Source organism: Micromys minutus, assembly GCF_963924665.1.
Source record: "Micromys minutus genome assembly, chromosome: 1".
NCBI lineage: Eukaryota > Metazoa > Chordata > Mammalia > Rodentia > Muridae > Micromys > Micromys minutus.
The window spans coordinates 41444225-42020940 of NC_137969.1; positions in this window are offsets into that span (position 1 = coordinate 41444225).

Sequence of the window (576716 nt, forward strand, 5' to 3'; positions counted from 1 at the left end):
GGCTGTTTAGGTGGTTTATCTGAATCTCATTTATCTTTGTTTCCCATTATCTATCTAGAAAATTATCGATTTCATCTAGCTTTTCCAGTTTTGTTGAGTATAGGCTTTTGTAGTAGGATCTGATGGTTTCTTAGATTTCCTCAGTTTCTCTTGTTATGTCTTCCCTTTCATTTCTGATTTTGTTAATTTGGATACTCTCTCTGTGTCCTCTCAATTTTCTGGCTAAGTGGTTATCAATCTTCTTGATTTTCTCAGAGAATCATCTCTTGGTGTTGTTGATTCTTTGTATAGTTCTTTTGTTTCTACTCAATATATTTCAGCTCTGAGTTTAACTATTTCCTGCTGTGGACTCTTCTTGGATATATCTGCTTCTTTTTGTTCTAGGGCTTTCAGCTGTGCTGTCAAGCTGCTAGTGTATATACTTTAGTTATTTATTTATTTTTTGGAAGTATTCTGAGCTACGAGTTTTCCTCTTGGTACTGTTTCCATTGCATCCCATAACTTTCAGTATGTTGTTATTTCATTTTTATTAAATTCTAAAAAGAAAAATCTTTAATTTATCTCTTTATTTCTTTTTGACCATGTTATCCTTGAGTAACAACACAATGTTCAGTTTCCATGTGTATGTGGGCTTTTTGTTGGTTTTGTGGTTATTGAAGATCAGCCTTAGTCCATGATGATATGGTAGGGTGCATGGGATTATTTCAATTTTCTTTTATCTTTTGAAGCCTGTTTTGTGACCAACTGTATGGTCAGTTTTGGAGAAGGTACTGTGAACTTTTAAGAAGAAGGTATATTCTTTTGTTTTAGAGTGAAATGTTCTGTAGCTGTCTATAAATTCCAATTGGTTCATAACTTCTGCTAGTTTCGTTGTGTCTCTGTTCAGTTTCTGTTTTTTTTCCTTATAACTTTATTTTAAAAAGAGACATACCTGTACAGATTTTTAACAGTGCCTTGGCATAAAATTATATGAATGTATTTTTGTCAGTACTTGATGTTTTTTAAAGGTTTGATAGTATGCATTGAAATCTTACTAGTTACAATGAGCATAAAGTACATGTAAAACAAGATGTAACCTGGAAATAAAGTTTTCTTGGTGTGTATAAATTAAACATAATAATTTTTAAATACCAAAAATTCCTACAAGGCTATCTTCTTAGCTCTTGAGTTATTAATGATTTAAGGTCTAGGTGTACCATGCTCTGAGTGGGTGCTATACACTTGTTGTTGTTTTTGTTTTTGTTTTGTTTTTTTCTTCAAAGGACTGAGGATTCTACTTTTTGGCCTTTCTTTTTTTCAGCTTCATATGATTTGTGCATTGTTTTGGGGTATTCAGAGTTTTCTGAGGCTAGTATCCAATTATCAGTGACTGCATATGATGTATGTTCTTCTGTGACTGGGTTACCTCTCTCAGGATGATATTCTCTAGGTATACTCATTTTCCAAGGAATTTCATAAAGTCATTGTTTCTAATAGCTGAGTAATACACCATTGTGTAAATGTACCACAATTTTTGTATCCATTCATCTATTGAAGGACATCTGGGTCCTTTCCAGCTTCCGGCTGTTCTAAATAAGGTTGCTATGAACATGATGGAACATGTGTCCTTATTGTATGTTGGAGCTTCTCTGGGGTATATGCCCAGAAGTGTAATAACTGGGTCTTCAGGTAGTACTATGCCCAATTTTCTGAGGAACCGCTAGACTGATTTCCAGAGTGGTTGTACCAGCTTACAACCCCACCAACAGTGGAGGAGTGTTCATCTTTGTCCTCATCCTCACCAGCATCTGCTGTCATCTGAGTTTTTGTTCTTAGACATTCTGACTGGTGTGAGGTGGAATCCCAGGGTTGTTTTGATTTGCATTCCCCGGATGACTAGGAATATGGAGCACTTCCTTAGGTGCTTCTCGGCCATTCTATATTCCTTAATTGAGAATTTTTTGTTTACCTCTGTACACCATTTTTAATAAGATTGTTTGATTCTCTGGTATCTAAATTCTTGAGTTCTCTGTATATATTTTGGATATTTAACCTCTATCAGATGTGGGATTGGTAAAGTCTGTTCAGTTTCTACTTACATGATTTGTCCATTGATGAGAGTGTGTTGTTCAAGTTTCCCACTATTATTATGTGTGGTGCAATATATGCTTTGAGTTTTAGTAGGGTTTCTTTTATGAATATGGGCACCCTTGTATTTGGAGCATAGATGTTCAGGATTGAGAATTCATCTTGATAGATTTTTCCTGTGTTGAGTAAAAAGTGTCCTTATCTTTTTTTGATGACTTTTGGTTGAAAAAATATTTTTATAAGATATTAGAGTGGCTACTCCAGCTTGTGTTTTTGGCACCATTTGTTTAGAAAGTTTTTTTCCCAGCCTTTTACTCTGAGGTAGTGTCTGTCTTTGTCTATGAGACAAGTTTCTTGTATGCAGGAAAGTGCTAGATTCTGTTTATGTATTCAGTCTGATAGTCTATATGTTTTTATTGGGGAATTGAGTCTATTGATGTTAAGAGATATTAAGGAAAATTGATTGTTGTTCCTGTTATTTTTTTGTTGTTAGAAGTAGAATTATGTTTGTGTGCTTTTCTTTTTTTGGTTTTCTTGCATGACTATTTTCTTGCTTTATTTAGGGTGTAGTTTCCCTCCTTATTTTGTGTTCTTCCATCTATTATCCTTTGTAGAGTTGTATTTGTGTTCAGATATTTTGTAAATTTGGTTTTATCTTGGAATGTCATGGTCTCTCTATCTATGGTAATTGAGAGTTTTGCTGGATATTATAACCTGGGCTGGCACTTGTGTACTCTTAGAGTCAGTATGATGTCTGTTCATAATCTTCTAGCTTTCATAGTCTTTGTTGATAACTCTGGTGCAATTCTGATTAGTCTGCTTTTTTATGTTCTTTGTCCTTTTTCCCTTACTGCTTTTAGTATTCTCTGAGAATTTGGTGTTTTGACTATTATGTTCCGGAGGAGTTTCTTTTCTGGTCCAAACTATTTGGAGTTCTGTAGACTTCTTTTATATTCATCATCATCTTGTTCTTAAGGGTCAGAAAGTTTTCTTCTACGATTTTTTAAAGATATTTACTGTGCCTTTTAGTTGGGAATTTTGCCCTCTTCTACTCCTATTATCCTTAGGTTTGGTCTTCTCCTTGTATCCTAGATATCCTGGATCTTTTGGGTTAGGAGCTTTTTTATTCTTGCATTTTCTCTGAGTGTTATGTCAATGTTTTTTATGTTGTCTTCTTCCCCTGAGACCCTCTCTTCCATCTCTTGTAGTCTGTTGGTGATGCTTGCATCTATGACTGCTGATTTTTTTCTTAGCTTTTTTATCTCCAGGTTTGTCTTTTTTTGTGATTTGTTTTTATTGTTTCTATTTCCTTTATCAATTCCTTTACCTGTTTGGTTATGGTTTCCTGTAGTTCTTTGAGTGATTTTTGTGTTTCCTCTTTAAGGACTTCTACTTGTTTACGTGTGTTCTCCTGGTTCTCCTGCAATTGTTTAAGGGAGTTATGCATGTGCTTCTCAAGAATCTCTATCATCATTATCCTCATCAAGTATGATTTTAAGTCTAAATCTTGTTGTTCTGGTGGTTGGAAAAATCCACTACTTGCTTGGTGAGAGAAGTGGCTTCTGATGTTGCTAGGTTGTCTTGTTTCCCATTAGGTTGTTGTGCTTTCCTCTTTCCATCTTATTATCTGTGATTTAGGTGATCTTATTGTTTCTGACTAGAGTTTGTCTCTCCTGTGGATCTGAGGGTCCGTGTGCTCAGAAAAGAGATTTCTCCTGGGTGTTCGGCTCTTTGCAGTCAGGCAATGTGTTTGATGGCAGTAACTCGGTTCTGTCTCTATGGGCTCAGGTGGAAGAGCACTTGTGAGGCTGTTCTGGGAGCTCAGCTGTCTACAAGCAAGTCCTGAGTCCTGTTGACAGTCACCCTGCCTTCTCACTGGACCAGACAGAGATTTTAAATTTTAAATATTCCTGTTATATAATCTTACAAAGAGGACTCTCAATTGACTGAGAAATGTCTTAGCCATCAGGACAATGCAAATCAAAACTACTTTGTAATTGCATCTTATACCCATAATAATAGATAATTTCAGTAATACAAATGACAGTTCATGCTGTCAAGGATGTGGAACAAAAAACACTTCTGCTCCTGCTGGTGGGAGTACAAACTTGTACAGATACTATGGAAATCAATATCATGGCTCCTCAGAAAATTGGATTTGATCTACCTCAAGACATAGCTTAACCATGCTTGGTCATATGTCTAAAGAACACTTTATCCTATCTGAAGGACACTTGCTCAACTATGTTCATACCAACTTTACTCATAATAGCCATAAACTGGAAACAGCCTAGATGTCTCTCAAGAAAAGAACAAATAAAGAAAATGTGGTACCTCTACTAAATGGGGCATTACTTGAATGTTTAAATATAAAGACATGAAATTTTCAGGCAAATGGATCGGATGAGAAAAGAAATCATTCTAATTGAGATATGTGCTTACTCATAAATAGATATTAGTTATAAGTAAAAGATCCTCAAGTTATAATCCACATACCCAGAGAATCTACATAACAAGTAGAACTTAAGGCAGGGACACATGGATCTCCCTGGGAAGAGAACAGAGAATAGATTTTGTAGGTGCATATAGGGTTGATAGTAATTGGTAGTAATAGGATCAGGTGCAATGAGTAATGAATGGGAGAGAGTGAGGGGAGAGGTGGCCAGAATTGGGAGCCCCGTGGGAGGTACAGTGTAAAACCTTGTGAAGTTGAAACTTCTTGGAATGTCTCAGAGTGATTCTAGTGAAGACTCCTAGTAAAAGCAAATATGGAGTCTGAATTGACCATCTCTTACAATCATACAAGGCTCCCTATAGTAGGACTGGATTGCATTTGGTTGCATTGTTGGCCAAAGGGATCCTGTGAAGATCCCCAAAGTCCCCAGGCTAATGCTGGAAAAAAGTCTGCTTGCTCTGTTTAACCTGAAAGCAGAGTCTCACTGCCCAGAACAGTATCTGCACAGCTCTTTAAACATGAAGACATTAAGCTGTTGCCTGTGTGGAGACTTTAACCAGTGAGTAAAAGTGCTTTACAAGCAACTGAAAGAGAAATGTTGACACCACCCAGCCACAAAACCTTTTACCAATACTCTGTCCAGCCTATAAGATGTGTTCTGGCAGGGGTGGCTCAAAACTTGAGAAAGTACACAACAAACATACAAGTTTAATGTCCCTTTGCTTTTAAAGTTTCTTTTGAGTAATCTGATATTTTTGATGGGCTTGCTTTTGTATCTGATTTGGCCTCTATATTTTGCAACTTTCGGTATGCTTTCTTTGTTTTATATATGTACCATTACACTTATGATATCTTTGAGTATTCAGCCTCAAATTTTGCCTGTTTAATATTCTATATGCCTTTCATACCTGGATATAAATCTGCAGAAATGAGAAATGTTCCTCTATGATTTTGTTGGAAAGGGTATCTGTACATTTAGTCTAATGTTCATCCTATTGTTTCTTTCCCACAACATCATACATTGCTGTTTAGTTGGGGTCACTAGAGGAAAGAACTGTGTGGGGGAGGGAGGGAAGGAGGGAGGAAGGGAGGGAGGGAGGAAGGGAGAGAGGGAGGAAGCAAGTAAGGGAGGGAGGGAGGAGAAAGGAGAATGTGTATGTATACAATGTATTAAATAAGCTTATGGTGATATAGTAACTGCAGCTATCTTACATCTGAGATAAACCAGCAGTTTTTCATTCCTTAAAGGTAGGTGTCTTAACATTTGAAGTGATCACACAATGGCTTACATTGAATAGGCCAAGAACACAGCTGTTCAGTTTACAAGACTGGGTAACTCAGCAGTCCCAAGCAGATGCATAAAACCTGAGAGTTTCTGGGAACCATTGGTCCTTATTCTGTGATGGAAGCCTGGAAGTTCGGGTCCTATATCAATGAAAATATCATCAGCAGCAAGAGCATAAACCAAATCACTGGCTGGAGGAAAAAAAGAATAATGTTCTTTTTGCTATCATCTTTTTACTCTGACCTGCCCCTTGAAAGTGTCACTTCCATTTGGGACTTCTCACATCATTTAAGGCAATCAGAACAATTGGTCAGTTAGGCTTCCCATTTAGGTGATACTAATTTTGACAAGTTGGAATTAAAATCAACCAATCCAGTCAACACACTGTCAACCTGAAAAAGTCCAGAATCAGTTAAAAGAGTTTGTAGGATTAAAAAAAAAATCTTATTGGCCTATGAGAAATTGTGTTGATTGATGGAGGAGATACCAGCCCACTGTGAGCAGCCCCACCCATAGGCAGGTGGACTTGCATGTAAAATAAAGTTATCTAGACATCAACCAGAAACAAGCCTGTAAACACCAATTCCCCATGGTTTCAGATTCTGTTCCTGTTTACACTCCTACTATGTCTTTCTTCAGTGATAGGCTTGTGACCTAAAATATAGTCCAAACAGACTCTTTCCATCTAAAGTTGCTTTGTTCATGGTATTTTATTACAGAAACATCAATACATACTAGAAGATCTAGATTTTGAAAATGATGTTCACAATTTCACATTAATTTGCTTTTGTCACTGTCTGATGTTGTAGTTTTTTTTTTTTTTTTTTTTTTTTTTGCATTTATTTTTACTCCTAATCCATTCTATCACTGACAGCTTCTCTTAGACTTTTCTTTTTCATTTATTAAATATTTATTTCTACTTTTTTCTGTTTTTTCCCCATGACCTCTTTTCCTTTATCGAACCTCAATTTAATATTCCACATTTGCTTCCTCGCATTATTTAGATATTTGTGTTTTTGGGAGGAATTCACACGGAAGTTTATTTTCTCTTTGAATTCTTTGAATAAAACCATATTTTCCCTTAGATTCTGTCTTGTTTGGCTCAATTCATTCACATTGGAGGTGATTAATGGGGGATAAGTTATATTGGGAAGAGTTACATGGCTTTTTTCACATTTGTGAGTGTGGGGGGTGTATGTGTTTGAGAGAGAGAGAGAGAGAGAGAGAGAGAGAGAGAGAGAGAGAGAGAGAGAGAGAGAGAAAGAGAGAGAGAGAAGTTTTTAGGAGTCATTGGTAAATCTTGTTTCTCAGACACTTGTATTTGAGAAAGGTCTGTTTAGTTCCATGTTCTACTTTTAGTTGGTTTATTTTCTCAGTGTTTAGGTTTTTACATTTTTGTATAGTTTTGCCGGATGTGTACCTGGTAATGATTTTTCTGGTTGTGCATGTTGCCTCTTCACTTAATTGGTGGCATCCTTTGATGTATAGAAATCTTTCAGTTTCACAGAATTTCTATTTTTAATCCGATGTTCTTAATGCCTGTACTATCGAGATCCCATTCAGAAAGTCCTATCTTGTGTGTATAAATTCCTAGCTTCTCCTCTACTGTTTCAGGTCTTACATTGGGATCCTTGATGCATTTGAATTGTTTTTTTTTTTGTTTGTTTGTTTTGTTTTACTTTTTGCTACTGCGGAAGCTTAATAAAATATAAACATATGCGCATATAAAGAGAATTTAAATGAAGGTACAATAATATAACGTGACAATGCATTTACAAGGCATCACAAGCTGACAAATGGAAATATTAGTATCAGAAATTTGTTACCTTTTGTTGGAATTGTTGACCAGTATGATTCCATGAAGCTCTAAATGTTCACACTCTTGTCAGTGCCCCTAGTTTCTCTAAAGGCTCTGAAAAGAGCCTGTCACTGGAGATATCACATACTTCAGTCATAGAATGAGGTGGAATTAGGTATTGAACTGAAAGTGTCACCTTACTGGTTGTCTTTCAGAGTGCTAGAAGGTTCTATGTTCACTACTGGATCATTAAGGATCATTAAACTCACTCATCTGTGAGCCCATGGGTTCACAGGTACAGTATCTACTTACTTAGCAACATATTCCTACTACTGCAATAGGGACATAAACCTTGAGGGAAAACCCAACTAATTTCTGACTAGATTTACGACCTGCTCCAAAGGAGCAAACCCATATTTGTCACTGTCATTGGAACTAAGAACCTGTGGCTAGATATTTCATAGGTCCCAGAGGGTGGGGGGAGGTTAGGTATACTCTACAGTTAATCAACATGTTGGTTCATTTTGTCAACTTGATACAAAGTAGAGTTATTTGGAAATAGTATATCTCAGTTGAGGAATATTCTCGATCAGATTGGCCTATGGTGTAATTTCTTGATTGATGAGTGATATAGGAGGACCCAGTCCACTATAGGATATGTCACTCATAGGTTGATGGCTAGGGATTGTGTAAGAAAGAAATTGGAGTAGGCTGTGGAAAGCCAACCTGCAATCATACTTCCTCCATTTAACTTCTCTACCAAGCAACTATAAAAGCAGTTTTTGTAGTTACCTATGCAATACATTAGCTGTTTAAAGGTGCTGGGGATAAGAGCCACAGTGTGCCTGCAGGCAGAAGAGAAGTGATATGTCACTGTTACAGACTAGAAGCCCAAAGTCATGATGCTAACAGGGCCAGGTTTCTTCCCAAGACTCTGGGCAGAGTAAGTTGCTTCTTTCTTGTATTGTAGATGTATTGCTCCAGTCTCTGCTTCTGCTGCCACATAATAGTGTCTTTACAGTGTCTTCTGTCCTATAAGCATCCTAGTCTGAGTTGACTAAGGTCCCACCCTATTTTAGTGTGACATCATCTTAAGCAATTACATCTGAAACGACCCTATGTACAGTTGAGGTCACATTTGCAGGTACTGAGGAGCACGGAATTCAACCTCTATTTTCATGGAGAGGACTAGGCACAGAGTTTACCATATAACATGTGAACCAAAGTCCCTGGAGACACAAGGGTGACCAGTAAACCACTTCCTTCTGGGATTCCCTAAATTTCTTCCCCTGACATTCATCTTGTCATCTTAATTGAAAAGAGTTTGGTGACCAGAAACACAGTAAAGGCTTTCTTGAACTGTTTCTCCCTTTCTTTCTAAAGCAGCACATCATGTCCAGGTAGAGAACAATAGCCCTAGTCTATTTTTCTGGGGTCTCCCCCATACACTGTGAGCCTGGTTGGCTTCAAAACCCTTCATCACTGCTGAGCAGAGAGGATCACAGTGGTTAATGGAAACACGGTGCAGCTCTCGCTAATTTGTTTAGCTAAACTGTATTAGTCATGCTGAAAGTTTTATTATCAGAGTCAAATACAGGAAGCTGGAGCAGACATGCTCTATTTTAAAAAATTAAAGCATTTTTTAAAATAAGCTTGGTTTATTGATTAGCTAATTTTCTAAACAAGAGGCCTATTCCCTTTAATCCTCAGCATTACTGTAAATTCTATTTCCGCCCATGGACCATACTGCTCCAAATAAGATTATACACACACACACACACACACACACACACACACACACACTCCTGATGATAGAGTTTTGTTTTAAGATCATTTTTGCTAAGATATTACTGAATTTATTCAAAGAGATATGGCTCTGGGTTCCCACAGACCTTGCTATTTTGGAAAGAGAGCTATGATTCTTTGCATGAGTCGAAAGCAAACATCTATGTTCATAAATATCATTTTTGTGTATAGCATAAGCAAACAGTTGTGAGCAACTATTCTGTTATTTCTGTAGCAATCCATTATCTGACCAGCTTCTTGTTCCATCCAGCCTTTAAAAGGAGAGGAGCCTTGATAGTTTCTTTTCTCCACGTTTACTATTTGTTTGTTAGTTTATAGCACATCTCAAAAGCACCATGACCTTTCTCAAAATGCAGGGAGCATCACTGTGTGATTCACATTTTTATTATTTTAAACAAATTAGTGAGTTAGATTCCTTTATCTCAGAGAGGTTTTTCATGGTAATACATGAAGTTTTATGGACATTTTTACTCATATGTCCAAAACATAGATGACTTAAAGCCCTTCAAGTGTGTTATCATTATCAGTCAATGATCTGACATGATATTTGCTTTCTAAATAGCAGTATTTGGTCATAGATTTCATATCATGCTGTTGGCTGGTACTGGTTGTCATGTTATACAGAGTATTCATGTTGTGAGCTCCAATAGTCTGTTCATCATAGTGAGGAACAAGCAGGCCGTCTCTTCTTAGCTTACATTGAAAAATTAAATACATTATTATTGGTCCTGAATTAATCTCTTCCTCCAAATAAAAGTTTTATGAACCATCCAGTGGGCTAGAATTTCTCATATTACAACAGTAGAGAGAGTGACTATCTCAGATAAACTGTCCCACAGGTAAATGTTTTAAGTTCAGTGAATTTAGTATATGATAAACAGTAAAGAAAGTGGCGGAGAGGGTTATATGCATTTATCTGAGATGTAACAAAGTCATTACATTAAGTAATCGCTTTCTGTTCACTTTTGAAATATATTTGGGATATAGCAAATCTAACAAATGCCTTAGTGCCAAGTTCCTGGCATGGCATTTGGAAATGGATCAAATAGTGGAACATCAGCTCCTTCTCTTCTTGAAACAAAATAGGACAAAGAACAAGACCTAAAACCAATGTCCTAGAAACAGTTCTCACAGCATTCCTATGTGCTAATTCAATATTTAAGGCCAGTGCATGTGGCTTCTCCATCCCTACAAATAGAATGCCATACTGGAAAGGCACCTCCTGTAAGATGTCTTTGTGATGAATGAGCTAATGACTATGAAGCACACAGAGATCCTTGAGCAAGACACTGTCTAATTACAACATATAGTCTCATTATTCAGTGGAGTCTATTTTCCCTGATTTTTGTTATGCCTCCTATTTTCTGTTTACTCTCTTCCTGGTAGTTAACATTATGAAAGACTCCAGAGTCTTAAAAATAAAAACGGTAGAGTGGGTGGAGGGTCAGGTGTGCTTAATAATTTTAAGTCACAGTGCATTGCACATGCCCAGAAAAGCATAGATCACTCCCAAATTCAAGGACTAATAAAAATTGGGAGCACTCCAGTAATTTTAAATTGCTTTGCACATTGAAGAGTGATTTAAAGTCATTGAAGTGATTCAGTTTTTTTTTTATACATATGCACTTCAATTTAGAAGTGAGTCAGACAGACAGCATCACAACATAGAAGTCCAAAGTACTGAATTAATGTTTGGACGTTAAGATTAGACTGAAACATAACTGGAACAAACATGTCCAAATAATCAATGGATTGGGTTGGGCCATTATTGTAAAAGATTATGGTGAATTTCTGGATACTTTTTTCAAGTCCTGTTTTTAATTTTTTGCTGTTCTCACTTTGAAAATAGAAATACTTACAACCTTTACTGCTAATTATTAAAGAGTTATATCTTAGCTTTAACATTTCTTAGAATAGTTTTCAATACCACATAATTATTTACCTCTGATTATTTAATGTTTATAATGGCAAGCACAAATACAACAGTCACAAAATAAAATCCAAATATCTAATTGGAGTTTCTATAGCCATATAAAATGAGAAAAATAAAATAAATGAAGTTAATTATATATAATTTATGTAATTTAATATATCTAGATTATTGTTATAATTCCTATTTGTAATCAATGCACAATGCTTCTGAGGTATTTCCCACTTGTACTTGGTAGTAAAGTCTTTAAAATTTGGTGCATATTTTACAGTAACTATACATCTCAACTTGGAGTTGTGATTCTAGTTTTCAATAGTTGTTCTTGGCTGGTGCTTGCACACTACGATCACTTTAGAAACAGATGCTGTGGAGGTGCTCACAAAGTTTGATAATTCTTTAAGGTGAGAGAGGCAGTTTGTGGTGTCTGGTGGGTATGGAAAACACTTCTCTAGTTGTGTGACCACTGGCCAGTTAATTGGGGTCTCATAATAATCCTTCACTGTAGTTTTCTAAGCAATCTGGATTTAGTTCATTGGTGCATCCCAAAATACACAGAAAAAAAAAAAGTGGAAGGACTAGTTGGGAAGAGAAAGGGGTCAGGAGACTGAGAGGGGACAAAAGAGTAACATATGTGACTATGATCAAATGCATTATGTAATGTACTAACATAAACTGTGTTAATGAAAGCCATTATCTCGTAAACTTAATCTATTGCAACTTTAAAAAGAAGTAACTGCTTTCTCCTATGGAATACCAACTGTACTCAGAGCTAACGGTTCTTACAACTTCCTCATTCTTTCCCCCCACACCTCTCTCCCTTTTTCTTTCTTTCTTTCTTTCTTTTTTTCTTTCTTTCTTTCTTTCTTTCTTTCTCTTTCTTTCTTCTTTCTTTCTTTCTTTCTTTCTTTCTTTCTTTCTTTCTTTCTTTCTTTCTTTCTTCCTCTTTTTCTTTTAGTGCAGGCTTATTTGCATCTAAAAGCCAAACCAAACAGCCCAGTGCTCATTCTTGAGATACATAGAGTCTGATGGCACATATCTCGGAAGTCCGACGTACAAAGTTTTGAGAGGCGAAGGCTGGATTTCAGTATCTAAGCATTGTGTGTAAAATTCAAATAAGAGAATGATCTCTATTGTTACAACAGAAAAAATAAAACAAGAATAATGCAAGAGGTGAAATTGGAAAACGTTTATTCACAGCTACCCTCTCACCCAAAGTATTTTCCTGATAAAGACTCCTGGCTGCTGTTTGTTCCTAGCCCAGATATCTTCTGGAAAAGGTATTCTGTGCTCTAGGGATGGATTGTTCAGAGCCCATGAAGCCAATGCATGAGGATATGGGTAAATGTAAAAGAAGAGGCAGCACACAGTAGATATATTGTCAGGAAAGCAAATGTTTTACATAACTCAGGACAAAGAGAGAATGTGTAAGGCCACAGATGGCAGGTTGATTGATGATGGGACATGGCAAAGGAGAGAATCCCACTTAACATTCTTTCTTTGAAGCTTCCTCCACTGAAGCCTGCATTGAACAACAGTACATTTTTTCATCATTGTTAGGTCCTGGTTACGTATTTCATTATCTCACAATGGAAGGGATACTCTTTATTTTTAAAGAGACATTTAAAACAACAGCAACAACAGATTGGTCTTAAATTCTAAGCTCACCTTTGTTCTCTGCATCCAGAAAAAATCATTTCTCATACTTTAAGATATTTCTTTCTACTCTTTTTGTTTTCTTTATGGATTAGATTGTATTATGTCTTCTTGACTTACAATTTAATGTCAATATTTTAATATATATATATATATTTCTAAAAATCCCTTAAGCCACAGTGAACTTTGCTGTGCAAAATCATAGTTTTTTGTCTTAGTTGGTGCTGTGATGAGCATCTTTTATGTAAACGTTTTTATTTTAAAATTTGGCTTTTTGAGGTGGGGATTTTCTGTGTGTCCCTGAGTGGCCTGCAACTTACCATGTAGACCAGGCTGGCCTTGGAGATCTACCTAGCTCTGCCTCTTATGTGCTGAGAGTAAAAGTGTGCACCACCATCACTTGGATCATAATGTTTTTTTTTATATTTCAAATTATTTACGTAAAATAGATTATAAAGAAAATTGCTAGGTCAAAAAGCCAGAAAACTTCTATAAGACTTTGGATGTGACTGCTAAATTTCTTATTTAAAAGGTTTGCTGACCTGACAATATTCTGTGGAACAGAACACCACAAGGTCAAAGGTTTTCATTTCTAGTCTGGTTTGAAATTGATTGCTGATTCGTGGTGATGTCACTTGGTTGTATTAATCTATGTATATATGTTATTGTCAATAGTACAATGTGATATTCTATGTCCAAAGCATTCTCCCTATATTATCCACTCACACAAAAAAATAGGGAAGCTTTTGAAAACAGTTGCCTAGTATTATAGTTTATTATTGCTTTAATTTAAATTAATTAGTGGGAAAATGTGGAAAAAAAACTCCTTCCTCTTGATTCTATAGACGTAAAACCTTGATCTTGTACCCTATATTATTTGGAAAAATAATTATGTTTTATGATTGTCAGTCTCCTTATTTAGTAAGAATTTCCAGATATTTTTTTAACCATCTTAGCTTTTGTATTTTCTCATTTTATCCTCAAGTGGGAAAATATGGGGGAAGAAAGCTTCCTTCCTCTTGATTCTATAGACTTAAAACCTTGATCTTGTACCCTATATTATTTGGAAAAATAATTATATTTTATGATCATCAGTCTCCTTAGTTAGTAAAAATTTTCAGATAATTTTTTAACTATCTTAGCTTTTGTATTTTCTCATTTTATCTTCACAATAACTCTATGCAGAAGAGATTTTTGCCAGTTCCTAAGCTGGTGAGTGGTCATTGTCCACTTGTTACTACTTAGAACCTCTTGGAAAAAGAATCTCAGTTGAGGAATTGTTTAGATCAGGTTGGCCTTTAGGCATGTCTGTGGTTAACAGTCTTGATTATTAATTGTTGCAGGAGAAGAAGACCCATTGTGGGTGGCACCATTCTCTAGGCAGAAATTTTCTCAATAAAATAAGACAAGAGAAAGCAAGCTGAGAGCAACCATGAAGCTGTGTGTAGTAGTTTCTTCTCTGTTCTTAACCGTGGATGCTGTGACCGGGTATCTCATGCTTGGCCTCCACGACTTCCCTGCAATGATGGACTAGAACATGCAATGATAAGCTAACATGAACCCTTCCTCCCTAAGTTGTTTTGATTGTTTTTTAAAATTTTATAACAACAACAAAAGTAGAAGTGAAAAAGTGGTTTATTGCTCTCATATATCACTCAAGGTACAATGTAATTAAATAGCAAACTCCCAATTCTTACCCATGACACAGAAAGTATTTTGAATATTACCAATTGTTAACTGCTGCCATCAGAAAACCTCAGGTCCTTCTCTCTCTCTCTCTCTCTCTCTCTCTCTCTCTCTCTCTCTCTCTCTCTCTCTCTCTCTCTCTCTCCATCTTCTTTCCTCTTTTTTATTGGATATTCTCTGTATTTACATTTCAAATGTTATCCTCTTTTCACCAATCCCATCCCTTCTTCCCCTCCCATTGCCTCCAAGAAGGTGCAACTTCTCCCAACCTCAAGCCTTGGCATTCCCCTCCACTGGAAAAAACAAGCCTTGGCTTGACAAATAATCTTTATGTGGAATTTATTTTCTTTGTTACCTCTTGGTATATATCTAGTTCCTACTTTCACATATCTATTTACTGATGGAAAAGTTCCTGAAAGTCAAGCAATGGCTGCTTATTGACAGATCTTTACTGTCTTAGGTAATCAAGTATCGGGAACACTTATTTAAAAGATTGTGTTATTTAATATCTTGAATATGAGTCAAAAGCGTTATGAGTAAGTTTGTAATAGATTTTTAATGGACTTTTTCACAGTAAATTATTTTGTTATGAGCACATCATAAAGTATTAACTCAAAAGAGGAACTAAATGATTTCATAATACAAGAACTTTCAGTTACTAAATAACAATTAGATTATTCTGGACTGTATTTGGTATGTAATACAGAACAAAATTTTAGCGAATTCTCTTTAAAGACTCTCTAACTTTTGTAAATCAATGACCCAATTGTTTAATGAGTCTAAATTGATAAGAAATAACATAAACGTCATGTGAAAGTGCACCATTTAAATTGTATTTGGACTTCATTTGCATTTGTGTATGAGTCCACATAGCCAAACAATAAGGGAATCTTTGGAAGCTGAAGACATATGACAAATGTATCCAGCAACTGAAAGAGGTGACTATTTCCAACATCTAGTTCATTAAGAAAAATGATTCTCAGGCAGTTGGAATAAAATGTTTATAAACTAAATTGCGAGGAGTCCATTTAATTACTCTTGAATGTGTTTTTGAGTTCCATCTGTTTATGACTCTCCCCACTCTGTGTTTGTTTGTGTGTGTCTGTTTCAAACAGGGAATAATTTGTTTTTTGAAAAGAAGAGAAGAAAGTTGTATGAAGCTCCAAAATGTGTAAACTAAGCCCTAAGATGATAAAAATATATTCTCCACATAACATTTCTCCACTTTAAAAAATGGCTTTAACCATGGTAGAGAAGTACTCTCTATAATTGTCCATCTCATAATATTTTGGATCATTCAAACCTATTTAGAAAAAGATCTGTTTTACTCTAGTATTTTCTTTTATATGATATATATATCATATATATATATATGACTCTGTAGTTTTATGTACATCTTTTTAAATTTTATTTTTCTTTGTTTAGTGAGAGTTTGATATTATTAATCATAACACAGTATTTTTCCTTTGCACTAAAGCCATGCTATCACCAAGTAAAAGTAATGTAAAAAATATACTTGAACATAAAAATAACTATTCATACATGTGATTAGAAACTTTGTCCATATGTAACTATCAATATATTTATCTCTCTGAATGGTATACGTCTATAAACACATTATTTTAACATATTATATTTCATGTACATATATGTATACATATATAAACTATATAAAAATTCAGCCTTCCTTGATATTATCTCTTCTATCAAACATACATTATATCTCACTTGATGATATAGAGTGCAAATTTTTTTTTTTAATATGTGTACACAAAACCATTTTTTTTTCTCATATTTGTTTCATGGAATGTCAATGTTTGCAAAAAAGACTTTGGCTTTACTAGAAACTAGAAATTTTATTTTGGTTATTTTATCACTGACATGTTCTATAAAAAATATAATACAAATTCTATGTATGGCTTAGAGTCTGGTTTATAAAAATATAAAAATTATATACCTAGGTTCTAAACTTTAGGTTCTAAACCTAAAGTAAATGTCCACTAGATACATTCTGTTAATGGCTTGACATTGTGGGGCAACATAATGTTATGAGATAGGCAAATATAATATTAAATATGTACATTATATTTTATTATATATATATTTCTTCTTCAATCTACAAATTCACTATTTTTGATTCACTAGGAGTATATGGACATTTAACACTACAAAAGAAGCCTATGGTCCTGGCATACCAGCTTGCTCTCATGGGATTTGTGACACCCACTGTGTTCTCAGTCCTAGAATGCCATACCAATGGTTTGCCACAGAACCTTGCTGCCAAGAGAATATAGAGGTTGATTTTGTGGACAGTTTATTGCCATGTCCTATGGCACACATTGGTCTTGCATAAGATGTGCAGTTCCTGTGTGACGACTGGAGAAAGCTCCAATCATTACACATTAAGCAACCAGAGGTTCAGAAAGCCAGTCATGTCACAGTCTATATTTTTGTAGGCAAATCTTCATTTTCATAATTTTGGGTTTTAATTATTCAAATGTTTTTCAGTGATAATGTATACTTTATGATCAGAAAGATAATGAAACCATAGAAGAATTAAGCCTAAATTGTAAATAATTTTTAAACATAACCCAGACACACAGCAAAAATATAAAACATAAATTGTGTCAAAAATCCAAAATCATAAAGGCAGAGAGGAGAATAGAGATTTGTAGTACCTTGAGAATGTGAAATTGAGAATCACACCTCATTTGACATTTTTATTTAATTTTTATTTTATGTTCATTAAGTTTTTGCAAGCATGTATGGCATGCATGCCAGATCTTGGTTTTACAGGCAATTGTGAGGTGCCATGTAGGTACAGAAATTAAACTCTGATCCTCTAGAAGAGCAGTTAAGGTTCTTAACTATTGATTAGTTAAAGTTGCAGCATGACTTTGGCCCGACTTGAGGCCTAAGCCTCATGGCTGAAGTGAAGCTTTGTTTAATTTGTCCTCTTATAAATCATTTTAATTACATGCAAAAAGATAACAAAGGTTCTGAGACCCGGATCAAGCGAGATAACAACTAAAGTTCCTGTAAACATCTTACTGGAGGTCAGGTGAAAAAGGTCAGAGACAAAAATGGATACTGCTGTGCCTACATTCTGAAATCTACCCTGCCCTAAATTACTTTCTTAAGGATTCTGCCTGGAGCTTCAAATATGAATGTACTTCCCTATGTCACATTTTTAAAAGCCCTGCCCTGAACTTCAGGTGTAGATGTACTTTCTATTAGTCATATTCTTGAGAGCCCTGCCCCAAACTTTAGATGTAGATGTACTTCCTCATTGCCTCATCCCAGGGGCTCTGCCTAGAGCTCCAGATGCCAACGTGTTTGATACTAGCCCTTACAGGGCATAGCACAGAAGCCAGATTCCTGCCTTGGCTAGCCCCAAGATGCTTTGGAATAATATTAATATTAATATTACTCTGCTATCCACTGTTCAGAGGTACCAAAAATGCTCTCTACACTTCCATATGCTAATTGTTGAATTTTCTGCAGGGACAAAAACTTCCCTGCAATAGCACTGGCTTCTGTCTTTAAGACTGCTTAGGTTCCAGTACTCAGATTAATGCATGTTCCAGAATTACCCATTAACGGGACTTTCAACAAGATCATGGCAAACATAATAATCTTTAAAATATATCCTCAAGGTTCATTAAATGCTGTTGTATATCTCCTGACACTTTCAAAGTCCCAGAAATTTTGGGATCTTTTCTTCATTTACATCACAATCAAAAATGCTTCTTCAGTACCATCATAATTACGGACCTCTGTGATGGCCAAGTTAGTTGAAATCATTTGGGTTTTCCAAAGTTAGTGTTATACACATATGTCATACACATAATAAGAATAACCTATTTGCAATGTTAGAATGTTGTTCTCTGTTAGACAAAGGGATTCTCTATCCATCTGTCTCCCACTTGTGTATTACAACCTTTCAACAGGAGCAGTCTGTCTTCAAGGTTGCATCAACTAACACTTGGATTAACTTACTAATATGCACTCTGGCCAGACATCTGTTAGTTCAAAGAGCTTCTTCATGACTTGGTTTAGCAGTTACAATGAGATTTTTTTTCCTGGAATTAAACTCATTAGTGATCATTAAAAATTTCATCTAAATGTCTTTTTTATAGACATCCTTATAAATTGGTAGGCATTGAGATTTTAAGCGACACATATTAATAAAAACTTCTTTCTGTGGTAAGGAGCATAACCAATTACCTTAAGATACTTTTAACCAGAGCATCATTAATAAGAATTATAATGAAGTGTTTATGCTTTTCATTTATATAAGTAAGTAATCACTAATATTGCAACATACTTGTTGAAGACTTTGCTGTTTATTGATTTAGATCTTAGAATGAGAGTACTTTTTTGGTTTACTATATATTCTTCTTTATTACAAACTCTTTCTTTTACCAAAGAAAGGAATTAAGCAGATTTGTATTCTGAAAGATTTTCATTAACAATAAAGAAATAAATGTAATTTTCTTAATCAGTTATGACAGAATTGACCAGCATTCTTTTCATAATTTCTTTTATTTCATTATATTATTATCATTGCTTTTCTTTTATCTCTAATCGCTAACTCTCCTATATATCTCTCCTTGCTGTCTTTCAAACTGATGGCCTCTTTTTTTTTATTAATTGTTGCAATATACACATATATGTGTCCTAGTTTCAATTTTACAGCTGTGAATAGACATCATGAAATGGGAAAGCTTAATATAAGAAAAACATTTACTTGGGGATAGCTTACAGATTCAGAGAGTCAATCCATTATCACTGAGGTGGGAGCATGGCAGCATCCAGGCAGGCATGGTGCAGGAGGAGCTGAAAGTTCTTCATCTTGTTCAGAAGGCAGATAGGAGAAGACTGGCTTGCAGACAACTAGGAGGAGGTTATTCAATCCAATGCCCACAGTGACACACCTACACCAACAAGACCACACCTTCTAATAGTGCCATTTCCTGTGTGAAGCATATATAAACCATATATGTATGTGAATATATGAATTATGTGTGTGTGAATATAGGCAATTAATATATTACACACTGGGAAAATCTTCACCACCTCTTCATCTAACAGAGTGTTGATGCCCAAAATGTATAAAGAATGCAAGAAATTAGACACCAACCATCAATGTAACTCAAATTTTAAAATAAGGGTATAGAGGTAAACAGAGAATTCTTACCAGAAGAATCTCAAATGGCCAAGGAGCGCTTACCAAAATGTTTAACATCCTTAGTCATCAGGGAAATACAAATCAAAACAAGACTGAGATTCCATCTTACATTTGTCAGAACCATGAGAATGTGGAAGGGAGAACACTCCTACATTGCTGATGGGAGTGAAAAACTTCCACAAACATTCTGAAAATTAATTTGGCGGTTTCTCAAAAAAAAAAAAAAAAACTTGGAATAGTTATAACTCAAGACCCAGCTATAACACTTCTTAGAATATACTCAAAAGATGTCCCTCAAATGAACACTTACTCATCTATGTTCATAGCAGCTTTATTTGTAATAGCCAAAACCAGAAAACCACATAGATGTCCCTCAAATGAAGAAAATGTGGTACATAATGGAACACATAAGTGAACACTATTCAGCCACCAATAACAAAGACAGTATGGAAATTGGAGATAAATGTGTAGAATTTGAGAATACCATTCTGAATAAGGTAATCCAGACCCCAAAGATATATGTGCTATATATACTCTCTTTTAAGTGCTATTAACCATAAAATACAGGATAACCTTGCTACACTCAATATGCCAAAAGAAGCTAAACAAGAAGAAAGGCCCAAGTGAGGATGCTGAAATCTCACTTAGAAGGTGGAATAAAATAATCAAAGGGGGCAAGTGGAGGGAGAAAACTGAGTGGGAGAGGGGACCTGAAGTAGAATGCAGGGGGTGCCGGTGGAGTGTTGGTATCAGGTGCATGGAGAGACAGGACAGATGGTCCAAGTGCCAGGAGAATGAATGGAAATATACAGCTGTCCAGGGTGGAGATGTCAGGGACAACCTGAGGACATGTCAAAAACCTAGGATGGGGGAGGATTCCAGAAATCAATGGGAGTGATCCTATAAAGGGCTAAGATTCACAGCAGTGGAAATATGGAACCTGAAGAGGTGACCTCCTGTAGCCAGAAGAGAACCCTATGGTAGCAATAAGTACACCAACCCACCAACAAAATTTTTGACGCCAAATTTATCCTGTATAAAAGAAATGCAGGGACTGGGGATGGAGCAGAGAATTCAGGAAAATATTTATATTCCTAAATACAAGTTGATCTGTCTGAATACTATATTATTTGTATGCATGTTTTTAAGGCTACAGTGTCAGCAACATGAAGGCCTAAATCTTAGCTGAGCAAAGAGAACAATGGGCTAAAGTAGAGGAGAAAGGACCAAAGTTCCCTGTCTACACAAAGAGAAACTAGAGGCAACTAAGAAATGCTGAGAAGGGGAGAAGTGTTCTTCCAGTCACAAAAGAGCACAACAAATGGCTATCTAATATCAAGTAGAAGAGCACTATTAATCACTAGTGTAACCACCCATGGGTTAATCACACTTTTGTGTTCTGTGACAATTCTAAGAAGTAAGGAAACAAGAACAGTGAACTACATGATGGAGTAAATAGATGTCAGTGTAAGCTACTCATATCTTACCCTCTTTCTAACAGAGATCTTCTTATGCTATTAAAAACAAAGCATTTTTATCTAACTCAGAGATAACGTACCAAAGTCAATTCAGTGATGGCCTGTCTTTATATCTGAAATGCATACCACTCAATATATTTAACACAAATTTATCACATATTAGGTGAGATTTTAAATTGTAAAACATAAATAGTCTATCTTTTATACCTTTTTGTAACACTGCTATATTTGGTTTATCCCTTATATAAAACTTATTTATCATTAAGTATTCATTAAAATGACCAACCGTTAAGTGTCTGCATACAATGTATATTTAACATACCTACCTGTGTAATTAACTGACTAGATATCATCAAACTGAGAAATGTTTTTATTGTGAAAATGTATTTTTATGTCTTTAAGTGTTCAGAACAATTAGTTAGGCAAAGTTCTTAATTCTGGTCATCTTTTCCAGATATTAACAAATGTAAAAATATAAAAGGACTGTATTTTTTGTGATTTATGAACATAAACTAGACTGTAGTTCAATGCTTTCTTCCAGATTGAATACAATCAGCTCTATCAACTTTAGAATACTACTATATTTATTGTCTAATCTGTGAGTCTAAAACTATACAACAGCTCTTTGTGATGTGATGGAAAGCTTTAAGTCCATGATAGCTGACTCTACTGCACTTACATTTCCATAATTCACGCGACTGCTGATTTTTATCAAACAGGACCATGACTTTTGGCAGTATGAATGATGAGTAAAAAATTTGTTTTGGGTAGTCTGCACAAATAGCATTCATAGAATTTGTATGAGTGGGAACTTCTTTATTTTCTTGGATATCTAATGTTGGTTGTATTTCTATTACCCAGGGCAGCTGAAAATCACAGAATGGTATTTCTTTAAATGGAATGTGATTTTTTTCCCTAAGACCTTCCTGGAAGCAAAACTATAGACACTTCAGCACCACATGGGGATCGTCATTTTCAAATTGGTCCAGGGAAATGTGTGTAATGCAAAATGTATCACAAAATTTTTCTTGAAGTGCTTATTGGCCAAAGAGAAGTGTCAGAAGAGTCAACTGTGCAAAAGAGAGTCAGATTTTGTATCTTACTCAAGATGGCACAGCTAAAAAGATGTGCTGTTTACAGGATCAATGCATATAACACTACTATGAGGGTCTCCCATCAGAAATTGATGGCAATGTTTCTTTCTTTCTTTCTTTTTTCTGAAAATTTTTCTATGGATATTGTCTGCATTTACATTTTAGATCTTATCCCTTTCCCAAAATTCCATCCCTCCTTCCCTCCCACTGCCTTCATGAAGATGCTTCCTCTCCCAACCACCATTTTGTACCTCAGAACCTTGTCCTTCCCCTACATTGTGAAAATAAGCTTTAAATAGAACAAAAAATTCCTCTCCTCCCATTGATGTCTGAAAATGCTATCCTCTGCTGCATATGCACCTGGGCCATGGGTCTTTCCATGTGAACTCATTGTTTGGTGTTGTCATCTGGGAACTGTGGTAGGTTTGGTTAGTTGATAATTTTGTTCTTCCATGGGTTTGCAGACTGTTTCAGCTCTTTCAGTCATTTCCCTAGTTATTTTTTCATTGGGGTCCTCCTGTTCAGTCTGATGGTTAGCTGCTAGCATGCTTCTCTGTATCAGTAAAGCTCTGACAATCCTCTGACGAGGTATCCATACCAGTTTCTTGCCAGTAAGCACTACTTGGCATCAGCTATGGTGTTTAGGTTTTTGTTGTTTTGTTTTGTTTTGGTACATATGGGGTGTATCCCCAGGTGAGGCAGTCTCTAGATGAACTTATCTCCAATGATGCTCATCTATTTGTCCTTTTATTTATTCCCATGAATGTTTTGTTGTTCATTCTTAGGAAGACTAAGACATCCACTTTCTGGCCTTCCTTCTCCTTGAGCTTCTTAAGTTCCATGGATTGTTTCTTGGGTATTCCCAAGTTTTTTTGGCTAGTATCCACTTATAAGTGAGTACATATTATGAGTGTTCTTTTGTGACTGGGTTACTTCACTCAGGATGATCACTTCAAGTTCCATCCACTTGCCTAGGAATTTCATGAAGTCATTGTTGTTGATTCCTGAGTAGTACACTGTTGTGTATATGTACCACAATTTGTGTATCCATTCCTTTGTTGAAGGACATCTGGGTTCTTTCAGTCTTCTGGCTATTGTAAATAAGGCTTCTACAAATATGGTTGAGCATGAGTCCTTGTTAGATGTTGGAGTTACTTTTAGGTATATACCAAGTAGTAGTATATCTGGGTCCTCAGGTAGTACTATGTCCAAATTTCTGAGGAACCACCAGACTGATTTCCAGAGTGGTTGTACCAGTTTACAACCCCACCAACAGTGAAGGAGTGTTCCTCTTTCTCCACATCCTCACCAGCATCTGCTGTCACTTGAGTTTTTGATGTTAGCTATTCTGACTGGTGTGAGCTGGACTCTTAGGGTTTGATTTGCATTTCCCTGATGACTAGGGATGTTGCACATTTCTTTAGGTGCTTCTCAGCCATTCAATATTCCTTGGGTGAGAATTCTTTGTTTAGCTCTGTACCCCATTTTTAATAGGTTTATTTGATTCTCTAGAGTTTAACTTTTTGAGTTTTTGGTGTACATTGGATACTAGCCCTCAATAAGATGTAAAATTGGTAAAGATCTTGTTCCAATCAGTTGACTGACTGTTTGTCCTTTTTACAGTGTGCTTTGCCTTACAGAAGCTTTACAATTTCATGAGGCCCCATTTCTTGATTGTTGATCTTAGAGCATATGACATTGGTGTCTGTTCAGGAAATTTTACCCTGTGCCTATGTGTTCTAAGCTCTTCCCAATTTTCTGTTCTATTAGTTTCAGTGTGCCTGGTTTTATATGGAGGTCTTTGATTCACTTGGACTTGAGATTTGTACAAGGAGATAAGAAGGGATAGATTTACATTTGTCTACATGCTGACTGCCAGTTGAACCAGCACCATTTGTTGAAGATGCTGTTCTTTATCCATTGAATGTTTTTAGTTCCTTTGTCAAAGATCAAGTGGCCATAGGTGTGCGAGTTCATTTCTGGGTCCTCTCTTCTATCCCATTGATCTACTTGCCTGTCTCTGTACCAATCCAACATAGTTTGTTTTATCACAATTATTCCATAATAGAGCTTGAGGTCAGGGATGGTGTTCCGCCATAAGTTTTTTATTGTTGAGAATAGTTTTTTCTATCCTGGATGTTTTTATTATTCCAAATGAATTTGCAAATTGCTCTTTCTAACTATATAAAAAATTGAGTTGGAAATGTGATGGGGATTGCATTGAATCTCTAGATTGCCTTAAGCAAGATAACCATCTTTATAATCTTGATTTTGACAATCCATGAGCATGTGAGATCTCTCTGTTTTCTAAGGTCTTGTTAAATTTTCTTCTTCAAATAATTGAAGTTCTTGTCATACAAATTTTTACTTGCTACATTAGGGTAACCTCAAGGTATTTTATATTCGTTGTTACTATTGTGAAGGTTGTCGATTCTCTAATTTCTTTCTCAGACTTTTTGTCCTTGGAGTAGTAGAAGGCTACTGATTTGTTTGAGTTAATTCTATATCCAGCTACTTTACTGAAGTTGTTTATAAGCTGTAAAATTTTCTGGTAGAATTTTTGGGGTCACTTAAGTATACTATGTTATCATCTGCTACTAGTGATATTTTGACTTCTTCCTTTCTAATTTGTATCCCTTTGACCTACTTTTGTGCCTAATTGTTCTGGCTAGTACTTCCAGTATTATATTGAATGGGTATGGAGAGAGTGGGCAGCCTTGTCTAGTCACTGATTTTAATGGGATTGCTTGTAGATTCTCGCCATATAGTTTTATGTTGGCTACTGGATTGCTGTATATTGCTTTTACTATATTTAAGTATGAGCCTTGTATTCCTCCTCTTTCCAAGACTTTTAACCTGGAGGAATGTTGACTTCTGTAAATTGTATTCTCAGTATCTAGAAAGATGATCATATTTTTTGTTTTGTTTTTCATTTTGAGCTTCTTTTTTTTTAAATTTTTACATAAAACCATGTGAATATATTTTTTTTCGTCAGAACTTGATTTTTTTTCAAGGGCTTGACAGTATGCATTGAAAACCTAATAGTTACAATAAGCGTAAAGTACATGCAAAACAAAACGGAACATGGAAATAGTCAAAGTCTTCTTGTTTTGTAAATATATGTATATATATATTTTTTTGTTTTCTTTATTTCTTGGACTTCATACAGTCTGTGAGTTATTTCTGGGGGAGTGCAAGCCTCTGGGGTTAGCATCCCACTATCAGTGACTGCATATTATGTCTGTTCTTTTGTGACTGGGTTATCTCACTCAAGATGATATTCTCTAGATGCAGCCATTTTCTTAAGAATTTGGTTAAGTCATTGTTTCTGGTGGCTGAGTAGTATTCCATTGTGTATATGTACCACAATTTTTGTATCCATTCATCTTCTGAAGGACATCTGGGTTCCTTCCAGCTTCTGGCTATTATAAATAGAGCCGCTATGAACATTGTGGTGCATATATCTTTGTTGTGTATTGAAGTGTCACTGGGGTATATGCCCAGAAGTGGAATAGCTGGGTCTTCAGGTATTACTATATCCAATTTTCTGAGTTATCGCCAGACAGATTTCCAGAGTGGTTGTATTACCTTGCAACCCCACCAACAGTGGAGAAGTGTTCCTCTTTCTCCGCAGCCTTGCCAGCATCTGCTGTCATCTGAGTTTTGGATCTGGGCCAATCTGACTGGTGTGAGGTGGTATCTCAGGGTTGTTTTGATTTGCATTTCTCTGATGGCTAAGGATGTCGAGCACTTCCTCAGGTGTTTCTCGGCCATTCGGTGTTCCTCAACTGAAAATGATTTGTTTAGCTCTGTACCCCATTTTTTAATAAGGTTATTTGATTCTCTGGTGTCTAGCTTTTTGAGTTCCTTGTACACCTTGGATATTAGGCCTCTATCTGATGTGGTGTTGGTAAAGATCTTTTCCCATTCTGTTGGTTGCCGTTTTGTTTTCTTGACGATGTCTTTAGCCTTACAGAAACTTTGCAATCTCATTAAGTCCCATTTGTTAATTTTTGACCTTAGAGCTTGAGCCATTGTTGTTTTGTTCAGGAAATTTTCTCCTGTACCTATGTGTTCTAAGGTTTTCCCTACTTTCTCATCTAATAGTTCCAGTGTATCTGGTTTAATGTGGAGATCTTTGACCCACTTACACTTGAGCTTTGTACAAGGAGATAAGAACGGGTCTATTTTCATTCTTTTGCATGCTGAGTGCCAGTTGGACCAGCACCATTTGTTGAATAGGCTGTCTTTTTTCCATTGAATGTTTACTGCTCCTTTGTCAAAAATCAGGTGACCATATACATGAGGGCTCATTTCTGGATCTTCTATTCTATTCCATTGATCCACATGCCTATTTTTGTACCAGTACCATGCAGTTTTCAGCACAATTGCCTTGTAATATAGCTTGAGGTCAGGGATAGTGATTCCCGCAGATGTTTTTTGTGTTGTTGAGGATGGATTTCGCTATTATAGGTCATTTGTTATTCCATATGAAATTGCACATTGATCTTTCCAATTCCATGAAGAAAGGGTTGGAATTTTGATGGGGATTGCATTGAATCTGTAGATTGCTTTTGGTAGGATGGCCATTTTTAAGATGTTGATTTTTCCAATCCATGAGCATGGGAGATCTTTCCATTTTCTGAGATCCTCCTCAATTTCTTTCTTTAGAGGTTTGAAGTTCTTGTCATACAGGTCCTTCACTTGCTTAGAGTCACACCAAGGTATTTCATAGATTTTGTAACGATTGTGAAGGGTACGTTTTCCCTAATTTCTTTCTCCACATCTTTGTCCTTTGAGTACAGGAAGGCTACTGATTTGTTTGAGTTAATTTTGTATCCAGCCACTTTGCTGAACTTGTTTATCAGCTGTAGGAGTTCTCTGGTGGAATTTTTGGGGTCACTCAAGTACACTATCATGTCATCAGCAAAGAGTGATGTTTTTATCTCTTCCTTTCCGATTTGTATCCCCTTGAACACCTTTTGCTGTCTAATTGCTCCAGCCAGGACTTCCAGTACTATGTTGAATAGGTAGAAGGAGAGTGGGCAGCCTTGTCAAGTCCCTGATTTTAGTGGGATTGCTTCAAATTTCTCGCCATTAAGTTTGATGTTGGCTGTTGGTTTGCTGTATATTGCTTTTATTATGTTTAAGTATGGGCCTTGGATTCCTGTTCTTTCCAGGACTTTTAACATGAACGGGTGTTGGATTTTGTTGAATGCTTTCTCAGCGTCTAGTGTGATGACCATGTGATTTTGGTCTTTGAGTTTGTTTATATGGTGGATTACGTTGATGGATTTCCTTATGTTAAACCATCCCTGCATCCCAGGGATGAAGCCTACTTGGTCATGATGAATGATCGTTTTGATGTGTTCTTGGATTCGGTTTGCAAGGATTTTGTTGAGTATTTTTGCATCAATGTTCATAAGTGAGATTGGTCTGAAGTTCTCTTTCCTTGTAGGGTCTATGTGTGGTTTAGGTACGAGGGTTATTGTAGCCTCAAAAAATGAGTTGGGTAATATTCCATCTGATTCTATCTTTTGGAATAGTTTGGCGAGTATTGGTGTTATATCCTCAATAAAAGTCTGATAAAATTCTGCACTGAACCCGTTTGAACCTGGGCTTTTTTTGGTTGGGAGGCTTTTGATGACTTCTTCTATTTCTTTAGGTGTTATAGGGTTATTTAGATGGTTTACTTGGTCTTGGTTTACCTTTGGGACCTTGTATCTGTCTAGGAATTCATCCATTTCCTCCAGATTTTCCAATTTTGTGGAGTATAAGTTTTTGTAGTAGGATCTGATGATTTCTTGAATTTCCTTAGTTTCAGTTGTTATGTCGCCACTTTCCTTTCTGATTTTGTTAATTTGGATACTCTCTCTTTGCTCTCTAGTTAGTCTGGCTAGGGGTTTATCAATCTTGTTGATTTTCTCAAAATACCAACTCTTGGTTTTGTTGATTTTTTCAATAGTTCTTTTTGTTTCTATTTGGTCTATTTCTGCCCTAATTTTGATTATTTCTTGCCGTCTACTCTTTTTGGCTATATCTGCTTCCTTTTGTTCTAGGGCTTTTAGCTGTGCTGTCAGGTTGCTGATGTGAGCTCTCTCCAGTTTCTTTTTGGACGCACTTAGGGCTATGAGTTTTTCTCTCAATACTGCTTTCATTGCATCCCATAGGTTTGGGTATGTTGTGTTTTCGTTTTCATTGAATTCTAGAAAATCCTTAATTTCTTTCTTTATTTCTTCTTTGACCCTGCTATCCTTTAACAGAGCATTCTTTAGTTTACATGTGTATGTGGGCTTTTTGTTGTCTTTGTTGTTGTTAAAGACCAGCCGTAGACCATGGTGATCTGAGAAGATGCATGGGAGTATTTCAATCTTCTTATATCGATGGATGCTCGTTCTGTGTCAAATTATGTGGTCAATTTTCGAGAAGGTGCCATGGGGTGGTGAGAAGAAGGTTTATTCTTTTACTTTGGGATAGTATGTTCTGTATATATCTTTTAATTCTAGTTGGTTCAAAGTCTCTGCTAGTTTTGAAGTGTCCTTGTTCAGTTTCTGTTTCCCTGATCTGTCCATTGGTGAGAGTGGGGTATTAAAGTCTCCCACTATTATTGTGTGGGGTGAAATGTATTTTTTGAGCTTTAGTAGGGTTTCTTTTATGAATGTGGGTGATTTTTTATTTGGAGCATATATGTTAAGGATTGAGAGTTCCTCCTGACATATTTCCCCGGTAATGAGTAAAAAGTGTTCTTCCTTATCTTTTTTGATAACTTTTAGTTGGAAATTTACTTTATTCGATATTAGAATAGCCACTCCAGCTTGCTTCTTGGAGCTGTTTGCTTGGAATTTTTTTTCCCACCCTTTTACTCTGAGATAGTTTCTGTCTTTGTCTCTGAGATGAGTTTCCTGTATGCAGCAAAAGGCTGGATTTTGTTTATGTATCCAGTCTGATAGTCTATGTCTCTTTATTGGGGAGTTGAGACCATTTATGTTAATAGATATCAAGGAATAATTGTTTCTGTTTCCTGCCATTATTGCTTTTTTGGGTTGAGTTGTGTCTGTGTTTTTTTCTTCTTTTAGTTTTCTTGTTTAGGAGTTTTCTTGTTCTTACTAGGCTGTATTTTTCCTCATTGTATTGGGTTTTCCACCTATAATTCGTTGTAGTGCTGGGTTTGTGGTCAGATATTGTGTGAATTTTGATTTGTCTTGAAATATCTTTGTCTCTCCATCGATGGAGATTGATAGTTTTGCTGGGTATAGCAGCTTGGGCTGGCACTTGTGCTCTCTTAAGGAGTGCATGATGTCTGTCCAGACTCTTCTGGCTTTCATAGTCTCTGTTGAGAAATCGGGTGAGAGTCTGATTGGTCTGCCTTTATATGTTACCTGACGTTTTTCCCTTACTGCTTTTAGTATTCTTTCTTTACTTTGGGGGCTTGATGTTTTTACAATTATGTGTCGGGAGGTATTTCTTTTCTGGTCCAACCTATTTGGAGTTCTGAAGGCTTCTTTTATGCTCGTGGTCATCTCATTCTTGAGGGTAGGGATGTTTTCTTCTATGATTTTGTTGAAGATATTTACTGTGCCCCTTAGTTGATACTCTTCACCCTCTTCTATTCCTATTATCCTTAGGTTCGTACTTCTCATTGTGTCTTGGATTTCCTGTACATTTTGGGTTAGGAGCTTTTTGTTTTTTGCATCTTCTCTGGCTGTTTTGTCTATGTTTGCAATGTTGTCTTCTGCCCCCGAGATTCTCTCTTCGATCTCTTGTAATCTATTGGAAATGCTTGCTTCTGTGACTCCTGATTTCTTTTTTTTTTGGTGTTCTGACTCTATGGTTATCTCTTTTAGTGTTTTCTTTATTGTGTCAATCTCTTTTTTAATTTCCCTCTTCCATTCCTTTATTTCTTTGGTTCTGTTTTCCTCTAGTTCTTTGAGTTTGAGTGTTTTTCTTGTTTCTTCTTTAAAAGCTTCTGAATCTTTTTCCTTTTCCTCCCTTTCTTGTTTAAGTAACTCTATCAGCATCTTGAGGCATGATTTCAGGTCTGTGTCTTCTTTCTCTGGAGTGTTTGGAGTTCCGATGTTTGCTGTTATGGGAGAGCTGGGCTCTGGTGTTGCTAGATTGTCTTGGTTCTCTTGGGATATACTTTTTCTCTTTCCTCTTGCCATTTTTTGTCAGTGATATGTTCTTACCTTTCGCTTGTATCTGGTCTCTGTCCCTGGTTCTCCACTGGTTGAGGTGTCAGATGGGTCGAGCCCTGTTTTATGCCTCAGAGTCGTCGGGTGTGAGCAGAAGTTCCAATGTTCTGTTTCTGTTTGCTGGATCAGGCACGGCAGGGCAGGGCAAGGCAGGGGGTGCACTTTTCTTGTGTACTCCACAGAGATCTTTCTGCTCCCCTGCAGCCCAGGTCTCCCACCCACCAGTTGCTCAGCCTCTATGAGCTGCTGATCCGCCTGGCAGGTAGGTCAGGCTAGCTCTGTGTCTGGAAGTCGCCTCCGGGCGGAAACAGAAGTTCTAATTTTCTGTTCCCAATCGCAGTTGCTCAGCCTCTAGGAGCCGCTGTCTTTTACAAGCAGCTTAACAACCAATAATGAAAAAATATAGCATTGAAATTGATGGACCGATAGATTATTAAAAAAATCTACCTGTCAGGAATGAGATGCCTTCTGACTTGTTGTCCAGGGAGCCTTCAACGGTCTTCAATATAAAAAGGCTAGTGACATTGCTTTGGGTGGTGTAACAGAATTTGAAGGTAAATCACCACACAGTTTGATCGCACAATTAAAAGAAATCAGGCAGGAATTAAGTTGGAATTTTTCTTTCTGTTGGTTAAGTTTAATAGTGCTATACCAGAAGGGCTGTGAAGGCTGCTGGGGGAGATTATTCATCAATATTCTTACCCAACTCTGCACCCTATGAACCACCATAATGACCTGTTCTCTAGTAAAATAGTGGCTCCAAAGCTGTGAAGTAGCCAACAACTTCCTGATTAAATGCAAAGACTTCTCCAAAGAAACTGATTTGTGTCTGGTGCTGTAAACCTTGCCAAGTGCCCATATCTCAGAAAGTAATATCCGGGTTGATATGAACCTACTGCTATGTCACTAAATAGTCATGAAACCTAACTGTCTTCTAAATACTCATGTTTAAATTCCAAGATTGGTGATTTTCTCAGCCCTTTTCAGAGCAGCTTCTTATTACTGTTATATAGTTATTACAGTGGTGATGGTTAATGCAGAGGTTGCAAACTAATCAAAGTGCTGGGAATAAGTGGGAAATGAGTATAGCATTCTATATTGCACATCTTTATCAATAACTCCCTAACCCCACAGTCAAGTTTTAGATATTATTGTAATGGCAAGTGGATAGTTAAGCTAGAAGAAGGGGCACTGTGTGGGAAAACAATGCTTTCTACATGTAATATAGCTATTGCAATTCTGAACTTAGAGCTAGCTCTAAGTGGGGCCTGTCTTCCTTTCATCATTGATGGGGGAGAGACAAATGAGGTTCCAGCATGCACTGGGAGAGTACTGTCAGTTTATGGTTTCTTGGGAGGGGAGTGGTTTTTTTTTTTTCCTCCATGGCATAGCCATCTTATGTCTGCCCATGAATCAGTAAATGACCTCACTCTGACACATATGCTAGCAACCCTAACTATGCTCGGTGGATCACACACAAAAAGGAGATACAAATGTAGGAAAATATTAATAGAGAAGAAATTACTTTAAGCAGGAGAGAACAAAGGAATAAGAGAGGGCATTAAGGGGTTAAAATGACTTAAATTCATCATTGAACAGTTGTATGAAACAGTAACATATATTGGGAAGAGATATCAAGATAAAAGGCTAAATTTAGAATGATAAAAAATACCTAAACAGATATTTAAAGCAAACAATGTTTAAATGGTCCAAAATCTATTTTAAAATGTTTATGTTTATCCAAAAGAAAAAGAAAACCCACACATTTAAATGTACTGGATACTCTAAAGCTTCTCATAATGTTCCATCTGTCAGAAAACATAAAGTCTTCAACACATCTGGTGGTAACCAAAACATGTTCCCATTCTTAAATGGCTATGTTAGGTGCTTATCAATATCAAATAAAGCTACAAAGTTTACTTGGCATAAAAAAAAAAAAAAAACCCTGTTTATACCAGTTTATTCTAAGAATTAGCAACTAGCAAGCATCACTTATACTTACCAACTGCTGGAAATTTCTAGACTGCCCAACTAAAGACAATGTAATGAATATGGTGCATAGTCTTCAGTGGAGTACTATGTAGCTTTGAAAAATACATAAAAGAAGATCCTATGGCACAATAGAGAGGCCCCCCAAAGGAAGGTAGCAAACAAGAATATTAAAGGAAAAATAAGAAGACATGCTTCTTTCTATAAAATGAGACAACAAAATAAACTAGGACCTTTTCAATTCTGATTTTTTTTTTTTTTTTTTTTTTTTTTTGTGGGAAGAAACAGCATGGGAGTCCCAGAGGTTGGAGTAACTCCTTCTGAGTGTAGTTTGTGTTGTATAATTAGAGTCTTGTAACTATTCTGCAGACTTAGAAAGGCAAAGAGACAAAGAAAAGGTTACTCATTTTCTTTCACCGAAACAGTCACCCTTGATGGAGGTAGAACAGTTTTACTGGGGCGTTTTCAGTGAATTCCCCCTTACACACTTAGAGAAACGGACAAAGGGGAGACAAAGAGCAAAAACAAAAATGGCAGGCAAAAATTGTGCATGAAGACCTGTGTGCCATTGATACCTTAACCCAAAATGAAGACATTTCAAGACCTTCTTTGAATGAGTCACTATCCTGAAATCCAGACAATATTTATGTCCTTAAGCAAACCAGAATATTTAACATCACCTCAATAAACAAACAGCAGAAAAACAAAATTCTGGAAAAAAAATTTTTATTAAGAAATGATCCTATATGTATAATGATATCAGGAGTAGAAAGGACCAAGCAAGTCTGATGAAGAGTTGAAAGGATGCTAAAGAGAAGATGGATTGGAAGAATATGGAGGAGAAGCATTTATCAAGGCCATTGTTGGGACATTGAAGACATGGAAATACAGAGCAAATCAGTATAAAATGTGAACTTAAGAAAACTAGACCTAAATATGACTGTGTCCTTCCCACCTTTGCACTCTTTCACATCAAACAGAATTGAAAATAGGGGAAAATTCACTTTGTAAAACTACACACATACACATATCAAATTTGAAATGTACTCTCAAGTATTACTTTTGGTTTTAAAAGTTAATGATATCATCCTAAGAAACCTTGGAGACATAGAAAAGTTATTAAAAATAAAAGAATCACCAATTAGTGCCAAACATGACAGCCAAGACTTGAATGTGTTTCAAAGTTTGGAGATAAAGAATCAAATTATTCAGATCAATTAAAGGAGGAGAGAACGGGCAGGCAGAATTATTGATGTATGGAAAGTGAACCACGTGCATCTGGCAGCTTGTGATTCATTCACTGCATTTTCCTTCCAGAAGTGATCTCTGCTTTGAAGGGTGAGAAATGATTTGCAGATAACCAATCTCATTAGGTAGATAAGTATGTATGTAAAGTCAAGTGGCTTGCTTTTTTTTTTTTTTTTTTAACTTGGATGTATTAATATTTTCTCTGAACTGTTCACAGGGGCACTTTGATGGGGACCAAGAAATCTCTGCAAATATACCGAAAGTGGAATTGTTGACTTGCGTGCACACTGTGATAGGAAAAGATGGAGGGATGGGAGGTGGTTAGCACAGCATTCTCCAGAGTAGCTCAAAGCTGAAAGGATTTATTGAGATAAAACAAATTAAACAAACAAGTCAGAGTGCCCTTTAAAGATGTAACATGCCTCCTCCTGGTAAGCAAAACACTCAGTGAGAGGCAGTGGCTCCCTTTCCCTGGAGCTATTTACCTAAAGCAGCAGGATCTCAGGGTGTGAGGCATGAACCATAAAACACCATGGGAAAACACAGATATTTACATTACACTTCATAATGATTGCAGAAGAACAGTTATAAAACGGCCTGGAAAATAATTTTATGCTTCCTGATCAGCACAACATAAGGAACTGTGTTAAAGGCCCACAGTGTCAGGAAGGTTGAGCACCACTGACCTACCTACAGGCTCCTCCCCCACTCGTTCTGCCTCTATTGATGCAGGTGTGGGCAGAACACGGATAAGTGTTCTGCATCATGGTAACAGGAACCAATGCTCAGAGCAAAAAGGCTTCTTTCCACTCCACCAGTTTCAACTGGCAAGCAGTCATGTTTATAAAGAAACAGTAAACCATGGGCACGCGCATTGCTGGTTCTTTCAACTGTATGGATTGAATACAGCAAATCATCATTCATAGCAGATAAGGAGAGCTGGGTGAGGTTAGTCCATAGGCCTTTCTCTTAGCAGAGGGTAACACAAATGGTGGCTGTGATGGGGATGCATTTGTCAAATGGAGGCATCACTGTGATTGTTGGTTTAGCCACAGATGAAGAACCACGCAATGACAAATGGGATTGACCATCTAACTGAGGAGACAATTGGGTTGTCATTAATGCTCCTTGTAGGGTGGAAACGAGAGCTACACCGTCATTTTTTCTGCAGATAGAACTCTCTACTTCTTCCCAGCTGTTATCTACTCTTGCTGTTATGTAGCAAGTGTTTCTGCTGTAAAAATATGCATGCCGAGATTACAGCTTTTCAGAAACCAATGAACTGCAAAGACAGCCACTTCCTATTTATAAACCACTTTCCTAACACCATTAAAAGCTGCTGGTCTTCTGTAAAAGATTTGAGTCATAAAACCTACATCATGCAGTAAAGGTGGTCCTTTCCTTCTGAGCGCTTTACAGTGGCTACTCACTCAGGCCACCTCAGTAAAGGTCACATTATGGATGGAACCCACTACACCAGGATAGCATTGCACTTTGGACTCTAAGGTGCAGCTCGCCTCTAGGGAACATTGGACTGAACCAGCATCTGCATATTTTTTCAAACTAAACTGGAATCTTACCACACATAAAATCTCAAAGACAGAAAGATTTGATTCAATCTTACCCCACAAGATGAAGTTATGTTATAAATTCCCCTCATATTTGTTATTATCTGTATACATAAAAGCACACACAGCACTGAACCATTTTGTAGTAATTTTTAAAACTTGCCATTTCTTGAAATTTTTAATTATCTGTTTTTATCTTTTGCTAATGCAATATGATATCATTTTCCTTTTTCTTTCATTTCTCCAAACTCTTTTATATATCTTTCTTTGCTCTTCCAAGTCATAGCCTCTATGTGTCCATTAATAATTGTCACACATCTATATTTATATATTCCTAAATATATAAATGCTCCCTGCTGATACTTTTAAGGTTGTTTCCTTTGGAAACATATCAGAGGAAAAGACACAAAGACCCCAAAGCATTCATGTCAGTAGCAGTGAGAGGTGGTATAATCAACAGTAATGGTTTACTATGTAGTGTGTCCCATTCCTTAAATGACATGTGAGTGGTCTCATTTGAATACTGCTTTGCTTTGTCACTCATGGACAGTAAGGGCTAGTTAAGTGATTTGCCTGATATACACAACCAGTTACCAAACAGATGATCTCCACTCACCAGGGAGCACACACATTGTAGCTGCCAGTTGTTAGAGTCTTAGAGAAGACACTCAGGTTGGGAGTCAAAAGCAGCCCAGCCAGATAGGCTTCCCATAGCTCTCTTCTTTTAGGTACAGACAAGAGGGATCAGCAAGTGTGTTGGGTAACTCAGTTGATGCAAAAATTACTTTACAAGACTGCATTCCATTAGGAGGAATCCTTGAGATCCCAAGAACCATGATAGTGCCTTCAAGTGAGTGTTGGGAAGAACACTTTAGTCTACTATACACAACATGAATGGGGCCTTTGGGAAGGGCGCTTCTATAAAGAAAAGAAAAAAATGACACAAAGATGGTAAAATTAAAGAGCACGCAAAAATACATTGAATCTGTTTTGTGTTGGTCAAGTACTTTTCTATACCCTGGAGAAGAACTTAGTTGAAAAAGATAATTTAGAGAAATAGCTGTCATAGATAGGATAATGGTGTTTGTTCATAAGAGATTTTAGGGGAAATTACTCACAAAAAAGGAACATGCTTAGCCTTCATATTCTTTCAGGAATTCCACACTATGTGAGTTAGTTCTACATAGTATCTGCTTTGTATAGCAGTTTTGTCTGAGATTGAAACATTCTATCTCCCATGTAAGCTCCTTAAAACAGAAAGTAAACAACTCACAATAGCTGCAGAAAGTCCCTGAAACTTACCAAATTCACTATATCAGTCTCTCCCAATAGTAAATATAAAAAGACTGCTGAGAGTTACCCACTAACAAGACTAGTTGCAAAATAAGATTCTGATAAGAAGCTGAAAAGAATACTTGAGACAAACCAGGTTGTAAACAAGAAGCAAAGGCTCACCAAGCATCCTGAGAGAAACAGAAGTTAGCTAAGCTGCCGGGAAGAAGTAAAACCAGCCAGACTGCTTGGAAGAAATTAAGACCAATTAAATTGAAAGAGTTAAAATTTTAAGTTGGTCCCACTGACCCTGCTTGAGGATAAGTATGTCTCAAATCTAAGAACAAAATAATATGTTCAAAGAAATGGCCAACCCCAGAACATCTGGACTCGATAAGGTCTGGTTCAGCAGTCCTGAGAAAAAAAAGTATAAAAGTCAGCATACCTCAAAATAGAGTGGCCAAGAGTTGAATCTTGTCCAAAATAGAGTGTGACAATTTGAATGAACCAATGAAATTGTTACATGCCTGTTGCTAACTGCTTATGTGATTTTCCCTATAAATACTTCCCCCTATTTGAGTTCGGGGTCAACTCCTCTATCTCTTGCATGAGATACGTGTCATCCTCAGAGCTCTAATCTCCTAAATAAACCTCTTGCCTGATTGCATCAAGATAGGCTCTCCATGAGTTCTTAGGTTCAAGTTTCCCAGTACTTGAGTGAGGGGCTTCCCCAATTCAGGGGTCTTTCAAAAATCACCTGTAAAGGACACGCTCCACCCCATTGAGCTGCCTGCAAGTTATACAACATACTCTTGGGTAAGCTTTGGTGATACACCTGTTTTTGAGTCATTTTACTTACTGTAAGTAATGCCTCATCCAATATCTGTAAGTAACCCCAATAAAACTCATGGTATCTGTACTTTAGTCTGTCTTGGAATACCTACCTAGAAATAGTAGATTTTCATGTATTGGGTCTACACAGAAAAAGGCTGGCCCACAGCAGTATGCAACAATGACCATAGATGAGCCAGAAATGGACAGGGAGATGGAGTTGTCCTAAGAACAGTATTCAACAGGTTCCTTACTCTCCACACTGCAGAGGCTGAGGGCTTGATTTCTTATAAAATAAGCTCTCCTTATGGAGATTCTCAGCATCTTCTAGGGGCAGGTACATGGTCTAAAATCTATATGCTGTCTCCTTGGTAGCCCTCTGCATGTAAAACCCTGCGGTAGCTAAAAGACTTCTTCTGTGATTCTAGTTTGTAGATGGGTGCGAGAGGCCGAGACTTGTACCTTTATTGCCTTCCTGAGGCAACTAGTCTTACACAACATTTTTTGAATTGATTGTCTACCTTCACCTCCTTGCAAACCTCAGGTCAATGCTCAGGTTAGTAAATATAAAAGTAATGATGCAAAAATCATTTGCTTATCATATTTACTAGACAGTTTAGTTTTGAAAATTGTGACGATATCTGTGATAATCACCTGAACATTTACCATCTAAGATGGTAGAAATTATAGTTTTTTCTTTAATAATTAGACATAATTTTGCTCCATATCACTTCCAAAAAGCAAACATTTTTACGTTTTTTTCCAAAAATTTTACTAGAAAATTTAAATTTACATAGTGAGAACTAATGTAAGATGAAAGGGCTCAAAATGAAAATGAAATGTAATGGAAATAGCTAATTATGTAGAAACATGCAGAACCAGAATGCCACAAGGTTGTTGGTAACACTACTAATTAGATGAGGAAGTAAATATGGAAGTAAATGAACAGCAGTTCCTAACAGAGTATAATCAGGGATTTAAGATTTCTCATAGATGGTCAGAGGCTACTCCAATCAATCACCTCGTTTTGGGGTTTTAAATAAAAATAGATAGCAATTACTGAGACTTAATTATAGGGTAATTTTCTGCTGAAAGTAATTTTTCCCCACTAATGGGCCCCTTTCTAGTTTCCTGGCATCTGCCCTGACTTGTTTCCACATAGATGCACATTTATAAAATGTTAGAAGCTAGGATCCACTTAAAAGAGAAAATATGGTGTGCTAGTCCCAATGAATGTGGGCTACATCAATCTATTTTCTATCCATTTCCTGAAAATTACATAATTCTATTTTCTGTGTGACTGAATAAAATCTCACTGCTTATATACCTCATTTTTATTATCAATTCACCAGTTGATGAACATCTAGGATGATTCCACACCCTTGTTGTTTATGAGTAGACCAACAATAATCAATATAAGTATGTCTGTGGTGAGACATAGAATCTTAGTGTATGCCAAGGAGCAGGGTAGGTGGGCTAGAAAGTTAGCTCTATTTTTGGCTTATTGAGAAACTACGTACTGATTTCTACAGTTGCAGCATGAGTTTCCACATCTACTAGTGAAAGAATCACCACGTTCCATACCCAGTCTAACATTAGTTGTCATTTGTGTTCATGATGATAGCGATTCTAGAGGCTGTCAGATAGGATCACTGAGGAATTTAATTTGCAAGTCTCTAATAGCTAGTGATGTTGAACTGTTTAAAATATTTATTGGTTATTTGTATTACCTTCTTCGAGAATTAAGCTCATCTGCCCATTTTAAAATCAGTGTTTGTTTTTGTTATTTTCTTGATCTTTTATTTGAGTTTTCTGTGTATTTTGGATATGAATTTCCTGTTGGTTGTATAGTTGACAAAGAATTTCTCTTCTTCTGGAGGGTGTACCCATTTGATTGAGAGTTTTCTTTGTTATATAGAACTATTAATTTCATAAAGCCCCATTTAAAATTGTAAAAAAATATTCTTTGACAGTTTGATACACATATAATGCATATTAATTTTTATTTAAATTTTTACAATATATTTTAAACATATTATTTTCCCTCACCCAACTCTTTTCAGATTCTCACTTTCCTATCAACTAAATGGTCTTTGCCTCTTTTTCTCAAAGAAAGAAAAAAGAAAGAAAGAAAGAGAGAGAGAGAGAGAGAGAGAGAGAGAGAGAGAGAGAGAGAGAGAGAGAGAGAGAAGAAAAATGGATAAAAAGTTTATAGAATTTTAAAAAAGCACACAACAATACATGGATTCTGTTTTATATTGGTCAAGTACTTCTGTGCTTGAGACCGGTCCTGGAGTGTCATCAATACATCCAGTGATTCTTCATTGAACAAACTGATTTTTGTCTCCCAATTGCAATTCTTGTTTATGTGTGGTACTTATATCCACTTTCTCTTCTCTCTGATGGGTCTGGCTTGAAGTTTATCAGGTCTTGTGCATGCCAGAGTTTCTGTGAGTTCATATGTGTATCAGCCTTGCTGTTTGAATGACACTGTTTCCTTTGGCCCAACTAACAGTCTTTCTGCCTTATTTTCTACATAGCTCCCTAGGTGATAACATGAGCACAAGGATTGATAAAGATAGACCATCAAATCTGCAAACTCCAAGATCTCTTACCCTCTGTATAATATCCAGTAATGGGTCTTTGTGTTGATTGTTATTTCCTGCAAGAAGCAACTTATCTAGTAAGAGTTGAGTGATATACTGATTTCTTGATACAGCAATATATCATTAGGAGTAATTTTATTGCTAGTTTCATTTAGCCGAATATCAGTCGTAATCAGTAGATTTTTCCTTCATTCCATAACCTGTCTGTTCTCACATTCTCGGCAACTTTACCCATACCATGCATGGTTCCATCGCATAAAGTTGGTGTTAAACCCAATCAAAAAGTACTTGCTTACTCTATAACATTTGTGCCAGCATCACACCAGTGTATCTCTGAAACAGGTTGCCATTGTAGATCTAGGGTTTGTTTGTAGATGTGTGATACCAATGATTACTTTTCTCCTCTAGAAGAGGAGAACATGAGTCAGTATGGGGGAACCTTCTAGTTGGACTGAATTCTACATAGCTAATGACATAGCTAAATGTGGTCTTCAGCTGTAGAGCCTTATTACCAGGTTATGGAAAGTAACCAATGTTCAGTAACCTGTGATATATAGGGGTCTGTGGGACCCTGTTGGCCAATTATAATCAAGATGGAATCCATTTCTGGCACTGTGGTACCAGAAATGGATTTAGTACCAGAAATGGATTTACTATTTAGTACCATATGATGTCTACCTAGGGCATCAGCTCCTTTATTATGTGATGACTCCATTGAAATGTTGAATAATTATGTATGTATTATATATTATTTAATATATATCTACTATATCTAAAACAAAATTTATTCAAATCTAGCACACACACATATAAAATACATTTTACAGTAGTAGATTTATATATGGCTTTTCTAAAGGCTCTTGTTAGTTGTCTGACCCTATATTCACTCATTTGCCCTGTTCTTCCATCCCCTTCTAAATTTTCTCAATTATTCTCTTGTGCCTTTCCCACGAATTCCTTATAACAGTAATCTATTTCCCTGCCCTAGGAAGATTCTCTTCTATTCCGTGGTCCCTTATTAGCTACCAGTGTTCTGTGGCTATTATAGTTGATATGTGTTTATCTAACACTTTAAAATTAATATCCACATACAAGAGAAAACAAGCATGTTTATCTTTCTGGGTCCAGGTTACTTCTTCAGGATGGTTATTTCTAACTCCATTCATTTACCTGAAAATACTATAATTTCATTCTTCTTAACAGTTTAGTAGCATTCCATTGTATAAACATACATATTACTTATCTATTCATTAGCTGATGAACTTTGAGATTATTTCCAAATTCTTACTATTGTGAATAGAGCCCCAAGAACATGCATAAGTAAGTGTCTCTGCATTAAGATGTAGAGTCTTTTGGGTATATGCCCAAGAATGGTATATCTGGATCTTGTGATAGATCAATATTTGGCTTTTTGAGGAACCTCTACACTGCTTTCAATAGTGTCTGTAATAGTTTCCACCCCCATCATCAATTTGTACATGTCACTTTTCCCAGGATGCTCTCCAGTATCTGCTGTCATTTGTTTTATAAATTTTGTCCATTCTGGCTAGGGTATAATATACTCTCAAAGTTGTTTTAATTTGCATTTCTCTGATTACTAAGGGAACTAAACAATTTTAAATGTTTTTCAGCCATTGTGATTCATGTTTTGAGAACCCTTTGTTTCCTTCTATACTTCGTTTTTTATCAGGTTGTTTTCTTGCTGTTTGTCTGTTTTGAGTTTTTTAGATAATCTAATACTAAACATATTGTTGATATTTTTATTTTCAACTTTAGATTTAAGTGAAATATTTCCCCCAATCTGTAGGATATCCATTTGCTTGCATAATGGTGTCCTTTGCTGTACAGAAGTTCTTTTAGCATCATGGAGTCCTATTTTTTTAACTGTTGGTCTTCATGTTTATGTTGCTGGTGGCTGTTTAGAAACTTCATTTTTATATGAATGAGTCCCAGCATAGTCCTCATTTTCAATTCTTTCTGAGTCAGGGTATCTGGTCTTCTGTTGAGATCTTCTATCTATGTAAAGTTAAGTTTTGCACAGGACAATAAATATAAATTTATTTGCATTCTTCTCTAGGCAGCCACCCTTTTTCACACACCTCATTTGTTGAAGATACTGTTTATTTTTTTTCTGGTGTGAATTTTTAGTTTATCAAATACAAGGAGTTCATGGGTATATGGAATTATGTCTGGGTCTTCAATTCTATTGGTCAACATATCTGTTTTTATGCTAGTATAATGGTATTTTTGTTACTATAGCACTTTAATACAACTAAAAATCTGAAATGGTGATATCTTCCACAGTTCTTTTATTATTCAACTTTCTTTTCTGTTTAGGGTTTTTGTGTTGTGGTTCTGAGAGTATTTCTCAATTTTTGTGAAGAATTGTTGTTGAAATTTGTATACAGATTCATTGAATCTGTAAAATGATTTTTGTAGCATGGCAGTTTTTCCTTTTTTGACTTACTACGTTTTTTATTTCCAGCATTCCAGTCTGATCTTTCCTCAGTATTTCTATCTCCACAATGAAGTTTTTTCATATCACAAACCAGCAGCCTTAGTTCATTCAGCTGTTTCTTATGTTCTCTTGGGTCTATTTCAAGAATTTATCTTCTTCTTTGAGTACTTTAAACATTCTTCTAATCCTTCCTTCGAGTTCTTTTTCTGAGATGTCATTTAATTTAATTTAACTGGAGGTTATTACCATGCGATTGTTCATTTTTTAAGCCATCATTATTGCCTTAAATTTTGGGTGACTTGTGTCATTAAGAACATGCCCATTTAGAACTAGCTTGTGGAGTTAATTTTTTTCAACCTTACTCTATATCCAAAGCTGTTTATGTGGTTTTTGAGCATCTAGTCTGTAGTCATCACCAGGGTAAGAGATGGAACTGGAGTCTCTCAAATGCTGTGTTCACTAGACTGGTAGGCAAAGCCTAAGGGGTATGCTGTACTCATCAGAAAAATGGGCCGGCCTGGAGTTCAGTGAGTGCTGTGTTCAATGGAATGAAGATTGAGGCTGGTGCCTTCCATGTTTATAGCCTTCAACTAAACAGTGGGAAAAACTAGAGGCCACTGGCAGGATTTGCTTACTGGGGTGAACAAATTATTTTTAAAATGTCTCAGGTTTATAATTGGTGAAAGACATAGCAAGAACTTAATATAGTTGTTGTAAAAATTTCTGCATAATTCTTGGGGCAAGATAGGTATTGGGTAATATTTTCTCCTTAGGTAATCTTAAATGAATATTTATGTATAGATAGTACATAAGTATTGTAGTAAATATTAAAAAATAAAATTAGCTTATTTTTTTAGTGGTGGTCTCATTCTGAGGGCTCACTTTTAGTACGGAGCCCTGTGCACCTCTGTTGCTCAGTCCAAGCCACCCCCAAGGTCTAACTTTGTACTCGAGACTCCCTTCCTTTGACAGTATTACTCTGCCTGTGACTGCCTCCTTCCCAGGGTGTTTTGTTAACCCAAAAACTCAACACAAACACAACTCTATAACACAGTAGCTTTTCATACAAGTTTATGTATTAAATTTTCAACCCACAAACTACATAATAAGATTACATCAAATAGGCAAAGACTAAAACCTGACCTTCTATATGACATATTTGATCTATAAAATCCTTAAGTGTTCATAGCTATTTAACACAAATTTAGTACACCGGGATCTAGCTCATCCTTCTGGATCTCCATCTTGGAGTTTCTCTTTCAGTCCTCCTCCTTTCTCTGACCTCTGACCTCTCTCTCCACCTCCCTTACCCTGACAGTCACTGGCTTTCCTTTATTTTTCTAATTAAAATGGGAAGGTTCAGATGAGGTCACCTCATGAGTGCAAGAGTAGGCAGCCCTTCTTGGTGAAGTGGAATTAACATTAAAATATGAACAGCTTCAGGACAATTTACTGGTAAGTATAATAGAAGACATGTATTATATTTAGGCATGCATTCTAAGTGATTTTATGTGTTAAATTTTATTAAAAGAAGTGAAGTGGTTTATCTGTATGTATACAAATGTACACACACTGTATGTCTATATAGTGCCTGGGGAGGTCAAAAGAGGATGTCAGATCTCATAGAACTGGACTTAGAAATCATTATGAAAACCAAACCTGGGTTCTCTGAAAGAAGAACAGGTGTTTCAAAACACCGGGAAATCTCTCGAGCCCCTGTTATTTTTGTGTACAAGATAAACATTAAGATGTTTTGAAAAACATTCTTTATTGTATTTAACTAGCATTTTATCAATGGATTGGGCTTAAGAATTCTAAGGAAATGTCTAGAGAGCCACCATTAAATCATTAGTAATTGAACAACTGTTTAAATAAATTCCTGGTGTTCCATCTTACCAAAAACAATCTACAGATTCAATGCAATCCCCATCAAAATTCCAACTCAATTCTTAATAGAGTTGGAAAGAGTAATTTGCAAATTCATCTGGAATAACAAAAATCCTAAAATAGCAAAATTTATTCTCAACAACAAGAAATGCTCTGCAGGAATCATCACCTCTGACATCAAACTATATTATAAAGCAATGTGTTAAAAACCACATGATACTGGTACATAGATCAATGGAACTGGCAGGTAGATCAATGGAACAGAATATAAGATTCATAAATAAAAATTCACATATATGGTCACTTGATTTTTGACAAAGAAGCTGAAAACATTCAATGAAAAAAGGACAGCCTCTTCAACAAATAGTGTTGGCTCAACTGGCAGTCAGCATGCAGAAGAATGCAAATTGATCCTTTCTTATCTCCTTATACAAAGATCAAGTGCAGGTGGATCAAAGATCTCCACATAAAACCAGGTACACAGAAACTATTAAAAGAGAAAGTGAGGAAAAGCTTAGAACATATAGGCACAGGGGAAATTTTTCTGAAGAGAACACCAATGGCTTGTGCTCTAAGATCAAAAATTGATAAATGGGTTCTTAATGAGATTGCAAAGTTTCTGTAAGGCTAAGGACACTTTAAAATAAATAAAACAACTTACAGATTGGGAAAAGATATTTACAAATCCCACATCTGATAGAGGTCTAATATTCAATATATACAAAGAAATAAAGAAGTTAGTCTCCAGAGACTCAAACAATCCTATTAAAAATGGGGTACAGAGCTAAACAAATTCCTTCAATTGAGGAATATTGAATGGCTGAGAAGCACCTAAGGAAGTGCTTGACATCCCTAGTCATCAAGGAAATGCAAATCAAAACAACACTGAGGTTTTACCTCATACCAGTCAGAATGGCTAAGATCAAAAGCTCAGATGACAGCAGATGCTGGCATGGATGGAGAGAAAGAGGAACACTTCTCCACTGTTGGTGGGGTTGTAAACTGGTACAACCACTCTGGAAATCAGTCTGGTGGTTCCTCGGAAAATTGGACATAGTCCTACCTGAAGACCTAGTTATTCCACTTCTGGGCATATACCCCAAAGGTGCTCCAATATGCAATAAAAACACATGCTCCACCATGTTCATAGCAGCCTTATTTATAATAGCCAGAAACTGTAAAGAACCCAGATGTCCTTCAGTAGATGAATGGATACAGAAATTGTGGTATATTTACACTCAGCTATTAGAAACAATGACTTTATTAAATTCCTAGGAAAATGGATGTACCTAGAGAATAACATCCTAAGTGAGGTAATCCAGTCACAAAATAACATACATAATATGCAGTAACTGATAATTGGATACTAGCCTTAGAAATCTCTGGATACCCAAGAAACAACTCACAGACCATATAAAGCTCAAAAAATTGAATAAAAATAAATAAATAAAGACTAAAAAGTGTACGCCTCAGTCCTTCTTATAAATAATAATAATGATAACAAGAAGACGAAGAAGAAGAAGAAGAAGAAGAAGAAGAAGAAGAAGAAGAAGAAGAAGGAGGAGGAGGAGGAGGAGGAGGAGGAGGAGGAGGAGGAGGAGGAGGAGGAGGAGGAGGAGGAGGTGGAGGAGGAGGAGGAGGAGGAGGAGAAGAAGAAGACGAAGAAGTGTATAGCACCATGTGGGAGTAGGGTACACCTAGACCTTAAATCATTAATAATCCAAGAGCTAAGAAGATAGCCTTGTGGCAATTTTTGATAGTTAAAAATCATTATGTTTAATCTATAAACACCAAAAAACTTAGACTATTTCCATGTTATGTTTTGTTTTACATGTACTTTATGATCTTTATAAATAGTAAGACTTCAATGTATACTATCAAACCTTTAAAAAATCAAGTACTGACAAAAATATATTCATATATATTTACACTAAAATGCTTTTAATAATCTGAACATGTATATCTGGTTTTTTAAAATAAAGTTGTAACAAAAAAGAAAATGATCCCCACATTGGAGGAATAAATCATACTGTAACTGTGAAAAAAAATTCTGGCATTCTTATTGAAAGTACAGAATTTCAATTAAGAGTTATAATTCTGGTTTGACGTGCTGGTTTAAAAAAAAACCTGACATTATTCCAAATAACATTTTTCTTAAGCTTTGTGTAAAAAATGGTTTGATTCAAGTTACCATTCTTTTGTCAATGAGTATTGACTAGTTTGAATGAGAACACGATTTAACATTGAAAGATATATTCATGAAATGATAACAACATATTCATAATGTACATGTACTGAATATTAGACTGAAATCACATTAACCCATTGCTTAATTTTTAATAAAATATAGAAGCAGTTAAAGTGGAAAGTGGCACTATTGTATCAGAATAGCAATCCTGCATTTTCCTGAAAGATGATGATACTAAAACATAAAAATAATATATATTCTAACAGTGACATGATTTCTGCCTACAGACAACTAATACATATGTACAGACACAGAGACTGCACACCTCACTGAACTGAAACCTAGATATGACTGAAAACAATAGCAACACCATTAATGATTATTGAGATACATAGAGAAAATAGGTTTAAAAACATAAAGTCTGCACACCCCATACATAATGTAAAAGGTGTGTCTGTTTTTAGACAAGATCAACTATGAAGTTAGCTCAAAACTAATTGAATTGAGTTTGAAAGGAGCTCATGCCCAGTGTGTATGGTGTTACTTGTATTGGTGTTTTCAGTCTTGACAATTCCGTGCTGGATAACCAGCTGATGTGCTCTTCCCTGGGGAAGATGTTCTAATTCTACAGCCAGCACTTTTGTTATCCTCTGTGGCAATGTTCGCTAAGACTTAGGTGCAGGAGGGTTTGGGCATTCATTCAGGGCTCCACAATTGTGCATTTTAACAGGTTGTGGCATTCACCTATAATGGTCTATCTACACTGTTGCAAAGTGATGAGGTATGAGGACTACATTCATCTGTTGGTATAAGGACAAATATTTAGGATACATTGACGTATTTGTTTAGTAGAGTGGCATTTGTCTATCCTCCTTCAAGATCTACGTAGTTGTTATCTAGGTTTCAGTACCAGTCATGATTTATTTCTAGTGAAATGAGACTTTTTTCATTCATTAATTGACTGTTTTACATACCATCAGTTTCTTCTTCCTTCTATCTGTCTAGTCATTTCCACTCCCCCTTTTCTCCTCATCCATTTCTCCCTTTCTCTTCAAAAGTAAAATAGGCCACCAGTGGGTATCAACCAGCCTTCAAATATCAGGTTATAGTAAAACTAGGCCCTTTCATTTTCTCCTATTTAGGTGAGACAAGGCAGTCCAGTATGGGGAAAGAGTCCCAAAGGATGGCAACAATGCCAGAGAAGGCCCCTGCTCCTGCTGTTAGGAGTTCCACCTGCAGACCAAGTTCACATATGTACAGAGAAAGAGTCTCTCCCAAGCATGCTCTTTAGTTGGTGTTTCAGTCTCTGGGAACTCCTATAGGACAGGTTAGCTGATGTGGCATGGATTAGAAGTCCAATTTAAAAACTTTTGGTTATCAGCAAGGCTTGTGTGCCTGCATCCTGAGAGCTATCTAATCATGGTGCTTGATGCTTTGGTTTGGTCATCCTACTTGGTTAGGACTCTGGGTTGCTTCCCTTAAAGTAGATATTTAAGAGTATGATTCTTTATGACTTTTTCAGACAGTATATGTATTTTTATTACAGGTCTTTGAGAATAGGTTTCATTTGTGTTTGAACATTAATCTTTCTAGAGTCAACCGTAATGTCTAATAATACCAAGCACCAAGAGCTGATTTTTTAAAGGGTGTTCACATGAGGAAGGATGTGATCACAAAGGCAATCGTAGCATATACCTATGGTTACCTGTAGGAAGACAACAGGCTGTTTCAAAGCAACTAAACTCAGAGACCCCACATTTTCAGAAGTACTTGCATGCACTTTGTAAATTTTGTGTAAGTCACTTAAATCTTGCCAACTATCAAGTTATTTGGAATATGGCCTAACTGAACAATCTACAGCCCAGTACATAAGAGGTCACACAAGGCCCAATTGCAAAATGGAACGCTCTGTGGGACGGCACTATGGCTCTCCTGCTCCGTGGGCCTTTGGTAAGTAATGTCTATTGATATTTTTAAAGTCTGCTTTGAACCAGTTTTACAATGTAAACTAGTCTGGGGTTAGAATTTTTAACTGTTTGAGTGACAGTCAAAATAGCTCTCATGTGGCTTTTCTTTAATAACTATGATATCGAGAGGCAAGAGTAACCTAAGAATTTTTAAAGGGAGAATGTCAATCATGAGAATTTGGGAATGTGAACAAATCCTCTTGGCTCCTGTTACCCATGGCTAGGCATGATTGAGCTTTTTGAGCCAGGCTGATGTTTTCTCCACCCTTCATTTTCAGCTATTAATCTCATTATGCATTTTGGTCTTGACACAAAATGACTCAAAATTTAGCAAAACATGACCCAGACTCTTGAAACACAGAGTCTTTGTTTTCTTATGTAAAAGCATATAGATGTGAAATAGAGTTACAGCCTCTTGTGGAATGGCTGTAGGGCTGTGATATCTTTGTAGAACTGTCGATGTGTATACATGAGATACAATTATAACCCTGCAGTGCTCCCACCTGCTCACAGTTTCCCATCTCAGTGGCATCTCCTCTGTCCCTGTGATAGGCATCCCAGTTAGGAGAATCTCACTTTCTTTGATGGCTGCTTTCTCATTAATTTATGTAGGCCCCTGTTGGGGGACAGTTCCTCTGTTATAAGTCCTACTCTTCAACCTTTCCACCCCTTTTTTTATCTCTTGAAAGCTTGGATATTTCATGTGGCCTGTTTTACCTTGTTCAACAAAATTTACTGAAATGATAAGATACTGAGAGTAAGAAAAGGTTTTGGTAGTGTACCTTAATTCTAGCACCCAGGAGACAGAAGCAGAAACTCTAGGAGTTACATGTCGGTCTGACCTTCATAGGGAGTCAGACATAAGCCAGACAAGGCTACAGTGAGACTCTGTCTCAGAATAAAAGTTAAAATACCTACCACCAACATAAAAAACAAAAACCAGAAAAACAAACAAACAAAAAAACCAACAATTATGCAAAAATGCTTAAAATTTGTACATTTATCTTTGTTTTTTAAAATAAAGTTGTTAAAAAACAAACAAACAAACAAAAAACCCCACAACAACAAAGATGCTGAAACTAAGTCACTGGTGTAGAGAGAGCCTAATTTTGGAAAAAGACTCTCTATTCATTTATTCATTTATTTATTCCCTTATTTAACAAGTTTGTTTTGAGTACCTGTTACAGTGACTGAGTGCTTCCTCTCTCTAACTCTTACATTTAAGAAATGACTAGTATACAGAAAACACACATATGAATATATTAATTAATATGATAATTCCATAAAGTCAGTGGAATAGTGTTCCATTAATAGACACAGCTTTACTAATTTGTTGATTGATAAGGCAATTCTACCTGAGAGTCGAGGCTCACTCCCTTCAGACACAGGCAACTTGGAACTTGAAGGTCAGAATTCAGGAAGTCATTCAGGCCATTAAAGAAAATGGTCTGCAAGCAAGTGTGGCTGATGCGTCACAAACATAAACTCTCTTGAGGTGACTGGCTTGACATTTCTATTAGTAAAGACCTTTGGCAGGGAGCCTATGTCACATGCACTTTTTTAAGGAGGTACAGGAACCTACTGTACTCTGCCTCTGATGTTAAAGTGGTGGTGACTAGTTGAGCCAGGAACCTGCATTTGGATTCTTTCCCTGTTCCTTTGTCTCACATAGGAGGTGCTCATCATGAAGCTAACATACTAACAGACTTTGCAAGACACAGTCTATGTGTTAGACTGCCTCCTTCACCTATCAGAGAAAATTACCTATAAGTAGTGGGAAGGAGGGAGCTGCTGTCCTGTAGCTTCAAGTCTTGTATATTTTATTCTATCTCACCTGTTCCCTAACACTCTGCCCTCTAACCATTTGTGCTTTATCAGCTTATTTATTCAGAAAAGATTCCAGGCAAGTAAGGAGCAGGATTAGAGACTAGCCAGGATGCATGATGAATATCCACCTCCTACCACCTATCTGGTCCTGACTCTTGACCAAAGGTGTATCACCAAATCCCCCCCACACCCTGTGCAAGCTTCTCAGAAGAGGACCCTGTATTATTAGGCATTTGTTTCAATCTTTATGTGTCTCGTGATTGCCAATCCAGCCTGTATAGATGACCTATGATGGCAGCTGCTCAATTATTGTTTTGAAAACAAGCAATGGCAATACTTCTTATCTTAAGGGTTCAACACCATGAGACCTGGCTATGATGATGCAAACAGCGGTTGCAAGTTCTATTGTCTTTGCTTTCTGACTACACCATCAAGGACAGGTGAGGAAAGTATCTTTGAGGCTTGTTTGATGTTTACAATGAGTCATGGGTAATTGGATGCTGGAAAATGAGAAGGTAATCACAGTTTAGGTTTCCAAAGGCCCAATGTGGGGAAAATAAAGTCAGGCATGTATTCAAATCTCACTAAGTATCCATATCTTCCAGAGTCCACCTGAAGAAAGGGTAACAGCACCTGCACCATTAATCTACCCCAAATCAAAAGAAAAGAAAGACACAACTCAATTATTTATGTTACCAGAAAATGCTGCTTTACTCCAAACTCTAACTCCTCCAACAAAACTCCAACTCCAGATATACACTTACAAAGGTAGTAAGGAAGGCAGTATGCAAATTCTCTAGCTTCTGGGTGAAAGTATCACCCCCCTGGGGTGAAGTCTATATCCTGAGGTAGCCAAAAGCTGGAATAGGAACAGGTGTGGAGAAGGCTTGTGACTGGGCCAATTAGTATTACAAAGGAAGGCATGTTGTTTTCCCAATGTCAAGGCATGCAAGCAGATAGTTCAGCTAACCCTTAGCTGATGGGGGTTGGGCATAATTCCCAACAGAAGGGAAAGGCTTCACTTGGGTATTTGGTTAGTGCAGATGATACTCACAATTGTAAATATTACACTGTTAGTACCTTCAAATTCATAGAATCGGGACAATGGCATCAGTGGATCTCCCTTGTGCTGGTTTCTCTGTCTGTATCTATAACTGTTTCATGGGCATTTTAAAATCATTCCCTCTTCAGTCATTGTTTCATTGTCAATATAACATAATGAGTATTTCACCTGTAATACCCAAATCTGTTGTTGGGTTCAAATAAAGCCAAAAAGAAGATTATCACAGAACCTCTGTAGAAATTTAATAAGCAAATAACATACATGAGCAATATATGACATTTTTCCCTCATTTTAAGTGTGTATCCCACATCAGGTAGAGTTGGGAATGCTACATTATATTAACTCATAAGAATACTTTGAAACAACTATTATTGGTAGGTCAAAAATAAAAATAGAATGTGTAATATTGGGAGTTTAATAAATCATATCACAGTCACACAAAGGAAAATGAGGTAACAAATGTAATTTATATGCAAATATATCCATAATGTATTTTTTAAAAAATATTTCTATGCATAGAAATAGAAACTATGCCCTCTGAAACCATGAGCCTAAATAACCGTTTCCTTTTTAAGGTTGTTTATGTCAGGCACTGCATTAGCAGCAGGGGTAAAATTAACTAATATAGAAAAATGCAGTCTGTGAAATAAGGAAAATACATTCATGTTGAAAAAGGAACATGAGAATTTGAATCTAAAAACCATGTGAGTATTCTCTTCCAGCAGTTGTGAAAGCAGAACTATTATTTTATTCTGTTTTTTATTCATCTTTTTTACTACAGGAAAAATCCATAGTCCCTGTGCTAGGAAAATGTAAGCAAAGAAGAAAATAGCATGGTTGGACACCCAGAAAACTAACTGACCTTCCAAGTAACAAGTATATATATTTTTATTCCCCAGAAAAAAGCAAACAAACAAAAAAAGAGTATATCAAAAGACAAGTGCATACACATGCATACAAACACACACATACTCCTCTTTTTTTATGCACACATATAGAAGTCAGTCAAAATCATATTTTGTTACTTTTAGACAGTTGATAGTTGTGTAATGCACAGTAGTACCAAAATTTGCAAAGAACAGCTGGAAGATGGAAGAGCATCTGTTTTGCAAATCAGCTAAGCTTTAGCTCCAGTGACTGTGATTATCACACTAGTTTCATGTCCTTAACAACTGGAATGCAGATATGTTTGAAGGATCTCATGCTAGCCTCATTTTATCCTCAGTAGATTCCAGTTCACTCAATGAATCTACCACCCATTGTTACTGTCATGAGACCGTGCCCTCTTGGATTGAATGCCAGCACACATTTCTCTCAATATGCTATTTTATTTTCCACTATTGTTATCAATTCTGGAATGTAAATGTAGCCACAGTAATGCCCTAAGTAAAGTGCAGTCTCTTTAATCAATGAGAAAAAGGTAGATCACCTTTACCTGAGTATTTTCCTTGGAAAATAATGAAATGCATAATAGATAATTTTTCCTTAAAATGTGAGCATATATATATATATATATATATATATATATATATATATATATATTACTGTAAGTTAGATAAGAATTATCTTTTAACCTCATGAGCTGATTATTTAAACCCTTATATAAATTGTTAACAGAACTTGATTATTTCACTAATTTTAAACAATAATAAAACTCCTTTCCTGTTTAGCACTTCATAATTAGACTTGTCTTTGCTGGAGTATATTTGCCTTGTACAAGCATGTCTCCTTTTTTCTCAAATCTTAGCCAAGGTCTTTTTTATTGTTATTCTACAGTTGGATGTGCATATTAAGAACCTTCGTAGTTTGAGATTTTTGACCTATGGATCCGAGATGAGACTGGAGAGTCTGAATCCTTATTAGACACCTCAGAGGTGATGATATGTTATTAAATTCGGAAATGATTGCTTATAGCCCTTCCACTCCCATGTAGCAATGTGAGTTTTGTTGCCCATCTGTAAGTGTTCTTTCATCAAAAGCACTGCTTTTCTGGCTTATTCAGAACCCCTGAAAAGTCTCTATATCCCTAAGGTTTAATTTTTCCTCACTGTGGGAAGAACAGCAAGCAATCCCATTATCTATTTTGGGGAGGGGAGGTGTTGGAACTTAAGGTTCCTACAGAAACTCAAAACAGTTTTCTCAATAAGATTCTAACTTCTTATATAAAATAAAATTAATATAATATAATAAAATTTGGTTAAACAAAAGATTAATGAATATTTCAATTTAATAAATGCTTAGTGCCATTGGGTGTTATTGCCTCAAAGGCTAATTATAGTAAGGCTTTTCAACAGCTATGACTGGATGTTGGGTTTACACCCAAGGATTAATATTATGACTTTATTATAAGTACCTTTTCATCCACATTTAAACCAAGAGAAAAAGATCACACTCAAGGATTAAATTCTTTTTAAAATTTTTAAAGCTCATTTCAAGCCCTATAACATTTCAGTAATTTCTTTATACCCCATGAAGCTACAGCTTGATGAAGATTTTTTGTTTTGTAAGTAAATTTTAAAAATAAAAAAAAAAATGAAGTACCTGCTTCCAAGACCTCTGAGCGAAAGAAACTTCCTCTTCTTAAGGCTGAGCTACAAATTCTGTTTCTCAGGATCAGAAATTCCTGAGCCAGCTGCTGTGTGCAGTGCTGAAACACAAAACATATGGAGAGGTGATAGGAACGGTCCATCTTTCCTTATTTATGTTAGATGGCTGAAGTAATGTTTATGGGATGAGGAATTTGTTTAAGTGAGTGCACGAATGTTATGAATTTCTTGTCACACTTTGTCTGGATCCACTATTGATATAGTGAACGAAGATCAGTATACACATGCTCACAAGCATACACAGGCAGTAAAATTCATGCAGTCATATATATCTCAGGAGACGTTGTTCGCTTTGTGTGTGTGCGTTCTTAGGGAAATCTCTAGACATTAAGGTTTCTACATTTATTTTGTGAGATTGAAGGCAGATTAGAAGAGTGGGTTGTGAGTGTAAATAAAATAAATATTTATCACAAAATCACGTCTATGGAAAACACTGCATGCTTCAGTTGAATGTACAGCTTGAAATTACAGTTGTTTAACTGAGTATTTTTGTTCTAAAAGGACAATATTGCCACAGAACTACTTGCTAGGCAAACATATTTTGAATAGCATTTTGCTCTTTTCCTTATGATTGAAGTCATACATTCAAGGGAAGCTATGCACAGAGAGCTATGGGGTAAATATGAGCGAGAATACAAAGATCTATTATTGTGTTCCTGGAAACTGTTAAGCAGAAAGCTTGACCTCACTATTTGTTAGACCTTGTCTCAATTTCATCCCCTGTTGCTGTGATAAAATACCCTGGTAAAAGCAGCGGAAGGGAGAATGGGATTTATGGCTCAGAATTCTGGGTCACAATGAATCACTGCAGGGAAGTTGGCATGTTAGAAACTTAAAGCAGCTGGCCAAATTGTATTCACAGTACAGAGCAAAGAGCAATTAAAATAATACATATGCATCGCTTTCTCTAATCTTACAGTTTAAAAGCATCTTCCTAAGGAATGGTGCCACCCACAGTGGTTAGGTCCTCTCACTTGATTACGTTGATTACAACATAATCAATGTAATTCCCCACCAATACTCCCACAGACCTAATCTAATCAATCCTTCACTTAAAACCCCCTTCCAAGGTTGTCCTTGATTGTGTCAAGTTAATAATTAAAACAGTCCTTCCTCAATTCTGAGAATTAAAAGTTCTCTGCCTACTATTTTTTTATCCAATTAATACATTTGTCCGGGGAAATAGAGTAATATTCTTACTGTGTCCTGACTAAGGCTCAGGGTGTTGTGTTTAGTTCTGTTTATTTCATTTGAGGTATGTGCCCTATAATACATTTTTTCAAGAACTGAGAGTTCATAACTCCAGGTTATACTGGCTGAATTTAGTGGTGCAAGTTTTCCATAAAGGGAAAGTCCTGCAACCTCGGTATATAGTAGTGTCAGTCAATTATTTCTTATATAATATAATGCACTTAGTTATATTTCTATATCGCTGATTTTACAGTAATTGAAATAGCCCTACGGTAAGGCATTTAAAAGTTTGATTTATTAAAACTAAACTAAATTCTCTCATCTAAGCTGTTAGTCTTTTACATGATGCTGTTTACATGATGGCTTTTTCATGACTATTATTTGTGCTACCTTATTGGTCTATTTAATTACAAATTAATATACATATGTCTACTTGTTTCTGTACATGTATGTTAATGTGGTTTTAAGAATTGATAAAATCATCTTTATGACAAATATTAATTTATATCAATGTAAATGAAGTATATATAGAAAATCCCATTTTTTTAAAATCTAGGGTCTTATGTTTTAGTTTAGATTATTAAAATTTCTTTGGACTAAATTCATTCACCTTTGTTAGATTTTGTGCAGAGATCTGTCATACCTGGAACATAGACATTGGAAAGCATTTGACACACTTACATTACACAAATACTACTAGAAAAAGCAGAGCCTATACTTTATAAAAATAATTATACTTTTCAAGTATACATTTGTTCTAAGAATTTAAATTAAAAACCATTTGATGTGGTAATGGCTTTGATAATAACTATAAGAAGAACAAAGTTGCACTGATGACTAAAAGGAAATTCTTGTACAAGTGTTTTCCTGCACACTTGAGGGGCCTTTATTACTGTACACACATGATGTCATATTCATACTTATACCACAAGGCATTTGTTAGTTTTAAAAATCATTCCTTAAAATACGCATGAGCTAAAACAAAGCAGTTCACTTTTTTGGTTTCTCATAGTGCTTTGTGAAATATCAAACACATTTTTTTTTTTTTTTACTAAACAATATTCCAATTAGGACTAGAAAAATCAACCTGTGACTTTATAGAATAACCCATAGATGAGAAAATATATTTAAGAGAAGAAACATGCATTATATATTAGGGATTTTGTTTCTGGTAATGATGGGAAGGTTATATACTCCTTTAAGGGCAAGAGGACCGCTGGAGAAGAGGGTTTAACAAATCTCATTGAAATGGCTCAGCACCTAAAGGCAACAATGTCAGTAATCGTTAAGTAATACGCGTTTAAAGTGAGCCCCCCAATTGTACAAATGAACCTTAAGAGAGTTCTCAGGCTATGGTCTGGGAATAACATTTTAGGCTGAGCTTGCTAGACCATAAGGTGAGAAGATACAACTAATGTTCCATGAAATAAGATAGTTCTGACAGGAAATACTGAGTGGGCCAAAGTCTGCAGAGAAAAGAACTAAAATTCAGTTGAGTACCCACCTGGGAAAGCTTCTCCCATGTGTAAGGGATTTACCATAGGCTAAGAAAGGTCCTCTCTTGTGTAAGAGAGCTACCCTAGGCTGGGAAAGCTCCTCTCATGTGTAAGGGAGCTACCCTAGGCTGGGAATAAAAAGGTGACGAAGATCATACAGAACTGGCATTTGTAGCTCTTTCCATAAGAAAATTTTATGGGTTCTTCAGAAGAGTCCTTTGGAAGGCAAGAGCCTTATCTCTATGCTAACAAAATAATTAGCTTTAGAAGGAGTACCGCACTGTTGCTATTTAACTCCAACTTAGATATGAATGTTGAAATGATCAGACTGGACCTTTGAAATTTTCTATACCAAGAATAAAGCTTGAGACGTTCTTTTACGATACCCCAAAAATATTCAGGACCCAAGAAGGTCACCCAAGAATATGTCCTATCCAATCAAAAATTGTGAGATGTGAAAAGAAGGAGGAATGTAAACCTTGAATTAGAGCAGAAGGTAGATTGGAATTCAGTAGCTTCAGCTTCTCCAATTTAGTTGTTGAAAAGTGAGATCAAGTTCAACCCAAAGTAAGGCAAAATTACAAAGAGAAATATAAAATTTCTGTGCAAGAATTAGTGAAGTAGAAAGAACCAAAATATTTGGGTGAAATCAATGAATACCAAAGCTTGCCCATCAAAAACACCAATCACACTGATACCTCTTTAGCTAGAGTGATCAGAAAAAGGAAAAGGCCGGGAAGTAAACAGTGTAGAAGAGTTTAAGTAAAAGAGAGGTGGTAAGGCAACAGGCTTCATGGATACATAGTGTATGTTAAGTGTATGTTTCCTTCAATAACTTTATACTAATGTACTCCATACGGCTAAGAAAACTGAGAAAGCCTGTAGTGCTCTAACAAATTATTTGTCCAATAGTGTAATTAATATACATTATTAAAGAAATTGAATTTCTTATTTAAAACTTCACAAAACAAGATTTCCAGCTTCAGATGATTTCATATATACATTCTGTCAATTCATATTTAAGGAGTATTTTACCTATTTTACACTGATATCAGGAAAGTCTGGTACTGGTTCTTCATCAATCCTTTCATAAAACTGCAATGAATCTGGTTCAATTTTATTTTCTGTTTTCTGTAATAAAAGCAGTTTTGGAAAAAATAATGCTTATTTGGTACACTCCGAGGTCACAATATATCTTTGAGGAAAGTCAAGGCAGGAAATCAACCAAGAACTGGAACAAAAAAAATAAATAAACACAAAAACATTTCTTCCTGGCTAACTCACTGGCTGATGCTAAGCTAACTTTCTTATACTGCACAGACTCACCTGCCTAGAGATTGTACCACCCACAGTGGGCTATACACTCCCAAATCAGTCTTCAATTATAACATTTACTCACAGATGTGCCACAGAATACTTTGATCTAGAAAATTGTGTAATTAAAGTTTTTTCTTTCCAGGTGACTGATCAGACATTCATAAAGTATATCTAGAACCTAAAAAATTAATCATCATAATAAGTAATCTCTAGCATTTTCTATTTTTATAAAGTCATGTTGATATAGTTTTACCCAAAGTATTTAGAGTGCTATTATTTTTTTCTATTTAACCATAATAAAAATATAAACTAAGCATACATACTCATTTTAACTCATTATTATAAAGATCCCCCAAACATACAGGTAAATAAATGTACTGCTATTAGCCTCCTAGATATCCCGTTACTATAAAACCTTTGCTGCTTAAGTTAGAGCCTAGATTTATGATTTTACTATGTATATAGAAAATTTTTCATATAATTAAATTGTTTTTGATTTTGTCAAGGATTTTGAAATGTCAGTCTGATGCTGTGATGGTTAGCTTTGATTGTTACCTGAATCTCCGTGTGAACAGTCTCAGTGAAGGGTTATCCATATTGGACTGGATTGCAGGTATGTCTGTGGAATATTGCCCTAAGTTAATAAACATGGGAAGGCACAGTCCCACTGTGAATGGCATCATTCTTCAGGCAGTGGCTTCTGACCTGTAGAAGAGTAGAGAAATCAAGCTGGTCACAGCACATAAGAACACAGTCATTTCTCTCTGTTCTTGACTATGCTACGCTCTGACAAACTGGCTGAAATTCTAGCTTTGGCTCCTCACAATGACAGAATGTAATCTGTAAATATGAGCTGAAATCAATGCCTTTCTTCTGTTAGCTAACTTTAGCAGATTTTATCAGAGCAGCAGGAATGAAACTAGACACATGTTTATTTTATAATCCAATCACAGCACTGAACATTTATTCCGCAAATTTGGTGAATATCTCAACAAGCTTTTATTTTAATAATTTTTTGTAATTTTTCCCTATTGACATTTGCCATGTTTTATTCTGGGTATATTTTGTCACCTTATATTTAACATGGATAATATTCTTTTATTTTAACTGCATTCTTCTATCATTCATCACTAGCATATTCAAATAAAGCTTATTTTGTACATATACATTCTGAAGTTCTTTTCTATTCTATTATTTGGGTTTTTATTGTTTGTACAAATAACATCAATAGTGCAATTTTTAATTTATGTCTTTATTCTTATGTAGTATGTGTATCTGGTGTGTGTGTGTGTGAGAGAGAGAGAGAGAGAGAAAGAGAGAGAGAGAGAGAGAGAGAGAGAAGAGAGAGAGAGAGAGAGAGAGAGAGAGAGAGAGAGAGAGAGAGAGAGAGAGAGAGAGAGAGAGAGAATATATGTGCTTTTTTACTATATGGGTTAAAACTTCTAGTAAAAGTTTGAAAAGTATGAATATTATGTAGCCCTTTTCATTATCAATACAAAAAGAAACTGTAAAATTGTCAAAGTTTTGCAGGAATAATGTAAAGACTAGAATTTCTTTTTTTGTACTTTTGCAGTACATTATGCTTCTAGCATATAATTATCAATTGCTTTTTTATCATCCTTAACATTTTAAAACTAGGTTATATTAAATGTTTGTTTTTACGTTAGTTTGTATTCCTAAAAACCACAATGTTTCTAGATATTGCTGGAAACTACTTACCGATTTAGTTGTTGGTAAGAGTAATTATTCATATCTCTATCATCATTGAACCATAATATTAAAACTTTTCTTGCCTTATAAAAGTGTTGGGGAGCAGAAACTTAAAACCTTCCTCCAGTAGAAAAACAGGTCATCAAGTGGAAGGATGGGGTTGCCATTCCACAGTCAAAAACTCTGAGCCAGAATTGTTCCTGCCTAAAAGAATTGCAGGAATAAAATGGAGAAAAGCCTGAGGGAAAGGAGGAAAATTTAAAAAAGAAGAAAAATAAATAAAAAATATGTCTTGATCCTGAATGAGATAACCCAGTCACAAAAGAACAGACATAATATGCAGTCACTGATAGTGGGATGCTAACCCCAGAGGCTCGCACTCCCCCAGAAACAACTCACAGACTGTATGAAGTCCAAGAAATAAAGAAAACAAAACAAAAAAATATTTACAAAACAAGAAGACTTTGACTATTTCCATGTTGTGTTTTGTTTTGCATGTACTTTACGCTCATTGTAACTATTAGGTTTTCAATGCATACTGTCAAGCCTTTGAAAAATTCAAGTACTGACTAAAAAATATATTCATATAGTTTTATGTAAAAATTATTTTAAAATCTGAAGAAAAAGTACTGACAAAAATGTATAATTTTAAGCAAAAAATGTCTAAAATCTGTACATTTATCTTTGTTTTGTAAAATAAAGTTGTTAAAAAAATAAGTCTTGATTCATATATACCCATTTTTGTTCTATGTATAAACTTCTATATTATTAGAAATATTTTCCATGTGTGAATATTACATATGCATGGTATATATGCATAATATATAATACATATATATTATATATTATATATTATATATTATATATTATATATTATATATTATATATTATATATTATATATTATATATTATATATTATATATTATATATTATATATTATATATTATATATTATATATTATATATTATATATTATATATTATATATTATATATTATATATTATATATTATATATTGTATATTATATATTGTATATTATATATTATATATTATATATTATATATTATATATTATATATTATATATTATATATATAGATAATACATATACATGTTTCAGTATATATATGAGTATACAATCATATGCATATGACATATATGAGTTATATGTATATTTGTTCTCCTGGCTTTCCTGTACTTCTTTAATTGTGTTACTTATGCACTTCTTGAGGAACTCTGTCATCAACATGAAGTATGATTTTAAGTCTAAATCTTGTTTTTCTGGTGATTTGGGATATTCACTATTTGTCCTGGTAGGAGAACTAGGCTCTGATGTTGCCAGGTTGTCTTGGTTTCATTTATTAGATTCTTGAGCTTACCTCTTACCATCTTGTTATTGGTGATGTTAAGTGATCTTGTTGTCACTCCTTTGGGTCTCTTGGCCTGTTGTCTCCAGAGGGAGATTGTTGCTGGGTTTTTGGCTCTCTGGGTAGGCTGTGAGTTCCAAAGGTTGTACCCAATTGTAAATTGTCCTGAAGTTGTTTGTATTTTAATGTTAACTCTACTTCCTCAAGAAGGGCTGCCCAGTTAAAACTATAAGACATTTCAATCTAAAAAAAATATACCTTCTTCTCAGTACCTCATGGAACCTTCCCCAAAGGTCACAAAACAAGCTTCAATGGATGTAAGAAGTATGAAATACTCCCATACATTCTATCAGATCGCCATGGAATAAGGTTCATCTTTAATAACAACAAAGACTACAAAAAAGCCCACATACACATGGAAGCTGAACAATGAGCTACTCAATGATAACATGGTCAAGGAAAAAAATAAAGAAAGAAATTAAGGATTTTTTAGAATGTAATGAAAATCAAAGTACAGCAGAGCCAAACCTATGGGATGCAATGAAAGCAGTACCTAGAGGAAAACTCATAGCTCTGAGTGCCTCCATAAAAGAAACTTGAGAGAGCATACACTAGCAGCTTGATAGCACACCTTTAAACTCTAGAACAAAAAGAAGCAAATACTTCCAAGTGGAATAGACGGCAGGAAATAATCAAACTCTGAGCAGAAATCAATCAAGTAGAAACACACAGAATCTTACAAAGAATCAGCAAAACCAGGATATGGTTCTTTGAGAAAATCAACAAGATAGATAAACCCTTAGCCAGACTAACTGGAGGGCACAGAGAGAGTATCCAAATTAACAACATCAGAAATTAAAGAGGAGACATAACAAAAAAAAACTTATGAAATTTAAGAAATCATCAGATCCTATTACAAAATCCTATAATCAACAAAATTGGAAAATCTGGAGGAAATAACAAATTTCTAGATAGATACCAGATAACAAAGTAAAGTCAGGATCAGATAAATCATCTAAACATAAATACATATTTATAAACCATTATTCAATCTCCCGTAAGTGTTGTAGCTACAGTAGCCTAGCTCATAGAGGGAGGAGGACACTGATTACAAAGACTGGGGGGTGGGGTGGGGAGAAATGGGCAATCAGTATTTACTGCATTCTATGTTCTTTCCTTTTTCTTTTACTTTTATTTTCTATAGTCCACTTGTTATCCCTCTCCCAGGGATAGTTGTGCTCCAACATTTTCTCATTCCTTTCCTCCTCCCCCATCTCCACCACCCCCAGGCCTCCCCACTCACTGAGAGAAGATGCACCTAACCCTTAAGAGATGTGAAGCTTCAGTAAGTGGACTCTGGACATTTTTAATGGTATAATTTTAATTAATAGTTTAGTTTAATTCCATTCTAAGATGACTTATAAGAATTTGTATTTTTGAGAACTTATTCATTTAGTTTCATTTATTATATTTGACGAAAGTTTAATTTCAGTTTCTGACTGAACTAGGTGCTGTCACATCTCCCTGTTCACTTAGATATTAGCTATACATTCTCTTTTTATAATTTGATTTTTTTTTATGTTATACACATTAACTTCTTATGGTCATGTACTGATAAGATTCCAACTATTATTTTGCTGTGCACATTTAGAATTCTCCTTTTTCTAATGAACTGAAATTTCACTTTTTTCACTATATAATGAACTTTGTTATGTAGAATAATGCTTATTCCTTGCCATCAAGTCTTATAGTAATAATGTTTCTATACTAATATTTTATGCTAATATTATTTTGGTCAACAACATATACATGTACATATATATTTATATTTAATTTAAGATTATAGAAATGACAAAGAACCATTTTAATGTGATACAGTAAAATATCTTGTTTTACTAGAAATTAATTATAGTGCTTATTTTTAAAGCTTACGACATAACACTGTGAGTTACATATTTTGCAAGTAAGACAATGGATATAATGAAGGAAATCAATGTAACTACTATCTGACATAGTTACTGTTTATATGTCTTTATAAGACCTACACATATCAACTAGTTTAAAGGAAACCACTCTCACACACAAATCATAACATCTCATATACTGTCTCTGCGTTTGTACATCTCCACATCTGCTGTTCTTGACTCTTATCTTCTCATTTCTTGAAATCTTCAGTAAATAATGTTTTACATTGTATTGTATATTTGGTATTATTACAAACAACCATTTAAGTGTGTTCTTAATGTTCTTTTTTGGGTGTGGTGTCATTCTGCTTAGCATAATGTTTTTCATGCCCATATTATGTCAAATGTCAGATTTTTTTTTCATCATAATAATTTTATTGGTTCTCTGGGAATTTCACATGTGCACCAATCACATTCACTTCCTAGTCCTTTCCCCACCTCTTTTGTGCCCTGTAAAAGTAAAAAATAAAAATAAGAATTAAAATGAACAAGTCCAGTTTGTGTTATTTGCACTCACTGGAGCATGGTCAAACTCTCAGTTATCACAAAGGGCTTCCATCTCTCCTCCCTCTCCAGTGTGCATCTGCAATCATCAGTATCACAGTAAAATGGCCACCTTGATCTTCACAGTCAGTGGGAGCAGGAATCATGGGCCTCCACACAGTTTCTGTTGGCAATACAGACCAGAAACATGGCTCCCTGCTGCAGTAGGATCCTGGACCAAGATAAGGCCCTCAGATACAGCTTAGACAATGGATATCAACATGACCTCAGATGGCAGTTCAAGCTACTAGATCAGTATGGCTCCTGGCAGAAGCATAGCCCACAGACATCAACATGGCTTCAAGCTGAAGCACAGATCACAGACTCTGCATGGCCCTTTGTGGTAACATGGGCACAGATAACAGATATTAACAAGGTCTCTGCTGTGGCAGCTGTGATCTGGTGGTTGGTTCTGCAAAATTTCTTCCTTCCTTCCTTCCTTTTTTCCTTTTTTCCTTCTTTCCTTCCTTCCTCTCACTCTCCCTTCTTTCCTTCCTCTCCATTTCTTTCTTCCATTTCCTATTATTTATATATTAAGTCAGTAGTTCACCATTGCTATACCTAAATTATTAAAAACATTATATTTAATCATTTTTATACTTCAGATATTTTTCCCCTCCCTGTTTACCCTTCAACAGTTCCTCATTTTATTCCTCCTCCTTTGTTACCAAAGGGATGTCCCCACCCCATCCCACCAGGCCTCTCTATTTTCTGGAACCTCAAGTCTCTAGAGAGTTAGGTATATTTTCTATTACTGAGGCCAGACCAGGCTGTCCTCTCCTGTATTTGTGTCGTGGGCCTTGGACTAGCTGTATATGCTTCTTGGTTGGTGGCTCAGTGTCTGAGAGATCTCGGGGGTCGGGTTAGTTGTGACTGCTGGTCTTCCTATGGGGTTTCTCTCCTCCTCAACTTTTTCCAGCCTTTTCTTAATTCAACCACAGGCGTATCCAACTTCAGTTCATTGGTTGGGTGTATATATATATATATATATATATATATATATATATATATATATATATATATATATATATATATATATACATACATACATATATATATATATATATATACATATACATATTTGTTGCGATGAGGTAATTGTTGGGCCTCTCAGAGGACAGCCATGCTAGGTTCCTGTTTGTAAGCACACCATAGCATCAGTAATAATGTCAGGCTTTGGAGCCTCCCATTGAGCTGGATACAAACTTGGGCTGGTTACTAAACTTCCTTCCCCTCAGTCTGTTCTTATTTTTGTCCCTGCAGTTCTTTTAGACATAAGAAATTCTGGTTCAGAGTTATTGACTGTGGGATGGCAACTCCATCCCTTCACTTGATATCCTGCCTTTCTATTGTAGGTGGGCTCTACAAGTTCTCTCTCCTAATTGTTGGGTATTTCATCCCTTTGAATCCTGAGAGTCTCTCACTTAAAACCAGATATGATGAATCTAATAGAAAAGAAAGTGAGGAAGATCTTTAAATCAATTAGCACAGGGAAACATTTCCTAAAGAGAACTCAATAGCTCAGGCTCTAAGATTAAGAACTGATAAATGGGAGCTCATGAAACTGAAAAGCTTCTGTGAGGCAAAGCACAAAGACAACAGGACAAATTGGCAACCTACAGATTGAGAAAAAGCCTCCACTAACCTAAATCTGATAGAGGGTTAATATCCAGAATATATAAAGAATTCAAGAAACTAATCTCAAAAGAAAAACAACAACAACAACAACAGTGGCAACAACAACAATCCAATAAAAATGGGGTATAGAACTAAACAGAAAATTCACAACAGAATTTCTTTAAGGTTGAAAACATATTTTTTGCAAGTTTATGTGTATTTATTTGTAATGTCTATGTTTTTATATTTTTTTATTGATAGGCATTTAGGTGGACACTATATTGCAGCTATTGCAAAAATAGTGCAGATTCCAAGAGTAGAGATTTCTTCATGAGCTGTTAAGTTTGGTTTTTTTGTTTGTTTTGTTTTTGTTTTGTGCATACATCCAGAAGTAGCATTCCTAGCTCACATGATAGTTATAATTATAATTGATAATCAATAAATATATTAAAATCAGGCATACGTTTTGTTTTCTATAAGTCATTGTTTGAGGAAATATATCTATAAAACTTTCTTATGCAGACAGACAGCTGATAATTGAACAATATTAATGGAAGTGAGATGATGATGACAATCACAGATCAATATCTTCTGAGTGCTAGCACGGAAAATGTCAGAGAAGTCAAACAAGAAGGTATACAATTCACTAAACTGATTTAGAAGCTCATTACTGATGACATATAATAGATGAAATCTCACAAGATCTCTCAGTGAAAGAAAAATTGAGCTAGAGATAAACAAACAGTTAACATTCAGATGAAAATGAGGAGAGCAATGAGAAATAAGTATATGTGTGTGTGTGTGTGTGTGTGTGTGTGTGTGTGTGTGTGTGTGTGTTTCTGAATGTAACAATAATGATATCTCTTCACATGCATTTATGTATATGAAGGACATTTAGGCACAGATTCTTTTCTGTTTTGTCAATAAACACATAGTGAAGCTATCTAGCAGAAAGTATATGCTCACAACCATTTAATCTGATTCATATTTTAATGGAAAGGTTAATTTATTTACCTTTAAATATATACACATTCCTGATTCAACAACTACTTTTTTTTCAACAACTACTTTTGAAAGAGTATACATTGACTTAATGTGTTTGGGCGTTATATTGGCTTTATAATTTTATCTAATAGTTTATAGGAGAATAGTGGTTCTTCTACACTTTCATGTATATGAATGTATTTTTACAGTAAAATATTATAATCAGTGAAATACAATGATAAGTAAATGGAATCTACTGTGTTATTTCAATTTTCCAACTAAAGAAACCAATTAAAGTGGCATCTTGGGAGGGTACCTATTTCCCCCATCACTATGGGGTCAGTGACAACTACATCCTGGCCCTCAGCCTAATCCATTTCCTTCAGAGTCCAAGTTCTTGCCTGGTACATTTAGTTTTCTGATTTGGATCCTTTGACTTTCAAGTCATATCCAGGACAACTTGCCTGCCTGTTTGCTTTATCTGAAGCTTTGGCAAACAGCCCAGCAGTCATTGCAAAATGACACTGGGGTTTCAGTAGCTGTTATTATACACAAAGCTCCTTTCATACTTCCCTGAAACTTCCTTCGGTATCTTATTCAATTCACCCTACTTTATGTCAGGATTGTTGAAGATGAACATTCACATCCAAACAACCTCTTCATTTAGGCTTTGCTTTTGTTACTGGGGTTACTGTGAATGAGATTTTTGTATTTTGTTGTGCTTCTCTTGTTTGTTTTGTTTGTTCTTTTGAGCTCAGCTAAATCAAGCCTTCTTTTGGGGGACCCCAGTTTACAAAAAGCAAATGCATATGCTATGTCTCTTCCTTTTCTCTGAGTAAGCACTCATTGAACAAAGCAGATTACATATCATATTTGGCAACAAACCCTAATCCAGCTGCCTGCCAAGTTCTACCTCTCCCTGTATCTCTCTTTTTGGAACTTTCCTTCCTAATTACAGGAAAAGGTTGCAGGCACAGTAAGATTCAAATTAAAATTAGACTTGTTCAAAATAGTTTCTCTCCTGAAATAATGCAGATTAGATGTGGCTTGGGTTGAAAGCACCATTTTACCAATGAGCTAAGACTTGGCTCTTCTACAGGACAACAGTGCTGGGATCTCAGAGTCTTTCAGTTTAACCACACAAGCCCCATAGCAGTCAGCTGACACATCGTCACATCCCTCTTTTATCCTACAACCTCGCTCTACCTTATAGTTTGTTTTCTGAGATAAATGTAATTTGAAGCCAAATATATGAGAAAGCTAGCCAAAGATTTGTTTTTTTTTTTTTTTTTTTTTGGCTTTGTATGTTAAACCTAAATCCATTGGTGTTTAAAAATACAATTATTAGTTCGGCTCTGAGCACTGATGAAGTAAGTATCTTAGTTCCAGAATATTTCATCATAGAGTTTACCAAAAATGATCAGGATCCAAGTAAGGACCTGAGGAGTGGTGATGAATTTCGGAATATCCTGACTCCCGTTTCTTCAGTCTCTTAGGCAATGGATCATCCTTGAAGTCAGGAAATATTTATTATTCACAGACCAAAAAATAATAATTTAAACATAAACCACAAGTTAAAGATAATGCCTCCACTGGATATTGAATTTGACCATGAGATATGCATAAGTTATAGTGTAGAGAGTTTTATGACTAAATAGAAGCCTTGGGTCATGCATCAGTGCCTACCCACTATATCTACTAGCTGATTAAGATGAGTGGGATTTGCAAATAAAGGTGATGTACTTTCTTCAGCTTTGGTGGATGAAGAGGAGATAAGAAACCACAAGGGCAACTGTTTTGTGTGTTTCATGTGCTGAGAAGTTGTTTTTATTGGCCAAGTAGGAATCCTTGCTGGGGAAATACTTCTCCACTGTAAGGATAATGACATTATTCCCTAAGCTGGTGTTTTAGCACCATTTCCATCAGGGCTGCTACCACACAGTCTTTATCACTGCCAGTGGTGAATACTGAGAGTTTATTGAATGACAAACACTGATTTAAGCAATTTATGTGAAGAACTAAAACACACTTAGATACTCAAAACCAAAGAACTGGGAATGAAATTTTAATTAAATTAATTTCTAAATTTATTTCAACATTGGTTTTAATTGAAACCATTTAGTTTAAACTTTTTTTTGCTGTGATTTGGGACTACATATAGACTGCACTGCAATCCTCTGCTCTCCTTCTCAACCCTAGATTTCACTGGAGAGGACTTCCATTCCAAAGTACCTTCCAGCTAAGATCCCAAACTCCCACTAGGTTGTCTTTCCCTTCCCTACCTTCTCCTTGTCTTATTCTGATTCTTCTATTGCATTACAATGCACCTTAGTATACACTGCCCCAAAGTCAAGTCTTTGCTTCCTTCCCCCTTAGTATGCAAAGATCAGAGAAGTTTGTACTGAAGGTAGAAGACAGATGTGCATGTGCATACTGTGGTGGAGTGGTAGACACATTCAGATTATCATTTTGTAATCAAAAGATCAAAATGTAATGATTTTTTAGTGACAGAACTTACCCACTCTCACAAAGCATTTCAGTATGAGTTGATGAGAAAACTGTTGTACATACATGTGTATACATGTTTACATGAAAACACAGGCCTTTCACCACATGCTCAGACATTTTCCTTCCAAGCTAACAAACCTCCTTTAGTCAGCCTATGGCTCATTTTCAAAATACTAGCAACCTGTTTAAATAGTTACATTATTTTAAAAGAAAAAAATGATCTTTTATTCAAATCATCACTACTAGTAAAAGAGAAAGAAATATCCATCCAAAGAGAGAAAGAATTCTCCTATGTGTAAACAGAAACCAAAACTTAAACCATAAGATATTTTACTTGGGTCAGGAAGATGCTTTGCTGGGTGAAAGTGTCCATTGATAAACTGCTTAATCCGGGTTCAGTTCCAGGGACCAGACAGGTACAGATAGATGTGCATGGAAAATTTGTACAATGTAAAGATAAAGACACTTCTTTTTCTCTTAGTTTGACAGTAATAAAATTTTTTACTACATGCTGTGTTAATTTGGTGGAAGCCGACAGTCAGAGGCCAGGCTGTGGGAAGTATGCATCAATAGAACTTCTGTACAAGATAATCTGTCAACATCCATCAGAATCAAATGTACTTATTTGCTTTGACCCTGTAAAACTTGCTTCTGGGAATTTATCCTGCAGATAGCCTCACATGGAGGTGTGATTATGCATGTATGAGACAGTGCCACAAGCACAAACTGAGAAAGAGCAAAACCAAATCTCTCGTTCTACAAACAGCTGTCAGTTAAAGGGATCATGTTGAGCTAAAATGCAAGTGTAAAGAAGATGGTCTGAGGCCTAGGAGAAGCTGTAAGAGTCAGGACTGAGCTTTAGAACACCACACACATGAAAAAGCTGGGTGAGCTGAAATCCTACTATTGTGGAGGTAGAGACAGAGGATTCCTGGAGCATGCTGGGCAAGCTGTCTGGCCAGGCTATATGGTCAGCAAGAGACCCTGTCTCAGAAAATAAAGCAGAGCATGATGTGGGTAGAAGCACAACGTCAACCACTGGCAGAACCATGCACACACACACACACACACAAAACACACACGTGACCACACAATGAACTATGTATATATACATATACATACACATGAAAAGAAATAAATAATAGAACAAATTTTTACATAGATTGTTTCAGTGAGAACATTAAGGGGCATAATGGAAACCATTATTTGTCTTACATGTCTTATAGTGTGTGTTCTCAGGACCCTCTGCAGAGAAAGTCAGGGGGAAAAAAATCTGGCATATGTGATGTCCCTGCAAAGACAAACTAAGAAACTCAGTTTGCACCACCAGAGCTATTCACATGATTTTAATAGCATATTTTACCATCTACAAATAAACGTTTTAAATTCCTAGTCACTAGGGAACAAGTTTTGTTCTGGTGGCCATGACAGCAATATGGTTATGCCTGTGCTTATCTTAGCTGTTTCATTTTGAGAATATTCCACCATTACTTGAACTATATCAGAAGCATTATATTATAGTCCAACTACAAAGGGAAAAGCAATTATATAAAGAAACATGTTAGCCACAAATATGTTAATACCAGTAGATACCAGTCTACACAACATATGATTTCTCACAGTATGGCATTTCCCATAACTGCTGTGAATTCCACAGAAGACAATCACTTAAGCTCTTAACAACTCCATGCATAGAGGTTGATGTTCACGAAAAGCTATGAACTTTGGCCACAAAAGCAGTCATTTTCACCATCCCTTTAAGCAAAGTCTAAGTGTTGATGGAGTTTGGGGAATAAGGAAAGACTGCCGCTCCAACATAAGGTGACACTGATATTTAAACTTGACCTCTTGCTCAGGAAGAAGGACTATATACTGAATTATGCTACTGACATATATATATATATATATATGTCATATATGACATATATAATATATATATATATATATTAAAGTTCACATCTGTGAACTTGAATTTAAAAATGTTCAAACATATGGAAAAGACTATTTCAGTGCAACATTGTGCATTCACTGAGTCTAAAGTTATAACTGTAGACTTCAGAACTTCAACTATGCATCATAAAATTAGTCTACTCCCAGAAGTATACAGGTAGAAGCAGCGCTTCCCAGTGGGCCTCTCCTGACACACTTCTGTGCTCTTTTTGGCAAGCTTTTGGTACACATATTTAGAGTCTTTCATACCTTTCATGTTGTACAAAATTTTCTTTTTAACCAGAAAATCAGTAACTTTACTTAATTATTGTATGCATTCCTTTTTTCCCTCCATGAACCCTTTAAGCAATTTAGGCTCCCTCTATCCCTGAGACACATCTCCTGGCCACTTCCAACACAGAGATTAGGTCTTTAAACTTTTACTAAGGAGTCTTCTTTAGAAAACCAGAACATAATACCCAGCATTATGAACATAATGAAAAGCTATTAGAGAGGCTTTTGTTTCAGATACGTGGGTAGTCCAGGAACAAACACAAATGTGGAGAGGAAAAAAAAAAAAAAAAAAACAGTGCACAAGACAGGCACCCAAAGGACCTTTAACCCAGCATGTATTTTTAGTTTGTAATTATTTACCACAAAAAATGATATCCTATTTTTACTTGTCTTAATTCTCACGGTGGCTCCTAAACTGCATTCAGTTCCCTAAAAAAAATAGTCAGGAGATGGGTAGGAAGCTCAAGTATTCTTCCCAATCTTTTTTTCCCGAGTTTTTCCATTAAGAAACCCCAACAGTGAAGTCTAAGAATGTCTTTTTCCCCCTCCAGATGAGGAGGTAGAAAAAGGGAAAGAGCCAGAGGAGATAGAGGACACAAGAAACCAAGGCCCTCTAAATAACACAAGCCAAGCTCTCATGAACTCACAGAGACTGAGGATGCATACAACGGACTTGTATGAGTGCATTATATGCTGGCCAACTCGTCCTGAGCATGAGTAATTTCTTAGAGTGGCTGATATACTCAGGTCACTCTACTGAAAAAAAAAACTGATTTTTCCTTTGCCTAACTGCCATCTAAACTCATCAATGATTAGTAAGTAAATGACTTTGACTCAGTTCAAAGAAAACAAAATTAAAGTCTTTGTAAATATTATAGAATAGTGAATTTTCATAGAGATGTGGTGAAAATGTTTCTTCTATTTCCAAAGCTAAACATCCCAGTAGGAAGAGACAGAGGTAATGAGAGTCAGAGAAGAAAGGGCATAGGTATTATGAAGAAGAAATGGGAGAATAGGGGGATATTTTAAAGTGGGGAAGGAATGCAAACCAAAGCAGAGACAGGTAAGGATAAATAACACTGATGGTTATTAAAAAAGCTGTAGGAAAACATACTATCACACCAAGGTATTTCGTATGGTTTGTGGCTATTGTGAAGGGTATCTTTACCCTAATTTCTTTCCCAGCATGTTTATCCTTTGAATAGAGGAAGACTACTAATTTGTTTGAGTTAATTTTATAAGCAGCCACTTTCTTTTGCCATTTTGTCCTTTTTTCTCTCTTTTTTATTGGATACTCTGTATTTACATTTGAGATGTTATCCCTTTACTTAGCTTCATTCCCATTCCCCCTCCCTCTCCATTTGACTTCACAAAGGTACACTCCCTTCTGATCTTCCTCTGAACCCCATTGCCTTGGTATTCCTCTATATTGGGAAACCATGCCCTCTCTGGAACAAAAGTCTAGTCTCACATTGATGCCAGACACTGCTATCTTCAGCTACATACTCAACTGGATCAATAGGTCTTTCAAAGTGTGCACAAAGGTCAGTGTTTTACTCCATGGGAGTTTTGGATGGTTTGGTTGGTTGAAAATGTTGAAATATTGTTATCTTCAAATGAGAATGCAACCCTTTTCACTTTCTTTAGCAACTTCATTGGGATCCCCGAGTTCAGACCGATAGTTAGCTGCAATCATGCTCAGCTGTATACATACGACTCCAGTGTAGTCTCTGAGGAGGCATCTCAGTCTGGTTCCTGCCAGTAAGTACTTTTTGGAATCAGCAATAGTGCTTGGATTTGGTGACTGCATATGTGGTGGATCCCCAAGTGAGGCAGCTTCTGAGTGATATTTTCTTCAATCCTGTTCCTCTATTTGACCTGGCATTTTCTCCCATGAGTGTTTTGTTCTCTTTTCTAAGAAGGACTGGGGCAACCACATTTGGCCTTTCTTCTTTTTGAGCTTCATAATGTCTGTGAATTGTTTCTTGGGTATTGGGTATTCAGAGCTTTCTGGGCCTAGTATCCACTTATCAGTGACTGTATACCATGTGTGTTCTTTTTGGGACTGGGTTACCTCACTCAGGAGAATAGTCTTTAGTTCCATCCATTTGCCTATTATTTACATGAAGTCATTGTTTCTAATAGCTGAGTAGTATTCCACTGTGTAAACATACCAAACTTTCTGTATCCATTTCTCTGTTGATGGACATCTGTGTTCTTTCCAGCTTCTGGATATAATAAATAAGTCTGCTATAAACATGATGGAGCATGTGTCCTTGTTATATGTTGGAGCATTTTTGGAGTATATGCCCAGGAGTGGAATAACTGGGTTTTCAGGTAGAACTATGTCTAATTTTCTGAGGAACCAACATATTGATTTCTAGAGTGGTTGTACCAGTTACAACCCCACCAACAGTGGAGGAGAATTCTTCTTTCTCCACATTCTTGCCAGCGTCTTCTGTCACCTGAGGTTTTTTTTTAGCCATTCTAACTGGTGTGAGGTGGAATCATAGGGTTGTTTTGATATGCATTTTCCTGATGATTAGGAATGTTGAACATTTCTTTAGGTGCTTCTCAGCTATTTGATGTTCCTCAGGTGAGAAGCCTTTGTTTAGCTCTGTAGCCCATTTTAATAGAATTATTTGATTCTCTATAGTCTAGCTTTCTGAGTTCGTTGTATATATTGGATATTAGACCTATATTAGATGTAGAACTGGTAAAGATTCATTCCCAATCTGTAACTGCCATTTTGTCTTCTTAACAGTGTCCTTAGCCTTACAGAAGCTTTGCAGTTTCATGAGGTCCCATTTGCCAATTCCTGCTCTTAGAGCATAAGTCATTGGTGTTCTGTTCAGGAATTTTCCCCCTGTCACTATATGTTCTAAGCTCTTCCCCACTTTCTCTTCTAATAGTTTCAGTGTACCTGGTTTTATGTGGAGATCTTTGATCCACTTGGACTTGAGCTTTGTACAAGGAGATAAGAAAGGATCGATTTGCATTCTTCTGCATGCTGACTGCCAGTTGAACCAACACCATTTGTTGAAGAGACTGTTGTTTTTCTATTGAATGTTTTCAGCTCCTTTGTCAAAGATCAAGTGATGATTGGTCTGAAGGTTCATTTCTGGGTCCTCAATTCTGTTCCATTGATCTACCTGCCTATCTCTGCACCAATACCTTGCAGTTGTAATCCCAATTGCTTTGTAATATAGCTTGAGATCAAAGATGGTGATTTCCCAAGAAGTGTTTTCATTCTTGGGAATAGATTTCACTATTGTAGGTTTTTGTTATTCCAGATGAATTTGCAGATTGCTTTTTCCAACTCTATGAAGAACTGAGTTGGAATTTTGATAGGGATTGCATTGATATCTAGCTACTTTCCTGTAGCTGTTCAACAGGTGTAGGAGTTCTCTGGTGAAAAATTTGCAGTCACCATATCATCTGCAAATTGTTATAGTGTTACTTTTTTCTTTTTAATTTTTATTCTGTTAACCTTCTTTTCTGGTCTAATTGGTCTAGCTAGGGCTTTAAGTACTATATTGACTAGGTAGAGAGGGGGAAAGCCTGGTCTAGTCCCTTGTTTGAATGGGATTCCTTCAAGTTTCTCTTCATTTCTTTTGATGTATACAGCTTCTTTTTGTAGTTATACAGGTTTGCCATATATTGCTTTTTCTGTGTTTCTTTGTGGGCCTTGAATTCCTGATCTTTCCAAGACTTTTAAGATGAAGGGGTGTTGAATAATGTCAAATGCTTTCTTAGCATCTATAGGGATGATCTTGCTTTTTTTACTTTGATGTTGTTTATATAGTGAATTATGTTGATGGACTTTCATATATTGAACTTTGCCTGCATCATTGTTTTGACGTGATCTTAGATTTGGTTTACAAGAATTTGATTGAGTATTTTTTTATTTTTTATTTTTGTTTTCTAGCTTATTTTATTTTACAACTTTATTTAAAGAAGAGAAATACGTGTGCAGATTTTTAAAAACATTTTGAATTCTTTTAGAGATTTGATAACATGCATTGAAATCCCACTAGTTACGATAAGCATAAAGTACATGTAGAAGAGAATGTAACCTGAAAACAGTCAGAATCTTGGTGTGTATAGATTAAACAAAATGATCTTTGAATATCAAAAATTGTCAAAAAGGCTATATTTCTAGCTCTTTGATTATTAATGATTTAAGGTCTAGGTGTATCACACTCTGAGAGGGTGCTCTACACTTATTTTTTCCTAAGGACTGAGGCTTTCACTATTTGGCCTTTGTTATTCTTGACTTTCATATGGCCTGTGAGTTGTTTTGGGGCTTATTCAGAGCTTTCTAAGGCTAGTATACAATTATCAGTGACTTCATATTATGTCTGCTCTTTTGTGATGGGGTTATCTCACTCAGGATGATATTCTCTAGATTCATCCATTTTCTTAAGAATTTTATAAAGTCAATGTTTCTAATAGATAAGCAGTATTCCGTTGTGTAAATATACCACAATTTTTGTATCTATTCATCTACTGAAGAACATCTGGGTTCTTTCCATCTTCTGGCTATTATAAATAGAGCTGCTATGAACGTTGTGGTACAGGTGTCCTTATTATATGTTGGAGCATCTCTGGGGTATATGCCCAGAAGTGAGATAACTGGGTCTTCAGGTGTTCTATGTCCAATTTTCTGAGAAACCACCAGAATGATTTCCAGAGTGGTTGTACCAGCTTACAACCCCACCAACAGTGGAAGAGTGTTCTTCTTTCTCCACATCCTCACCAGCATCTGCTGTCATCTGAGTTTTTGATCTTAGCCATTCTGACTGGTGTGAGCTGGAATCACAAGGTTATTTGATTTGCATTTCCCTGATGACTAGGGATGTCCAGCACTTCCTTAGATGCTTCTCAGTATTTTTCGTCAGTGTTCATGAGGGAATTGGTCTATAGTTATCTATCTTTGTTGGGTCTTTGTGTGGTTTACAAATTAGTATAATTGGGGCTTAGAAGACTGATTTCGATAGTTTTCTCTCTGGTTCTATTTGTGGAATATTTAGGAGAGTATTGGTATTACTTCTTCTATGAAGGTCTGATAGAATTCAGCAGTAAACCCATTTGGTAGTGTACTATTTTGTTTGGGAGGCTTTTGATGACTCCTTCTATTTCTTTAGGGGTTAAGGGGCTGTTTATATGGTTTATATGATCCTGAATTAAGTTTGGTACCATTTCCTCTAGATTTTCCTGTTTTGATGAGTATAGTCATTTTTGTAAGATCTGAAGACTTTTTGAATTTTCTATGTTTTTTTTTTTTAATCTCACTTTTCATTTCTTATTTTGCTAGTTTTGATACTCTCTATGTATCCTCTTGTTAGTCTGGCTAAGGATTTATTGATCTTGTTGATTTTCTCGAAGAACCAGATCCTGGTTTTATTGATTCTTTGTATAGTTCTTTTTATTTTTTATTTGGTTCATTACAGCTTGGGGTTTGATTATTTTCTGCCATCTACTCCTCTTGGGTGTATATGCTTCCTTTTGTTCTAGAGCTTTCAGGTGTGCTGTCAAGATGGTAATATATGCTTTGCTCTCTCCAGTTTCTTTTTTAGGCACTCAGAACTATGAGTTTTCCTATTAACCCTGTTTTCATTGTGTCCCATAAGGTTGGGTATTTTGTGCCTTCATTTTCATTAAATTCTAAAAAGTCTTTGATTTTTTTTTTCTTTATTTCTTTACAAACCTATCCTTAAGTATAGCATTTCTCAGCTTCCATGTGTATGTGGGCTTTTTGTTGTTATAGAAGACTAGCCTTAGTTTATGGCAATCTGATAGGATGCATGGGGTTATTTTGATATTCATATATCTGTTGAGGCCTGTTTTTTGATCATCTGTATTGTCAATTTTGGGGAAGGTGTCATGAAGTGCTAAAAAGGAGGTATATATATTGTCAATTTTGGGGATGGTGTCATGAAGTGCTAAAAAGAAGGTATATATATATATTTGTTTGTTTCAAAATCAAATATTCTATAGATGCTAAATCCATTTGGTTCATAACTTCTGTTAGTTTCAATATGTCTCTGTTCAGTTTCTGCTTCCATGATCTGTTTATTGTTGAGAGTGGGTTGTTGAAGCCTCCCACTACTATTGTTTGTCGTGCAATATATGCCTTGAGCTTTAGTAGAGTTTCCTTTATGAATATAAGTGCCCTTGTATTTGGAGCATAGATGTTCAGGATTGAGGATTCATCTGAAAGAATTCTTGACAGATTTTACCTTTCATGTGTATAAAGTGTCCTTCCTTACCTTTTTCTGATGACTTTTGTTTAAAATTTATTTCATTTAATATTAGGATGGCTACTTAAGCTTGTTTCTTATAATCATTTGCTTGGGAAGTTTTTCCCAACCTTTTACTCTGAGGTAGTGCCTGTCTTTTTTGCTGAGATGAGTTTGTGCATGCAGCAAAATGCTGGGTCTTGTTTTCATATCTAGTCTGATAGTCTATGTGTTTTCTGGGGGGAATTGTGTCCATTGATGTTAAGAGATATTAAGAAATAATTATTTTTGTTTACTGTTTGTTGTTGTTGTTGTTGTTGTTGTTGTTGTTGTTAGAGGTAGAATTGTTTGTGTGCCTTTCTGCTTTTGGTTTTGTTGCAAGAGGATTCTTTTCTTGCTTTTCCTAGGGTGTAGTTTCTCTCCTTGTGTTATAGTTTTCTATCTATTATCCTTTGTAGTGTTGGATTTGTGGACAAATATTGTGTAAATTTGATATTGTCCTGGAATATTTTGGTTTCTCCATCTACGGTTACTGAGCGTTTTGCTGTATATAACAACCTATGCTGGCATCTGTGTTCTCTTATTGTCTGTGTAATTTCTGTCCAGGATCATCTAGCTTTCATAGTTTCTGTTGAGAAGTGAGGTCTAATTCTGATTGGTTTGCCTTTATATGTTACTTGTCCTTTTTTTCTTACTGCTTTTGAAATACTTTTTTTTGTGTGTGTTGAACATTTTGTGTTTTGACTATTATTTGTTGGGACAAATTTCATTGCTGGCCTAATCTATTTGGTGTTCTGAAGGCTTCTTTTGTGTTCATTGTTATTTCTTTCTTAAGGTTAGGGAAGTTTTCTTTTATAATTTTGTTGAAGATATGTACTGGGTCTTTCAGTCTGGAGACTTTGCTCTCTTTTATACCTATTATCCTTAGGTTTTGTCTTCTCATTTTGTCCTGAATTTCCTGGATGTTTTGGGATGTTCCCTGTGTATTAAGAGCTTTTTCATTTTTATAAGTTCTCTGACTATTGTATCAATGTTTTCCATATTATTTTCTGCTCCTGAGATTTTTCTCTTTCATCTTTTCTACTCTGTTGGTGATGCTTGTATCCATGACTCCTGACCTTTTTCCTAGGTTTTCTTTCTCCAGGGTTATCTCTCTTTGTGTTTTCTTTATTGTTTCCATTTCCATTTTTACATCCTTGATGGTTCTGTTTAATTCCTTCACCTGTATGCTTTGTGTGTGTGTGTGTGTGTGTGTGTGTGTGTGTTTCTCTAAGGGCTTGTACTTATCTTTCTGTGTTCTCCTGTATTTCTTTAAGGGAATTGTTCATTTGCTTCTTGAGGTTCTTTATCATCAACATTAGGTACAATTTTAATTTCAAATCTTGTTTTTCTCCTGTTTTGGGATATACACTATTTGCTGTGGTGGAAGAGCTGGTTTCTGATGTTGCCAGGTTGTCTTGGTTTCTGTTGCTTAGATTCTTGTACTTTTCTCTTGCCATTTTCTTATCTTTGATGTTAGTTGATCTTGTTTCTAAAGGGAGCTTGTCTTCCTGTGAATTTTTCTGCTGTGGGCTCCAGAGCAAGGTCAGTCCTGAGTGTTCAGTTCTCCATGGGTAGGATGTGAGTTCAGGATGGCAATGGGCCGTTTCCAGCTCTGTGTGCAGATGGAGGCCAGAAGGGCACAGACCTAAGCAGTAGTGTGATACCTGTGCCCTGAGAGTTCCCAGAGGTCTTTGCCTAGATAGTCAGTGGAAAGAGAGTGTGTGGTCCCCGCTGGGCTTACTAGGGAGAGCACTCCTGCTTCTCCTCTGGGTGCTCAGTTCTTTGAAGGCAGGCTGTGAGTCCTGATGGCAGTGTGCCTGCTCTGCCTGTGGATGTGGGCAGAGATCTCACCATTGCTATTAGTTGTTTCCCAGAACTTGAGCTACATCCCTATTGTTGAAGAAAACACCCACTTTAGACAAGAGACTTGGATAAATGGAGCTAGAATTAATCAACAGTGGAGATAATTGCTTTAATATTACCTACCACATTCAAATGGCTTTGTTTTATTTGTATTCTATTTTTATTATTTAAAACAAGTATTAAATTTAAATATATTTTGATCATTTTCTTCCTCTCTCCTAAAACCTTTCAGATCCTTTTCCCTCCCTACCTTCTTAATTTTAAGGTCTTTTTTTCCTTTAAAAACTATAATAAATACAACACCCATGAAAATGGAGAATACAGTGACACCTCCAAAGGGGGATGGGAAGAATCAAAATATAATCAAATAAATGCAAAAGCTTGAAAGAAAATCTGTGGATTCCACTGTATGTTGGCTGAATATTTCTGAACAAGAGAGTTGCCCTGAACAAGAAACCTTCCCCAGAGTTGTTGACATACCCAGTGTCACTCAATTGGAGAAAACTAATTTTTCCTTTCCAGTAGGTGTAAATGACAGTCAGGCTGTTAGCCTTGATCCTGCTAGCTAGGCTTCTATTCATTTAATTGTTCTAAAACTCATTCTTTCATTTTTTAAAAAAATAACAAAATAAAACATGATAGTATAAAACAAAAACTCTCATGTCATAGTTGGACTAGAAAACAAACAGAAGGAAACAATCCCAAGAGATGGCACAAGGATCAGAGATCCAGTTGTCAGCACATTCCACAGTTTCATAAGAAACACTAAACTGAAAGCCATACTATATGTGCAGAGGACCCAGTGTAGACTAGGGTAGACCAGGGCAAACCCTTTGCTTGTTGTCAAAGTCTCTGTGAGTTCAGACAACCTTTGCTTTGATTCAGAGGGCTTGTTTTCTTGCTGTCCCCCATTCCCTCTTCCTCTTTCCCTCTTACAGCCTCCTTTTCTTCAGGGTTCCCTGAGCTCTGTGGGGGAGAGATTTGATGAAGACATCCCATTTATGGGTGACCATTTCATGAGACTTTGTAAGCACTCCATGGAAAGTGACATCAGACAAATGTTTAATGCCTTTTCCCCCAATATTCCCCACTTCCACCATGCCCACAGTCCCTTTTTCCTTTCCAGGTTTCTGCTGTTACTCCAGGCTGCATACTCAGATCCACTGAAGCAAAGGTTGGATCCACAAAGAAGTGAAATAATTCATGGTATTTGTCTTTCTATGTCTGAGTTACTTCACTTATGTAATATCTTCTAGGACAACCGATATACCTGTGAATTTCATGATGTCATTTTTCTTCATGAATAAAAGTCCTTTGTGTAAATGTGCACATTTTCGTCATCCATTTTTCAGCTGAAGAATATTTACATTGCTTCTACTTCATAGCTATTGTGAATGGCTGAACATCTGTAGGCTAAGAGCCAAGCCTTTGAGTATATCCCAAGGAATAGGTTAGTTCTGTCAGGTGGTAGACCTACCTTTAGTTTATTAAGAGTGACCCATGCTGGTTTTTCTTCAATTTAAAACATTAATTCTTAAGAACAGCATGTGCTTTCCTCTTCACTTTCATTTTCACACCTTGGAATTGCAAATATATTTAAATATTTTAGATTTATTTGAACACTCCGAATTGTTTCTTACTTCTGATACTCTGCATATTGAGATGATTAATTTTGATTATCAACTTGACAATTTGTAGTCTCACTGAGGTGATAAGACCCTGGGAATGTCTATGAAGAAGTTTCTCTATTGGGGTAAATGTTTTGGAACATTTACTACAAATGTGGGTGACCACATTTTATTACCTGTGGTCCTATAATGAATATTATTCTTTCTTTGCTTCTTGTCTGTGGGCACAGTGTACTCAGCTACCTCATAATCCCTGTCATGGTCCATGCATCCATGCCTTTCCATCATAATAGACTGGAACTCACAAATTGTAAGGCAGGATAAACCTGTTCTCCCTAAAGTTGCTTCTCATCAGGTGTTCATTTGTAGCAATGAAAGAAGTCACTATATTCACAGGTTTTACTCCACTGCTTGATGCACTATTTATTGGGTTTTTTTGTTTGTTTGTTTGTTTGTTTTGGTTTGTTTTTTGTGACATCTTAAAGATGCAAAAAACAACTGGACTCACAAATTGATTGCATAGATCATGATGACAGGGAAGGTATAACAGCAGAAATACTGGATGGCTGTTTACATGAAGTCTTAAATGAAGAAGCAAGGGGAGTAAATGCTGATGCACAGCTCTCTTGGAACTCAGCTCATGTCTTTATTACCATAATCTACCAGATGGTACGACTCACGCTCAGAGCTAGTCTTTCTCTTGAGTTGACTTTCTCTAGAAACACATACACATCCAAATTCATGTGTCTCCTAGGTAATTCTAAATCAAATTCAGTTGACAATAAAGCTTAAACATCATATTCAACATTGAGATTTTTCAGCTCAGTATATTTCTTATCAAAGGCTTCTTCAGGCTTTCCCTAGCCTCAACTCTACTAAGACTAGGTCAGTGTCACCCCTGTAGGCTCCATAACTACCTTCACGTACTGTTTTGTAGGTGGTGTTGTCTTTACCATGACTCTCTCAGTACATAATGAAGTTGTAAAATGTCACTCGAACAAGGTGACTTTGTAGTATCTAGTTGTGATTCAATATTTACTAAGAATTTAAATGAGTAAATGAGCAAATCTCAACAATTCACATTGTCAAGTGGAAATCAGTTATCTTATAGTGAACCCATCTCTCAGAATCCTCATGGCAGGAAGAAAACAGAGGAAACACAACCTCGCTGCCCATTGATAGCTGCAGTCTTAGGGTAGCTAACACTGAGAACACACGCTTGTTCACTTCTGCTAAGTTATTCTCATGGTAAGATATAATGCTTCTTGATCTTTCTCATTTATCACTGGAAGTACAGCCCCTTCTTCCTTTCCTCCTTCCTTCTTCTATCCTCTATCATTGTTCTGCTAATTTTTGTCACCTTGACACAAACTAGAGTCCCCTGGAAAGATTAAATCCCAGTTGAAGAGTCACCCCCATCAGATCAGCCTGTAAGTAGTTTTTGAAGATTATCTTTTGTTGAATCGTTAATGTGGACAGGTACAGTATGCTATGGGCACTGCTACTCCTGGCAGATGGTCCTTGTTTGTATAAGGTAGGCTTAGGAAATTATCAGGCAACATTCCTCCATGGTGTCTGCTTTGCTTCTGCTTCCTTGTTTCTGTTTGAAGCCTTACCCCGATTTCCCTCTATGATGGTCTGAAAAATGAAATAAATACATTTCTCCCAAGTTCTTTATGGCTGTGGTTATTATCACAGCAACAGACAACAAACTGGAGACATTCCCTCCCTTGGTTTTTCTTCCCTTTTTTCCTTCCCTTTCTTTCTCTCTTCTCCCACCTCACCTCTCAGACTCCCTCCCTTTCTTCCTTCCTTTCTCTCTCATCCATCTTTTTCCCTTCTCTCTTATTCCTGCTTTTGTCTCCCTCCGTCCCTCCCTTCATTCTTTTCTTAAAGTGGTTTTTCAAATATACATATCTATACTCACAAACACATATACAAATCATCACCTGTAGCCTCAAGTTATAAAGGAATAAGACAAGTATACAAATAGGCATATTTCACACTGCTAAAGGTGTTCTCTTAGTTGATTGAATATTAATTACCATTGCCTATTCTTATTTAAAGTTTAAATTAAAATAGTGGCCTTCTTCAAGGTAAAAGGACTTGTAATACAAATATATCCAGGATTCTCTCCGGTAATCCTCTATTCTCAGCTTATCTTGATGATAAAAGATTACATTTGTGTCTGAGATTCAGAAACAATTTGAGCATCTTCTATTCTACTTGGCATTAAAGAAAAGAAAGAAAAAATAAAAACCTGTAAGTTGGTAACTGCTATGTAAATCATTTTGTTTTAAGGGATGATTCATCCCTCCAGAGAAAAGGAATTAGACTCAGGCCTGCCTGCCCGGAGGAGGTTTATTGACACTTCTCATTGGAAAAGGACTGCAAAGAACACATGAGGTGTCTGGCTCCTCATTTTCTAGGGCAACTAAAACTCCCAACTGTGACACTGATAATAAGATGATATACTGTCACACAATGATGTGTGTGGCTTTCCTCTCCTCCCCCACCCCAGCTATTAAAGCTGTATTCAGTGGAAGACACATAGTAATTTGTGGGAAATCACAATTTGCTTAGAAAATCTCACAAAGCCCCCAGAGCCCATTATATTAACAGAAGTGACAAGAAAATAAATGTTTTTGACAAGGAAGTATTCCTATCCCAAGAAGACGGCCACAATATCGACGATTATTCGGGAATCAAACTTATTTAAACACATTGTGCCGGATACTTCATAAATGTTATAGTGTGGCTGTTTGTGGCTAATACAAGTTGGTTTGCCTCCTCCTCCTCTTGCCTACTCTGTTTGCCTCCATGGGCTTGCTTGAAGTGCATTAAGTAGCAGCAAGCCAGATCAGGATATTTGTCTGAAGAACTTAAATAATTCATTTATGCACCACTGCTTCCAGACTGCTTTTACAAAAGCTGTAATGAGACAAGCTGTGAAATAGTTTACATGGGGAAGAGATATTCCAATCTCCAAAAGGAGCCTCCTTTCTTCGCCTTAGTTCCTTGAGGTTCCAGACATAAGCAAGAAGGAAAGTACTGCAGAACTCCAATGTCTCCTAACACCTGCTATTTACCTACTTCCCAAACTTACCTACATGGCCAGATAGGAGCTATTTCTGTATTTTTATATAGTACAGAATAGAGTATATGCAGGTCATGGGAGAGTTAATAGAGTGATAGAGGCAGAGAAAGAGAGAGAGGAATAGAGGAGTAGAGGCCGGCCATGAGTATGTAGAGAGAAAGAGAGGGATAGGGAGGGGAAGAGGAGGGGTAGGGTTGGGAGAGCAGGAGAGCCAGAAGGCAAGAGAGGCCAAGAGAGAGAGGAGGGTTCAAGCAGCCCCTTTTATAGTGTCAGGTCACTGGGGCAGAGCATACCTGGCTACTGCTAGGTAACTGAGGGGTGGGGTTTACAGAATCCCAACATTCCGCCTAAGCTCCCTGTAACTAGCCATACCATTTTCAAGAGATTTGATTCCTGAGTATATTTGTAAAATTGCTAGAAATCGCATATGATCCTCAAAGCATGTTTGAATAAAAAGACATCATAAGTTTATCCTGAAGTTTAATTGAATTTTAAAAGGGTATGTGGGGGGGGGATTAAATTCAATAGGCATTGTAAAATGTAAGAATCGCAAGCACATAAACAGTTAGCTAATAAGCAGAATGCAAGGATCTTTACAAGTGTGAAATCAAACTTAGTCTTAACCTCATATATCTGAGACAACTGACCCAGATTGTTATTGCCAAATTAAATAAAACATGGTTTATTGTTCTTGTGTGTGGCTATCTCTCCCTAAAGGTGGGACTCAGGAGATCAACCTTGGACATGGGCAAATGAAGGTTTTCATAGGTCAGGAGTAGGTGTTTCCAAATGGGGGATTTGGCAAGCAAGTAGCTAAGGTTTCAGAAGAAGAACATAAGCATAACAACTTGGTCATAACCCTCTCCAGAAATGAAGACATGGTTCCAAGTTGGTTGTAACAAGGTGGTCATAACAAGGCGGTCATAATAACCTATTGAACCAAAGGCATTGATGTATATTTCTGAAACAGGTGGTACAGAATCATTTGCAGTTAAGGTTGCAGATGGGTCACAGTTCAATCCTTGAGAAAGAGATTTAATCATGAACAGTAATGAATTTATTTCGTCTTTGTTGTAAAATTTCTCCCAAGTCTAAGATGAAGGCAGGCTGGTTAATCAGTATAACAGCTACCAGTAAGAGAATATGGGAAGTCTATAAAGACAATGTACTGAAAAAAGTAGCATCCCAAATTGTTAAGAAAAGGCAATGTTAGAAATTAAGAAGATACTGTATGATACCTGGTTATATATATATGATACTAACATTATATTCATAGAATTTATCAGTGGCAAACCCAAGGGACAGAGTCGTATATATCAAATTCCTGAAAGATTCAGGAACATGTAGATAATCATTGCTGTGATCTTTGAGAGGTAGAAACATTCAAGTAGAGTAGAAGAAAGAGCACAGCAGGGGGTTTATTAGATTTTATTACTGGGAAACATAAAAATAAACATTTGTACATTCAAAAATTATTAATAAGACAAATATGTCTTTCCTCTCATTTATGGTTCTTAAATTTTATAGGGATATATAATGTTGCATGACATGCAAGGAGAAGTGAAATTGTCTAGTACAACAACATGTGCTGATGGAAGGAAGGGTAAAAAAGGAAAGTTGGGGTGGGGGAAGGAGGTGTGAAAGAGAAAGATTGAGGTACAAGAGGAATATTCTCACAGTTTTGGTTATAATTTTTATTTTTAAGTCTTTAATGTTTGGCATGTTTCTGTAATTCATATGAATTAAGAAACCTGTTTTTTTTTTTCACCATGACTGGTGTGAGGTAGAATCCCAGGATTGTTTTGATATGCATTTCCATGATGACTAGGGATTTTGAGCATTTCTCAGTCATTAGATGTTCCTCAGATGAGAATTATTTGTTTAGCTCTGTACCCCCTTTTTCAATAGAATTTTTTGATTCTCTAATGTCTAACTTTTTTATTTCTTTGTATATTTTGGATATTAGAACTCTATCAATTATGAGAGTGGTAAAGATCTTTTCCCAATCTGTTGGCTGCCATTTTGTTTTCTTGACCGTGTCCTTAGCCTTATAGATACTTTGCAACCTCATTAAGTCCCATTTATTGATTCTTGATCTTAGAGCATAAGCCATTGGTGTTCTGTTCAGGAGATTTTTCCCCTATACTTATGTGTTCTAAGCTTTTCTCCACTTTCTCTTCTAATAGTCATCTCATTCTTAAAGATAGGAAAGTTATGATTTTGTTGAAGATATTTACTGTGCTTTTCGTTAATACTCTTTGCCCTCTTCTACAAGTATTATTTTTAGGTTTTGTCTTCTCATTGTGTCCTGGATCTCCTGGACATTTTGGGTTAGGAGCTTTCTGGTTTTTGCATCTTCTCTGAATGTTTTGTCTATGTTTTCAGTGTTGTCTTCTGCCCCTGGGATTCTCTTCCATCTCTTGTAGTCTGTTGGTGATACTTGTATCTATGACTCCTGATTTTTTTCTTAGGTTTTTTATCTCCAGGGCTGTATCTTTTTGTGATTTTCTTATTGTATAGATTTCTATTTTCAATTCCTTTACCTGTTTGGTTGTGTTTTCCTGTAGTTATTTGAGGGATTTCTCCTGGTTCTCCTGTAGTTGTTTAAGGAAGTTATTAATGCGCTTTTCAATGAAATCCAACATCATCATGAAGTATGATTTTAGGTCTAAATCTTGTTTTTTCGAAGTGCTGAGAAATCTACTGCTTGTTGTGGTGAGAAAACTGGGCTCTGAAGTTTCCAGGTTGTCATGGTTTCCATTGCTTGGGTTCTTGTGCTTTCTTCTTGCCATCTTGTTGTCAGTGATTGTAGGTGATCTTTTTGTTTCTGACTGGTACCTATATCTCCTGTGGGTCTTAAGGCCCGTGGGCTCAAAAGGGAGATTGCCCGTGGGTATTTGGCTCTTTGTGGGTAAGTTGTGAGTTCTGATGTCAGTGACTCATTTCTGTCTTTGTGGGCTCCAGTGGGAGAGCTCTTTTGAGGCTGTTCTGAGAGCTCAGCCTTCTGCCCTCAGGTCCTGAGTCCTAATGGTAAAGACCCAACTCTTTCTCTAGGCCAAAAAGGACCCTTTTCCAGAGAGCACCATCCTCTCTGTGCTCCTAAAACTCCTGGTGGCCCAGACTCACTCCTGGTCCAGATGGAAAAGTGCCTTGGCGGCTGATCTGTGAGCTCAGCCGCCTGCAGGCGGGTCCTTAGTCCTAGTGGTGGAGACTAGGCCCTCACTGTGGGCCAGAAAGAACCCTTTTCCAGAACACCGTGCTCCCTGTGTCACTAGTATTCCTGGTGTGAACTCTTTGTGCCTGGGCCTAAGTTCACCGCTATCCAGTTGGAAAAGCACCTCTGCAGCTGTACTGGGAGCTCAGCCTTCCCTGGGCAGATTATGAACCCCAATGACACAGACCCAGCTCTCACTGTAGTAAAGACTTTTAAGTAAAAGGTAAAGAAATGAGCAATAATAAATGATGAAACTCAATAGAAGCACATTAACTCTAAAATTATTGCCTCAGTGCATACTCTTTCTTATGGGTCTATCCTTTAATAGCTGAGGCATCTCTCTAGCCCATCCCTATTCTTTCTTAATATGAGCTTTGCATTCTTTCTTTACTTATGATGTTCCATGTAACAGTCTGCAGTAATAGGGAGCTGTAGTTTACACCTCCAGTTCAAACCAGTTAAAACAGATTTAGAGTATATATTATCTTCCTGATGTGTTTAAATGAACTACTTTTTAAATTGGGATTCTGACCTGAGTACACTGAGTTCATTCATATAGGTCTCACTTCCTGTCTTGGTGTCTACAGAGGCTAAAATTATACCATCCACATTGCTCCAAAGCTTCTTTGTCCACCCTCTGCACTGATTGTCAGCCCTGCGTTGTGCAGTTTGGCTCCTATAGGGAAAGGAAATGTGGAAGCCTTATGTGTGGGTCCTGCTGATCATGGTGGGAGCTACACATCAGGGAACCTGCCTGTGCCTTCCCAACTCAGTCTTCAGCCCTGGGCTTCACATACAATCCCAGTTCTTGGCTCTGCCTGAGAGGGTCCCTGGTCCACTTCTTTAGCTCTTTTCTTTCTGGTTCTTTCTGGGGAATAGGGAAGCTGTACCACTCTCTGAGAGTGACCTAATCCAGACAAATAGTGTTTAGGACCAAATTTCTACCGCATCATTTTCAGTGTCACCAGTATGCCCAGTCCTTGTTAAATGGCACAGAGAGAGGAGTGAGACCGCTTGAGTAAGATGGAGGCTTTCTCATTTCACAGGAGAATGACTTGGGGATCAGACCTCAGATAATCAACAGGCAGCAAAGCTACCTCAGGTTAGTAGCTTTCATGTCCTTTAATATCTTGAACTCAAGAGCTGAATTTCATAGAGATAGGACTTTTTAAAAAGGAGCTTTATTATAAGGGAGAACTACAGAGAAACCAATCAAGCAGAGATTCCGTAGAGTCGCGTAGGACTTCTTTCTTAGCCAGTGAAGATTAGTTGAGATTGCTGGGTTTAGCAATGGGGTGGGGTACACTGCTCAGTGCAGTTGTTCCACTGAGATGTGTCCATGTACTGCTCTATCCCAACATCGGGGATGGAGTTTCTGGTACACCTTCAAGGGAAATGCACAAAGAGCTTCTGGGTATTAAGTTGTTATGTCAAAGGAGAATGGAGACAAAATGGGGAAACCAGTTCCTAAAACATTTTTATTAGTTATGGCTTCTTGCTAGGACAGAACTGCTTGTAGAATCAAGAACATTCTATATTTTTTGTCAAGCCAAGACAGAGCTCTTTTTGTGAAGGGACAGAGGCAGATCTTCTTATTTCCCAGCTCTCTAGCCTAACTGCCTGACCAGATTTTCTTATCACACAGTTATTCCACACAATTCTTCCTGTATCATTGATGAGGTTCTGTGTGTGTTGGGGGGATTATGTGTGTCTGTGATATGTGAGCATATATGTGGTGTGTGTATCTGTGTGTCTCTGTGTTTGTGTTGTGTGTCCATGAGTGTGTGTGTGTGTGTGTGTGTGTGTGTGTGTGTGTGTGTGTGATTTGCTGTTTTCACATCAACGGAAGTTGCCTGCTCTGGACTAGTTCATGGTTCTTCTTGACTGCTTCACTCTGTGAAGCTCATGTGATTTACTAAATTTCTTTGCAGCTATTGTCTTTTCCAGAAATAGATTATCTGACTGATTTTTCTCACCAAGTCACACTGTGTGGTTTCTAATCTGCGCCATCTTATCTAGAATTCTCTCAAGATGTCTTTGAGAATTCTATCTAGCTTGGGTAATTGGGGAGTAGATGAAGCATTAAACATTTTTAGCATATATAGAATGAAACAACTTGCGAAACACATGAATTACTCTTAATGGAAGGGATTTCTGTTAGAAATACTTAGAAGTCTCTTGGGTGCATGATCTTCAGCTTATGGGAGATAGACAGATATGAAAACAGAAATTTGTGATTTATCCACATAAGAAAAGGTTAAAACGACATTACTAAATAATATAGAGGCCATTTCACGCAGGGGCATCATTGCATCTAAAACAACCAGGGGCTTAGATGAATGACTGCAGAACCCAGGCACAAATTGTGATGGTAAAGAGACTGGGGAAGAGAGAACAAAGAAACAAGGTCCAACTCTTCACAGAGTGTTGACTCTGCTCTGACATAGTTAGGAAACTTCCAAAGAACTCCTGTATCTTTTCCATACAGGATGTAGAGATAGGCAATAAAAGCAGAAAAGGTCAGTCTGGAGACTCATACAGATCTGAAAGCTGTAACTACAAACAAACTGAATGAGAGAACAGCCATCATTTTGCAAACAAGAAGCAGTTCTCATATAAACACGATTCAAATTTTGTTCTGCAATTATAATTCACTGTGTAAGATAATTGGTATTTTTATCCCTCAATGCTGGATATATGTCTTTCTATGCTTCTTCACATTGCCTTTAATGACAATATTATAAGAGCTGTATCCCAAGGATTCCCTTGTATCTACTGCCTGTGCTGGTAAGTTGTTGTCAATTTGAAATAAACCTGGAAAAAAACTAAGGCTCCTGAAAAATAGCTTCTATTAGATTGGGCTTCAAGCGTGTCTATGTAATGTATTCAAGATTAGTGACTGATGTGGGAGGAACCAACTCAATATGGGGAGAGCATCCTCTGGGCAGATAGTCCTGGTTTCTAGAGAAAGAAAAGGAGGCAAGTAAGTGAACATCGTTCCCCCATGTTCTCTGCTTCAGATGCTGCCTTGAGTTCCTGCCATGACTTACCTTAGTGATGGGCTATAACCTGTAAGTCAAGTGAGTCCTTTCACCCCAGTTACTTCTGAATAGTTTTCATCACTGCGAGAGAGAAGCAAGCTAAATATTTTTTTTCTTGATCTCAACACTGATGTCCCTTTGCTCTTGATAAGAATAGATTGGGGTTTGAATATGGTGCTCTGTTCATCCACCAGAGTGGAAATGCGGGCCAGTTGTATGCCCTGACAGGGTGGGTATTGGATGATGGGTCTTGTGTTGGTCTACTTAGGCTGGTATAGGAAGCTCTATTCATTGCTCTCTCATTTTTAGGATAAAGTATCTCACGGAGGCAACTTAAAAAGATGAAATTTATTTTTTATTTGTGTTAGTTTGTTTGGTTTCTGATGCTGATGATTAAATCCAGGGCCTTGTGCTCACTAGACAATCATTCTGCCAAGAGCTAAATTCCTTAGCAAGGGAGGAAAGGTTTATTTTGGCACAGAGTTTCCAAATGACTTAGTGGAGAAAGCATGATGAAGTGGATCTATCAGCAGTGACGGGAGCTTGAGGTCGAGGCTTGTTCACATGGTAGCAGACAGGAAGCAGGGAACACAGACAAGACCCAGGGGACAGATAGAACCATCAAAGACCTGCCATTTGATTTACCTCTGTCTGCTAAGGCCACACAAGGCCACAGAACTGTCACAAGCTAGGAAATGAGCATTCAAATGTGAGACTGTGGTAGATATTCTGGATTCAAACTAGAGAAAGCTATTTTCTCTCAATTTGGGGGACTAGGATGCCTATGGTCAAGTTTTTTAAAGCCAGTTTCTACTACAGTCTCTCTCCCAGATGTAAATGGCAGACTTGCTGATGTGAGCTTGTGAACTACTTTGTGTGTAACTCAGAAGGGAAGGAGGAAAAAAGATAGAAGACCTGGGGCTAGGGGTATGATTCAACTCTTAATATTTCTTAGAGTGAAAATTTATTAAAACTCCATTCCTTCTCGACAAAACCCCCTTCTTATGGTTTCTTGATTTGTCTGCTTGTGGAGATAGAGTTTCTCTCTGGCTGTTCTGAATTTCTTGCTATTACCTCTGTCGACCAGGCTGGCCTTGAACTCACAGATTTGCACTTGCCTCTGTTTCCTGAATGCTAAGATTTAAGGTGTGATCTACTACTACCTGGATTTCTACACTCATTTAATGTCAACCACTTGTCAAGTTAGTCTCATTGAGATTAGGGTGTCAATCTATGGATATAAGGTGAACAAAATAAATTGAGTCAGGGTAATCCAGAACTACTATCTCTGGGTTTTGAGTACTGTATAATAATACTTTACAAATACTCTAGGGAGCCTCACAGGGGCTTAATGCAGTTGTTTGAAATTATTCTCTCTCTTTTTTGGCATTTAAGAAAAATGGTTTTGTAAACACATTTAAATTGCAAGAGTTCCTCATTTTTTAATTTAATGTGAATAAGCATTTATTATTTACCAATATAAATAATTAATCTGTGCTCTAAGCTTATATAGTGCTGAACATTTTTCAATCATGGTGAACCCTAAATAACAACATACAACATTTTAAGTATAATTTACATAGAAGGAGAGCATTTAAGACTGCAGCCTGAACTCTAAAATGACTTGAAAACTGAGCACTCCGACACGTGAGGAACTTTATGAGCATAATCTTGCAGTTTACATCTTAGCCCCGGAGAAGATTCCAGAAAACCACATAATGTGGTGAAATTCTGTCCTGTGGGATACTAGAATAAGATTGTGGCCAGAGTTTCAAATAACGGGGCTACAACCATGGCCTTGTTTCTTGAATTTTGTCCCCAAATCCCTCTTAACATTTGAAATAATGACATGAAAACTAAGTTGAAAATGTCAGTGTTTACAGAAACACTCAAGGAGATTGAGAGAACAATTCTAATATTTGTACTTCAACAATAAAGACTAAAATGCAAGCAGAAAATTTACTGCCTCTTTGTCTCTGGGTGGCATCTGTAGAGGTAAGCATAATAATGTTTTGCTAAAGTTTCTATGGAATGTAGCCATAGTTACAGTGCTGGGCTACTGTGGAGAATCTCAGCAAAGAAGGGAGAGGTATGCCCACCATGGGAACCGTCCATGGGACTATGTGAGAGTACTATTAGACATGCTTTATAGCAATGACTTTCCAATCAAAACAGTCCTTCTAGAAGTGGGAGTGTGGGGGAGGGGGGAGTAGAATAGAAACTCCCAAGACTCTTTAAGTCTCTGAAAACGAAACCTTATGTTCACACACACCCTCCACACGTTAATAGCAGTAACAAAATTCAAGACAAGACTTTTCAACTGGTGGACTGACAGTGGTCTACAGAGATTTCCACTGCTATAGCTTCCATGGCTCCTAGGCTATGCTGGGTGAGCTTTGCATATGCCAGTGACTTGGAGTCACACATATTTGAAGCAACTCCACACTCATGCTCATTCTTATGTAGAATGAATGGATGCTTGCTTGTTCTTGTCTTTCCTTGAACTGTCACACAACAAGTGATGTTCCAGGAGCCTATGAAGGGAAAGAGAATATTCACACTGCTGTAACTCACCAGTTCTCTAGTGTACTGTATGCCTTTGACTGTGGCACATAGGCTTTGGCTTTCTTCTTCAGAGGAGGCAGAGCAAGACTAAGGAATGCAGGCACATATGATTCTGACTAGAATGCTATGCTACTTGAACAGCACAAGTCTCAAGGATACTTGTTATATCATGTTATTCTTTATGCAGTGTTTAAGTCATACAATGTGTAAAACAGTCACAAGATTTTTGCAATTTTTGAAGACCATTAAAGAGGAAGAAGGAAACAAATCTGTATGCTAACAGCTAGATCATGAGATATTCTTCCTACTCACATGAATGCACTGGTGTCATGTTGCACTCCTAATGTGCACATATGTGCACACACATACACTTTCAAAAGCAAAGGTTGTTTTTTCCTCCCATGTGTTTCCCACCACCAATCTATTATCTGAATTTCTACAAGCTATATTTTTTTTAGATCTTTACATCTACATTTTAACCTTATTATACAACACAAACATTGGAATAAAGAAACTCTGCATATATGTGTGTATATAGAATCTGTGTGTACTCATTCTTTAGAAACATGGATATGAATAGTCAGTGGCAGAGAAAGATGAATAATAGTATATTTTACCTCTAGTCTATACCTTACCATGACCATATCCACACCAATACAGATAATTTACAGGCTAAATTTTCCAAGTCACTGTGTTAGGGTTTCTGTTGCTGTGAGGAGACACCATGACCAAAGCAACTCCCATAAAGGAAAGCATTTCACTGAGGGCTGGCACACAGTTCAGAAGTTTAGTTCACTGCCTTCATGGTGGAAAGTATAGTGGCATGTGGGTACACATAGTGTCAGAGAAGTATCTAAGAGTTCTAAATCCAGGTCCAAAGGCAGCAGGAAAAGTGTTACTGAGCCTTGCTAGAGCATTGGAAACCTGAAAGCTCAGCCTCAGTGACATACTTCATAACAGTGCCACTCCCTCTGGAGCCATTTTCATTTAAACCTCCACAGCCCATATTCAAGTTAGTTTCCACTGTAGGAAAATGTCCAGTATTATTATTGTTTTGTTCAATCCAGACAGGGTAAATGTACAAAGGAGCAAACACACAGCTATGGAGCAATCCACAAATTCTTACAGTTGGTGGCCAGCTGGACAGTGACTTCGGCTGTTGTTATCTCAGTACCTTGCACGTTACCCTGCATGCACCCGTTTATACCTGGGTTTCTCCAGTAGATTGCTCTGTGTTTCCACCATCTGGCTTCTGGACTGTTTTGTTGGGTTTTGTTGGTCATGGTAGTTTTTGTTTGTTCATTTTAACCATCTCCAGGTCCATCTCTCCATATGGCGAAGATTGGACCCTTGCTTGAAGTAAAGCAACTCTGGCAGAATGTTTTAAGGCAACAGCATGTGGACTACTTGGATGGAGGAGCAGAGGCCTTGAAACTGTGTGGTGCTGCATATTAAGAGGGCTTGACACTGCAGTGGGACTAGGATCTGCTATAGGTTTGAGAGGATTGAGCTGTTTGCCAAAAGTTTGAGAAGATATTTACAAAAAAATAAAAGTTTATGTGTTTTAAATTTTTTTTTGATTTATACCTATGTCTCTGCCTCCAGATTTAAAAACAGTGTCATCACTTCTTCAGGGACTTAGCTTCTCTGTCTTTGCTGCAACCATTTCTATCAGCAAACAGAACCAAGGCCAGAGAAAACAAGCATCTCATGCTCACTGCAGGTCGATTAAAGTGCGTTCAGTGAATTCTATTCTTCTGCTTCATTCCGTTATTAATGTCAAACATCCATTGTACAGAGGAGCCTCCTGCAGAGATAAAATAAAAACACAGGTTGAAATGTACATGTTCTTAAATTTTTGTTGAAACAAACAAATCCCGACTGTGAGAAAAATATGAGTGAAGATAGCAATTGAGATAAGATTTAAAGAAATACGGAGGCAGGGACTGCTGGTCACACCCTCAGCTTCCTCATGCTTCTTTGTGCATTTCAGCTAATGCTAAGGGAGCCATAGAGAGGAGGTTTCTTTGGTACGTTTGAGTCAGTCTGTATTTAATTGCTCTAAGGTTTCGTTCTTGATATTCTGGGTTATTGTGGATGAGGTTGAGTAGAGTGTTCTTTGTTAAAGCTTGTATATTATCCTCTCTAGTTATCTTTCTATCATAGCTCCAGAGGAATAAGGAAGACAGAATAATGCAATACTGGAAGGGAATTGTTCTTGGATGGGAGGCTGGGGGAATCTGTGAATGAAATGGTGCTCTTGCAATTATCAGACCATGGGTTGTGTGACTGCTTTGATGTTACCTGGTTGGCTGCACTTAGTGATAGGGTTTTTCTCATGTAAGATTTACGTGTATTAGTTGGTATGTGTTATGTTTAGACAAACTTTGAACACTGTTTTCATGTGTACATTCACTTACACACCTTTTCATTGATTTATCCTTAATGCAGAGATAAAACAAAGACTCATTGTCCTAAATATGTTTATAGTGCCAAAAAAAAGATGTGTTACTCAAATCCTAAACAAAGTATACATACCCTGTCAGTTAATCCAAACTCCTTGGGCTATATAAATCATTATTCTCTAGAGACTAAAGGTCAGAGGAAATAATAGTGGTCTGCCCAAGAAGAGTTTCACATTAAGTAATAGCTTGGCTGTAGACTCAGAATTCTGTGATGCAAACATCGCAGTCTAGTTTGCTGTAACACTAAATTGTCTATTTGGATAATAATGAATAATGATAAAATCAAGTTAAGATAACACATGGTTACTAAATGTTATACTCATAAGAGAATGAAATTTTCAGTATGAATACTTCCTTAAATTGTGAATTTCAAGAGAATAGAGACCTAGGAAGGAACTGTTCTATAAAGAATGAAGAGACATGAACTATCTACAATATATTTCTATGATTAGAAACTTTTGGTAATATACAGACAGTGGAAAATACTGCTGAGAGTAGTGTAACAGTATGAGATGGGCTACCAGGGCATCTGTCATGGTGACATGTGTGCAAATGTGAGCGCGAAGTGAATACCAAAGGGAGATGGGCAACATGAAATACTCTGCTGGTGTGTGAAGTCATGCGTGTGTGTGTGAGTGTGTGTGCATGTCTGTGTGTATGTGTGTATGAATGTGAATGTGTGTGAGTATGCAAGTGTGTGTGTGTGTGTGTGTGTGTGTGTGTGTGTGTGTACACACTTAGGAGCTTTCCACTGAGGGAAATTCAAAGAAAGAGAAGGGAACAGTGAGTGGAGAATATAATAGAAAAGTTACAGAAAAGAGAACATTTTCTATTCATTCACGGATGACCCACGCCCCCCCATTCCCAGAATACTGTTTCATACTTCCTCAAAGTATTATTAAAACTTTGGCCTAGGAAAATTACTCTGTGAGTGATACAGAAACATCACCTAAAACAGAAAGGCACTTCTACAGTTTCTTTATCCATTCCTCTGTTGAAGGACATCTGAGTTCTTTCCACCTCCTGGCTATTATAAACAAGGCTGCTATGATCATAGTAGAGCATGTGTTCTTGTTCTATTTTGGAGCGTCTCGGAGGTATATGCTCAGGAGTGGTATAGCTGGGTCTTCAAGTAGTACTATTTCCAATTTTCTGAGGAACCTCCAGACTGATTTCCAGAGTGGTTGTACCAGCTTAAAAATCTTACCAACAATGGAGGAGCGTTCCTCTATCTCTACATTCCAGGAGCACCTGATGTTACCTGAGTTTTTTATCTTAGCCATTCTGACTGGTATGAGATAGAATCTCAGGTTGTTTTTTTTTTTTTTTTTTTTTTTTTTTTTTTTTTTTTTTTTTTTTGATTTGCATTACCCTGATGACTAAGGATGCTGAATGTTTCTTTAGGTGCTTCTTGGACATTCAAGATTCCTCAGTTGATAATTCTCTGTTTATCTCTATACGCTATTTTAAAATAGGGTTATTTGGTTCTCTGGAGTCTAACTTCTTTAGTTCTTTGGATATACTGGATATTAGTCCTCTATCAGATGTAGGATTGGCAAAAATCTTTTCCAAATCTGTTGGTTGTAGTTTTGTCCTTTTGACAATGTCTGCCTTAAAGAAGCTTTGCAATTTCATGAATCCCATTTGTCAATTCTTGATCTTAGAGCATAAGCCATTAGTGTTTTGTTCAGGAAATTTTCCTCTGTGCTCAGGTATTCGAAGCACTTCCCAAGCTTCCTCTTCAAATAGGTTCAGTGTTTCTGGTTTTATGTGGAGATCTTTGATGCACTTGGACTTGAGCTTGGTACATGTTAATAAGAATTAATCAATTTGCATTCTTCTAAATGCTGACCTCCAGTTGAACCAGCACCATTTGTTGAAAAGGCTGTTTTTTCCACTGGATGGTTTTAACTCCTTTGTCAAAGACCAAGTGACCATAGGTGTGTAGGTTCATTTCTGGGTCTTCAATTCTATTCCATTGATTTACCTGCCTGTCTCTGTATTAATAGCATACAGCTTTTATCACTATTGCTCTATAGTGCAGCTTGAAGTCAGGGAAGGAGATTCCTCCAATAGTTCTTTTACTGATAAGAAAAGTTTTGGCCTTCCTGTGCTTTTTGTTATTTAAAATGAATTTTCAAATTGCTCTTTTTAACTCTATGAAGAATCGAGTTGGAATTTTGATGGGGAATTGCATTGAGTCTGTAGATTGCTGTTGGCAAGATGGCCATTTGTACCATATCAATCTTGCTGATCCATGAGCATGGAAGATCTTTCCATCTTCTGAGATCGTCTTTACTTTCTTTCTTCAGAGACTTGAAGTTCTTGTCATATAGATCTTTTACTTGCTTGGTTATAGTCACACCAATAGTTTGTGACTATTATAAAGGGTATTGTTTCCCTAATTTTTTTCTTAGCCTGTTTATTCTTTGAGTAGAGGAAGGCTACTGAGTTATTTGAGTTAATTTTATATCCAGCCACTTTGCTGAAGTTGTTTATTAGCTGTAGAAATTTTTCTGTGGAATTTTTGGGGTCACTTAAGTATACTATCATATCATCTGCAAATAGTGATGTTTTCACTTCTTCCTTTTCAATTTGTATCTCTTTGACCTCCCTTTGTTGTCTAACTGCTCTGGCTAGGACTTCCAGTACTATATTGGATAGGGGAGAGTGGGTACCCTTATGTAGTCCATGATTTTAGTGGGATTGCTTCAAGTTTCTCATCATTTAGTTTGATGCATGCTTCTGCTTTGCTGTATTTTGCTTTTACTATATTTAGTTATGGGACTTAAGTTTACACAATGGAGTACTACTCAGCTATTAAAACAATAACTTCATAAAATTCTTAGGCAAATGGTTGGAACTAGAAAATATTCTGAGTATGATAACCCAGTTACAAAAGAACTCATGTGTTATGTACTCACTGATAAGTGGATATTAGCCTGGTCGCTATGAATTTTAAATTGGTTATATTTTCAGCAACTACAATCCCTAGTTTACTGTACAACTTTGCAAAAGAAGCTGGACATAGAAAATATTGTATTTTGTAACTATATGTTATAACTTAACAAATTAGTTAACCATTACAAGCTCCTTAAGGGTCTCTAATATATTTTCTACCAGTGTCTGTATCCACCTGTAGAAATTATTTCTAAAGAAGGCATAGAAGGGTACACAAGCTTTGTTTTTAAATGATGATACACGTGGTTCCATAGTCATTACTTTGAAAGACTTAAAACTTCTCTAATGCCATTGGCAGGCTGATGCATGTTCATGCAATTGATAAAATGCTCCCTGTCATATTAATATCTGTCTGAAAACCAGTGGAACAAACTCATTTATTATCTGCATATCTTTCCTGGCACCTAGTTAAAAATAATTGTTTAATTTTCTTTTTGAAAATGATGATTCTAATGTTTTCATTCTAGTTATTTCCCATGAGAGAGAATCCCTTTGCAGTTGGTCAATTAAAGTATATCTTATCAGTTCAAATGTTTTCCTTTATTTTCAGGAACATGCCAGGTGCTAGTAGAATGAAGACCCCAGTCTGTGACATGATTTCTATTGGTCTAGAAGAATATATTAAGAAAAACTTACAAACATAAGCATTATCACATATTATGTTTGCCCATGAGGACCCAGAGTTGGATCTTGTCTTCAGCATGTCTCGAACTTATAAACTTAATGAGCTGTTTTCTGTGTGAAGGCCTACTTTCCATTTCCTTAAAAGATAAAAGTCTTTATACTGCTTACACTCCAAGACTGTGTCAGATTACAGAACAGAACATCCGGCTTGGTTACACCCTCCATGCTGGGAACTAGAATTCAATTTAGAGTCATCAGCTAACTTGGGCAGACCATGTACTCATTAAAAAGGCCTGAAAAGCAGGAGTTATAAATAAAATATCACACTAGAGGAAAGGGCTTAGAACTCTACCCAAGTGTAGGTAAAATTCAAACTGGTACAGTAAAGTTGGATCTTGAACCCTGAATGGGACTCACCTGGTCACTAGGCTGTGATACTGCTGAGAGATGAAGAAACTCTTAGGAGGTGGGGACAGTGAGCAGAACTTAAGTCACTAATGGTGTGTCCTCAAAGAAAATGCTGAGAACACAGCCCTTATTCTTCCCATGTTTTGCTTGCTGTTTATGATTAGGTGATCTTATTCTTTCTTTTACCACAGACTCTCTGACACCTTACAGCTTCCCCTAAAACAACATGGCTGATCAACCAGGCCAAAAGCTTCAGAGTCAAGAACCCAAATAAGCTTCTCTTCTTTACAGATTCACTGCCGTATATTTGTTACACCAATGGGAAGTTGACTGACCTTCAGGCTGTGACCCTGGAACAATCTAGAGAAAACCCCACAGAACTCACCATTGATGTTACTCATATTCGCAGGTTGTCAGATTGGTTTTGGCATAAATTGTATTTTATTTATAGAAAAAGAGTAGCTAGGAAGACTGCATAGGCAGTTAGTCCTAGGCATTACCTCCTGATTTCAAATACTCACATTTTATGTACAATGCCAGATGTAGTCACATGCACCTATATTCTGCCAAGATAGGGAGGGAATAGACAGAGAAAGGATAGCTAGAGGTATCTGGCCAGCAGCCTAAGCACCACATTCTAGAAATTCACTACCTCAGAGAAATTACACAGGTAATGAAAAAGCAGAAAACCTGATATCCTTCTCTGACCTCCACATGTGTGGGTGAGTACGTACATTCACACACTCACATGCATCCCTTACACACACATTGACACACTTAGACACCTAAACACAAACATATATACATATAGAGAATGATAAAATTACACTAACTATAACAAAGTAGAACTTGCTTAAAAACAAAACTACATTATATATTCAAGTAAATGTCATACAAATAGTGCCAAGTCTGTCTGGGATATAAAGGAACTATTTAGAGTAATCAAAAGAGCAAGAAGAGGAAACTCATTCTGGTTTCTTTGGAAACTCGGTTGTGTCACATGATTTTTTTCTGGAAGCTGTATTGTAAGAGGACATATTGCTAAAGCAGACACTTGAGAGGGTGTCTGAAGTTTGGAAAGTGTATAAGTAGAACCCCACAGACAATGAAGGGACACTCTTGCACTGTTATCCAGTGCAGTGCTTTCCCGGTCTTTAGTATCTATACTGTGCTTCGCTGGTCTTCACTGGTCTTCACTTCATAGAGAGAAACACACCAACGAACACCTCTTGTATTCCACTGGATTCTTGCAGCTTCAGACTCATGCTGACTCAGTTCAGTGGAGCCTCTCAATTTCTGTTGGATAGAACAGCTTTACTGATTCTTGTTTAGTGTTTGCTATTAGACTACATTTATCGAGTTATGAATCACCCAAAGAACTACTAAAAATGTCGACAACACACTTTTTCTATAAAACCGCCTTTTCCTCTATCTTTGGCCAGTGGGTTAGAAGGGAGGTTGAAGAGTTCAAGAACCCTAGATAAGGTAGGCTTTGAAAAATTTAAGCCCACCACACATATTGGGGCTTTTGTTTCTGTCTAAACATCCACACATTTTGTGATTCACTGAATCAGATGCTTCTGTTTATAAAAATAAACACCCAAAGTTTTGTAGCCTTTAATTAATTCAGTGTTTGAAGAAGGCAGGGAAATCTAAACAATGCACACATATTATCTGTGTTGTTGTTTTTGTATTTTTAAACAGATCCTCACTCTATGGCCAAGTTGAACCAGGACACACTGTGTAGCCAAGGCTGGTCTTGAACTCACTGCCAGGCTCTCATTTCAACCCCTTGAGTGTTGAGAAAAGAGACAAGAGTCACTATACTTTATTCATTTGAGTAGCTGGGGTTAGGGTACATGTTGTTTTAACATAGCTGGAATGTTGAACCTATGTTTTTCTCAGATAAAAATGCAAGTGTGAGCCAGGTCTTGATGACATCCTCTGCTTCTTATCTGCAGACTTACTTTCCGGCTAGTCCAGTTAGTTTCTTCATTATATTCAAGATACTGAACATATTGAACTATATTTGAATATATCGAGATGAGTCTGACAAGAAGCTAAAGCAGGAAGAGATGTCACCACTCTAGTTTTATAAGCTGTTACCCATATTCCATGCTGTGAGGCTTCTTTTACCACAGCCAATAAGTGTATTGAAAGATTATCTGATGAACTCTCTGATGCACCTTGGAATCACACATATATATCCATATATGTCTAGATGTACTCACACATATACATATTAAAATAATATAGTAAAAGGGGGTGCGATGATAACACAGCAGTTAAGTTCATTTTCAGCTGCTGCAGAAGATTCGCTGTGTTCACATCAGGTGGCTCACAACCACTTGTAACTCCAGATCTGTGTGGTCTGACAACCTCTTTGGAAGTCCCCAGTAATTTATGTGTACATTCACACACACACACACACACACACACACACACACACACACACACACACACACAAACACACACACACACACACACACACACACACACACACACACACACACACACCACTTGAACATAAAATAAAAATTATCTGAGAAAGAACTTTTTGACTAGTTACTGAAAAACATGACCCCCCCTTCCGCTCTATCTAAAGATTGCCATTTAAAAGGCTGGTTATTTCCATACAATATATTCCAATCACAGTTTTCTTCACTCACCTCTTTCAAATCTTCTCCACCTCTTTTCCCTGTAAAATTCACACGCTTTCATTCTCTCTCATTAGAAACCAAATATGTAAAACCACGTTCAGATGTTGAGACACATATTCACATACACAGAAATCCCACAATTGGAATTAGTCCCAGGTGATGAATAGTTGCTTCTATAATATAGCTTTGCCTTCCTCTTGCCAAGTCTTCTCCTCCGCCTCTCCCCCCTCTTTCCCCCATTCCTATCCCCCTCCTCCTCCTTCTCTTCCTTTTCCTCTTTCTCCTCTTCTTTCTTCTCCTTTCTCCTCCCTCTCAGAAAAGAATTGTTTTTCTTTTAGTATTCCTATCTTTCCCAACAAATAACAGGCTTTGAAAAGTGGAGTAATGTTGAGTTGTTCCATCCCTGAGCTGGTGAACTGTTGCATCCATGTGGTGCTGAGCTGCTAATGGAATACTGCTGCTATTTTCTAGCAACTTCTTTGCACTGCTGATTTTCTAGCTGCAGTTTCTTGGTTTTTGCCTGTGGTGGTGCAGTGGGCTAACATTTTTATTACAAAAGTCTGCTAAGTATACAAAAAAATCAATAACTTGACAGAAATTTTTATAGCCACTGCTAGCTAATTATAGTTTGGAACATATATTTAAGTTTCAAGAGTCTCAGAATTCTTATGTTTCTGCACTTTAGTGAATTTTGTAAAAGGTAGTTATGTACATTGGCTTTAGAAAGTTGCATGAACTATAATAAAATTGTATGGAAAATGAGACAGTGGTTGACTAGAAGCTGTTTCCATTTGATGGTGAATCAAGAGAGGAAAGACAGAAAAAGAGAAAAGGAAGAGCTTTGTAAAATTGCAAGTGAAGTGAAGGGAAACTGAAGCATCACAAAGAAAAATACATAGAACAATATGGTGGAGATGTCACAAGATGGAGCCCAGAAGAAGAAAGTCCAAGGGAGCCCCACTCTATCTCCAATGTCACATGTTGGTCTCTTTATTATACACCATCTCCCTTACTAAGAGGTAATCTTCCTAAGATTGGACCTTTTGTTTGATCATTTTTAACTGATAAATTCCTAATGTTAAGAATTTAAACAGTGGATATCATTTGAATAAATGTATTAGTCACATAAATGTCTAGTAAGGGAAAAATTAATGCTTGGTCCCATGGCACCAACCAAGTTCATTTTTTGCCAAGGTCTCCATTGAGAAGTGTATTTGATGAAGCTTTAAACCAAGTATCTAATGTTTTTCTTGCAATTGACTTTGGGATGGTCTGAATCGAGGCCGCCTTGGTGAGTACTCCATAGGAACAGCATTCTGGACTCTTATCAGAAGTAAAAGATCTCCCCATCCCTTTTCTCCTTCTCCATCTCAGTCTTCTCTTTCATTTCCCCTCCCACTCTCCTTCTCTCTTTTTTCCTTTCCTTAGAGCATTCCTAGGTAATAGCTCTCATCTAAAGATTACAAAAGGCAAGACAGCATTGGGGGGTATAGGAGCAATAAAAGTAATAAATATCTCTTTTGATGGACTTCAGTTGTGTCGCAACTTAAAAGAGCTTACCATTTAAGCCACTGTTTTGGTTGCGTTAACCAAAGCAACCCAACTCTTAACATTCCTCTCAGTCAGTGGCATAAAAAATGTATGTGTTCACAAAGTACTTCAAAGTAGTCTACCATAGAACTGCAAAATGCCCTCACCCCTGAGGCATTATAGTATTCCTTAGAGAGAGGCAAGAAAGGCAAAATGTAGACTGATCACATTAAGAATAGCACTGACATCTTTCTTCTTTTTTCAAGAAGCTAAGAAAAATAAGCACATTGTGCAGAAAGTAGACTGCAATGGCCTGCTGCCCTGAGATACTTGAATGAATGAGGTTTTTTATATGCTTGCACCACCATACCCACCTCTTCTTATGTACCAAGATGTTGTGGCTCAGTGGACTGCAGAAACTTAATGAGTGCTGAACAAGTGTGTTATCCATACAATTCTTTCAGTCCGTTAGCTCTCTAGAGAGAAGAACCAGTTTCCTTCAATAAATAGCACTATCTTCTTGTTCTAAAGATTCTTGTGACTAAAATTTACTACCTTTTAGTTCGAAAAGAGCATGTGCTTGGTGGCTTACTCAAGGGCTCTTCCCCCCAAAAGCAGCGGGTATTCACCAAGGCTGCATATTCACTGAAGGTCAGACTTTTGTGTTGTGAAACTTCTAGCAAGTGTGATAAGCAGTAAATTGCAGATCTATCGCTCCCCCTCCCCCCGCTAGAAAGTGTGTTTATAAACCAGCAGAACACTGTCCGCCTCCTGTGATTGATGGCCCATTTTGGACCACCTCTTATCAGGTTCCCACAAGCCCTTCTTTGATACAGCTCATGTCTGAATGACAATAGACAAACCAATGCCACTATAAACCCAAATTTCCCCCTGCATTCTAGATACTGAGATTACACATGGGTATTGATTTATTGCTGCACCCCATAGGGACCAGTTCATTAAGTGTTAAGCAAAGTCTGCTGTTAAGTGATGGAGCCACCAGCTCTGTGTGCTCTTGGTGAGAAACAATCACCTGTGCTCACCTTTCTAACAACCTGGGCATGTGAGTAACTGCATGTGTTTAAATATTTAGGTTGTTTGTCTATGCTCTTTCTTCTTTAAGTATACAAAATAAGATAAAGCAAGCCTTTGGAGGAAGGGAATCTATGCAGTTTCTCAGCTGTTGAAACACAATGTGGTTCTTTTTATGAAGCACACTGAAATGATTACAAATCTCGGCTTTGGCATGTATTTCTGAAACACCTACTGTATCTGTAGCAATGAGGTTTTATGATAGCTTTAACAGTTCCTGAAAAATTTATATGTTCTACCAGTAGATCATTTTGGGGAGAGATATAAATTTTACAGCACATCAGAGTTTTATTTCACCTACAAACGCCTGCTGTAGGATTCATATTATGTAAGCCCCACATTCTCTCATAGTTTCCTATTCTTTAGTCAATTTACATTTGCCAGGCAGAAGGAGCCTTCCACATGGTTCCCTTTATACTCCATCACTCCCCCTCTCCTTTTACTCCCAGGTTTAATGTTACTCAGTCTGGCTATTTGTCTATGGGAAATTCAGCAATCTGCTCATCAATTTATACAGGTGATGTATAAGGTCAAGTATCCTTCTCTGTAATTCTGTCTATGCTAATGCCTGAGTGAGTTAAATAAAAATTGATAAGGTAATCAATCATTTTTAGGGAGAATCTTGTTTTATGAACTCTCCATCAGCTCTGTGTATGGCCCTAGGAACAGAGTACTTAGAGCATATATACTTTAAGAAAGTTTGGTAAATTATTGCTATGTATGTGGCAAAAGCCTACGTCTATAATCAACATGAGTTTAACAACCTGACATTAGGAAATTCAAGGAAATAATCCACAAGGAAAAGTATCTCTGCTCTTTTGTTGAGGATTTCATAAGGTATTTGTATTTTGGTGACAAAAGATTGTAAATATTCGCAAAAATATTGAGAAGAAGCAATACTTATATTCTATTGACAGAATTCCGAATTATTTATAACCTTGATGAATTTAATAGGGTCAGTCCTCAACATAAAGTAGAAGAGCAATCATATAATAATAAAAGTTATAATAATGGGCATGCACTTGCAGAAAGTGAAATCAATGTAATGAAAAAACTAGCAGCCTTATCATATTTACTAAAATATTATTAATCATATCCAAAATATGTACTCATACCAACTGCCCATCAATGAATGACTGGATAAAATAATCTGTTATGTATGTACCATGGAACACTTTTTAGTAATAAAAAATAAAATTTTATAATTTATGAAAGGTATTAATATAGCAAACAAAGTGTCTCATGAAATAAATAAAGATGCAGAGTTTACCATTTCTTTCATGTGTGAAATTAAAGAGGCTTAACTCATAAAAGAGAGGGTAGAACATTGGTTTCCATGGGGTGAGAAGGGTAAAGGGAAGTAAATCAGAAATACAAACTTAGTTCCACAGTAGTAGAAGATTGACATGGTTTACAAAGGTCTAATCTGTATTTCAAAATAGTTAATACAGGGTATCTCAATACATTTACCACAAAGAAACGATAAATATCTGAAATGAGAGAATGAATATAATATATAAATGTATCAAGTCCTCACAATGAACTAAATATACAGTTATTATATGACAGTTAAATTATGTTTTTAAAGCCTCTTAACTATTTTTTTATTATTGCAACAAAATACACTAGCAACTAATTCAGTGACAAAAGCCAATTAAAGTAGAAAGGGTTTATTTAGGCTTACAGTTCCAAAAGAGATAATTCCTTTTATGGCAGGGACATCATGACAACAGGATCATGACATTACTCAGTCACATGGCATAGGTAGTCTGGAGGCAGAAACAACAGGAAACGAGGCCACGTTATAAAACATTAAAAGCCCACCCTTAGATCTGTGCTGCCCCCAGCAAGGCTCTAGTGTCTAAATGTTCCATACCCCTGCCAAACCATGCCACCAGCTGTGGACAAAGCATGTAAACACATGAACCTATGGGGATGTTTTATATTCAGTCTTTTACATTCTGCCCCTGCTTGTCATTGGCTTATGACCTTTTTCATGATATAAAATGCATTTAGTTCACCTTCAAAGGTCCCCAAAGTCTTTAATAGTCCAAACTCTTCAAAATCCAAAGTCCTTCTTGTAATTTCAAGCAATCATTTGTGATCATCTGTATAATAATTAAAAATAACAATAAAAACAATAAGCAAATTACATCCATACAACATTCAGTGGCACAGAGTATTCATTTCAATTTCAGAAAGGAAAGACAGAGACATAGTAAGAAAAGAATGAAACCCAGAAGTGAGACATGAAGTTCTATAACTCTCTCTACCTCAGTCATCTAAGATTTTTGATGAAATTGTCTTAATTTCAATGGGCTTTAGGTAGCTCTGTCTCTTCAGTTTTGCTGCTTGCAATATGTATATAGTTAGTTCTCTGGTTCTGCTGTTGATTTATTTCCTTTATTTCATTCTTTCTGCGGCCATATTTTTCAGAATTTCAATGGGTCCTGGTACCTCCAACATCTTGGGGGATCCACTGAAACCCAGGTATCACTGTCACTACAATACAAGTTTCACTGTCACAAGTTTCATGAAATAGCTTCTAAGAACCTCTTATAGGGACTCTGACCCTGTCACATGTTTCATGACCTCAAAGGATGTCTGAAACTGAGGAGAAAAAGAAAGTGCCGTAGGTAACTTTCAATACTGTGTATTTCATGCCTCCCAAACCAGTATCATGTAGCAAACACTGCCTAGATCTCATGACAGCTCAGGAGAGAACCTGGTTCCCTTGAACCACAAATAAATCATCTTCTGTATGCTGAAGCTAGTTGAAAGACTTCCCTAATTAGTAATTTCCATGAGTAAGAAACCATTTTAGACTATCTCTTTTCCTAAGCTGGAGCCTTTGGTGGGTGGAGTTTTATGCTTTGTGTACCTTTTCTATTGTTCAGGTAAAAAACACAAGGCTTCTCTTAAATAACATTGATCTCTTAACAGATACAGCCTTCTTTTAGCACATCTTTTAGCTGAAATCTTCATCTTTGTAATCATGTTTTCCTTCAAAATTGCATATGTTTTAAAATTTCTTTCTACCTCACTCAATGCTTTTATTCATGCTACACATGTATAAAAGTAATTAGTAATAACCATACCATAGGCCCAAAGTTTTGCTATTTTGGATTTCTACCACTAAAACAGTTAGTCATAAACTTTTTAGTTCATACCCCTCGAACTTCCCAAAATACAGACAGCTTCATTACCTGAATATAGCTTAAATACCATGTAGCCCAGTTTCTGGTGGATTTTTTTGTGAGCCAGGCCTTCACTATTGGTATTTTCTCTGCTTTCGAATCTTCTAAACTTCTATTTTAATGAGCCAATAAGCTCTATTTAGAAAATCCAAAGGCTTTTGTAGTCCAAAGTTTTAAATACTTCCATAGTCCTCTCACAAACAAGTCCTAAAATCTATTAACCAAATGACTGGGGTCATCTTAGCAGAACTTAAACTATAAAGTACCAAATTTATAAAGTGATAAAATGTCCCGACAGAAGCAACTTAAGGAATAACATGTTTATTCTGGGTTACAATTTCAGAGATACAATTTATTATTTTGGGGAGGGAATGACAGCAGGAGCATGGGGCTAGCCTATGCACAGGGCTGTATAGGAATTCCAGAAACAGAAACAAGAAGAGAATGTTGGCTATAACACCTCAGGACCTCCCTCAGCCTTGGTGACATACTTTATCCTATAAGGCTCCACCTCCTAAAGGTTCTATGGCCTTCCCAAATAGTGCCACTAGCTAGAGACCAGATATTCAACACATGAGCCTAAAGGAGAGAGCTACTTTTGTCGTTTCTCTTTTCTGGGTTTGCAATTTATCTAACCTTATGCTTTGTATTCCTGGTACCTACATACTAAAGTTTCCCAAAGATATTTAGTTATAACGGACTTCTACAGAAGTCTCTGGGTAAGGAGCATGACTGATGTATACAATGTGTATATTTCACGCTCATGCCAACACTAAGAAATTCAATCTCTTTTGTTTATGTAACCCTTGCTCTGAACCTACCAGCCATTCTACTTATGATTTGCAAATTTGGGATCTTTGAATCATAAGACCAGACATGACAATAACCCTCTTGATATGAGATTGAAACCTAACGAAACTGGTGGAGACAAAGTCTAGGACATCCTCTAAATTTATTATTGCAGTTCTTCCTAAAATTTTTTCCAAGATAAGGGTAGGTAGTATATTTTTTCTCTTGACTTATATCAATGTATATGTATGCAGTGGTGAGGATAGCAACTTCTCACAGCACATGAGGAGGTAAATCATGCAAATCCTATTACATGTTTCTTTCTTTATAGCCCATTGGAGTGTGTGTATTGTTCTTATATTACCACTTTCCCAAATTGCTTCTTACTAATGTTCATTAAGCATGTTCTATGACCACTGTTCTAGGTACATGTGTTTCAGTTATTTTAGTCAATTTCAAAATATTGACAAAATTATTATTCTTCACATACTAAGAGTTTGAAGCTTGAGGAGATGAATTTTCTTCAGTATCACATAGTAAGTAGATAATACCTGGGATTTGAAACCACATCAAAATTACCTTATATATTTCTTTCATATGCAGTGGCTTATATGTAATAAGCTCAGTAGATGTGGGCCTCAATAATTGACTGTAGTCATGTATAAGACTACACTGGTAGGAATTTAGTCCTTTAATGAAGACTGTTGGCAATGTCTTAGTCATTTTTACTTTCAACTGGGTAGAAAACTTCTGAGAAGACGAACCAGCAAGTACATGATTCAGAACCACCGACTCAATTATCCTACAAACCAGGGCTCATAAGAGTTCAGACATTCAGCAGTTCTCACTAATAAAGTGTGAGGATTAAAAAAGAAATGGAATGTAAGAGAAACTTTCATTTTCTTATGTCAGGTTATAAAAGGTTAAAAAAAAATACTTGCTTTGGGGAATTGTTTCAATAATAGAACTGGACAGCTAACGGATATTCAGAGTTTCATGTTTTCCTTGACCTTAATCTACCATGCAAAGAGCTGGATGCTAGAACAGTTCTCTCTGCAGTCAATTTCCTCTCACAATTCAGATCAGCTATGATTTCCCTCTAGCTTCCTCTGCCTCTTCCTCAAACTTTAGAAGTCTTTAATTTATTAATACAGACTACGCTATCTCTTGAGTTATTCTTTTTATAGCATATTATGTTAGTTAGTAGCAAAAAAGAAGCTCCTGCCCATCTTTTCTTCTGCACACAAGGAATCATGCTGTTATCTTCTTTCAACAGAAAGCAGGAATAAATGTTTGCCTTCTTAGTTACCTTCTGGTGCCTTAGAATATACCTGAGATGCAGCTGCATGACTTGTTCCCGGTCTCTCATACCATAGTAGAGGAGACTTGGCAAAGAGGATGTCTGAATGTCCTGAAGCAGAAGTCTGGGATGTGATTTACTCTTGCCTTGTACGACCTCAGTTTTGAGGCATCACAATATCCTGCCTGGTGAAACAGAGGTCATCTAGCTGAAGTATGCTGTGAATTACGTAGAGACTCTTTTAGCATAAAGTTATTTGGTAAGGTTGAGTATGTAAATATTCTGAAAATATACTTCTGTAGCATCAGAAGGCTGCCATGCTTTTGATCAACAGGTTCCATATACAAAGAAGGCACAAACTTACACTTAACAATTCCAATCATCTAGTGAGACTGCAGCTGTAGTATGCATAGAGTTCAATATATCACTTAGATATTTGGGGTGATAGTGATATAAACGACCTGTGATAAACAACTTATGGAAAGAAGCCACTTTTGTCCCTCTATTATTCTCTGCTTCCTGTATGTTACCCTCCCTGCCCTTGGGGATTGCCAGCCAATATCGGTCTATACAAGCAAAGGAACCAGAGATGGATGCCCTGTGAGTACGTATGGACATGGAAATATCAGAATTAACTAAGGGGAGGCAGATCAATGTTACTTGGGGTGATTCAAGGCTTTAATAGTTTTGAGAACTGGGATCTGCATATCTAGGATGTGGAAAGGTACTGAGATGCCTCATTAGCATAAAGAAGCATTCCATGAACCTCAGGTGCTAGTTGAATAGGTTCTTATTGTGAGAAAGGATGTAATCGAACTAAGGCTATATAACATTCTGCAGCTAGAGGCGTGTGTGTGTGTGTGTGTGTGTGTGTGTGTGTGTGTGTGTGTGTGTGTGCGTGTGTGTGTGTGTGTGTGTGTGCGTGTGTGTGTGTGTGTGTGTGTGGTGGAATGTTAGAATTCCCTAAACAAAGTCAAACAAGGGATGATGTGACAGGTTATTCCAAGAACGTGGTATGGTGGTTACCCTCTTGAACACCCAGCAAAAGAGATCTGTCATGAAAAATGTTAGGGCTCACAAGAGAGTACTAGCCAAAGGAAGTTCTAGCCCCCAGGGAGGAAATTTAAGTGATAAAAGTCTCTGGGTTGGGCTACTCTGGTGTCATAACCACCTGTAAATTTCTAGTAGTTCTTTAGGCAGCCCTGCATCTGTGCTGCTGTAGTAATCTCAATAAAAGACATACATATACAGAACTGGCTTGAAATTGTTTTGTGGGTCTTTTACCAATGTCCTAACTAGGTTTTACTCGTGTCTTCTTAAGAGAAATTAACATGGCAGGGGCTACTTTTGGTTATCAAGAAGTTCAGAAAGGTGGAAGGAAAAGACAGCACTTCCAGCAACACCTGGAACCTTAGAGAACTGGAGAGCCATGGAAAAGAATAGACTCATGTCAGGAATCTCAAGACTTGCTTATGCCCCACAGGCCATAGATAAGGTCACATCAATATTCCCAATTGTTCCATAAAAATGTGTTCCCTATTTATTTTATTCCCTATTTTTAGCAACACTGTGGAATCGATAACAAAAGTATCCTCAATCTTGAGGTGAGATATGAAATGGAATTGGAGTTCCCACACATCTGGGTCCATCAAGGTGCCAATAGTGTTGCTCTGAGTTAAAACAGCAACCCTGCATTTCCAATACATAGTCAAATTGAGGTTTTGAAGTCAAATACACTGAAACCTGTTGTGACTCATTAGGTAGCTTGGGAAGCAGAACAAAGCAGTGGCTCCTGTGAATCAGCTCTGGGAGAAATGCACGATAAATTCCTCTTTCTCTAAATATAAAAGCAGATGGGGTGATGGAATGATGGAGCAGTAGGCTAAATCTTGCTAATATATGTGGGTTCGGACAAACCAGATGGTAGATAATTGAGTTATAATTCATCCAATAAGTGTTTATTGAGCACCTGTTATGTGGTAGGCACTGTGCCAGGTGCTAGGATATAAAATCCAATTACACAGACAGTATCCTCAAGAAATGTACATCTAGAGAAGAAGACAAGCACATGGGTCAGCAATTACCCAACAGGGAGAAGAATAGGATGCTGATTATATTACTGATTACAGACATCATTTATCTGCTGTTTACTCTAAGCCTGGCATTAAGCTAAACACTTTCCATGTTCTACAACACACATCTCCCCAAGTCAATGAAGAAGATCTCTGTAGCAACCTCAACTTATAACTCATGAAACTGAGACTTGGAGAGTCTAAGATTTATTTTGTTTATTGTGTTTTACCTGCATATATTCCAATTAGAATGTGAGGCCTTGTCTAAGCCCACCCTCTTCACAGGGAGCTATAGAAACCTAGAGAAAGAGCAGTCATTAACACTTTAAAGAAGGAGAAGGCATGGCTGGTGTTAAGATATGAGGCATAGGTTCATAGAGAGTGTCAAGGAATGAAGTGGAAAGAGGATGAAGGTGCAGACAAAGGAGAAGGATATGATGCTCCACAGAGTCGATCTCAGTATCACCATGCTGAAAATGCCTTAGTTCCCAGGAAAGATGAGGATAAATGTAGATAGGAGTTGTAGGGGAAGAAGAGATACCCAGAATGTGGTGGACCTAGAAGTGTCAGCAGGTTTTAAAGATAGTGAGCCGAGTCAGACCAGCTCTGTTTGAAAGAGATTGTATTGACTTGTCCATCCTGCGTCTTCATGTGGTTTGACCTAATCATGACCTGCTTTACCTGGAAGGAGGAGGTGGGTAGGCAAGGAGGCATGGGGACCTGAGTGGCAAGGTGATGCTCAAAGTTGTGCAACTTTCCCCCCTCCAGGTAAGGAGACAGAGCCTTTTGAGGTCAGATAAAGCACCAGCACAATTGTTAAAGAAAATAACTCCCAAGGAGCTTACCCTGCTCCTCTGTGATGCCCAGAAACAAGAAGAGAAAGCTCCTAGGAAACTTCAAAGTTAGGTGACATTTCTGAAGCATATCCTGGGATCAAATTTCTCTCTGCCATAATTCTTTAATGTTCTAATATGGCTTGCTTTGAAACCAAAAGAAGAAAATAACTCTAAACAGCTGCACATATTCAATAAATTTTGCTCAGAGATCAACCTTTTCTTTTTTATTTAAACCCCCTTTCTCTCCTTAGCTGTATTCTTGTAAGTTTTCTTTTAAAACTCTCTCTCTCTCTCCCTCCTCCTCTTTCTTCTTCCTTCCTTCCCCCCTCCCCATGTGTGTGTGTGTTTCTTAGTTTTCTTTATTTTCAAAAGAGGGCAGTACTCACTTCAGAGGATGGGCGAGCATTTTGTAAGATGATAAACTCTAAGCACCGGCTAGATGTCAAAGCTCACTGTTACTTTCCAGATAACTATGACTTCTCTGGATTCTCCTTCCTTCGCCAAGCAGAGGGCTGATTATCTGAGCCAGAAGCCCAGGCCCTGTGGCAAAGGAAAACACTTCTGGGTTCTTTGGAATTGCAGCATCATGCTGAGGGCTCTACTTTCTCACCAAGAGAGAAAACAGGAAGCTCTCCACTGGCCAAGTGTATAAGATCTTTAGTATGATTTATCTCTCCTGATGAATTCCAGGCTCCTTGAAGGGATTCGGTATCTCCTTTCTCTAGGAAGCTGAGCAGTCAGATTAGACATAAGGCCCTACTGATTAAAGAGAAAGTTAAAGAGAAAGTTACATGGGTGACTGTGTTCTTTGATGTACTCTAAGCAGTGTGAAACTGTTGCTTGGATTATAGAATTTTCAGCTTTTACTAATAAAGGAAAACAGAAAATACTTCTACTTAAGGTCCTGGTGATTCTTAATTTATGTAACAATTCAAGACCTTCCCCCATCCTTGCTCCTGGGTTGTTCAAGCAAAGGAAAAAAAATTTAAACCTGGAGGAGGCTACATAGGCCTTGGAGATCTATAGGACACTCAAGTATAGACAAGGCATTCAGAAGATTGGAATAAAAACTCCACAGTATCATTCAAGCCACACAGGAATCCTTTGGGACCATAAAGCCTACCTTTTTTTCTGTACCAATTACCATTCTTTTAGAGAGTGTGCCCGTTTCTAACTGGGGTTGGGATATCTTAATCTCTGAATACTGAACAATTTCTATCACTCAATCCTTGAGACCTTCAGTACTATCATAAGTAGATAATAAACAAGCAGATTTGATAGGCATAATAGCACTCTACCCAGTTTTCCAAGAAATGGATTTTATCAGAAATCAATGGCACTGTTTGTCATTGATACCCAATGATGTTTGAGCTAACTAAAATTGAGGCTTGCAGAGGCCAGTTTAACTAGAAGAGATCAGCCTCATTCTCTAAGCAGGAGTAGGTGAGTTAAAATTAGGAACAAGGTTCATATTGATGGAGAAGCATGCTCATGAAAGACTGTCACTCTAATTTTCTCTACCTCCACATAATCTAGATTTTTTTGAGACAGGATATATTCCATAGCCCAGGCTATCCTCTAACTCACTGTGTAGCTGAGAATGAATTTGAGTTCTTGGTCTTCCTGCCTTTCCGTCTCGGGTACTGGTATAATAGGAATCTGCCACAATTGCCACTTTATGTGGTAATGAGGATTGAACCAGGGCCTTCTGCACATTAGGCAACTATTGTAATCACTCAGTTGCATCTGTGGTATTCACAGCATCTATGTTTTAAGAAACAAAAGCAGAAGGAAGGGGGCCTGACATCTTGGCAGAGGTTGAATCACCTGAGATCTCTTTTGGGACAATATATTTAATATTAATACACTATAGCAGAATATTAGCTAAATCAAACTACAAAATAACAGAAGTGCCTCCCCTCATTAATTCTGAAGCAACTGCAGAACCCCCATTTGCAATTCTATACAGGGGTGAAGCAATAAGCTCCCCAAAATCCCTAAGTAAGTACTCCCATTTCTGAATAATTTCTATCCAGGCCTGAGTCATGCATCTGCTGAGGACTTTCTACGCAGCTTGCCTTCCTATCCGGTTTGAAGCATCATTTCCGACAGAATCCTTTTTTTTTTTTTTTTTTTTTTTTTTTTTTGATGTTTTTCTGAAATCCCCAATTCACTGATGTCGAGCAGCAAGCTTCTCCCGAAGAACTGCTTGATAGATCTCCTATTGTAAGAGAAGAACATAGCCACAGGGCTGTCATCCTGGAGTTCTTGGAAGTGGCATCCACAGTGAAGCATGTGCATGCCACCAGTGTCTACTGAGAAGCAGAGCATAGGCCAGATAATCACCAGATGCAAACAGAAGACTCATCCACATCTGTCAATATTCAGTTGACATCAAATTCAACAGCCCCGCTTTACAAATTAGTAGAGAAACTGATGGACTATTCTAAAAGTATGCTACTTGACAGCTATCATATTGACTTCTTTGGTATTACTAAAAAGCAGGATATAAAATCTATGAAGATATACTCTAAAAATACGTAGAACAAGCTGTAGCTATTATTTTTGTTAGGTATTTTTCCAAAAGTATGTATTAGACGATCCTTGTTTTTGTGTATAGGACATCCATCTTGAGATACTCACTAATTGGAAGAACAAATCACATAGCAAAACCCTCTCCACAGTTCACTATTACAGAAACTGTACAGCATCCTTGTACCTGTGTAAAACACACGGAGAGTCTTCAGGGCAGTGAGTGGAATGTCATAGAACGTATACTTACAATAGATCTCAGGGCTCACTGGGTTGTACAGGAGGAGAAGACTGTCATAAATGTCTGTAGGGAGCACAAAGCATGAGGTATATCTACCCAGGCACTAATCTAACTTTTTAAATGTAAAATTAACAAGTGATGAACCCAGAGAAAACCCTGCACTCTTATGTCTGTTCTTCATGATTACATGATATTCCATCGTGGTAAAGATAATTATTTGTAAACGAGGTGTGGGAGGGTGGTTTCTAAGTTTACCTATGCAGTAAAGGGAAGCTCAGCAAACAAAATATAAAAACACAAGAAAGCAAGGGTACATTAAATAACATCCTGTACATTTTACACTAATGGGAAAACATCCTGGAATTAGTCTCCTCATACATCTATGAGCAACTTCAATCATCAATTGTATTTAATTTGACTGAGATAATTACATTATAGGCTTAGGAGAGGTAAGGCCCAAAGCAAGAGAAGCTGTAAGGTGGATGAGATATGATTATGAAATAGATAGATGTGCCACATGTAATGTGAACTCATACCACATTACACTGAGGTAAAAAGCTGATTTTTCAACCCTTAAAAGCACTGCTCTTATCAAGGAGTCATAATTACAGTCCTCAAAGGCAAAATCATTATGTTGGAGGTCTCACAATTTCTCTTTGTAGAGTGGTATGACCTTTGAAGTATTCTTGGTAATTACATGGCACCTACTTGCAAAGGGGGGCTACAGCCAAGCAACCAGAATGATGCTGAAAGACACCATGATAGAGAACTTATAGAAGATACTTACTATGTAAGTGCTGATAGAGTTCTTAAGCAGTCAAGTATTCACCTGTGCTAGTTGGAATTACAGTTATCTTACTGACCACAGACATTGTCTGGAGATGGTTGCTCTTGAGAAGAGTTCAGGAAATTTCATGTTAAATAAAGACTCCTGGAAGATTAGCTACCAGGTAACAATCAGAAAGTATCAGTGACATAAATTTTGGCTTTATAACTAAAGACCAGCTGTGCCATGGTGACCTGACTTGGCAAACTCCCCCAGCAGCTGGCTGAGTGTGTCGATCTTGGCCAGTACCCACCAGCTGTTCCCACCTGTGGTCACATACAGGATTTATCAATGATGCTCATTCCATCTGTAACTCCGTTAACTCTGGCCTGTTAAAAATAGCTTATAGGGGATCAATTTATAGTGTATTGGTTTCACATAGAGCTTTTCATTCTTTTTTATTTTATACACAACCACCATGGAAAGCTGATTAACTGCAGAAGTTACCCTGCTGCCGAGACACAAGCCTGTAAAACATTAGGGTGTAGTCCTTCAGTCAAACCTGCTCATTGAAGAAACTGTTATGTTTTTTAATCCCTTTCCTCTTCCCTTGTTTGTAAGGGAGCCAATGCTATATCATCTGTCAAGTGAAAGAGTTATAGAACTTACAGGGTATAACGCATGCAGAGAAATCATCTTTATCAATTAAACTATGACATCATAGGATCAAAGAAGTTAGAACTGGAGAGGATCTATGGCAGGAGTTCATCTTGGCCCATCAGCACCATCCATCCAGATGGGATTACTTTTTATCATATTTACTCATTCTCTACCCGCTTGAGCAAGAAATACATCAAATATAGGTTTTTCTTTTTTTCTTTTTTTTTTTTACTTTTTACTCGTGGTCCATCTTGTGTTATCACAAAAGGTCCCAAAGTAATTGGCAATACCTTTCTTGAACCCGAGTGATGAATACTTACTCTGTGGCCTTTCCGCTATAAATACTGGACTCGTCCCAGGTGGCACGCTTGTATTATTGGACAGACTTTAATCTTAGCATTATACAGGCCCACATTTTTCCATTGCCAAACACTATTTGCAGTTCTGTCCCAGATGTAACAACCTAATCAAAATAGAATTTCACAGAGCACTACACAGAGGATTGGCTTCTGGGGACGACGCAACAGGTAGCTGTATGTTTATTGCCTTCTTTTATGAAACTTATACAATGCAATTGTAAAGTGCACAATGAATACTGGGATTTGACTCATAAGTAATGAATTGTAAATAATAAGGTTTAGCATCAGCCAGAAACATTTTCACATACTCAAATGCCAATGTTCTCAACCACAGCACCACTGATGTTAAATCAACACAGAGCATTCCCATCTTTCCACGCCGTGCTTCTTAATGATGCAGACCTTCAACTGACCAGCAGCCCTGACAACCAAGGCACCCTTGCCTAGAGTGGAAGAGAGAGACCTTTCATGGGCAATAGAATAAGGGAAGTTTGAGGGGTTTTGTTGTGGTTTGGTTTGGTTTATTTTTCCAAGCACTCTGACACAGAAATGGTTCAAGGATAAAATAGCCATTTAGAAGCAAATTCTGAGCTGAAATCATTTTGAAAAAGGATCTGCTTATAATACACACTGGAACCATGTTATCAAAACAATGTTATCTGAAAGTTCAAGAAAAGCAGCCACTTAGATCTATGTCCCTAATGCTAGTGACATGGCAGCACCTTTGAGCTTTGCTTCTTCTGAGCCTCGCCTTCAAGGCCATGCTGTCATGTCCCTATCTGTGTGTATTCAGTCTGTCCTTTCTATGGCATGTTGAAGAATCAAATTAAAATTTTCAAACACAGAAATTTTAAGTAGCAAAGATGCAAGTAGGTGGAAGACTGCAACCTTCCTCTCAGCATCAGCAGCGAATCAGCTTTTCAGTTTTATAAATGTGAAAACTGGGGCTGAGAGATGCTACAAAGATCTAGCTGATGTACCGGGTTGCACATCATAAGACAAAGTCAATAGTCAAAATCTGCGACTGCTCACTAAGTGCAACTCCCCCGAAGTGGCATGAAAGAGTCATGACATTCGAATTTGCTTAAAGATCTGTACAATGTTTAAGTGTGATACACTTTTTCAGGAAACATCCCCTTCTTCGCTCCCCACACACCTGGCGACCTCTATCCAATCCATGTTTCATAAACTGTTACTGTGTGTAACATTGGGATATGACAATTATTTAATTGAATTTTTGTGGCAGATGGTGGAAGTGTATAAATTGCATCAATTAATGAATAAATAAAAACAAACTGTTGCTCTCATTAGTGTCCCTAAAATATGTAAATGACACACATTAAGTTTCATGGCTCACAGATGGAGATGTTGAGGCCCATGGAGGCTTGGTTAGCTTCTGGGCAGGTGAATAGACAGACATTCAATCCCAAAAGAGCTAACAGGCTGTGACTCATTCTTTCTTTCTTATCCAGAACAAAGCTTAAGAGTGCCTGTTTACAGTCCTTTCTTCTTGTCTATTTATCTGCTGTTCCCTAATCTCATTTAGCCTTGGCATGGAACAAGTTGCACAAGCGAGAAGAGTTTGGATCACAGTCAAGTCTCTGTCCTTCCCTTTCTGAAAAGTCTCACATCCAGAGGCCAGAGACAAAGAGAGGGTGGTGCTGCCACTGCAGAAAGATGGAGTCCTCTACCCTGACAGCGTTATGAAGAGCCTGGATGTTGGATCTAGGAGAAGGAAGTGGATGTCTGAATTCTTGGAGGTGTGGCACTTGAAGCAATCCTACCATCTGAAACAGTGCTACCTCTGTCCAGGAGAAGCTCTGAGAAGACGCCACAGCTAGTCTTGTCCTCCAGGCCTCCATGGTGGTCTTGATGCAGGGACAGATGTTCCAGAAGTTTTCATGAGGTAGCCTCACACTAGCCGCATTTCATTGGTAGCAAGTGCCACATTAAAATGCCATTTTAGGCAATTAATATTTTATTTATAAACACTTATAAATATTTATCACAGATGAGTGTTTAAATAGTAGCTTGTGAGAAAACAAATCTATTACATTTGTATTAAAAATTCCTTGGATGCTTAATTAAGGGAATATTTAGACAGACCATGAAAATTTTATACCAATTTCTTGAGATGTCGGGGAGAAACCCAGTTAGACTTTCTTATGTAACTGAGGGAACAAATTTGATATGAGGTCACACAAACAGAGGGGATTAAACTCTAAGCCCATGTCAGAATCCTTTCTTTAAACACTGTAAATAAAGATGGTCTCATTCTAGATAAATATCCTAACCTTTCCCACAATCAAAATATGTCTTTTCCTTAAATGTATCTGACTAAGCGTTCTCACCTTCTTCAGCTGTTTTAATCAGATCGCAAACACAATCGACTGTCCAATTTTTCAACCAGGAAGAAAAATAGTTATTGCCCACATTGATCTGCTGTGGAGCAGAGCATCTCACCACACTCTCTTCTTAAAATATAATCGAAGCATTCTATTTTGAGGTCGATGACTTAACAAAGCACAAATATTTATATGTACATTTAGGGCCAAAAGCACATAAGGCAGACTAACTTGTATTTATACACTCTAAGGGATTTCTTTCTTTTGAGAATTAGTGTAATTGTAAGATTGTGCATTCCCTCTCAGTGGTTGTATAGTTTGATGTGTGCTTTGTCTTCTGAGTTTGCATGGCGGTACCACACAGCACTCTATTAGCTTTCATGCATCTGAGGGGTTAAAAAAACAGTGACCAACTTGAAAAGCAAGTTGCAGTCCCATCACAAGGTTTCAAGACTTGTTCTTTAGAACATTCTGTGGTCATTGCAACATGATTCTCAATGATGATTAATTGATCTTGGCATTGGTAGCAGATAAATCTTTTCCTGTATCACTAAGCCATTTGAAATAGAACTAAGAACATCAATGTCATCTTGTGAATTCTAAGGCCACTTGGCCCCTTTAGCTGTTTTTAATAATATAAAATATATTTGAAAACTAGGACTATTATTCACAGTGGGAAACATTATGTAAGAAAGAAAATTGAAATTTTTGCCCAGTCAAATGAAGACAGATTTGAAGCCAAATCTCTGGAAACCAAAATCTTGAGAAGCCAGATCATGTAGTGATTTCTCACTAGTTCAGCTCTGAATATAGTCAAAAATCTTTTGAATGACTTTCAGAAGAAAATCAGACATACTAGAATATCCACTTTTTCCTGGGACTCTATTTCCAACTCTGCAACAATGCTAGTGAATAGCCCAAGTAGGCTTCAAATGTGAACCACATTGTTGTGATCCCTCTGCCATAACCCTTTGTCATAAAATAATAAGCAAGTGTTCATTATAATTGGGAGAGGAAGAAAGTCTATATGATGACTGTGACCCACACAAATTCTGCTTACGAGTGCAAATTTGAATCAGTTATCTCATTCGTCTCTCTCTCTCTCTCTCTCTCTCTCTCTCTCTCTCTCTCTCTCTCTCTCTCTCTCTCTCTTTCTCTCTCGTGTGTGTGTGTGTGTGTGTGTGTATGTCCATCACAACTCAGTATTTTTATAATTTACTTATAAACAAATTGTGATCATTCTCCAAGACAGGAGACCTATCAAGTTATTCTGAAAGCATCTCTATATCATTCCATAAATCATGATAGTCAGTTTGTTTTTTTGATTAGGAAAGATAGGGGGTTTGCTTTTGTGTTTGTTTGTTGTTTGCTTTTTATTCCAGAAATAGTGGCTATTTTTATAACTCAACATTTTTATTTTCCCTTGAATCACACCTAGGAAGCAATGTTTATAACTATACTAGTGTGTCCCCCAGCTTCTATTTATTACATCTTAAGGTTTAAATATCAACTCTGACAAACAAAAGAAAAGCAAATGTCCCTAAATTACCTGAAGGGCTGAGCATCAAGCCCGAATTATTATTGTTTATGTCTCAGCTTTAGCAGCTCCCGTGTCTCCATGGTCTGCTGTGTGCCGGCCTGGCAATGATGGATGGCCATTACGGCAGCTTATTGGAAATGGCTTGATTTATAGCCTGTTCTCCTGCCTCAGTCTAATGGCTTCATTTCTTTCCTCCAGTGCGTGATGCCACTGCCAAGGTCATTGCGCCAATGGCCTTTTGTTGTTACTCTGCTGATGGCCAGTATGCCTAGAAGTCAGCCTGAGGAGGGATGAAGGGGGGTAGTAAATAGGAAGGGTAAGGAACACGAGGGTGGGAAGGCTTCAACCTTTACATTTTAATTTTTTTCCATCTCAGGCCCTGATAACTGCAGTAGAACAGTAGATTAAATGCTGTCTTCTATTTGCTTCCCGTGCTTGCCAGACAAGGGGCTGCTTTATGATCCTCAGTGGAGAGGTCTATTACTCACCTCTACTTTAAATGACCAACATCAAATATATACAGCTCCCATTAAAGCTGAGATCAATAAAAATGCCATTAAGATAGTAAAAGTTGCTGATATTAGTGAAGCCCCCAAACAAAATATTTGATTTTCTTTCAGGTTGTTAGTGAGATGGAATACGAACACATAAGCGAAGGGAGAAACTGGCCATGCCCATGGTCAATAATTTATCTCAGAGATTCATTCAGCCTCTCACCCAATATTTCCCTCCTGTCTATTGATTCCCCATCATTATTTGTCATAAGCTGTCCTAACTCAAGGAGAAAATATGCCCTGCTGGTCCAAGGGGAGTCATACCTGGAGAAATAGAAAGGAATTTCATTAAAAGCAAGAAAGAACGGCTGCCACCGTGAGAAACTCCAACAGCAAGTTGTGGGACTTTTGTTAGTCTCCAAGCAAGTGCTCAGAGACTCGGCTGCTCTGACTGTGCATCTGGAGAATGCTGGCCAGAGATGCTTGGGAATGTGGCTCGAGGGAAAGCAAAGACCTTTCCTCTCTGAGACTTGAGTTTCTGGCAAGAGTGGGCATGTGTGTCCAAGCAAAAAGTGAGCAGATGTGTTTTCTTTCATTAGTCACCTTTCTCCAGAGTGTTGCCAGTTTATTTATGGAGTGGATTCTCCTAAGTGCTAGATGGAGCTCCCTGCTTCTAAGATATCGGAGTGAAGAGTATTCAAGTTCATGCCAGAGGCAGCATGGAAGTCTGAATTGCTAATGGTAGATGCATGACTTTGGGAATATGATTAATCTTTAAAAGTGTTGCTATTGTGGCAGTTTGGATAAAAATGGCTCCCATAGCCTCATAAGGAGTAGTACTATTAGACGGTGTGGCCTTGTTGGAGCAGTGTGTCACTGGGGGTTGGCATGAAGTTTCAAAAGCTCAAGCTAGGCCCTGGGCTCTCTCTCTCTTTTTCCTGCTGCCTGAAAATTCAGATCTAGAATTTTCCAGCACTATGTCTGCCTGAACTCTGCCATGCTTTCCACCATGATGATAATAAACTAAAGGTCTGAAACTAACCCAGCCCAACTAAATGTTTTTTTTTTTATAAGAACTGCTGTGGTCATGATGTCTTTTCACGGCAATAGCAATGTTTAATAGAGAGACTGTATTTTCCTTTAATGGAATGTGTGTTTGCAGTGGGACTTTCAGTAGAGATCTCTGAAATGGGTTTCAGTTATTAGTTGATAGCTCACTCAATGCATACCCGTAAATGAATAATAAAATATTTTAAGTTACTTTTTCTTGATCAATTTATTTGACAGATGTTCTTATTTAAATTTTCTCAAATATTAATCATGTTCAATGTGGACTATAAAATCATAGCAGCTTTTAAAAAATATTTTTTTATTTGTGAAAGTGTGTGTGTGTGTGTGTGTGTGTGTGTGTGTGTGTGTGTGTGTGTATTTACAGAGGCCAGAAGAGGACACTGGCATCTTTTGGTGCTGGAATTGCAAGCAGTTATAATCCTTTTTATGGTTCATGGTGGTTCTTATGGTTCCTACATGGAACTGAACTGAGTTCTTCTGCAAGAGCAATAGATGACCCTAACCACTGAGCCCCTTCTCTAGCCTTATCACTGCAGTTTTGAAAAGTGAAAGGAACCTAGAGGAATATGTCAAGAGGTGTCCAACCCTGTGATATTTTGATGTGCCACCACTGTCTGCAAATGTGTAGGGCCACATTTACAGCTCTCCTGGGACTCATTTATTGCGTTGGACTGCAGGCTCCTTATGTCCTAGTCCTAGTTCCATTACTCAGAATGCAACCACCTACATTTATGCTGTTGAGTGAGCAGACCTTCCCAGTGGATAGAATCAACTGAATGCTGGGACCTTGAGTTCATCTATTTTGGTCCTCCTTCATCTTTCCATGGAAGCAAATTTCACTTGCTGAACAGATCATAATCGCCAGTCTTTGTGATTCATCACCTATAGATGAGTTTCCTCCTCAGGTTGTTTCTCTGCATTTACAACACTCTACAACTTACAAAATATTCTCATGCTTAATGATGCTGTGCTTTATTATTATATGCATAAATTATGATGACTTTCATATGTACTATAATTGATTATAAGAATAATGAATCGCCCCAGTTGTTAGAACTATCCATATTAGTTACTTTTCTTTTGTGATACAATATCATGACCGAGGCAAGTTATACAAGGAAGTGTTTATTGAGCTTATACATCCAGGGATATTGGTTTCAGGATAGTGGTGAAGAGGTAGCCCGCAGAAGATGGTTAAAACAGCAGACAAAGTCTCTCACCTCAAACTGCAAACATGAAGCAGAGAGCTGATAGGAAATGGCATGTGGCTTGTAAAATTTGAACATGAATTCAAAGTGACACACTTCCTCAAGCAAGGTCACACCACCCATGTTTTATCCAAATAGTACCAACAACTGGGACCAAGTATTCAAATGCCTGAGACTTATGGAGGATGTCTCATTAAAACCCCTAGAGTCTACCTTTATGTTTCTGAGAGCGTTTGTCCAAATTTTCCCACTAGCATTTGTTCAAAGGTGTCCCCTTTTTTCCTTTCTTTCTCAGCTTGGATTCAGCTGTGTATAACTTTTAGTTCTCTATTTCACACCTACTCTGATCCCACCTTCCCATAGGAGAAAAGAAGAACCTGTCTGTCTCAGGTCCACTTAAGCTAACTCCCATGTTGTATTAATTTGGGTTCTCAGGTCTCTGAAATCACATTAGCAGTGCCTAGAAGTGCCTTCAGTGATACTCTGAGCTTGTTTTATATGAAGAAATGGCCCAATATTAGTGAATTAGTGCAAAATTTGCAATAAGAGTCAAACATGTAGAACATTTCCTTTCAGTTACTAAATGATAGTTTTGTTATTCTGTGATGGCTGACAAATTCAGCATCAGCATCATGTAGTACAGAGAACAAGCTATTCAGATCCCAACAAATGAGGACATGGAGCTACAGCTTCCTTCCTACATAAGAGCATGAGAACCAGAAAGGCCAGCATTTTTGTTGATTTCATGCCAGTGAGGAGTATGAAGCTTATAGTACTGGTTGCTTTTGCAACATGAATAGTGGTGTATATTTACTGAAGACTATGTGTCTAAACAGTTTTAAGTATTTTACATCCGTTAACTTACTTAGCTCTCACACATAGCATGAAATTCACTATTGCTCTTTGTCTTTTGGTAATCATGGCACAGAAATTTAAGTAGAACAAAATCTAGACAAACTAGCTTTGGAGTCCATCTTATGCATCCCTTGATTCCTTTATACTAGCATACTGTCCCCTTTAGTAAGCCTTGAAGCCTTGCCATCTGTAGTAGGTAGGAGTAAGGAACTGAGGACTAGCTCAACTTGTTGGACAAAGTATCTATGTTTTAACTGGGATCAAAGTTAAGGCTTGGGGGTATCTTTTCTTCTTTGTTATCTTCCCTCAAAAGCCACAAGATGCCTACACTTGCAAAAGGCCAAAGACAGCAAAGGAGTTTCCTAAAAGGAACTTCTCTCTAATGGCACACAAATCCTACTCAGCAATTAATTAGCTGAGCACAAATCCACAGCGAGTTGCTTGGAATGAGAGTAAAGAAGAATTCACAGGATCTGGTATCTTACATCTGCCTGAACTGTCCACCTAGCTTATTATAAACCCTTCCCACCAAGGATCTTTGCTCAAGTGCTGCCATCTCTAGGACTTGCCCTCATGCTTGTTTATTCATTGAAAATTCATTTCTCCACAGTCAGAGACCTTCCTAGAATCCTTAACAGACAGTACTAGACTTTCCTATGGTCTTCCAGTCGCTCCTGGATCAGGTGGGAATCGCAAGCTCATCCTGGTATGGAGAGGTTGGATTCTGCCATGCGTCATGAAGATGCTGATCGTTGGTGGAAAATGCCTTGACTTCTATGGCGGCCATGGGCTTCTCTTGAATCTCATAAGATGCCAGTCCTGGACATCAGAGCTGAGTAATAAGGAGACCACAGCAGTTTCATGCAATGAAAAAGTGAATGTCTAAAGGGCTGGGGCACAAGGAGGCCTTCAGGTGTCAATCAAGCTTAGTTTCTGCTCTCGCCAGTTTGACTCTCCATTGCCTCTTCTATTAATCATCTACACATGGATCAAATTGCTTAAAAACACAGACAACACCGAAAGCAGTTTCTTAACCCAAACAAGTGAGCATGAATATTTATTAGATAGTCATAGCTGTGTTCCAGACAAGGCCATTTGTCAAAGTTCAGTTGACTAGCAGGACCTCAAAAAAATTAGATAATCTTGCAAATTTTGCCTTTCTTTTATATGTTGAGTATATAGAAGCAGAACATGGATCTGTGTGACTTGAGAAGACTGTTTTTCTACTATGGATGCTCACCTATCAAAGAAGATGACAGACCATTCTAGTCTATTGTAAATATCAGGGATGGAATTCACGCTTTTAGCAGATAGCCCTCTTCTGAATACAACATTTATATTGGTTAGCTGAGAAGACAAGTTTAAAATAACAAAAGCATGCCACTGATGTGAATACTTGGAATAGGAAGGTAAATACAACTTTCTGTTTTGAGAACCATGAAATCTTAGAGTTACTAATCCATCCAATACAGTTCTAAAGTCCTAAAAATAGTGAGCACTGTCATTTAGAACTGAGTACCACGGGGTCATTTCTCTGTTTGCTCAGAACTCAGCACAGTGCAGAGGTGCCACCTGATACATCATTGACAGCTCAAACTGTGGACCATTATTAGTGAGTGAAAAGCCCCTGTGGAAGAACAAAGTGTCCAAACTCTCCTGGCACTTGGCACGTGCCAACTCCTCGACCCCTTCACTACCTAAGGGATAAGAGCATTGAAGGCTAAGGCATGAATCACTGAGCATTAAGGAGGGTGACTGGCTTAATTCAGTGACCTTATCAAACAGAGAGAGACAGAAAAACCACCCCACACTCATTCAGCTTGTTAAAAAGATTCACAGGGTGTGACAACATTAAATTTTCTGTCACCCCAGGTAGAAACAGCATTAAAGGCCACTCATGTTACCCAGTGTCTCTGAAGAAGGAGGTCTGGACTTTTGATCTCAGGAATCAGAAAGCCAAAATCTACCCTCTTCTTAGCAGCTGAAGACTGCAAGAACAGTCTCCTCAGGATTGCGAATTTAGCTGATATTAGCTTTCTGTAGTATATAAAGCAGTGAGTGAGTGAGTGTTCAGGCACTACAGAAAGTAGTCTTGCCTTTGACATCTGCCTGAACTTTAACAAAGAACTCTGGGAAACTTTGGTTTCTTCATCCACAAAATGGGCCAGCAGTTCCAGCTGAGACAAGGTTCGATAAGGCAAGTCCTGTAGCATGGAGGCACATTTTCTGATTTTGTTCCTGGGAATGGGTAAGAAAGATGACAGAGACAGTGGCTAGAGGCCAGAAGTGCTGCAAACTACCCTCCAGGATATGGAGCAGTGCTTACTGCAAGCCTCAAACGACAATTTTACAAAGGCTGGTCTGAAGAAAACCTGAGCTGGGCTTATTTTGAGAATCCAGTATAATATCTCATTCAGGGTCTCTGCAGAGTTCAGTATCACAGTGAGTTTCTATTACTAATGGAAAATATTTTCCATAAGACACTACAGAGTTTCTACCTATCAATAAATCAACTTCTAATTAAAATAATTCACATACATGTAATTTATGAATAGCATTAATAATGTGCACACTAAATTTTACTTGTGTACATACTTATCTACTATGAAATAAATGGGGTTTAGTCTGAGAGTCATGCTATGGGTGATGCTGGGGAGACTCCACAGACTCAAAGCCATGCTTGGCATGAGTCTGACTTTGGGGCTGAATAGTAGGGCTACAGCAGCGTTTGCAGCCCAGTTCCAGAATCATCTGTCTTCCGGTGTGCTTTGTGAGGAAAACCAAAACCATTTCTGTAGTCCTCTGCTTAACTGGTCTATTTCATGGTTGGACAAGCACAGGGTCTTCCACTTCTTTTTATATCCTTAACTGAGCCATAAGTATCCATAAAGAAAACACAGAAAGCTGCTGACAGTGCAGTGCCCAAAAGAGACATTTTCTAGATAGTGTAGTCCTCGCTCCAGATGAGACCAGAAGTTGAGCAATGAGCAATGGGTGTCCTTACCCAGAGAGAACAGTGATTTGGGTAGGGATAAGAGCTTGTTTCCTTGAAGCCATCTCCTTTCAGATACATTCCAGCCCGTGGTGAGGCCTAAAGCTGAACAAAATAGTATATATTGTTATTGAGGGAGGCATGACTGACTGTAGTCCTGTAGCCCTTGGTCCCCAGTCTCTCTTGTCTAGTTTGATACCTCCCAATATCTTACACACCATGTTTAGGACCATAGTTTACAAGAAGTGATTAGCTTGGTTTCATCTTACTCAAATTTCGCTCTAAGCCTTATTTCTTCTTCTGGTGCGTCCTATGTAGTTTAGTCAGTGTTTCCTAAACACTGAAGAGTTTTTCAGAACCACCCAAATGCTTGTTGATACACTGAAATTTATCCCCAGAATTTCCTGTGTAGAATGGCTGGGTTTTCCTCCAAGAAATAGCATTGATTATAAATTTCCACTCCTGATGCCCAGGATCACATTGAGGATCTGCAGCTTTGTCCCAAATCTCAACTCAAGACTCGATAATTTAGATTATTAGCCTTAAATGATTGTCATTGTATTTTCCATAGACCAATTATGTGCACATTAGAAACCATGAGCAAATTACAGTACAGTGATCAAGATGTACTGTATCAGTCCCACACCTTTAGTCCCAGCTCTGGAAAAACAGAGTTCTAAGCCAACCTGATCTCTTTAGTAACATGTAGACTAACCAGTAAACTCATGTGTCAAAAGAAGTGACCTCAACAAGATTTTAAGCATTTTTTAAAATAATTGTAATGTACAAACGCTCTATGATTTACTGATTGATGCCTTAAATATTACTACAGAGACTGTAGAGATGGCTCAGTGGTGAAAAGCACCTGAGTTCAATTCCCAGAAACCACATGGTGGTTCACAACCATCTGTAATAAAATTCAATGCTCTCTTTTGGTCTGTCTGAAAAATAGCTACAGTGTACTCACAAAAAAATAAATACATCTTTAAAAAAATTACCACAGAGTGTATTGTTTTTATTACGTTAGATAATTTTTATATCTCTGTTATATTTTGAATTTCATAAAGTGCTACTCAGTGTAAGATTCTGAATTTGAAAATACATTTAAATTCTACGTTGATAAACATATCACTATTACTATTACTAATAATTATAATAAATTTGCAGAAAAGAAGAGTGACCTAAAATAACTTTCTTTGTAGCTTTTTGTTATTGCTGTTGTAATTTTTTTGCCTCTAGCACACTTATTATAAAGATAAACACAAATTCAAGAAGACTTGTTTATTGGAATTAGATAAACAAATTAAAATTAGCCCATGTTATCTGTGGAGCCTATATCCACATGTTCAACCAAGTCAACTTCAAAATATTCAGAAAAAAGGACACACTAGTTCTAAACATAGAACAGAACATCTTTCTACTCTTTTGTCAAGATTTTCTGAACAAAACAGAATAACAGCTATTTTACATAATATTAACATTGTTTTACATGTTAAAGTGCTCAGGATGACAGCCTCAGATTCTACGCAAATGACATGTCCTGTTGTGCAAAGAAGTTCTATAGCTCTGATTTGGTGTTCCCAAGTAGTCTTGGAATACTTCTTCAAGAATCAGAATAATCACTGCCTTTGTATTTGTGACACACAAAAAAGTAAGTCATTAGAAGTTGTTGAATTGATCGACGGATAGCTCAGTGGCTAAGTATGCATGCTGCTCTTCCATAGGATCACGGTTCAATTCCCAGCCCTTACCATACTTGGCAGCTGGAAACCTATAAATGTAGCAGATATTCTTTTCTGGCTTTCTTGGCACAAACAGTTCTCAACCTGTGAATCATCACCCCTTTTCGGGGCAAATGACCGTTTCACAGGGGTTTTTTAAGATCACCTGCAAATCTAAAATATTTAACTGTGGGAAGATGGAACCTGAAAAAACTACCACTACCATTTAGGCCGGGCCCCCACTAGAGAGATGGGATCAACAACCTACCTTCAAATTTTTTGACCCAGAATTGTTCCTGTCTAAAAGACATGCAGGGATGAAAATGAGAAAGTTAGGGGAAGGATTGAAAGAGCTGAAGGGAATAGCAACTCCATAGGAAGAAAAACAGTGTTAACTATCCAAGACCCTGGCAGCTCCCAGCGACTAAGCCACCAACCAAAGAGCATGGGCTGGATCTTGGTGTCTAGCAGATATGTACCAGAGGATTGCCTTGTGTGGCCTCAGTGGGAGAAGGTGCACCTAATCTCATAGAGACTTGATTGCCCCGGGGAAGGGGATAAAGGAATGGGTGGGTGGGGGTTATAGGGTGGAGAAGCACCCTCTCAGAGGCAAAGGGGAGAAGGGAAGGGGTGAAGAACTCTTTGTGGGGGGTCACATAAGGGGACAATATTTAGAATATAAATAAATATAAGCTTAATACAAACCTTTCATCTAAAAAAAAAAGATCACCTGCAAATCATATATCTATCCTATGATTGATAACAGTAGCAAAATTACAGCTATGGAGTAACAGTGCAAATAATTTTATGATCACCACAAGATGAGAAACTGTATTAAGGGGTTGAAGAATTAGGAAGGGAGAGAACCAATGGTATAGAGAATTATGTTTTAGGAGAAAGAAAAGTGCTTACCTTAAATTATATCCAGAAATATATGAGGTGATATTGTCTTGCAGAAATAAAACAAGCAGGTAAGCAAATAAACACACAAAACCCAAAACAACAACAAAAAGGCCTTCTCTGGCACCATTCTTATGTACTTCCGAGTTACTCCAAGGGTTTTGAGCATCAGCAACAGAACAATGATGTTTAAATAGAAGAGCATTTGTGACAGCAAAGGGTTATGGGAAAATTCTCTAGCTCAGCAATCACCTAGCCAGAAGTCTTATCTTCTCTTGTACAAATGGATGGCCATAATTCCAAGAACTATCGTTTGATATTGTTACTTCTGGAGTAGAAAGGATTTTTATTTTAAGAAGTTCCTCCAGAATAGCAGTGTTTGGAACCTTGAGGTTTACAGATAAGGCAACTCGCCTGCTGGGATATTCACTCCCAACATTGCTCAGGCACAGGCAGTGGGATCAAGCTGGGTACTGTGAGTTGGAACTCCTGGAGGGATTTCATGGTTATCCTCCAGGTCTGAAGACTCTGAGAAAGCAAACGAAGGCAAGTTCAGCTAAAACTATAGTGAAAAGAATCAATATTGGACAGGGTATGGGAGTTTCATAGAATTAGAAGAGAAATAATTATTCTCTGAAGTTTGCTGGAAAAGGATGTAGGACTCCAGTGAAATCTGAGTATCGCATGGACAATGAACAATCGACAGCCATGTCCTAACACTCTGTGGGACTTACTTGCACTAAGTATCTGCTGTGTGCCTGATATTCATGTTGCATGGATGTCTACCTGAATGTGTTGAGTCTGAGAATCATGAGTGAGAAGGATAATGGCTGGAAACTAAGTATGAATAGGAAGTAGTTGGTATAGGTGAGCAGGGGGAAAGACCATGGAGGAATAGTTGTTCAGCTGTGAAAAATATGTATGTTGTGTCCACACACATGCACATTTGTGGGTATGGTGTATGCTTGTATTTCGATAGAAATAGACCATTAGGGGAAGGGAGCAGAAGGGAGATAAGAAAACAAAGGAGATTGGTCTCACACAGAGAACAAAGTATTCACTGCTAAAGGGCTAGGAAAGTTCCTGCCCTGCAGGGGGCGCTGTGAATGCAGGTGAGATAACGGTAGCTTCCTTTGCCACATGTGCAAACAAGGTCACTTGAGCAGTTAATAAATCACAGGATTGATGGGAGAGCAAGGGATGCGTTTCTGCTCCATTATGTCAATGAGAAGAAAAAATCCAAACAGCTCTTTCAATATTGGAGTTCATTTCTAATTTCTTTGGAGGTGTTTCACACTAATGATCTGACCTAATATTAGAAACACTGATTACAGCTTGCACTTTGTTTCCAAGTCGCCAAACACACAAGTGTTTCCATTTCAGGTTGAGAGCATTGTCCTTCAACTGAATCAGCAGAAATTAGCGAATTCAGACATCAGCTGTTTTATTCTTATGGTTTAACCTGAAGCCCAAGGCAGTCCAGTGATGCCCAGGATTTATTCTGCAGGGAAGGCAAAGGCAGCACAGGACAGCAGAGGTCCGCCCCTCCGCCTGGGCCTGAAAAGCTGTATGACTTTTGTGATCGCCCTGTCTCATTGAATTGGCAAATAAATGGGGCTGTAATTATCATTGCTGGGAGAAGTCCTCTGTATTTAAATGAATCTGTGTGTTTTGCTAAGTCAATGGGCACAACTCAAGAAAAACTGAGAACTGCAGAGGGTGATCTGTTCAGCCTCTGACATCTTTCTAGGTGAGATGCAGTAATGGTGCTGATGAAACACAGGGCAGAGCCCCACAAAGATGGTACAAGTTGAGGGGAATTTTGTTAGTATGTCAATTTAGCAACCTCACATTAGAGACTTCTAGGTTATGCAGCTGAGCCTGTCCTTACTCTGTTGACTTTCCCCAGTGTGTATAAGAGGTGATATTCAAAACCGTGTCTTAGAGTGAAAAGGGTCAGATTTTTCTACAACAAACTCAGCAGTGATTCCCTGGTGGTAAAAATCAATAACTGTCCAAACATGGCCTTTTTCCTACAGCTGTCGAAATTCCCACCATTAGTATCCCTTTTGGGGCCAGATAAAAAGAAAAGAAAATTACACACGGTTTGAAACAGATTAGATACTGGCAGGGAAAGCAAGCGCACACCAATTCTTCCTGGGCGGTTCCTTCTGTCGACTACTATAGAAAGCTGTTGAGAAGAATTACTTCTCAGTTCATTCATTCAGTCATTCATTCATTCACATTTAAATTAAACTATGTTCCAGACATCATGTCAGGCTCTGTTTCAGTTGTACAGAAAAGATACTGTGGTACTTGCCCTCAACAGAATGAAAAGCAAAGAAATAAACAAACACACAGACATATGGAAGCCAGAGTATTTAATTCTTGGTCATGTATAATGATGAGGTAAATAATGATAACATGTTTCAGGGACACAACTCAGGATGGCTCATTCCACACAGAGCCTGCCAGGCTAGGGAATGAGCTGAGAGAAGAGTTTCTGCAGAGGAGGAATGGGAGTGATGACCGGATGGGGAGAGCACAGTCCTTCCCGGGGGCCACAGGAGGCATGAAGCAGGAAGGAGTAATGGAGCACTGAGAGGAGAATGGGAATGTGGAAGTAAGCGGGACAAATGGCACAAAGGGACAGGCTGAATCACCCTTGCAACCGAAAACAACAGGTGAGTAGTAGAGACAGGGACCGTTAGAACAGAAGGGGAGCCAAAGGGACTGGGGTGAATTTGAACTTTGCCCAGCATGTATTGAGTCTGATTGATACTTCACTCTTCATGTCAAACTGCATCTGCCTCGAGTCCATTCATTCCAGGAACCCAATACCATGTCTCTATTAGTGTCAGGCTGACTGGGCTTCAGCTCCACAAGAGAATGAAGAAAAACAAAGCTTTCTCACAACCCTAATGGAGACTGAGCCACAAACCGATAGGTCTCTGACCAAGTTACTGCTGCTCCCAAAGGTTGCTGTCACTGAGAGCGCCCAGCTTTCTCCCACCAGTCTTTGCTGTTTGTGGCTAGGCCAGTTCCCGAGTTCCCTGTCTTGGCAGCTGGTCTTCAGAAGTCATTGATTAACAGCTGCCGCTACAGAAGTTTGGAGTTTTGCTTTCTGGAACATGAAAGTGTGCTTCCTTTATGATATTTTAATTAGAGTGTAAATATCGAAGGCCCATAAACACCGTGATTTATAGCTGTCAGGTTTGTACTTGCTGTGAGGGGCCCCAAGTCTGGTTACTTCCAGCCTCCATCCAGCCCTGTCTCAGGCTGTTGGGCTGTTCCCAGATGCTTCTTACTGGATTTATGCACAAGAGCAGCACACAGTAAAATTACCAAGTAAAGAGGTCGCCCTCTGACTTCCTAGTTGTGTTCTGATACCTCTTTCCTGTCCCTTTGCTCCTCCCCTTCTGTCCCAAACCAACTTGAAATCTTAGCTTTCCTTAGAACTCCCACACTGAGCTTGGCCTGCTGCAAGTACCATACTGTCAACATTTCCCTCCTCAGACTCCACACTCTCACTGAGAAACCAAACTAATGAAAATGTATTCTATAACCACAAGTTTAGCAAATATAATAGACTGTGGCTACACTGGCTGTGGGTGGTTTCTTTCTCCCCCTTTTAAAGGTATAATGGGGGTAGCAGCAAATATACCAGAAACATTGCTATCAATTGTCACTATGGAAGAATTGAAGAGAATAAATATGTCCAAGTTATATATATCTGAGTTAGTCAAAAACTTAATAGATGGACTAGAGCTATGGCTTTGTTGGTAGAGTGTTTACACACCATACACAAAGTCATGGGTTCAATCTCCTGTATAACCTGCATAAACCAGGTACTCCGATACACACCTGTTATCCCAGTACTTAGAAGATGGAGCCAAAGAGAATCAGAATGTCAAGGTCATTCTAGACTACACAAGACCCTGCCACAAGCAAACAGAGCAAAACACAATAAATGGTTTCTGTTTTAAAAACTTAATTATAAATTCTAATAAGTATTATAAAGATAACAAAAATGCTTTCCATCTGGAAGAGATTGACTTGAAGTTGCTGTGGTGAAAAGACAAGATCATTGCTTTCTTTCTCCAACCTCCTAGTATATGACCACCTCAGCACTGTCAATTTTGGAAGACTACTTATTTTCTTCTTATTTTCATGGTATATTTACTTTTCTGTAATATAAAGATGACTGAATCATTTCTGTTTTTAAATTAATTCATTGTGAACAATAAACACAAAGGCAATTGTCTTCTCTAAATCTACATTCTAGAAAATTAGAGTCTGATTAGTCCATTTTGGGTTACAGTTGATATTGGTAAAAATCAGCATTCATTTTTCAGCTAGGATAATAGTTTTGGCTTCTATCACTATGGACTGAGGGATACTTTTCTAGAAAATAGGAGCATGTGAGCTAGAAATGCATTTCAATAGGTACCTGCCACAGATGGCTTCTGTTTTATTATGGGAAAAGAGATATGAAGTAAAAACAGCATATATAAGCTTTGTTCATTATCTTCTATAAAGTTGTAGCCTGAGATTAACATATACATCCATGTAAAATATTTCACAAACCTAAATTGCTAATTTATAAATGATACCTCTAGAGTAGGTCAAATGTGTTGGCTTAGAAACCCAGATAAAGGGACTATAGAATTTATTTGAGGACTCGGCTATTAAGGTTGCAGACCACCATCTCCAGATAGGTCTCTGAGCTCAACTCAAAATGGAGTACTACTCCCTTTCTCAGTGTAGCTCTCCTTTTCTACCTGTCCTTGTTTTAATAATATCTGTGAGCACAGATACTCCCTGAATGTGGTGTATTACTCAGCACATAAATCATACTTTTTTCCCTCTCATCATATGATAATAGGCACCGTGTTATGGCCAATCCACCCTTTCAACCCATACTCCTAAGAGGACTTATGCATCCCGTCCCCGGAACAATAAAGTAGAGCTGTCTCACTGAGGCTGACTCTTGGAAGTCCTTTATTCATACTCATGGTCATCTGAACCCTGCTTGATGCTTCTTCTCAGTGTGTCCTTGAAGGCCAGTTGACCAGTCTTTCCTGAAGGAAGGGAATCCCACAAGTATTATAGTATATTTATTGAGTAATCTAAATATGTTTCAGTGGAAAGACAAATTTTAATATAACAAACAAACAAACAAAGAACCAGAAACAACCAAGGCTTGAGTCATGGTTTTCTTGGAGGTGTTACAAAGGACCAGAGAACAAAACTTAAACAATTCATTAGAAAGGTAACTGACCAGTTGTTACACCTAAGGGAAGGTGGTATGCTTGCAGATATATTCATTCACATAGAAAGGCAGTAAACAAAAAAAAAAAATGCTCTCATAATGAATTGATGAGAAAGTCAATAAATAAACAATGGAATTTTTAGATTCAATACATGTTAGGAAGCTAACAATGACACAAGCCTCTAAGTTCAGATCTTAAAATCTGGCTAGCCAAAGAAAACTCCTAAAACCCAATCCTATGGTGATTCAGTATATTTTTAAGGGCCCCCAGAAGAGAAAGCAGTATTACTTTAATGACACTTGAGAATTTAAGACTTTTCAGTAGCTTTTGTCATGTTACTTCATGTTTTGGGCAGTTGTCCTGAGGTTTGAAGACAGTACCTAAATGCATCCACAAGTATATGATAATTCTTACAAGTGTTCTGTTGCATCTGAGAAGGCTTTCCACTGTCATGGTGTAAGAATATCCTCCATAAAAGTTTTGAATTTGAAAACTTGGTTCTCAGTTCGGTGGCACTGTCTGGGTGAGGTTTAAGAAATGAGGTCTTCTTAGAGGAAGTGTGTCACTGAACGGGAGCTTTCAGAACTTAAAGGCAGATTTATTTCTACTGGCTTTTTTTTTATTTATTCATGCTTATGGTTCCAAATGTGGTTTCTCTGCTGCCTTCTGCATTTGTCCTGACATTATGGACTCTGGAACCATAGACTCTAGTTAAGTTGTTCCATCTCTAAGTTTTATTAGTCATGGTGCTCTATCACAAAAAGAGAAAGGTAACTGAGACACTCATTCTGAACAGAAAGGATAGGCATCCTTTGTCTAGGAAAAGGGAAATAAAAGTAACAATATTTTTATTATTTTAAATATCAACAGATACTATGTATCTGTTTTGGAGTATCCCATATATATTATAGATAGGACAGCACTGCACAGACATTTCTTAGTGACATGGTAGTGGGTATTAAGTCAATTGGAAATAACTATGACAGCCCTTGGAAACTTGTAAGGTATTAACAAACTCTCCTTATACCTTTTGCTTTCCTGGTTCTAAGACTTTTAATTCTTATATGTGTATTCCCACAGCAAAAATAGGACCAGAATGCCTTCTAGGTTTTGGGTGAAGTGAACATTTATTACTATTCACAACTTGAAGAAACCTATTTTTGACAACAACCCCAAGATTAAGCATGGTATTATCAGCTCTTTATTCACTAGAATAAAAAAAAGAAGGATTTGTTTTTCATTCAACAAAGTTATAGTGTTGGTTGTAATAATCCTTAGTGGGAAAGTGTTCCTCCTTTAATGAAAAATAAATTCCCCAAATGTGATTCTGATAAAAAGAAAGAAATATCTATGAGTAACTTAGTACACAATGTAAAACTGGCCCCAAAATCCTGAAGAATAAAGCAAAGCTGATTGAATATGATCTAAGTATTATATCAAGGCTTTGATAAACACAATGAAATCTCAAATAGAAAATTACTTGACCAGGAAGACAATGGAATAATCCTGGACTAGCTGATAGCTGACTATTCTTTTCTAGGAGCTTAAATGTGAATAAACTGGCCAGGCAATTTTACATATGAAATTTTTCAATCCTTCCATTCTATTATCTTCCTGTATCTGCCTTGATGTCTATTCTGAGAATTATTTTAGCTAGACATTTTGTGAGAAGCCACCACCTCAAGAGCTTCTTTTTTAATTGTCAATTTTCCAATAAATGGGATAATAATTTTTGGGAACTAATTGTTCTAAATTTCAAAAATGCTACAGGAATTTGTAGATACATGGATAATCACAACTTTAGCCATTTGCAGCCAATTACCTTAACTATCTACCGGGCATTTTCAACTTTCACAAAAAGTGTTCTGTAACATCAAATTCCTTTCTTTTTGATTATGGAAGGCAGAGCAATGCAAAGAGCCAGCCATCAGTTGACTCCCCCACCCCTCGTGTTCACTAATGTAAGATTTTTCTTCTCTCTGGTCCAGGCCAGCACTCAGCTGAAGGATGATATGGCCTATGGAAATGCTCAGTTAGAGGTGCATAATGCCAGCTCTGCCCTTAGAGGGTGACAAACATGGATAAGTTTTAATTTAATGTTGCTCTTGGTTTTGTACTTTTTCATCTTGTTTTTCTCATTTCCAGGTCAAATTATTCATAGCTCCTGCCTCAGTTGGTTATATTGTCACTACACATTGGCATAAAGCCTGCCATAGAGTAGATTATTGATAAGATAGTCTATTTTCTGCTGTTTCTTGGTGAAAATAACTACAAGAGGATAATTAAAAATCATGGCTCAGCTGGAGAGATGGCTTGGTGGTTAAGAGCACTAACTGTTCTTCCATGGGTACTGAGTTCAAATCCCAGCAACCACATGGTGGCTCACAACCATCTGTAATGAGATCTGATGCCCTGTGTCTGATCTAGTGTGTCGGAAGACAGCTACAGTATACTTATATATAATAAATAAATAAATCTATTTTAAAAAATCATGGCTTATCACTCCTTGACTAAGCACAGAATATACATTTTCCCTTTGAAATCCCTAGTGTCTGCTGGTGCACTCTCTGCAATCTGGATGCATTCAGAATTCAAGTTCTCTTTCTTTCTTCATTGGACTAACTATCCTTCCCCTTAGAGGTGGCAATTCATTCAGGCAGGAATCATTAAAGGAGATTCAGATCCCTTTGGACTGCCACTGAGATGAGGTATTTATCCACTTAATTCTTTTTTGTGGGGACATATTGTCATTGCATACTAGTCTTCACCCCAAATTAGTATAAAAAATGTTTTTAGACACATTGCTGGCAATTTTAGCTAGTCAGAAAGGCTTTATGAAAAATCTGATTTTCTCTACAATGTGTCTCCCAAAGAAGACTAGTTTGGGGCACCATGACTTTTCATATTCCACATCCAGGATTCCAGTTCTTTTAATCCATTAAATCTAAATGAATTAACACACATGAGCAAATGCATATTTGTTACTTTTTTCATGCTACGATGAAACACAGGATACAAACAACTTAGGAAGGAAGAGTTTATTTTGGCTCAAGATTTGTAAGAACAGAAAACAGTTAGTTTGATCACTAAACACCTCTAGGGGACATGCTTACAAAACTTGCTTTCCAACTTCTATTGTTAATGGGGGGTGGTATAAGTGACTTCTAGGAGCTAGAATCTACTAGAACAAAATAAGTTCATAAAAAATGTGCCTTTGCAGTGGTTTTGGCTTCCCAGTTGCTCCTTTTCTTTCTATTTGCTTCCTACTCTCTGTGAAATGAGAAGTTTTCTTGTCATACATTCTTGGTATGATAACTGTGCTACTATGAACCCAAAGCTAGGGGGAGCAGCCCATGGCACCATGAACTGGAACTTCTGTAGATGAGAATCACATCTTCCCCATTGGACATAGTTATCTTGAGTGTTTTGTCCCGGCATAGGTGAGCAGTGCTATTCCACAGAAGCAAGACCTCATAGTGAATCACTATGAAATATGACATAATATGAATAATATGCAAATATTATTCACAGCATTCCTTTTTATGGTATCAGTCACGTGTTTGAGATGAGAATAGCGTATAAACAGTACTGTCATTAATGTGTTTATATCATAGAAATGTATTTCTCTTTCATTTTCATGAAATCATAGGTCAGAAGAAATAAAGAACAATTAAATATACTTTGGAGAGTTCTCTAAAAGTGAAAATAAAGTTTTTATTTCCTTTAAATTCTCATAGGGAAAGCTGTTTAGATGAAGCACTTGCTACCGACAGAATGCATTAGAAGCACTGGGTTTGATGCTCTCTTGAAATGTAAAAAGAACAAGAGATAAAATTACCTGTCTCCAACAGAAGCCTTTCTCTAAGAAAGGTTAGATATACTGAAATAATATCTTAATGGATCGAAAGGGAAGACCTGAATAGTATCCAGTGTTTCTGGTGGAAACATTTCTATAGTGGTGAATTACTTGCCCCGTGGAGTAGTTAATGAGCAATGATACCTCACAACAGAAACAGCTACCACAGAGTTCCCAGTTTGTGTGTTTTCTGTCTTGATACATCTAGTCTACACTGTCTGACTGAGATGAACAGGACATGGGGTTTGCTCACCTGACATGGCATTGTGAATGCTATAGTTAGTCCTTAATATCTCTGTCATTAAGATGTATTAGATTAAATAAGCTTTTCTGTTGTTAAATAATCACAAGGGGAAGTAGCCCTCCTGCAGGAGGCCATTGCAGTGAGCCTCTGTAAATGTGCACATCTCCGCAGTATCTCCTCTGCATCCGTATCAAGCTTTCTCTAGTCACCAGGTTGGAAGGCTCTACATGCTGAGGATTCAGAGCTTAGTCTTTATCTATGATGACTCCTTGATACTCTTGTCTCATGGATCTGACTTCTGTTTTGAATATCCAAATGAATGTTTACCTTAGTTTTTTTCTTCCTTTCGTATTTATTAAGATTTATTAACACTTCAAGTTTATGCACAAATTAGTAAGATTCATTCAGCCATTTCCCAGTTTTAAACATATGTGTTACTGCACTTTCCTATTTGCCCCCCAGTCTACCTTATGCTGGCCTGGACCTTGTCCTACTTTGGATGATTTTCTTTCTTCCTTTATTATGCTTTACAGTCATTGTGAAATTGGTTGTCCTACCAAAAATGGTAGACAGATTCAGTGAGCTATCCATCAAAGTTACAGTGCTGTTCATCTCAGAAATTAACATCTCAAAACTCCCATGGACACACAAAAGACACAAACAATCTCACGCAAAGAAAATAATGTTGTAGAGTTACTGTACTTGATTTCCAATACCTCAGAGCCACAGAGGTAAACACAGGGGCTGGAGAGATCGATCAGTGTATCAGAGCACTTGTTCTTGCTGAGGAGCAAAGTCTGTTTTCAGCACCTATAGGTCCAATCTTATTATAGCTGACACCCTCTTTTAGTCTCTATGGACACACATACAAAAATTAAAAGAAAATGAAATAAACTCCAGCATGAATTGGTATGAAAATGAATATTATATCAATGTAGTAGAATAGGATAATTCCATACAGGTACAGCCACCTGCTCTCTCAGAAAATGCTACGAATTTACACTAGAGCAACAAGACAGTGCTGGGAAAACTGTATCTGCAGAGAAAGGATGAAAGGAAATCGTTATCTCTCTGTAATGGGTTGGGTGAGAATAATCCCTATAGGCTCATGGAAATAAATGCTTAGTCACTGCTTGAACAGCTTAGAAAGGATTGAGAAGTTGAACATTGGAGATTTAATGTGGGTTTGAGGTTTAAGAAGTCCATACTAGGCCCAACTTTGTTCTTTATGCTTCCATCATATAAATAAGATGCAAGCTCATAGCTACTGCTCTAGGACATGTCTGCCTATATGCTGCCAGGCTTCCCACCATAATAGCCAAGGACTGTCTGGAACTCCAAGAAATTCTTATAACTACATGTTTGCTTGTTTGTTTAATAAATTCCCTTGGTCATGATGTTCCTTCACAGCAAAAACCAACTAAGATATGCCTATTCTGTAACACTAACTAACTAAACTTATAAGTAAGTAAATTTAAAATTATTCAAAGATCTCGACAAAGACTTGAAATTATAAAATTCCTAGAGGAAAGTATTGAAAAAATATTACCCAATATAAGCATAAACAATGCTTCTCAGGAAATAATGGCAACACCTGACAAATTTGAGCTAAAAGCACATAAAGTCTTCTGTACATCCAAGAAGATAGTAAATTGAGTGAAGAAACAACATACAGAATAAAAAAAATATTGGCCTCCAATATACCAACATAATTTTAATATATATTATATAATATATTAATATATTAATTATATATCATATATTAATATATATAATCATAGTAGATAAGTCTGGACAGCAGGTAGGTAAAATTGAATCTCACTGTATCTACAGTTACAAAAAACAGAAAAATGAATGCTTCTGCTTAGTTTATACACATCAGGATCTCTTACAGAGGGAATGACTTCATACACACTGGGCTGGTTTTTCCTATCTCAATTAACCTAATCAATATAATTCTTTTTCTTTTTCAGTGTCAGAGCTAGAGACCCAGACTAGTCTTCCTTTCATTCTTTTTTTTCTTTTTTTAAAATTGGATATATTTTATTTACATGTCAAATGTTATCCCCTTTCCCTCCATAAATATCCTATCCCATTCAGCCTCCCCCTGCTTCGATGACAATATTCCCCTACATACCTACGCACCTTCTTATACCTCCCTGCTCTCACATTTCCCTAAACTTGGGCATTGAGCCTTGGTAAGACCAAGGGCTTCTCTTGCCACTGATGCTCAATAAGGCCATGCTTTGCTACATATGCAGCTGGAGCCATGTGTCCGTTCATGTGTGCTCTTTGGATAGTGCTTTAGTCCCTGGGAACTCTGGTTGGTTGGTATTGTTGTTATTATGTGGTTTCAAACCCCTCAGCTACTTCAATTCTTTCTCTAACTTCTCCATTGGGGATCCCCCTTTTTTTTCAGTTCAGTGGTTGGCTTTAAACATCTGCCTCTGTATTTGTCATGACCTGAAAGAGCCACTCAGGAGACAGCTACATCTAGCTCCTACTAGCATGCACTTCTAGGAAACAGAAATATTGTCTGGGTATGTAGGCTGTATGTGGGCTTGGTGGAGCAGTCGCTAGATGGCCTTTGCTTCAGTCTCTGCTCAAACGTTGTCTCCACATTTCCTACTATGAATATTTTTGTTCTGCATTATGAAAAAAACTAGAGTAGAGCATCTGCACTTTGTTCTTCATTCTTCTTGAACTTCATGTGGTCTGTGAATTGTATCCTCAGCAATCTGAGTGTTTGGGCTAATATTCACTTATCAGTGAATGCATACCATGGGTGTTTTTTTAGGGATTGGGTTATCTCAATAAGGATTGTATTTTCTAGTTCCATCTATTGTCCTAGGAATTTCATGAAGTCATTGTTTTTAGTAGCTGAATAGTGCTCCATTGTATAAATGTACCACAATTTCTGTATCTATCCCTCTGTTGAAGGACATCTGGGTTCTTTTCAACTTCTGGCTATTATAAACAAGGCTGCTGTGAATATAGTGGAGCATGTGTCCTTGCTATATGTTGGAGTGCTTTTTGGGGTAGATACCCGGGAGTGGTATATCTGGGTCCTCAGATAGTACTATGTTTGATTTTCTGAGGAACCTCCAGACTGGTTTTTCAGAGTTGCAATTTCACCAACAATGTAGGAGAGTTCCATTTCTCCACATCCTCCATAGCATCTGCTGTCAATTATTTTTATCTTAACTATTCAGCCTGGTGTGAGGTGGAACCTCAGCATTGTTCTTATTTACATTTCACTGATGACTAAGGATGTTGAAATTTTTTTAAGTGCTTCTCAGCCATTTAATATTCCTCAGTTGAGAAGGTTTTGTTTAGCTCTGTACCCCATTTTATTTTAATAGGCTTATTTGATTCTCTGGAGTCTAATATCTTGACACCTTTGTGTCTATTGGATACTAGCCCTCTATTGGATTTCTTCCTTCCTTCCTTCTTTCCTTCCTTCTGTTCTTCTTTTCTTGACTACATTTTAAGTGAGTAGAGCATTCTTCAGCTTTTATGCATATGCAGACATTTTGTCATTTTTGTTGTTATTAAAGACCAGTCATATACCTTGGTTATCTAAAAGGATGCATGGGATTATTTCAATCTTTGAGTATCTACTGAAGCCTCTTTTGTGGATGATGATGTTGTAAATTTTGGAGAAGGTACCATGAGGTACTCAAAAGAAACTCTATTCTTTTGTGCCAGCCTGAAATGTTCTATAGATATCGTTCAAATCCATTTGTTTAAAACTTTTGTTAGCTTCCTTTGTCTCTGTTTAGTTTCTGTTTCCATGATATGTCCATTAATGAGAGTGGGGTCTTGAAGTCTCCCACCATTTTTATGTGAGGTGCAATATGTGCTTTGAGCCTCAGTAAGCCTACTTTTATGAAAGTAGGTACCCTTGCATGTGGAGCATAGATATTTAGAATTGAGAGCTCATCTTGGTAGATTTTTTTCTTTGATGTGTATGAAGTGCTCTTCCTTACCTTTTCTGAAATCTTTTAGTTGAAAGTTAGTTTTATTCAATATTAAAATGCCTACTCCAGCTTGTATCTAGGGCCCATTTGCTTAGAAATTTGTTTCTCAGCCTTTTATGCTGAGGTTTTGTCTGTGTTTGTAATTAAGGTCTGTTTCCTGTATACAGCAAAGTTCTGGGTCCTCTTTATTGTACTCAGTCCAATAGTCTATTTTTTAATTAGGAAATTTAGTTCCATGATGTTGAGAGAAATTAGAAACCAATATTTGTTGTTTCCTGTTATTTTTGTTTTTAGAGATATAATTATGGTTGTATGACTATCTTCTTTTGGGGTAGTTAAACAAGATTGCTTTCTTGCTTTTTCAAGGGTGTAGTTTCCCTCTTTGTGTTAGAATTTTTTATTATTCTTTGTAGGGCTAGATTTGTGGAAAATATTGTTTATATTTGGTTTTGTCATAGAATATCTTGATTTCTCCATCTATGTTAATTGAGAGTTTTTCTGGATATAGTGCCTGAGCTTGCATTTGAGTTCTCTTAGGATCTTTATGACATCTGCCCAGAATCTTCTAGTTTTCATAGTCTCTGTTGAGAAGTCTAGTGTAATTCTCATAGGCCTGCCTTTATATATTACCTGACCCTTTTCTTTTACTTTCTTAATATTCTTTCTTTGTTATGAATATTTGATGTTTTGACAATTATATAACAGGAGAATTTTTTTCTGGTCTTCCAATGTATTTGGAGTTCTGTAGGCTTCTTATATATTTATGGGTATCTCTTTCCTTAGGTTAGGGAAGTTTTCTTCTATAATTTGGTTGAAAATATTTACTGGACATTTTATTTGGGAGTCTTTGCTCTCTTCTATGCTTATTATTCGTAGGTTTGGTTTCTTCATTGTGTCTTGCATTTCTAGGATGTTTTGTGTTAGGAGTTTTGTGCCTGTTGCATTTTCTTTGACTGTTGTGTCAATGTTTTCTATGGTATATTTTACACCTGAGATTCTCTCTGGTATCTCTTGTATTCTGTTGGTAATGCTTGCATCTATGACTCCAGATTTTTTTTCTAGGTTTTTATCTCCAGGGTTTCTCACTTTTTGAATTCTTATTGTTTCTATTTTTTAGATCCTGGATAATTTTGTTCAATTCTTTCATCTGTTTGGTTGATTTTTGTGTTTCCTCTTTAAAGGCTTCTATCTATTTTCCTGTGTTGTCCTGTATTTCTTCAAGGAACCTTTTAAAAATCCTCTAACTTTATCATAAGTTGTAATTTTAAATCAGAATCTTGCTTTTCTGGTGTGTTGGGCTATCCAGGACTTGTTGTGGTGGAAAAACTGGTTTCTGATGTTGCCAAATGGCCTTGGTTTCTGCTGCTTAGGTTCTTGAACTTGCCTCTTGTCATCTGTTTAATCTCTGGTGTTAGCTGGTCTTGCTGATTCTGACAGTAGCTTGACCCTCCTGTGAAGCTGTGTGTTGACACCACTGGGGAACAAACTTTCTCCCATCAGAGTATGTGTACAGAGAGCTGTGGCCTCAAACAAATTTTTTATAGTCAGTCCCAGAGGCTAAAGCTCATCTACACAGTCCCTCAAAAGCATAACCCCTGAGGCTTATCACTCCTAGGTGATGCCAGATCTTATTAATTTGACAATTGAATTTAACCATCACAACTCCCTTTTTCATCTTGACATCCAAACACATCATTTTACCTCATAACTTTCCTCTGCTCATTCATATAGGTTCATGAGCATTTTGTAAATTGTATCTGGTTCCACCTCAAATTTGAAAAATCCATAATAATTCCAATTATTTAAAATCCAGAACCTTAACTGTTAAATTCTATAAAATTAAAATGAAATTATATATTTCCAACACATAATAGCACAAATCAAACATTTATAATACAGGAGGGAAGAATTGGTCATAGCAAGGAATAATCTGGCCCTAAAAACAAAGTCCAACATGTAAAAAAACAACAAAGCCTGAAGCTCTATATCAAGCATATGTGGCTTATGATAAAATTGGCTGAGTTCCAATTGATTTAAGTGGTCCCACTTCTACATCTCTGTTATCAGTATCATACATAGCCCTTCTCTTGGGTCAGCTTTAGTCTATTCCTATAGCTCTTCTTGGTTGGTGAACATTGCATAGTTTTTTTTAATCTTTTATCTTATATACCAGAATCTCCACTATAACACTAAGTTTACCTAATTAAGAGTTTCCACACAATAGCTTCTTAACTCCTTGCAGGAACTCCATTATGGCTATATATTATCTGGCTTTAGCTGCTCTCTGGAATAATGGAGCAAGCCTTTCAAAACCCTTCAAGTCTGTATCTCTTATGCCTCAAAAACTAGTACGATGTGGAAGACACTGCTTTATTCATTTATTAGCTTAGGACAAAGCCTGATTGCATTGGACTATAGTTACTTTAATTCCTGTATACTTGTCCTCGAGAAACACATTGCTTTTGAAAAAACACTTTGAAAAACAAGCCATTTTGAAGGTTAAGGTATTCTATCATTTGTATTCTCAGTTCAGGATTTTCTCCTTTCACAAACACTTGTATCTTTACAGATTGGACCCTTAGGAGGCTCTGGTGTTGACCTCATGCTACCGTTGCCTTTATCCCAGTGAACTCCATTCTCTGTAATACTGCTAAGCTCTCCAACACTTATAGATTTTCCACATACCTTTTCTCCACCCAATAAAGAAATCCTTCATTTCAAGTTCAAATTTTCAAGACTCAGATGAACTAAAGCTAGATTCTTGTCAAAATATATTGTAGCTTCTTAAAGAGCTATCTTTGCTTTCTGAAACCTCATGAACCAGCCCTCCACTGTCCACATTACTCTCAGCAAGGATGTTTTCTAAGCTCTCCCCAGAATGGTTCATTCAGATCTCCCTCAAGAGTGCTAGCACTGTTTATAAAAGGCACAATGTACCCACTACTTACACATTCTATATAAAAAAACAACTCCAAAGAACTGAGGACCACATGATCAGGTTTACTATTCCTCAGTACAATTTTCATCTCAATTGCCATCCAAGGTGTTGGTATAAAACACCCTGAGCAAAGCAATAGGCTTGTTTTGGCTCACAGTATCAACGTACAGTCCATAATTGCAGAAGAGTTACAAGGGTGGAAGTTGGGAAAGCTGTGCTGTAGTCAGAAAAAAGAAAAAAAAAAACGATTGTCTGTGTGTAGCTTTCTTCATTTTACATAGTCCAGGACCTCTGCCAAGAAAGTGGCCCCACCCACAGTGGGTAGGTCTTCAATTAGCTTAATCAAGATTATATCTTGCAGGATGTCCAGAGGCCAGCTAACCTACATAGTCCCTCACAGGTATGTCTGAAGGAGTATCACTCAGGTAATTCTAGATCCTGTAAAACTAATTACTGAGATTAACAGTCATAGTTATTAAATATGAATTCCAGTGGGCCATCTATGAGTTGCCCACCAGGGAGGTCCTTAATGTAAGCCATTGCATGGCTGTTGATAGCTACAAGACTTGTATTGGCAAGAGCCTCCTACTGAAGACATGGGTATGTTACCTTGCTTCTGCTGATTATAGGCCATGATGCAGCACAATTTATAGAAGGAAGAATTTATCTTACCCATTTTTTTCTAGATTACCTAGAATAGGAAATGATTTTATAGCAACTCTAGATAAATGTGAGGTGCTGAATAAATGTAAAAACTTTATTACAAAATAAAATGAATCAAGTCAAATTTTTAGTCTGTGAATAACAGAGTTTGTATTGTTTAAAAATCAAAAAGTATTTATAAATAAATGGGGTATAACAGATTTAAGACTATAGTAAGTGGCAATCATTCATTTTCCAAAAAGCAATAGATGAAGGAAATAAAAGGGAGCATGTAATTACAATATAAATATATATGTAATGTCATATATATATATGACAAAACAAAAGTCATATATATATGTTAAATTGTAAAAATTGATCATGTCATAGGTTCTAAGTCAAGTCTAAAGGGGTGTTAATTAGCAAGAAAAATAAAGGATACTTTTTAATAAAAATAAATATTCAATTAAAAGAAAATAAAATTCTTTGTTGAAAACTTTTAATATTCCTTTGTATAATTTTTAGTTAAACAGTAATTTAAAACTCAAGATACTATAAGCTTTATACATGTAACTAACCATATTAACAGTAATTACTCCTGCAAAATTCATATAAAAACAGTCAATCACTTATTTAAAAGAACAGTACATCATGATCCAGCATGTTTATTAATACAAAGATAGTTCAATGCTGGAAAAATCTATATTCATTTCAACACTGAAAATGCTTCCCCATGACTTTTTTATACTCCAAATTTGCTTTAATTTTCTATTAGTTTTGATCTTTCTAATGTTTTCCACTCATCTTTTCAGTTTCATCAGACCTTTTCACTGAAAGTTGTGTGTATTTTATTATTTAGGGGACATTTGCTCCCTATGGTCCTTATGAATCCACTTGATTTTCTCAGAAGTGAATGGACTCATATCTGTACACACAGAACAGGAATGTCGTACTTCAGGAAAGTACAGTTGTCCTCCCGCCCTTCCCCTGTGTCCTGTCTGTATAGTCTATGCCTGTTTTAGAGTTTGTTACATTACAAAGTGAGTCTCGAAATGTTTGGCTACAAAAAGTTGAATCATATACCTTTGTTGCTTTCATACATTGAGTCTTTGTTTTATATTATTAGATATCATGGAAAGCTTATGTAAACTTATTTTTGAAAACTTATGCTTTATACAGATCGCTTCTAAACTGTCTTGAGATGTAATCATTTTTTTCAGTTGATTCCCTTTAAATTTTTTAGATGTAATTTTATGTTTGTATTATAAAAATGCAAGCACACAGCAAAGGTAAATTTTACAGTTAGCATCTATACTGCACAATAAACAACTCATCACAGATTGATTCTCTTATCAATCCCGTTTGATTACTATTTTATTATGATGGGTAGCTAGATGAATAACTAAATGCTACAAATGGCAATATTCTCTTAACAATTCAGAGGAAGAAAACAGTTTATGCTAATTGTAATAATGTTAATTTATGTTAAGTAATATGTTTAAGCATCTGAACATGATATAACAAAAACTAATATTTAATTTTCAAACATAAGCATTGACTTTAGAGTTTTATTGGAGACTTAAGTAACCACTACATAGCACAGCAATATTTCTAAAACTTGAATTAAGAAAATAGTTTCTAAAAATTTTAATAACTCATGAAGCGTTGCCAAATTGACATTGTTTTCAACAGTATGTGTTATGCAAATATTATAGTATAAGAAATACATTTTTATAGAAAATGTATAAAATTATATATTATTTATATCTTTCCCAATCATCCAATATTTTTGCCTAGCAATAGAATATGTAGATAGATAAAATAATGGAATATAGGATCTGTTCATATTTTGTCAACTTTTAATGAAATAAAAGGTTTATTCTTATATTTTTTAATGTGTTTTGAGAATAAAATACAAATTATTTAAGATTGTTTACTTGATTTGAAATTTGCACATAATTATCCATAAAACATAAGTTCTTCTTCTTCCTCTTCTTCTTCTACTACTACTTCCTTCTCTTTTACTCTGAAAAGAAAGACTGTTCTTTCAGTCCAATTTTTATTTCATTGATAGTGTTCTCAGTTGAATCACGGGAAGGGAGAATCGGGTAAGGTTTTGTGGAGGGGAAATTTGGAAGGGGGATAAAATATTTGAAATGTAAATAAATGAAATAAACAATGAAAAGAATAAAACACCTTTTATAATTTTTGATCAGCCTTCTTCCTTTTCCCTGACAGTACCATGTGGGAAATATTGCTCACTAAACTATTCACAGACAACAGATCTATTAGTTCACTAGTATAATGTTTTTTCTGCCTCTCTGTCTTTGTGTCTGTCTGTCTGTATCTCTGTCCCAATCTCACTCACTCCCCCTCTCTCTCTTACCTCTGCTCTATCTATGGTACCAAATTCCAGCAGACTCATCTCAGTAAGAACATCCCACATGACGAAATTGGTCCTGTTCTTTGTCTCTGAAAGACTTCATTATCTATTGAGAGGCTGAAAACAGTGGCTTCCTGAGCACTCTTCCTGCCTGGAGGGGCACATAGACATGCTCATGTCTGAAGAGCAAAGCGTAAAGACACTATGATTGAAGTTTTTATTTTTCCTCCTATAAGAAAACACAGAATGTTCCTGTGTCAAACAAACAAACAAACAAAACAAAACAAAAAAATCCCCAGCAAATTAATAAAAAAAGATTTCTAATTGTTCCTTCCAACACAGGTTTTATTGCACTTGACCCCCAACCTATACCTTCAAAAGCTGTTGGTTTGGCCTTTTCATTGAACTGACAGAGGTGGGGAAGATAGCCTATTCTTCCTAACAGAAATCTGACTGTGGAGCTAACAATGAGTTCTCTACCCATCCCAGTGGGCAATTAGGGAAACTGAACTCCAGCCACTACCCAACAAGTTAACAGTTGGGAGACATTGGCTTGATGATGTGATTCCAGATCCTAAAGTCATCCTATCAACAGCTGCAATGTGTCAGTAGAGCAAAAAATTGCCATCACAGCAGATTAAGTTATTTGCAAAACTAACCCAGGCATCTTTTGCAGGCTACAGACAAAATACAAAATAATTTGAGCTATTTGTCTCTTAGTTTCCCAAAGAAGTAACTAATGTCTTTTGTGGTTTTCTGGGTTTTCCCCACCAAACTGGTAAGAACCCTTGACTCGATGTCCTATGCCACATGAAAGGTTTTTGAAAAGGTGGCCACAACTTCCTGCAATAAGATTTGTTTATGGTGTCTGCCAGAAGTCACACTGTGTAGTTTCTGCTCCTATCTAGATGTAGTCTGATATGGCTTTCACTTAGTGTCTGCCATTGTTATCCCGAAGCCATGGCTTCCTGGGAAAGGCTGAAGCACAAAAAGGAGAGAAGATGGAAGAAAATAGAAACTCATCATCATACAGGAATATAACTGAGGATTGGAGTAAGAGATGTCTATACTTTGATGAGTAGGATAAAAGACAACATCTTTACCAGAGAGTTGTGAAGATTTTACTCCTACCAGAATTGGTTAGGACATCCCCAACTTGAGCTCTGATTTCAGCTATGCCAATATCTCCATCAAATATGTAAATATTAATTCTAAGGATAAAGGCCTCAGGATAGGAAAATGCAAACCATTCTATGTAGGATTATTTAATTATAACAAGTAAAACATGATTGGCATACCTTCATGCCCCACTCATAAGAAATTTGCTAAAATGGGAAACTTTCCTGGCCTGACCTGAGCTATTTAATTTTCCTTATAGAGGCAGATATGCCTCAAAGACTGTTTGCCTGCCATGTGAACCATTTTGTTCATTAATGAAAAGCCAAAGCCAAGACCAAACCAAAACAAAAATCCTGTTGACACTAAGGGAAGAGAATCACAAAAGTTTGTGAAAAGAGAAGGTCTAAGAGATGACTCAGTGGTTAAGAGCACTGACTGCTCTTCCAGAGATACTGAGTTCAAATCCCAGCAAACACATGGTGGCTCACAACCATCTGTAATGACATTTGATGCTCTCTTCTGGTATGTTTGAAGACAGCAACAGTGTACTTATATATAATAACTAAATATATCTAAGAAAAGCAAAAGAGAAAAGAGAAAGGTTTTCCTCTTAGCCTTTCTGAGTCTTCAAACTGAGCTGACTGACTGGTGACTTTGAGTCTTAAACATCTCATATTCAATTCCTTTAGAATCCATAATACAATGAATATCATGGGAACTGGAAATAAGTTTGAGCTTGAGAAGGGGAGAGGAGGGGGCTGAGATTTGACTCTAAGATTACTGTTCTGGGTACATTCTGGGTGAGGGGGGAGTTTGGCAAATGTATAAAACTTAACCTATAATAACACCACATATCAGGATTTAGCTTGTAGGAGTCAAGAAATATGGTCTGATGTAATTTGTATTCTGGCCTTGTGAGCTTTGTACTAGAATTGGGGTATGTGGAAAAATATTTTTTTAAATATTGCTAATATTTTACATGATACTTGTTGGTACTCAAGCTCCATCTTCCCAAGTGCAATACAATGAACAGTAAGATGGGTGAGTGGCTCCATCCCTCAAATAAGGACTCTGCCTATCCTCTGAATATGGTGTCTAAAGGTTCTCCCTCTCCTTTGTTGGGCATTTTAGCTAATTTCATCCCTATTAGGTCCTGAGAGCCTATTCTTTTCCTGGCATCTCGGACTTTCTGGTGGTTACCACCAGTTCTCCATTCCACATTGCTACACAACTGTTCAAATTCCTGACCTTCTGTATATCATCCCTGTCTCCTGATTCTGCTCCCTTTTCCCCCTTCTGTCTCCCTTCCAACTTCCTCCCTCCCACCCTCTACCTCCCATGATTTTGTCCCCCTTTTAAGTAGAACTGAAGAATCCACCCTTTGATCTTGATTCTTTTTTTAGCTCAGTGTGGTCCGTGAGTTGTATCTTGGGTATTCCAAGATCTATGCCTAATATTTACTTATCAGTGAGTACATACCACATAAGTTCTTTTGTGACTGGGTTACTTTACTCAGGATAATATTGTCTAGTTCCATCCATTTGCCTAGGAATTTCCTGAAGTCATTGTTTTTAATAGCTGAATAGTACTCCATTGTATAAATGTACCACATTTTCTGTATCCATTCCTCTGTTAAGGGACATCTAAATTGTTTTCAGCTTCTGGATATTATAAATAAGGCTGCTATGAACATAGTAAAACATGTGTTGTGTTCTTGTTATATGTTGGAGTGTCTTTTGAGTATATGCCAGGGAGTGGTATAGCTGGGTCCTCAGGTAGTACAATGTCCAATTTTCTGAGGAACCTCCAGACTGATTTCCAGAGTGGTTGTACCTGCTTGCAATCTCACCAGCAATGGAGGAGTGTTCCTCTTTCTCCACATCTTCACCAAAATCTGCTGTCACCTGAGTTTTAGATCCTAGCCATACTGATTGGTGCAAGGTAGAATCTTCGGGTCATTTTGATTTACATTTACTTGATGATTAAGGGTGCTGAACATTTCTTTTTTACTATCTATCTATCTCTCTCTCTATCTATCTATCTATCTATCTATCTATCTATCTATCTATCTATTTATCTTATATATTTATTTATTTATTTATTTTTACACTCCAGATTTTATTTCCCTCCCTGTCCACCCTCTGACTGTTCCACATCCTATACCTCCTCCTTCCCCCTAACCCTGCCTCCAAGAAGATGTCTCCACCCCTCCACACCCCTCCTGCCAGACCTCTAAACTTCTTGGGGCCTGAGGTCTATTGAGAATTAGATGCATCTTCTCTGACTGGACCCAGACCTGGCAGTCTTCTGCTGCATATGTTTTTTGGGCTTTGTATCAGCTGCTGTATGTTGTCTGGTTGGTGATTCAGTGTCTGAGAGATTTCAGGGGTCCAGGTTAAATTGAGACTGCTGGTCTTCCTACAGAGTTTCTCTCCTCCTCAGCTTCTTCCAGATTTTCCCTAATTCAACCACAGGGATCAGCAGCTTTTGTTCATTGGTTTAGTGTGAAGGGAACAAGTGTGATTCTCTCAGTCCCACTTGTAAGGGAGAAGAAAGCAACCTTATGGGGAGGGAAGGAGGGACAAGGGAGGCAAAAGGGACAGAAGTGGGGGAGAGAGGAACATAATCTGTTATTAGGTGGGGAAAGGAATGAAGCTTGGGAGATCTCTCCATCTTCTGAGGTTTTCTTTGACTTTTTCCGCAGGGACTTGAAGTTTTTGTCATACAGATCTTGCACTTGCTTGGTTAGAATCCACCAAGATATATTTTATTATTTTGACTATGGTATAGGGTGTCATTTCCCTAATTTCTTTCTCATCTCCTTTACCCTTTGAGTAGAGAAAGGCTACTAATTTATTTGAGTTAATTTTATATCCAGTCAATTTGCTCAAGTTTTTTATTAATTGTAATATTTCTCTTGTGGAAATTTAGAGTCACTTAAAAATACTATCATGGCATCTGCAAATAGTGGCATTGTGACTTTTTCCTTTGCAATTTGTATACTTTTGACCTACTTTTCTTGTCTAATTGGTCTATCTAGGACTTTGAGCACTATATGAATATGTGTAGAGAGAGAGTGGGCAGCCTTGTCTGGTTCCTGATTTTAGTGAGATTGCTTCAAGTTTCTCTCCATTTAGTTAGATGTTGGTTTACATATTGCTTTTCCTGTGCTTAGGTATGGGCTTTGAATTTCTGATTTCCAAATGACATTTAGCATGAAGGGATGTTGAATTTTGTCAAATGCTTTTTCAGCATCTAATGAGATAATAATGTGTGTTTTTTTTTTTTTTGCTTTTGTTTACCTTGTAAATTACGTTGATGGGTCTCCATATTTTGAACCATCCCTGCATCAGTGGGATGAAGCCGACTTGATGCAGGTTCCACTTGGGCCAGGTAGTGGAACAGAAGTAGTATTTTCATCTGTGATCTGAGGTATGTTAGCACTCGGGGGGAACCAGCTCTCTCTAGGCAGAACTCAGGTTCACGTATGAAAAGTTGTAGCACAGAGTCAGCTCCAGTGGTGCAAAGCAGAACAAGTTTCGATATTTTTCAAAATTCTTGAAATGCCGCGTATGTAACACAACATTCAATAGAGTCATAGGACGAAGGTTTCATTAAGCTTTGAAGTTAAGCATTGAATACATAAATTTCGATGAGGATGTCTTTCTAAAAAAATTCTGAGAAAATATTCAATTAAATCTCAGTTATATTCTAATTTTATGTATTAATTTATGAGTTTACACATTATGGAGACTTTAAACGATATAAGTGCTAAAGCACCTGTGCCTGCCCTTTTGTACATGACTTTTCTGGTAAAACACAAGCAAAGATTTAATGTTTCTAGAGAGGGGACTTTGATATATTTAAAAAATAATTCTATACAAATCCTAACTTAATGAACCCAACAGTTTATAGGAGCATGGGTGAGGAGTTAATTACAAGGAAATTAGAGACCCCAAAACAGTTATATTACTTTGATGTCCCATTTCATTCACAAATAACCTACAGAAGGTCTAATCACAAGGTTCTGCCCTTCAGTCACCCTTTTAAATCCTACACACTCTGGCACCTGCCATTTTTCCATGCAGAGAGATCCACCTCTCACTGTACATTTTTGCTCTTCTCTTTGCATTGGTTGCCAAGCTAGATATTCTGCAATATGATGTAAAACCAAAGGCTACACTACACGGCATTTTCTTTGGAGAAAATAACAGAATTAAATTTTACCACTTGGCGTTCCATTGCCATAGAATCTTTTAGAACAAATAAATTTGGTTTTATTGTGGTTTTTTTCATGATATTACTAGTGTTTGCTTCACCTGGAAGACTCTAATACCATTGATTTTTCTTAAAGATTTATTTATTTATTATATATAAGTACACTCTAGCTGTTTTCAAACACATCAGAGGGCATCAGATCTTTTTACAGATGGTTGTGAACCACCATGTCGTTGCTGAGGTTTGAACTCAGGACCTTGGTAAGAGCAATCAGTGCTCTTAACTGCTGAGCCATCGCTCCAGCCTGATTTTTTTACTATTACACTGGCTTTGATTTTTTTTTGAAGAATGTGAATACTCACATCACTATAAAAATACTAGGGTGAGGAAAAGCCTGGGTCTGTTTTTACTAAGTTGATTGTGGGGTCAAGTCAGAAGAAAGACAAAAATCGTTAAGACTATCTCCTTAAGGAGAAAACAACAACAACAACAGACAAAACAAAATAACAAAACAAAAGAACAATAACCAACCCTGCCCTTTCTCACTGCAGGCTGCATTTTCTTTCCCATCCTTCGTGGAAAGGGCTGGACGTGAAAAGCCAAAAGAAATACAATTGAAAGTATTATGGAAATATGTCATTGTTTACTGAAATACATCAAAGAATGTGAACCATTCTTTGGAAAATATGGTTAATGCAAAAGCTTGTGTCAAAAGTAAACTGATTTTGTCACCAAGTACATCTTGGTGAAGCTGACACCTTTTTATGCTTAGCCTTTTTAGGGTGAGTAGTGTGAGTAGTATATTCTGATGAGTCACCTGAACTCATCACAGAAAGGTGAATGGATAAATTGGGAAATTTTGCAAAACCGACATTGGTCAATGCATGTTACTTAGGAAATTAGGGTCTTCTTTGGGGTTTTTAACTTTGTTTATGAAAAACAATTTAAAGTGGAACTAAATGCAATGGTATATACCTTTTAAACCCAGCACCAGCCTTAAAAAATTAAATAAAAGGAACTAAATGAAAGAGAGAGAGAGAGAGAGAGAGAGAGAGAGAGAGAGAGAGAGGAGGGAGAGAGAGAAAGGAAGAAGAGGAAGAAGAAAAAGACGAGGAGGAAGAAAAAGAAGTAAACAAAAAAGAAAGAAAGAAAAGGAAAATTATCCCACAAGTAAGTTTGGAAAATTTTTACTAAAATTTTCCAGAAAAATAATTGTGCAGGTAAGCTGCTGATTTTTGGCAGGTGCCTGAATGAGAGAGAAAAGAAAAATAGACTTGCCTTTAAATCCACTGTCTGGGAAGGTAGTCAAAGGAAGTTTAGCCACCATAAGACAGCCCTTGTACATCTATCTATTATATGGTAATTCAAATATTTTTACATTTATGTTATTATTTTTGTTTATGCGTATGCATGTTTGACTTGGGGTGCTTACAGGTGCTAGAGGCCCAAAAATGCCCTGAAGATGGAGTATGAGCTGATTATATAATTGCATGGAGTTTTTTACATGGGTAATAGGATTTCAACTCAGGTCTTCTGCGGGATCAATGACTATTCTCACCTGTTGAACTGTCCCTTCTAGTTCAGTGAATTTGAATCTTTTTTTTTATCAGATAGTCTCTGAGTTTACATTTCAGATGTCATGCCCTTTCCCTCAATCCTATCCCCCCTCTTAAGGAGAAACTTTGGTTTCTAGGGAAAAGGAGGTGAGGTTCAGAGTCCACAAAGGGGGTCGTTCCCAGCTTGTCTTTCATGTTTTGTTGTCTTCCTTGCTTTGTATTATTTATCTAGTTATCGCCCTTCTGCTCAGCCCACGAAGGGAGGTGCTCAGTTTTCAGCACTCCCAGGCTTTGGCTCTTGGAAGTCTTAGCATCCCGGAACCATGCTGGAAAAAGTCAAGTGGCATAGAGAGAACCTGAGTGACTCAGCTTTAGAAATTAAACAGGTCACTTCTGCTAACATTTCGGCAGCCAAAGCAAGCCACAGTGTCCGGTCCAATGCCAGGATGGCATGTGACATGTGAGAACAAACAAAATGTGTCACCACAAAGCCATCATGCCAAATCACATGATGGAAAATGAACGCAACACACTTATGACTTTTAACCTGAACTTATTGGTTTGAATGCAGCTGTTTGTGTGATGTGGGGAAGCATCTATATGCTAGTAATTTCTAAATCTTGCCCTGGCCGCCTGATCCTGAGAGTAGTACTATCACATCCCATGTTTAAAAGACTTCTGTAAATAGTAAAACTATGTATCATGCTAAAACTTGAATCAGTATTAACACAGCCATGTCTTTTAAATCAAATGAATTCCTAAAGAGGAAAAAATCCCTATGACCTTTCCTCTTCTGTGGTCCTGTGCTACAAGAGAACATTCAGCGTCTCATAGGGGCAGCTATGTTGATTAGCAGACTCACCTTCTGTAATATTGTTTTCATGGCCTTAGCATCGCTGGGCCAGCTACTCACCACCTCTGCTTTATGTAGATTTGCATTATCTAAAGATCACTCTGTAAGCTACGGTCCATTCGCCTTGGCAAATACTGTTTAAATATAGCATCCATAAATAAATGTTAAATAATTCATGAACATAATTTTGTAAATTCTGCTAGGCCACACCTCTCTGGGGCATATTTATGAGCATGCGTCAGCTTGGAATCAATGTGTCTGCCAAGCTCTTTGCCTCTGAGGCAGAATTCCCACATCTCGACCAAAATGCTGCAAACGGCTTCCATTCCTCTTCAGTAGCCATCCATCTTCCTGTCACTTTAATTCGGATGCTGCTACTTGTTTTAATAACATGCATCTTACACAAAGAATATTGCTAACACAAGAATCTTGGGGTAGACTTTTACAACCTCATAAAACAGTGTTAACCCTCTGATCCCTGATCCCAAAGCCCCGTGCAACAAGAGCCTTGGAACGTTCTCCTTGCCCCTTCACATCTCCCAGCTTTCCTGATGCTTATCAATAACCACTATTCATGGCCATTACATAGCACCAGGAACTGACATCAATCACCACAGTAAAAATATTATTCCTTCAGTATTGCCTGGAAGAATTATGGAAAGAATAAAAGTGTTATTGCAGGAATTATTTAGCAAACAATAGATGGATAAAAATGTATTAGGTGAGTGTTAAATTATATCACCTCGTTACGGAGAGCTGCCTTCAGATTATGAAAGCCTGTCTCACCCTTCCTAAGTAGTTCAGAAGAACAATAGGAAGGCCCGCAAAAGATTTCAGGGGAAAAAAAATTACCAGGTTGTCTGTATTAAGTCATTCATTATCAAGAGGAAATTTGGGGGTGATTTAGAAGGCAGGCTTGGCCTGCTTTGAATGTTAAGTATGGAATTTCAAGATGAGCAGTGTGTACATTTAGTTGTTGGATGAGAAGTTACTCTGGAAAAGAGATTTTCCAGGAAGAAAATACCTGCATAACCTGCTCCCACAGCAGCATATGCCTATCCTTCATACCTCATAGATAAGCTCTAAGCAGTTTGAGGGGGAATATCTATTGGAGGAAAAAATTATACCTTCTAATGCTTAGGTTTTAGTAGATTCTAAAAAGAAGGGTTGACCATTCCAATATGTATTGCCTCTGCCCTCTGTCACTGTTGGAAAATAATGTTTTCCAAATATCAGATTAAGACAATTAGTAAAATCAGGCTGCTTTTGAAATACTATTAACCATTAAGGTTAGCTAAACAAGGTTGGAAAACGTAATTAAAACAAAACAAGAACCAAGTACTGTAGTATGTTAGTGTTTTATCGGTTAGTGCAGGCTTTTTTTATTTTTTATTTTTGGCATAATGTTAAGCTAGGCTCCTGGGATTCATTTGATCAACGTGATTAAATTATTTCCTTACTCAGCTAGGAGGAAATTACTAGTTACCAGACATTATGTGTCTGTTAATTATGTGCAATAAGCCTCTCTCCTATCACATCAGCTCCTGCATTCATGTTCTGTGCATTTTAAAGGCATTATCATTAAAAAATTTAAATATTAAAAAAGGGTGGCTATAATTTTATTGCACATATTTAATAAATAAAGAACCTATGAAATCAGCAGGACAAAGTGAGTCACTGTAGACATCTCAAGAAAGGGCAAGCTCGAAGATGCTTTTGATCCCTGTTTTCACAAAAGATTATTTTCCTATCAGCTTTCAGGGCCAGCAGACAGGTCCACTGCAATTGAATAAAGGGACTTTGAGGCTTGCCTTAAACAAAACAAAGCAGAAACAAACAAATAAACCAACCCTTGTGATGGTGACTCTTCAAAGCAGAGCCTGCTCATCGGGTTGATGGGACCAAATTTACATTTTCTCAATATCTCAATCTACAATGTAATTCTTAATCTTTTCTTTCTCTCCTCCTTTCTTTCTTTTACTTTCATTCTCTTCTTCTTATAAAGAAGAGGCAACACGTGACGGCCTTAGTTTTTTCTAAATGAAATGATGTGCTTCTGTTTCCTATTAAAGTGTTAATCAGTCTGAAATTAGGTCTTCCCGACAGAATTGTGCTTAAAGGTGCTTAATATGATTCATTTTATGCAGCCAAAGCCATGGGACTTTTATTTTTATATCAGAAAGAAACATAGGAGTCCAGCGCTTCATTTCTGACACCCCCATTTTTCCCCAGCCTCCCTGAGCTCAGGCCTTGGATCCACTAACCGGTTTATAGAACAGAAAGCTCTTTAGAGTCAGGGCTCACGCCAAAGCCCAGAAGGTTTTGTTTGAGCTTGAGAATCTTCATAGGTTTATGAAATCCCAACAAATATTTCAAAGAAGTAAGTTCCACATTTGAAGTGGGTGATCCTATTAGACACTGGGAGATGGCACCTTTGTTGTGGGCCCAAGCATCATTTTATGTGAGATAGAGCCGCGTCCCACTAATACTTCAAGACATCACTTTCATGCCAGGAACAGATAGGGCTGAACTTGCTTCACGCACTTTGCCATTCACTGTTAATAATGAATGATGAAAGTTCAGAGGAGAGAAGCTAAATGGATACTAAGCTGTAAAAGAATGAATTTTAACCAGCAACATGCCAAACTGGTGCGGAAACATGTTAGAAAGTAGAGGGTACAAAAGGGCTGACCATGCCCACCAAATCACACTGTGGAAATGGTTTCTTTGAAAGTAGATATGGCTCTCCTTAGAGAAGAATTATGGAGGCTTTCATCCAAAAGTTGGGGCTTCCTACAAGCCATGAGAGATGGGGAAGAACCAAAGAGTAGGCAAAACCAGGGATGTTTCCGTCAGGATTTAAGAGAAGAAAAACAGGAAGAAGAGAGTTGATTCAAATAATTATAAGACTCAATGTGTAGAAATATTGATTACACTGATTAATTCTTTCCCAGTAAAACTAACTTAAACATTTTGGATTCCTTCATTATTTCTTCCTCATTTTCTTCTTTCTCCCTGCCTTTACTTGGTCTTTCCCTGTTTACTTACCTCCCTCTGAGAGGGACCACTGGAATTCCTCCCTTCTCAGGTACTGGACAAGTATATGAAGTATTCTTAAAATTCATGGTCTGTGTTGATCCGTTCTCTGAATTTGTGTTATAAACACTCCTGGTATTTGTATCTCTGTAAATAAACCAAGATACCAGGGGCAGAGCCTTTGGACTCCCTCTCTAGTATCGATTAAATTCCCTTGCTTCTGGAATGCCTTGAGCCAAATGGCTGTGTCTAACAGACAGCTGGACAAATTTAATGCCCATACCACAAACCTTGATCAGCAGTTGCTTTTAGACACCCATGCAAAAACTACAGCTGATTGTTCTGGCTTGAAGGTGCTACCTTAGCCAGGAGCCTGAGTGAATATTCCCATCTTTGCTAGAGTGGGCAACCCTTCCCTCATGGAAAGGGATGTTGTGATTGGTGACGAAGTCATAGCTGCTCCTTAACACAACGTTTAGTGGCTATGATTATCTTTTAAAAAAAGAGGTTGTGTTGATCATGATTGATTCACACACCCCTTCTAGAACTACATAAGCTGCTGTTAGTCAATCAGTAGAAATGCCTTTAGCTTACTCACCTGCCATTTCAACAGCAGGTCCAATGAAGACTTCTTAGCAAAGGTCTTTCCTTACCTTTGGTCAGTAGTTGACTGAGTCAGAAAGAAACTACAAGAGCAGCAATTGCCAGGAGTAACCCCGTGGCCTAACAACCCTTGCCTCAGTCTTGGTGTCTTTGAAAACTGTCATTCCCAGAAATGACATATCATCTGCTGATCTGATAGCTGCAGATACTGTGGGCACCATGGGAATGGACACTGTTTGATTTCAGCAGGGGTCCAGCCAAACACAATGCTGTCCAAGTCAGATTTTCATGATGGACTAACTATTAATCCAGTGTGCATTCCTGGGTCCCGAGTCCTAGGTCCAGGGTCTAGGTCCTGGTTTAAGCTCTAAATAGCTACGATGTCAGAAGTTCTGAAGTTCTCCAAGGTAATTCCAGTGGCTACTGTTAGTCTTGATCCAAGTTCCTAAATACTTATCTGTGTGCTTCTGGTGCTAAATGCTGTCCTGACAGGAGAAGGTGTCAGGAGTCTTTCTGCCAGAAACAACTGAAGTAGACAAACAGATTGTTTTGAGAGCAATAAGGAGCATGGGAATAACAAAGCAAAGATAAAGAGAGCAGGATACTGATAAAGGGGGCATTAGGAAGAGAACACAAAGACCCAGGTAGACAGAAGAGGTCCAGAGAGATGCTAAGTCTTTAGGAACAAAGTTCTCAGACTTCAGGTGGAGAGATTTAGCACTGACCACTGACAAGATCCAGGAGTGCTCTTCTTAGGCTGACACAGAGAGGACAACATCTGAGGCCCTGAGAGTAACACTATCTCCAGCTCTGCTTGAACTGTAACATTAGGTGAGAACTATGGCTGATTCCTCCCACATACTGCTCTCTTCATTGCTGGCAGTCACTGAGGGAAGGTAATGGGGTCAGACACCTTCACTTGGAGAGTTTCTGTTTACCCACAGTTTTTTCCATGCAGAGCTAAGACCCTGAAACCGGCTGATTGATATCACCTACTACTACTTCCTTCCTTTTCTTTCTTCCTTCTCCCCCTCACATCTCCCTCCCCTCCTTCCATAATTTCTATTTTCATTTGTTTTATATTATGGCTGACTTTCTTGAGAAAGGACACAGTAAATAGAAAGCAGGTTGTAAAAATCACATTCAAAGACTGTATTCACTTGTATTCATTAGGTAATTCCTTTGTGCTAATGTACACAGGGAAGAAGTTAGCAGAAAGCCCCCTTCTACTAATGTCACAGTGGTGTTAATGACAATTTAAGTCCCAGCCTCTGTGCACTGTTAGCTCAACCTTGGTTCAATCTATATCCACAACTTCAAAAGATGTGCTCTATTAGCACGCTCATGAGGAATGAGTTCATAAGTGTGAGTTCATCTTGTTCCTCTGGAACAAGAACACAAGCATTTTAAAATTTGGTGGTATTAAAAGCACTTTTGTCATTAAGGAATAAAACCACATGGTTTGGGAATTTAAGTGAAATTTGAACTTGTCTATAATGTCAAAAATTCTGAGCAGCACATCTGAAGTTGTCTTACCTGTGCTGGGAGACCCCGAACGGGTCCCAAGGCCTGGTAATTCTACCTTATTACCACGATGTAAGCCAGTAGCCTGATCATGTTGCTAGTATTTTACCACTGTTTTTTTTTCTTTTGTTTGTGTTTTGTTTTTTGGGTTTTTTTTTCTTTTTTGGTGAATGTGAGGGACATGTGAATAGAATTAAGTAGTTTTCATGGTTTGATTATCAAGGATCCTGCAAATTTAAATTCTGTCTTCAAAGTCAAATATTAGATAGAATCCATTGAACTTTGATTTCCTACAATTGAGCAAGTTCTAAGACAAAATTCATTTTAAGAAAATTTCTTTTGCACTAACATTAATCAAACTTTTCCTCACTGAGACTTTAAAAAGACGAAATCTTTACCTCGTCTGTCAGAATTTTCTGTAGAACATTGTTTTAGTATCATCTAGTCTTTGAAGCCCAGCATTACAAACTGACAGTTAACAATGCAGTGACACCGGTTTGTTTCCTGTGCTACCTTGGAAAACCAGGTAGATACTGATGAATCATCGATGGACTATCAACTTCAATTTTTGCAAGGCCAAATGATGTGGAAATTATCCAATTTAGTTTTGTTTTTCAGCTTATTGAGGGCGTTACTCAAATATCAGGTATGGAGACTTGTTCAAGAAGCCTTATCTTTGCCTTCTATAGAGGAGCCTGCTTCTGCTTTTTCACTTGACAATGGCATGTCTTCCCACACCTAAAGTCCAAAGCTCTTAGACACCCAGATGGGAAGCAAATATTCATGTTGATTTGTGCATAATTGCTTCTCTGTAGGACACAGTCTACTTCTGGGATTTATATTTTGTTTAATATATTTTAACAATAAACCCTAGAAAGACTCTCCGCCTAATGCAGTTTGCTTCTATGGCTGAATTTTACCTTTTTCCCTCTCCAGAGATTTATTTTGGATATCTAATTGGAAAGTCCCAACCCCCACCTCCTACTTTGACACATAATCAGATTTCAGCCCCCTTTAGTTTGTGTTTCCCAATTTGTAACATAACTATAGCCCTTGGGCTTTAGCATTAAATTCTTGAGAAATAAGTATATTCTAAAAAACACACTTGATAAATCTTTTCAGTATAGTTTTCTTCTTCATACATTAGGTGTTCATATATGTTTATATACATACATAATGTGAAAACTGAGATTTAGTCTTTGTCAAAATATTAGTAGTGAATTAGAAATTGTAATGTTAGCATTAGAGAATCTTGAGGTGTGATAATGAGGTAAGTAGACATTACTATTGACTATACCCCATGTAAAGTAAAAAAAAAAAAAAAAAAAAAAAAAAAAACAGCAAAACCCTTCCTGTATATCCAGTCAATTCATTATCTGCTTCTTTACTGATATAGTTTCAACCTCTGTTGTGATCTGATTTCTTATGAGTGTTGAAAGTAAGGCTGTATTTTATTTTCTTTTGTTGATACAGATACACTTCCTAATTTTCCTAGATGAGTGTAATTCAAGTGTGAATATTTATTGGCTTCGTAAAAAAATTTAAAAACAGCAAAAGCTAAAATAAAATAAGATGACCCCTTCCAATTCAGGTCTTATTGGACCTTAAGTCTTAACTCATTCAGCATCAAGTGTGGGAATCACCCATTTCCCTATGTTACCTCTCAGGCAGCAGGTCTTTAGCTACAGTGTTATATTCCTTTGATCTTTGCTCACAGCATTGCATGATATTGGTGCTAAATTAATTAAGCATCACCCTTTCTCCAGTACTATTTATACCTCTCCACCATATCAGGGCTGAGACTATATCAAGTCAGTGTTATAACGTAGGACCATTACCCCTACTACAGACCTCAGTACGGTTTCCAGCTATTCCTCGCTTCCACATCAACATCCCTGTCATGTGACTGCATAATTCTTCCCCCTGAAAATATGTCTTTCTCCCCTCATTGACAATAGGCTTGTCTTGGCCTATAAGATCCACATGCATCGCACAAAAGGAGGCTTGAACTGTGCACCTTCAGATCAGTTTTCCTACAGCTTCTGTTCGACTTGTGAGATAATAATGTCTGAGATAGTCCACTGTCAGGACGGGGATGAAAAGAGTATAAAAAGCCTGTGAACTCAATCCATAATTTGAAAGCATGCTTAAATGAGCACCGACTGGATAGGTCAAAAGACTAAGCTGCCCTTTGAGGCCAATCTAACTGCAAATGCTTCCTCTTGTTGAGGTTTAATCATAAGAAGAGAGGCTCAATTCTAAGCTGGGTGTAATGTCCACATATACTAACCATCTCATCCTATCCTAGAAGATAAAGAGAAGATGTTTCAGTGTTGGGTGAAGATTGGGGAGGATCAAAGAAAGCACAAATGCCAAACAGTGCTGAGAATATTTTTATGGGGAAAAGGCATGAGAGAGCTTTGGAGGTACCTAATGAAATACATACTTCATGAAGAAGGTTATAAAGCCGAGAGAGAGAGAGAGAGAGAGAGAGAGAGAGAGAGAGAGAGAGAGAGAGAGAGAGAGAGAGAGAGATGGTTCATACTCCTTTACATGAGTCAAACTACTACAGTAGAAGGAGACTCAAACTACTTGAATGTTATTTAAATCAATAAGCGGAAATAATGCCCACCATGATGCTGCCAGGCTGGGTACTGTAGCTGAGTTTATCAGTACCTCAAACCACCCCAAGAAACATTCCAGGGGTTTGATCTAGTGAAACTTCCTTGTTTCAACTTTGAAGTTAAAACATCTGCTTATAGCATCCCGGCCACTCAAGCAGTGAGCACTGGTGTGGAGTTGAGTTGCCTGAAAGAGGAATCAAAGGATTACTACAGGTGCTTCACATCTGAGACAACCATTCAAAAAAAAAAAAAGGGGGGGGGAAAGTAGCTGTCACTTAGTCCATAAATTAACAATAAAGTTATTCCCTTGATTTTGAAACCAATTTTTCTTTTTTAAAAATAATCTCAGTACAGAGACCTAACATGGGCTATTGGGTTCTACTTTCAAAAAATAATTGTTTTTGTTAAGATTTGAATAGGCCATAGAATGGGAACAGCTAAACTCTGACTGTTTGTTTCAGCATATACCAAAGGGTGTGTGATTAGTGTTTTTACAATCCTTGGAATCTATCCTATCTGCATTTTAATCATTTTCTTGTTGTGCCAATATTTTTTTGCATAAGAGTAGGTTTATAATTTATGATTTTTATTAAAAGGTGCCTGTGGAAAAGAGATTTACCACGACTCTTCAGAAAATTATATTTTTAATCAGCTGTAGAAATTCATAGTCTTTTCTACATATGGGGTGGCTTATTACAATGATACAGCAGACCAAAGACAACAAATAAACTTGTCTGACTATTGTGAATTCTTTGAAGAACAAACATATGTTTTGAACATCGTTACAGCTAAATTAGCAGGCGCAATAAGCCATGCTTGATGCACAGAGTAAAAATGCAGAACGCCATAGCACAATTACTATTTGCATTTAAAGTGCATACCCCCCTTCTCACTCTGTGCAGTCATATAAAGTCTAACGTTTCCTGACTTCTTTTTGTCTCAGTAAATAAGAAGATTATCTCAGTTAATCTTCCTAACAACCAAAGATAGAGATACTAGTTTTATACATACTTTCTATAAGAATAAAACCAGGTTTTTATAGACTGAATACCTACCTTGTTAAAAGTTATAGACTATTCAATGGAAGTAAAGCTTCTAGCCTGGGATGTCTGACACTAAGTCAAGCTTCCTGATTTGTCTTTGTTAATCAGTTAGTATTTTGTATAAATGTTAGTTTTGAGAATGTAGCACTGAATTTTTCACTAACAGGGAGATTACTACCATTAAAGAAAACCATATTTCATGACATATTTAATAAATCAATGTTAAAGGGAGAAAAAAGGATGTATCCAATTCAAAATATATTATAATTTTACCAAAATAATAACGCTGGATATGCAGTGGCATACCAAAGGTTATTATTTGTTTAATAATTTTAAAATTTATGAAGCCTTTACTGGTCAAGTATTGCATATTAAGGTTTAAATTTGCAGAATAAAATACTTAACTGATATATAAAATGTAATGAGCGCAGCTAGAGACAAAAGCCTGAAATGTAACTGTTTTTTCCATCATTTGTGTTATGAATATTTATAAAAGTATAAGAATCACTGAGACTGACATAGCTCTGCTCTTACAGAGCTTATATTCTAGATGAAAAATAAAGAAACAAAGTAAAGTTACATTCTTTGTTCTCCAATGATTTGTTTATTTATTAACATTACAGACTTATTGAAACCCTCTACTTTCACTCCTCCCAGTTCTACCCATATACCTCCTCTTCCCATTTCCCTTATCCTTCTATGACAGGGGAATTCTGGGTAGGAACCATCCCTGGAACATCAAGTCACAGCAACACTGAGCACATTTTCCCACCACTGAGGCCAGACAAGGCAGCCCTGCTATAGAAAAGGAATCTAAAGGTCCACAACAGAGTCAGGTCCTGTTCCAGTTGTTAAGGGACCCACATAAAGAACAAGCTGCACATCTGAAACATATGTGTAAGGGCCTATGTATAGCCCATACATACACTTAAGTTGGTGGTTCAGTCTCTGTGAACCCCCATGGGCTTACATTTGTTTACTATGTACATCTCCTTGTGGTGTCCTTGATACCATAGTCTCCCTCATTCCTTCACCACACTCTCCCAAAAGACTCCCAGAACTCCACCAATTGTGTGGCTGTAGGCCTCTGCATTTGTTCCAATTAACTTCTTAGGAGGAACTTTCTCAGGAGACATGTATGCTAGGCTCCTGTCTGTAAATATATCAGAATATCATTAAAAGTGTCAGGAGTTGACTCTCTCACATGAGATGCTCTCAAGTTAGGCTAGTCACTGGTTGGCCAATTGCTCCATCTATATCCCTGCACATTGTGGAGACAGGACAGACTTTAGGCTGAAGGTTTTGTGGGTGGGTTGATGTTCACCTCCCTTCCCTGGAAGTTCTGCCTGGCTACATACAGATGGTGGCCTCTTCAGGCTGCTAGGATTTCCAGCTAGTGTCACCCCCAAAGATTCCTGGCACATACACACACACAGGGGTGGGGAAGATAGATAGATAGATAGATAGATAGATAGATAGATAGATAGATAGATAGATAGATAGATACATAGATAGATAGAGAAAGAGAGAGAGAGAGAGAGAGAGAGAGAGAGAGAGAGAGAGAGAGAGAGAGAGAAGAAATGAAAACTCACATACTCACTTAAACTATAACCACAGGGAGAGTAAAAGATCATGGCTTTGTGTATCAGTCTAGAAGCAAAGATAAACAACAGTTGCAGAAGGGAGCATTTACTGGAGGGTAGAACCTGAAAAGTTTCCGGGGGAAGGAGAAAATTACATTGGGATTTATAAATTGCTGTCTGGTTAGACAGAAACCTGCTTGTCTGTCCTGGAGGACCATGGCTTCACTGGAAACAGGGTCTAAGTCAGTCCTCTTCCTTTATTTCACTCTATTGGTCTGTTTGTTGTGAATATCTTCCTGAAATGATTTATCCATAGAGGATGTCATTGACATTTTTTCACCAGAATGATACTCGTGGGTATAAATGCTATACCTCTTCCAGAGAAACCTTTGATGGAAGGCAGAGGTATGAGCATCACAATGACATACAGTCTTGGACTAAGGCAACATGAGTTTATTGTTGCTCTTCTTTCTAGCCATGTAATCTTAGGTGTGTAGTTTAATCTTCCAAAGTCTTCGTTTCCTCTTTTGAGATGTGGGTTCCATACACTTCCTTCGAAGGACTGCCCTGGGGTTTCAGTGAAGACAGTCATACGGAGCAATGTTCTCAGTGGACTCTGGTGTGTTAGAGATTACTGAAGGCTTGAGAGGCATGCTTTCCTAAGAGTGGGCATAAAGAAAGAACAGCTTTTTATGTGCATTTAAGAAATCTTTTGACGCAATGCTTAAATTTTACCATCAGGGAAAACTGAGGTTAGTGTGTGTGTCAAGATTCTAGACTCCCACAAATCTTCCATCTGTGCTGGATGAACTGGGTGTTGCACCGATAGCAGATAAACGTGGTGTTGAATGATAAATTGTAAGGGAAAAGGCAAAGATATGCAGTTAGCTTCTTGGCCTAAGCTGAGCTCCTCAGTTTGCTTACTCGGATAATATTTTAGCTTGCACCTGTGGAGCACCACCACCTCCCACCCTCAGTACTTTCCATCTGGCAAGCAGTAAGACTTATAGCAGACTAAACCAAGAGAGTGTTACCTACTTAAACTGTTTTTCTGACTTAATAAGAATTTTTCATCTACAGCAAGCCATTTTAAAATATTGTCTATACACAAACAGTCACTCTGAATAATCGGTCTGCACACAGTAAATGTCACCTCTCTAAATCACAGAAGACCTCATCGGCACAGCACAGGAGGCTCCAAAGCAGTTTAAACTCCAGCCGCCCATTCATTATGGATGTGTTTATAAATCTCAGAGGGCACCCTTCCGCCTCATAGGAAATCCAAAAATGGTACCATTGTTTGTCAGAATGACATGTCCCGGATGTTGAAATCGTAGCCATCTTTCTTGTATCCAGACTTCATTTGGCTCTAAAGTGGGTCAGCCAAGGTTGTTGTCAAAGATGTCATTTTTCTTGTTGCTAATGTCAAGAAAACTCTGTTCAAGAAAAAGTGTGAGTCTTCAAAAACTGAGAGGTTTTGTGAATGGATCGAGGAGCTTTCTTTCTGTTTTCTTTTCTTTTCCCACCCCACACCCCATGCCTTTACCTTGAATAAATTACCTTCTCTACAAAAGTGTATTCGAGTTCCTCACACATTAGAAGCAAAAGACAGCTGACACAGCAGTGGCATTGAAAAACTCTATAGCTGTTCCCATCTGTCTTGGTTAGTATGAATACTTTAGCATTAAGTGGAGAAAAGGAGAATCCATCAATAGTTAATAAGTGACCTTAGGATGGGATTTCAAATTCACCACAATTACACCCAAGTGTCAGAGAACACACATGGGACACTATCAATAGATTGGAGTCCAAGAGCTGGGGATGGAAAATTTAAATACCACCAGAAAAAGAAGTGGACGTTATTTTTAATGAGAAAATATGGTTACCATGTCTACAAGCCCATACTCAGAGCCCAAATTTTCAACAAGGAGCAATAATGTAAAGCAAGCATAATCTTAGAAAACAAATAAGAACCATGTTAAAATTCTATCATAGCTAGATTATAAAAAAAAATGTGGCACTCAAATTCAAAGGCAGACTGTATTTATAGGTGGAAATGAGATTAGGAGAAACATTAATAGGAAATATGTTTATGTGGAAATGCACAACATGAATTGTCATCAAGGAAAAGCAAATTAAAACCACAATGAGTTATCACTACAGCAGAATGGCTAAAATTAAAAAGACTATCAACACCAAATGCAAATCAACTACAATTCTCTAGCTCCTGAGAGCAGAAGGGTGCAATTGCTGTTGAGAACCATTTTCAATCTTATGAAATATTACACACATACTGTATGACCCAACTCTTTCATCTCAGGGTTCCTACCTTAAAGAAATAAAATATATAATTTGTAAAAAAAAAGTATTTGTCCAAGAATTCTCATAAGTACCTTTACACATACTGGTAAAGTATTGCATGTCACCTGGATATCCATCAAATGAAGGAAAGAGGTTGAGAAATGTTGTGACATATTCATACAACACAACACCATTGCCCAAATTAAAGGAAATGAATCTTAGTTGCAAGTGCATGGATGAATGCCATAAATATTATATTTAATTAAATAAAATACAGAAGCATATACACTATATGATTCCATTTGCATAAGGCCCACAGACAAAACTAGTTAAAGGAGCTAGAAATTAGATTGGAATGCAGAGTAGAAGTCCTCTCTTGAAGAAGAGATAAAAATGAATGAAATACATGGAAAGAAACGTTCTAGGGAGGGCAAGATGCTTGGTGTTGCTTTATGTGGGAATGTATATGATTACATTTTAGATGTAAGTTTTATGTCATATATAACTCTCACTGTTCATATTGCATTATTCCATAATATTACATATTCACTGTTATAAAGTCTTACTGCTCAAATTTTGTGGCAAAAGACATATATTTATTCTGCCTGGATGCCTCCAGGCCTAGAGACTCACAACACACCCTCCTACAGAGGAGGTAAACCTACTAAATCATAATGTGAAATTTAATTTTTAAAAAAAGCCAGAAAGTTCTCATTTACACAAATCTAAGAAATGGACAAAATTTGAAGTTCCTCTCACTCCTGCTTCCATACTATTGAAGTTTCCACTGGAGTACTTTCAATCGGTCATCCTTTGGCCAAGAGGTGGATATTTCTTTTATCTTTGAATAAAGACTACAAAAAGTTGAAAAAAAACAGCTGGAGATCAACGATGGTGACAAATGATACTGTTCCAGACTAGCTGACATTGCGACCTCTTGACTCTTTATTACAGCTATGGATTCTTGATACCAGAATGTGTCCAGTGCTTTAATTTTGCTGGATGTTAGTCAGACTTAGATTCTGTTACTGACAACCCAAAGCCTTTAATAAATCTTCTACGTAGGTCATTCTAGTATTTAAGAACACTAAATTGTACGTTTTCCCATTGCATGGCAAAAAACTCTCTGGGTTCTGCTTTTTTATAACTGAGAGATCACACGTGGATATACTGTCATGCTGTTTTACCAATATAATTGCAGAATCTTTTGGTCTTAAAAGCCCATTTTTCAAAGAGCAATTTCACTGGGTAAATCCATTCACATTCATTCATCTCTCCATTTTATTTTCCATAATGACAAATGCAAAAACAGTAAAAATGTTAAAAATAAACCCCTGAAATGCAAAATTTATTTGAAAGTCACAGAATCCCATGCTGTAATTATCTGAGTGTCTGTCAAAACTGTAAAATAAATTTCTGAAAAGAGTGTGACATTGGGTAGCTTTGGGGAGTGAAAATTAGTGCTCTTCAGCTATAGAATCAGTGCAGGTCCATAAAAACTAAACATAAACATAGCATGTGTCCTTGCCATGTCATCATGGGTATTTATTTCACAGGACCTCACATGACTGTATCACATGGATACCTGCACATTAATGTTTATTGAAGACCATTCACAATAAAATTATAAACCCAACTTAGATATTAAACAACAGAAGAATCAACCAAGAAAATGTGGTCCACATGCACATTTTCCATATGGATTTCTTTTTACCCACCAGCAGGACTGAAGATGTACCAAGGGCAGGGAAATGCATGTAACAGGAGATAATCATGTTTAAAAAAATTCACCCAGGTTCAAAAAGACAAACATCATCACATTTTTCTCACCTGTGCTTCTTAGGGTTTACGTAGCTGCGTAAAAATCACATATGTATGTATGAAATGAAAATAAGCCCAAACAGTTTGAGGTAATAAATAAGATTATCAGGAGGAGGAGGTACGTGAAAGCAAAGGGCAGGAATAATATTTCTCAATAATATATAACGCTTTAAAGAACTAAATGGAGGAAAAAATAGTACAGAATGGCAAACTTAAATTATGTTAATAAAACCATATAAAATATATAAATATATAAAATATATAATCAGGTTATATATACAAATTACATATATACCGAATTTATTCATATATATATATATATATATATATATATATATATATATATATATATATATATATATACAATTTAAAACAATAAAATAAATCTTTAATTTCTTTTAACAGAACCCCCAAAATTGAAGCCATTAAGTTTTATTCTCTATGAGTCTTTAAGGTATATAGCATATGCATTATGTAGAAGTCCATTCTATATGGGACTATAAGGCACATAAACACCCAATGGTACACAATTGTTTGAGTTGTTAGGTGGAAAAAATAAGTGAAGTTTTGGAGTTGTTTGCAACTCTTCAAATCTTTGTTTTCTTATCTCTCCTGACTTGATAGCTTTAGCCTTATAGAAAACTAAAATATTTTAGGCAAAAGTCACACCTTTAGGTTGATTTTCACTTACCTGAGATGCTTAGCAGCAGAAGTGTTTGAGATTTACTTACCAGAGTTCACTCATGTTTCCTACACAATTCACACCCATACTAAACGTCAGCTTACATGGTATTTATCAAAACTTTATTCATGATGTGCAATATTTTATTTGTGATACATTGCCACATTATTGCACTAAAGGGTTTGAATGTGGAGTTTTTTTTTTTCAGATTTTAAATTTTGGATTTAAGATGCCCCACCTATGTTATAAGTTTGCCAAAGCCTAGAGAGCGCCATTGGTTTGCCCAGGACCTATTAATAAGTATTTATCAAATCCCCATTATAATCAGTATTCATCATAACCACATCACTATACCTGCCAGGACAACACTGCCCTGTGTTCTAGACATGTATCTTTTCCCCAGGATACCTCTTCTGCTCCTTAAAGTGTTGCTTTCACCTTGTTTAAAGAATCATAGATCTAATATATACTTTAATAATAAAATACCAGGGAGAGAAGCTTGTCTTTTTAAGCTTCACTCTACATCCCATAATAAATACAGGCTGACAAGAAGTCAATGATCATTTGGATTCTGTGTGCGTGACTATGTACATGCATGTGTGCTTGTATGTTGGGGGGGGGCTTGTGGTGTGTACATTTTGATGAGAGACAGTGGTAATGTGAAAGCCATTTTTAGAGAAAGCAGCTCAAATGGCTGAAAGAAAATGATGCCTGACAAGCATTTCTTATATTAAATAATCCACTTTACAGATGCTCCAGGCGGACCGAGGGGACCTTGGTAGGTTAAAATATGACAACCACAATCAAAGCCCAGCTGTGCTGTGAATCAGAAGTGTTAGAGTAAGAAGGGTTTTCCTCCATGAACTCCACGATGTCAGCAGATTGTTGGGAGCTATGCACCATTTTGCTCTATAGCTTGTGCAGTTCAGCAAAAGGGAGAGCTGAATTGTTCTGAAGGCCTCATGAAATCTACATGTGTGCCTTGGAGAGATTCAGAAGCACAGAGGCCAGGGTGTGAGCTGACAGCTGAAAGCAAATCACAAGAGCAGTTGGGAAAAAGACACTTGAGTAGCCAACTTGCCTATTTCTTAGATACTTACAGGGAATATAGGCATGCTGGGGCATTTTTGTCTTCGCAATTACTACTGAGGTTCTCCACTGCAGTGATCCATCGGGATTCACTGAAAAGGTTAATAGCATCTATCAGATTTACAGGGTGCAACAAGGAAGATGGCACATTCCCCCAGTGTGAGGGATAATGTCACCTATGTGAGCTGAACAGTCCACATTCATTACCATTCATTGGCCAAATGGCCTGAGTTGTAACCAGTCTTGGAATGTAATCTGTCAACAGTTGAGTGTAGCATGAAAGGTAGCACATGAGACTTGAAGGGAGGTGTAGGCAGAGCTAGCATACTCTGCCAGTGCCCGATGAACCTTCTGAGAAAGCAGGGTCCATCAGTGGTTGCAATTAGGACATTAAAAACCAAGGCAACAATAAATGCACAGACTCTGGAGTGCAAATATTTAGAGCTAAGTGTCTTGCCATCCCCACAGGCAACTGACTGGAGCTCTGAGCCGAGCTGTTGTTTCTCACCCATTCATACTTACACGGAGTTTTGGAAAAGCTGTTCTGATTTGTGTAAATATGTGGCTGTAATTGACTCTCCAATTTCAGAACCTATCAAAGGGAGAAAGAGGGACTCGCTGACATTTCAAAGACAATAAGCTCACTTGATGGAATGCTTTATGATTCTCCCCAATGTTTTTAACCCACAACTAAAGAAGCAGATGGTTAGATTTTTCTAGGAAGCTTAAAACAGAAGCTGAGCCAGTATGAAACTGCTCAGCTACCAAGCAGGGTAAACACAGTCTGTTTTTCCCCCCAAATCAAAACCTTTCGGAGAAAGAACTTAACTTTCCATGAAGACAGAAGACATGTACCAGGAAGGTTTCTGCATAGGAGAAGGACATGCTTTGTTGAACCAGGTGTGTTTTATTTTTTCTGGCATGAAGATTTATGAAAGAAGTATGCCCATATTTCTCCATATAAAGTAATTGGAACTCATTATGCTAATTGTATTTCCATTATCACTAATTAACAATCAGAGTGACCTGGCCCACAGTCTAATTTGTCTCTAATCTGTTTTTGTAAAGGGAGTTTTACCCTGTCATTTCAAGGTGATAATTCTATTCAGTGCAACTTTATGAATTGCCCAAGGTAACACTTTTGATACTCAATGCTATCCTTTTGCAAGTGTTTGGGGTGAAGTGGGGAAGCAGTTGGGCATACCTAAAAGTGACTCTCATGCCTGGATGCTTCACCTTGTACATGAAAGGAGCATCCTTTATGCTCTTGAGTAAACTGGAGTTATAGCAAAAGCAATGGAGACTTGCTCTTATTCAATCTCCAGATTTCCTGAGAAACAACACAAAACACTTGGTCTGTGAGGCAGATGATTTTTGTCACCAAAAAATGAATGCCTCAAGTACCTTATGATGATTGTTAACACTTAACAAATGTTTTCATGCAATGAATCCCTTGCAAAGAGAAAAATAACAGATTTGAATTACCAAAAAAAGAAATCTCTAATAAACACGAGGCAGAAGGGATATAGAGATACATCAATCATGTCCTTCTACAGAGACTGTGCTCACTCTCTGGTAAACTCCATAGCGGTGGGTAGTACAGGTAGGAAGAGCTAGGCAGGGGATGGATATTCTTAGTCCTAGTCTAATCCCATAGAAAGCTTTGCCTTCTGCTTCCTCAACATTGCCACTGAAGTGAGGCATCTGAGATCCTCACTAGTGTAGTGTAGAACAACAGTAAGCTATGAAGCTTCGAAAACAACAGGGTTTACATGTGGGTTCCACCAAACTGTAGTGAACTTGGGCAAAGCTTCACTTTCCATAAACACGTATTTCTTTTCCAAAGTCTTATTATATACATTTATTTATTTAGTGTGGTGGTGGTGGTGGTGGTGGTGGTGGTGGTGGTGGTGGTGTGTGTGTGTGTGTGTGTGTGTGTGTGTGTGTGTGTGTGTGTGTGTGTTATATGGGAAGGTCAGAAGACAGCCTGAGATAGTTAGCTCTCTTCTTCCACTATATGGGAAGAACTTGGGTCATTAGGCTTGATGCTGAACAGCCTCACCAACCTCATTAATATGTATTTGTTTCAATGGACTCAACTATAGTTCCTACTTCATAAAGCTGTCTATCAAAGCAAACAGAATTAACATACATAAAAGGCTTTCTAAATTTCTCACATGTGACAAGCACAAGCCAAAGACTAGCTTTGATTCTAGAGAACAGATCACTTTGAGATGTTCAGTGAACATGTAAATGTTCTATGTGAGAACAATGACCACTAATGCTTTGTCTCCTTATGAGTAAGCTCTAAAAGTGAACATTTCACTCTTTAGTGCATAGAAAGAAAGGCTTCTACTAAAGATGAAGGAAAACCAAAGTGCAGATGCTTCAGTCTTTTTTAGAAAGGGGAGCAAAAATGTTCACAGGACGAAATTCAGAGAGAATGTTTAAAGCAGAGACCAAAGCAAAAACCATCCAGAAACTGCCCCATCTGTAGGCACAGCCCATGTACAGCCACCAAACCCAGACAATATTGCTGATGCCAAGAAGTGCATGCTGAGAGGAGCCTGATATAGCTTCTCCTGAGAGGCTCTGCCAGATCATGACAAATACAGAGGCAGATTCTCAGCCAACCATAGAGAACGGGATCTCCAATGTAAGAGTTAGAGAAAGAATTGAAGGAGCTGAAGGGGGTTGCAACCCTATAAGAAGAACAGTACCAACCAACCAGACCCATGGCTTCAACTGCATATGGCAGAGGATGGCCTTGTTGGACATCAGTAGGAAGAGAAGTTCTTAGTCTTGCCAAAGCTCAGTGCCTCAGTGCAGGGGAATGTCAAGGCAGGGAGGGAGAAGAGGTAGGTGCGTATGGGAGCACCTTCACAGAAGCAGAGGGAGAGGGGATAAGGTGTTTATGGAGGGAAAACTGGAAAGGGAGATAACATCTGAAATGTAAATAAAATATATCCAATGGGAAAAATGAGAAAAAAAGGAGAAAGGGTTTTTATTGGGAAGTGGAAAATGATATTGAAAAGAAGTAATAAAAATATAGATGAAAGAGAGAGCAATAGGAGAGGAGACAGAGAAAGGGGAGACCTATGAAGATTTTCAGACATTTAATTTTTGGCTAAGGGTAAAGCTTAATGACAGAACACTTACCTGATATGTACAAGGCTTTGGGTTAAATGGCCAGCACTCCTTATACAACAAGAAATTATTATCTTCACCATTATACATCTGATTGGTTCTGCCTCTCTGCCTAGTGTTAAACTTATAGGTGAGTCACCATGCCCAATGAGAAATTAGGTTCAGGAAATACATTTGACATCCACATGAGTTTTTTATATGCCACACACATAGGTGTCATACACATTTATACATTCACATACATAAGCACACTATAAAGGAAGACAAATAATATATATTGCTAATTATTTGGGGACATCTTATTATATCCAACAACACTGATCCAACCTCTCAGATGTGACTTCCCGTTTGGGCCAGCAATTCAGCTTTGATGGCCTGGAGTGTTGTGGGCTTACCAAATTTAGCTTTTAGCCTGATCAGCATGCTCTTCTTTTGGTGTGTCTTTCAGAATACCTCTAAAGCCATAAACTTCCAAGCTTCTATCTGATTAAAAAAAAGCAACCCAAAATAACTCATGTGTGATATATTCTCCCACTGTTTCCCTATCCCCTGCTCCAACTACTAGGAACCTGCAGATCTCCCTGTGTCTCCTTCCAGATTCTCAAACAGCTCTCCTCGATTTGGCCCTTCCTGCTAGACAGGCCTACTTTTCTAAAGGCCTCTAACGTTAGATTAAAAACACAGCTCTATAACATTCTGCTCTTTCACTCACACATGAACGATTGTTTAGTTTGCCTTGCCTGTAGCATAAATCACACAGTATCACCTAATCAACAAAATAATCTTAATCAATGCTTCTCCGTCTGGCCTTCAATAACAATTCTAACTCCCTGTTGATGCTTTCCATCTTCCCTTCTGTTAGACCAGATGGTGTGTGTTCTGGTGTCTTTATTATCTTTCTCTGACCAAGGTACTCAATCCAAAGATCCTTGTAGAAACTCTACCATGTGGAAGCAGCAACGGTCCCAACCTGCACATTACACACATTGATAGTTCTCGCTGCCTGGCTTGAACTTTCTTTTAAAGTCCTTTCCTGGATAGTCCATAAATATTTCATAATATAACCACTTGGATCTTTAATGACACATTTTTTTCCAGTAAAAAAATGGTCCATTTGCCCTGCAAGCATAGAGATCTGAAGTTGAATCCCAATACAGAGGTAAAAGAGCTGGATGATGTGACCATGCACCGGTATGGATGATGTGACCATGCACTGGTATTAGTCCAGTGCTGTAGGGGTTGGGGAAAGAGGCAGGAAGGAGGATTAAATGTGCACGGCATGGGGCTTTGTTGTTGTTGTTTGTTTGTTTGTTTGTTGCATACCAGCATGTAACTTGTTTTTTTGTCTCTCGTTGACTTCATTGAAGGTTTTGGGTATTTATCTTGGGATATATTGCCTTCTAATTATCCTTTACAGCTTCACTATCAACTGGGGGAGTGGGAGTGTTCCTTGAGTTCCCTAGCTGGACCCCAAAATCTGACCTCACAGTGCCCAGTCGGATGTTGGATGATGCAGAGTCCAGCTGCTCCAATGACTAAAGGGTGGCAACCAGGCTTCCTGTGCAGCTGCATTTCCACTGCTGTGTCTGACGGCATTGAGCCTGCTATGGATAAGGTGGCAATTTCTGCCCCAGTGAAACCCATGGTACCCAGCATTGTGAGCAAAGCCACAACAGTCACATCTCCTCCATTCATAGTACTAGCCATGCGTCTGATCTCTTATCTGGTTCCATGGCATGGTGTTTTAACACAAGGAACATTTATGATTGCTATCTACCAAAAATGAAAATGCCTCTTTTTCTGTTTTGCTACAAAGGGCATGTCAACATTTGCACTGTTAGCTGGATGAGCTGGAACATTACACTTTCTTACATACAACATCACAATATAATTATATAGATCTCACGTAACTGTCTTCCATTCATTTTCCTATATAAGTTACAATAAACATTAAGAAAAACTGACATACCTGAAGATCAGTGACATAGCAGGTTGAAAAGTAGACAATCCTGAGACAATTTAAACCCATTCATCATTTTGAATAGCATTCACTGATGTTCTACCCAAGCTCCTCTATTTCTCCTTGTGTATGTGTGTTGGTGTGTGTGTGTGTGTGTGTGTGTGTGTGTGTGTATGTGTGTGTGTTTATGTGCATCAAATTCATTTTGGACAAAAATATGCTTTCTACAGAAATAATTTCAAAACTCACATCCTCAAACAATCAGGCTCTTTGGACCTTACTCTAATCTTCTCCAAAACTTAAATTCATGTGAAACAATGAATTAGAAACAGCAGATATATAGAGTTCAGAGAATGCACTGAGGCCTAAATTTCAGAGAATATGTGTCACTGAGTTCGTGGATGGGCATGTCAACTAGGGATCTGACAGGTCTAAAAAACACAGCATTGAAAAGCTTTTATAAGAAAATTTGTAATTTGTTGTCTGGAAAGCTGTATCTGCACCTATACTCTTTATGGCTAATGACTGAAGAATAGAAGTAATCTGATTATAACATGACCTCATAGAGGCTTGATATCTACACAAGGCAGATTCCATTTGTTTTTGCTTTGTTTTGTTTTTGTTTTGTTTTTTCAGAGGAAATCAGAGGCCTGGCCTTTGGCACAATATGTTCGTTGTTTTCCAGATAAAACACAGTTCAATAAATGTAAACCTTTGTTTCAGTCTCTCTTATGATAGAAACATTCCATTGTCTACTTTACCAGAACTATCTCTCCCATTGCTAGTACCATGTCATGGAAAAGGTTTTCTAAAGCATGTGTAATGCACTCTTGACTATTAAAGCATGTTCTGAACCATGACTGACTGGCTCAGCCATCAGGTCACAGCGGAAGCTATTCTCTTCTGCACTTACCTGCATAAACATGCCCTGTTTACTTAAGGGAAATAACAATCATTGTTTATTATGTTTATATTTTAAATAGAGAAATATCCACAATCCTATAGAAATAAAGGTAAATCCCACTCAATGTGTCAACAAGGACAATGTGCTGTTTCCCAGAGCTTCAGCAAAGTCTTTTAATTCATTCTTCCCGACTGCTACTTGGGTTTGGAAAAAGTTAGCTCCTCTTGTTCTATTCAAGAGGAATATTTTGTTCTGAAATATCTGATTGCATTACAGTTCCTATTTACTTCTGGCCAACAGTTTGAATGTGGGGTCAGCTCAGAGGTCTCAGAACCATTTTCCATATAAAATCATTTTCTTGCTTACTTCCTATAAGCATGGACATAGAAAGTAGGTCACACTGCATCTCCAACATTGTTTAAAGAAACATCTTCCAGATTGAGCAATGGACTCCAGGGTTTAACAAGACATCTGCAGTGTTTCAGTTCTCCAGCAAGAGTGGAGGAAATTCCCAGACTTCTCCCCATCTCTCCTACTTTTCACAATGCCACAAGTGGCTTTTTCTTCTGTGGAAATGCCATTGCCTTGCATAGAATTACAGTGGAATCTCCTTTAATTGCCACTTACTGTTTACATTCCAGTAAGTGCTGTTGGAGCAGATATTTCCAAAATGGTATTTTTTATACTTCTCTCAGTGCTAGCCTCATTAGAATACAACACTTAGCAAAGGCTTCAAAGGGTATTTCAGATACAGTCTCCATTTTGTTTACATAATTACAGATATTTCTAATTTATTTCACTCTTACATCAAGTAGAGTGGAACCCCCAATGCAAGTCCAGCTACAGCTTTTCGGTAGATCCTGAGCAAGTTCTGATGTTCTACTAAATATATTCCCTGGAACCCTGAGTTTTAGTCGGATTTTTGCTCTTCTCCATCCTGTAAATGGCCTGTGAATTATAACCTTCAGTGCAGAAAAACAGCACGAATTCTAGAGACCTTCATAAAGGAACAGTTTATAAGGTGCTATTTTGACTAAGGGGGTTTTGTGACTTGCAATCTCTTCAAAATCCCCAGTCAGTGGTAACACGGGTATGTAGAATGACTGTAGATATCCATTTCATACTTTTATTCATTTATCTGTTAACTAACTTAGTATTAATGAAATAAATCTTTATCTAGTAATCCTTTTGTAAGCTGTGACAATTAAGATAGCAAGTGGTCTAACAAGACACATTGTTCACATGGAGAAATCACACCTAAATGAGAGATACAAAAATTGAAAGCATATATAATGTCAGGCTTAAGAATCAGCAGGCACAATTTTTAGGAGTGCCATGCACGTGAATGGGCATCTCTTTAATAAACCAGTAACGAATAGGGAATCAAAATGGAAAAGGATTGTTCTATTTTGACACTGCTATTTCTACAACGCCTAGAACAATGCCACCTTCATAAAATCAATTGGGTATTGACTAGTATTAGGACTGGAAGGCTTGTGTATATGCCATCAGTTTTCTAGATAAAAAAGCAGTTTAGTCCTCAGACCAGTCCTAAAATGTTGAAGCTTTTGTCATCTCCATGACAGTTTGAGGAAGTTGCCTAGCTTGTATAAAATGTGGGTTCGTATTAAAAAAAAAAAAAAAAAAAAAAAAAAAAACTGAGATTTGAAAGCAAATAGTAGATGTCAAGCACACACCTTCTTTGTTTGCTCTTCTAATCTAAGGTTAGGTGCTCAGATAATTGGAATCTAAATGCAGCCAGTTTTAAGAGTCTTGAGTAACAGCTAAGTGACTGGTATGTTGTCTATTTTCTCTTCCTTTAAAGATCGTAGTGTGTGCTGGCTTAAAAAAAAGTTGCCTCTGTAGGCTCATCTACTTGAATATTTGGTTCCCAGTTGGTGGACTGTTTAGGAAAGATTCAGAGGTGAAAACTTGCAGGAGGTCAGTGGGGGTTGGTAGGCTTTAAGGTTTCAAATCCTCCCCTGACCCCTTCCTGTAGCCTACAGATCAGATGTAAGTTCTCAATCACTGCTTCAGCACCATGCGTGCATCCTGTCACCATACTTCCTGCAATGGTGCTCTAACCCTCTGAAACTGAAAGCAAGCCCCCAATTGAATGCTTTCTTTGGTCAGTTGCCTTGATCGTGGTATATATTCATAGTAATAGAATTGTATAGAAGACATTGTCTTTGTGCTCCCTAACTCCCTAATCTTTAGCATGTTATTCCATGAAATGTTCACTTCTCTAAGGTACAGCTCATGAAGATGATTCCATCTATTGTTTATGAAAGACACTAAAGAAGGAAAAATAGAAATAAGGAAGTGTGTAATAATCCAGATAAATAGGTTGATAATAGGAATTTCGATTAACAAAGGTGATGATTGTACACAATGCATTTACTGGCTGACAGCTGAGGGACAGGTGCCAGAGACTTCAACGGGACTAAGCGAAGGAGTGCTGGTATCATTAATACACTTTTTTTTTTTAATTTCCCACATGACCAATATTGGTGAAGTATAGGATAAAGTACACATTTGAGTGTGATGGCTCAAAAACAAGGTTCAAAACACTCTAATCATAAACCACATTAAAACAACATTGAATAGTAATTGATTCCAAAATGAAATATTTCATCCTGAATGGGTGATCCATAGATTCAGGAAGGAAGCAAAACTTACAAGGAGCAGGAAGTACACAGTTCACTACTCTCTGGGAAATTCCAGAGACATAAGATTCATAAAGTCTCTCTCCAGTGTTATAAATGCAGCAAGGACAACTGAGAGAGGAGACTTACCACTTTCACCTCTTTCACGAAGCCCTAGGAGATGCCCTCAGTTTAGAGGGCATTTTCATGACAGCTTTGTTTGGATTCTCCATGGTCTTGTAAATAACTCCTCACCTATACTTCTATAAGTATTCCCAGTAAGTCTATTGGTTTGCCATGTTGGACTTCTGTGGAATTACTACCATATTCATTTACATTTTGAGGTTCTTATAAAGATAATAATCAGAAAGCAATGTGTAGAAGATTTGTTTTTCTTTTTTATCCTATACCTTATAATCCATCATGACAGGGAGTCAAAGCAGGAACCAAAGCCAGACACACCTGAAAGCAGGACTTGAAGCAGGAACACTGGTAACTGACTTGCTCCCCTAGGCTTGTTCAACTCACCTTTTTATACAGTTCAAGATTACCTAATGGTGGTACAACCACAGTGTGTTGGTTTCTCCTTTATTAATAATAATCCAAGAAGATGTCCTATGGACATGCCTATATCACAGTCTGATAAAAGCAATTCCTTAATTGAGGTTCTCTCTTACCAAGTGACGCTGGTTTGGGTCAAGTTCATAAAAGCTAAACCAGTACAATCAGTTTTTCTCTGTAGGTGGTGCTTCATCTGTGGTGTGGACATATTGCTCATGCTTCTGGGGACATATTATAAAACATACTTGGCACCTGTGCAGGAACCAACAGATCTAAAGATAAGCTGGAGAAATTTGGCTGAATGACTTCCACAAAGACTGAGACATGCCACTGAGGCTTATCAGTGTTTGGCAGAGGAGGTTTGTATTATCAGAGAGAGCCCAAATATGGCTACCTTTCTCTGTGTACTATGGATTGGAGTACCTTCTAACTGTCTCATATGGGTAATGGAATGAGAGTCACCAATGGTGAGATGTCTGAGAACAGAATATCTTAGGAAGAACCCCAGGTTGCTCATCCTCCTTCATAGTGTATGGAATAGAATGCTTCCTTAATGAATGGTGTGTGATTACAAGAATATCCTAAAACAGACAAAAGAATGCCTTAAAGACACTGAGAGTAGTACACAAGATTGACAGCTAGTTGTCATGACAGTTCCATTGGTTGTTGCTATATTCTGTATGATAGAATGTGCAGCTGGGATGCTCATATTCAAATTGCTTGGTTGAGGTATAGATTACTAGGAAAGGGATATGCATTTAGTCCTCTACATAGCCTCTGGATTGGCAGGTAAATAGAACAAAGGAGAATGATACATAGCTGCTAGATTACCATTGCTTATGGGGGGAGTGCACAAGGAGAAAAGAATAAAGTTAGAATTGGGATGCAGAATCCTGGAATCCCCAAACCTAGAAAGCATGGAAAGACATTGAGATAGACAGTGAACATGGTCGATATGATAAATAAAAGATACCCATCAGAGTCAAGCTTTAATAAGAAAGGGAAAATCTACAACTGGACAGGCAGATGGGATCTTCTTCACAAAAGAGTATGAATATCAAGCAATACTTAGCACCTGAAGTGCCTGAATTTACAGCGATTCCAGACAAGCCATGAAAGAGCTTAGCAATATGTTGGAACCCAAGCTTTGGAGACACGGGGGTAGTTACTATCTGTCTTGAGTTCTATCACAGCAGAGTAACTATGTACTGATGCTACAACCCTTAAGACAAAGCTTGCACAGCCTGAGGCAATATGAGGGAAATCAGTCTCTCATGAGCTCGGATATAGAGGCCATTAGTGACACTTAGTCATTTTTGTCTGTGTTTCCCATGAATAAGAGGGACTAGAAGACAATAGAGGAAGGAGAGAAATTAGTAGTGAACATAGTAAAAGAGAGACCATGTTGATATCCAGTTCACCAGGCCACACAGGACTATTCTTATAGAATGTCTAGAAGAATTGTATTTCAGAACTTTTGAAATAGGTAAGTAGGTAAAGTCACTAAACTATTTCCTAATGGCTTGACTTCAATGCCCATTTAGTGCAAAGAGGATATTGACTCCTAAAAGTTACCATCTGACTTCTACATGTTATCACACACACACACACACACACACACACACACACACACACACACACACACATGCACACACACACACACACATGCACACACACACACACACACACATGCACACACACACACACACACATACCCACAGCTCTACACATTTATGTAAAAAATTAAAGAAAGGGGTTGGTTGAACAGTGATTACAGGAACATTATAAAGCTTTAGTGGCTTTGCTGAGACCCATACTGAGCCATGATCTTTCTAAGATACATGAGGTTTTAGCCAAAGTGAGTGATTTATACAAGTGTGTAATACAAGTTTGTAAAGTTAACAATAATCAAGAGGGGAAGAAAGACAGCTAAAGCATAAAACGGGTTTATCTGGGTTACTTGAAGACAAATGTGATACAATTTGCAAGAAGACAGATGTTGTTGGGGGAAGAATTATAAAGAAGCCAAATGCTATGCTAGTCAGCTGTTTGAAAGCTACAAACTCTGAGCAGTAGTTTATAACAGACATAATCGGTGCAACAGTGCAAAAAAAATTGAGGTTGGCCTAGGGGTGGGCAATATTACCCCCAGAATATAAAATACAAAGTACACTAGAGACAGAGGTTGTTTGTCCAGCCTGGGATCCTCTCAGCAGCCAGGTGTCTGCATTGGGAGAGAAGGAGCATAGTGCTGGGCCCAAGGCTGGCAGGATCAGGAAACAGTTGTAATAGAAGACAAGGATAAAGTGCAGTATGCAGGGCGTGATGCAAGTCCATTGGCTGAGACACTCAGGGATTAGATGGTGCAAACAACCCTACATCAGCAGCAGTGATCCAAGATAGGAGACCAGATGATTTGTGGAAAGTTTTTATATATTACTGAAAGCTAAACAAAGTAGTATCCTCTACCTATGCCATTGTGTTCAGTGTTAACTAAATATTTCTAATAAGAAGCAATGAAGTACTTTGTGCTGTATTAGACCTTGCTATTACTTCTTTGTCAGTATAGTCTTGGTTGTCCAAGACTAAGAGGCACTTTCTTTAAATAGATAAAATGATTTATCTGGCCTAACCCTCTATTTAAAAAAAAAGTTTTGCCTGTATAATGCTAACCCTTGAGCTTATTACAAAATTTGGAAAAGCACCAGAGAGAAAAAATAAGATGTCAGTGAAAATACTTTAAATGAAGACTTTTATGGGAGTAGCAAAGGGCACTCCTAGAAGCAATTAGTTGACTGAATTTAAAAAACAAACAAACAAACCCAAAACAGTGCTGAGGTTGGGCTGTTTATCTAGGAATGTTTAGGGAGACTCTCAAGGCCCCCAAACAACAAAATCAACTGTTACTGTGCTTGCATGTCAGAACTAGATGCCATATTGATTAACTCCCTATTGGTGGAGACACCAAGTGCTACGGTTGTAGTTCACATGGAATTCAGGTTGTGACTGAACTGGAAGCTTCCACCTGCTGACTTGATTTCATAGTGCTGAAGAGCATCATTGGAACTGCTTAGGAAGAGCTGTCACTAACAGTCCTGCTCAGTTCTATACCACACAAACTACAGAAACTGTATGCCAGGTGAGATGAGCAATATTGACATGACAGGTACAGCTTCAACCTACTGCCTTCCTTATGGATCTAAGGTCTCTTCTGCCAAATGGATCTTCCATCTGGTACCATAAGCCAGGACAAACTTCTTTGAATGATGATGTTGTACATCCTGGTAGGGAGACCACTGCTACTGTTTTGTGAAATTAATGTGATATGCTTGCCAAATTGCCTTCTAAACATTTGTGCCTATAGTGAAAGATTACAGCTGCAGCCAGCCTCAGTTGATCATTGTGAAGGTTTGCATATGCTTGGCCCAGAGAGTGGCATTATAAGAAGGTGTGGCATTGTTGGAAGAAGTGTGTCACTCTGGGGCTGAGTTTGGAGACACTCCTCCTAGCTGCCTGGGGATGCTCAGTCTGTTCCTGGCTTCCTTTGGATGAAGATGTAGAACTCTCAAATCCTCCTGGATGTTCCCATGCTCTCACCTTCATAATGGACTGAACCTCTGAACCTGTAAGCCAGCCCCAATTAAATGTTGTCCTTTATAAGACTTGCCTTGCTTCTAATGTCTTTTCACAGCAATAAAACCTTAATACAGAAGTTGGTACGAGGGACTGGTGTTGCTGTGGTAGCCCTGACCATGCTTTTGTTTGGAAAAAAAACAAAGTTGATTTTGATACTTTGGATTTGGGAAGCTATACAAGGTGCTTAATGGGCCATTCTAGTAGGAATATGGAAGATGTCGTCACTGAGAGTGATTTGAATTATGTCAACTTGGCCCATGAAGTTTGAGTGGAGAATTTCAGTATGTGGCCTAGAGACTGTTTTTGGAGTATGTTGGTGAAAAGCATGGCTGCTTTTTGCTCTTGTCCAAAGAGTCTGCTTAAGGTTATGGTGAAGAGATTTAGATTAATTGCTTTGAAAAAGGAAGTCTCAAAACAGCCTGGTATAAATTTTGTTGTGTACTAAAGTTTACTCTTGTGAAGAGCATTTTAATGAAAAGGAGCAAGTTGAGGAAGAAGAAATACAAAATATATGGTTCTAATATTAAAGGGATACCAGGAAGTGAAATGGAACTGAATCTTGTATTTAAGAATATTAAAAGAGAATAATGGCCTTGAAACAAGATCCCACCTAGCTGAGTTAGCTCCAGGCAACTTAGTACAAATCTTTAATCTCAGGAGGCAAAGACAAATATATCTCTGAGTTCGAGGCCAGTCTAGAACAGAGCAAGTTCTAGGTAAAGAAAAACTTAAATCCAGATTCAGTGGTACATACCTTTAATCCCAGGAGGTTGACATACAGATCTCTAAATTCAAGGTTAATCTACAGAGCAAGATCCAGGACAGTCAAGTTTAGGTAGTGGAGGAGTTAGAAAAGAAGAAGCTAGTGATAATGTATTAGAACAAGGTGGGCATGTTCCAGCTCATGCAAGCAGCAGAACTGAGCAGCTTCAGCCATGTGTCTCTGGTTTTAGTTCAAAAGGAAATGGAAATTACTGGGACAATTGATGCTGGTTAGTCAGAGCTACAAAATTAGTGGTGATTAAGAAGAGACCGGTATCACTGAGGTAACATCTTCTGAGAGCACAAAAAAGCTGAGTTCCAGAGATAGTCAAGGTTGTACCTCATACTGTAGCTGTACTTTGTAATGTGTAAGAATCACCCAGGTGATAGTGCTTTTGAAGGCATGAAGGCATCATAAAGAACAGCTTGTGACTGTGAAAAAAACATGGAAGGCCATTGATAAAAGTACAGCCTCTGTTGTAGTTGACAATTCAGTCCTGAATGGATTGGAGGCTTGGCACGATGAATGGAGCATATGAGAGGATATTGGTGAAGCCTAGTTGCAGCAGAAAAATCCTGTGTCTTTGGGTATGCCAGTTCCATGGGATGATCACCAAGAACAACAACAAAGTTGTAGTGGATCAACCTGAGCTTAAAGTGCTACAGAGGGCAGAGCTAGAGAAGTAAAATCATCCCTTTGGAAAAGCCCAGAAGATTATGTGTGGATCTCAGAAATTGAAACAAGGAGGTATAACATTGAAGTTATCTTGGAAACTCAAAACTGTTAAAGATACCAGAGCTGTGGGATACTTGCCAAGGAAAGCTGCTAACAGGGATTGGAATAAGCTCTGGAGAAAGATGTTTGTTGCAGTCAACAAAGATGAAAAAGAAGTTGAAGATCTGAAGCCCTCTTTGACATCAGACAAAGGGATGGCAGAGTTTGGAGTTTGCCTGTCTTAATTTGGGAATTACAGTTAAGTGATTGGATGGATCTTAGAAGAGAATTGGAACTTTGAACTTTTAACTTCTATAGACTATGTGAACTTTGGAAGTTGAACTAAATACACTTTTTATTATGCTATGCTTAGGTACAGGCCCTATAGACTCATGTGTTTGAACAAGCCTATGAGGGCTAGGGAGTGGAATGTGATAGTTTGCATATGCTCGGCCCAGGGATTAGCATCATTAAAAGGTATGGCCTTGTTGGGGGAAGTGTGTCACTCTGTTGATTGTGCTTGAAGACACACCTCCTAGCTGTCTGAGGATGCTCAATCTGTTCCTGGATTCCTTTGGATGAAGATGTAGAACTCTCAAGTCCTCCTGGATGCTGCCATGCTCTCACCTTCATGATAATGGACTGAACCTCTCTGAACCTGTAAGCCAGCCACAATTAAATTTTTTATAAGACTTTCCCTGGTCCTGGTGTCTGTTCATAGCAATAAAACCCTAACTAAGACAATCATGAAAAACATTTTTATATGGTAGGTGTACATGAAGACCTATAATGTGTTGAGCTTCGAGATTAAGTTGCTGTTTTTACTATGACACAGTAGCTCAGCTTTTAGTTATAGGAAGAAAACATGTCATTTTTTCCCAAGTATCAGGGAGTCTTGTGAGAGAAGTGAGAAAAAGATTGTATGAGTTGGAGGAAGACATAGAATATTGTGTAACAATTTCCTCTGAGTTTAAACAAAAACCTACAAGGCTTAAAAAAACTTTTGAAATATTCAAAAGTTTTAAGTTCTTTGGAACTTTCAAGATTCAAGGAGTTCCTTCCTAGAGTTCTATGCACGGTAATGACTGCTTGGAAGAAGAGACTCTCTGAGATATGCACCAGTCTTCAGATCACACAGGAAGGTGTCACTCAAGGGATCTTTAGGTTATGCAATTGCCTTTGAGTCATACATGTTCCTGTGTTAATCAGCATCACCACACTTCAGTAAGAAAGCCAGATATGATAATCAGTTTGTAAAGCTGATGTTCAGTTAAAATACATTTGCATATGTGGTTACAATAAAGACTATATGACCATATGACCGACAAGATTTCATGATCTCTGACAAATTTATTGATTCAATTCTAACAAATTGATCATGGATCACTTTATGTCTCAGGTGCACAGCCTGGTTGATGTTGATATGAAGATAAGGGCAAACACAAGATAAGACAAGGCCTATGATTGGGCAATGAAAAAGACAGGCAGGGACAGAGTTTTGGAAAGGTGGAAGAGAGATGGAGAAGGAGGGAGGAGAAGAAACCAAAATAGAGAAAGAAGATGATCCAACTCTCTGTGGCTTTAAATAGCCACAGGTAACTTTGAATATCTTAGTAGGGATAGATTATTAAAGGAAAACTGGGCTTATCGAGGTGGGCAGCTTGTACCAGTATCAATTGGCTCTGAATTCATTATGTAGAGGTTTTGTGGAGTGGTAATTTATTGATATAAATCTGATTGATGAGTTACAAGCCTTGAGTTTTGATTTTACCAGGTTGCTGGGAATGTAAGCAGAGTCAGCAGCAGGGAGCCACAGCCACTGCTGGGACCAGAGAGTAGCTGGCAGCAGACTGGGTGGAAATTGGGAATTTAGTGATTTGGGGAAGGGACATTTTGTAGTTTGGGACAAAAATACCCTGCAACTATCATGGGACTCTAAGATGCTGGTGATTAGCAAAGGCTGGTGCAACTTTTTAAAATATTTACCGCAACATGGCCTCTAATTTCTCTTTAAAAATATGGGTATGTATTTAAATGTTCAAAAATTATTTAAGGTTTACTGATTCTAGAATTATGACAGAAAGTTTCAAAACAAATCTACATATATAAAAGTTTTATACAAACACACACACACACACACACACACACACACACACACACACACACACAAAACCTAGGTAGGGTCTTGAAGCCTCCGGCTATAACTGAATTAATTAAATTCATGACAACTAGATTTTTTTCATTATTTAATACTTAGTTATTAGTCTCTCTAGTATACCTCTGGTTGCAGAAATAGTTTCCTTCGATGACCAACTTAGGCTGATACAACAAGGACCTATGGCTAGGGACAGGGTACAGATAAGTGTCTGTAAATGTGTTAGTGGGATGTAAGAAATAAAAACAAGGCAGTGCATTCCATGTCAGCTGGACATTAGAATGGGGAAATCTAGGGATTTTACCAAAGAGTGTCCATTTCTTTTGCCCTAATATTTTCTTATGTTCTTTGGTTTTCCTTACCTGGTCTATAAAATTATAGACAAACCTCTCCTCCTCTCTGAAATAAAGCAGTGTGAGCCAGAACTCTCCTATAGGTACCTGGTGACTCTCTCCTACGATCTCTTAGATCATCCCCATTTGTCAGCCATTTCACTTTGCAGACCAAAGTTACATCTTGTCTTAAGTAGTAGTAATTTTCAGCAAGTTGAAGGGCTTACATTGTCTCTAGAGTTGATTCACAGGTTTAACATCTCTGTTATTAAAGGTCTGGTATCATCTGATACTACTATTCTGACTCGTTTCTGTAGATGTTAAATGTGCATTAGTACATTAGTACATCATGGGTTGAATCTGTAATCAAAAGCTGTATCAGGCTCAGAATCTGGCCTTATTTTGAATAATATCTTTATATACACAATTAAACTAAGGATGTCAAGATGTGATCATACAATATTAGGATAGACCCAGATTACACTGATGGCTGCTGACATGCAAGAGACAGAAAACACAAAAATGCTGGTAAGAAAGCCATGTGGAGGTGGAGGCAGAATTTATAGGGATGTTCTCCAAACCAAGTAGCATTTTTGAGAGCTACCAAAATAGAGAAAGGATAGATGAGCTCTGTCCTTAGAGCCTCTGAACAGAACCAAGCCTTGATAATATCTTGATTTGTGACTTTTAGCCTCCAGAACCATAGAAAAATAAATTTCTGTCTCTGAAGCTACCGAATTTGTGTTAATTTGTTACAGTGCCCTAGGAAATAAGTGCACTGGGCCTTATTAAATCGTTCATGTGTTTTAATTCTACATGCCACTAGACATCGGAGAACTGTGGTCTATTTTATTTGGTTCCTGTCTTATAGATTGCTGTAATGTTTGGAAGAAAATTTATAATGAGATTCTTTAAGTCATAGATTTGGGAGAAACAAATTTCCTCCAAGGTTTTCTTTTTGTTATTATTTAATGGAAGTTCCACATCTGTTCAAATACATTTTATTAGTTGAAAATATTCTTTTATAAAACATACCCCAAAGCTTCTATAAAAAGTTGTGCCTGCCAAAATTTTAGCTGGAGACTAAAATATAGCTGTTTTATGAATCTCAGTCTAGTATGTTACCTATGCACTTGATATTCAATATAGATGTTGTGTGCCTTGCCTCTGGACCTCAAGAACTCATGAATCACATCTTTAGACAGTTTTCTCCCATTGTATTTGAGATTTTTAAAATAAGGTGTCTTCTTTTTCAAAAAGTGGCTAAATGAATAGCTTTATTTTGAATTCTAAAACATCTATCACTGAATGCCCAGAATCTCATAGTTACTAGTGAGATTTCATCAGTTATATAAATGGATTACCCAATGTCACTATTGTGTTTTACTCTTAAAATAACTACATGCTGTACGCTTAGGAAAATATTGCATAATTATAAAGTAATTCTGGGTTCTAGTAGAGTACTTAGTAATTATATTTAATATTGCAGTTCAAAAAGTGATTACTATGAAAGCTCATTATAAAAAGCAGAAATAGTCACATATGTATCCTTAATTATCTCTGACACAATAGAAGTTGATGGTAATTAAAATGATTTATAGTTATTACATTAACTTAATTGAAGAATATACTAGAAGTAATATCTAACTTTTCTAAAGAACAAGTACCAAATCAGTACCAGACAACTTATAAGAGGGTTCCCACAATCTAAATTTGTTTGTTTCTTTACTTAGCAAATATTTTCAAAACACTTTATAAATGTATTAATCCTTATCTCCTTATGCTTAGGACTGGTATATGGCAGTCTTCCACAAATTTATACTAGGTAAATTAATGAGTAACTTGTATAAAAATCTTGTGTTATGAAAATCTAACTTGATGATTTTAGTAATCAGAGATCATTGACCCTTTGCATATATGACATGAAGTCTCTGGTTCTTTCTCAGTAGTATGTATGTAAATTGAAAGCTTTGGCCTAATATCCAAGGTATACAAAGAACTCAAAAAGGTAGACACCAGAGAATCAAATAACCCTATTAAAAATGGGGTACAGAGCTAAACAAAACGTTCTCAGCTGAGGAATATCGAATGGCTGAGAAATATCTGAGGAAGTGCTCGAAATCCTTAGCCATCAGGGAAATGCAAATCAAAACAACCCTGAGATTCCACCTCACACCAGTCAGATTGACCAGGATCCAAAACTCAGATGACAACAGATGCTGGCGAGGTTGCAGAGAAAGAGGAACACTTCTCCACTGTTGGTGGGGTTGCAAACTAATACAACCACTCTGGAAATCAGTCTGGCGATACCTCAGAAAATTGGACATAGTACTACGTGAAGACCCAGCTATTTCTCTTCTGGGCATATACCCCAGAGACACCTTAGTACACAACAAAGATATATGCACCACAATGTTCATAGCAGCTCTATTTATACTAGCCAGAAGCTGGAAAGAACCTAGATGTCCTTCAGAAGATGAATGGATACAGAAATTGTGGTACATTTACACAATGGAATACTACTCAGCCACCAGAAACAATGACTTAACCAAATTCTTAAGAAAATGGCTGCATCTAGAGAATATCATCCTGAGTGAGATAACCCAGTCACAAAAGAACAAACATAATATGCAGTCACTGATAGTGGGATGCTAACCCCAGAGGCTCGCACGGCCCCAGAAACAACTCACAGACTCTATGAAGTCCAAGAAATAAGGAAAACAAAACAAAACAAAAAAAAATAGTCATGCTCAATCCTTACCCACCAAGAACACATTGCAAATTCCAGGTTGCACCCTGTATTACGTGTACTGCCTGCTCATTGTAAAAAAAAAAAAAAAAAAAAAAAAAAAAAAAAAAAAAAAAAATCTTTGCACACCAAGAAAACTCTGACTATTTATTTCCAGGTTGCATCTTGTTTTATGTGTACTTTATGCTCATTGTTACTGGTGGGATCTTTATCACACTATCAAACCTTTAAAAAAAAAGTACTGACAAAAATGTATTGTATAATTTTATGCAAAAAATGCTTAAAATCTGTACATTTATCTTTGTTTTGTAAAATAAAGTTGTTAAAAAAAAGAAAGCTTTGAAGACACATTCAGATGATTCAAGGATTCCCCAAAGTCTATTTGGGGCTCAATTTATGAACTGTGACTGGACTTGTTTTGCTTAACACGTTATTCTTTGTGTTTATCCATGTTACTGCCGATCACAATATTTCATTACTTTTTTTACAACTGAGCTGTATGCTATTATGAATAGATACATATGTTTTAAACCAAATCATCTTTGACAAAAGTGCTAAGAATGTTCAATTCTATTTAAAAGTAACTAGAAGAACTTGAAAGTTTTACCTTTAAGGTTCTAAATAAGCTAAGTATTCTCTGATTCTTACCCAGTCTATATGCACTCCAAATAACACATTATGTTCCATAAATATGAACAAAAAATGTAAGTTGGTTAAAAGGAACATAAAATTTATAGAGAAAAAAATGAGTATACCTAATAGAAGTAGTTTATGAACCTTACCTACCAGGAACTTGTGGTTATGGACTTCCCAAAGAAACTAACAGGAAATAGTGTTCTATTCTCTAGTATTTAAACAGGTATCCAGAAAGATAGACCATTACCTTACTCTTAGTTTATTTTGTTTCACAATCACTTTTAAATTAGCAAGCATGAAGAATTATGCAAAACCTCTTTCTTTAACAGGTAACAATAAATGCCATACAGTAGAACAATAAAAACAGCTACATATCCAATTGAAAACTAAAAACTACCAGATTAAAAAGTATCCGAGTCATGAAGGTGTTCAATCTCACTGATGACACCTTGTCCTTCATACATCTCTAGCCAGTGACTTTTGTAAGACCTACCTAATGATAAGCTAATATCTAGATAATGAATGTGTGGTGAGTGCATGGGGCATGCCTAGTAATATTTTGAAGGCTTCAGAATCCAAGTTCTGTGAATGGCTGGACATAGGCCAGGTCAGGCAGAGTCTCTACCCATGTCAAGCTCGCTTGTTTCTCCTGAGAACAGAAGCAAACTACCATCTTCAGCTCTCCAGAACTACCATCTTTGTGGCTGGAGAGAATGCTCTGGAGTTAAAGGTCTATGCAGCTCCTGCCAACGAGTCAAAGTTCAATGCCATGATAGGTGTCTCCCGCCAGTTCCAGGGGGTCTGATACCTCTGACCTTTATGAGAACCTGAATTCGCATATAAATGCCCCACCGCCTGCACACACACTTAACAATAATAAAAATGAATATTTTAAAATGCCACAAGGCAATGTTGAGATGCAGGAAGCCGTGGAAGCCAGAAGAAAGAAGTGAGAGTGAGGAAGGCAGCACATGAGTAAGCTCCTCCTATGCTCTTCTCCTGTCTTCTGTTCTATACACAGGAACAGGAACATGAGCAAGATAAAATGATTCTTAACTCTAATACATATCTGACTCACAGAAGCCTGACAGGAGAGTCTAAAAATATAGTGAGTTGACTCTGAAGCCCTGAAAATATTACCTATTTTGGTATTTCTCCAGAGACTCAAATAGTTGGGACCTTGGAGCAATTTTTATGACCTTTCTCCTTCATTTGTCATGGCAGAATATAGCCTCAGCATAAGGTCTGAGTGAGTTAATCTAGATTAGAACACACCTGCCATACCATTACATCAACAAGGGATATAACCTAGTCCCCATTCCTCAGACATATAGCACACTGCCCGGACCTCCCCTAATCTACATAATCACTTGTCAAGATGAGTGATTTCCATTGACATGTCAATGTTTCTGTTGTTTTTTAACGTTACTTGTGATTGATTTAACATATTTTAACTGACATACTTTTCTATGCAACTGGATACCATGAATGAATATATTTGATAGATATTTCTTTTTCCTTCTACTTCCTAAATGAGTTCAGTGTTCATGAAACAAGCTGAATTTCCCTGGAGAATTAAATCCATTACACTGTTGCCTCACAGTCACAGGTGATACCAAATACGCAGCTATGCCAATGCATTCTTTTATCGTGCCTAGCAAATCTGTAAATCAGTCCCAAGAAGGGTAGAGAAGTCCATTTCCACTGATGTGCAAGCTGATTCAGATGCCTCTTCATCCCAAGAAAGAAACCAAAAGCCTCTTCACACACACACACACACACACACACACACACACACACACACACACACACACACACACACACACACACACACACACACACACACACACACACACACACACACACACACACACACACACACACACCACACACACACACACACAGCACCCACACACACACACAGAGAGAGAGAGAGAGAGAGAGAGAGAGAGAGAGAGAGAGAGAGAGAGAGAGAGAGAGAATTAAATTACTGACGTTACTGATGTAAGTAAATGTTCTTAAAAATATTTGCAACCAGTTCTCTACCCAATACAGAGGGAATTGGTCTCTGGACTTAAAAGTTAAATCCACACAGTTGCATAATATATATGCAGTCAAAATATATTCATACACATAAAATAAAGATAAATAAATCTTTTAAGACAAAATTTAACCCAGAGCATTTGATAAAACATTTGATAAAAGGAAAACATTTAACAAATACTGCTATAGATTCCTAGAACTTGGAATGTAGTGCAAATGTAAATATTTTTTCTGCAGTTTTCTAGTCTCATTTTGTAATGTTGTGGGATTGTTTTTTGTTCTCATTATAATTTTATATTCTGATATGCACAAATAAAATTTTCAGTAGCTTGTAAAAAATATGTGCACAATTGCTGTATTTTCAAACATATATTCAGGGGAAAGAGGCCCACTCTAGAAATACACTTTCCTTACATGTTTCTCCAGTGGACAATGTAAGTACCTCCTGTCACAGATAACCTTGCCCTGCCTCTAAGAATGGAATACAGAAGATTTATGCAAGGAAGTCCTTCTCCTCTTACTAATTAGAAAGATTATTTGGGGGACTTGGCTGAGTACTAGATAGTCAGATGCTGTTCTTTAAATTCAGCCCAGTCACATCCATTTGATTTGCAGGTGGGTGAAAATAAATTTCTGTGTCTGCACTGTCAAATCATCGTCAAGTTAACATTATTCCTTTGTGAAAGGAAGAGTCAAGAGAAGGATAAAAAGAGAAAGTAAATAAACCACCCTTGATCTTTTACTATTGTCCAGATACTTAGAGTTAAAATCATTTACATAATAAATTTTAAAACATTTAGTTCTAAAAGTCCTTAGATTTTCCAAAGTTCTGGGCACCTTGTATGGAGAAGTTAGAATCCAGTTAGACTCTTCAGAGCGTTACATGAAATACCTTTTTACCCAAACATGTCACTGCCTTCCCAAGTCTCCCCCATCCAGTAGTAATTTACGTAAATTGGTATTAGATTTGTTGAGATGGTGGTAAGTTTAGAACTTAGAAAAGAAAGTTTATATCAGTTAAGTGCAAAATTCAATTGAATGAAACTGTGTTTCTAGGTTCTCGACTCTCTTTTTTCTAATAAATGACAAGGTACTTACTTTTTTTTTCATTCTGTTTCTCTTAATGAAATCTTAGGATCCTTTGATGTTATTCCCTAATATATATATTATATATATATATAAGATAGATAGATAGATAGATAGATAGATAGATAGATAGATAGATAGATAGATAGATAGATAGAATATACAGATAGATATAGATATCATGAAAGGCATGTGTACACCTTTACATTTTAAGACAGAAGTGAAGAAGAAAGTGAAGGTCCTTGGAATGGTCAGTCTTAAAGATCATGTCTCCACCAAATTCCTCCCTTTATGACCCCTCTCTCTGTGGCAGAGACAGAAGATAGGATGTGAGAGCCAGAGGGAGTAGAGGACACCAAAGAAACAATGCCCTGTAAACACAGAGGTACTGAAGTGCACAAGAACTCACAGAGACTGGCAGCACACACACCGGTCCTGAGCCGGTTGGGGTCGGACGGGGTCCCAGAGTTGAGAAGAGTAGTGGACACAAACTCCATCCTTAATCTAGATGAGATTGCTAACTGATGACGACTCACATGTGAAAACACTTCTCTTTAATGGAGTCTCACTGGGGACATACAAACCACTCTTAAGGGCAAGCCCCATGCCCAGCACCAGCAAACACCAAACAATCTCAGTGGCATTTGAGGTGGGGGCTTCTGTGTTTCAGAATGTTTTGTTGGGGACATTTTTTAAGCGTCCAAGTTTTTTGGTGTATATTACAGATTTAAGCTTTGTGTTTCTATGGAATTCCTGTGTAAATATGTGTTTCTTTGTCTATATGTGTATCTTCTGTTTTTCTTTGGCTTTTTCTTTTGGTTGTTTTGTTCTATTTCAGTTTGGTTTTGATATATCATACCTTATTTTATTATTCTGTAGATGTCTGTTTGTTTCTAGTGAGAAACAAAAAAGGTGTGGATTTACATGGGAAGGAAATGTGAAGGTCTCTGAATATTTAAAGGAATTGAAACCATAATCAAGGTACATAATCAAAAGCAAATAGAATATATCTATATCTCTATCTCTATCTCATCTCTATCTCTCTATTTCTATATAACTATATCTATACTATCCTTATTCCATAACTTGTATTTTCACCTTTTAAATAATATCTTTTGAAGCACAAATGCTGAAAAACAAACACAGATACGTCCCCCCATATTTTATTCTAAGAGTTTACTTTCACCTTCTTAATTTTGTCCATTGATCCACGTTGAAAGGCAAAATTTCCTCAAACTGTTGTTCATTGTTACTGTTCACAAGTCAATACTATTTTAGGGTAGGTGGGGTTCTGTGTGATTCCATATAAACTTTAGGATCACCCAATTCATTTCTAACAAGAAAACATTTTGGTTTTTTGTCTGTTTAGTTGATTGGTTGGTGTTTCTTTTTAAAGCCATTGTAAGTTTGACAGGGATCCCCCTGAGTCTGCTGGTAATCATGGGTGTTTCTACTTATTCAGTTTCATTCATCAGTACTTCATTGTTTTTCGTAGATTGAAGTACAAAGTAATCTCCCAAATTTCAATTTGTAACCTTTATGTTTTTACTATTATCATTTAAATCATTATGCCAGAGCTGAGGTACAGGACCAAATTCTTTATCCTATTTGGCTCATCAGTTGCTCTAATTATACAGTGTTTTTGTTTCTCACTGATATATGGCTCTTTTTAACGATACATTAAATTCCACATGTGCTTGGATATCTCCAGCTCACACTCCTGCACAGCACAATTTGGGGTTCAGGTCTTGATGTTCATTTGCATCTGGCAGCATGGTGAGGCTATTTTGTTCTCAGGCTTCCCTTCACTCACAGCTTTAATTATTCTTCTTATTCGATCTTCCTAGAATGCCCTGTAGGGCAGTATCAAGTTTTAAAAACTGGCTTTAGTTTGACTGAGGAAGCACTAAGTTTAGGAGTTAACGGAAGAAATTTACTATCCTTATGATATAGAGTCCTCTTGTCCAAGAATCTTCCATGTTGTCTTATTTGTTATTCTTTTGAGTCTTTTTGTAAAACTTAAAATGCTTGTTAATACACAGATTGGCTCATGTGTTGCCGTTCTATTTATCCCTTAGTGTTCAATCTAACTTCGTATTCGTCTAAATTAGACATTTCCTTTTCAGGTGAAGGAGCTATTATCATAGCAGATAAGGCATGAAAACCGGGAAAAATATGGCAGCTCAGTCTGTGGTTGTACAAGCTGGTAACACTACTTACTACTTCTTGGTGGGGCACATAACAGCCCAGAATCAGATGCTAATATCACCTTTAAGCCTTTTCCCTGTTTAATTCTACCCAATCCACCTATTTTAGCCATGCCTTCTGCTAGAAAGGCTCTATCCTCCCTTTATACAGCTCCACCAACTAGGGACTTGTGGTATTCAAATGTAGAAACCTGTAGGGGACATTAAACATTGAAACTGTAGCAGATACCACAAAGGCCCAAAATGCCTTGATCCTTTCTCAGAGACAACATATGAAACAGGCTTTTAGGGCATTACTGTTCCTGAGGAGAGCTGGTCTAAATTTCTGCAGTATGGAGCTAAAGTTTACTACATGCCTGACAATCTCATGCATGAACAACTGGGGGCATCATTTGCTTTACATGATAAACAGAAAAAAAAGACCTGGCAATACGTGAAAATTCTGAAGAATTGGATGACTGCCATGCTGTGCTCTCAGGTGTGATTAGCATAATAAAGGAACACTATCACAATTTTTGTTAAAATGCTATAATTAAGATATTAAATATGAATCTTCAGCCACTCCTTCAATGGATCAGACAGTTGTTTCCTTTTCTACCAAATACTCAGTGAATCCTAATTCATGTCAGACCATGGCTAACTCCAAAGCCACCATTTCTTCCAAGAATATCTGCATAAGGCTATAAAAATGATCTAATATCAGCAAGTTCAGTCAATTTAATAAAGAAACAAAGCTCAATATACTGTTTTTGAAATGAGGCAAAAGTGAAAACTATATTATTTCAGTGACCCAAGTGTTAAGGACCTGTTTGCCTTTTTTTCCTGGTTGTTTAGGAAAGTCTGCATTTATTTTCATGTATATAAAGGGAAGTTGACATTACTCACAGGACAATAGATTTTAAAAAATCTGTCAGGAAGACTGCAAAGATGAATAACATAAACCAGCCATTTCCTTGAGAGTCAGGAAGTATCTAGTTTATACCATGAAATGGTATGCCAATAAAACATAATTGGTACAGAAATATATGACTAAGGACAGTCCTCAGGTTTCAGGCCTCCACATTTTCCACATCACTCTCCATTCCACAGTCAGAATGTTGAGGTAGCACAGAATAAGCCTATTTGAACAAAGCAAAGAAATATGAATTTGAAATAAGTTTTATATAGAAATGTATGTCTTTCATGTGCATAAGCATAATTGTATATAGATACTTCTTACATATATATTCATACATATTCATCAGATTTATATATTAATGTTAAATTAAAACAACAGACATTAGGACACAAAGTCATTTAGCATATAAAATATAGAACATAAATTAATGTTGTAATAAATGTAGGTTTTAAAACTAAGAAGTAACAATTAGAAACATGTCATTCTGAGAAAACTGGGAAGAGATCATGTTATTAGCCCAGGCTTTCCCAAAGAGAAACATCTTGCAGTGCTCATGAAATAGTCTAATTTCAAACAGAAGCCTGTTAGAACATGTCTTAGAAAGTCTTATGAAAATTAATAAATATATACTACATTCTGATTTTCATGGAATTGCTATCACTGACCTTTGAGATATGTAGGTCAGTTATAAATGCTTTTCTTTCTCCAAAGTCAAGGAATTAGATTACTATCTCTCTTCCATGTAGCACTTATTTCTGATGTAACATTTATTATCTTGTTGAATCTCAATATAACTTTATAAAGACTTCAACTAAAACTATTTTGTCAGACTCGAAACAAAGATTAATAAAAATACTCAGAGCTTTGACCAGCAGAAAACAGTTGACCTAAAGGGAGCCCTAGTGCTCTGCACTAGAGCCATGCCCTTTAAGATGCTAGGGTTAACGGTTCTCTTGCTCTCTTTTGTTTTGATTTTTACTTAACATAAGAACTTTGAAACAAGATGAATCAAGAAACAGATATGGTAAATTATAGACATTTTTCTCATTCTCATTTTTTCAGTCAGTTGAAATTTTATAATAGTCGCCAATAAATTTCCCATTCAAAAATCTTAACACAACTTGCAAAAAAATTTTTTTGATGCAACAACCTGTAGATTCTGTAGTCAATTTTCTTCCCTCACCCTGAATGTATGCACAAAGATATACTATAAAAAAATGGGCTTTCTTCAAGCAGCTACATGTGACTCTCTGGAGGTCAACACAGAGCCTCTGAGAAGGATCCAACTGATAGCTCAAGTGTACAAGGGGCTTTGACAAGCTCTTCTATCTTAGGTGACAGTGTTTCCTCGGCCCCTAGCCTTCCATTCCTCCCATACCTTGTTTTCCATCCTTCACGGCTCCAGATTTACTCTTCTTCCTGGCTTTGATTAGCCTGCCCCCCAACCAACCTCTACCCTGCTTTCCTGTCCTCCCTTGGCCAGGAGTGCTACGACATGAGAGAAGCACTCTATCATCATGATGGGAAATGTCAGGTGCACAAGATAAATGCAAATTTCATGGCCCTACTGTCTCATTCTGCCAAATTTTATGAGACTGAGAAAACTTGGAAGCTTATGCTACGGGGCCATTTGGTTGGCAGGAAAGAGAGCAGACTTTTTCCAGCACCGTCTGTTGGCAGCTCCAGTGTTAGATTTACAGCAAGGGCTGGAGATTGCCTTGGCTATTGAGCCCGCAACTCGTCCAGCTGGGGGCCTCTCAAGTGAGGGAAGAGTGATGGCGTAGGTCCTGGGAGAGAGTGTTCCACTTAAGCACTCCCAATGACAGCTTTTTGGTTCTACCTTGAGCTTGAGAATTTGGCCCCAGTGAGACTGGCCTGGTTCACAGACGGCTTCACTCAAAATCCCAGGGTCACTAAAGAGTAGCATCTACCAAAGTGCTGAAATGGAAAGACAGCTTCTGGGATGGAATCTGGGTCTGGTTTGTGGTCTGTTTTTGTGTTAGTTGATAGTTTTCTATTACAGACTTCTGGTTCATCTACTCCTAAAGCTATTGTCACTTGGAAGACAACAGCTTTAATATGATGTGGCATAATGGTTGAAGGCCTCAATTTGGTGGCCATAGTGCCAGAGTTCAAATCCAGTTGTGTTTTAGTACAATTGTTTTAGTACCTGTGGTAAATTCTTATCTTATTTGCATCATGGCTCATTTGGATTAAAGTATCTAAAATAGCAGCACTTATAATGGAATAATCAAAAACAAGTAGTGAAGTTAACCAATGAAGACACAGACAATGAAATGACTCAGAGAGGAAGTGGTTATTATTGTTTGGGCAAGTACACTTTGCTGTCTTGAATTGGGGTTTCCAATTCTAAGGAAGTCTATCTAAAAACTGTGACCACAATGAGAAATTCCAAAAGAAATCCTCATCCCTACCTAGAGAAGAGTTTTTATTTCTGGAACCACAGTGTGCAACCCAGCTCCCAATCCCAGTCTTACTGACACAGATTTTGAAAGGGAGAAACAAATGTTGGTAGCTCTCAAATCTGGGACTAAGAACTTCATGGGGATGCCAAATCTGCTCACAGGCAGAAGAGACTCAGGATGAAGCTCATGGAAGCAATGGTCTTTGCCAGTCCTCAGAAACAGTAGAGAGAATAGCAGCGGAGAGCCAGACCAACTGAAAGTAAAGTGGCATTATTTGAGAAGACAGATGAAGACCTTTAGAAGCTTGGAATAAATTGCAAGTGAGAAAAGCAAAATCTAAAATGAATGTGTTTTGTGACCCCACAGCCTGAGGAAAACTCAGGATAAGAACCTAAACTTAAACTTCCTGAAGCCGTGCTCTGTCCTGTGGTGGCTCTGGAGGAAGGCCTGCCAGGAACACACTACTCTCCATGCATGATATTGCCCTCCTCAGCCAAACCCTCTCTTCTAAAGGTCTTATCTCCCAGTGATGGCCAAATCAATGAGGCAACAGTCCATTAGTAGACTCAGAGAAAACATTTCTCATTGTTTTGGGTTAAAGGTGTTATGGACGTTAGGTTCAATTCTGAGGCTATGCATAATTTGCATGGAAGACACTGAGTTAAAACTTTCAGATGCTCCAGAAGCACTTTAACCATATTCCTAGCCCAAATAAAAACCTGCTTGGTCAGAAAGCAAGAAAGGTCACATGAAGCTGTCTGAGAATGCATAGAAAGAAACATTTGAAGTTTTGACAGGAGTGAGTCCCAGGAGACCCTGTAAATTAGTAAAGAACTGTTAGGCTTTTTCAACATTTTTACATATTTGGAATTATTGTTTCTACACCTTTTATTAAAGTTACAATGAATCTACAGAAAAGCTTTTGGCACAAAAATCACATTAATGACTTCATATTTGTGACTTTAGTAATAGTAGCAATAATTGTCACAGCTGTGATCATTAGTTAAATATCTACAAGGCACTCCACCAGCTGGGAAGAACTGTGAGTTAGTAAATGATTTGTGTTCCAGAGGTGTAAGGGGAGCCTTGTCTTTCATGGTTTATAATATTCCATGCATGCAGATCTTCTGTTTAGACTTCCAAAACTTCCCACCAAGGAGGGGGTCCACTTTAGGAGTCCCAAATGAATGATATACAGCTCACTTCATAAGCATGTCCTACAGCTTCCCAAGAAAAGCATTCTCTAGAACCCACAGACTACCTAAAATAGTGAAGAGGAAAATACAGGAAATGGGGTGTTGTTAAATCAATTATACTTTTAAATTATTCTCTTCCCACGATTTATTAGAACAAGACGAAAACCCCCTAAAGTTCTGAAGAAATATTAACATAACATGCCTGTAACTCATGCTGTGTTTAATGAGAGGTGCTGTTTTTCCTGCCATGGGGGCCATAGCCCAATGAGTGATGACTCTGAAAAGGGTCACATACATATTCATCAAATTCGACATGCTCATGTAAACTGGTTCTAATAGGCCATGACAGCAAAGTTGTGTCGGGCAAACAGCTGTGTATGTGTCTCTTCCATTCACTGGCATGTTTAGCCATTAACACTCTGCTATCCACGGATGAAATATTAGCTTGTTAACTTAAGACCATCACTTACTTTGGATTCTCTGATAACCAAGTGATGAAATCTTCTTAGCTGCTTTCTTGGGATGAGCCTTGAACTGCATGATGCTCATTTTATCCAAGTAGTGTCAGGGCCACCATTCTGCTCCCTGATCGTGAAATTCAGAACATTGATGCAAAAGGTTCTGTTCCTCAGTGACCTGACATTCAATACAGAATAATGACTCTCAGTTTATGTTTAGTCCTTATCACAAATGATGTAGTTTTCCAAACTTTTTAGAAGACACTTCACCACAAAAGCATTTTCTTCCATTGTCGAACAGTTTGGCATGCATGGTTGCTGAAGCTGCCATTAAACCAAATGTAAAACGGTCTTAGTTGTGTATTGAATTTGTTGTCAAATTTCCAAAAGAACTAAATTATCAAGAAAAATCCAGGAAATTATGGTTAATCTATTTAAAAAAAAATCCCACTACCCAGCAATAAATTGAGATATGTAAGCCTTCTAGAGACTACCATAAGAGAATGGAGTCCCAAAGCCCATTGCTTCAAGACACTCAAACCTTAATCAACATCAATAAATTATCTTTCTGAAACCATCTGGAAGCTCCGGATACCTGAGCTACCCACCTCTGAATATCTCTACTTAGTTCAACTCAACTCTATTACTGTGGCACAGAGTTTGGGTTTCTATGGCAATGGAGTTTTATTTTATGTCAGTTAGCATTTTGTTTTAGCCACTATAAAACAGTCATTTGAACTCCCTGAAGACAGGGTCACATCAGAATTGTATGAAATATCACCACTTTTAAGTAACATGTTGATCTGAATATCTCAGAGTGAAAACTAATCTGTCACTTATAGTCATGATATTTAATCATGAGACCTGAGATCTCCTTTCCTTCAACTTTCCTTACCTCCCAAAAGAGGAACTGAACTTCGCAAAAGTAGGTTTTTGGCTTTTATTAACAAATGTCCCCAAAGTGACACCAACATAACGTTGTCCTTGGCTGACAAGAAAGCAAACTGCACAATAAAATATTTTATTCCTAAATATAGCCAAACTGCATTGATGAGAAAACACATTCAAAGAGAGATTTAGATACCTTAATCAGACACATGGCTCTTCCTTGTTGGAAGTTTCCTAGGGAAGAAGATGTAAATGCATGGGCATTTTCTTGGAATTTCCATATTCAGTTGTGAATGAAGAGCATTTTGGCATGAGGCTGGGGGAGGACTCAGTAGATAGGAGCAGGTTTTTCCAAAAGACCCACATTCAATCCCCAACATCGCCATGGGAGATCACAAACACCTGTAACTCCAGTCCCTAGGATCAGAGCTCTTCTGGTCTCCAAGAGCACCAGGTATGTACATGGCACACAAATACATGGGCCAAAATCCATACACATAGAAGTTACTTTTGGTTGTGTTGTTTTATCCCAGCAACAACAAAAAATCCCAACCAAAATGCCATTAGAGTCTGGTGATTTCATTTGTGTGTAAACTACTGCATACTATGCTTCCAGAATCCACCACTGGTTGCCAATAAATCTACAGTATGTGTCAGGGAACATAAGTCTCTTCCCCTTCCTTAGCTGACCATTAAGAGGTCCCAACTTATATGGACCCCATGCTGGCCATGATCAATTGCTGTGAGTTCATGGTCGCCAAGAGCATGCCATGCTTAGAACATGATTCTTCAGTCACTCTCCCCATTCTCCTGCATTATATTATTTTTAACTTTCAAATATACTTTTTTATTGGATATATTTTATTTACATTTGAAATGTTATCTCCTATCCCGGGTTTACCTCTATATACTCCCTTTCCCACCCCCTCTCTTCCTGCTTCTATGGGGATGTCCCCCTACTCACCCACTCCTCCTGCCTTTCCACCTACAGTGGGGCATTGAGCCTTGGTAGGACCAAGAGCTTTTCTTTCCCTTGATGTCCAACAAGGCTATCCTCTGCTACATATGCAGATGAAGCCATGGGGCTGTCCATTTATATTCTTTGGATAGTGGTTTAGTCCCTGGGAGCTGTATTATATATGGATTCTATCTTGTAGTACAGTCTCCAAATCCAATTAGGAAGCAGCTGGTTGCTTGAATAACAGAAATGCCACCTCTATACCAATGAGCATATTCTTAGAATTATAGTTCACTGTTGAATTAGACTGTCAATGCCTTTATCAAGCTGTAGCCTCTCTAGAACTCTCTAGCACCAAAACAACCAGCAGGCAGACCTTTCCTAGCCCAATTCTAGCTTGATTCCTCTCCCTTCCATTTCATTGTTGAGATAGTCTGATTTGAAGATATGACTCCTGGGTACATAGTTGGTAGATTGTGTATTCTGTCATTTCCTACTCTGGCCATTAGACTACTGTTGCCAAACTACATGGGACATAATTTGCTTGATTTCTACATTTTTGGAAAAGAAGTCTAAATGTCAATCTATTCTAGCTTTATTTCAATGAATTCAGAATGTTACCTCTAAAAAAATTCACTGCCTTCAATGACCAGTGAACAGGGGAAGGTAAAAAGAATGTCTTCTTTGGCTTAACTGCCCAGCACTAAGAGTCAGAGATGGTTGATACATTTGGCAAATGCAGGGAAATGCCATCTGGTATAGATTTCCTTTCAACGCATTGGGAGGATTTCAGGATCACAGACAATAATTGAAAGCTGTTATCTTGGGGGTGGTATATTATTTAGCTCTTTTATTTTGTAGTTAGTTTTTGGTAACCAAGCCATCTGAGCTAACACACATCTTCCTATGCCACCTGAACTCACACTCCCTACAAATGCCATGTACGCTAAGGTTGAACACCCATAAATAATGTGCAGCTTGCATCTATTTTGCTCCAAAGTGCTGTAAATATCAAGGTGTACTTACGAGGGTTGTACTCTTGGTTACAGTGGGTCATTGAGAGCTCGGGCCAAATGAATTGAAGTAAACAGAATGAATGGTATTGCTGGTCATAACTGAATGCTGGGTCTAAATGAGGCCACTCAAAGAAGATCACATATGACTTTAATCCCCTGTTCTGCCCAGCATTCCCTGGGGATAAATCTGTCTCCAGTTTTTATTTACATATTATCATTTTACCTTATGCCACTGTCATAGTTTCAGACTTAAGTAAATCCACATTTAAACAGTGATTTGTCTCCTTTTGATAGTAAATATTCTTTAAGTGATGGTCGAGATTAAAGGGAATTTGTTCACAATAGGTAGACAGGGCTATTTAGGATTAAATGAAATTATATACTCAGCTAAGGGAGCATTCTTTGGGAAGCTCCATCCTACAGGTGCCGGTTGCTGCCTTTGAAGGCATGGTGATAATTCCCTGAAAGAAAAAAAAAAGAAAGAAAGAAAAAGAAAAAGGAAGGGAGGGGTAGAAAAACAACACATATGAATACATTCTCAGCTCCCTACACTCTCTGAGGGGCAAATCCTGCCTGGAACAGCCCTCCAGACGCCACCACTTAAAGGTTAGCAAAGGTTTCTTTTGAGGTGACATTTAAACCTTTAATAGCTCCCAGCCAGTTTGGGCAAGAATTATTTTCCTTACTGAAGGCAGAAGCAGGAGCCCAATGCTGCTCAGTTACCTGTCTGCAAGAGGCTGGGATGAAACCTTAGCTGAGTTGGCTTGGCAGGCGTGGGTGGAGCCCGACATGTCCTGTCTGCTGGCTTTGCCCTCCACCCTAAATTACACCAAAGGCCCCCAAAGCTTCAGGTTGCCCATTAGACTCTTGCTGAGCTTAGCAATTATAATATCAGTTTTCTGCACACAGGTCTGACAGGATGGTTGAGAGACCAGAGGTGATTCAAAGTTTAGTAAGTCTTGGGGAAAGTTTACCAGTTCCTGCTGTTTTCTGGTCAACAGATTTGGCCTTTCCACTCCCACCACTGGCCACAAACAGTAGGAATCCTTTTCAATCACTGCCAGCGACACTTCATGTCTGTCATATATGACCCTTGGCAAACTGCAACTAAGCAGAAGAACATTCCAAAAGGGGACCAGGCATCGTTCAGCTAAAGACGATTTATGGTGGGACGTGGGACATGGGGCTTGTTTGCTTTTGTTGGCCTCCTGGAGCTACTCAACCATTTAAAATGAATCCTCTTTTTGCCCAGCCATGCTGATAGGAGGGTCCTTCCTGGGAGGCCTGGGGAAGGTGGACACCACACCGGACTTGATAATGACATCATTACTTGGTGACTGGTCATCCGCCCCTGCGGCTGTGACCCAGGATCTCCGGTGTTTTCTACTTGAGCAACCATCACATTTTGTCGTTTTTCTGGAAAGCAAGGTGCTTCTTTCCCAGCGACTCTCCCTCCAACCTCTGGTCATGATCATGCACCTCTCAATTTCTCCATTTATATCTCATTTGTTTACAAATTAAGTAACATTTAATGAGCACCACACATTTGTAAAATGCTTACCTGAGTCAAAGCCTCTGAACCCCTTTAAGCTTTTGCTAGTCTGCTGCATAAAAAAGGTGTACCCCTGCAGTCATCTATCAGAATTTGCTAAGTAGCATAGTGGGGACCAAACCTCAATAGTGTTCAAGTTCATCTGTGAATCTATATTGTTGTTGTTGTTATATTGGGGGAAAGAATTAAGGGAAGGTATTGTTTAGTTATGCTTTTTATTGAGAACAGCAAAGTGGTTTTTAGTGATGATGACAATAATAGTTCTCCCAAACTGTTACATATTTCAGACCACTGAAGGGCTTATATGTATGGGTGTCAATAGTAATAAATACGATGCATTGCATAAGAAATGAACATGCACTGACCACAATAAAATACTGGTTCAATAGTAATGTTAAAGCTAATTGCTGCTATTGATATTAATAATTAATACTAACTCAAAGCATGTGAATCTTAGCATGCAAAATTTAGATTATTTAATGCCACTGAATTATGAACTATGGGTGTTTAAAATAATGAGCATTATGACAGATGTACTGACTACAATAAAATATAGATATAAAATATTAATTCATTGAAATTCTTATGATTAACTTTGTAATTACTGATACTATTAGCAATTGTTTGCATGAATACTAGTCACTAATATTCAGATATAGGTATTTGAGATGTGTGAATTATTCATGTGTCCAGTGCTATACTGAACCATGTATTTATAGTTAACTAAAATGATTAATATTATGTTTCATGGACCAACCACAAATTACTTTAGAGATTAATATAATCACAATATTAATATTAATTTGTGCATGTCTGGCTCTTATGGTCACTTTATTAGGACTGTCCCTAGGAGACAGGCTGAAAGCTGACCCCTGTGGGAGGGAATGAGGAGCAGGTCCCCAGCACATCCCAGGCCTGATTCAGATGGTGGTGACAACAGAACACAGCAAGTTTGGAGTAAAACGGTCCCAGTTACAGCCCACAGACACCATCCTCTCAAAATTAATCAGAAACCTTTTAAAAGACAGAAGATGTAAATTTCCAGAAAACCACATATATCTGAAGAAAATAGGGGTTATTCTCCAGTGGCTTTGATCTATTCCTTGCCATTTCACAGAAGGCAGCCAGACCATATTGACTCATCAACAGCAGTAAAAGCTGGGACGCATTAATTTCTACTGCTTCATGTGGGAGCTGTGGCATGGCCCAATATATTCTGCCCTGGCTTAGCAAAAACTAATAAGTGTTTGGTACTACCATATTTTATAATTTCATGATTTGTTTTACTTTCCTTTACTTGCTTTCTTTCTTTCTTTTGCAACCACTCAAGCCCATCAAACAAGTATTTGTGACTTGTTTTGATCAATATTTAGAACTGCACCTTCTAGATGTAACTTTAAAGTCTATAAGTATACAATTTTAAAATGAAATACATATTTTTCTCTACTATTTTGATTTTTGGGAATTCAAGGTCTTGTGTTTAAGTTTATTCTAAAGTCAACCAGTTTAGATCTTCTTCAAGAGTTGTTAGTTTGTCACTTATTACTAACACTATGAACAATGAGGAGGGAGAGAAGAAGAAAAGAAGAAGGAGAAGAAGAAGAAGAAGAAGAAGAAGAAGAAGAAGAAGAAGAAGAAGAAGAAGAAGAAGAAGAAGAAGAAGAAGAAGAAGGAAGAAGAAGAAGAAGATAAGGGAAGGAAAGAAAGTAAAGAAAGGCAAGGAAAGGTGCTCCACACATCAAAGTCAAGCGTCCAATGACTACTTCAATATTAGTTTCATTCACTTCTTCCTTCCAATACATGTTAAACTCTGATCACCCACTGGCAAGTGATCTACTGAATCTGAGGTGGACTCTGAGACAGATGCAGGAACATACTAGAGGCAGAGAATCAAGATTTGGTAAAGCAGTGGTGTGCTTAGAGAATATTCCAAGAAGCCATCCTCCTCTGTGAGCTAGGAATGAAATGAATGTTTGATAGAATATGACATGTGATGGTTAGTGCAAACAAGATAGAACTGGATCTTTACAAATGAACTTTGTTTCTATATGGCAGCTTTCCCATGGCTGTAGGGACTGTGCAGAAAGCGAGGGCCAACCAAAGAATGGGTTCTGTCAACAGCAGATGCTGCAGCAATGAGACATTTCTTTAGACACAGGTAAATATCCCACCACAGAAGTGTCAGGATGACGTTCCAGTGACAAGATGGTAGAGTTTCAACAACCTGGAACTTCAGGAGCAAGGAATTTAGCAAGAAATTTCTCAGCATGGTAGGCGTAACGGAAAGGTTAGCTGTTTCTAAGGCTAGAGAGTCTATCTTTTTCCAGTTAAGTGGCATTTATCTTATTACTTTGCCTCTCTGAACTCTCTGTTACCCCAGTCTTTCCTCACAGAGGAGGAGCTGAAGGGAACAGAACAGGTTTGGAAGAGCCAAGTCCTGCCTTCCTTTTGAGCTGCATCTGTTAGCAGGTCCAGGCTGGAAGAAAGAGCCATATGATATCAAGTTGGAGAGTTTCATTATCAATAGAACTTTCCAGAGCTTTGTGGTTTCTTTAGGTGACATAATGGTTTGAAAGGACCCCAAAGTCCTTATTACTAGAGTGGTCCACAGTAGTTAGTGTGCATCAAGCCTCCCTCCCACCCAGGATAGAGAAGACAAGCAAAAATGCATTGGAACTTTCACATTATCTCAACATATGAGTTACTCTATCAAGAGCACTGCCACAGAGCCATACTGTTCAGTGAGCAGGCAAGGATTCACTCACAGTGATGCTCTCTGATGAGGAGGTGAGGGTCCAAGCAGAAGGGAGGTCAGAGTCTGTCAGAGGACAAGGACACAAGAATTAGGCCTGAAACACTGACTAAGCACAAGTGGATCCTGAGAATGAGTCAGATCTCTCAGGACGAAATCTTATTCTCTAATGTAATTGCTAATAGATGGAGGGTAAGGACATCTTAATCTTGAATCATTTTTTGTCAGCTATTTTCTGTATTTTTTGCAGTGGCAGTTGTCAGGACAAATGGACAACTGTGGCTATTAGCACATGGACGTGTCTGTGTAAACCTCTAGGCTCCCTCTGCTCCTGTGGCTCCTCTCAAATCAACTCACCATATGTCCTACCCTATAGGGCTCCAGCTCAGGGACCGGGCTTCCTTTCCTGCAATATCACCTTCCTATACAGTCCAGACATTTTTGCCATGCAGTGTTTTGGTTCTGTTGGTCCTCAGCTCTTGGCTCCTTGTCCCCTCTCTCTTTCTCTCTTCTCTCTTCTCTCTTCTCTCTTCTCTCTTCTCTCTTCTCTCTTCTCTCTTCTCTCTTCTCTCTTCTCTCTTCTCTCTTCTCTCTTCTCTCTTCTCTCTTCTCTCTTCTCTCTCTCTCTCTCTCTCTCCTGCACTTTCCTGCTTCTCTCCTTGTGCCTGGTTTATTCTGCTGACTATGTTTGATGCACTACTCTCTCTCTCTCTGCTCTAATCTCTCTCTAATGCCCTAGCTGTGCTTTCTCACAGCTACAATAGAAACCTCCTCCTTAACCATCCCATGAAGTGGCATGTCCTCATTTTTATTCAGCAGTTACCTAATAACATTAGGCTACTTCCAGAATTAATATAAGTTGAACTGCAGAGGCTTGTCTAATTTACCCAGTCAGTGAGGGACCAGCAAATAGTCACACTGCTAGATCTAGGTGTCAGCAAGCCCTTTAGAGGATGTTTTTCATTGTATGTAGTCATCTTAATTTCATTACATGCTCTGGAAAACAGAAAGAGATGTTGCTAAATAAATGAATAATTATGTGTGTCAGTGAAGTAGATAGCCAATTATAAATTATAAATCGCTTTTAGCCAAATAATTGGCCCTGTTTCTTGACTTTGCTAGAGGAGCACTGAAAGTAGATTTCTTTGTTAGTCAACAGTGTTACATGGCTCATGCCATTATAAACCAGATCCCTAGAAATGAGCAAAGCTTTAAAGTTCATGGAATACATTTACTTGTAAAAAAAACAAAAAGCAAAAACAAACAAACAAACAAAAACCCCACTCATCCAAGAGAAGTGGGGTGACAGAAAGTATGAGCTAATTCACATACACAGGTGATAAGGTTACCGTCCCAGCCCAGGAAGCAAAGAAAAGAGCATCTCCCTGTCTTCTGCAGTAAGCAACCCCCTCGTGAACAGAGGAACCAGAGCATTAAAGGACCATTTTCCCTACCCACTTGAGCTGCACAAGAACCCCAGTTGAACTGCGTTTTTGGAGGTCCAGGCTAACACCATACGCTCCTCCCTGGTGGAACTTCTTCTATAAACAGGCACTCCGTGGTGTTTCTCATTTCTGCAACAGGCTTCTTCAGGAAGAGAAGCTACAATGAAGAGCAAAAACTGATGCAGCTAAATGCTGAGAGTCAGCCTGTCTTTAAGTTGTAGCAATATAGATTTGTCATCTATGCCCCACAAAATATTGGTTTTTTATTATTATTATTATTATTATTATTATTACTGTTATGCCTGTTAGCTTTCTAATGAGAAAATAGAGAGAATCATAGTGAGAAAGATCTGGAAGGAGTTGGGGAAGGAAAACTATAATCAGAATACTTTACATGAGAAATAACTATTTTCAATTAAAAATGAATTTAAAATTTTAGAAAATATAAGACTTTTTCAGAGTTCCTATAATCAGTTGTCCATTAACATGTCCACGAACTTTACCAACAGCAAGTTGGAAATCTACTGTGAAAAATCTTTTAACAACCCAACCCCACCCTCAACTACGAAAGATTTATGGTATCAAAAATGGCACCATTTATGTATTGTGGGCATGTGTATATGGTGTCCTGTCCAGAAATGAGCATGGTCTCTTTCTTTAATCTCTTCATCTTACTTGTTCAGACAGGGTCTCTTACTCAACCTCCATTTTGGTTAGGGTGGCTAGCCAGCAAGCCCCTGGGACCCTCATGTCTATTCCCTCACTGTGCTGTTTGAAACAAAGTGCAGATTACAAGTCCATGTCCCTGCAGAAGTTTTACTCCATGGGTACCTGAAACCTTAGTTCAGGATCCCATCCCTTCAGAGCATGCAGCTTATCCACTGAGCCATCTCTCTGTCTCCCCAAAATTAATATTTTAAAAGAACTCTGAAAATGTTTTCTTTAAAAAGTAAACATGGTTTTACTAATAGTTTCCTTATAATAATTTAAATTACACACATGCATCCTATTCAATCTGCTAACTGTACATGGAACTATAGTAAAATGAGTTCACAGATGAGGCCCTTTTTGTCACTTGGTGTTCTTTGCATATGTAAAGTCACCCCTGTAAGTACTCAAAGTCCTCAACACCTTCTTTTTTCATTTCCCAGAAGATGTCATATCATTCCATGTCTATGAGCTAATGTGTGTGTGTTGAGGATACAGGTCCTCTGCCTCCCTGAGCAAGCTTTGCTGCAGTCTTATATATAGGCAGATACCTTTCTGATTAGTTTTAGAAGCCAAAAAGTATACTTTGAAGCAAATTGTTTTCTAGAATGTTCATCCAGCTCATCACAATAAAATCTAGGAAAGGTGTTTTGACACTCAGAAAGATGTTTATGCTCTATTAGTACCTTTATCCATTTCAACCCTCTATTACCTAAGTGGGACAAAGATTTGGCACTTAAAATGTTTAGCACTTAAAATTCCAGATAGAACAGTGATAGCATGACTTAAACACAGACGTTGCTTTGAAAAGAACTGAAAGAAAGGAGGGGACTTCTTAAAGTTTCAGCAACACTTCATAGACATGAAACTGATCCTCAACCCAAACAACCCCACAGTCCATTATCATAGGCTACATTTCAGAGCATAAAGTTCGGAGTCATGTGACCAGAATCTCCAAGAGCAAGTAAATGCATCAGAGGTCAAAGGGCACTGGACTGAAGAAAACATCTGGATTTCATCTTTTGAACTTTTAATGGAGAACCGGATCACTTGGAGCACATCTGGGGAGTCTGACAAGAAGGAAGGGTGACATGTTTTATGGGAGATATATTCTACTTGCCAGCTTTCCCGTGGGTTGTATTTGAATCTCCTCGGATAATGTTATTTACAATATTTGAGTGTCATGAAATGTCACTCGACAAGTACTGCTTAATTATGTCTACACTAAACAATACTTGGTCCAGTGTAGTTTCTTAGTGAAGTTTAGCTTAAATAGGAGAGCTCTAGAAAAACACTGGAAAACTTTCTCAACTATGGAAACTGACCTTCCTTGGGAAAGCATTGTTATTTCCCAGCAGGGACAATTCTTTTTAATTGTTATTAATTCTTTTATTTTTAATTAGATATTTTATTTCTATTTAAAATGTTATACCCTTTCCCAGTCCCCCTCCACAAACCCCTATCCTATTACCCTTAACCCTGCTTCTATGAAAATGCTTCCTACCCACCCATTCTCATCTCACCTCCCTGCAATTCCTTTACATGGGGCCATGAAGCCTTCACACTACCAAGGGCCTCTCCTCCCACTGATGCCAAATAAAGCCATCCTCTGCTACATATGCAGCTGGAGCCATGCAAGCCTCTTCAGATCCTTCAGTGTTGTCCTTACCTCTTCTGTTGGGATTCCCATTCTCAATACAATGATTGGCTGCCAGCATCTGCCTCTGTATTTGTCAGGCTCTGACATAGCCTCTCTGGAGACATCCATATCAGGCTCCTGTCAGCAAGCACTTCTTGGCATCCACAATAATGTCTGGTTTTGGTGTCTATATATGGCATAGATCCCCAGGAGGGACAATCTCTGGATGGCCTTTCCTTCAGTTGCTGCTCCATACTGTGTCCCTGTATTTCCCTTAGACAGGAGCAATACTAGAATAAAAATGTGGAGATGAGTGAGTAGCCCAATCCTTCAACTGTGGGCCTTGCCTAACCTCTAGATATGGTCTCTAGATGTTCTCCCTTCCCTTTGTTGGGCATTTTACCTAATCTCATTCCCATTGGGTCTGGGGGTCTCTTGCTTTACTGGTATATGGAACTTTCCAGTGTCTACTCTCACATCCCCATCCACCATTGTTACACAACTCTGTTCAATTTTCTGGTTCTATATAATACCCATCTCATCCCATACCTGACTGAGCCACTCTTTCCCCCTCCCTCACCTCTTCTTCTCCCAAGTCCCTTTCACACTCTACATACTGTGAGTATTTTGTTGTCCATTATAAAGACTAACACATAAACACTTTGGTCTGTCTTCATGAACATCATATGGTCTGGAATGTGTATCATGGGCATTTCAAGATTTTTGCCTAATATCCACTTATCAGTGACTACATACATTATGTGTTTCTTTGTGACTGGGTTACCTCAGTCAGGAGGAAATTTTTTTGTTTCATCCACTTGCCTATGAATTTCATGAACTCATTGTTTTTAAAGGGTGAGTAGTAAGTACTCCATTGTGTAAATGTACCACATTTTCCTTTTTTTTCTTACCGCTTTATTTATTCAAAAACAGTTGGATATATTTACAGATTTTCAAAGGCATTTTGGCATAAGATTATGTGAATACTTTTGTCAGTACTTAATTCTTTTAGAGGTTTGATAGCATGCATAGAAATTCCACTAGTTCATATAGTCTGTGAGTTTTTTCTGAATTGTTCAGAGATTTCTGGGGTTAGTATCCAAATATCAGTGACTGCATATTATGTCTGTTCTTTTGTGAATGGGATACCTCACTCAGGATGATATTTTCAAGATGCATCCATTTTCTTAGGAATTTCATAAAGTCATTGTTTCTGGTGGCTGAGTAGTACTCCATTGTGTAAATATACCACAATTTTTGTATCTATTCATCTACTGAAGGACATTTGGGTTCTTTCCAGCTTCTAGCTATTATAAATAGGCTGATATGAACATTGTGGTGCATGTGTTTTTGTTGTATGTTGGAGCGTCTCTGGGGTATATGCCCAGAAATGGAATAACTGGGTCTTTAGGTAGTAATATGTCCAGTTTTCTGAGGAAGCCTCGGACTGGTTTCCAGAGTGGTTGTATCAGTTTACAGCCCCACCAACAGTGGAGAAGTGTTCCTCTTTCTCTGCATCCTCGCTAGCATCTGCTGTCATCTGAATTTTTGATCTTAGCCATTCTGATGTGGAGTTCCAGGGTTGTTTTGATTTGCATTTCCCTGATATCTAAGGATGTCGAGCACTTCTTTAGATGCTTCTCAGACATTCAATATTCCTCAATTGAGAACGTTTTGTTTAGCTCTGTACCCCATTTTTAATAGGATTGATTAGTTCTCTGGTGTCTAACTTCTTGAGTTTTTTGTATACATTGGATATTAGGCCTATATCAGATATAGGGTTGATAAAGATCTTTTCCCAATCTGTTGGCTGCTGTTTTGTTTTTTTTGACAGTGTCCTTAGCCTTAAAGAATCTTAGCAATATCATTAAGTCCCATTTGTTGATATTTGACCTTAGAGCATGAGCCATTAGTGTTCAGAAGCTTTCCCCCTGTGCCTATATGTTCTAAGGTTTTTCCTACATTCTCCTCTAATAGTTTCAGTGTACCTGGTTTAATATGGAGATATTTGACCCACTTGGACTTGAGCTTTGTTCAAGGAGATAAGAAAGGGTCTATTTTCATTCTTCTGCAAGCTGAGTGCCAGTTGAACCAACAGCATTTGTTGAATAGGCTGTCCTTTTTCCATTGAATGTTTACGGCTCCTTTGTCAAAAATCAAGTACCATATATGTGAGGGCTCATTTCTGGATCTTCTATTTTATTCCATTGATCCACATGCCTATTTCTGTACCAGTACCATGCATTTTTTAATATAATTGCCTTGTAATATAACTTGAGGTTAGGGATGGTGATTTGCACAGATGTTTTCTTGTTGTTGAGGATGAATTTCAATTTCTAGATTTTTTTGTTATTCCAGATGAAATTGGACATTGCTCTTTCCAACTCTATAATGAATTGGGTTGGAATTTTGATGCAGATAGCATTGAATCAGTAGATTGCTTTTGGTAAGATGTCGATTTTACAATATTGATCCTTCCAATCCATGAGCATGGGAGATCTTTCCATCTTCTGAGATCTTTCTCAATTTCCTTCTTCAGAGTTTGAAAGTTGTTGTCATATAGGTCCTTCACTCATTTAGTTAGAGTCACGCCAAGGTATTTCATATTGTTTGTGAATATTGTGAAGGGTATATTTTCCCTAATTTCTTTCTCTGCATGTTTGTCCTTTGGGTAGAGGAAGGCTACTGATTTGTTTGAGTTAATTTTATATCCAGCCACTTTGCTGAACTTGTTTATGAGCTGTAGGAGTTCTCTTGTGGAATTTTTGGGATCACTTATGTACACTATCATGTCATCTGCAAACAGTGATATTTTACTTCTTCCTTTCGAATTTGTATCCCTTTGATTTCCTTTTGCTTTCTAACTGCTCTGGCCATAACTTCCAGTACTATATTGGATAGGTAGGGGGAGGGTAGGCAGCCTTGTCGAGTCCCTGATTTTAGTGGGATTGCTTAAAGTGTCTCACCATTAATATTGATGTTGGCTATTGGTTTGCTGTATATTGCTTTTAATATGTTTAGTTATGGGCCTTTGATTTTTGTTCTTTCCAAGACTATTAACATGAAGCAGTGTTGAATTTTGTCAAATGCTTTCTCAGCATCTAGTGAGATGACCATGTGATTTTGTTCTTTGAGTTTGTTTTTATGGTGGATTACGTTGAGGGATTTTCGTATATTTAATTATCCCTAAATCCCAGGAATGAGTTCTACTTGGTGATGGTGTATGGTTTTTTTTTTTTTTTTTTTTTTTTTGATGAGTTCGTGGATTCGGTTTGCAAAGATTTTGTTGGGTATTTTTGCATCAATGCTCAAAAGTGAGATTGGTCTGAAGTTTTCTTTCCTTGTAGGGTTTTGTGTGGTTTAGGAACGAGGGTTATTGTGGCCTCGAAAAATGAGTTAGGTCATCTGACTCTATTTTGTGGAAGAGTTTGGAGAGTATTGGTATTAGGTCATCATTAATGTCTGATAGAATTCTTCACTGAACCCATCTGGACCTGAACTTTTTTGATTGGGAAAATTTTGATGACTGCTTCTATTTATTTAGGTGTTATGGGATTATTTAGATGGTTTACCTGGTCCTGGTTTAACTTCCATATATGGAATCTGCCTAGGAATTCATCCATTTGCTCCAGATTTTTCAGCTTTGTTGAGTATAGGCTATTGCAGTAGGATCTGAAGGTTTCTTGAATGTCCTCAATTTCAGTTGTTATGCCTCCACTTTCCTTTCTGATTTTGTTAATTTGAATACTCTCTCTTTGCCCTCTAGTTAGTCTGGCTAAGGGTTTATCAATCTTCTTAATTTTCTCAAAAAACCAGCTCTTGGTTTTTGTTTTTTTTTTTTTTTGTTTTGTTTTGTTTTTTTTTGATTCTTTGATTCTTTGAATGGTTCTTTTTGTTTCTATTTGGTCAATTTCTGCTCTGAGTTTCATTATTTCTTGGAGTCTACTCCTCTTGGTATATATGCTTTCTTTTTTTCTACAGCTTTCAACTGTGTTGTCCAGTTGCTAGTGTATGCTCTCTCTAGTTTCTTTTTGGAAGCACTCAGAGCTATGAGTTTTCCTCTCAGTACCGCTTTCATTACATCCCATGGGTTTGGGTATGTTGTGTTTTCATCTTCATTAAACTCTAGAAAATCCTTAATTTGTTTCTCTATTTCTTCTTTGACTATGCTATCATATCACAGAGCATTGTTTAGTTTCCATGTGTATGTAGAATTTTGTTTTCTTTGTTGTTATTAAAGACCAGCTTTAGTTCATGGTGATCTGATAGGATACATGGGAGTATTTCAATCTTCTTATATCTATTGAGGCTCCTTTTGTGACCGATTATATGGTCAGTTTTGGAGAAGATTCTGTGAGGTGCTGAGAAGAGTGTTTTTTCTTTTGGTTTAGGATGAAATGTTCTGTAGATGTCTATTAATTTCAATTGGTTCATAACCTCTGCTAGTTTCACTGTGCCATTTTACAGTTTGTGTTTCAGTGATCTGTCCATTGATGAGAGTAAGGTGTTGAGGTTTCCCACTATTATTGCATGGGATACAATGTATTTTTTGAGCTTTAGTACTGTTTCTTTTATGAATATGGGTGCACCTGTATTTGGAGCATATATGTTAAGTATTGAGAGTTCTTCCTGAGAAATTTTTCCTGTAATGTGTAAAAAGTGTCCTCCCTTATCTTTTTTTGATAACTTTTGCTTGAAAATCTACTTTATTCAATATTTTAATGGCTACTCGAGCGTGTTTCTTGGGGCCGTTTGCTCAGAATGTTTTTTTTTTTTTCCCAACATTTTACTCTGAGGTAATGTCTGTCTTTGTCTCTGAGATGAGTTTCCTGTAGGCACTAAAATATTGGATTCTGTTTTAGTATCCAGTGTTTTCATTGGGGAATTAAGTCCATTTATGTTAACAGATATTGAGGAATAGTGGTTGCTGTTTCCTGCTATTTTTGCTTTTAGAGGTAGATTTGTACCTCTGTGTCTTTTTTCTTTTTGTTTTCTTGCATATATATATATATATATATATATATATATATATATATATGTATATATATATATATATATATATATTTGTTTTTACTAGTATGTAGTTCCCTCCTTGTATTGGGTTTTCCACCTCTAATTCATTGTAGTCCTGGATTTGTGGTCAGATAATGTGTAAATTTAGTTTTGTCCTAGAATATCTTGGTCTCTCCATCTAAGGTGATTGAGAGTTTTTCTGGGTATAGCAACTTGGGCTGACACTTGTGTTCTCTTAGGGTCTGCATGATGTTTGTCCAGGATCTTCTAGCTTTCATAGTCTCTGTTGATAAGTCATGTGCATTTTTGATTGGTTTGCCTTTATATGTTACATGATTTTTCCCTTACTGCTTTGAGTATTCTTTCTTTGCTTTGGGCACTTGGTGTTTTGACTATTATGTGTCAGGAGGAGTTTCTTTTCTGGTCCAACCTATTTGGAGTTCTGTAGGCTTGTTTTATGCTCATGGTCATCTCATTCTTAAGGGTAGGGAAGTTTTCTTCTATGATTTTGTTGAAGATATTTACTCTGCCTCTTAGTTGATATTTTTTGCCCTCTTCTATTCCTATTATCCTTAGGTTTGGTCTTCTCATTGTGTCCTGGATCTCCTGGACATTTTGAGTTAGGAGCTTTGTGGTTTTTGCATCTTCTCTGACTATTTTGTCTTCATTTTCAATGTTATCTTCTGCCCCCGAATTTCTCACTTCCATCTCTTGTAGTCTTTTGGATATGCTTGCATCTGTGACTCCTGATTTCTTTTTTAGGTTTTCTACTTCTAGGGTTGTCTCTTTTAGTGTTTTCTTTATTGTTTCTATTTCCATTTTAAATTCCTTCTTCAATTCCTTCATCTCTTTGGTTCTGATTTCCTCTAGTGTTTTTTTTTTTAACCCCCTTTGAGTGTTTTTTTTTTTTCCTCTTTAAAAGCTTCTATTTGTTTATGGTTTTCCTCCTGTTCTTGCTTAAGTGAGTTATTCATGCTCTTCTCAAAGATCTCCATCATCATAATGAGGTATGATTTCAGATCTGGGTCTTTTTTTTTTCTGAAATGTTTGATATTCTGCTGCTTGCTGTGATGGGAGAGCTGGTTTCTGGGTTCTGATATTGCCAAGTTATCTGGGTTTTCATTGTGAAAGTTCTTTCACTCTTCTCTTGCCATCTTGTTGTTTGTGATTATACATGGTCTTGTTTTCAGTGACTGGGTTCCATCTCTCCTGTGTACCTGGCCCGTGTCCCTGCATCTCAGCTGTTTTCGGTGGCAAATGGCTTGAGTGTTTAGTCAGCACGTAAGGGCCTTCCAGGTGGACCCTGAGTCCCTACAGCAGAGTTCCTGCTCCCCTGGACCAACTGGATGTCCGTGCCATTCGCGCACTAGGCCTAGCCCTCTCTGCACCCTGGCTACTCACAGTGCTGTCTCGCCAGGCCTGTGTCCCTGGATCTCTTGTCTTCCCAGTGGCAAATGTCCTGAGCATTTGGTTCACACACGGTGGCTTTCTAGGCAGATAACAAATCCCTATTCCAGGGTTTCTGCTCCCCTGTACCAATGGGGGGGGGGCATGCTTTCCGCATGATTGGCCCAAACCTCTCTGTGCCCTGCCTACTCATGGAGCAGTCTCACCAGGCCTGTGTTCCCTGGATCTCTGCTGCTCCTGGTGGCAAATGTTTTGAGTGTTTGGTCCCACATTTTCTGTATACATTCATATGTTGTAGGACATCTGAGCTCTTTCCAGCTTCTGGCTATTATAAATAAGACTTCTATGAACATAGTGGAGCATGTGTCCTTGTTATATGTTGGAGCATCTTTTGGGTATATGCCCAGAAGTGGTGTAGCTGGGTCCTCAGGTAGTAATACTTCCAATTTTCTGAAGAATCACCAGACTGATTTCTAGAGTGGTTGTACCAACTTGCAAATCCACCAAGAATGGAGAAGTGTTTCTGTTTCTCTACATTCTTGCCAATATCTTTTGTCACATCAGTTTTTGATCTTAGGCATTCTAGATGGTGTGAGGCAAAATCTCAGGGTCATTTTGATTTGCATTTCTCTGTTGACAAAGGATGTTGAACATCTTTTTAGATGCTTCTCATTAAAATTCTTACATGGAGAACTCTTTGTTTGATTATGTACTCCATTTTTAATAGTGTTATTTGATGGCTCTCTATTCCATTTTTAATAGGGTTATTTAGTTCTCTGGAGTCTAACTTCTTGAGTTCTTTGTATATGTTGAATAGTACCAATCTATCAGATGGAGGATTGATAAAGATCTTTCCCCAACCTGTTGGTTGCCATTTGTCCTATTGACAGTGTCTTCTTTCTTAGCTTTTCAATTTTATGAAGTGCCATTTGTGAATTGTTAATCTTAAGAGAATAAGCCACTGGTGTTCTGTTTAGAAAATTTTTACCTGTGCCCATGTTTTAGTGGCACTACACAACTTTCTCTTCTATCAGAATCATTGTATCTGTTTCTATGTGGATGTCTTTGATTCACTTGGACTTGAGCTTTGCAGAAGGAGAAAAGAAAGAATGGATTCAATTTCTTCTACATCCTGACTGAAGTTTAACCACAAATTTTGTTGAAAATGCTGTCCTTTTTTTCCAGTGAATGTTTGATATATTTTCAAAGTTGGTAGAGAGCATTTTGTCACCACTGGACAGATGGCAGTGGGTTGGCTGTGGGGAATTTTTGATGCCACCATGGAAAATCAGAAGCTGGTTAAGGCAGAAATCTGACTCTGGTCCTATACTCAGGAAACTGCCCCAGATTAACAACTTTTGCATTCGAAACTCAGGGCAGAACACTTAGAATTGTAGCCCAGGGCAGAACATTTATACTAGTAGCTCAGGGTAGGTTCAGAGGATGTAGATATGGCAGTCTCTGTATCTCCTGGGACCCCCCCCCCCCCGCCCCTGATCTTCACACCTGGCCTCCAGAAAGATGTTTACAGGAATTTTGATTGTTAACTTGTTTGTTCCCTGACTCAGAACTGCTGTTATCTTTCTGGATATAATTAAAGTGGTTTAAAAGAAAACTGAATAAAGGTTTCACTTCAGCCTCAGAACTGGCCAAAGTCATGTTACAATTTTGACTAACTGTCTCTTTCTTTTCTTTCAATCCTCATTCCTGCCTTGGGGAACCTGTTTTTGACCAAGCCTGTCTCAGACCAAAGATCTAGTTACCATAGTTATGTAGGTTCATTTCTGGGTCTTCAATTCTATTCAATTGATCTACCTGACTGTATCTTTATAAATACCATGCAGTTTTTATGACTATTGCTCTGTAAAACAAATTAAGGTCAGTGATAGTGATTACCACAGATATTCTTATTATTGAGAATAGTTATTGCTATTCTGTGTTTTTCTTGTTGTTGTTGTTGTTGTTGTTGTTACTGATCCAAATAAATTTGAGAATTGCTTTTTCTATCTCTGTGGAAAGTAGAGTTCACATTTTGATAGAGATTGCATAGAATCTATACATTGCAATTGATAAAATGGCCATTTTTACTATATTAATCCTGCCAATCAATGAGTATAGGAGATCTTTCCATCTTCTAAGATCTTCAGTTTCTTTTTTTGGAGTCTTGAAATTCATTTCATGCAGATTTCCACTTGCTCAGTTAAAGTCACAGCAAGATATTTTACATGATTTGTGACTATAGTTAAGGGTATTGTTTCCCTAATTTCTTTTTCAACCCATTTATCTTTTGAGTAGAGGAAGGCTACTGATTTGTTTGAGTTAACTTTATATCTAGCCACTTTGGTGAAGATGTTTATCAGCTGAAGAAGTTCTCTGAAGAAATTTTGGGATCATAAAAGTATACTATAATATCATCTTTAAGTAGTGATATTTTTACTTCTTTCCAACTTGTAACCATTTGGCCTCCTTTTGTTGTCTAATTGCTCTGGCTAGGACTTCCAGTAATATATTGAATGGGTAGGGAGAGAGTGGGCAGCCTTGTCTACTCCCTGATTTTAGTGGGATTGCTTCAAGTTTCTTGCAGTTTAGTTTGATGTTGGCTACTAGTTTGCTGTATATTGCTTTTACAATGTTTAAGTATGAGCCTTGAATTCCTGATCTTTTCAAGACTTTTACCATGAAGAAATGTTGAGTTTTGTCAAATGCTTTCTCAGAATGTTATAAGATGATAATGTGTTTGTTTTTTTTTTTTTTTAATTTTGAGCTTGTTTATATAGTGTATTATGTTGATAGATTTCCATATTTTGAACCATCATTGTATCCCTGAGATGATCCCTACTTGGTCATGGTGCACGATTGTTTCGATGTGTTCTTGGATTTGATTTGCAACAATTTTATTGAGTATTTTTGCATCACTATTCAGGAAAATTAGTCTAAATTTTTCTTTCTTTTGGGTTCTTTATGTAATTTATGTATAAGCATATTTGTGTCCTCATAGAATGTATTGTATAGTGTTCCTTCTGTTTTTATTTTGTGAAATAGCTTGAAGAGTATTGGTATTGGGTCTTCTTTGAATATCTGATTAAATTGTAGATTTTTATTTTGATGAATATAAAGTGTGCTTTTTTACAATTTTTGATAACTGTTAGTTAAAAGTAATGTTATTCAATATTAGAATGGCTACTCCAGCTTGTTTCTTGGAATAAGTTTCTTGAAAAGTTTTTCCCAGCATTTTATTCTGAGGTAGTGTCATTCTTTTTCACTGTGGTGCACTTTCTGTATGCAGCATAATTCTGGGACCTATTTATGTATCCAGTCTGATACTCTATCTGTTTTTAATGGGGAATTGAGTCCATTGATGTTAAGAGATATTAAGAACCAGTGCTTGTTGCTTCTTGTTATTTTTAATGTTAGAGGTGAAATTATGTTTGTTTAGCTATCTTCTTTTGGGTTTGTTAAAAGAAGATTACTTTCTTGCTTTTTCTAGAGGGTAGTTTTCTTCCTTGTTTTGTAGTTTTCTATCAACTATTATCCATTATAGAGATAAATTTGTGAAATGATATTGTGGAATTTTGGATTTACCAAAAAATATCATGTTTTCTCCATCTATGGTAATTGAGACTTTTGCTGGGTATAGTAGACTGACTGGCATTTGTATTCTTTTATAGTCTGTATGACATCTTACCAGAATCTTCTGGCTTTCAGGGTCTCCAGTGAGACATCTGGTGCAATTCTGATAGGTGTGCCATTACATGTTACTTGACCTTTTTATTTCTTACTGCTTTTAATATTCTTTGTTTGTTTTGTGCATTTGATGTTTTGAATATTATGTGAAGAAAAGTTATTTTTTTCCTAGTCCAATCTACTTGGAGTTCTGTAGGCTTCTTTTATGTTCATGGACATCCCTTTCTTTAGGTTAAGGAAGTTTTCTTCTATAAGCTTGTTGAAGATATTTATTAGCCCTTTAAGTTGAGACTCTTTGCTTTCTTTATATCCTTAGGTTTGGCCTTTTAATTTTTTTCTGGACTTTTTGAACTGTTGTTTCAATGTTCTCTATGATATCTTCTGCAACTCAGATTATCTATTTTATCTCTTGTATTCTGTTGGTGATGCTTGTATCTATGACTCCTGATCTTCTTTCTGGGTTTTCTATCTCCATGGTTGTCTCACATCTTGATTTCTTTTTTTTTTTTATTTTATTTTTTTAAACGACTTTATTTTGCAAAACAAAGATAAATGTACAGATTTTAAACATTTTTTGCTTAAAATTATACATTTTTGTCAGTACTGTTTTTTCAGATATTAAAATAAATTTTACATTAAACCATGTGAATATGTTTTTTAGTCAGTACTTGATTTTTTTCAAGGGCTTGACAGTACGCATTGAAAACGTATGAGTTGCAATAAGCGTAAAGTACATGCAAAACAAAATGCAACATGGAAATAGTCAAAGTCTTCTTGTTTTGTGAATATATGTATAGTTTTTGTTTTCTTTATTTCTTGGACTTCATACAGTCTGTGAGTTGTTTCTGGGGGAGTGCAAGCCTCTGGGGTTAGCATCCCACTATCAGTGACTGCATATTATGTCTGTTCTTTTGTGACTGGGTTATCTCACTCAGGATGATCTTCTCTAGATGCAGCCATTTTCTTAAGAATTTGGTTAAGTCATTGTTTCTGGTGGCTGAGTAGTATTCCATTGTGTATATGTACCACAATTTTTGTATCCATTCGTCTTCTGAAAGACATCTGGGTTCCTTCCAGCTTCTGGCTATTATAAATAGAGCCGCTATGAACATTGTGGTGCATATATCTTTGTTGTGTATTAAAGTGTCTCTGGGGTATATGCCCAGAAGTAGAATAGCTGGGTCTTCAGGTAGTACTATATCCAATTTTCTGAGGTATCGCCAGACAGATTTCCAGAGTGGTTGTATTAGCTTGCAACCCCACCAACAGTGGAGAAGTGTTCCTATTTCTCCGCAGCCTCGCCAGCATCTGCTGTCATCTGAGTTTTGGATCTTGGCCAATCTGACTGGTGTGAGGTGGAATCTTAGGGTTGTTTTGATTTGCATTTCCCTGATGGCTAAGGATGTCGAGCACTTCCTCAGATGTTTTCCGGCCATTCGGTGTTCCTCAACTGAAAATGATTTGTTTAGCTCTGTACCCCATTTTTTAATAGGGTTATTTGATTCTCTGGTGTCTAGGTTTTTGAGTTCCTTGTACACCTTGGATATTAGGCCTCTATCTGATGTGGTGTTGGTAAAGATCTTTTCCCATTCTGTTGGTTGCCGTTTTGTTTTCTTGACGATGTCCTTAGCCTTACAGAAACTTTGCAATCTCATTAAGTTCCATTTGTTAATCTTTGACCTTAGAGCTTGAGCCATTGGTGTTTTGTTCAGGAAATTTTCTCCTGTGCCTATGTGTTCTAATGTTTTCTCTACTTTCTCATCTAATAGTTCAGGTGTATCTGGTTTAATGTGGAGATCTTTAATCCACTTACACTTGAGCTTTGTACAAGGAGATAAGAACGGGTCTATTTTCATTCTTTTGCATGTTGAGTGCCAGTTGGACCAGCACCATTTGTTGAATAGGCTGTCCTTTTTCCATTGAATGTTTACTGCTCCTTTGTCAAAAATCAGGTGACCATATACATGAGGGCTCATTTCTGGATCTTCTATTCTATTCCATTGATCCACTTGCCTATTTCTGTACCAGTACCATGCAGTTTTCAGCACAATTGCCTTGTAATATAGCTTGAGGTCAGGGATAGTGATTCCCGCAGATTTTTTTTGTTGTTGAGGATGGATTTCGCTATTCTAGTTCTTTTGTTATTCCATATGAAATTGCACATTGATCTTTTCAATTCCATAAAGAACTGGGTTGGAATTTTGATGGGGATTGCATTGATCTGTAGATTGCTTTTGGTAGGATGGCCATTTTTAAGATGTTGATCTTTCCAATCCATGTGCATGGGAGATCTTTCCATTTTCTGAGATCCTCCTCAATTTCTTTCTTTAGAGGTTTGAAGTTCTTGTCATACAGGTCCTTCACTTCCTTAGTTAGAGTCACACCAAGGTATTTCATAGTTTTTGTAACTATTGTGAAGGGTACCTTTTCCCTAATTTCTTTCTCCACATGTTTGTCCTTTGAGTATAGGAAGGCTACTGATTTGTTTGAGTTAATTTTGTGTCCGGCCACTTTGCTGAACTTGTTTATCAGCTGTAGGAGTTCTCTGGTGGAATTTTTGGGGTCACTCAAGTACACTATCATGTCATCGGCAAAGAGTGATGTTTTTATCTCTTCCTTTCTGATTTGTATCCCCTTGATCTCCTTTTGCTGTCTAATTGCTCCAGCCAGGACTTCCAGTACTATGTTGAATAGGTAGGGAGAGAGTGGGCAGCCTTGTCGAGTCCCTGATTTTAGTGGGATTGCTTCAAGTTTCTCGCCATTAAGTTTGATGTTGGCTGTTGGTTTGCTGTATATTGCTTTTATTATGTTTAAATATGGGCCTTGGATTCCTGTTCTTTCCAGGACTTTTAACATGAAGGGGTGTTGGATTTTGTCGAATGCTTTCTCAGCGTCTAGTGAGATGACCATGTGATTTTGGTCTTTAAGTTTGTTTATATGGTGGATTACATTGATGGATTTCCTTATGTTAAACCATCCCTGCATCCCAGGGATGAAGCCTACTTGGTCATGATGAATGATGGTTTTGATGTGTTCTTGGATTCGGTTTGCAAGGATTTGGTTGAGTATTTTTGCATCAATGTTCATAAGTGAGATTGGTCTGAAGTTCTCTTTCCTTGTAGGGTCTTTGTGTGGCTTAGGTACGAGGGTTATTGTAGCCTCAAAAAATGAGTTGGGTAATATTCCATCTGATTCTATTTTTTGGAATAGTTTGGCAAATATTGGTGTTATATCCCCAATAAATGTCTGATAAAATTCTGCACTGAACCCGTCTGGACCTGGGCTTTTTTTGGTTGAGAGGCTTTTGATGACTTCTCCTATTTCTTTAGGTGTTATAGGGTTATTTAGATGGTTTACTTGGTCCTGGTTAAACTTTGGGACCTTGTATCTGTCTAGGAATTCGTCCATTTCCTCCAGATTTTCCAATTTTGTGGAGTATAAGTTTTTGTAGTAGGATCTGATGATTTCTTGAATTTCCTTAGTTTCAGTTGTTATGTTACCACTTTCCTTTCTGATTTTGTTAATTTGGATACTCTCTCTTTGCCCTTTAGTTAGTCTGGCTAGGGGTTTATCAATCTTGTTGATTTTCTCAAAGAACCAACTCTTTGTTTTGTTGATTTTTTCAATGGTTTTTTTTTTTTTTTTTTTTTTTTTTTTTGTTTCTATTTGGTCTATTTCTGCCCTAATTTTGATTATTTTTTGCCGTCTACTCTTTTTGGGTATGTCTGCTTCCTTTTGTTCTAGGGCTTTTAGCTGTGCTGTCAGGTTGCTGATGTGAGCTCTCTCCAGTTTCTTCTTGGAAGCACTTAGGGCAATGAGTTTTCCTCTCAATACTGCTTTCATTGCATCCCATAGGTTTGGGTATGTTGTGTTATCATTTTCGTTGAATTCAAGAAAGTCCTTAATTTCTTTCTTTATTTCTTCTTTGACCCTGCTATCCACTTCTTGATTTCTTTATTGTATTTATTTCCATTCTTAGAACCTGGATGGATTTATTCAATTCCTTTACCTGTTTGGTTGTGTGTTTCTGTATTTTTTAAGGGATTTGTGTGTTTCCTCTTTAAGGGCTTCTACTTGTTTACCTGTGTTCTGTATTTCTTTAAGTAAGTTATTTTTCTCCTTCTTAAAGCCTTCTATCATTATCATGAGATCCAATTTTAAATCAGAAACTTGCTCTTCAGGTGTGTTAGGGTATCCAGGGCTTGATGTGGTGGGAGAACTGGGGTCTGGCGATGCCAGGTAGATGTTGCTTATGTTTTCGAACTTGTCTTTCACCATTTGGTTTTCTCTGGTGTTATTTGGTCTTGCTGTCTATGATTGGAGCTTGCCCCTTCTGTGAACCTGTGAGCCTGTGATCTTGGGTGTGTCAGCACTTCTGGGCGACCAGCTCTCTCTGGGCTAGATTTGGAAACAGAGATCTGTGGCACAGGAGTATTTATCTCTTGGGTGTAGATATCAGACCCAGACCAAACTCTTTAAGAATCACCACTACCTTGTGAAGGGTAGCAAAAGTGTAACAGTCTGTCTAGGCTAACTGTTTACACCCCCATATTTCCATACCCATCACAGACTTCTGTGCATAAAAACCTCTGCAGAAGCATTACTGCAACTTACCTACATTTCACCATACTGCTCCTGCCTGGAAAATTGTCATGAGCACCAAGGAAAAAATAATATGAATTTCTTTGCTGCAATGTTTTAGAGTTTTGCCTTCATCAATAATCAGATGGTCAAGTAACTTCACCTCATTTTATGTATTGACTTTTATTGTGTGATATATATACATATATATATATATATATATATATATATATGTATATATATATATATGTGTGTGTGTGTGTGTGTGTGTGTGTGTGTGTTTGTGTGTGTGTGTGTGTGTGTGTGTGTGTGTGTGAATTTTTGTGGAACAAGGTATGCCTGTACACAACATACATGAGGAGATTGAAGACCATGTCAGATGTTAGTCCTCAGGCATCTTACATCTTTACACCTGAAAGACTGACCTACAAGCTTCTAGGCATTGCCCCATCTCTGTCTCACATGGTAGAGCTACTGGAATTACAGGCATATATCACTACAACTGGCTTTTTATATGGGTTCTGGGGATCAAAACTCAAGTTTTCAGGTTTGTAAGTCAAGGACTTCAGCAATATAACAAGTGGCCACCAGCCCATACACTATTAAATTTCTTTTCCCTGCGGAGACCTCATGAGGCTCCACCGTTTCCCTGCTCTCCATGACAATGTTCTACTGTCCTGGATGCCAGCATTTAACAATGTTTCTAGTCCATGGTTCAAAAGTTTTGTACATTCTTTCCAAAATAACGCCGTCAGGTTCTTGACCATAGATAACAACCCTCTACTTCCACCTCCACTCACCACTCCCCAAGCCCAAATTACTTAAATACTTTCCTTCTCCTTTTCTAGTTTACTCAATTTGTGAAGCAATAGTTTAGAATTACTTCTTGTAGACAAGAGTGTTCTTGGCAATTTCACATTGTTTTCCTGGGTGTAAGCTTTATTATAAACTTTATGGAAAAAAATCTTAGTTAAAATTGTGTGTTTGAATATTTGAGGCTGTGTTGGTGAGATAGCTTTGTAGACAATGACACCTCCTCTAAAACCTGTGAAGAAAAGTTGGATCCTAGATATCCACATGGGTTGTCTCAGAGAATAGGCTGTTGCTATATAAAACTTGACCATGTTATTTTTTAGAAAATGGGAAACACTTTGAATAGTCACAGTAGAAAGGTAGGGTACAAAGTATCACAAGTGAGGGAGGCCTACAAGGTTTTAGTAGGGAGCAAGGATTTAATAGTGTCTGGGCTGGTGGTCACTTGTTATATTTTTGGAGAAAAAAATTATCTCTACATCTAATCTATATCTCTATTTAGTCTCTATCTCTACACATACATGTATACCTATATACATGTACACACATATATGCATATATGTAGATATAGAGATAGAGATAAAGATAGCGAGATATAGTTATACATGCACACACACACACAAACCATTGCCCTTTGTCTTAAGAATATGTTTAAGGCCATTATTAAATAATAGACTGATTTCTTTGGCAAAGAAAATATCAAGAAAGCATAATATTGAGTCTGTGGCATTGTTCTTACTAATAACTCTTATGAAGGCCTACTATTAAAAAAGACCAAATGGGACAGAGAAGATATTCTGGAGAGAAAAAGATTCTAGGAACCTTAATTTTATAGCTATGATGTGTGCTAAAAGCAAGGTTGTGATTATTAAGCATATCAACACCATCAAGAAAAGGTCTGCTGTGCACTGAAACAAATCAAGGTTTCCCTCAGGGCAAGACCCTACCAAGCCCAGCTTGTAACTTTCGGAGCGAAAGGTATGTGTATAGGAGAAAGGGACTCATCCAGTACTCTGTTTTTTGCTGAGATTAACTAGAGGTTACATACACCCTGACTCCTCCTACAAAACAGTAGATTTCTCATTTCAGCACCCAAGCAGTAATCTATTCTCTTCCCCCTACCATTTTTTTGTAGTATAGCTGTGAGAAACTTACAAGATATTTCATTTCTCAAGGAATCCAAATCCAGTAGAGACACCACATTTAACTCCAGAAGAAAAGAAAAACAACTCAAAAACAAAGAGAGAGCACAACCAAGGAGACAGGATGCAAACATTCCAGTAATGGAGATCTAAAGAAGAAAAAATAAAGTTTAAAAATTTCTAATCAGTATTCTTGCAAGAATTGGTGAGGAAGCACTTTTTTAAATGGGCATCAGGTTGAAGAATGTTTCATGGGAGGGGTACGTATGGTGGACTGTGTCAACACATAAAATACTACAGAAACTGAGTAAGAAAAGTAAAGACAGGAAAAATGCTGAAAGCCAGAGGAAAACTATGCATATATTTACACTATGAAGTGAGCAGTCAGTGACTAGCAACTGTCAGAAAAAAGAAAAGACCCAAAAAAAAAAAAAAATGCTAAGCATTTTATAGGAGGCGCTTAGTAAAATAGTTAGGGTTGGTAAAGAAAATACATTCTACTGCCATAATATTATCTTCAAAAAAAGATTAGACTTGTGGGGAGGAAGAGAGAGAGAAGAAAGATGAGGATAGACAAAATCATCAATACATGTATATGAATGTATAAATATGTAAATATGCAAGTGCATATAAAGTTTCATCAAGATTTATATCATAATGCCAAATAATAATAAATAATCCAGGAATTCTGTATCTTCTCTGTTTTGTATACTGACTTTTCCAAATCTTACATATTAAAGATGGGACTCCAAGGTGGCACTGAAGGGGTGGTGACCATTAAACACAGAATTCCTCATGTCAGTGAGGACACTGTCGTGTTTGAGAGATGCCCTGGGAAGTTTATTTTATTTTATTGCAGAACAGAAGTTGTCAGGGCATGACCTGTGTCATATTACTGGGCTTAAGTTCATTCTCACTCTCATGGAGCTGGGATGCTCTAGGGCATCCCAGAATACTCTTAAGCACACTGACCCGGACACATGATACTCTGCTGCCATCTCTGTGTCCTATGGTCCAGTGCTGCAGAGGATGGAACCTTTTCTGGGTTTACAGTGCAGCTATAAGCCTGGGAAGTGAGGAATAAAAATACCTCAGTGACAGGTATGCCCAGTCTGAGCAACAGTTATGACCTTGTGGCTGATGTTGGCCAATTTTGGGAAATCACCAGATCTTCATCTTTCCTCCCAGAGAGTGTTTGTCCTCTTCCAAATAATCAAGCTCCTTACAAGGTGGTCTAAGGATGTTTATTGAGGCCCATCTTTCCTGCTGCCTTTTCCACCCTCCTCCTACCAGGTACCATTTTGGAAAAAAAGAGGGCCACTGACTCGTGTCCTATCTGCACAGAGACAGAGCTTCATTCAGAACCACATGGAATGAGCCATGAATTCATCCCAGTGTGCAATTGCCCAGGGTGTCCAGACAGTGAGCATGAATGTTCTAGATTCACCTTTAGGTTACATCTGGTTCACAGCTAAAGTGTGGTGACCACTCCTTTGCTGAACACTATCATGGTGCACACTGACCTGAGAGAAGGAATTTTTGACCCCATCCAGCTTGTTTCTGCACCCGATTATCACCTACTGAACAAGCCAGATGTCCATGAGGACTTAACCTTACTGACTGTCTTTTCTATCAAAGCACTGATGGCTTGTGTCAGAATAAAGAGTTTTCAAACCCCACGTCAGCACCTTCCTTTCTGCTGGCAACGGGGACATCTGAAATCAGGTCTGTTTGGAAGAAGCTCAGTGGCTGTCTCCTTGTCCCTGTGTCTTCCAACATTAATATGAGTAAACAGCTGTGTCATGTGAAAAGAAATCATCTCAAACCAATAATAATAAATGACCAGTCCTTTATTTACATTTCAAATGTTATCCCCTTTCCTGGTTTCCTCTCTGGAACCCCCCCCCCATATTTCATCCCCTCCTCTTGCTTCTATGAGGGTACCACCCTAGCTATCCACCCACTCCCTCCCAACTCCCCACTCTGGCATTCCCCTACACTGGGGTATCCAACCTTCACAGGACCAAGGGCCTCTTCTCGAATTGATTCCAGGCAATGGCATCCTCTGCTACACATGCTGCTGGAGCTATGGGTCACTCCATGTGTACTTTGGTTGGTGATTTGATCCCTGGGAGCTCTGGGGAGTCTGGTTGGTTGATGTTGTTCTTCCTATGGGGTTGGAAACCCTTTCATCTGCTTCAGTTTTTTTTTTTCTCTAACTCCTCCATTGGAGACCTTGTTCTCAGTCCAATAGTTGGCTGTGAGCATCTGCCTCAGAAATTTTAACATTGGGAAAAATAGTAGGTTGTGAACTCACAGTCATCCCATTCATATACTCTTGATTTTAATTACATGGGAATTTATACTGTAGCAAAGCCTGAAACATCTCTTGGTTATGAAACCCCATATTTACCTTTATACAGTGTCTCTTAAGTCCCCCATTTCACTATTCCAAGTGCTTAAACACTTGGTACAATGACCAGAAACATGATGGCTTCAGGTAAAAAACAGATTCCTGGATGAAAAGTCATTTGGATTTAGTACATTTTATATGAATTATAAGAAATCATCATTATTAGAAGAGTTCTACAGGGACTGAAGTATTTGAGTCTTACTAAAGACAAAAATCATATTGTGAAGGTAAATGAATCATTTGGAAGAAGTAATCATTTAACTAGCAGAAGTTTAAGGTTTTCTTCTGCTTGGAAGAATCATAATGTGTAATCATAATAATCTCAAATTATTATTTCTATTGTTACTGGTTATTTATCATTATTGGCTTGAGATTATTTCTTTTTACATGCCACAGCTGTTCCTTGAAAAGCAGATCTGCAGGTCAATGGTAATAGCAGGGGTAGCAGGTCTCTTGTCTCCAGCAGGTCTCAAAGGATCCAGCAGCTGAGCTCCAAAACTAAAACTTTAGGTCTGAAAGACTGGAGCTCCTGAACTCTAAAGTGTGGGCCTTGGTTTTAGGAAACAGGAGCAAGAAGGAACTGTATTCCTCAGCTAAGCTGAATGGGAGCCCTTAGTCTCTGTGCATGGTATGGGACCTCAACAACTCTCCAGGAATGCTTAAAAGCCTTCTGCCTTTCTCTCCCCCCCCCCTCTCTCTTCTGTCTTCTATTGCAGCATCTCTGGCTCAGCTGACATAGAAGACTTGAGTTTTTGGAAGTGCCATGGTTTCAGCTTAGCCATGATTGGTGGAATGTAGGTATTCCAATAAGGCAAGTGATTATGCTAAATCAATCAGGGAAAAACCATAAAACCTGATCTGGGAAAGAAAAGTCACTGATCCTCCAAGAGTTGCCAGGTTTTTGTAATCTGCTGTCTTTGCAGAGTTATGGAAATTGACAAGAAAGTCTGCCTATTTCAGATTAGTACAGCACCTTTTCAGGTCTGCTACTGCCTTACTGCTTCCCAGCAGTGATTTCACTTAGATGAGTTTGGTTTGGTTGCTGTTGTTCTTCCATTTTTTATTACAGTGGATGCTGCTGTGTTAACAGTAACTAGCAGTCTGTTCTCTGCTGTTCCTTTTTGTAAATGGCACTTTGAGTTAATATTGGTAATTTTAGTCTGCTGGGCTTACTATTTCTGTCTGCTAACGTATGCCTAGTCTTGGAAGCTTCTAGACTTTGTACAGTCTTATAGATGGCTAGAACATTTACAGTCTCTGAGATTTACTGCTGAATAAACCAACTCTTTGAGTTACTATTGGTAATTTTAGTCTGCTGGGCTTACTATTTCTGTCTGCTAACGTATGCCTAGTCTTGGAAGCTTCTAGACTTTGTACAGTCTTATAGATGGCTAGAACATTTACAGTCTCTGAGATTTACTGCTGAATAAACCAACTCTTTGTAGTTCTTTATGAACTCTGGCTGCCTGGTTCAATTCTGCTGCTCTGTCTCAAACTTCTCTCTCAGATGACTGATTCAAGCTGGCTTCTCTCTCAGCCTCTTCTGAATGGTTCTGCTTGACCTCATACCAACTTCAGAAGTATATTTTAATCTTCTGGCTCCTCCTCATTCTCTGGTTCATTCAATTTTTACCTCTGTCTAGTTTGTTCTCTCTCTGCAACTTGTCTCTGTAAAACTCTCAGAAAAATTGCCTCCTTGTCCCCATGCCATCTCTCTTCTCTCTCCCCCTTTCTTCTCCCTTCCCCTCCCCTTGGTCCCTCTCTCTGTCTTTGTGTGTGTGTGTGTGTGTGTGTGTGTGTGTGTGTGTGTGTGTGTGTGTGTGGTTTCTCTTAAATAGCTTCTCTTTCCTGTCCTCATGAGAGTTGGGCGTACTCTTTTCTGTTGAATCTCTCTCTGATTCGTCACATTGCCACTGAATTAGAAATCACTTTTAAAATGGGTGCTTCATTTTACAAACTAACTAGTCATTCCCATGTCTGTGTGACTATCTGGGGACCACTCCCACTGCTGGATGGAGAATGAATTGATTGCATTTATCAGCATATTTCTTATCCCCAGTAAGGGCTGCAGATTCTCCAGTGCAGAGTGTAGCATATTATGAAATAGATGGATCCTTGAATATTTCCAAGCAAGGACTCTGTAAGTAGGCAGAAAGTGAGAAGCATCTAAGAGCAAGCAAAGGGCTCCATGGTGATGATGGGGGGGCTGGTAGTATGTTGTAAGCTTTCTAAAATACCCCAATTTCTACAAGAACACATTATTTTTAATGCATCATACCTTCTATCTTAGTTATTGTTTTATTGCTATGAAGAGACACCATGACCAAGCCAACTCTTATTAAGAAAACAAAACAAACCAAAACACTTAATTGGGGCTGCCGTGCAGTCTCAGAGATTCAGTCCATTGTCATTATGGCAGAAGCATGGCAGCCTACAGGCAGACATGATGCTGGAAAAGGAGCTGAGAGTTCTACTTCTTGATCTGAAGGCAGCAAAGAGACATTATAGCATACTAGGCATGGCTTGAGCATATACTTAAGATCTAAAGCCCCACCTTTACAGTGACACACTTCTTCCAATAAGGCCACACCTCTTAATAATACCACTTTCCATGTGCCAAGCATATTCAAACCACCATATTCCACTCCCTAGCCCTGATAGGTTTGTTCCACAGATGAGACTATAGAGGCCATTCCTAGCCATAGCATAATGCAAAATACATTGATCTCAACTTCAAAAGTCCCCATAGTCTTTAACAGTCTCAATAATGTAAAGAATCCAACTTTTCAAGTCTTTTCTGAGAATCCTGCAATCTCTTAGCTGTAATTTCCTATAAAATAAAAATTTAAAAAAAAAAACAAACAGATCACATACAGCCAACATCCATGGCTATACATTACCATCCAAAATCATCGTAGTGAGGACATATTAGACTGAAACAAGACCAATAATCATCTGGGCAAATTTCAAAGTCAACATCTCCATGTCCAATATCCAATTTCTTTTAGCTTTGTTGACTATAACATAATTCTTTCTCTGGGGCTGGTTTTACTCCATTAGCAGCTTTCCTTGACAGACATCTCATGGTTCTAGCATGTCTACAATCTTGGAGTCTCCAAAGCAACTTCAACATACAGCTTCATGATCCTATGTCTGGGAGTCACACATGATCTTCTGGGCTCCTCTAAAGGGCTTAGGTTACTTCTTCAGCTCTACCATCTGTAGCACTCTATGCTCTGGCTTACTCTACTTCACTGTTGCTTCTGTCTTGTTGGTTACCCCATGGCACTGGCATCTCCAATATGTTGAGGTCTTCCAATGCATCTAGGCCATGTGATTACTAATAACCTATCATAGGCTCTCTTCATGGTGCCAATCCTCCACTACTTTGCATGTCCCCTTTAATCCTGGCCCTTAAGATGGAATTTGGTCTTATGCACTGTATATTCCGATGCTGATTTCTGTGCCTTCAAATCTAGTAATTACCAAATCGCCTAAATCTCTGTTGTGTAAAGACTCTTTCCAGTTTTTCTCTGATTGATCAATAATGAGCTGATAGGGACATGACTGAGTAGGAGAGAACAGAAGAGGTAGAATATCTGATCCTAAGGAGAGGGTGGCAAGTGGGGAGACCATGAGAGCACACATGAACAAAGACTGAGTGGGAAAGTAGCAATGCATTTATCTGGGTATTAACACCCTAGTCCAGTTAGAATAGCTCAGAACCTGCCCAGTAAAGTGCCAGGAGTTTTAAATAAAATACAAGGTCTCTATATCTTTTATTTGGGAGCTATATAGACTAAATAGAGTGTAGTATCCCCCACTCCCAAAGTCCTTCTATACCTTCAACTGCCACTGAGACTATATCTTCCTCAATGGCCTCTCTTGGCCTCTTAGAGTGCTAGAACTTAGCCACTCTCTGTGACCCCTTCATGCCTTCAAAACCAGTCTACCTGGCTGACTCTTACATGTTACGAAGTCTGGCTGCCAGAACAAAGTCTACATGTGGAACACAGTTTCTTGGTGCCCTCAGAAAATACTTCCCAGGAGTTTTCACCTCAGTGATGCTGACTTATTCTTAATCACTGCTAGTTTCTTAGCTTAGCATCATTTGTTCCAGGTGTCCCTTCTATGATTTACTCTAAAGTCAGAACCACATGGACAAAGCTGCCAAGTTCTGCTGTTTGCTGGGGCTGGAACATGGCTTACTCATTCTATTACATCTTCACCCCTTTTCTGTATTCAATGATTTCCTTTACTGCCTAAGCTCAGCTGACCTGGAATCTGCTGTGAAGTCTGACTTTGAACTCAGAGATCTGCATGCCTCTGTCTCGTGAATGCTGGTATTAAAGTCATGTGATATCACGCTTTAGACTTAAGCTTTTCTTTAATTATTTTTCACAAGATATTTATAAGAATGGCCATTATACTTCCAGATATGGATTAAAGGTATGTGTCTACCTGATTATAAGCATTTGTCATTCCACATCCAGATGAAAAGTTTGTGTCTTCCAGCCTCAAGATCTGGATGACAGGTTTGTCCTCCATTTCTGGATTGTAGATCATTCCAAATAGTCTATTTGACAACTAAGAATAGCGACCACAACCCCATCCCTTATCAATTTAACACTTAATCGTATATCTCCTTATGTTCAAATGAAAACAATATCCAGGTAATAATGATCTCTAATGTGATAACCATTCTTAACACAATTTCCACATGCTTAATCTTTCCCATCCCAGGTCTCTGGGACTTTTTAGAGAATCCCTCAACCCCACTTGTGGGGTGTATCATGTGTACATCTTACTTTTTGGCTATTATCCACTTATCAGTGAGTACATACCATGCATGTACTTTTGGGCCTGAGTTACCTTACTCAGGATAATATTTTTGATCCATTCACATGCAAATTTTATGGTGTCCTTGTTTTTAATAGCAGAATAATACTCCATTGTGTAAATGAACCACACTTTTTGCATTCATTTCTCTGCTGAAGAACATCTGGGTTGCTTCCACTTTCTGGCTATGACAAATAAGCTATGACCATAGTGGAATATCTTTTGATTATATGCCCAGGAATGGAATAGCTGGGTTTTCAGGTTGAAATATTTCCAATTTTCTGATGAAGCTCTAGATTGATATCCTTCAAATTAAAGAGGAACCGTTGATACATTGTTTATCTTAAAGCCTCCATTGGTGTTCCGTGTAGGAAATTTTCTCCTGTGCCAATGCATTCAAGACTATTTCCAACTTCTCTTTTATTACATTATATATCAGGTTTTATGTTGAAGTCTTTCATCCATTTGGACTTAAGCATTGTACAGGATGATAAATATGGGTCAGTTTCATTATTCTAAATGCAGACCACCCGTTAAGCCAGCACTCTTTGTTTAAGGTCCTTTTTTATCCCCACTGTATGTTTTTGGCTCCTTTGTCAAAAATCAAGTTCAAAGACATGTGTGATTATTTCTGGGTCTTCAGTCCTGGTTCACGGATCAGGCTGCCTGTTCTTGTACCCAAGCACTTCTTATCAGTCCAGTGAGCTTGAGCTCAGAGGTGATGATTCTTCCAGAAGCTCTTTTATAGTTCAGAAGTGTTTTAGTTTTCCTGAGATTTTTGGTTTTCCATATAAAATTGAAAATTTCTATTTTAAGGTCAGATGTCTTCATTTTTTTTAACTTTATTTTAAATAACAAAGTTAAATGTACAAATTTTTAAGCATTTTTGCATAAAAGTATACAAATACATTTTTAAGGTTGTAATTAAGTATTTGTGGCTACATATACATACACCTATGTATATATGTAACAATAATATAGAAAAAGAGATTATTAATTTGAGGGGCTAGGAGAGAAACTGGGAGGGGCTGTAGGAAGGAAAGGGGAATGCGATACAGTTCTATTTTAATTAAAATATAGTTTTTTCTTGAACTTTACACAGTTTGTGAGTTGTTTCTGGGGTGTTCAGAGCTTTCTGGGGTTAGTATCCCATTATCAGTGACTGCATATTATGTCTGTTCTTTTCTGACTGGGTTATCTCACTCAGGATGATATTCTCTAAATGCATCCATTTTCTTAAAAATTTCATTAAAGCATTGTTTCTGATAGCTGAGTAGTAGTCGTCATTCTTTTTTTTTTTTCTGCATGAGTTAATTTCCAATTCATTTTTTAACTTTATTTTAAAAAACAAGATAAATGTACAGATAGTCTTCATTCTTAATGGCTGAATAATATCCCACTGTGTAAATGAACCACACGTTCTCTATCTATTCTTCTGTCCTGGGAGATTTGGGTTGTTTCCACCTTCTGGTTATCACAAATAAGGCTGCTATAAATATCATGGAACACATGCCCCTGTGACATGGTGGGTCACCTTTTGGGTATATTTCCAAGTGTGGTATTGATGAGCCTTCAGGTAGTACTATTTCCAGATTTCTGAGGATTCTCAAAATTGATTTCCAGAGTGGTTGAATCAGTTTGCAACCCCACCAAAAATGGAGAGTGTCTCCCTTTCTCCACATCTTAACCAACATGAGTTGTCACCTGAGATTTTGATCTTAGCTATTCTGATTTGTGTAAGGTGAAGCCTCAGGGCCGTTTTGGTTTGCATTTCTCTGACCACTAAGGACTTTGAACATTTCTTTATGTGCTTCCCGGCCATTCAAAATTTCTCTGTTGTGAATTCTCGGATTAGTTCTATACCCCATTTTTTGATTGTGTTGTTTACTATTTTGATAAAATTTCTTGAGTTCTTTATATACTTTGGTTATTAGCCCTATATCAGATTTGAGATTAGTGAAGATTCTTTTCTCAGTCTGTAGGTTGCAAATTTGTCTTATTGACTATGTCTTTTACATTACAGAAACTTTCCAGTTTCATGAGGTCCCATTTATGTATTCTTCATCTTAGAGTGTGAGCCACTTTAGGCACTTCCTCCGTGTGCCAATGAATTCAAGGCTGTTTCCCACTTTCTCTTCTATTAGATTTAGTGTATCTAGTTTTATGCTCAGGTCCTTGACAATCTTGGATTTGAGCTTTGTGCAGGGTAACAAATATAAGTTTATTTTCATTTTTCTAGATACAGACAACCAGTTAGACTAGCACCATTTATTGAAGATGCTTTCTTTTTTCCACTGTTTATGTTTTTGGCTTCTTAATGAATCCTTCTATTTCCTTAGGGGTTATGGGACTGTTTATGTAGTTTACCTGGTCTTCTTCTAACTTTGGCATGTGGTGTCTTTCTAAAAAAAAAATCAAACATTTCATTTAGATTTTCCAGGTTTTTCCAGTATAAGCTTTTGAATTAAGACATTATAATTGTTTTAATTTCCTCATTTTCTATTGTTATTTCTCTCTTCTCATTTTTAATTTTGTTAATTTGGATACTGTCTCTGTGCCTTTTAGTTAGTTTGGCTAATTATTTGTCTATCTTGTCGAGTTTTTTTCAAGGAAACAATTCTTGATTTTGTTGACTCCTTGTATTGTTCTCTTTCTCTCTAATTAATTTATTTCAATCCTGAGTTTCACTATTTCCTGACATCTACTTCTCTTGGGTGTGTTTGTTTCTTTTTGTTCTAGAGGTTTCAGTTGTAGGGTTGAGTTACTAGTATAAAATCTCTCCAGTCTCTTTATAAAGGCATTTAGTGCTATGACATTTATTCTTAGTGTGGTTTTCATTGTGTCCTATATGTGTGGGTTTGTTGTGCCTTCATTTTCATTAAATGTTTATAAAGCCTTTCATTTCATTTCATTTCATTTCATTTCATTTAGTTCCTCTCCTTATTTCTTCCCTGACTAAGTGATCGTTGAGTAAAGAGTTGTTCAATTTTCTTGATGTGGGCTTTTTCTTATTTCTCTTCTTGTTCTAGCCATAGTCCATGGTGATCTGATAGAATAGAAGGGGTTATTTTAATCTTCTTGTATCTACTGATGCTTGTTTTGTATCCAATTATACTGTTGATTTTGGAATATGTTCTGTGAGGTACTGAGAGGAAGTTATATTCTTTGGTTTTAGGGTGAAATAGTCTATACATATCTTCAGGTATGTTAGGATATCCAGAGCTTGCCATAGTAGGCAAGCTGGGTTTGGATGCTGCCATATTGCATTGGGTTCTGTTGGGTTTGTTCTTGAACTTGCCTTTCAACATCTGGTTGTCTCTGATGTTAGCTTGCCTTGGTGTCTTGGATTGGAGGAAGTCTTCCAGAAGGTAAGTGAAGCTGTGTATCCTGGATTAGGACAGGCCTTCTGGGAACCCATTTACTTGGTGGTCAAACTACTAGGCAGGACCACCTCACAGGGCAGAGCTCACATCTATTAATATGTAATGTATGAAGGGATCATAAACAATATCTATTTAAGTAATACTTGCATTCATTTATAGTTTCCTCAAACTGATTTTTAAAACTACCTTTATTCTTAGATATATAGTTCAGAATAATCTACAGTGAACAGAGGTTGTACACAGAAACCACAGGGAGAAACAGCAAAGATGGAAGAAGTAAAATCAGATACAGAATACTGGCAACTTTCTTCTAAATGTTTCATAAATGTGTTTAGCTCATGTTTATTTTTACATACCTCACCAGAAAACAGCAACTGCAAAATCCCATTCCTAATGATAGCTTCAGGCAAAGAGGAGGTGTGCAGTGAAAAAACCACACAATAAATAAACCAGCAACAAGCCTCCCACACAAGGCAGAGCCCAGCATCCACACCAGGCCTCAGCTGCAGAAGTCTGGAAGACTGCAGTATGCTCAGGGTGAACAGTAATGATTTCTCAGTAGTATCAAATTTGAGACGAAATAAATTTATCTCCACTTAGCTAGAAAAATTTAGTGTTAGTTCCAGATCTTGAAAGTGTATCCTTGCATTGTTTTCAATAGAAAGCGTGAATGATAAATGATGGAAAAAATCTTTGTACCTACCACAGATGTTGCTTTAATCAATTATTAACTCTGTTTCATTATATGGAATATTTTATCTCCACATAGAAAATACATTTAAAGTGTTTTTTAAATAAGAAATAGATATATTTTATCTGATTTGAACTACCAGACATCTTTTATCATTGCTCATTCCAGAAAATTCATAAACAGTCAAGACAGGCATAGCAATGGCTCTTCCTGGTTGTCAACTTGATACTATATGTGGAATAAACTACAATCCAGAAATGGAGTGCACACCCATGAGAGATTGTAGGAGAAACCACTTCTATTTGGGAACTTTGTGGTAAGAAGACATACAACTTTGACCTGAATATTAAGGCTGAAAGACTTACCTTTAATTCAAACCTTTAATTCAAACGTTGAAACAGGAAGGCATACCTTTAATATGGGCCACAACTTCTGCTGCAACTCTATATAGACATAGAAGAAGGAAGCTTTTGCTCTCTGCGTATCGTTACCTTGGTAGCAAATCTGTTTCTTCGGTGGCATTGGAGATTACTTTGTCAGGATTCTAGGACACACAGAAGGCCAGAAAAGACACCAGCCTTGTGAGACTGAGCAACTACCAGATTCTTTCCATCCATAGATACCCAGTTTCGGATTAGCCGGACAGCAGTATGTATATATGTATATGCATGTGTAAGATATTTTTTAACAGTGAAAACAGGCATTGTTATGTTTATTGTTGGTTGTCAACTTGATTGCAGCTGGAATGAATATATATATATATATATATTCATATGCACTTTCACATACACATATATATCATACACACAATAACATACACATACATACACATAGATACGTAGAGATAGATAAAGATAGACACACAGAGACACAGAGGAATTCATTATAGAAATTCTGCTACAGAGAATCCTGACTACTATAGGGATAATTCCATTTCTCTATGTAATTATTTTGATATTTGTATTTTGTTTTTATGAGTAAATAGGCTGAGATATCTAAAATAAAAACAGAGCTTTAACAGGACCTTAGCCTGAGTTCTCTACCTTTAATGGTCCTCTGTAGTACTTTTTCCCCACTCCATTATATGACATAGTGCCTTCTACTCCTGTACTTCTGAGCATACTGATCTTCAATCTAGAGAGCAAAGTTTCCACCCTCGTTTTCCTTTGGCTTGCTGTAAGCCTCCTTATCTTTTATCATCTAAAACCAATGCTAATGATTGCTAATAGACAAGCCCACATTACAGCTGCAAAGATTTAGGTTTAGAGTTTTCAAAACTTACTTTTAATGAGGGGTTTTAAACTCTCTTCTAGCCAACCACCAACCAGAGGTCATGGAAAGGATGGGTTAATAAAGAAGGGTGTGGACATGTTTAAAATAGTTCTTTGGAACAAATCCAATCTGCTTGTCAGGATATCCATAGTTCAGTTCCTGTGAATCAGCAGCAGTGGCATTTCAATCCACTTGCAAACAACATTCACAAGCCAATAATAACAAATTGATCAAGAAAAAAACCACAGGGCTCTGCCAATTGGCCCAAATCTATGACAGTACCACCAGAACAATACCAGAAGGTCTGTGGTGCATTTCTCTCTATGAAGTTATGACAAATGTTGAGCCAAGAATGACAAGGCAAGCCAAAACCAGACAGTGTCATCTACAAAGGCCTGCATCAGCAAAGACCAGTGATGAGCAGCAAAGAATGGTAAGGCATACCAATACCACACAGCTTTGTCTACTGTCTGGTTATATTTATAACCTTTCCAAACATCCATTCTTCTCTTGAGAGAAAAAACTCTCAAGCATCCACTTTTGCAAAACACCACTCATCCCTTTTCCTGGCTGCTTCTAGAAAATCACCATGTGTTTGTTCTCAGTAAAACATCCTCCTACGTGTCTGTTTCATCAAAACCATGCTTCCTTAAGACAGTTTCCAGAAAAACATCACATGACAAAACTCACTCTACAAAGAAACTCCAGATTTTCACTCACAACAGTCATGAAATTTGACTGTATGGCTCCACATGGGTGTTTCAAATAGACGCCCAGGTCTTTGTGTACTAGTATATCTATTTGTAATCAGTAAAACTCGGGAAAGCCTATTCGATGAAGTAGTAAAATTGTGTGACGAGTGTTTGAGGCTTTGAGGATGAATGCGCCGATAAAGCTAGCTTAAAAGATAGCAGGAGTATAAGGCCTGTTAGAAGTTTGAGACTTTGAGCTTCATACAGACAGCACCAGGGCAAGCAAGAGCTGGACGGGTACTTGGCGACTCTGCCTTTCGGGAGAAAATCAACTAAACATGGGCAAAGGAGATCCTAAGAAGCCGAAAGGCAAAATGTCCGCATATGCATTCTTTGTGCAAACCTGCCAGGAGGAGCACAAGAAGAAGCACGTGGATGTTTCTGTTAACTTCTCAGAGTTCTCCAAGAAGTGCTTGAAGAGGTTAAAGATCGTATCTGCTAAAGAAAAGGGAAATTTGAAGATATTGCAAAAGCTGACAAGGCTGGTTATGGAAGAGAAATGAAAACCTACAACCCTCTACAAAGGGAAGACCAAAAAGTTTAAGGACACCAATGCACCCAAGAGGCCTCCTTCAGTCTTCTTGTTCTGTTCTGAATACCACCCAAATATCAAAGGCGAGCATCCTGATTTATCTCTTGGTGATGTCGCAGAGTAACTAAGAGAGATGTGGAACAACCGCTGATGACAAGCAGCTCTATGAGAAGAAGGCCACCAAGCTGAAGAAGTATCAGAAGAATATTGCTGCCTACAGAGCTAAAAAAAAAAAAAAAAAAAAAAAAAAAAAGAAAGAAAGAAAAGAAAAGAAAAGAAAGAAAGAAAGAAAAACAAAGAAAGAAAAAGAAAAAGAATGAAAAAAGAAAAAGGGCATGTTCAAGGCTGAAAAGAGAAAGTAAAAGAAGGAAGAACATGAGGAGGATGAATAGGATGAAAAAGAGGAGGAAGAAAAGAAAAGTGAAGACGGAGATGATGAATAAGCTGGTTCTAGTGCAGTTTTTTTCTTGTCTGTAAAGCATTTCACCCCCTGTGTACAACTCACAACTTTTAAAGAAAAAATTAAAATGGAAAAAGAAAAAGAGGAAGTTTAAGAGAGACAAAAGTACAACCATCCTTGCTTCCTTCTTACAAAGAGCTGGTGACTTGTTTGCTGGAGTGGGAACACACCTACAGTCACTTTTCTGTTGTCTGTGTACACTTTGGTTTCACAACAAACGTATTAAAGTGGACCACAAAACCAGAAATATTTACTATCTTCTCCTTTACAGAAAGAGGGCTCTGAAGTACTGCTTGCTACTATCTATGTGCTGATCACAGCATTCATCCAATTATACCTGACAAATCTGAGAGTTAGCTTGTTCTCCATCTCTGTCTCATACCATACATAAAGAGTCTCCCATCTCTCAGTTCAAGTCATCAAGATAGACTTTACTTTTTAATGAAAAACCTGTATTATTGTTCTTTGTTCTTTAGTTTCATAACTTGTGTCTCTGTCAGAACCAAACATCAGTTCCTACTCATTCTATTTCAGGCAGTATGAGGAAGCACCATCAACTCTATTTTCCCAACACAGATAACCAGAGAGCTGAAAGCACTAATAATGAGAAAAAAGAGCTCCTGTCTTCTGCATATCCCACTGACTTAGTTTTTCTATTGCTGTGATAACCACAATCAAAAGCAACTTGGACAGGAATAAAAAATATTTAACTTTCAAGTGTGACAGTCTATCATTAAAGAAAGTCAGGGCAGAAACTTGAGGCCAGAACTTGGAAGCAGAAAATGACACAGAGGCTGTTAAGAGTGCTGCTTAGTAGCTTTGTGCTCCTGGCTTGCTCACCTGCTTCCTTATATTACTCAGGCCCATCGGCTTGGAGCTGGCACAACCCACAATGGGATGGATCAGTTGTTAACTTAGAGAATGTCCAAAGGACTTGCCTACAAATATATTTCATTGGGGCATACACTGAAAGGATAGACTCTCTTCCCAAATAGCTAGTGCCAAGTTGACATAATTAACCAACACTTTAAAATAAAAGGAACAAATGTGCACTCATAATAAACTAATTTTAGAACTTGACCCTATGATAAGAACTTAACACTAAAAGTTTTTAAATATTTGCAGTCCTTTCTGGTTTTCTAGTCATAAAACTTGACAACAATTTGTTTTTAGTCTATAGTAAAAATTAACTAATAATTAATTAATAGAGATAAATTAATCTCCTGAAATAATTTTTATTTTCTTATTTTAATTTTCCATAAAGTTTAATAAACCGTGTGTTGTACATAATGTATTCTTACACTGATTCTCCATCTTCTTGGGTTGGGTAATGTACAAGTAAGTTAACTTTAAAGGTGGAAGTAGGTAAAGGAAACCCATGGCATGACTTATTCTCTTCATTCATCAAATGCCTGTTGCATAATGGTGAAGGCTGTTCATTTTAAATGTACTTGTTGATACTGATTGTACACAATGATTGATTCAGTAAATTTTGTGTTGTGTATATTTTGTGTATTTAACTTTTGGCTTAGTTAAAAATTGTTAGGCTTAAAAGCCGACACAATTCCCCAAAATTATATTAATCAATTATTTCTGAAGAGGTTGGATACTTATTTCTTCTTTTACTGAAAATATACTTCTCCCTCAAACTTCATTAAAGGAGTCACATGATTACACTTATCTAAGTTGTGAATTCCTTGAAGCAGACACCAGTGTATTGCCTCTGTATCACTCAGTGCGAGCACACATGAACTGTTTATAAGAATTTGCTGAAGGAAGTCAAGGAAAGATGAAGGAGGGTAGGAAATCTCTTCAATACTTACTCCAGCATCCTTGAAGTTTCAGAAACAAGAAGAAAACATTGGTATCCACTAGACAACATGATTCTCACAACACATTTCACATGCTGCTCTGAGGCTCAATTTTTTATATACAGTTATTGTATCAATTAATCAATTATGCATGGCATGATAAAGTAATTAGAATAATCAGCATATAAGGAAGCAAGACTGGTTTGCACCCAGAGATGCAGACATTTTGGTCCATGGCCACTTGAAATTACCTACAGTTTTGGGCCTGGAGTGACTTCGTAGATAGGCACATGATGGAAGGGGTCTGTTTGCCTCATGGTAAATAGAAGTAGAGAGAAAATGGTAGGCTGGGGTCTTCAGATTGTTTTTAGGGATATAATTACAATATTACATTTTACTACCAGTCTACCTTCCAAAAGTAGCATAGACTGTTGACCAAGCATATAGGTCTTGGAGAAATTTTAAGATACAAATCTTAACAGTCATGTGTAAAGAACTTCATCTTAAGTAAGAACATCCAGCTTTTTAAATGACAGCCCACACTGGATATTCTCATCACTGGAAAGTATCTATATAATCATACTTCCACCAAACCATTCAGGATGTTGCCCCTGGGCTTTAGTTGCAGTTTTCTGGTTGCAGGGCCATGCTGCTGGATATTTTAGTGTTAAGGTAAACTGAAATCTTGCTCAAATGAAATGATTACAAGTACAATTTCAATCCAATGAAAACATATGTGGGAAGTTTGAGAGCTGGTTCTAAACTTCCACATACTATTCAGATACTTTCCAGAATATATATTGCCCAAATCCCTGCCCACTCTTCTTCATAATTAGCAGAATGAGTAGTTGGGGGAATTAGTAGTTTATTGAGCCTAATGGTAAAGGCTGAGTTTACAATCCAGTAAGTTAATGTGTAAAGGTACCTGAAAAAATGTATGGTATCTCACTCTACAACAACTAAGCCAATGCCTTGCACAAGTTGATACTCTCATCCTGCATACTGATGTAATCTAAACAATGCAAACCTTTACTTTAAAGTGTGAGTTTTATATTAAAATTGAGTTTACAAATAAGTTTACGATGCTTGAGAGCAATTTTTCTTTTTAATAATTTATAACATTTAATATTGCTTCCATTTCATCAACTTATCTGTAAAGTTATCTTGAACAGAATAAAGCTTTGACTGATTTCCAATTATTTATGAAGGCTTTTGCAAAGTTTCATTGTATTTCCTATATTATCAAAAGCAGCAGCTGATCTACATACTCTGAAGGCCAGCCCTTTCCCAAGCCTGCTGTAAGTCATCCACTGGAATCTGTTGGGCAACATTGTAGAAGAAAGATGCTACTAGAGCCAAAGTATAAATCCAAGCTCAGGCTGCAGCACAACAGGTACTGAGATGAGAATACAAGTTCACCTGAAGTTCAGCTAGGCAGTTCCATCAAACACAACAGGTCTTGTCAACCTCCAGCTTTGTCCCTCACATCTGCACTTAACACATATCCAATGCAGAAGGGAATTTGACCTGATATTATTTTCCTTGTATGGTAATATGTTCCTATAGCTGGTATTGACATGATAGTACCACAAGTATATTAACTAATGCCTACGTCCTGTGTTTAGCCTCAGAAGTGAGTACTACACAAAACTATCCACACTGTGAATACTTAGGACAACCCTATGTAATAGATCTCATTAATTTTCAACTACTAATAAAGAAATGGGAATTAAGAGCAGGCCATATATTGTTTGGAATCATTCTCTAATACATGTGCTAAATAGAACTTTGACCCAGGAATCTCCCAAGCAAGACCACACCTATAAGTGTGATTGAATCCCAGAAAAGAAATGCAAGCAACTTAGATTCGTCAAGTGCCACAGGTATTTATGAGAAGGAGGCTTTTGTTTGTTCATATTTTCTGTGTAGTGTCTTTGCCGTGAAGGTAATATTTCAACCCTGTTTGGAGGAAGGTTTCTGCAGAGATTATTTAGTTAAGTATGTAATGTCCTAAGTATAATTTCTCTGACCATAAAGAATATGCTCTTTCTGTCAAGAGAGAAAAAGTCAATTTTCTCTGAGGGTGCAGCCCCTAGTAAATCACACACTCTCAAGCAGAAGGGTGCATGTCCAAAAATATCAATGTAGCCCAAATAGGTCATCCTGAGTTCTGGTCAGAAAAAAGCACAAAGATGGATGGGTAAGGAAGGAAAAAGAATTTTCAGAGTCCTGGAAGGGAGGCTGGATATAATTAAAGCATATTGTACAAAATTCCCAGAATGATAAAATATATTTAAAATAAGTCTTCTATTAAATACCCTACCACACAATGGATTTATCATCATTGAGTTGGGGAACAAGGTCGCTCTTCAAGGTGGGGAACACATGTAACTAAAATCTGAGCTAGCCCTAAGAAGAGCTCTTCTGAGTGTATGACTATCAGTTGATGCGACCTCTATTTTGGCTGCCCTGATGCTATCACGTACAGTTGAATAAGTAAATTTGCAAGAGAAATAGATGTCATGGGAGTGTACAACAGATATTTTCATAAGAGCACACATCCCTAAAGAAGACAGAAGTCATGCTCCCAGATAAAACTGTTTCTTCCCCCAGATTCCCTGCAGCAACCCTTAGAGCCAGCTAGCCACATCTGCTTTTCTTTCCTTTGGCTTCCCATCTTTTTCCAAAGTACAGTCAAATCAACCTTTACCTTTTTACTTCAGTTGTCATTTTCCAGCTGGAAAACAACAAATTTGATCATTCGTACATAAACAACGTCTGTTGCTGGTTCTTCAAGCTGGCATGCCCGTTTCATGTCTCGCAGCCAAACATCAAGGGATGTGTTTATGTGTATATCTTTCCCTTTGTCTTAGTAATAAGTGGGTCATTATGGCTATATAATGAGAGAGTGCAGTTGTCTGGCCTGATAAGTCTTGTCACTTCATTACCAAATTCATCTCACATGTGATCCATTAAGTGGCTGGGCAGTTTCCTCCTATCCACATAGCCCCCATTTAACTTCATCCAAATGATGCTCACTCTATGGCCATCAGCTTCATTGCTAGCATCATCAAGAAGCTTTTATCACCCACTGTGGTGCACTGGGTGTTGTATTTAGATGGTTCTATACAACATCATCAGAATCTCATCCATGGGAGGCCATAAGGTACAGTTTTATTACACAAAACAGCCAGATTTGAGTGCCAGGTCTGACCTCACTACTGAGCAGCTAGAGTTCCTGAAGCACAGACTTCCCTTTTACGGATTATAATCTTGGCCTTGTTTACATTTAAGCCCCTCTTTCTGTTGCATACTTCTCCCAGCAACACACAGCAACAGTGGCCAGTTAGCACGTTAGTCTTAATGGTGCATTAAGATGTTCCTAGTCCTTATCCAAGGAATGTGTCTAGCTCCCTTGAAAGACAGAGGCTGGAAAATGGCAGGTATCAGTGGGTATATGAGGACTGAAGATAGAGTCACTGAACAGAAAATTATCTAGGTCCCCAAAAGTAAATGAACAGAAAGAAAACCTAAAGCAACTTTGAGAACAAAGGATGACAGAGAAACACAGACACATCCAGATGACAATCCTGGAGATTAACTTGGATGGAATAAAGACTCAATGGCATTCAAAAATGCATTTTATAATTTAAATTCTGAACTATGCCCCAAAGCAAATAGAACTATCACGTTAATTTCTGCTGCTATGTTATAATTATTTATAATCAATTATGATTGAATCAAAAGTCATAAAACCAGGTAGATATATCTAATAAGTAGAAAAGCAACAGAAGAACCCCTCTAACAGTTGTAGTTAATATCCATTGGCTATTCATGACTTTGTGTGTGAGTGTATCAAACATTAATTGTGTGTAGAATCTTTTTAGCTGTTTTTGCTGTTCCTGTGTTAGGGACACAACATAAACATTTCTGCTGCATCCACTGTATAGCTCAATGTCAGTACATTCACGGTGCCATCCAGCCACTGCCAGTTTCTATTTCCAGAACTATTTCACTGTTTCAGCAGAAATTTTGTGGTCATTAGACAACTCCTCACTTCCCTTCCACCCCCTAATTATTTTGCTTCCTGATCACTAATCCAACTACTTAAAAAAATGGTCTTGGAACTCACATGGTTCAAGCTATGTCTAGGCTGAAAACCTCCTCCCCAAAGTCTAGATTCTATAGAACCAAAAAATACAATGCTAAGGGAGGGAAGACATCAATAGCCTTATTCAGTTGTGGTGTATATAAACATAACCATGCTGAGTACAGCAAAAGATCATTAAAGGTACAATAGTGCAGTCTTAGCAGCAACCAACGTCTGTCTAACTGAACTAAAAGGCTACTCAATAGGAGAAAAATTATATCTAGTACTAGAAACCTTGTCAACTACCCAGAGCTGGTGAGCCCATGTATATTAGAGAGGACCCACCCACTAATGCTACTTATTGGACCAGCATAATCCCTAATTGCATTATAAAATGTATCCTTAAACACAGTAGTTAGTACAAAAGAAGGCCATGTATGATCATTTTGTATGACATTAAGGTATATATAAAACAAAAAGAGTGTTCTTCAGCCACACTGGTCCCTTTGTGGCTACAAAGTCCTATTTTTCTTAAGTGGGTAAGGCTTGTCATTCTACATCCTGATTTGGGTGACTTTCTCCAAAGCTCATGATTAATGTGGGCTGTAAAACATTGTTTTTCTTAGTCCTTTGAAAATCGGTTTCCTCCTCAGTATGACTGGAGCGGGCTGTAATTAGATTCAGGAAGAAGAAGAAGATGGTTGAGTAGCCTGGAAAAGTTGAAAAGACTCGGTGGCAATCATTCTTGTATTAGGATGGGGCATTTGCAGTGAGGATAATGAAGATGAAAGAGAGGCTTTGTCTAAATGAGAACCTAAGGAATTTGCCTCAACTCACTTCTCCACATCCCCACATTGTTTTCACTTGGCTTGTTTGGGAAGGGAGAGTGCTCCCTTTTCTAAAGTCTCTAATTCTATGTACTTCACATCACTTCATGGGTCATCTCTTCTCTTCTTCCTCTAGGAAATTTATTATTTTATGAAAGTAAACTTCACAATGTTCTTAATGTCTATTTGGGTGATGTTGATTATAACACAATTGAAACTTAACCAACACAAAGCTGTACTAACTACTGTCCCTTCAGAGTTGAATCTCTCTGTATAAGCTAATAAAAGCAGTGTAGAGAGGCAGAGAAACCAAGAACCTATATGTGAAACAAAATACTCAAGCACACTGAGTTTCCACCATGAACCCACTCCCATTTGCTCGTTCCTGTTGTGCTTCAGTTATGAACCTGGAGAGGGCCTGCCTTGCCACAGAAACCTACTGAGCAAGCCGCAGAAATGCACTAGTGATTTTAGTAAAACCACTTGCACCGTCTCCTTCCTCATTCTGCACATACTGTTGTGGTCATTGTTAACTCTACTATTATGAATATTTTTATCAAGATTAATGAAAAACATAGAAAGATTGTTAGTACAGAAGCCTCATTTAAATTAATGCCCCAAAATTAGGAAAAGAATGAAGTTTAACTAGGAGTATTAAAAAGGTCTGCCTGCCAAGTAGCATTAAAGAATTCTTCTTATTGTTCATGTCTTACCTTACTTCAAAGGTAAAATAGGTAATGAATGACATTATTAATTTTGCCCACCCAAAGCATAGAGAGTATGCAATTGCATGGTTGTTTGAATTAGAAAGTCTCTCCACAGGCTCCTCGGGTGATAGCTGGACCCTCTGGGATGAGGTTCCACTCTCTGCGAGAGATACATGTGGTTCAGCCTGACACTTGTTTTTAAGGACTTCATGCTGTTGTTTTAGTATTAGAATTTTTCATAAATCAGTTATAGAGTCAGTTTCTGAACAGACAGCCTTGCAAAGATCCATACTGTAGCAATAATGGCAGGCATCATATGAGCAATTTTGTTATGCCTGCATGGAGTTTTCTAGAGCTTTGGTCATAGTAAAGCTATTACTTTACCTTTCCCTCTTCTCCATTCATATCTACAACTTCTATCAACCATGTCTTGAGTGTTAAGTAGTTTAGACTCACTGCTCACTGATTGGTTTATCATTAACCAGCAATGTTTCCTATGGGATTCTGGAAGACGGAGTTCTATTGCTCTGAAGAGACACCATGACCCTGTCCATTCTTGGAAAAGAAAAAAAAAATATTGGGGATGGCTTACAGTTTCAGAAGTTAAGTCAATATCCTCTTAATGGGAAGCATGGTGGCATGCAAGCAGACATGGTGCTGAAGAGGTAGTTGAGAGTTCTTCATCCAGATCCAAAGGCAATAGGAAGAGAGAGGTTTTGGATTTAGAATGGGGTTTTTGAAACCTAAAAGCCCACCTAAGTGACACACAGCCTCCAACAAGGCCATGGCTCTTAATCCTTTCAAATAGTGCTATACACTGGTAACCAAGTACTCAAATCTATGAACCTATGATCCCATTCTCATTGAAAGGACCACACGACATTCGATATTGGAAATTCTGAATTTTCCTTATCATCTTTGGTAACATCATACATATGCCTTCTCAGAGAAGCCTTTATATCTAACTTGGAGTCCTATGACACCCGAAATCTAAACATCTTCTCTTATGAACCCTGATGTTTTGTTTGTTTAATTTTTTCAGTACTGAGGGATTAAATTTAGGACCTCAAGCATGCTAAGCAAATGTTACACCATTGAGCCATATCCCCAGTTTCTTATTATTTTTGTTTTGATACAGGACCTTGATAAGTTACCAAGACTGGCCTTAAACTCATTCTGTAAAGATAAATTTGTAATATTCCTCGTCAGTAACTGGGGTTATTTGCCCTGGTTGACTTTTAATAATTAATAATAATAATAATAATAATAATAATAATAATAATATCTTGAAAGAGTAATGAAATCCTAGAACCCAGAACCCCTCAAGTCACCCTCTGATTCAGAGAGCATTTATGCAGATTCTGAGACCCCTGTTGGACTTTCTAGCTTTCCCATCGCTGCTGGCCAGCTAAGCACAAAACACTAAACCAGCTTGGCATAAAGTGTTCCTGCACAAACCCTATGAAAAGATCTCTTGTCAATTATATTTTAGGCACACGCTTTACTGTTGATTGTCTGCATCTCCAAATATGTGTGTCTGCAGGCAGAGTTAGATAAAACGCATCATGTAAAGGAAGACCAGTGTGACAGAGAGAAGCTCTGTCCTGTGCTAATGGCTTGGGTGTTCTCCAACCATATGCTGGATGATTCACTACTTTGTGTTTTGGAAGTACCATCGTAAGCAAAATCTTATAATCAGTTAGTGCTTAGATAGCTTTTTGTGCACACAGTAGAAGCTACTAAATTCTTAATTCATAAATTTTTTGAGTGAAAAGATACTTAACCGAAATAGTATATAGTCCCCAAAGACCAATGTTATATACCATATCTGCCAAAACAAGTACTCTTTAAGTGATCTGTGTTTGTATGTTTACTTGTATGTTATTCTTCATAAAGAATTATGCAATATAATTTAAGAGTAGTAGGAAACTAACAATTTTTTCTACTCTTCTCAATTAGAATCTTAAACTACTAATTATTTTTATGCAGAAAAAAAGGTTTTTAATTATGTTATTTAAACTTTAGAATGTTTCCTATTGGATGAGATTAACTTATACTCCCTTTCAAGCAGCAGAATTCCTGGGTGAGTAGAATAAATGGAACTGGTGCGATATTTCTTTTATAAAGCAGGACACAAGCACTGCAGTAAGTTAAAGGGATGCCAACTGCCAAATGTCCAGGAAATCTATTGGCCCAAAGTGCTCAGAACTCCATAGACTGCCAAACTTGAAGCATTGTCAAAGGTTGCTTGGTCAAATATCTACCTTTACAGACTGGAGAACCAAGTTCCTAGGAAGTCGACAGTCACACTTTGTGGAACAACTGGGGCTAGAGCACATGGTCTTGATTGCCAAGGTCGCTATACTCCTAAGAGTGACTTGATGGCATGATTTGCAATAATTGCAGGTGGATTTCATTCACTTGCAGGGTTTATTTTGTTTGATTTTGCTTTTGAATGGCAGGCAGTTTTCTAAGTGCTTTGTAGGCTCAAGTTTAATTATTTCAGCTAATTATTTCAGCTTGTACTAATCAGAAATGAAGAAATAAAGTTTTGAGACGCAGGTCATCACTCCTCACGAGCAGGCAGGTCCTGGATGGATGTTTACAAGTTACTTAATTGCATCCTCAGGAGAAAGAAAAAAATCTTCAAGATTATAACCATGTCCAAATTATTAAAAATAAGTGTTAATGTAGTCATTTTTGTTGGGTAAAATATTATACTTTTATTCTTTCCCAATAGAATTCTGACAAATATTTGAACAATTTAACTAGTGACTCATTCAACAATGATTTCTGGGGCCTTTTATATGCTGGAGATGGTGGAGGGGCATTCAGCCTTGTGAGGTAGTCATGCTCTCATAGTAGAGGCTGAGAGAAAAACTAATTTAACCAGTGTGATCTAGGGAGCTGTAGACAGCTACCCAGGGCACAGTGGAGCACAGTATTGGCTTCTCTGATTTTAGACTATTGAAGTAGGTGTCTAGAATGAGCAAATCACAGGACAGCCTGGGAAGGCTTCATCACCTTTCTATACTATGTTGGCATTAGGACCAGAGGCAAGCAAATGATATTAACTTAACACCATCCTTGTTCTCTGGGTGGAGGAGGGCGTATTGAGTTTCCCCTAGAGTACATGGTGTACCCAAGATTTCTTTGAATTGGTTCATCTGAGATCACTGGCGTGGCATTATCTTAAGTCTAAGACAATCATATTCTCATGAATCAATACTCAAAATTCAGCTCTTCAGTTTTATTTGTTAATCTTAAGATTCAGATAAGTAGGTACGGGTTAATGGTTCCCTCATTACAATTCATATGTGTTTTAACATAACATTCAGAAATATGAAGCAACTTTTTTGGGGGAAATGTATATTTGTTCATTATCCCGGGGATCCTACAATGAGAAAACATAAAGATGTGGCCATGTGGTCCAAAGAAACCAAAATGCTGAAGCTTCTCATAGCTTACAATTTTTTTCAAAGCCTAGGATAACAGTGTAGCAAAAATTGCCTCTGCCTCACGAAGACAAAGTATTGCAGATGCCTACAGTGTGACTGAGTTGTACATAAAACCTAAAAGCAGCACCTCTCAAGACTGAGCTATATATCTTCCTAAAGATTGGGTTTCACCAAAACTACTATAATAAGCAGCAGTAATTTAAGTCATGAAGACTTCAAATATTACTCCAAATGCTTCATCTTCTAGTTGTAAAATAAAAAAGTGATGGTGATGGATTGACATGCCTCTAGACTCTGAAGTCCGAACTTTGTCATTAGCATTATGCTCCATTCTGTGACATTGGCCCCATCTCTAGCATCAGTGGCTTCTCGGAAAGGAAATGGGTAGGAAAGTGCTTTTTAGTCTTTGACTCTTTAAAAGATGTGAAAAAGGGAATTTCTGCTTCTCACTCACTCTTGTGGAGACTGAGGTCCAGAGATAATAAGTATTGATTCACATTGAAAAGTGTGACCAATAAGTTGCAGAATTTAGAAGAATTTCAACTTGGAAGCTTACTCAAGAACCAGCTCAGAAACCAGTATTCTGCCCACCTTACCACACAGCTCCAGATAACTGCCTCTGGTTTTCCTAATAGACTTAATGGGAGGGTATATATATATATATATATTTCCCAATATATATATATATATATATATTTCCCAATAACATATTTTAAGAATTTAATATAAATATATATATATAATAAATATATATATATTTCCCAATAACATATTTTAAGAATTTAATAGATCTCCTTTGACTCCTTGATCAATGCCAAAACTCCTATCCTTTGTCTCTACTGTGTATCTCAGTTTATCATGGTTGTCCAGTAGACTGTCCTGCTTCTAATCAGGCTTATTGATAACCTTGTGTTCAATGTGCCAAGGAGCTTTAAGTCATTTTATACATTTTAAAGGGTCAGTGTTATTCTTGTGTCTAAATATGTCAACAGTAGTGATTGTCATTACCTGTGTCTGTCTAAACTATTTAGTTGAATGGCCAAGCAGTGGGCACAGCATTGCTTGAAAGAATCTAAACTTCTAAAACATGGAGAAAATGACTAGCAGGTCCAGACAGCCTTCCCCAGAATTAAAATAACTTTAAAAATTATTTATGTCCATATGTATGCCTGTGTGAGTGTATATCACGTGTATACTCCCTAGAATAGAAGAAGGGATCAGATCCCCTAGAACTGGCAATACAAGCAGTTATAAACCACCTGATGTTGGTACTGAGGAGCCCATATTCCAGCTGTTGTCACCACCTTTGAAACTAAAACATCAAGACCTGGGGGATAAAACTAGTCTATTTTTCAGGCTTGTTAATGTGACACCCTATTGCTGACACTTGGATATTGCAACCTGGCTCTGAGCAAAAGCGTAGAAGAATCATGGAGTACACGACAGATTCAGAAAGCTTAGAGAATACCAAGGCACTGTCACTGAGTCAGTAATTGGCTACATCAACAATACTGACAATGGGCCCCATATGTTTTCTCCAAATGTATGATGTTTAAATAGTATAGGGCTTCCATATAATGTTTAATGCAGAAAATACTGGAAAAAATCTTTATCCTTTTTCAATAAATGACCAAAACCATTATTTTAAAAGCATGTTATTTACATTTCTCACACTGGTGGAAGTAGCTTGAGGCTCTCTGGGGATATAGTGACATGAGGAGGGCAATTTCACCTCTGTTTATATCTGGCACACTACATAAAATTCTATTTGGAAACTGTGCATGTGCCTTCTAACAGTAATTGGCATCTCCACACCTCTAAGCAGTTATCTTTTATTATTTTTTTATTCCTAAGGTTCACGTTTAATGCGCTCAGCTCTGTCTGACATTAACACCTCTGCAAGGAAGCAGATGTTGAGCTGGCATCTGGTACCCACTCATAAATTCCTCCCACTTTCCGTGGTATATAAGTCCCAGGCAATGATGGGTTCCAATGACCAATTTCCATAGCGCTCCCCAAGGAGCTGAAAAGCAATGGTCCCATTTGTTAAACTCAGGTCAGTGAATTACTGATTTGGGCATCAATTCACTGGCATGAGTTTCCAACAGAGACCGGCAGGCAGGAGCAGAAGCTAAGAACTGTACCCACCACTCCATCTAAAACGTCAGGATGTTGGGGCTTGGTGTCTCTGTATTCTGCCTGTGGGGAAAAGGCCTCAGCAGCATCAGATCCTCACAGTGAGTCACAGGCATGAAAGTGAGTAACTGACAAAAGAGAATATATAAATGAGAATACATAATATATGTATACTATGTATATTATACATAAAATGTACACAATTCATGTACATTATACATATTTAAAATACATATACTATGTGATATATATATACTATACATATATATATACACATACACAATATATACACAATATATACCAATAATATACATAATATACACATACATGAATAATTATATTATACATATATTATATATAATATATATATATAATGCATATATTATACATAGAAAACCCAGGAATAACATACATGGGGATAAGGTATAAAGAATGCATGGTTTTCACTGGACTGAGATTTTGTTCCTTTCTTTCATTCAATTTCTCCTTTTGCCTTTGCAAATATTCAATCCAGACATGTTCAACGAATAACTGAAATCTAAGTGAAGGCATTGGGTAAATCCCTTAGCCAAGAACAACCTTGCCTAGATAAGCTGTGCTTACTTCTCTAAACAGAGATGCTGGCTTTTATTCTCATGTGAGGAAACCAGTGTCCCTGACAGGTTGCTTTAAGGGTGGACGCTCGACAGCCTTTTTCCATCAGTGGCCCCCATATGGAAACAAAGACCCCTGTTTGGGACTGTGTGTAATGTGTCGGCAGATCCACAGAATGAGGAGCCATGCTCTTTGAATGAAAAAGAAAGTTTCTGGACATAGAAATATGTCTGTAATCATCCTCCTGCCATTCTGCATGAGCAGATCAGTGGGTGTTTCTCTCATAGCTCACTGTTTTATTAAAATGATCCATGTCTATTGGAGGCAAGTCAACCAGCACAGGCAATAAGCCTTCATTGCTCAGGGATGCGACAGTTAAGTATCCTGGGATATCCTCCCTGTGGATATCTGACTTAGCTCATATAAATGAAAGCATATTTTATAAGAAATTATGATCACAAAAGGAACCGGTTGGTTTTACTTAAAACCTCAGTGGAGGCTGGACTACCATTTGTCTCGCGGTAATGTAGGCACTGCAGAGAAGGCACTCCCATCCTTGACAAGGGCCTTATTGAGTTCCTGACAATGCCATTCCAGGTATTGAAGTATATCTAAAGAAAATCCCAAGAGAGAATCAGCTACACCGGAGGAGGGGGTGGGGATACAACATTGAATGCATAGCTAAGCTCAGATTCAATCTGAGAGTCTGCAGGATCACTGCAGAATTTCAAAGCTAGAAGCCTGAAGAAAGATTAGCAATTAATTAGTGGCGGAATTTGGAAAAGTCACTGCAGTCTCCAGTGGTCTAAGTCTTCGAGAAAGAAACAAAGCATTTCCATTAGCTGCTGACAAGCATTCCCATGCAGTCTGGAAGCGGCTGATGCTTGGCATTTGGAAGAGGGTACTGATTCATATTATGAAAAGAGCTAGACATTTTTTTAAAAAAAGACACAACTTGGTAACTAATTTTTGTCTCTCCCTGTCAGGGTAACCGTTTGAATGTTAATTTAATTTTACAGAATATCATTTATGTAAATGTAATTAGAAAGGAAACATGATCTGGAGATGTGCAGCACCAAAGAAAATTTATTACTCCAAGGGGTATTGCTCTAATCACTCAACTGCAGTATCGAGTTTCCCCAGATTTAATCTAAAAGCAATAAATTACAAAAGGCTAATGCCCTGCCCAACAACAAGCTGTCATGAACCCACGTTTCAGGGAAGGAAGGCAGAAGGAAGAAGAGGGTGGGAAAGCCTGACTTCATCTTTGCAACAGGCTGTCAGCAACATCATATTTCCTGATACAGACCGAAGGAAAAAAAACCAGAAGCTGTCATTCTGTCATTGCCAGGCAGGGGTTGTGACTTCCACTGTTCTCTTTCTCCTCTTTCCAGAAATTTGATAGGGGGAATCTGATTTGTAAAACTAAAAATTAATTAATTAACTTTCAAAAAAACCTCACTGTCACAAATACTGGAAACTCAGACCTCCTCATTTGTCAAGAACAAAGAGAGGTGAATCCAACCAATGTGCAACAGCCCAGGTTCTTTGCCTCATGAAGCTAAGAAAAGGAAAAGGCACAATTTGATTGGTGTGAGGGCCTCTGTTGGATTTCATCATGTACATCTTGTGAAGCCAGTTCTCCCAGGGAACTTTGCCAACACCAAAGAGCTGAGCCTGGAAAGCAGAAACCTTCTGTCTTCTCTCTTCTTCATGCTTAGTCAAAGGTTATGGCAGCAAAAACTCGGCTGAGGGTTAGCTCTGCATTGTGCAAGCCACATACCTGAACTCGAACATTGTTGGGTCTATTTGGTCTTTTTTAAGGTACTCAACAACTGTCACATCGGAGAAAGAAATAAAACCATCAATCTGGTTATCCAAAGGAAACCTTTAATGAAGTGTTTAAAAATTCCACTGCCTGGGTTCTACCACAGAGCAATTAAATTAGGAGTCAATATGGTTAGAATTCAGGCTTGGGCTTGTTTTAAAATCAGACCACAATGAAAATGACAGCCCTAGGTAAAACCGGCTGGCATGCAATGGAAAACAGTTTTGAAAGGGTAGGTGTTCTGTATGTTACTTGGTCACAGACACATCCCAGTGAATGAAGATTTCTGGGATGCAACAAAAGACAAGTGTGAAGTCTGACAAGTTGGAAAGAGCAGACCACAGCAGCTGGCTCAGAGGGGAGCAATATAGGCAAGCAGAGCCCTATGATTTCCGTGTGATTTTGAAACTCAAAATTCTTCTATTTCTATTTTCCTTGTCTAACAAGGAGCCCAACTGTATAAGCTGCCTCATCTCCTTTGAGTTAGGGGTAGAACATTGTGATTAGTGGAAAAAAAGCCAAGTCCTGAAATAAACTTTATATTTCTTTCACTAGCCACAAGTAACTAAGTTTTATTTGCTTCTATATTTTTATCCTGGAATTTGATACATTAGTTGGGCCATTTCATTTATAAAAGAATATATGATTTAAAGCAAATGAGCAATGTCAGAGTGCAAAGATAGAACATAGGTTATCACATTATGAGTAGTTCCAGTTTCCATGTGCAATTAAAGGCACACCAAAGAGGTTTTCTTTGAATTCTCTCTTTCATACCTCATTCTTGGTGTGTGTCTCTGTCTCTCTGTCTTTATCTGTCTCTGTCTCTCTGTCTATCTCTGTCTCTCTCTGACTCTCTCATTGTCTCTCTGTCTCTCTCTCTCTGTGTGTGTAAGTGTGTGTTTGTGTGTGTGCACACTTACTAGTAGAAAAAAACTTAAAATGTAATTTGAACCTTTGTACCTGTGCTTTTATGGAGAGTATATCTTAGATTGTTGATTAAATATTGACTTGTTTAAAATAAACTAAATAAAGCATAAAAGAAGTTCTCCAATAGGTGTACATTAAAAACATTAGCATGTGCTTTTACAAAAACCACCTGTAAGTCAAACAACAAAGTATTCAGTGAGTTTGTTATGTCTCCCCATTGCCCTAACGCCCCACCACATGCATAAACATATAGCATACTGAGTATTCAAACTTGATCTTCCTCAACTACCAAAATAAGTCAGGTAAAATAATTTAGTAGAATTCTTTAAGGGCCAAAGAGTTTGAATTGACATTCTGAAATATTTAAAAAATATGAAAGCAATATCCTTTGTGCTATATGTCTCTTCAATATTTCTACAGACTCCAATGTTGGGTTGTTGAAAGTTTGCACCCCTGTATGGCACTCCGGAGAGAGAGTAGAAACTTTAAGAGGAAAGACATAATAGGTGTTCTTCAGTTGCTGGGGCATGCTCTTGAAGGAGATGTTAGGATCCTGTCCCCTCTCTCTTTCATCTTGGCCATGAGTTGAATGAGTTCACACATGCTGCATGAATTTGTATCCTAATAATGGGGCCATAAGAAATAGGCCAAACAATCATAGACTGAAACTTAATCTCAGAGCCCAAATAAGCCCTTTCTCTTTCTAAGTTGAGTAGCTTAGAAATCATCCCCATACTCCCTATTTAACAAATATACAATCTAGAAGCTTATAGGACACAGGAAAGAACAAAAAAAGAAAAAATAGGAAAAGAAAAAGAAAAGGCTCATTTCTGATGCCATGTTTTAAAACAGTGCCTCTTATAAGGTCATTTCTGCATTTGCTTTTTAAAATTTTATTTATTTTTCTTTTATTTTTTATTGGATATATTTTATTTACATTTAAAATGTTATCCCTGTTCCTGGTTTCCCCTCCATAAAAGCCCTTATCCTATCCACTCTCTCCTGCTTCTATGAGGGTGATCTCCAACCCACCCTTGCACTTACACCTCCAGCCTCCCAGCCCTGACATTACTCTACACTGGGGCATCAAGCCTTTGCAGGACCAAGGGCTTTTCCTCCTACTGATGCTCAGAAGGCCATTCTCTGCTACATATGTGGCTGGAGCCATGGGTCCCTCCATGTGTACTCTTTGGATAATGGTATAGTCTCTGGGAGCTCTGAGGGGTCTGGTTGGTTGATATTGTTATTCTTCCTATGAGGTTGCAAACTCTTTCAGCTCCTTTAGTCCTTCCTCTAACTCCTCAATTTGGGTCCAGGTGCTCAGTCTGATGTTTGGCTGCAAGTATGTTAACCTGTATCAATATGGCTTTGAAAGAGCCTCTAAAGAGACATCCATATCAGGCTCCTGTCAGCAAGCAATAATAACTAAATTTGGTGACTCCATATGGCATGAATTCCCAGTCTCTGGATGGCCTTTGCTTCAGTTTCTACTCTACTCTTTGTCCCTGTATTTCCTCCCATGAGTATTTGGTTCCTCCTTCTAAGAAGGACAGAAGCATCCACACTTTGATCTTCCTCTTTCTTGAGGTTCAGTTAGTCTGTGAATTATATCTTAGGTATTCCAAGCTTTTGTGTTAGTATCCACTTATCAGTGAGTGCATACTGTTTGTGTTTCTAGCTCACTCAGGATTATAATTTCTACTTCCATCCATTTGCTTATGAATTTTGTGAAGTCATTGTTTTTAATAGCTAAGTAATACTCCATTGTGTAAATATAAAATTTCTTTATCCATTTATATGTTGAAGGACATCTGGGTTCTTTCCAGATTCTGGCTACTATAAATAAAGCTTCTATGAACATAGTGGAGCATGTGTTCTTGTTATATTTTGGAGCATCTTATGAGTATATGCCCAGGAATGGTATAGCTGGGTCCAATTTTCTGAGGAACCTCCAAACTGATTTCTAGAGTGGTTGTACCAGCTTGAAATCCCACCACAATGAAGGAATGTAACTTTTTCTCCATATCTTTGCCAGCATCTGCTGTCATCTGAATTTTTTATTTTAGCCATTCTGACTGGTGTGAGATGCAATCTCAGAGTAGGTTTGATTTGTATTTCACTGATGACTAAGGATGCTCAACATTTCCTTACATGCTTCTCAGCCATTTGGTATTCCTCAGTTGAGAATTCTTTGTTTAGCTTTATACCCCATTTTTAATATTTTTTTTTATTTTCTGGGGTCTAACTTCTTGAGTTCTTTGAATATATTAGATAGTAGGCCTCTATCAGATGTAGGATTGGCAAAGATCTTTTCCCAATCTGTTGGTTGCCATTTTGTCCTAATGGCAGTATCCTTTGCCTTACAGAAGCTTTGCAACTTTATGAGGTCCCATTTGTTGATTCTTGATCTGAGAGCTTAAGCTATTAGTGATATGTTCAAAACAATTTCCCCAGTGCCCATGTGTTCAAGGCTCTTCCCTACTTTCTCTTCTATTAGTTTGAGTGTATCTGGTATTATGTGGAGGTCCTTGATACACTGGACTTGGCCTTTGTACAACGAGACAAGAATGGATTGCTTTGGATTCTTCTACATTCTGACTGCCAGCTGAACCATCTCCATTTGTTGAAAATGCTGTCTTTTTTCTACTAGATGGTTTTGGATTCTTTGTCAAAAGCCAAGTGATCATAGGTGAGTGGATTCATTTCAGGGTCTTCAATGCTGTTCCATTGATCTATCTGCCTGTCTTTGTACCAGTTGCAATCCAGTTTTTATCATTTTTGCCCTGTAATACAGCTTGAGATCAGGGGTGGTGATTCCCACAAAAGTTCTTTCATTGTTGAGAATAGTTTTCACTATCCTGGTTTTTTTGTTATTCCAAATAAATTTGCAAATTGCTCTTTCTGACTCTCTGAAGAATTTAGCTGGAATTTTGATGGGGATTGCATTGAATCTGTAGAATGCTTTTGGCAAGATGACCATTTTTACTATAATAATCCTGTCAATCCATGAACATGAGAGAACCTTTCATCTTCTGATATCTTCAATCTCTTTTTTCAGAGACTTGACATTCTTGTCATACAGATCTTTCACTTGCTTGGTTAGAATCTCAACAAGGTTTTTCATATTATTTGTGATTATTCTATTGTTTTCCTAATTTTTTCTCAGCCTGTTTATCTTTTGAATAGAGGAAGGCTACTGATTTTTTTTATATTTTTTTAGTTAATTTTTGAGTTAATTTTATATCCAGCCACTTTGCTGAAGTTATCAGTTGTAGAAGTTCCTGTATTTCTTTAAAAGAGTTATTTATGACATTCTTAAGTTCTTCTAACATCACCATGAGTTGTTATTTTAAATCATAGTCTTGCTTTTCTGGTGTGTTGGGGTATCCAGGACTTGGTGTGGTGGGGAAACTGAGTCCTGATAATGAAAAATGGCCTTGGTTTCTGCTGCTTAGGTTTTTGGATTTGCCTCTCTGCCATCTGCTTATCTCTGGTGTTAGCTGGTCTTTGTGATTCTGAAAGTGGCTTGACTTTCCTGTAAGCCTGTCAGCACTACTGGAAGACCAGTTTGGTTTTTTTTTTTTTTGTTTGTTTGTTTGTTTTTTGTTTTTTTTTTTTGTTTTGTTTTTTGTTTTTTTTTCTCACAGTCGGGGTTTGTGAGAGCTGTGGCACAAGGTCAGCGCAGGACTCAAACAGAAACCAGAAGGATCCTGACCCAAACAGCTTCTCAATTCCTGTGTCCTGAAGGCTCTGCTCAGGTCCTTCAGAGCAGAAGTGGTAGTCTTACCTGTGCTCTCAGGTATATCAGCACTCCTGTGGCACCAGATTTCTCCCAGGCAGGTCTGGGTACAAAGTGCACAGGGTCAGCTGTTGGCACAGGTGGAAACTGGAAGCTGTACCTGCATTTGTAAAACTAACAAAAACAATGAACTGAACCCTCAAGTCCTATGGGTGAGAGACTTTTAACTGATCCATTGAAACTGTACCTCCTTGGTTCTCTTCTGAATAATCAGCATCCTTCCCCCAGTCTCATATCAAGAGATTCTGTTTCCTGCTGAAATTCTTTTCTTCTAAAACAAATATTTCAAGACTTAAAGTAATTCATTTTCAGAATCTGTTCTTTCTTATCTTAACAGATGTAAGCAGCAGGGTCTTTTCCTATTTTAGATATTTCTTAGCTGACTTACCTCAGGGGTTAACTAGACCATATAGATGCAAAGTATTGTCCAGCTCACATTCATGTGTGTGTGTGTGTGTGTGTGTCAAAGTATAGTGTACTAAGTTATTTACCTAAGACCCACACAAACAAAATAAGCAACAGTTTTCTCCTAGCAGTTCTACCATAGAATAACGTGCTGTGTTTTCAGCAGTGACTGAGCTTGTTATGACTTACTAGGAAAATTCTGTAGTTTCTCAGATACCTCGGCTAACAACATAATGTCCTCAACATCACCAAGCAGTGATTCTCAATGATGTTATCAACCAATGGAAGACTAGCAAATTTACTGGCAAACAGTTTAGAGACAAGCCAGTCTTTAACAGATTTTCACAAAAATGTTGATCAAATCTTCCCTACTCTTTTATAGCCCATGCCAGTATAGAACTGAAGTCAAAGGCAATCAATGTTAAGCAATTATTGGGTAAGTAAACAATGCAAATCAATCCACTCTGTGAAATACAGGCCAGATCTTGGTGCTACCTACAGTTTTCAGGCAAATTTACTTACTCACATGACCTCTGCTTTGGTCTCAGGCTTAAGAACATTGAGATGCAGTCTTTGCTATCATGGAAATTCCCAATGTCAGTTCAGGAAGAAGAGTTAATGAGAGAGTCCTCAGATGATGAAATAGGAAACCGAGAGAGAAAAGCCACAGGAATGAGCTGGAATCATGCTCAGATGACAAAGCAGTGGGAGAAAATGCCAAGGAAATGTCAGAAGAATAGACCAAAGCATAAACAGATTGGTGGCCTTAAATCCCCTTTGTAACAGCAAAGAGTAAGAATGGACACACTCACACACATTCTTGTAAATATGCAGAGGGGCTTGGTGAGTTTTCTAACTCTACACAACTAATGAACAAGAAGCTTGGGATTTAAAACCGAGTAAGTTCCTCTGATTCAAAATTAGGAAAAACCTGAATGGAGGGACAAAGCAGGGAGCTGATTGTCTCCTTAGAGGAGGAAGACTGGCACTGTGGCACACATGGGAGCGTGGGATTGAGGGCAATCAGAATAGATTATATATCTGTATAAAAGTCCTAAAAAATATTTTTCAATAGACTAGAAAATGAAAAAAGAAGTAAAAAACCCGGCATGTGGAGTTGTAGAGAGTGGTATTCTGTAAAAAAAAAAATACCATTAAATATAAGAACCTGTAGTGAGAGTTGAAAGAAAGAGAGGGCAAGAGAGAGAGAGGCAGCCAGAGCAGAGAGACTGCATTCCTCAATGCCACTGTTCTCTACTTACACCTTGGCTCTCAGAACTGGGGAGGGTCACATCCTCCACAGAGCACAAGGAACCTCTTCACACTCCAAGCCAAGGCCTCTGATGCTTTTCATTTCAACCATTTCTAGGTAGATGCCAGCAGTTGATTAAAATTGATACATTCCATTTAAGTTAGTGTATAGCTCATGCTCTTCTGTTTGCTTAATACATTTGCTACATTCAGTCGGTTAGAGAAGAGACATGTGCCAGGATGTGTGAGGATCTCACTGGGCCTTCTTATTTCAGGTATCCAGGCAGTGATGGTGTGCCCACCACCATGCCATACTACGCAGAGGAGCGCTTAACAAAACTTAGTGACAAGTTCAAGGCAGTCTTGGCTCCTGGAAGCATCTTAAGATCTGTGCTTTGTTTAGGACCAGGCGCAACAATTTTAAAGACACAAAAATATGTTTCTCTTATAAATTGTATTGGCCTTTACATGAAGACTTGATGGTAGGTTTGGTTGGGGCTTCTGAACTACAAAATGCATATTTGAGTTTTTGTTTGTTTGCATGCTCTATCTTCTATCAAGGAGATGTATTTCAATATCAGATTAGATTCATTCCTAAATTTCAAAAGTCAAGGAGAACAAAAATGAACAAGTGTTTCACAGTATGGGCAATATTTTCATCTTGGATCCATCAGCATGTTCGTGAACAGCTAGAAACTTTCTGAATGGTCTGCTAGATATCTTGAGCATGCTGTACCCAGTTTTAAGAAGCCAAGATCTAATACAAGTAGAATATCCCTGAAGCTCAAGTGTAATTGTCAGAGGCAGCTCTGCTAAAGTGTGAAATCAGTCTAAAACTGCACAGGAGATCCAATGCCAGTGGGCAGTGTCCAAAATATGGGCCAAGCTAAGAAATTAATCATCCTGGGCTTTCCAATACCATCATACTTTAGTAAAATTTGTTAATCCTTACAATGCTTACAATTATAAGCCAGACACTAATAGAAGCCCAAATATAATTCCTTAAGAATCTCATTTTTAACTGATATTTGGAATTATTGTCTAATTGTAAATTACAAGTAAATCATAAATATACATGGTACTTGAATTTAATCTTACAGAGTCATTGAAAGAGTAGAAAGAATCATCAAGGCGTGCAAGTAAACTCAAAGTGATAGTTTTATTAACATCTGAATGTAGGACAAATATTATATGTTTTTGGAATAAATTATAGGAATTCTCTTCATGAACAGGATTTGGACCAGAGCCTCAGAGAGAAGTGTGTGGGAGATGGATAGTTATTCTTTCCTTCGCTCTAACAGGCAGCTCTCTGTCAGGATTGCAGCATTTCTAAATGTTGACGAGCATGTTCACTATAACACGAGCTTTTTGCCTGGCTCATTATGTAAATTATATTCATGTAATGCATCACTTGGGAATTCAGGTGCAAGCCCATGGTGTCTAATACAAGTCCTCCCTGTCAGGAGCGACAGCAACGTACATTTTCAGCAAAGATAACTGATCAGGGGGAAGAAAAAAAATAACTGCTATTTTCAGTCAGAACCATGGAAAGTGCCCTTAGTCCAGAAAAGATACAATGCCAGTCTAGGGCTGTAAAATACCTCTCTGACCTTATTATCCGGGCTCCTGTGTTAAATATAGTGGCTATAATAGAATCTATATGCCCTAGTTTCTGACAGGTTAAACGTTGCTTATTGAACCAGGAGGAAACTGGCTGCCTGGATTCAAAGGAGAGATTATAGATTACTGATATTTCCTGCATATTGTGACCAGAAAATGCTTGTAAGGTGGTTTACAAAATAAGAGAGAAACAGCCCCTAAAACCAATAATTGGAGGGGCATGTGTATATTTTATATTGTTGTGTTAGAAATTGCCTTCAAACTATCTATTTATTAGTGGGTCAGGAATCTGGATAGCTCACCTGGGTTTTCTGCTTCAGGGTCTCTTGAGCCATAAACTCTGTCACGTGCTTGTAGGGAGGATCCAGTTAATCTTGGCTGCTAGAGTGAATGACTAGTTCCTTTTTATGGGAAATTGGTCACATGTTACAATCTAACTAATGAGGCCAACTTCTTCATTCACATCATCAGTGAAAGAGAGGTTGTACTCAGAAGACAGAAATGGAAGCTTATCCTCAGAAGTGATAATTCATTGCCTTCTTTTTTTCTTTTCTTTTTTGTTTTAGGACTAAGTCACCACACTGAGACAATTGTGGTTATTCAGAGATGGAAGTATTTAGGAAACATTTTAGAACATTTCCTACCAAGGAAACTGTCATAGTGCCTCAGGGACTTGCAGTCTTACCATGACATACTTACCACACTACCTAATGAAACCCACAAGTCAACAGGTGAAACAATGTCACCTTGGACCTCTCTCTATGTTCATGACTAGGAGGATATTTAATGGCCTTAGTCACAGAAAGTGTGTTGGCACAAGAAGAAAGAACTGTCCTTCAATTCCAAATGAGACCACAGGACTCTTCTTTCCAGAAAATAATTTATTTAGTTTTGAGCTTTTTGTTGTTACTGCTGCTGCTGTTGTTTTGTTTGAAACGAGGTTTCATTATGTAGCCCTGGCTATCCTGGAACTCAAACTGTAAACCAGCCTGGCCTCGAACTCACAGAAATCTGCCTGCCCCTGCTTACCAAGTGCTGGGAAGGAAGACACGCACCACTACTGTCAGGCTGTAAATATTTTAATGTCAGTTTGTTTCATGACTGCAATATCTGGAAAGCATCTTCTAGACAGAGGGATGTGCAGAAAAGCAGGAGATGCACAGAAAGCAAGCAGGGCAGGCTGCTGCAGCATAGACCCCATGACTGATGGATTAAATGATACTTGGAACTCCTTAAAATTAGGTATGGCTCCCCTGATAATGAAATACTAAGGCTGATGGTGTCCTTTTTTGGGAGAAGGTTTGAGGCTTCACATGTTGAGGAGTGTTTGAGAAGCCATATGCAGATCTCTGGAACAAAGATGGAACCTGTACCGGCTGGTTTTGTATCAACTTGACACAAGCTGGAGTTATCACAGAGAAAGGAGCCTCAGTTGAGTGATCAAAGGGTGGTTGTTGGTGGTACCCTTCCTGGGCTGGTAGACCTGGGTTCTATAAGAAAGCAGGCTGAGCAAGCCAGGGGAAGCAAACCAGTAAGTGACATCCCTCCATGGCCTCTGCATCAGCTCCTGCTTCCTGACCTCCGGCAGTTCCAGTCCTGACTTCCTTTGGGGATGAACAGCAATGTGGAAGTGTAAGCTGAATAAACCCTTTCCTTTCCAGTTTGTTTCTTGGTCATGATGTTTTGTACAGGAATAGAACCTCTGACTAACACAGAACCCATATGATGCCAGATGGGGGTTGGGAGATGCATTTCTTCAAAACAGTTCCAAAAGGTTTAATTCTAAGCTAACAACATTTGATGGGACCAAGCCAGCCCAACATATATCTTCTCTATTAAATCTGCTTACAGAGTTGCCTTATGAGAAAGAGTAAGAATGGGGGTGGGTGGTTGTTGAAATATATTCAAGGTGTCTGCATCCAGGGGTATCGGCACCCCAATATACTGTCCTGCAGAACAAGCAGATGATGTAGACTCCCCTGAAACCTGCTACCCCCATGTTCCAGCATGCACCAGGTCATATTGCGGGTACTTGTGAGAATTCTGCGTGCAAGAGCTGGCTGTGCATCAATGCACACACTGACTGCAGAGTGCTCACTGTAACCCTGACACAGATCTTGTTAGCATAGCTTTACTTTTGTTGTTACTCTTATAGCCACGTCCCATGGCCCTAGCTTAATAGAGAAACACAAAGCCTCAGTGCAGAGGCTTGATACGCTAAGGAATAGTACAGAGCCCAGAGAGGCAGCAGCATGCAGGTCTCACCGGAGCTTTGAGTCACATGCACACAGAGGCATTTCATTAGTCACTTATTATTTTTCTTTGATTCACTATAGCTTGAGTAATTCCTTCAGCTGAGATTTACAAGTAGCCACAGCTAAGGGAAAGGTTCTGTGTAAGCAGGTAACTTGGGAATCTAATCGCAGGGCCACAAGGGAAGCAGAGGGAAAGAGAAAAAATGTGAAGAACATCAACGTATGTGACCAGGGCTTCTGTCATGAGGTGATTATAACCATGAGATGATTATAGATTATTATAAATATCAAAACCCTGCAAAGCTGTATAAAAGAAGACAAAGAAGAAACAAGGAGAAGTAAATGTTATAACTTGTCACAAATATAAAACTGTAAACAAGGCCAAGAGCAAGAGTGTAGCTCAAGCATTTGCCACGCATATTAGTCAGTTTAGCTCCATGGTACTTTTTGACAGCATCTGAAAGGAAGCATGAGAAACTTAACCCAAGTTCTCAATTCTCTCTCTTTTTTTTTGAACAACTTTATTTTAAAAACAAAGATAAAAGAACAAATTTTAAGCATTTTTGCACAAAAGTATATGAATACATTTTTGTCAGTGCTTGGCTTTTTTTTTCAAAGGTTTGATAGTGTGCATTAAAGTATTAATGATATGAGATAAGAAAGGGTCTATTTTCATTCTTCTGCATGCTGAGTGCCAGTTGGACGAACACCATTTGTTGAATAGGATGTCTTTTTTCCGTTGACTGTTTACATCTCCTTTGTCAAAAATCAGGTGACCATATACGTGAGGGCTCATTTCTGGATATTCTATTCTATTCCATTGATCCACGTGCCTATTTCTGTACCAGGACCATGCAGTTTTCAGTACAATTGCCTTGTAATATAGCTTGAAGTCAGGGATAGTGATTCCCACAGATATTTTCTTGTTGTTGAGGGTGGATTTCGCTATTCTAGGTCTTTTGTTATTCCAGATGAAATTGCACATTGATCTTTCCACTCAATGAAGAACTGAATTGGAATTTTGATGGGGATTGCATTGAATCTGTAGGTTGCTTTTGGTAAGATGGCTATTTTTAAAATGTTGATCCTTCTGATCCATGAGCATGGGAGATCTTTCCATTTTCTGAGATCTTCTTCGATTTCTTTCTTTAGAGGTTTGAAGTTCATGTCATACAGGTCCTTCACTTGCTTAGTTAGAGTCACACCAAGGTATTTCATAGTTTTTGTGACTATTGTGAAGGGTATCTTTTCCCTAATTTCTTTCTCCACATGTTTGTCCTTTGAATATAGAAAGGCTACTGATTTGTTTGAGTTAATTTTATATCCAGCCACTTTGCTGAAGTTGTTTATCAGCTGTAGGAGTTCTCTTGTGGAAGTTGTGGGGTCGCTTAAGTACACTATCATTTCATCTGCAAATAGTGATGTTTTTACTTCTTCCTTTCCAATTTGTATCCCCTTGATCTCCTTTTGCTGTCTAATTGCTCCAGCCAGGACTTTCAGTACTATGTAGAAGAGGTAGGGGGAGAGTGGGCAGCCTTGTCGAGTCCCTGATTTTAGTGGGATTGCTTCAAGTTTCCCACTGTTAAGTTTGATGTTGGCTCTTGGTTTGCTGTATATTGCTTTTATTATGTTTAGGTATGGGCCTTGGATTCTTATCCTTTCCAAGACTTTTAACATGACGTACTTTTGGATTTTGTCAAATGCTTTCTCAGCATCTAGTGAGATAGCCATGTGGTTTTTTTTTTTTCTTTGAGTTTGTTTATATGGTGGATTACATTGATGGATTTCCTTATATTAAACCATCCCTGCATCCCAGGAATGAAGGCAATTTGATCACGGTAAATGATCGTTTTGATGTGTTCTTGGATTCGGTTTGCAAGGATTTAGTTGAATATTTTTGCATCAATGTTCATAAGTGAGATTGGTCTGAAGTTCACTATCCTTGTAGGGTCTCTCAGTGGTTTAGGAACAGGGGTTATTGTAACTTCAAAAAATGAGTTAGGTAGCATTCCATCGGATTCTATTTTGTAGAATAGTTTGGAGAGTATTGGTATTATGTCATCAATAAATGTCTGATAAAACTCTGCACTGAACCCATGTGGACCTGAGCTTTTTTGGGTTGGGAGGCTTTTGATGACTGCTTCTAATTCTTTAGGTATTACCGGATTATTTAGATGGTTTACCTGGTCCTAATTTAACTTTTGTATCTTGTATCTGTCCAGGAATTCATCCATTTCCTCCAGATTTTCCAGGCTTTTGTAGTAGGATCTGATGATTTCTTGAATTTCCTCAGTTTCAGTTGTTATTTCTACACTTTCCTTTCTGATTTTGTTAATTTGGATACTCTCTCTTTGCCTTCTAGTTAGTCTGGCTAAGGGTTTATCAATCTTGTTAATTTTCTCAAAGAACCAGCTCTTGAATTTGTTAATTCTTTTAATGGTTCTTTTTGTTTCTATTTGGTCTATTTCTGCCCTAAGTTTGACTATTTCTTGCCATCTAATCCACTTGGGTGTATCTGCTTCCTTTTGTTCTAGAGTTTTAAATTGTGCTGTCAGGTTACTAGTGTATGTGCTCTCTCCAGTTTCTTTTTGGAAGCACTCAGAGCTATGAGTTTTCCTCTCAGTACTGCTTACATTGCATCCCATAGGTTTGGGTATCTCATGTTTTTATTTTCATTGAATTGTACAAAATCCTTAATTTCTTTCTTTATTTCTTCTTTGACCCTGCTATCATTTAATAAAGCATTGTTTAGTTTCCATGTGTATATGGGCTTTTTGTTGTCTTTGTTGTTATTAAAGACCAGCCTTAGACCATGGTGATCTGAAAGGATGCATGGGAGTATTTCAATATTCTTATGTAGATTGAGGTTCGTTCTGTGTCCAATTATGTGGTCAATTTTCAAGAAGATGCAGTGAGGTGCTGAGAAGAAGTTGTATTCTTTTGTTTTAGGATGATATGTGCTGTAGATCTCTATTAATTCCAGTTGGTTCATAGTCTCTTTTAGTTTTACAGTATCCTTGTTCAGTTTCTGTTTCCATGATCTGTCCATTGTTGAGAGTAGGGTATTAAAGTCTCCCACTATTATTGTGTGGGGTAAAATGTATTTTTTGAGCTTTGTAGGGTTTCTTTTACGAATATGGGTGCTTTTGTATTTGGAGCATATATGTTAAGGATTGAGAGTTCCTCCTGACAGATTTTCCCTGTAATGAGTAAAAAGTGTCCTTCCTTATCTTTTTTGATAACTTTTGGTTGAAAATATACTTTATTCAATATTAGAATGGCCACTCCAGGTTCCTTCTTGGGGCCATTTACTTGGAAGTTTTTTTCCCAACCTTTTATTCTGAGATAGTGTCTGTCTTTGTCTCTGAGATGAGTTTCCTGTATGCAGCAAAATGCTAGGTTTTGTTTATGTATCCAGTCTGATAGCCTATATATTTTTATTGGGGATTTGAGTCCATTTATGTTAATAGATATCAAAGAATAGTTGTTGCTTTTTTCTGCTATTATTGCTTTTATAGGTTAAATTGTGTCTGTGTCTCTTTCTCCTTTTGGTTTTCTTGCTTAGGAGTTTTCTTGTTTTTACTAGGATGTAGTTCCCCTCATTGTATTGGGTTTTCCACCTATAATTTGTTGTAGTGCTGGTTTTGTGGTCAGATATTGTGTAAATTTAGTTTTTTTGTCTTGGAATATCTTCATCTCTTCATCTATGGTGATTGATAGTTTTGCTGGGTATAGCAACTTGGGCTGGCACTTGTGCTCCCTTAGGGTCTGCATGATGTCTGTACAGGCTCTTCTAGCTTTCATAGTCTCATTTGAGAATTCGGGTGTGATTCTGATTGTTCTGCCTTTATATGTTACATGACCTTTTTCACATACTGCTTTTAGTTTTCTTTCTTTGCTTTGGACACTTGGTGTCTTGACTATTATATGTCGGGAGGAAATTCTTTTCTGGTCCAACCTATTTGGAGTTCTGTAGGCTTCTTTTATGCTTGTGGTCATCTCATTCTTAAGGGTAGGGAAGTTTTCTTCTATGATTTTGTTGAAGATATTTACTCTGCCTCTTAGTTGATTTTCTTCTCCCTCTTCTATTCCAATTATCCTTAGGTTTGGTCTTCTCATTGTGTCCTGGATCTCCTGGACATTTTGGGTTAGGAACTTTTTGGTTTTTGCATCTTCTCTGACTGTTTTGTCTATGTTTTCAATGTTGTCTTCAGCCCCCGAGGTTCTCTCTTCCATCTCTTGTAGTCTGTTGGAAATGCTTGCATTTGTGACTCCTGTTTCTTTTTTAGGATTTCTAATTCTAGGGTTATCTCTTTTAGTGTTTTCTTTATTGTGTCCATTTCCGTTTTAAATTCCTTCTTCCATTCCTTCATCTCTTTGGTTCTGTTTTCTTCTAGTTCTTTGAGTTCTTTGAGTGTTTTTCTTGTTTCTTTTTTAAAAGCTTCTAATTCTTTATGCTTTTCCTCCTGTTTTTGTTTAAGGATCTCTATCATCATCTTGAGGTAGGATTTCGTGTCTGAGTCTTCTTTTTCTGGAATGTTTGGAATTCTGGAATGTGATGGGAGAGCTGGGTTCTGGTGTTGCCAGGTTGTCTTGCTTTCCCTGGGGTATGCTCTTTCACTTTCCTCTTGCCATCTTGTTGTCAGTGATTGGTTCTCACCTTTCTCTTGTACCTGGTCTGTTTCCCTGGATCTCCGCTGTTCCTGGTGGTGGATGGTCCGATCCCTGTTCTTCACCCAGCGTTCGCTAGGCAGAGATCTCTCTGCCCCCTGTCTATTTGGAACCCCTTCTCACCAGGCTTGTGTCTCTGGGTCTCCTCTGATCCTGGTGGTGTATGGCCATAGTCCTGTTCTGTGCCACCAAGCCGCAGGCTGGTAATAGAGGGCCTAATGCTGGGTTCCTGGTCCCTGGATCAGGCAGGTCAGGGGCGTGCTTTCCGTGCATGCTCAGCAGAGATCACTCTGCCCCCTGGCTAGTCAGAACCCCTTCTCACAAGGTCTGTGTCTCTGGGTCTCCCCTCAATTCTCTCACATATCCCAGTTCCTCATTCTCTTCGGCTCCAGAATATAAATATTCTCAGTACACACACGCACACGAACACGCGCACGCATGCACATACCATATCTGAAGAAAGAAGAAGCAGTCCATAAAGACAGAAGTATGTAAAGAGTCAGCTCAGTGTCAGGGAGGAGTCATTAAACATCACTAGGAAAAGGCAGATAATTTATCGTGAGAGTCGGATTGAGAATAGGAGACAGGAAGAATAGAAAATTTTCAGCAATTTCCTGAGTGTATTCTACACTAATATACTAATGTTAGTCCTGTCGTTGTTACTGCAGACATCTCCCCATTTCCCAATTCCTGAAAACAGTGTGTGCACACACATACACACACACACACACACACACACACAAACACACACACACCCCAAGTTTACATGTGCACACAGGTGTACAGTTACTCGCATATTTATGCATGTGGACATAAAAACTCACATTCCCACACACAAACACACATATGTATACATCCCTATCTTATGGTGGGCCAATCTCGCCATCTTGCCCTTTTTCCTTCCGTAGCACTGGAGCCTCACTTCAAACTCAGCTCTGGCTTTGCAGTGGCGCAAAGATGGCAGATGATGACATCACTGTCTGTGGTGCTGCCTTTCTCCCTGGTTGTCTTCCACAAGATCACTATTAGACTTCTGGAAATACTTAATATTTGCAAACATTAGTCTTAAGGCACTCTAAAGTACTTATAAATCTCCACCTTCCACACATGAAGAATGACACTCAGTGTATATAGCTCTCAGCTTTGTTAAGGAAAATAAATGAGATGACACTCAGGCTGAGCAATGTATGTACAGGGGAACTCCAACGAATGGTAGCCGCCGCCACAGTAACATTCATTCCTTTCACTGCTCCGGTTTTGAATTTCCATTCCCCATATTCTTCCAGGTAGTTCATCAGCTCAAAATGGCATCCTTATTAAAGGAGAACAAATTTGAATAAATGATTCTCCATGTTTATAGTTGTACTTTGTAGACAGTGGTAGGGTGAGAGTCGGAGTGTTTAGATATTTAGGTTGAATTTCAAAAAAAAAAAAAAAATAGTAGCTAACAGTTACATAAAAAGACCTAACATTCCTAAAGATACTCTTGATAACATCACACATAGCATGATTCACGGCTAACAGTTAAGATACTTTAGAGAGTTGAAACCATAGGGAGAAGGAATTAGTACAGTGATTCTAAGTGCTGCCTCTTTCAGGGAAGGTCAACACACATTTTACTTACACCTCCTTTTACAACACAAAGGCTGTGTGGGTGAATGCTATTGTACCTCTAGGAAAATATCATGGAATCTAATCTATATCCATAAAACTATTTTATCCCTAGTGATTAGAACTGGATGAATATCAATGATAAAAATATGAACCTATTCAAACTGAATTGGTTCAGCTCTAACTGATCTAATGCAGTTTCCAAAGAATAATTGATATTAAATAATCATAACGGGTAGTTTATGGCAAAAAAGTGGCTTCTGACCCTTTTTTGCCAAGCAGCCTAGCATCTTCAATTAAAACATCATTACATAGTAACATTGTATCATCTGAATCCCAGAAATTGTGACCTCACCTCTTTCATGAGAACAGAGGACTCTAGGAAACGGAAGGGGATGTCATACTGCCTAAAATCAACATTTCTGATTTGTGCCTTCAGAGACTTGCTTATGTTAATCATACTGCTGAGTGATTATTAAAGACAATAAAGTCTTTGGGAAATTACAGTAATGCCTCAGAAACAAACACTCCTTTTTCATTCTGTACTCGTTTCTTTTAGCTATGGTTCAAGATCCCTGGATGGTGATCTGGAGATATTACTTCACAGCTGAACTGTGAAATGTCCATGCTTGGAAATCCCTGGGAAATAGTCTATAGGAAAGAAAAACTTTGGGTTTGGGCTTGCACTAGAAATGGTATATTCCTGTTTCACCAAGCCCATTTTCAAAGAATATATGTGAGGACAGTTGCCTGTTACCTACAGGACTTGCAAAGGCCAATCTCTTGTTTCTCACCTGGGGCTCCTAAATGCATACTACAAAAAATGTGATGGAGACTAAATCTCGTTAGATGGTAGGCCCAGGCAGAAAAGCAGGAGCATTTACCTTTATCCACTGAAAAACTGTATTTCAATACAGAAACTCATTTTCTAACTTGTTCATTGAATATCTCTTAGTGGCTGTAGCAAAATGGAATATGGAATCTAATTACAAGAGGAGAGAAAATGGCTTGGCCAAATTCACATAGCATAGCACACCCTGGAATTATTCTGTCCTGAAGACCTGGGTCCTGCTGCAAACAAACAGACAAACAAAACTTTCAGGGGTGGCACCTGGTATGATCCTCTTTAAAATTTAAGGACACGGGGATGAAGATAACTTTTGCTGGCATCATTCCTAATTTTTGGAGAACTAATTAAGTATGTGCCTTCAATGATATTAATGTAGCTAGAAATAGATACTGCAGTGGCTTGTGGAAAGATGTTGGAGTTATTTTCACACGTGCAACACAGGAAAAATGAGTATAAAACAGACTCATACTGCTGTCATTTGATTGAGGTCCCACTAGAATCATATTTCTCCTTTCAGAATGACCTATGCTAATACTGATTCTGATGCTAATATTTAAGCATAGCTAATATAAACCTAATGATATATAGTCTATGTAATAACTAAGACTGACATCATCCTGGAGTTCTCAGATCTATGAAGTAGTTGCAATCATATCATTTATATACAGTCTTTGAATTTATTAGATGTATACCATTCCAATATTATTTAGTAGCAAAACAGAGAAACCAATCAATGAAGGTCAAAATCAATTTAAAAAGCTACTTGTATTGCATATTTTAATTACTTTATATTCACAGAATTATAAATTCTTTCTCTTGAATCTTATTAGCTATGTCAGGCAAGTATATGCATTGACTGTCTTTGTATTAAGTTCCCTGTGGCATGGTCAGGAAGGGTGCCTACTTGTACTTCTTGGTAATTCAATACTAAAAGGCAGCAACATTTTTGTCTGTCTGTCTGTTTCTTCTGTGGTGGATGCTTTGAGGATATTCATTGAAAGACAAAGTTTATGATTTATGAAAAGTCTTCTTACACAGCATTTCTGTGTTGAAACTATGAAGTCTGTACCTGTAATGTTTTTATTTTATTTTATATTTTAGGTTTATTTTGTTTTGAGTTTGTTTTGCCTTCATGTATACATGTGTACCGTATCTATGCATAATGCTCACAGAGATCCAAAAGTTAGGAACAACCTAACTTTTTAGACAGTTGGGAACAACCACTTGGGTGCTGGAAACCCAACCCTGGTCTCCTTAAAACTAACAAGTGTTCTTATTTATAAACCATCTCTCCAGCCCTTGACTGTGAGTTCTTGAGGGACAGGTACTTTTTTGTTTTCTCCATTCTTTTTCTTCTTTATTTCATCATTCACATACAATAATTTAATATTTCCTGGAGTATAGTGCAGTAGCTCAAAAATATAAAAAATGTATAATGATAAAACTAGTGAAACTCATATTTTCATAAGCTTAAGGATTTGTGTGTGTGTGTGTGTGTGTGTGTGTGTGTGTGTGTGTGTGTGTGATGAGATCCCTTTAGCACTTCTGGTGCTTTATAAAATGAATAATAAAATTTTGTGAGTTGTTGATACCCTACTATGCAATAGAGCATTAGAATTTATTCCTTTTATGTAATTTTATTTAGATAATAATTTTGAGAACATCTTTGGCTAAAATGCATAACATTTAAGTCTGAAGTTTGTAATAATCACAAAAGTCACCATTGTAACTAAATGGTAAGGGCATTTGCTTATTTTGTATGCATTCTTGTCAGGTATGCATGTATGATCACATAACTGTTGTGTGTGCTCTCTTGTACATGTGCATGTGAAGAGAAGAGGTAGATGTTGGATGTCTTCTTCTATTGTTTTCCACATTATTTTGAGATAAGTGGGGTTCACTAGACAACCATTCTGTATTCATCTGTGCTGGGGCTACAGATGCCTGGCTTTTATTTGGGGGCTACGAATCTGAACTCAGCCCCTCATCCTTTACAAGCACTTTCCCCATTAAGGCATATCTTCAATTCTGAAACTGGCATTTATGCCAATGAACCTTGCAAACATTTCCCCTCATGTACATATTTCCAGTGAGAAGAATGAGGCTACCAATATTATATAAACTATAATTTGTAGACTGTATCACAAAGAATGAGTGTTGTTTGGTTGGATTTTTTTTAGCCACTGAGTTTAACAGCAATATTCACAGTGCACAATGTATTCTAAATTTTCTAGTAATTTTAGGCAGACTGATAAACATCTGGCTGCATGGGAGCATGAGTGAATTTCTAAATTCCTTGTTTCTAAAAATAAGAGATTTAGAGAGGGCATGAGGTGTTGTGGGAGTTTAATTTGAAAGCCTCTGCTTTCCACTGAGCAGCAATGTGGTGACTTGGTACTGGTATAGAGAATATGTGTGTTGCCCAGAAAACAGTACTAATGTAACCGAACACAATCAAAGTAAGTCCAGACAGATCGTTGGAGCCCTCCTTTGCCTCTAGAGGTGGATGTGATTTATTTGCACTCACTTCCTAACTTCTTCTCAAAAGTTTGGCCATGAATATTTATAGCAAGGCTCCATTGACTGAGAGAATTTCCTCTTTATTGAAATTACACATCCCTGTAGTATACCCTAGAGAGATGAGAAGAGAGATTTCCTGACCTTTTGGAAATAGCAAGCTACGTAGGGACTAAGTATGGCTTGGTGAGGTTACCTGGGGGTTGCTAAGGTGTAATTACCTTCAAGTTATCTCAGTGAAACAAATACCATGCAAGAGATTTGGTACCAGTTTTGCTGTGGTTCTGAACATTTGTGAGAGCATGACACTCCATCTTGAACTTGAATAATTTGTAAGTCTTATTAAGGTGCTAGAGAGGACCCCACACTTTCCTGCTCCAGATGTGAGCTCATTTACAGGGGTACTTGACGAATGAGTTGTGGGTGTGAAGGTGCTAGACTTGAGTGATAAAAGTGTTTTGCTGATTTCAAAAAAGTGCTCTCTCTACAAGCTCTCTGAGCCCTTGGATATGCAACTGACAGATAGCAAGACCTCAAGCCCTCAGGACAAAGGATCAAGCCTTTCTTCTCCCAGTCATGCACAACTGGGAGTTTTAAAACTGAACAGGAAAAAGTAGGTCTCAGCAACAACTGTAGCACAGAGATGAGGGTCAGACACCTCTGTTGTGAGAGACCAGATGCAGCAGGCCAATGGGGAGAAGCCCAGGTAAGCAGTCTTACCAGGTAAGGAGTCTTAGATGCAGGGTCTGAGGACATAATTAGACAAGTAACAGAAAGGGGTTTAGATGTCAGTTATGCTCAAATGAGCTACATCTGTAACCACTCCTGGTAGTTTGATGCTTTTGTTCTTATGGTGAGATGCTTCCATGCCACTGACATCATGAGGTCCACTGCAACTGCAAGCTAATGAGCCATCTATGCACACTGGTGTTTTAGGTGCAGTCTATAAAGAAAGCCTTTGTGCATCCTGCTTGACTTACATGCTTTTTAATACAAGTTCTGATTTATTAAACACACACAAGTGCACTCATAACATGCTTGCACACACACAAGCACATTCACACACATACACACATGTACATAGGATCTCACATGTACATACATGCGCACACTAGCACACACATTCTCTCTCATACACACACATACACACACACACACACACACACACACACACACACATACACACAACCACAAACACATAAGTACACCTGATAGGAAAATTTGTTTTACTGAAGAGAAATACATGATTATAAAATTACACACTGAACATTAAGAAAAAGGAACTAGAAAAGGCCATGTGGATTTTGCAGGTCTTCTATTTTCCTCGTTCGATGGAACAATTATTCCTCAAGTGGCATTTATTTCATTTGATTTGGTTCTGGACAAAATTTAGAAGGTAATTCTTGGACTAAGCTACCATCTAAACCCCAGGTATTAACTATTGTAAGCAGGGATTTGGCTCTTTAAATCTCAACTTTCTTTAAAGGACATTTTTGAGTAACTGTAAAAATTAATTAATCAATTAATTAAAATCTTGTGAGAAATCCCCATAAACTGGGATTTATTTTTAACACTATGTCTTCTTTATCAAAATTGTCTTAAGTTATTAATTACATTCAAGTCAAAAGGTTTCTCTTTGAAATTTTCCTGCATACTTCATTTTGATAATCTTTTTTGACTCAACCCTCTCCCTCTTCTCCCTGCCCCCCCACGTTTGCACAATCCCCCCACTTTTGTATCATGTTTCCTATCATCCTAGACTCACACTTCCCTATAGCCCTTTTTTTTCACCATCTCATAAAGTCTTTCCTAGTTTCTTGGCCTTTACCACTCTTGCTCCCACACAAACACTCACACATAAAAATTAAAATATTGGGTCACGTGTGACAGAGAACCTTTGTCAATCATTTCCCTGAGTCCGAGTTACCTTGACAAATGTAATACTTTACATTTCTATTCATTTGCCCACAATTTCAGGATCATCATACATTTGTGATTTGCTGATAGATATCTAGGATGATTCCACTTCCTTGCCATTAGAAAAGAGACACATTGACCGTGTGTATAGAAGTTTCTGTGTGGGGGATATACAGTGTTCAATTACAGCTGGGCCATGCAATAGTTTTGTTTGCTTTTACACAAACTTCCATTCGAATTTCCACATTGGCTGCCCTAGTGTACACCCTTACCATCAGTGAATAAACACTCTCTATTCACTGAATCATCACAAGCAATTGATTCTTATTTGTTTCCTTGGCCCTATGCATTGTGACTCAGGAGAGATGGATAGTAGTTTTAATATAAATTATTCTGATGGGTAAAGATGGTGAACAGTAATTTTTATTTGCTATTTATACTGCTCCTTTGGAAACGTTTTCAGTTCACTGGCCCATTTGTTGGTATTTTTCTTAATTGTTGTGAGTTTTTGTTTTGTTGTTGTTGTTGTTGCTTGTGGGGTTATATTTAATATTTGGAGTTCTTTATGTATTTTAGATAGTTGCCCATGTTTGACATATGTCTGGCAAATATTTTCTCCCATTCTTCAGGGTATCTCTTCCTTCTTGGACTGGTTTCTCATGCTGTGCAAAAGCTTTTAATTTTCTGTAGTCCACTTTGCTAGCTTGGGGGTATCTGGTGCTTAGGTATCACATATCCTGAATGTTTCCCTCTGATTTCTCCTGGCAGGTTCAGTATTTCAACATTTAAATTCAGGTTTCTTATCTTCTTGAATTGATTTTTGCACAGGAGAGCAATGAGGATCTAATTCCATTCTTCTACAGGTAGATAACACAATTTGTCAGCAACATTTGTTTAGTAGGTTGTACATTTTTGACAGCCATGTGTCAAAGCTCTGTGTCTATTTCTAGGTCATCTGTTATGTTCCCTTGGTTTTCATGTCTATTTTTGAGCCAGCGAGTACTATGCTTCCTTTGTCTATGGCTTCTCATGGCTCTGTAGTATGGTTTTAAGTCATGTATTGTGATACCTCTACCAGAGTTCTTTGTGCTTAGAATTGCTTTGGACATCTATGGTCTTTTGTGTTTTCATATAAGTTTTAGGATTGTTTTTCTGCTTCTATAAAGAATGTGTTTGAAATTGTGATGAGGGTTTCATTGACTCTGTAGATAACTCTTCGTAGTATAGCCATTTTCAATATTAATTGCACAGACACAAACATGACGTGTGTTGGGGGTGTTCATTTATTTAGTGTTCTTCTTTCTCTTTTTCCAGTGTATAAAAGTTTTTTATAGAAGTCTTTTCTCTCCTTGCCTTTTTATTCTTAAGACATTTTACTTGTTTATATTTAATCAAATGTGAATATGATGTTTCTCTAACTTTTTATCAGCAAATTTATCACTTATATATTGAACATTTCAATCAGATCTAAAACCTTTCTGGCAGAGTCTATGGGGTCTTTTAAATTTGCAACTATGCCCCTATGAGTAACAATAGTTTGATTATTTTTATTTTATCAGCTTTATATCTTTTACCTGTCATAATGCGGTAGGTAATACTTTAAATACCTTATTGAATAAGAGTCAAAATGTTAAGCATACTTATCTTATTTCAAATTTTAGACAAAATGGTCTCAGATATTCCTCATTTCATATAATGTTGATTGTAGGTTGCTCATATATAGACTTCCTTATGTTAAATGTGTTCACTGAACTATTTCTAGCCCTTTGGGAACTTAGCTATGAAACAGGTTGAATTTTGTCCAATGACTTGTCTCCATCTATTGAGTTGTTGATGTTATTTCTAGACTGAAGTTTACTAATGTAGTATATTGCATTTTTTCCTTCACATATGTTGAAGCAATCTTGCATCCATAAGATGAAACCAGTTTGGGTGTAATGTATGATCATAAATACTTGATTGGAATTTTTTTTGGGAAATCCGTCTACAGTTTTGTTTTTTGTTGGCTATTTACACAGTTTTTATATTAGTGGACCAGCCTAACTAGATCTTAATATCAGTAATTGCGTTGCTACAAAAAAGAGTAAGTTTGTTTCTGCTTTCTATAAAACATAACTTTCTGTGCATTAGGATTTGACCATACCTTCCTGGATTTAGATTTGGTCTGCATCTGACTGAGTCCTGGTCTTTACTCACCCTCATAAGTTATTTGACCAAATAATTTTAACATGTTCTGCCAAGTTCCTGCAGAACTAAAATATCTCTGTAAATCCCCAACCCCTGGAAACCTCAGCCTTGCTGTTTTTTCAGCTCTATAAACTCCAGTCTCTACTATGTTCAATCCATTTTTTTCTAATTCACACTTTAGGGAGATAGTCCTGTTTGACAGAAAATAAAACTTGCTTAATTCAGCCAAAAACCTTGTCAGTGGTCTTTAACAATGTGAGGGCAATGCTGGCTTTGTAGTGTTCATTTTGTAGAGTATGTCTGGTTCTGTGGAATGAGTAGCAGGGTGTGATGGTTATTCTTGTTCGTCCACTTGAATTAACTAAAATTTTTAAAGGAGAGCAACTCTTGCTTAATGTGAAGTAGGAAGATCCACTTCCGATCTGGATCTTGAGGCAGAAAGTCACACCTTTAATCTGGGCCACATTTTCTGTTAACGGCCTATGTAAAGGACATAGAAGATGGAAGCTTTTTCTCTGCCTGTTTGCTCTAGTGCTCACTAACAAGTCTATTTCTTCACTGGCATTAGAACCTAATTTTTAGGATTCTAGCCTCTACTGAGGATCTGCTGAGACATCCATCCTCATGGACTGAACAATTCTAGATACTTGGATTTTATGTGATATCCAGCTATCATTGTATTCACTAGCCCATAGCTGGTAAATTATTTCTGAATTATTTTTGTAACCTTACCTCCATCTCTCTCTCCCTCTCTGTTTCTGACACTCACTCACACACACTCACTCACACACACCCCCCCACACACACATATATGAGAGAGAGAGAACAAGATTCATTCTATGAGTTCTGCTACTCTAGAGATCTCTTACTAGTACAGGAGTGTCCTCTTACCTTCTACTTGGTGCAACAGTTTGAGAAATGTTGGTAACAGATCCTTCTTCACCACTGAGCCCATTTGTTCCCCAACTTCATTTTGTCTGGAAGATCTTTTATTGTAACACATATGCAGGAACTGGTACGGACTAGAAAAGCAAATTAGATTCCCTGGAATTAGAATTACAGGCAACTGCTGGAAATCAAACTGAGGCCATCTAAAGAGCAATAAGATATTTTAACCACTAAAACATCACTTCAGCTTCTTAATGTGTGTACTTACAGGTATAAATCTTCCTTGAAAGATTACCTTGATTATAGCCTAAAGGTTCTGCTATGATATGTTTTTATTTTAATTTTATTCTAGATCTTTAAGAACCTCTTCCATGATTTTTCAATATCCCGCTGTGGTGGTTCAAATATACTTGGCCCAGGGAGCAGTAGAAAGGACCTTATTTGAGGAAATGTGTCATTGTGGGCATGGACTTTAAGTTTCTTGTCCTACAAGCCTAGAAGTCAGCCTTCTCCTGGCTTTCTTTAGATGGAGATGTAGAACTCAGCTCCTCTAGCACCATGCCCATCCAGATTTGGAATTTGCTTTGTCCTAAGCTAGCTTTGAACTCAGACTGCTTGCCTCAGTCTCCTGGGATTAAAGGCTTGTACTACCTTGCCTGGGCCTAAGCTTTTCATGACAACTATGCCTCCAGATCTCCATGTCAAGATCAGGATCTGAAGCCTCTTTCTTCTAGCTTCAATATCTGGATCATAGGTGTGCCGTCCATTTTTGGATTTTAGTTTGTTCCAGATGTAGTCAACTTGACAACTAGGAATAGCCATCACATCCACTGTTCATTCAAAATTGTACTATTCAATCTCCAAGTAGTTGTTTATTTCTGAAGTGGGTCTTGTTATCTCACTCTGGTTTTGTTCCCCTTTATCAGGTAGTCGAACAACTCTTCTAGCTTGTTTGGGGGTTCTGTTTTTCTCCATAGTTTAACTCTCAAAGTTTGACTCTTGATATTTGGGTGTCTTTCATAGTTAAGTAAGTTTCGTAATGAGAAAGGATAGTTGGGTTCTCTTTAACCTAGTTAGTCAGTGTCTTTAATTAGTAAATTAGTTATTCACATTTCACTGTTTGTTATCACTGGTGATTTGGGTAGTTGATCCTCTGATTGGTTGGTTCACTGGTGCTCCCTGACTTCTTTCCTAGGTGCATTGGTTGATTGCTGGATTTTGCCGTGTTGGGAATGATTCATTCTTTTCACAGTTTTCATCTATTCCTCTCAAGAAATGAATCCTTTTTGGTGTTTTTCTGTGTTTTTAAGTGAGAAACTGCTTTCTTCCTCTGCATATAGTATTTCCTTAAGAATTATCTGTATTGCTATCTATTTTTCATGAATTGCTTGAACTTGTACTTGTTCAAAAAAAAAAAAAAAAAAAACTTCTTATTTCTCCATCAATTTCAATAGCTAACTAGGAATAGTCACATTAGTTTTCAGATACTTACTTTTGTACTTCAAATATATCTTTTCATGTTTTCTTTACTTTTAGTGTTGACAACAGATCTGATGTTTATTCTGATGTCTTGCCCTTCTATATTATTTTGCAGTAAAGCATTTCTATAAAGTTTTTAGAATGATTTATTTTGTCCTGACTTTTTCATACGGTGTCCTTCACAGAGGTTCTTCTCAAATCATATCTTTTTGAAGTTCTAAACACTTCCTGTGTTTACAGATGTGGTTTTTTTTTTTCCTCAAAGTTGGGGAATTCTCAATTATCATTTTACTGAATATGTTGGTAAAACACTGGAGTTTACCATAGCTCCATTCTCAACCCCCATAAAGTTTTTAATATAATACCTTGAATATATTCCATATTTCTGAAAATTTTCAGTCATGTTTGTTATATTTTCTTCTGCATCCTTATCTCAAACCTGTCCTCTACCCATGAAATTCATTCATTTATTTGGGTTTATCTGTTCATGATGGGTTTTCTTTGTTTTGTTTTAAATGATTTATCTTTTCATTTCCAGCATTTCTTTTTTTCCCTTTTGTAACATCCCAATTCCCTTGATAAATTTTATATAAACACAAAGAAGCAATATAGTTAAATAGAGGATGCTATATTCTCACTCTACACTTTTTGTTATGGAGAGTGCCTGCCCCCTGCATTTACCTTATTTTTGTTCATTCAGACTCTGTACCAAGTTATACGATCTGTAGCTATGTTCTTTCAGGTTTCCCTTAATTCTTAATACTAAGTACCCCTGTGATTTTATATCTGAACTAAGTCATTACTCATATACCCATTTTGGAGGGAAAACAGTATTTCCATGATTCTCAAATGTTATCACATACAACTAGAGAAAACAAACATTCTAGAAATATGACTTCACTAATTAACAAAGGCAGGAGTATGAGCTCCGGTGAGATTCCATGCCTCAGGTTCTGGTCTTTATTTTACTACTTCTTAGCCTTCTACTAGGGGAGAAAAGAAAAAAATTTAACATTCCCCATAGGAGTGTTGTAAGTCTGACCCTATGTGTAGATGGTGACCAAGTTAAAAATTGACATAGCCTCGGGAATGTTCATGTGTGTTGAAGGCAAAATGGTCAACTTTCTGTCAGGACATTTTTTTTTTAACTTTGTGAAATGTGCATATATTAACTGTACAGTGTGGCACAAAGAGTTAGAGATTGGAAGCTGTCTGCATCTTTAGATGTCAATTAAAAGGCAAGTTTATTTGTTTTAAAGATAGTTTAAAGATATAATGCTGTATTGAGTCTTTCAGGATATCCGTATTCTGTCTAACATGGATTCCATGGGAATTTTGGGTTAAAATCCTGGTTAGACAAGCTGCCTGCTTCTTATTGAGAGATATTTATGGAAATGTGATTAAATCTGTTTTATAATTAGGAGAGAGTGGAGATTTTGCTTGAGTCATGCAGGAAATTCTGTCTACAATTCACAACTAGTACATGGAAAAAATAGAAGTCTGTACACCAAGCCAAGTGAATACAGACATATATAAATTATTGGTAAATGAAAGTTTAAGGATTTAGGTAGAGAGATTAACAGTTAAATGATATACTAAAATCTGGAGGATAACTCATGTTCTTTGTATGTGGGTTTCATGGAACTTTTGGGATGATTTTCTGGCATGACAAATTAGAAAGGCCTAAGAAATAGGCTCATACAATGTTTCAGTTTACTTCCTCTGTTTAATATTGTTTTAATTTTCAAAATGGTTGTGATTTTAGGTTTTGTGATGATATAATTTCTCAGGGAGAGAATACAAGATACAAGCTTTTCTGGTTGCTGAATAAATGTTATGATGATTTGGAAAAGGGTTTTGTATTTGCTTTTAGAAAAGGTAATTAGGCTCTGGACACTTTCCAAAGTCATATAGATTAGATTTGATAGAGGGAGAACTCCTGATGAGGTAGATTCATAAGAATAAAACAAACAAAAAAAGAATTTTTTCCTAACTATAGATATCTTGATACCGCTAGAGTTTTGTTTTGAGATTTATATATTACAAAATGTACAACTTTGGTTAGGATAATTATCAGAATTTAGGAACTGGACTGCTTAGACTCCTGATCAGGCACTTCTAATACAGATCTATTCCAAGACAGACATTAGAGGCTACAACAGTCATCAATGTGGCCTGCCTTCCTAAGGCTTGCCCAGATTCTTTATGTTCCCTACACCCCCAAGATATCTCAATGCCCATGTATAACTTGAAGAAGCCATTGAAGAGCCATTGCCCGGATTCCCTAAAATTTTGGAAGGCTAAAGATGGTTACTCTAAGGAATTTTGAAGTGGTTATAATTTAACAGAGAGGAATTAGCTAAAATTGTACAGCTATAATTTTATTTGATAGAAATTCTTATATTTGTTACTAAGCTGAAGTTATAATCTTACATTGGTATAAAATTTATTTGATACAAATTCAAGATTTTCATGGTATGATTCCTTATTGATTTAAAATTGAGATTAATAAAGTTACTTTCAAATAGACATTGTGCCTACTTTTCCTTGTTGTTGGGAACTTCCTCTGCTATTTAATGACACCAATTTAGTGTCATCCTCCACACCTAACTTTTTCTCTCTGTTTATCAGTAAATATATCCTTAAAACACAGTACTATGTAATAATCTTCTGATTATAAGGAATCTTTGTATATGATGTACCTCAGGAATAGATAGTCTAGAACATAATCTAATTACACAGACTTCAATATTTATTTTAGATGTGAATATTTCTAAATGTATGTTTTGAGTATGTACACTTAAATATACCATTTTTATTTCTGTAACATCATGGGAATGTATTGAAATAAGTGGCTAAGGCTTCCACAATATTATGACCCCAGAGCACACATCTTAATCACTAGTGGTTTAGATTCACATCACACAGATATGTTTTTTCCAAATACTATCGCCCATGGTGCTGTTATACTGGCAACACAAGAATATATGCTCCACAATATCGTCTATTTAAGTATTCCAGAACTTCCAAAGCTCCATGAGCAGAAAAAAAAATACTATATATCTCTTTACCTCTTGGTCTGTGGTTATGGTTAACAATCACCAGCTAAAAGACCTATCCAAAAGCCATGATTTTAAACTTGATTGTGAATACACCAAATCATGTTTCTAATGGAGGCACTTTGCCCTTATTACCTGTCTGTCTGAATGTGCTGGTAGCAGCAATCCTGGTTTTCACTTCATCACTTTCTGCAAGTCTCTCTCAGAAGTGCTCTCATAAGGTCTCTCTTGACTTCTTCAAATATGGTATTTAACCCTTTAGTTTTCATAATAGTGCTCATTTTCATAAACAGTCAAATAAATGTCTCTCTATAAAGACATAACATGTATATGTTTATGTGTTTAAATTCTATTGTATTGATTTTACAAATATGATCAAATATGACAAATGATAGATTAGATGGTAGATGAAAAATATCTCTGTCTTGTTTATTCTATGCAGAATAAGGTCTAGAAAGACTACTATATTTTTACAACCATAGTATTCTCTTGAACATTGACCAATATTTGTTGAACAAAAATCATTAAATACATGTTATTTTTAAACAACAAAATGGCAAATATTTGATCTACCAAAGAAGACTATAAATCCAGACACTAGTGTGAAAGTCTGCTAGAACAGAGAGGCAGAAGAAGAACCTAACTGACCTTCCTACTCCACTGACATCCCAGAAGGAAAAAAGTTCCTCCTTATCCACACTAAACACCCTTCATCTCAAAGGCCCTCCTTCTCTTTTCTGTTTTCTTATGTTCACTTCCTATCAGTTGTTTGTTTGTTCTGCCTCTTGACTTGTTCTTGATTTTATTTAGTTTTTGTGTACAGAAAACTCAAAAGTTGTAGGTGTGTGCTGGGGCTGAGTCAAACCAAAACATGTATTTTTTTTTTCATTTACAATCTTTGAATTCACAATGTAATCAAATATCCTGACACAAATAAGAATGTGTTAAGTAGAGAAAGATAACTGACTTTCTCCACTCTTGTACAATCCAAAGTCCCTTACCCAAGATTTGGTACCACCAAAGTGTGAAGGTCTCACTCAATTAGTGGAATTAAGACAATCTTTTATTAATTAATTATAACATGTCACAGGCTAACCTGATTTAGGCCATTACTCAATAAGATTATTTTTCCAGGTGACCCTAGACTACTGTCAGGTTGACAGTTGCCTGACCATCACAGAGCACAACCAGGTACAGGAGTATATTAGAGAAATAAACAAATAAAATCATTTCATCACCATTTGTAAACTACTGGTAAAATACTCAGAAAAAAATATGATGAAAAAATCCAAAGTGAATGCACTTTTATATACATGTGTACATGTTACATGGTGTTCAGAATTGTGGGTCCCCGACCCCCCAGGTAGCCCTTGTGCACCTAGGTCTCAGGGTGCAGAAGAGTTCAGGATCAGGGACTGGGACAATGGTGAGCACTGTGGGTATAAAAGACACAGCTTTAAATGACCCAGATTATGAAAGGACAGCTCAGTTATTGAAACAGGAGGACCTAGATTATATAGATCAAGTCAAGTGAGGAGGTGCGGAGCAAAAGGAACAAGGGAGAAAATGCACCTAATTTGTACACTCAATCCTGATTAAAGACTGGCAAATGATAAGGACGCACCGATTCTAATACCAAAGAGATCTAAAGAAGGCAGGGATTTTTCAAGCATACCAGTTGGATTAGCAGATTGCAAGTCACATGATTTCTGAGAAGCTGGTTCTTTGCCAGGGAAACACAAGCCTAACTGGCTTTCTCATGACATGGTCTTTGTCTCTGTGGGATTGAGTAGATTCAAATCTGATTTGGGTTGGGATCATAGCCTCTACTCCTGTGGTGTTCTTTGAGAGCTTGCTCTGGTTTTGTCAGTGCTCTGGTATTGCCCCCTCATCTAGCTTGAGAACCCACACAGACTGAATGATGCAGAAAATGTTAGAATCCATAAGCTTTAAATATCCTCTACTCTTTTCTGTTTTCTTCTCTCCTCTTCCTCATTTCTCCTTGAGAGAAAGGCTTCCATGGAGTACAAACACTTCCTGTTTGATCCTATTACTATCTAAATGAAAATCTTTGTCTCTACAACAATGAGCATTTAAGAACAGTATCAGTCATCTATAGAGCATCAAACCCAGCCCCGAACATAGGACTATAGCTATATGGAAAGGGATGGGATCATCATGAACTTAATCAGTGAGAGAATTAGCAGAGCCCACAGCACAGTGAGACTAGCTCACAGTGCATCCAGAACTTCTTTACTATGAGTCCCATCACATTCAAAGTTAGAAATGGAGAAAGTAGAAACTATCGGTCAAATTATTTTGGAGAGAGTCAAGTCTGTCTGTGTTCGTTTTCTAATTTAGAGAACTGAGCAAGAGTAAAAAGATTTGTCCTCAGTTCAGCTGAGGGGGGTGGTAGAAGGTTTCAACTTCTGCTCAAGACAAGCCCAAACATAGAGATTGAAGTGAAATTGTGTGCTTTATTTCTGAGTCTTGTTGATAGTTCTTGCTGGCAGAGATATTTCACTGGATAAAACTTCTAGCATAAGTTTTAGTTCTAGCCCATTGCCCATTTCAATCTATATAATCAAAGAGTTTTCCTAAAATGCCCCCTGTAAGAAGCAGCCTGAAAAATAATTTCAGTAAGTTCATAGAATTTAAACATAAGTTCATTAAAATTAAACTTAAATAAAATGTCCCACTTAACTATACACTTTGGTTTCTATATTTCTATTTTATTATTTTATATTTTATTCACATTTAAAAAAACAAAACAAACCAAACATTGAATTTTTAGATAAATAAAATGAAATGACTAAACAAGATTATTACCCAGCTCTTTAAGTCTGCAATCTCTGATGGAGTGTTGTCCTATATTATACAACCATATATTTATTTAGTAGCTAATACCTGTATTAGAGATTGCTATATTAAATAATCCATGTCCTTATAAAGGCTTTAATGATTTATGATAAAAATATACAAAGTTTTTGATGGCTTGGTTTACCTGTGAATGCAAGGATGCTTTGTTTGGTTTAAAGAGAACTAGAAACATTGTACCTGCCGTTGGATTGGTACCTCTCTAGAAAAAGTTGAAGGAGTGATATGGCTGTGCATGGGAATGGGATTGAGGGAGCAATTTTGCACTGTCTCAGAGGAGTTTTGAATATTATTTTGAAATGCTACAACCCCAAGGAACAGTAGGAATGTGGGGAGGAGCCAATAAGGGACCAAAGAGAAGGAAGAAAACAGCACCTTCCAGAGGGTCAGCCCTAGCCTATGGATATTTCTCACAGATGTTGTCCACAGTACTCAACAATATTGGTCTGTTTTCAAATGGGTCAACAATAAATATGGAAACCAAAATCATTTGAGTCAAAATTGAACACAAATGTTAAATATTCTCTTACAGTAAAACTGATTTATAAATTTTAGAGTACAAAATAAAGAATGAGGTGGCATTAAGTAAAAAAAAAAAAGGCAAAATATCCATGTAACCAATAACATGATAAAGTGAATAATTATTCAATCAATGCATAACTCTTCCTAAAAATAAGTCAACTAACAAAGAAGCCAAGTGATAGATAAGGAGAAGAGTGGTCATCAGGATTCCATAAAGCTCTTAGACCTCAGTGAGAAACTTGAAGCTTTCTTTGTCCAGAAAAATCTCTTGTGTCTTGGCTCCTGTCTTCTCCTCCCTGCTATTCCCCACCTCTTAGGAAAGGCCAGCAGCATTTCTGCTAAACCTGTTAAATTGCATGAGAACCTCTTCCCACATAGCAAATGTATGCTTTGGAAATACAAAAGCAAAAACATAAAATAAAATAAAAGAGGTATTTGCTCACACTCAAGAATATGAACAATGATAGCTGTATACAAGATAAACTAAATAATTTAGAAATATGTGGCTTCATTTTCATTTAATAAAATAAAACTAGGAACAAATCCCCAGGAGAATAACATATTGGTGAACTTCTCATAAAACCAGGAGTAAGATAGGAAGTTTACTCTCACAGCTCCTACTCTGAATAATGTTGCAAGTTCTAACTGATTCCATATGCAAGAAGTGGAAAACCTCATTGGAAAGAAAGTAATCAAAAAAAAAAAATCTGTTCATTAGCAGAGTTACAGCCTGTAAACAGCAATCCTATAAAACACCCTAAAAATCAACAGAAATGATTAGTGCATTTGGAAGAGGTGTAAATCAAGGGTCAATTGTATTTCTGTGGAATAGAAACCATCAGAAACCTAATTTTGAAAACAATGACATTTGTATTAGCCTTCATTCTAAAAGCAAAACCCAACCAGGTCTCCAAAACATGCTCACTACAGATTCTAAGAAATTGAAGATGCGGGCAGGGAGATGTATCTATTTGTAGACAGTATAACTCAGTACAAGCGTGAATTCTTCCTTCCTAAGCTTACCTCTAGAACAAAGTTCCCAATTCTGACAGAATTCTACAGATAATGACAAGAAAGGCACATGCTTTAAATTCCAATGATGTGAGACAGATGTAGGTTGATCTCTGTGATTTTTAAGCCAGCCATGGCTACATAATACATAGTAAGATCCTGTTTGAGATCCTATCTCCAAAGAAGGGAAGGGAAGAGAACAAGCCAAGGGAAGATGAGAGGGAAGAGATAAAAAGAGGAAATGGAAGGAAAGCAGAGGAAGCGAAACCTGGGGTAATAGAGAAGTAATCGGTGTGTCTGCAGAAATAAGACACAGTAAGCCAGGACAGAGTGGAGTTGAATGAAGGGAGGAGGAGACATAGCAGATATGCCCCCCACAATCAAATGAAGAGGACATTTTGAAGAGAGACAGACTTAATGACATTCAGCTTTAGAGATGGCAAAGTCTAAGGGAAGGTTGGTGGTTTCAACAGTAACATTCTGGACAATGGTGCCAAAATATAATTGTTATCTCTCAGCTGTGGTACATACAGATAGATGTCTGCTTTGTAGGGGTGGGGTGGGAAGAATCCAACTGCAGGAAATGAGAGAGTCGGCATGAATACCCCACTGATGTGCTTTAGCACAAATGTGGCATGTCAATCAGCTCCTGAACCGTTCTTACATACTGGATCTAATAGGTGTAGCCAGCACCTGCCAGTTTGCCAAAGACCTCACAAAAATCTCTGCAGCCTCAAAGCACTCCCTCACTAACAGGCTCGTGGCTAGAACCTGAGTGTCCTGGAGACTATTTGCAGCTGAGCTGCATTCAAATTCAACAAAGGGTGCAGAAGACCTTGAAAACACTAGCCAACTTCCAGACCAGCCCTGACCTTGGTCCTTGTCCTCACTGGACTTGGAGCAAAGGTGATCTTTCCCAGGAGGTTGCAGACACAGCATAGAGAAGTACTCTGCTTGACTTCCTCAGCTCCAGCTTTTCAAAAGCACCAGGTTGATTAATGTGTGTCCTGGGTCAGCCTGCGGGAAAATGCATTGAGTTTGGAGATTTCCACCTTAATATTGAATGGCCAGGAAGGAACAAAGTAAATTTGTATCTGTGGATCTAATTGCTAGAAAGGTAATTCTGCAGAGATGGAAATCAGCTGAAAGATTAACACTGTGGCACTGGCCTGAGTGCCCTGGGTAACAGAGAGAAAATAATGTTTCAATTAAACAAAGGGATGCTGGATTAAGGAGATTACTCAGCACACTGGTAATGGAATACAGAGCCTTTCACCTCCAGGTCGCGGTTACTAACCTGGTCCAGGGCACTTCTAGACTATAGTTCTGAGAGGCTGATGGCTCACCTCAGCCCTTGCTGTCTACAGAGCTTGATGAACTGGTCTTGCAGGCCTCTGAGGTCACTGGAGTTCAGTGAGGATTGAAGAGGCAGGAAAGATGCTGTTTAGTGGGAGGGGCGTCTCTGAGGGGCAAGGAGCACTACAAGCAAACAATGAAAGTTGCCACAGGGATGTGAGGAGGACACAATGGTTCAACGTGGGGAGTCTGCAATAGTAAGAAATCATATCTTCCCTTACATGGATTGTAATCACAACTTGCCCACATTTAGAGCTGAGATGGTAGGTTGTGGTCTTTTTGTATATTCAGAGGTAGTGACAAAGTAAGGGGGACATTTGTAATAAAAGTAAAAACTTGAGGGCCAGGACACATGAACAAAAACAAGTTATGAAATCACTCACCACTCATATTTGAGAATAGTCCAAGACTGATCATAACAAACACTACAGATAAGTCCATAGTATGTGCTTCACATGACAAAATCCATATGTTAGTGGGGATCATCCTAGTCCTGACAGTTCAGGTAGAATTTCCCCAAACATCACAATCCATGCATCGTGAGAATATAAAACTTTCCCCAAGGTTCTTCAAACTCTTTAGGACTGTGTTCTGGCAATGGCTGAATTCAATTTCAGTTTTCCTCGAACAGTTCAGTTGTTGGGTTCCTCGTCCTTCTAGGTTTGCTGTATTCAACAGAGGAAAAGTGCAGTCAGAAACACGGACGTCCTCCTTCTCTACAACCCTAGCACTGTAAAGACTTCCTTCCAGCAGAGAAGCAGCATGCAGAGGGGCAGAGACATCACAGGGGCAGGGGGGGGTGTCTTAAGAACCTTGGTGTAATCCAGTACCAAAGACACTTTACTGCCTCTCATAGCCTGTTATGAGCCTCCAGGATGTCACTCTCTACCTGTATCTTGGCTTGTTTCTCAAAATAAGCTTGCAAACCCCATTGTTTTCTTATTCCTCTTCTAATTCCTATTTCCAAGAGTCTCTGAGGCCAACTTATAAAGTCTCCTGATCTGACAAACCTCATATACTTCCAGGCTTCGGAAGGTACCTTCCAGGGAAGGTAACATGAGCTTTTTAAAATATACTTTTCCTCTCCCTGTAATTTTTTTTTTCAAAACCTACTTTTAATGATGGCTCTGAAACTCTTTAACCTCTCTTCTAGCCCACAACCCACCAGAGGTAGTAGAAAAGAAAAGATAACTGGGAAACTGGACCTGTTTAGAAATGGTCTTTTAGAGCAAATCTTGTCTGCATTGGCAGGAAATCAGCAGTTCAGTTCACAGGTCAGCAGAGGCAGCTCGATCCACTCACAAACACCTCACAGACATACCAGCAGTCCAGTTTGGTAGATTCAGGATAGCAACAGCAGTGGCACAATGTAGCAGGAATAGCCAGGCCTTAGCCAAACAGGCACAAGTCAGCAGGAGGGACCAGGACCAACAGGAACACCAAGGTTTCTCAGCTGTGCCTCTCTCAGCAAAGACATGAGACCAATAAGTGTTACACAGCTAGCACTAACACAAAACCAAGCTCAGCTCACGGTCCATTGAGTGCAGTTTATACTCCCTCCAAACATCACATGTCCTCCATACATCGGGACTCACCACATGTCTCAGAACATGAGTCTGTCTCAGCTGACATTATTCTGCCAATTGGCCTGAGTCCTAGGAAGTGGCAAAAAACTAGAGCACACCACCAGAAGTTTTTTGTTTTTTGTTTTGTTTTTTTTTTTGTTGTTGTTGTTTGTTGTTGGTGCATTTCTTCCTATGGAACTCAACTACGCAATGTAAGTCAGACCAAACATGCATGCGGTTATTGAAGAATCCTTCAACAGTGTCCTTTCACATTCTTGCTTTAGCAGACCATCCTTTCACTCGTGTCCACTTCAGGAATACACTCCTTTATGCGTTTGCCCCAGTAAAATACCATCCATCACAACTGACTTCCAAAGAACCCTTAAGTTCCCATGCCATATCCCCATTACAATAATATGTGAAAAAAAAAAAAAAAAAAAAAAAAAAAAAAACGTTTTCAACAGCCCATGGGAAAGAACTTCCCCTCAGATTCAGTTCTTATGAGCTAAAGGAGAAGTATGGGCATGTTTTGATGATCAAATACAAATGTATAGATTGAGTATTTCCAAAAGGAAAACTCAGGCTAACAGTTTGGAGACTTGATAATAGATAAAGAAGGTCAAGGCTGCAGCCATGTCATGGAACAGAAGAGTTCCAAAGAAATTTTAATGTGATGACCCAATCTTTACCTTGAACATTTGGTGGGAGAGGGATCTGCTTGACTCCCTGGTCCTTGGAACATGTTTCTAATAGGGGAGATGCATTGGTGACTACACAGAAACATGCAGATTTAACATCAACAGCTGTTGGGAAATCTAGAGACTGGAGTAAACCACTAGAAGGACATCTATAACACTAAATGCGTCTCACTTTTTTATTACCGTTGAGGCATAAGATGCAAGCAGAAGGAACTTAGTTCTTTAAATCAGACTCTAGCCATACAGAGAAGGAGCTTGAATCCCTCAGAGGTAGGTGTTGGCCTGGAGCAAAAGAGGGAGCTGTTCACATCTGTCTACATTGTCCTCCCTTGGGTCCCACCCATTGATGCCTTGTAGATTCATGAGAACAGACAGGATTTATGAATCCTGACAAGTAACAACAAGGACGAAGTTTTAGACATATGTTTAAGTGTGCTGTGCCCTTGAGTTGATGGGAGATGTAGGAGAACAGGGGAAATTGACCTATAGATCATCAATATCATCCAGCTGGGCTAAATAAGACAGCTTTTCATTAGCTATGTATGTTGGAGTAGCTGGGGATATTTTTATTCTGGTAATGAAGAGATAAATATGGCCTCTGGGAGCAGTTCTTGGAAATCATAGTTTCTCCAGATGCTCAGTTTGGGAATGGGACAGATTAGCTTCAAGGCCAAGAGCAACAAACATTACCATAAGCCCACTGGTCAGAGAGCTGAGGCTCTTCAAAGGTCTGGAGTCTTGCCACAGGACCCTTGGGTTTTGGTCATCATTCTCTATAGCAACCTTGGAATACTTTGGATAGTAATAGCCATCAAGTGGTCAGTGTGGCCTTCTCCAGTGGCAGTGAGCCAGACTTGGTGAGTTCATAGAGTAATACGGCTTCCCAAACTAACTAACTCCATTATGCCATAAGACAGCCACTGAGTGATAGAGCTGTCATTTACGTAATGGACCTCTAGCATTTAGTGGGTGGTAATAGCACTCCTCCTGTTCCAGGCACTACACTTACTAGCAAGCACTGGCTGAATAAAAATTATCTGAGAATGTGTTTAAATATACAATCCAGTCATAAAAATTTGTTTGTCCCTTCAGAGTAATCTTAGACTGATTTGTACTGGATGAATGTTTTCAGGGACATGCAAGTTCCAAGTTTGGGGGAAAGGATGGTTAGGAACTTAGGCATCAGTAATGGAAGATTTCACAAACACCAGTACTGTCAATGGAAACATGCCCCATACACTGACAATATAGAGGTAGCATGAAAGTTGTAGGCAGTCCTTGTCTGTCATCGATACAGAAAGTCTATGAAAAAAATTACGTGTAAGTTCATAGAAAAAGATGTGTAGAGAAAATCAGGAACTCAAAAATTACAACATTCTAGTGTTAGAGACTTTCAATGGACAATGATTCTATACATCCACAAGCATCCAAACTTTCCTTACTCTTTCTGGGTTCTTGTCCTTCTTTGGAAAATATTAGCTCTAGAATGGTATGAATAAGATACACTGCTCTGCCAATTTAAGGAGTTTACTAATACATTTCAATAGGATCACTTGCGGCTCAGTTTTTAAAGAGAACTGTGTGTCCTTAAATCTAGAATTATTAAATCTCTGTGTAATACCTAGCCATTTATACTCTAATTTAAATCTTAGATTGCTTTTCAAATGACACAAATCCTGTCTTAGCTACATACAAACCAAACACACATCAATTACACTATATTTTTCTCTCCTCATTAGTCTCATTGCAATTCTAAATGATTTTCTAAAAGCTCTTTTAATTTCTTTTAGTTTTTTCTTGTTTGCTTGTTTGTTTTTTAGGAACATCTTATAAATTGAACTGAGATAAGTTAAGTGAAAGCCATTAAAGTCATAGGTTAGCCGAAAATGAGAGAGAATTAAAGATTCAACAGATAGGAATCTCCAAAGCCTTCCTTACTAAGGACATTTGAGTTTTCCTACTGTTTCCACTAAGAATATTTAAAGCTGGTATATAATTCATTATTTCCTGGGCAAGGAATAATGCTAAATGATGACATTTTTCCTCAGTGACAATTGTCCATAAGTGCTCCCCTGAAATAAGAAATGGACAAGCTGAACTGGCTTTGCTATGGTTGTGAATGTTCTTATTGTTAATGGCAGACATGTGATTGGCATTTGGCTTGGCTGGACAGCCAAGTATTGTAAATTCTGGAAAACTTATTACATATACACATATTCACACCACAAAGACGATGATGCTCTGCCCAAGTCGCTGGAGTCCACTGCTTACAAGATTCCCAGGGAAGGAGCTTTTTTTATTTAATGGTTAGAACTAGAAAGGACCTCTTGTCTCATGACATAGAATAAACAGTTAGTCCTTGGTACCCACAGAAGGTTGATTTTAAACTCTTGAGGCAAATTTCATGGATGCTCAAGTCTCTTGCATATACCACATCTGCCCCATGGGCTTTAAAGCATCTCTAGATTCCTTATAATGTCAATATGGTGTAAATGATGTGTCAACACTCATTATATTATATTGCTTCAGTGCAGACACAGTTTTTACAAAATATTTTGAACCTGCTGTTGCTTGAATATGAAGATGTGACTATAATGGGCTATTTTATTCACTAAAAACTTGGAATGTCATGAAGAGTATGGAGCTGAGTCTTAGAAAGTCAGCTTGCTGCCTGGTGCTGCAAACAGCTGCTCTTGCCCTGCCATGATTGAAAAAACCACATCTCTGGGAGTTGTGCAATCACACAACCACTCAAAGATGAATGACACCGGTGCTTGTGAGGGGGGAGCTTTCCATTTGGGGTTCATAGCTTGTCAGAATGGTGACAGGCAGAACACACACACTCCCTCTCTGTCTCTATCTCTCTGTCTCTCTGTTTGTCTCTGTTTGTCTCTCTCTCTCTCTCTCTCTCTCTCTCTCTCTCTCTCTCTCTCTCTCTCTATTTTACTATCATCAGCTCCTCCACTGACTCTGTAAAGAGTGATTTTCTGAAGTGATAGGCTTTTGGGTTTATTGTGTTAATATATTGTCAGTGTTGTCATTCCAATGTATTCACACAATACATCATCAGAGGCCTGTCAGATTTGTGATTTATGACCCCCAATGCATTGTGGTATAGCAAGGCATTGGGGACCTCGTTGACTGAATGCTTGTTTATTTTTACATTCAAGGGCTTTGAGAGTAAGCTTCAGACCACTTCTCAAAGAGAGGCATGGTGAAGACATTGAAACAAGGCTCCATTTCAAAACACTGGAGCAGAACAGTCACACTTGAGATATAAAGGTTTATGTTTCCCTAGACCACTTTAAGTGCAGAATCAAACTTTCATACTCTAGTGACTTGGCTCTTTCCAGAAGAATCAGGCATTCCCATACACTGCCAGCTTTCTATTCAGATTAGGCTTAATAGTTAAGTACATGATGTTCAGTAGGAAAAGGTATATTTTCTCAACCCTCCCTTATTGCCAAAAGTAATAAGAATAGTATTATATTTTACGATAGCAATAAAGGTGATTATTCAGAAAACATATTACTTGCAAGGTGGCTAGGTGCTACATTATATGTACTCTTCCTGAACATAGCATTCTTTCATAATGCCCCCAACAAAGTATTAAGAACGTATTGTGTGGGTAGCAGTGAATACAGTGCCAAGATATACAGCCGTTTTTGAGAAAGAAGAATGAAAGATCTAAGTGGAGAGTTGAGACAACTTAAAGGCAGTGTGGTACCCTCCAATTACAATAATGTTGTGAGGGGAGTAGGTTTAACAGGAAAGCTTTCTGTGAAAGGTGAATTATGGGGCAATACTGAGAGAACATTAGGAAGGAGGTGACAGCAACATCTAATGGCTCCTCAGCTCTAGGATGACCTTCTTCCCAGAATGCATTTTCTCTCACTTGACTGCCAGGGCAGTTTCTTAAGATCCAGAACCTCATTAAACTGGAAGTTAGCAAGCCTGGATCAGTTGAGGCTCTGCCAGTCCTCGCTGAGCAGTCCACCTCTAGCCTTCACTTCCCTTCTAGCTGGCAACATTGTCACTCCCATTAATGACAAAATCTGTGATGATAAGAAAGGCAGAGAGTGCCTTTGGCTGAGGGTTCTCTCTTTCAGGATCCAAAAATCCTGGGGCCAAGATCCAAAACTTGGAAGGGCAGAGCTAATGTTGCCTTAAGCATATTTGGACACCGTGACACACTTTTTCTTACTGCAAAAAAAAAAAAAAAAAAAAAAAAAAAAAAATCCCAATACTTAATATAATTATCCAGGGCTGGTTCTTTCAGGCCTAATTCATCCTTGTGTCTGGGGAGCCGGAAATGTAACTAGTAAAGAATTTGCTAACATGAGATGCAGAGACTCTGCCAAGAGTTTGCTAATCTGTACTTTTATTTTTTATTTTTTTTGTCTCTATATAAAGGGAGTTTGCAAACTGGTTCAAATTAACCAGGTCAAGTTGTATATTTTATTAACTTCAAAACTTTTTTTTAATTCTTTTCCCATTAAAATAAAACGTCCGCAGAGTTAGGCAGGGCGGTGGGGATGAAGGGATGTTGTCTGCTCAATAAAAGTTACGAGGGGACATGTGTCAGCTGCTTAGTTTTCGCTTTTTGGCCCTGGCTAGAAACAGCTGCAAAATATCTGCTCTAACTCAAGTCTTTTATGACTTCTAGTAACTTCTTTTTCAAAATCTCTTTTATTGATTTTTCTAAGGATCTGACCATAGAGTGTTCCATGGAGAAGAAAGAACACATTCAAGCACTGTAAGCCACACTCACCACCACCGTAGTGATTTCAAAGTTCCAAGGTAATTTTGTTGTTAGCGTCATCCTTTTTGATTTGCTTTACAATGCTTTCCAGAAAATCAAAAGTACTGTTTGTTTTTTTTCACACATATTGAAGTATAAAATAACCTCTGTGATTGGAATCTGTCAACTCTGTCCCACTGTCTCCATGATAATATCCTCCCTGGAGTGGACTCAGTTTTTTATTATTTTGTTTGTTGTTGTTTTTGTTATTAAAAAAAAATAAGCCCTTCTTTATACGCATATCTTCCAAGACTTCTGGTTTTTGCTGTGTCGATCTATTGTCTACCTACAACTTGTCTAGCCTTGCTCTTGTCCCAGTTCTTGTGAACACTGTTCGAATCCTCATTGTCCCTTCTTCCTTGCATGTTGCCTGCCATTCTCTGTCTCCTGGGTCTCACCCCACACAATGTCTCCTTAGAGATAGCTGACCCATCATCTCAATATAGAGACTTGCCACTGACTGAATGTGATGCCAACGTAAAGTGGATCCAGAAGCCCCACCTTTTCCTAGTCCTGACCATTTTACTATAGTCACTGCAGTTCACTAAAGTAAATCCTTGGCCAAAGAACTGACCTTGGAGGAAGACTGTGACTCTCTATTATTTCTATCAGTATCTTACCTGGTACCTGTGGTACCTGGAGCCTTCACATAAATATATATAGAACAAATGATCATACATATGTTTAAGTAATCTATGTTCAGGTCCTGCTATAAAAAATTCCGTTTTAGAGTCCATGTTTCAGTGACTAAATTGTTATTTTAAATTCTTCATACATGAACAAGATTCATTGTCACACATGTGTTCATTCCTGACATGTCTGGGCCATTTGTGATCCTGCATGAACTGCACTTTTAGAGTTTCTCATTGATTTTACAAACATGCACACTAACTCTGAGAGACACTTAAAGGACCTCGCCCTTCAGCCCCCATCCTCTCCACTTAATTCCATTAGAAAAGCAATACAGTTTCCCCCTGTTATCTAGATCAGTTATGCCTCCTAACCCTGTCATTTCTTTCTGATCCTGTTGACTTTAAGGACATTAGAAAGCCAAATGACAAGGGAGGAGTCTTATCTTTCAGTTCAATGTAATATTCATCATGGCTCCTGGCAGGCGAACCGCCCCACCTCCCCCCATCTAGAACTAAAACCTATAAACCAGCATAGCATAAGGCTGTGGGGAACAGGAAGCAAAGCTTTTCTTAGTGGATTACCAGGGTGATGATACATGGTACCATTCCCATTTCTTCCCCTTGGTTCTTAAACCTGTAAATCCTGGCTCAGGGGGAAATAGTACAACACACTAGATACTTAATCAAGAATATATTGTCTCTGGAGAACCATTGCTTACCCCTCTAAGAGACTGTAAATGCCAGGATAACCCCCCATAAGACAGTCACCAAAAGGGATCTATTGAGTAGAGCACCCTAAGTCTATGAGAGAAGCTGTGGATGCTGAAGGTTGCTGGGCTGCAGAGGTGGAGCTACTGAAGCCCTTTGAGGCCAGAACACTGTAATAAGTCCAGAAGGTATATACAGGGCTCCATGATCTGGTATTCTGCTAGATTCTGGATAAGGCTATTCCTAGTGATAAGCTGATTTTTTTCTTTTAGAATATGAATGCTTAATTTTGTGCCTTTATACATTGGAAGTATATCACTGGTTGCTATTCTATAAGACGACACAGTTAAGAGATTTCAGACTAATCTTTTAAAAACTATGGGGACTTATATAGGTGAATGACATTTTACATTATTAGATAAGCGTGAGACTTTGGAAACAAGAAGTAATATGTGTCCTGTCTATGTATCGGATAGACAAAGGCTGAAGCTTTGATGGCTAGTTTTAATTGTAAATTTAATATAAATTAGAATCACCTAGCAGGAGAGTCTCAGTGAGGGATTTTCTAGAGCACACCAGTCCACATGCATGTCTGCAGGGAATTTCCTTGATTGCATTAATTGAGGTGGAAGATGCCATGCCGTAAGTTTGGGTCCCGAACTCTTCAAGGGTAGAGAAACTGAATTATAGGCTAACCATGCATGTATTCATTTTGCCCTGCTGTAGATCTGATGTGATCAATTGTTTTCATTCCCCGCTATCTTGGCTTCCCTGCTATGATGCACTGTGACCTGGAATTATGAGCTTTCTTTCCTAGGTTGCTTTTGCTTTGTCTGTGGTTTTGCAAACAATGAAATTAGGAAAACAAATAATATGTTTGCCCTTACTCCCAAGTCAACTGGGTCTCAAGGGATAACAAAACACCTCTAAGAGGGTCTGATTACCTGTCCACTTGATCAGAAAGGCCATGGAAATCCTATTGGCTGGATGCTAACTAGAATGTATTCTATTAAGAAGAGAGTGAACAAAGCAAAAATGTCTTCAGTGTTTCTAAGGGAATCCCTATGGTTAGACCTACATCTATTCTATTACAGGGCACAATTGGCAAAGAAAAAACTAAAGCATCCATGAGGCTTCTTCAAATCCCCTAAGAAAACTTATCTAATAGTAATAGTTTTTTGTAATTACTACTGTTATTGTTAAGAGTCAAAAAGATAATACCTTCCTGAACAAACTACACAAATATGGCTTTCCTGGAACAGGCATGGTGATGGTTTTCCTGGCTCTGACTCTTTCCGAGGTCACTGGTTATCATAATCAGGTCACTCTTGATTTACTTTTGATCTTGTAAAATTTGTGCCTTCTGGGATATGTGACAACTTCCAATTAGACTCTCAACAATACAGAGCTCCAGATACCTCATTCTGTAGAAAATCCAAGGCCTCCTCTCTAGCCAACAGATGAAGTAGGAAGAGAGTATTTTTAGTCTGTCCTAGGAAGGAACTTTAGCCGTCAGTAGCATAGGGAGTCTGCAAAAACTAATCTTTACGCTTCAGCTCTCCTTAAATATTTCTGAGTTCACAGCTTCGGGGGAGGAGCAGTGGTAGTGGAGTAAATAAACATGTGCAGAGAAAGGTATATTCACTATCCATCTGGGACACAAGGAACAAATGGACCAGACCAAAAAAGAAAAAAAAAGCCCTCTAAGCTTGAGAGAAGTGTGGTGCTGTGCACATGGCCTTCTCTCTCCAGTTCACTAGTTCTAGGCCATTTTTCTTTCTTAATAAATTGCCTATCACTCTAACACTAAAGAAATAACTAAAATTTAAAAGAAAAAAGATTATAAGCAAATTTAGATTCTATTATATAAATACTTTGTAAAGATATATCCATAAAATAATACTGTATGACCACCCAAAGATAAGCCTAAAAAGGAGAAGACCGTTTGAAAGACCAAACTGGATGGGAAAAGCCCATGATAGTTCAATCTTCCATGAAGAACTAGAGGCAATTGAGTAAAGCTAGAAGAGGAAAAGCTGATCCTTCCCACAAAACATTATGCCAACTTGTTGTCAAGCTTCAAGTTGTCAACCCTGAAAAAATACATAAAGTAATATTATATGGATGTATTGGGTAATATTTTAAAAATATAAAATTACATATTAATATATTTGTGCAATAAAAATTAATAAAAAAGAGGCCATAACTTTGAAAACAAGTGGGGAGGGATCATTAGAAGGTGATATGATAAATGTGAAAAGAGCAAGAGGGACAAAAACACACACATACATACACACACATTGGGGAATAGTTAGATTGTGTTCTCTTAAAATTATTTTAGTGCTTTTTAAAAATTATTATCATTATTTAAAACTAATCTACATTGTATTTGTGAATTTGTGATGTCTACCAAACTACATACAACTGCCAACAGTTGGACACATTTTAAAAGAGGTTAGTCAGTGAGAAATTAAATGAAGTTCTCAGAGCTATGGGATTTCTCAAGATATTTTCAGCTCCAAGATGTGAAATTATGTGTTCGGGATAATGCAGATGGGATATCACAAAATTGGAGTGTTCCCTGTCTTTCTAAGATCAGTGTCCTTTCTATTAAAGGAGATGCCCAGAGATTTATAGGAAAGCCCAACTAATAGAACCAAAAGCTGATGAAGAAAGGACACTGGGATGCTGAGTTTCACCCAGAAGGTGACAACAGCTCTTCACCAGTAAGAAATGGACAGAAAAATCCATCTGGCCAGTCCCTACCTATTGTCCCAGCTTACACTAATGCTGGTGCTCAGCAAAGGTAACCTCCCCCAGGGGACATTTGAAAGTATCTTGTGTTTTCTTTGGTAACTGCAACCTTAAGGATATATATATAAATATCAGAGGCCAAAGTGGCCACTGAACATACAATGGTCCATAGAATTGAGTACTACAAAAAGAATGTTCTAGAGTAAAGTGTTCTCAAGACTTCAAACTCCCTAGCCTTGTATTTTAAATCTACCAGAAACACATACTTATTTATTTATTATTCTAAACTAGGATTAATAACAATTATAAAGTGCCAAGGCCCATAACCCAATATTAAAGAAAATTAAGGAAAATGGTTAATGAGAAAATAACATCTAGGTTAATATAGTTAATGTCATTCAGAAATAAAACCCTAAACAGTGTCTGTTTATCACTAAGAATGCTACACAGAGAAGCTGGGGGTACTCTCAGTGGATGATTTCTGACATAGTGAATAAGCCTTACTCTACCCTGTAGAATTAATGATGATTGGTGTATGTAAAAAGAGGGGAGTTACTGTATTAGATTTGCACCTATCTGTGAGCCCACCCATGCTCCAGTGCTGGCTAATTCATGGGTAAAAATACAAGACAGAAAAACATGAAAGTTGGAAAGAGACTTGTAGGGTGGGGAGAGGAAGATGAGAGAGAATTGAGGTGAGCATGATTAATGCAGTAAACACATGTATGAAACATGTATGCCAGATCTGATGAACTAAAAACCTTGAGCAAGAGAAAACTTATGTCGCTAACTTTCAGAGTCAGTATGTCATAAACTATGCAGACGCTTTGTGCCTATTTGTGTAACAACCATAGGTCATGGCTTGTTTCTTAGAATTCTCCGGTACATTGGAGGATGTGTGGCTCAGCCTTGTCCTCTGACTGCCAAAAGCACACACTAAACCTTGATCTGAACTCACAGAGGAGCCCTGACTTGACAGGAAACCACTATTATGGACAGCAATATAAATGCACTAACAATACAAGTAAATTTAATAATGTAGTTGGACATAAAGTATCTTTTATAAAGTTAAACAGTGAAACTGAACATTTTTATGTATCCCTTTAAATCACAATGAGAATTCCTGGTGGTGGGGCCTCTCTTATATTTAGGGAAAGCTTGAAAGGCTGCTAGAGTTACATATTCCGACTCTTCTATATCCTTCTCAACAATTCTATGCCAGCTAGTTTACTATGATATAATAAAAATGGTGGTATTCTAGTCTTCTGTTTCTGCAGTTATTACTCTCAAGTTTATTTTTAAATGTAAAAAACATGACTTTGTTTTCAAATAATTCTCCTATGCTTATGAATGTATAGGGCAGGGAAGCAAAAGAGAACAAACAGCAAGAGGGAAAATTCCACCATTGGCTTAGGAAAGGCTTTTCATAAAGCAATGACGACCACTGTAGTCTCTGCCCTGTTCAATGGATACCTAAGATGCAGTAACACAGGGAGGAACTAGATTTCCACAATTCAGGAAAACTTCACAGGGGTATGATCTATTACTTGACTGGCTTCTGTTTCACAAATCAAAACATGATTTTTAGAATCAAATGACTGTAGATTTTGAAATTCTTAGCTGATTTAAAAAGTGGAAGGTTTATATAGGGTGACAAAATATTTAACTTAAGTATATATTTTTGATTATCATAAAAAGTTAAATTTAACTAAGACTTTTCCAAACACTGCCCAAACATATACAGTATCTGTGATAGAAAGGGGTGGACAGAGACAAAAGGTAGAGGAGCTGCCCAGGTCTGAAGCTACTTCTCCTCATAGCCCCTCACCTGCATTCACATCTATTTTGTTCTATTGTATGCCCCCATAAGATTTTCCTCCAACAAAAGATTTTCCCAACTAAAAAATTTGAACACCATTGCCCTAAGGGAAATTAGGCAGCAGACGTAAAGAAATATAATATAGGTCAAATTTTATCACAGCAAATACTATTATGACACAAATCCCTGTATAGCAAAAGATTTCTGAGCCTTAGGCAATAACCCATTTGTCTTAAGAAATATGCAATACAACAAAATAAAAGAATCTGGGCAACGTTTTTATTATTATGGCCTCTGACCTGTATTTCTTGCTTGGTGGAAGAATGGATCTGTGTGCTGAAATTCAGTGTTACTCCTTTCTTCTGGGTGCAACTGCTTCATTTTCGGCCTGTCTGATGTAGACTCTGTGTTTATGATGAAATCCAAAATGGAAGCCATTAACTTAGGCCTAGAAATGTGTTAGTGTATTCCTACATGACTGCTATTTAGCTATAATCTAGAAAATAAGAGAATTAATCATAACTAAAGAAACATAGAGTCTCTCAAAGGTAAAGGCAACCAGATGCTACCCCATATTCCTTCCATGTTATAAGCCTGAGTTTTACCTGCATACAATGGCATCTGAGGTCTAAATGCCATTTTCATGAGCTCCTTGCTGGGGGTATAGCTAAGGTAATGAATTAATTAGATGAGTGACTCTTCAGAGAAGGCTGTTTACAAAACTCAGCCTCAGCAAAATGAAGCTACCATCTTCCCTTTTGTGGTCCAGCGTCAAGTGTCATAGCTACAACTCCTTGCTGTCACTTGGAAAATCTGGTTGTCATTGAGAATGGAAGCCATATGTTGTAAAGCAGAAACCTTGAATTTCTTAAGCCATTGAAGAGCCATCCACCAGTCTTATCTGCTGCTTACACTGAGATACCATAGTGCAGAAGACTACATACAAGTGTGAGAGATGTGGGACACTGCCACTAGCAGCCAAGCATAACTATATATCTTCCTATTCATATCATTGTATATCTATCTCTTCCTGCTATACTTTGGGATTATATGGTTTCTATTTATCTACTCATCCAAATGCAGTATGTACCTCTTTTTCTAAACAAGAGCTATTGCCAGCATTTGAGGTTTTAGTATTTGAGATAAATAATACATGCAGCTTTTCTTCATGGAAGTCTCTAAGATTCTAGTTACTCTAATACACTATATGGTTTTCTTAATAGAGCTCAAAGGACCAAATTATAAAATGCTTTAAAATTCTACTTACCATGTATTATTTTCATTTTGTAACAATTTAAATTTCATTTGACTTTATTGAGATTTAATTGATTCAATAAGTTGCACATTTTAGTAATATAATTTCATAAGATTTTAAATATGCAAATATCTATGAAACTATTATCACAACCAAGATAGTAAATACATCCATCATCTCTAACAGTTTCCTTTGAGCTTATAAATCTCTTATTCCCCCAACATCCCAACTTAGGTTGAGGCAGTCATTCATCTGTTTTCTTTCCCTATAGATTATCTTGTCATTTTTATCTTCATATAAATAAATTTACTAATGTCTCTTGGTTAAATTTCTCATGAAGAAATACATATTATCTGAAGATATTAATTAAATGGATAGGGAGACAAAAGTCCATCATATTTACCTTTTTCATGTGATTAAAATATTCTCATTTGTAGATACAAATACATTCCAGTGTGAAACCTAAATATCATATGCTGGAACAATCTTAAAGAGATTCCCATTTACTTCAGACACATTCTGGCACTGGACTTTGTCTATGCTTCTTCAGATACACAGCAAGAGTATGTGTATGCATTAATGTATTCAAAAAACAAACAACAACAACAAAAACACTTCAAAGGCTGGAAATCTTGAAGTTTCTATGTCATCATATATTTTTTCCTTAATAATGATAACTGGTCTGGTCAGTCAGTTTCAGCTTAAGCATACTGCCACTGTTGGGCCTTTATAAGGAGTATGAGCAGAGACAAGACTCCCACTTCCACAATGTACATGATATTCAGCTAGTCAAATTTCACATAACAGTCAGTTTTTAACATAAATATGTTCCTAAAGTTGCATGATATATAATGAAGCAAAAAAATGTTTTGTAAGCTGAAACTCAAATTTGCCTTACTATTCTGTATTTGTATTTGTTAAATCCAGCAACCATAAAGGATATTTGGGACTAGGAACTCAGGGCATTTGGTAGACATGAGAGGGTAAGAGTACCCCTGATAAAGAAATTGAACATTTGGAATTAACCTATTCGCAAACCAGTAATTAAGTTCTGTATAGCCCATGAGAAGAGTGACATTAGCTAATTTGTAAGCAATTTCTGGGGGCTCCTGTTCCATGTCTAGATGCTGTCCTTCCAAGAGCCTTTTTAGACCTAAGTAACTCCAGCCCTGCTTCTTCCAACTGAGAATTCATCATGTGCAAAGTAACTCTTGCTTTATCTGATAAGAAACTGAATACTTCAGAGTAAATAAAAAATTCTTCTTCCTAAAATGTCTTTGGGCTCTCTCTCTCTCTCTCTCTCTCTCTCTCTCTCTCTCTCTCTCTCTCTCTCTCTCTCTCTCTCTCTCTCTCTCTCTCACACACACACACACACACACACACTTCCATGATTTCTAGGGGTTGAACACTTTCTTCCACCAAACATACTAGAAATGAGAAGGTGTCCAATTTAAGTCTAACTCCAGATAACGTTGTCAGGGTGGTAGACCTAACTCAACAAGACTGATACACGTTTTGAAAGGTTCCATCCCACACACTAGGGAAAGAAATTGATGTATGTTTCCTTGTTCATGGCCATAGAGGTGCATCATATATGACCCTCCATGCCAGTGTGCAACTTCTTCCTAGTTATTACCCATGCATGAGGTACAGCTGGTGACTAGAGTGTGCCAACAAGTGTGGCGGAAAGTTCAATGTTAGTTTTAGAAACCTGCTAAGTCCCCAAAGTTCCTCCAACAATGTTGTATTAAACTTCCATTTTCTAAATGTGCATTTGCTTTTTCTTCCACTGAAAGGATTAAGAGAATTTTAGGGGTTGCTAATTAACTATTTAAGAAAATAGGTCTCTGCAAAGCAAACTAAAGTTTACACCACCAAGCCATTAATTTCTGCGCCCCTGTGTTTTGTAGCTCTCATATTGACCAACCATGATGAGACCTTTGCTAACTTTGTCTGGCATCATAAGGATAAGGTCACAGACAACCTCAGCCCTGTAATATAAGTATACGACGCTCTTTACTCATCATATAGACAGTGCTATGTGATCCTCTGGCCTGGGTTTACATAGGAAACAAGTCTGATTGTAAGATTTGAGGATTGCAAGATGTTATCTCCCCTTTTTTTTTTTCTCTACAACCCAGTCAGCACTTCCCAATATCTGTGCCTAATACCTTGAACTACAGAGATTTAAATGGACATTATATTGCGGGTGTTGTGTGTTAAATTCCCTTGCTTCTACTCCACTAAATGACAAATCACAAGTTAAGAAACTGATGCTATTTGATCATTTGTCCTAAAGAGGTTTGCGGTCTCTAGAACCATTGTATTTCTCTTATTTCTTCGATTTTTTTTTCAGAAATGTCTTATATTTGGGAACTGCTCAGCACTTATTTTCTTAAAAAAGATCCACTGACTGATCTTCCCTCCATTGCTAGACACACAAGTACGAAATACTCCCTGTCTAAATGCAAACCAAAAGGGATATTTGACCAAATTTCTCAGAAATCCTTTTTCATAAATGTCTACCCCTAACTCTATTATTGTAAATGATATCTTTTGTGTTCCCTTTAAGAATTTTTAGCAAACTTTTTATCATCCCTACACCCACATGAGCAACTAACTTCAAAATTATTTTTGGAGAAATAGTTTCAAATCTGTACTTCAAAACAAGACAACAACAACAACAATAAACAGAGTAAGTTCCAGCTCACTCAAGGAAAGATGGCACTGAGCTGTACTGAGATTTGGAAAAGAGTGTTTCCCAGGACTGGAGATGCTATTATTTACAGCAGCCATACAATCTGTTGCTCACATCACACACTTGGATAAATATGAAAGACAAAGTCAAGGAAAATTATTCAGGAACAGCAGACAATCAGCAAATAAGTCAGGTGGCAACCTTAAGCTCTACAAATAATAAACAACTCAAATTTTCTCCTGAAAGTGTGAAGCTAGAATTAAAAACTGATCTGTGTTGAGTCAAGCCTCAGTCATAATCCCTAAATTCATACCTAAGTTTAGAATGACTGAATTTTTTGTGCATCTTTGACATATCTATCTATTCAGCAGGCATTTCTAGCGCCATTTCCTTGCAGAGATTCAGTTCAAACAATTGCCTTCCCCTTATAGCTTGCTCCTACTTATGTGAGAGAGTGAAGATCTCGGTCACAGATATTATTCAGTGGACGATGTGGGCTGCTGTGTCCTCACTCTTTCAGCTATAGCAGGAAAGAAGTGATAAGGCAAATGATGGGAAGAAAAGCTAATACCAAATATTTGTTTCTCTTATATGAACTCTGTGCTATCTCTCATCTTGTTGAGCTGATTATTTATATAGTCAGACACTCATCAGTCACAATGATGCACTATACCAACTTATTCTGAAATAGCCAATGGCTTATATATGCCTCTCCTGAAGTGATATGAGCTGTTTGTAAGTTATTACTGGCACCGAACAAAACTGCCAACAATGGCAACACTGATGTATATTAATAGATAATGACAATGAATAAACTGAAGAGAAATGGAGAAGACAAAGCAACCTATAATAGTATTAAAAATGGTAAATTTAGAAGTAACGTAAAGAAAATATGTAAGAAATCTGTGTGCTAAAAACAATATGAATTGTTTAAAGAAATTGGGCACAAGACAAATAATTGGGATAATATTTTATATTTAGGTATTAGAAGATGAATCTTGTTAACATGTCCAGAAATAGTGTGGATTCAAGATGTCTCTTGCGGGTACCACTGTTTGTTAAATACTTAGTAAATCGTACAGTGTGTTCATATAAATGGAATAAAATGTGTTCTGTGGGGCTGGAGAGATGGCTCAGCAGTTAAGAGCACTGACTGCTCTTCCAGAGGTCCTGAGTTCAAATCCCAGCAACCACATGGTGGCTCACAACCATCTGTAATAAGATCTGATGCCCTCTTCTGGTGTGTCTGAAGACAACTACAGTGTACTTATAAACAATAAATAAATAAATCTTTTAAAAAAAATGTGTTCTGTGGAGCAATGATGAAGGAGGATTGTGAGAATTAATAGACCAACATAAAAGTATCACAATGAAAATGAAAAAGAGTGATATACAAAATTTAAGGGCACCAATCTCTTCATAATGGCTCTACCCACCTAATCTCACCACATGCACAAGTTCTGCCTTGTGGGTCCTTGGCCACCAGTCCACAAGGCCAGAGTACAGAAGAACTTCCAGAGTGTCAGCTTCAATGAGGCAGCTCTACTTTATTGTTCCAAGGGTAAGGTATTTAAGGATTTGGCAGTTATGGATAAGAAGGGTTGATGGAACATAACACAGTACCTAATTATTATATGGGCAGGAAACTAGAATGAGACACATGTGCTGAGCCATGCACAGGGTCATTCTTCCTATAAGGTCAGACATCTGTGCTCAAAGACACTTTCCAAGGAAGTTTAGCTAGAGAAGAGGAACTACCACTGAGAAAGGGAGACCTCCATTTTGTGGCCATCTCAAACAAATATCTAAACATGATGGACTCTGACCTTAAGAGCAAGGTTCTTCAACATCTGTGTCTTATTGATGTCTACTCAGGACTAACTAGTAAATACTGATGACAATTTCTTGACAAATAATTGAATCTTTATACCCACCAGAGATAAACAAACAAGCATAAATACATCCTTATTTTTAATGCTTTTTTTTTTTCTTTTGATTTTATCAGATCCTTGTTTGTAAATGTTGATCACTTATTTGGACGGATACATAATCCCATTGAGCAGTATATGTTAATCTCTCTTACATAGATTCTAAGATGGAGGCTACAAACAGGAAGCTCTTTGGCTATCAGAGGGCAGAAGAGGAGAAATGCCCAGAAGAAAGAGCACCATGATTAGACAATGAGAGATGTTTGTCTAGCTTTTGATGAGAAAGGTGAGTGTCAGATCAGTGATTAAACCACCAAGGAACAGACTCTGGCATTGGCTGGTGCAGGACTTCATTGGTGGCAATCCGAAGAGCCCTGATATTTGACACATGTATACATTATGGAAATGAGAAGTAAATAGTTATGAGTTTGAACTATGTCTATGAACAAAGACAAGTCGCTGTAAACTGTAACATTAGCAACAGAAAAATAAAGAAAAGCTGAGAAATGATGAATATAATTTTAATAGAATAAAGCTACAAGTGAAAGGTAAAATAGAAGTTATTGCTAAAACTGGAGTATGAAATTTTACATTCATAAATAATTTCTACCTGTTCACATTTCAACTGTTGACTAATCTTTCTAGACCAAGATTTATATTCTGATATATTTATTTTTTTAATGTTCAAGCATATTATTTAAAAAATATTTGCATTAGTGAAACCATATATACCCAAGAAATACTACATTTTCTCGAATACATATTTTGAGGGAGCAAGATATTGTCAGCTCAGCACTAAAAATTATATTGAATCATCATTGCTTCAAAGGATAATGTATTTTGATGGTGATTTTTTGATATTTTTTTTTCTTTTTTTTTAAGGTTTGATACTCTGCATTAAGGTCTAATTAGTTAGAATGAGCAAAAAGCACATGTAAAACAGGATGTAACCCAGAATTAGTCAACGTTTTCTTGGTGTGTAAGGATTGAGCATGACTTTTTGTTTTGTTTTGTTTTGTTTTGTTTTGTTTTGTTTTGTTTGAACTTCACACAGTCTGTGAGTTGTTTCTGGGGCACTCTGAGCCTCTGGGGTTACATCACAATATCAGTGACTGCACATTATGTCTGTTCTTTTGTGACTAGGTTATCTCACTCAGGATGATATTCTCTAGATGCAAACATTTTCTTAAGAATTTGGTTAAGTCATTGTTTCTGATAGCTGAGTAGTACTCCATTGTGTAAATGTACCACAATTTTTGTATCCATTCATCTATTAATGGACATCTGGGTTCTTTCCAACTTCTGGCTATTATAAATAGAGCTGCTAAGAACATTGTGGTGCATGTAACTTTGTGGTATATTGGAGTGTCTCTGGGATATATGCCCAGAAGTGGAATAGCTGGATCTTCAGGTAGTACTATGTCCAAATTTCTGAGGAATCACCAGACTGATTTCCAGAGCAGTTGTATCAGTTTACAACCCCACCAACAGTGGAGAAGTGCTCCTCTTTCTCCAAAACCTCGCCAGCATCTGTTGTCATCTGAGTTTTGGATCTTGGCCAATCTGACTGGTGTGAGGTGGAATCTCAGGGTTGTTTTGATTTGCATTTCCCTAATGGCTAAGGATGTGGAGCACTTCCTTAGATGTTTCTCAGCCATTCGATATTCCTCAAGTGAGAACGTTTTGCTTACCTCTGTACCCCATTTTTTAATAGGGCTGTTTGATTCTCTGGTGTCTAGCTTTTTGAGTTCTTTGTATAACTTGGATATTAGGCCTCTATCTGATGTGGAGTTGATAAAGATCTTTTCCCATTCTGTTAGCTGCCATTTTCATTTTTTGACAAGGTCATTAGCCTTACAGAAACTTTGCAATCTCATTAAGTCCCATTTGTTAATCTTTGACCTTAGAGCTTGAGCCATTGGTGTTTTGTTCAGGAGATTTGCTCCTGTGCCTATGTGTTCTAAGATTTTCCCTACATTCTCATCTAATAGTTTCAGTGTATCTGGTTTAATGTGGAGATCTTTGATCCACTTACACTTGAGCTTTGTACAAGGAGATAAGAAAGTGTCTATTTTCATTCTTCTGCATGCTGAGTGCCAGTTGGACCCACACCGTTTAATGAATAGGCTGTCCTTTTTCCATTGAATGTTTACGGCTCCTTTGTCAAAAATCAGGTGACCATATACATGAGGGCTCATTTCTGGATCTTCTATTCTATTCCATTAATCCACGGGATTATTTCTGTACCAGTACCATGCAGTTTTCAGCACTATTGCCTTGTAATATAGCTTGAGGTCAAGGATAGTGATTCCCTCAGATATTTTCTTGTTGTTGAGGATGGAATTCGCTATTCTAGGTCTTTTGTTATTCCAGATAAAATTGCATATTGATCTTTCTAAGTCAATGAAGAACTGGGTTGGAATTTTGATGGGGATTGCATTGAATCTGCAGATTGCTTTTTGTAAGATGGCCATTTTTAAAATGTTGATCCTTCCAATCCATGAGCATGGGAGATTGCTCCATTTTCTGAGATCTTCCTCAATTTCCTTCTTTAGAGGTTTGAAGTTCTTGTCATACAGGTGCTTCACTTGCTTAGTTAGAGTCACACCAAGGTATTTCATAGTTTTTGTGACTATTGTGAACGGTATCTTTTCCCTAATTTCTTTCTCCACATGTTTGTCCTTTGAATATAGGAAGGCTACTGATTTTTTTTGAATTAATTTTGTATCCAGCCACTTTGCTGAACTTTTTTTATCAGCTATAGGAGTTCTCTGGTGGAATTTGTGGGGTTGGTTAAGTACACTATCATGTCATCTGCAAAGAGTGATGTTTTTACTTCTTCCTTTCTGATTTGTATCTTCTTGATCTCGTTTTCCTCTCTAATTGTTCCAGCCAGGACTTCCAGTACTATGTTGAATAGGTAGGGGGAGAGTGAGCAGCCTTGTCGAGTCCCTGATTTTAGTGGGATTGCTTCAAGTTTTTCACCATTAAGTTTGATATTGGCTGTTGGTTTGCTGTGTATTGCTATTATTATGGACCTTTGATTCCTGTTTTTTCCAGGACTTTTAACATGAAGTGGTGTTGAATTTTTCAAATGCTTTCTCAGCATCTAGTGAGATGACCATATGATTTTGTTATTTGAGGTTGTTTATATGGTGGATTACATTCATGGATTTCCTTATATTAATCCATCCCAGCATTCCTTGGATGAAGCCTACTTGGTCATGGTGAATGATCATTTTGATGTGTTCTTGGATTCGGTTTGCAAGGATTTTGTTAAGTATTTTTGCATCAATGTTCATAAGTGAGATTGGTCTGAAGTTTCCTTTCCTTGTAGGGTCTCTGTGTGGTTTAGGAAGGAGGGTTATTGTAGCCTCAAAAAGTGAGTTAGGTAGCATTCCATCGGATTCTATTTTGTGGAATAGTTTGGAGAGTATTGGTGTTACATCCCCAATAAATGTCTGATAAATTTCTGCACTGATCCCGTTTGGACCTGGTTTTTTTTTTTTTTTTTTTTTTTTTTTTTTTTTTTTTTTTTTTTGGTTGGGAGGCTTTGATGACTTCTTCTATTTCTTTAGTTGTTATGGGATTATTTAAATGGTTTACCTGGTCATAGATTAACTTTAGGATCTTGTATCTGTCTAGGAATTCATCCATTTCCTCCAGATTTTCCAACTTTGTGGAGTATAGACTTTTGTAATAGGATCTGATGATTTCTTGAATTTCCTCAGTTTTAGTTGTTATATCTCCACTTTTTTACTGATTTTGTTACTTTGTATACTCTCTCTTTGTCCCCTTTTTAGAATGGCTAGGGGTTTATCAATCTTGTTTATTTTCTCAAAGAACCAGCTCTTGGTTTTCTTGATTCTTTCAGTGGTTCTTTTTGTTTCTATTTGGTCTATTTCTGCCCTAAGTTTGACTATTTCTTGCCGTCTACTCCTCTTGGGTGTATCTGCTTCCTATTGTTCTAGAGCTTTTAGCTGTGCTGTCCAGTTGCTGAGGTATGCTCTCTCCAGTTTCTTTTTGGAAGCGCTCAGGGCTATGAGTTTTCCTCTCAGTACGGCTATCATTGCATCCCATAGGTTTGGGTATGTTGTGTTTTCGTTTTCATTGAATTCTAGAAAATCCTTAATTTCTTTCTTTATTTCTTCTTTGACCCTGCTATCATTTAACAGAGCATTGTTTAGGTTCCATGTGTATGTGGGCTTTTTGTTTCCTTTGTTGTTGTTAAAGTCCAGCCTTAGACCATGATGTTCTGAGAGGATTCATGGGAGTATTTCATTCTTTTTATATCTATTGAGGCTCGTTCTGTGTCCAATTATGTGGTCAATTTTCGAGAAGGTGCCATGGGGTGCTAAGAAGAAGGTGTATTCTTTTACTTAAGAATGATATGTTCTGTAGATATCTATTAATTCCAGTTGGTTCATAGTCATTGCTAATTTTACATTGTCCTTGTTCAGTTTCTGTTTCCATGATCTGTCCATTGGTGAGAGTGGGGTATTAAAGTCTCCCACTATTATTGTGTGGGGTGAAATGTATTTTTTGAGCTTTATTAGGGTTTCTTTTATGAAAGTGGGTGCTTTTGTATTTGGAGCATATATGTTAAGAATTGAGAGTTCCTCTTGACAGATTTCCCCTGTAATGAGTAAAAAGTGTCCTTTATCTTTTTTGATTACCTTTGGTTGGAAATTTACTTTATTCGATATTAGAATAGCCACTCAAGCTTGCTTCTTGGGGCCATTTGCTTGAAAGTTTTTTTCCCAACGTTTTACTAAGTGTCTGTCTTAGTCTCTGAGATGAGTTTCCTGTATGCAGCAAAAGGCTGGATTTTGTTTATGTATCCAGTTTGATAGCCTATGTCTCTTTATTGGGGAGTTGAGTCAATTTATGTTAATAGATATCAAGGAATAGTGTTTGCCATTTCCTGCTATTATTGCTTTTGTAGGGTGAGTTGTGTCTTTGTCTCTTTCTTCTTTTGGTTTTCTTGCTTGGGAGTTTTCTTGTTTTTACTAGGATGTAGTTCCCCTCATTGTATTGGGTTTTCCACCTATAATTCATTGTAGTGCTGGGTTTTTGGTCAGATATTGTGTAAATTTAGATTTGTCTTGAAATATCTTCATCTCTCCATCTATGGTGATTGATAGTTTTGCTCAGTATAGCAGCTTGGGCTGGCACTTCTGTTCTCTTAGGGTCTGCATGTTGTCTGTCCAGGCTCTTCTAGCTTTCATAGTCTCTGTTGAGAAATGGAGTGTGATTCTGATTGTTCTGCCTTTATATGTTACCTGACCTTTTTCCCTTACTGCTTTTAGTATTCTTTCTTTGCTTTGGCACATGGTGTTTTGACTATTATGTGTCAGGAGGAATTTCTTTTCTGGTCCAACCTATTTGGAGTTCTGAAGGCCTCTTTTATGCTCGTGGTCATCTCATTCTTAAGGGTAGGGAAGTTTTCTTCTACAATTTTGTTGAAGATATTTACTGTGCCTCTTAGTTGATATTTTTCTCCTTCTTCTATTCCTATTATCCTTGGGTTTGGTCTTCTTATTTTGTCTTGGATCTCCTTGATATTTTGGGTTAGGAACTTTTTGGTTTTTTGCATCTTCTCTGGCTGTTTTGTCTATGTTTTCAATGTTGTCTTCAGCCCCCGAGATTCTCTCTTCCATCTTTTGTAGTCTAATGGAAATGCTTGCTTCTCCTACTCCTGATTTCTTTTTTAGGTGTTCTACCTCTAGGGTTATCTCTTTTAGTGTTTTCTTTATTGTGTCAATTTCCATTTTAAATTCCTTTTTTCATTCCTTCATCTCTTTGGTTCTGTTTTCCTCTAGTTCTTTGAGTTCTTTGAATGATTTTCTTGTTTCCTCTTTAAAAGCTTCTGATTCTTTTTGCTTTTCCTCCTGTTCTTTTTTTAAGGATCTCTATCATCATCTTGAGGTATGATTTTAGGTCTGGGCCTTCTTTTTCTGGAGTGTTTGTCAGTCCAATGTTTGCTGTGATGGGAGAGCTGGGTACTGGTGTTGCCAGGTTTTCTTGGTTTCTTGGGATATGCTCTTTTGCTTTCCTCTTGCCATCTTGTTTTCAGTGATATGTTCTTGCCTTTCTCTTGTACCTGGTTGTGTCCCTGGATCTCCACTGGTCCAGGTTGCGGATAGTCAGAGCCCTGTTCTGCGCCGCAAAGCCCCCGGGTTGGAACAGAGGTCCCAATGCTGTGTTCCTGGTCCCTGGATCAGGCAGGGCAGGGGCACGCTTTCAGTGTGCACTTGGCAGAGATCTCTCTGCCTCCTGGCTGCTTGGATCTCCTACTCACCAGGCCTTAACCTTTACAAACTGCTGGTCCAGGTGGCAGATGTGCCGAGCCTTGTTCTGAGCCCCAAAGCTGCCGGGTGGGAACAGAGGTCCCAATGCTGGGTTCCTGGTCCCTGTATCAGGCAGGGCAGTGGCGCGCTTTCCCTATTCTGATATATTTAAACTTAATTATTCAATCAAATTGTTCAGAATGTTATTTATCTGAAATCCCAAAGAAAGTACTTAAAACTCTTTTATTTGACATTTATTTGATAGTTTTTATAAAAGGTTAAAATATTAATAGTATTTAAAATAGTTATCAGTTATAAAGATTGTTATCAAAGTGCCATAATTGCTTGTGTAGATGACAATTTAAGTATTTTGGAAGAAAAAATGTCCAATGGAATTATTGTTATGTTTTATATTTTTAAGACTAGAGAACAGATCCCAAAATATAGAAAAGATCATTTGCTTTGAGTGAGGGATTTAGCTGATTCATTTCAGGTTTTGTGTGTTCCAGTACTGTCCAATCTCATCTAAATCACAGGGGAAAAGTCTAAGATATTTTGCTATCAGAAATTGATATCAATTTTGATATGTGCCATAATTTTAAAGCTGATAGTGGTCCTGATTAATGGAAGTAAATTTTCTCAACTATTTTTCAGCTGGTGTGGAAAAGATAATCCAATACACTCACCTGAATATACTCTAAGAGAAAGATGCCTTGACCTCAACTATAAGATAAGCTATTTTAAGTTTTTAATTTCAGAGTTCCTTGGATCCTTAGTAAAACTCATGTTTTAAATGTTTAAATGTCATGTTTAAATGACAACACATTGTTTGACAAATGCTAGCCACTATCACCTGGCATCTCTCTGTGTCCAAAGTGAGAGAAATAAAAACATAGTTACTCAGAGATATGTTCTGGGCAGGTGTTTTGTATCTACTGAGATGTTCAGTACCTGTTGCACTTCCTGGTTCTCATAAGCTGGTGTAAACCTTTGAAAGTTTAGCAAACAACATTGCAGTGTGGCAAGACCTCTCATGTCTTAAGAATGCTGCATTCTAAACCCAGCATCAGCTGTACTTGGTCTAGGCTCTATGTGCTAGTGTCTGTTGGCACAAAAACAGAGAGGACTGGTCTCTGAAAAACTGCAGTGTTTACAAGGTGTTAAGTTCAGAAAAAAAGGAAATAATTTAATGCATTCATAATAGAACTTGTGAGGAGGCCCTAATGTTACACATATGCTAGGCCCCCAAATTACAGCTCAACTCTCATTGCACATTCAGGTCAGCAACACTCTGGTGGAGATATTTTATCCTCCTGCACATATGAGATTCCATTTGAACTCATCAAACTAATTTATAGAAGTGCTAAATAAACCAACATGAAGACTGGGTGTACATAGGATGAGCTTTCTGCTTGGCTTCCTAATACCAGTAAATAACTAGTCCAGAATGGGATCTCTTGCTGTACAAACTTCATAACTTTTGTTGCAACCTCAACTAAGTGACAGTCCTAAATTTCTAAGAACAGCCAGTTTGAAGACCTTGGCAAACATCATTCAGAGCAATTCCTGAATAAGACAGAGTCATGTGTCTTACTCTCTCTGTCATCACCTCCATAGATGCTAAGAAGCAGAAGAAAGAAACAAATTACCTGTGTGAAACTGAACCAGAGTCGAATATTTACCCCCTGCCATTTCAGTCTAAACAGATGTTCTTCAAGCATTTGGGACTTGCTGGAATCCCACCAAGAATGGAACACTGCAGAGGCTATCCTTAGCACCCCTTCTGTGGGTGTAACATCAATTAGGACTGAACACGCTCCTCCTGGCTATGGTCATGTTTGTTTTTTTTTTTTGTTGTTGTTTTGTTGATTTTTTTTCTTAGTATTATAGAAATATCTGCTTCAATATCCTAAAATCATCCTCTGTGGGGCTGTGGGCTGTGAAATGTAGTCTGGTTCCCATCGCCCATCTGGAGATGGAATGGGGTAAGTGTGGTTACCTCCTGCCTCACTATGGTGGAGCAGACATGAGAACCCCCACCATTAACCCAACAACTGGCTCCAGTTATTAACCCAACTATCCTCTCAGTAAAGGAAAGAGATTAAACAGAGAAGGTTATACACAAAAGAACAGCAAACCAAAGAAGATGTTTTCACTAGCCTTGAATAGTAAGACAACAGGATAGATTTAAAGACACAGTGTAACTAATAGTGTAGAACTAAGCTTTCAGGAAATCACAGAACATACTGCAGAAGTAACAATTCTTAATCATCTCAAGGAAATCATGTAGAAAACACTGTATGTACTGCATCTCAGATAATGACCAAACCTCAAACCATACCACTGAGTCTTTTCCAAAGAGGAAGGACAGGGGACCTCACTCTGCAACCTTCTATCTTCAAAATCACAAGCTATAGTCCCATAGGTCAATGAAGGCTGCACAAAACTAAAGGGCAACAGAAGCAAGAAAATCAGTTTGCACCAAAAGAAAGAGGGAGAGAGAAAGAAAGACAGAGGGGGATGGAGGGAGGGAGGGAGGGAGGAAGGAAAGAAAGAAAGAAAGATCAGTAAAGCTTAAGACTGCAGAGGTCAAACGGTGTCAAACCACCATCTTGGATTTTCATGGAGGATCGAGAGAGGTAAGGATGTCACACAAAGATCTCTCTCAGAAGCTAATATACTCCATGGAAAGGTTATCCATAACCTATTGGAACCGTAATGCTCAGAGCCATTCTGCAGCAACATGAAATTTTTTGGAGTAAAGGAAGAAAGAGCAAATGTATATAAATTATGCAAAGTATTAAAGAAATGATATTTTTCAGGCCTAAATCAATGGTGAGCCGACTGTTCGATTTTAAGTCAGAGCTCATGTCTCTTTCATAACTCTTGAAATCTGTGTTGATATTCAGCACTGTCCAGCCTCGGAGAATTGAGCTGTTATGATTTTAATTAAACTTGCCAAGTGACATATTAAAAGTAGATCTAACCAAAGATACAATGAGGCAACAGGGTGAAGCTTAATAAAATATTAAGCACTGGTGTTTTGTGGTTTCTCGTCAAATACCAAAGGAGATTGAACAGGAGTGAGGGAATATTGGCTAATAAATTTCCAGAGGAAAAATGGCACTGCCTTTTTGTGAAGTTTGAAGCAGAGAGGCAGAAAAAAAGACTGAAGAAACAGATTGCTTACAAGGCTTTGTTAACTTCAACTTGGGCAATGAAGTTGCTGATACCCTAGGGAATTTTTTAGCAAAGTAAGATTTTGTTCCCAGAAAGTTATATGTATAAGTTATACACTGAGAGCTGAGTTTTCTAAGGCAATGTATAGGAAAGGTCAGAAGAACACTGTGATAGGTTCTTAAGCCTTGGAAGGCTGAGATAGCCCACTGCATCAAAATCCAGGGTCCTTCCCTGGTGGGCAAAAGGCTGCTATAGCCCTCTTCCTTTGATTTTTCTACACAGATAATCCAAACAATTTGCATGCATAAAAGATGCTCAGTGTAAGGATATTGCATTGGGTTTGCAGTGCCAAGTTTGTTTAGGAGTCATATTTTCAACTGCACGCCCCTGAGGCTCTGTTCTGGGCAGGTATAAACTGGTGCAGTGCAGACTGGGTTTTAAAGAGAAAGTTTCATTTCCATGAATGCTCAAGGAAAACATTTTAGACCTGGAAACGAAGTTCTTAGTTTATACTAACTGTGTCTCAGGAACTGTAGTTGAGTTTATTTACCTTGCTTAATATTCCTGTTTGCCACAGTGGGCGTGTGGCCCCTGCCAGCCAGAGGAACACTTGTAGAGTTCTCTTTCCTTCTCTCAAAGCATTATTTGCCAGTACAATTTGTTTAAATTCAACCTTTCTCCTCAGTCTCTGCCAGGCCACCCCTGCTGTTAAAGAATTTCCTCAGAAAGCCTTGGGGAACTTTTTATATTGTTGTAAACCTAGCAGTCACCCGGTATTTAAGAAGAGACACACACCCAGATAGCCTTTCCAGTCTTAAATGAAATCCTGCCATGTGATTGGTGTCCAGCCCTAACAATACACTTAAGACTCTACAGAGTAGGCAAGCCTCCTGTGTACCATTTGAAGGGGCAAGTGGGAGTGTGACCCTTTCTGAGAAAACTGTGTGTGTTTGTTCTGAAGTAGACGTGATAATACTGCACAAGTTTACTAAGAAATTTTCCCCCATCCTTTGTTTTGTTTTGCTTTGCTAAGAAGCATCAAAACATAAAGTACATATAGTCATTATGAGGTTCTAGAAATATTGTGTAGCTGGGCTCTTCTGATAAGATGTAGCCTTTCATAGTATGACAATTCTGTGCATTTTTCCTGAAACATCTGAATGTGTCAGGCCAAGTGGTCAGGATTCTCACAGCTAATTGTTCATGTTCCAGCCAGGAAGAATCGTTGTTTGTTTATGTAAACTTGGTGCTTTGGTGTCAGAGGATTACTTAGGGTAGATTTATGTGTTCAGAGAAACTCCTCAGGTTGAGCTTACACGTTAGGGTTACAAGGAGAAGGGGCAGAATGGTGACCTCTCTCTGAACTGTTGACTGAAATTTCTCCATCACCTCCCCCTGGCTATACCTCTGCTATGACCACTTACTCTAGGACGTTTTCTGAGATGCTACTATGAGCATAGGAACATGGTATGGTACACAGGACATTTTTATCCCTTAAATTTGCATCCACCACTGCTTCTTGGAAGGATTGCCTCAAAGCGAAGACAGTTAGCTGTCTATCATTTAAAATAAAACAAAAGGACAGACCATCCCACCATTAATATTACCAATGCCAGTGGTATTTGGAGCCCCTGTGTAAAAGGCCAGTCACACAATGCTCAATTACTAATAGTCCTGTACTAATAGTACTAATAACCTTTTACATTAGAATGCTATTTAAATATATTAATCTTCACTCATTATGCAACACAGTGAATATATGCCATTTTTAAACCTTGAGTTCATTGTTATTAATAGCTCTTGGATTTCTCTAGGAATATGTACACTTTTTTTTATTGTGAGACAGTTTATTTGGAGCAGAGTCACATTCCATTCAAGAGCTCAAGGAGTCCCTCAGCATCTCCCTCTACTTGTAGATGTTGATAATAGTCACATTGTAAACTAATCCCCATGAGCATTTGTTTGAATTTCAGCCATTCCTACCAGCTGAACTCTCACAGCCAAAAAAGCATCAAGTAAGTTATAGTCCATTATCACTTCTGGAATATTTTTTCTATTTCCTCTTACTATTTTGGTTAGGGCCCTTGGGATGTAACTCCTAGCCTGGTGCAACCAGTAGTTGGTATCGTCACCCTTTTGCCTGCCTTCACAACCTACCTCATCCCGAGTAATTGTTGTAAAAATTTCACTAAAAACCACTTGCCTTAACTTTGTGATATTTGCCAAACACTCTTAATGTTCACAACTTCACTGAAGAATTTGTTTTCCCATTTACAGAGGAAGATGTGAGGTCCAGAAACTAAGAACTTTAATACCTATTCTAATCAAGATTTGAGTTGAGTTTTATGAGTCAAATTTTACTCTCTGGCACAGCCGTCCAACCTCCTGACAGTGCGATAAAACATTGTCATCTACAAAGTTCATGCTCAAGAGGTGAACAATTTGGTTACACTCTAAAATTTCATAGAGTCAAGTGAACTCACTAGGTTATGTTGGGCTGGATTCATAACTCTCTTTGACCACATGTGACCTCAAGGCTGCTTTCTACCTAAATGATATAGCAACATTGAACTTTACCCATACAATCAGAGAACTTACCTTCCTAAAACTCAACTGTAACTATCCGGGCCCCCAGCTTCCAAAGCTGATTGGTGCTCCCCATCCACACCCGGCCACATGCTGGTTTGGCATCCTGGTGTTTTACTTCCTATCTTGGTGGTCATTGCGCACATCTGTTCTCTAGTCATACTTAACAAGACCTTCCAATGACCAACATTCCTCACCATTCCTTCACATATGAAATGAGTTTGTGAGCAATGATAGTCCTGCTTTCTCCCACCCAGAAAATCCCCACCCTAGGACACATGGTTAAGGATAACTTTCAGTGAGACAGCTGAGCATCCTCTGGCCAAGCTCACTTATGCATCCTTGGGCCTCATTACATGTCAACTTTCCCCTTCGTTGGGTTAACATCATACTGTAGTACAAATGTGGTTGACTCATTTGCCTTCCAGCTGCTGGGTTGTGGCTTCTGCAAAACTCTGAGACTTATTGCTTTTCAATGATCTGCCTGAAAGGCTGCTTTCCCAAGTAATTGGAGAGACTCATACTTCAGGTTACTGTTCAAATATCAGCTTCTCAGAGAAACCATCTCTGCCTACCTATATGAAAGACAAATAGGAACTCACAGCCCCCGGCATGACCTTTAGCTTTCTTATCCTAACACTATCACCTGAAATTACATCACACATTGCATGTATCTCTCTGTTGTCAGACACACATGCTAAAATGCCATCCTACTTGAAAAGACCTGTATCTGCTCTCCTTGCTTGATGCTTTGCTAATAGCTGCTTAGTGAGAATAAAAAATGTATCTGAATCTCTGCCCCACAGCAAAGTATTTAAACCATCACTAATAACATTGCAGGAACTTGAAACATATGGCTATTTATCTACTGGCTTGTGCTATAAATTGAAATTACTTTAGATTTTTTCCTATCCCAAAACAAAAAGTTTAAAAAGACTACTCACACCCAGTGTTACAGTTTAGAAGTTGGTTAGGTGGTAGGGGGATATACATTTGATTGACAGGGGAAAATGAAGAAAAGGAACAGAATCCCAACCCTCTAAAACCATTAAGAGACCTCAATTTTCAATGTCCTCCTAGTTTTCCTCCTTTGATCTAGTCCTTCCTCCCACAAGTCTTCTATATTCTAAGGACTGGATCCAGGCCCTCCACAGATGTCCTAATTCCCTTTCTCCCAAAATCCACATACATTGTGTAGTTTCTGTATGGGACCTACATGTATCTTCCTACACACTTTAGTTTTTGACTAGGTTACTGATAACATGAAATACTATGTAAACATTGTAAATACTTTATATGTTATGGTATTCATAGGACAGTGGCCAGACAAAAGTCTGTACATTTTCAGTACATACACAACTTTCCATGTCTTTGATCCATGGTTGGTTGAAACTCCAAGTGGAACCTGTGGATATGGAGAGTCATTGAAGCCCCGTCAAAATCCTGTTTCCTTTGAGCACTATCTCTGAAAAACCGCATTCTTTCTGATTTAAATTTTAGGGTAAACTGCATGAATTATGTCTCATCTGAGCTCATTATTCTTTATCTTCCGGGTCCAGAATGGTGAATCAGCCTCTGAGTTTCAACAGCATCAGTAGAGCTGAAATGTATGAAAATGCTGGAAATGAGCTCCATGTCAAAGAAGACATAGTGTTCCACTGTGACAGAATTATGCCAAGTATGCTTCTGCTCAAGATAAACTGCCACAAGTGAGAGCCCCAGATTGGATGAGAAGGCACAGGTAGAAAGGACTTTCTGGAGAATCCTCCTTTCACATGCGTAGTTGGACAGTTAGGACCCCCTTTACATTTATTTCCACTTGGACTTTAGGGTGAACCCTGCAGGACATAAAACAGTATTAGTCAATGCCTTTAATTAGCCCGAGGATTCCACAAGCTTTCAGAGTGGATTATGAAGTATGGATAGGAAGGACACAGCATCATGATGTCACCTTCTTCCCCTAGATTTGCTATTAGGACCTCCCTAGCATATGCTTATAGGAAAAAGTTCTAGAGCTATTGGGAAGCTGAGTCTCTTTCTTTCTCTACCTTTACAGTTCTCTCTCCTTTTCTTATCTTTGCTGGACTCCTTCTTCTCTTGTCCCCGTCTTGTGCATGATCCTCTTTTTTTCTTCTTTTTTTTTCTTTTATTTTCTACTTATTTGTATTCTTTTTAATTGTGTATGTGTATGAATGTTTTGCCTGCATGTATGTCTGCATGTTGATTACATTCTTGGTCCCCCTCCCAAAGACCAGAAGAAGGTGTCATATCCTATAGAACTGGAATTAGTTACAGCAGGTTGTAAGCCTCCATGTGGATGCTCAGAATTCAATGCAGGTCTTCTGGAAAAAAAAAAAAAAAAAAAAAAAACAAAAAAACAGTCCGTACTTTTAACTGCTGACTCATTTCTTTGTCCACTCTAGTCTTACATTCTCTTTGTCACATTTTCTAACTTTCTTAGTCCTCAAACCACTTTAAAGAAATGTGACTTCCTCTGTCTAATCTTAAGAGTTTCCCCAGCTTACCTTTAGGATCAAGACATTTTCTTCATGATTGCTCTAATAAAGCTTTGTCTTTCCCATCTGTTAAGTTCCTCACATTGTATCAGGAAGAAAATCACAGACAGAGCCACACTACTGTATGCTGAGTGAGTGCTCATACATGGTGAGCATCAGAAAAGATTTTGTTCCTAGAGGAAACCATTAGGGAGGGCATAAATAGACATGCCTCAGTGTGGTGAATATAATTGGGAGGAAATATCCCACTCAAACAAACCATCCTGTACTTATACTGAAGGATGGTTGATTCTATCCCCCAAACGACATTCGCCTCATCTTTGCCATGCTCTAATATCATATAGGTGTCTGTGCAATTAGGATTTTCCAGGAATCATCCCCACTTAAACCACAGACATGGGTAAGCAGGATTTTCCCCATCGTAACAGCCAGTGCAGAGTGAAAGTGGCAGGCTACCAGCAGCCACCATACGGAAAGGCTGAGTGGCAGTTCTAATTGACCATTTCTACCCATGCTCCTCTTCGGTATGTACAGTATGAGCCAAGCTGTCAGAGCATCCTGCCAATCACAAGAAATCTGACCTGGAGGAAGCACCACCTCAAAGACAGCTGTTGATCTGCTCAGTGAATTCAGATTGCTTTGCGGTGCCATCCATTGCGTTCAGGCTATCACAGTGAAGAGAGTATCTAATCAAAACAAAGATCATGAATTTAGTGAACTATAAACAATGACTTCAAATCTAAATGCTTTCTCTGGCTGCCCAAACAAGAAACAATTCAGTACTTGAGACATCTAGCTGTCAAATTGCATATTTGCTCTTTGGGCTTACTTAGCTTGTAAAGAGGCCTGGCCTAGGTGGCATGTAGCTTTATAACACCAGAGAGAAAACAAGGAATTCACTTCACATCATGGTGCACAATCAGAACTCAAGCTCAGTCAGTGGTGTGGCTGTGACAAAAAGGAATTCAGGCAATTAAAGAGAATTATGCAGCCAAATTCCATGTCACCCTTTTCTAATTTTTACATCGTTTTACATCCAATGAGAAGTTTCTGCTCTGACACAATTCCAGCAGCATACATGTCATAAACAATGGGGCTAGAAAGAAGGAAAGGCCCACAAAGATAGAGTAGCAATACAGACAGCAGCTCAGCTGCAGCACAGACTCATGCTCAGCCACTGTGGCGTGATGTTCTCATAATAAGGTCAGACACACTTCTATTTTAATGCCTTTACAAGGGATTAACAATGTGTTTTTGCATGCTGGATGCATTGCACAGGAACCACATAGAAAACATGACAACTCAGTTAGCAATTATAAGCCACATTTTATCAGAAAACGCAACTTGTGCCTTTAACTTCTAAAGTTATCAAGAGGCTGTTAGAAAGATGTCAGGTTGAGGATTTCCCATCCCTCCACAGGAGGAAAAGAAGTTTATCAGACAAAGAGGTGTCTATCCCTATTGTCCATCTATGTGTGGGCACATACAGGTGCACTTTTATTCCAAAGAGTCACCCAACTTGTTTCAAATGGTAATTAATTCATGGAAACGTGTTATTATTTACAAATATTCATGATTTTTCAGTGGTAGAGAATTATATTTCTATCTCCCTTCAATGAGGTATGGCCATGTGCCCTGATAAAGCTGGAAAAAATGTGTAAGAAGTGATGAGTGCCATAAATACAGAGACACGTGAATACTGTGTGGTACCTAAGCCATCTTTCCCCCTTCTTGATGACCAGCAATGTCTCAAGAAGGAATTACTCTATCAATCCTGTCCATCAAAATTCATAGAACGAGAGATAACGCTTTTCTAAGGTACTGAAATTTGCACACTGCTACCAAGCCATAACTTAGTTCATTCTAATATATGTGTTTTACTAAAGTTAATGGACCGTCTATAATAAATCTAAGAGTGATGGCATCCTCGCCAGATTTGAGACAGCCAAGTGCAAGTGCCCTCTTTTCGTGGCCATGCTCTCATTTCGCCTCCATCCTATTTGTTATTTGGATTGGATCTGGCTTCTCATAACCTAATCTGCCTGAAGAAGAGTAGCAGACACATCAAACCCTGGCTTTATTAAAGTGAATACATGTTCATTAGATAATACTGTTTAGATTCCGAAGAGGAAGCAAACATGGGCATGATTATTATTAAAATATCCTTTTCCAGGTCTGGAAAGATGGGGCAGCTATTAAGAGCACGCGCTATACTTGCTGCACGTACAGAGGGCCTGCATTTAGCTCCAAGCTCCCATGTTAAGAATTTGCCAGTTGTCTACAACTCCTGATCCAGGCGACTCATCACTGTCTTCTGTTATAAATGGGCACCTGTAGTCATATGCATATACCTGCATATACACAGATATATATATACACACACACTAAATAAAATAATTTATATAGCTTCTTTCTAAATTATTTTGTTTCCTTTACGGTGGATAGATGTCCTCATATTATATGAAATTCTCAAATGCTAATATTAGAAAACCTTGATTAGAGAGCCACATACGTTTTAAATTTGGTGAGAATATAATATAGCCCTGTTAGAAGCTGTAGAGGGAAAAATGTACAAACTTGAAATAATTGGAATTCATGGCAGTAATCTCACTAAAAGACAAATATTAAATTATTTTGCATAAAGCCTATTGCATATGAGGATGGGTTTATTTTTAATCCAGTATCAAAGCAGTGATCAGCTTATAGGCACACAGCATTGTTTTATTTTACTTTTTGAAGAAAAATAAAATATCTTTGAATCCTAATCTCTATTTGTTACTGAAAAGAAATGTCTACCTGTGTCCCATCAAAGACGAGCAGTGTGCTCTTCCCATTGGTGCTCAATACCTTGGTACATAATCTCTAGGCCTGAGAATGTGAGAGAAACTTCAGATTCTAACAGAAGATGAGAAGCAGTAGAGGAAGCCCTCAGTTATACGTCACGGTTAGGAAATAGTATGCAGAACAACCAAATGGTAGATTTGATGAAGGAAGCACCCGGAGCCATGAGGTAGGCAGCCTTTCCCAGGCGGTACTGCATTTGAGGTCTTAGCTCTGGTTTCCTTCCTGAAACTAGCCAATGCATCTCCTTTGAGATGATAGAAATGTCTTTCTTAAAGAACATAGAGTCTGAGAATTTGACATCGTAGAAATGGTAAGTCTATCAAGCCACAGAAAAATCAACCCTGAGTTCAGAAAACCCCACGCTCTTGATTCTTTGCTAGAATGCCTGCAGCTAAGAGGACTTTGCTGCTTCCTGAGATCCTGTTTCCATTCTCCTATGGAAACTTATAGGGTAGTAATGAGGTTTTCCACGGGCTGAGCAATAATCATGTGCTGTTTCATAATTCAGTTCTTTCTGGTTGGCAAAATTAATCTACCTGGTGATGTTCAAACAATGAGTGAGAGTATTTTGGCATCCGGGAAGCATTTGACAAAGTCTGGATACACTTCATGTTGTTAGAACTACAAAACCTACTGCAGAAATATGGATCACAGGAGCCAAGGATACTCTTAACCATTGCACAACGCACAGAACACTCTTCCGTACCAGAGAACAAGCTCCCACGTGAGGACTACGGAGACTGAAACACTCTCATCCAGACCAAGTCCTACTTGACACTTTTCCCTTTTGTGTGTCTAAAAGAGCCTGTATTATTTCTGTATTCTACCTCTGATAAACCTCTGCAGGCTTCCCAGCATTCTGTGCAGGACTTTACTTTCCCATTCTGCACTGACCATGCTGCTCACACTTCAGTGCACCCATCTCTCTTATTAGCTGCCTTAGAACACACAGTTATCTCTATCATACACAGAACCTGATCATCCCACTTACATGATCACAGATCCACAACGTGCTTGGTTCAACAACAGGAATGAACTAGCACTAAATGCCTAAAGAGTGACTTAGGTAGGAGGATGACTTCATCTAGATGAGGGTAGAAACAACACTACTAGCAAGACTCATCTGCTGTTCCTTAAGGTCTGTTGCCAAGGCCCTTACATGCACCATCTCATTTAATCCTAGCTATAATTCGTACTATGATCATGCTACCCCTTAGCAGAGAAAGAAAACAGTCATTAGAGAGACTGGAAAACTTCCCTAACGTCATGCATCTGGTTATCTTATTGACCAAGACTCAAAACCTGCCCAACCTCAATTCAGCAACTCTTCATCCCATCCTCCGCTATTCAGGGACAAACAGCACATTTTACAAAGAATTAAGCCACAATAAATTAGAAATTCATTTATTTTCATGTGCATACACATATGTTGGCAGAGAACGCCATCACTTCCAACCTAAGACAGAACCATGATTCCCAATACATAAAATGATGTTGGCAAGGAGGTCTCACATTTTAAGAGTACAAGCCTTTCTGTATGTTAATGTCCTTTTTCGTGAAAACAAATTAACACAGATACAAACAACAACAACAACAAAAAAAAAAACCAAAAAGAAAACCCAACAGTTCCTTGCCTTTTGCTTTAAAAAGTTATTGAACTTAAAGCTGAAAAAGACAAATCTGCCACATCAGAGGTGTGTGAGTGACAACCAAAACTGGTTGCATCCTTGACGTACCATTGCCTTCAATAGTGCAGGGCATTTTCTGTTCCAGGGAGTCTACGTTTGCATCGTAAAGACTGAACCTTTTATGGGTCTCTCCTTTCAAAGGGGTGAACTATCCCTTTTTTGTATCTCCTAAATGATTAAATTAGCATATAATCTTTGAGTTTCACCAAGTGGGCTCAAGGATTAAATTAGTCCAGATTAGATGCTGTGGGTATACAATCTTTTACCATGCTGCAATGTGCCTGCTTGGGGATGAACAATCCTTTCACAGGGATCACATTTAAGATATTCAGTATATCATATATGTATGTATACACACACACACACACACACACACACACACACACACACACACACATTACAATGCATGACAGTAGCAAATTTACAGTTAAAATGTAGCAATGAAAATAATCCTATGGTTAGGGGTTACATGGTTAACTGTATTAAAGCACTGCAGCATTAGGAAGGTTGAGAACCACTATGTTAGATGATTTTTTTAATTGATTATGGCAGTGTATAAAATTTCTTTGATTGGGGCAAGACAATTTAATTGGGGCAACAATTGTGCTTCTAAAATCCCACTCATCCAGTAACGATTTGATTTCTACTTTGATCATTGCCTAAGGACACTCTATACATCCTGGTCTGTATTCATTATTATTACTTAGATGACTATGAGTGTGTACAGCTATAATACACCAAGACACTGTGCTATGCACAAGTGATGGAGATAATGAGTTTTCTGTCAGTAAAGAACCTGCAGTGTTTTGGGAAGGGGACATCACTGGCCCTTACAAAGTTAAACCTGAGAGCTGTGCTCATCCTGAGGACTCAAGTTTGATTTCCAGCACCCACATGTCAGGTGACAACTCTTTCGAACTCCAGTTCCAGGGGATATGATACTCTTTTCTGGCCTCTGTGGGCACCAGACATGCGGGTGGAATGTGAATATTCATGTAGAGAAAACATTTATATACATCAGACATTTTTAAATGAATCGTTTAAAAGTTACACCTAGAGAATGCTGTGTGGGTTCATTGCTAACATTCCACAGAAGGAATTAAATAACATCTGAGGTAAGGAAATAGGAAATGTTCCCAGGTTGAACTGATAATTAAGCTGAGTACCAGGTATGCCTTATTTGCTTGTTTCTTATTTTTAGTATGTATGTGTCTTTTATTTCTGAATCGACCAATGGTTTCCTTTGCCCATAACTTCATATATAATAACAGCATCCATGTCTGTACATTGAGAGCTATCTGGGACTAGGTTTTCAGAATCATATTTTCATTTCTACATGTTTTTTCCTTTTTTAAAAATCTTTAATCTACACACGAACTCTGTCACTCTGACCAAGTCACCCTATCCACACAAGACACTTTCTCAGCGATTCACTCTGCCTGCCCTGCTGCTTTTGTCCCGGGTGGATACAACCACCCCTTGGCATGTTCCTTTTCACTACCGCCCAGCGCAAACATGACTCCAAAGCCCGGTTGCTTTTTACTGTAGGTTTATAAGTTAGATTCTCAATCCACAAACCCTCTACACAATAAGATTAAATACAATAGATAAAGATACACACTGCCCTTCTATATGAGATAAAAGACCTATAGAATGCCTTAAAATATTCATATCTCCTAGTGCCAGTTAAGTTCACCTGGGTCCAGATAACCCTTCTCAAGTTCGATCTTCATTTTCTCCCCAACCTCTGCTCCTTGTTCATTTTCCTCCCTTTTCTCTGATTACCTCACCACTGTCCAATTATATATCACCTTAACATAAACCTACAACATGCATGGTATGTACTCACTAATAAGTGGGTATTGACATGAAGTAAGGTATACACAAGATACAATCCACAGAACTCAAGAAAGTTAACAAGCTGAAGGGCTCCACTGAGGATGCCTCTGTCCCACTTGGAGGGAGAATAAAGCAATCATGAAGTGGGCAGGGGAGGGAGGGACCTGGGTGGGAAACAGAGAACATGATCATGTATTGGGGGAGAAATGTGACTTTGATTCCTATTTTAACTTTAAACACAAACAGTTTCTGCTGCTCCCACTGTAGTGTGAGCCTTCCTTGGTCATCTAAATTCTTCGTTATTCTTGAGATGAGGATACATTTATATAAAAGTCAATGCCAGAAAATAAGTTCCAAGGAGGAAAGAAGGGAGTGTACCTCTTCAATGACAATGACATGATAGGCAGATTTGGAGTGACACTTCAGAGCTTCAGCTCACTAGGTATATTGCCTTGTCCTTTTTCCTGGACCAACGTGCTGAGTTAAAACAGATGCTTTTCAATAAGCATGTATTAAGTGTCTGGTATATGGTAGGAAATGTGGTGGGCAATAAGGCCATGGCCAAGGAGCAAATTGACCATGGAATTTACTGGATCCTACATATGTTATTGGTTTTATAAAACTGGCCATCCCACTGAAGGTTATTAACAGAGTCAGTGTCATTCATACTGAAGTCCCTGTGCCATTCTTCACAACATAAAAAAAAAGAAATACTTAAAACTCATATAGAAGCATTAAAGGCCCTGGACAGCCAAAGCAACCTCGAGCCAAAAGAATAGTGCCAGTGGTAACACCATACCTGATTTCACGTTCTATCATAAAGTTCAAAGCTACGGCAATAAAAGCAGCATGGTACTTACAAGAAAACTGACTCAGGATCTTTTTGAGAAAATGAGGAGCTACTAGGCAACTGAATCCTACCTATTTTTGACAAGGATGCCAAAATATACATAGTGGATAAAAGTTATCACCTACATTATGGTGCTAAGAATCTGCATATTCTACATTCATCTTTCTTGCTGTGGTAAAAGTCAGCTGCAAATAGATAACAGATGTCAATGTGTGACTCAAAACTCTTTCAGGGTTTTAGTGGAAAAAGTTTGGAACACATTTCAAGACATACACACAAGAAATGACCTCCCAAATAGGACTCCAGTCACTCAAGAAATAAGGCCAACAAGGGCTAAATGGGGTCTCATGAAATCAAACCGCTCTGTACATTAAAAGAAACTGTTGATTGCATGATGAAGCCCACAGAATAGGAGGGAGGCGTTGCCAGCTATACAGCTAATAGAGAGTTAATAGCTAGAATATACAAATAAGTTAAAAGAACTAAGTATCAAGAGAGTAAATGACAGAGTCAGAAGGCAGAGAGATGGCTAAGTGGTTAAAGGTCTCTACAACAAATCTGACAACCAGAGTCTGATCACTTGAGCACACCTGTTGGAAAGATAGAACCAGCTCCCACACACTGGGACTTCTAAGACCATGTACATGTATGCTCATACAATATACATGCTTAGAGTAAACAAATGCCACAATAAAAATGTACATTCTTTTCAGTCCCAAAATTAAGTAACGTGGAATCTAATGTCTTCATACATTTGGTCAATTTTGCAAAGTGCCCATTATGTGCCAGGAACTATAGTTTTGTTTGGTAGACTGTGGTTTACAGCAAAAGGCAAGAAGATAACTGTTCTTTTAGAGACTGGATTGGTAATATTGTGTGTTCCCTCCCACTTTTCTCTTTACTCCCCCTTTCTACCAACCTCTTCCTCTTGCTCCCTGTGTCTGAAGAGTTGGCCTGCCTTAGTACGAATCTCAGGCCTACCAGTTAATAATCAGATAATTTTAAGCAACGCTTTACCTGCTCAAGCTTTTGTTAGCTGGTGGGGCCTTTCTTCCTACTCTCCGTGGTGCTTTGGAAAGTCTCAGTTTGTCTAGAAATCTTCAGAGTTGTTTCAAGGAAATGAAGTTCGATTTGCTCCTGCCTGCCTGGAAAAGTAAGTCTGTCCACCTAGAAAGATGGGGGGGGGGCATGGAGAGAAACTGCTCTCTTAGCTGGAGCTCTCTAGAGCAAGGTGTATTAAGAAAATTCAGAGGAAAGCAGAAATGGATGAGCATGGGCCGAGTCCGTGCTCAGCATGGCCCTCGGAGCCAGTTTTTCCTTGGGCTGGTTGGTAGAAAGAAGCCGACAGGGAAACACAGGTAGTTCTAAAACACTGTGGGTCATCCTGATTTACAAACTACAGATGATACCACGGTAGCAGAAGCCTGGTTGAGTCCAGCTCTCTCACCTACACTGCAAAGGGATCTCCATTGTAAGGCTTTCCTCTCCTTGGTGGTTATTATAGTCTTATTTTTCTCCCGGAATGTAAATAGTTTTCCGTGGGAGATGGCAAGCAACCCTGAACAATAAACCCTATTATTCTTCCGAAAGCCTCCAGCATCTAGCCCGCAGATCCCACAGAGATTACCCAGAATGCTCCTGAAAGCAGCAACTTGAGTTGGGGACTGGCTCCAGGCACCACTTCCAATGTTGTAGGATCCCAGGCTGCTGGAGCATTGGCCTGCTGGTGACTGCTTGTTTCTCTGAGTTACAGCATTGAACACCGGAGGTGACAAATGCTCTGCCTTCAGAGGGTGAGCCATGAGACCAGCCTGACACAGCACCAGAGCTGATTAGTGATCTAAAAACGTGAAGACTTGGTTGCCGTAGAGTGACGTTCATGTTGCTGTCACAAAGCTATCTCACGGAAGCACACGGACGGAGGAAGCCTGAATTTGACTTATGTTTTCAAGGGAATCTCGGTCGTTGGCAGGGGCAGGAAAGCCATAGCTGTATGCACATGCATGTGCTCGGTGGTGGAAACCCACAATGGTTCCTCTGCAGAGTCAGATTAGGAACAACAGACTGAAGGTTGGAACAGATACATCTTCCACCAGCACAACCCTAACTCTTAAAGCACTTCTCCTCCTGCAGCAGTCTTTAGTAAACACAGAAAGCTGGGGAGTGAGAGAAAAAAAAAAAAAAAGGTCAAGTCAAGTGGAGGACATTTTAGGTTCAAGATGTAGGTAGAGATCTAGAGTAAAGGTCCAGGAAAGGGCTCATAAACGGGGATCCTAGGTAGGGAGAGGTCAGACACGCTTTTGGAGGGAGCTGTGCGGAGTCTTCGTGGGGCACTGAGTGCTAGGTTTCAGAAAGGAGCAATGCAGAAAGGAACAGCCAGGAAAGCCAGAGAAATTCAGTTTATACCCTCACCTTTACTGCTTTGCTTAGTCGTAGACCGGCTGTTACTTAGAGAACTGGTCAGAGTAACCGCATAGTTCACCAAGTTTATTTTCCCTTTCCTAAAAGGGTGTTTGTGGACCTTGGAGATCTGGCAAAGTTAGGTTACAAAGCTGCCAAGGGTAGGAAAGATCTAGGACAGCAGTGTGTGGGCCATGCCCTGCTCAGACTGTGCAGCAGCCTTGCCTTGTATGGTTCTGGAGTACGGGAGGTTCCTTCGTCCTGTGCCTCCGGTGTAACTGTCTCTTCAGTCTGAGCCATGCATCCCATGTGCCTGTCGTGGAACTCCTCAGATGGAGCTCAGGCAGCAAGGTGCACAGGAAGAGTGGCAGAGGTGCACAGGAAGAGTGGCAGAGGTGCACAGGAAGAGTGGCAGAGGTGCACAGGAAGAGTGGCAGAGGTGCACAGGAAGAGTGGCAGAGGTGCACAGGCAGAGTGGGTGACTTGCTTCTTCCCTGGAAGCACCTGGCTTTGTGGTTGCAACTCAGGATCTTCCCTGCGTGTCCAACATCCCCCTGTGTGTGTGGGGGGGGGATCCTTCAGTGACTTACCGAGGGAACAAATGAACTCCCTCCTTCATTAACAGCCTTAAAAACTGGAAATTTCTCAGCAGGCATTTGGAGTTAAAGAAATCACAGGGCAGTGGAAAGGAGAGCCTTGTTTTGGGTTGTTTTCATTGCTTTCATTATTCATGACATGGCTTAAGAGGGGCGATGTTCAGAGAACATTCCCCTCCAACATGGCTGAATTCATGCAGCGCTGTGCGGAAGCTGAAGATGTCACCCACAATGAACATGAAGTGCTAGGGCAAGAGGAGCTGGGTGGGGGTGAGGACGCAGGCAAGGAGGCATTGATGGTCTTTACAGGATTCATTCACGGCACAGCAGGCTGTATTCACACCGTAATACTCACCCTAACGTAGATAATTTGATTTTCAACCTGGTTAGCATGCACTCAGACATAGCAATAGATGAAAATATATGCTTTAGCAGTGCATGCTAAACACGGTTGCACACTTTAAGTCACAATTTGTTAGAGGTGAGTGTGAGTGTTGAAGTTGGTGATTGTGGAAGTCCTAAAATTTTCAATCTGACACATGACAAGTGTATTGAAATACAGAAAAAAAATGCAACTTTCTTTAGCTCTCTTACATGAGAGTCATATATATATATGCAGTGTCTATAAAATAAGTGTTTCCTTTATGATTTAAAGATTTTAAAACAAAATGAGAATGTAGTTCTATCCCACATGATGGAAATATCACTACTCTAGCCAGCAGGAGACTGTAAAATACCACACCAGATCCTTGGCTGCTGATTTAAACCAATCTAAAAGCCCCAAGGTGCTTTTCCCACTTGCGACATAGACACAGAGCCCTCTGGGTGTTGCTTCTGCCTTCTAATCATTAGGACTAAATTGAATAAAATGTGCCAACCGTCTACCTGTATCACACAGTTACAGTCAGAGCTTTCCCAGGCCAAGTAAAGTATCATTAGGTCTCCACAAGGCCTTGCCTCTTCTGGTCTGCAGGCCACAGGCTTGCTAGCTAATATGTGACAGACAAACGTGCTATGCCATTTGCCTCTTCATTCCTCAAACCCTCATGGAATAACTCAGTGCTCTAGATTCATTTCTGTTGTTATGACAAACACTCTAACAAAAAATGACATTGGGGAGAAAGGGGTTATTGGACTTAATGAAAAAAAATGATATTAGCTCTCGTGCATGAGAGCCAAATTCATATATAGACACATGCAATGAATATAAAATAAATTTGTTTCCCTCTAAATTTTAAGTCTTTGAAGAAAGAAATTGAAGAAGATGCCAATACTTGTGAATCAACATAATAAAAATGGCTATCATACCAAAAACAATCTATAGATTCAATGCAATCCCCATCAACATTTTTGCACAATTCTTTATAGACATTAAAAGAATGATACTCGACCTGGACCAGCAGTTCCCAGAGATAAAGGCCTGGTGAGAAGGGGATCCGAATAGCCAGGGGGCAGAGAGATCTCTGCCAAGTGCACACAGAAAGTGCGCCCCTGCCCTGCCTGATCCAGGGACTAAGAACCCAAAATTGTGACCTCTGTTCCTACCCGGCGGCTTTGGGGTGCAGAATAGGGCTCAGACTATCCACCACCAGGACCAGCGGGGATCCAGGGAAACAGACCATGTACAAGGGAAAGGCAAGAACATATCACAGATAACAACATGGCAAGAGGAAAGCGAAAGAGCATATCCCAAGAAAACCAAGACAACCTGGCAACACCAGTACCCAGCTCTCCCATCACAGCAAACAGCGGAATGTCAAACACTCCAGAAAAAGAAAACACAGACCTAAAATCATACCTCAAGACGATGATAGAGATCCTTAAGCAAGAACAGGAGAAAAAGCAAAAAAGCAAAAAAAAAAAAAAAAAAAAAAAAAAAAAACAGAAGCTTTTAAAGAGGAAACAAGAAAAACACTCAAAGAACTAAAGAACTAGAGAAAAACAGAACCAAAGAGATCAAGGAATGGAAGAAGGAATTTAAAATGGAAATTGACACAAAAAAGAAAACACTAAAAGAGATAACCCTAGAGGTAGAACACCTAAAAAACAAATCAGGAGTCACAGATGCAAGCATTTCCAATAGACTACAAGAGATGGAAGAGAGAATCTCGGGGGCTGAAGACAACATTGAAAACATAGAAAAAACAGTCAGAGAAGATGCAAAAACCCAAAAGCTCCTACCCCAAAATGTCCAGGAGATCCAGTACACAATGAGAAGACCAAAACTAAGGATAATAGGAATAGAAGAGGGAGAAGAATATCAACTAAGAGGCACAGTAAATACCTTCAACAAAATTGTAGAGGAAAACTTCCCTACCCTTAAGAATGAGATGACCACCAGCATAAAAGAAGCCTTCAGAACTTCAAATAGGTTGGACCAGAAAAGAAATTCCTCTCGACATATAATAGTCAAAACTCCAAGTGCCTAAAGCAAAGAAAGAATACTAAAAGCAGTAAGGGAAAAAGGTCAGGTAACATATAAAGGCAGACCAATCAGAATCACACCCAATTTCTCAACAGAGACTATGAAAAGTAGAAGAGCATGGACAGACAACATGCAGACCCTAAGAGAGCACAAGTGCCAGCTCAAGCTGCTATACCCAGCAAAACTATCAATCACCATAGATGGAGAGATGAAGATATTTCAAGACAAATCTAAATTTACACAATATCTGACCACAAATCCAGCACTACAAGGAATTGTAGGTGGAAAACCCAATACAATGAGAGGAACTACATCCTAGTAAAAACAAGAAAACTCCCAAGCAAGAAAACCAAAAGAAGAAAGGGACACAGACACAACTCAACCTACAAAAGCAATAATAGCAGGAAACAGCAACCACTATTCCTTGATATCTATTAACATAAATATACTCAACTCCCCAATAAAGAGATATAGGCTATCAGATTAAATACATAAACAAAATCCACATTCTCCTGCATACTGGAAACTCATCTCAGAGACAAAGACAGACACTATCTCAGAGTAAAAGGTTGGGAAAAAAACTTCCAAGCAAACAGCCCCAAGAAGCAAGCTAAAGTGGCTATTCTAATATTGAATAAAGTAAATTTCCAAACAAAAGTTATCAAAAAAGATAAGGAAGGACACTTTTTACACATTACAGGGGAAATCTGTCAGGACAAACTCTCAATCTTTAACATATATGCTCCAAATAAAAAAGCACCCACATTCATAAAAGAAACCCTACTAAAGCTCAAAAAATACATTTCACCCCACACAATAATAGTGGGAGACTTTAATACTCCACTCTCACTAATGGAAAGATCAGGGAAACAGAAACTGAACAAGGACACTGCAAAACTAGCAGAGACTATGAACCAACTGGAATTAATAGATATCTACAGAACATATAACCCTAAAGTAAAAGAATACACCTTCTTCTCAGCACCCCATGGCACCCTCTCAAAAACAGACCACATAATTGGACACAGAACGAGCCTCAATCGATATAAAAAGATTGAAATACTCCCATGAATCCTCTCAGAACACCATGGTCTAAGGCTGGACTTTAACAACAACAAAGGAAACAAAAAGCCCACATACACATGGAAACCAAACAATGCTCTGTTAAACGATTGCAGGGTCAAAGAAGAAATAAAGAAATTAAGGATTTTGTAGAATTTGATGAAAATGAAAACACAACATACCCAAACCTATGGGATGCAATGAAAGCAGTACTGAGAGGAAAACTCATAGCTCTGAGCGCTTCCAAAACAAAACATCAGCAACTTGACAGCACAGCTAAAAGCTCTAGAACAAAAGGAAGCAGATAGACACAGAGGAGTAGACAGCAAGAAATAATCAAACTTAGGGTAGAAATAGACCAAATAGAAACAAAAAGAACCATTGAAAGAATCAAGAAAACCAAGAGCTGGTTCTTTGAGAAAATCAACAATATTGATAAACCCCTAGCCAGACGAACTAGAGGGCAAAGGGAGAGTATACAAATTAACAAAATCAGAAAGGAAAGAGGAGACATAACAACTGAAATTGAGGAAATTCAAGAAATCATCAGTTCCTACTACAAAAGTCTATACTCCACTAAGTTGGAAAATCTGGAGGACATGGATGAATTCCTAGACAGATACAAGATCATAAAGTTAAACCAGGACCAGGTATACCATTTAAATAATCACATAACACCTAAAGAAATAAGAGATGTCATCTAACGCCTCCCAACCAAAAAAAAAAAAAAAAAAAAAGCCAAAAAAAAAACAAAAAACAAAAAACAAAAAAAACAGGTTCAGATAAGTTCAATGCAGATTTTTATCAGACATTTATTGCAGACATAACACCAATACTCTCCAAACAATTCCACAAGATAGAATCAGATGGAATACTACCTAACTCATTTTTTGAGGCTACAATAACCCTTGTTCCTAAACCACACAAAGACCCTACAAGGAAAGAGAACTTCAGACCAATTTTAGTTATGAACATTGATGCAAAAATATTCAACAAAATCCTTGCAAACCGAATCCAAGAACACATCAAAACGATCATTCACCATGACCACATAGGCGTTTTCCCTGGGATACAGAGATGGTTTAACATATGGAAATACATCAACGTAATCCACCATATAAACAAACTCAAAGAAAAAAATCACATGGTCATCACACTAGATGCTGAGAAAGCATTTGACAAAATTCAACACCCCTTCATGTTAAAAGTCCTGGAAAGAACAGGAATTCAAGGTCCATACCTAAATGTAATAAAAACAACATACAGCAAACCTACAGCCAACATCAAATTAAACAGTGGGAAACTTGAAGCAATCCCACTAAAATCAGGGACTCAACAAGGCTGACAACTCTCCTCCTACCTAGTCAACATAGTAATGGAAGTCCTGGCTGGAGCAATTAGACAGCAAAGGAAATCAAAGGGATACAAATCAGAGAGAAAGAAGTAAAAACGTCACTCTTTGCATATGACATGATAGTGTACTTAAGTAACCCCACAAATTCCACCAGAGAACTCCTACAGCTGATAAACAAGTTCAACAAAGTGGCTGGATATAAAATTAACTCAAACAAATCAATAGGCTTCCTATATTCAAAGGACAAACATGTGGAGGAAGAAATTAGGGAAAAGATAGCATTCACAATAGTCACAAAAACTATGAAACACCTTGGTGTGACTCTAACTAAGCAAGTGAAGCACCTGTATGACAAGAACTTCAAACCTCTAAAGAAGGAAATCGAGGAAGATCTCAGATAATGGAGAGATCTCCCATGCTCATAGATTGGAAGGATCAACATTTTTTAAATGGCCATCTTACCAAAAGCAATCTACAGATTCAATGCAATCCCCACAAAAATTCCAACCTAGTTCTTCATTGACTTAGAAAGATCAATATGCAATTTCATCTGGAATAACAAAAGACCTAGAATAGCGAATTCTATCCTCAACAACAAGAAAATATCTGAGGGAATCACTATCTCTGACCTCAAGCTATATTACAAGGCAATTTTGCTGAAAACTGCATGGTACTGGTACAGAAATAGGCATGTGGATCAATTGAATAGAATAGAAAATCCAGAAAGGAGCTCTCACGTATATGGTCACCTGATTTTTGACAAAGGAGCTGTAAACATTCAATGGAAAAAGGACAGCCTATTCAACAAATGGTGCTGGTCCAACTGGCACTCAGCATGTAGAAGAATGAAAATAGACCCTTTCTTATCTCCTTGTACAAAGCTCAAGTGTAAGTGGATCAAAGATCTCCAAATTAAACCAGGCACACTGAAACTATTAGATGAGAAAGTAGGGAAATCCATAGAACACATAGGCACAGGAGAAATTTTTCTGAACAAAACACCAATGGCTCAAGCTCTAAGGTCAAAGATTAACAAATGGGACTTAATGAGATTGCAAAGTTTCTGTAAGACTAAGGACATTGTCAAGAAAACAAAATGGCAGCCAACAGAATGGGAAAAGGTCTTTACCAACTCCACATCAGATAGAGGCCTAATATCCAAGGTATACAAAGAACTCAAGAAGTTAGACACCAGAGAATCAAACAACCCTATTAAAAATGGGGTACAGAGCTAAACAAAATGTTCTCACTTGAGGAATATCGAATGGCTGAGAAACATCTAAGGAAGTGCTCCACATCCTTAGCCATCAGGGAAATGCAAATCAAAACAACCCTGAGATTCCACCTCACACCAGTCAGATTGGCCAAGATCCAAACTCAGATGACAGCAGATGCTGGCGAGGTTGCAGAGAAAGAGGAACACTTCTCCACTGTTGGTGGGGTTGTAAACTGATACAACCGCTCTGGAAATCAGTCTGGCAATTCCTCAGAAAATTAGACATAGTACTACCTGAAGATCCAGCTATTCCACTTCTGGGCATATACCCCAGAGACACTCCAGTATACAACAAAGATACATGAACCACAATGTTCTTATCAGCTCTATTTATAATAGCCAGAAGCTGGAAAGAACCCAGATGTCCTTTAGTAGATAAATGAATACAAAAATTGTGGTACATTTACACAATGGAGTACTACTCAGCTATCAGATACAATGACTTAACCAAATTCTTAAGAAAATGGCTGCATCTAGAGAATGTTATCCTGAGTGAGATAACGCATTCACAAAAGAACAGACATAATATGCAGTCACTGATAGTGTGATGCTAACTCTAGAGGCTCGGACTGCCCCAGAAACAACTCACAGACTGTGTGAATTTCAAGAAAAAGAGAAAATAAAACAAAACAAAACTAAACAAAAACATTATGCTCAATCCTTACACACCAAGAAAACATTGACAAATTCCGGGCTACATCCTATTTTACATGTACTTTTTGCTCATTGTAACTAGAAAACCTTAATGCAGAGTATCAAACTTTAAAATAAAGAAAAAAAGCCAAGCACTGACAAAAATGTATTTGTTTACATTTATGCAAAAATGTTTTAATTTTTGTTTCTTTTATCTTTGTTTTTTAAAATAAAGTTTTAAAAAAAGTATGATACTCAACTTTATATAAAAAAACAAAACCCACTGGACCAGTAAAATAATCTTATGCCATACAAAAACTGGAGGTATCATCATACCTGATTTCAAGCCATATTAAAGAGCTATGGTAATAAAAACCACATAGTATTAGCACCAGGACAGGTTGATCAATGGAATTGAATTGAAAAGATTGTTACCAACCTATACCTGGAAGAGAACTGATACCTAAAGTTTATAAGAACTTAAGAAACTAGGCACCAACAAACCCAACAACCCAATTCATAAATTGTGTATAAAACTAAACAGAATTCTCAACAGAGGACTATGTAGTGGCTAAAAAGCACTTAATGTTCAACATCCTTAGTCACCAAGAAAATGCAGGTCAAAATGACTCTGAGATTCCATCTTACACCAGCCAAAATGGCTAAGATCAAAACCTCAAGTGACAGCTCATTCTGAGGAGGATGTGGAGCAAAGAGGACATTCCTCTATTGCTGGTTGGAGTGAAAACTTGTTCAATCACTTTGGAAATCAATTTGGTGATTTTTCAGAACATTAAGAATAGTTCTATCTCAAGATCCAGATATACCACTCCTGGGCATATGCCCAAAATATGCTCTGCCATACTATAAAGTACACTTGCTCAATTATGTTCATAACAGCTTTATTCATAAGAGACAAAAACTAGAAACAAACTAAATGTTCCTTAACAGAGGAATGGAAAAGAAAAATGTGGTGCATTTATTTACACAATGGAGTATTACTAAGCTGTTAAAAACAATGATACCATGAAATTTTCAGGTGAATAGATGAAACTAGAAAAAAATGATCCTGAGTGAAGTAACTCAGTCCCAGAAATACACACATGATATGCACTCACTTACGAGTGGATATTAGTCATAAAGTACAGGATAACCATGCTATAATCCACAAGTCAAAAGAGCTAAGTAATAAAGAGGGCCCAAGAAAAGACATGTGAACACTGAGAAAGTGGAAAAAAATAAACATTTGGTGTGGGTGGAGGAAGGGAACTAAATGGGATAGGGTGTGGTGAGGAAAATGACAAATCAAGTCTGGGGAGGGTGGAGGAAAGAGAAAGGAATGGGTAGGGGGCATCTCTGGGGTAAGCTAAAAACCTAGGACAATAGAAAATCCCAGGAATCTATAAGGGTGATCCTCCCTAATAGTCCTAGCAATAGAGGATACAGAAACTGAAATGACTGCCTCTGATAACCAGGAAATACTTTCAATGGGGAGATGGAGTCACCAAGTCAGCCACAAAATCTTCTACCCACAATTTTTCCTGCCTACTAGATATAAGGATAATGATAGCCTAAACAGAAATTGAAAAAATAGCCAACCAATGACTGGCCAAACTTGAGACCCATACTATGAGAAAGAGCCCACCACCAAAATATTAATGATATTTTGCAACTTATAGATAGGAGCTTAGCATAACTCATCTGAGAGGCATCACCCAGCAGCTAATGGAAATACAGGGACCCACAGCCAAATACTAGGTGGAGCTCAAGAAATCTTGTGGAAGAAGGAAGGAAAGATTGAAGGAGACAGAAGGTCAAGGACACCACAAGAAAACCTATATAATCAACTAACCTGGGCCCATAATGGCTCACTGAGACTGGAACTGAACTACCAACCAGAGAACATACGCATGGGATTGACCTAGGCCCTTTACACACATGCAATAAATGTGCATTTGAAATGCCTAACAGCAACAGCAGAAGCTTATCTCTGACTTTGTTGCCTGCCTTAGGATCCCTTGCCTAGATCTTACTGGGCTGCCTCTTCGGCCCTCAAGAGAAGATGCACCTAGTCCTACTGCAACTTGCTGTATTAAGGCAGATTGATATACCTGGTAGGCATCCCGTCCTCTGAGGAGAAGGGGAGAGAGAAAAGGAAATGAGGAAGTGGAAGCTGGAATAGGACTGTTAGTTATCTAATGAAAGTCCACATATGGCCTGTCGTTTTAAAAATGTTGTAGAAACTGAATCAGCTAAATTTGCAATCAAGACCCAGTGAAACGGCTCAGTGGGAAAGGGCACCTTTCACCAAGCCTGACAATTTGAGCTCAACTCCCAGAATCTACATGGAAAAAGAAGAGAATCCAACTTCCCCTAGGTAGTCTGTGATCTCCCCAAGTATTCCATGACATGCCAACACACACACACACACAGACACACACACACACACACAGAGAGAGAGAGAGAGAGAGAGAGAGAGAGAGAGAGAGAAAGAGAGACAGAGAGAGAGAGAGAGAGACAGAGACAGAGACAGAGAGAGAGACAGAGAGAGAGACAGAGAGAGACAGAGAGAGAGAGACAGAGAGAGAGACAGAGAGAGACAGAGATAGAACATAAATAAATGAATAAATGCAAAAAAACGTTAGAAGAGTTGGCTCAGTCAGAGGTTAAGAGTTAAGCTGCTCTTGTACAGGACTAAGTTTGGCTCAGCTCCCAAGTCAGAAAATTAACAACCTTTTATAAGTCCAGATCCAGGGACTCTTGCATTCTCTTCTGGTCTCCATCAAATCTCTCTCTCTCTCTCTCTCCCTCTCTCTCTCTCTCTCTCTCTCTCTCTCTCTCTCTCTCTCTCTCTCTCCCTCTCTCTCTCCCTCTCTCTCTCTCTCTCTCTCTCTCTCTCTCTCTCTCCCTCTCTCTCTCCCTCTCTCTCTCCCCCCCCTCTCTCTCTCTCCCTCCCTCCCTCCCTCCCTCACTCCCTCTCTCTCTCTCTCTCTCTCTCTCTCTCTCTCTCTCTCTCTCAATCCCTCACCATATACACAATAAAAATAATAAAATTAAAATCTGAAAAACACAACAACAAAACAATCGGGCAGTCTTTCATAACCATGCTCACCAACTTGGTCTAGATAATTTCTCATTAAGACTCTCTTCCCTGATTATTCTAGGTTGTCCCCAGTTGACATTTAAAACCAACCTGTGCAGTCAATATGAAAGATTATTTGGCCATGGGGAAATATAATAGAAAGCAGTAACCTTGGAGGGTTTTGATCTTCAATGATACACTGACCTTCTGAGGAAATTACAAAGTTAAGAGTGATTGACTTGTCTTTTTACTAGTGATAGATAAATTCCTTTGTCAACTATTTGGATTAGAGTCTTGAGGCAGTCATACACTAAGGAGACTCTCTTAGCTGGTTCAAATGTCTGGGACACAGCAGAAACACAGGAGACTTCCTAAGGAGTGGAAGGAAGACAGACTGAGGAGTAGCCACTCAGCTCACCCCAGACTTTGCACACTGTCTGTGTCTGCATTTCCTTTATCACAAATCAGCAAAGGACTATCAGCATAAAGGTCTGAGAAGTTAGACGGAATGGGACAGAAAGCTTCTCCGGGAGCCAGGACCATCACCAGATTTGACAAGAACCCATTTATGGCCTCAATCTTCTCATCTCTATGAGGTCCACAGAAGACCTGTGGGACAAAGTGTTTTGATTATTTGACAAGAGCTGTCTGAAAGAGTAGTTTCTAAAACAAGTGTGAAGCCCATACTTTAAGAGCAAGATGCCATGCAATCTCTAAAAATGAATTAGCTCCTAAACAGTCTAGTGGTGATGACCGTAATTGTTCCCCAGTGAGTCACACAACCAGAGTGGTTTACAGACTCAGCCCCTCCTGCTTGGATTTGCTCCTGCCGCTAGCATTTACTTGCAATGTGGTTGTTGAGGGGTAGGCAACTCTCTTTATATCAGGTTCTTCACCTGTGAAGAAAATCTATTCCTTTTAGGGTTAAAGTTTGGAAACATAAATTGTTAGAAAGCAGTGCAAATGTTCTACATTCAGTAAAATGTTTAATTCAGTGTAACATTCTGCCTTGATTCAAAAACCCCAGGCCTGAAACCAAAGATGACAATAATTTCTTCCTTACAGCTTTATCATTCATAAGTAACTGTAAGAACCAGACTCTAGGATTTCTTCTAGCATCTTCCTCCCAAACTACCTAAGGTTTTCCAGAAGCACATTCTGCTTCTGAGAAACAAGGCCCGTGTGCTGGGATGGAGCATGCTGCTTGCCTCACACCACAGAGCTGTTTGTGTTAAATAACTATTTTTTTGTTAGGCTGGCATTGGTGACAATTAAAGAATTAAAGAAGCCACGGCCTAACAGCTCCTAGCCCAAAGGGCACCACAAATGCATATACAAACCAAGATAAAGAGGTACAAACTTTATACCCTGTTCTTTTCTCTCAGGCTTTCTCTATATGCTGAGATGTCCCCAGACAAAGGAGAGAACTGCTCTGTGGGAAATGATGGTCTCCATGGTGCTTCCGACAGAATGCATTCATTTTCCTAGAATGGAGTGCCAACTAGGCCCAGCCACCTTCTGCTCCCAGAGAATGATTGTCTCAGCCCAGCACTCAAGAGACCAGCGCTGAGGCCATATTCAGTGGGGCCTGGGCTGAGCTCCTGCAACCTTCCCCCAGCTCTGAAAACCTTGGCAGGCATCAGGTCTGAGCCTGCACATCCCCACCGATGTGGAAATTGTCACATGTTATGATGCTTTAAGTGTGTTGTTGAAGCTTTCATCAAAGGATAGCGTGCTCCCCACCTCATGCTAAGAAAAGCAGCTGGTAAATGCTACGCTGTGGCTGCAGATGGATGGCGGTGGCAGGCCCAGAGCTCGCCACCTCTACTTAAACAGGTGTTTGACTCTGTATTTTCCAGGTGGCCAGAAGGAGCCTGATTATTCAGTGAGAGTAGAAGCCATGCGGGATAGGAATAGCTCTCCAGCATTGGCAAGAGGGAACAGCCAGGCACTTGGCTTTAATCCATCTGTTCACAAGACATGGTCTTAAAGCCAGAACTTTTCCACTGGAGACTTCCTACTTACTTTAAATTTTAACGCTCAGGTCAGCAAGGGCATGGTGGCACCAACTCCACACTTTGTCAAGAGCTGCCTTGTTACCCAGGGGCTGGGGATTTGCTAACTAGGTTACCAGAACAAGAGGGCATTGGAGTTTCCAGCCAAGGTATTGCTGCTTCATCAGCCCAGCTGCCAGGTGGAGCATGAGAAGATAACGTTGCCACATCAAGTTATAGCCATGGACCCACCTTCAAGAGGGAGAGTCTCTGTAGTCACTGGGAAATCACAGGCACCATCAACAGCTAGCCACGAAATCACAATGCAAAAGTAAACAGCTGTTCACTGGAAGGCATACAAGCATCTCTTTAGCAGCAGAAAGATTCACAAATAAGATTTCAAGGCAATCAGGGTAAGGGAGATTGGAACCACCTGTCTATTTGCCTGAGATGAGTTCAAACCAGTCTGAGATGCTCAGAGCATCTTAATCGGAAAACATTAAAAGGAAAAAGCACACTGGCAAGAGGAAGCATATTTAAGTGTAGAGTTAAGCTAAGATCAAAAAGTTCCCAGCAAGGATTCTTTAAGCAAGAGGAAGCTTGAGAAAGCCAATTGATTTTCTTCATAGCTCAGGGCCTACCAATCCCAGGGGAAACCCTGAGCATATAGGAGTATGGGGCCTCCCCACTCATACAGAGGAGGCGTGGGTGAACAAGGAATACACTGCTCTCAGGTCCTTTCCAAGGGCTCAGAGGAAGTTGAATAAATTTGTCATAATGTATAAATGGGAGAGAAGAGAAGAGACAGACTTTCTCATGGGGCCACCTGCCCCAAAACTGGTGCTGTGGGTGCCTCTGCCTTTCCCTGGCTCCTGTGACACAGCGGACTGGAGGGGACAGGAAGACAGCTGTCAGATTTCACATGGCACTCACTCTTGGCAAAGAGACAAGTCTAACGGCGGCCAAACCCTTGTCATGATCCCATCAGTCCCACAATGGCGGGGCCTCTGCTGGCTAGTGGCAGGTCACAGGAGTGTGGGAGCTCATCTGACCCCCACATCTGAGTCCCTAAATCATACGGCTTTCCCTCCAGAAAAGCCCGTGTGAGGGATTTCTTGTGCCGAGGTTGTTTACACAATGAAGAATTGTTGCTGGGATCATGGGCAGGTGTTTTCCAGCTATTATTTATTTATAATTCATAGTTTCATAGAAATGGATTAAAGAATAGTAAGGCCATATATACATAGGAACAGTTGGTCTTGTTTCTACATCACCACTGTTGAAACTGACTTCTTTGGGAGCACTGTTCTATGGCAGTGTAAGATGTTTACCACTAATACGGCAGCTTCTACTCTCTGGATGAACAGTACACAGCCACACTCAGTGTAACAGTGAGAAGAGCCCCAGCCAAGGCCAGATGCTCCTGGAGAGATGTCCAAATAGTCTCTGGTTGAAAAATTGTTACATATACAATATAGAAATATGTATAAATGGGTCAAAACTTGTAGAAAGAAATGGCAGATCTAACTGAACTTAGTCTGAGCAATGTGAGGACCTGGGGTGGCAACTTTTATTACTGGACTTGTCAGCGTTTCTCAAGCCGTTTCTGGAAGCCCAGTTCCACGCCCTGGTTCAGAACAGAGCCCATTTCACCCTAAATCATTTTAAAGAAGGACAGACAGCATGTAGCGAACCAGGAGGAAGACACTCCTGGTCAGTGAACTGCTATTATTATCAGTTATCAAACAAAACGTAAATACAAGTAAAACCAAAGAAATGATTCTAGAAAATAAGACATTTACAAAATTAGCAAAGGCCAAAGGAAGGCCAAAGAGTTCATTAACACAGAGAATTGATATTGAAATTCACCAAAGCTTCATGGCCCAGTTCATGTTCACCAGCATCCCGTGCTCTGCACCAAGGTCACATGATGTCTGTTTGACTCCAGACTAAACCTCCACAAGGCTGCTGCTGTGTCAGATGTATACTGGTCACGGTATGCCATCATCCCATCGGCTTTACCTGCCACCTGCATCCCAGCAACAGCAGGTCAACAGATTCAAGGTGACAGCTGACTTCCGGCAGCTTTAGGCCATACAGTTCTTGTTAGTTGCTAGCCTTTTCTGAAAATGCCATTAGAGGTTTTTGTTATTGTTGTTGTGTTTTGTTTTGTTTTAATTTTACACAGACTTTTCACTGAGGATGATCTTCTGGGTGGGTTTGATGCTACAGCCTGTTAAACATTGACTGGAGTAAGGTAAGGGCGGTCTAAACCTTTATAGCTCCTAGAAGCATAAATTGCCTACAGATTTGAAACTGAGCCAATCACATACATGAAGATAGCTGCTGATGCTCCTATCCGACCCCCATACCTGTGACCTCCTATTTCTCTCAACCTTTCCACTTGAGAAGGTGGCAGGGAGTTGACCCACGGAGTGGACACAGGAAAGCCTGTTCTCTGAGCTGGTACCAGGGCCCAGGAGTAACTCTTTAGGGATTTGTTTCAGATTAGTCAATTCCCAGGAAAGGAAGGTGGATGTGGAGAAGCACATTCAGGAGAGGGCAGTGGGTTGCAGGGCTTGTTTCAAATGCCTCTGGTGATGAGTTTTATTCCTGCACAGAACTGTGCCTCGTGGGGAAGAGCAGCAGGAGGCTGGAACTCTGGCAAGCCACCCCGAGTCAATCACGCAGTACTTGGAGACAAATGAAGGGATCCCTTTGAGTCTTTGTGCTTTGCCACTTTTATGTGAAGGTTTGACAAACGATGCCACTGAAGGGTACAAGTAAGAGATTAAAACCAGCCCTTGCAAAAGCAGGAAAACTATGCTGGGCTTGAGTCTCCTTCATTTCTATGATTCCATTGTGAACCCTCAACCCCAACACTACCCTGGGTCTTCCAGAATGTTTTGTGCTTTTAAAAATTTCACTTATAGGCATTATCTGCTTGCCTGTCTCCCTCCATCCTTCCCTAAAACATGAGTTTGTTTGCCAAAACTGCTTTCAAACAATCCGTTTGCATCAGTGGTAATGAAAGCATTTGTTTTGTGTGCTAAAGTGCTCATCCACATGCTGCATGGTGATACTCCCTGACATGGATTACACAACAAGAACTTATCCCCAAATCTCTCACAAGGTACCTATGCTATGGATGAAATCACCCAGGATCCTGTTAAAAACAGATCGTCGGTCCTTAAAGGAGACAGACAAGCTGAGAATTCCCTCCAAGCCAAGGCATCCTAGTCTAAAGTAATCATTATCAGTCTCTCAGATAAGCCAAGGAAACTACGGAGGGTCTTCACTCTGTGACCTCTGGCTGCTTCCACCACACAGGCAAGGCAAGGTGCAGCTCTGCTGACCTCAGATTGCAAGGCCTGGCTCTTGGTTTGCCTGCCTGCTGCATCAAAGTACAATGGAGCTGGTGACCTGTAAAATGAGCCAGCCCCATCAATCGAAAAATTTGGCGCTCAAGAAACTCCCCCACACTAATGGCTCCTGCTAACCAGGCCAAATCAGAGAACTGTAGTTACACGAGGCTTTGAATGAAGTGAGAGATATCAGAAGACACTGAGAAAGGCAAGGGAGTGAGTGAGGGAAAGAAATAGCCATTCTGGGCTTAGTCTCTATCTCGCATGCATTCCTCAGAGCTATTGGGAAATGTCACCCTGCCCGTGGATAAAAATGAGGTTCTCCTTTTCTCTACCACACTCATTAGCAGGAAATAACTCACCAAAGTACCAATGAGGTTCTCAGGGGAAGAGGGAACATGGCTGCGTATGGTGTGTGAGCAGGTTACGAAAATGCAGTTAGGAATTCAGATCTAAAATAATAAATGATTGGATTTCACAGAAATGTGTGACTCTTCAGAAACCTAGTATATCTTCCCTTTCGTCCAGGGTACAATGAGATATGAGTTATTGTGTATAAACCTGTTCTTGTTTGTTTCTGTTAATCAGTTGATCTTTGAAGATCATTATTCTGAAACCTTGCCAGCATTTGTTACTTGGCATAAACTTGGGGAGTGACTCTAACTCAAGCCACAGCTAGGGTTAGCATGCACTTATTTAATACCTGCCAAGAAATATCCTTTTTAAAGTGGCTTCTATATCTCCTTCTCTCTCTGCAGTTATTTTTTAAAACATGAGCTGTTTTAAAACTAACAGTTATTATTGGCGGCTTTATTATGTATGACTCAATACAATTTCAATAAGCCTATGTAGGGAAGATGGGAAGGACACCTTCCAGAGTGATCAGTGGGTCATGAAGGCACTAAAATCAAGGAACTTGGCAACTGTTCTGGGACAGAGGATGTCAGCCATCAATAGTACTGTGTGCGATGTCATATAGCATAACAGACAGGTGACATTGCTGGGCTTCATTCAATCACAATGACAGCTGTCATTCACACAAGCATCTACCGAGTTCTCTGAAAACACAGGAAACACTGGCTGTAAGAGCACAGTTGGCCTGGAATATTACACAAAAGCAATGTGTAGATCATGACCCATATCTGCACAAAAATACAGCATGACTTGCATCAGAATGAGGCTCACAAAGGAAAACCCAAAGATATCCTTGGGATGAACATTCAGAATGTGCAAAAACAAGTTTGGTGTTATCTATCCAGTCTGACCTTTTTCTTTTCATTTTTAAAAATCTGTCCTTCAAGGGGGCTGAAAAGCAATTTTCATGCTATGGCTCTAAATATCAGTTTATCCCTCTGACAGGGTTCTGGGCATGCCCAGTAGGGATGATTTAACACTGCATTGATGGCTTGCAACAGAACAACGTCATGAGAAAAGGTAGTGTGCCACAGCTAATGGGCTCTTGTTTCAAAGGGATGCTGTGTGTACATTACCAGTGTGTGGAGAAGGTGCAGAAAGGCCCAGGCAGCCATTAGGAATGGAACGTTGCTGATGATGAAGAGGCACTTTGCTGGTGAGGGAATGGTGGGAGAGAGAAGGCTTATCTGTCTTTTTGATTAGAAATGCATGCTTCCTTTCATCATCTGGGCTGAAAAATTGGCTTCTGCTCTTGGTTTATGAAACCATTTTTCTTTTTCCTTTCTTCCCAGGTTTGCAAACTGCTTAATAAATTAGTTACTGTGAGGTGTATGGGTGCCACAATAACCTTAGAGGCTTTTCCCAAATGCATCCTTAATATTTTATAAGTATTTAAATAGATTTATTCAATTTGAAGTGGCTGATTTATTGATGTTGGCATTCTGGCACGAAGCAGGGGCTCTATGCAGATTTAATTGATCAAAAGAAACACTGAAGAGGTGTTTCTGATGCATTGAAAGGTTTTAGGAAATCAGAGCAAAATGTTTGGGATAACTAATTGAACAGAGCGGAGAAACATCTAAAGCACAGATGCTTTAAATGGGTGAATGAGTCTAGGGTTACACACATGTTCTTATGACTCATGCATGGACTAATGCATTCATTCTTGCATCCAACTCACAACACAGAGAATATTGGTCACTGGTGCATTTTTATCATTCTCTGATGTCCAGTCTAAAACAAAAAAACAAATAGAACAAAACCTTGAGTGTCTCTTTAGCTTCAACAACATTTTCATTTTGAATAGTATATAAAAGGTTAGCCCACAAATCCTTCTTGAAGTCTGCGAAATGCTCAAGATTTGGGGATCTGTCGGGTGCTTCTTCTCTCCAGCAAAAGTGACTTCCTAAGAGACCCTGCATGAGAGGTCTGAAAAGGCTGGCAGAACAGCCACACTGGGGGAGTCCATTAGACTCTCAACTGACGTGAGAGTGATTTAAAAGCCACCCTGAGCCATCTTCATTCAGCCGGAGTTCAGAAAATCAGATACCCGACCCCAGGGTCATCAAACATTCAGACAGAATTCCTTGCTACGTGTCCAGGAAATTTTTGAAAAGCTAAATTCTCTTTGATTAGACAAATGTCAACCATAGGATTTAGATCAAATCATGAAGCTTCAAGAAAAAGCATCAGAATTAAGAAGAACATACATCACCCACTTAAAACATGTTTTTCATATTTACTGATTTCTACATGCTAATACTTGCTGATCATTAAACTGAAATAGTCAGACAGTCCTAAAGAGAATAAAATATGCTGGAAAGTTTACAGTGATTAGTGTCTTGAGGTGTAGTAGATAGTGCCCCAGTGACACCTGGGAGAGTATGGTACAATGCAGTAATTATCCATTCTGAAACTATTTTATAGAAATATGCTACAAAAGAAAATAAATTACATTAAGGTCTAGATGCTCAGAGTGGAGCAGCTTGTGTGCTGCCTCTCCAAGGCCTTTTCTTTCCTTTCTTAGTGTCTCTTTGACTAAGAGTTGAAAATTATACCATTTGTGTTAGAATCAAATGCAAATGGAATAATTGTCCCTTCTGTAATCAAAACACATTTGTGGATTGAAATACCACATGGGGCAATTTTCAGTTAATCATGGATGTTAATAAATATGACTCTAATCTCATAAACAAACATTACTTTGGATAATATAATATAGGAAATTATTGTTAAGCTTGATCAGACATGTAACAAAAACTGAACTTTGCAGAAAGTCAGTAAATTAACTCAGTGAACAGAGATGAGCATCAACAGTAATGATAGATTAGATTGAGCTACAGCGCTTAGACACATCAGGCATTTGCATTAGGAGATGTTCAAGCTGGCTTGGCTAAAAATAAAAATATTAATATTATGTAATAGCTTATCCAAAGAGCATAAGCTAGCTTTGCGGTTAGTGATTTAAATGACTAGAAAATCAGGTTTACTATCATGAAGATCACCCAGTGCCCAAGCTGTATCTAACAAATGACAGTGCTCACACCTGACAGAGGAATGTTTGTACCCATTTTTCTTAGGTCATGGAGCTTGCAAGCCAGCATGTGAAGCAGTTTGCCACCCTGTTCTCTAACATTTTTTAATGATGTATGTGTTCAGTTCAGTAACAAAATAGCATTTTGTGAATCAATGTATTACAATCCCCTTCTTGCAAGACCAGGACTAGAAATACCAGTGGGTCTGCTGAGCCCAGAAAAGCTTGGGGATTCCCCTCTCTCCCAGCCACATATGTAAAGAGGAAGCATCAGGGGTGAGAAGATGGGTTAGAGGCTGCCTTTAAAGCTGACCTGGGTTTGGTGTCCAGCAACCATACCTCCAGTTCCAGGGGGTCTGACTCTCTCATCTGATCCCCAAGGGCTCCAGGCACATGTATGGTACACATACTTAACACAGAGACAAGTATTTGCATGCAGACACGAACAAGTAACAATAATCAAAATGAATATGCCAATATTAAGCTACGAAACTAGAGCATAGGCTACCCTAAACATATTTTTCTAAATTTACCTTTTGGGGTTTTTTTTTGAGATTGTAATATGTCCCCCCCAAAAAAAATTGTTAAATAGAGATTTTCTTTCAGCTTCAGGCTCCTGGCTTATTTCCTCCAATATGAAGAAAAGGGGACGAAGACATGTAAGTGGACTGTATGTAGGTCCTTTTCTGACACCATCTGCCCTTCTTTCTTACTGAGCTCCCTCAAGCATTTATGAATGACCATGTTTTAAATTCTCACAACAATTAATAAGCTGTACATGGGAGACCTCCACCAGACCCCAAACTGCTACCAGACTACTGTGTTACTGATGAGCTGCATACCATGTTCATGCCTGTCAGAGCCCATCTCTGGATCTTTTCTATATAATCAGAGACCATCCGCAGCATTCATATCCCTTAAGATGGCTGCTGGAAGACCATCAAGAAGGCAATGAACTTTCAGGGCACAGTGTCTTAAAGGAAACTATAAATGAAATAGGTCAAGGATGAGCCATGTAAGTGGCTGGGGAGAAAAATTCCCTATTTAGTTTATACAAGTTTGCTTGCCTGTCTGTATGCAGTCCATATAAGGAATAGTAACTTTTCAAGCCAGCAGCCGAGACATAGTTCATGCTCTTATAATTCTCACAGTTACAGACATTCCAAGGTAGAGGGTCATTCAAACAGAACTGTAACTTCTTGTGTATGTTTATTTCCAAAGCGTCTTATGCATAGTTTCCCAGTGAACTCATAGATGGAGGCTGGGGCAATGCTAGCTAACTGGGTAAGTTTTCAAGCATGACTGGAATCAAAGCTACAAAAGCAAAACTCTGGGCTGATCAAGTCCGAGCATCACAGTCTAGCTGGAGATTTCCCTGGGATGCTCACCTAAACTTTAGCATTTATCTTGGAGACTGTATTAGTGAAGGGAGAAGGGAAAACATGGATGAGATTTAAAGAGTTATCTTTGGTCACAAGGAGAACAGCAGGCATGGCAAACAGGTTGACGTGGTAGTGTGATGGAGACAAACAGGAACTGGGCAGGAAGGCAGCCATCTGCATTCAGATGTCTCCACGAAATGCCATCAACTAGGCAGCAGCACAGCCACAGCCTCATGGCCATCCTTATCTGAAAAGTAAGATGGGCAGACCAAGAAGACAACATATCCTCTATGGGGTGACAGCTCAAAGTCAAAACGTCACAATTTTTTTTCACAGTACTGGGAAAGAAACCACATGGCATCTTGAGATGAACATTTGAAGACAGCCTAAAACAAAACTATCACGGTTGATTGTTACTAACTCCATGACGATGTGAAGTGTGTCATCAAAAATATTTCCTTACAAAGGCTGGATTACCCATGAAGAGAGGCAGTTTGCTGAAAATAATCCGACAAATGACTTTTGGTTTCTCCTGCTTCCTTCAGCCATTATAGAACAGAAATTGGAGCTTATGCTACCAGGAGACTAAAACCATATAATTAATTAAGAAAAGAAAAAATCCTCCAAGTCAGAAAGTATTATGTGTTTAAAGGAAAGAGACGTACAGTGTCTATGGGGCAGGGGTCCGGGAGCTGGAGAGGATGCTGGGGTTAGGCTTTTCTGTTAAGAAACCATGTCATAGTAGACTCTGTGCAGACGGCTGCTGTCTGACCTATGCCAGTATCTAGTAGAGTAAGCCCTGGCAACCAGGAACAGGATTTGAATATAGAATGCAGAGCTTTGCTAGAGAAGCACAAGGAGCCCACGAACAAATCAATCTGGAGTAGAGCCAGGGCTGTCTCTGAATTCAGAGACTATACCAAAGCTCACAAAGACTCCTTTGAACGATTAAAATAGGTCTGTGAGTGAGTATAGCTCTTAATCTTGGTAATGTTACAAAACAAAGGGCAAAAGAATGGAAACACATTGTTGTCTTTAAATTAATTCACTTATTAACCCTAATTTCCACCTCAAGCATACACAGGATCAAATTCTAGCATTGATAAAGTACCTATTTGAAAAACTGGACTAGGGGCTGGAGTGATGGATCAGACACCAGGTAAAACACTTGCCACCACGCTGTTGTTTGGATCTCCAGAATTCGGGTAAAGCTGGACACTTGGTAGCAGATGTATGCAGTTTATGTTACTCATATGATACACTGGGAGGTAAAAACAGGAGATGTTCACAGACCAGCACATACAGCTGTGAAAAAGAGATGCCATCTTAAACAAGATAGAAGGCAAGGACTGACATTCAAGTAGACTCAGAACAATTAGCAGTGAGAGGTTCCAGGGGAAAAGAGTATAAGTCACAGCCCACTGCTTGGACTTTACACATGTGAACTTTTGCAATACAGAGTATCTTCTATCTCTCAAGGGTTGGGATGATATTCAATGACAGGGAGTGTGCCGAGAATATATGTTGTGTACATTCAATAATTGCTGCTTGTCTCTTACCTGAAATAATAAGCGAGGACTTTTTTTAAATGCAATTGAGATGAAGCCAAAGAAGGTAATTCAGTTTCCAGTGGAGAAAGAAAGTAAGGTCTGCCTGTGCACAGTCAGCAGAATGGGCTGTGATTTCACCTTCTGAGGATTCAACACACAGACATCCCATTTGAGTCATGGCAGCCATGGCACCTAGATTCCTCGTGCCAGGAATGTCCTTCAATAACTTATTTTGTATGAATTTATTTAAAATCCAATGTTTACACAGAAAGCATTTTTCATATTGAATACCAAGGTACAGAGGGCCACATGCTCTCCCCAAGACTAGAGAGACAGTTCTAGATTCAGTCTTAGTTACTAATGTACTGAGTAAATGACTTTGTTTTCTTTCTCCTTTCGCTTTTCTTGCGCCATCTCCCTCTTCCTTTATATCTGCTTTCCCTCACATCCTCTTCTTTCCTCATTTCATCTTCCTCCTCTCTTCTCCCTTTTTATGAGACCTGAAACAAGGGTTGGGAACGTGGTGGTTTTGACTGGTATACATTGCCTGAGAAAACTACCAGAAAATTTATGGTTAAGAATCCCCCAGAGATATATGACTTCTTTTTTCTAAGGATGTCTCCTACCTCTGTTCACAACTCTTCAAATTGTCAACTGTATCTACTTGAGATACTCTGAAGTGCTGAGGCATGGAGCAGAGGAATATGAAACACAGGACATTTATATGTTACAACTTGTACAAAAGTACATGTATTTGTGGGTACCAACTGAGACCTAATGTAGAGAAGTTGCTGTCATCTGTAAGCCAGTCCAGCCACAGCATGGCTGGTGATATAAGAGACCTTACCCAAGGTGCCCTACAATCCCATAACTGGGCCTGTGGTCAGAGACCTAGTCTTGAAGTCCAGAGCCAGGTGGCTCAGCCATGATCAGATGAATTTTATTATGAGCCAATCTGCAGCACCTCATTCTCCAACCTTATAACCTTGCAAGATTCAAGATAAGAACTCTTGGGCAGACCTGTGAGGGAGCTGCTTTAGCTGAAAGCAAAGATCCAATGGAGCCTGGAGGCAATATAGCTTCAACATTCAATTAGCTGGGAGTTCATTTAGCAAACACAATTCCCTTTATTTGATGTACTCCTCATGTTGCTTGTGAGCTGTATTCTACTTAGGAATATGAACTCACCAATTATTTACCTTGTATTATGAATCATTTATCTAGTCAATCTAATATTCTTCCCTTATGCATCTTAATACCTCAATTAACTATTATGAGTCATTTGTTATTTGTATACCAGAAAACTGTTTTCCAAGTTATTACTTATTGGTCATAATCAATTAGGTAAATTTTTAGACTATGGCTGTCTTATATAAATACACTGGTAAAGTTCAACTCCTACAATTTCTGAAAATTAAGTTGTTTTGTCACTTGGGGACTCTCATTAATCTCAACTTGTCAACCTTGTTTATGCAGAGTATAATGGGCTCTGTGTATGTAAAACGAGACGCTGAAAGGCTTTTCTTTTTAACTCTTTGATGAAAGTAAGATTGGAATAGTTCATTAAGGTGATGACTTTGGTTTGTAGTATCTGAAGAAACTGTCCTGTGCACAGCCACTTGTCTGTTCCACTTCAGCCCATGAGGACCCCAATTTGTAAATATGAAGCCAGAATATGGGAGACTGGATCTTGAACATTGTCAGTAGGTGTCCAGAGAGAGAAAACTCAGAGAAGAAAGCCAATTTGTGTTGCCTCTCTTCCTTATCAACTGCTGAAAATGCTCTGGCTATATCTATCTTGTAGGTGAGAGAAGAAAAATAGCATAGCAGTCAGAAAAAGTCTGAGCAAATAGCTACGAAGTGCTATGAAGTGTGGATAGAGAACAGTTGTTTAAATGCAAGAAGTTCTTGTGAAGGGCTTGGGATTAGGATCAAGAGTTCACTTATCAAGCGTCATTACTGATGAGAAATGTACGGTGTATTTATTAAATTCAGGTGTCCCTTCCTTTAGCAAAACTCCTGACAAAAATTAAATCATAAAAAGGACCTAGTTCAACAGATTAGAAATCAGAAAAAAACCTAAGCAAAGGGCTTTAGTAAAGTCACAAATCACTATAAATGACGTGGTACAGATTATTACAGCGTTGTGAACAAGTCTGTGCACAAAAATTGTGCAATCACAGAGCAAAGAGAAGAATGACTCTGAAGGGTTGCTTAGATACCAGAAAGAAATTGTTAATCAGAAGCCAATCGGAGAAACAACTGTAGGGTAGAAATGTTCAAGTTTTCACTTAAGAGAGAGAGAGAAAAAGAGCAAATACAATGTTTTTGAATTTTCAAGCAAATCCAGGTGGCTCATACCCACAGAGCTATCCCACCTGGCAATGTGTTGAAAGTTGAGAGCTATAAGAGGACAAGGTCATTGTTGGATGAAACATTTAGTAACTTTGGGTCTCCTGAGTGTTATAGTGTCCTAGAGCTGCCCCTGGAAGGCAAAATAACCAGTCATACAAGGAATTTTCTCCAAGGAGTAGAACGACTAAATATCTCCAGACACCACCATTGCTTCTTCCTAGTAAAGACAGCTAACCTGTTTGCTTGCTGCATGTAAGCACTATAGCACAATTACATTTATGTATGTAGTACCACTAGAAAGTAGAGATTTGTATCCTGCACTGTATGTAGCTAAATTCAGTCATCACTCTGCCTCTTTCCTCCATCCTCTTCTCTATCTGCTCTGTGAGAGAGTGAAAGGAAAACGAGATGGTATGACTTATGAAAATTTAAGGTATAGATCAACCTCTCCATCTTTCTACCTAGACCCCTGCTTGAACCTTCATCACTTTGCCTTCATCTATGAGGCTGAAAACAAAAGCAAAACCAAACAACAACAAAAACCCTCAATCCTAATGCCAGACAAATTCATCCCTCACTTCAAGAGTATTTAAAAACTGTAATGTGGCCAAGGCATCTGTGGTAGCGACTACATGACAGCAAGATCAACGTTTTGTGTGTTTTCTTCTCAGTCTCTCCCAGTGGCTAGCACAGAGCAGAGAGAAAAAATGTAGAAAAAGAACCCAGAGCCATTGCTGAGCTTTACCACTTAGCATCCCAGTGCTAAGCACTTGGCAGCTTTAGCACTTGGCATCCCAGTGCTAAAGTCACATGATAGAGGAATGCTGTGGAAAGCTGCCTAGATATTATTGGCTGGGTACCTGTGCTTGACCAAATAATTCGGTTTATCGGAACTTCTCTTTTTCCATCTATAAAACAGGGATTTGGATCCAGGAACTACTCTGAGGCTATATGCAGCCCATGTTCTCTGATTTTATATTTTCATCTAAGGTGTTCCTGATAAACTTCTTTTGTCCTCAGGCCCTTTCCATGTGCCAAGTATCTTGTATACCTGACCTGCTGTTATCATAAAAACCTGTGATGGTAGAGCTATCACCCACAGGATCAGTAGTTAGCAGAAGGGCAGAACTTGATCTCTCATGCACTAAGAAACTCCCCAGTCTTCCAGAGCGCTCATTTACTGAAACTTCCAGCTAAATGGGTTCTTAGAAAGCATAAAATACAGCCTGTGCCTCTGCATTGTTTTTAATGTCATCTCAATCAACAGAGCCTAGATCTTCAGAAAATGAGACCATCACTCTGTCATGGCTTTTGGAATCACTGTGTGTAGAGTCACAACTAGGTTTCCAACATAGTTGGAACAAGCATCTCACTGAAATATCAGATCACTTCAGCCCTGTCAACACTTGACAGTGGCTGCCAATTCTCCTATGACTAGGCCTCCAGAGGACTTTCTGTCTGTGCCGTTCAGTTGTCACTTAATTATACACTCGCCCAGCTAGCCTGGTGCTTCATGTGTCTTAGTGCCTTGCCAACACAAACACCAGTTCCTTATGACCCAAAACTGAGCCTTAGATTTCCTTCCAGCAACCATCTCTACATCCACGAGAGACACATTAAGTGTCCTTTCCTTTCATTTGCCCTATTCAGGATATTCTCAGTCATGGTTAAAGCATGTGCTCTTTCTCTTCTCAGCTCTCCTGAAGACTTAGCAGGCCCCCAGGCAACTGTTACTCAAGAAAAACCACATGGAAGGTGCTCCCAGACCACATCATGTCACTCGGCCTATTATTTGTCTACCCAAACTAGCAAGCTACCAAGATGAAGAAGGCAAAAATGTTGTCCTCATCTAGTGAGCAGTGTAAATCTAAGTTCTAGATGGCCATGCCTGAACAATCGCTGACCAAGTGGAGGGCAGCACATTAAGATTTCCTAGAAGAACAGGTCATTAATTCCAGTTGAGCAAATCTTACACAGCAATGTCCTTCTAAACCAAACCAAAACAAAACTCAAAGAACTAAAAGCCAAATATTATAAAATTTGTTATCAAGATTGTTAGCAATCTTATCCATGTAGAGCAAATCTGGCTTGCAAAAAGAAAAAAAAAGTCTTTATGTCCCCTAAAGCACTTGTGAACTCTGGGTAATAAATATGAAAAGGCTGCTTAGAACTTTTCCCTGACACTTGGATGTCTTTGTATATAATCCAGTATGAGTACTACTTTTGTCTTAGTTGCTTTTGTATTGCTGTGAGAAGATACCATGACCAATTTATAGATGAAAGAGTTTATTTAGTGTTTACAGTTTCAAAAAGTTAGAGTCTATGATAATCAGGTAAGAAAGTTACATAACAGCACAGATAAAGGACCAAAGAAAAATCCTTTATTGCCCAACAACTGAGAGCAGGTACATTTCCCAAAGACACTCTTGACACTGAAGCTCAGGAGGACAGAATGTCTAAAGGATGTTCAGTGCTGAATGGGAGTTTAGTTTCAGTAGTTACCAGAGTTTGATGAAAGGGGAACAATTGCTGGACATCTCTAACTGAACTATACTAAGCAGGTATCCAATGCCCATGAGATTTGCTAGCTAGCAGATAGAAGGTCAACAGAAGTTTGGTATCCACAGTTTCAAAATGCTAGATTTGAAATGTTCTCTGAAAGTGCTGTTATTTGAGGAAGTTGTACAGTGTCAGCGCTAAGCAGGGATCTAGCTGGGAATAGCACTCTGAAGAGTGTTGGTGGAGTTTAAGCTGTCCAACTGTGAGGGGTCCCAAAGCACTTAAAGAGGTGACAAATGTCAGAGACTTCCTTTGGCCTTGTCCAGCAATTGCTGCTGACAGTAGAAACTAAAGAGAAACTGCAGCCAAATCCCACCACAAGACATGCTTTACCTTGTGCCTTGTCTGGAGTCTACCAGAACCAATCGGGGGACGTAAGGCAGACACAAAGTACAAGTGTAGCCTTGGCAGCTGCAGATAAGAACTTACACATCTGACTACCTAACTTGGTCTCACACCACCAGGAGTAGCTAGGGGCCTAATCTACAGATCACTCCTTGATCTCTCCACAGCTCCTGAACTGTGAAGTGTAGGAAGAAGCTGGAAGTGGGGTGTCAGTTTTCATTCAGGATAACATGGAAAGTCATGTGAAGTAGTTGCTGGAGTTTTTGGAATCTAATCTAAGGTACTATGTTTAAGCCCTAATTATTCTATGGACAAGCTGTGAAATCCTGACGAATTATTATTTTCCAACCACCCATTCTTCATTTGTATATATTTTTGCTCCAATATTTTATTTTACATATGCATGCACAGGTATGCATATGGATGTCAAAAGACAACTTGTGGACGTTTCCTCCTTCCAGCAGATGGGGATGGAAGCCAGATTATCAGGCTTGGTGATAAGGGTTGACCCATCTCACTGTCCCCTCCACTCCATTTTCCATTCTTTATCTCTTGAAGAAAATCTCAACTTCCTTTCGGAGTTCTGGACAAAGGTAGATGGGCTAATTTATAAATTGAAGATAAATTATCAATTTCCTAAAACATTAATTATCTTGCCTCCTTCCAAACCTTCGGCCAGTAACAAAATTTAAAAATTTTTCTGCTAAGAAATCTCATGAGGTTAAAGTCCAAGAGTGCCTGGTGAATGCCAGTATGCTTTGAATAAAGGCCATGACATACAGGAAGTGTCATCAGGCTGATGGGATACATTCAGTACGAGAAAGATGGTCAAGTGCTCACAAATCCCTTTCCAATCCTGACTGCCTCGGAGTCCTAGAATGATTTCGGATCCAATGAATAGTAACTCTGTCCAAGACAAGCATCATTTGCATCTTCATTTTTTAATCCCAATTTGAAAAGTTCATTTAACACTGTCAGATGCAGAAGTTTATATGCAAATAAATATATTTGGAAATCAGGAGCTCGTAGCCTTTCTCTGTGAAGATACTATTACCTTTCAAAACTAAGATCTGCTATCTGGTGCTCTGTAAGCATATCTATGACAAGTAACAGAAAACTGAGACTCAGTTTTCTGAAAAAAATAATAATAATAATAATATCTGGTTTGGACTTAACATCTGCAATGTCCACCTCTCCAGGTTTGGCTTCCAACATTAGCTGCATTTGGGGCTCTACAGTGTGGTCTCAGTAAATTCCAGCTCACTTTGTTGCAAAAAACAGCCCAGTATAACTAAACGGGGAAAACACACTTAGCACAAGTCAGAAAAATCCAACTTGTTGAATTACTTAACACTGTTTGGCCATTGATATCCTTGTGATGGACAACATCTTACCAGGGCCTACTAAGTGTGAGGAGGTCTGGGAAGCCACAGCAAGAAGAAACCTGGTTAGCAAAGCCATCTAAAGTCTGCTTTCATACTTGAGCTATGGAAAACACAGGCCTTTGCAGCATCACATGGTGACTTTTTCTGTGTGCTTTGTACAGCGCTTATCACACCCAAGTTTATGTGTGAGGTGTGACCAGTACCCACAGACTCTAGAAAGACCAGAGTTCTGTGTCTCCAGTATCACTGTTTTCCACGGCACTTTGCCCATAGTGAGTACAGAAAGGAATGATATTGGAAATGAATAAATTTACCATACATTTGCATTGAAAAAGAAATTATTGGTGCCACAAGTTGAAATGGTTGATCTGGGGGAGAGATTAAGAGGACAAAATGTTAAAACTATGCCATTCCAGGAGAATGCAAGAAGAAATCAGAAGCCCTTTATTTAAAACCAACCTTCCTGGAGGGATTGTTTTGTGAGAATGAGAAGACTCCTCTTCACATGCAGGTGGTAACCTCACGTGTAAAACTCATATGACCTGTTCCAGTCAAACTACCATAATCAGTACCTAGAGAGAAACTACTCCAAGAAATGAAGAGTCGGTAAACAACAGAACTAAACAGACCAGATGAGGGCTCAAAAAAAAAAAAAAAAAAAAAAAAAAAGGCTGGGGGTCATTGTTTTCCAGTAAGTCTATCATAGGACCTTGGGAGAAACACAACAAAGGTTCAGATAAGACAATTCACAAGTGAAATCACTCAAAAAGCCTTTCTTAATGATTAAATATTGTTCCCATCAGACCGTATCTGGAGAAAGTCTTCATAACTACATAACAAATACTCCCCAGACCCAGTAGGATATAGAAAATAGATTACTTCTATTTAGTTTAACAATCATCAATTTTACTTTGTCAGGACTACATAAAATACAAGCAGGTGTAAGAAATTCATTATTCCCTCATTTAATAGGTCTGGGATGTAGCTCAGTGGTAGGGCACCTGCCCAGCATTGGAAAGCCCTGGGGTTCATGTCTTCCTCAATAATTCTGAGGGCGGGGTGAGGTCATTGAGAGTAAATGCACATTGGGTCCAAACATACAATAAAATGTGGCAAATCGGTGAGAGGAATGGATTTAGCATTGTTTGTTTAAAATTTTGAGTAGACTTACTCATTTTATTTTAAGAGTGTTAGAGTGTTTTGCCTGCATATGCATGAATCAGTTTATACTTCATGCCCAAGGACGTCAGAAATGGCGATTAGATGCCTGGAATCAGTGTTGCTGATTACTGTAGGTGCTGGGAAGTGAACCTAGGTCTTCTGCAAGAGCAACTAGTGCTAAGATATCTCCACTCCAGCTTCATTTGTATGAAACGATATTAGCATACAGTCGTGCTCACTTGGATATTATCGTCTAATGACTGTTTTCTGTTGCTGATAGTGCAGAGTTGAATAGTTTCAATGATCGAATTGTCCATAAAGCTTAACATATTTAAGGATCAGTTAAGATCCTTTACGAAAAAGAAAAAAAAATCCTGGCAATCTGTGGCTTTCTAGCCTCCTGAAAACAGGAGGCACAATGTCATCTACTTACTGACTTATATCCTGTAACTAGAACAAGAAAAGAGGGAGAACAGAGAACAGCTGCTTGCAGGCTTGAGACTTCCAGAGGAACCAAGATAAAGCAAGAAGAGCCAGAACAAGGTCTCCACTGAGACTCCTTAAAGGAGCAAGGAGAGCAGCCACTAGAAGCATTCAGTGTCTTTGTCTGCTTCTTTCCTCTTGCACACCACGGCAGCCCATTTCAGTGTTTTATTTCTTCCACCCTCCAAGCATTACAAAACAGTTATTATCTGAGCTTCTAACAAACAATTATTCCAGCTCCTAATTTATATTTCAATCATTTTAACTACTGATCTTATGATCACACCCAGGCTTTGATCACATTAGAGCCATTAACTATACAGCAACCAATAAAATCTGCATGAAAGATTCACTCTGTATATACTCCCTTAGCACAATTTATTAAAATAATGTTGACTATTAACATTTAAACTAAATGTAATATATATATTTAATATAAAATTTCTCATTACTGTGATTAATAAAATTTTTACTGTATGCTGATATTTAGTTAGAGGAAATGAACAAGTTAAGCCAACTGAAGTATATCAGTTACATTAATTTAATTAAATATGACGTTTTACATTATGTAGAATAACATATGTTCCACTGATAATTCTAACATATTTAAGGAATCAAGAAATAGAATTCCACTATCAAAGTTACGATTAAATCATTATAGGTCTTTACAGACAAAGCACATTGTCTCTCCCTCCCGACAACCCCTCACTTTCCCAAATAGGCTCTAAGGAACAACAGCAACATTGATAGATTTTCTTCTTTGGAATAGATTATTTTAAAGTTTCTCTCTCTCTCTCTCTCTCTCTCTCTCTCTCTCTCTCTCTCTCTCTCTCTCTCTCTCTCTCTCTCTTTCTCTCAGTCTCTCTCTCTCTCTGTGTGTGTGTCTGTGTGTGTGTCTGTGTGTGTCTGTGTGTGTGTGTGTGTGTGTGTGTGTGGTGTACAGGGAAACTAAGAGAGAGGGAGGAGTTGAAACAGACACAAAATGCAAAACAATTGCCAGTCTGGCTCTTTGGCCATCTGCTTATTCACAGAAACATCTCCCAAAATGACTCTAACATGTAGATGGCAGTCAATCCACTTTACTCCTTCTGGCTCCTGCATCAGGATCCAGGTTGATATTACTTCGCTGATACTTCCTAGTTGAGGAACCTGAGATAGTTTATGCTGGTTTCTCTCCATCAGTAAAATGGAATGGGGATAAAACAAGCCAGCCTTCAGTTGCCCCTCCTCTGGCCATTCACCTTCTCAGCTGCCCAGGTGGTGTTTTTAGGATGTTACACCTCCGAACATGAGCACTGTGTGGTTTATGACCATCTGCCCCTCTGGAGAGTCTCACGGGCTGATGTTTCTTTCTCTCTTGATGTTGTCTGCTTGAGACATTTTTCTAACTTTAATTTGCCCCATAAACAATCAGAATTTAATGTGAATGAGAAGAGGCCCAAGGAGGTGGCTGACGATGCAAGCATGAAAAGATAAGGACCTGAATTTGGGATCCTAACACCCAGGTTAAACAGCCACCTAGAAGCAGCTGTCATCCTAGCATAGGACAGAAGAGGCAGAGTGTGTCTATTTTGCCATGACTGATTGACTAGGTCCTAGAAACCTTACTGAGTCAATGAGGAAACACAGGAAGGACAGACACATAGACACAGAACAGCTGGGATCAGGTGGGTTTTGGAACAGTTACAGGTCACAGCCTCCGGGAGGAAGTTATATTTGAGAGATTCTGCACGCACTGGTTGTAGATAAAGTCAATCCATAGTAACAAGCAAGCTTGGACCAGAATAAAGCTTTGCCATTTTCTATGGATCTTTGACATGACTGCGCTCATGCGTAAACATTTTCCCACACTGGGGCTGGCTGGTAACCTAGTCTTACTGGATTGGTGAGTTCCAAGTTCAGTGAGAGACCCTGTCTACAAAAATAAGATGAAGAAAAATAGAGAAAGACACCCACCATTGACATCTGGCTTATACACACACACACACACACAGAGAGAGAGAGAGAGAGAGAGAGAGAGAGAGACAGAGACAGAGACAGAGACAGAGACAGAGATAGAGACAGACAAAGACAGAATCAGAGACAAAGACAAAGAGACAGAGACATACATAAGTACATACATACATGGACACATAGATACATAAATAGATAGGATGAATAGGTGGGTAGGTGGGTATATACATACATACATACATACATACATACATACATACATACATACATAATCCACACATAGCTAGGTGATACATACATAAATACATACATACATGTAGAGCTATATAGATACATAGTAGTGAACAAATGGTGACCACTGGTGTCATAGCTTACTACATACATAACCACACAGAGATACTTAGGTTATTTAAGCCTTAACTTGCATACCTGTCAGTGAGATTACCAATAATAATAAGTATTGGCAATTGTGGATATTGCCAGAGATAAGTGCTTAGAAATATAGCATATACTAGCAGAGCAACCACAATGCTCTTGACAACAAAGGAGGCAGTAACTCGGAACGCACATACCACTTTGCTAGGGATTGGTAACATTTTGATGGTGAAAGAGGCAGGGAAGGTGAGCCCCAGACACAAAAACTGCCCTCTGAATAAGAAACAAGGTGGCTTTACCCACTTCATCCTGTTTCCAACAGTGAGCCAAAACATGGAGCGCTGGCCATCTTCAGCTCCCTTCCTATTTTTTGACGCTAATATGTCGAAGGAGACAAGTCCAGCCAGGAGAAGCCATGACGCTGCTCCTCAGACCGTCAATTTGTTTTTAAACACTTCTGATTGGGGATGGTTGAAGGTATAAGTCTAGCCAGAAGCACAAGTTCAACATGAAAGACAAGAAGTTCTCCTTGGAATCTTCTCAGAAACACACCCAGAGCCCCAGTGATTGATAACTTGGTTTCACACTCCAAATAAAAGTGCTTCTGCTTCTGCTGCTGAGAAGGGCCAAAGATGAGCTGAAAATAAAACCCAGCACCGAGGGTACGATCCGCACTAATTACTGCAATTCTTAAACTGAGAGACTAACCAGGACACAGCCTGAATTATCACCAAATCTCCGTAATAGTTGTGGACAGGAAACCCTCAGAAAAGGTGCCAGCTAATTGGCTGGAACAGATATTCCCACACCACATCCATCCCAATCAGGTGGATTTATCTGGAAAGGACAGCCAGGCTGCAATGGGAGGAGATCATTAAATACGGCACCGTGAACTTCCGGAGGCAGAAAAGAGGCGGTGACTGCCACGTCCTACTTTGCTGTGCAGGGACTTTGATCATCCAGCTGCAACATCCCACCCCGTCATTCAGCAATAATTTGAACTGAAGGCGGCATTGTTCAGGGAGAACCCTCTGAACGGTGACCTCTCCTCCTCCTTTTGTAATGAGCTAGCTAAATACACTTGTATTCTCACCTCTGACAGCTCTCCCGGCCCATAACCCTTACTGTATTTCATGGTTACATTAGAAATCTTGAAAAGCCTTTCTCTTCTGTTAACTAATCTCCACGCCCCACCCCCAAATTTGTTCTCTTGTTGCAACTCCACTATAAGGTACTGTTCTGGACCGGTACTTGGGACCTGGATTTGGGTGCCCTGATGTAAATTCTGTGCCCAGCACAGAATAACCTGGAAAAATACCTTGAGCTTTCATTCTTCAGAGTTTCTTACCTACAAAATGAGGACCCGCACAGTCCAAATTTTCTTGAGGGGAGAAAGGTAATAAAAGTCAAATAAGCTTACACAAATGCAGGGCAAGTTCATTGCTAAGAACCTGAACAATGATGACGCTCAGTGAGCTTTAGCTGTCATGACCACCACCAGCCTCATCCTCATCACCACCACCACCCTCACCATCATCACCATCACCATCACCACCATCACCACCACCACCCTCACCATCACCACCCTCATCCTCATCACCACCACCACCCTCACCATCATCACCATCACCACCCTCATCATCATCACCACCACCCTCACCATCATCACCACCACCACCCTCACCATCATCACCACCACCACCATCATCATCATCACCACCACCCTCATCATCATCACCACCACCACCCTCACCATCATCACCACCACCACTCTCACCATCATCACCACCACCACCCTCACCATCATCACCATCACCACCCTCATCATCATCACCACCACCCTCATCATCATCACCACCACCACCCTCACCATCATCACCACCCTCATCCTCATCACCACCACCACCCTCACCATCATCATCACCATCACCACCCTCATCATCATCACCACCACCCTCATCATCATCACCACCACCACCCTCACCATCATCACCACCACCACCCTCATCCTCATCACCACCACCACCCTCACCATCATCACCACCAGAACCCTCACCATCATCACCACCACCACCCTCACCATCATCACCATCCTCACCACCCTCACCATCATCACCATCCTCACCATCATCACCATCATCATCCTCATCATCACCACCACCACCCTCATCCTCATCATCACCACCACCACCCTCATCATCATCACCACCACCACCCTCATCATCATCACCACCACCACCCTCATCATCATCACCATCCTCATCACCACCACCCTCATCATCATCACCACCACCACCCTCATCACCATCACCATCCTCATCACCACCACCACCCTCATCATCATCACCACCACCACCCTCATCACCATCACCACCATCACCACCCTCATCATCATCACCACCACCACCCTCACCATCATCACCAACACCACCCTCATCATCATCACCACCACCACCCTCATCCTCATCATCACCACCACCACCCTCATCATCATCACCACCACCACCCTCATTCTCATCACTACCATCACCATCATCATCATCACCACCCTCATCACCATCACCACCATCACCCTCATCATCATCACCACCCTCATCACCATCACCACCATCACCACCATCACCCTCATCATCATCACCACCCTCATCACCATCACCACCATCACCCTCATCATCATCACCACCCTCACCATCATCACCACCACCACCCTCATCATCATCACCATCACCACCATCAGCAGCAGCGTTTTTCCGTGATTCACGGATTCCAATTTTATAGAAAGTTTTCTTGCTTATTTTAACTTCCTGGATGTTAACAATGCTTTATTTCAAAGCCTTGTGTTGTTCTTCTTCACACTCAGTGATTTTTTTTCTTCACTCATCTTTTAAACTTATTTTAACACAACCATGTCTGTAGGTTATTTGACAACTAGCAAATGGGCCGTTTCCTCCAAGGCTACTCTTCCTCCTCTCTATTTTACCTTTAAGTACGGTCTCACTTTCAAGTATAGAGTCAGAACCTAAGATTCATATTGGTTTCTCCTACTTTCAAATGAAGCACAGTTTTAGGGGGCTGTGTGTGTGTGTGTAATTTTTTATTTGTCCTATTTGGGTCCCCTTTACTGGGATGGTTATGTATTTTCACATTTATCTTTTCCTGTGAAAGTGAAATCATGTTTACTTTATCTTCCAGGATGACTGCTGAACTTCAAAGAACACTACCGTCTAAAATAAGGCATGTTCTGAAATTAAACACCATAATAGCATTGGAAAACTAGCAAGGTGCTCAATAGATTTATATAGCTTTCCAATGAACTGAGCAGAGTCAATGGCATGTGTGAAGATGTCAGTGATACTAGCTGTCGTTGTAAGAATTCACTCAAGATGAGAGAGAGAGAGAGAGGGGGGGGGGAGAGAACACAGACACCATGGACACAAAAGCCAAAGGTGGGGGATACCTTTATCCAGTCATAGTTCATGAGATGAATTAGCTCTGTGGACATTGTCAGGTGAAAGTTTTTGTAAGTCTAGGTTGCTTTGTTTTATCTATATTTTAAAAGAAAACTTTATGCTTGATACTTAAATATGATGGCTCCATACATTTATAAGCAAATGGTTGTAGTATCCGAGCACAGGAAACCAACCCTCATCTTAAATCTTTTAGATAAGTCTAACAGCTTGGGTGAAGATATTGTAAAAGTTTTGAGGGTGCAGCCAAAGATTGTGACATCTTTTCAGCAAATGGCTCTGATGACATTTGTAAGTAGAACAGCTTGGAGAAGATAATCTGGATCCACAAGGGAAGATGCTGGAGATAGAGGCTCATTAAGAATCTTCCATGATAGGTTGAAACAGAAGTGATGAAGGCTTAAATAGGGAATTGTGGCTAGGAAGAATAAATCACCTTTGGTCAACATTAAAGGATTCAGAAATTTATCAGATATGAAATTTCAAGTCAAGATTACTTCTGAGAGCATTGTGCCAGTAAGGCAGATATCTGTGGGCCCTCAATGTGCCAGAGAAGGAGCACCTATGCCCTGAACTCAAAAGTCACCCTTAGATCTATTGCCATGAGTTATGATGAAGCAAAACATCATGACAGAGAGAATGAGATGGGACAGAGCTGCTCAGCTCATGGTTTGCAGGAAGGAGAAAACAATACAAAGAAGGATCCAGCACAAGGTATATACACACCTAGTGTTCTGCTTCTCTAACTAGACCCAGCTTCTGGAAGATTCCATCATCTTTTAGTACTAGCATTCAACTATGAGTCCATTCCTATATTAATAAATTGAGTGGGTCCAAGTTTCCATAACCCAATAAGTTTTCAGTGGTTGGACCAACCAGCTACAGGCCTGTAGCACACACTCAAACCTCAACATGTAGACACAATTTGTATTAACCCTTGTGTGGTACTGAGGTATCTGAAGTTAGCTAAAAACTCAGAATTGACAAAAATAAATTTTAGTAGGAGACGCAAAATTTCATAGTGGTCTGGGAAGAATCCATTGCCTTTTAGAGAACTCCATCACAAAATAATTTGTCGCCTCGACAGTGAGAAACAGTGACGAGTCCTAAAGAGTTAGCAGTTAGCAGAGGAACACTGGCAATTGAAGATAAAAGTTTTAATAGGATACTAGGGGGTGCAAATTTTGGTCATAAGCGGTAAGCATAGAAGAAACTAAATCTGAGTACTGAATAAAACGCCCAAGCCACTCTTGCTCTAAGATATTAACCAAACAGATAATGTACAATTGAGAAGAAAAATGCTGGTGGTAGAGTGCTTTAGCTAAGATACTTGTTGCCTTGGATATAAAAGCCCCTAGTACAAGCTAGAGACAGAAAAGTTATATGTTTTATAGATAGGACTGGCCAATACTTCTATGCTTAATCTGATTGAAGTATTAAGCAGACATAAAGATTATTGGCCAACTCTTTAAAATCTAGCATATTTAAATGTAAACCCTGGGATAATATACATGCAAAATCCAGATCTTCAACTTATCTTCAAAACAAGAAAATAGGACAATGTTCTTTCCAAAGTTTGTAGTCATCACCTCTCTTGGAGTTCAACAATGACCTCAGCCCCAGTGTTAGGGTCCTGTGCAGAGAGAACAAGCCTTCTAGTTTGTCCTTGTTCTCCTGCTCCCAGAAGGTCCTAGTCAATCAGTTAGTACTCCAAACTCATGTTTCATATATAATTTCATATCTCCTTAGGAAGCCTTATAGTCACAATAACTTTCAGTTTGATTTAAGGTACCCTAGTCTATAAACTCCAGGAACTAATGCCAATTAAAGGTAACTGAAAAATATGTCTTTCTAATGGATGATGAGAAATCAGGTTCATAGAATCATATCTCAAGACCAGAATGTTCTTTCCCAGGCTTCTCCACATTTGCTGACTAGGATGAAGAACGGTTTCCATAGAGCAAGATCTCGGTTCAGTAGGACGGGCCATGGCCTCATGTTGACGATGCACTACTGAAGCAGTGAGGATACAGAGCCCAGGACACAAAGTATGAGCGTCCATCTTGCTTTTACTGTCTCACCGGGACTTGCTTCTTTCAGTTCATGTTATCTTATTGATTGTGTCTGTTTGGAGGAGAAATGTTTTATTTTTGCTGAAATTTTCAGATTATAGTCCACCAGAGACAGGAAGTCAGGGCAGCAGGAATTTACATGTAATAGATAGTCTCATCAGATCTATAATCTGGAGCATATAGAAATGAATGCCCACATGCCTGTTGCCCAGCTCTCTATAGACTTTTGGCATCAGGACTGACTGGCTCTTACAGGGGTCTACACATGACATGTGAACTGTGTGACAAGAGATCCATCAGGGGTCCATTGCAACAACAAACACAGAGCAAAGGAAGAAAATGGAAGCCAGGTCAGCAATAATTAGGCTATTATAAAACTAGATCAATTTTCTGAATATACCAGAGTGCTTTGAGATTTACTGATCTGGTTGTCTGTGCCCAGTTGGTCCACCTGCCAAGCTAAAGGTTATAGGAGAACTTGGAGCCACAATGAACCAAACCAGTGGTTCTCCATCTTTCTAATGCTGTGACCCTTTAATACAGCCCCTCATGTTATGGTGACCCCCAACCATAAAATGATTTCGCTGATACTTCATAACTATAATTTTGCTAATGTTTTGTATCATAATATTAATTTCTACTATACAGGATATCTCTTTATATATGACCCACCTCCCCGCCAAGGGTTACAATGCACAAGAGAACACTGATCTAGACCCAAAAGCTCTCTAAGGAAGAACGTCTTTATGCAATCACAGTTGCAAGTCCAGTCAAGCCAAATGATGTGCATAACTCAAATCCAAGTAGATCAGCTCCCGGGAACTTTCTCATATCAAAATGCCAAATCTGCCTGGATTCAGATGCCATAAAATGATCATCACAAATTCTTCTATTAATAACTGAGCATGTGTTTTCTAAAATAGTAGAAAAACTTTCTTGTCCTAATTTTTTGTTTGAGGCTGAATTTTGAAGAGCTGTACCTTTCAAAACTGCCTGGAGTTTAAAATATGGTGCACCTGGACAATCTGGCGCTCTCCAGGGACCACACTAACCCTGCAAGTTTTATGAATCTAAAGTCCACCATATGGAACAACAGTGCCATTAAAATGGGCATTAAAAAGATTTGTTCACTCAGCTAGATTTAGGCAGATAATAACGCTTGGCACTTATATACTGCCTTTCACCTGTCTACTTTAAAGTAAGCAATTTGTAAACATATATTGTTGCGAAATTCTTACAAGCCAGAAGTGTGCTAGCTACAGAGCACAGCTCCTGCCTACCACACACTCAGTACAAACCACGGTAGAGAATTGATGGAAATCAAAAGACAGAGCAAAGCCATGGAAAGTGTTCTTTAGCATACTATTTCATCCAAACAGTAACTGCAGATCTTCTCCTTGGGGAAAGAAAAGGAGAGACGCCAAGTGCCTGGCAAATGTTTGCTTTGTCTTATCAACCCTGGATCCACAAACACAGAGTTCATAATAAGTCCAATCCTGTTACTTAAATTAGCTGCGAATGAAATTGGTTGAGACCTCATAACCATTTTTGTCTTACTAATTCAGTCTTCTGACGATAAGAATTAATAGGATTTCTATGCAATTTCAATTAGCTTTTCTATAAATGTCATTTCGCTTACATGTCTAATTTTTATGTCTATTTTGCAATAGATCATAAACTCAAAGCAATTATTCACTGTGTCTTCTAAACCACCAGCACCTTTCACAGTTTAATGTGTGTATATAATCTAATCTATTTCTTTCTCCCTGTCGTCTAAGTCTTGCCTCCTTCCACTGTATACTCAGCCTCCTCTTTATGATTCCATGTGTATCTGAAAAAGATTTTTAAGGAGTAAATTTTACATAGCCAAGAGAAAAAGTGCACTTCCAGCTGCTTTAACCTATTGCACATCTTAATATAGATTACTAACGTAAATATCCGTTAAAATGTATTCTAAATACTATGTGTACATATCAAAGTCTGTTAAGATAATAAGACAATGGCCAGAGTATAATGTTTGCATACAAAGAGGTGTAAAATGGAACGAATAGATGAAATATACTGTTAAGTTGCAACTCTATGAGCAAACAGAAAAATAGAGTCAAGTGTTTTACATACTTGAATAGTATCTTACTTAAAATTCCATATTATCAAATTTCAAATTTCACTTTTTAGGGAGTTTGCTATCATTAACACAGAGGTTAGAGTGCCAAAGAAGGGGTTGGAATTCCAGTGGTTACATAAGGGAGAAAAACAGACGAGCCAAGTACTCAGATGTACAACAACAAGGACTCCATAAAGAACAGTAGTTTGTTATGGTTTGCATTCAAAACATGATTTCCTTAAGCACATAAACATATAGGCTCAAATCTTTATACGCAGGCATGGTAGACACATGTGAATATGAGCATACTTCTATCTGCATGAACTGAGCCCTGTCATTACCCTAAAAACCAAAAAACCCCAAAAGCCCTTGAAAGTGGCCTCTGGCCCTTCAGGCTAAGCAGTTTTTTTCACACCCCAAAGAAGGTCAAGTATAAACAATAACTTACATCTTGATAGAAAATGGAAATTTCAAATATAATTTTTCTTTTACAGAAACTAGATTTGTTCCTCACACATCAGGATTAGTTTCCCTGTTGTCTACTCCTCCGAGTTCCTACACTCCTTGCCCCCATCCCCATCCATATCCACCTTCTTTTGGTCTGTCATTAAAAACAAAAAAGCTTCTAAGGGATTAAAATAAAATAAAGTACAATGAGACCAAAACAAAACCAAATATATTGAAATAGAACAAAAGCAACAGGAGGAAAGGAATTCAAGAAAAATTATCAGAGATCTTTAAGCTCTAAATATTTAATTTTATTTTTTAGACCTTATGAATTTCTGCTAATTAAACTGTCCTCAATGGCCAAAATCTTACATATATACCCTCTCGTGTCTAATAAAACTTATTTATTCTGTCTAGGGAGAAAATGAAGTATGCAGCCTGTGGGAACCACAAACTGTTTCAAGTTTGCTTCCCAGCACTCACAAATGCATAGTTTTAGCTTAAATAAATCTACTATTAAAAATTGTTTTGTTTCATTAAAACTGTAAGTAAGATTAGTCCTGAGTACCAAATTTAAAAAAAAAAACATTTAAGCCACTAGGAAAATGCCATAGAAATCTATGGGAAATATATAAGTAAATGTTATGAACAAACAAATATTAAAAAGGAAAAATCATGATTATCAAGCATCAAAAAGTTGTTCAATTCCTACATCATATAACTCAAGCTGGAAATTTATTAAAAATCATGAATGTGGATTATATGAAAACCCAAACCATATATTTAGGAATTGAAATATATGTTATATGTTTGTGTTTAAATTCAAACACAACTAAACATTTTTTCATTTGGAGGATGGTCCTAGACTCTACCATTGGAGACAGAGCACAATGGAAGAAATAATATTTAGCCAGGAATCATGGAAACTGTTTCTACTTAGACTTCCATCACATTGTACAGATTGTACAGTGCTCTGATCTTCACACTTCTTCACAACTAAACATACACACAACACATGAACATATACACATACACATATGCATACACACACTAATTCATGTCCTGTGCCACTTAGGAAAACCAATTGTCAATTTGTATTTGTGATGTTGTTTGTTACATTTAGTCTTAGTTACGGGATTCTTCCTAGAAGTATAAGAAAAATATGACTCGTTCTTGTGTAAGACTGAATGTGTGAGGACTGTAGGAAGTGTTGTTTGGTTGGTTGGTTTTCGTAGTTGCTTGTTTTTTTGTTTGTATTGCTGTCCTGACCTCACCATGAATCTGTATCTGTTTTGTATCTGTACTCTGTGGCAACAGAGAGCTCATAAACTCTGCCACCCACCTGGGAAGGGGCATGTTAACCTCTTCTTGTCTTAGCCCTGACCTAAAAGTATTTGTCACGCAGCTCTCACAAGTGCGTAGGCCCATTACCATGGTCCGTGCTAGGCAGGCATGACTATTTCTAGAGGTCTAGACAGTGGGGTGCATGCCAGCCATTGTGAAAGACAAATGAAACTGTAACAGTGAATATTTAAAGGCTAAATCAAAATAATATGGTGTCAGAGATGCAAGAAAGGACACACAATTGCTGCTAAGAGATCCAAGGTGACTCCTAAAAGGTTGTGCCCATGAGGCATGATCACAGTTGAACTTAAAATAGAAGCTGCAATAAAACAATTATCAAAACAAAGCTCAGATTTATTGAGGACAATAAATGAGAAGTGGGGAAAATAGCAGATTAAAAACACTTGTACAATTTGTGTTTCATCTGAAAATCCACTAGGAAAGAAAATAGGACAGTCCTGAAATAGAAAGTGTGAAGAATCAGTAAGTGTTCCTGGAAGTCCTGTCTCATAACACCTATAGCATCTTTAACAAGCCCCGGAACTGCCTGTGTGTCCACCAAAAGGAGAATAGCCAGGCCAGTCTGCTGCTAGTAAAAATGAATAAATTCTTAATATGTGCACCAATATGGAAACATCTTAGAGCTACATTGAGTGAGATATGCTACGCATTAAAATAGAATATACTACATGACTTGATTTTTGTGAAATCTAAAAATATGTAGAAAATATTTTTCAGTTTAAGGATTGGAATTGCTATTGCCTTAGAAAATGGCACTGTGGAGAGACATAATGAAAATGGAAAATTTGACTGGGATGCTCAAGAAGAACCTTTCTGGTAAAATGAAACTGTAACGTGTTATAATCACTTCTAGGAGATTTTTGCATAGTGTATGCAATTAAATTTCTGTGTTTGTCATTTTAACTATAGAAAGTATTGAGCTCAATTTTATAGTATTTGTGAAACAATGAAAGAATAATATTGACTATTATGTTCTTTGAAAGGCAACAAAATGCAGTAGGTGAATAGGAAATATTTGATAAGCAAGCACTGTATAAAAGTATTGTGCTATAATTTAGACAGTGAAATACAGGTATTCATTGTGAAATTCTACTTTGTTTGAATGTTTTATATTGAAATATTGGAGACTGTACAGAAATCTGTGTATTTGCTCCTCTTTCAAGACTCTTTATTCCATTAGAATGTTTCCTAATTCCTTTATTTCCTAATAACTGAGTAATTACCAAAGTCTCTTGGCATCTGCACTTCATACTATGGCCTTCTATACAGCATTTTGACCAGTGTTAAATGTGTGTTTTAGGAAGATGTTTTGGAACCACTCTCTCAATTTCACATTTGCATGAGGTGTCACTATATAGCTATTTCCTCCACATTGAAAGCACTTCCTTCAGGAAACAGGAAAGAAGGCCAAGAGGTTTAGGGAAGCCAATGAATGTTATAAAACTTAAAACGTTTTCTGAAACAAGCAAGCATCTAAGAAATTTAGAAGGTTCACAAGACCTGGACTAAGATTATGTAAGCAGCCATTTGTTGATAGAAGGAACATTATTCTGTTGAGCTGTCCACAAGTTGTAGAGAGAATGGAGAGTGGTACAGAATGCTGCAGTGGTACAGGATGCTGCAATGATATAGGATGCTGTACTGATACAGGATGCTGCAGTGGTACAGGATGCTGCACTTATGCAGCTTTCATGAGTTGCCTCTGCTGGGGGGGGGGGCACTACTGTGTAAACTGTGAGTAACCTCTCACCTTGCTTCATAATCAACCCCAAGTAACTTATGGAATCACAAAGCTAGACTGCTGTAGTCATTTCCTTGGTCTATCATTGGTTCCCCATCTTATGGGAAAAAGGAAAGCCATGGCACTGGTTTTGATTTAAGCACATCTATGGGTCAGCTTGAGCAAGCCTAACATCTCTACTATATTGAGTCTTCAACTTGCAAATATGCTATGCTCCTCTGTTTAGTTAGGTCTCCGGTTGTTTGATAAGGTCTTGAACCTTTCAAAGTCCTCTTGAATCCCCTTTGGAATATATTTGCACTTCCATATTAGAAATTTTCATTGCTGTGTCAAAATGCCGACAGCTATGAGGGCTTTTCGCTGTCAGGACAGCCAGTGGTCAAAAGCAGTGTGGCAGAACCATGGAGTGTAAACTACCTGAGCACCTCTCCTCCCACTGTGGTATCAACGGCAGAACAGAAGGACACCAAACTGATACTTAAAGTAATATCTTTTCCTTGGTTTATAAAGTACTGGCTGGTCCTTAACTTTCACTGTGCCAGACAATTAGAGCCAATTTAAGACTATGAAAACCTATATGGGCTTATATTCTCTTAGCCGGCATCTTACTTTGAAGGGAGCAGGTTGAAAGCATTTTTACATATGTTTGATATCGTTAGTCAAACTATCTGATAAAAAATTCTTAATGGTTTATTGCCCTTTTTGATAAGTATATTAATACACAATTAAAAAGCTCACTAAATATATACAGAAAAAAATAGAACTTTTAGCATGTCTTTTAGAATCACCACCTATATAAGTACTTGTGTGTACAGACACATTTGTGTTTGCATGTGTGTGCTTTTTAAGTCTCCTTATGTTTCTCTCTTACAAGTAAAACCTAGCATTTGTTAGTCCCTGGTTAAACTACCCATTGCCGTCTTCAGGCAAATATAGCTTAGAAAGAGACCCACTTTTGTCCATCCACAAGTACAGTGTGTTACACAACAGAACTAGAACACAGGCATCTAAACTTCAAACGAGGAAAAACAAACATAAAATTAACACTGGTGGGGGCCCCTGGCACTCGGTCTGTGCTGGGTTTAACACCTTCTTATTTTATATGCCCTTCCACATAAACAGTTTTATATTAGCCTCTGATATGGGGCTTCTACGAATTCAGTGTTGAGTTGTTTAAAGACACTAATTAGCAGCTTTAGAATAGAAAGGAACATTTTTTTTTTTTTTTTGATCCCATAAATTCGAAAACACCCTTTGGGCCCTACCATTTATGTGTGAAATAGCTCGATAGAAAAATGTATGATATGGCTAATCGCAAAGTAATGTACCCAATCACAGAAGAAGTATGAGGCATACCTTTATAAACAAAAGAAGAACCGTGATAAAGCTCATCTAATCCAAGCAGGGGAGTCACCACTGTGGGTGGGATTGTTTACTGCAACTACCTTCATGCAAGCGGCTGCTGAGAGCCACGGCTGTATAAACACCCAGTTCACCTATATGTGTTGTATGTGTTGCGTTCAACTGTTGCTCAACTGACAACAATTTCATTAAGAAGACTTCACTTATATCTCTGTATCTTCCAACAAAATCCAGCAGCTATTAACTTCAAAGTTACAGCAATATACACCAATATGAAAATAAAGATATCATTTCCAAAGATTCCAAAGAACACATTCCCCAGTAATATGGAATGTCCGCAGAACCTAATTACTTTTAAAGGGCTGTTTCAAAGCTAATTATTTATAACTGTGAGGAGTGCTATTTTACTTTACAACTTTTCTCATACCTTGATCAAGCACTTCTAGTTAATATTTAGTACCTGTAAATAATTATGTCCTAGAGAGCTTTAAAAGTATGCTAATTCCTACAACATTAAGGAAGGGAAAAATGTTTCTAGATTTTGATGCCTTATAAGAAGAAGATATTAATGTCTACATGGAATTATGCATAAACAGGGAAAGGCTTAGTGCTGAGGAAATGTTTAAACTTAAAATGTTAAGTGTCTCAGGATTTACAAATGATTAAAAGCAAATACAAGAATGTGGTCATGCGCATACTGTATTTGGATTTTGGGACCCTTCCCAACCTGTGAGATTTGTCTAGTCCCCAAACCAAAGGCATCTTTCTATTTTAAGCATAGTTATCAAGATAAATGCTTTGCATAGTAGAAGAGCTTCAAAAGTAAAAAAGTGGTGTACTTAATTTGCATGGTTATAAATATAATTTATAAGTTGCACAATATAAAATAGCACATAAGCAAACAGGGATGTTCTGTTTTTGTTACTGATCACCATTTACATGGCCTGTTGCCAAGCAGCGGTATTTCTAAGCAAGGATTCAAATGTTTAATAAATGTAACCTGCCAAGTTCTAGTTACTATTTATAGTATTTACTGATATAGTCCTAATTGCACATTTCTATTCTTATTTCAGAGCTTTTAAAATGATACTGAAAGGACAGAATTGTTCCATTTTCTATAAAGTTCCCACAGAATAGATAATATTTCTTTCCTGCTCTATACACGTAGAACCTCACATATATGCTGTGAATCTGTTCTTATTTATTTTTCTTCAGGATAAAGTTGGTTGACCCAGGGATAGTTGCTTCTCTCGGCTCTTTCTTTAAACTGTATGTGTTATAGACAAGTGGGGTTTGCACAGTGTACTGGGCATATAGGACATACCTTCAATAAATGTAATGACCGTGTTATTTCCACAGCACCCTGACCCTTGACGATCAGCTGTGCATGTTGGGAGTATGTTCATACTCATCCAACCATTTAAAGACGGATTCCTGTGTGTAGGTGATGTGAGAGACCACGTCACCACATGTGCTGATTTACACTGCTTCTTAGTAAAAGTGTATTGTGGTGCTTTGAATAGGAATGGCTCTCAGAGACGAGTGTGCTCAAATGCTTGGCCACTACGAAGTGGCATTATTAGTATATATGGTCTTGATGGCCTTTTTGGAGGGGATATGTCGCTGTGTGGGCAGGCTTTGAGCTCTCAGATGCTCAGGCTTAGGTTCAATGGCTCACAGTTTTGTGTTTTGTTTTTTTCTGCTGCCTGCAGTTCATGATGTAGAACTCTTATATCTCTCTCCAGTACCATGCCTGCCTGCATGTCACCATGCTTCAAATCAAGGCAAGTGTCAAGATTTCCTTTATAGATTTTATTGTAGTCATGGTGTCTCTTCACAGCACTAAAACCCTAACTAACACTTACACTACAGTGGGATTGGGCCAACACTGTGAGAGTTTAAGATAGAGGAAAAAAGTATAATCTCTAGTTTATAGCCTGTATCACATGATCATTCTACTAGTTAGTGGCCATCAGTACAAAATACTACAAACTGGGTAGCTTAAGACAGAAAATTATTGTGTCAGAGCTCTAAGAGCCATAAGGCACAAAGCAAGAGGATTATATGATTCTCTGCTCTTTCTAACTGAAGAGTCTGCTAGCTTTTGACTTGGCTGCCACAAGTCCTGCAACTGTGTGGCTCTAGTCTCTGCTGTGTGGTCATGTGATGCTCCCCCTCTACTCCTCTGCACTGGTCTCCTTATACTGAGACAGTGAGTTCAGGCCTGCCTTACTCCAGCATGGGCCCATTCTAACTAATCATATCTACATTGAACCTCATCCCAAATAAAGCCATGTTCAGAGGTATGATCTTGCAGACCTCTCTGGAGGCAGACACAGTTCAAGCCACAGAAACACATTTATTGGTGTCAAGTGGCCACCTCAGTGGACATGCAGGGTTACATGGCTATCTTTCCCAGTCATGTTCTCTTTTCCAAAGTTCCATTTTGTGGAGATGGCTTCGGGACAATTTCCTCTTCTGGGCAAGAGGAAAGGGATAGAAAAGGGGTAAATTAGAGGCTGGAATTGCCCAGAAACATCCACAAACATGCAAATATGAATACATGAAAGTCTGTTAATGCTATTGCTGCTGCTGATGCAGTCAAGTCGTTTGGGAAAAAAAAACTTAAAATGGATTCTCGGGAAAATAAATAAAGGCAATTTTTTTTCTTACAACTTTTTTGTAAATAAGAGATACATGTACTGATTTTTAAAAGCATTTTGGCATAATACTGTATGAATATATTTTTGTCAGTACCTGATTCTTTTAAAGGTTTGATAGTATGCATTGAAATCTTACTAGTTACCATAAGCATAAAGTACACGTAGAACAGAATGTAACATGGAAACAGTCACAGTTTTCTTGGTGTATATAGATTAAACATAATGATTTTTGAATACAAAAAAAAAAAGACTATATTCTTAGCTCTTGGATTATTAATGATTTACGGTCTAGGTGTACCACACTCTGAGAGGGTGCTATACACTTATTTTTTTTCTAAGAAGAACTGAGGCTTTTACTTTGGGGCCTTTGTTTTTTGTTTGTTTGTTTGTTTTGGTTTTTTGTTTCGGGGGTTTTTTTGTTGGGTTTTTTTTGGTTTTTTTGTTTGTTTGTTTGTTTTTCTTTTTTTGAGCTTTATATGGCATGTGAGTTGTTTCTGAGGTGTTCAGAGCTTCTGGGGCCAGTATGCAATTATCAGTGACTGCATATTATGTCTGTTCTTTTGTTACTGGGTTACCTCACTCAGGATAATATTCTCTAGAGGCATCCATTTTCCTAGGAATTTCATAAAGTTGTTGTTTCTAATAGCTGATTAGTCCTCCATTGTGTAAATATACCATAATTTTTGTATCCATTCATCTACTGAAGGACATCTGGGTTCTTTCCAGCTTCTGGATATTAAAAAAATAAGATTGCTATGAACATTGTGGTGCATGTGTACTTATTGTATGTTCGAGCATCTCTGGGGTATATGCTCCTAAGTGGAATAACTGGGTCTTCAGGTAGTACTATGTCTAATTTTCTGAGGAACCGCCAGACTGATTTACAGAGTTGTACCAGCTTACAACCCCACCAACAGTGGAGAAGTGTTCCTCTGGCAATTTTCAACTACACAGGACTAGACACTGTTTATTTCTACAAGGGTAAGCTTACTAGAAAAATACTTGGTTGGGCCACTGGGAGTGTCCTGTTCTTGGCATCCCCACAGGTGAGCGCTTACCTAGCCATGGGAATCCTCCAGTTTATCAAGGCCAAGGATAATGTTAAAGAGATGATACAGTAATAAGGGCCAAGGAGAAGACTCGGGAGGTTTAAGCATCAAGCTTGTTGACCTGAGTGGGAGGGAGGAACTGACTCTCAAGCTATCCTCTGACCTGCACAGGAGCATCAACATGCACATTCCTAAGTAGATGTCATAATAATTAAAAGTGAAGACATGGCTGGAGGAAAATGGAGCCTGAAATGAGGTGGGGTAGCACTATCACAGAGAGCTGACTGTCTTCAAGTTCTTTGTGCAGAGCTTTAAAGGTATGATTGGTGGGGTTTTCCCTTTTGTGTTTCTGGTTTTTAGAGGAGAGAAGCTATCAATTGGATTTTGAAAGGGCTCAAAACAGAGGTTAGTTTTAAACAGAAGACTCATAAGGCAAGAAAAATATGTATTTTCACCATCATGTTGAACATGGAAGGCTTTGTCTGGGACTCAAAGAAGCTGGGGAAGATGGGTACTGGCTGTGATGGAGTCTAAACTTGAAAAAGCTCAGAAGTAACCATGGACTGCTCATCCCCAACTCCACACAAAGGTCTTTTGGATCCAATTGGGATGAATGTAAGAAAAACCAAGAAAGGCTGGCCCCTCAGTCACCAAGCAAAACATTAAGTCTTGAGATTTGCCTAATTATCTTTGCCCAGTTGTAAGTCAACTCTTGAAGTCTCAGCTTCATTCGCATGCCGAGTATTTCTGAAATCAATCATGTCATTGAAAGCAGCATCTTTTCATGTAAATGGAGTCATTATCTGGGTCAGAAAGCAACTCCACTCCTCCAAGCAGGAGGAGCCCATTTGCAGAACATGTTTGAGATCTGGCCTGGTGCATCCCTACAAAAGATTCTTACTGTTAACTTTCAAGTAAGCAAGGGGAATTCACCATGCTGAAACTGTGTGTGTGTGTGTGTGTGTGTGTGTGTGTGTGTGCATGCGTGCACATATACATGCAACTAGCTCAGAGCCTTAGGCTGCCTGCCTGTTAAGTTGCCCCATTGTTTCAGGGTGACTGCCTTTCCAGTATTTCGGGACAAAGCCTTTTCTTGCATAAGCCCCTTTGGACAATTATTGAATGTGTGCTTCCAGAGCCCTCGTCCATCTTTATTGCAACTATATTAGGGAATGCCGGGTTTCTTTGTCTCCTTGTAAGGCTGAGGATTACAGGCAGGATTTACCATGTCATCCAGTATACTCCCCTTTCATTTATAGACATTCTACAAATGTTTGAGGATCCTGTGCTGGATCAGCACGTGGCCTTGCCTGGCCTCTGTCTAAAATCAGAGATAAAAGGAGAGAGATGTTTCTAAGGACGGGATGAAGTACAAATTCATCTTTTAAGTGTGCAGCATGTAGTGTGTAATGGAGGGGTAAATGGTGAAAAAAGAGCAAGAAGTTCTCAAGTGTAGAAGTCTCATTGAATGTTCCAAGGGCCAGGAAGAAGCGTGCTTATCCAGAGGCACTGTTTGTCAGCAGGTGGGTGTATGTGTCTGTAGATGACCTCAAACATTCACCCCAATGACCTAGCCCCTTCTGAGTGTACAGTGTCCTGACATATGGAGAAAGTTCATGCTGTGTCCCAAATATCTTTATTTTAACTCTGTGCTTTAAGAAGCAGGTGTCATTGTGCTCATTTCCCTCTGGGAGAAGCAGAGAAAAGTAACATTAATTACTCACAACCTCCTCTCCTGCAAGGGAATAAAATTAATGTTGTGACGTCAACTGACAAAAACCAGGAAATTAAAAATTAAGGCTGAAATTCCTTTGTGATTTCTCCTCTTTTTTTTTTTTTTTTAAGTTGGAAAATGAGTTTAGTGAGAATAATTTTGCTGGGGAAGACCTAATTATAAAGTTCAAGGAAGGAAAAGAAATGTGTCTTAAAACAAAAAAGAAAAAAAAAAAAGAAAAAGAAAAAGAAAAAAGAAATCCCCTTTGCTCCTTTCTGCCAGCTGAGAAAGGTTTTCTGCTCTGTACTTCTCAGATAACATTCCATTCCCCTAGCCTGGAAACTTCCTAAAACCAAGGCAAAATGAAATCCTCTTCTCCAGGTCTCCCAGAGACCTAAGCAATCTTTCTTTCTCAGTCTTCATAATAAACTAATATATACTCAAAAATATTCTAAATCAGAATATTTTCAAAGTACAGAGTGGCTGAAATTTAGAAATACTGTTTCACAGTGCTCCTTGATGTCTAACACTCAAAGAAAGAAACCAACGTAAAAGGCATCAATTTTCAAGGGCCGGTATTTAGGAAAGACCTCAATCCCTCCATTTTTTTCTAGTGTTTGAAGATAAGCCAAAGGGGAGGAAAAGGGAGTGTGACTCAAAGAATGAAGTTCTAGGCTGGACGCCAACAACTCTGAGCATCCATCTTCCCCTTCCTGGTTCTGGGCAGGAAGTCCCACAAGGGAGCTGTGTTTCTCAGGGATCCGTTGAACTGTAAAATGATTGGCGACTCCCCTTTGCTTTTCCAATCTGTCTTCAAGTTCACATTCATCTTCTGAGCTTTCAGCCTTTGGTTCTGTGGTTACCAACATACACAGTGTTGTCTGGTGTATCTCCAGCCTTTGGGTTTTGATATCTCATTGCTACTGTCTCTGTCTCACTCTGGAACAATCCCAACACCTCCAGGGTTGCTCACAATTTCCAGAGCTTTCTGCACAACTTGGAAAGTTGTTAGATCCATACAATACTATGACCTTAAGAACAAGGTCGACCTGCCTTACTTTTCTGATGGAACAGATGCAAATACAACCATAATCTTCTCTCAGATCCTCCTTCTTAACTCGTGAGTTGTCTTGAAATGTATTTATATTTGTTATGCTGAAACCAAAGTTGGAGGAACTACATGAGTTGTGTTCTAAAAATAATCAAATACCCAGAAAATTAAGGAGTTAAGAGCATCCTGGATAAAGAGAGAAAGAGGATATGACAGAAGATATCAAATAAGATCAGTGTAATTTGGGTTTGCTTTGTTGTTGAGAAAGTCATGTGGTTGGGCTGGACTCTAACTCACCACCCTCCTGACCCAGTATCTCAGCTATGGGAGTGTGGCGACATACATGACGAATTCAAGGTTAGAGAATATTGTCCACAGAGAGGTGTTTTGTCATGAATCAGCCTTTGAACTGGTTTTATTCCTGGGTTAGGCTGTTTGGAGGTGAGTTTTTGTGCAAAAGGTATGTCTACAGAGAGGAGGGCCTTTCTCTCTTGCATTTTAGAAAGTTTTTTTTTTTCCCTGAAGAGTAATATCGGGCAAATAGAGCTGGTGTTGCTGAGCCCATCATTCTTGCTGGGGTTTGAGGAATGTGTAACTGAACTAAAGACCTGATGCATCCCCCCAACTCCCATTTCTTACCTGTGCTGTTCTCTAAACCTTTTTTACAGATAGTTTTATAAGCTGAATTATAATTTCTTAGAAGAGCCACAGTCTTTCTATGTGGTATCAGGCAACAAGCTGCAAGCATCTTACAAGGAAAAATTTCTAAGCTGACTCCCATTTCAGAGTGATGCGCTCTGGCTTGCCACTTAGCCGTCCTGGTACCAGTCACTCTGTGGCTTTGTGATCTATCTCAATTTTTATGTATAAGTCCTTGGACCCCAGGGCTGATTTATTTCATAAATTAGTCAGTCTCAAAACCCATCTTTGCATTTACCTGTTTTCCCACCAAATCTATTATCTCAACCTTGAATGTTTCTGTAGTGAAAGGGATAGTTTTCACATATCTAAAAAAAAAAAAAAAAAAAAAACAAAAAACAAAAAAAAACAAAAAATCATTCATTCTTATGTTGCAATTAGAATCTTACACAATGAAAATGGCTCTGCTGGTGGAGTATCTCCTGCCACAGAATGGATATCACTTTACAGTTTGATATAAATTTTTGCCATTTCCTTAAGTACTGCAGAAGAATATTATGTAAGTGAAGTATTGGCGTATGCTAGGTCAATGGTGACAGGCCATAACGCGATGCATTCAAATGCTGCCTGAATACACATGCAAAGCCTTTTCTCCTTAATATGCCTCATTTTGATTTTTATACTAGACCTTGATGAATTTTAGAAATTTTAGCTACAGTATTGTTCTAAGTAGTATTTTTTTACTGCTGTGCATTACCAAACACTTCAAGTTAATTTATTTAATTCACCAAGCATCTCCTATCTAATGTGTACATACTACTGTACTATATTTACTTTTAATAACTAGTGTATGGTATATACAGGAAAGAGATTAGGGCTGGGCTTCAGAAACTTGTTCCTGAGGAAGAGCTGTATATGATAAGAGAGAGAGAAAGAGAGAGGGGTGGGAGGGAGGGAGAGAGAGAGAGATGGGGAGATTCATTCCCAATTGTTTATATGGTTTTCATACAGACTTCATCATAGCAGCAGTCTGGCATGGGCTGGGGTATGATCTCCAAAACCCCTTCTTGCAGGCATTTCCCTGTCACTCACTAGCTCCAAGATGTTGGGCAAAGTTATCTAACATCTCCAGGTCTTATTTGCCTCAAATATATACTGAGACATTGTTAGACCAGTGGGGGTCTCTGGGTAGTCTAGGAAACTGCTGTTGCCTTTTCTTCCTGATGTCTATGCCTAAGCTACTTCGCCACCTTCAGCAACCCTCACACGGGCTAGCTATTCTCTGCTCTCACAGACCTATTTCTTACCTTATTTTTAATGTGAAATTGCTTTGACCATCAGCAGCTGGTTGCTATCCAGTCAGAAGGAAGAGCCCAGTGTTTCTCACAGGATAATTGAAAATGTTAATTCTGTTAGCCTCACCAAATAAAGTCTGCTACTTTATATTACCCCTGCTGGGCTGGCCCAGTGTAAGGCACACACTACATTGTGCAGTCAGATAGCCCCAGTGAATCAGCCATGATGCAATAAACAACTCAAGTCAGCCCACAAATCTTCCTGCCTAGAGTGGCAAGAAGCCAGCTCTTGTTAACCAGGAGCCATTGCCCAGGGAGTGAGAGAACACAGGAATGCTGAGCTGGCCTGGCTGACACTAAATGTGGCTTTCCAAGAATATTTTGGCATTTCCAGAAGGTCAGAATGGGCAAGATCCAAGAGGGAGAAGCTGTGAATGCATTTTGTTCACAATTTGTAGGTTTTCATAGCTTAGCTTTGATCAGTGTTGATGGAGACCCAGCATCAGTAGCTTGGATCAATAAAGGAGGAATGGGTACTAACTGAGTGAACTAACAAAGAATATATGAACACACCACAAAAAAAAAAAAAAAAAAAAAAAAAAAAATCAGCAAAAGTACTGCCTACGTTGGGAAGTGCGAATTTGTAAAACAAAGGGAGACATAAAAGAAGAAATTGTTTATTTGCCTTTATATAAGCCATTTGGGAGAAACATACATAGATACACATCCGTTATCTGGCTTGTCCCAGCTACACTGACGCTGGAGATGTCCTTGGCTAGAAATTAATGTGTGTAATAAAGTTTTACATTTTTCATACATTTTGAAGTATATGAGCTATATTTCTTTTGACTGCATAATTACTTTTTGTACACAAGAAAAATGAGGTGCTTAGTCCTAAGTAAATAACTTCAAAACAAACAAGAAAAATAGTTACATTCTTTTCATCTGCTAGGCTGCATACAATAAATATTTACAGAAACTTTTGAAAGTTATGATATTGTGACTTTTTGAAAAAACAAACTTGTATTGAATCCGAGCTGAGTTCAAGCAAAAATATGACCCACTCACATACTGATAGTTTTGTGTTTGCTAAGATAGCTATTCTCTGTAGATATCAATGTTTTTCTTTCCTAGCTTTTATTTTCCATGCCGTTTCCTTTTAAATTTCACAGAAACCTTTTGAAGTAAGAGAATGAATTAAAACATCTAAAAATCGTTTCTTCTTGTGTGTGATTTCTTTTAATGGTTCTTAAAATCCTGATGGGTGAGAGTGAGGAATCCTCATAAGATTATCTTCTGCACTGACTACAGTCACTCTTCCTCAGATAAACTATGTATATGAGGCTGTAGTATTTTCTCATTTCTAAACAAGGAAACCAGCTCTGTCATTCGTACCTTAAAGGGCTTTATTTATATGGAGGCTATAAAATCTCAAATTAGGGTAGAGGGGCCAATGTTCTAACTTCTAATAGACTGACTAGGAACCCTAACCTTTCTGTTAGCTAACACACTTATAACCTCATTTTTCTTTGCCCTTTCTAGTAACACTCATTATGACTCTGTTTTTATTATCATAAAAAGCACATGGTATTAAATTTTGTGAAAAGCTTTTTAAGTTTTTATCAAGTTTCAGTAGAGCAGGAAAATATTGATATCTTGAGTTGCTTGTGATAGATGCTATAGAAAAGAAGATTTAATGCTGCATATTTTTCTCTTGCACAGAGTAATATTAATTATGACATAGACTTCAACCAAAAACTTATAAAGTACCATTTCTTCAGTTCCCAGATCAAATTTTAGTTGTGCACATGCAAATTCATGTATAAACAAATAAAAAACCCAGCAGATTATGTACCATTCATACATGCAATTATATTAAAAACTTCAACCAACAATAATTCTATATGTTTTGTTTTAATACTTTTTTTCTAGTTGAAATGATTCTGTGATCATTGTATTTTATAGTAAGGAAAGCAATTGATTGTTTTCAAGAATAATCATAGCTTTCTGATAAGATGTACAAAATAAGTTAAAAGACAATTTTAGATCTTTCTGCACAATTTGCCTCTCTCTGAAAACTGCCTCTTCATTAAGGACAGGGAGCACAGCTTGGTGGAACTAGTGAGAGCAAAAATGATCCAATGGGGTTTGTGCAGACCATGAGACTTCAGAAAGATTGGAAGAGGAAGAATTGGTCTATAGAGTGTGAACGGCTTTGATCTGGGTTAATAGAAACCATATTTAGAAATAATAGGTAATGCTGAGGTGATGGTGGTGATGGTATTTCATAGAAGTTTGCATAAGTGAGGAACAGAGAAGTTGAATACTGTTTCAAAAATAAATATTGAAAAGTATAAGGATCTCAAGTTTTGAGAAGGACCACCCATGAATAGACAAAACACCTTGAGCTTAGTCACTATCCCTGGAGAGTAGTGGTTATGACTGCAGCTCCATCCAACCTGACGGCTTACATAAGGACAACATAAGAACACTCACCACTTTCTGTCTTTACTGATTGGACTCTGCCATAGAAGCTCTCCATCATTCTGAAGGCTTCTAGATGATCAGTAGCCCAAGTTGTGTTTTACCTGCTTTTGATTTAGAAATGATGTGTATCAATAAGAGGTGTCACACAACTGTCCAATCTATATCTCTCACACAAGCATTTTATAAATTGCTTCAAGCATCCTGTCTTCCTATTGCTAGTAGAACAAGTGACAAGTTCTCCAGCTATCTTAATGGTCCTACCTAACCACTGTTGGAAACAGACTTTCTGCATTCAGACCACTCTTGTCCCTGTATTTACCATTAATTTCTCAAAGACTTTCCAGATATTTCAAGCTTATATATTTTGTGCATCATGCAAGAAATACTTTTGCTAGAGTCATCTGCCACCTCCATTAAAGACTATCAAAGACCCCCAAATCCCTCAACATACTGAAAAGTTCTTTTCCCGGACCTTTATAAGAGAGTAGCTAAGCTTTATCAATGAACTTTACCATGCCTGTGACTGTGGATGTCATCCATAAACCTATTAATGTGAATGGCATGTGAACACGGAGGGCTTCCTGCTTCCCCCATATTTGTGCTACTGGAGAAGGAGGACATTGTTCTATAAATACAGTCTAAATGCTCACATCTGGCTGACTGTCCTTCCAGACTCCAACTCTGCAAGCCTGTAACAGTGCAAAACTCAGATTGTCTGCTTAAGTACTCTCTACTTCTTCAGTCCTCCTCCCCCATCTCGTTCCCTACCACTATCTTCCTACCCTGTTGTAATCAAGACTTGTAATAGTTTAATTGGACAATGTCCCTTAGGTTCTGCCACAAGTAAAAGGTAAATAAAACAAAGATTCCTGTTCTGCTTTTTTATTTACTAGGAAAAGCCAAGCTCCTCCTTCAGGTCTGTACAGCTGGCTAGAGGCCAAAGACAGAGGACAGAGGACAAAGATTTCAACAATAACTTCTCTGTTTGTAGATGCCTAGCTATACTTTTTGCATGGAGCTGCAGAACGGTGTCTTGCAATTCCAGTATTTATTTAGATAAATCACAGAATGTAATGGATTTTGAAATACAAATTACAAATGTGTGGAAGATATTGTTTCTAAGTGTCTGTAGTTTCTTCATAATATATGTGAAGATTTAATTTGGAACATCACCTCTTTTCATGAGAAACAAGGAATATATGAGCAGAGGTGCATGCAGAGTAGTACATAATACTGTAAGGGAGAGCGAGGAGATAACAGTGAGAAATAGTAATGAGGTCTACCTCTCAGAAATGGTATTTTATGTAGATGAGGTTGTTGTTCTGAGGTATACATTCAGTATTTGGGTGTCTTGAAACTATAGCACTGTAGTGGGAAACACATGTTCTGTTCTCACTATCCTTAAGAATAATACACAAAATATCTGGGTCCAAATCCCAAAACATGACCACAAACTTTCCCTAATCTTTATTTATGTCCTTGAAATCATATCTGTCCATCCATATGAATGCAGAGAGTATGGGTTGCTGTTTTAATATTCTTTGGCCAATAAATGTTCCTGAATCACAACATAAGTTCACTGTACATGCTAGAATCATATGTTTCACAAAATGTTCTACTTTCTATTGTCAGTCTTGAAACATGCTCTTCCTCTATGTGAATAGTGTGGTCTAATCTGCTGTACTATTAGAGACACATTCGGTACCCACTCCTACCTCAGGACAGATGCCTAACTTACCCAAGTCTGACAACAGATGCATGGAAGAGGCTAAACAAGAGCAGCACACTATGAGGTATAAAGCTCAGCCGAAACTATAGATCCATAAAATCATAAACTGCTACACAAGTGTTAACTCTCAGAGAAGCAACAACTTTCCAAATGAAAGTCCAAGTACTGGTTGTGAGCTTTAATTGTTGGTCAGGGGTTCCAAGTATTACAAATTAATGTCACTGTTCTTGCTTATTCACTGAAAGTTGATGGTAAGACCTTATTGTTAAAGACACCATGCACTTAAGTCACAGAACATGGAAAAATGAAGGTAATACTGACCAGGAAGCTTCCAACCTACAGGATAGATTTCATAGTACCAGATACAGAAAGCTACTACTGGACAAGATACTGTGAATAGGTGTCAGTGAAGTGCATTCACCCACTAGGGAGATGTCTCTATCATCCATCAACCCAAGGCTCAGAGACCATCATAGAAGAGGAGACAGAAAGATTGGAGGAGCCAGAGATCAGAAAAAACTAGCATTAAATAGTTTCATCTAAACATGACAAGACTGCTATACAAATGAAATCACAATAGCTACTGCTGCTTGCACAAGAACACCAGCACAGTGTTAAATCAGAGTGGGAAGAGGCACCATAGAGAGGAAAAAAACCAGAAAATCAGAAAAGTGGGAGTGGACTTCAGCTGAGGAGAGGAGAGGGGGAATACAAAGAGAAAGAGAGTGAAACTGGGGGAAAATTGAGTAAAAAACACTAAACCATAAGAAGTAATTTTACACTTACCTAAAATCACACTTAATACGTGTGCATGTGTTATATACTAACACATGCATTACATAGTTTGGTGAAGGTATGCCTCATATGGTATAATGCTCCCTAAGAGCCATAGGTTGTTTAATAAAAATTCCAGTAATGGGCATGAGAAACTTCCTTTAGAGTTTTTGGTCAGGGAGTCTAAGAGACCCCTCTCAAACAAAATAGGCTACTGCTGTTGCCCTACCATTTAAATTTAAAGGCAAGTCACTATTGCTGTTGTCACACACCTCAGACACAGAATTTGAAGAAACTGAGCTGAATCTAACCTGAAAAGCTTCCCCCTTGATGACAAACACTCCAGTACCTAAAGATGTTAATGGAGCTAATAATGGAGAAAGTAAATCAATACTCCCTCCCAGCAGTGATGCCTATTAGACCACAACAATGACCCACATGACAAGATATCGCCAAGGTACAATAACAGATATTATATCTTTGGCCAACTCACAGTTGTCTAATTGGAGCATTTTTGTTTGTTTGTTTGTTATTGTTTTTGGTGGTGGTGGTTGGTTGATTGGTTTGGTTTGGTTTTTGATTTGTTTGCTTTTTGAGACAGGTTTCACTATGCAGCCTTGTCTGTCCTGGGACTCATTCTGACCTCAAACTTTTAGAGGTCTGTCTGCCTCTGCCTTCCAAGTCTAGATATACCACCACCACCTGGCTGTCTAATTGGACTTTTAAAGTCTGCTAAGTAGAGGGAATTGTTCTCTGATACTGTAAATCTAGATCACTACTTCATCACTACTGATGAAGGCATACAAGCTAGAGAAAAACCTACTATTGACATTTTTCTAAGCCAGTAAAGAGGCAATTGTGTTTTGAATATAGCTTCTTTTGCCTCTTGACAGTAGGCAAAGACCATTATAAAAGTCACAATTGGTCAAAGTGTAAAGAATAACCAATTACAGTGTGCCTGGTATCAAATAGATATATATATAGAACATAACTCCCCTATCTAAGGCTCAGGGATATCAGAGCAAAGGGAGAATGAGAATATAGTAAGATCTAGGGGACCAGGATGTCTGCCCTGAGATTGCTTCTTATATATGGCAGGGAAGATTTCCCCATGAAATTGCCATAATATGGTCCCTAAACAAGATCTCACAAGGCTCTATCCCAAGATGAAGAGCTACAGGAAATAAATGACTGCATGGATGAGCTCTTTAAGTGGCTATTTAATATTAAGAAGGCCACCCTAATATCATATGCAACACTAAATAACCTCAGCAGTTTGTATTTATATATTTATATGGACACTCACATATGTGAACATGTTAATTAAAGAAAAAGAGGCATCACATCATAAGGAAATTTGAGAGGGTCACATGGTAACAGTTGGAGAGAAGTGGGTGAAAATATGTAAGTAAGTCATTACCTTTGTAAAGTTTTACTCTCAAAAAATTATTTCAAAAGTAAATTTCTCTTACTGGTAAATCAGGGTTTGATTGTTTTCCATTGTCTCTGCTTGTTTGCTTATTTTTTAAAACATTTTATTGATTCTCTGTGGGCTTCATATCATGCACCCCAGTTCCACTTGCCTCCCCATCTCCTCATTTCCATTCTTTGCCTTTGCAAGCTCTCCCCTAAAATTAAATAAGACACAAACAAGTCATAGACAACATCTCATCATGAGAGCTGTAGTGTGTCAGGGTGTCTCACGATATATCCCTATGTCCACACATCTTCTCTTACAAACGTTCATTGCAGTGAGTGAGTGGTCTGGTTGGAGATCTCTGGCTTTGGTGACACAATCAATATAGATTCCTCATTAGGACTCCTCCTGGGTATCCTCCCATAGCCTGTGTCATGGACTTCCTGCAGCCTTGGGACAACAGGACTGGTTCTTTCAGGAGTCTCAACCATTGACAGATGATATAGATTTTAGGGTGGGTCAACACATAACCTTGGATCTGGGCCTGGATGGTAACTAAGCTGGTCAGCCCAACAGCTCTCCGTTATCCACAGCACCAGAGAAAGTTCTCCAGCACTGCTCTGACTGGACCACCCAGTGTCACCACCTGCAAAAGGCAGGATCAGTTCTCCTGCTCTCCTGCCCTCAGGCTGGCTCACCTGTTCCCACTCCTCCAGAGCCAGCTCCATGTGCTGCCCAGTCAAAGTGTGGGCCCCTCTCTCTACCAAGTGTTGCAGCCAACTCTTCTACTCCCACACTTTCTGGGTTGGCTCACCCAAGTCTTCACCATCAGGGCCAGGCTTCATTGTGTTGCTCAGGCAAGGTACAAGGGCCACTCTCTCAAGTGCTAAGGCAGTGAGGAGCAGGGTCACTTCCTCCAATCTTAGGACCCTAGAACCAGCTCTCCTGGCTACTGTAGGTGGTGAGGAGTTGAGAGAGGATATCACCCCTGCACCTAGGCCATGCCATAGAAGACAGGTGGTAGGGCCAGCTCTCTCTTGCTCTATTTTTGGGGCTGGTTCACCCACAACCTCTTGACCAGAGCCAGCTCTACTATGGTGTGTAGGTAAGGTGCAGGGCCCACTCTCCTAGGTAGTGCAGGGCAGGGCCAGCTCAGCTGCTTTTATGAGCCAAGGCCAGCTCTCCTGACTGCCATAAATGATAAGAGGCAAGGAGGGAAGGCATCACTCGAATACCTATCCCACTACACAGAAGACGAGTGGCTGGACCAACTATCTTATACTCTCATCCTAGGGCTGTCTGTGCCCCTGATCTGCTGTGCTATTTAGATAAATCATGCTCTCCCAAATGCTACAGCTTGTGGGTATCCAAGATCATGACACTGTCAGCAACTCTTTTGATTGCTGAGAGGTGAGGGGGGGGGGCGATCACCTCTGCACCTGTTTCACCCCATGGTAGATGAGTATTAGGGTAAGCTCTCCCATACTCATGCCCTGAGGGCCCTCTCATACCCCCATTTCCCCTCACACACAACTTCACCATGCCACCTGGGATAGGTGCCTGATCTCCTGAATTCTGCCCTCAGTGAAAGATGGGACAAGCTCTTCAGAGCACCACATCCAGTGAGGGGCAGGGCCAGTTATGCTTAGCCCCTGGATATCTACATGGTCCCTGCTGGATGCCTTGAAGGGGGACATCCCCATGTTCTCTAGTGGTAATATGAACCTCAGACATTGCACTGTCTCCTATTGCTGCATACCCACAGATTAAGATACACAACTCAGCTGCATCTCAACCTGGGACCTCACCATGGCCCCAAGTGGCAGGGCTGGCCACTCATAACAGGCTCTGCCTTTCCACCCTCTATCTAGTTCCATCTCTCTTCATGATGTTCAAGTTGTTCAATTTCTCTTTCCCTCCCATCTGACTACCACATGCTCATACACTGTGATGTCTCCTGATTCCCTGGGTGATATCTCCAATCCATTCTGTGTGGCACGGGACAATTGGGTGTTTATGACCTGCCTGTGATGAATACTGGGGGGGGGGCAGATCTGTGGGTGGCATGGTGGTCTACAGGTCTCTGTGTTCCTCTGGCTGCCTTGCAATGCCTTGATTTGATTTGATTTGATTTGATTTGATTTGATTTGATTTTTGTAAGTCTTAAGCATAAGAAAGCTTTGACCACCAAGCCAGGCATCAAGCTAGGATGAACAACTGACTGCCATCTGCTCTGCTCTTGACTGATGTAAGAACAACACCAACAAAAAGGTGTCTCTTTGCCCATTTCTAGAGAGTGTGACTTGTCCACTGGCAGGGATGGTTTTCTTATTTTAATCAAGGATATTCTATGAGCTCTTTGAGATGCTGTAAATTTATGTTGTATTTTCCATGACAAAACAAATAAATCAAGTATGACACAGAGACAAAGTTTAACAGCTCGTAGCCTATGTTTATTGAACAATTATATAAATGCTTCCAGTTTATTTGGAAGATACTCAGGGCATCTGGCCCAGACCACAGTAAAGAGGAAGCAAGCTGACTATTTTTGAGTTGAGCATGCTCTCGTAACTATTCACATAAGCTGTGGTATACCAAACTGACCTAAATCCGGGGAGAAACTCATGCGATGCAATGCTAAGTGAGGTTTGGGCACACGCTCGCCACACGCTGCAGTGCTGAGCCATGCAGTGGGGACTGCCATGAGTTCACTAAACATGACCCTAGACTCCAATTCCCAGAGTACCAGTAAGGTATATGTCATTATCTCACCAAGCTCTAAGCAGTGTAATTTAAAGTGTCCATCTGTGACAAGGTCTGGTTTATAAAAATCACAGAAGGTACTCACCTATGCTCCTTCTTTTTATTTGGCTAGACATTGACATTGTGGTAGTTCTATCTGCATATACTGAAACCAGTACAGACTCTGTCAATCTGAGTCCCTGAATATAGCAAGAAACAAGAATTCTGTTTGCTTATTACATGAAGAAAAGGAATTTAATAGTGTGATATTTTGTAGAGAGCTAAAGAGGAGTCTGAGTGCCCAGTATCCTAACTAATCCAGGCAGTATCTCCCATTCTGTTTCTCTATCAACATCAAAAATCCCAGAGGATGCTATTTCTTACTGGCAATACTAAGGCAGGTGGATGTGGATGAAAACAACCATGTAAAATGCCAATAGTTAGAACTCATAGATGCAGACAGACAGTAAGATTGCAATTTGAAACATTCTGAAAGAATGCAGAAACTTCTGCATCAGTTTAATGCTCAACCCAAGAGCAGGGACTCAGAAAGTACTCCGAGCGTGAATGAGCACAGATTTAGACCCAAGCAGCTGTTTTAGAGAAGCATCCACTAGCTTATGGCTCTGTGAATTCATATAGTTCTCCTGCAGAGATTAAACTTCCTTCTTGTAAGACTTTGGGCTCAGTCTAGGTTCCTACAAACTTCAAACTTGGAGTTCTTTTCTAAAAGTGACCAGTCTCTTCTCATAGCAAATTAATAAGATACAGATCCAAAGCAACTGTAACATGAGAGTTGAATTTCACAGTTTGAGTTCTCTTTGTTTCTGGGTTTCAGTCTAAGTACTTTAAAAAAACTCACAAAATATACTGCTAATCCTATAAGATGCCCTAGAGAATCATGTAATCGATGCTTTCACATCAAAGGTGAAACACATTGGACCCCTAGAGGCTCAGGCACAATGTCACTCCGTCCAGGGAAGGCTGGAACTCAGGCCAGTCTGGCTTAGGATGCAGCTTCTCAATTATCTATGTTTTTACAATTAGACATACTTGGCCTACTCCATGTTTGGCTTCATTCAGGTTTACAATTGTCTCTCATACTTAGAATATTATATGGGAAAAAATTTTTAATCTTCATGTTTGATTGTTTTTTTAAATCAAGCTATTTAACATGACATGCCCATGTGTCAACTCTGTAGCGAGCTTGGAAATCAACTGACTTCCTAGTTTCCTTTGTGATAGGTACACTAAACATGAGACCACATTGATCACAACCTTCATGGCAGGCATCTTCAGTGAATCCCTATTAGCATTTGATATGTGTTTTTGGAGGATGCACTATTGTGTGAGCTTTTCCCTTCCAGACTTCAATGGCTTGATGCAATCAAATGGACCTTCAGATCCTAAGACACAGATTAGCTAGGACTATGAGGTTAGTGTGGCTTTACCAAGCTAAGTAAGAAATCTGCAAGATAAAAAATCATCCTGTGACATCCACAATTGCTCAGCCCATCAGTTATAAGAGGAATGTTACACTGGACAAGAGTCAAGACACTGAAAGAAGGAGAAGGCACCGATAGAATAAAAAGAAAGCCAAACACGAGCACAGAAGAAACCACAGAAAAGCTTTAACCAACTCACGCACACAGTAAGCAGGGGAGCCATGCCAGGACAGCAAAAGTTAGACAGAGAACAAAACACCGTCTGTTTCTGAGGGTCCAACTGTCTTGTGAGCCAGCTACCTACTACTACCTATCTACCTACTTACTACCCACACTGCACACACACACACACACAGAGAGGGAGGGAGAGAGAGAGAGAGAGAGAGAGAGAGAGAGAGAGAGAGAGAGAGAGAGAGAGAGAGAGAGAGAGAGAGATTCTTTTTGTTTAAGCTCAAATAGCCCAATTTCAAGTCTGTTGTAATAATAAATGGTGATTTGTTTTGAATCAAAATTATACTGATTAATATGGTAAACCATATGCCGATCTTTGTCTGTGTTCTACGACATGAGGAAATTGGCACAGGCCTTGAGAGCCAACAGGAGGTCGTAGCCTAGCTGAGAAAGGGCATGTGTGCTTTAAAAAGAGGTCTTGAGAACTGGACACAGATCACATTGCCTCTCCAGTTTGACCTGAGTGCATTCGAAGACTAAAGTGGAACTTTTGGGTTCTCACAAGCTGTATTTATAAAGTTGTTTTAGTTTACTGCAAAATAGAGCGAGAAGTACAGTGAGTTCCCATATACCCTTGCACCCATATATGTACAACTTGTCAGTCAAAGCCACCCGAGAAACTCCAAAGGACTCACTACAATCATCTAGGTCAAATTTGGAAGTGCACATTCTATAGGTTCGAGCAAACATGAAGCAAGTGTCACTTCAACAACATTAAAGAGAGTAGTTTCCCCATCTTCTGTTGCACTTGCTCATCCATGTGGGAGGCTAAATGGTTATGTTCCCCTTTCCATGGGCTGTTTCCTCTGTATTTTACTAATCTTCTCTCCTGCTTCAAGATGGTCACTTCTCCATTCATCCTCCAGGAAGCCTACAGGGGATCATTTTCTTTCTAATTTTCTAGAAGAACAAGGTGGAGAGCTCTGAAGGGTCCAACTCAAAATTTGAAGATGACTGCAGGAAATGAGAGCCTCTGGAATTTCGTTCTGTCAAACTTGTCCAACTCTCCAGTGGCATCACGATTTCCTCCTTCTGCTCTGGTTTCCACGCAATGTCCTGCTCTACTAAGGTCGGATTCTCTCTTATGCCACTAGAATTGTGGAGACAGAAGAACTCCAATTCCCTTATTTTTTTTCAGGACATCTCCACAGTTGGTCATTTTGTAATATTAAAAATTAAAATATGTATCATTCACCCTTTTCCATTTCCAAACTCCAATCCCTGCCATGAAACCCCTTACCGCTCCTCAAATTCTTGGCTTCTTTATTAATTAGTGTTATATGCATACATAAATACATAAATATATAAATACAACCTGCTGAGTTCATTTAGTGTTACTTGTCTGTATATACTTTCAGAGATGAAAGTATTGAATAGCAGGTAGGGGACTTGTACCTAGAGAAGACTTATCCTCTCTCTTGGGCCCCATCATCTATGGTTCTGTCTAGGAGTAGAGCCCTGAGCTACTTCCCTCCTCTATGTCAGTGTGTCCATTGGTGTTGTCATTGTTTAGTCAGCCATATGTTTGGGATAAAATAGGTCTTCTTCCACTATCATATCCAAGACAACCCAATCCCACAGCAAACGTCCAAGTCCTCTGGCTCTTATGATCTTTCTTTGCACTTTTTCAGCTCCCTGAACTTTGGATGGAGGAGTTGTACTGTAACTGTATCAGTTTAGGCTGAGCTCCCAAAATAATGTTATTCTCTGAATTTGCTCTGTTGTGACTTTCCAAAAAGAGTGTTGATTTCTTTCAATTGTATAATCTTTTAATTGTTGTTAAGTCAGAGAAGTTCCTTTTTCATTAGAAATAGCCTTTTAGGTAAAAAAGAGAAAAACTGGGCCCGAATAGTCAGTCTACTACTTACAGTCAGAACTCAGAGTCATCATCTCCTACATATTTCTAACCTGGGGAGGATTCACTGCACTTCTTGGAATCATGCTTTCTCTTTTACAAAAAAAAATAATATTAAGTTTTAATACCAAATACATCTATGTACAGTCTTGGCTCAGGATCTAATCAGTCATACGTGATCAACAATCCTTCTTACTTTCAAGCCCTCTTTCTGTCAGTTGCCATAATAAGTCAGTTAATCTTTGGGAAGTTGTTCCTTCATCTTTTATCTGAGAAGATGGAAACAGGAGCTTTTCTGGAACAAGCTGACTAGACAGACTCAGAATATTAGCAAGCTCCAGATTCAGCTGAGGAGCCTCAGTGGGTCATATGAAGCTGCCTAATGTCCACTTCGGGTCTCCACATACACCTGTGTACATATATGCACATACATGCTTGCTCACATGTGCACACTCATATATGTGTGCCCACACACATGAACATGCAGAAACATGCATATGTACCACACACATGCACATGAAAGAGTGAGAGAATAATACCATTATAATTACTATTGTTACAAATATTCAAAAGTGCCCTAACCCAGTTGTCTTACAAACTCAAGAATAAAGCACAGAAGTCTTATGTGGCAATCCCTCTGGGTGAGTTTCCAGTCCAACCGAGCTATCTGAATGCTTTTACACTATTTACCTCAATAGTCTAACTTGTATCTCTAAGCATCTACAAGAGCGGCCAAGAGACTTTTCTATTTGTCTTGAGTTTGTTGATTCACTGGCATTGATGCAAAATACCAAAGCTGCAAGTTCTCAGCTTTGTTCACATAAGCATCTCATTGCCTTTCCTCTTGTCACGCCCTGTTCGGCAAGACTACACGTGGATAGGCACCTCGAAGGAAATGGTATTTCTGTACTGCTGGAAGGCAGAGAGGGGCCGCTGCCCAGTGTCTTTCTCCACTCTCCGCATTTTACAAGGCTCTCCCTGGCAGCAGGTTGGTCTTCACAACATTCCACTTAGAATCATGACCCTGCTAGGCTTAACTCATAAACCCACTGTGTGGAGTGCTGTAAAATCTAAAAATAATGTGTCTTGCCATATAATAACTCTCTCCAAAATATTCTCCTGAAACTCGTGCCCTGGAGCCTACCAAATTTTGTTTTTCCCAACCCAGGAGCTCCAGCACAACCAGAAATTCTTCCCCTGTGCCTCCTTTGTGCTGCTGTGATAGGGAGGCTCTGAGTCACCAAGAGATGCACAGCATTTCACACAGTGACTCCTCATTAAACTACACCCATCAGTTTGAATGCTTTGAAAAAGAATGTTTCTTACTGGCGGATCTTGTAGAAACAGCAGTTTCCTTGATGGGATTGTCCATTACTGTCTTTAAAATAATCCGGGACACTATAAGGCCTTCCTGGTATTAGTGCACCTTGCTTCCTTAGACAGTTGGCTTCCCACTGTAGTTGGTGAGTGGTGTAAATCAATACAATGCACGCCATAAACACCACAAGTGCTAACCCTGCCAATTGGCTGTCTTTAATTGGTTTCAGCTAAAGAACCTGTGAAGCTATTTGAAGTGAAAAGACAGACATACCAAAGGCAAGATGAATGTGCTGGAAGGCCTTGCTGAGCCAGGGTTTGCTGATACTGGCTTGGTGTTTCTAATCTCTGCTCTGCGCTTTTGGGTTTTGTTCTGTTTTGTTTTTGCTTGTTTGTTTTTCTAATTCTTTCTGCTATGGTGTTTACTGTGTTTCAGCAGTGTCCACATTTGTGTTTGGGAGAAGCAAGTGTAAACATTGCTCAGGTTGAATGGTGAGTTTCAGGGACTGTGTTAATGAAGGAAACGACTTATATAAGTAACATGATACTGGAGATTTCTCACAGCAACCTTCCACACTAACTGCATAGTCTTCTTACCTCACGTTCTGAAGCATCTCCCTCAGATGCTACACATAAATGGCAGATTAGCTGAATTATTTTCTATCGCATCATGTTGAGCTTTCAAATATGAAAATCAGAGGCATTCTTGGTTGTCCACAGAGCTAAAGTGTAAGACCCTATCACTGTGAGGTCTGAGCCAAGGATGGACAGAGCATTTTTCAGTCACTAGGACAGCTCTCAGCTCAGAGCCTCATAGCACAGAGGATGCACCTGAACACCAGGGCAGGCCATTACTGATACGACTGTCATTGCTGATTGTGCTGACACCCATCCCTCCTAAACTGTCTCACTAGGCAACAAAGGAACAGCTTCACTCACAGTAGATGCTGATTTCAAGTGAGTGCAGAAAATAGCCCACAACACGGGCATTTTATCTGTCCTAGACTTTCCCCAATCTGTCCAGTCACTGTTGTGGAACAGGAAGTGGGGTTGGTAATGAAGCAGTAGAATGTGTGCCTAGCAACAGACAACTGGAAAGACTTAGAGCATGCTACAGTGTATGGCCTGTTTTACAAACATAACAGGAATGGGATTTAAAGCCCCCTTACCTACCCTGTCTTGAAGAGGGTGAGAAATGTAAAATATTATTGCCAGGACAGTGTTGTCTGCTCAGATGGTTGAGTAGCTGTTTAGTTTCTCTGATCTAGGGTCTCTATAGGTGGTCTAGATGGGCCTCTCTACCTTAAGAAGAACTTCATGCCTCTACCTCTCTAGTACTGAGACCATAATCAGGAGATATCCTCACCATCTCAATTTGAGTAGGAATTTTGCATCCTCACTGTTGAAATTAGCTTGGAAAGTGTCTCCCAAATCTCCAACTAATTCTTCTCTTGTCATAGAGAAGTAAATGAAAGGAAAGACTTGATGTAATAACATTATCCCAGACACCTGCCTACAGCTCCAGTTTTTGGATCAACCAAAAGTTTGGTTTTAGTTTTTAATAACAAGACTCCCCAGTGGCTTCCAAAATAAATGCATCAACAGTCTTATTTGGCACCATCTGCAAAAAAAATGCCCATGGTCAGCATTCAGATTCAATAATGTAAAGATGAAAATTATGAGTTGGGAAATAGGTTTCAGCATCAGGTCTATGGAGAATATCCATAAACAACAGAAAAAAAATTCTCTTGGAGCTTGAGTCTTCAGATTACCTTGCTAGTGTGTTATATTTAGAATCTATGTATTAGCAGCACCCCCCCCCTTTGAGTCACAGGCGTTCTTTTAAATCAACTAGCTTTCAAATGCAAGCTAAACTTTGTAAATTATGGAAATCTATTATCTGTCAGCCTGACGTGTTCCTCCAGAGAACTGAACCTCAGAAAATTATGGGAGTGACTTTTCTTAATTATCCAAAGAAAGATTCTCTGTGGTACTGGTCTGTATCCATGCGATATAACAGACGTTTGTCGTGGAGACTTAATTCTCTTGAAAATCTTGAGAAGTGTGCTGGTTATTTCAGTGAACATAGAAATGTCATGATACACTGATGTTTGAGTGCTGCTTCAGAACTCTCTTGTCCCTAGTAAGACCAGCATGACCTCCACTATAGGAAGAACCTGCCAGCCATTAAAGCGCAAAGACCAGATTCTGAGTGCTATGTACTAGATACTGTTAGACATGTAAAAATCACCCAATCACGAAAATAATGAGTCGTGGCGTGAGGTAAGTTGTTGCTATGCTCTTTCACAACTGAAGAGCTGACCCGAGATGCTTCTGGCAAAAGTCAAATTTGAACTTGATCATAGCTCATAGCTGAAAGGAAAGAGATGAAATTGCTCTTTCTTCTTTCTTTCTATTTTTGAGAAGGTTGCCAAGTTGTGGTAGGAATAGAAGGCTGACAGGATGAAGGCTTTATTCACCTGCTGCAACATGCAGGGAAGAGGAAGGTATCAAGAGGGAAGTTATATTGGTTAAGAATAACAATCAGAAAGATTAAGGCATAAAATGAAATGCAATGCCAGAAGCAGGACTGAGACCCCAAAGCCAGTAGAATTCTGGGCAGTCCCTGAGTCTTCCTGCAGGAACGAACTGTGTCACAGCTTCAGAGAAATAGTACAACAGATAAACCAAAAAAATATATATATCAATGGTAAATAAGATCATCTTCTTCCTTAATAGGAAAACATAAAGACCAGAATAACTAAATAAAAATCAGGACGATCACCCCAGTATATAGCACCTTGTCATACTGACTATGTTGAGCTGGAGTTAACTGAGGAGAAGCAGATAAAGGGAGAGCTCTATGTTCTCCAAATTTACTGCCTAAAAACAGAGCATAAATATTCCAGAAGACAAGTACCATGTCTGTACCAGGAAGAGGCAGGAGGTCGGGGGAGACAGGAGTTCACAACAAGATGAAACTACACAAATCTGTAAGCCCCCTTATCTTCCATCAGCCTCCCTCCATATATTTTCCATAACATTCCCCACAACTCACTGCTGGGATACTAAACAGTTACCCTTGTCTAGCCTTGTGCCTTTTCTCATTAAAATGATATGTAATCTCTCAGGAACACACTCCTTGGGATGGAGTCTTCATTTTTTACCTAAGGAAGCCTCTGTGTTCATGTGAAATATTAATATCAAATATAATTCATAAGCCTTTCTTCCTTTAATATGTTTGTCTTGCTTTAATTCTTATGCCCAGCCCAGGACCAAGGAGGATAAAGGGAAATGTTTCTTTACATAAACAGACTTCTCTCCTTTCTTTCTTCTGCCTACTCCTATCTTCTTCAAATACTGAAGAGTAATGTCTTCAGCAAGGCTCCAGTAATGGCATTAATGATCATATATAGTGTTGAAGAAAGAGGAAGACAGCACATTCATTAAAAGAAATAGCTGATGTGAGCATAATGTGAACTTAGAACTGAGCGTCTGCATTGAGATCAATGCCCATGATCAAGGCTCACAGCTACAGACCCAATCTGCCCTTCATTTTTACAATTTCTGTCTCAGTTTCTTCTTCTCCGTGGTCTTACAATTCAATAGAAATTCTACAATTTCAAAGGAGAATAAGCCATTTTGATGCTCTGAATTCAAAATAAAAAATTCTGACAGGTGTGCCTAACCTTGGTATCTGGCAACATGACATTGCCATCTACATAATTCATAATTAAAAACCACCAAAGTTTTTGGTTAAGTTACCAAAATAATCAGAGGAAAACTTCAGGATTAGCCTAGATATCCATCAATTGATAATAATATGCAAAAAATGCTACCTATGTACCAGGGAATTTTATTCAGTTGAAAAGAAAAATGAAATCATAAATGTTGAAATGGATGGACTGGGAGAAAATTATGCTGAATGTGGTAACCCAGATCCAGAAAGACAACCACTAAATGTTCCTCCTCACTTGTGAATCCCAGTTTCAAATGTCTTGATTATGTTTGACTTGGAGGACTTGGAAATGCCAGGCAGCTAGGCAGAGCTGCTGTTAGGGGAATGCCTTCAGCAAGGGAGGACAGTAGACTCAAGCAATATGACGGTAAGGAATAGAAAACACTGTGGGTGGGAATATTTAATACAGGATATGAAGGGCAGAAGGAACTGGGAGACAGCAAAGGATGAGGAAGAGTCATGGAACCCTAAAATATTGTATATCTGTTTTAAAATGTAAGTTTAAAGTTGTCTTGTTTTAAGTAAGTTTATAACTTATGTCAGGCCGCAGTCATAGCTACCTTTGGCTGACCCAATGAGCCACTTGTTGGGCATATCTACTATTTAAAGGTATCCATGTACAAGATGACTTCCATACAACTCTACACACATGACAAATGAAACTAGACATTGCCCTGGAGAGATGGCTCAGTGGGTCAAGGACTCCCAGCATCCAGGTAAATAAGCTAGGCATAGTGGTACATGCCTGAAACCCCAGAGGTGGGAAACAAAATTAGATATATCTCCTCACCCCTCAGGGTGAGATGCTGGTCAATAAATATAATTGGAATAGTAAGCTTCAGGCTTAATGGGAGACGCTATCTCAAATAAAAAAGATGAAGAACCATAGAGGAAGATACGCAAAGTCCAACTCTGACATGCATATATGTAGCTATGAGTGAGCATACACTCACTCACACACACACACACACACACACACACACACACAAAGAGAGAGACAGACAGACAGACAGAGACAGACAGAGGGAGACCTCATACATATCTCACCCTACTTTTTTTTTTTTAATTTTAAAGGCTTGCTAAGTAGTTTATGTACTGAAAGAGTCTGGCTGAACATGCTTAAAGTTCTGCACAATTGGAATTGGAGGTGTTCAATGTCATAGTGTTTTTCATCATGAGTAATATTTTATTGGATGCAAGACTTCATAGATCATAAGATGCATCATTAATTTGTATATCTAATACAATGGAATTAACCCTTACACCACCACCACCACCACCACGAGTAAAGAGCAGCAGTTTGAACAGCAAGCAACCACAAACTAGAGGATATCCCTGCCTGCAAAGATCTTAGTGGAAAGATGGGTCTCAAAGAAAATGAAATAAGGCAATTTGTTGTCCTTCACTGCACCTCTGACAGGGTCCATATACCTCTGGAGAAATTTGCAGCTTGTTATGTTAAATAAGGACAGTTCTGCCAAGGGGAGCAATGTGTTCAATGTGTCTTCCTGCTTTGAGTTAGTTCCTAGCCCACTGAGATTTAGGAACTGGAGTTTATAGATCTTATATATCCCCAGGGAACCGAGCATAGTCAAGAAAGAGAGAAAGCATTCAGTCATGTGCTCTCTCAGCTTAAAAAACAATTTTTAAACCATGTTAAGGAAGGAGAGTCCCCGTCCTACCTAGTATATGCCATGCCATGATAGGAGTTACTATGTACCATTCATAGGACAGAGGTCAGCACAGCCAGATTAAGTAATTCCACTTGACAGTGATCTCCTCGTGAGCTGATAGTGTTGCTGTGAGAAAAGCCTGAAGTGTCGGCCTCCCAGATCTACACTTGCTCCTTTTCGGTTACCATTCAGTTTTTAGAACGAAATGCCTCATCTAAAGCATCCACCTTGCATTTTCCCCTCACCTGAAGACTTAGACCTGTGGCTGCGCAGGGCACTGAGAAATTCTGAAATAACTGTCCCTCCTCCGGTCTCCTTTCATCTTCTCTCCAGTGGAGCTTCCCCAGATCACCAGCCATGGAGCAAAGGGAAGCAAAGCCATGGGATTACAGAGACTAGTCTCTGTTTATGGATTTTCTGAGACACACACATGGTGTTTGAATCAAGATACATTTCAAATCTTTGAATACCTGTTTCTCCTTGTTAGAGAGCAAACATGATAGCAACCTCTTGAACCCCATGACCTCATCACTCTAACCCACTTCTCTCCTTGGAAGGTAAAAAAAAAAAAAAACCAACACATTATCTTCTCTCTAGGCTGTCCTTGCCATCAGCAGACACCAGAGCACACCATGTACAAAGATTTAGAAACAAGCGCTCAGAGGTGATTCTCTCTTAATCCCTTTTGCCCCTGCCCAGATTTGTCTAAAAAATTCAGAAGACAGTGAGCTTTTTCCCAATGGGGTATCAGGCAAGACTGAGCTTGTGGGAGCCTCACTGAAGATGCACTGTCCCATTAAACAATAAAATACACTGTGCAGTTTCCCAAACCTTCAGACCCACGGGCATTGAGTGGGGATCATCAAGCAGCATTCATGTGGAAAGAGATGACTGCATTTTCTTACCTGGCACAAACATATTTCCTCCGTAGCTGCCTCGTAGGCTTGTCTTCTGATAGACCCCTGCTCCCATCTTCCCAAAGCAGACAAAAGTGGGAGGGGGAACAAAATATAGTGTATTTTATAGGAAATCCAAAGAAAAGGAGACTTGGAAAGCCCCTAAATAAACCATCATGTAGAATTATTAAACCGTGCCTTTACTTTGTGTTCTTTTGCTTTATTCACATTTATAATGTGAATTTCTAGGTAATTTCATTCTAGTCCTCTATGCCCAGGCTTATGGCCTGTTTCTGATATGCTAACTCAAATGATCAAATATTACATTTTCCTCATGATTTTGCTTTTCTTCAATAGTGGTACAGAATCCCTGAAACGTTGAGTGGCTTGGTGAGGCTTACATACTGATGTTAAATAAAGATAAAGTCGTGAATTACACTGCATCACCCACTAATTGTCAGACTGTGTAGAAAACTCTAATTAAATCCCATGGGGGAAAAAAGAGCAAGCAGTGGAAGACAGAAACGCCAGCCATTTCAACAGCTTCACTAAGCTTCGAGCAGCTACAGAGAAAATCGTCCGAAAAAAAATGGTTCTGTGCCAGGTTTTTATTTTGTTTTCCATTTTTCAGTCAAGGAGAAGAAAACTCAGGAAGAGAGAAATGTTGGGGTAGATAATGATATTCTAAGCATTTGAAAGGTAATGTCTATAAAAACTTTATGAGATGTGCTAAATTTATTCCAGACAAAAATCCTCATCGACTGACTGCCTATTAGATTGTCTTTACTGTCTGTCTTTCTTTATAGAGCTGTCACAGAGAGATTCCTCATGCTCAACCAATCATGGAAGATTCTTTAAAAACCCCAGAGAAGAGAAAGATTGGTACATCAACCTAATTCATGTAAATGAAAGCCCGTTCTCCTGTTCTGGTGATAACAGCTACCAAAGAATTAAAATTAAATAAAAAATGAGGTCTCAAGAGACAATCCCAGACAGCACGAATGATGAACCTTCACAAATATAAAACAGCCTTCTTCTTAAAAGGTAAAAGCACCAAACTTGGACCACAGCACTAAACTATTGAGGAGATTAAAGGAAGGAAAGGTGTCATGAGTGACAGACAAATGCCACAGAGTCAGATGTGAAGGGGATGCTCATTCTTTTTTGGATGCACCATGAGTAGTAAGGTGTATTCTCACATGTTCTATTCCAGACACAAAATCCCACAGGGTTGAGCAGCTTCCCAAAGCTGTTCACTACTCAAACCTAAGCAAAGATCGCTCAGCTATTGCTCTTTTTCTGACCATGGACCATGATGGCCAGGATGTGACAAGGACTGTTAAAGGAGAGCTGGCTCACTTTAAAGAAGAGAGAAACATTGTTCTATAAGCTCTTCCACACACCCAAATTCCCCAAATTGGGAGCAATAAGATTTTGCTTTTGCAGCCCACTAACTGATTAAATATTGTCCATCTTGCCTGGCCATGAGCTCCTTATGTTATTAGAAAAAAGGCTAAGTCCTCTAGATAGGAAAGGCCCCATCTCACATCTCTATCAGCCACCTCTTCTGGGTACCCACTCTTCCCTCCCTTCACAAGAATTATCTAAGGAGAGCTCCTGACTCCCATAAGAGACTAACACCTGTCCTTATGCTTTAGTTGTAGCAGAGGCCATGGTCCTCCAACCATACCCTCTCTCACTGAGCAATTGCAATAACATGTTTCCTACTCTGTAAAATCATATAGAGCCCACAGATCCATTCCCAAACATCCCCAGAAGGCTGTATTTGTCAGCAGACCTAATAGCCTACCCAGGATTATCTAAGACCCTTTTGTGATTTCTTGGAAACAGGTGTTCATTTCAAACAAGCCAGCTATTGTTTGTGCTTTGCAAAAAGAAGCCCTGCCCAGGTTAGCAGAGCCCAAGTACAACACAGAACAATTTACCCTCCGCTATCTGGTCCCTTCTGTAATGGTTTTCCTGTCTGTCTACCCCTCTGTTTCCCTGATACAACTTAAAAGACCAGGCTGTCACCAAGTCACCTTCATGTTCAAGAGCCAAAAATGACCTGAAAGGTCCTGTCCTCTATCATCTCTTCCATCTGGTAGGTTCATTAGGTTTTAATTTCTGTATTCCTACACCATACTCTCCACCATGATTAGCTTCTCTGTGATCAACATGTGGACATTCCGCATCTGGAACTTCATCATCCTGGTCTTCGAAATGTATTTGTTTATGCCCCTAAAGAAATTTCACAGAAATCATAATTTCCATTTCTCTCTTGTTCTTAAAATTCAGATAATTCAGGCATTCAGGAGATAGCACCACAGTTGAGTACTAGCCGCACTACTAGAGGACAGGGGTTCAATTCCCAGCATCCAAGTGGTGGTTTATAACCATCTGAAACTCCTGTTCCAATGAATCTGACACCCTCTTCTATCTCTCACAGACACACATGCAGGCAAAATGCTCACATGCACACAATGATAACAACAACAGCAATAATTTAAAATAATCCTGTAATCTTTAATGTAGCATCACAGCAACCTCTTCTAAGAAGCCATTTTGATAGAAAAGAGGGCGAGAAGTCAATTATTTTCTGTCTTTCATGTTTTTATTTATTACAATGATTTCACTTGTAATAATAAACATCCTCCTACATCGACTGTCAGGTATATAAAAGTACCCCAAACGCTTTCAAACTGCACTTGAACTTTCACTCCATGTCAGAAATTCATTATTGGGTTGAGTTTCTAGCAATTTTTGATGAGTATACCTATGATTATTACGAGAGTTTTTTAGTTCCCTCATGATTTATCTTTGCATCCTTTGTGAGGCTTCTCTGCTTAGTTTGAATTCATTAACAAACTAACCCTATGAACAATGAGAAAAAATATATTAAGGCATACAGGAAGTGGGAATGTGAAAATTCCTAGTGGAAATACAGGCTCCAAATCCATTTCGTGTTTGGCAGGGACACCAGTGCAGGAAGCAAATTAGAACACAGAACACGGCCATTCTCAATGGTACTCACCATCTACTTAGAAGCAGAGAGAGCTGTGAGCCCTCCGTGAACCTTGTATGACATCTCAAAATTTAGATTAAAGGAAATGGGATATACATGCAGCTCAAGTGACCTTTGGTTCAGGAACATAAATGATTATTTCACATTAGTAAATTTCAGCAAATGTAAATGATTGTTTGTGGCTATCTTTAAACATAGGTGAGTCCTCATGACTTCTTTTGACCAGTGAGAGGTATGTGATGTTGGCATTTTGTCTAGGCTTTACCCCACAATTACCTGGCAATAGCCAGATGTGTCTGACTATAAAAGGTACGGTTTGCTCCCTCCTTTTTGTTCTTGCTCTGTCCCCTTGTTCCTGTTCTCCTTTCCACATGCTCATGGACAGCCTCTCTTCTTTTTCTTCTTCTTCATCTCCTTCTTTTTCTCCTCCTGCTCTTTCTCCTTCTTCTTCTCCCTCCCCTCCTCCTTCTTACCCCCCTACCCCCCTCTCTGTGTCCCTGCTTGCCTATCTCTGTCTCTACTGCCCTATCAACTCCCCTTGCCGTGCCATAAATAAATGATTCTATACTATATCATAATTTTGCTGCTCTCTCAAAGGTAAGGGATGTCTCAGGACGTCCCACAGAGGTACCTCCTTCCCCCACACCTTACTTATCCTTCACCAATCATATTTCTTCTCTTCTTTATGTTTTTAGTGAAAAAAATAGATTCTGACAGAAGTCACAAATCTTTGGTCTTCTGTCATGGTCATCAGCAACACTACAGAAAGGGTGCTTGGAAGCAGGTCCTGGGGAAGAGTAATGCAGATAAACACCTCCCAGCCAATCTGCAGAGAATGCAGTCCAAGAGCAACAAGGTCTTTGTTCTTAGCACACAATATCTGGCTCCACACTGAATGTACTCTTTCACCAAGTCTGGCATGATAAACTCTACCTAATTAAACATTCATTTGTGAAGTCTAGGAACATGGTGCTAGTTTCCGGTAATTTCTCATGTCATCTTATGACAGGCAATGGATTGGGGGTGGGGTGGAGAGGCAGAGTGGCAAGTGTGCAAGAAGAAGCCCTTCTTGTCCTAAGTCTCTTTGTGACTTTGTGGCTTTGTGGCTTTTGAACTCGGTATTCTCAGTCCTGGGAATGCTCTATTTTACATGACTAGGTTCTCATGAGTCAAGTCCCTGTTACTGTCACCTCTTCTGGACAGTCTTTCATGGTAGCCTTTCTAAATAACCCCTCTTCCCAACATTCACTTAGTCTCAGAACTGCTGTCACCACTGCAGAATATCTTTCTTGTCTGTCTGCTTTTATATTGCATTTAGAATTGTATTCTCTTATAATGGCAGTCCTTTCCCTTCTTTTATCCCTTTTAACCCAGTCACTTGAAAAGCATCTGTTGTATAATTTGTGCCAAATAAGCAATGGGAGAAGAAGCAATATGTGGATCTTGCTCCTTATTCTCTGTGTACAAAGGCACATGGGTTGAGTCTATAAACTTAATCTTAAATCTACTAAGTGGCCAGCAGTTGACACAGTTTGAGCTTATGAAACTCTTTCCCCCTTCTTTAACACACACACACACACACACACACACACACACACACATACACACACACACAATAAAGTAGACAGACAGACACAGAGAGAGTAGCTTTTACTCTCCATCACTCTTTTAAATATACAATATCTATTCAAGGGTTACAGACTTTCCCTATTTATTCCATTGCTTGTTTCTGCTACTAATACTGTTCCCTCCTGCGTACATAGCCATCAGTTTTCTTATATGACACCCATTACACATACATAGTCTGCCACCACACTGGAAGAGAGGCTCCTGCTCCTGGGGTGGTTGGGCCATGTGATCAGAAAAGCAGATTTTGCTAGTCACAAGTATCCATTAAAAATGGGAAGCTGCTTCTTAAATGTCTGTTGAAGTCTGTAGTTTGGTTCACAATATCTTAACAGATTAAGCTAATGCAAATAACAGATGCATTTTGTAGCAAGAAGACAAACGTTGGGTAGAATTAAAGTTATTCATGGGTTGTAGTCACAGTGGGAATATTTGTATGATATTTTGTTAATTGCTCCAAAACATGACTTGGAGAAAATAAACAAATGGGAAATAAGCTATCAAATATTAGCTCTTTTCTTTTTCTTTCAAACACTGATGTCTCTCTTCAAGTGCTTATCTTTGTTCTCCGAGTGCCCAGTGGTACCATCTAGTCTCATGGACCTGTTACCTCTGTGGAGACACTCACGATGTATCTTTAGTGATGCCATGACCTCCAGAAGCTTTCATCTCCCTCCTGAGTCTCTGTCCACCTCATGCTACAGCTTTGTCTGTTCTGGTTCCCTGATAACTTGATCACATTGGTAACCCACTCTACTTACAAACATCTTGAGTCTGTTGAGTTTTCTTAAAGTATTTCAGTTAGTTTGATCTTGTAGTTGATATATTCTTTGTGTGTTATTTTCTGTGAGCTACTGTGATAAGGCATCATGAGCTGGAGAGCTGCAGCCACGGAAATGGAGTGCATCACACTTATCGTGCTTGACATTCTAAACCCAAGATGGCCACAAGGTAGATTCCTTTGAAGGCTCTAATAACAGGCTACAAGTTTGTCTCAGCTTCTGAAGCTACAATAATCCTTCTCATCCATTGTAAGTAGATATAGGTATGTGTTTCAATAAAAATGGTTCTACAGGTTCAAATATTTAAGTATTTAGTCGTAAGGGAGTATTAGGATTGAAGGAGTAGGAGGTGTGGTGTTTTTGGAATAAGTGTGACCCTCTTGGAGAAAATGTGTCACTGGGAGTAGGCTTTGAAGTTTTAAAAGCCCAAAATGGGCTCAGTACCCTTCCCTTCCTTTTGCCTGCAGATCCTAACAGGACTCTGCTTCTCCAGCACCATGTGTGACTGCACACTACCATACTTCCTGCCTTGATGACAATCGACTAAAACGCTGACACTGTAAGCAACCCCCCAATTAAATGTTTTCCTTTATAAGAGTTGCCATAATTACGATGTCTGCTCACAGCCATAGACAAATGACTGAGACAATAACCATCTTTTCTACATGTCTTTTTGTGGTTCTCTACATGCAAGCACAGCAGTCATATTGGATTTGAACACATCCTAGTATGAGCCTCATCTTAAGTAATTACATATGCAACTACCTTTCTTTCAAATAAGGCTGCATTCTGAGGCATTTAAAGGTCAGGAATTTGACATATCCTCACCTGTGTTTTTATTTTCTTTTTTTGTAGAGGAACATATTAAGACCTATATCACTATGAATCTCCAACAGGTTATGATTACATATATCTAGCCATTAGAATTGAAGTATGCATATACTTCAATATGTCTATGAAGATATACACATACATATTACACTAACCTACTTATATTGTGTTTTTGTTATGCCATACACAAAATAAACATGAGAACAGAAATTTTAAAATTAAAATATAGAAAGAGATAATACTTGTTTCCCATGATCCCCAGTGAATCTTCTCCAACTTTTTGTTTTGAAAAATTCTACCTGACTGAATGCTAACAAAGATAAATTTAATTCTGTGAGGCCAAAAAAAAAAAAAAAAAAAAAAACAATTCAAAGACATTAATAAAAGAACAACAGCATAACTGAAAATTGGCATAATTATTGAAAGAATGTATCTAACTGAACTGACAACCTGGGAGCCTGCATGGGTCTGACCTAGGTCTTCTAGCTATGTTATCCTTGTGCAGCTTGGCCTTCTTGTGGGAATCCTGACCGCAATCAGGGGATGTCTCTGACTCTAACCTGCTTTTAGAACCCCCTTTCCTCCTACTGGGTTGCCTAGCCTAACCTTAATATGAGGGGAGGTGCCTAGTTTTACTGCAATTGGATATGCCATGCTTGGTTGATATCCATGGGAAGCTTACCCATTTCTAAAGAAAAAAATGGAGGGGGCTGGAAGAGGGGAAATTGTGATCAGGTTGTAAAATAAATAATTTTTTAAAGCAAGGGAGAAAAGCATGTATCTGAAACAAAGGTGAAGCTCTTAATTAAATGCCCTAAGTGTAACTCACCATAATTTAAGCAATCAGCACTTCATTAGATGTAAGGACAGTATTCTAAAGAAATTAGAGTCAAGGGCTGGTTGGATTGCTAGCTCAGTAGTAGAATGATTGCCTAGCATTGACAGGAATTGGGTGCTATGAGGTCCATATTCATTATCCCCTCACTCTAGAGGCAGAGGCGTGCCATTCCCCTTAGGGTCATCTTGAGGCACACAGCAAGCAGGAGGCAAGAGTGGAATATGAAACACAGTCTACACACTCCATTAGAAAGCAGAGAACTGGCATCTGTTCTCATTCCACTTCTGCTTCCTTCTTTGCCTCCGTAATTGACATTTTACTACGGCCGTTTAAGCATCATTAAAAATAAATAAGTGTGCTGGCAAACGACCTTGAAGATCTCGGTTGTGCAAAGCCTAATAGTCTGAGAAAAATTATTGTCTTTGCCCAGAGACTCAGTTTTGTGAATAAGAAATGGGTAGCAATGCCTGCCTTGGGTAGTAATACCTTCCTCTGAGTTTCTATAAAATCAAACATGGCTCTAAAAGCAAGTCATGTTTTGAATGTGTCACACAAAGATCATCTGTGACTAGCTATACAAAACCATTAACAGTACAGCAGTGGCTTACTCATCAATACTGGATGTGAAACCACGGCCACTGTGAACCTCCCTGCTTGGGTACCTATAATGCAACAAGAGGAAGCCTATCAAGCCAGGGGGAGTGTCTTCTCCTCTGCCTTCTTTGTGTATATATTGTGATACAGGTGGGAATTAGAGCATAGCTGTGTGGTTGGCAGAGCACTTTTTTCAAGATCCTCAAGGCTGTACTTCATTTTTGAGGCAAAGTGCATAGTGTTTCTGATCCTGTTCTGAGTTCATAAGATTCTAAACAATTCGCCTGCCTCTGCCTCCCATTTAACCTAGGAATGTCAAGTTACAGATATATGCCAAAGCGTCTATATTTCTACATGGTTTCTGTGGATGAATTTACTCTGCCAGGCTTCCATGGAAACTGCTTTTGCCAACAGAGGCATCTCCTCAAGCCAGGCAATTTATTTTGTAATTATTATTTGTTATAAATATAATTTTACCATTTTCTTAAAGGGGAAGCAAATGTGCATACAAATGAAACAGATGTGCATGTTTCCTTACATATAGAGAACTGAATCTTGGTTGAGTATTTTATATTACAGGATGAAGACCTGGATCATCTTCATATGTTTTACAGTTGACCTACACATTAGTATTGTGATTGTTGATACTAATGATGTGGATCCCCATAAATATATGGTAGAGAAATGAAAGAAGTATTGGGAGAGCCACTTCAGAAACTGTTTCAAATTCATCCCTAGTCCCAAAATATATTCAAGTAGCAAGATGTTTTAAATGTTAACATGGCAACTCAAGAAGCAGTTCCTTTTTTTTACAACTTATTTTAAAAGACAAAGATAATTGTACAGATTTTAAGCATTTATGCGTAAAAGTATGCTAAAAACATTTTGTCAGTATGTGATTTTTTTTTAAAGGTTTCAAAGTGTACAGTAAAATCTTACTAGTTACAATGAGCATAAAGTACCTGTAAAACAAGATATAACCTGGTAATAGTCCAAGTTTTCTTGGTGTGTAAAGATTAAGCATAATGGATTTTTATTTTCTTTTTTTTCTAGAACTTCAAATAGTCTGTAGTTGTTTCTGGGGTGTTCAGAGCTTTCTAGAGTTAGTATTCCATTAGCAGTGACTGCATATTATATCTGTTCTTTTGTGACTGGGTTACCTCACTCAGGATGATATTCTCTAGATGCATCCATTTTCTTAAGAATATCATAAAGTTATTATTTCTGATAGCTAAGTAGTACTCCATTGTGAAGATATACCACAATTTTTGTATCCATTCATCTACTGAAGGACAGACATCTGGGTTCTTTCAGATTCTGGCAATTATAAATAGGGCTGCTAGGAACATGGTGGTGCATGAGTCTTTGTTGAATATTGGAGCATCTCTGGGGTATATGCGCAGAAGTGGAATAACTGGGACTTCAGGTAGTATTATGTTCAATTTTCTGAGGAATCAGCAGACTGAATTCCAGAGTGGTTGAAACAGTTTACAACCCCACGAGCAGTAAAGAAGTGTTTCTCATTCTCCACATCCTTGCCAGCATCTAGCGTCATCTGGATTTTCGATCTGAGCCATTCTGGTTGGTGTGAGGTGGAATCTCAGGGTTGTTTTGATTTGCATTTCCCTGATGGCTAATAATGTGGAACCCACCCTTACATGCTTCTCAGCCATTCTATATTCCTAAATTGAGAAGTTTTTGTTTAGCTCTGTACACCATTTTTTAATAGGGTTGTTTGATTCTCTGGTGTCTAACTTCTTGAGTTCTTTGTAAATCTTGGATATTAGGCCTCTATCAGATGTGGGGTTGGTAAAGATCTTTTCCCATTCTGTTGGCTGCCATTTTGCTTTCTTGGCAGTGTCCTTGGCCTTATAGATACTTTGGGATCTCATTAAGTCCCATTTGTTGATATTTCACCTTAGAGCAGGAGCCATTGGTGTTCGGTGTTCTGTTCAGGAAACTTTCTCTTGTACCTATGTGTTCTAAGGTTTTCCCTACTTTCTCATCTAATAGTTTCAGTGTACCTGGTTTAATGTGGAGATCTTTGATCCACTTGCACTTGAGCTTTGTAGAAGGAGATAAGAAAGGGTCTATTTTCATTCTTCTGCATGCTGAGTGCCAGTTGGACCAACACCATTTGTTGAAGAGACTGTCCTCTTTTCCATTGAATATTTACAGCTCCTTTGTCAAAAATCAAGTGACCATGTAGGTGAGGGCTCATTTTTGGATCTTCTATTTTATTCCATTGATCCACGGGCCTATCTCTGTACCAGTGTTATGCAGTTTTCAGCACAATTGCCTTGTAATACAGCTAGAAGTCAGGGATAGTGATTCCCCCAGATGTTTTCTTGTTGTTGAGGATGGATTTCACTATTCTATATTTTTTGTTACTCCAGATGAAATTGCACATTGCTCTTTCCAACTCTATGAAGAATTGGGTTGGAATTTTTATGGGGATTGCATTGAATCTGTAGATTGCTTTTGGTAAGATGGCTATTTTTAAAATGTTGATCCTTCCAATCCATAAGCATGGGAGATCTTTCCATTTTTTGAGATCTTCCTCGATTTCCTTCTTTAGAGATTTGAAGTTCTTGTCATACAGGTCCTTACTTGCTTAGTTAGAGTCACACCAAGGTATTTCATAGTTTTTGTGACTATTGTGAAGGGTATCTTTTCCCTAATTTCTTTCTCCACATGTTTGTCCTTTGAGTAAAGGAAGGCTACTGATTTGTTTGAGTTAATTTTATATCCAGCCACTTTTTTGAACTTGTTTATCAGCTGTATGAGTTCTCTGTGGAATTTTTGGGGTCACTTAAGTACACTATCATGTCATCTGAAAATAATGATGTTTTTACTTCTTCATTTCCAATTTTTATCCCTTTGATTTCCTTTTGCTGTCTATTTTCTCCAGCCAGGACTTCCAGTACTATGTTGAACAGGTTGGGGGAGAGTGGGCAGCCTTGTCGAGTCCCTAATTTTATTGAGATTGCTTCAAGTTTCCCACCGTTATGTTTGGTGTTGGCTGTTGGTTTTCTGTATATTGCTTTTATTATCTTTAGGTATGGGCCTTGGATTCCTGTTCTTTCCAAGACTTTTAATATGAAGGTGTATTTAATTTTGTCAAATGCTTTCTCAGCATGTAGTGAGATGACCATGTGGTTTTTCTCTTTGAGTTTGTTTATATGGTGGATTACGTTGATGGATTTCCATATATTAAACCATCTTTTCATCTCAGAAATGAAGCCTACTTGCTCATGGCGAATGATTGTTTTGATGTGTTCTTGGATTCAGTTTGCAAGGATTTTGTTGAGTATTTTTGCATCAATGTTCATAAGTGAAATTGGTCTGAAGTTCTCTTTCCTTGTAGGGTCTTTTTGTGGTTTAGGAATGAGGGTTATGGTGGCCTCAGAAAATGAGTTAGGTAATGTTCCATCTGACTCTATTTTGTGCAATAGTTTGGAGAGTATTGGTATTCGGTTGTCAATGAATGTCTGATAGAATTCTGCAATGAACCCATCTGGACCTGGGCTTTTTTTGGTTGGGAGGCTTTTGATGAATGCTTCTATTTCTTTAGGTGTTATGGGATTATTTAGATGGTTTACCTGATCTTGATTTAACTGTAGTAACTTGTATCTGTCTGGGAATTCATCCATTTCCCCTAGATTTTCCAGCTTTGTTGAATATAGTCTTTTGTAGTAGGATCTGATGATTTCTTGAATTTTCTCAATTTCAGTTGTTATGTATCCACTTTCATTTCTGATTTTGTTAATTTTGATAGTCTCTCTTTGCCCCATTTTCTCAAAAAACCAGCTCTTCGTTTTGTTGATTCTTTGAGTGGTTCTTTTTGTTTCTATTTGGTCATTTTCTGCTATGAGTTTGATTATTTCTTGCCGTCTACTCCTCTTTGTTGTATTTGCCTCCTTTTTTTCTAGCACTCAAGAAGCAGTTCTTTTTTTTTCTTTTTTTTTCTTTTTTTTCCATTTTTTTAACAACTTTATTTTACAAAACAAAGATAAATGTACAGATTTTAAGCATTTTTTGCATAAAATTATACAATACATTTTTGTCAGTACTTCTTTTTCAGATTTTAAAATAATTTTTACATAAAACTGTATGAATATATTTTTAATCAGTACTTGATTTTTTTAAAGGTTTGATAGTATGCATTGAAAACTTAATAGTTACAATGAGCATAAAGTACATGGAAAACAAAATGTAACATGGAAATAGTCAAAGTTTTCTTGTTGTATAGACATTTTTTTGTTTTGTTTTGTTTTGTTTTCTTTATTTCTTGGACTTCATACAGTCTGTGAGTTGTTCTGGGGCAGTGCGAGCCTCTGGGGTTAGCATCCCATTATCAGTGACTGCATATTATGTCTGTTCTTTTGTGACTGGGTTATCTCACTCAGAATGATATTCTCTAGATGCAGCCATTTTCTTAAGAATTTGGTCATGTCATTGTTTCTGGTGGCTGAGTAGTATTCCATTGTGTAAATGTACCACAATTTTTGTATCCATTCATCTTCTGAAGGACATCTGGGTTCTTTCCAGCTTCTGGCTATTATAAATAGAACTGCTATGAACATTGTGGTGCATATATCTTTGTTGTGTACTAAAGTGTCTCTGGGGTATATGCACAGAAGTGGAATAGCTGGGTCTTCATCAAGAAGCAGTTCTTTAAAAAAGAAGAAAAAAGAAACCAGTCCAACACAATCCAAAGACAAAGTAAATGACTTCTTTCTTGATGGAAGAAAATATCTAAAGTCTCTCTTTGATTATTAAACCATTATATGTTTCTATAAGGGAAATTTTTGCACATTCATGTAACATGTAGTCTCAAGTCTGAGCCAAGGTGTTTGGGGTTGCATTGATTGGTATTGTGTGATATAACTGCTGTGCATTCAGATCCAAGGCTTCTGTGAATATTCACAGTGCAACATGGGATACACCAAAGTACCAGAGACACTTTGGACTTGTTAGATATTTTATTTTGAGTTTACATTTGATTATTTCACATTCAGAAATCTGCATGTGAGATTGTAACTCTCAGTTAAAATCATTGATGTCTGAGCGGCAGTGACAGCTACTGCTAGGGAGTCCTCTTCCTGCTGTGCCCTTTATCTACCCTGCCTAATGCTGCTTCTGTCTTCATATCAAGAAGAATTTTAGCTTCTCTCCTCTCATGTTTTACTTCTAAGTATCCTCCACATGATAGCCTTTCTTCGATTAACCCATTGTCCCTCTACTATCCCCAAATGACATTTCAGGAAGACTGCCTCTCAATTGTTCAAACAGTTTTGGAAGTGCATAGATAAATAAAAAGAGGCAACTGAAGAAAGCCTGGGTTTTCTTTGGCCTGTGTCATGAGAGGATATTGTCTGTCATGGTGCAAAAGCCTTGCTAGCTGTGCAAGCACTGCAGCAGGAGTCCAAGCCTACGTGCTCACACCTTGGCAGATCTGAAATTCAAGAGTAGAGAACGCTGTCCTTGGCTTGCTTTCTCCTATCCTACTTCTGGATGAGTCCAGAACCCCAGCCAAAGAGACGTTGCCTCCCACCTTCAGGCAGAATTTTCCTCTTAAGTTATGCCACTAATACAAAGAGAAGTGTTGCCAGTCTTCTTAAATGATGCTTGTCCACACACACAACGTTAGATCATCCATCTTCTTGCACTTCTGCTTACTCTCCTGTATCCTTATTTAGCACTCTTACCCTCAGTTGGGGCTATGTGTCTCCACTTTAGCTTCCTATCCATTCCTATTTTGTCCTTAATACATTTGTCTCTTAAATCTCACTCTGCATCTTAGAAAGCAGGATAGAGACACCAGGCAGAATATCTCTTCAACTGTTTTCAAGAAAGGATTTTGATAGCACAAAGAACTGGAATCCCAACCTTGTGGTCAATTGCTCTGTGTTTGAAGGAAATCTGTCTCCTCTGTCTTTGAGATTCTATATGCTCAACAGTAGAATGCAGAAAGGACTTCAGGACTTTTTATGAAGAACAGAGGCTTCGAAGTGCAAAACTCTAAGTTCTCTGGGAGTGTCAGCCAGCTGTACCTCCTTTCCTCTGGCCTGACATTATTGAACAGACAGTGAGCTTTTCTAATGACAAAGATTAGGTCAGAAAGCCTTAGGTCAAAGGTCTACATTATCAGCCAGACAAACAACCCACCACGGGCATTATAAATATCATTGTATCCATGCCATACTACTGACCTTGTAAATCAGACACACATGGAGGACAGAAGAAGACAGACATCAGCTTCCAACTACAAAGAAGGAAATGGGGAAGAAGCAGAGAAGGAAGAACCTGCCTTCAGAAATGCCTTCTCAACTACAATTAATTACACTCTTAAAAACAGAAAAAGCCAAAACCCCATGACCAAATGCATTCTTGTCCATTGGGGTGGTACACGTCTGAATAAGCTCTTTTAGGTCAAGATGTTTGTTGAGTAAATCTACACATGGTTAATGACAATAGTAGACATTGAAGCTGAGCTTTTAACAACAAGACTTTACTACAAGAACAAGAATATGAGAAGTAACACAGCTCCTCCTAACCTGAATCACACACACACATACACACAAACACACATACACACACACACACACACACACACACACACACACACACACACCATGGAGGCATGCAAGCATGCATGTGTGAAAGATCCAGATTATAGCACGTCGGACTGCTTTCTTTCTATATAGCATACATACTAAGAAAAATACTTCAAAGTAAACGTTCTATCAGGTAAATATGTAAGATATAATATGATAATTCAGAGGCCCAACACTAATACAACCTGGTTTCTCTTTCACAAAGAAAAAAGAAAAAAAATGACTAAATCTTATTCTTATAGGAAGCATAAATTGTAGGAAGCAATAGCAATCTATTTAGCAACATTCCCCTAGGACTCACATCAGCCTATTTCCTTAAGTGCTGTATTTTTAAGGCCCTGTTGCGTGCTTCCCTCTTAGACATACAGAACTGAACATTCCAAAGTTGAAGCATTTAGGGATACAAGCTTGGCTGGAGATGTACCCCCCCCCCAGAGAAGATGAATCATTTAAGAATCAGTCATCACTGCTGTGTGAGCACAGAGGAGAGGAGTTATTACAGATCCACCATTCTTAGTTTAAAACTTCTCACGTTGTACTTAGTGGTGGGTTGATTTACTCCCAGTGTCCTATCTCCCCTGGAAAAGGCATCCCCTGACTCGGACTCAGCTATCTGACTTGATTAGCGCCGGAATGTTGGCAGATGTGATGAAACAAAGACCTGGAATGCTCTTGTGCAGGTGTGCTTGCTCTCCCACAGTCAAACATCAATATTAGAGGAATGCTCCCCCTCCCCAAGAATGAATACACAGAGAACAGAAGTGACTGTGATGTGTGATGAAGACCAGAGTGTCCTGATGAACCACCCAACAAAACCACGCCAGACTGGCTAACTCCAACACAGACCATTACTGCACGGGCCAGAATAAATGACTAATACTTAAGCCACTGTATGTTTAGTGTGGTGTATCATACACTGAAACACGGTGGAAAAATACAACACAAAGTTTCATAGAGGAAAACTGGCTTAGAAATTCACTTGGAGGGAGGGGCTGGGCCAGTGGTTAAGAGCACACCACATAAGATGCTTGCAGGGGGCCTGTGTTCGGGTCCCAGCACTCACATCAGGTGGCTTCCATCTCCTGTATCTCAAGCTTCAGGTAGTTCAATGCTTTTAACCTCTGAGGGCACCTACACTCACATGCATGCCCCCACATATGGATACCCACAAAAACACATGGTTTATTAAAACAAATAATAGGTAGCTGAAGCAATGGCTCAGAAGCTCAGAGCACCATTTGCTCTTTCAGAAGACCCAGGTTTGGCTTTACCGCATTCACATGGTGGCTCACAATAGTCCAGTTCCAAGAATCTAATGTGCTTTTCTGTCCTCCTTAGACGCCAGGTATGCACATGATCCACAGAGAAGTAGGCAAAACCCCCACATACATATATTTAAAATTTAAATACAATAATATCAATAATAATGATAAAACTTTAGCAATTCATTTTATATAGCCAGTAAAAGCATATTTTTGTTATAAGTTGCTAATGGTAAAAAGCATGGTATGCATTAAGATAGTCACACTGTTGCCACCAGAATTGAATCTCTATTGTTGTCATGTGGAAATAAACTGGATAATTGGTAGTCATTATGCCTGTTCTCCACTTGGCACTCCCCACATACATTAACAAGTATTGTCTCAACACACTGCAGGATTATTTAAGCCCATTTTAAAGATGAGAAAACTGAGACTTGGAATGTGTGAGTAATGGCTCAAGGTGTTACACTGGGAAGACACAAGGTGAAGTCCCACCTCTATTTAACTCAGCACCAAGCTGTCAGTCTTGCCTTTCAGAGTCGAAGAATAAATGTGTAGGAGGAATGGGGGTCTTGAGAACAGCTCTGTTCCCACGGACAACAAATCATGGTGTGAATCTCAAATGTGTGGTTCTTCTGTCTCCTCCTTTACTGACAAGCATGGCTTATTCTCTCGAATATAAATACCCAGTTCAATTAAACAAATATTTTTTAGACCAGTGCTGAGGCTCAGAATTAGTGTGGTTGGGAGATGTACTTCTTTCTTCCCAGAAACATTGGGTCTAGTAATAATCAATATTGGAAGGATCCTGGCTGAGAGTCCCAGTGTGGGCTCTCTCATGCTAAGTGAAGGGTGAACAGATGTTCAACTTAATGATGACTGGGGTATGAAAGAGGGTGAGGATTTGGGACTTAGTCACATTTAGTCACTGGGAATGTGCACTTTTTCCTAAAGGCAGCAGGCAGCTAAGAAAGGAGACAGATTATACACGAAAGAGAAGAGGAAGCTCTGTGTGGCTGTTGGTTGGAGCAAAAGATGGAAGATATTGTCCATACCAAATGCCAGCTTAGAGTTGTCCATGTGTCGGATTATCAGAGCTGCTGGCCAGCTGAGATGGGCTAGATGCTGATCCAGCAAAAATATAAAATAAAATAAAATTCAACAGGAGGGCTGGTTATGGTTTCAGAAAATGTTGCAAGACATTTCCTTTTGTAAAAGGATGAGGTGTTTGTTGAATCCGTGGAATTTGCCCAAGATATAAACAGAAATTGTGATACAGTGTTATCATAAATCTGTTGTCAAATGGGCCCTTGGGTTTTAGAAGTCCAGGTGTAGGGCTTTCTTCTCTATCCCCCACTTCTGTTCTACAGCCACAGGGCAGACTTCATCTGAATGTCCTTGACCTTGTCATCTGGTTTACAAAGAAAGGACAGGATACTTCCTGATTCATCTTACAAGAGGGATGATGGGTGTCTAAAGAGATTTATCCTGATGAAAAAGCATGTGTTCCATGATGTTTCTTCACTAATTAAACTACTCTAGTACTGAGTGCTTAGTAAACCATTACCATCAGAGTAGATTAGTATAGTCCCACACAGAACTCCTAGGCATAGTTAAAAAATTGTGTATATCATCAAATATGGAATCTCTCTTTGCTAAAAAATAGGCACACCAGAAGTAATTTTGCACATAATTGGAATGCTGATTCCAAATTTGACATCACCCCTCCAATGAAAGTGATTTAACAAACCTCAGCTGGGTTCCCTAAAAAAGGGAACTACTGCAAGAAGCCAAGAGTCAGAAACCAGAAACATTGGTACCTTTTCCAGACAGGAAAAATACTGAGAACTTATAGATCATCATCATCATCATCATCATTTTGATGCTGCCTATATTGAATTTTTTTGTCCTCCCATTTTGTAACCATTCAGAGACATACATTTTAAAAATGTCTTCCTTAGAACATAAAATTTAGAGGAAATATATTTAACTACATCTTCTTTCTGAAATTCTTACCTAGCTTTATACTGTGTTCAATTGCTATGTTCTCAGCCTTGTCTCTTCAGCATCCCAGGTTTCTCAGAGTCTTGCAAAAACCAAAGTCCTCTGTATCTGACTTGTTCAGATTTAAGATCTTACCTAAAGTTCATACCTACATCAAATTCTGCAAGAGAAATAGGATTCTATGATGAATTCTGAAAGAGACGAGTCCCCTCAAAATCTTAGAAACTTGTTACCTCTCAGTAGCATGAGCAGACATGAATCATTTTTCATGAATACAGATCTGGTTTTCTCTCAGTGGTTTGCAGAGATGGAGGTTGGAAGAGATGATGGTTCAGGAATACTCAGAACACACATACTCATGGACACAAGATGTCCTTCCCTGCACTAAGCCGTTAACATCTTACCTTCTTACAAAACTCACCATATACTATGCTCAATAGCTTGGCTTAGAAAGACTCAGGCAGCATGGATATCAAATAGTTTTTAAAAAACTAATTCACTGGACTGTTTTCAGTCTTCCTAGGACTTCCAGCATGCACCTGTTCAGTCTAGGTGTTTGAGCTCTGTTGTGTTCTGCTCTGCACCCTGTCATTCTCCCAGGATTATGCACAATATTCATAGGACCATTGTCCAAGAAGCCCTGCCCTCCAACTAAGTAGCCTATTTGTTTGGTATTTCATCAGTTTTCTACTGCTTTGCACAAAATAGCTTTGTTGGGTTTCAATTAGAAGAAAAAGCTAAAACGCCTTACAATCACACAATGAGGAAAAATTCCATCTATCATTACAGTTATGGTACAGCATTCATTAGCTACAGTGTCTACAAATACCAGGATTTTAAGGAAGGCTCAAGATATTCTAGCACACACCTCTGCCTTAACAATGAGAAGTTCTGGTACTCAGCTTGGTCTTCACACTCCTGCTATCTACCAGTTTTGAATTTTGTGAGAAAAACTTTACTCAGCTGCTTATTTCTTGTTCTTGTTCTTCCTGTTCTTGTTCTTCTTGTTCTTCTTCTTGTTCTTCTTCTTGTACTTCTTTTTCTTCTTCTTGTTCTTCTTGTTCTTCTTCTTCTTCTTGTTCTTCTTCTTGTTCTTGTTGTTGTTGTTGTTCTTCTTCTTCTTCTTCTTCTTCTTGTTCTTCTTGTTCTTCTTCTTGTTCTTCTTGTTCTTCTTGTTCTTGTTCTTGTTCTTCTTCTTGTTCTTGTTCTTGTTGTTGTTGTTGTTCTTGTTGTTGTTGTTGTTGTTCTTGTTGTTGTTCTTGTTGTTGTTCTTGTTCTTCTTCTTGTTCTTGTTGTTGTTGTTGTTCTTCTTCTTCTTCAAGTTGTTGTTGTTGTTCTTGTTGTTGTTCTTGTTGTTGTTCTTATTGTTTTTCTCTTTCTCCTCCTGTTCTTGCTCCTCCTCCTCCTCCCTCTTCTTCTAATGCAGGTCATCTTGCTAGTTTGGAAACTGAGGTTCCCTGAATGACTCCATGGGTTAAAAACTGATGACCTTCTTGGTTCCAAGAACCCAGGAAAGATGAAAGGAAAGAACTGATTCCCAAAGTCATTCTCAGACTTCCTCATGTTTACCTTGGGCCGCAAAGTACCTGCACTCATACACATGCACACAGGCACATTAGTACAAATATTTGTCAAGACATTGAAATTCATTAGTAGTCATGACGATATAAGCTAGGGCCATAAGATAGCAAATATAAGCTAAGTCTGCAAAAGCTATTGTATCTGATAACAAGTATCATAAGATATATGGACCTATGGGGACTTTTATTTTGACGCACAGTTGTAAGAAAGCAAACTGAAAACTGGTATGACTACTTTGAAAAAAAAAAAGTAGCATTATGTTTTTAAAGAGGGGCAGCAAAGACTGAGGATACCAGAGAAACTCCATTCAAGTGTTCAAGGACATGTGAATAAGAACTTTCATAGTGATTTTATTCTCAGCAGCAAGTGATGGGCCACATTTCAAATGCACATCACAGAATAATAGATGAGCAAGCTGTAGTATAGTCACATAACAGAAAGTTACAAAGCCAGAACAATACATGGCCTAGAAGGTCACAAACAATGTGGGTGAAGCACACAAAATTGAATGAAATAGCAAGTCCCAACAGACAAGGCAAGACACATCCTATTTTTAAAATTCAACGAATCATCGAAACCAAGCTATACATTCTCCATGTATTTGGAGCTTAGTAAATCAATATCTATTAAATTCATTGTTGGCTGAAGAGAAAGCAGAGGGATGAGTGCAAGCAACAGAAGCAATTGCAATGGTATCTGTGGGTCTAAGTCTGGGTGACCATTGAAGTTTACACAGTTTATAACTGTAACATTTGCTTTACTGTTTACCTGTATGCCACATATATCCTCACATTGAAGAATATATAATTTCATCCAAAACATGAAGAAAAATATCATTGTACAGATCTCCCAAGAAACTGGATATTTGGAGGTGTTCTGAGTGACCATTTCCCAACAACTTCTCTTATTCTGACTTTTATTTATTTTTAATTTTGAAATCTTCCCCAGGCCACTTGTCCTGAAAGCACTAATTCTAACCACTCATTACATCCTACAACCTAAGAAGTGAGAGGAGGTGACTAATGTCTTACAGCTTTGCTAAGTTCATGTGTTTAAAGTACATGTGTTCTTCATGACATAAGTGGCCATTGCTAACAAACACAAAAAGAGAATATTTTCTCCCCTCTTCTTTCTCATCCCTACACAATCACAACCTTGTGGGGCCCTTATATGATCAGAACTCTATGCCTTAAAGACATTCAGCCATATACTAGTCTTATCACGAGCATGTGCAGATGACCCTGAAGAGTGCACTAAGGCAGAGAATGCTGCTTTTTGCTGTGCAAGCACAAAACAAAATCACAGAGTTCAGGAATCCTCTCTCCTTCAGCAGCTGTCTTCTTAAAGCTCTTGGAAGGGTCTCATCTTAACAGAAGGCTTTGGAAGAGATTCTTGCTCTTTAAGCAGACAAGAGAAAGACACTGTCTGCATCCACTTCCACTAGAACTGCTCAAACAGTTGTCAAGGGTGTGGGACAAGACTTGGTCTGAGTTTAAAAAGAGGTGACAAACTGTTAACAAGTATAATGCCTTGGATTCAAAATCAGTCTGGCCATGGATTAAGTGTTCTGAAATACACAAAACTGTGTTTTTCTGGCTAAATCTTTGCCTCAGCGACTCCTCCACTCCTAGCAACTGTACCTCGTGCAATAAAAACATGGACTGAAGCACTAATCCATATTTATATTATCCTGTTATGCTCTGCTCTGTTATGCTGAAAGCGACCTAATTTGCTAATAGCTTGTTATTTTCTAGCTGAATTTCCCCCAGGCCTAAGACTACTCAAGTGCTCCTTGGGCAGCTTTGCCAAGGAATGCTGATTGAGAGCTGGACCATCGTTAATACATTCAGCTCCTAAAGTAATCCCTCAAATGCTCTTTCTTGGCAATAAAATAAATAGAGAACAAGAAAACGGCACAAAGTGAGCGGACAGTACGGAGTCCGTGTTGTATCCTGCATCCAAAGTCTTTTAAAGGCGTGACTAAAACACCATGCCACAGATTTACATGTGTTGCTTTGGGAAATAATTGGTTATTTCTTCAAGGAATTTACTTTCACTACAAAGAATGATTAAAAATAAGGATGCCTCAGTGATATTGAATTAGTCAGAAATGAGCAAGGTGTGCTGCAATAACAAGCAACCATGTATCCCAGTGGCCGAATTCAAGTGTGTTCTTTCCTGCTCTAATCTACTCTATAATCTGCTGTGGTAAGCTGAAGAGTCACCTTCACACTATTCTACTGACAACCCAAAGTTATGGCAAAGCATCATTGTCTGCATGATTATATCAAGAAACAAGAGAATAGGGGACACTTGTGATGAGCCTACGAGGGTTTTCCAGTGGAGATCAACTGAGATGTGAATTTTTCATCCTGTTGCTGAAACAGCATACCTGAAACCAGAAAGTTTAAAAATAAAGGGTTTATCTTGGTCTACAATTTGAGGATATTCATGATACAAAAAGCACGGTAATAAGATTGTGAGGTGGCTAAAGTGGTAAGGCATTGCTGCTATGTCTGAAGTTATGAAACAAGGACAGATGGATGCTGATACTGGGCTCCTGCCATCCCATTCAGAGGAGGTAGATCTTCTCTGATCATTGAACATTTCTGGAAATACCTCATCCACATACCCAGAGCATGTTTTCCTGGAGATTCTAAATCTCATCATGTTGGCAATGAAGATTAATCATCTTGGAAAGGAAGGCCTGTCCTGAGTAGGGGGACCCGTCCCGTGCTGATATCCTGTGGGGAAACAGTTAATGAATAATATTCTTCTCTGTCTGCTTCCAGGTCCATCCTGGTGATAAAGTTTCCATCAACACAACTGTATGCCCATCTCTCTGCCATGCCTTCCACACTGTGATTTCCTTTGACTGCAAGCCAGAATAAGCCTTTCTTCTCTTAAGTGTCTCCTTCTCATCTTTCCTCTCGCAGTAATAAGAACAGTAACTAATGCAGACAAATTTTAGAGCCTACAATATGCTCAATAACACTGCTGCTATATCTAGAAAGAGAGAGTGAGCTGTCATGTATATCCATAGGTAGGCTTTTAAAACTGGCAACCAGGCCCAATGTTGTGTTGTATACCCAAAATAACAGAACTCGGCGGGGGGGGGGGGTCAGTCAAACTGGACAACATGTCAGTACCTTGCCTCAAAATTTTTTAATTAATAAAAATAATAAAAGAAAAGATGAGAAACAAAATCTCTAACAATCAGAAATGGCAATAAAGACTTGCTTTCTCTGGAAACCTCATTCAGTGCTGGAAAGAATCAAACAGATATATCTGCAAGGCAGATCAATGTGGATGCTCCCTCAAAACTAGAAAGAGATCTACCATATGACCCTGCACACATACTACAAAAATGGCTGTTTGTTCATGGTCATTGTTTACAACAGCCAGAAAATCAAAACAGCCTAGATGTCCATCAACTGAAGAACAGATAATCAAAAGGTGACCATATACACGAGGGAATATTTATAGAAAAACAAAAAATCATTCTGAGTAAAGTAACCCAGACCCAGAAAGACAAACCCCACATTTCTCTCTCATATGTGAATTCTATCTTCATTTTCTAATTTGGGTGTTTACCATGGAGTACCTATAGAAGCCAGTAAACTGGAAAGGTACCATTGGGTGTGGGGAGGAGGTGGGAAAGATCTTAGGGGAGAAGGATAGTAGTTCACAGATGACATGAAGGAAGACGTGGAAATAGTGGGAGGGGTTAAAGTGAGAAGAGAGAAGGGAAAGTAAGGCAAAGAGGAAGGAATTGGGGGCAAATAATTTAAACTAGGGATGCTTGAAAAAGACATTCAGTGTTCAGTGTACTACTTTTTCTTTATTCATTCTTCAGTTGGTGAACATCTAGGTTGTTTCCAGTTTCTGGTTATTATGAATAAAGCTGTTATCAACACAGTTGAGCAAGTATCTTTGTGGTATGGTAGAGCATCTTTTGGGTATATTCCCAGGAGTGGTATAACTGGGTCTTGAGGTAGGATTATTTCGTTTTCTGAGAAACCACAATTAACTCTGAGCTATAACCCAGTCCCTAAAAGATGTGTATGGTATGTACTCACTTAAGGTGGATATTAACCATAAAATAAAAGATACCCAGGTTACACTCACATGCCCAAAGAAGCTAAACAGGAAAGAAGGCACAAGAGAGGATGCTCCAATCTCACTTAGAAGGGGGAATAAAATAGTCATAAGAGGCAGATTGAGGGAGGTAATTTCAACCTAAAGTGCTATGGGGGGTGATGGATGCTAGTGAAGGAACAGTCAGCATTCTTTCAAGGGGCACCACCCAGTAGGTTGACCACACTACAGTGGATGGTCACATACCCGCACACATACCCACAGGACATGAAGTCGGGATGGTAATGTGGGAGATTTGGAGAGAAGAGTTGACAATGATATGATCTAAGTACATTTATCAAGGCATAAAATTCTCAAATAGTAAATTTAAAATATTGCATATAGTTTTTTAAAAAAAAACTTTCTTGCTCACTTCACTGGTCATAGTACCAACTATCCCCATCATAAAGAAAGAAGATAAATATCCTGCCAACAGTATGGAAATGAACCATTTGGTGAGTGCCTAATTAAGGTTAGGCACAACTTCTCAAACAGATTAACTTTTACTTCCTTTTTGTTTATTGGGATATTTTATGTATTTACACTTCAAATGTTGTCCCCTTTACCCTTCTCCCCTCCCCCTGCTTCTATGAAGATGCTCCCACTTCCACCCACCCACTCCCACCTCAATGCCCTGGCATTCCCCTACACTGGGGAAATGAGCCTTCACAGGACCAAGGGCTTCTCCTCCTATTGATGCCAGTGGATATTAGCCCAAAAGCTCAGAAAACCCAAGATACAATTCACAGAGCATCTTTTGGGTATATATTCTTCAGACATCATCTGAAGATCAAGAAGAAGGAAGACCAAAATGTGGATGCATCAGTCCTACTTAGAAGGGGGAACAAGACACAGGAGAAAATGTAGGAACAAAGAGTGGACAGGAAGGAAAGGTCTTCCAGAGACTGTCCCACCTGGGGATCCATCCCATATGCAGCCACCAAACCCAGTCACTATTGCTGATGCCAAGAAGTGCTTTCTGACAGATTAACTTTTAATGCTTGCTAAATCACGAGTTTAAGCTAAAATAAACTCTACAGAGCCCATTAAGGAACTTGTTAATTATAAGCAATTTTAAAGTTGCTCTATTCAGTAGATGGATGCTTTGTACATAGCTTCAAACCAGGTTTGTAAAACAATTTAATGGTACGAGCCAATGAAAAATTTCTAGCAATGTTCAAGTTCTGCCCATTAGGAATGAACATTTTCAAAAGAAGGCTTTTCTTCTATATTAATATATATCAAAGTATCTTGAGCTATGATTATAAAGCAAAATTATTCATTATTCTTAAGGAGCCCAGAAAGAAAATGTAAGTGGGAACTTTAAAAGATGATTGCAGAAAGCCAAATGCCATAAATGTTCTCTATGTAACGCCTGAACTTTCCACTTTTACTAAATTACATCCAATGTAAGCACGTTGGCCTTTTCCTTCCTCATACTGTAATACTCCAATCGCAGCATTTCAACATAAACTAAATCTTGATCCGATACTATTACCTCAACGAGGAACCCATTTTTTAGAGCAACATAAGCTTTAATGAGACATGTGCACAATGAATATTAGTGCTGATAGGTCTGAAATGCTTTCCCCACAAGGAGAAGTCAGATATATGAGTTCATCGGCTCCTTCGCAGGCCACTTCCCATAGAACCGGAGCTAATAGCTGTGAGCTCTCTAGCAGTGCCTGGTAGAATTTCCTTCTTGCTTCTTTGTCTTATACAACACTTGATTTTTTCAGGAAAGGTGCGTAGCATCGCCTTAGCACTGAATATTGGTGGAAGAAAAGCAATGGGCTCTTCGAAATGAAAGCTCCCTCCACCATTAGGGCCAGGGCAGGGAGCTCGAAGCCTTTTCCATTAGGAGTCAAGTGCTGGATTCGGGGCTTTGCATGCTGTAATGGATGTTTGCCGAAACTGTGTGATTCCGCCACTGTAATGTGAAATGAGCCATCAACTCTAGTTAATAAATAGGATTGATGGTGTTTCAATAAACTTTTGTTTATAAAGGCCAGGCAATAGCTATATACATGGTCTAGGCCTCTAGGGGTTTAGTTTGCTCATTTCAGTTCTAAGAAAGAAGTCCAGCTTAGACTCTGACCACGCTCAGCTTCTTTCCTCACACATTAGCCACTTTCCTGTTTCACCAGACATTCACATCTCCTTTCAAGCCGGTGATTGCAGCTGAGTCTGGTGGAAAAATGCTAAGGAGGAAAGGGAAGAAAATATTTGCTCTTTATTGTCGAGAATCGGATGCAAAATTACCTGGGAATTCCATAATTCAGCATCATTCATTGGTCAAGATTGGTCCTAACTCCTGCCAGTTGCCCTCTGAGGTGTATTTGCACACTGAAGTGGCCGCCGCGTACCTGTTGCATGAAAAATTAAAAAGGCGTCATCCCACGCTAATGCTGGCTACTCTCTAGCCCTGGCGTCTTGTTGCCTAGGCCTATGCAGCGACATTCCATATTGGAGTTCTCTTGCTGTGGCTTCTGCTCACATCCCAGCTCCCTGTGGTTAGCTGTCACAAATGCCTGTAACCAGGAAAAATCAAAACTCTAGAGGCTTGTATTTTATCAGTCAGATTGATATCAGTAAATTGTCACCCCACAAAATGTCCACACAATGAACTCAGAGCCAATGATACTGATATAAACTGCTCACCTAGATGAGACAATTTGTCCTGTAATAATCCATCCCTTATAAGATATTCACAGCTACCTGTGGATATTTAAAGCCACACGGAATTTGGATCTTCTTTCTCTTCCCCCATCTTCCTTCCAAAAGCCAAGCCTCTTTCTCTTCCTTCCCTCTTTCTCTCTCCAACCCGGAAGTCCCGCCTACTCCTCACCCAGTGATTGGCCCCCTGAAATCTTTATTTATTAGGAGAATGTTCTGCCACCCATATCCATGCATGTAAATAGTAAACAGTTTAAAAGATTCTGCATACTGCTTAGAGCTCCCACGCCACAACCTGCTTGGTTTTGGGGTTGGCCTGACTGAGATGACAGGAAATGAAAAGCCACCGGGCACACATGGAAAAGTTGGGATCAGGTGGGCTATGCTCTCTGATGATGGAGATGCACAGGCAGCCCGGAAGCTCAACACTGTTACTATATGCAGCCAATGAGGAGATGAATACATTCTAGCTGATGAGAAGAAGGTGGGTTTATTTTATACAGCATGGCTTAGGCATCGCTCGAACAGAGCAGCGTCAGGCTGCATCATCCAGGAAAGCTGTGACACACCATCAACATACATACTCGGTCGAGAAAGGAGGTCTTGCCATCCCTCTGAGCCTGACCTAGGAACAGTCTGGCCATTTCCACGGATTGGGCCCTTGACATGGCCATGATCATATCAACAATATACATCATCCAGGACTTTCATCTGCTCCCCACAACCCTATGGTTGCGTAGAATTGAAATGCCGTCGCTCTAGAGACAAAATTACCCTGTGCTATCAGTGGTCTTATTAACATAAATTTATTTATCACCCACTTCTGTGTCTCACTCAACAACCTTTCAATATAAGATAAAACCTTTGAAATGATTACCATTGCTCTGCCAACCCAGATGTCAACAGACAGCATCTGAGGCTTATAAGTAAGAAACGGGTCTTTTCCTGTCAAAGGTAGCTAGCCCACTACCATTAAGGACCAAAATTTATTCCATAAACCTCTCCCATCTTATGACTCACCAGTTTACCCAATCCTAGGCCATTATACCTTCTTCATGCTACCAATTAGCAACTTTCATCGGATTTCAGTGGGATGAGACATAGTCACTCTCTGCCTTAGAATAAGACCTAGCTGAATTTTCCATCCTGGTTCCTGCTGTACCTGCTTCCTTAAGTTTCAATTCTCAAGCATTCTTTTTCCTTCTGTAAAAAGAATTCTTCACATAATCTTTCTTCCATTTCCAGGTCCTTTCTACTTGTCTACCCACCCAACTTCATGTTTTCTCTCTTTCTTGCCCTCTCTATACATTTAAGGGAAAAAGAAATTTATCCAAAAATAAAAATTGAAACAGAATGAGAAAGAAGAAAAATGAAAACCCAGTATTTGTTTGGATAGCATATCTCAAACCAAAACTCTCCCAATCCGTGCTCTGTGGGATATTGTAGTGATGTGATCTACTGGTCTTTTGATGGATTATGAATGGGACAGTGGTCTAGTCATGGAGACATAGTTGCTAGATCGTCCCCTAAACCCTGCATCCAAACTAGCAGGGCAATTAGAGCAAAACCAAAAACCTTGTGGGGCAACATTAATAAGCAACCTAGATGACAAAGCATTGACACAAGTCTCAGAGTGTGGTCACGTGGGGACAAGACGCCAACAGCCTCCAGGTTAGCCCACTGCCATCCCAGCAAAGGTAAAGGCAGTATGGTACAACACAATGAGGAGAAGCCCATTTCTACTGACTAGTGACAACCAGAGATTCATTAGACGTTTCACTCAGGAGAGGAATATAAGAATCAGCCAAAGAGGGGCTAGGTTCATGTCAATAGCAAGTAAAGGCAACAGGTCTGAGTGCCACAGACTTCCTGAACTGACCCTACAGGGCTTCCGTCCAAGACAAAGACCCACAATGCAGAGAAACCACTAAGAGTATGGTAACATCTGACCAGGTAAGAGATGGCAACAATGGTGAACAAAGCATACAGACAAAACCAGCAAAAGCCAGTGTGAAAACAAGCTACTATGTATGGCTATATATTTATATAGTCTGTACCTTAGAGTCACAGAAGACAGATCCATAAAATTTGGAAAGCTATATGAGTCATATATTTAATGCAAGGAAAACATTGTTAAAATGTCATTTGAATAAAGGTATTAAGGTTAAGTTCTACACAGAGTTCCATGGGAGCTGAGGGGCAAATTGAATACTATTGCAATCAAAACTAAAATTATGTCACAAAGGCATATACAAGACATAGAAAATACATTACTCCAAATGAGCTAAAAGAGCATGGTAATTAAATTATATAAGCATGCAAGATGAATAGAAGCCAACATAACAGCACAGGAATTAGGTGATAAAACTTAAGAAATAATTGAGCTCATTTTAATTATGAAAACTGAACTCTACTGAAGTACAGATAACTGTGAACTGGGACATGAATATGGAAAGAAAAGCCCTCTGAAATCCTTTACAAACCAGAAAGCAAAATGTCATGTTGCAATGACTCAAGGCTATAACTGAAGGAGACTCCCAGGAACCAAAGATAAAACCACTGTCCAGGCACTGCAGGGAATGCATTTCTATGGCTGAGTTTATAAAGTCCCTGCCAAAACCAACAAACGAACAAACAGAAGCTATAGTAAGGATATCAGTTCTAAGATACATGTTTGATTTTCACACTTCATCATGTACAAACTTGAGCTGCTATCTGACATTCAATAGCATGCCATGGTTTAATTGAGCAACATTTTTGCTTCCTTATCAGTCCATAAAATAGCTCATCCTCAGTCCTAGTGTCCTCAAATTCTGAGGAATAAAGTGTGTCTTCCCGCTCACCTGCCTACCAGTTTCCCATGGTGCGCTGCTTAACAGCTCTCAGCACTAGGCTCTGAGGAGCGCCCCTTCAGACTATGGCTATTCCAATAAATGTACAAGTTTATGTATTTTGCCTTCAAAATCTCCCAGAACTCCTATAACATAAATATTTTTCTCTGTTCCACCATAAAAGTGCACTCCCTCTGCCTTTAGTCTGAGTTGGTCGCCTCTGCTATTTGTTGCTGATACATACAACTTACATGCTTTTATTGACATGTTTGCTTGTTTGGAAGCAAGGAATAAGCAAATTCAGCGTAAATACCATTATTCTCTTGGGAAATTATTCTCTAGATTGGAGAAATAAAATTGACCAAAAGAGATTTGAGATCCAATAAGATAAAGGGGCCCCATTTACTCTTAGCTTACATAAAGTGACCTTTGCCTATTATGCTTGTTGAATTTGCAGAGGGCACGGAAGGGTGCGGCTTACTGGCTTGCTTCACATGGCTTGCTTAGCCTGCTTTTTTATAGAACAAGGATCAGGGATGATACTACCCACAAATGTGCTGAGCTACATTGCTACCTACATTGCTCACTAATTGAGAAAATGCCTTACAGCTGGATCTCACGGAGGCATTTTCTCAACCGAAGCTCCTTCCTCTCTGATGACTCTAGCTTGTGTCAAGTTGACACACAAAACCAGCCAGTGCACTTGGTAACTGAGAGGATCATTTGGGTTGAGATTCCCCTTTAAATTTCACATTGAAAATCTTCAGGCATTACCTGTCCTTCCTTTCAATGTTTCCATCAGCAAGATGCCACTCCAGGATCTAAGAGACTGTGGCTAATGAGTTTGTAAATGTCAGCAGCTTGATGATGCTGGGGAAAGCCCATCATTGTGAAAAGAATATTAAGTTAAACTTTGATGAATTCATAATGAGAGGAAGAAGGGGTTTTCAAGTAACAACTCAATAGATACAAACCAGGGCAATAAAACCCAAAGCAGTATTTTCTAACACATAGACTAGTTAGGAGAAAAGAGTAGAAAAAAATAAATTAAAAAGTACAAGCAGGCTTGTCGCCTCTTCTTCCTTGCCTTCCAGGGGTGAGACCGGTACCATACCAAGAATGGGAATGCCATGGAAATAATCAAAGCCTGTCTTTTTTAAGTAAATCAATCACTGAGGATTCCCTACCCCCAACCATGAGATCAAATCCAGCAACAGAAACCCATAATTAACTGTGGGGTCACTGTGCCAATTTCTTCCCCAAGGATCAGATAGAGACCTAATTGAGAACCCAGAAGCTTCACAGTAGAGCCCAGGGTTGAGCTTGAACTCAAGAACTTCCTATTTTGGACTTCCTAGGGTTACAGGCAAGAGTCCCTTGCTAGTAGATGATTATCTTGACAGACATTTGTCTCTGAAGGTCAGAGGAAGGGAGGCTCTTGGCCCCCTCCTTTCCCTCTTGCTCCCTCTTTCCACACCACTTCAGGACTTTGGGACACACATAGGAACACAACAAAGAATGCTTACCTTTCGCCTCTTTTCCCTTCTCTTTCCAGGCTCTTCTCCTTGGTAGCTTTCTTCCAACTAAAACTGTTAATATTCCTCAAGAAATATTAAAAGTTTGTTGGAGATGGGAAAGGTTAGGAAGATTATTGGCCCTATCATGGTACCTATTCCAAGCAAAACCTCAAGAGAAGAAGGGGCAGGAAAGGAGCTAGAATGAAGTTTGATTTGTGAGTCCAGTCCTTCCTAAGAACTCAGACAGCCTTATTAGATAAGAAGTGGGGTAAGAAGAGGGGGGAAAAGGAGATGGAAAGGGACACGGAGAAGGAAAGGAAGTGGGAGAGGGAGAGGAGACCCAACACACGGCTTCATAGCACTTGCTAGGAGTCATTTGGGAGTATTAAGGCTCAGGCGGCTTGTGCATGATTCAGGGCTGGCCTTGCAGATGATACCCAATGAAATAAACAAAGTATATGCCTCAGTAGGGAATAGTCCAACCTACACAGCCCTCTACGTCAGGACAGGGTTTCTGGGTGATTTCACGGCTGAGCACTCAGAAAACAGCCTATGAGAAACACTCCTCTCCTTCCTGCTTTGCTCTTTGTCCTTCCCTCCTTCCCCCCTCCACCCTCTACCTTCTAGCCTCTTCCCTGTCCCCTCTTTAGCCCTGCCCTGCTCTCCTCCTTTATCCACTCTTGTCTTCTTCTTTCCCACAATTCCTTCTTTAAGATAGACATCATCTAACAATGCTCTAAGTGTTACCCAGCATTCTGATTTAGTGTATTTAGTGCCCTCAATTTTAGGGACAGTACCATATTTCTTTCATGGCCTCAACATTACCTAACACAGTATCAAGCACATTCACAGGAGTAAAGATCATGGTAATACAAGCTGACTTTAGAAAACTCTCTCTCTCTCTCTCTCTCTCTCTCTCTCTCTCTCTCTCTCTCTCTCTCTCTCTCTCCATCTGTGTTTGTGTTTGTGTGTGTGTGTGTGTGTGTGTGTGTGTGTGTGTGTGTGTGTGTGTGTGTCACACATTTGCACATGCAGCTGCACTGGTCTGATTGGTGCATACACAAGCTGATCTTCAGGGTTCGGCTCCATGACCAGCAGACTGGACCACAGCTTCTCTATTTGCTTCCATTATTCACTGTGTTTTCTCATCTTTTAAGAGCATATGAAAATGCATGATTTCAGATTCATAAAAGTCTCAAGTACATGATTATATCTACCAAAACTAAGCTTTGAGTCTTGTATTTTCTGGCTATGCATATTGGTTTCTATAAATAATCTTTACATTTGCCAAATTGATAGTTTATATATAAAAATATATACGCACACACACACATATATATGTGTTTGGAGTCAGATGACTCCAAAATTATGAGAACAAAACTATGCCAGAAAATACAAGCATATAAATAAAAACAAATGAGCCAATGAAAAGCCATTGTGCTGATAGAAAAACATATATTTCTAGGTTGAAAATGTGAGAGAAAAACTCAAAATAGAATTTTTTAAGCCACTGTATGCTGAAGACACTCACAAGTCAATTCTCACAGCCAATGATTTGTGGGGTTTCTTTTTTTCTTTCTTTTTTTGCTTTTTAATAAGTGCAGAATCTCATGGTCCTGAAGCAATTTTCTCTATACAAAGTCGAATTAGCAATCCATCTCTCTCCTCCCTCCCCACATTAGCCACTTCCCCAGTGGCCATGCACAAGAACCATTTATATTTACATTAAAAATGATTTGGCCTGTGTACACGGCATTGTTTGACAGGAAAGATGGATGTTCACTTATAATTAAGTTTCGGCATAAATGACATCATTCAGGGGGATAAGCAATGCCTTATTCCCTTGCTGCTGGTTTTCTCATATAATATTATGGGTTACATGCAGACTCCAGTGACTTCCTGGGCCTTCTATTCCACAGACAGTCTACAGTCACTCAGCTTCCCTGGAAAGCCTGGAGGTCGTGTTTACTTTTATTAAGGAGAACCGTTGCTTGGGGGTTTTCTGCTTTAGACAACAGACTCTAAGGGTTAGGCTTTCAAACTCATACATTCCTCACACTTCCTGTTGCAGGCACACAGTGACATTATTATCTTGTATTTTGTGGTTCATTTTGTTTTGCCTTAACTCTTACAGTATAACTCCAATAAGAAAACCCAGTACTCCACACCAAGCTACAAAATAGCCACTTCGACACGAACCATCTGTGTGTGACATGAGTATTCCACCACCAAGTTGTAACCAAAACCTTCATTTTACTGATTTTTTTTTAGTTAGTTAGTTTTTGGAGATGGTATCTCAAATGTCTGGGCTGGCTGTGAACTCATGATGTAGCCCAGACAGGTACTGAATTTGTGATCCTCTCCATGACCTAAGTTTCAGGTGTGTTCCACAAGGCTTTTCTTCAATTCAACTTTTTTACATACTTACTGTGCTTATTTTGCACTGGATAGTCAAGAGGAAGCAAGATTCATATTTGTTTGGACTTGCACACCTTTCTTTTTTATCCCTCGTCCACATTAAACTCTCAGTTCAAGGGCACAATATATATTTCTTATTGCTATAGTTGTAACTCATACCACAATTTTTAATACATACTTAATGTGTTGGGGATTCTTTGTTGTTTAAACAGGGATTTACTCTGGCAGGCCTGGAGATGACAGCGAGGCAAAGGTTGGCCTCAAACCTATCAATATCCCTGCTTTCGTCTTCCAGTCACTGAGGTTACAAGTGTAATCCATCACCTCAAGATATTAGTAAACATTTTTAAGAAATTAATGACTTGGTAATATTGTAGAAAATGAGATTCACAGGTTTCTAAAATGAATAAATGCTGGCTGTCATTCAGGAACATTGTCCAGAGTTTTTCTCTATTTTGGTACAAATAATATTCCTAAATAAGAAATGATGAGTACCCTTCCTGATCCCTCCCTCTATCTCCTGTGAATATTTTGTTCCCTATTTTATGAAGGATTGAAGCATCCACACTTTGGCTTTCCTGTTTCTTAAGCTTTATATGGTTTGTGAGTTGTATAGTGGGTTTTCTGAGATTTTGGCCTAGTATCTACATATCAGAGAAAGGGGAATGGGGTGGGATCAGGTATTGAAAGGGACAGTAGAGAAATACAGAGGGTCAGAAAATTGAAAAGAAATATGAAGCAGTGGGGGATGGGGAACTGGGGGTAGCCTCTAGAAAGTACCAGATTCCAGGAAAGCAAAAGGCTCCCAGGATCCAACAGTGATGACTTTAGCTTAAATACCCAACAAAGGAGTGAGAGAACCTGAGGAGACCACCTTCAGTAGATAGGCATGGCCCCAGGTTGACAAATGAGGCCACTCACCCATCTCAAAACTTTTAACCCAGAAATGTTCCTGTTCAAGGAAAAGATGAAGACAAAAAATGGAGCAGAGACTGAAGGAAAGGCCATCTAGAGACTGCCCAACCTGGGGATCTTTCCCATATGCAGCCACCAAATCCAGTCCCTATTGCTGATGCTAATAAGTGCTTACTGACAAGAGCCTGTTATAGCTGTTCCCTGGGAGGTTCTATCAGCACCGGACTGATACAGATGCTGATACAACCAACCATCAGACTGAGCTCAGAGTCCCCAATGGAAGAGCTAGGGGAAGGGCTGAAGGAGCACAAGGGGAGTTCAACCCCATAGGAAGAACAATATCAACTAACCAGATGCCCCAGAGCTCCCAGGAACTAAACCACCAACCAAAGATTATACATAGAGGAACCCATGGCTACAGATACATATGTAGCAGAGGATGACCTTATCTGGCATCAGTGGGAGGGGAGGCCCTTGGACTGATGGAAGCTTGATGTAGGGGATGCAAAGGCAGTGAGGCTGGAGTGGGTGAGTTGGTGAAGGAGCACCCTCATAGAGGTAAAGGGAAGGGGGATGAGATGGAGGGGTTTGTGGAGGCTGATAGTTCAGAACTTACTATGAAATTATAAAGACAGAAAGCTTGTTTGATTCTAGAATAAAGTTAGATACAGAGATGAATGAAACAACGTCAAGAATTCAGAACCAGACACAGTTATGTCAACCAATGAGGTTGGAACCTAATTTCATATATACCTCAGAACAGATGAATCAAAGATGTAAACATAAGGACTAAAATAACAGAGCACTTAGAAAAAGACACAGTGTATCTTTTAATGACCTTGGATGTGAACATGGCTTCTTACATATGACAAAAAAAATCCCATGAAAATAACAAAAATTTATATGGATAAATTAGATGGCATCAAACATTTAAAAAACATTCACTAAAACACAATCAGGAAAGTGGAAAAAGCAATGCACAGATCATATAGAAATATTTGCAAGCCATTCACATGATGAAGGATTAAGATCCAGACTATATAAAGAACAACTCAATAGTAAATGTATGAATAACCTACTTTAAGGTGAATGTCCAATGTAAGTGATTCATAAACTCAGAGGCAAACATGCACTTACCAGGAGCTTGACAGCGATTCGAATGTGTTTAACTGGCAGCGCTTACAAGTTTCTTTGAAGGGTAATTAAAATCATTTGGAATTAAAGAATTCTTATTCTCAATTAAACTTTAGAAAGAACTCATTAATTTGTTAGAGTACAACAATAACAATATTTTGTGATAAATTAAATATGACTTTAACATAGAAAAATGATTTCAAAGAACTTAGTGACTCTATTGTTACAAAATTCCTTCAATTATAACCTACTTCTTTTTTATAACCTTTATATGTGAAAAAATCTCAAAATTTATACTTCTAATTGTGAAATGTAGCAATAGAAATAATGTTAACATCTTTATTCCAATAGCAATAATCTTCCACAGCATGTCGAGAAAAATATCAACCTGCTTCAATGACAAGAATCAATAGATTTCACATTATAGTTCTAAGAGAAGATTTTTTATTTTTTTATTCTAGCCATTAATAAGATGGGTATTTATAACATTAATTCAACCCAAAATAAAAATTTTAACATTTCAGCCTTCAGCTTGCTTTCATATATAATCCAGGAGCACCTGCTCAGTGGCCTGGCCATTTCACATCAAGCATTAACCAATTTAAATAAAAGACAATATAATAAAAGATACACATATCTAAAGGTTAATCTGATGGAGGCATTTCCTAGACTAAAGTTTCTTCATGCCAAGTAAATTTAGTTTATGTCAAGTTGACAAGAATTAAAATTGGGTAACTATCAGAGTTACTCTTCAGAGCTATATGGTAAAACCCTATGACTGAAGATATGACCACACAAGTTTTGCTACCAGACACAGAGAAATCAATGTCAAACCAACCAGAAAACTTCCTCCTTTGTGGTTACCTTCCATTGTATCTGAAGGCACTGCACAAACTGTAAAGAAAGAAAAGACACTGGTGGTCTTTCCTAGCTGTGTACTCGGCCTATTGCAGCACTAACCCAGCAGGCAAGACATGCTGATTGGTAAGAGTTATAGACTTAACTCTATGGGCTGAATCCTGTTCCACATAAGTGAATTCATGCCTCGTTCTGCAATCCAGTTCCGAGGTCCACAGCTAGGGAAACCTTAAGGCCCTAGGGTAGAACCTGTTATTGTTGTTTTGCTAAAGGATCACACTGTCACATTTTCTTGTAAACATTTATGTTTATACCCATAGACATGGGCTGTGCTTAACCTTGTTCAGACATCTTCGTTGTGCAGAGCACAGCAGTCAAAGGAGAGATGCATGTTGAGAGTAAAAAACTCAGTGCTCGGTCACAAACGGGACCAGTACCACCAAAGTGCAGGGAGCATTGTGGGAGAGGAGGTAGAAAAAATGTCAAGATTGGAACACAGTGAGGAAAGCTATGAAATGCTATCTCTGGACATGCCATGGTTGTCGGAACCATGACCAGCCAAACTTGCCTGCACAAGATCGAACCAGCCAAAAGTCTGGCAAAGATGGGGTAGATGATCTTCAAGGCTATTGAAGAGCTTTGAACTGAAGAGCTCTTAGCAGTGGATAGTCATAGGGGAATGGAGAAGAATTCTACTGAGGATGTGGCCACAGGTAGGTTTCCTATGCTCCAGTGTATGACTGCGTACCCTGCATTTATGTGCAGGACTTATGAAGCTTAGAGGCTTATCCAAGAGAAAACAACAAAAGGAGAAATAATGTTAGAGGAAGCCTTTTAAGGGAGATATGGAGAAAGTTAAAGTAGAAAGTATGGGGAGGTATGATTTTACTTTATCACATACATATATAAAATTCTTAAAAATATTTTTTGAAAAACTGGAAGATATGGAGAAAATGGATGAAGAACCATAGTTCCTAATTTTTCATACATGAATTTGAGCGAGTGCTTCTCGTGATCACTTATTGTTAGGCACACCTAATAGCTAGGAACTGTCAAATAACATCACCCTTTCGGCCACTTACTTGGAATAGCTCTTAATCCTCCAGTCCCAGTTCTCAATTGGCTCACAGCTCTGTGACTTTGCACGGGGCGGGGGGGGGGGGGGTAGGGGGAAGGGAGAAACAAAGAAAGCCCAATCACTGAACTTTATTTTTCTGGTATATCTCTAATTTTGCCAGACTTGCCAAGACTGTGTCTGGGGCTGACTCCAAGTATCTGTTAGAGTTCTGTGCATGTGAGAAAGCTGGGTTCAGAGCCCACAAATGCTCCAATAGGTGTAGGGTTACAGACCAACTTGAATCTTCTGGCATTGAACTTCGTTTAATCTTGGCAAAGCTCAAAGAACTTACCAGGACTCAAAAGATCTCTTGGACATGGGCTTTAAGAAAGTTTTTTTGATGAGGGAAGCATAAATGAATCAGAATCCATATGGATCAAATTTTCCTCAGATGCACATGGGTTTAATAATTAATGGGGAGAAGTGCTTCTGGCATGCATTTCAGCTTTTATCAAACCCCCAAATATTTAAGAAAAGAATAGTTTGATAGTCTCAAAGAGTTCAAACTTTGACTTTATGCACCTACATTAATCTCTCTTGGTATTACTATCTCTTGAATAAAAATGAGGACTATTCAGATGTAACAGGAAACTGACAGACTTTGCTCCAAAGTTGTATGAATGAAAGAAAACTAATTTAACAAATATTGGTCATATTTGGTTTCTTAAGTCTGTCTGACTTTCCAACAATTTAACTATACTCTATTTCAGTACATTGAGAATTTTGAAAGCTGATCTCAGGAAAACAAAAAAGAAGAAGAAGGAAAGGAAATAATAAAGGTGAGCTTTTGAGGTACCAAAAACATTATAATGTTTTCTACATTATGTGTAAATGCTTCTGTCAGTGTGGCTGTCTCTCAAGTCACGGGATAAATTGTCACCACTAAAGAATGGTACTCCGTATTTAGAAAATCCTGGAAGAAACTGTGTTGCTTTTGTTGTTGCTTTATTCAGAGTAGTTTTCCTATGTGCTTGGGAACAGTTTAGCATTTGTTTCTTTTTTACAGTAATATGATTACATTCAGCTGGACGGCCATTTCCTAGTGGGAGCTGGCAATTTAGACTTTACGAAAAATGAGTGTTTGTATCTCTAGGAACTACTGCCCATGGAAACACTATCTAACTCCTATTGTGCACATAGGTTCTCTGTGGAACATGACATTCTGGTTTCCTTATATAGATTAGAAAACTCCTCTAGAAAATAATGGTCACTAAATTTTGTAGACAATGAATGTGGAAATTTAATACAACTTCAACTAAATCTGAGCTTCATATGTCCAGTATAAAACATTTATGTTATATTGTCCTGTAGATGCTAAAAAAGCAGTTGAATTTTATCATAATTACTGGGCAAAAATAGAATAAATCCAATTTTAAATATACTGAACTTAAAAGCTTTCTAAAGAGACAAAATATTTTTTTCATGAAAAGAGAAAACAGAAATAGTGTTGTGGGGAATTTTACCTGTTTTAAGAAAAAATAGATAAGATGAAATTTCTTATCATTTCTAATAATCATAAAATGTGGGGTCTGGTAAAGGATTCATGATGGCATTCTTTTCTGATGCTTTCTCTGGCATATAAGCCAGTATTAATTCAGCTGTGAAGAGCCTTACCCAAGAGCTTAAGGAGGTTCCTAAGGCTGGGGGAAGGGCCAGGCTTCATGAGCAGGTAGTACTGTGTGGCAAGCAAAAATGGTTGCTTGGAGACTCTTATGTGTAAGCACTAAATGGAATTGAAAGCTCTCTCTGCCCATGCTCCCTGCACACCCACACAATCTGTTGTAGAAGACAGCCATGTGGGTTGCCTGAAGTCCAGCAAAGCCATATTAATGATATGACCCTTTATCATGGTGTTTATTTATATTCAGTGAGCTAGGTTACTGACAATTTGGCCATTAATTTGCTGTTTATAAATCATATTTCCCACATGTAATAACCATAAGGCTTTGACATTCACAGTGGTGTTGAAAGAACGAGTTTATTAAAGAAGGCAAAACAAAAATGGTTGGTCTGTTAAAGCTCACCAAATTGCACATGTCAGCTACGAAGTAACATTCTGCATGTGAAAAACAGCCAAGGGACCAGCGTAGGGGTGGAGGAACAAAATGTGCCGTGTGTATTTACTTCACACTTGCAGCAAAGAAACTCTAAGTATCCCAACCCCTAAAGAAACATAATCCGAAGTTTATATCAGATGGTTTATGGGAGTTTATTGGAATATACAGCAGGGTTCATGTCGTGTGTCACAGGTGAAACCCGTTCAGTGGTGATTTACAAGCCTCATGTGCCAGTGTTACTGGAATTTATGGAGCGCAGATGGTCCTGGGAGACCCGCTGACTTGTAGCTGAATCAGGACCGGCGCGCTGTGTGTCATCTGCTCTGGGTATTTCAGGCTCTCTTCCCAGAATTACCCAGTGCCACACTTCTGTTCTGAACTGGGAGATGCAAGAGATCCTTAAAATTTTATCAATACATCTTTACAACGTGCAACTTTGGAAGGGTGGGAAGACATTTATGATAGAAAAGCATCCCCTTCCCCTTTTGCCCTTTGAAGAAAGGTGCTGTCGGTATTTTATCTTCCTGGGGGTGTTGTTAATTGATAGTTGACTTCTTATCTTGGTAAAGAGAGAACAAAATGACTCATTTTTCACTGTGTCCAAATGATGTGTCTCCATTACAGGCCCCCAAACTCTCCAGAATTGAAAAGAGAACCACAGTTTTAAAAGCGTCCCCAAAGCCTTCATGCTGAAAGATCCTATGTAACTGCACTTCTTACAAGTCCCCCTTCATCACCCCAAAGGATGTGATTCCAGTAGACGGTGTGGTGGTGTAGGATGAGTATTTACAGAATATGAACCAAATGGGTAGACCTTTCTCAAAACTTTGTTTTACCTGCAGTTTAATTCACACATCAAGGCACATGTGTTAGTATAAAAGTTGTTCTCTCCACCTTCATTAGAGAACCACTTTCTGGTGATAACTCATGCATCATAATGTACCTGAATGCTGTTTTCCAAATGTCTGTTAGAGAAAGAAGGACCCATGAAGAGCCAGATGCTGACAGACATCTCTCTTTGTTGAGTAGCTGGCTCAAACAACCCAGCAACAGCCAACGCATGTCTCTTCAACTTTCTGCTGCCTTTGTTCACTGATATCAAGAGACCCTTTTGCTCCATGCAGGCCACCTTCAGAGCTCTTAACATGACAGAAAGAACAGGAAAGGTTGGTCTTTTCTCATTGTTTTATAATTAAGCAGGAAATATAAAACCCCAGCTCCAGGTCAGCATTGAACAGAAAAAAATGCTGTAAGGGCCACACAGACACTTCTAAATATCCTAATAGCCATTCTAAAAGTAAAGAAAGATGGACTAACTTAGGTTTTATATACACGTAACCCAGTGTGGTTTTTTTTTTAAATGCCACTTGGTAAACAGTGTGATATTATTTACAGTTTGGGTGCTACGTTTTCAAAATCAGGTATGTATTTGATAAGTCCGGCCCAGCTGTGTCCAGACTATTCACAATGGCAGGACTCAATGGCCACACATGCTGCTGGTAGCTTCTGCATGAGATGCAGAGCTTACAGACTATTTCTGCTATGAACAAGCTCATTTTGAAAAGCTGAAGCAGGTAACATCCTAAGTGACCTTTTCTATAACAAGTGCCCAGCCATATGAGCTTTAAGACCCCAAAAGGCATCCGTGTGCTTGTGTGTGTCTCAAGCAAAGGAAAATAAAAAGTCAGGAGGAGAAACAGAAGGAGGGCTGTAATGGAAATAGAATTGACAGCCTCTCAAAACTCAGGTGGTACTTTCCTTTTCCAGTTAATTACGGTTTTAATTACATGGCTTCTTGCGACTCCTTGATACCTAATAAACCAGACTCTGTGGGGGCAGCCAAGTTGGGTTAGCTTGAACTGCAGCTGTAAGACTCAGCATGAAACATAAATCAACTCCTTAAACATGTTCCCAAGGTGGGTGAAAGCTTTTTCTTCCTGTTTGCTTGTAAAATCACGTCTTTTCCCTATTGCTGGTGGAGAAAGGACGGAGGCCGTCTACGGGTTCAATAACAGCTTTGTGCTGTTTTGACTCACTTGGCCTAGTATAAAAAATTTTACCTGCAATGAAATAGAAAAGCATAGTATGGGGCATTTTTTTTCTCCTTCAGTATTATAAATAATATATATGCCTCGGCATCGGCCATTTCATTTGAACAAATAAATGTCCATTCAGGAAAGCAAAAAAAAAAAAAAAAAACCGAAGATACCAGGAATGTACCGGGAAGGCGTTTGTTTGAGTATTTGGAACCCTCCCTAAGATGGTGGGAGCAATATCTGACCAGAATGGAGTCTGTGGCATCAATCAGGTTTAGACGGGGTTGGATGTGTGTGGACTTTGCATACAAACTGTAGCACTGCGCCCCGTTGCAATAGGAAGTGTGGAGGGAGGAGAGCATTCCCAAAGTCCTCATTGGCTGAAACCCCAGCAGCATCTGATGGCATTATGAGCAGCTTGCAATTTAGCCTCAGCAGCAGGAAAATCTGCAGTTGATCAGCTCTGCCATAACTAGTAAATGTCACCATGGTAAATGTGGGCTTCGGTGGAAGGGTTTGCAGTGCCTAGTGATAATTCTGCCCGGGCTCCCCTGCCCTTCCTCCATCCATAAAGGGAAAGTGCAGCATATGGTATTTGCATGTTATCACAAAATATGAGATATTGGGTGAAATAAATTATGTGTGAAGGGGGTTTAGCCCATAATTTCTAGTAATTTTAAAAACATGAAAATGGCTTTTGAAGTAGGAAAGAGGGCTTCGCTCCTCGGAAGGAACTTCAAAACACATCACATGCTATATAAACACAAGTGCATTTACCTCACTGGGGCCTCCCCTTTTTATCCTCAGATTCCTGGCTAATTGTCAACGATGTCTGTTCCAACAAGAAGTTTTTTTTTTTTTTTCAAACCTGAACCATTTGAATCCAGCCTTGCTAACAGTGAGGTCCTTTTGTAAATGGGGAAGTTCAGGGGAAATGCAAACCAGGAAGGTCAGTAAAGGAAGGGAGTCACTACCCATCAATCACTATATTTATAAGAAAGGAAACCCAAAGTTCTAATGAACTGTCGCTCCTCCAAAGCTCCCTTCCAAATACTGAGTCTTAAAAAAATAAAAGACGGCTTTCTTGTTGGCAGAGATCTAGATTCATTCTGATTCTCCAATTAACCATTTCAGCATGCAAATGCTTAGAAATGCCAAGGGTCAGACCCACAGGCCCAGGACTGGAGGCGTGGTGTGATTCTTGGAGAACTCTCTGTCCTATTTCTGGACCCTGACTATTGTTGCATTTTGGAGGACACATCTAGGACATGTGGAAGGGTGAACATAAGCTCCAGGGAAACACATATGTGGTTCATTTTTGCAGTAGCAACGAAGACTTAGAAACTGGCTTCTATACACTGTTGTTCTTAACTGTAGCCACAGAAGCTAGTAGTGGGATCATCCTTTATTAATATAAGTGTGAGTTGTTGTGCACGCTGATCAACAGGTATTTGCTGAGTCTGCTTCTTTTTCAACTCCAGGGGAATAGTGAATTACCCTAAGCCCTCAGCCTAGGGGCAGGTATGCAGCTGATTCTCAGGAACTACGAGTTGGATAGATAAAGAATTGTAATGTAATTGGACTTGTCCTGTCTAAGCAGGTAGAGGTACTGTGAGGATTCGGAAAGCCAGTTCCACTGTCATGTCTGGGTTGAGCAGTGGAAAGGACAGTAGAAGCCAGCATAGACCCTGTTCCAACTTCTCGGCCTGGCTTGTCAGCTGCCTTTAATGTTACGGAGATTTTCCCCCTTTAATACCAAAGCAACTCACTGCCTTTGAGGGAGCAGGATGGAGCTAATAATGAGGAAGCAATTCTATGTGGACATTATGGTGTCTGAAGCTCTGGGAAAGCATTTTGCTGGTCCGTTTCGTTATTCTGTGTAGACTGTCTTGTACCTATTGTTGCCTATCCTGTACCCATAAGGACAATAGGATGTCGAGAAATGAGGGGTTTATCTCAATTCTGGACACTGACAAGTAACAGATGTAAAAGTAGTCCTGCTTGCTTGGTCCTTGTTGCTTGTTTTGACAGTTCTGGGGCTTGACCCACCCTCGGCAAATGCTCTACTTCTGAATTAGGTCCTAGCCTCTCTGTTCTTTAACCTCTATCTGAGACAAGGCATTACTAAGTTGTGCCTGTGCTTTTCAGGCCCTGAACTTGCAATTCTCCTGCCTCGGCCTCTTGAATATTTTTGATCTCAGGCATACACACTGGCACACACAAATATACCCCAATGCCATCGTCTTCTAGGAATAGCTTTCCCATGTGACTTAGTTTGATAGAAATTTATACAAAGATTTCTATAACATTTGGAACCACATAACTATCTTCAGCTTTATGGACATTCTGTATTTTACATTCCTTTATGAACAATGTTCACATGAATATCCATGTGTGTGCTAACAGACATTCAAGATCCCTCACACTGTCCTGAGCATTGTCTTAACTGCTCAGACTACCTGGGCTGTGTGAGGTTCACGGAATCCTTTCTACCTTCCAACACTCAGAACTCCTCAGTCTTCCAGAACAGTGTACGTTCTTGCTGATAGATTTGCTGTTTACACGTAAGATTCAAGTTGGAGCTTGGGACCAAGTCTTAAATCCAACAGTGTAATCCCTTCCCTTGCTGATAGATTTGCTGTTAGCATAAGAGACTCAAGTTGGAGCTTGTGATCAAATCTTAAATCAAACAGGGTAATCCTTTCCCTTCATCATAATTTCTAGATTGGATAAAGATATTGCATTGACAATTTGGATAGAAAAACGACAGGTAACTCTTAGGCAAGCTACTTCTCAGTCTTTCCTTTAGGGGGAAATGTAGACCAAGCATGTGCTTGTGACCATCTTCCAACCGTAATGAGACACTGGCCTTGGGATAAAGTTAGCAGCAGAAAGAGAAGAAAAAAAGAAAATGTGGTTTTATTAATTGACAAAAAAACAAGACTACCTACTTATTTCCAATTTATATGAGCTCGTAATTCTTTCTATAATTGAAGTCCATAAGCTTGATTTCAATTTTTATCTGTAATTGGAGGCATATTAAGAAACATATGGGACAGTCATGTAGATATTTCTGCAGACACACAGTTTATATTTGTGATTTTTAAGACAATGCACTGTGCTAATTACTTCATAAGAGGTATTTCCTTCCCTTGTGATTGGGCTCTAACAACACCGATACTACAGTATGCATCTAGAAGATTAGATGCAGCTTACAAAATTTCAGTAACTGTTCTAATTTGTTTCTACTCATTAGGAGAGGAAAACCCCATGGCTGCAAAGTTTGTGCTTAAAACAGCTCACATCCTCTGGCCAGGACTCATCCAAATGCTTTTCCAGGTAGTGCCATCGAAAACACCCTGGAGAATGAGTCCTGTCTCTCATGTCCTGTCCTGTCAGATCTTCCTTCATGCAGAAGCCCAAGTCTTTCACTGTCCCACCCCATGAGTTTTCTGTCACCCATGCTGATTGGATTTGTGCCTGTTTTTTATGCTAAGCATCTACTCAAGTTAAGTCATTAATGTGTGCTCCATGAAACTCTTGGCATCTTCTTCACCCTAAGAGGGAACTGAGGAAAGCCAAGTACCAGGTGCACCAAGAGATAGAAGGAACAGTCTATGAAGGACATCCATGGACCAAGTACACTGGGAAAGGGACTTGAACCTATCTCCTTGGGTGACTACATTTACCACTAGCAGGATTATGGAAACATCAAAGTCATGTATTATTAACTGGAAATTGAGATGTTTATTCAAAATCTAGTAAAAATCAAGACCTACAGAGATAAGGCACAATCACCAAGCATCACATTTCCACCACATGACAATGAGCCCTACTCTGACCATGAATAAGCTGAACCGTAAGTAAAGAAACAGGCACACGTACATTTGCATACATGTGTGCAGCTCGTGCATGTATAATGTTAATGACATTTTTCCTGCTTCTCTAGTTTGTTTTTCAGAAGAAAAGAATCTATTTATCCATTGGTGCCCGTGCCTTTGCTTTCATTTGCTCAAGGCGTAAATATTGTAGAGTAAGTCCTTCCACGTAATGCTATCCTTATGACTGTGCTTTGCATATAGATGGAGGGAGGAAGGAAGGAAGAAAGGAAGGAAAGGCTAAAAATAGGGAAAGGAGGGAAAGAGCCATGGGTGGAAAGGAAGAAAGGGAAAACTCTAGTTAACATAAAAATAAATGCCTAGACATACTTTTGAGATAAATATGAAAACTGCAATTACATTCATTAATTTTCTTTTCTGTCATAATTTATACAATGGTTTATTGTGTGGATTTCCATCAGGAAGAAATAAAATAACCTCACCAATAATTAATTGTGCAATTAAAATCACACACCTGAATCTTGTGCAAATGCTTAAATCAATCATTTTAAAAGAATTATTCCATAGTTTCTATCCAGATGTTCTGAAGTCAAACAAATGTGTTAATTAGCATATTTTGAATCTGAACTATATTTAGGTCTCTTCCTTATAATTTCTGTTTTTATTTCTAATCCTAAGTTCTTTGGATAAAAAGAGGGCCAAATCTTATTTGACACCAAGAATAACTGAAAAAAAGAGTAAACATGTGTTTGATGAGTCACTAATTAGATTTAAATTACAAATACAAATACATTTGCATAAATTGGGCAAAAAAATCTATCAAAATAAAATTTAAAAAAAATTACCCTGCTCAAATAGTAATGAACACATTCATAAAAATATCTGAAACCAAATTTGGCAGCTTAAACAATCATTACAAGATGCCTTTGTGGTAAACGTAACTCTCTTTAAGATTTATTCTCTTGAGTAACTGGGGACACAAGTACTCGGGCCTCTGCACTTAGTGAGTAGCCAAAGGTGACTCTGGGGATTCCCTTGCCTGTTCTGTTGAATCCACAGCTCCTCCCAGGAAGTGAGGATTTCAGCACACCCATGCAGAACTTAGGGAAACTCTGTGAGGAAGACAGGCAGGGGACATTCTCAGAGAGGAAAGAATCAGAGAAGCTACTGGAGCAGGACATGCCTGTAACCTTGGCTGAAGCAGAAAGAAAGACTGAACTACAGAGCAACAGTGCAGAGCAGTGAGACCGATTCACTGAAACCCTGTCAACAAAGGGCAAAGGGAAGAAGATGGAGAAAGAGGAAGGGGAGTGGTGGACCGGAGAAAAGGGGATAAATAGATGGAGTGGGAAGAAGAAAGAGGAACAGCGTGGAGGAAAGGGAAAGAGAAATTACTTGATCCGTGTACAGAAAGCTAATGAAATAAAAAGCACAGGAAGGAGGGAAGCCTGCGAGCTTTATAAAATCATTTATTTCCAGGTGAATCCATCTAAAATTGCCCCTGCTTTAGGGAAAAAAAAAAAAAAAAAAAACATGCTTGATGGTCTAACAAGAGCAAAGAATGCCAAACAGAATGAGATCTACTGGCCAGTGTTCTGAAGACAGCGGACAGGAGACGGGGGCGGGGAACTTCTACCTCAGCAACGGCCATGCCATCGGCACCTTCCCTCGCAACACCATTTCTTTGAGGAGTAGACTGACAAGGCTGGAATCAAAAGTTAAATAGCAATTACCAGGACTGCATAAGCAGTCTACACACAGGCCCAGCGCCTTGAATGCCACCGATTCACTTTTTAAATCAAGTGCATTGGTCGATTCCTAAAAAAGGGAAAATGAGAGAAAAAAGCCATTCCCGTCGAGGAACGCGAGCACCGGCTCTAGCTGGACAATTCTGATATCCAAGCCACAGCACCAAAGCCCCGGTTGGTGTGTGGAAGGTCTGGAGACACCAGACAACTTCCTAGTGAAACAGCCATGGACCCAAATCTAGGTCTGTGTTTACATACACTTTGCAAACACAGTAAGAACTTCAGCTCTTGGACAACAGCACCATAAAGAGTGGAGAACGTGGAGAGAAGATGTAGAGAGAGGCACGTGGTGGCTTAGTTTGCTTGAGAGCAAAAGCAGACATCCAGGGGTCGGACTTGACTGGCCAACTAGGAATTAACAGATGAAGCAAGCTCAGAAACCTGACCTGCTATTTCTCATCCCTCTGGCTCCTACGCCAAGCATAATGACGTCTTGCGGACCGTAGAAACTGGGGCTCAGAGAAGCAGACCAGCCCAGACAAGGATAGAGGACCACAGATGTCATGGGCACACACGTGATCTATTTTCATTTGGAGTGCCGCTGTCTCCTTTTCTGTGTAGGAGTAACTGACAAGTCCGGAACTTGATTTCATAAGTTTTTCGTTGACTATTCAACATTTGCTAACGTCTAGGAACGTCACTGACTCTTGACCCTCATCAGCAACAACAGACTGTGAAGAAGCCTCACCCTTCTCCAGCTAGTCTTAGAGCACAGGGACTCTGTCTTTGTTTCCCGTGCCACGGTCTCCAAACGCTCTGATGTTTTTACTACAGAAGTTCCAATCTCAATAACGTCAAAACTAATTTCTCAGTGAGTAGAAGCTAGTAACATGGTTAAACTGCAAGTGGGGATAGCAGAGCAATTAAATGCCTATTTATTATATTATAATATATATCTAATATAAAAAGATATTATATGTGTTTTATGTGTAGAAATGTATGAATTTTTTTTCTGTATGTGTGTCTGTGCATCAGATACATGCCTGGTGCCCACAGAGGCCAAAAGTAAGCATCAGCTTCCCTGGAACTAAAGATGCAGATGATACTGAGCCACCATATGGGTTCCGGGAGCCAAACCAGAGTCCTCCACAGGAGCAGCCAGTGCTCTACAGTACTGTACCATCTCTCCATCTCCAAGGGGAGATTTTTTTTTTTTTTTTTTTTTTTTTTTTTTTTTTTTTTGTAGAGAACTTGACGACTAACTATCAAGCTTCCTTAAGCAACTCGCCTTATAACAGCGGAACACCAAAAAAAGTAAGATTAGTAATTCGTTGAGAACAGGAGGCTGGAGGAAAGCAGGTAACTGTGGAGATGTCGTTCCTTCCATGTCCACAGACAAGGGAGAGCTCTCGGGCATAAGTGGTCCTGGAACATTTGCAAAGAATTAGAAAGGACTTTGTCAGATTTAAGAGAGAAAATTCTGTAGCTGAGAGTCGTGGTGGAAAACTGCAGAGGCACCCACCCACCTCAGGCTGGGTGAGCAACCTTGATGTGGCGCCGCAGTCTCGTTACTGTCCTCTCCTGTGGCTTTCATTGGGCCTTTGAGGACACCTTGGCGTTGTAACTTGTCTGGAACGATAGTGTACGTGTCATGTACAGAGTCAAAAAGGGAAAAAGAAGGGGGCACTCAACTGAGTTGAGGAAAGCGATCGCAGACCCCCGGAGACACATGAAAACTGCAGAGGCTGAAGAACAAGAGAGGAAATGGGTCCTGGCCGCTTCCTAGCAGGCTCTCCGAGAGCCAGGAGCTGTCAGAGTCCAGCGCAGGGAGGAGAACGGCTTGCTTTACTGCCCTGCCACCGTCATTTGAATCCTAAGTAAGTTTTGAGCGTGAAGCCTCGCAATTTCATTTTGCACTCAGATCTACAAATCATGCAGTGGGTCTCGGTCTTCGGATAGAGCACCACGCAATCTCCGGGGCTTCTGACTCCGGACTCGCTGCCAACGGAGCACAAAGAAACACAGCAAAGTCAAGGCCGAAATTCAAAGAGATGACTTTTTTTCCTACTAGGTAATAGCCTGGCCAAGGATTTATTTTCTCTTCTTCACTAATATTATATATATTTAAAGTCATTATGGCTGTGCTTTGACCTGGTGCAGCAAGAGACGGGGTTGCAATCACCAGGGCAACAAGGTAGAAAATGCCCTTCAACTCCTCTGGGTTCCATCCGCATTAATCTCCCTGGGACAGAAATCTCTGTGAGAGCTCAGAGCTCTGCTGCCGGGACTTTTTAAAGGGGGACCAAGCAGATTCGTTGGATTGCAGAAAAACAGCCCTGACCTTGCTGCCTACAGAACCAGGTAAATGTTTCATACGGACGGAAGTCGTCGAGTGGTAGCCTTGGGACTCCGAAAGATAGATCATGCCAGAATTGCTTTGGATTACGATCCTGCTTAGCACCAAGCCTCACTCCAGCAGGATCCGGGCAACAGCTTCACAAAGGCGTGCGAGGCTTCTGTAGCACAGAAGCTCTGAAGAAATATATTTTGTTTCAATAAATAAGTAATATAATTAAGAATAATCTTTTCCATATCCCCAATTCGGCACTAAAATGAAACAAGCCTGCGCATATTCCAGAGACAATAACTGAGGGGGGGGAGGGAGGCAGAGCACAGATGAAAATAATATAAAGACATGCAAAACTGCTATTAACTTGGGAGAGATAAAAGAGTGTCAAAATTATAGCTTTTGGTAATGTTTAAGTTGAGACTTTAGTAATCTGGGTATAATTGTACTTGGGCATTTGTTCTTTGTAGCAAAAACTATATTAAGAAAGTAAAAAAAAAATCACTAAGCTTACAATGAGAAAACAAACCTTTAGAAGTGCCAACCCTTTGAAAGGAAGGGTAAAACCCTACCAGGCAGGCACATCTCACCTCTACAAAGTTAGTCCTGCTACCAAGCTGAAGAATGCTAGAGACTGTGGCCTTTCGCTTCATAAATGCTGTTTGTTGGCTTGCGTGGTAAGTCATAGAAGAATGGAAGGGGCCTGGGCATCACGTCACACATTTGTATCCTCGCTGGGGCAAGGTCTTGAATTCAGGGATCACCTGCACTACCCCATATAGTAATACCCTATGTAGTACGTCAGCAGAGATGAGTTGTATAAAAGACATGGGTGGGTCACTACCATTAGCAGGCTGACTCACCACCGGTGACCCCGAGGACCACACTACAATCATGGTGCTCAGTAGGGATAGTCTGAGGCTTCTTCACTGCCATCCAGTCCTTCCTGACAGACAACCACACTGTCCCCATTTTCCCTTTCTCTCATGCAAGGGCATGGTATCTAGTTTTCTATATACCTCTAAAGATTCTGAGGCCACACTGTACCAACATGAGGCCAGAGCATCTGTCCTATTAAAGCAACAGTATCTAGAGTGAAATGCCCATCCAGGAACTGATAGACCGAGTTCTTAGAAACCATCCAAGATCACTACAATCGGTGTTGATTACCTCTTCTCTGACCACACAGTAGATGGTCACTATTTAACGCTGAATAAAGCCTTCTTCACTAAAAAAAAAAAAAAATACCCCAGAAAAAAAGTTGTCTTATCCTGAGAACCCCAACTGTTCACATATCTAACTTTGTGAGCTGAAAATAAGAATGTTGAGAACTTCTGATCAGCATCCCCTGGTGTTTTGCCAAACACTAGTCCTCAACTGCAGAAAGTCTGGTTCATCAGGTGGAGTTGGGCCAGACAAGTTCCCAAAGTGCTGCTAATGCGGTCAGTGCCCCGGTGGATCACGGGCTGACAACCTTAGCTTAGTGTAACTGTACATGAGAGTGTGCTGACTCTGTCTCCCACGGTGCACATAGTGCTGAAGTAGTGATCTGTGCTCCCAAAGAGACGGACCTGTCAGCTCAATACTCCTTGAGGACTGTTCTCAACAGTGATATCAAGAATAAGCGTTTTCAATCCCCTCAGCCTTGCGTCCTGTGATGTCTTCTGCCTAGGCTCATGTTCTCTGTCCTGAACATCAGTCAGGACAATGGTGTTGGAATTCCAGAATGATGCCCCTGTTCCTCATGAGTGCAAAAAGTTAAGCAGCTTTGCCCTTGACATCATGGCTGTATTGGTGCCGCCAGGTCCAAGGATGTTGAGAGATAATTCAAGGAGGAAGGAAGTAGACCCAGAATCAGTTCTGGATGTGCCAAAGAGATGGTCCCAGAACTCAGACCCATGCTCTTTGTAGACATGAGGCAGTAATGTTTTTCCCAATGAGGATAAAAAAAAATATTACAATAAAATTTTCTACAAAGATAATAAACCTGGATCTCATTGGGATTTTAAAAGACAACATTTTATTTTATATTATAATAGTTCTATTCTTTCAGCTCAATTCAAGAAATTATTTTTTTAAGTGTGCTTCCTCTGAAAATATGATAATTAGCTTCAGAGAAATGCTATTCGCAAGTAAGGTTATTTTCTCATTTGTATTTTATTCATTTTTGCTTAGTTCTAGTAAAAAAAAAAAAGGTGTCCTATGAACTTTGTGTTTTAATTTATAATTAAATAACCAAGTAATGGTGGTACATTGCTAATATGGTAGGCATAAACCATGAGCATTTTAAATAAAGAAGAGTGCTACGTACAGACAAAGCAATATGAAAAAATTTAAATGTGTGTTGAGGCTAAAATTAAGATTCTGATTTCCCCTTATTACATTCTCAGATTAATTCCAGAATTTCTTGGCTGTGTTTTAGAGATTATGGAGAGGTATGTGTGTCAAAATATATGTAAGAATTTAGTAAACATAAAAATGTAGGAAATGCCATTATGCTTACTTCAGACTGCATTACCCTCCTTGAGACATTTTGATGTGACTCTAACACACAATAGACAGCCATTCAACCAGCCTTCTCATAACATGAGTATGTCTTACATCACCAGAGATAAGGGTCTTCAACTTGCTTTAAGACAGTCCTGAGGTTGAAAGCGTCTTGAGATAGAAGAGTCTGATGGGTATGCTGAATAGGCCCAGTGGCGTTTCCTGTGGGGATCTGTGAGAAATGTGGACAGCTTCCATGAAGACAGTATGATCCTCTCTTCCCAGCAGTAGTCTCAGTGCTCTGAACTGTGTTCCTCCGGTGCTGCAGTGAATCAAAACCAATGGGAGGTGTGTGTGTGTGTGTGTGTGTGTGTGTGTGTGTGTGTGTGTGTAACGAGATAAAGGGAGAGATAGAGCGAACTATTTAGTTTGGGAAAATAAGCCTAAAGTTTATGCTTTACTTAGAACTTCAGGTAAAAAGTGATAATCCAATTTTGAAGGGCATTTCCTGTTCTTTGGGAAATCTCAATGTGTGCTCCTAAGGTCTTCAACTGATTAGATGTGACCCACTTGTTACACAGACCCATCTGCTTTGCTCAGTCTTCTAATGTAAGTGGCAGTCATATTTCAAGGGTTTCCTTGGTGGCAGATCTTTAGTCTTTATGTGATTAAACATCTGTACCTAGCTGGTCTGACACACAAAGTCATTTTCACACATGTCCTGATCCTTGATCCCACTGACAGGTCACTTAGCATCCGGATTAGGGCTAGAGACCAGGACTTCATTCCTCAACTTACATGTCTACAGGCAATTGAAAGTCACTCCCTGGGTACTCCTGCTGGTAGAAATGACACTGGGAGAACAGAGTGCTGAATTTATTGATGTCATTGAGAATGGGCAGCCACATGTCTCTTCCTCCTTTATCCCATCTCTCTCTCTCTCTCTCTCTCTCTCTCTCTCTCTCTCTCTCACACACACACACACACACACACACACACACACACACACACAGAGAGAGAGAGAGAGAGAGAGAGAGAGAGAGATAGAGAGACAGAGAGAGAGAGACAGAGAGAGAGAGACAGAGAGAGAGAGAAGGGAGAAAGGGAGGGAGGGAGGGAGGAAAGGAGGGACCCTTCTAGCATGTGATGCCTTCTGTTTGGACACTGCTTCTGCAGTCCAGTTGTGCTGAAGAGCTGAGCTTAGCAAGTGAGACTTTGGCTAGAAGTACAGCGTGAGAATACATAGGCACAGAAGGCTTTTCTCTGGAAAAGCTGCTATTGGATTTCTATTTCTAAGAGGCTTTACCTATTCCTGTTGGTTTAGTAATTTAATGGAGAGACAAAGATGTAACTCCATTGTCATCCCTCAATCCTCATGGGTGCCCCTTCTCAGAATACACTCTAATTGGTTCCCAGCCATCTTGAAAGCAGCCGTGCAGAGTAGAGCCAGTCTTCCTTTGTGATCTGATAGTAAAGAAGGAAGCCCTCTGGTTCTGAGACCTTCTGCATCCATGCTTTGTGACTGTGACTTGTGAACACTATGTCATCTGATCTCCCACAGTCTTATTCTTCTAATTCACAAAGTACAGTTGGTATTACTGAATCCACAGAGACAGTCTCAGGATTCGGTTACATAAGGTTATAAATTTAAACCATCTAGTAAAACTGCCACACAATTACTATGTGCTCCATAAACTACTGATAACAATATTAACATTAGGCAGCTCAGCATCTACCAACAGTTTTCCGTCCTTGTGAGCCACTTCCAGACAAGTTCTCCAACTATAGTCTGTATTCATTTAAGGAACCTTTTAGCTCTAAAAGAAGCATTTTATGCTTCGTTAACTTGAAAGCTGAACCATTTGGGTCTGTTCCCCATTGCAAATCCCTTCTCTGGCTCCTTAGCCTTGTTCTCTAAGTCATAGAAATCATCATGCTTTCATTATCTGATTTTGAAATTCTTTCCCTAAATTTCTTAGGAAGTTCCACAGTTTCTATAAATTGGCATAATTATATTTCTCTCAAGGTTTGTGCTGTTCCTAATAATTATAGGGGACAAATTTAAATCCCATTGTAGTATTTACTTAGTAAACACTGTTGACCTTGTTACTGTATACAAGGCTCTGGGACAGGTGCAGCAGCTGCTGAGATGAGAAATCTAGTACATAGTAACAGAAGACTTTAATCTGGTGGGTCTCATATTCAACCAACAGGTAAGAAAAAAATTAAACAGTGTTGCAGTAAATATTAAATAAATATCGCTTTTTAATCCCTCCTTCGCTAGTGCCGGCACCCGAGGGGGCCACACAGTACTGTGAAGATTTCTAACTTGGCAGCTTCATGCTGCCTGTAAGAACCCAGGCGCAGTTCACTCACCACCCCTGCATATTGTTCTCACTCGCTTTCCTCCACCACCCAGTAGAAACATGACTCCACAATCATTAATTTGTCTAACAGGTTTATATGTTAAATTCTCAATCCACAAACCCTCTACACAATAAGCTTACAACCAATGGATGAAGATATAAACAGCCCATCTGTAAGAGATAAATAGACCCATAGCAACCCTTAGAAATATTCATAACAACCTTATTTATGAAGAAATGCACTGAGAGAAACATTCACATCTGCTTCCATGTTGCCTCTTCCCGAATCTCCGCCTCCTCCCGAATCTCCTCCTCTTCTCCCTCTCTTCCTCTCCTCTAGCCTCTTTCCCCACCTACCTCTCCACTGTTCAATCGTGTAACACTTTAACATCAACCCACAAAACAGTTTATTTAGTACTGCAGTACAAAATACTTAAGTGTCAGATAGGTACACAGGAGACCATCTCAATCAACACAGAGTTCCTCCCAGTTTAACAGAGGGAGAAACTGATCCAAGCAAAGCAAGCAGAGGAGAGTAGAAACATCATCAGAAACTATCCAGAACCATGGCACCTGTAACAAAAGACAGGAAGAGAGAAAGTGTCAAGTATTGGCCTTTGAGCTCCAGGTTCACATGAGACAGTGGACCCCATGAGCCATCGTGAAAGCTCATGAGACTTCCACTCACACTGAAGGGATGCCACTGAAGGATTTTTATGCAGAGAAATAACACAATCCAGCCAGCATCTTGAAGTATAAGTCTGATGTTGGGAGGAAGAAAATATTCCTATTGATAAGGTTTTAAAAACCCTATTGCTGAGGGCAAGGTTATCAGGAAGAATGACCTTAGCATGAAATCTCTTGTTGTGAGTGTTAAATTCTAAAAAGAGTACAAGCAAGACAGACTTCAATGCTCTCAAAGTAAAACAAATTGGGCGAATCACAGACCTAGGTTGGACAGAGCCTCACAGTGATAGTGGACCAGATATCTACAAGATTGCACAGTTCACACAACACAATCATTCCTAGAGGACGTCAATAGATTGGTTCTAAGACACTCGTGTCCAAAAGCTGGTGAGTTCAGCTCCCTGCTACAGATAACACAGTATTTGCATACAATCTGATCACACCATCCTCTTTACATTAAATCATTTCTGAGTTACAGATGATATCCAATACAAAGCATCCATGCATAGTTGTAATAGTATATTGTTCAGGGAGTAATGACAAGAAGAGATAGTCTATACATAATACATGTGCAAGTATCATAATTATAATTTCCATCTACCACTGCTGGACTCTACAAATCCAGAATCTACAGACACGTAGGAAGGGCTGCCTGCATAGCCAAGGCAGCCGAAGCTGGGGAACTGAAGCAGCCATTCAGTTCTGAGTCTGTGATGAGTGGTAATTAGAACCAGGTGGCACTAGGAAAGGGCTTGCAGAGTGAAGAGCCATTGAAACAAACGCCTTCTCTATTTCCTTATGCACCATCATTTTAACAGTGGCCCTCCTCATGCCCATTGGTGTTCTTCCTGCATGTATGTCTGTATGAGAGTGTAAGCTCCCCTGGGTACTGGAGTTGAAGGTAGTTGTTGAGCCACCATGTGGGTATTGGAGGAGCAGTCGGTGCTCTTAACTGCTGAGCCATTTTTTATTTATTTATTTATTTATTTTTGTTTATCTATAGTGGATCAGGTATCCAGTGCTCTAGTGACTTTTGTAGTGTTAAATTATGCAAATCTCTGAATAAAAATGCAGTGGCCCTTGGGCCACTCTGGTTCCAGAATAGTGTAGAATTCCACTTTATAAGGAGGGGTGAATGAAAAAAGGCCAGGCTTCTAAAAAGAGCAAGGAATAATTCTTGAACAAAAGGAGTAGGGAGTCTAGGACATTAATGGACACAGCTATTCTTCGGTCAAATCAACACAGATGGGTTGACTCCCAACAATAACTGTCTTGATGCATTAGTGATGCAATGACAGCTACTTACACAACACACATGGCCGACATTGCTTTCAAAATGTCTTACAGGTCCTCACAGCACCTCTGTGAGATGGACTGGCTTATTGCTTCCACTTCGCAGGTAAAAACACTGAGTCACAGAGAGACGGTAGTAATCCATTATCATCGCTACCAACTGAAAGCAGGAGGTTCGCCCTTCCAGTCGACACCCAGGAAAATTGCATCTGGGTTGTGTTTTATCTCTGTTGATATTATTAACAGCAGATTCTAATGAGATTTTGAATAATTTGTTTTGAGTTGGAAGCATATGCCTCGTTCTTAATTCACACTTTGGGGAATTTTAATTTCTCATTGTGCTTTTGTGTGGCCTGTATTATTTGAACAAGCATGATTAGAATATCTAAAATAAACACCGGCTTTTAGATAAACAGCTGCTTAGCAGGCGATCTCAGAGAAATTGAGGATGAAGTCCCTCTCTTGGAAAATTCTCTCATCTCATTTAGGAATTTATTTCTGGTTTTTTTTTTTTTTTTTTTTTTTTTTTTTTTTTTTTTTTTTTTGTGAACCCCGGGGCTTAGAAATAGACATATTTATTTAGTTTGGCCTGGGTCTAGTGTGTGTTGCTTGGTCTATTCTTTTGAGTTTATTGTATCTCCTAATCTTCTACACATGAACCAGAGACCCCAGTGGTGGGGGCACTGGAAAAATCCAAACAAATGATAAGTACTGGCTGTGAGATCCCTTGTAAATGGAGTGCTTAATGAAGCAGTACTTACAAGCCTAACTTGGGAATGACTGGACAGGGTGATGCTGCCAAATTACACACTGCAGCGCCTTGTGGAAAAGCAGAAGTTCTTTTCATCTTATTGTCTTAAATATTTGGCATCAGCAGTTTGCATGGTAAAATCAAATAACAAAGTAGTTTCTTGCTTTGAAATGTGAACATGATTTTTATAGTGACCATACAGATGGACCTAGAAGGTCCTCGCCCCCTAAAGCTTCTGTCATGTGCTGTCATTTCTGACCTACCCTTTCAGAGTTCAATAAAAATGACTCCAGTCTTTTTCTTTGGGTCCACTAAACAGCTCTTCAGAGTCTTTCCCCAAACCTCTACCGACTGATGCCCCGAAGCCCTCGGGTGGCTCTCGTAGCAAGAGTGGAGCAAATGTGCTTCAAAATTCCCATGTTCTTAATTGGCTTTAAAGCTCAGCTGAAGCAGGTTTGTGATCACAATATTCTCTCTTCCACACACAGTCCAACAATCCTTTCACTGGGTATATGATTATCAACCATCCATTACACTGTGGAGACAGAGAGTAAGGATGGTAAGGCAGAAACACGGCCTCTCCTCTCCTAGAAATGCCAGCCCAGTAGAGAACACAGGGTCTCAGTCGAGCAGGGAAGTTGAGGCACAGGTTGTAAAGAAAATTTGTGAAGAGAGCATAAGTAGGTGATAAAATACTCCAACATAAGGAGACAGTTCTCCTTTTGTGAGGGAGCTTTGATTAATTCTTTCAAATTAAATACTCTACTTTAACATCTGTTTTGGGTTTAATTTGATGAACAAAAAATACTTCTTGCAGAAAAAAAAAATCTTAACAAAACACACTTTCCAGTTTGTTCAAATGATTTTGGTTGTCTTCTGTCCCCTTCATGTTTATTAATATCTAAATCTTTCACACTGATTTTGCCATTAAGGGCCATTTTTAGGCAGTGGCACTAGATCACACCTAAGTACTTCAAAAACGCATCTTTTTCAACTCCCATAGGCAGACATCTTTCTGACTTTACAAAGGCCTCAGAAAGCCCTCATTTCCACACTGTCCTCCATGCAAGCTCATTAGCATCATCTTCTTCCCCAATTTTATGAGCAGAAACCGAACAACAGAGCCTTTGGAAACATGAAAGTTTAGAGAAGTCTATAGATTGGGCCCCTGGTTCTCCTGCCAGCAGCTCCAGTGTCCAATAGTAGATAGATGATAGACAATAGATGATAGATAGATAGATAGATAGATGATAGATAGGTAGATAGATAGATAGATATATAGATAGATATATAGATAGATAGACGATAGATAAATAGATAGATAGATAGATAGATAGAGACAGACAGACAGACAGACAGACAGACAGACAGACAGATAGATAGATAGATAATAGATAGAGAGGATGGTGACAGGTAGATTATAGATGGATAGATAGATGATAAATAATCTATATTCACTAGTGTAAAAGAAATGAAAATTTAATAATTATAACAGTTCTAGGAGAAAAAGTCACTATCTCCAAACTCCAGAATGACTGAAAAGAAGTGACAACAACCAAAACCTATACAGATGTCTGACTCCAGCTTCAGGGTAGAAGTTATATCCTCATGTCTTAAGTATTAAATATATTAAAACATACAAACAATCAAAACAGGTGTTCATTAGAGAGAATCTACAAAGTCTAGGGCTTTAAAAGCGGGCTGAATACCATGCGAGCCAACAAATAAAAGTGTCACCGTTCTCTTTAGACCAGACGGTTACATGCATCTTGCTGGATTCACAAAACATTATAATGAGAATTTCACACAGTTTTTGCCAAATTTTTCCATAGCTTGATAATACTTTAATTACTGCATCATGACTTAACTGTTCTGTAATTTCCATGTATTAAGTGGGCCCCATATGTGCTATTATGTTATAATGAGTGATTTGCTTTAATAATAACTTATTAGACATCAAAGGGATTCTAATAACAACAGAGCAGGATTAATTTTGAAAGCTGAAGACAAAGATACATTTCCATAAGGTAGAAATCACAGATTTTCCTCGATTTCCCATCTTTATAGCATTTCTTTATATGGCCAATTAGATAGGTACTCTCTCGGCTCCTTGCTGGCCCAAACCTTTGTTCATTTCCAAATATATTTCATGATTGGAAATTTCTGCCCTTTTTTTATTTGGCCATTTTGATTTTTGGAGATAGATGTCTGGAGAAGGCCTCAAAGAAAGTATGCAGCTCAAACAGGCCTCTAGCTTACACCTCTCCCCCTGGGGTTACGGATGTGTACCAACATAGCCTTTCGTTTGCTGCTCTTTGTTGGAATCTGACAACTATTGTCACTGAATAAAAAATCGATCTGAAACGTAACATCATACAGTAGACATTGCCTGACCCAGGTGGTAAGAATGATTCTAGAGCGGACATTCACGATGTTCCGTTTAAGAAATGAAGTCCTCCAGGTACTGCTGGCAGGAGGATCTAACAGCCCTTCAGTGGCCCTGCTGCACTTGGATGAAGAACAATTCAAAGAATGGTAGTTTCTTTCCTCTGAGTGTAAGGTTCAAAGGAGGCAGAAAGAGTGAGACTATCCAAACCAGGATTAACAGTCTTAACCGTATCAATGCGCTCACTTATTTTTTAGTGCACATAGACAGGTGTTAGTGCGACTAGGGAGGAGCTCACACTAAAGAACAGATTCTAAGAGATCTAGATTCCACCCTAAAACTGTCAAACCTGCAATTCTGGCTGATAACCATGTATGAGAGTTTTTATGAAGCCCTAAAATATAATAGTCCTCTATCGAAAATTTCTCCCGGGGGTTGGGTTGTGCTTGTTGGTAGATTTTGCTTGTGCCAACCATACATGATGCTCTGGATTTAATCTGCAATGGAACAAATGAAGAAAGGAAGAGAGGAAAGGGTGACAAGTTTTAAAAAGAAAACTCTTCTTCAATCACTCACTCCTATTTAGAAAACTGTTGCCTAGTAAATTATGATTGTCACATATCCTATAAAAAAGCCACCCCAGTCTTAATTTTGATATCCAAAGAAAGCCTTTAAATTGTTTATGTCCCTATCTGGGTATATGCGAAAAAAATGTTCTGTGCAGTGAAATTTGTGCCATCAATAAGTACACGTACAATTCAGGCACAGTCAATAGAAGAAGAAAAAAAAACAAAAAAAATTGTGGGCTATTGGTGTAATAAATACTACACATCCCATGTGAGACCCCGAAAGACGCAGAGTGTAGAGAGCCACCCAGGTGCCTGTTAATGTCAGAAGCAAGACACAAAATATAGGCATGTATACCATAATTTTGTTAGCCCAATAGTCATGAAAGGTAAATAATACATCATTTATTTTAATTAAAATTGTAAAGTAAATCAAACATATGAGGAGAATGATAATTCTCTAAGAAGATGCCAGTATTCTCAGGAGAGTGCAGAGGCACCAGTAACCTACTGACCATCTTTGGTTTTTAGTTTTAGTTTTTAGTAGCTAAAAGCAACATTGATTTTGCTTACCTCTCTTTGGGTAGAGGTTAGTTGGACCAGTTTATCTGAGAGGTAGCTGGAACTACTGCCCTTAGAATGAATGAACTACTGGCACCATCTCACCCATGCCACTGATGAGAGGGAGCTAGCCTTGGCTACTTTTCACAGGGACTCTCTTTGGAGTCGTGTGGCTTCCTCGTGGTACGGTGGCTGCAATGCAAGACTACGAGTCTTAAGAAACAGGAAGAGAATGAGAATGAGCTGCTGGAAGCCTAGCTTTGTAAACCCGTGTAGCCTGACTTCTACTGTGTTCCTTCGAAACTGGGGTCTTTACACTCATTTTTACATTCATTCAGAATGTGTGTGTTGGGAGGGGTGCATATGCCTTGCTAAGCATGTGCAGAGCATTTACAAGTCTGCTTTTTACTTCTACCATGTGTGCCCCCAGGGACTAAACTCCAATCATCGGGATTGGCAGCAAGCATCTTTACCTGCTAAGCTTTCCCAGTGGCCCCTTGATTTACCTTTCTTCCACTTCTCCAGTTTCTCCCAGATCCTTTTCACCTCCCCAATTATTCCCATACATGGGGCCTGCCCTGGAATATGGTTAATAATACCAAGAAGTCGAGTCCCTAGGTTATGTGGATGGCCTGCGAGGAGGCCATGAGTATGACGATGAATAAACCACTGTTGTGCTTTATTTATTGGCTTGGTTCGCTGTGAGGGATTGAACCCAGGGTTTCCTACACACTAAGCACCAGTCTCACTATTGGGTGTCATCTCATTATTTCTAATCATCACAAAGCTCTTTATAATCTTTGTATATGCTGTATTTCACTCAGAGTACATAGCATTCACGCAATAGCATTATTTCACCAAAACATCTACTAGAGTTAGGACCTAAGTGCCTAGTGGCTCATGTTTGACAACTCAGTGGCGGTGCTATTTCAAAGACTATGAAATTGTCAAGAGTTGGAGCCTGGGGCTGGATAACAATTCTGGCTGATAACCATGTATGAGTGGGCCTGAGTTCAATTCCCAGTATCCACATAGCAGCTCACAATTGTCTGATGATTTCTTCTTCTGTGAAGAGTACATGCAAAAAAACATTTATTTTTTAAAGTATATATAATATGTATATATTTTAAAAAGAGCTGGAGCCCGAGTGGCAAAGGTAGCTCACTAGGGGTGGACCTTCTTAAGTTGTATATGGCCCTCTGCATCTTGTGCTTCCACAACAGAGCCACTCCACCATAGATGGAGAAAACAAAATATTTCTATTCTACCTACAAATCCAACCCTATATAAGGTGCTAGAAGAAAAAAATCTTTAATCAAGGAGAATAGCTACACCGTGAAACAAATAATCTCATACCAACAAGACCAAAAGAAGAGTATCACCCCCCCTCTGTCTGTCTGTGTGTCTCTCTCCCCCCATGTGTATATACCCCCACACACAGACACCAACACCAACATAACAAGAACTGATAATCACCAATCACTGATATCTCTCAATGGTCTCAAATCCCCAATTTAAAAAACACAGATTAATACCATGCATGTGAATGAAAACAGAATAAATCTTTCTGCTGCATGCAAGAAGCACACCTCAACATCAAGGATAGATATGACCCAGGGTAAAAGGTTACAAAAGATATCCCATGCATATGGACCTAAGAAGCAAGCTGATGTAGCCATTTCAATATCTTACATAATGCCAGATACACTGAACTTGATAGAAGAAAAAGTGGGTAAAAGCCTTAAACATATTGGCATAGGAGACTGCTTTCTCAACAGAGCACCAATAGCTCAAGCACTGAGATCAACAATTAATAAATTAGCCCTTCTAGTACTGAAGCTTGAGGGAGAAAGACTGGGGAGAAACAGCTAGAATTGGGGGACAGTTAAGGGGTGGTATAAAAACCCAGTGCAGTGGAAACTTCCTGGAATTCATGATGTTGATTCATGTGAGGATAATGGTGAATATGAACTCAAAACTGGCCATCTTTTATAGCCAGGCAAGGCTTCCTGTGGTGAGACTTGGTTTCATTCTGTCAAGTTGTTGGCTGAAGGAATCCTGTGGAGGTCTCTAAACAACCCAGGTTGATGCTAGGACAGAGGATTGTTCTCTACAAACTGATAGCAGGGTCTTCTTGCCTAAGACAACATCCACCCAGTTCTTTGAGCTTGTGCCTGGATGGAGACTTCACCTCTGAATTCTAGTCTGTTTGGCTAAGAAGGTATTCTGCATGCTACAGAATCAGAAACCTGGACACCAACAGAGCCACAAACCCCCATCCAACAATCTAACCCACTTTCAAGATATGTTGGGTCAATGATGGCACAGAATTTATGGGAGTGGCCATACAATATGTGGTTTAACTTGAGGCTCATGCCATGAGAGGGAGCCAATGCCTCACTCTGAGAATTGTCAGGAACAGAAGATGTGTAGCCCAGAGACCTAAGGTAAAACCAAATAGAACTCACAAAACAAAAATCAATGAAATGATTCCTAATGATTTTCTACTATACTCATAGATTGCTGCCTCGTCCAGACATAATCAGAAAGGCTTCCACTGGCAAATGGGGACAAATGAAGAGACCCACGGTCAGACATAATGTGGAAAGAACGCCTAAATTGTGGATCTCCATCAGGCGCCTCCCCTCGGAGCTTGGGGAATCCTGGGGGAAAAAGTGGAAAAATTATAGAAGCCAGAGGGGAAGGAAGATATGGTCCATTGAATCACTAAGCAGGCAGGGCTCATGTGGGCTTATAGAGACTGGTAACCAGCAAGCTTGGGTCCTGAATGAGTCTGTTACCAGGTCCTCTACATATATGTTATGGCTATTAGCTTTCTGGTTTTGGTGGACTCGTAAGAGTGGAAGTAGGTGTGTCTCTGACTCTTTTCTGCTCTTGAAACTCTTCTGAATGATGGTTTGCCTTGCACGCATGCGTGATGTTGTATCTTGAAGACCTACTTTTTTTCTGAAGAAAAATAGAGGAGGAGTGTATTTATGGAGAAGATGAGGTAGGGGAGGGAAGCTGACATGAGTAGAGGGAAGGAAACTATGGCCAAGGTGTATTGTGTGAGAGAAAAATAATTATTTTCAATAAAAAGTAGATTAAAAAATAAATTCCCATCCCCATTTCTGTGATATATTTTGTCACCATGACACAAAAGCTAATACAATATAGAACATGAAAATGGCAATGAGTACATGTTAAGCACTTACTATGCAATGGCCAGCAGAACAGACATGGTAAATGGTTCTTTGCAGTTAAATTCTCACCACAGATAGAAGTTGAAAGTTATTCTCCTGTCCCTCAGTTTTATGATAGTGAAAGAGAAGCTTTCAGGAATGAACACTCACTTACAGTCACACCACTCACACTAGCTGCCCTCAGTCACACCACTCACACCAGCTGCCCTCAGTCACACCACTCACACCAGCTTCCCATATTCACACCACTCACATCACCAGCCCTCAGTCACACCACTCACACCAGCTGCCCTTAGTCATACCAGTCACACTAGCTGCCCACATTCACACCAGTCATACCAGCTGCCCTCAGTCACACCACTCACACCAGCTGCCCTCAGTCACACCACTCACACCAGCTGCCCTCAGTCACACCATTCACACCAAATGCCCACAGTCACACCACTCACACCAGCAACCCACATTCACACCACTCACACCAGCAACCCACATTCACACCACTCACACCAGCTGCCCACAGTCATACCACTTACATGGCATGACAAAGGGAACCAAACTCAGCCAAGACAGTTTCAAAGCTAAACCTCTTGATTGCTCACTTAAACCCAGAGTTTCTTCCTAGATTTCACCCCATGCATCAAGTGATAAAATGTAGAGGAAAGTTGTTCAAGTCTTGAAGAGATGCCAGAAATGCATAAATTAGATGCTGTCCTGGCATAGGGCCAAATCTGACATACTTGCAAAGCTGTTCCACCTCTCCATACTTCCTCCATAATGAAAAGCTCTTGCCTTTTTACCAAGAGTCCAGGAGCTTGGCCTATTAACAAACACTCTGGGTGTTTGAAAAGCATGTAGCATGGGCCAGGCTCCCATCTCTACCTGACCTGTGTGTCCTGCATAGCCGCTCTCTGCAGAGTGCTACAGTGCTGACCATTTCTCAGATGACAAGAGCAGTGACAGCACCAGCCTTTCAATCCAGCATTATAAATCCTGAGCCAGTCCTCTCAACCACTTCCACTGCCTCCCATGAAGTGATATGCTTCAAGTCTGAGTGCATAAGAAAAAACAAGCTAGCTTCTTTTCCAATGAAATGCTGGATTAAATATAGACATTCAAGACCGAGTAGGTACTCCAAAGGATTGCCATCTCAGACGTTCTTATACTGTCAGAAAATGTAGCACATGTACTGGAAGAGAATTTGATGGCTTCATTTATGAGACAGTCAGAACAATATAATTGCACATGAGTTTTAATTTAATTTTGTTACATGTTCACTACCTTTATTACCTTAAATGTATAGGAGTCAGCTCCACTTGGTAATGGCATTACAGGCATTTGACTGACATATGCATTAACTCATATTTTACATGCCAATCTAAACTTGAAGGATTCCTACTATATGGAGATCTTTAAATAAAACAACAATGGCCCAGTTATAGCCAAATAATTATAAGGCATATGATGTAATACATGTCAGAGTCTAAAACAGAACACATATAAAAGTGACTAACTCAACTTACGCTGCCCTAAAATACAGGTGACTTTTGAACTGAATCATACAATGTAAGTACACTCTCAAGAGACAGAAAATTGGAAAAGAAAGGAGTTCCTGGAAGAGGGCATGGCATGGTCAAAAGTCCAGCATTATAAAAGAATAGCAAGACATAATTCTTTTATTGCTAAAAGATCCAACCTATTTAAAAGACATAGTAAGAGATGACCCCAGAAAAAGCCAGTTCAAGCCATATTATAAAGGTCTTTGCCTGACTCTGTAGTTAGATTTAGTGCAATAGGAAATCCTGAAGAATTTGAAGCTAGAAAACACCATGCTTATTATTTATTTCAGTCTGAAATCCTAGAGACTAGATTGCAGGTGGAAGACTTCACAACCAAAATAGCAGCAAGGATGTCAGGTTAATCGCTCCGAGCCATGCAAGAATCTAAAGTAGGCTACCCTCCAAAATAACTATTGCTTCAGATCCCATTTTACATGTGAGGTCAGGGAGCAGAGGAATACAGTGAGTTATCTAATTCTGTAGGAAAGCCAGGATTTGAACTCAGAGAGCCCAACTGTGGTGGCTACGACATAGTTCACTACCCTGTCAGACAGAATGGTGATCGTAGCAGATAACAGGAGAAAGACTGGAGGCACCTAAGACAACCATTACTTTGGACTCCAGATTAAAGAGAAATCCCTTTAAACACTACCTGTTCACTGAGGAGAAGCAAGCCAGTAGAGAATGAGGACCTTCTATTTCAGATATGAAGTCCAGAGGACCCGTAAGAACCAGGATGATAGACAGTTGATAAAGATGCCAGGCATTGAAACTCGGGGGAGCTGTAGATGGAGAAAGTCAACCTGGACGTGAAATGTTATTGCTAAGTGTCCTAGCTTCTCTCCATGTTGCTCTACAAGAGCAAATTATGGAGAAAGGGTTTTGTCTGGCTCACAGAGCAATTGTACAGGCCATCGAGGCAGAGAAGCTAAACCAGCTGGTTCTAACACACCCACGATCAGAAAAGAGCAATTAATGCATTTCTGATTCTCGGTTCTCTTTCCCCATTTAATACAGCCTTGGATCTCAGGCCCAGGGGATGGGCCCGCTATTTATTAAGGCAGATCCTCTTCCCACATCAATGAATGTAAACAAAATAATCCTCCAGAGGCCCGTCTCCAAGGTGATTCACGATTCTGTCAAGTTGAAACTTGAGGCTGACCATCACAGTAAGCGGGCACCCAAGACTTCATCCTGCAGGGTGCAGAACCTGACACCAGAGGCATCTCACCTGCCACCCTCCCTCTCAAAGAGTAGAAACAATTGTAGTTCCTTTGCCACCTGCAACGGTGAGCACTGAGAACTACAGGAAGAAGTTGACACGCTGCTTTCCGAAAATAAGGGACCGCTAAGCAGTACTAATTCTCACGATTTTCGACATGTAAGGGGTCTGTTGCTATTGAGGAAACTGTGGGCAGTGATCAGAGCTCCAAGCCCAGTTACTCTCAGCACATCCTTCCCGACACTCCCTCAGCTACGGGGAATTTTTACTACGCTTCCAATCGAAGGAAAGAATTATCCTGAAATGAAAAACTAAATGCTCTACGAAAGAAGAAATCAGCTAAAGCACGTAAGCACTCCATTAAACAGTATCAATATTGAAACAGGGTCAACTCCATATCCTCTTGAATTCTATATGCTCGTGAAAAAGTTGTGCTTTGGCTCTTTTCATCTAAAGAAGAATCCAAAGCTCAAGAAAGAACATTCTTAAGCTGCTGGAGGCACAACTCCATGATAGATCACTTGCCTAGCAAACCGAGGACCCTGAGTTTAATCCCCAGAACCAGTACAAAAGAAACCAACAAGTCTCTCTCTCTCTCTCTCTCTCTCTCTCTCTCTCTCTCTCTCTCTCTCTCTCTCTCTCTCTCTCTCTCCCTCTCCCTCTCCCTCTCCCTCTCCCTCTCTCTCTGTCTCTCTCTCCACCCCTCTCTCTGTCTCTCTCTCTCTCCCCCCTCTCTCTTCCTCTTTCCCCTCTCTTTTTTCTGCCCCCTCTCCCTCTCTCTGCATGCCTGTCTTCTTTCTTTACCTGTCTTCACTCTAAGTTATATATAGTATTACTGCTTTATATTCCCCACCTCTCTCTGTCTTAATAACCATGCTTAAAGTATATAAAACGTAAGAAGCTTCAACTTTGCTTCATATTGTAAGGAAGAGAAACAGAAGGCACACCCTGGAAAAGTTGAATTTTCAGGGCTCACAAGGAAATTTTTTAAGACCTAAAAATGCAGCAGAAAATTCTTGGATCCCACAATAGGAGCCCAGAAGACAGAACAATTTGTAATCATCTATTTATCACTGTGAGTTCTTGCTCCCTCCCTCCCTTTCTCTTTTCCTCCCTCCATCCAACGTATTTTCTTAAAGACGAAGAACAAGGTTGTTTAGTCAAAGACCTTGGGGCTGAGAAATTACAGTAACGAACTAGGAAAGTGATTCCCACTCACATCACACAGAAGTGTCAAAACATAAACAAATGCACTTAAGAGAAAAGGACAGTGGAAAATAAATATATAAAATGTATTGTTTACTTTGATTGCCTGAGATGATGTATTTACTAAGCATGTGGACAGAAGCAATGTGGGAGAATTAAAATAAATGGAGAGGAAGCTGTGCCAATCTCGCCCATTAGAAATAAGAAAACATTTCAGATGTAGTCTTTCTTCGTTTCTCGCTAAGAATCTGGATCTGTTTAATTTTCTCTGAACATAGCTTCAGAATTTCAGACTACTGCCCCCACCCCCTGCTCCATGTCCCTGTGCATGCCCACGTTTATCTGAATATATAAGCCTGCCCTTTACTCGGATTTATGGATCCAGCCAGCCAGTGTGTATTTACAGTGTTCTGACCTGAAGACCCCAGGCTGCAGGAGAACAGGAGGAGACTGGGACTTGTTCCATAAACAGAGACAAATATGAGGGGGAGGCGAGGGCTTTGCTAGCACTTAGCATTTTTAACTATTTGGCCAAGTTATAGAATTAGCATTGAGATTAGAAGAAAACTGAGGGCTTTGGGGCTGAGCTGGAGAAAATAAACTACAGTTTTTCTTCATCCTCTTTTCTTGAAGGTTCTGAGTTTGGGGTAGGGGCGGGGTTAAATTTAAAGCAGGTCAAAAGAAAATAGATAAGTCAGTTACAGAGGGAGCTATAAACTGCCTTGGGAAGGCGCAGGGTCTAGAGAGATGAGGTTATAAACAACGTTTAATAAGTCAGAAAATTTCTCCAACCACATGTGAAGCTCTCCTTCCGTGAGAGATGACTAGTTGTGGGTTTTCTGTTTTGTTTTAGAACATTGCAGTTGGGTATGAGAAGAAAAAGTCTGTCGCTTGCTGTTTAAATCAGGGTATATTGCTATGAGCTGAGATATTCTTCTTCAGCCCTGATGGCCCACTTGAAAGCAACAGGATTTTCAAGCAGGCCTGCATCCTCTAGACGGGACACTCCTTTGTAGATGGGACACTCCTTTGTAGATGGGACACTGCTTTGTCGATGGGACACTGCTTTGTCGATGGGACACTCCTTTGTCGATGGGACACTCCTTTGTCGATGGGACACTGCTTTGTCGATGGGACACTGCTTTGAGAAGCAACTGGCAATCCGAGAGGTCCAGGCATGAAAAGTAAAAAGCATCCAGTTATTAAGCATCTCCGAATAACCCGGAACTGGAGTCTCTTCCTCTGGGCTGGATCTTTGTGTACAAGGCACAGCCTGTGTTTCCCATCCTCCAGCAAGTTCTCTGCGGGCCAATCTTGTCCACCTGCTGAATAAATAAAGCCTTACCCGGCAGTGGAAGACTACCGTATATATTAAAGAGCACCTTTAAAAGGCAAAGTGAGGAGGTTGACAAACTCAATGGATTTCTGTTGGAATGGGTACAGCGTAACCTGATGCCATGTTCCACAGTGGAGCGTTCTTCTCAGCCCAGCAATGTGCACTGATGGTGGAAGTGGGGTAGCTGGGAAACTCATGGAGCATCTTTAACTCATCTAAGTCAATTGTGTTCCTTTCAAAGATATCAGAAGTCGCCATTGTAACGATGTAGCTTGACTCCAGCTTTTCATCTGAACTGAAATATACTACAGATCATGCAATGTGGGCCCATTTCTAATAATTGCAGGAGACACACATGTGTTGGTACAGTGATACTTTTTGAACACGTTCATGGGTGTTCCATGAAAGTTGTCAGGGAATCAAAAGGAAGCATAGTTCTACAACCGAACTTCAAAAAAAAAAAAATTACGATACAAAAGTTATGCGAGTACACTTGATTTTTCATTTGTGCTGAACAATCAGACACGGATTTCAGAACAGCAGAGTCAAAAGATGCATGTGGTTGGGTGAAGATGGCGGGAATGAGAGCAAATGTAGGACCAGAGAAGAGCTAGTGGGGCTGCGCTTCCACACCCGCCCAAGACACCTGATACTCTAGGACAGGTTTGACTACTGTCATTCTCTCTGAAGTTTGCTCTAAAATGGTGAAACCCCACACTGTAAACAACGTGACAGTGTGCAAGGTGTACAGAAGTGCTGGGGGGGGGACCTTTGTGTGGCAGCTGAGACGCTGCCCAGGCTCATTTCTGTTGAAATTCATTTGCCAGTGAGGCAATTGTCGCTAATGTGGTGTGGATCATACCAACAGTGGATTCAGAGGTATCCATTTCTGAGCAGAGGCCTAGCTCAGCGTGCCAGGAAAAAAAAAAAATCCACACACCACAAAGAACATTGAGATGAATGGTCTATTTTATGAGCCATAAAAGTTTTATTCATCTTGACACTGAAACAGGTTTAGGCAGTGAGTTGACACGCCTTAAATAAATAAGTGGAATTAATTCCCCAGCCCTTGAAACAATAGCAGCATGCATACAGCAGAGAGAAACGCTCCATTGTTCCCCGAGCTGCCTGATAGTGATATTATTTGTGTTTTTCTGCGCTGCTTCCTCGGGGGCCTGCTTGATCCACTTCAGATTCATCCCCTGTTTTATTAGAGGTTGAAAAAGGTTCAGGACCTGGTTGTATCACAGCTCTCACCGACAGCTAAGGAACCAGTTTGGCGTCTGGTTTATCTGTTGTTTTACGGCTGACCTTCAAATCAACTTTAACCCCTGACCTCGGGAGGCATCTATCATGACAAGAGGCTGTTTAACACAAATGGTGCCCATTTATAGGGGAAGAGACTCAGAAGATTCCACCCCCCCCCCCTGTTTTTTCTTTCTTTCTTTCTTTCTTTTTTTATGAAGAATTTAGTTTCTCACCCCTCTTTTCTCAGTCACCACAGGTGAACTGCCTCTTAGCAGCTGGCTTAGGAAATAATCTGAAGGGAGGCCTTAATGAGCAGAAGTCCCCTCAGCTGGAGATAAATATATGCAAATGAGATGTACAAACAAAGGAGCCTGGACAGAGAAATATCTGCAACTCCAGCAAAACGCTGCCTGCAGCTCGAAGATGAACAGCTTTGATAAAAATGGTAACAAAAAGCACCTTTTTATCCTCCAGCGTGTTTTACATTGCAATGGACCACTGTGGTCGCAGGCCAGTGGAGCACGCAGGCTTCGCCCGCACCAGTGCAGAAAACTGTTTAAACATTTGTTTTAAGGCATTCAGGAGATAGAATCAATGAACTGCTTCTTTGTTGTTGTATTTTGGTTTAGTTTGGTCTTTCTGACTGAATTTCCAGGCGTCCTATAGATCTGTGACCTGTTGGTCTTTTTTGTGGTTTGAGTCCACTATATCCTGAGCAAGCACACATTTTGGTGACTAATTTCTTCCACTAGTTACAATGATTCTTTTTCTAATTTTTTTTCTATTTCAAGGGAGCAAGATTTCAAGTTAATAATCATAAGATCAGGCCTGTAGCAGCACCCAAACAACTAGTTTTAATGATGACAATCAAGTGTGCAGAGCTTCAGAGGCAGCCATGTAAGGTGCTGATTTTAATAAGCTTTGAAAAGGCAATCTCTAACTTCTAAAAGTCTCTTTTTAATTTAATCGTCCTTGCTTCATATGATTCCAGAGCAAACAAAACTATTAAAATATCTTTTCAGGATATAACCTCGGTGTCATTTGGTGGCGTTTTAAATTAACGTCATGGTTGTAAAAGATTGATTTGGTGAGCTTTAAGAATGGCAAGGCTGATATCATCAGCCTACTGGCAGTTGAACGACATTTTTTTCTCTAAAGATGAACAAAGCTCGGGGGCCCCAAGACCTTACTAGAAAGAGGCTGGGCTCCTGTGCATGACTGCATGTGAACCTGTGTGTTTTGTGGTGGTGGCTGGTCAACAGCAGCTCAGGTGGGAGGCGAAACACTGGAGAGTTACTGAAAGCATAGCGTTCACTCCTCTCACTGATAACACTCCAGGCCCTCTGCAGCCAGCATGGGCAGAAGGCTTTAAGATCCTTGGACTACATTGTTTTATCTTAGTAGCTAGAATCAGAGTGAATGCATTCCTCCCCAGTACCTGTGCGGGCTTCCCCACTTTATGTGCATTTTATCAGACGAATTTGCTAGTAACAAAAGAAATCTCATTTTTATGAATGCCACTCCTGTTGTCCTGGGTGGGGGTGGGGTAGAGCCAAGCAGAGGCTAGAGAGGGGAGCAGGAGCATTAAAGGGTCGGACCAGAGAGAAGAAGGAAGAAAAATGCTTGTTTGGGTTTGGAAAGCACACGTGCTCCGTTAACCCAATGTCTGGCTGTGTCAGAGTGGCATTAAATTCAGAATTTCAGGAGTTAATAGAAACTTGTTATATTAGGGTTGTTTTTTCAAGCCCAGGTTTGAAGCAGCGTAATTATGTTCAACTGCTGTTGTTTGAAAGGGCAAACAGCATCTTAGGCACAGAACAACGAAATTACAGCTGAGATTTAGGTTAGCAAAAGCCGTCTTCTCGAGGCTTTTATGATTCATTATTTCCCATTAAATACAGTATTAGAAGTATACACTAGATAGCTCATGGCTGCTGCTCTCGGAGCACATTATCTAGATTACACAGGTCTGGGGAGCAGAATTAGAAAACTTTGGGGGAATAAGCAATATGTGTTTGCTGATAGAAGGGCCATATGGCTCATCTTCTCCAATTGCTTTCTCTGCGTCTCGGATGCTGGAGAAATTAAAGTTTTATTTGATGTGGCACAGCTTAATGAACTGTCTTCTGTTAGGAAAATTGAATATGTTTCCTGTTATTTGAGCACAGAGCCGCCACGGTTTGGCTGCTGGGGGGGTGCATTATGTGTTGTTTATTTAGCATTTGGAAAACAAAAGCAAGATATTGAAGGGAAAATTGATTACTGCTGGATCGCATTATGTAATCAGGTTTTCTCTCCCTGAATTTCCCTTTACAGTTCTCTTGCAATGTTTTCATAGGAGACCGCACTAGGATTTTATGTTTTAAAAGACACCGAGTTTGATTTTTATCAAAATGCCTTTATCAGCAAGCCACATGAACGGCTAAACTCGTAATGTGTGTGTGTGTGTGTGTGTATATGTGTGTGTGTGTGTGTGTGTGTGTGTGTGTGTGTGTGTGTGAAGTTGGAGGAACAGGATTTGAACTGATATTCCACATATTTAGCTGGACACATATAATTTTTCAAAACATACAATCAAAGGTATACTTCTGTACTCTGAAGACCAGGATAAAACCAGGTAAAGACTGAAGAGATGCATTAGTGTTCTCTCTTACTACCTTGTTTTTGTTATGACCTTTTTTAATTAAAAAATATCTGGGTACACTTTGAAAAGGCTGAATTTAATAACCATGCTCTAATCTCTGCCTTCCTTTCATTTCTCAGTGAGAAATGTCTCTCAAGGGATCGGATAACTGACTAGGACACACCAACCTGCAACATTCGAGCAGAAAGAATAGCAGTTAAAATGCACCGACGTTTACCCTCGATATGCAATCCCATGCCCCCTACACACACACCCAAAAAAGTCATTTGTCTTCTGGGTTCTGAGCTGTTTCGAGAATTCTGGCAAACGTAGCCATTAAACAAACTTCTCGCACAATATAAATACTGTCTGTTCAAGAAAGGCTTCCAGTGTTTACAGTCCTTAAGTGAAGAGGGAAAAAAGCTGGTATTTAACCAAGAGTAGTGCCCTTGAAAAGATCTCTGAACAAAGTGTTCAGCAAAACTTTGGCTACAGATCCACTGGTTTCTGGTCTTCCTCTCAGTCCTCTCCCAGGAGGAATTCTCACATGCTATCCTTTTGTTTCTTTTCGTTTCTTTCTTTTTTTTTTTTTTTTAATTACCTAATTAAATTTTAGGAAGGAGCAAGACTTGGGGCAGGGAGGGGGTTGATCACACCAACTTCCTTTTGAAACAGGGAAGATGAAAACATCCCATTTTTCTGAGCCCCCTCCTGACAGCCTGGGAGGAGGATGAACGTTCTACATTGTTATCAGCGTGGTGTAATTTGACTGTTGACAAAGTATCGGTGGCAGTGAGAATGAACGCGGTTAGGAGTGTGGCGGGCTGTAATCAAGAGGATGCTTAGCTGTGCAACGCTGCATCTTGAGCAGATTTGAGTCAACATTGCCTTAAGGGGATACACACACCAAAAGGGGGGAAAAAGTCCATTCATTTTTAGAGGAAAACTGGAGTGGCACTCGAAGTGAGATCTGACGTGAGTTAATTGCTCTGCAGCTTCTAATTAGAGACTTCCCAGTCCCTTCGCTGCCGTCACTGTGTGGGTGCGCCGTCTTGCTGGACGAAGACAAAAATTGCAAATTGGCTTGATCAGGAAGTTTTATACATAAAGACTGAACTACATTCCCTAGTCCCCTCCAAAGGGTGCTCAGTTAGAGGTTGAAGGAAGCTGCCTTGCCTTCCACCCAGAATTTAAATTTTCAAGCCTTATTAAAATTGTTTCATTGGGACATGCAAGGTAAAGCAATCAGGTGCTGCTGATGTTTCCGTAAATACGTGAAAATTTCTCTTCGTATCCCACCTCATATGAAATATTTCAGGTGGGGAAAAAAAAAAAAAACAGCAAAATGCTATGTTCTGTCTCCATTCTTGTATCTTTACTTCTATCTGAAGGAAGTGAGGGAAGGACAGATTTATTTTTCAGAGAGCATATCACATGTCTCATTTTCTCAGGCCTAAATCTAAACAAGAACCCCAGACTCCCCCGTATAGTCTCAAAGTCATTATACTGCTGTTTGGCCCCAGGTTGCCACCAAATATGATACCATAATAATTTGGGTTTCCCTTTTCAACTTCCCTTCTGTAGCCCTTGAACCAATCTTAATTCATTAACATATTGAGTTTTTTTCAATTTTCCATTTTCTTGCAATAACAATATTAATGCCCGGGTGAAAGCTTGATTGGAGCTAAATTACTTGTTACCTGCTGACATTTATTTATATGGCATTGAATTATAAAGCTTTGCTATTGTCATGTCCTGGACGAATTGTTTATGACGCCAGTAATAGGAGTAATTGTTATTGTTGAAATTACCTGTCAGCTACCCATAGCAGTGGCCCTTGTCCCACTGACAAATAGTGACAAGGGAGAGGCATCCTCCGTGCGTCCCCCTGATGGCTTCTCCTCTGATAATAAGAAGTGCAGGGCCTCTGATAATTTGCCTGTCACTGTTGAGTGCAGCTCAGAGAGAGTTGGCCAAATTGTTGTCATTCACTTTGACAAAGACAGCAAAGTGCCCCAGTGCAGGCAGAGGATTATCAAAATAAATGAAATCACTCACACCTCTTTGTTTGTTTGCCTCGAGAATTGTCTGGCTTTGTAGGAGGCTGCGAAATCAAGGTCCAGTGCTTATGGATATACCTCTGCTCGTTCTGGAAGGAGGATGAACGCCAGAGAAGAGACAAGATTGTAAGACGTGCCATATTGTAGTTTGCACTCATAAGAAACTAATTACAAATATAAAGACAAAATTATAAGGAGAATTCTAAATACGTGGTTGAGCACATTGATTTGTAATATGTGAAATTCTGTGCTTTTCTCCTGAGTCCCTTCCTAATATCTCTCACTCCATTTTGATCTGTGCAGCATCCAAGTTCAAGGAGCTTTTTAAAATGTAAGAAATCTCCAGTTGCAGTCAAGTTTTCTTTCAAAGTTTAAAATTTGCATCATTGACTCTTGCAGCTTTGAAACATTATAAAGTCAAACAGTCAAATTTAGGATTATTATCTCAAACAGCCAGGTCCTTTCTGTAAATTCCCTCGTATTTATATACTATCTTCATGTGTAAGGAGATGAATGAAACACAGTTTCAGATATGAGGCATCAATTATCACAGACTTATGGAGGAAGCAAAACAGCTCTGGTATTGCCTGAGCTCAAATATAAATATTTGCATTTTAAACCCCCTTGGTGGCAGTGGGTGGGGTGAGCCTGTCATCAGGGAGGAAGGGGTTGGAGGAGAGTTTGGGGTGAAGTCTGGGTGTGTCCATGGCTGAAACAAATAGATTGCAAGCTTTGTTCTTGAGGGAGAAGAAAGAAAGAAAGAAAGAAAGAAAGAAAGAAAGAAAGAAAGAAAGGAAAAAAGGAAGAGAAAGAAAGAAAAAGGAAGGAAGAAAACAAGGAAGAAGGAAGGAAAGAAGAAAATAGAATCATTCTCACCTTTCCAAAAAGGCAATGTTACAAGCTAGCAAATTTTTATTTTTAAGGTGCCTAGGAGGCTATTTTTCATTGATCTTTTTGACAAATACTTACTGCAAAATGAAGTCCAGAAGAAAAGGGAAAAGGGGAGCAGTGTGGATGTTGAATATCGGCTTCTTAGAGGATAGTAATCAGTTGTTTATTGGTCTCTACCAGACAAGTAATGACCAACCGCAGTGTTAAGTGCCAGCCACACCGCCTCAGGTCCTTCTCTTCTAACATCAGCCATTATCTGATTAGAGAACCTTGGGGGAAGTCGTCGCTATTGCATAACTTTATGGGTCTTAACAGCACAGGCTGGCTGGCAGAAAAACTACCTAGGAGGGTTGATAAAACAACGGTGATTTTATTTACCCCATTTACACCTTGCTTTCAGCCCTGGCGGCTGCAGAAGAAATCTCAGATTGATCCGAGTAGGAGCTGTGAGGGGCATGGACAGACAGAGGAACGTGATCTGTCCCTCAAAGCTTTCTGGGGGTGGCACAGCTTGAAGTAATGACACGGGGGAGCAGCCGGACACTTTCTTAGGTGGCATGTATTTAAAGCAAGCAGAAAGGACTGGGGCAGTGTTCATCACATATGCGATAATACAGTGACAGAGATAAAATGTGCTTCTGAGCTTTAGTAATAATGGAGTCTCCTAAAGGCGCCGACTCTGTGGCTCACTGTGTTGACTGTCCCTGATTAACAAGTAGAAGCAGTGACATAATTAAGAGGTTATCTGTGCTAATAAAAATGCCCAAACCTGTCCTGGAATGTGATCCTTTCAAGAGATAATTTTTTTAAGAATGCCACATGCCCTTGCTTTCTGTAGAGACATACCCTTAGTGATCCCAGAAGAGAAAATAAACATACGTTTTTTAAATGAAGATATTTAAAATGTACCCCATATTTCAGCATGTGGCTATAACATAACCCAGTCTCTTTTATGCTCCTCCTATAAAACCTAAATTAAGCCTCTTAGGAGTGATTTTGCTGCAGGTTCCCTTGAAAAACACAATACATTTTAAACGCTTGGACGTGAGCACACAGTAACGTGGAACCACACCGTGGAGTCTCTTTTCCTTCTGTCAAACAGCAGCTTTCTTACAGAGAATTCCTTAAAACACAGCTTCATTGGAAATGTAAACTTTTAGCAAATACCAATTGTTCCTGTCTTGGTGCGTGGATAAAGTGACTGGCTGAGGGTCCTCCCCCCACCCCCTTCCATCTGAAACACCCATCAGTGTCAAAGGCAACTGCACATGTCCCTTTTGCTCCTCTAAATAAAGCTGAGAAATGTTAAGAGGGAATAAAATGTCAGAAAGCACTCTGGATTGCAGGATGCTTTCTCCTGCTCACCCAGTCAGTGCGATTCTGAAAGCTCTGCTTTTGTGAGGGGCTCACTCTGAACACCAGAGGAAGTTTTATTCAGCAAGACTTGGGGGCTGCATTTGGCAGGATGCAACCTCCTGTTGTTTGTTTCAAACCTGGCCATTCTTTAATATCTCTTCCACTCGTATCTCTTAAAAGCAAAACAATAACACATTCTTCTTCTCTGACATGTTTCTTTACCCATATGCTGTACATTCTGGACTCTCCCGGGCATTTTTATTTCTTTCTACAATAACGTGTTAGGACATTTATTCCAAGAGAAAATGCAGGGCTCACCCACATTGAAATTCACCAAATTGATCAGTCCCCCATCCCCTTAAATAAACTGTGTGCATAGTGCTGGGGCTTTCCTGACAGTTCATTTATATTTTTAAAAGACGTTTACATTCATTTTGTATATTACAAAATAAATAACTGACAAAGGCTTACAATTTGTTTTGTTCTATGTTTCTGAAGAATATTTAACAATCACAAAACAGAAAATAGCAGGACGGATATTTGTCATATTTTAACTGTGCTTAAAACTTAATTGTTAAAAAAGAAAAGAAAAGAAAAACTCAGTTCTAAATACCATCCTAGAAATGGCAAGATTCACTCTACAGAAACAAGGTGAAACTCAACTGATTTTAAATATAAACTTTTCCAAAACAGGTTACAAATGAATTTAGACAAATTTGGCTCTTAACCTTTAAAGATTTCCTGCCCATTTCTGTATGTCTTTTATTACATTAATTTTTTATTTAAATTACACCATTAACTGGATATGAATTTATCAAGAATACATGTATTGATTTATAAAATAGTACCATTAATTATTATAATAGCTAGATGTAGCTGATATTACAAAGCCATTTAAAGGTTTTTAATATAACTTGGACATACATAGATAGATAGGCACTAAAGACAAGACCACAATTTAAACTGGCTACCAGCAGTTAATGAAAGCCTAGATTTATATTCTAGTTTAGAGATTGATCATATAGTTGCTTTGGAAAACTATTTACATCACTCCATTTTTCAAAGGATGTCTCAATAAAAAGGCTAAATAAAATATTCAGTCAGTTCCCAAAGCAGATTTTGTTTTCTATATTTTAAATGCTTAGTGAACATAATTGATAGTGTGCATTCCGAGCTTTGTCATCTCCATTTGGGTTGGCTTTCCTGGGGAAGGGGGGGACTCATTTGCATATGCACACTTGCACACACTTTTGATCCTTGCTAAAGCCAACTCCATCTCTTCATTTCAGCATCCACTCCCCAACACAATCATGTACATTTTACAAAACCCACACATCAGGACCCAAAAGTCTTTTTGGTATCCTTTACATTTTGCATGTTTTTTTAAATTCCTTACAGTTGTGGGAAACTGGGAATTACCCCAAAGCCACAAGGCAGGCAATCAAGGAGATAATTTGGATAAGAAAGCAGTCAGAAGAGGAAAAAAAGAAAGAGAAAGAAAGAAAGAAAAGAAAGAAAGAAAGAAAGAAAGAAAGAGAGAGAAAGAAAGAAAGAAAGAAAGAAGAAAAATGAGGATGGGTATAAGCAAGTAACAACACTTTCAAATTACTTTTCAGATGGTAATTAGCAACGAATAGACTAAAGTTTGAATTCTTTTACATGGTACTTGGTTTGGGTCTCCCAGGCTCCTTATTTCTACCACTTTTCCCAGCCTGGCAACATATGTTACCGATTTATTATAGCGTTTTTTACTGTTAACAGACAAATCTAAAGGCTAGCTGAGAAGGCTAACTTCATCTGATGACTCTCACAACAACTGCAGGGCATCCTTGAGGGGGAGCCAATGGGCTCTTTTGAAGCTACAATGCCATTAACCCTTTGGATACTGAAACTGATAGGTTTTTTTTTTACGGGCCTTGCAGGTTTCTGGAGGCAAAAGGTAAATGCAGATGGATTATTTTATAAATATCTCAGCAACCTCCTAAACACCTTCTCCCACACAGCACAAGTCCCTTATGAGCTGTTGGAATTATCAGTCCCCTTGTGGGCTTCTTTAACCACACACTGAAGTCTGTGTATATGAGGATAAGCACCCACCACTGAGGGTCAGGTTGCCACTCACCGTCCCCTGTGCCATTAATTCAGTTATGGTTTTCTTAAAAGAAACAAACGTCATTTAGAATGTACGTGGTCGCATTTTTAATAATGTGTACATCACAGGGAAAGAAGAGTATAATGAACATTTATTTCAAATTAGGAGACAGCAGATTTTAAAGCCATTTGCATGTGTGTATGACAGAACAAAGGTCTGTGCCTTGTACGGTGTCCACAGGGAAGTGTGTGCATTCCTACTGGCTGTTGAGACTGAAAAAGCCACTTTAGATTACCAAATAACACTCATTTCTGGCCACTTCTGGTCACTTGAAGTTCAGTACAGCCCAAAGTGTCAAGTTGTTTTAAAATGTTATAAACAGTCACTATGACCAGTTAAATACCCACTCACAGTTTCAGATGTGTTTCGGGAAACACCCTCTCGTCTTGGATAATTTAGAAATAAATCTCAAATATTGGAAGTCAGTATTTCTTGCCTAAAGATCTCAGATTAGCAACTAAAATTTAAAAACACTTTATTATTAGAATCAAACCAATCTACAAAAGGAAAGCAAGTGTTCAGAGCAGTGATCTGTGCTGAAAGTGAATTCTAAGCAGAAGAGGCACTGTGACACCGGGTCTAACACAGACACTATGTATCATACGCCACCTGAGACAGGTGACAATGCTCTCTGTTGGCCTTAGGATTTGAGTTCATATCAGATGGTCAAGCAATTCCCACCTGCAAATCCATTTGTCTAATTCTGGCTTTTATGAAAGTTTCTCAGATCTTTAGTTCTTATACTTCATTACATGGTCACAATCTTTTTTTTTTAGAAGTAACTATGCATTGCATTAACCATGACATTCAAAAGAATAGTGATAGCACATAAACTTTAGGTATATAATTATATCATTTCATGCTAGTCTAATGCTGGGCATACTTTTAGATCTAAGTAATTACGATCAACAGGCTTCCAGATTGGGAAAAAGAGGGGAGTTTTTGGAAGCTATAGACACCCTGCAGTTCTGAGAAATATTATATGTGGGGTTAGGAACAGGACTTTTAGGCAGCCCTGCTACATCATAAATAAAATGTCCCCTGATTAGGACACATTAATGTTTCAATCTTAAAATGAATATAAACAAACAACAAGCTCCTTCTTCAAAACACGATGCGAGTTTTGTTGTTTGTTTTGTTTGGCTCCTGTATGTGTAGCCTGATAACGTTGGACATAGGCTTCAAAGTCTTAGAGAACAGCCGATAGGCTCCGCGGTCATGGGGCTGGCACCCGCCAGTTCTCACCGGATTCTCTTTCTCTCCCTTCCAACCTAAAACAGGTGTCTTTTAAAGCCTGAGCCTGAGGTTGCTCATCATTGCCAGTCTTTCATATCCACAGCTACTTGGCCCTTCTAGTGGCTGCCACAGCCTCAGCTGGCAGCCCCTCACCCCTGCTGCTCTCTCACCTCTGCCCTGACCCCACAGCTCCACACCAGCTTTCTGTTTTGTCCATCACTTTTGCCATGCCCCCTCCCATTTCTGAGCTACACTTTCCCCCCCCCCCCCCCAGATCAGACATAGGCAGGTTGAGAGGTAATGAGAACCAGATGGACATGGTGCAGAAATTGCCCAAATGGGTATGAAACTGTGGAGAGCTGTCAGGCATGGAGAGAAGCTGGAATTCTTCAGCAATAAAATGGGATTTATTGTCAACTCTACCACAGCCATCACGGACAACTGTTTCCCTGGACAGAAACCCCATTCCTCCTGGCCACGCCCATGCAGATCCTTTTGCCCAAAGAGTGATGATTAGTATTTGTTCTAAGGCTCAAATGGACCGTACTGAAGGTGAACTGTTCGGCCAAAGTCCTGCATTCCCCACTGAGGCAAATGAACCCGCTAAATAACTTCCTTCCACAGCGGCTGCATAATTGAAACCAGAAAGTGAGAGAATTTGATAAATTGCTTGACCCGAAAGAATGTTAGGGTCATAAATTTTCATTGTGTGTTTTCCTCTCTTTTTAAAAAATTTTATATATTGATTATATTTAGTATTTGCCTCAAAATTCAACATGCTTACAGATCATCGGTTATGGCCCCAGGGGAAAAGCATAGTAAATCATCAATTAGTAGGGCAAGGGACATTCTCTTTTGTTTTCCAAAGAGGGATGTCGGCTCCTCGGCCTTCCAAGGACAGTCATAGAGGTGTCTTATATTTCAGAATTATTCCAACTTAGCACACAATTTGTTCTGGCGTGGACGAAGTAAAATCTACAAGAGAGATTTTTTTCAGAAGAGCTCTGTTCGACTTCTATCTATTAATAATGATGAGCTGTTAAGAGACTGGCAATCCGTTTGCAGCAATCAGACGCACTTACCTTCCTCCACACACACCTAAAAAAAGTATGGAATTTAGCTACACAGGGTGATCCTCATCTTTAAGGTAGCTGGAAAAGGAAGGACCATGCTTCTGAATACTGGCTTCAGCAAGCCTGTTTAAGCCCATTGAAACTTTTTTAAAGTATGAATTGTCATAACAGGAAAATTGAAAAGTCACAGGAATAGTCCAAGCTACGCATTCTGTATTGTAAAATAGATTAATATTCTCAGGTTATAGCACAGTAGGAAATTTCTACACATCTTACTGTGTGATACTTTTCTAAACATACTGGTGAGTGTGTATGTCAGCATCCGACTTCACCCACATTTCTGACTGAACCAGTGTGGCCGTGGATTGTAGCCACATTAAACAGCTTAGGTAGGTTTGTATAGCCAAACTTTCTCTCTTGTCCTGGGTAAGAACAACTTATCTCTTCTGTACTTTTGAGCATGATTTGTTAAACCAGGCCACAAGGAAACAATCCTGACTGACCATTGAGATAATCTCTCTAATTTAAAATGTTCCTTCTCGTTTCTTTTCAATAGCTAGGTTGAAAGGTCGAGTGTGAAGCTGGTACTCTACAAGGTCTACGTGTTTCAGAAGAAGTTTTTCACCCTTCAATATCCGAACCACACACACAAAAGCAGATAACTGCACTGAGTTTCATCAGGTGTGTTCAGTAGGGTTAGATTAAATACTTTCTGTGAAGAGTATTTCTTCGTCAAAACAAAACAAAACATAGTTAATAATGGAGGACATAAAAGAAAGAAATCCCAAATAGGATGTTCAATACATAAAGTCGGAGGGTTTTTTTTTTTTTTTTCGTTTTTGGTTTTTTTGTTTTGTTTCGCTTTTAGTGGTGCCAAGAAGCAACTAGTATTATAGTAGGTGTTGCTGTTGTTTAAAACACCTGGAATCTCATACCATTAGGCATGATGATAATCCTCATATGTTATATGTGTATAAGTATTCTCATAAGAATCCACCAACACACAAGATAGAGAGATGTCTTAGCCATTAGAAGCAAAGCTTACAACCAAAAACATCAGAATTCACCAACAAATTTTCGTCTTGAAGAGGAAGAAGAATGATATATATGTATACACACATATGATCTGCCTTTAATTGATTGTATTTTTCTTTCAGTTCTAAAATGTGGCTTTTTATCTTAAAATCTCTGCAGTTGATTTTTCTGTTGTTGTTGCAAGACTGTCTCAAACAAACAAAATAAATAAGTCTGTGCATGTACATGTATATGTGTGAGTGCGTGTGTTTAAATAAAATATGAACAGACAGTAGATTCCATCACTAATATTTTTGCAAACTAATGTTCAGCTGATTCAACTCAATTTCACTCTGCATCACATTAGTGTCATAATGGTAATGACTAACCTTTATTCACTAACACTTTGAGTCAGCACTTTGAGACATTTTCAAATTAGGCCATGCTGCACATTTGTGGCCAATACAAAGGTTGATTAAGAGAGCTATACAGTTGAGGAGCAGTGTGGTGGGAGCTGAATTAAGTTTTCCCTGATAGTTACGGGAAATGAGAGCTACCATAACTTAGCAGAAAGAATGTGTGGACTCCTGAGGAATACATTTGCCTGGGGAACTTGAGGTATTTTTCACTGGCAATTTAACAAAGTTTGCTGTCTCTTAGGGAACAGTTCTGTCACATGACCTGGGACAGGAAATGAGTATCAGGAAGGATGCTGGAGGCCTAATCCTCAGCTCCAAGTCTACAAAACCAGCCTGTGCATTTGGTTCCCTCTTGGTCATCTTAGTAAGGTTCTATCCCTCCTCTTCTTGACGTTGTTTACAACTTTCCTAAAATCAAAATGATGCTGCCTTAAAATCCAACCATTTACCTATAACTACAGAACTCTGTGACAGCCCTTAATTGTCATGCAAACTAGAGGGGAAAAATTCTCTATTTAAAGTGATATTGTCATGTTGAATCTGTGAACTCATCTAAAATTTGAAGAAGTAGGGATTTAAAAAAAAAAAAAAACTAACCCAGTACTTGTAAAAATTATTCCAGGAAAGCAAGAATACCTTTAACAGAGCTTAAAGATAATAATAATTAAAAAAAAAAGCTTAACTCTTACTCAGTGGTTTGATCAATAAGAACAAAAAGAGTGGTTTTCAGGGCGAGAGAGATGGCTCAAAGGTCAAGAGCATGGCTAACTGCTCTTTCAGAAGTCCTGAGCTCAGGTTCCAGTAGCCACCTTAGGCAGCTTACAACAGCCTGTACGTAGCTCTCTCCCAGTAACCGGTAACTTCAGCCTCCATGGGCTTCTACATTCACATGCTTGTACCCATATTCTGATACATAATTGAAAAATAAATATATGGCATTTAAAAATTAAGTGGTTATTATCATACTATTTATGTCATTCTGTCCTTTCCATAGAATAAGGAAGCCATAGGATGCACACACACACACACACACACACACACACACACACACACACACACACTTTCAAAGCCTTGTATCCAGAAACCTTGAGAAGAGCTTAAATGACACGTAGTATTACAAGCAATTCAGTCCTGAGTCCCCGGTGCTTGCTCCTGCACATGAGTCTGCTTGCTTTCTTTGAGCCGGATTACTGAAGCACATAATGGGACCAAGTCACATTTTGTCTCTCTCGTCTGATATATCAAATATCAGCTTCCCAGGCAGGTTTTGGTGCTGTAGTGTCTTGCTGTACCCAGGCCTGACTGGAATACATTCCTGTGGTTGCACAACCTGCTTTTCCCTTCACCTTGCTTCTTCTTGTGCTTAAACACCTTTATACTCTGGAGTTTTCAGTTCAGCTGACCAAAGTAAGGGGAAGGGGTCTCCTGAAAAGGCGGTGGGTTTTTGTGGTCTTAGCTTTTGGTTTTTTTAAATAAATGCTTCTGATTAGGAGCATGATGCCATACCCTTCTCCTTGGCTCCATTGGCTTTCTGTGACTGCACTATAATGATTTCAGGAACTTAATTGAACTAACCCCACCCTCTTTGTTATCCATAAACTTTGTAAATCAGTCTGCCCAGATCTGATTATATATGGTAAAATCGACAATTGTGTGTGTTTTCCATGGAGTTTCCAGCGACCCAGATTAAACGACAGGTATCCTTGACTCCTAGTCTGCTAATTAATACTAGAGGCAACAGTGGCGCTGTGTCTCAAGCCCAAACGTCTTCATCTTGAACAAGCCCTTGGCATTTGCAATCACTTAATTTACATTTTCAAAAGGTCACTTGTGGTTCTAGTTGGAATGGATTGTATATTTTATTTATTTTGAAGTAGGCTAATTTGCCTTAGCATGGGCCATGTCCCCCTTCCAGTCACTGCTTAAGCATAATCCTACAAGGAATAGGTTAAAGCATTTGGAGTGTTTTGTTAACCACTTGGAGGAATACTTGAGTTTCTCCAACATTCGACTCCGTGGACGAGAAGAGCATGCAGTGAGCTATGGCGATCTTCAGTCCAAGTTTCCTTTCCATGTTGCAGAATGGAATCAGCAACATTACAAGAGCCAACGTGGCTTCTGATGCTCTGGCACAAGGTGATGAAGTGAGATTGACCCTCGTTATGGGTGGTAATGGTGTATTCGTAATTTCTACAGCATATCTAATTTAACAAGTTTATCCTCTGCTCAAAAGAGTCTTCTCTTTCAGTGGAAGGGAATACCCCTCCACTCAGCACGGGGCTGGCTTCATTGGGCTTGACTACATTGTGTGTAATCATTCCCTTTTTCTAATATTTCACCTCTAACTATACAAGAAACAGTGTGCTTAAATTTCATAAAGTTGGAGAGGGAAAGGCTTGAAAAAACATGAGCATTTCATGTCCACCATCTCCCAGTCCCTACTAGGGTCCTGATAAGAGCAGGTCAGCCAATGTGAGCCTGCTGGGCAAGGGATGGATGCCTAAGGACACGAAAGCTAGAAGCAAAAATTATTCTCTCCATTCCCCCTTCTTGTCTGACAAGTTAGAGGCAGAGTTGTTTGGGTTCAGCCCAGCCGTCACGGGAGATGACAGATGGGAGCCCCCATGTGCAGAATGCTCACACTCCTTGTGACTGTCCACCTGCGAGATTTCAGATGCTAAGGAATTTTGGCCTGAAGTCTGACATGTCCCCACCTTCCATGGCTCTTTTTCCTAATATTGAATCTCTGCTAGATAGACCTGCTCCAAACAGCAGGTGGGTCCAGCAGAAGGATTCAAGATGGGGATCCAGAAATAAAGCTGAGAGAGAAATGGAAACTGGACAGGGGCCCTGAGTGCACCAAGAGTCTGGAAACTTGTCGTGAGCCCCTGGAAGGACAGGGAGCCTATGGCAGGTTCTGGAACCACAGTGGAGTGTTGTCATTGTAAGAGTCATCCCCATGCAGGGTGGAGAGTAAGAAGTCAAAGTACTAGCCATCCTCTTCCTCCTCCTCTTCTTCTTCCCCTCTTCTTCCTCCTCTTCTTCCTCACCCTCCTTCCTCATGCTTTCTTCTTCCTCATCCTCCTTTTCTTCTTTCTCCCCCTTCTCTTCTTCCTCCTCCTTTTCTGTCTTCTCCCTAAGCAGTGTCTCATCAGGCATAAACCTGTGTTGAAGGTAAATAGCCCTCTACAACCCTGAAGAATAAGGGGGGATGATCACACAACTGGTAGCAAACAGATCAATACCTGCCAGACTCCTTGTCTGCAGTCTTAATTAAGACTTTTGTGTGGAGATAGGATTCCAAACAAACCTCCATGTGAATACAGGATAAGAAAAATGTGCTTTCATTTTGTTTTCGAATTCCTAAGGCACTATACCAAAGAGGAGCAACTAGGAAAATGGCAACCATGTTGAAATAAATATTCGATTGAACTCAAATTATTTCAGCTGAGTGAATAAAAAGCATTCAAGCAACAACAAAACTTCCAGGGCTTAAAAACTAGAGGCCAGCTTCCTTTAAAGTCACTATTGATAAAAAGGTTGCATCTTTGTCTGCATCAGCATGGCCCATGGGCAGCAGAGTAAGGCATGAATGGGAGGGAGGTTCAAGTGACTGTAGATTCCCTTGGCTTTGAATCTGTGCTTTCTGGTTTGCTAGGGGAAGCACGGCAGTGTAGTAACTTCATAGCAATAGGCTGTCTACCCTTTGGGCTTCTAATCTCCGGGAGGCTTGCTTCTTACTAGTCAGATAAGCAGTGTCTTTAATCTTTCTGCCTTTAGTTTGTCCTAAGGTTCTTATTCTTTACCCTTCCTTTACTATAGCTAACACCAACATCTGAGCTCTGGAGCAGTGCTAACTCCACTGTAAAACCCACCAACACTTCTTGCCATGTATTGGTGTAGCTCCATCACTTGCCTGTTTAAATGAACAGTGTGGCTTAACAATATCTGCATTGGTTGCTGCAAAATGAATTTTTATGCATTGAGAGCCTCCCTCAAGCATACACACACACACACACACACACACACACACACACGCACGCACACACACACTCCTTTTGACCAGATCCACATCACTTGGAAAAAGAAAGGCCAAGAGGAAATTACTGCTGCTTTAGACAGCAGCATAAATTTTCTTCCTATTTTTAACCTAGCTTTTAATTTAATAAGTTTTATGACCCTTATATTAAGTACATATGTTTTACAAGACATGTGTCCCTTGAGTCACCCTGAATTTGCTCTACTGTACCCGAGTTAAATGAATGAATACTGGGCTTCTGATTTCATGTCACCCTATGTTTGATCCTTGTGATACACCCAGGTACCCTTCCAAAACGTAAAGAGTGCCACTCCAAAGTCATGTTGAGGTCAGCACAGACTGTCTTCGTAAATGAAATGCTCTAGTGAAATATCATAAACGAAATGTAGTATTTTACATTTCAACTTTCTCTCCTACAGCTTTCACAACAAACAATTAAGGACAGGATAAATACTGGAACTGGTATACGGTTTTAACAATGGTCAGTGAATGAAGCATAAACAAATCCTTTATACATTTTCGATTAATCAACAAAAAGGTAATTCCCCACCCCCACCCCAGAGAGAAAAATACTAAAGATTCAAAAAGACAACCATGCCTCTTTGGAAACATATAATGTCATCAGTTTTCTTATATGACACATTCTTTCATCATCTGTCCACAGACATTTGAAAATTAGCATGGTTTTATTTAGATGTAAAGAAGCTTTGCTAGCCCAACAAGAAAATGTTTTAAATAACTCAATAGTAACTCAATACAAAAATACTCAGCTACTGCAGGATGGAGAAAACCACCTACAGTGTTCGAGTAGGGGAGGCTTTCCTTGGTTGTGTGAGGTAGGGGCTGGGATCAGGGCTAGCAAAACAGAGATATGGCTTGGTCTACAATTGTGTTGTAACAATCTTGCATTCATAGAGAAGAATCTTGTTTTGTTTTTTAATTATGAAAATGCATCAGATCTTTAAAAAATATTGGTGCTATGAGTTAGTTTAATATACAACTAGAAAAGATAATAGTTATTTTATAATATGCTTTATAAGTTAGCTGATTCTGGTTTTTAAAACGTGGCTTTTCTACACATGCCAATGTTTACTAAATCAATAAGCCACTAAAAGAGCATTTTAGGTTAGTGGATTAAGACTAAATCTAGCTCAAGATGGGAAGACTCATATCATTCCAGTTTCTGTGCCAGACCATAGAACTTCTGTACACCTCTGTTTACTGACGGATGAAATCCTACTCAAGAAGCCAGCAATTTCTTTTCTATTCTCTTTGTTGACTTTTGTCCCACTCCAGTGACTTTGAACAGCATGGTCTCAAAGTATACCTAGTTACTTGTAGGACCTCCCTCAGAACTCCACACAGCAATGGATTTCCATTTCACAGCGGTGTGTGGCTCCAGCATTGATCTGTTGCCTGTGGTTTTATTGCTAGGGGGAAACCATACATTATTTTCAAACAGGGGGGAAAGATCTCAGTCTTTCTACATTTCATTTCAGGATGGATATGACTCAAAAATTAGACCTGAATGAAGCCTATTTAAATATGGGACACCTTGCACACCATTTGCATTTAAGAGGCTTTCTTTTGGGGCCTTTTGGAAAGAATGCAAGAGTCTTCAGTATCTAGAAAGTCTTGGTTTGCTTAACTAAGTTACAGCCACACTGCCGCAAAATACAGGATGAGATAGAGTGTTGGCATTAGGCTTCATAAAAACTGGGACTGACCATTTTAACCGTAGTAGAGAACTCCTGGTCACCTCCCAAGGGGCAAATTGATGTCAAGTTCTGCTGTCTGTCAGGATTAAGTGCCTGTTTGCTTTTTTGCTAACATGTGGTTTGAGAACAAAGCAGCTCAAATCTCCTCAGTCCTAACAAAGCATCTCAAATTGCTGAGTAAAATTCCTTAATCCCCCATCTTAATCTGAAAACACCAGCAGCATGGTGGAACACCCTACACTCATTCTGTGCTGTTCTCCACTTCACCATCCCTGCCTACTCACTCCTCCTCAGCCGGGCATTCCCAATGAATGATTCCACAGCAGAGTATTAGTAAGCTGGAAATTTAGATAAGGTAGCCCAAGATCTGCCTGGCTGGCTCAAGATATATGCCATTTGCTATATGATATGTATATATGGTGCACTATATATGTGCACTAGATATGTATGTGTGTGTTATATGTGTGTGTGTGTTGTGTGGATATGTGTGTGTATGTGTATGTGTGTATGTGTGCATCATATGCTATAGCTACTTCATTTAAAGATTAAAAGAAAAATAGAAAAAAAACCCAGAAGGTCCACTAGCCATGTTCATATGTCCTTGAGGTCATAACATGCAGAATTCATATACTTCATGGGTTCCGTTGGTTGGTTGGTTGGTTGGTTGGTTGGTTGGTTGGTTGGTTGGTTGGTTAGTTGGTTGGGTTAGGTTTTGGTTTCTCAAGACAGAGTTTCTGTGTGTAGCCCTGACTATCCTGGAATGATCTCTGTAGACCAGACTGATATCGAACTCACTAAGATCCTCCCATGATCTGGGACTTGTTGTTGTTGTTGTTGTTGTTGTTGTTAGTGTGTGCCTCCTTGCCTGCCCATTGCTCATGTCATACATTTTTAAAGATATGTTTTAGTTGCTGTTTGAAGAGATCTGTAATCTCCAAATTAAAACCTAGAAAATTATGACAAAATTTAGCAAAACACTTTAGAATAGTTCTACAAGAAAAGAGAAGGAAGTAAACCAACTTATGTGTAGAAGTGATAGAAACTTTCTTTGCTAATATATGGTCAAAGAATATGCAATTGGAAAATATTCCTTAGTGTTTCTCTATTTTTACATATTAAAAATCAAAACTTTACAACTTTCTATTTGTTTTTTCCACTGAATAAAATTCTTCAAAATGTTAACTATGCAAAGATAATTATATAAAACTTTGTTCTTTCCCCACCAAAAGTATCCTTATGATTCCAGTACGTAATTTGTTTGAGTTTTCCTGGACAATTTGAGTTGAAAATAGAATTAGATCCTCCTCCTTTGGGGAAATATTTGAGGCAGTTACCACCTGAGTTCAGATGTGTGGAAAAGCCATGGTGATTTTGTTTTTCTATATTCCTATAATAGTGTTGAAAAAGATTCACCACAATAAATAGATAAATTAAAATAATAAATAAATAATACATATAAATAAATAAAAGTAGATAAAGAATAATAAAAAATATTAATGGTAAAAATAATAAGAGATGAATTTAGAAAATACTACATCATCATCATGAAAAAAGTCATTAAATAAAATATCAGTGTCTGAGATGAATCCAAACAGGTTGCTTTCTGCCTTTCACTATTTTCCTTTACCTAACACAAGAGAATGATATTAGTTGTCTCTACCAATAATGGTCAAAATAATGAAGAAAGCACATTGAAAGTGGGAAGACTTATTCTGGGTACTAGCTCTAAATTAGTGGTCATGTGGACCTGTGTGCTTGAGTTGACATCAAATATGCTCTATGTATGTGATAGAGCACATCTCCTTTATTTATCCTATTACTTAAAGTAAACAGCAAGTGGAAAGAGATACATGGGAATCAAGTAGAACTTTCAGAGGCATACCACCTTCCACTGCCATGGTTTGGCCTCACCTTCCAAAACATCCATCATTTCCCAAGGTAGTACTGGCCCCGGCAGCCCAAGGCCTAGTGTAGTATGTGCATCATTGAGAAACAGTCTCAGATAATGCAAGCCGTAAGGACAAGCTCCCTGTTGCTCAGTGCCTATAAGAAATCCCCATGTTACATTCAGTACTAACATGTCCCCCATTTTCTTCTCAGCTTTATTTTTCACACCTTGGGTAAAGGAAGAGAACAAATAGGGAAGAAAGGAGTACATGCAATCACCCTAGTTCTAGTGAAAGCCTTCATTAATAACCATCTTTCTAAGATTTAAAAAAAAATCTGGATCTATGTTTTGCATGCATGTATGTCTATGCACCACAAATACCCACTGCTCAGGAAGACCAGAAGGGTGTGCCAGAGGCTCCTGTAATTAGAGAGTTTGTGAGTTGCCATGTGGGTGCTGGGAATCAAAGCCAGGTCCTCTGAAAGAACAGCCAGTGCTCTTAATGGCTGAGCATCTTTCCAGACCTCTTTAACTTAACTTTCTATTTTTAAAAGCAACTGGAATTCAGATCAAGACATCCATTTCTTTTTCCAGTAAAGTCATAATTCTTATAAAATAACCTTTTCTACACAGTAGAAAAGACTTTCTTCCTCAGTCCAGAAATGATTACTCTTTAAAAGGTTAGACATTCTTTCTCTCTTTCTTTCTGTTAGCTTACTATTGTTTAAATGTTATAAGGAGGAGGGAAGTTACTGCAGCTCCTAGTCGATCATTCCCCACACATGAACCTGTGTATTTCAACCCAAGATTGGAGGAAATGGCCTTGGATGACCTAAAAGAACAATCCAAACATGTCTTATGATACAATGGAAAATGCACAACACATTGTCAAGCTATTTGTGGTTGAATTCAAGCTCTGATCCCAGTGTGATCTGAATACATCATTACCTATCTTCTTGAATTTCCCCTGCAAACTGAGAATAATGGTCAGAGAAAATGATAGGAATATTGAATTAGGTGGGATGACTACAATACCATCTGACATTAGATATGTAGTATATCAGTGTCGACGTTTCATTCTTTTGGGGTAATGTAAGCTTAACATCATCTTGAACACGTGTCATAGAGGTTTCTACAAAGGATGATCCTTGAAGTGGAATATGGCAAACTCTACCATTGCACATAACCATCTTTTAAATGTTTGGAAGAGACTCAAATCTCTTCTCAGGTAATAACTCTCCTACACAAGTCATACTGTAACTGAGGATCCTAGAGACAGTCTCCAGTTGTATGATCATGAGGTTAAGCCTGAAACATGGTTCTCCTATTCACTTTCTCATATCTCACAAATATAACTGATCTTAAATCCAAATGGTGCTTCTAAAAAGATGTTTGTAGTTACAACCAACCAGGGAAAATGTGCATGTGAATCAATTTAAGTATAAATGAGTCAATTAAGCTTTTAGAATGCATTGCATGAATGGTACTACTGTCCCTATCCAGAACATATCTTCAAAGACAGTTTCTCTAATCATGTTTGCATATGAACAAAAGTAGCACATGAGTCACAGTTTTCTAACACCTAGTAGCCTAGTACAAACTGCCTAGCTAGCACAACTGCCAGTCTTTATAAAGCTTCTCTATATAGTGTTAAGCAAGTTCTCAACCATATAGAAACTGAGCATGGGGATGCCTACTCCACCACTTTATTCGTTGTATAATGGAGCTGCAGTCTTTGGACACAGTTTAAATATCAAGAAAAGAAAGAAAACTTAGAAATAATCTACAGACCGAATCAGTAGGCAAATGGTGATCCAACTATGAGAACTTATTCTCTGTGTATATTTTTATGTTGTTTGGTGGTGTTCGTGGGCTATTCTTCAATACAAAGCATAAATTACAGGATCATACCTACAATATGTTTTCATCTGAGAGAACATATCTGTTTGTTTTGCATAAAAAAGAAAGGTCCAAGAGACATCACACAAAAAGCAAGGGTAATCTGCTTAGAGAATTTCTCTTTCTCATTATTTTTCTGTTCTTCTGTCTACATCCTATTTTTATTACTTAAATACAATGCATACTGCCAATTCTAAACTTTTGCCTGTTAGAAGATGCTTTTGTTAATGTTAATTATATTTTCATTACACTGACATCTGAATACAACAGCAAACCCTCCAACCCCCAGAAAACCTCACATGAACCAATACATAAAAAATATCCAATCCATACAAACATAACTACAAAAACAGAATTATCAGCAAGAGTCTCCCAACACTAATGAAGAGATCTATCATACAAAAGTTCTGAAACTTCACAGAACATGAAAATCTTCTGGAACATTTGATAAGGCATCAACTGCCAAACTTACAAAATCTCTGATGCAATAGGTCTGCCCTGGGACTTAAAAACCTGTGTTTCTTGCAAGTTCCCAGAGTCTGTTGCTCCCACTGTTCAGAGACCACTTGGGCAATGCTAACTCATGTGTGCTATCTTGCCAGGATAGTGAGTCTGAGGGAGGCTAGATGCAGCCCGTTCCCTGTTCAGGTGCCCTCTTGTGCTACTCTGGGAAGAATGTGAACAGCTGGTTTTTCTCTTCACAAGAGAAGAGAAAGAGAGAGAAAATGGAATTAGCCTGTAGATGAATGATTTAAGTTTCTCTGGAGGGAAGCATGCTTGTATAAGGGTTATTAAGCACAAAGATGGACTAAGAGGGTTACTAAGGGGACACTTCAGTGATCTGTGTCCCCAGAGGTTTGCAAAACTGTCCAGATCTTGGGTTGCAGGAAAGGAATAAATGATTGTGTATGGAATCTCCTCATCTTTCAGGTGGATCCAAATTGCTTCTCCACCGTTGGGGAAGTAGGATAAGGTTTATTTCCCATGTTCCACTCTGAGTTATAAGGAAATGTTTCATGTTTCCTCTCACTTTTATAGCTGGAAATAATTTCACTTACACCTTCTCCTCAGAGCAGAACAAATCAGCCTTCTGACACTCTACCTCCTGTGCCAAAAGACACTGAACTAAGAGTTGACAGCTACCTCACCAGACAAAAAAGCCCAGATTTCAACTCAGCAACATGCCCAACAGCTACTTTCTCCTGGATCCAAATGTTCAGAGAAACCTGGTGGAAACTAAAAATGATCTTAGGTAGGTAGCCAACAAAAGACATCTTTACTTAAAGCCTACTTCCAGATCTTTTCAGACTTTAGGTAGAAAACAAGGCACAGTCTATTGTCACTCGTTGTCACTGTCCTCGCTAGACACACTTCCCCACGTTTCCCTCCAGGAGCCTTGAAACACTGACCCACCACAGACTCCACCATTGTAATCGTTCCTTTCTTTGCCAAGTCTTGTGCTTCGCTGTCGTGTGTGTGTGTGTGTGTGTGTGTGTGTGTGTGTGTGTGTGTGTGTGTGTGTGTGTGTGTTTTATAACATAGAGTATCTATATATGGGAAACTGTGTCATCTATCTTTCTAAGTCTGCCTTAGTTCTCCGAAATGATTATTTTCAATTACATTAATTTCCCAGCCTGCGAGCAACATAGTTTCATTCTTATTTAAGATTGAATAAACTCTACCACATGTGTAGATACCTAATTTACTATTGACAGATATACAGGCTGATTCTCTAATTGGAGTAGTGTGACCAACGCTGCAGTAAGCATGGGTGTGCAGGAACCTCTGTGGTGTTGAACCTGAGCACTGTAGAGAAGTACCCCAGAGTGTTCATATAGTGTCTCTATATCCAGTTCAATGAGGCCCATTCATATTGATTTCCATAGTAGTTACAACAATTTACATTCCCACCAGCAATGTGCCCATTTATCTAACTTTGAGGGTTGGAGTGTTTAGTTTGGGGACACATTGTATAGTCTAGAGAATTCTAGATATTAACATCCAGTCAGAATTTCCTACAATTCTTCAGGCAACCTCTCCACTTCCCTAGCTATTTTCTCTGCTAGGCAGAAGTTTTTCAGTGTCATGATCGTTCTGGTTGTTTTGTTTTGTTTGTTTGTTATTATTTTTTGTCTGAACAGGTCTTATGCATAAAGTCCTGACCTCTGGCTATATCTTGAAGTTTCTTCTGCCTGTTCACTCTAACAGTTTCCGGTTTTACATTAATGTCTTTGATCTGTTTTGAATTGTTTGTGTAGGATAAAAGACATGGAGCCCCTTTCCATCTTCTTCACATGAATTCCCAGTCTTCCCAGTACTGTTTACTAAAAAGGCTGTTTTCCCCCATGCCATCCATACAATTTTTAGCATCTTTATCAAAATTCAGAAGATTTTTGCTGTATGGACTTAATTCTGGGTCCTCTATATTATTCTCTGAATCAATGTGTCTGGTTTGGTTGCAGACCACACTGTTACTATACTTGATTGACTTAACTTGAAGTTTGATAATTTATGATACCTCCACCATTTTTCTTTCTGTTGAGAAAAGCATCCACAGTCTGGTACATTTTGAATATATGCATAAAATATAGGATTGGTTGGATTTAATCAGACATCCTGTTCTGTAACAGCTATTTTGTGTATATTAATTCTACTGATCCATGAATCCCAAATGAAGATCTTCCCATCTTTTGGCATCTTCTTCAGTTATATTCCTCAGAAATTTACATTTTTCACTGCAGAGTTTATTTCTCTTCTGTTGGCTTTCTCATGGGCATTATTTTGAAGCTATTGCAAATGGAATTCTTTTCCCTGCTTCTTTTTTCAGCATCTTCGTTCTTAATATGTAAGAATGCAAGTGAGTTTTGTACATTGATTCTGTAGTCTTCTACTTTCCTGAAACTATTTATTAGATCTTAAAGTCATCTAAAAATTATTTAATATCTCTCATTTCCAGGATTATTGAGCTGAAAATTAAGAATAATATCATCTTTTTAACTTATAGGTATCCCTTTATATATCTTTTTCTTATTTTTTTAAGAAAGGTTCTAAGCATTCTGCTGATTCAGAGCAGGGATGGAATGGATTGCAGATCTTAGAGGAAAGGCTCCCAGCTTTCCCATTAGAAGTGTATCAGTTACATGCTTGTTGTTGAGGTGTATTTATTCTGCTTGTTGCTTCTTTGGAGTTTCTACCATGAAGGGATAATGGAATCTATCAAATGTTTTCTATTGAAAGCCTAATGTGATTCCTGTCCCTGAATCTATTAATGTAATGCACCACACTAATCATTTTGCATATGTTAAACAATTCTCTCACACCTGAAATGAAGCTCACTGGACAATGTTTTGACTGACCTTTTTACTATGTAGTTGAATTTAGTCTGCAAGTAGGGTGTTAAGAATTGCTGCACTTCTGTGTGTGGGGTCATTCTCTGGTTTTAATTTCAAGGGAGTGTTGGTTTTATAACACGTTTGGGAGCATTGTTTCCCTTTCTACATTATGGTTTGGGAAACATTAATGTTAGCTCTTTCTTGATGATCTGGTAGATATAACTGTGAATCAGTCTGAGCCTTAAAAGACTTTTTATAATTGCTTTAATTTTGTTATTTATAATAGATCTGTTTAAGTTGCTTACATCCACTTAGTTTAATTTTGGTAGGTCACATGTGTCTATAAATTAATCCACTTCTTTTAGATTTTCTGCTTTACTAGAGCATAGGCTTTAAAGTATGTTCCAATGGTCCTCTGAATTACACTGGTATCTGTTGAAACGAGGCCCATCTCGTCTTTAATCTTACTACTGTGTATCTTATCTCTCCTTTGCTGGGTATCTTGATGAAGGAGCTTATTAATCCTATTTTTCTTTTCAAAGAGCCATCTCTTAGTTTCATTGATTATTTTCATTGTTCTTTTCATTTTTATTTTGTTATTTTCTGCCTTGAGTTTTTATTATTTCTTTCTGCATATGGATTTGGAATTGAGTTTGTTCTTGTTTTTTTTTTTTTTTTTAAACCTAGAGATGCATCATTAAATTATTTATTTGGGGTTTCTTTGGTGCTTTTTGGATTTTTTTTGTTTCTTTGTTTGTTTTCAAGACAGGATCTCATTATGTAGCTCTGGCTGGCATGGAACTCATGATGCAGACCAAGCTGGCCTTGAACACACAGAAATCTGCCTGCCTTTGTCTCATGAATGTTGAGATTAAAGGCATGTACCAAAATAACCAACTTCTTTGTTTTTTAATGTATATATTGACTGTTATAAATTTCCTTTTTAGACTCTCTCTTACATTTTCAGTTTCAATAAATTATAAGAATTATTATTTGCTTTTCACCTTGGTTTCTTTTTTCCTTTTTTAAGATTTATTTATTATACACAAGTACACTGTGGCTGTTTTCCGACACACCTAAAGAGGGCATCAGATCTCATTACAGATGGTTGTGAGCCTCCATGTGGCTGCTGGGATTTGAACTCAGGACCTCTGGAAGAGCAGTCAGTGCTCTTAACCACTGAGCCATCCCTCCAGCCCTCCCTCACCTTGGTTTCTTTGATAAAACATTCATCATCATTTATCATCTGTAGTGTTGTTCAATCTCCATGACTTGTAATTTTCTGTAGGTTTCTTTTAATGCTGATTTCTAACTTTGTTTGTGTGTGTGTGTGTATTCCAATTCTCTTGCATTAAGACTGGCTGTGTGTCCTTAAATGTTTTTATTTTACAGAAAGTACCACGATATCCCAAGAATAATATGTATTCTGTGGTGCTTGAGTGAATGCTCTAGAGATATCTGTTAAATCCTTTGATCTATAATGCCATTTAACTCTGACTTGTATTTTTGTCTGAATAGTCTATTGGTTTGAATGGAGCACTAAAGTGACCCACTACTATTGTATTGGGGTCAGTCTGTGTCTGAATTATATCCAGTCATCTTTGTTTTGTGAAACTTAGTATACTAACAAGTTTGTGCATACACACTTGGAATTTTAATATGTTCTCAATAGATTAATCCTTAATCAATATGAAACTACCTTTGTCTCTTCTGACTAATTTTGACATTTCATTATTCTTTCTTATTAGTATTTAGTAATGGTTCATTATGGAATATTTCTTAGTATGTGTTTTCAACATTAATATGTGTATTCTTTACCTTTGTTTTCAACTCGTCTCTGTGAAAAGAACTGGAAAGACCTCAGAGATCTTCTAATTGGTTTGCCTTTGTGTGATGATAAAACTAAGGGTCAAAACACTGGGTGATTCAAAAGCCTTAAATTAGTACATTCAAATGTAAAATCGGGAATCTATGTTTCATCACCCAGCTACCCAAAAAAAGGCTTTAATAGCTTTTGGATAATTACTGCATGCAGAATGTGTTTGAATTGTAACATTTCCAGGAATTATTTTATCTGCAAGTGAAGAAAAGCCAATTCTAGAAAAGCTCAGCAGAGGAAGGTAGCACTGAATTGTGCAACTGAACACTCAGCCTCAGACCTTCTGGGCATGAGATCAGAACTTTGGTTGGTTTCCTGACCCTTTTGTGAACTGATTTCATTTGTGAATTGTTCCTTCCTTACAGAGTCAGGCTAACACTTCAGATGGACTGGAACAATCCAAACTGTGCCACACTGAAGATGAGCATGACCTACAAAGTGGACAGTTTGTTTTTCTCTCTTGGCGAGAATTCTGAAAGTCATAAAACAAGATGGGCACAGCCACCTGAGCCAGCCTTCATAATCCAAAGTTTTTCTGTTTTCTGCTCCATCATTCTTAGCCAACTTAAGATTAGCCCTGTACACCTCAGGAAAAAAGAATGTGTACTGTGAAAGGTCAAAATCACGTATTAACTGAGTTTGATCTTTTTTTGTTAGGACAATGACACTTTTCCAGGTGCATCACACCGTAGAGTTCCATTTGGGTCTGAATGACAGTAAATAAAGAGCTACATTATACTTGGTGGATTTAAAATTCAATATATAGTGTCTGTGTGTCTGTGTATATATGTATGTGTGTATGAATATAATCCTTACACACTAAGAAAATGTTGACTAATTCAGGGTTACATCTTGTTTTGCATGTCCTTTTTGCTCATTGTAACTAGTAAGATCTTAATGCAGAATATCAAACCTTTAAAAAAATGCTTAAAAATTTGTACATTTATCTTTGTGTTTTTAAATAAAGTTCTTCAATAAAAAATTAAAAAATAAAATTCAATATATAGTGTCTGTGTGTCTGTGTATATGTGTATGTGTGTATGAATATAATGTATAGGCATAGGTAATGAATATGTGTACGTGTATATGTATGATATATGAAGAATGGCAGTATGTATGTGTGTATATATTTATATTCTTCTTTAAATGGAAAATTGAAAGAATAAATGTTGAGTTAACAATCTGTCTCCTATGAAGGCATTGTTGTATATTTTTTTTCAATTAAATAAATTCCGGGAAAAGGCATTAGTAGCTTTGTTGGTTTATATGGTCCCTATGTTCTCCTCTGAATAAGTAGGTATTATAATTCATAGCCCCAAGTAAAATCCAAGTAGACAAAGATGTCCAAACTAAGGAGGAGACATAATTGTAGGAGTCCAAACAGCATGAAGTGTAACTATAATTCAAGAATTTGGTCAACATTTGATCAGAGCTGTGAATTTTGAAAAGCATCCAGAATTTTATATAATAGTATGCACAACATTTTTTACATCTCCAGGGAAATGCAGTTAAAGGCAAATTCCAAATATGAAAAATATAAGCCAGTGCACCCATTTGTCAGGCGCATCATTTCCTTGCCTGTGGGTGAGTAATAGACCAAGGCTGGGAATCCAGTGGCTCATCCTGCGATATCTTCAATCATGTTAATTAAATTAATATGACCCGCACTAATGAAAACCACAGAATCCTATTTTGCCTTCTATCAGCACATGCATTCTGATAATTTAGTCCTGTCAGACGGCGCACCCCATCCCTGAAGGGACGCAGGGCACACCCTGTCAGATGGTGCCCCCTGTCCCCAAAGAGACTCCATGCTCATGAAATCACCATCAGTTAAAGCTTTTTTTTTTTTTTTTTTTTTTTTTTTACACAAACCCAACAAAGAAAATAAATTCAGTTTCAGATGAGGAGTAAAGCAGATCAGGAATCAGAGACTGGAGATGGTTTTACCAAAGCATCTCGTTTTCTCGTTCCATGTCTTAACTCACATTCTTCGTTGGCGTGTTTTCCAAATGATTAGTCACACGAGAAAATACTTAAATGACCATATCATAAGGTAAAAGATTTATAGCCTAAATTACATTAAACAAATTCAGTATGCTGTGCATATGGAAATTAGAAGCCTTCAAATTATATTTGAGGCAGCAAAATGTGTCTTGAAACACATAGTTTCCGTTTGCAACTGTGATATTTTCTTTCCCCTGCATGTAGCAGCAGAATTTTCAGAGTATCCAAGTTAAAATGAATGACTTAGTCCTTGGGTCATAGAAATAATGGGTTACTGGCATAATTAATTTTATGTTTAATTACTATAGAATGAAACAATTCAACAATATCCAATCAATCCTTAGAATGACAGACCAGAAGGTCAGCAGTTACTAAGTCAATTGTTTTGAAAGAAAAATTTATGTCAGGTTCTCTTTTATGTGCTATGGAAAGAAATTGGATAAAAGTGGCCAAGCAAACATTAATTAATTGTATAAATATAATCTGGTTGTCATGCTAAATCACACAGGCAGGGAGAGAGTTTTCAATACAGAAGACACACATCTACTATGAGTTTCAGTGGCAGGCTCTGCCCTGCCCCCATTACTATGTTGTCTATAATGAAAGCCTTGGAATCAAATAGTAACATCTCTCAAATTATTTTTTTTCTAAAGTTTGAGTTGACAACCCTTAGAAAGGGGTTATGGTTCCAGTCCATTTCCTTCCACGGCCACCCGTCATCATGGAGACTGGGACTTATTGACCTCCTACCCTCCCCTGCCCTCCTTCTCTTTGGTTTCCCATTAATAGCAGAAAGGGAACTCAAACTATTTCCCGGCATAATTCTTCTAGTCACTGAATTGATCAGCCTACGTGACTCATGGCTGCAGAAAGAGGCTCATGTTTTATACTTACAAATGTTCCAGTGTTTAATGCATTAAATACCCACCTATTTGACTCAGGAAAATATCAACATTACATCTGCTGAAGTTGAGCCAACTCCATCAACCAGTAGCACCATACTTTTGCCTTGAGATAATCTTTTTGCCTCTGTTACAACCATTATCAGAGCTATCCCCAAAATATCCAAACTTATTCTTCTCAATTTCCCCTTTATGAAACCAAAACATGAAGTCACAGCCATGAGCGAGGTTTGTGGTGGAAATTTGTTTATTTTGCACTTTGCAGGGGGTTTCCAGGGGAAGAACATTTGAAATTCCTCCCATCTCATCCACCAGGTCCTTGAAGACACTTTTGAGAAGCAAGGATTGAACAGGTCAGACTTTGGCATTCTAGTTATCAGAAATAAAGAGTCAATTACTAGGATGGGATAAAATTAAAATGAGTGCAGCTAAAGTTCCTGGTGGGGGGGGCATGAGTTGAGATGTAAGGGACATTATCAAGGAGCTAAATATGTTCTGGGGTTTGGGGTTGTTTGGTTGGTTGGTTGGTTGATTGGTTGGTTGGTTGGTTGGTTGGTTGGTTGATTCATTGTTTGGTTGGTTAGTTGGTTGTTTGTTTGTTGTTTGTTTGGTTGGTTGGTTCATTGGTTGTTTGGTTGTTTGTTTGTTTGGTTGTTTGTTTGTTTGGTTGGTTGGTTGGTTGGTTGGTTGGTTGTTTTTTTGGTTGGTTGGTTGGTTCATTGGTTGGCATTTACAGGTCCTCAGAGTGTTAGTCAGAGAGAGATTCACCAAGGGGAAGTTCATTGGGCTTATAATTTGTAACCTTTGTAAGAAATGAGTCTTGCTGTGCAGGCCAAGCTGACCTTAAGTGACAATCTTCCTGCCTTTGCCTCCTGAGTGCTGTCACAATGCACAAGTCACTTTAGATCTCCTGCCCTAGCACTGCTGGTTACACACTTTTCTCTGTATAGGTCTATATTCAGAAGAGGTACTCAACAATTACAGCTTTGAAGTAAGGCCCTAATTGTCGAATGCACAGAGCTCATCTAGGAGATGAGAGTAAATATTTCTCTCAGAAACTGTGTCATTAAAACTGTGCACACTGGCTGCTTCTTCCTGCATGAAGGAAGAATTTTGACATTTGCTAAATTGATCTGCAAGGGTTGTAACCAAATTCAACCAAGAACCTTGAATGTCTACTTTATGCATTGGTCTGTTAGTGACATGATGTTCTTTGAAGCTATGTATTTAACAGTGTTTACCCATGGAAACTAGGTATTGCTGCCAAAATATGTGTTGGCCCTGATAAGGCATTGTCTAAACTAATATTAGGTTATCCAAGGTGCCAAGAACCAGTAAGAGTCACAAAGCACTTGTTTTCCTTGTGCCACTATGAATTATTTAATGAAACAATGTTGTTAAATATCTTTAATCATGGAAACGCTGTGATAGCAAATGTCCTATCTTCAGAATAATCTGTGAATTATTTCTTCCAGTATAGAGACTGATCTCGGTAATAAATGGCTTGTTACACTTTAGTAATGTTCTCAAAACTCCAGGTTGAGATCTAGACTTTGAGATTAGGATATCCAAACACTCTGGATGGTGCTCTCTAAATAAATTTAGCCAACATCAGGAATAGCAATGGGGAAACTGACTGGATGGAAACTATCAAATGACATTCCTTAAAAAGCTACAGAGAAATCAACCATTAGTACTGCTGAGAAACTAAGATGTAATACATGCTGACTTGGCCTCCAATACCTTATCATTGTATTATAGAATGTTGGGGATTACATTGCTAATGAACCAACTGGGCAAACACTCAGTTTTAGAAACCTCCTGACAATCCACATGTGATTGTTATGGGTGACTCATAGATGGCCATTTTATACCATAGAATAATGTTGAATGTTTAACATGTTCCCTTGCAACTAAAAAGCTACAAATTATTAAACTTTCTAGTCTTAAATTTTATTGAGATATTTATTTTTGCACTGGGGATGGAATGCAGAGCCCTGTGTACTTTCTGTATGTAGATGTTCCCACAGAAACCTACATCCTCAGGATCATCTCATGGACCAGTAAGAAGAAGAATATTGCTAATCTTATTTTTCATGACATTTCTTTTAGGACATATCTTTATTCCAGATATTAAGAGGTATAAAAATGTGTCTTACAAAATATCTTTCTCTCCCATTACAATAAACATACTGTACAGATTTTAAGCCTTTTATAATTTAATATGGAAGAAGATAATATAATTTTGCTTCTATAAAACATGCCTACTGTCATCCACCACATGAATATACGATGTCAATGTAACTTTTGATGCCGAAAGAAATACTAGGATGAAGAACATGAGTCAGGAAAAGATGTAAAACTATGTGCGATGTGTGGAGCTGTCATTTTTCCCACATTTGTGCTGGGCCATTACATAGAAACATAATTGCTGGCGAAAATGTAAAACCTGTGCCAAGCTCCACAGCTTCAGAACAGTCTCTCCAACTGCATGGAAGTCCATTGAGATGCATAGTTTAGGACTGGGTAAAGTTTGTTTGAGTGGCTACCTCAACTAGATGTGTCGTATTATTTCTGAGTTCATTGAAATAACATGATTCTTATATTAAAATTGTACACACACACACACACACACACACACACACACACACTCACACACACACACACACACACACAGAGAGAGAGAGAGAGAGAGAGAGAGAGAGAGAGAGAGAGAGAGAGAGATTACATCAGAAATGGTAATACATGCTCATGAGTAACAGTATTCATGAGTCAAAAGCATGTGGATCTATGAATTTGAGGCCAGCCTGGTCTACATAGCAAGTTCCAGCCCAACCAGAACGATCTAATAAGACCCTGTCATTAAATGAATATTTTTGAATGAGATCCATTCAAAAATAAATGAATTAATTAGTTAAATATCAGGATTTGAAATCAAATGTATGAGAGCCACACACACTGCAATTATAAAAAGGCAGTTTCTCAGTATTTTCCTTGAATTCGACTCTAAAGCTCTCTTGAAAAGAACACAGACACCTGCAATTATAAGTGAGCAATGACGCATAGACAGTAAACTCAACCACATCCTCCTCAGCCTCATTTCCGAAATCTGGCTATAATGAAACCCTTGCACTTGCCCCATAAATGTTCTCTGAGACTCACTGAGCTTCCCATTTTCAATTATGCTGTATTTTGACTTTTGGAGGGTAAGTAAGGGTCGAAATTAAAAGGAAACTCAATTATTTTGAAATACAAATCATTCTTAAAACTAGTGCTGACAGACTTTGAGCCTTGGGCTCCTTCTTTCTTCTTTTCCTATTTGAGTGGGACTGGGTGAATCCTCCAGATCTGGAATTAAATCTTACAGCTATTTTGAAATTGTTAAATAAAACACACAATGTTTCTATGACGGTGATGTTTCTATGATTGTGCATAAGTAATTGTATTTTCCACTTCTCTACCAATTTAAATAAAAAGAAAACTGGGTTGGATGTGTTAGAGCAAAAAGATGACTAATGGAGCTTACTTCCTTTATAAAAGCTATCAACAGATCACAGAAAATCTAACTGCCATTCCTCTGTGTTTATTCTGCATAGGATTCTAAATAAAGCCATAAAACCAAATGCAAATCGCAAATGTTAATTTCGTTCTTAATTATATTTAAATTCCTTTCCAATTGTTTATTGTGGGTGGGTCCCATTCCTTGGGTTGTTACCTCTCACCCATCTCACCAGCCAATGTTCTGGATCGTTAAAAGATAACTATAACCCACATGTTCCCGGTAACTCAGAACTGAAGCTCCAATGACATTTGAGACTGTAGGCTGAATTGTGACCTTTCTTAATTCATGATAACAGTCTTTTAGTTCTACTGGATGGAAGACCTCCTAATTTTCAATAATACCACTTAAGTATGCAAAATCATACTTAAAGCACCACAGTGTCTGAAACTTCCTGTAAAAGTGTGTGTGTGTGTGAGAGAGAGAGAGAGAGAGAGAGAGAGAGAGAGAGAGAGTCTGTGTGTGTCTGTGTGACTGTGTGTGTGAGTGGGTGTGTGAGTGTATGAGTGTATGTGTGAGTGGGTGTGTGACTGGGTATGTGAGTGGGTGTATGTGAGTGTGTGAGTGTGTATGTTTCTGTGAGTGTGTGTATGTGTATGTATGTGAGTGTGAGTGTGTGTGTGTGAGTGTGTATGTGAGTGGGTGTGTGAATGGGTGTGTGAGTGAGTGTGTGAGTGTGTGTGTGAGTGGGTGTATGTGTGTGTGAGTGTGTGAGTGTGTGTGTGAGTGGGTGTGTGAGTGTGTGTGTGTGAGTGTGTGAGTGGGTGTGTGAATGTGTGAGTGTGTGAGTGGGTGTGTGAGTGTGTATATGTGAGTGTGTGTGTGTGAGTGTTTGTGTGTGTATTGTGTGTGTGTGTATGTGTATATGTGTGTGTGTGTGTTAGCATCTATGGTTACTGGCACAGTGCTTGCACCAGACCGGCTCTGTGGACAGATTCTGGAAGAGAAGTCACTGTCTTCAGTTGTGCACTCATTGGTGAGCCCAGCAGGCTACATCAGAAGTCCTGGAAAATAAACATCACAAATGTGGAAAATGACTCAGAAAATGGGAAACGGGTTGACAGACGCAAGGCACATGAAAAGGCAAGGGAAGAAGTGAAAACCACAATGTACTGTGTGCATATATAAAATGTCAGGGCTTAAATTAATTCATCAAAACTCTGCAGAAGGGAAGAAGGCATGCGTGTGAGAAAATGTTAACTGGTCAGTCCAGGCAGAGAGACATAGGCGTTCTCACTACTGCTTTCCATTGTTTGTATGTAGAGCGCTCTGAAAATGAAAATGTGGGGACATATGTATAAACGCATAGAAAAGACACTGCTCTGAGCAATGAGCTCATGGTCATTTCCACTTTCCTTCCTTTCCGATAGGTGCTTCCTGTGTGCAGTTCCCAGGTCCCAGTAAAATATGCTTAGAAGAGCAGCAGCTCAGGATGTCAGATTTATCAACTGACACCCAAAAAAAAAGTAGCTTAAACCTGTTTTAAAGCAGTGAGTGTCTGCCTGCATGGTTAATGTGTCCTATACAACACAGCACTGTCTCCTTCTATCCATAGAAGACCAGAAAGTTAGGTAATACTGCAACCCCCAGCAGTTCCCAAACATATGATATGTCATATCAACATTATATGGGAAGAGAATATCACATAAACGGCCTGGGAAATATCAAGTTCTCAAAAATGGGGGAGAGTCATTTAAAGTATATAAAAGGGATCAATTTTTTCAGATATCTGAAGTTTCTTTATTAAATAGCTCGCAGTGGTCTTGGTGTGTTCCTAGTGGCACAAAATCAACATCCGACTGTACATATTATCCAGGGGAAAGAACTCAGTGAGGCGTGCTGGGTACTGCACCAATGGGCTAGACATTTGGCATCAGACCACTGTGAGCAGCTCAGAAATGCCCAGTTTCCAGAGACGATGGTAGACATGCTAAGTCTGCCAGGTTTTCATTGTGCTCTCTCTAAAGGAAAACTCACCACTTTAAGGATGGTGATAAGTATTTAAGAAATACTGTGTATTTTTCAGAATGCCAGAGTGGGGAAGCGAGCTGCTCACCAGCAGCTTCCAGAACTGGGGACCAGTCCGATGAGCCACTACGTGGTAGAGATGCCCCCACGGGGGAACCGTGGATTTCATCCAAAATGAACTTGCTTCAAACTTTAATCAATAAGAGTTTTTGTTTCCTGTAATTGACGTATCTAATCTCTTCCTTGTGAAATACTACTTAGAGCCATGACGTTTCACTAGCAAATTGTTTTCTGGCAAGAAAATGTCAACCAAAGAAGGTCGAGTTGAATTTGCTAGATTAGGTCTGAGGCGGTGTTCCTTTGTTTTGAATTGTTTCTCATATCGGGTATCTCCTCTGTAGATACGTGAGGAAGCAAATTTGAAATGTGTCTGCTCCCTTGGCAATCTTAGGGTGGGTAAAACTGGGCAGGAAGAACTCAGCCCATGGATGGTAGGCTCCCCATAAGCAAAGTGGGAAGAAAAAAAAAATGAGCTATGACATATTTCCTTAGCTTTAAAGTCCTCATTAAGAACAGCAGCCATGACCCAATAATGTCTAGGGACCTCAACCAGCCAGGAACCACGCTGGTTTGGTTGCTGTGCTCACCCAAACAACCCTGAAGTTGGCCGGAAGGTCAAGAGCACAGCTCATAAAATCAGCAACCGAATTTCAAATACAGAAATATCCTTTGCCCTGCATGGAACGTGTTGTAGCGTGGCCTCTCATTTGGTCTCAGCTTATATGAGAAGTCCTTCCGATTTTTCTAACGCGAAGATTAAGAGCAAAGAAGATGTGATATTGGTGGCTAAGATCCACTAGATGTGTGTTTTAAGTAGCTCCTTGGAAGGCCGAATACTATAGCTTGATTAAGAGGTGCATGCCAGGAGCATCTATGTCTTCCGCTTGTCTTTAAGCCCTCAGGGGTCGTTTGTGCCAGATCACAGGAAAAAAGTACTTCCCAAGAGACTGAGGAAGGCACTGCCTGGTAATCAAAAGAGAAATGAGCAGCACATTGAAGAAACTAAAAGAGGCGGGCACGGGACTCGTTTCTTTATCCCCTAATACAAATGTCCTCACCCATACCGTTCATTTCGGCTACCCTTGTCCTTAGCCTGAAAAGAAATTGCATCATTTCTCTTCCTCTCCTTCACATCTCCACTCTTGCAGCATGCCTCCTGCATCTTCAAGCACACTGGGTGCCGGCACTGCCTACAGCTCTGATACAAGCCAACATGGTCCCCGGTCCAGATTTTCGTGAAACAAAGTGCTCTTCTCACAAGATGTTTGGAATCCAGGGGCATAGGCACAGACAGGACTCTGATGTTGAGAGGTTTGAGCTCAGCTACAAAAGTCACATCAAGGCCTTCAGGAGCCTCTAACTTCCCTGACCTCGCTGCAGTGGTGTAACGAGGCCCACCCATCCACCTGGGCCTGCGTCAGCCATCTTTGTCATGCAGTAAAATTTTATGAGTCTCTCTGTCTCTCTGTCCCTGTCTCTCTCTGTCCTTGTCTCTTCCCGTCTCTGTCTCCCTCCCGCCCTCCATCCCTCCCTCCCTTCTTTGCAATGGAATGTGTGGAAGATGGGAACATGGTATTATTGAAGGAATACTTTATTTGGCTTCATTACTGGGGTGAACCTCTCACCACAAATTGTTATCACTGGCCAGAGCACCTCCTAAGCACAATATTGGACATTTAGAAAATTTTCAGAATCCAAGAATGCCACCAATACTTGCCAACTTCATTTCTTTGCCAGAACTGAAAGTTTGGCAGCCCTCAAAAATGAATGTATTCAGAATGTTTTGTAATGTAAGATTTTGTAAATGAAAAGCCTATGATAGCCATTTAACTACACTTATTACAAAATCTTTTGATTGTGCAGAATGAGTGAATAGTAATACAAAAAAATCTTTTGGAGTCATTACTAAGTTTAAAATATTGATGTTGTAGTTTATTGCACATGTTTAAATTTCCTTAGGCCATAGTGTTAGGTTCAGTTTTGATACTTTTATGTTTTGTATGAATTGCATTATACTGTAAGGCCTAAGTAGGGTTTTTACTCTGTACTTTTCCGTATATATCCTTTGACAATAGTACTCTAGCGTGCTCATGCCCACGATCAGACAAAGCTTACTACCACACTGAAAACCTGTGTTTCTAAAGATTAGAAAGCTCTCATATGAAAGGGAAATGAAGGGTGGTCACCTCAGGACTCCACACTATGGTTTGGATCCTTCTCTCCCTGATACTGAGAATTACTGAGTGAGTAACTGGGCAAGAAAGACCCACACAAGTCAGCAGTATGTAAGACAAATAGTGATAGCCAAATATCCAACACCGCAAAGCAGTGACCACCTTCTCTGCCCCACACATGCAACGTAATACCTGGAAAAGACCATGCATTGTCTGGTAAAGTGGTTTTCAACCTTCCTAATACTGTGACTCTTTAATAGAGTTCCTCTTATTGTGGAGACTACCCCCTCATCATAAAATTATCTTATTGCTACTTCATAACTGTAATTTTGTTGTGAGTTGTGATGTAAACAGCTGAGGTTTCTGATGGTTTAGTTAACCCCTGTAAAAGGACCATTGAGCCCCCACCCCAAGGGGTTGCAAACCAGTTTGAGAACTACTGGACTAATAGGGTACCATGACTAGTCACCCTGCAGAATATAAGTTTCTATGTCTAAAATAATTAGAAAAATTTTATATATACTTGCAGAAATGGACCCAAGGTATACCTCCAAGATATTTTTTTCAGAGTTACAATAATCTGTCCAGATTAGCTAGACTTGCTCTATTCAGAAACTAACCCTCCAAAAGGTCATTTGCCTCTCAAGCCTGGCCTCAACAGAAGTATTTCCTTTCCCCTCTATAACTTGCTTACCTAACAAGCCTAAGGACAAGGACAATGGATTAAGAAGAGCTTGAACCCTCATGGGCTGGAGATCATTTTTTAAAATGGTTAAGCAAAAGGGCAGTCTCTGCCTCCCACACACAAGAGACTAGTGGGGAGAGACTGTGACTCCATAATATTACATTCAGCAGAAACCAGGCCAAAAGAGAAAAGAAAAAAAACAATGAAGTAGAAAATTCTGAGGTTTTTGGAGACTCAGTTGCATCATGAGATGTTTTTCTGGAAACTGTCTAATGAAAGGCTATTTTGCTGAACAGACACATGGTGTTTTTCCAGGAAGCTTACTGAGAAAAGAGCATATGATGATCTGCTGAAGTGAACTCTTGAGAGGACACATGATGTTTGGAAAGAGTATAACTCAACAGACAGTGGACAACACCACAGACAACACCGTGTGACATTGGTTCACCTTGCCACTCTTTGCATGGTCTTCACTGACAACACTGTGCCCTTGGCTTGCCTTGCCTTCTTTGAGGAACATAGTTTGTTGTGACTTCATAGAAATGCACCAAAGAACGTCTCATGATAGTCTGGTGGCTTCCTGCCCCTTCCACTTCCACAGACTCTGGCAGTCAATTGACAGAGCTTTGCAGCTTCTTCTGGATTGAACTGCCTTTGCTGATTTGTAAATGGTGTTTGCAAGTGAATTGAGCTACTGTCTGTCCTGAACTGCTGCTATCCTGACAAAAAAGACCTGAATCACCCCAAAAGAAATATTTCTAAACAGGTCCACATCCTCCTTTGTCCTATTAATCTTTTTTTTCCCACAACCATTAGTGGGTAGTGGGCTAGATGTCAGGGTAAAGCATTTAAGAACCATTATTAAAGTAGGTTTTGCCTGAGCCTACACAAGAAAGAAATGAAAAGGTAAAGAACAAAAGAAAAGAATGAATGACTGAGGAAAAGAAAGAAGAGAAAAGAAGAAAGAAAAGAAAAGAAAAGAGAAGAGAAGAGAAGAGAAGAGAAGAGAAGAGAAGAGAAGAGAAGAGAAGAGAAGAGAAGATAAAAGACAATACAAGAGATCCTGGCTGGCTGGTGAGCTGATTGTGAAGCTGAATTAGTAGTGATAGGACCAGATGCGTGGATTTGGCCCCCAGATGTAGGGGTGTGGGGACCTGGCATTGACAGCCAGTGACTGCTGGGCAAGGGTGATAGCCTACATGCAGTCAAGTGCATGGTACAAAGACAGGAAAAAACACACTGGAAATAATAACATCTTTGTCCCGAAAGCAGGAAATGTCATCAGCAGTGTGGTCTCAGCCCACAGTACATTAGGCTTGTACTGAGCTTCTCATCCAGAAGCAGAGCTCACATCGGTAAATAAGCCATATTTCTAGGTAAAAGTTGCCTCTCTGTAACTGGACTAAGAAAAATCCAGACCAGGTAATATAGATTTCATTCCAAAGCAACAAAGAAAAGCTTTGGGATGTGTGCAGGTGCTAACAGACAGCCAAAAAGAACCAGGAAAACAATTGGTAATACACTCATTGAGGATCTAGACAGGCTAAGCACAGGTCCAGCTGTGGAGCTATCAGCAGGGCAGGAAAAACAGAAGCATCATTAGAAAGATATGCCAGGTGGTTCTGGTGAAAAATGACCAAGGCCTAGCTGCAGAACAAACTAGACAGCTCACAAACCCTATTGCAGGTTTCAATAGACACTGACTCCCCTGGGAAAGAGTTAATCAATGGAGAGGAATCACATTTTGTCGCTCTGTACAATCTGGGAGTGTGGGGTGCCAGACACCATCATGAACAAGAATCTATCGCTTAAAATTTAACTCCTTTTGAGTTATATAAATGAAGACACAAACCAAGAAACTTGAATTTAAGATGTCACGGGTCCTAGGCAAGAGATGCAAGCAACCTGAAAGCAGGAAGGAAGAGGGAGGGAGAGGCAGAGGAGGATGCATGATGGGAAGGGAAGTGATAGAAAAGCTTGATCCATCTAAAACATTATGATACCTACTACTTTGTGTAGGGAGGAGACAGAGAGGGAGGGAGGGAAGGAGGGAAGCATAGAGGTAGGAGCAGAAGGGAGGGAGAGAGAGGGGCATCTCTAGGAGATAAAACTTTTCTGTTGAGAGTAACTCTGGAGTTTGGTAGGCCTGAGCCTGAGGTCAGTGAGCGGTTCAGTCTTGAAGCCATCTGTCTTCTCTGCTCTCCAGTATAAAGCCCTGGTGCTCTAAGAGCTGCTTGGCATTCACAATGTCATTCCTACAGGAGGAAAAGATGTACTTGGGAAATTTGGAAAGCACAGGTCCTCTACACCATGATCACAGGATTGTGGTTGCTCTTCCCACTCCTAGCAGACTTGAAGGAAACTCTGGACAAGAGACAGCTACAATGTTCTTGGACAGCAATCTTGGAGGGAGGAGGCACTGTAAAGTTGTAAGAGCCTGCCCAGTACACAGACTGCAAAGCTAAGTGTGGCCAGCAGAGGCCCCTGGTGTGCAAAGAAAGGAAGCAACTGAAGTGAGGATGGATCTGGAGGACATTGGATACTTTTCCAATACAGGCTCAACACCATCAACAGCCATGGAAAAGACGACAGTTCAGCAGACACTGTCCATCTTATGCATATAATTAAGGGTCTTCAATTCTCAAGGACTCTGGAAAAACTACTCCACCCCCACCTCTCTCTTGTCATCCCATGGATATCTAGTTGTTCTTTATATTTTCTATATATAACATTTTCATGTTATTATATTTTAAAAGAATCGAAGTTTAAATCTTTTTTTTTTACTTTCTATAATTCAGTTGATTTCATTTATGCTAATTTATATGTGTGTTCATACATTGGAGGTCATAGTTCATTAGGTCATCAGGCTTGGCATCAGGAACCTTTCAACTTTGATGCACCTTCCTGATCTCTGTGTTCATGGCTGTCACATTCGTGATAGCCAGAATCTGGAAACAACACAGAGGTCCCACCATGGAAGAATGGATACAGAAAATGTAGTTCATTTACACAGTGGAATACTATTCAGCTATTAAGAGTGAGGACATCTTGAGTTTTGCAGGCAAATAAATGGTACAAAAATATATCATCCCTGAGTAAGGTAATTCAAATTAAAAAAAAACAGGCATAGGATGTGCTCACTAATAAGTGAATATTAACCCAAAAAGTATAGAATACCCAGGACATAATCCACAGAACTCAAGAAGATTAACAAACCAAAGGGCCCAAGTGAGGATGCTTCCCTTCCACTTGGGAGGGAGAAGAAAGTTATCACAGTGGGGGGGGGGGCAGGAAGGACAGACCTGGGTGAGAGAGTGGTAAAGGGGACATGAGAACATGAGATCAGGTATGGGGGGGGCAGGAAGCAAGAGTGAAGCCCTGAGGGTCAGCAGAATGAATAGAAATATGCAACCTCAGGAGGTGGTAGGTTGGGGGGCCCTCTATAATGTACCAGAGATCTGGGAGGTGAAAGACTGTCAGCACACTCAAAGGGAGGGACCTTAGATGCCCAATAGTAGGGAAAGGAAACTTGCAGAGTCCATCGCCAGTAGAAAGACAGGGCATCACGTGGAGAGATGGGGTTGTCATTCCCACAGTCAAAAATTCTGACCTAGAATTGTTTCTGTCTAAAAGAACTGTAGGGACAAAAATGGAGAAGAGCCTGAGGGAAAGGCAGCCCAGTGACCAGCCCAATTTTAGATCTATCTTAAGGGATCCAAGTCATGAAACTATTACTGATACTATGATGTGTTTACAGTCAGGACCCTAGCATGGTTATCCTCTGAGAGGCCCAACAAACAGCTGACCGAGACAGACACAGATACTTACACCCAACCTTTGGTCTGAAGCTGATGAGTCTTGTGGTTGAACAGGGAAAAAGCTGAAAGAAGTTGAGGAGCAAACTCAACTAACACAGACCCTTGACATCTCTCAGACACTGAACCAACCAGGCATCATACACCAGCTGATGTGAGACCCACTGACACATATACAGCAGAGGACTGCCTAGTCTGCCCTCCGTGGGAGAAGATGCACCTAATAGGAGACTAGAGGCTTCAGGGAACAGGGAGGCATGGAGGGGTGGGGTGGAGAGTAAAAGTGTAATGATGGTGTAGGGTGGGGGCTGGAACATCCTCTTGAATACAGGGAGTGGGGAGGAGAAATGAGATGAAGATTTGTGAGATGGCAAACCAGGATGTGGATAATGACTAGACTACAAAAAAGATTAAAGATAAATATTTTAAATAGATAAATATTTTATGTTTTCTTCATTTTTTAAAAAATTTTTAACACTTTCCTTCCATTTTCCTCTCTACTAAATTATACAATATTGGGGAAGGATATGTTTTTCTTTTATAAAAAAGAAAAATGCATTATTTTTTATTGCTTATCGTTCTTATATTTATCTAACTTTGTTTTAGAAGTTCCCTATCTTTAGGTCCTTTGTCTATTTTTCTTTTTTTCATTCTGCTCACTTACCTTCTCTGTTCATCTTGTTCTTTTTGATTCTTTAGCCTGACTCCTCCTCTTTTTTCTGTCTCCTTCCTTATTTTACAACTCACTGCTTTTACATACCTCATAAAAATATTTCTAGCTTCACAGAACACTCTATGCTATTTTGATCATTTCTATTTTATTGCTATTGGTGCTTTTTTATCGGGCATTTGTCAGCTTACAGTATTTCTGTTTTGTGCATTTGGCTGCTGTTCTTCCTGCTACTTGATTTCTACTCTCTGAATGGTGTTGGAAAGTTAGCCCTCAAGAATAGCCTCCTCATAAGAAGATCCCCAAATAAAACCAGAAGAGATATGTGAGCCTTCAGAGGCACAAATCATAATGCAGAAACATAAGAAGAATGAAAATCCAGGGTAGTGTGGCTGTTTCAAAATATCATAACTCAAATCCTAGTCAGTAGATTCCAAGCTGCATAAAATACCAGATTAAGATTTCACAAGTCTGGTAGTAAATATCACTGACCTCCAGTTGGGTACAAAATAACATATAAATACAGTCTAGGACTTGGAAGAGAAAAATCAGCAGCATACAAAAAAAAAAAAAAAAAAAAAAGCAAGAAAATCAACATTTGAAAAAAATAGAGACGCTGTAATTGAAAACTTCAAAGGATCATAAAAATAAAATCCACAATAGAAAGTATTATCAGTAGACTCATTCAAGCAGAAGAAAGAAAAAAATCATTTCAATTAAATTATAGCAAAACATCTTTGAAATTTAGGCACAAAGATATCCAAACACAGGTAGCATATAGAACCATGTGTGAACAAAGAAGAGCCACTCCATGGCAAATTATCACAAAGATGACAAGAATAAAATTTTAAAAGATATTATTAAAGGCTGTAACAAAAAAAGCAGTAACCTAATTGCAAACACAAGCACAGGAAAACAACATCAGACCTCTCATTACAAACCTTAAGCCTAGAAAGTAATAGAATGATGAATTAGATAATGAGCAACCAAAATTGAAACTTCCACCAAAACTCCTGTATAAATTCATGAAAAAAAGTAAAATATTTTCAAAACAAGCACCAAGGAATGTAATTCCCAAAGAAGAAAGCACTGGACATATACTTTAGGATCACTACATGTAAGTGGAGAAAGAATGTCTCAACTATGATAGCACAAAAAAGAATATATTCCATGAGAAAAGGAAATTGTTTAAAGAAAGAATGAGCGAGAAGAAGTTCAACAAGTATAACACTGTAAACCAGCAAGCCCTTAATACGAATTAATAAGAGAGAAAAGAAGAATTAATTATCCAATTAGCTAGGAAATTTCTGAGACTAACAAACTCCTCTCTTTTAATATTTATTTATTTATTGTATTCAGACACACCAGAAGAGGGCATCGGATCCCATTACAGATGGTTGTGAGCCACCATGTGGTTGCTGAGAATTTAACTCAGGACTTCTGGAAGAGCAGTCAGTGCTCCTAACCACCGAGCCATCTCTCCAGCCTAAATGTGTAGCTGACCTCAAGCTTGTGATCATCCTGCCTCTACTCCCTTCAGCAAATCCTATGAGTGTGCGCCACTACAACTGGCAAATAAAAAATAAAATAAAATATTTCTCAATAAAGAGACACAAAATAGTTCACTGGAAATTTTATTTAAAGATAAAACTATTTATAATATCCAAGAAACACACCTCACTGGAAAAGACATCCAAAAACTGAGAGTCAATGGAAATAAATCTATCAAGAATATAGAGACAGAGAGACAGAGATAAAGAGGGAGAGGGAGAGACAGAGAGATCAAATACCTTAATAAAGTAACTCCACGTCTTAGAAAAAAAAGAACAAGGAAACCCCGAAAATATAGGTGACAAGAAGCAATATAGACCACAAGTTAAATTAATGCAATGAATCCATCAAATAGAAGTTAATTATCTAAAAGGATAAATGTGACTAACATACCTTAACAAGATTAACCAAAAGAAGAAGCAGCTTACCAGTTTCTGAAACAGAAAACAGATAGTTGAAGCTGTAATGGAGACTATGCTGAGCCTGTAGTTTATCTTGTGTGTGTTATTGTAAGACAGTTTCTTTCATACAATGAACATGAAGTATCTCAGATTACACAACACCTTTCATTTATTTAGGTGGTATTTTCTAATTTTGAGCAGATACATATTGCCCTTCTATTTAAAACATCATTAAGCATTTTCACTGTTTTTTTTTTAATTAGTTAAATATCATCTTTGACATTTTATACACATGTAAAGGCAGTATAACTGCTTTGATTTCCCACCCTTGTTGGGTCCCTTTCCTCCAAACCTAACAAATCCCTTTATCACATCCATATTGCTTTGATTTGGTTTAAAGTGCTGAGTTTAACCACTTCTGTCTCTGTGAGCCTGGGTTTGGAACTACCCATTGGAGTTTGGTAGACTGTCAGATGAGTTCACCCCGGGAAACAGTGACTATCCTTATCCCTGAATCTCTCAGTAGATAATGTTTCAGCATGGGTGGGTAGAACCTGTGCTTCCTTCCCTTATCCATAACTGATGATCAGCAGGACCTTTCTGGCACAGGGTTAGTATAGATAACTACAACTGTTATGAGTTTAACCATGAAATGACTTTGTTATTACCAGAAGATGGCATCTGTGAGTTTTTCTTTCTATTGTCCAGCTCATGCATTCCTTATTCTCGTCAGCAATGTTGATGTTCAGAGCCTTAGAGGGATGATATCAATCTCTTGCTTTGATACATGAAACAAAACATAAAACAATAACTCATCTTCAGAATCTTGCAAAGTCATGAGTCTATGTATTAATCACTGAACACTGCAAAGAGAGCCTCATCTCATTAATTCTGAAAGTAGCATTTGTTTTTTAGTATAAATAAATTATTTAGAAGGTAGTTTGATAACATGTAAGTTTAACTAAGAACAGAAAAAGAAAGGAAGGAAGGAAGGAAGAAAAAAGGAAACAAGGAGAAAAGAAGGAAGGGAGAAGAAGAAAGGAAGGAAGGAAGGAAGGAAGGAAGAAAAAAGGAAGCAAGAAGAAAAGAAGGAAGGAAGAGGAAGAAAGGAAGGAAGGAAGGAAGGAAGGAAGGAAGGAAGGAAGGAAGGAATGAAGTCAGAAAGCAAGCAAGCAAGCATTTGGGCTTGTTACTTCCCTTGCTCCCTGACTTTCACTGGTATTCCAAATAAGCATACAAAATTTAAAATTTGAAGCTGTGGTTCACATTTGAGGTCTAGAAAGATAATATGCTAATCAAGAATGCTACTATAAAATTTTGAATCTAAAACATCACCAATGACAACAAATAAGTTATATCCTGGACCCTTTAAAAAAGAAAAACATAAACTATCTATGACATAACTGCCTTCAGAATAATACTGTGGGGTATATGTTGGTTATACAATTGTCTCATTGCTAAATAGCCTAATTCTTCTTTAATACAAGACTTAGAAGTTTTTTTCTTCTCCAAGTACATGATTTAATAGCTGACAAGCTATTATTTCCTATTTCTCAGAAAGAACATACACTAATACCATAAACTGTAGATTAATTCTTCTCTTATTTATGATAAAGTAATTATTTCTACAAAAAAAGAGAAAACATTATTCATTCAAAAATTTTTAATCTCTAATGCATTTCTCATTGTTCTCTATTCCCATCTTTCTATATGCATAGTAAATTTTCATTTCAAGACAAAGATTTTAGAGGTGGGGACATCAAATGGTGATTAAACTCAATACACAGTATCAATATAATTCCATCAAAATAGTGCCAATATAAAGAGCTATATTTATAATTATATCTGTTCAGACAATGACAAGAATGATACAACTGGTTGTGGTCCATCAACTGTTGTAGAACATTGTCAGTAGAAGACATGTCAAAACTTCATGGTGAAAACGATAGTTCTCTCCAAGTCAGTGAAGTATGTACTAGAAAAATACAGAATGAGAGCAATAAAATCAGGTCACCAGTTAGGATGGAGTTTGATTTTTGGTCCTGAACCAGCAGTTTAGCAATTGCACCCTGGCTATTCACAGAGCTTTCTAGAAAGACAGTTTCAGAAACTCTGTAGATTCACAACTATGTCCACAAGAACACTAAATTATGCTTTGCTTGTTTCCTCTAATTTTCTCAGGGTGGTACAGGCTTTCTCGGAGCCATACAACATGCAGTACCAAGGCAAACAGTCTGCAGAGGCAGAGGCAGAGGCAGAGGCAAGAACCTATATCCAGTACATTGAATATTTGACAGAATCTTTGTGCTCTCTTTCTCCTTTTAGAAAATGTGTTTTCATTTAAAATATTATTTATAGATATATTAATATATTATTAATATATAGATCAATATTTTCCTGGCTCAAATTTCTAGTACAGTTAAAATTAACAAATGTAATAATAAAGTATCTAAATCACCATTCTAGTAAAACAACCACTCTATACTTTAAAGATCAATCTTTATCCACTGATCAAACCTTGCAACTCAGCACTGTAAGAAAACCTAAGCGGTAGGCATGTATGGCTGTGTGAACCTGGAATCCTGACACTCAGGAGGCTGGATCAGGATAACCATGAGTTCAAGGACAGTCTTGGCTGTATAAAATATCTTCAAGGCTAGTTAGAGGAGCATGATGAGGACAGGTCCTTAAACCAAAAAACAAAAGCTAGGGAAGAAAGAAAACACAAACATTGAAAACTGTGCCGTAAGCTGGGGCTGGAGGAATGGCACATGGTTAAGAGCACTAACTTCTTCCACAGGACATGCTCCGCTTCCAGGACCCACATGGCAGCTCATGCCTGTCAGCTACTCCAGTTTCAGGCTTTCTGACACCCTCACACAGACATTCCTGGAGGCAAAACACCAGTGAACATAAAACAAAAATGAATCATCCATTAAAAACCTCTGCCTTAAGCTATTAAAAACAAAAGTTCTCATAAAATAAACTGCGGTGTTTCCATAGGACATATGTTCACTGTTCTGACATATTTTGTTTAAGTGTGGTCTGTGTGCAGGCATGTGTGTGTCTATTGGTATATCCACCCTTCCTGTCCCATCTCTCCTGCCTTATCACACCACAAATATGCTTTTGGTTGCATTGCAGCATCAATCTTGTGCAAACTTGGCTTCTCAGAGCCTACAACCAAAGTAAAAATGGAATTCCTTCAAATGGGCCTTTCCACAAACAAAATAGCAATCACTATCACGAGTTCCTCCCCTTTCATGACATCCTTCAAATACAACCTTTTGCCCTTCCCATGATGTCTCTGGGCGTGTCTGTGACAGTGTATGCAGAGAAGCTTGGCTGACATGGGAAGACTCACCTAAATGTGGGCAGCATCCCATGGGCTACAGTTCTGGACTCATTCACCCACTCCTCCCTGACTCCTCAGAGGAGACTCAATGTGACCGATGCTCTCATGCTCGACTTGCCATGCCTGCCAAGCTATAATGGTTCAAAGCATGAGCCACAGCAAGCCCTTTCTTCCTTACGTTATTTGTGTCTAGTCATTTAACCTCAGCAATAAGAAAAGCAACTAACACAGAGATTCATAATGAGGAGCAGGGTTGCTACTGTGATAAGCCTGATGATGTGCTTCATAGTTCTGTGAAGCTCTATTGCAAGGGTCCTAGATTCCGAGGATGTTACATTGCTGTATGTAAAGGGCCATTCTGGTGAAACTAGAGAGGACTAGAAAGCTAAAAGTAATGTAAACCATATAGACTCTGCTCTAAAGTTCTCAGAGGGAAACAAGGACTATGCTGGGAACTAGGATTGAGGCCAATTCTGAAATATTTAGGCAAAAGCTTGAAATTTTCTGCCTGATCCCTAAGAACTTATTACATGAGGCGTAGCGTGTTTGACAGAGGAACTCTCAAGACAGCTTAATATCCAGGCTGTGCACTGTTGTTGCATACTTCTCTTACTCAGATCTACAGTGAATGAACAAAGCAAAAATGTATATGTGCACAGTTTGGGAAGAAAAGGCATGTGAACATCTTAGTGTTGTAGGCAAAACAGATGCAAAGAAAGCAGATGCAGTTGTTGAGATCAGTGCCCATAAGAGGAAACCCGGTAACTGGATGAGGAGCCAGTGCATGAAGAGGTTGAAGAAGAACAAAGGACAAGCTGAGGTCATGAGACCCTAGACAATGACTTAGAATCTTCCCAGCCACCAGAACCGTGAACACCAAGTCTGCCACTGCAACCAAAGACTACAACTACCACAACTTCACCAACAGTGTTGAGCTGAGCTGAAGATAAAACGAAAGACAGAAATGAGAATTTCACCACTCAGCATAGTTATACTAGAAATTCACTCCAAGGGGTAACTGATTCAACCTCGACTGGGCAATATGTATACCAAGTCTAGTCTTATACATTTGAACAGAAGCTGCAAATTATACCTTTCTCATCGGTGTAGTGTGTACAGGAAACATCATAAAGACAGAATTAATTGATACCTTCTCCACCCAAGGAGAAAACTGCCTGATACATTTTTACTCTACTGTACTTTTATTCTGTTTTGTATCTTTTTATGTTTATTTTTATCACATTTTAATATTCTTAATTTTTAATCTTCAGCTATAGATCACATAAAAAATGATGCTTCTATTTGCTCATTCTGATTTTAGGATTGTGTAAAAATCCTTGCCCAATCTATAGTTAGCAGTCTCTGCTATTCTGATGCAGAGCCATACATTTACTCATTCATTCTTACCCCTTTTCACTCTTATCTGCTCCTCTTCATACTTATTAAATATTACTTTCTGCAGCTTAAACAACTAAACTGCAAGGACACTAACAGCATCCTAACTTTCCCTCCCAGTTACTTACTCATCTCGGTATTTAAGGAGATCTAATACTTTTATTAGCTATATAGAAATATCCTTACCCACCACTTCCTTCCAACTCCCAATCTTATCAACTACAATTTTATTATGCATAATTACGCCTTTGCTTATCTATTCTCTATCAGGTTTTGAAGTTGAAAGAATGGCTATTGTTAATTGGCAGCCATTGTAACACATAGTAGGTGTGCAGTAGCTGTGTCTGCTCCCACAGCTAATATTTTACTTTAGGAATAATATGCAGGTAGGATAAAGCAACCTGAGCTATTGGGGTAAGGATATAAATTCTTAAATGCATACCTAAACCTCATCGTCTCTAGCCTCAAATGAACATTGTGCATACTTTAAATGAAAGAATATAACTGAGTTTTTTAAATGCAAGCATTGATATAATCAAGATGCATGAATCCCAATGCAGTTATATAAAAAACCTTGAAAGCCAATGTAGCATAATGCCTTCAAAAGTACTAATCCCACAATAATGGCCTTCAGTGGGATTGTATTTAATAAAATTGAAATCCTAAGCAGTTCAAAATAATGATTGTAAGTATGTGCAATGAAATCAGTGGAGAAATTAATTCATTAACAAATCTCAAAAGGATGCATATAAACAGATGAATGAAACACAGAAATTGATAAAATTATGAAAAAAAACTTTCAATAAAGATAAATACTGATGAGAATCTCTGATGTGCTCTAAATGAGAAGTGCAAGTCTCAACAGAATGGAGCACAGAGCTTGAAGACAAGGTAGAGGACCTGGAACAGCTAACATGAACAAATATGAATTAATAAGAATTTACAAGTCATGCTCAAAACACTCAAGACACTATGGAAACACCAACCTATCTCATTCCAGCTGCTATGTCATTGCATAGCTTGGGTTCTGGAACCTTGACCAGGGCAAAGGATGGGATGGAGGAGGGAGATACAGGGGTAGACAAGGCTGGCACTGGAGGAGTGGGGCTCTCTGATGGAGAAGCTCAGTGTGTTTATTACATACAGTTGAACAGGAAGGTGAGATGAATGTGTACAGCTGAACAAGAACGATGAGACAAACAAGGGAGGAAAGTTATTTCACACAGCTGAACAGCTAGGCAGGTTTACATACTCTCCATGGGCCATCTCTAGAGAGCAAGCCTTGGGCTGAAGTCACCCTAGAGGAGAAAGCTGTGGGTAACAATTTCTACATACACTGTCAACATTTGTGCTTAGTCCAAAGGAAGGTCTTTTCCATCCCTTCTGAGATTCACCCTTCTGGATTTATATATGTATAGAAATACACATTTGTGTGGACAGAGGTCATGAAACCAGAAAGGGACCCATGAGAGATGAAAGAGGTCTTAACAGAAGCTAGGAAAGAAGGAAAATGATGATAAAATAAAAGTGCTATGAAATATCAAGAGGTGGTGGCAAGGGAGGAGACCACTGGGAGGAAGGCCAGGGTGGAGGGATGAGAGTTGGGGAAAGAAGCTCAATAAAGCCAAAGCCTGTGTAGAAATGCCGAAAAGTTATTACTTCAGATGCTGATATTTTAATATAAGTCATTAAGACTTTTCCCAGATATCATGAGACCTATGTGCAGTGAGGGCCAAGGGGATGCTAAGAATAAAAGGCCAACAAAAACAGAACGATAAGACCCGAGGGAACTGCAAACCTGTGGAGCCACGGAAGTCGGGGAATGCAACTGACTGCCAAGAATCAGTGGTGTGTGTGTCAGTAATGGGTTTTGAACTTCCATTGTCATCTGATCACTAAGACCACCTGAGAGACACAATTTGCTCTTAGCAGCACAGTCCCCAGGGATACTGTACCCTGACCCTGTGACACTCTGCCATAGCTGTCACATTCTCAATTGTGGCTGATACATGGTGTTTAAAACATGTGCACACACACAAAAAAAAAAATCTCTTCTGCTGTCTGAGATGAAGGAGATAAAAGGAGTCATTAAATGTCATGTAACTTAAGCTATCCAGTAGAGTAGTTCCCACAGCAAAACAGGCAGCCCCCTCTCACAGCACCCAGCTCGGTGTTTCTTTAAAGAATGAAACAGACCGCTTACGTTTGCCAGCAGCTTATAATTCAGCCATTGCTGTTCTGGGTGGTAGGTTTTAATCTTGGCAGGTAATCCCATAGATTCTATTATCATTCCCATTTTAATGATGGGGAAAGTCAAGTTTGGAAATGCTCAATCTTGCTCTTAAGACACACAGTCCAACTCGAAAAGTTTGAACTCAGTTCCAAGTGGTGTGACCACAGAGCCATGCATGTCACAGCTGGGTGACACTATCCATTGAATTCTTTATCAGAGAGACGGGCCACCATATCTTGTTTCTCAGGCAAAAGCTCCTTACCTCAATGAACTCTTAATTTGCCTTGGTTTAAGAGCAGTTAGTATTCATGTCTAATAATTTATGAGTAAAGTGGCCTTTGCATACGGTATGCGTGGGTTACATATGTGGCTTCACTTCTTGTACCCATGTGTGGATCTGTCTCTACTGCTGTTTACTGAGGCAGGACCTCTCACTGAGCCCAGAGCTTACCTGTTCCTCCTAGTCCAGCTACCTAGGAAGCTCCCTGGTGCCGAAACTGTGGCTTCAATGTCTGCCTGGCTTTTTTTTTTTTTCACAGATGCTGGGGCTCCCAAGTTGGGGTCTTCATGCTTGCAGGGCAGGCACTTTATCCTACCCCAAATTACCTTTCTGTCCCTTAAATCATTGCTGTCCTTTTCGGGTAACATTTTTTGAGACTCGTCCTTCCTTACTCCCTCAAGTCCCAAACCCCAGTTATTCACCAAAGGAAAGTTTACATTTGTTCTCTGACTACCCAGAATCCCTTTGAGAACCACTTGAGATTGTGTCTTAGGGTCTCCACCTAGCCCTTTCTGCCAGTGACATCTCTACTGACTTAGCTTTACGGAGGTCACTGTCCTATCCCTGTGTCCTAAAGGGAAATGCTAATCCTAAAGAAAGAACTTAACCAGAAGTGAATGACCCAGTGAGGGGAATGGGGATGGATGGGCTTCCGGGTGCCTGGGAGTGTGAATGTCAATCTCACAACCCAGAGCAACATCCTGTCCATTGTCACCCTGCTGACGGACTGGCACAGAAGGCACCAGCCATCAACAGAATTAGCACAGTTGCCTTCCAAGCTATAACAGCACTCAAGGTGTTTGAGTTACATGCTTGCTTTAAGATCTTTTGTTTGCTTTTAGATTTTCATAGGTCATTGATATCCCATTCATCCCTGGTGACCCTATGTACACAATTTTTTAAAATATTAAAAACTTTACTTGGGGATGACGTTAACATCCTCATCTCTGCACATGCATCAGTTAATGAACGTACGCTTCCTATACTCAACTACTCATAGGTTTCAATACAAACCAATGCTCAGATCACCCAGCCTGCCTAGCTTTTTCTATGCAGATTAAGGTACCAAGCATGCAAACTCCAGTGAAGTAACTTAATCAAATAGTGAATACGGTGTCTCAGGCTTTAGTTAGTGAGAAACATTCTCTCATCCGAGTACAGAAAGGGTCTACATCACCTCATTCACCTAATGCTCAGAAGTCCTCCTCCTCTCCAGTGTTCTTGTTCTCTGTAAGAGAGGGAGAAAGGATTGTACTCTTGAATTATTTTTTTTTAACTAATGCTTCACTAAGGAAATCTCCCTTAGACTTTCATCTCTAACAATGCTTGAGAGAAATGGCTTCAGGGAGTGAGGATTTATTTTACTAAGGATTCAAAGTTTCAAGTTGACATCCATCTCAGTTGGTTGCTTCTAGGCTGCTTGGGGCAGAGCATCATTATCAGATGATATTATCTGATAACAGAGGATTTTATCTGAGCTGTTCATTCCATCGTGGTTAGTAAAGGAAGAAGCACAGAGAGGGGCCTAGGACAAGACAAAGCACCCAAGAAACCCCGTGGCCCACTCCTTTCAACTAGAAAAACCTTATGAAAGATTTTTAACACCTCAGTAATGCCATCAAATTATGAATCCCCCAGTGTATACGTCAGAGGTCTCCTGGTTCAGAGAAGCCAACCACCTCTCACCAACAACAGGCCTTCCCTAACTGAGGTCACCAGGATTGAGCCTCCATATGAAAGACTCCCTTGACGACTGCTCCTTCATGCACACGCTGTCAGGTTAGCGAATGTATCTCCCCTGGAAAGCCACATCTCTAGCCTCATCCCTCCATCCTCTGAACGAAATCCTCTTCTTGGCTATATTTTAAGAAAAACTGTTGTACTCTGGGCAAAGAATCCTCTCTAGAATACCAATACAAATTACGGCTCATCCTATCACTTAAACAAACAAATAAACACAACAACAAAACAAACAAAAAACTTTACCAATACAAGAGTATTGATTAGGCAGAACTTAAATGCAGGAAACAAGAAAAGACAGACAAAGGCTGGACAGATGGCTCAGTGGCTAAGCTCATTCGTTATTCTTGTAGCAGACCCCAGTTCAGTTGCAAGCACTCATGTTGGGCAGCTAGCCACCACTCCAGCTCCAGGATTTCCAGGGCTTCTTCTGGTCTTTGTAAACAACTGCACACATAAGCACATGTCCACATACTGATAAGTACATATTTACCAACACAAATTAAAAAAAATAATAATAATGCAATATAACCTAAACATCTACAGCTAAGGGCCTGGGTTTTTGTTGTTGTTGTTGTTGTTGCTGTTGTTGTTTTGGTTTGGTTTGGTTTGTTTCATTTTGATTTATAAAAATCATGTCTATTGAATAGTGTTGTTGGATTAATTAGATGCTCCATAGGTCAAGGAACCTGCGTTAGGCCTCATGACCCAAAATAAAGATCTACCTTCTGCAAGTCATCCTCAAACCTTCACACAGAAAGTCAGAGGGGGTGTGTAATAGAAAATGAAACAACTGTATACATTTGTCTGCTTTTGTGAACACTATAGGGCACATAAGTCTTATTTTAATTAAGAGAAGACATCAAATGCCTTTGAGTCAAGATTCTCAATTTTGTACTAGTATACTTTCTTCCAAGAGCCCTTAGAAAACTTCGAGGACTTTTAAGACGTGTGTGTGTGTGAATGTGTGTGTGGGGGGGGGTGGGGGGTACCCCCCCCCCCGTGATGGTTTGTATATGTTTAGCTCAGGGAGTGGATCTCTTTGGATGTGTTGCCTTGTTGGAATGGGTGTAGCCTTGTTGGAATAGGTGTGGCCTTGTTGGAGTAGGTGTGTCACTGTGAGCTTGGGTATTAAGACCCTTGACCTAGTTTCCTAAAAGCCAGTATTCTGCTAGCAGCCTCCAGATGAAGATGTAGAACTCTCAGCTCCTCCTGCTCCATGCCTGCCTGGACACTGCCATGTTCCCACCTTGATGATCCTGGGCTGAACCTCTGAACCTATAAGCCAGCCCCAATTAAATGTTGTTTTTATAAGAGTTGCCTTGATCACGGTGTCTGTTCACAGCAGTAAAACCCTTACTAAGACACCTCTACCTCATTTAATGTGTCTTTTCAAGGTGTGTGTCTGTGTGTGTGTGTGTGTGTGTGTGTGTGTGTCTATGCGTGTTTGTGTATGTGAGTGTGTCTGTGTCTATGTGTGTGTGTGTGTCTATGTGTGACTGTGTATGTCTCTGTATGTGTGCATGTGAGTGTGTCTGTGTCTATGTGTAAGTGTGTCTGTGTCTATGTGTGTCTGTGTGTGTGTGTATGCATGTCTGTGCATGTGAGTATGTCTGTGTCTATGTGTGTGTGTTTCTGTGTGTGTGTCTGTGTGTATCTATATGTGTGTGTCTATGTGTGACTGTGTATGTCTCTATGTGTGTATGTGAGTGTGTCTGTGTCTATGTGTGTGTGTGTCTCTGTGTGTGTGTCTGTGTGTGTTTATGTGTGTGTGTCCATGTGTGACTGTGTATGTCTCTATGTGTGTATGTGAGTGTGTCTGTGTCTATGTGTATCTGTGCATGTGAGTGTGTCTGTGTCTATGTGTATCTGTGTGTGTGTATGCTTGTCTCATTGAATCATATAGGCTGGCCCTTCGAAAGCTAGCAGCACCAACATATCCACAGACAGACTTCTTGAACGAGATTATTAAGGTTCGTTGAAAGCAGAACTATGTGTTTCATTGTGGGTTTTCTCCTTTTCTTCATTTTTAGCTTCTTAGTTTAATCCATGGGTGTTTCGGTGAGAAAATATGTGTGGTTAGGAATGTTCTGATGTTTTTCTACACTATCTCTTTTAAGATTTCTTTTTAGTTATATGTAAGTGTTCATGGTAGTGTGTGCACACCATGTGTGTTCTGCTGACTGTAAAGGCAAGAAGAGGGTGTTAGATGCTCTGAAGTGGAGGTATGGGAGGGTTTTACTGGACTCTCAACTGCCAGGCCTGAGTGCTTGAAACTGAACTTGAAGTCACTGAAGGAGCAGTTTGGGTCCATAATTGCTGAGCTAACTCTCTAGCCCTATGTTTCCTTTCAGATAATACGAGGCACATTTTAACAATGCATAATAATATAATAATGAGACATTTTAAATAAACCTTATTTCATGTCCAAATTGACCTTATGAGCAATACATATTTCAACAACCCCATTGTTTAAAACACTGAAAAATTATTTGCAGTGCAAGATAGTGAAAAATTCATTCCATTATTTTAATATTCGATACCACAATTGAATTAAGACTGCATCCAAATTCACTGGGTACTATATTCACTTGCTTTGGACACACTTGTAAAATTAAGCCAATTGCCAAAAAATAACAAAGCACCTCCCATGACTGTAAAAACAAACAAAATATAAGAACAAAACCAACAAAAAAAACCTATGGTAGGCTCTGAGGTATTTCAAAGCACGAACTCTAGACTTCCCTCAGCTCTGAGGTTTTGCAGGAGTAAATAAATGGGATATTTGGTTTCTGCAAGAGACCAGTTTTGAAAGACAGTATTGAACATGTAGATACAAATTACTTATCCATTCAAATGCAAATATTTTGAAATATATCCATTTAAAATGTGCACTTTCTAAGATTGAATTGGGTTTTAAAGGGTGATTGATGGCATCCCATCTGAGATTGACACGTGGGTTGATCCGCATCATGAGAGAATCCATCCCCCAAGAGGGGAGCCAACATTTCTGTCACACATTCTGATTTAGTGCATTGTAAAGTAATGTGATAGAAGACAAGTCTGTGTTTGTCCCCTTCAAGATGTAAACCTGCAATAAAGCAGACCATCGACATTTAGAGTTTAGAGCTCTAAACTCTGTATGGTGTCCATATGCTTCCCTGCCTGCGTGCCTGGAACATGCTGAAATCAAGCTCTGTGCAACTCTCAGACAGAAAATAGCCTTGTGGGGGAGAACCTCAAGCCATAATGTAATAGAAGCTTGAAGAGACTAATGGGCACAAACTGTTCCTAATAATGTCCTTAAGATACTCAAGTCTTTGTGTACCAGTGACAAAAGCATTTGTTTAATATTTCCCAGCATGTGACTTACTCGTACTTTTTGGATAAGAAACCATTGTGGAAGAATGAATGTTGAGACTACTCACTCAGAAGTTTGGCAAATGACAACCAAATCCAAATTCTATAGACAACTTGAAGTCTGATTGGAACTCAGCCACGAAATGTTTACGTATTGTGTATTGCCACTGCATACTTAGGGCTGAGTGGCTACAATCAACATCACAGAGCTGACAACCCCCCAAATATTTACAATCTAGTCATTCACAGAAAGTTTGATGATAAGGATATCCAGATCATCATGTCTATCTTCTAATGATCAATAATACAAATATTTCTCATTCTCTAGGCTAGAAAACTAAGGCAGACCCATTGGAGCAAGATGAATGTTAATGGTGTCGTGTTTCCCATCACAAAGAAAGGCATACAACTGGTGGCCCATCATCGAAGTTTGATGCCAATGACTTGTATTAAGGACATGCCAGGCAATTCATACTTCCTGCCATTTTAGAAGAACAAAGCTTTAGCAGAAAGACTTAGTCACATGTTGATATAATGTTCTAGCAAAATCATCAAGTGAATTACAAATAAGCCATGATGAACTGATGTTTAGAATGGGAAGGACGTTTCTCACCAGGTGCTAATAATTCGGAGGTAGATTTGGCTGCGGGCTTCCTTGAATTAATACAGTGCTCCCTTAATCAAAGGACAGCTTAAAAGAACATGAAATGAGCTGACACGTTTTGACAGGATTGCTGACTGCAGATAAGTTACATGTGCGCTGCACATTGAGGATGCGGTGGAAAGTTTTAATTCCCCTAACGTATGGGTTTTAAATCAGTTCCTGAGATAAACATTTCAAACGTATAAGCATTCAGTTTGGAAACACTCACCCAAACCTGGGAAATGGGACACGTGCGCGAAAGCCTTACCCTTTCCTGCATTCCCCTGCTTGACTTTGAATTACAAAGTAAACTATAAAAGCAGCAAAAGAATTATACACATAACTTTTTGCTCGATCGTGTGGGGAACAATTTCTGAACATAAAAGCAAAGGAAGAAGCCTTAAAGGAAAACAGATCGATTTGATGTAGAAAACTTCAGAATATCATTGTACCTAAGAAAGCAAAAAGAAAACATGTAGTGTAATACAAAGATCTGTATTCTTAATGCTGCACAAGATTTTAATGGTTATGAAAAATGAGATATTGCATTTATCTAGTTGGCTGCTGAATGAATTTTAATTTGTTCTTGCCCCCTTTGACGGCAAAGTGGCAAGTCCTCGCCAAAGTCCCCAGGTTGGAAAAATCTGCACCTCTTTCTCCCTGGGACAGTGGAACACTGCCAACCTTCCACCCGGAAGACTTTTTACTCTACACATGGAGATCCTCACTTATTTAGGTTTCTTTTTCCAGTTTTGTATTAATCCCATCTGAGAAAAACTCCCAAGCTAGCTACGGATGTGTACTAACAAAAATGGCGGCGAAGGGATCAATGGGCTACATGATGTGTGTTGGGGGGAGCATGTGGTAAGTCTGGGGTAAGAAGAATACAAGACATCACACTTCTTTAATAACAGAGAATGAGAGTCAAGACTCATTGCTCCACAATTACCAAATGTATTCACTATTACTGCTATGCTGTATTTGCTCACAAGTCTTTAAAAGGATTACAAGCAACAGTAAAAGTGAAGGTTCTGAGTCCTAACTCTTCATGTGCTTCCCACACAAAGGATGTCAGTATTCCAGAGACCATCAGGATCAATCAAAAAACAATGCACTACATGACACGTTATGTTTACGTGGATTTTAACTTTCATGTGTGTGAGCCATGCCCTTCTACAAACTGCCATTTGGATATGATAATATAATTTTGATATTGATCCACATGTACACATAGAGAAAGTTAATTGATTCATTAATTGATCAGACTGGCCTATCAATGTTCATCTTGTTGGAGAGCCATATTATATAATACATTATTTACATATATATTCTATTAACATATATTTAAATATTCTTGTCAGTATCTCATTCTTCCTTTAACTTACATACTAATATTTCATGTTTACCTGTTATTTGGGTTTGTTATTGTTGCTGTCTATAATGTCCTCTTCCTGTCTAATGCATATTATTTAATAGAAATGTTGTCCTTGCTTTCTTTATAAGAGTAATTAACAGATTTAAACTGTATACATAAATCCAAGAATAAGTATACTTAGCTAGTTATATCTACATGTGAAATTGTAAAAGTCATATGAAGTCATATATAAAAGCATATGAAATTGCTTTACACTTTAATATCAATTATTCACACCTTACTTAACCGAGACGCTAATTTACATAAGAACCTATCCTTTTTTATTTATTTACTTTACCTGCTGTTTTTTGCCCCATTTCCAGGTCATCCTCTCACAGAATCCTTCCCTCTGTCCTTTCTTTCTCTTCTGAGAGGGTGGGAGTCCCCTTGGTTTGCTCCAACCCCTGCACATCAAATCGCTGTGGAGCTAGGGACAGTCTCTTGAACTGAGGCCAGACAAGGCAGCCCAGCTAAAAGCCACAGACAGGGAAAAGCTTTTTAGATATCCCCGGCTCCAGCTGTTCAGGGCTTGCATGAAGACCAAGCTGCACATCTGCTACATACGTGCAGAGAGCCCTAAGTCCATCTTTTGTATGATCTTTGGTTGGTGGTTCAGTCTCTGAGAGCCTCAAGGGTCCAGGCTTGTTGATTCTGTTGGAATTTCTGTGAGTCCTATTCCCTTCAGGACTCTCAGTCCTTCCTCCTATTCTTCTATAAGTGTCCCCTGGCTGTACCCAGTCTTTGGCTGTGGGTATATGTCTTTGAGTCAGCTGCTGGGTAGATCCTCTCAGAGAACAGCCATGCTAGACTCCTGTGTGCAAGGCTAACACAGTATCATTAATAGTGTCAGGAACTGGTGCTAGCCCCTGGAATGGGTTTCTAGTTGGGCAGGTTATTGGTTAGCCATTCCCTCAGTCTCTGCTCCATTCCCTGTCCCTGTATTTCTTATAGATAGGATACATTTGTGGTTGAAAGTTTTATGACTGGGTTGGTGTTTCTGTGCCCCTCTAGCGTTCCTACCTGGCTACAGGAAGTGGTCTCCTCAGGTTCCATATCCCCAATGCTGTGAGTCACAGCTAAAGTCACCCCTTTGATTCTTGGCCACCTTCCTTATTCCAGGTCTCTGTCACATCCTGGAGATCCCCCCACATTCCCACACAGACAAGCTGAAATTTTCCACCCATACTCATGGCCATCTGTCCATCTCTTCTGCCTGTCCCATACCTGGTCTTGAACACACCCTTATTTCCCTCTCCATCCTCTCTCCCTCCCAGTTCCTTCCATCCCTCTTGTGTCTGTTTCATTCCCTCTTCTGAGTAAGATTCAAGCTTCCTCACATGTGCCTTCCCTCTGGTTTAGCTTCTTTAGGTCTATGAAGCATGGGTAGCCTGTATTTTATGGCTAATATCCACCTATAAGTAAGTACATACCATGCATGTCCTTTTGGGACTTGGTTACCTCACTCAGGATAATAGTCTCAAGTTCCATCCATTGTCCTGCAAAATTAATGATGTCTTTGTTTTTAATAGCTGAATAATACTCTACTGTGAGAATGCACCACATTCTCTGTACTTCAATTGAGGGAAGTCTAGGTTGTTTCCAGTTTCTGGCTATTACAAATAAAGCTGCTACGAACACAGTTAAGCAAGTGTCTTTGTGAGATGGTGGAGTGTAAGAATCTTCACCAACCCTACTTCTGACAGAGAGTTAACATCTAAAATTTATAAAGAACTCAAAACGTTGAATTCCAACAACTCAAACAGTCCAATTAAAAAAGGGATGGTAGAAACAGAGCTAAGGAGAATTCCCAACAGAGGAATCTCAAACAGCCGAAAAGTACTTAGAGATATGTTCAAAGTCATTAGTCATCAGGGAAATACAAAACAACTCTGAGATTCTATTTTACACTGGTCAGAATGGCCAAAATCAAAAACTCAAGTGATAGCACATGCCTTCAAGGATGTGGAGTAAAAGAAACATGCCTACACTGCTGGCGGGAGTGTAATCATGGATGTCCACTTTGGAAATCAATTTGGCAGTTTCTCAGAAAACTGGGAATAGTCCAACCTCAAGACCTACCTATTCCACTCCTAGGCATATAATCAAAGATGCTCCACCATCCTAAAAAGAAGATCTATCCTTTTAAGGAATGTTACTAGGTGGTTTATTTACAAATTCCAAGATATGCAACCATCACCACTATTTAATTTCAGAATATTGTATTACCACCCAAAGATATTCCAATCCTATTAATAATTACTCATTTTGTAGCCACCTCCCACCCACAAAGTGACAGCCACTAATTTACTTTTGTTTCTACAAATCTACCTTTGTGGGATTTCTCATACAACTGGATTCTTTAAATATGAGCTCTTTGTCACTGAGCATAATGGTTCCAAAAATTTGTCCATGTTGTAGCACGAAGCAGTATTGTGTTCCTTTTTATGGTTATGTAGTATTTCCTCATATGGGTGTACTATTTTGTGTTTATCTATTCATAGAAATTGTGATCTCTTCCACATTTGGACTACTCTGAGTAATGCCGCTCTAGACGTGCATATACTTGTTTCGGGATGGACATGTGTTTTCAATTCTCTTGGCTCTGTGCCTAAACAAGGAATTGCTAGGTCATATGGAAACTCTATGTTTAATGTTTTGAGGGAGTGCCAGACTATTTCCAAACAGCTGTTGCATTAACTTTTCCTGGGAAGATGCAGGCAAACGCTTACTCATCCCAGACAGGACTCCAACAATAGAGCAAAGAAACGATTCCACCCAAGTCTTAGTAAATTAATGAGCTTAATTGTGATTACTTACATAAGCATGGATAAGGAGTTACCTACAGAAACATGGACAAATCAAAAGCAGCTTTACAACCCAAGAGAAGTCCCTGTCCCCGAAGCCAGCCACTGTGAATTATTTATATGCCATCGTGAAGGGGTGGGGCTGTATGAGCTCCTTACCCCATTACTGAGTGTTATTGAGCCCAGTCTTCTGAGGATCCAATTAGGTATTCACAGCTGCTGACTGTTCAAGAAAGCAACAGTCATGTCATCCTGGAAGAAAGCACACCAGAGCAGCAGCTGAACCATTTGGCATCCGCGCCAGCCATGAATGAAGATTCTAATTTTGACATGTCCTCTTCAGCATTCCAACTGACCCTCTTTTCTAATCAAAGCCATTCTGGTGGCTATGAGATGATGTGCTGTGTCAAGGTGGCTTTGATTTTCAGTGATCCAACATCGCTGACCATATCTTCATGAGTCTAGTGGCCATCTGTATGACTTTGTGACTAAATATTAATTACTTTTAATTTAATTATCAGTTATTGTTTAAGTGTTCATCATGGATACTAGTACTTTATTAGATATGGCTTCAAGTTATCTTTGTCTTTTTATGCTACTGTGCTTTGATGAACCAGTTTTTTTTTTTTTTTTTTTTTTTTTTTTTTTTGCCATTTTTGATTCTCATTGACGTTTCATTGGCATTTATGTTTTTGATGCTATATTTAAAGAACCATTGCTTAATTCAGTTTACTCTTATTTTTCTTCGTCTAGACATTCTATAGTATAGCATGTGTGGGGAAGCAGACAATGTGATGCCTATGAATGAAAATGTCAGGATGAATCCAAAGGTTTTTCAGGCTAGCCTAAAACTACAGAAAAGCGGAAGTACTAGACTTTCAGCACATACATGAGCCTGCTCCGCAGAGATTGGTTTTTACTTGCTATGAGTTGCATGTCCAGCTCCACTACTCGGCATGAGGTAACTCAATTGTCCTTTTCCTAGTGATCCTCTATAATTCCTTAAAGGTTTCCTCAGCATCCTGTTATAATAACTTCCTACCATTTCCCCGAAAAGGTTGAAGTTTTGTTTGTCCCTTTTACGGTTTTGTTCTGTCTTGGATTTTGTATTTGTGTAAAGTGGGGGGTCTCACTTTCTATCTTTCATTTAATGACCACTTGGCACAGTGGTGTTTGAGAAAGTTTCCCTCCCTACTAAGCCACGATGCCATCTCTTGTATCCTAAGTCTCCACCTGGGCTTCGTTATGTTCCTGGAATCTCTAGTTCCTCCTGCTGTCACTCTGACACATGCATTTATAGACAAAGAATCTTCACCTGCAAAATTCTGCTTGCCTTCTCCTCACATATGGCTCGTCTTTGCTGTGATTCCCAGAGGTTTCTCCTGCCATGTTAATACTCCTCACTTCGGTTATTTATAGGACCCATTTCGGGAGCTGTTTGTCTGCCTCTTCTATCTGCTGAGACCTGCTTGTGGGGGCCTCTCTTCATATTCTGATATCATACTTATGGAGATTTCTTCTAGGGGAGGATAGGAATAGAAAAATACTATTAACAGAGATCTCATTTGGTAACTTCTTTTAGGGGAAATTTGAAGTTTCTACATCATGGCAACAAACACTCTTTGAGGTCCTTTCCTGACCTTGATGTTTTGAGTTCATTTAAACAATTTTTTTTCCTATCTTCACTTGTAGCCCAAGCATATGCCAACATCCACCCAACATTCCTGGACTAATTGAACCTTTTCCTAATCCTCCTTCGGTAAACAAGACTTTTATAAAGATTTCTAGTACTAATACTAAGTACAAAATTAATGTAGATTGTAAAGTTAAATGTTAATCAACACAGTGAGTGTTTGCATAAACTAAGGGTAAAGGGGCACTATATTCGGACATATTTCTTTATAATATAGTCATAATGTTACTGTACTTTCCAATTTGATGAGAAAGATAAAAGCCATATGGTAGGTCTCCCTAAAATCATAGGATACAGAATTATGTCATCTCCCTTTCTTACAGAAAAAGTGCCTATCCCTCTGTCTCCTGGCTTGGAATGGAGTTCACACTGCTAGTCAGCCTCTGTCCTGACTGATTACTTTTGACGAACAGAAGCTATTTCACTAAGATCGACTTATTTGAACCTAGGCCACAGATTGTGGAATTGGTGAAGTAAGTCTTATCTTTTAATGTTATAAATGACATCTATGTCATCCAAGGACATTTTTAATCCATTCTTGTATTTAATTTTATATATCTTCAAAATTAAACTTACAGTTGGATTTTTAGAGGCAATTCAAATAGTCAGGTTTTATCCTTCACATTTCTCTAAGTTTATGCATTTAAACATTTCTAAGTTTTTAAGGCAGAATTAAGCCATCTTGAGTGCAAAGTAAAAAAAGAAAAAATCCCCTTTTTAATGTTGCAGATGACATAACATTTCCATGGAATTTGTAACAAGCAGAGTAGTCCTAAAACGGTACACAACTCAAAGAAATACCACTACTAAAGCTATATCTTATGAGATTTTAGAAAGAACATTTTAAGGTCCTACTTTATAAGAAAGTCTGTGTCCTGCTTAGTATGTCTTTCAAAGCAAAAATATTTACATGAACCTCTAGTAACAAATATAGATAGACAGACAGATAGACAGACAGGTAGATAGATAGGTAGATAGATAGATAAATAGATAGATAGATAGATAGATAGATAGATAGATAGATAGATAGATAGATAGGTAGGTACGTAGGCAAGTAGGTAGGTAGGTTGATAGGTAGATAGATAGGTTGATAGGTAGATAGATAGATAGATAGATAGATAGATAGATAGATAGATAGGCAGGTAGGTAGGTAGGTAGGTAGGTAGATAGATAGATAGATAGATAGATAGATAGATAGATAGTTTTTCAGACACTCCTAGCAAAGCTGGCTAAATAACACTAGGAAAGAAAAATATTTTTTCTAATTTTTCTTTGTTTTAACTTCCATATAGTAATTATTATTAACTAATGGAAACTTATAATTTCTCTTTTCACCTTTAAAAATTAGTCTATTCAAATTTCTGTTAAAAAGTGCTTAATCAAGTACAAATCTTTATCACGTTTTCATAGAAATACACAGATCAGTAGCAACAATAATGGGCAATAAGAAACATTTACTCCAGCTATTACATTCCTGTAACGTTCTTCAGGAGAAGGAAATATGGATCTAATTTGAGGTTATACTTTTAAGGATTCTTATCTGTATCTCTCTAGTGAGCTGTTACTTCTACACATATGTGACTATTAAATAGAGAACTTTGCCATTTTACGTTCTTGTAAGTTGGGACCAAAAAATATGTCTTGGGGTTCCTGACATTATAATTACCTTGGCACAATCAAACTATTACACGTCTGACAGCTATTCATCCAATATGCTTTTTTAAAATTTTACAGTCATATGGGAAATGAAGCTAAGCCACCCTATAAGTGAGTCCCTTGGGACCAGAGGATGTAGGACCAAGGATTATGCAGATGTGGAAACCTGGCCCAGTGCTAATGTTATGGTTGATGAGAAATGTCTGGGACTCTAATACCCAAACTCAGAGTTCAGAGAGCAAATCCAGACTGAGAACATGAGATAGCTGCATCGGGATGACTCTTATTAATTTAATCAATTAATAAAGCATTATAGAGAGTCTACAATCTGCTTAGTGTGTTTAGCCTATACAAGATCAAACATGAAAGGAAGAGGGACAGTAAATACTTAAAAAAGCACAGAAAATTATATATTGGATTCTTTAAATATAAAGTGAATTTTACAAAAGAAAACCAATGAGAAAAATAAAAGAAAAATACAGGGATAAAAGTGTGTGTGTGTGTGTGTGTGTGTGTGTGTGTGTGTGTGTGTGTGTGATTTAAAAGGAGTATTAGATGTAAAATCAGGTCAAATAGCAGCAGAAGTAATATGTTTTATAAAAATTCACTGATGTGAAGATGGTAAGTCCTATAGGGAAGGAAAGAACTAATGTAAGAAGATCAAAAATTAAGATAACATGAATTTAGAACTAGGGGAGGTCCCAAAGGCCTGATCCCAAACCCCTTCAGACAGGAAGACAATACCAGATGAGAGTACCTAGCCTAAGGTCACATAGAGACAGACCTCAGGCTCCCAAGTGTGGGCTTCCAAGTGGCCACTGGCAGTTCACTTGCAGATCATGGTCTCTCAGAAAATGACAATAAGGAAGTTAAAGCCGCAAAGAAGATTAGGCTTGAGAAGAGATGAAAGTCTTGAGTAGAGATTGTGGTTACCAACCGTCACCACTGAAGCCTGGGTTTCAGAGTTCAAGCCACACAGAAGAGGTCAGCCCTTTGATTTCTGTGTGCCACAGAAGGATGCTTGAGGACCTATTTACTTCAAATACTTATTTGACCACAGCTGTATACAGATCTTTTGCTTATTTTTCAAAACATACCTTTTTCCTCCCCAAACCACTAAGCTATCATTTGAGGATGTCTATAGCATATCCAACCATTTGTAAAATCTCCCCAGAGTCAAAGCTCCGAACTCCCCAGCCTTTTTCCCTTCCTTGTCTCCGGGGTGTGAAATCATATTTTCTACATCTCTCTCAAATTTAACTAGCCACCTCCTGTCTAACCATTTTCTATAAAAGCCAAAAGCAGCAGGCTATCATCTGGCCACCCTAGTGCTACCGGCTTCTCCAGTCTTCCACCAGGAACCCTGGGCAGAAGGATTCTGTGCCCTCTGGTAACAACAGTCCTTTGCCCTGCACATTCCATAAAGCTCCACTTTTCACTGCTGCTCCTCAGAAAGTCTATAAAAGAACCTTCTACTTACACTTAAATTCTTTCTACAACATGTCTGCAACTGACCTCTCATCCTCTAACCAAGAGAGACATTTAGACAGCATTTAATTATAGTGAAACTATCAAAGACTGATTAACTGAATCTATGGTGACGCTGGGGTTTGGTTGATGGTGTTGTTTTATGGCTCTCTGAGAAAATATGCTCAGTTAAAACACTATGGCTCACAATTAGGCATCTGGGTGACATATAAACATATATTTATGTTTGATGCCTAAGTGGCCATCGGCTTCCCTACTGTTTTACTTAGCTAACAAAACAACTCTATCAAAGTAAGTATTCTTCCAAAACCCAACTTCCTGTGCAGAATGCTCCCACATGCCTCATCCGTCTGGCTCTCTGATGAACTGCATCGTTTCTTATAAACTGTCCATGGCTCATAAATTTTCAAACATAAAGGCTATTATTACTGTGCTCTGCAAATCTGCTGAGAATTTGGGCCTTTCGACTCCGTCTTACCTGGCTGGAAGTGAGAGCGTGAAGAAGCGTCACCTCCAGGCTCTCCCTGTCCTCCCGGTCACTCTCCATTCAGTGAGAATCACAAAACACATTCAAGTCTAGAACAAGATTTGCTCTGAGTAATTAAAAGCAGCTTTACCATACATTAGCATTTTTTTTCTTGCACGTGCTACATGGAAAGTAGAGAAAGAAGAAATTTGGGCAGTTTGATAATTAATCAAGGCAGCTTGACTTAGAAAATCCAAAGGATTAAAAGGAAGAAGAAAAGAAGGAGAGAGGGGAGGGGAGCTCTCTTTTCACCTTTCTTTTTATTTCATATGTATGATTATTTTGTCTGCGTCTATGACTGGTGCCCGTGAAGGCCAGAATGTTGTCAGGTACCTGGGGACTGGAGTTCCAGGTACTGTGACTTGTGGGTGCTGGGAATGGAACTCTGCTCCTCCTGGAGAGTCACCAGTGATCTTAACACTCCAGTAAAAGTCTTGTTTTTACACACTAGCGGCCAAACCATTTGTGATGGGGGCAGAATGGGAATCAAGAGAGCACATCTTCACCTCAGTGTGAAGTATGCTATCCAGGACTGAGTGCTCTGAAAGCAGAAGTCGCTGCCTGTGCCTGTGTGTGCCTGGCGGCTTGTGCTCACTGAGGACAACAGTGGTATCAATCGGCAGTCAGCATTTGTTCAGACAATGTTTAATACAACTGGACGGTTTCCAACATCAAAACAGTTAAACTTATAGACCTTAGACAGTGTGGTCTGATGAGAAAACTGCTATATTTTAAGATTTATTTTTCTAAGCAAAAGATGGAAGAGTCCTATAGAGAAGGCAAGGGGAAGTTTGGGTGTTGGGGAGAGTAAGTCTGTCTGCTTCAGGCAGCTTCCCCAGCCTTTCCTTATGCTGGGGCATCTTCTCCCCTCACCAGCCTCCGATCTGTCTCTCCACCCACGCACTTCCATTCAGGTTCTATTGAGCAAACACTGAGCTGTTCTTGCTCTCATCAGCATTGTTGACAGAGAAACAGCGTCCTGTTGAGAAATCCTTCAGGCGCCATGAGAAAACTGAATCGTCTCTGTATTCAGTATTGAGTGGGCCACTATATTCTAGAGAACACAGCCTAAATCCCATTAGAACCGTTTAAATTTTTCTCTCCTGCATAGTTGCAAACCAAATGCGAAAAGTTTCATCAAGTAGACGAACCTCATCTAGTCTAAAGAACCTGGGGTAAAAGGGAACCTCCGTGACCGGGTGTCCGAAACGTGCCTTCACCACATCCCCGTTGCTAACGCACTTAGGATATGAAGGCAGTTCCTTCTTTTATTTCTTGGGAAATGGTACTTGCTGTACTATGTGTAGAGTCCACAATGAGTAGAAATCAAAGCTGGCATATTGGAATTTTCTCTGCTATTTGTGTAGAAGATTTGCACCAAAAAAAAAAAATCTTTTTCAGTGGAAATAATCAAAGTTAAAATACGGCTTGTTCCCATGGCATGTTGCTGAAACCCTTGATGACACGTCCCTTAGAAAACCTGGGATGACATGAGATGAATACAGGAAATTCACCATCTGCTCAGAGTGCTGAGTGCTGTATGGGATGAGTTCATTTTCTCTCACAAGTTTTCTTTAGAGAAGATCACAAAACTTCACTGGGAACATTTGACTGAGGAGTAATAGGTAACCACGTCCGGATACTCACAGCACAAAGGAATGATACTCTGCTTCCTGACAGCTGTCCAGACAGATGTTTAGAACGTAACTTCTATAAGAATATTTTTTTTGTCCTCTAAAAAATATCTGGGAATCATTTATTGTGTCAAAACCACTTCTTTACAACTTTACTGTCAACAATTAATGCAATGGATTGAAAAGCCATTGACTTTGGCTGAGCCTTCCATAAAACTGTGATCGAACGGAAGGTAAAGGACTTACAGGCAGCTCGTCCCTTTTCTCGCTGTCTATTCACAGTCAGCTTCACCATTTACAAGGCTTGTGGAGAAAATAAAAATACAGTTAGTTCCCACTTTCCTTATCCTCTTGATTTGATTCAGGGTAGCCAGCAACTTGAGCCTGAAAATGAATCATTAACCTTGACAGCAACAATAGCCATGCTACCTTAGGACACATCTAAACCGTTTCCTAACTCATCATCTTCTAGACCATGACACAGCTGCTTAGCACCAACATGGTGATGCTTTTAGTTAAAACTTAAATGAGTTATAAAGTGATTTTTAATAATTCAGTGTCTCCAGATTCCTACATTTTGGATACTGACTGAAACTGGTACACCACCCTATACTCATTGCAGAATAATCTAGTAACTATCGCTAAACAAAGTCAGCCTGGTGGGAACTGCTCACCATCTGACTTGTTTATTATAAAGGACATTTCAGGTAGAGCAGGTAAGTTAATCAGTAACCAAAAACATGTGTAAGCCTACTTTACCTAGTGTTTTGTTGATAAAGGCTTGGAGCTTCTGAATAAATGCCCCTGGAAGCAAGTTTTGGTGTTTGAAGCCTTGTTCCCACAGGGCATGCCAATCCTACCCAGATCTCCTGGTTCAGGCATAAACAATCCACATCTGCCTTGACTTCTGTTGTTTGTCTGTCCATAGACAATGCGTTTTTTGCTTTAGCATCAGTATGTAGTTTTTTTAATCTCTGTTTTCCTACAAGGTTTACTCTCATAGGCCTACAATATCTGTAATTTTCAACAAGGTCAGAAGAAATTGTTGGAAGATGTTGATGTTGCATCCTGTTTAAATTGTATTGCATTTATGTATTTGCGTGCACACGTGTGTGTGTGTGTGTGTGTGTGTGTGTGTGTGTGTGTGTGTGGGCGCGCACGTGTGATCAATAACATGATATCTAGAAGTAAGATTAGATAGCAAGTGCCTTTGTCTACTGGATCATCTTAAGAACCCTGATGTCCTGTACCCTCCAGGGCCTGCAATCCTTCCTCTTAGTCTTCCATTAAAGTCCCCAAGCTCCAGCCGTTGTTTGGCTGTGGGTGTCTGCATCTGTCTGAGTCAGTTGTTGGGTGGATACTCTCAGAGGACAGCCATGTTAGTAAGCATAACAGAGTATCATTGTGTAAGGGATTAGTGCTTATCTATGGGATGGATCTAGAGTTGGGACAGTTATTGGTTGCCTATTGAAGACCAATAGAATCAACTAACCTGGACCCTTGGGGCTCTCAGAGATGAACCACCAACCAAAGAACACACACAGGTTGGACCTAGGTCTTTCAGCTCCTATGTAGTAGACATGCAGCGTTGTTTTAAGTGGGTCTCAAACAACTGGAACTGGACTGTCCCAAAAGCTGTCGCCTCTCTGTGGGATATGTTCTTCTAGCTGGGCCGCCTTGTCTGGCCTCAGTGGGAAAGAATGCATCTAGTCTAGCAGAGACTTGATGTGCTGGATTGGAGGATATCCAAGGGGCTCCCACCCACTCAGAAGAGAAGGGGAAGGAGGGATGGGGAAAGGATTGTGGAAGGAGGTTAACAGGAGAGAAAAAGTAAGCAGGAAGTAAAGTGGAAAATAGAACACTAATGTCACAGTCTTACCTACTAAATCTTGACAGAAAAAAAATCATGAAAGATACACAATTAAAGCCAAATTCAAGATGATGATCCACCGTTCCTTTTTTTAAATTAATTCATCAGAATATTTTTACCAAGTAGTTTTCCTATATAGGCAGAGCATCTGTACACGGTGTGAGAGTTTTAGAACTTTCTGTGTCTCAGATTCCCTGTGTTTAAAATTAACAACGGACTGTATCGTTTAGGATTGCTCATGGCACATGTGTCCAAGGCTGACCACTCAGGACTGGACATTATAGACCAGAGCTAGGCCCTGGACAAAGCTAATTCTGCCTTTTGCAGAAGCCACTCAAGACCTGTAACTCTCTATCTAGAGGTAGCACTATGCAAAATTTACCCTGCCTACACTGGCCTGTCAATGGCTACAGTTACTTTGCTGGTCTTGTTCAGGTAACCACACTGTTGAGATCTTGTGGGTGCAGCATTCCTGGCATGCTTAGGGGACACTATCTAGCAACAGGAGCTTTGGTTCTCTGACTTCTAAATTTCTTCCTCTTTTTTCTTTCTTTGCAATTCTCCACAAGCCTTAGATGTATGGGCTGCACTGAAGATATATCAGCTAGAGTTGGACATCCCACAGTTCCTCATTGTCTGCATTTTGACCAGTTGTAGATTGCTATAACAGTCTCCATTTGTTGCAAAAAGAACTTTGATGAGAGATAAGAGCTAGATATATTTGTGGATATAAAGATAAATATAAGTATGTGGAGTGCAGTTTACAAATTATGTAGATTTAGGTCGAAGTGGGTTCTCCTTTCAGGTCTGTGACCCCTCCAGCTCTGGTTACATTTGCAGTACCAGGCATAAGTCCCTCCTACTGAGCAGATCTTAAGTCCAATTAGACAGTGGCTGGTTCCCCTGAGGTCCAAGTGTCACGACTGACCCATCGGAGGTATCTTGCTAGCTGGTGATTCTATCTACCTATCAAGTCTACATAAGACCAAACTGGAATTTGCTAAACTCTCAGGAAATGATTGAAATGACATTACCAGTGATTCAGGCTTGTAATCCCAGCTACTCAGAGGGCAGTAGTAGAAAATAAAAAAACCAAAACCTCTGCCTATAGGGTGAGTTTAAGGCTAATATGGGCAATTTAAAGAGACCCTTTCTCAAAAGAGGTAAATAAAAAAGGATCTAGGAATACAGCTCAGTGACAGTGCTTGGCTGGGATGCTGGAGAGCTGTGTCCAGCACCACTCTTGGAGAAAAGAGAAGACAAAAGAACGAAAGAGAAACATGGGAATCAAGAAAGAAGACTGTGACCATCGGCCTCTGTATTTGTTAAGCTCTGGCAGATCCTGTCAGGAGACGGACTGAGCATGGGGTCCCCAGTGGAGAAGTTAGAGAAAGGACTAAAGGAGCTGAAGGGTTTGCATCCCATAGGAAAAACCATAATATTAACCTACCAGACCCCCCAGAGCTCCCAGGGACTAAACCACCCACCAAAGAGTACATATGGGAGGAATCCATGGCTCCAGCTGCATATGTAGCATAGAATAGCATTGTCAGACATCAAAGGGAGGAGAGGCCTTTGGTCCTGGGAAGGCTTGATGCCCCAGTGTAAGGTAACGCCAAGGCAGGGAGGTGGGAGTGGGTGGATGGGGAGCAGTCTTATAAAAGCAAAGGGAGGGGTGGGATAGGATGGAGGTGTTCGGAGCAGAAACCGGAAAGGGGTAACATTTGAAATGTAAATAAATAAGATAGACAATAAAAAATGAAGAAAGAAGGGAAGAAAATGCTGTACATAAAACACATTCTCTCAAATAACGTGTTTTACTAAAGAAAAATCATTGTCAATACAGTGAGTAGGATACTGCATCTAGAACAGAACTTGTTGCTTTAAGACAAAACTCTTATATACCTACTGGCTCCCTACACTTGAGTGCAGACAGGTGAAAGACTCGTGAGCCCTTCATTATTCCCAATAGTGGCTATACCAGAAGGTCAAACTTTCACTGTGTGCTTGATGCTAATGTGAAAGTCAGAGAAAGAAACTCCACTTAGAACAAAATTCATGCCTGTTTCAAATATGTTTGCAACATTAGCTGACCTGGTACAAATGGCTTGAGAGGCTGCTCTGCTAAAGTATCCATTGAATTAAACAATATTATTGTAATGCACACTAGGAATATACTATTGGTGTGTTTTAACTACTAAACAAGCCACATATCCCACCAATTACCTAAGGGCATAAAGACAAGAGATTTGACAATGTACGTATTCTATACACTGACAGTTTGTAAGTTAAGCATATTGAACTAAGTCCTCAGTCAGTAAGTTCAAGACTTTATGGAATAACAAATATGTCAATAGACAGGTGAGCAAAAAATATAAGAGACACCTGTCAATCAAAAAGCCTACAGTCAATAAGCTGAAGAGGGAAATAGGGAGGTAGGACATTGGCAGGAAGAGAGAGGATTCTGGGAAATAGTAAGAGAAAACAGACAGGAAGAGAGCCATGGAAGACAGATGAGATGAGAGAAAATATAGGAAAAGAACCAAGGAGACAGAGATAAACCAATGGGTAGAAGAACTTGGAGAGGGAAAAAGCAGGCAGGACTGAAGGACAGGTAACTAACCAAGTAGGACACATAGAATAGATTAAATAGTTAAATAAGATATGAACAAATCAGGGAATGAGCCAGTGTATGGCCTAAGCATTTAATAATAACTAATTAGTCTCAGAGTCATCCTTCTAGGAGCTGGGGCTGGGAAAGGGAAACTTGAAATTTAAAAATTACTTTTACAGGCACATAAGCAGGTTTTTGGAAGTAGGTGAATTGGTTGATTATCGTGAGATGGGAAATAAACAGAAAGAGAAGAAAAGGATGAAGGGGGGAGGCATAGAGAGATGAACTAGGAGGGAAGAGGAGAAGAAGGGAGGAAAGAGATTAAAGTTAGCAGCCTCCTTGTATAAAAATAGTGGTAGACAGGTCTGGATTGGTAAAATAACTTCAAGAGATCCAGGCTTCCGGCTTCCTGTTATATGATCCAGCCTGGGATACAATCATCAAACCCACTCCTAGTTCAGGGATTTTGCTTGGGTCTTAGTGCTTACACCCAAGTTCCTCCTCTACCAAAGTAGGAGTGGCAGATAGAAGAAAAGTGCCTATGTAACTCAGCATCCTCTGTTCAGCCTTCCCAGAACCCATGGAGCACTTCTGCTTCTGGTCTAAGGGCAGAACTCATACACTTCATTCTATTGCAAGACAATTGAGGAAGGTGGGGAATTTGTCTAACTCAGCATGGCCAGGGGTTCATTCTTCAAGAGGAAATGGAAATCCTCCATATCATAAGCAGCTTTATAAATGGTAATGATTGCTAAACCCGTACGTGGGAGGCTCCTCTACAGAGCTACACTTCATATAAGAGATGTACACAGCCTTTATTCCTTGCACTGATCCCACAAGCCTTCCTACAGTTCAAGCCCAAAGTTAAATCGTAAATGCACTATACCACGAAGCAGGGACTTTAGAAACAGGATTACGTTATAAGGATAGGACACTCATGAGTGAAATGAGCCACCTTATTAAAATAATTAGAGTAATTAGTGAGGTGCTGCTCTGTCCATTCATTCTTGGGCCATATGTGTCCACAGTGGTCCTCTTCTGGAGATGACCAATACCAGGTACTTGCTTGCTCTTGGATGTCTCAGCCTCCAGACTGTAAGAAATAAAGTTCTTTTCTTTACTATTTCATTAAAGTCAAACAAAAAATCTAAGAAATCTGTAAAATGAGATCCCTTCTGGGCCAGAGAGAGCCGGGTCACTGCCATCAGGACTCAGGGCCTGCCCGCAGACTGCTAAGCACCCAGAAGAGGAGCCTCACAAGCCCTCTCCCATCTCAGCCAACAACAGGTGAGCCACCCACTGACAATCCAGGGAGATTAAAGAGGAGACATAACAACAGAAACTAAAAAAATTCAAATAATCATCAGATCCTACTACAAAAGCCTATACTCATCAAAACTGGAAAATCTAGAGGAAATGGACAAATTTCTAGACAGAATTCAGTACCGAGTACCAAAGTTAAATCAGGATCAGATACACCATCTAAACAGTCCCATAACACCTAAAGAAATAGAGGCAGTCCTCAAAATCCGCCCAACCAAAAACAGCCCAGGACCAGATGGGTTCAGTGCAGAATTCTATCAGACCTTCATAGAAGACCTAATACCAATACTCTTCAAACTATTCCACAAAATAGAAACAGAAGGAACACTAACCAACTGATTCTTTGAAGCCACAATTAGAAGCCACAATTACCTTCCTACCTAAACCACACCAAGACCCTACAAAAAAAAAAAAAAAAAAAAAAAAGAACTTCAGACTAATTTCCTTCATGAACACTGATGCAAATTTACTCAATAAAATTTTTATAAACTGAATTTAAGAACAAATCAAAAATGATCATTCACCATGATCAAGTAGGCTTCATCCCAGGGATGCAGGAATGCTTCAATATACAAAAATCCATCAACATAATCCACTATATAAACAAACTCAAAGAAAAAAAATCTCATGATCATCTCACTAGATGCTGAGAAAGCATTTGACAAAGTTTAACACCCATTAATATTAAAAGTCTTGGTAAGATCAGGAATTCAAGGCTCATACCTAAACAGTAAAAGCAATATACAGCAAACCCATAGCCAACATTAAACTGAATGATGAGAAACTTGAAGCAATCCCACTAAAATCAGGGACTAGACAAGGCAGCCCACTCTCTCCCTACCTATTCAATATAGTACTGGAAGTCCTGGCCAGAGCAATTAGACAGCAAAAGAAAGTCAAAGGGATACAAGTCGAAAAGGAAGAAGTCAAAATACCACTATTTGCAGATGATACGATAGTATACTTAAGTGACCCGAAAAATTTCACAAGAGAACTCCTACAGTTGATAAACAACTTGAGCAAAGTGGCTGCTTATAAAAGTAACTCAAATAAATCAGAAGCTACTTAAAAGATAAACATGCTGGGAAAGAAATTAGGAAAAAAAAAACATCCTTCACAGTAGTCACAAACAATATGAAATTCCTTGGTGTGACCCTAACTAAGCAAGTGAAAAATCTGTATGACAAGAACCTCAAATCTCTGAAGAAGGATACTAAAGAAGATCTCAGAAGATGGAAAGATCTCCCCTGCTCATGGATCTCATGGATTGGAAGAATCAACATTGTAAAAATGGCCATCTTTCTGAAAGCAATCTACAGATTCAATGCATTCCCCCATCAAAATTTCAACTCAATTTTTCATAGAGTTAGAAAGAACAATTTGCAAAATCATTTAAAATAACACAAAACCCAGAATAGCAAAAACTATTCTCAACAATAAAAGAACTTCCAGGGGAATCACTATCCCTGACCTCAAACTATATTACAGATCAATTGTGATAAAAACTGCATTGGTACACAGATAGGCAGGTAGATCAATGGAACAGAACTGAAGACCCAGAAATTGAAACCCACACACCTATTGTCACTTGATCTTTGACAAAGGAGCTAAAAAACATTTAGTGGAAAAAAAGACAGCCTCTTCAACAAATGGGGTTGGTTCAACTGGCAGTCAGAATAAAGAAGAATGCAAATTGATTCTTTCTTATCTCTTTGTAAAAAACTCAAGTCCTAGTGGATCAAAGACCTCCACATAAAACCAGGTACACTGAAACTATTCGGAGAAAAAGTGGGGAAGAGCTTAAAATAAATAGGAACAGGAGAAATTTTCCTCAACAGAACACCAATGGTTTATGCTCTAAGATCAAGAATCAACAAATGGGACCTCATGAAATAGCAAAGTTTCTGTAAGGCTAAGTACACTATCAAAAGGACAAAACAGCAACCAACAGATTGGGAAAAGATCTTTACTAATCCTACATTTGATAGAGGGCTAATATCCAATATATACAAAGAACTCAAGAAATTAGACTCCAGAGAATCAAATAATCCTATTAAAAATGGGTTACAGAGCTAAACAAAGAATTCTCAACTGAGGAATATTGAATGGCAGAGAAGCACCCAAAGAACTGCTCAACATCCTTAGTCATCAGGGAAATGCAAATAAAAACAATGCTGAGATTCCACTTCACACCAGTCAGAATGGTTAAGATTAAAAAACTCAGATGACAGCTAATGCTGGCCAGGATATGGAGAAAGAGGAACACTCCTCCACTCTTGGTAGGATTGCAAGCTAGTACAACCACTCTGGTAATCAGTCTGGCAGTTCCTCAGAAAATTGGACATAACGCTACCTGAAGACCCAACTATTCCACTCCTGGGCATATACCCAAAAGACACTCCAACATATAACAAGGACACATGCTCCACCATGTTCATAGCAGCCTTATTTATAATAGCCAGAAGCTGGAAAGAACCCAGATGTCTTTCAACAGAGGAATAGATACAGAAATTGTGGTATATTTACACAATGGAGCATGACTTGGCTATTAGAAACAATGACTTTATGAAGTACTTAGTGGCAGAAACCAGTTATGAATGCCTTCTCAGGGGTTCTGCTAGAGTTATACAGTTGCAGCTAACCATCAGACTGAACATGGCGATTCCAATAAAGGTGCTAGAGAAAGGATTAAAGAAGCTGAAAGGGAAGAACAACATTATCAGTCAACCAAACCCTCCACCACTTCCATGAACTAAAATATCAACCACTGAGCACACATGGAGAGATCCATGGCTCCAGCTGCATATGTAGCAAAATATAGCAGTGTCTGGAATCAGTGTGCGAAAAGGCCTTTGGTTCAGTGAAGGCATGGTTTCCCAGTGTAGGGGGAATGCCTGGGCACTGAGGTAAGAGGGTGATTGGGAGAGAGGGCACCTTTGTGGAAACAAGTGGAGGGGGAAGGGGATGGGAGCAGGATGGGTGGAGGGAAGGGGATAACATTTGAAATGTAAATACAGAGAGTATCCAGTAAAAAGGAAAAAGAAAGAAATTTGTAAACAGATAAGAAAAGAGATTCTCTGAATAATCAAAGAACTTGCCAAAATGAAGACTTAGTACAGGCAGAAACTTAATATGGCACCAGACTAGTGTTTCTGAAAGCCTCATTCATCCCACCCAGTCCCCACAAGAAAGTGGCACGCCAACCTTTCATTTGACCTCTGCATACACCAAAGAGGCTAAGCAAAGCTTGGGACATAGGTTACAGTGCTTTTCAGAACTACATTGACCTCAGAAGAATGCTTTCTGCCTTTGAAGTGAATAGTAATTCCTCTTTACTCGTGCATTTATAATTTAATATATTTGAATGTGAAAATAGCTCAGTTACAATGGAACTTGAGAAAATCTACAGCCAGTGTAGTTTTACTAAATCTTAATAGTCTTTATATGGTGGGTCAGCAAATTAACATTTCCCTTGCATGGCTGTCATTCTGATATTCCACACAGTTCTGAAAGAGTTAAGTAAAGTGAGCATCATTTTTAATGTTGGCTTTCATGTAAGAAGCATGTGTATTTATGGATCTTCTGGTAATTCTCTGCATTAATTGCTTGACCTCAAAGTGACCAGAGAAGGTCAAAATTCCTGTAATGTCTCCAAGTGGCACATTTTCATGTCTAACTTAGCTGAAAAGTATATAAAAGCTAAGGCTCCCTGAAAGTGCCCAAATAGCTGTGCCATTAAAATGACCTCAAAATGCAAGTTAATCCCTCCAAGGTCAATTGTAATTTATGTTCAATTAACTGGCTCAAGAAACCTGTTTCAGACAGAAGCCAGAAATTAAGAAGTCCATTGCCTGACTTTTCCATGGGAAACTCTTTTTGTAATAGCCACTGTCAGGGGAGCTGAGTGAGAAACTCTTGATGACACTGTCCCTAACCAGGTAGTTAAGTCTTCTCCTTCTGCCAAACTGACCACAATGCTTTGCTCTGAAAATGGTCTGAAAGCTTGAAGGGTTCAGATGGAAACCTATTATTTCTGTGCTTACTGCATGTGAACAAAGAAACAAGCCTCAGTCTGTTTCAGCATGGAATATGCAAAGCTAAGCGTCCTTTTCAACACATCAAAATGCACAGAAGATACATTTGGAGGAGTTTCAGCTTAGAAAATATAAGGAATTGGGGCATCAAAACAAAGAATGGTATTATAAATCATAACCACTAAACAATGAATCTGTCTATTCTAATAAAAACAAAGAAATAGAGTTAGGAGAAGGTGAAACACTTTTTGATGTAAAATGCTAAAATTTACATTAAAATTACAGTTTATTAGCTACAAATATGATAGATTTTTAAGTTATAGAATATTAACTTTAAAATGACAATGCTACAAAATCAGTGTGGATATCAATACCAGAAAGTAAAGGTTTGATGAGGAACTAAACATTTATATAAACACCCACTAAATGCATTCCATTCAGCCAAAAACACCTTACCATCAACATGATCTGTCAATGTCATGATGTGAGGACAAAGTAACATTATGTGCCCACTGATAACGTACTGAGGCCACAGCACCACTTCTGGGCACTACAGCATAGCCTGAGCCATACCATAAGGAAGAAGATACCATCTACAGAACACTCACAAATTAACTGGAGATCATGAAAGGTGGTGAGAGCTAAAAAGTATCTCAGAATTAAGGATACTGGAAAGATATGACAAACAAAATGTAACATAGGATTTTACATTAAAATCTAAGTCAAAGAAAAGATGACAGAAAGAAAACATTGTAACAATAACATCTGAATATGGACTGTGTATTAGGCAATTATATCATATCCTGTTAGATTATCTAAGTTGTATAGTCATTCTCTAATTACATTTTTTTAATTGTCCAGTTTTTTCTAGTGCCATATGGACTCAAATATTTAGTACAAAAGGAATACAATATCACCAACTTATTTTACAATGATTCATAAAAAGATAATATGAATTATATGAAAAAGACATTTAAAAGTTCTTAACTAGATACAGTGAATGACATTTAAGTAAAGGATAAAAGGAATGTTTTCACTATTGCTCTTACTTCTGTATAACTTGAACCATACACCCACATAATGTTGATTAAATTTTTGTTAAAGGTATTAAAGAATGTAACATTTAAGACTACAGCAAAACAAAGTCATACTACTGTTATCTTGTCATGAATAAGATGAAGTTGTAACTCCAGTACTCTGGAAGAAGAGGCAAGGGTGGATCTGAGTTCGAAGCCAGCCTGGTCTACAGAGTGAGTTCCAGGAAAGCCAGAGCAGTATGCAGAAAAACTCTTGTCTTGGCAAGGGGTCAGGGGGAAGCACACACACACACACACACACACACACACACACACACACACATACACACCCATACACCCCCCCACACACACATACACACACACACACACACACACACACACACACACATGCACTGTGCAGGGGAGGGAGACGAGGGAGGGAAGAAGGAGGGAAGGGAAGGGAGGAAGAAAGGAAGGGAGAGATGAAGAAAAGGGACATAAGGAGGCAAAGTTTCCAAGGTGCTTCTCATTGTCGTACTTAAAGCATGTCACTCTATTGAGCAGTCTCTCAATGTTTCTCTGTGTTGTAGGGACCTAAGGAGCTGAAAGGATTTGCAACCTCATGGGAAAAACAACATTATCAACCAACCAAACCCTCCGAAACTCCCATGGACTAAAACACCAACCTTTGTGCTCACTTTGAGAAACCTATTGATCCAGTTGCATATGTAGTTGAAGATAGCAGTGTCTGGCATCAATGTGAGAAGAGACTTCTGTTCCAGGGAAGACACATTTCCCCAATGTAGTGGAATGCCAAGGCAATGGGATGGAGAGGTAGATCAGAAGGGAGTGCACCTTCGTGAAGGCAAATGAAAGGGGAGGGTGGATGGGAGTGGGGAGAGGTTAAGGGATAATATCTCAAACGTAAATACAAAGTATCTGATAAAAAAAATTTAATGTTTGTGTGTGTAAAAAATTAAAAAAAAAGTTTGTGTGTATCAGAAAACATTCTGTCATAGAGATGTTTTCCAAAGTTACATCTTCCCCAACTTGATGCCCATTCTTAGCCCCTCCCACTGCCTTCCTCCCTACACCCTAGTTTTTCCCAAGAGGAATAGCCACAAAAATCCATGGAAGGCAAACACATTTAGCGAACATCCCTCTATTCACCACAGGTTCTTGGGCACCACTTGAGACTGCTTCTAAAGCAGACTTTACAATAAACATGGTGGTTTTAAGCCAACTGCTACAGACATGCTCTCAAATGTCAGATCTGGTCTTGGTCAACTGCATCATCTTCCACAAAACTACTCACAGAAATGCACAGTTGAAGAGTTCTTCCGCCAACTCCATCATGTCCCTAGGAATAAATACATTTTATTTAACTAAAAGGGCCAAATGTTATAATTGACCCGAGATTCATAAAATACTAAAGAGAATTGGCCAGATAGTATGTATGGCTGGACCACATTTCAGAAATCTAGAGGGATACAGTTGTGGATGTAATTATACTTCCTACTCAATTTCTAACTCTCGTTAGAAACAACATGAACACTGCCTATAAACCTCAGAGTCAAGCTTCATGCAAAATTCAGCTCTTGTATGATTGACATCATAATACAAAGCAATGGTCTAACAGAGGCCTTACAGATAGCAGATGCAGGCTAGGGCGAAGCTTCGTCAGAAAAGGCCACAGTAAGTAGTATATATGCATTCAACTAGTACTTACAGACATAATCAATGGACAGTCTTCTCAGTATTTATCCTTGGGGTAATCTTTCTATGTTTCAGAAAATGAATACATTTACTGTTTCTCAGATAGGCAAGGAATCCAAACGCCAAATCTCACTGCACTTGATTCCTGGGAGGGGTGTAACTTAAATAGTAGAGATTTGTTCACACAGTTCTGACTGCGGGACTTCTGAAATCAAGCTATTTCCATATTTTCTTTGTTGTTTCTTATAGTTTTTCGGGTCCTCTCCTTTTGGCTTTTAGGTGTCTGCCTTCTCAGGGTCCTACCAGACCTCCTCTTAGAAAGATAACAGTCATTATCTCTGTCCACCACACACATTTAACCCTAACTACCTCCCAGAAGACCAGCAACTGTAACCTTCTGAGGGGTTAGGATAGGACTTTAACATAGGCACTGAGGGGTTAGACTCATTGTCTGGAGTCTTGGCTGATGGACGGTGAACTTTGAGCCAGGGTCATCGATAACACTTCATTGTCTTCCTCCACCCAGGGCAAGTAGTAAGAGTTTCAACACACTTGTTGGTATCAGTTTCTTTTGTCATGTTTTCGGTTCTACGTTATAAATTTAAATGTACTGCCCTAATTACAGAGAAAAAAATGGGGGGAAAAACACTTAACATACACAGGATGCTATTGAATTGTGTTTGTTAAGAAGGAAAAAAAGAGGGGGAAGGAAGAAAGGACAGAGCTACAACACTCATTTTAATGTGCTTCTTAGAGCTCACTGCCCATTTGCCCTCAACTTAGCTAGGAGACACATTTTTCTTTGTTTATACAACCAACAATAAGTGAAATTACCACCAGGCAGAAAGGTACATTACTTAGTTAATGACATAAGCAAACCGTTCCTATGGGGATGAGACTACAGGACGCACTAGGGCTCTCTGCACCATGTCTGAAGTCACCTAGCTCCTCTTTTTGAGAGAAAAGATACTATGGATTTGTTCGCCTGTCATGATGTGGTACCGGATGCTGAGCTGTGCAAACACCAAGAAAGGGTGTCTTTGTGTATCGGTGGATAACAAGGTCATTGTCCTGCATCCTCAGTGCTGATTCCCGCCTCTGTTTTCTCTCCCTGTTACAGCAGTTCTGACAGTGCCCACGTGGAGCTGTGAGGCATACTCCAAACATGCGTCTGTAGGATTCAACACCTGTTTTTCTGCAAGGGAAACTTGAAACTATGTAAACACTATTGACCAGAGTGATACATTGAACAGAAAAGGCTGTGGTTACTCTGCAGTTCCACCTGCACCTCCATGCGGGATAACAAGCTGTGTTCAGTCAGCACACTCTCCCCTCCAGTTGGGCACCAAATAATAAAATCTGCCATCCTCCCCTTCTGATCCTTCACCTCCCACCATGCCTCTCCCCCAAAATGACAATATCTCCTCAGCTAGGGTTGGGACTTCATGCCCACCTCCCCACCCCATGCTGGGATTTAATCTGACATTTAGATTCATGTTCTCACCATTACTGTGTGTTCATACCCATCACAACCCTGTTATGTCTGGACCACACTGTTGCTTTGCAGTCAACCAATACATCTCACAGTTCTTTCCTCTCTTCTGCAATGATCCCAGAGCTTTGAGATGGGGTTGGGGGGTGGTGACAGTGACGTACCAGTTAGGCATTATTCTACAACTTCTCGGTCTCTGCACCCTGGCCAGTTGTGAGTCTCCATGTTAATTAACATCAATTGCAAAATGAAGTTTTTCTGATGAGGATCTAGAGATGTGCTTGTCAATGGATGTAAAGAGGAATCTTTAGGATTAGTATTATGGCCACTTAGTAAAATTACAAAGGTATGTTTCCTGTAGGGTATATGATTTGCCTTGCCACAGGTTCTTAGCCCCAATAACAACATTAAGTATGAGTTCCATCTCACAGAGAGGACTGTAAATCCAATAAAACGTAGTTGGTTATTTTTGTGGCATTCGCAGCACTGCTTAGTCAATGGGTATGTTTTGTTAGCCTAGTAGTTACTATACCTAGACAATTCACAACTGGGTAATAGTGATGATTAATTTTCACCTCTGGTAGCATGCATAGCGTCTTCCAGCACTATGAAAGTTAGCCAGTAGGGATAAAGCTTCCATTTTAGTGCCAGCTTGATTTCTCAATGTTCTATGACTGTGATATCCTTAGAAACAGAATCTTTTGTCAAGTTCTCAAGGGTAACAAAACAATAACCTAACAACATCTGGGGTGTCTCTGAGAACTCTCTAACCAACAACTCCAAAAGAATTAACTCATACCTGACCTTGGACTTTTTATTTATTAGCCTGTGGGGTCTAGTAGGGATAGTTCATCCCATTATTAGGATAGCTCTATTGAAACTCAAAATGTGAACACATATATATTATCCCTCCCTGTTTTCCTTCCTCTACCCCCTGCCCTCTTGTCCCTAATACAATTTAATCCTTCCTATTCCATCATTCCCATTTGCTGGTAACTAAAGTCTTCTGTCAGAAGGAAAGTCAGTCTTCTTTAAGGGTATGATACTTGATAGGTGACCATGGTCAAGTAGAAGACTATATAAATTAGACTTTGTGAGTTACAAACAGAGAACATCAGTCGTGTGGGTTGGGAAGAGCAGCCTGAATCTGGGAGGACTTGGAAGAAGGATGAATATGACCAAATGCATTGTATAAAATTCTCGACTAAAACAAATATAAGATGACAGCTTCAAGATAAACTACCCTCAGAGTCCATCTCTGCCACCCCCTGGACATCAGATGACCATCAATTTTAAAGACTAAGGTCTCTTACTGTTGACTTGCAGATCCTTCTCACATTAATGTATCTCACAAGTACTAGATCTGTGTTTTCTCAGATTCCAAGATGTTTGTCTTTTACTTTTCATTGCACAAATACTTTCACATCTTCTTATCTCCAAAATTTATTATATATATATATACATATATCATATATACATATGAATATATCATTACCTACACATATGCACACCTTCACACGCACACATACCATAGAGTAGCTATTACCTCCAATATTCCCTTCAAACTAAAACATCCCCTGCTGGAAAGAGAAGGGTTTATTTTAAGAAGCTCACAAACATACAAGACTCAGGAAGTTCAGAATTTACAACACTCATGAGGTCCCTCCCCGATGTTATACAAGCAGTGAAGATATTCTGGGGAAGAATTCATTGGTGGGGCTGCACACAAGCTGTGCAGTGAGTTCCAAGGATGAAGCTTTGTCTCATTTGTAAATGTTTTGTTTTATTAAATAACTGTTTTACTCTTTATTTGCGGGTTGGTCCGACTGATGCCCACAGTGTATACGTGGAGTCAGCTGACATCAGGTGGAAGCCAGTTCTTTTATTCAGCCATGTGGGATGTGGGAGTTAAACTCGGGGCTTTGCAGCAAGCACCTTTGAGTGGTGAGCCATCTCCCCAGTCCAGAAATGAGCTTTCAGAAGCCATTGGTCCTGCTGAAGTGGGCTCTTTTGGGGAAACAGCTTTAATTCTCTTGCGTTCTGTAAATGAGCACATAATAAACTTAATTATTCATGAAGCTAGACTTGGAAGGCATCATTTCTTCAGACAGTTGTTGGTGTCTGAGCTGAATGAACAGACATTTGCTCACATCTCTCTGGGAATAACCATGGACTACACGGTGTCCCCAACTAGGAAGTGATTGAGCCAGAGTTCAGAAGGAACATAGTGAAATGGATGATAAGACAAGAAACTGGGGTTATATGCATGTGAGCGGAACTGTGATGTTGGTTTCTCAGTGTGGTGTTGAGTGATAGTGACCATTGCATGTTTTCTGTAAAGGTAATAAGATGTGTGGGCAGGACCTGTGCAAGTGGACGAACTTCTGGGTGTCCATCTTTTTCTGTGGACGATGTAGTGGCATGTCTCTGTGAGTTTTGAGGTCTGTCACTTGAGTATGGAGACATTCTCCAAATGGCTGATGGATTGCAGATCCCTGAAAGTAGCCCTTGTGGGATGCTTCTAAGCAGACCGCGGGGCCTTTGCTGTGGGCAATAAGATGCAAACTTGGGTTCAGATGTCTCCTTTGAAATAACTTCCTGGCAATGGGATCATTGCAATGAGGAGAAACAAACAAACAAACAAACGGAACATGGGGATGTTCTCCTATGTGTTTAGCAGAAACGGAGAGAGAGGATGATGATGGAAACGTTGGCTTTGCTGTTTCTTACAGATAGTGGGATATGAGGAAAATCAGAATCAGCCGGTGCTTAAGATCCCTGACTGCAATCCAAAAATGTGGAACCTAAAGGAAAAGCTAGATGGTGAGAGGTAAAGAGCAAGGTGGAGGTGAATGGCATACCCAGGGAGCTGTGAGGAGATGAAAGTTCTGGGAGTAAGTATAGGCAGAGGACTACCTAGTGACCCTGCTTCTTTTACAGCTATGACAATCGGGGGATGCTCAGTATCTGAGTTGCTTGAGTTAGAAAATGCTTTGAATGAAAAGAGTCCTCCACAGTCTGACCGGTGAGTCTGGGAGATGGTGGGATGGATAGGGTCCTTCTGAATGCTTCAGAAACAGAGACACTGAGTAATTTGCCTGCTCACCCCTCCCCACCACCAAGTGGCTAAGGGATCTAAGAACAATATGAGGAAAATCAGCTCATGAGGACAGGCTCAGAGGGGCCATTAGCGGGACATTTGGCTGTCAGAAGCTGAGTCTGTACAAATATTGGAGACTAGGAAGACACAGAGAAAGGTCAGGCACTACAGAGAATTAGGCATGTGTTAGGTGGTGCTTGAGCCTCAGTTTACCAGGTTAGGAAGGACTATGCTCCCAAAGTTAATACAGTGAGGCCCTCAGGACCACTGGGACTTCAGCACTTTGTTAGTCTCGTGGAAATGTGTTGTTTATGAGGCAGAAAAGGCAGGACCAAGTCACTTTGACATGTCAATCAAGCTTATAAAGTGTTTATAAGGAGAAGAGTAAAGCCAGGAGGTTAGCTAAAGGCAAAGCCTGCTTTAGGATGACAAAATAGGAGAACAGTTAAAACAAAGACCAAAATTAGCAATTGAAGAGTTTGCCTAAAAGCACTTAAATGAAAAACTTTACATAAAGTTTTTTCTCCTGAATTTCTGGGTAAGATCTTAGTACTAGTGACCTGTTACTCAGCTCTTAGTTGCTGGTAAGGAGGATCTCAGAGGCTCCACTCACAGTACAAGCTACTGCCACAGATACCGACTGCACGAACACATTGGCTGCATGGCATGAAAGAAGAGTGACGTCAGAAACAACCTGTGAGCTCCTTCTATGATGCAGGCATTCGTGGTGCCAGAAGATGTTATACAGGCTGCTGAGGGAGAGTGTTGAAAAAAAAAAAAACAGAAATAAAAAAAACAAAAACAAAACACAAAACTCCTACATGGATACAGGCGCTGCATTAGCATGTACATTACATGCACATTAGCAGCATGGCAGACAAGAATGGATCCCAGTGCTTCCATGGTATAACTGATAGAGATGCAACCACTTTCCTTCTAATGGCATTTAAGACCCACTTCACAGAAGAGAACTTAAGATTGATACTGAAACAGGGACAGAGGGCCATGGCTGGGAAGGTCACAGACACCAGTGGGAAGCAACTGCCACTTATTTCTTTTGTTTGGTCGAACTGATGTGATTCGCCTTTCAAATTGACCTGCAAAAACATCTGTGTCTGCACACATAGGTTGCTGCTATCATCAGCAGTCATGAATGGGAATGGTTTTTCATGTCTGGTGGTGGTTGATGTGGAGATTTATAACTTGTCAAGCTTCTGGGAATGAGTAACAGTTTCTGTGGCAGTGTCCTGATGCTCAGACATAAGTGAAGTAAAATAATCAGACATTGATTATTATATATAAGCACATGTACACACACACACACACACACACACACATACACACGCACACACACCCCACTTAGAAGACATCACAGAAGTAGAGGAGGAAAGAATCTAAGAGGTGGAGGAAATGGTCCTGTGTTACAAATCTAATTTCTTTAAATAGAAACATTCCTTCCTAAAGAAAATGGGAAGCTTCACAACACTCAGGAAGCTAAATAGAATTAAAATTAAAAAAAAAAAAACTTAAAAGGGCTCAGGAAACTTCTAAAACAGGAAATTACAAGACTCATCAGACTCATGAGACTTGTTCCCAAGTTCATATAAACAGTGAACACTTCTGTGGGAAGGAGACGGCCATGGGACACTGCCTGGAGGGACTGGGGACAGCACCAATGACAAGGCTACCCCAAAGCTCTCGCTGGGATAGGCTTTGTGATGAGCTGCCTCTGACTCACCAGTGCTCCGGTAAGGAGCCCCTTATCCATGTTCCCGTGACTCTAGTTAGTCATTGGCTCACCAAGCTAGACTTGGTAGTTTCTTTATCAGAATCCGTTCCTGACTCCTGGGTTACTGTTCATCTGTTCACATTTCCTAGGAGATGTTACACAACAGCATGACATATCTACACCCATACCCATCTCTACATATCCCATTTCTGTATATCCTTGATAGCGATTATAGAACCTACTGATGGCCTTTCCTTAAGTATTAACAATGGCTACTTGTACATTTTTTTCTTTTTAAAAACATTTCTATTGTGTATTTATTCTTTGATGATGTTATACATGTATGCAACATATCTTGCTCATAACTTCCTTAGACTACATCTTTCAATTCTCTGTTACTTCTGAATTTTTATTCCTAGCCAAAATCTTTCCACTAAAATATAGAGCCAGTTTTTCCATCATCTTAATAACCATCTCTCATTTGATAAGCCGAAGCTCAAATAATAACCCAAAACTAGTTTGTCCTCTTTCTGTTTAACCTTTCCCCTTCTTATGGAGTTACTGCTTCAGATAACAGAGCACAGTTCCCCCAGTGTTTCATGGGAGAAATGGTATCGTGACTAATCTTTGAAGTTCCGGTCTCCGAGTGTGCCCGTCTCTTCCCATCATGTGCTCCCACCATTTTCACAGCAGCATAGTTTTCGCTGCTTCCTGAGCTCCCTGCTTTCATTCACATTTCCCTCAAGGTATCGTGAGCCTGGGGCCTGTGTTGTCATGGACTGACCCATTCCTACCAGGACTGGACTATAGGAATAAACAAAAGAGTTGATCTAAGGCTCTGGCCACCAAACTAGCACAAAGCCTCTTTAGGGCTACTTAACATTCTAGTTTACTCATGAAGATAACTAGATGGATGGCCCAACTTGTTTTGTGACTGGGTTAAATCCCTGTATAAATTAACTGTCATCCAGCATGCTGACTGCACATTTTTGTAGAAGTGCCAATTTATGTGGGCAGCAATTCACACACATGCACACACACACACACACACACACAGAGAGAGAGAGAGAGAGAGAGAGAGAGAGAGAGAGAGAGAGAGAGAGAGAGAGCCCATATATTTACATGGTGTTACTACTAAAATACATTAATAGTGTTAACTGGTGAATATTTTGTGAAAGCCACTAAGCTATTTTGTGCTGTCAGCTCTTCCAGTTTTCAGTTTATGTCCTACAAAGTCCTCTATCTGCCTCTTAATTTTGACTTCTTTGGATACTCGTAACTATTATAAACTACTTTCTCTCTCAACTCGCTGACACGTCCCCAAACGCTCTCCTTAATACACACATACCTTCTTCCACACTCACAAATAACCCCCTTCCAAAATTAACAGGGAAACCTTGCAATTAGAAACACGGGATCGGAAGGCTGATATCCCCCAAGAAGCCATGCCATTTCTGGAACCATTTGCCTTCAATGTTCTGCCTTGCTCTTGTGCATTCTGTCCCCATTGCAAATACTCCAGAATGTGGCTTCTTTCTCCTGCCTTTCCAATTTCTCTCCTGAATCTACCTACCCTGGTTATGCCTTCCCCGGACTGACCTTGGCACTGGAATCTGTACTCTTGCACGCTCTGTCCAGTCTAGGTTTGGTAATGATTTCCTGCTATTGTTCACCTCCGAGTTGACATGTTCACATCTGGTTGGCCTCTGTGTATCCAATTCCGTGCATTAAATTCCTGACCTTAAATAAACAGAAGGGTTTCTGCTCAACAGAACTCTAATGTAAAACTGACATCTCAGACCACCACAAAGGCATTTGGCTCCCTTCCTCCTGTTTGTTGAGTTAAAGTCTGTGTGCCCACAAAAAAGTAATGATTACAGGTAGGTGTTGTGGTTTCTTATCAGCTCTACCCCATAAGGAGCTCTCAGGATGGGAACAATGGACAGGTGATCTCAGAATATCCAATGTCCCTCTTATTGCTTACAGTATACACTAGATCGTCACGATTTCAAAACATAAAACTCATTCAGTCTTTTTTGCTTTTTAATTTATGTGGTATGCTAACAGTTTGAAAGGATTTAGGACAGGACCTGGTGTAGAATAACACAAATTTTAAATATAAATTAGCATTTTCTTTCCATCTTCAAAGGAGTAAGAGGTGGAAATAAGTGAGGAGCTGGAAGATTTTCTCTTTATGGTTGGCCATGTTGTCCCTGGGTCTATGGGATCAGCACCCAGCCACCGGGAAAGGCAGCTCCTGTTTCACTACAACACAGAAATCAGGCAAAACTTGTATCCTGACTCCGAGACAAGGTTTTGAAAAGTGAAGACCATTTCATTTGCTTCTGGTAACTAAGCAAGTACAATTTCAAAAGGTGTTTTCAAATTTTAAGAGACCCATAGAACTTTGAGAGCAATTAACAGTCCCTTCTGAGTCCAGGTTTCTCTGGAAAGAGGTATAACCAACCCTCTTTGTAGACCAGAATATTGTGCCTCAGTATAATTTAAAGCAGCTCATCAGTTTCTGCAATGCAAAGTAATTATATATAATATATTACATACATATGCATATTTTTTTAAAGATTGGGAAACAGATTCACCAAAGATATGTTTCATAAATTCTATTAAGTCAGAATTACTGACCAGAGAGCCAGAAAGCCTAGTCACTACGCTAGTCATCTGACATTCTGACTAATCCAAAGATATGGCACATAAATATTTTTCTAAATGTCTTGTGCTAGTGTGAATATTTTGTATTAGCATATTGTGAAACTCTTAACCATTAAATTACAACATCAAATAATCATTGCACACTTTAATACAGCCTTGTTTTGACCACAAGGAAATCAAAAAACAGACTACTAATTGTCCTCTGAAGATTCTGGCAGGATGTGCAAGAATAATTCCTTTTTCTTAATCATAACAGCATATTTGTATTACAAATTTGCCTGGAGTTGACTTCCTGGTCTGGTGTGAATCACAGTAGCTGCTGACTTGGCAAGGTGAGGCTTTTGTGTCCCGTGAAATATTGCAGGTGCCAACTGTAACAAAGTCACTATTGTCCTCCTTTAATGAAGCTAGTAGGAAAAGCTAAGTGTCCACAAGTGAGTCCCAGCGTACCTCATGTCCAGAAGGTCAGTTACTGCAAGGTGCTAGACAATTGGGATCCCATAAGTACTAACTGACATGCCTCTGTTCTTCTCTCCAATAATGTACTGTTAGTCTATTAGAATAGAAGAAAATGATCACGACAAGCACTGAATCAAACATTCTGACATATGAGAGATCTAAATGGTCATGAGTTATGAAAAGTCCACAAAGCAATCGAGACCCTGAGTCATGACGAACGTTTCACAGATATAACAGTCCACAAAAATCCAGCTTGTTACTTGAGATAAAATGTTCCTGCGGGGCTGTGTTTTGCTGTGCGTATGTGTGTGTGTGTGTGTGTGTGTGTGTGTGTGTGTGTGTGTTTGCTGTTTGCTTTCAGTGGCTTGTTTTCCTCATTTTTATTTATTTGTTACTTTGCTAAGACACGTGCAAATCCCTTATGTTTGGTGGAACCCACTGAAACTTTTTAACTACAAATAGATCTTATGTGTGCTCACTTAGACTTTCATATCTGCATCTTGCTGTCATTCTTTAAAGTCATTTTCTCCCAACATGAAAGCTCTACTATTTTTGATTTTTTTTTCATGTGGAAATGAATCAGTCTGTGTCATAGGGCAGAGCTGGGACAATGCTATAGGAAATGACCTTAAAGTAGCTAAGAACGCCAGCTGTCTCAATGCGCACCTATAATCCCTGCCTTCAGGAAGCAGAGGATGGAGGACTGCTGTGAGTTCCAGACAGCCTGGTCTACACAGCAAGAAACACACAAAATTAAAGGTAAAACCAGAAGTTCTTAGATATCTTACACACACCTGCTAAAGTGTCAGACATTTTTACTCAACTTTACAAAGTAGCCTACCATTTCTTTTTGAAGTTCTAATTACAAAGTGAATATTGTTTTGTTCTTAATTAGCGTAAATCTAATTACTTTAAAAATAACAAACCTGGAATGATTTTTTTCCAGTTTTTAAACATTCTCTTCATCTTAATATATAGCCAAATAATTCACTCTATTTTGTAAAACTCAAGCTCTTGACACTTTTTGATATTCATTTTCTTGTTACTTAGATACCAAAAGTTGGCCAATGAAGGATAAAATTCTGTAGGGTTTTATTTTTCTTTTCTAGAATTCTAAAAGTGTGTGTGTGTGTGTGTGTGTGTGTGTGTGTGTGTGTGTGTATACATATATAGATATGTATATATCATGTCTTATTCTGATGAATTAAAGTGAATTAAGGTTTAAAGGCCAACTTTTGCAAAGCTTAGCTCTCCTTCTGATGTTTTAGAGAGACAATTATATCTCCATTTTCCTCTTATTTTCCCCCAATGACTTCCATGTATTCTGTAGAAAACCTGTATCAGTTTACTTCTTTCAATGCTTTTAAAATGAAAATAATTTTCATTTTTAATCATTAAAATCTGTGTCTCTGAAGATTTTTCTCAGGCTAGCCTCAGTAGAAAGTTCTGTGAATAGAGCTGTTACATCAATTCCCCCAAGTAA